Raw genomic sequence first — 487,587 nt, forward strand, 5'->3', positions numbered from 1 at the left:
AGGTGATGGCACGCTAGAACGGGCTGGCTGAGGTATTGTGCCAATTCCCACTCCTGGCTAGCATAAAGCCGTGACTGACATGTGTCGTGGAAGTGCAGCCATTCGTATGCTTGATTAGGCTTGGTAAGGTACAGATCATCGTTGAAATCGCGATTTGGGTATTCGGTGAAAACTTCCGTCATGATATGGCTGATTTCGCCGCTTGTATCAATCATTTGCCCAAGTCTTTCCATGGCATGCTTCTTTTGATACTCGCCGAAACCCAGCTCAGCCTGCGGTTGCTCATGCTGTGTTTTGGATTGAGACAGATCCATTGCTTGCTTTGGAAAGCCGCCTCCTTCTTGGAAGAGGCGTGAAACAATGTCCTTGACACCACCTCGGCCAAGACCTCGAGCACCACCAGCGCCGCTCGTTAGATCTTGAAGGACATTGCGCTCCAGCCATTGCCTCGTGAGAGAGCCTTTTCCTTTCAGATTTGATGCGCGAAATCGTCCCGCTACCCATTCACCAACGACCATGACACCCCGGAGGTCACCCTCCACTGTGCTCTCAGCTCCTCGTCTAGCGTCAATGCCGCTCGTCATACCCCAGGCCGCCTCACACAACTTTCGTGCAGCATCTTTCTCGCAAGGGATACCTTCCTTTTCAAAAATATTCTTGAGCCTGGTAACCACCGACTCCATACTGGGTTTGCCAACGTGAATAATTTCAGCCAAATTGGAATGCCGGAGTGGTCGAAGCGCTGGCGCGTAAACATCATTACAAATGAGAATCAGGGGTCGGAGCAGTCGAAAGTCGTCACCCTTCTTCTTCTGTCGCCCATAATTTTCTGTGGTGGCACCCGACGCATTCTTCTGGTCCAGGAGAACAAGATCTATCAGTGCTTTGACAAAACCACCTTCGCCTGAACCCCCTGAACCAGATACAACGCCATCCACTTCATCCACCACGACACATGCTGGTTTAGCCAATTTCGGGGGGCCGTCTCCGTCCTTGCGGTTACTGACAGTTTTGACACTCTCTGTTCCCAGACTTGTGCGGATACGATTTTTGACGACATCGCGACTTCGGTCGTCACTGGCGTTAATTTCCATAACCTCGTAGCCAGCTTGTCTCGCACACACGTGTGCCAACGTTGTCTTTCCCAGTCCCGGAGGTCCTGTGAGCAGCAAGATCTTTCTATGAGGCTTTTCCTCCTCTTCTGGTTGCTGAGCACCTGGTCGTCTGGCTATCACAGGTCTTGACTTTGCTGCTCCGGGGAACACCACGGGGTCCCACTTTTTCAACCATCCCAATACCCGTCTGTTGGTATTATCGTTACCACACAGATCCATAAAGCTCCTTGCCCGGTATTTCTCCGTCCATAAGCGAGTTCTTTTGGGCCTTTTGCTGTTCGACAGCTGTGGCTCGACCGATTGAACAGGCACATTGGGCCTTTGCGGCTGCTTTTGTTTCTGACTTGCGACCTCTGCAGATGCAGCGCTCATGAGATTATGAATATCAACGCCGTAGTAGCTTCGTTTCGCTCGCCCTTCTTTCGTTTTCGATCGAGCTGCGACCATGGACTCGTATGTTGGCGCACAGTTGGCCTTTCGCTCCTTGATAGTGACGGATTTACCGTTACATGCTGTGGCCTTGAAAGATTGCGGCACAAGATTACTGAAAATCGGAGTGGTGAAGATTGGTCTTTGGCTCAGTCGTGTTGGTTCTTGAGCTTGCACATTGGGAGTGTTTGAGGGTTCTTCCTCATCAACTAGATCAATAGTTGTTGTTTGGTCTTGTGCGATGGTACCTGAAGGCTTCTCTCGTGGATCCTCGGTCATTAGACGTTTCGCCACACGAGTAGAGTCAGTAGGTTCGCCATTGATGTCCGAATCGGAATCGTCGTCCTCAACAAGGAATGGACCTCGAGCTTTCGGTTTAGGAGGGCTATGATCGTGGGGTTTGGCTCGTTTCGCCGGCGGTGGAGAGTGAGGGAAAGTGATAGGTGACGACGCTGAAAGCATTGTGGATGGACTTTCAAGAGTATTAGAAGTAAAATATCCTTAACCTTGAAGGATTTTGAAAATAGTGGTGTTGCTGGTGGGACTCATGAATTCCCTTGGGACGTCTCTGAGCTAGGGACGCGTCGTGTTTAATTGAGTCGCGTCCTGCGTGTAAGCCAGCGAGGACCCACATATTCTCAACTTCTCCAGCTGACATAAGCGAGTGAGTCTGAATTGAACCACAGCCGGGCCCACGAGATAATCCGGTGATCCAGTTGAATGGATGCCAAAAATTTGGCTCTCGACGACAATCACGACGAGCCAGTTCCCAGCACCGTGGGCCTCAATCTGCCAATATGCGTCGGCCTACGAAGTACTATAGTCTGACGAGACCGGTATGCTCAACTTTTGGTCCCAATTGTCCCGGGCTGGCTGTGCCACCCCGCAGAAGGTGAATTTTGCCTTGCTAACCGACACACCATATAGAAACTCAGGCAATCATGGAACAAGTACAATCTGTTTAACATCGCCCGTGCAGCTGGTCGGGAGCCCCAAGTCAACAGTCGAGCAACATTTTTCCAGCAGAAATGGGCAGCCAAATCGAAGACCCGAGGTTATCACGGCGAGCATGTTTCCGAGAAGAAGTGGGTGCGGCTCTTTTCAAGACGTCTTCAATCCGCTGTCGATCTCCCTCCCGAATACCTAGCCGCCAACGATGGTGCCGAGCAGGCGGCTGGTCGTGGTTCAGGTCTGACGACATCCAATGTGACCGCCGAGACATACTCCAGAGTTCCCCAAGGCAGCACAACAGTCCGAAGTCCTTCTCATCCTGCTCAGCGAGGCCGAGCTTTTGGAAATGTGAATGATATGCTCTCAGAGCATTTCCAGAACATGACACCTTATATGCAAATGACATTCGCCCCATTGGAGCGAAGGTTGGATACCGCTGTCTTCCGGGCCATGTTTGCCAGCAGTGTACGACAAGCCCGTCAATTTATCATTCACGGAGCTGTCAAGGTGAACGGCAAGAAGGTTTGTTTTAATAAAAAACTTCCATCACGGATTGCTCTAACATTTGACAGATGGTCCATCCATCGTACGCATTGAATCCTGGTGATATGTTCCAAGTTGAGGTTGAGAAAGTTCTATATGGCACTGGAGAGCAAAAGACAGCTGAGTATACAACTATGGAAAGCCGTGAGAAGGAGATGCTCGACCAACAAGAAGAGTCAGTCAGAAAGCATGGGCTGAAGAAGCGATCCAAGGTTCTCGAGGCTGTTGCTAAGGAGGGAGAGGAAGCTGAGTCTGCTGATGCAAAGGCTCTTGGAAAAAACGCGCGCAAGCGTGTTGAGCGAGAGGTGCAGCTACACCGTGTCAAAAACCTCCGAACAACCGCCAGAGAGATTCTCAAGGGTGATATGAGAAACCTGTCTGCTAAGCAGAAGAAAGATCTACGACTATTCCGCGACACTGCCCAGCGTTTTCTGTCTCTTCCTGAGGCTCGTGAACTTGACGGACGAGACCTCCTCCGTCAGATTCAGGCTCACATCACAAAACTTGAGTCTGTCGATACCTTCCGAAAGGCTGACTCAACACTGGCTAAAGCAGCCAATGCCGAGGGTTCAGCTGAAGCATCGACCGAGGAGTCCGCTGAACCACAAGCTGAGAAATCAGATTCTAAATTAAGTAAGGAGGAAAGAGAGGCGAAGAAGTTGCAATTCAAGAACAACGTCCTTGAGAAGGGTCTGGAGGGCATCACGAATAAGGCAGATCGCGACCGGGCTATGAACATTCTGGCCACTGAGAACTTGACCCATGAGGAGACCCGCCGCCTCATCAACATTCTCAGAAACGACTCCGAGAACCCTATCGATCCCTCTAAACCCTATGTTACTCCCTGGCGTCCTCGCCCATTCATGTCTGCCTTTGCCTTCATCCCCCGCTACCTTGAGGTTAACCCCAACATCTGTGCTGCGGTCTACCTACGTCATCCTGTCGCAAGAAAGGGTATGGCTGAGGTGCCTACGCCTTTCAGCTATTTGACCAACCAGCTGGCCCACAACTGGTACTTGGGACGAGGTTAATGAAAATAAATATGCGATTTTGGAATTGGGAAGAACTTTGGCTAGGCGGATGGGATGCCTGTGTAATATACCACCTTCTAGAGTGTACGGTAGATAACCGGATGTACCTTGTATGTAACACCACCGTTAAAAGCATGACAAGTCTGGATAGCATATTGTTTTCCTGCCGTTAGACAGTGTTAAGTGTGCAAGTAAGTCCACACATATTAATACTTGTACGAAATTATGATTTGGGTTCTTGTACAAAGTAGGTAGCTGGTGATGTCAGCTTTGCGAGCATGTAAAAGAAATGGGCTATAGGTAATTGATAAGGTTTGGAAGAATCACATATAATCTCCGCAACATGAGAGAACTCTCCGCGCCTCATCTACTATACAACACGGGCTGACGGGTATCGGTACACGGGCGTGCAACTTGGCTGGTAAATGGCTTGAGGATTCATCAAGCGGATATCAGATTCCCAATCTCAAGTCACCAATGATGGCGGACCTATTGGTGCAAAGGACGGCAGCTTTGACGTTACTGTTGGTGGCTAGATTTATACTGGTTTCAAGTTCGGAGGTTATCTTGGACATGCTCTAACAAGGGGATTGTCAGGGGCTTGATGCAGCTGCTCTCTGTGCTTTCTAGTCAACCGGCCACACTGAGCTATGATAAGAAGTTAACTGAGAGAGCAAGTGCATATGTTTTTGGGTACAACTAGTCTGAACAAACAAGTCAAAGCGCGTGTCTCGAGCTGATAAGGTGCAGCTGAGCCGCCAGTCCACTTGATTGGAGTAGACATGCAGTACAAGGCAGTACAAAGCCAACTCGTTTCTTCAAGGCGCCACAAGAAGCACGGATGGGGTTATTGGGTACCACGTCCGTGGATAAGAATGCAGCTCAAGTCCCGGCCCAAAAGAGAATCTAGACCTGTTGATTACCGTTCTGTAGCCAATCTGAGGACTTTCCCGAGAGCTTATCAGGACGGCCTGCCTAAGTCGCACAGCCGCTATCAGAGACCCTGGGGCCCCGGGCCGCTACTGTATGTACAAAAGGTGAGGAGCCACATCCTTGGCTGGGCGATCCCAAGTGGGGGATTATGCGGGAAAGATGTCGATTATCTTTGTTGAGAATATTATCCCATCCCATGTGATAGACAAGACGGCTGGTGTTTTAACCTTTGGGCAATAAGCTATCTTGGCTGTCTTCATTCCCTCCAAAAGCCGAATGTTCAGACTATACCGAAATAGTATCAGACCCGGGCCCAGACAATGTTCGGATTAGAGTGGCTAGCCCAGGACAGACGACTTACATAACGCCTTTCTCTGAGTCGCCAGAAGTCAAGGAGAGGCGGGACCCTCCACGCTGATGCTGGACTATTGCCTCCACTCAATTCCTTGACCAACGTCAGTTTCACTGTTCCTTCTCCCGCTTAACCTTACCACGCGTGCGCCTACCTCAGGGTCTTATCCTACATTAGTAAAGTCTCAGAAGAAACATCCATTCGGTGTCAGGTCAGGTCGAGTCGGGAATCGCCTGAAGATTCACCTTAATCAGCCGCGTTCAGAGTCTAGGCCTCAGCTGCAAGAAATCCACCTCACGCATTCCCATTCCTCCTCACTCTTCATCCACGATCTTTTTTTTACCACCTCAGGTTTCATTGCATCGCTTCCCATCATCACCTCATCTCATATCACCTCACTTTGGTCAGGCACCTCGGGCTGTCTTCGGCGTTGACCCTGGGTAACAAGTCCCGTGGAGTTGGTCAACTCGGCAGAAGCCCTCACCTTGTCCCTACCAGACATGGTTGATTACAAAACCCGCAAAGTCAGGATGGAATAGTTGTTAGGAGGACTATATGCTCAGTCTCCAACTCTTGTTCAATTCTTTCTCAATCTACCACATCTAAACTATCATCCGCACCCGTATCTATTAACCAACCACAAAGACCTCATAATCGCTTAGTCTGAGCCAACCTCTAACCACAATTTCGTCCCCCACAGTCTAGATTGTGGGCCTACGAACCAGCACATTCATACAAAACATCGTGTCATATCATCTCACGAAAGGTGTTTATTATCTGGATCTCCTCATATCCTGACCTCTGCCATTTGCTTGATTTGCGTGCATTTTTATCACCAGACTGCGCTTGCTCAGTTGCACCATGGAAGAGCCGGAACCCAAGACCGCGGTGCAGCCGGGTCCATCGACAACTGCCCAAGGGTCAACTCGCAAGAAGTCACGCAGAGGCGCCGACTCTGCCAGTCAGAAGAGGCGATGCGTGAGTACGGCGTGTATAGCGTGCCGTAAACGCAAGTCCAAGTGCGATGGTGCCCTTCCCAGTTGCGCTGCATGCTCCAGCGTGTATGGAACTGAGTGTGTTTATGATCCTAACTCAGACCATCGCCGGAAGGGCGTTTATCGCGAAAAGGTCGACAGCATGAAGGCACGCAATTCGACCTTGCAGATTCTAATCGAAGCTATATTGAATGCTGAAGAAGATGATGTGTTGGGCATTGTTCAAAAGATCCGTACCTGCAATAGCCTTGACGCTGTTGCCGAAGATATTATCAAGCTGCAACAGCAGCAGCCACTACAGCCACAACGACAACAACCTACAATCCCGTTGGCCAATGATGATTCTGATGATTATGATCAATCCAATGATAATTATACCACCGACCAACCCGAGCAGGGTGAAAGGGATCTGGCTCGCAAAATGGGTGAGCTCAGACTCGAGAATGGTAACGTTCGCTTCATCGGAGGTACATCTCATCTTATCTATCTGAGTGATCCGACTCATGAAGGAGAAATGGAGCCAAATTTTGAAGATTACACAACTGGACAGGATCCTATTACCTCTTGGACTCGCGTCACCCAGGACACCCAGCTCATCACTCACCTAATTAACATGTATTTCAACTGGCACTACCCTTACTTTACCACGCTCTCAAAAACACTCTTCTTCCAAGACTTTTTGAGAGGCAAGGCCGGGGTAGGAAGGGGTACTGCATACTGTTCATCACTCCTGGTCAACGCTATGCTCGCTTTGGGTTGCCACTTTACAAGTGTAGCCGGCGCCTATGGTACCCCTGGCGATAGCCGGACGAAAGGCGATCACTTTTTTGCAGAGGCAAAACGCTTGATTGTTGAAAACGACGAATACGAAAAACCCCGATTAGTTACCGTTCAAGCATTGGCACTCATGTCAGTGAGAGAAGCCGGTTGTGCTCGCGAAGCCAAGGGGTGGGTTTATAGCGGAATGAGTTTCCGCATGGCTGAAGATATTGGCCTGAACCTGGATGTTGGCCAGCTCGACAAAGAACGAATGAGTGATTATGAGATTGATGCCAGGCGAATTACATTCTGGGGCTGCTATCTGTTCGACAAATGCTGGTCCAATTACCTCGGCAGGCTGCCTCAGATCCCCAAAAGTTCGTTCAACGTTTCCAAATTCGATGTATTCCCCGACGAAGATGCGGAATCATGGTCGCCTTATACGGACAGTGGATTTGACCAGTCATTTAAACAACCAGCACGAACACGAGCTATTGCTCTGCAGATGTCAAGGCTTTCCGAGATCAGCAGTGATTTGCTCGCCTTCTTCTACCATCCAAGTCACATTGGCAGGTCCAGTGGTAAGACGGTAGAACTCAAAAAGCTGAGTGAGCTGCATCGCCGTCTAGAAGAGTGGCGAAAGGAACTCCCAAGGGAGTTTGAGCCCAAAGATGGCCAGCTACCCAATGTGCTCCTCATGCAGTAAGTAATACGGTACCGGACAGCTAAGCCACAAATGACTGACCCTGAATAGCATGTTCTTCCATCTCCAGTACATACATCTCTTCCGACCTTTCCTAAAGTACTCGCCTACTTCTTCGCCTCTTCCGCCACATGTTTCACCTCGCCGTATTTGTACAGCAAATGCTGGAGCAATCTCAAAACTGCTTCGATTGTACAAGAAGCTTTGGAACTTGCGCCAGATTTGTAACATCGCAGTGTATATGGTGCACAGCGCATGTACAATCCATTTACTAAATCTTCCCGAGAAAACTGCTCGTCGGGATATCACTCATGGGGTAAAACACCTCGAAGAAATTGCGGAAGACTGGCTCTGCGCGAGAAGAACCTTGAGTATCCTGAGCGTTCTCGCCCGGAAGTGGAATTGCGAACTCCCTGAGGATGCAGCATTCGTGCTTCATCGGGCCGACGAAAAATACGGAACATACAGCACCTCTGATGTCCCGTCACCTCATTCGCAGGCAGGAGCTTCACCCCTTTCTGATGGTGGTCTAGGGATGAAGGCCATGGGTGAATACAGCCCCTTTCCCCCGTATAATCGAGCCCAATTGGCTCGACCGATGCAACAGCTTCAACAGCAACAGCCGCAGCACCAACCTCAAAGATCTGTAACAGACGCCATGCTGACAAGCGCCCCGGTGTCAAACAGCATCCTTTCTCAACAACAGGGGATTTCTTTGAACAGGTCCAACGCAGGATTTGGACCCGAACCTATGGGTGGATGGGGGTCTGTGCCTGTTACATCATCGATGCCATCTTATCAGCAGGCATTTGCACCCATCAACCGCAACAGCATGGCAAACGCCGGCACAAGTGTCCCGCCTGTTAGCAATCCTCCAACATCCAACCGGTCTATGAGGATGGACGGGCAAGAATGGTTCTTGAACGACAGCGCAAGGTGGCACCAGAGTTTTGAGGCCTGGCAGATGGCCAACAACGGACAGGACACCTCTGTGTTCATGTTTGGTGACAGCAACAATCAGGATACCCCCAACAGCAGCACGGAAGGTAACGGCAACTTGCAAGCCGATACAAATGACCAGATAGCAGCGCTTGATGGGTTAGGAGCTTCATTATCCCGTGGTGGGTGGCTTCCAGGCTTAGATTAAGGGGCTGAGAATTCCCGCTACGATACTGTAAATATGGCTGCATTTGTTTTTAATAGTCACGACTTGGATGAAGAATTTTCAGTTACTAGAAGGGGGTCGGAGTTGGTCGTCAAAAGAATACTAGCCAAAACCAGAAGCATGAATTAATTGATGGATTAGGTGTAGACTTGCGGATTCGTATTGTATTACACGACTGGCGATAATGCGGTGTGACAACTTTCAAGTCGGGATCTCTCTCCTAGACGGTAAGCTTTGGCTATATTATTACGACTGAATAATAAAATGTCCGGCTCAGCTCTCCGTAATTCAGCTAGGCTCACAGACCGCATTTGCCGACCTGAGATTCAGGCGGTTACAGATAAAGTGGTCATAAAGACACTGCTATACCGCCGAAAACGAGGTGGAGGGGCTGTCACATCACAAAGATGGTTCAAAAACTCAGGCATCGACGGCGACGTAGGAGGTTGTGTAAGAGGGAGCCACGTGGTATCCGGGAACAAGGGACGATAAAGCACACACAGCAGTGCGAGTCTCTGGTTGAAGATGGTGTCAAGACGAACTGAAGGGTCAGTTCATGGAGCCCTTTGACCGGGGAGAGTGCAGAATACATAAAGCAGAGGAGGTACATAGCAGGGGTGTATGTGGATGGGACGAGTGTGGGGAAATCGGCCCGGAAGGCCGTTGGACCCTCGGCGCCACAAGCAAGACATTCCGGTGGTGGCTAGGTGGACGTCATGAGGGGGAGGCAGCGATTGGCGAGATTGGCTTTCTGGAAAGTGAGTTAGTTTACAGCGTAGGAGCTGTGAAGGAACGTAGGAACAATAGGTCAGCAAGTACGGAGGTAAGGTACGGTATGATACAGAGTTGGGGGGAAGATCACGATGGATGGATGTACTGGACAGTAGGTAGGTAGGTATCCATCCGACTCGTGGCCAAGACCCTGGCCTGGCATGCGGTTCAAATGCTGCTTGGAGTGATTGAATCGCCTATGGCTGCTTGGACTTATGCTGGAGCCTGGCATTGCATATACAGTACATACATACATTCCACTGAGTCTAATCCGCCCTTCCGGTGCAGGCTCTGACAGGGCTCTCGATGATTTGATTGGTGCGCGAATGCGGGCGCAAATGCCGGGTTAACTACAGGCTACCGATGATATAGTCCAGCAACAGAGGTTACACAAGAATTGGTAAGAGAGGAGATGTGAAGAGTTTGACAGGAAGACGTCAAAGCTGTGACTTCAAACTTGGAAGTGGAAATTCTCAGGATCGGATATGAGAGAAATTAATAAATCGAAACACAAGCTCGCGAATAATTCCCGTTTGGGGGTTAACAGCATCCAAGTTAAGCTCTTGGAGATGAGCCGAACCTAAAGCTAATTGGCCCCCCCTGGTTGTCCTCGATCTCAGAGATTGGGGGAAGAATGTGTAAAAAAGCTAGAGCCCCAAACTTCAAAGAGTCCCCCAAGGTCCCCCTCCCAGTGCACTAATAACCGTTAAGGAAGGCGCATAGTCAATTCATCACCTGGGGTTCAGTTCACGTAGCACATTGGCTCATCGACGTTCAAGCTCGAATCTCAGCGAGAAAAAGAACATCGGAACAAGGGGATAAAGTCAATTGTCTCGACCATGAAAATCCGGGGAACTGAGAGCAATAGGAAAGTCCCAAGCATTCTTCATCCACACCTCCCTCCCGTTCCCGTTCCCTGTCCTGCTCTGCCCTGCCCTGTCCTACCCTGCGCCCTGCTTCAATCCACTTTGTGGATGCAGATGCAGTGCAAGTCCATGATATGTTCATATGTACGCATACACACACATACACATACACATACAGCACACGCTGTAGTGTAGATACCCTGACGCCTCTAGCACCTTGCGGAACGGATCGTAGGCCCTGGGAACGAAGCCCGAAGATCCTTCATCATCCTTCGTCCGTCTTACGAGCAGAGCACTTGGCACTTTCATGTTCTACAATGCCGTTCTACTCTGCCGTCTCCCTTCCCCTTCCCCTTCCCCCCGCCGAGAGAATTTTCGACGTCAAGCCTCGGCTAACCTAAAGTTAGGCCCGGCTTTGTCAGGTCTGTGTAAGTGTGTCAGTGTCTGAGAGCCTCAGATGGGCGGCCACGCGCTGGACGCCACTAGATCCAACGACCCTGGGCTTTCCCCTACAGGGACAACCATTAGAACAATAGACAAGCATGACAAGCTCAGTCAATAACATCATTGTTTCCAGCGTAGGCAATGAACGGTTCTCTCAGACGTCAGCACATGGTTCAGGACCTTGGGCGTGCTACAGCTCTTTTCCTAGATGGGTAGCAATCATATGAGGAAGCTACCGACAGTGGCCTCTCGACCATACCCTGTCCAGTTGTTGTCTGGATAAATAAGATGGAGATCCTGGAGATGGCTGCCACCTTTTTGCATCATTTGCATCTCGACCCCAGGCGGACGAACTGTTGTTGTCAATTTCCCCAGGTTCACGGTTAATGTCGATTTGCTGTGGCGGGTTTAAGAAAGACCCAAGACCAAGACCAAGACTAAGACGAGACGAGACGAGACGTGACAAGCAGGACACGCACGGCTAGTTTCGAAGCCGGCTGGTGACAGGAAAAGAAAGGAAAAGAACACGTCTCGAACATGAGCATGATGACACCCCAGATTGACTGCGACTGTGACATGACAGTGTGTACAGACATGAATTAAAAGAATTATTTCTTTCTCGGAAGATCCAACCGACAAGGACAAGCAATTCGTTGGTAGGAGTGGCACCCAGGCACCCCATGGTACCAAAAAGATCCTCCACCTCTTACACCACTCCACATCTGTTCATCAACCCACCTTCGGCGGGACCTCGCTCCCAAGCTTGGAGTCTAACTAAGGCTAGATCCTCACTTCTCCGTACGGAGTAGTAAGCGAACCATTTGGCATGCGGCAGCTTCTTGGGGCATGCTGGTCTAGTAAAAAGTACTCCCCCGTTTCTGTCGACAGGCCCCGTCCATGCCCAGGTTTTCCTGGGTACCGCCCGACATTTCAGTCACGAGCGGTCATGCCTTGGGCTTGGGGTTCTCCAGAAAAACACAGCGCCCGTTTCTCTCGTCCCTTCTTTCGTTACCGTCTGTCTGATCAAAGATTGTCCTTGTCATCGTTGGTTAAGAGCATTCGAATCTATCCATAACTGTTGCTTCTCCTTCTCCTGATCTTTTGTGGTCCCAATTCTCCGTCTCAAAAGTTGGCTCTCGACTCCGGGGGTTTTTGAGTTTTATAGCACTCACGACTCACTCAACGTCAAACCTCGAGGATCCACTTGTCAGTCAGTCTTCTGATCTGACATGACTTGATTATACTTGGGCCTCTTTAAAACGAGCCATAAGGTGACCAATCTTGACATGAAGACTCCGTTCTTCTCTTGCCTCTCTAAAACAAGAATCACAAAATCAATTGCATCAAAGACCAAGATCTTGTCGAGCTGTGTTTAAGCACAGCCGCAAATCTCAACGCATCTGGCAATAAGCTATTTAGCCAGAGTTCACGACGGCAGCTAGACACCTCAAACGACCAGGGTACTGTAAGTGTATGCCTTCACTTTGTCTCATCTCCTGAACCGTCTCTTTCATCTCCCCAAATCCCTTCACTTTCCCTGTCGAGTGACAGCCCATTTCTTACACCCTGCCCTCCTCATATATACAGGAAGACGTATGTATGTACTCTCACAACCCTCTTACTCCCAAAACCCTGTGTCCATCACTACCTATAATGCAAAGGTGTCAGATGCCTTTGTCAATCACTCAGCGGTCCCCGCTCCCCGACAAATTTGCCCCCCTAATACCAATACGCGTTGATCTTGGTCTGTTTTGATGCCTCTGGAACCCGCCTGCAGCCGTCATCAGACTCGAACCCCTGTTTACCTACCTCTTACATCTAGCACTTCCCCATAAACTGATTTGAGTTCTGCCTGCAGGAGGGCAAGCTGACCAGGTTTATCAGTGAAGCTGTCCCCGTCTCTCCAAGAGAGGGGAATAGCTCACAACATTCTCCGATCCTATCCCAGCTACGGATACTCGAACCCACAATACCCTTACTGCCGCAAGACCCTCCGCAGCGTCTACGGTTGAGCGCGAGCACCGGCAACATGTTGTCTAATCCACTTCAACGTTTTTCACCTTACCAGAACATCACCTCCTCCAACATCTCACCGGATGGAAACGTCCAGCAAGGCACCATGTCAGGTACAGGACTGGAATCACTCGGGCAGAGCCATCAATATCCGATTCAACCACTCTCGCAAGCCGTCCCCCTCTCAAACGCTCATCTGGAGAGGTCGGGTCCCCAAGTAAAGAATCGACAACATCCTTATGGAATTCATCCGCGCAACGCCAGCACTTCAGGACCCATCAGGAGAAGAATCAGTCGAGCTTGCGATCAGTGCAATCAACTACGCACGAAATGCGACGGCCAACACCCCTGTGCACACTGCATTGGTAGGTACTGAGGTCAAACATTAACGGAGTGTTTCTGACTTCTGTAGAATTCGGCCTGGGGTGTGAGTACATCCGCGAAAGGAAGAAGAGAGGAAAGGCCTCGAGAAAGGAACTGGCCCAGCAAGCTGCTGCTCAGGCGGCGGCGGCTGCCAATGGCCAGGCTCTTGATGAATCCACATCTGAGAATGGCCAATCCGGAAACAAGGGGCTCGACTCGTCGAATATGGTACTGGAGCAGCAATCTAATGAACGACACCCGAGCACAAGCAGCAAATCGAGCAGAGATCCCGGCGACGATGTGATGCGACATACTCAAGGTCTGGAAGGCCTCGACCCCCTTGGCAACATAAGCGAGCAACCACACATGGGTCGTTCCTCTCTGGATGGCGAACACATTGAAAATAACGGCGGCCTGGATCTCAATGGCTTCGGAAGTATGGCACACGGCTATGAGACGCAGGGTCTTGAAGGTCCTGTGCTCAACGGTCAGTCATATGCGGCCAACGGACGAGGCAACATGCCTGGTTATGCAGAATTCCCATATTCGATGCAAGCCCAGAGTCCTCCCAACTTTGCCAATAACCCCACATTCAGGATGGGAAATAGCCCTCTTGGGTACTCGATGGGGAAGGGAACTTCACCTGGATGGGGCATCTCAATGGCTTCACCGCCAGGTCAATACCAGTCCCAGGTCCCAGCTCCGGCCTTCAATAACTCCAAGTTGCGATATCCTGTTCTCGAGCCATTGGTGCCATATCTCAACAACCTTATCCCTATCCCGCTGGCTTGCGATTTAATCGACTTATACTTTGCGTCCTCTTCATCGGCCCAGATGCACCCGATGTCACCCTATGTCTTGGGGTTCGTATTCCGAAAACGATATTTCCTTGACCAGACGAGGCCGAGACCGTGTCAACCAGCGCTCTTGGCAAGCATGCTTTGGGTTGCTGCACAGACCAGTGACGCTCCTTTCCTCGCCAGCACACCATCAGCCCGTGCTAAGACGTGTCAGAAGCTCTTAGAACTTACAGTGTATCTTCTTCGGCCTCTCATTCATACAGCACCAAGCGATGCGCCCAGCCCCGTCGCTGATGGTGTTGCTCTTGGTGGGTTGGGTGTGGCCATGCCCGGCTCAATTAGCCTTGATGCTACAAGTGGCGAATCAGGGCCATTTGGTGCCGCAGGTAGTCTTGACGACGTGATAACTTACATTCATTTGGCGGTCGTCGTCTCTGCTAGCGAATACAAAGGCGCAAGTATGAGATGGTGGACCGCTGCTTGGGGCCTTGCTCGTGAGCTGAAGCTGGGTCGCGAGCTTCCCCCTGGGCCTTCACCTGCGACCCAAGAGAACATGGACACTGACACCGCAGATGATGGAGAAGGCGGTATTAGTGGTAACGGATATGTAGGCGAGGAAGAACGTGAGGAGCGACGCCGAATATGGTGGCTCCTTTACATCGTCGACAGACATTTGGCATTGTGTTACAATCGCCCCCTATTTCTGCTTGATATAGAGTGCCAGGGTTTGTTGCAACCCATGGACGATGCCCGATGGCAGAGCGGCGATTTCAGCGGCCACTCGAATTCAACCACAGATCCCAATTTATTGGGAACGAGTCCAGAAGGTTATGGCACCGACATGACACAAGCCCATGGTCCTCAATACGAGTGCCGAGGCCACAGTATATTTGGATATTTCCTCCCTCTCATGACAATCCTGGGTGAAATTGTCGACTTACACCACGCAAAGAATCACCCTCGTTTCGGAACCGGCTTTCGTCAAGGCCACGAGTGGAATGCGCAGACCGCAGAAATTACTCGACATCTGGAAATATATGAGCAGAGCTTGCAGGCTTTCGAGCACAAGAACCTGCCCCGACCAGTGGAGGAAAGAATCGATGCTCAGAATGAGGGCAACGAGCGCTCAGGGGTTCCTGATGCCAACACACCATCAGTCCACTCAGTACACACAAACGGGTCGAATCGCCTCACCGAGAGCAATATACAGACTCGAATCGTTATTGCATATGGAACTCATGTTATGCACGTCTTGCATATTCTATTGGCTGGGAAATGGGATCCCATCAACTTGCTGGATGATGAGGACTTGTGGATCTCATCGCAGGGATTCATCACATCGACGAGCCATGCTGTTGCTGCGGCTGAAGCGATCAACCAGATTCTTGAATTCGATCCTGGACTCGAGTTCATGCCGTTCTTCTTCGGTATATATCTTCTTCAAGGGTCGTTCTTGTTGCTGCTCATTGCGGATAAGCTGCAGTCGGAGGCATCGCCAAGTGTTGCAAAAGCATGCGAGACAATCGTGCGGGCTCACGAAGCATGTGTTGTCACTCTAAGTACAGAATATCAGGTAAGTACCTCTCAAGAAATCGGGGTCTCAGCGCAAAGACTAACAATGGACAGCGAAAATTCAGCAAAGTTATGCGTAGCGCTCTTGCTCAGGTTCGAGGTCGTGTACCTGAAGATCTGGGAGAGCAGCAACAACGGCGAAGGGAGCTTTTGGCGGTTTATCGATGGACAAAGGACGGAACAGGATTGGCATTGTGAGCAGGGCTCTGGTCAAGATAACGGCAAGCAAGCCATAGGGATTTGGAAAAAGGGGGCAACGTATTCGCGGCGGCGTATTGGGACACTCTCTTTCGGGTGGATAACGGCCTTGATGGACTCGAGACATGACTTGAGTATGGGAGCGGCACGGTGCTTTTAGATACCATGAAGCGGACAGCGATGTGTTGTCGAAAAGCCAAGTCTTTTGGCATGTGGAAATTCGATTCCTATTAATCTTTTTGAGTTCTTGACGAATCGTGTCTTTCTCAGGATGGTTCGCGATCGATGACGGTAGGGTGACTGGTAAAGTAAGAGGTTAGCAATGAGATCAATGCTAGTTGTATGTGAGTGAGTGCTGGGTGATGTTCAAACAAAGGGCGCGAATATAGAGTGAAGGGGGATGCTGAACAAGTATGTTCAGTAAGACAACGACTTAACGAGCGAACATGCCAACCTCAGTAGATTGCCCTGGATGGATCATTTCGTCCTCTTGGTCGGCTCCCAAAGACTTTTTCTCCTTCTTGTTAATGTAGGTGCATCACCAACGACACTGCTGACGGCCAAAGCCAACAGTAACCCCTATTCACGTCCATCGACACAGGACAGTCCGGTGCTTTCGAAAATGCATCCCGACGTACCTAGATGCTGTGGCATTGTTTATATGTTGCTTTTTTCTTGATAGGTCAACGGTTCGGCGAGCTGTTTTGACGAATGCCATCGATACGGCCACTGCCTAGGACACGAACCATGATACGAGTTAGCTGTGATGAAGCGAAACGATCGATGCGACTCCAAAAAAACACTGACGATGAAGACACGATATAAGAGGCCCTCCGGGTTGGGTTTTGGAAGCTTGGACACTAGCGAATGCCGATAATGGGGCGAGTTGGCGAGTTGGGGGGGTAAACCACCAAGACGAATTAAGACATCGACAAAAGAAATAATAACGAATGACTCACCGGTGATTTCTCTTTTCGATAGTTCTGCAATAAGGGTAACAGCTTGAAATATATAAACAACTCTCAGAGTGCATTCTTGCTGCAGTTGTTTTCCTGGCATGTTACGCCTCGTGCACCCTCGCGAGTAACCACGTCATGTGTTTTCTTCACCCAGGCGATTGGCCGTTTATTTCCATGCATATCAACTTGATGTGGGGGATAGAGGCTCTGCAGTGCCAGGATATGGAACTCCACTCTCGACTTCAACGCATAGGGTCCGCCAGACACTCGATGATATAGCTTCATAGGCATGCATCACTTGTGAAATATTATATATTCGATATAGATACATAGTAGGGCATGCTCAGGATCGCTTATTTAGAGAATGTTGTCAAAAGACGTATGGATATGCTCACGTGGGCTGCCAAACAAAAATGCAGCGTATGGCTTCCATTGCATCGGATGGGATATAACCTGTTGCTCTGCCCGTGACGTTTTCCTTTCTTGATCACGTCTCCAGGCGCGTCTGATACCTCTAAACTGTCTGTATACGCGTGCCTCCACTGTAGTAGGCGGACTATACCTCGCAGTGACCAAGTGCATTAGCTCATAATGCCCCTATGCCACTGCAAGATTTCCATCTAGGCAACTCACTGGCTTGTCTCGACTGCATAGCCCGCTATTTCTACTGACACTGGCATTTCGAGGTCCGCTTCGCTGCGTTTGTTGCTCTGCCTTCTTGGTTGCTCCACCCACTTCGTTCTCCCCATCTCTTCCTTTCTCCTCTCTCATCTCCTCCCATCACAACATCACTCTCACAAACCCAAACTTCTTTCTTACCACAACACACTTCTACGGTTTGGATCATCTTCTTTTTATCTCTCTTCCAATCACGAGCATCTCATGCTTTGCGATTTCATCTCCTTGAACCACATCATTGCATCACTGCACTACCACATTTCCCACCCATGACTTGTGCAGCTATTCACTGCCGCAAGTCACATCTGCTCTTAATCACTACACAATACTCTGATCACAGAATCACTTTCACATCATAAACCACTTCTATTTAATTCCCCACGCGGTTTCGCGTCCCGAAGACACCATGTCTGAAGGACTTCCCTTGAAGCCTCTTCAACCTGCACGCCCGTTGTCTCAAGTGCAACTATCACCTGGGTCTGCAGAAGAAGCCATTGCATCTATCCGAGCTTTTGGTACTAGCTTCCCAAAGGCTGCTGGACCCCAAGCAGCTCAGACATCAACTACTCTCCATTTGCCTACTATATCAGTCGCTGAACAGTCTCAACAACCTCAGGCGGGAGCGCCCCCTGCTAAGAAGCCCAGAAGAAGACAGCCTAAGAAGGCTCAAGGGCAAGCTTCAACATTTCAGTTGTCTATTCCACAGGGACCCCAACAGGTTCAGCAACCTCAAACCGTAGCACCTCCTTCTCAGAAGGCCAGACAACCAAGAAAATCCCTGAAGCGATCTATCGACAGTGTCGAACCTTCAACTTCCCAAGAGGGTCCTGCTACCAAGAAACCCGCTCTGCAAGTATCTCAGCCTACTCAACCTGAGATCCAGGCACTTCCTTCTACAGTCGCTCTACAGGCATCTCAGCAGACTCAACAATCTCAGACTCAGGCACCCCCTTCTCAGAAGGCCAAGCAGCCGAGAAAGTCTCTGAAGCGATCTATTGACAGTGTCGAGCCTTCAGCTTCCCAAGAGGGTCCTGCTACCAAGAAGCCCGCTCTTCAGGTCTCCCAGCCTGCTCAATCCCAGATCCAAGCACCCCCTTCTACGGTTGCCCAACAGGCGCCTCAGCCTACCCAACCTGAGATCCAAGCATCTCAGTCTACCCAACCCGAAATCCAAGTACCTTCTACGGTTGCTCTTCAGGTCTCTCAGTCCGCCCAACCTGAGATCCAAGCATCTCCTTCTACAGCCACTCTACAGCCATCTCAGTCTCCTCAATCTGGGATCCAAGCACCTGCTTCTACGATCGATCTACCGCCCCATCAGCCGGCTCAGCAACTTCAGTTCCAGGCACCCCGTACTGACCCCATCCCTGGTGCATGGTGGGAAGTCCCTGGATTCTCTGAAGCATTCAAGCAATTCCACAGAGATAGATACGGAAAAGAAAGCACTCTTAAACCGTTTGTTGTCCAGGGAATTATTGACCTGGCTATCAACGAATGGAAAAGACTCCATGCTGCTGGTGGTGCTCGACAAGCTGCTGAAAACCAGGGTACTGCTGCTAACCCAGCCGCGCCTGAACAAGAGACGGATCCAGTATCTGAAAATCTTCAAGCTCTTGTGAGCCTGTCCGGCGGCCCATCTTCTGAGATGGGCGCGGATGATCAACAGGCAGACAGTGACCCTCCGATTGACCCCCAGCTTCAGGCGGAGTATGAAGCTAGCTCTATGGACCCTCGTGCTCACAAAATACGCTTCGGGGGTGTCACGCTTAGCGAAGCTGGCTTGGGTCCCGATCCTGCTCTTCCCAAGGACGATGTTGATGGTCGCTTCAAGACGATTGTGGCCGAGATTAAGCATCAGACTCAGGCTCAAAACATTCCCATCCCCCCGCTCTCTGCTCTCCCTAAGCTGCCTCCCAAGCCATTTGTTGGTGGTCTATACTTGATGCCACCCGGAGTTCAAGACGCTCGTCTAAAGGAAGTCCTGAAACAGAAGAACGTTGTTATTCTCAAAAGACAGAAGGATGTCTCTCTTGCACGCAACAACTTAGCTGCCAGGAGAACTCGTGATCGACGGGATGAGAAAGAGAAAAACCGCAGGGAAATGATGGCAAAGTTACAACTCCAAATGAACTGGTGGCGCCTCAAGGCTATCTCCCTTGGCGCCAACGCTGGAGCATGGAATGCCGTCCACCAGGACTACAAGAACAAAATGTTACAAGATATGAATGATAAAGTCTGCAAGGCCGAATCAAAGCAAACGAAGGAAATTAAGGACATCAGAAGCGCAGAACATTCAGCTCGAAACTCTGAAAGCAATGTGAGTTACATATAGTGCTTACGATTCCGATGTCCTAGGAACTTACTAACATGTTGTGTCTAGCGACTGTCGAATTTGGACAAACCGAAGAAGGAGAAAGGGGTTCAAGCAATCATGGCTGCCATCGAGGCCAAAGATCGTGAAATACAGGAAGCAGAGTCTCAGGGCCTGAACCCGCCTGAGATGGACCTCACAGAATTCATCAACATGGTCTGTCCTGACGATGTAATCCACGCCGATACCACTCCCGCTGCCGCTACCGCTGCTGCTGTCGGTGAGGCGACTGGTGAGGCGACTGGTGACACGGCCGAAGCCCCTACTCCGATCAACGACAACCAAAACGACAGTATCAATGCCGACACAAGTGGCCCCATCAACATCAATAGCGTTCCAGTTGAAACTCCAACCAATATCGGTGAAAGTGCCGATGCTGGAGGCGCAATCGACCATGTCAACACTACTGATGTCAACAATACTATGGATGTTGGCAATCATATCAACAACAACAGTTCTATGGCTCTCAGCAATACCATGGATGAAAAATCTCTGCCTAAGGATGGAAACGCTACGAACACTGACAACATGGTTAGTGCACTCGACATGAACAACAGCTCACTTCCTCCAGGCCAATGGGCCTATCAACCATACGCTCAGACCGACAATACTCCTACTATGTCTATGGACTTTCAAGGGGCTCCTCTTAACAACTACGACATGCAGGACAACGGCATGCAGAGCAACTGGTATCCTGTCGGGACAATGATGGATAACGAATTCCAGGGTGACGCCTTGAGCAACTTTAACCCTCAAAGCAATGACTTCCTCAGCCTGGGACCTCAGGATAATGGGTTTATGCAGAGCAATCCCCAGGACACTCTCTTTGCTGCCGATGATATGCAGAACATTAACATGACCACCAATGGTTTTCAAAGAATCACCGCTCTCGACGACTGCACCCAGGGCAGTACCTCTCTCGACTATCCCATGCAAGACAACACCCCTCTTGACACCAGCCTTTACAGCAATGCCTCTCTCGGCAACAGTACTCAGTGCAGCACCTCCCTCGACTACAGTCTCCAGGGCGATGCCGGTTTTGACACCAGCATCTTCAGCAATGCCTCTATCGACAGCGGTACTCAGAACAATGCCCCTTTTGATATCAACTTTCAGGACAACACCTCTGTCAACTACGTGCCCCAGGGCAATCTCCCTGTCAACAATGGTCTTTACGGCGCCGCCCCCTACAACAATTTCATCCAGGACAATGCCTCTAGCAGCACTAATCCTCAGGGCAATGGCAACGCCACGAACAAAGAGAAGCCCTATAGAGTCACCAAGGCCAGTAAGCCTACCCGGGCCAGCAAGAGCAGTGGCCGTAACGTCAAGAAGGCCGAGACCGCTCGAGGTGAGATCACCGGAGCCGATCTCCCTAAAGTTGCAAACCCCATCCCAAGCAACACCTTCAACCCAGCCGTTCTCGCACGCGCTAGACTTGACCACATCGATCACACAGACCGTTACGCCTTTGGAGGACGGCCTCCTAGTGCCAGCCAACATATCATTACTCCTCGGGCTAGCGATTTCGTGAACGACAAGTATCTGACCAGTGAGACCTCTTTCACAAGAGAGGGCAACCAAAGTCTCTTCAACACTGATTATGAGATGTACCCTTCCGATGATGAACGGAATCAACTTTGAAAACATGACAAATCGTTAAGAAGCCGCAGGGCTGAAGCGAGAAGCCGCACGATTAGGGATTGATGCAGTCTCGGAATGAAAGACACATCGAGGTCTCCCAGCTACGAGTGTCTGTCATTGGCGATGGTGTTTCGGCCATTATATGAGGGTTATGAACCATAACGGAGGAGGATGGTTATTCATTTTTGTGCGAGTATGGAGGATATATCAGTGAAGCCAAGGCTACACATGCGAATCGGATCTGTCGTGTTTTCTTCACATAAAGTGTGATGCCTCAGTTTGGTAGGCAGGAGTTATATTGATACACACAGTTAGTTAAAGCTAATACGCAAAAGTCAGTAGTGGCATGTACTGTCAGTGATGAAGTGACATAGAAAAGTGCAGAGTAACAATCCTGTGATGGCTTCGTAGCACGCCTCTTTTTATTAAGCCATGGCATATTAGGGCTGAATGAGTTTGAAATCAAGTGAAACATTGACGTTGGTGATCACGAGGGTAGACCGAGATCGTACTGCTCTGCTGCCGCACCAATAAATAGCATTGGTGTCAGTCTTCCTTATAAGATCTGAAACAACATAAGCAGTTTGTCTCGGCTCGTCTCTTTGTCCTCTGCCTATCTCACATGGACCGTTCTCCCTCTGACCCAGACCCTCTTGACATTCCTGTCATCTCCGTTAAACAGCCACTTTGCAATCTTCTCCTCCCAAGTTTCCCACCCGAAAACATTCACATTCCCGTCATCCTCCGCCAGACCATCCTCATCGACGCTTCCCAGACCTATCAACTGAGCATCCCACTCCATTCCCTCCTCGAACCCACCGATTCTATCAGCCAGTCCAACAACCTCTGCTCCGCCGCGGGTTGCAAGATACAGCACCTCTTCGACCGTCAACTTGCTCCGTTCCTTTTCCTCGTCCATTCCCATCGCCACGTGTCGACTCACGAGGGCTGCTTGACGTGCTGCTTCGAGAATGGAAGGGCTGTAGCCGCCGCTCATGTCTGTACCGAGGCCAACGGTAATCCCCTTGTCCCAGAGCCACCGCACGCGTGCAGAACCGCTTGTGAGTGAACTGTTGCTGCAGGGACAATGTGAAATTTTACTTCCCCGCTGTGCAATCAGCTTTGCCTCCGCTTCGGTCAAGTGAATCGCGTGCGCAAGAATCGTCCGGGTGGTAAGAAGACCGCAATCATCGTACAATTGCGTATACGACTCCGACTCCGGAAACAGCTTTGCGACAAGTTCGACTTCTCCTTCATTCTCGGAAACGTGTGTCTGGACAGGAAGATCCAGTTCCTTTTGGATCTTGGCCAGCCCCTTCATCGAATCGCTGGAGCAAGTTGGTGCAAATCGTGGTGTCAGCACCGGTGATACAAGCTTAAACTCTGGGTCGATCTTTTGAACATGTCGAATCGTCTGTCTCGTTTTCTCGAGACCCTCTTCGACACTCTCATCGCGATAGTAGCTTGGGCACATGTCAGGGTTGTCCATACACACGCGTCCAACAAGAGCTCGTTGTCCTATCTCCAAGCAGAGATCAGCGAGAAGGTTCGTTGCTGCCACGTCAATGGTAGCATAGTAAGCCGCTGTTGTCGTTCCATGGGACAATGTCCGTCGAACACATGAGCCATATACTCGCTTTGCCTTGCTCAAGTCCTTTAGACTTGACTCTAGAGGGAATGTGTATTTCTCCAACCAGTCTAGGAGAGTGGTCTTTCCAAATATTCCCACATTTGGGTATTGAGATGCATGCACATGTGAGTCTGGTGTTTCTGTCAGTGTGTGTTTCTTGGAAAGCATATGCTGTATCACTCACCAACAAAGCCAGGGAAGAAGAACTGTCCAGGCTTCGCAATATGAACATCTACATCGCTGAGCTCCCAGTTCAGAGTTTCACGTAGTCTCTTTCCAATCTGCTCAGTACTGCCACCCTCTGTATCGACCTTGACAATTCTGCCCTCTCCATCAACACATACAATCGTATCATGCTGATAGTCAAGCTCTTTGGGGCTTTTGCTGGATATGAACGTCCCCACAAAGACTTGCTTCTTTAATCCCGCCATTGTAGATTCCTCTATATCTTAATCTCTCAAGTGTTCGCTGTGTTGTTGAACAAAAGGAGGCAAGATGCCAAGTGGGGATGATGTAATAGCGAACAGGGCCGAAAGAAGAGAGAAACCCCGAGAACAAGAAGAACGAGTCTAAATCCCTTCCCCTTTGGGCATTATATACGAATTCGTGAACACGTAAACTTATCTATGTTTGCGATATTGTTAGCGACCAAAGCGGACTTGATTCCCCTGATAGGCCATCTCCACCACTTGTCCGTCTCCGGCCGTCGCCGGCAGCCGACCGCTACCGCTCGGAGCCAGTGGGATCCAATGGTAGGGTGGTACAATCGCCGAGCCGAGGCATACCAATCAATGCCAGGTATTTCGTTATCTCGTCAATTATTTCCTACACAAGCTTCACTTGTACGACAGCACCGGGAGCGAAACAACATCACAAGACGGCGTGCGCATCCTAAGCTTTCACAGGACAAGATATGTCACTCGATTTATGAACCAAAATGTCATCATCAAACATTCAAAATTCTCTAAACTTGCAGCAAAAAACAAACGCCCCTCTAGCTAAAGATAACAAGATACATCGTAATATACTCATGCCAGGATAACAATCCGGCCGGGAATCTGTAAACTCTCTTCGTGATCATCCATCCATCTCTAATCTTCCGTTACATCATGTCTCTGCATGGTCCCTTTTCCTCTTTTTTTATTATATTCCCCTTTCTCTTTTGTTTTCTAACTCGCTTAAGCAGCACGGCCGGAGCCTTCATACTCGCCACTGGAGCTGTCGCTACCCTCAACACCGTTGGTAGCGGTCTCATCCTGGTTGTACTTCTCCCAGTTGGCCAACACTGCACCAATCTTGGGCGAGTTGGTCAGCTTGTACACATCCTCGAAGTACTCCTTGGTCAGCGCGAACGGCTTGGCCGTCACGTTGGGAATATACTTTCCAACCAACTTGGAGGGGTCGATGGATGTCTTGTTGATCTTCTTGAGCAAGAAAGATCGGAAAGGCTTGACACCAGATCGAAGGAATGTCGAGTGGAAGGGCACATCAATACCACGTAGAGGAATGGTAGCGAAGCCACGCTCCAGCTCAAGAGGTGTGGGCTTGGCAAGAGTCTTCTCGGCACAGCCGCGGATGATCTCGCGGAGGTGTCCCTTGACCTCCTCGATGTTGTCCTTGACCTCTTCAATATCAATCTTCTGGATCTTGATGAAGTTGGTCACACCAGCAAGAGTGTCAAGCGCACGGAGATCACCAGCGCAAACATACTGCATATTGGCAATGTTGTAGTTGACAATCTCAAGGAGCCAGCCAGTCTCCTCAGCAATGTTGTCAACGACGAACTGGAGGGCGGCCTCGTTGAAGGTCTTGCTGATGCGGCTGGGGTTAACAGCGCACATGGAGTAGTTAGATCGGCCAGCAGCATCACGCTCGACGGCAACCTGCATGGTGAGACCACGGTAGAACACAACGGACACCAAACTCTCAATCGGCATGACCTCGGCAAGGGCAGCAAGGGCCGAGTATTCACCGAGAGAGTGACCAGCGAAGGTGCTGTTGTTAGGCACAAGTCCCTTGGCCTTCATGTCCTCAAAGCTGGCCTTCTCCATCAAGGTGAGGGCAGGCTGAGTGAACTGGGTGGCCGAGAGAAGACCAGTAGGGGAGCGGTAGGTGTATGAGGTAGTAGTCTCATCAATCTCCTTGAAAATCTTCTCGGACTTGATGCTACCATCCGCAGCCACGGTCTCGAATGTCATCGCAATGTAGTTCTGGCGGATAGCCTTGCCCCGGGGACCACCGAAGTGAATGGTGAGCTCCTTAGGGTTGTTCTTGACAATGTTGGTGATGGAGAAACCTAGGACATGTTAGCAGATGCACACTGATAATACTGATTCATGTAACTTACCATAGGCGTCGAGGAGGTACTTGTCGGCACGATCCCAGACCTCCTTGGCAACGGGACTGCTGGCATACAACTCCATACCCATACCCTGTTCCTGAGAACCCTGTCCAGTGAAGACATAGGCAGTCACAGGCTGTTCAACCTCGGCCTCACCCTCAAGGACCTTGTCCTCAGTCTCCTTGTTGCGGACCTCAACCTTAATGATCTTGCGACCAGAGACCATGCCAGTGTGTTGAAGCTTAACCTCAAGCTCATCGTTGGGCAGAACCATGCCAACAAGCGAGGCGTGGAAGCTTCGGACACGGCCAATGTTGTTCTCGGCGGCCCAGGTCTCGATCAGGCTTCGCACGGATGCACTAGAGTACATGCCATGGGTGATGGTGCCAGGGAGGTTGGCATAGCTGGAGAAGACACGAGAGACGTGAATGGGGTTGTAGTCACCGGACACACGAGCGTAATTCTCGTTGGAAGCAGGGGCTCGGAGGGCGAGAGGAGACTTGCCGCTGAGAGGGATGGAGTTCTCGAAGTTGATGGGTTGGTCGATAGGCTGGCCGTTGCGCTCAAGGTAATCAACAACGGGGTTACCATGAGACTCCCCTGTCTCATAGTCGACGCTGCCGACCTGGATGATCTCCTTGGTGGGGAGCTCAAGCAGAACCTGGCCGCGGGTCTCGATGCTGCTAAAGACAGCCTTGTTCTTGTAGCGAACCAAGCTTTGGAGACGGAAAGTCAGGGTCTGGCCAAGCAAGTCGATGTTCTGAGGAAGCTCGTCGACGGAGAACCACTGCTTGGATCGAAGGATAGCAACATCCTGGGTAGTGGCCAGGTGAAGCTGGATAGGAGTCTCAACCTTTCGTTGGAAGGTGTTCTCGTAGTCGGTGTAAGTACCACGGTACAAGAACTGGGAAGTGACCTCCATGACAGGCTTTCCATCACGGACGAGAGTACCACAGACCTCAACCATCTTGCCAGCCTCCTGGTTGATGACAGCGTTGATCTGGGCAGTGGTGGAGACCTCATCTCCCTTCTTGAGAGGCTCGGCGCCGGGGATCATGCGGAACTGGTTGGAGAGATGGACAAGCTTCAGGAGGTCACCATCAATGGTGCGAGGGAAGATAGGCTTGGTAATGGCCTTCCAGCCAATAACAATGGCAAAGTCCATGGGAGCATAGACAGTCTTACCAGGTCGGTCAACAAAAGCCTCTCCGTGGTTGCCAACAGCGTGCACGAAATCGTTGATAGCCTCGCCAGTGATGGTAGTCTTGCCGCCATCGAACTTAGCAGTAACATCAGCGTCGAGGTCGAGAGGCTCCTCTCCGAACCACGCCTTCCAGTAAAACTCCTTGATACGGTCGTTGCGGCCCTCCATGACCTCACGGATAGGAGAGTATCCAGCCTCGGGGTGGTAGGTGAACTCCAGAGGCAGAGCAGCGGGCTTACCGAGAGCAGTGGTCTCCTTGATCATGTTGACCTGGATCTTGTTCTCACCGACGAGCTTAACCTCGATGACGTCGATGTACTGGTTGTGACGGGGCTGCTCACGAACAACAATGGTAGTCTTGGAAGGATCATTGGGATAAGAGATCTCAACAAACAGACCACGAGAAGGAGCAAAGATGCGTCGGATAGGGTTGGTCTGGAACTTCTGGCCTTGAGCAACAACATCGGCCATGAGCAGAGCATGGCGCCAGTTGCGGTTGGGTCCAGCAAGCAAAGATAGCCATGAGTCGAGCTCAGGGAGAGTGGCAGCGGCAGACGATGACAAGCGATAGGTGTTCTTGTAGGTATCGTAGCTGACCGTCAAGCCCTCGACATCAAGGGGCATCTCGGGGTCAACGAGCTTACCACCAAAGTACTCGATGTAAGGGATGGTAGCCTTGTTGTTGCTGTAAAGATCCCGGGTAAGGTACTCAACATGAGACTCGTGGATGCCATCGAGGATAGACTTGATGGGTTGATCAATCTCAGTGGAGAACTTGGCAGCGGCAGGTCCCTGAAGGATGCAGGTTCGGCCAACGTCCTGGCCAACGACGGCATCGAGATCCTCAGATTGCCACAGGGAGTCCTTCTTGAAGTAGAACTCGAAGTTGTCGTCAAAGACAGGGATGAAAGTGACAGGCTTCTGAGTGGGTCGCATGCACATGATAAGGAAGTGCTGAACATCCTGGGCGTTGATGATCTGGGTCTCGGCGTCAGGGTAGGCAGCGAGGATACGGTCAATCACCTCGAAAGGCTCATTGAGCTCCGAGTAACTCTGGAGAAGAGAGGCTTTGCCAGGGGTGGTGGTCAAACGCTCCTCAAGACGGTGAATATAGTCACCGACGAGAACAGTGTAGGAGCGGTCAATCCAGCGAGACTGGTGCTTGACGTAGAGGAGCTCGACAAGACGACGGAGAACATCAGCATAGGTCATGTCGTCAAGGTCACAGGCCTTGCCCTCCTTGTTGCGGCCGAACCAAACCTTCTGGCAGTCGTCGTTCAACTTCTTGATGATGTAGTCCTTGTTCTTGTTGAGCTCAGCAACTCGCTTCTCCTTGGGGAGACTGAAGATCTTCTGATCCATCTCGGCCCAGAAGCGAACTCCACGAGTGGCAAGCTTGTGGATAGGCTCACCCATCTCAGATCGAACGGTGAGAACACCACCAGCTGGTCCCTTGTAGGTCTGTTCCCACTCGCTGTCCTCAAGACCAGGTGCGGCGACAATAGCCTCCTTGGCCGCCTTGCTGGTGTGAGCCTCCTTGGCAACCATCATGCGGCTACCGAACAAGCAACCATCGAAGGGCATGGGAGGGTAACCGTATTTCTTGGCCCAGTCACCAGTAATGTAGGGGTAGGTGTCATCCGCACCACCGAAACCACTACCAGCAACAAGAATAATGTTCTCCTGTCGTCGGATACGGCCGTACATCTGGAGGATAGGCTGGTGGAAATCCTCGAAAGAGTGATGACCACCACCACGACCACCAGTCCACTGAAGCATGACAGGGAAATGGGGGTTGGCCTTGGCGATATTGATAACAGCCTGGATGGCATCGACGGAACCGGGCTTGAAGCTGATGTGCTTGAGGCCAAGGGTCTCGATGTACTCCTGGGCGACCTCGATAGAGGGAACACCAGCACCAATAGTAAGGCCCTCAATAGGGACACCCTCAGATCGAAGCTTGCCGATCAAGGGAATCTGCCAGGCCATAGCACGGGGATTGACATAGATCAGGTTGACGGAAATACCACGACCAGCGGGGATGGCCTTCTCGATCTTGGTGATAGCATCGGTCATCATGGGGCCAATGAAGTAACCACCGCCAGCAAGTTCGATGTGGTATCCAGCATTCATGGTAGCGGCAACGAAATCCCAGGGGACGGTAGCGGGAGTCATGCCGGCAACAACGATGGGAGGGAGGCCAAGGAGACGACTCATCTTGGTATCAAGGTAAGTTCGGCCACTCTTGTTGGTGACAAGCTTGGGCCCAAACTCCTTCACCCAGTCAATGGCATATTTGACGGCATTCTCCTCATCTCTATCGAAGAGCTCGGCCTTGTAGCCGAGGTCGTTCATGCCACCATCGACAGTACCAGCCAAGATGACACGAACGCCAGTTCCCTCCTTGTTTCGGCTGGTCAGAACACCGAGGCCGGAAACACCACCAGGGCCAAAATCAAGAATGTGGGTGGCATCAGGGAAGACAGTAGCCTTCTCCCAGTTCACGGGATCACGAGTGATCAAACGGACAAGAGCGGGAACAATGTTGCCCTTGACCTCTTCTCGGAGATCTTTACCAGTGTTGGTATCAAACACGGCAATTCCGAGATCACTGGAGTCAATTGAGATATCCTTGAGATCCTCATCAATCATGGCGGTAGCCTCGGCGAGGTACTTGCTGTGAAAAGGTGCGGTGATGGGCAGGAATCGGTTGGCGAAGCGAACCTTTCGCTCTGTGTAGGGAATGCGGTTCTGGTCCAGGCCAACAGGGGCCTTGACCTTGCGCAGCTGAGCGTTAAGACCGTAGAGGGAGGTTGGGGGGCCTGTCACGACCAGGTTCCGTGGGCTGTTAATGAGAGAGATGCTGATGTGACGGTCCTCGGGGAGGTAGTGGTTAGTAGCATCGATATGCTTCTGAACCTCAGCCTGGGGAAGATCTCGAATGCTAAGCATAGGAGTGGGTGCACCCTCGCCGTGCTCTTGTGACTCGCGAAGCATGGTAGGGGTCATGGAGGTGATGGGGAATGCCTGCTGGCTTCGTGTTCCGATCCAGAAAAGCATGGTAAGAACAGAGCTGGTGATGTCTCTCCACGAGTCCCAAGAGTCGGCAGCAGCAGTTGCAGCGGCCATGACAATACCTTGGGAGTGGCCAGTGGAACCAGTGATTCTCTCGCGAAGCATACCAGGATGCACACCAAGAACCTTACATGTTACCTCATAATGGGCAAGCTGGACAAGGCCAATAAGAGGGAAGCTGACGGGTGCCGAAATGAGATAATCGACATCGGGAGTAGAGTCCTGGTGATGAAGCCAGTTCATGATATCAAGACCCTTGGGGAACATCTTCTCGGCCTTGGGGTTCTTGGAGAGAGTCTGGAGCAGCTCAGCTGAGCGGGTGATGAGATCACCGACAAAGCTTGAGTACGTCTTGAAGATCTCTCTCAGTTCCTCGAAATACTCCTCAATGTTACCCTGACCGCCGAAAATTGTGTAGATTTCGGCGTCACCATCCTCAGCTGCTCGGAAAAGGGCTGAAGCGTGGGGCTTGATCGGTCGGTTGCACACAGCACGAGCGGTGTAGTAGCTGCGGATGAAGTCGAGCTTCTTGGACTCGATGCCAGGCAAACTGGCAGCAATGGCGTGAGCTTCATTGCCACGGAGGAAATGGCGCTCGAACTCGTTGAGAACGAGCTTCAGGACCTCCTCGTAGGAGCCTTGCTCATCATCTTCACCCTCATCAACCTCGTGAGCAATGAGGCCAAGGTATCTGGCGACCAGGTCGGGAACGGATGATGGCTCGTCATCCTGGGCAAGCTCGTCGGTGGCTTCGGGAAGAGTAGCGACAAACTTGTCTTTCAACTGAGAGGCGTGGAAATGGAGGTTGGTGGGAATGAGAAAAGAGGTCTCGAGAGAGCCGTGGGAGAGAGTCAATGGCCGAAGAGAAGCGCTAGATCTGGGGGTGGAAATGCCCGTTTGAGGGCCTTGACCGGCGCCGTACATGATGAGTGAAGGGTATCGAAGAAATCTGCAGTGGCGGGCAAAAGCGAATGGTTAGTTTGCAATTGGCGGTTGAGACCCTTCTCGGGGGGTTCAATGGTCACAAACCTATCAATTCAAGTCGTAACACACCAGAAATAAGATCTGATGCTTTCCCCAAGGACGCTGGTGAGAAGAAACCGGCGGTCCTGATTTGCTTGAAGGCTGGCTGGTCCCCTGAAAGGTGGGAGGGGTTAGAAATTAGTAGAGAATAGCTTTAGAGTCGGTGGAGCGCAGCGCGGCACAAGACAAGACAACACCAGCCAGGCGCAAAGGGGATGTAGGGAGGGAGGAAGAAGGAAATGAGGATGATGATGAAAGAGGAAGATGAAGATGGACAATCTCAAGAAGGAAGAGTCGGAAGAAGAGGTCTAAGAGGGATTCAGAAATGGTCCCGGCCACGGTATAAGTCAAGACGAGAAAAATCGAGCTTGTACCGGTAGCCGACTAGGGATTGGATTGGATTGAGTTGTCGAGGGTGTGGTTGAAGCACCTAGAGTCTTGGAGGGGCCGCCTCAATGAACTGGAGTAACAGGCCAAAATTTCAGTTCTGTTGGGGATATGGAGGGGTACGTATCCTGGCATTGTTTTTTCTACGAGGTGCACTGTAGGAAGGCAACTTCTTGCTCCCCCCCCACAATCCGGGCTATCTTAGTGAAGAAGCGCATCCACCTCCCGCCGTTGTGAGACTGCGAGAGCCATTGGCATGCACCACATTGGCGTTTCGCTTGATCCGCTGGGACCCCACGACATCAGACACGCCCCTTGCTGCATGACGCTCCTTGCCAAAGAGAGACAAGGGGACCATCATTTGCAGGGTTTGGGTTGGGAAGAAGGTCAACGAAGGTGAAGGGTCCTGGCCAAGGTACCAGTACTTGTATACCGCATTTCCACTGGCAACAACCTAACCCATTGCTTCTGCCTCTGGAGAGAGGGCCGGGTGACTTCGGGCAAAATTACTCCCAGCCACTGTTCTCCAAGGATTCGATCTGGAGGGCTGGACCAGCATTCTGGAGCCATACTGGAGCATTTGTTTATTCTTGGTGCGCCTGTGAGGCTGCTGTTGAGTTATGGTTGCAGCAAGCGGGTGGGCGGAAGGCTGATGCTGAATTTTGATGGGAAGTCAATTCGTCCGCTTCGGAACAACAGGATCCTCCCTGCAGGCCAGTAGTCTGATCCTATTGATCTGGATCTGATCCCTAACTTTGATCGCACTATCATTGCCACGGACGGCGTGGCCAAGCTTGTTGGATGGGTTGCACTCAACTTATCAACTCAATTCCTTATGTGAGTGAGTTCCTATCTATCTCCGACAGCTACATGCAACTGTACCAAGCCATCGAATGATTAAGTTGTCATCATTTTCCCTCAGCAATCTTGAAAGTCGGATTAAATGCAAAATATTTCGTCATACCTCAATCAATTCTCCTCAACTATTTTTGCTACCAATAATTTCGGCTTTTCGGGTATGCTAAGGATATTCACAGTCGCCGCCTACCCGGACTATCTTGAACTTCATTTGTCTCAATGTAGTACGAACAGAAATTTCGTCTTCGGGGTGGCCATTGACAATTGATGGATTTCTTTCTAATGAATACCTAGCAGTAGAGAGTGGCCAAAGCTGATCTCACACTACTAAAACTAACAATCTGCAAATAATCATCCGGGTGTTCAGCCTGGGGAACCATCATGAATCAGTGGTTATTTTTTATGTATGTCCATCGCCCAGCCTTTCCCAGCCCAGGTCAAGTGTTGTACTGTACATCTACTCAGCTCGGGAGTTTCGTGGGCCTCCCGTGTGGCTCCACTCCACTTTGAAAGACAAGCATCAACGTCCACTTCCAATCTCAGCAAACAGCTTTCAGATGGGGTTTGATTCAACATGAGCTGTTATAGGCCTCCAGTGACTCTGAACAGACATAGTTTGAATGGCATGGGTAGCAATTCCTGATCCTTGATCCTGAAATGATCCCAAACCTAACAGTGCACACCATCATGAGAACTCATGACTCCATCCTATGTTCGCCGACTCATGAGAGAAAATTTGTGCCTCCCTCCACCGCCTGGTCAACGCCTCACTCACATCCCCAACTTCCCCTACCAACAATGATTCGGCCCCCCACATTCTCCGTCAAACATCGACTTCCGGCTCATGGTGGGGTCAGGCTATATTGATCACTATCCAAGTCTCTTACGCGTAAAGTATCAAAGGGAGGAAAGAAAACTCAACACCTTGGTCCTAAATGACAAAAAGACTTAGGTCATCTAGCATAACATTAGGATACCTTTTGCTGAGTTTATTCTGATACCCTATATCAAGGCCCAATGTTTTCTTACTCCCCAAGGAGTACACACAGTACTAAAGTACCTTTTGCGATGTGTGACTTCGAGTCGGCTCGCTTCGGTGAGTTACTGGTGGCTTGTAAATGGAAATGGGACGTGTGCCATTGAGGACCGAAAGGATTGCTATTTGACCTTCCTTGACTGCTTGACCCTTATCCCTGGGCGGCATGGCGTCTGTAGATCTCGTTTCGGTTTCCATGCACCAACGGTTGTGGCTATCCGCAGTGGTTTCTGAGAGGTGCAGATAAGAGCCGCAAACATCACAGTGACTTAGACAATGAACGTTTCAGCAAGTCAACCTAACTCTATTATCCAACGATGGCTTATTAGATACAGTAAGCATGGAATGGCAGCTCAACGTCTCGACAAATTGTTGCATACAAGAGGAGTTCGGATTTGCGGAAACCGACGGACAAACGAGTAGACTCGACGTTGAAATGTATCGGTACCTAACCGAGTACATTGAGCCGGACACCTAGGATCAGAAAGACGCGAGATTACATTGACAAATGGAACCACCGAGAGTTATTGCCTGGCATCTTCGAAATTTCAACGAGTTCATCACCACCATCGGAATCAATATTACATCTCCAAGACTTTGAATCATATGGCACTCCATAACTCTAGTAACAGCCTTCCTAAGGTTCATTGGGGAAAACCTGACCTAGTAACCTATCCAGCTTGAATGAAATACATCTTACCTGGACCACTCAACCTTCACTATCCTCGCTTATTCCTACGAGCTCTGACTGGTAGCAGGGACCATCTGTCATAGCCTTAGACCCCAGGGGTTGATATTTATGACCCGTGGGATGTCTGTCGTCACCTTGCCTTTGATATTCCGAGATGGAGCCTATTCTTATCGTTGCTGGGCCGAGAACTTAATTGTCGACCAGTAGATAACAGAATCGAGAATGCAACATAAGCAAGCCGCTCGGCCGAGTTATCAGTGGCTCATGAAGGCAAAGCCATAAAGAAGATAGCCAGCCAAACCAGTTATCTCCATCTCAGTTCATCGATGTTGATGGTGCCCCAAAAGGTCGGTTTCTGGGGAAGATGCTCCCCTGGACGCCCCTGGCTGGTGCACGCCTACGGCGTTCAACCATACTCGGATAGGCATAGCGCTGGAATATGGTTGAGGAGCGGGCTGCACGCCAAGGACCCGCCGCCATGTGTGGCTCGGGGATGTTCCAATGTTCCACTCAAGAGAAAGTACCGGATACTCAACCGTGCTACAGCGGGAGCGAGCGTATAGGGCGCCCTGTAAGGGTCTCGATGTACCGACATCTGCTCTTCCAACAGGTACTGTACAAGACGCCAATTGCCCGGTGGAGGGGGGGCCAACTTAGGAGAGAACAGGTCGGGGTGTGTGTGGCCTAGAGCTTCCCCCAATTTTTTTTTCACTCGACGACTTTTTGGTGGGCCAGTCGTTCAACAATCGGCTGCTCCCTCGCAAGTCGGTTACAGTCGTGATTACCTATTCGTACGGGCCATCCGCATCCCATTGGATGTTTTTGGCTTGATCCTTCAGCTCTGTCTCTTCTCTAATTCCTCCCATTGCTTCTCGCTGGTTGGCAGAACGGATTTTCACCTTTGGCCTTCATATTCATAGACTCTCCGGCCACTTTCTTCTGCCTCCATCATCCTTCTCATTCTCCTTCCCCTCCTCCTCCCCTTCTTTCCATCTCCCCGCCAGCTGCCTTCAGCTTGGGAGTTCATTACGACGGTTCCATCTTCTCTTTACGTTGGGGTTAAGCGGGCCCCTAGTACATTCACCGTCAATTCGACCATCGTCTTGCACCAATTCTAGGTTGCCATAGCCAGTTCGCGCTTTTCGAGATACCCCTTCTTTCAAATCCTCTCACGACCTAATACCGCCAAAAATGCGTCCCGAAGTTGAGCAAGAGCTTGCCCACACGCTGCTCGTTGAATTGCTCGCATACCAATTTGCTTCTCCTGTTAGATGGATTGAGACTCAAGATGTGTTCCTCGGTGAGAGGACCGCTGAGCGAGTCGTGGAAATTGGTCCTGCCGATACTCTTGGTGTCATGGCTAAGCGAACCTTGAAGTCCAAGTACGAAGCCTACGATGCCGCCAAGTCCGTTCAGCGAAATATCCTCTGCTATAACAAGGATGCTAAGGAGATCTACTATGATGTTGATCCCGTGGAAGAGGAACCTGAGCCTGCGGCTGCTTCCTCTAGTGATGCCCCTGCAGCTCCTACGGCCGCGGCCGCTGCCGCTGCCGCTGCTCCCGCTGCTGCAGCTGCACCCGCTCCCAGTTCAGGTCCTGTCGCCCAGGTTGCCGATGAGCCTGTACAGGCAGTCGACATTGTTCGTGCCCTCATTGCGCAAAAGCTCAAGAAGCCTCTCCTCGAGGTTCCTCTCAGCAAGGCCATTAAGGACCTTGTCGGTGGTAAGTCAGATTGAGTCTTTAGCAATTGATGTATTATTAACGATATTTCCTGCACAGGCAAATCCACCCTTCAGAACGAGATTCTCGGTGATCTTGGAAAGGAATTCGGTTCCACCCCTGAGAAGCCCGAAGACACACCTCTCGATGAGCTTGGTGCATCCATGCAAGCCACTTTTGATGGCAACCTCGGCAAGCAATCGCTGTCCTTGATTGCTCGACTTATCTCATCCAAGATGCCTGGTGGTTTCAATATCACAGCCGCCCGAAAATATCTCGAGAGTCGATGGGGTCTTGGACCCGGCCGACAAGATGGTGCTCTGCTTCTCGCCCTCACAATGGAGCCTCCTGCGCGACTGGGCTCTGAGGGTGATGCCAAGGCCTTCTTTGACAGCGTCGCCAACAAGTATGCCACCAATGCCGGCATCAGTCTGTCTACAGCTACTGCGGCTGGCCCCGCTGGCGGCTCTAGCGGCGGCATGATGATGGATCCTGCTGCTATTGATGCCCTCACCAAGGACCAGCGTGCCCTCTTCAAGCAACAATTAGAGCTTCTCGCTCGATACCTCAAGATCGACCTCCGTGAGGGTGAGAAGGCTCACCTCAACTCCCAGAAATCCGAGAAGGTTTTGCAAGCCCAGCTTGATCTCTGGACTGCCGAGCATGGTGACTTCTATGCTTCTGGTATCGAGCCTGTCTTCACCCCCCTCAAGGCCCGAACCTACGATTCATCATGGAACTGGGCTCGCCAAGACGCTCTCAGCATGTACTTCGATATCATCTTCGGTCGTCTCCAGGCTGTTGATCGTGAGATTGTTAGCCAGTGCATTCGTCTCATGAACCGATCCAACCCCAAGCTCCTCGACTTCATGCAGTATCATATTGACAACTGTCCCACTGAGCGAGGTGAGACTTACAAGCTTGCTCAGGAGCTCGGACAGCAGCTTCTCGAGAACTGCAAGGATGTTCTTGATGTCGCCCCTGTGTACAAGGATGTTTCCCTCCCTACCGGACCCAGGACAACAGTCGACGCCCGGGGCAACCTCAACTACGAGGAAGTCCCGCGTGCCAGCTGTCGCAAGCTCGAGCATTATGTCCAGCAAATGGCTGAGGGAGGCAAGATCTCTGAGTACGGCAACCGCACCAAGGTCCAGAGCGACCTTTCTCGCATCTACAGACTCATCAAGCAGCAGCACAAGCTGTCCAAGACTTCTCAGCTTGAGATCAAGAGCCTTTATGGCGAGGTCCTTCGCTCGCTTGCCATGAACGAGAGCCAGATCCTTCCTAAGGACAACAAGGGCCGAAAGGTTCTGAAGAACAGCCAGAGCAAGGGTAAGGTTGAGACCATTCCCTTCCTTCACCTCAAGAAGAAGGGTCTCCATGGCTGGGACTACAGCAAGAAGCTTACCGGCGTATACCTCAACTGTCTTGAGGATGCTGCCAAGTCTGGTGTCACCTTCCAGGACAAGCACGTTCTCATGACTGGTGCTGGTGCCGGTTCTATCGGTGCCGAGGTCCTTCAGGGTCTCATCAGCGGTGGCGCTAAGGTCATTGTCACCACCAGCCGCTTCTCCCGCGAGGTCACCGAGTACTACCAGGCCATGTACACCCGCTATGGCTCTCGCGGCTCCCAGATTGTCGTCGTTCCCTTCAATCAGGGTAGCAAGCAAGACGTTGAGGCCCTCGTCGAGTACATCTACGATACCAAGGAGGGTCTTGGCTGGGATCTCGACTTCATCGTTCCTTTCGCTGCTATCCCCGAGAATGGTCGCGAGATTGACAGCATTGACTCCAAGTCTGAGCTTGCCCATCGTATCATGCTTACCAACCTTGTTCGTCTCCTCGGATGCGTCAAGGCCCAAAAGACTGAGCGTGGCTTCGAGACCCGACCTGCTCAGGTTGTTCTGCCCCTTTCTCCTAACCACGGCACCTTCGGCAATGACGGTCTTTACTCCGAGTCCAAGCTTGGCCTCGAGACTCTCTTCAACAGATGGCACTCCGAGAGCTGGGCCAACTACCTCACCATTTGCGGTGCGGTCATTGGCTGGACCCGAGGAACTGGTCTCATGTCTGGTAACAACATCGTTGCCGAGGGCGTTGAGGCGTTCGGCGTCCGCACTTTCTCTCAGCAGGAGATGGCTTTCAACCTTCTTGGTCTCATGTCTCCCACTTTGGTTGATCTGTGCCAGAATGAGCCTGTCTTTGCTGACCTAAACGGTGGTCTGCAGTTCATTCCTAATCTGAACGAGACCATGACCAAGCTCCGCAAGGATATCATGGAGACTAGCGAGGTTCGCCGTGCTGTTGCCAAAGAGAGTGCCATTGAGAATACTATTGTCAATGGTGCCGCCTCCGAGGTTCTTTACAAGAAGAAGACAATTGATCCTCGTGCCAACATCAAGCTTGACTTCCCCAACCGACCTGACTGGAAGACCGAGATTGAGCCACTCAACGAGAATCTTAAAGGCATGGTTGACCTGGAGAAGGTCGTTGTGGTCACTGGTTTTGCTGAAGTTGGTCCTTGGGGTAACTCTCGAACTCGATGGGAGATGGAGGCCTATGGCGAATTCTCCTTGGAGGGTTGCGTTGAGATGGCTTGGATCATGGGTCTCATCAAGAACCACAATGGTCTTATCAAGGGTAAGCCTTACTCCGGCTGGGTTGACGCCAAGACTGGTGAGCCCATCGACGACAAGGACGTCAAGCCCAAGTATGAGAAGTATGTTCTTGAGCACTCTGGTATTCGTCTGATCGAGCCTGAGCTGTTCGAGGGCTACGACCCCAACAAGAAGCAGCTGCTTCACGAGGTCGTCATTGAGGAGGATCTTGAGCCCTTCGAGGCCTCTAAAGAGACTGCCGAGGAGTTCAAGCGTGAGCACGGTGACAAGGTTGAGGTCTTCGAGATCCCGGATAGCGGCGAGTACATCATTCGCCTCAGGAAGGGTGCCTCTCTCTGGATCCCCAAGGCACTTCGCTTCGATCGTCTCGTCGCTGGTCAGATCCCCACTGGCTGGGACCCCAAGCGATATGGTGTTCCTGAGGATATCGTCTCCCAAGTTGACCCTGTCACACTGTTCCTTCTTGTGTCTACTGCCGAGGCTCTCCTTTCTTGTGGTATCACCGACCCCTACGAGTTCTACAAGTACGTCCACGTCTCCGAAGTTGGCAACTGTGTTGGTTCCGGTATGGGCGGAGCCGCCGCTCTCCGCGACATGCACCGCACTCGTTTCCTCGACCAGCCAGTGCAGAACGACATTCTCCAAGAGTCTTTCATCAACACCATGGCTGCCTGGGTTAACATGTTGTTGATGTCCTCTTCTGGACCCATCAAGACCCCTGTCGGTGCTTGTGCTACCGCTGTTGAGTCCATTGACACCGGTTATGAGACCATCATGGAGGGTAAGGCTCGCGTCTGCTTTGTCGGTGGCTTCGATGATCTCGGTGAGGAAGGTTCTTATGAATTCGCCAACATGAAGGCCACCAGCAACACCGTTGACGAGTTTGCCCATGGGCGTACTCCTAAGGAGATGTCTCGTCCTACCACTACTACCCGAAACGGATTCATGGAGTCTCAGGGTTGCGGTATCCAGGTCATCATGACTGCCAAGCTTGCTCTTGACATGGGTGTCCCCATCCACGGCATCGTTGCCCTGACCACCACTGCTTCTGACAAGATTGGCCGTTCCGTTCCCGCTCCAGGCCAGGGTGTTCTCACCACAGCTCGCGAGAACCCTGGCAAGTTCCCTTCGCCTCTTCTGGACATCAACTACCGACGCCGCCAGATCGAGCGTCGCAAGAAGACTATCAAGCAATGGCAAGAGTCGGAGCTTGAGTATGTTCATGACGAGATTGATGCCATGAAGTCTCAGGGCGCTTCCTTTGACGAGAAGGAGTATGCCGCGGACCGCTTCGCTCACATTGAGAAGGAAGCCGCCCGACAGGAGAAGGAGCTTCTCCGCAGCATGGGCAACAACTTCTGGAAGAGCGATCCTAGCATCGCCCCTCTGCGCGGTGCCCTCGCCACATGGGGTCTCACCGTCGACGATATCGGTGTTGCCTCGTTCCACGGAACCTCTACGAAGGCCAATGATAAGAACGAGTCCAATGTCATCTGCCAGCAGCTTCGCCATCTTGGTCGCAAGAAGGGCAACGCTGTCTTGGGTATCTTCCAGAAGTACCTCACTGGTCACCCCAAGGGTGCTGCTGGCGCTTGGATGATGAACGGTTGTCTCCAGGTCCTCGACACCGGTCTTGTTCCTGGAAACCGCAACGCCGACAACGTTGATCCCGTCATGGAGCAGTACGACCTCATCGTCTACCCCAGCCGCAGCATCCAGACCGACGGTGTCAAGGCCTTCTCCGTTACCTCTTTCGGTTTCGGACAGAAGGGTGCTCAGGCCATTGGTGTCCACCCTAAGTACCTGTTTGCTACTCTTGATGAGAAGACCTACGCCGAATACTGCGCCAAGGTCGATGCTCGCCAGAAGAAGGCCTACCGATACTTCCACGATGGCTTCATCAACAACAAGCTGTTCGTCGCCAAGAACAACTCTCCTTACTCTGACGACCAGCTCAGCAAGGTTCTTCTCAACCCTGATGCTCGTGTCTCTGAGGACAAGAAGTCATCCGAGCTGAAGTATGCACCCGACTTCATGAAGAAGTCGGAGAAGGTTGTTTCATCAGCCAAGGCTAAGGAGACTGAGCAAGTCATGGAAGCTCTGGCCCTCAAGGTCACAAACAAGAACAGCCAGGTTGGCGTTGATGTTGAAGACATTGCCGCTGTCAACATCGACAACGACACTTTCGTCGAGCGTAACTTTACCGCTAACGAGATCTCCTACTGCCGCCAAGCTCCCAGCCCCCAGAGCTCTTTCGCCGGCCGCTGGAGTGCCAAGGAGGCTGTTTTCAAGTCTCTTGGCGTCGCTAGTCAAGGCGCTGGTGCCGCTATGAAGGACATTGAGATTGTCAAGGGAGAGAACGGTGCCCCCACTGTTTCTGTAAGTCACCTTTATTCAAGTCAAACACGGAAGATGCTAACATGCATAGCTTCATGGTGAGGCTGCTGCTGCCGCCAAGAAGGCCGGTGTGAAGGATATCACACTGTCCATCTCACACTCTGATAGCCAGGCTATCGCTGTGGCTGTCGCCAACTTTTAAGTGAATATAATGAGAAGGACGGGCTGTACGGGTTTACTTTGGACTTTGTAATGGGCGTTTGATGAACGATGTTTCGATATAATGCCTGACTCTTTTGATGATATATGTTGCCGGCTACAGTTCATACTGGGCCTATGGTGTTGATAGAACTTGGCGCAGACTGCGCTGGGTAAAACAATTTTACGCATGAAATAGACAATTTTACAGTTCCCCACAATCCCCTGTTGTGATAGCCATGGGCCAGTTTTTATAACCATGAACTGAGGCCATGGACTTCAGTGGTCAGTTGATACTCAGTCCATGGGAGTGGACGCGAATTTTTAGGCTTCGAATTTATGATGGATCATTTGCAATTGTACTTGCTTAGTCAACGTACTGCACTCAAACGAGCGAGCGCAAAACACTAAAATTAGGAACCTGTCTTGTGCTGACTTGAAGACATATGTCATTAATTGTTGGCACATAGACTGGGTTATTCTTCCCAGCTTGTTTAGAGCTCATCCCGAGCTTCTACAGCCCACCAACAGGGCCGCGACCAAACTGGTAGTTGAGATGTCCATGCGGTGATACCAGAGAACCTTCTTGGTCCTCCTCTTCTCTTTGGTATCGAAGACTCCACTATGCCTTGTTGGGAGGTGTTGTGAAATCTAGGACCGTTGGTTCAAGGTGTAGATATCATCGTTAACCACGTAATTATCTCATTGACCCCGACCTCGGCCTCGGCCTCTTCCACCACGACCGCGTCCACGATCAGCACGGCCGCTGTGATCTCCCCTTGACTGTCCCCCTCTTCCGCCTCGGAAGCCGCCCTGCTGGCCCTTCTGTGATTCGCTGACCTGGTCGATGATCTCGTCGGGTACTCTCAGGTATTTGATCTGCTGCACATTAGTATCTTTTTCTAGGCAAATACTCCATGGCACAGTTGAAACGTACATTGTTTCCCTTGACATAGACCTCTGGTAACCTGACAAATCGATCGCCCTCCTGTACTCAGCCCGTCAGTATATCCTGTTCGAAGGTATCGCGTTCGTGACTGCGGGCGCATACCGGACTTGTCTGTACCACCTCCTTGAGTGTGAGGTTCATCCATGTATCGCACGAAACCAGATGTCCGTTGAGTGTCTCGCCGTTCTTCAGCTCAACGAGCATGGGGTGGCCCTGGGCCGCATTGAGTAGTCCGAGGGGTAGCTATTCGCTGTCAGCTGCTGCTATGCGAACATTGTGCGCTGAGATGATCAGGGTTTTAAATGGTGACCATCGGGGGTCAAGGGTAATTAAAACGTACCATGGTCTAATTTGTTGCGTCGTAACAATGTGGTTTATGATGCGGTGCTGGAAACGGATCGTTGAGAATGGGACAAGCTCAGTGGAGCGCGCCTGTTCGGTGAGACCCAAGGTGAGAGCGGCTGTGAGCGGCTAACGCCTCGTAGAATGCATAGCCCCGTTAGCGACAGTGGTCGTTGCACAAATACCTTACTGAAGCTGCCGCCGCCTTAGTTGTAGGTATGCAAGGTACAGAATTCATTCGATTATCGGCAGAATCCATTCCTCAGCATCGACATTGGCAACATAATCGTACGGCGAGAATGCCTTGTCCACGATTGGTGTATAATGGTCTACGACGCTGTCTTTGCCAAGCATCTTATAGGCCTCATTCACTAAGACTCCTGAGATCAGCAGGGCCAGGACGATGGCCTCTATATCTAAAAACATTTCAAAATCGCCAATATGGGACCGACATAGCCAAGGACCAAAAAATCACAGGTTTTCTCGACAATGATCACTTGTTGAATTCGTTTCAGGATGAACTTGACCAGGCCATGTCTTCGGACTCTGGAGAGAAGAAGGGATCATTGAATACATTTTCCCGCGAATGTGAGCCCGGGCAAGCTCAGCAAAAGAGTATAGAGATGGGGCAACATGTTGATCAACAAGCCAAGCCAGAAGGCCCAAACCCAGCCCTGGCTAAGGTGTTGCCAGACTTGAATACCGTATCAATTCCAGTGATGGTTGACGCCCTCAGGCGGTTACGGATGCCACAACAGAAAGGCAATTCTAGTCTCCCTACCAACAGATATTTAAGAATCCTGAATATCGTTAGATTTCTTCTCAGACACCGCAACTATCCCCCTGATGCTTTGATCTATGAGAGCCTGATGACTGCTATGGCCGACCCACAGGGGTCTAGCAAAGGAGTTCGCAAATTATTGGACGATATGACTTTTCAAAATGTCCCGCTTACTGCGGATATTTGCTACCTTGCTCTCGAAGCTCTTAGTGTACACCCAGACTATATCCTGCGGCAAGAAGTTGTGCAGATAATGGAGCAGCACTGGTTCGAATTCACGATGCCTGCCAAACAAAGTATTGCCGTGGCGATGTTACGAGAAGGCCAGTTTGAATTGGCTTTGAGTAAGTTCGACCAGCTTTTAGAAGAGCCAGGACATGTGGATCTTTGGGTTTATGATATCTTTATTCTGGAGTTTGGCAGAGAAGGGTTTTTCGACGAAATGCTTCACGTCCTCAAGAAGCGAAAGTTTGCCCACGGTTCCGACAGTGCTTTCAGAAGTATCCAGCTGATGGCCTTGGACATGTTCAGCCAGGGTTTCCACCACGAAGGAACAACTTTCGTATGGCGAGATGTTGTCAATATCCCAGTTCACAGCCCTTCCGGTGGTATTATTGAGAACGTTCTGGCCACCGGGGCCAGGCACGGTGACATTGAACTCGCCCGCCAAGCTCTTCAGAAGCTGGCGGTTCGTGGCAAGCCTCGCCAGCGGCATAATGATGCTATGGTAGAAGCGTTCGCTAATTCGGGGGATGTGGCGGGTGCGCTTACACTTTTGAATCTGCAACAGGACAAAGGGCGCATCCTTCTCCGAGAAACCACAATGCCCGTTCTACGGGCTTTACTCAAGAACCGCAATCTTATTAGCGAAGCTGAGGCTGCTATTCAAAGCATGCGCAAAGAGGGGCCTGTTCCCCAGGAAGTCCTTATGGTTACGATCGAGGCTCTGGCTCGAACCCGAGCTTCAGAAGCTGCTATGCACCTTTTCAATGACATGCACCTCCTCACCGGGAAAAGTCCCCGACTGTCAGACATTGGGCTTCTTCTTCGTCATGCCAGCCAAACAACGACGCAGTATGACCTCGCAGTGGCTTACAATTCCGAGCTTGCCAAGATTGACACCACCTCGATGTCAATAGGGAATGAGAAGACTAAGAACGATCAAGGCAATGACGATGCCACAGTCCCCGAGACTTGGATGGACCAAGTCGAAGCGGGCCCTGCCTTTGACGTGATAATCCCAGCCTGCGCACAGATGGGCGATTTTGACCTGGCGTTCAAGTTCATTGACTATGCCAAGAATGCAGCGCCTGATTACCCTGCCTGGAGGTCTGCAAGTTGGGTCGAGCCATTCATCAAGCTGGCCCTCGATGCAGAGCACCCTGGAGTGTGGAAGATTGTCGACCTATTAGACCAAGGCCAAGACGCACCAGCTACGATGGTACGAAAGGAGCTTCAACGACGGCGCATTCAGAAGAGAGCAAGCAGTTGATAAGATGCTATGCTGCATAAGTCAATAGACATCAGCTCAAAGATGAGACTCTAGGGCCAAGAATGCACCGGAAAGAGACTATTACGTTACATTATCGTATCCGGTCTCTGGTTGCACTTCAGGGTCAGCATCGGGCGACGTTGAGCCTATCAACTAGCTACTGTGTGTTTTTGAGCTTATCGTCAAGCCGGCCAGCTGTTGTGCATGAGCGTCAATGACGTGACGAACATAATAATGCGACCTCTGAGCTTTCATGTCTGGCCTTGAAGTGTCATTACAGTAAGCAGGGTCCCGGGCTATCCGATGTATTTGTATTTGTATTTTAGCTTGAGTATGATTCTTATCAGGCTGGGGAGCGGGCGCTGATCGTTGGAGTAGCTGGGGCGTTTGGGTCTCAGTCAGTGAGATATAAGGCCCTACCAACCCCGGGAAAGGTGTTGGCTGTCATGGTGTGGAGGACTCAAGATATTGTTGGGGTATATAAGAAGAGATTTCACGGTTCGGCCGAAAAAAGGACGAGTTCCATGAGTCACATGAAATGGTACACACATATTCAACCTCCGGTTTGAAAGCAACGATATTTAATTCAGAGTTGGTCCGTCGTGATTAATATTCCGCAGAGTCTCGGCATGCAAGGAAAATTGAGGCTCCTCGACCGGGGAGACGTCACACCGAGGGTGATTAATCCAGGGGCCTTGAGGCTTCTGATTGGGTGATCTTGGCACCACGTCCCCGGGACGATTGCTAAGCTTTTGACGGCAGATGGCGGAGGGTCTCACCCATTTAGGTCATTAGTGCTGATCTTTGGGGTTCAAGATATGTTTTGGTTTTTTTTACTTGCTGAGCATGCATGTTATGAGCTGGCGGGCTCTTGGAGCTTACCGCTGAGGTGAGAGACATGCGTAAGGGGAAGAGCCAAAGAGATAGATATAGGCTGAGATCCAGAGATGAAAGACAAAGTAAGCAGCCAAGATGTACATATCGTCGTGTTAGTGCTCACAGATCAACAACAGTCTAAGAGAAAGGCAGCCGAGCATCCGGATCTCAATGACGACATATGAATTCAGTCTCCAGATGGCCATCAATCTTACTGTAGACAAATTCAACTACCGTGTAGATTCGCCTGACTAGTCCAAAACGTAAGAAGCCCGACTCGATTCGCAATAGATCCACAGGCTAAAGTAAAAATTCATACAGTATTACAGTGTAAGTGCTCACGCAGATAAGCAAAACCTCACCCCGGCGGTGATAAACACTAATCACCCTCCAATCCTAAATGTCAGCCCTAAACTCCGCTTAGGTCCAGATTATTCCAAAACCTGCAGCTTGTTGATCACCTCTAGGATAATAAAGTAGGCCGAGCACCGAGCAGGGATTGGTAATAACGTCAGGCATGTTAGTCCGAAAGTGGCTTACAGAGTTATGCTTGCTCGTATGGTCCATATCAAAGACATGTGGAAGGGCTAAGATTGCATTACAGCATGATGGGTGACTAACTCCGGATTGCTAAGCTCCGTGGTGTAAGAGCTTGCAGAGGAGCAGGCGAGTGGGAGAGAATATGAGTATAAGACGAGTGCATACCTCATGAGATTTGAACTCCAGATCTCAGTTAGCATAATAAGCTTAAAGAGAACCCTTCCCACCTAATAACCTCTTCTTATCCCCATTTGAAACAGTTATCTCGATAAGAAGATAATACATCAATATGTCAGACCTTATCAGAGATGCTCCCTTGGGGCAACTCATCCGCTTCGTCACCCGCAACAAATATCTCCAGTACCCGGAAGAAAAGCCTGACTTCAAGCTCCCAGAGTCTTGGGTTGCAGTGATCAACAATCCCGACGCCATCATTGAAGAGTCTTCTCCCAACGACAACACAGTCCTCACTGGTACAGCTCTCGCATCCTCAGCCTCATCCACTGTTGCAGCAGAGGAAGATCCCAAGCTCAAGGGTGACAATGAGAAGAACGACAAGAGCGAGAAGAACAATGAGAACGACGACATCGAGCGTGCTGATCCTCAGCCCATGAGACTCCATCGCTCACGATCTCCCCAAGAAACACAAGCCTACACTGTCGACAGACTCGAGGCCGACGAAGAGCACGATGTCGAGAAGGTCAAGTCTATCCCTGTTGTTCCCAAGCGGACAAAGGATGGTTCTATCCTCGTCGATTGGTACTTCAGCGACGACAACGAGAATCCTCATAACTGGACCAGCAACCGTCGCCTAGGTGTCTCCCTCATCATCTGCCTATACACCTTCGTCGTCTATACATCCTCTGCGATCTACACTTCCTCAACTGAAGGTGTAATGCACGCTTTTGGAGTTAGTCAACTCAAAGCTTCGCTTGGTCTTGCTCTATATGTCCTGGGCTATGGTATCGGCCCTCTGATTTTCTCACCCCTGAGCGAGATTCCTCGCATTGGACGAAACCCCGTTTACATTGTTACGATGTTTCTCTTTGTTATCATCTCTATCCCAACAGCACTAGTAGACAACTACCCCGGTCTCATGGTTCTTCGATTCCTTCAGGGCTTCTTCGGCTCGCCTTGTTTGGCTTCTGGTGGTGCTTCACTGGGAGACATTTACAGTCTCATGGCTCTCCCCTATGCCATGATGGCCTGGGTCTCGGCTGCTTACTGTGGTCGTAAGTCTCCTTTACTCTCATTGTCTCTTGCTTTCAACTAACATATACAGCTGCTCTTGGTCCTCTGATCAGCGGTTTCGCCGTCCCCGCAAAGAACTGGCGATGGTCTCTCTATGAGAGTATCTGGGCCTCGGCCCCTATCTTCATCCTTATGTTCCTTCTCCTCCCTGAGACCAGCGGTGCCAACATTCTCCTCCGTCGAGCAGAGCGTCTTCGAAAGCTCACTGGCAACCAACGCTTCATGTCACAGAGTGAGATTGACCAGCGCCATATGAAGGTCTCTGCCATTGCTGTCGATGCACTCATCAAGCCTATGGAGATCACCATCAAGGATCCTGCCGTGCTGTTCGTTCAGGTCTACACTGCCATTATCTACGGTATCTACTATTCATGTAAGTTCGCTCCACCACATCATTGGCATCTCGATAACTAACTCTTCTCAGTCTTCGAGGTTTTCCCTCGTGTCTACCCAGTCTACTACAACATGAACCTTGGTCAAATCGGTCTCGTCTTCCTCTGCGTTCTCGTCTCTTGTATGATTGGCGTAGGCCTCTACCTCTCCTACCTCTACTTTTACATGGACCCTCGCATCGCTAAGCGTGGCTGGCCCATTCAAGAAAGTCGTCTTGTTCCGGCTCTACCAGCCGCCCTTGGTCCTACCATTGGCTTGTTCCTTTTTGCCTGGACAGCTCGATCCTCTATTCACTGGATCGTGCCCACCATTGGCATCACCATCTACGGAGCTACAGTCTTTATTGTCATGCAGTGTATCTTTGTGTACATTCCTCTCAGCTACCCAATGTATGCTGCCAGTCTCTTCGCAGCGAATGACTTCTTCCGAAGTGCTCTAGCTTGCGGCAGTGTTCTCTTTGCCCAGCCTTTGTTTGACAATCTCGGTGTTGCTAAGGGTACCAGTCTTCTCGGTGGTCTAAGTGTTATCGGTATCATTGGTATTTGGCTGCTATACTTTTACGGTGGCAAGCTACGATCCCTCAGCAAGTTTGCTATTTCGGACCATGTTGAGTAGACAAACTACATCCAAAGACCGACAACCTATCTGAATACCTTACGGGAATACTTTGTATGACTGGACGAATGACTGGAAAATAATGTGATGGAAATACCATGGAATTTGGCGGGACTTAAGAGGAATACATGAGTCAAGGTTAATGATCAGCTGAGTAGCACCTAATAATGATTTAAGCTATGTGATTTTTCAAAGATACTATCACATCCATCAGGTGAAAAGAAGAAGAAATGTGACAACCTACGATTCTCGATTGTCTAACATTGCCGGGTATCTGCAGAGATGAGGGCCCTAACCCAATTCCTGTTTATGCCATAATTGTGCTAAATAAACCGATTCGCCAAACCCATCCATAGCAATTTCTTCACCGCTCATAAGCCATAGATGAATAGTTAGTTGTGTACAATTGAGCACCATGGCTCCTAAACGCCTGACCATGGCTCATAGTTATAGCCAGATGACTGGCCCCCAGGATGAACAGAAGGGTTGTGCGAGTTTTGGAAGTACCAGCTAGGCGGCTGTTGCTGGTTTGATGTCTGAGCCTGTTGGCTTTGATGTGTAGATCCAGAGTATGATGCGTAACCCTGCTGCTGCTGTTGTGGTTGCTGCTGGTTATATGAACCACTGCTAGCACGAGTATGCTGTTGTGTGTTTGAACGCATGTTGAAGTTCTGGCGGGATGCCGCCGTTGGTTTAGACGCTGTTGTCTGTGCGTAAATATTAGGTGTTTGATATGATGGGTTTGTGCCATGTGGGCGATCGTTTCGACTCGAAGAATTAGACCACTGGTTTGCAGTGGAAGGAGTACTCTGATAGGATGTGCTCATGGTGGTCGATGGTTGATGGCTTCCGCTGGTGCTAGTACTGTTGTAACGCCCATAGTCATTATAGCCAGAACCACCGGACATATGCGATGTATCGTAATGAGCACTCCCTCGTGGGTTCTGCTGCTGAGTCATGTCGGGAGGAGGCTGGTAGCCCCGTGCCTGTTCAGTTACAGGTGTACGAGACTGGTTTCGCTGGCTTGTTCTAGAAGTCGTGCGAGGAACCGCAGCTTGTTGAAAGGGGGATTTACGGGTCTGTGCCATCATGGCTGCGGCAGCGACGGGCGATTGACGTGCCTGGGCCTGTTGCATGACCGTGTTGGGCAGTGCAGCTTGTTTGGGAGTATCATTTGTTAGACTCTGGTTCTTCTGTCGAGTCCTCCCACTTGAGCGTGTTTCGTATGTCATCTGCGGAGAGACAGATGACATTGTGGTTCCAGGCATAGTCGTGTTGGGAGTTTGAGCCCAGTCCGATGGCTGTGGGTTTGCAGGCATGTTTTGCACATTGGCTTGGCTGGGCTCAGACGGAAGACTTCTTCGTGTCTTGCTGGTGGTGCTACTTCCACCAACACTACCGCTACCAAAGGCAGTCCATCGCCTTGTTTCAGAGGGGGCGATCGTACCAGCAGGTGCTGGGATAGGGGGGGCCGGGTGGACCATGGGCTGTGTAACTTCTGGCAGGTTATGAGAGTAGTTACCTCTCTGCGGTACCGATGTGCTCATTGCTTGAGAGCTGGTCGAGTAAGGGTCTGGCTGAGGAAGAACTAGCCCGGAAGCAGGCTGGTAGTAGTTGCTCTGTGTGGACTGGGTATCTTGAGTTGTTGCATCAGTATTGATGACCATGTTTCCAATATTCATCTGAGGGTATGAGTAGTCCTGTGAAGTGTCTTGTTGTTCGTCATCTTCCTGCTCAGAACCTTCTCCCTTGGCATCTTCCTGCTGCTCTACCTCTTCATCCTCCTCATCGCCATCTTCATCTTCATCATCATCAACAACGATTGTCTCAGACTTCTTGGGTTTTGTTGTCCTGTTTCTTGGTTTCTGTAATGCATATTCACATGCAGTCCCATGATCCGCACATTCGGTGCAGGTTGGTCTCTCCCTCGGGCACTAATCCTATTAGTTCAATAGCGTCTAATTAGTTTGAGTGGCATTTACCTTTGTTTTCCGTGCCTTGCATGGGAAACAGGCTGTTCTCGACTTGCCCATCTTCTTCCTCTTACGCTTAGGAGTGGAAGTGTCGTCAGCAGCCTGAGCTACTGCTGTCTCAGTATCTGTATTCGCGTTGCTCTGAGCACTTGACTGTGGCACTAGCTCTTTGGTAGTTCTAGGTCCGGTTGAAGTTGTCTGACTGCTCTGTGTTGAAGAGCTTGCCTGTGTTGAGCCTTCCTTGTTGCCGGGATGGACAATGCGTAGGCGTTCTGCACCGTATTTGACAAGCATGTTGAGTGACTCGCGTTGCAACTCTGGTGCTTGGTTGGCGAAGATGCCAAACTGCTCAGGAGACAATGTGGTGGGATCGACACCAGCGTTGCTGAGCATTGTCGTGGCTGCCTCTTTTCGACGTGCTGCTTCAGCTGCTGAGACATTAACTGGAAAAGCAACTGAAGCCATTTGGCCGTTTGGCTGCTGAGACGAAGTTCCATTCGTCGTTGCGTCCCCCATCAATCCTTGAGGATAATCGTTGAATCCTTGCTGCCCAATATTGCCGGGCGCTTCTCCGCCGTTCATATACGATGGGACCCCTTGATTTTGCCCATCGATTGCTGGTGCCCCAGGATAATCTGGAGGGATCATCGGCCCGTCTACTGAGTCCGCTGGTTGGGATGCTCCATTGTTTTTCTTCTTTCGTTTCCGGGGATTACCATTCTCATCTTGCGCCTTTACCGTAGAATCCCGCTTCTTTCGCTCCTTCTTGTCTTTCTTCTCACCTCTAGGTTTCCTCGGCGTCTTCTCCTTTGCCTTCTGCTGCTGTTCTAGGAGTCTCTGCGCGCCTGGTCCCAGTTGACGAGGAGCAGGCTTGAAGTGAGCTGCCAGCTCTGCAACTGTTTTGTGCAAGGGAGTATGGTCGTATTTTACGGTGATGGAGCGACTGCCGCGGTTAAAGGCAATCGTGATAGATCCTCGACAGTCAAAAGCAGGCCGAGCTATCTCATTGTCAGCCAGTCGAGAATTTCGTATGGCGCTCTGAACTTACCATGCAGAACAGGGTCAGGTTCTCTCTGACTGAACTCTCCTACTATTGTTTTCGTTTGGTTCTTTGCATTCTGTCGAGTCCATTGCTGATACGATTCCTTGCACAAATACGTAAAAGTCCAACCCTGTGTACCGCGCGACACCTCTCGAACGGTCCATGTACTCCCATCGGTTGAGCTGATTATTGAAATGATATGTTTTGCGACAGATCGTTGCAGGGTCGGATCGTCCTGCGGCTGATTCATGAGCGTATCATTGGCAAAGACCACGCGCGATAGCTGCCCTTCATCCTGATTTCCATTCGTTCCTACAGATTGCGCTCCTCCCAGTGATGGATCGATGTTGTTCAGGCTCTCGAGTGTCCCGTTCTCGGATTCGGATACAGGCAACTGAAATCGTACCGTGGCTCTCAATTCGATCGTCAAAGCCACATGTTCGGCCCGTGTCGGTGTCGCCTTGGCATCTAGAATGCTTCGTAGTTTGAGCTGGAGCTCCTCGACCGAACCGCATTGCGAGTTACCTGACGCGGCGGATGTCTGCGCGCCGCCAAGACCAAGGCTTGCGAGGAAATCGGCCATGGTCTTTCGTTGCTCGCAAGTTGGCCGGCGTCGCGCCAAACGCAACAGCCTTGAGTTATACTCGTCAGCGCCCGGCTCCTTCTGAGGTGATGAGGTGACAAGTGTTGCCGAAGCGATGCTTGGACGAAGCTGTCCTGGCGTTTGCGGGCTCACGAACGCGCAGGTGGGTGATGGTGGAGCTACGGATTTGATAGACGGGGTTAGGGGCCGGGGAGTGTTTAGCTGACGTTTAGTGGGCGTGACTTGAGCGCTTCGCCACTGAAAACCACCAACGGGTGCTGAAGGGGGTGTGAGTATAGAGGATGAATCTATCCTCCCGCCTGCAGTCGCCATGTTTCATATTGGAATTTTTCAAATAGATACTCAGATCAAAGTGAATAGAAATGAACTCTGGCAGTTTTTATGATTCGTTTGTTAGGGTGTTCAACCGATGGTGTTGTTACCGAGTAAATGAAGCTTTGTTGAATGCGATGAAAAGGAAGTGATTGCGAAAGCTTCGAAGGCTTCAAAAGCTTCCATGTAGAAAGAAAAGGCTTGCAATCACAGTCACAATAAGAAATAAATGAGCGGGGTCATTCTCCTTAGTGTTTTGATTCAATATGATCAAGGGCTCGCAAGTTGATAAACAATGCCCTTACAAAGTAGCATAATAAACGCCCATTCCGCCGGCCACACATTCTTCATATAAAGCACCAATAATACACACTATTGTGCCCTTCGACCTCAGTCTCATGAACTTTCCTCTATCCATTCCTCGATTCTCTCGATCAATTCTACCTTTCGTCCGGCAGTACTCATACCCTTAGTAGCTAGTATATCTTTGAGCTGAGCGACAGTCATTTTTTGAATTGTCCCGCCTTCGATTGCGGCCTTCAATTGAGCCATACTGAAGGAAGAACCAGTTGCCTTCTCTGATGAACCTCTAGATTTCTTTACCGGTCTTTCCATGTCTTCATCGTCCGTTTCACGTTTTGTTGATTTCCTGTTCGCAACTTTACCAGACTCTTCTTCTAGAGACTCAGACCATTCTTCCAAGTAGCCACCTGCTCGTTTGCTGATCGCTTTGTATTTTGGCTCCGTTGCATCGTCTGCCTTCTCGGGTACCTCTTCCTCCAAAGCAAGGGCCTGAAGGATTCTGTAGTGCCACTGCAACGCGGGGTTGGGGTATTTCAATGGATCGTACATAGCCTTTGGCAGCTGGAGTTGCTGGATGATAGTCCGCATCTGTGTCGTAAGTTCTCCGGAACTTCGCAGCACTTCACTTGGTGGGTTGATATTTCGCAGGTCATCCTGGAATGGTAGAGGATAGATCCAAAGTCCAGCAGGTAGATATGGTGTTCCTGAGCCATCTTCAGACCGCTCTCTAGACGGTATGATGGCCGCCAACATTGGCTGTGCATTAGCTCGAGTGATACACCAAGCGACACCCATTTTGTCATCCTTGAGAAGTTTCTGCCAGAGCGCTGTGAAAACTCTGGTCGAACCAACATAATCTTCTTCGCTGGGGAAGATGAACGTAGACTTCTTAGTGCTTGCCCATATGGGGAGCAAACTGCGCGGTTTGAAGCCGATGATACGAATGATGGGTGATCCGAAATCCTTCAATGACTTCTGTTCGTCTGGAGAGAAGTAGACATATTCGCCGCCGAACTTGTACGCCTTCTTTATCTCTGCTTTTTCAACGGTCCTGGTGCTATCCTCCGCAATTCGCGTAGTTTCACTTGTAGCAATTTGCGGCTTTTCACCGTCCAGCCAAACATAGCAAGTGCGTGCTGGTGTTTGACGATGAACAATGTTATACCCCTTCACTGAGATGCGTAGCCCAGGAGCAATCTCGAATGGCAGATTTGAAAACAGGGCTCTCTTTGCAGTTTGTTTTGAATTGAAATTTGAGATGAGCGAGTTGAGTAATGTCAATCCTTTTCCAGATTTCGAGGTTCGGACTTCTGTCATGTTCGCCTCTCCAACAGGGTCACGATAGATAATATCCTTTGCGTGTTAGCTGGTTCCCTGGTATCTTCAAAACAATTCTTACATCATAAAACTTGTGGAGGTCGAATTTCTCATCTCCACGGGTGATAGGGAATAGATCTATCAGGATCCCAAGGTCGTACAGATCCTTGGCTCGTACCGCTGCAGCGGACTTTGCCTGTTTGTCAGATGCGTGGGGATTGTCGTTGTCAGTTACTATAAACAAACGACGACTGCCGAAGTTCGCAGCTTTTGTTGTGAAGATCTGGTTCGCACAGAATAGCACATTCGACATGCTGACAGGCTCATCCGAAGGTGTCAGTACCCCATCTTCATCCTCGCCGTCTTCGACAAGGGTTTTGAGGGCCTGGATATCCTCCGCCGCAGGCACGTCGAGATCAGTGAAAAGATAACAATGAGGGTAACCTAGACCACTTGGACCTTCTACAGAGTCCTGGAATTTTGATCTGTTCGTTCCAAAGAGAAGTATGCCCATCATGTCCTTGGGATTAGAAATGATGCGTTGCTCCATGAGATGATAGGCGCATTTTAAGGCAGCCTGGACAGGGCTGTCACGATCTGCCTTTTTGGAGTCCGAGGGCGGCGGTGGCTCTAACATAGATTTGCTGATATCGATCGCAAGCAGGATGGCATCCTTCTGTGCCTTATAGTTCTATGGGTGGATCAATATGGAGTTGGGTTGAGTACCAATGTTCGATCAACTCACGTTCTCATCGAGTTCTTGCTCCTCCTCATCTTCGTCTTCTTTTCGCCAGGGCTGTTTATCAGCCATATTGATGCGATTGATGTCTGTTGTTTTCAGTGAAACCCGATCAATCTCATCCCAGGGTCAGCTTGACTTTAAGAGCTGATGAGAGATCCCATGCTAGCGGGTCATAGCTTTAGGCAAACGCGAGCTAATGACAAGGTCCGACGCGCTGCCTGTCGCGAGCTCACGTGCACAGTTCTGAGCGATTACCAATTGCGTGATTGGTTGGCGAGGCCCTGTTCGGCGGTACCTGTTACACCACGGAAGCTCGGGGGGGTCAGCAAGTCACTCCTAGCAGCCAAATCCCGATATGATGCATTGTAGGCGATCCCGGAGCCCATGGAGATGCGTGCATCATCGCCGTCGGCACTAGTTGCATGTACGTAACATAAGATTTCTTTACACCCCTCAGCTGTTTTATGATTCCAAACCTCGCACCACTTCCAATTGATCAATAAATTGCACTTTCTTGCCCCTTTCACGCCTTGTCTCTTGAAGTCAGTGACAGTTCATCGACAATGGCTCTGCGAAGATCTGGAGGCCAGCTCTGCAAGAGCATTTCACAGGCCAGTTCGCATCGACTTGCGCTACCCCAAATCGCTACTCAGAAGCGATTTCTGGCCACTCCCGTCCATCCTGTCACTCAAGATGCTACTGGATCAAAGGGCCCTACGGCCATGGTCTTCCTCAACATGGGAGGGCCTTCGACGACCGATGAGGTTGGCGCCTTTTTGAGCCGCCTTTTTGTAAGTCATTTAACAAAACACCGAGACCCCCGGATCATGTATATTGACAACCACCACAGGCCGACGGCGATCTAATTCCTCTCGGCCCTCTACAAAACTATCTCGGTCCATTGATTTCGAATCGGCGAACACCAAAAATCATCAAGCAATACTCTGCCATCGGTGGAGGATCACCAATCAGAAAGTGGTCTGAATACCAAAACGCCGAGATGTGTAAGATCCTGGACAAGATCTCTCCCGAGACTGCGCCTCACAAGCCCTATGTTGCTTTCCGATACGCGGACCCGTTAACCGAAGAAATGTACAAGCAGCTGTTGAAGGACGGCTTTGGAAATGGAAAAGGTGGTCGCGCCGTCGCATTCACACAATATCCTCAGTACTCTTGCTCAACAACAGGTAGTAGCTTGAATGAGCTGTGGAAGTGGAGGCACCGGCTTGAAGGCAAGACCAACAAGGAGTCCGGTGACGGTACCATTACCTGGAGTGTAATCGACCGTTGGCCTAACCACAGTGGATTGGTCGAGGCTTTTGCCCAAAACATCGAGGCCAAGCTTGCGGAATACCCTGAGGAGCGAAGAAAGGATGTTGTGCTGCTCTTCTCTGCGCATAGTCTACCCATGTCTGTCGTTAACCGAGGTTTGTTGCTCAGTCACGTATATTCGTAACAGATACTAACATGGTCAAGGTGATCCTTACCCTGCTGAAGTTGCGGCCACTGTCTACGCCGTCATGCAGCGCCTCGGTTTCTCCAACCCTTACCGACTGTGCTGGCAGTCTCAGGTCGGCCCGTCGGCCTGGTTGGGACCTCAAACCTCGGACAGTGTAGAGCACTACATATCCAAGGGTCAGAAGGATCTGGTGCTCATCCCCATCGCTTTCACATCCGACCATATTGAAACTCTATATGAGTTGGATCAGGAAGTCATCGGCGACAGTGGTCACCCCGAAACTGTCAAGCGGGTTGAGTCTCTCAACGGTAGTCCTGTCTTTATCCAAGCTCTCGCCGACATTGCCAAGGCGCACTTGGCAGCAGGTCAGGCTTGCTCGAAGCAGATGGGTCTTCGATGCCCTGGGTGTAAGAGCGAGAGATGTGCTGAGTCGAAACGCTTCTTTGCGAGCCAGCAGGCTGGCCTCGCTTAAGATGACTGAGACGATTTGATCATGCTATAAATTTGAGCCGTCAAAATCTGGGCAGCTCCTCCACCAGTGTACTATACCTTTACTAGAAGCGAAAATGTGGCGTGTATCTTAATTAAAACAGGCATCGAAGGGTTTCGGTGCTTATTTGGCATTTAGAACGGTGTGGGGTTTATAGATACAATATTCTACTCGCAAAAGTAACAGTCTACATGTCTTGTCTTTTTCTGCCTATCCTTTGTTGTGCTGCGTTATCATATGTGTTAGATCCTCGAATCCTGACATTGGGTATCACTAACTTTCGTTGAACAAGTTGAACTGAAGCTAGCTCTCCTACCCTGTACTGATATGTCTATTAACTACAAGCAAACCTAAAGTCTTATATAAACCTATTGTTGCACCTTGTGTCTTCAGGTCTTTACTTTAAGTAGTCTGTGATAATTTCTGACCTTTACTTCGTGGTCAAATGAGATGTACTTATAGTGTGGAGGGAGAAGAAAGATTGAGCTATAACTCAAATAAGTCCATGCAAAAGGTGCAGAGAACCATGCCAGTCAATAGCAACATCTCAGCAGATATTTGGCCAGCCTCATTCGGGAACTGCTTCACTCGTAATAATACGAGAAGCTAAGGAGAAGATGCCATTTTTATGCTCTCAGTGACTATGCCTTTATCTGCAGCAGACATAGTTGCAATACTACAGATATGATAGTTTGAACTATTGAGTGCTTGGAAGTTATGAATGCAATTATCTGAGTTTAGAAACAGTTGGAACAGACATAGGAAATTATAAATGTAGTGATGTATTGTTTAATACGAAACGTTTCACAGGTCAACTCTACATACTTCACATGACTTCTCGTTTGGACTAGGGACATTTGCCTGGAATGTAATTACACGTCGTATACAAAGTACCTCCTTTCCACATCCCTTTATATAAAACCTGAACTGTACGGGTATATACCCTCGTGTCATACATGCAGAAGAAGGGCATGGAGGTGGTAGCGTGTAGGATTCTCAAAGATTTTCACAAGATACCTATATTGGATATTACAATTGATTTACGGGCAGATGCAGTGAACTCTTGCAAACTTATGCAGTCGTACATTTATAGGATTGGCATATCAGCATGCAGAAGCCTATTGGTTTCACGTATCTGCGCATACCAGTGCTGTAGAATTCATTGTTACGCGCTTCCGTGAATGACAGATGTTGGGTTACTGGGGGCAAGCCCAGTATAGTAACTGAAGAGAAGCTAGAACACAGTGAAGGGTAATTGATCCCGGACCCACAGAGGAACAGCTTGAATGGACCGGAAGTTTGATGTTTTGACGAGGAAAGGAAACCAATAAACGAGGAACACAGACGTGGGAGCGGTTGAGGCGCAACCGGACTTGACGGTGAGTGGGCAATATCAAAGTGACCACGGTACGGATAGGATGAGGAGCAAATAAATAGTTCAAAACATGGTAACCCGTGATCCAATATCAGGCCGGCATTCTGACCACGAGAGAGAAGGGAGAAGATAACCTGACCTCTTCCAGAAACGGTTGATCTGCGTATGTCTTGGAATCTGTCTCCGATAAAGTCCAATTGTAAATGTTCTGAGCTATACCGCTAGAAAGCAGCCAATGATAGCGAAATGTAAAAATATAATAATACTGTAGATCAAAGACAAATGACACATATGAGAGACTCAAGAAGGAATTGACTCTAACTATCGAACAATTCTTTCGAATAGGAGAGAATAACCCCTATCAATACCCAAGGCAACTTACAGCATGAGAATGATTATCGATTCTTGAAGCACAAGCGAGCTAGGAACAGGTACTTAGAGTAGCATTCCCCTTTATAGAAACAACCAGGTGCCTCAGGCGAGCTCCAAGCTTGCCTGGGGAATGGACCGATGTAAGGAGGTCCGGCCACATGCATATGTACATTGTTGGCCCTCACCGGCAATTCAAATATCAAGCTTCAGACAGAAGCTCTAACTTAGTAGAGGCTGTATCGAGAGTCAATTGCATGGCCGCAGGGCTGCTTACAACATGATACAGGTACGTATATGCCGATAGCCAAGATGCAGTAATTTGCTTGAGGTGAAGCTAGAGCTCTCCCTCCTCAATCTCCCATCTTACCATTCAACGACCCCTGTCCCGCGCCGTTAATTGGACCCGTGCCTTTTGAACCAATCATAAGCACTGAGGCAGCACCCTTTGAGGTTCGACAGCAGGCTCTCAGCGACCCTGTCCGCTAAATCTCCAGAGCCTGCCCCTGGATCATGTAAGTTGGGAGACCCACATGTGCCCCAACTTGGACTAGCTCGTCTAAACCCCTTTTGCTGCAGCACGGCTGTCTGCCCAAAGGCTGCTCTGCTGGGAGAACAGCACAGCACATCAGAATTTCGTCTCCTTGCTTGGTCCGCTTGTCACCTCCAAAATTTCCCATCCTTCTCCTTCACTTTACTTTCTCTCTTTTTTCCCCTACCCCCCGTTTCTAGCCTCATCATTGCTACTCTTCTCTCGATCGCCTTTTATCGTGCGTGAGAGTAGGTCCCGTGTTGATAAACCCGAGGCCGCCTTCTATTCTTCGTATTCACTCGTTGCGACGCTCATTGACACGCGTCTCCTGGTATTTCCGTGAGTAGCTATCCTCGTCCCACTCCTTACTGCCCGACCACGATTTCGAGAAGGAGCGCCCTCGATCGGCTCGATTTCTCTTCAACTGTACACTCATCATCACATTGCGCCTGTTTCCCGGACATTGTCAGCTGTCGTTTGGCCCTTCTCGTTGTCTCCCTCGAGACAACTCCACCAAGCTCGTATAGCTATCTATCTAGCTGGCCTTTCCCCTGACGTAGCTAACCATCAACTTTCAACTTAGAAACACGCACTTTCCTACGAGCCTTTTCAACTCGACCGTTCTTGATAATTCAATATGGGTAAGAGGATTCTTTCTTTTTATGCACGCGTGTGTCAGACCACATGGCACAAGCGACAGGTAGAGACCACGGAAAGAGCCTCCGAACTCGACCACGAGGATGATTTGTTCTCCGGGAGCTCGACAAAAGCTTGACCTTCATCCCGTGCAATCCATCGATTTCCGATAAGCTCGACGACATTCGTTTCTGAATCATCTACAATTTCTTGGGTCTATCTTTTTAGCCCCCTTTTTGGTCCTGACAGCATTCCTCGTTGAGAATCAGCACTTCCAACCCCTGAAATTCGATCATGACATTCGACTTGGTACAGCACGTCAAGGCTCGCACCCGCAGCGTGCATTTCGATAGAAATCTCGCGTTCATGGCAACCACACCTCTCGCCGGATCATCGCCAAAGGTATCGCGGGATTCCAAGCGAACTATTAGTTTTCCATTGAGCCAAGACGATGGAAGCCCATCTTCTCCTTCATCCCCTCGACCCTCGACAGTACGCCACTATCGCAGTATGCTTGACGTGGACATCCAGGATCCGCCGACATTAAGCCCTATGAAGCCAGTGTCATTCGACGAACTATATATCTATTCTGCAACAAGTGGGCCAACTGGAGATGAACAGATAGCTAATGTGAAGCCCAACCGCGATCATCTCGCAGTCGAGGCTTCTACCAGGGGAAATCCTCGCAACACGAGTTCGGATTATTCACCTAGTCAGGCTTCTCCTTGTGTCTCTACCTATGACAGCATAATATTCAGTACCAGTGGTTGCAATGGATGCTAACATGTCTCTTAATAGCTTCTCCCGGCAGCGAATCTCCGGCGTTGGCCCCTTCTGCCTCGCCTGCTAATGGTAGGTTTATCTTCTACGTGAATTTTGGTTCCCGTACTGACTGTCGTGTAGTTCCATCTCAGCCACCTCCCCCGGCTGACAACAGAAACATTGTCCGAAGAAAGCTTACTGGCTATGTTGGTTTTGCCAACCTACCTAACCAATGGCACCGAAAGAGTGTTCGTAAGGGATTCAACTTCAACGTGATGGTTGTTGGTATGTGCAAGATGATTGAAATGTGACCGATCTTGACTAACACCAATCTAGGTGAGTCTGGCTTGGGCAAGTCTACTCTGGTCAACACTCTGTTCAACACCTCCCTGTACCCCCCCAAGGAGCGCAAGGGACCCAGCCTCGACATTATTCCCAAGACTGTTACTATCCAGTCCATTAGTGCCGACATTGAGGAGGCAGGTGTTCGTCTCCGCCTGACCGTTGTCGATACACCAGGTTTCGGCGATTTCGTCAACAACGACGAGTCCTGGCGTCCTATCGTCGACAACATCGAGCAGCGATTTGACTCTTACTTGGATGCTGAGAACAAGGTTAACCGCATGAACATTGTTGACAACCGTATTCACGCATGTGTCTTCTTTATCCAACCCACCGGCCACTCCCTGAAGCCTCTTGACATTGAGGTCATGCGCCGACTTCATACTAAGGTCAATCTGATCCCCGTCATCGCCAAGGCTGATACTCTAACCGACGAGGAAATTGCTGCCTTCAAGTCACGAGTAAGTTGCTTGATTGCCAACTTTTATTCAATTACTAACCAACCAAGATTCTCGCCGATATCAAGCACCATGGCATCCAGATCTTCGAGGGGCCTAGATACGAGCTTGATGATGAAGAGACGATCGCCGAGAACAATGAGATCATGTCCAAGGTTCCCTTCGCTGTTGTTGGTGCCAACAACGAGATCACAAGCGCCGATGGTCGCAAGATTCGCGGTCGTGCCTACCCTTGGGGCATCATTGAGGTGGATAACGAGGAGCACTGTGATTTTGTCAAGCTTCGACAAATGCTCATCCGAACACACATGGAGGAGCTCAAGGAGCACACCAACAACCAACTCTACGAGAACTACCGTACCGACAAGCTGCTCGCCATGGGCGTGTCGCAAGACCCCAGCGTTTTCAAGGAGGTCAACCCTGCTGTCAAGCAGGAGGAGGAGCGTGCCCTGCACGAGCAGAAGCTAGCCAAGATGGAGGCCGAGATGAAGATGGTCTTCCAACAGAAGGTAGCCGAGAAGGAGAGCAAGCTCAAGCAATCCGAAGAGGAACTGTACGCCCGCCACAAGGAGATGAAGGAGCAACTCGACCGCCAACGACTGGAGCTCGAGGACAAGAAGCAGCGAGTCGAAAGCGGACGGCCACTAGAGAAGGAAGGCAAGCGAAAGGGTTTCTCTCTTCGCTAAACTTCCAGCCTCTTCACGATTTGCGGATTCTTTCACTCCTTCGTTATCCATGTCTGAGTACCCATGATGCCCATACAATACCAGCTCGACGCCCCTCGTTGTATTCGATTCTCGTTTCTTTGTCGCCTCTTTCTCTCACCTTTTTTAATTAAGAAACAAAACATTGTCTCCTAATCACATCACATCACATATGCCACATGGAATGATTGTCGTACGGAGACGGAACAAAAGTCATTTATGAAGATTAGTCATGCAAGACGGGAGATGCAGACTATATGGCTTTGCAGGAGTCTCGGTATGACTTCAAGTTGCAGGCAAGCGTTTTTCTCTGACCATGCTTTGAGTCAAACCAAACCTGAGAACCTGTTGGTCTCACCTCTAATCTGTCACATGAGAATACCTTTTGGAGAGAAGAACAGCAGGGAAACTGGCGAAAGGCGTTTCAATCTGAGCGCTTCTCGTTGTGAGAGACGTTATAGGTGCTAATATGTTTTATGCATCTGGTTCGCCATATTCTTTTAGGGTGACATGCTGTCTCCTTGTGCTTTGCCTACATTACCTTGTTGCTCTGCTCATATACTCTGCCTTCGGATACCCCTTTCTTTTCCCTCGGGCTTAATGGTGCCTTGGTCATGGATGATATTAGACAGGGTCAGATGGGCGATGCCAAGGAAGTTGTCGAGCAGCAGCTTGTTGTATTTTAGTCGTACATTTGTTGAGACAAGGATGGTCATTTATGTCTCGACAGATGATATTCCCTAGATGGTGATGCGTCGTCTCTTTGGTTTGTTTCTTAGCTGGCTTGTTTCTTGGTTTCCTTAACATTGTTTTATTTGTCTAGCTTTCTTGTTCCAACACATTTGTCTGTGACGTTAACATGTGAAAATCATCGCGTAGTAAAACATATAGCACATTTGTACTACCTCATCGAATGTGACTTTCCAACAGCCGATGTCCTGTCTGTCACCTTAGTACCGTGATGGAATTAGGGTGATTAATGATAAACTTATATAAAGTGGGTTAACGTATGTAATAATGGTCGCTTCATTTTGTAGTGCAAGCATATCTCATAATGTCAAGACTCCAAGAGGGCCCAATCCAGAGGTTATAGTGAAGAGTGAGTAAAGTGTCCCAGAAACCGCCCATGCAATATATATCCCTACACGTTTTCCTCCCTAGCAATATCGTCATCTACCTCTTCCTAGCATTCCTCAGAATAAATGCCCCCACCACACCAGCCGCAACACCAACACCACTCAGAATAGCGACACCCATCAGCCCCTCGCGGGCAACCTTGTCATCGATAAGTTGGCGTAGGTTGGATGCTTGAAGATTGGCAGGCTCCTTGTCAAGAAGGAGGTCGTTGTACCGACGCGCCTCGCCGTAGTTGCCGAGCTTGTAGTTGCCAAGGGCAAGGTAGTAGAGACACTCGCGGCGTCGTTCGGGGGAGATGCGGAAGATATCCGAGAGAAGACGCACACCGAGCTGCTGGTCGTTTCGCTGGTTGGACTTGACGAGGCCCTGAGGTTCAGTTAGTGTGATGAGTCGTAGGTTAAGACGTAGGATGGTTACCCAAGCGTAGTTGAACTTGGTCTGGATGCCAACCATCTCACCCTCGCGCTCATATTGCGTTTTTAGTACATTAAGCTCAGAGGCATTTAGCGGTCTGTCGCTGTCAGTCAGGATAAAGAAATCGTCGTATATTCAAAGCAAAGGACTAACGTCTCGGCATCGAGAGCATCTAGCGAGGCTATCAGTATAAGCTAGAATATCGTCACACAGTTTAACACTCACATGGTAGTTCGGTTACCATTCTGAGAGAATAAGTCCTTGAGGGCAAAGAACGTGAAGGTGTATTCTGTATAGGAGGAATAGGAGTCTTGGTATCAATTATCTTGGTCAGGATCAAGAGGCTTTCGAGGTGGAATGGCGAACGTAACGTAATAGAGGTTGCACGTGTTATTCAGAGGTAGCTCTTTTCGGCTTCACCTTTGCCTGGCTGTGGCGGGCCCGATGACGCTGTGCGCTTGACGGGAAAAGCTCGGCTAAATAAATGGGGGAGAAGTGGCTTCTGATAAGATAAGCTTTCATTGTCGTCGTGACGACGGAAACGTGTTTAGCCCAAAATGGAGTTGCGTTGGCAAAACACCAAGTTCACCATCATCACCATTCGAGACTGCAGAGGAATTGTGTTTTACAGCTGTCATTGACACAAAATCTCCCACACTTGATTCGAGCACTCGAGATCAGCTGCAAACATGTTGCTCTCCGAAGAACCCGCAACTGTAAGTACTTACTCCTGAAGCCCCCTTTTGCCCAAGCTAACAAACCCAGCTCATTCATCATACTATCGAAAACTTCAATATCGCACCAGACAAACTTGCCGTCTCCCGTGTTACAGAGTCACTTTCGACTCTCCAACAAGCTCGCGACCTTCGCGTTCGTGAGGCAGAATCCTCACTGAAGAAGCTCTCTCGGCAGCTCGCAACACACACATCGCGACATGACGACCTCGTTGCGTCCCACTCGTCAGCGGACCACGCATCCAACATCGCACGTCTAGACACACTGAAATTCCGTACCGCCAAAGCTGCCGCTGATGCTGAAACCGACGCTGAGCGCCTTGCTCTGACGGCCGCTGACCTCAAGGCTCGTCTTCGCGAGCTGGAGCTTCAGGGCGTGGAGGGCGATGCGGCAGCCAATGCTCGACGCAGAGATCCAGTGGATGATGAGGTGCTGCTGAGGCTCAAGGTGTATCGAAGCCTGGGCATCGATATTGAGAGAGACGACAGGGACGGTGAGTGGTCCAAGGCTGTTATTCGGAATGATCGCAAAGGGGACGTGCATGTTGTCAACATGGACAAAAAGTTCTCGCGATTCTTTTACGCAAACTACTTCTGGCAGACTCTCTAAGAAGACAATCCCTTCTTTTTGGTTGGCCAATGTTATCACGATAATGTATTTACGCTGGGTTGGCGTTGGAGGCGTTGCAGATACCAGGAATAGGACATTGCTACCATTGTATCAGTTCAGTATATGAGTAATGGTAGATTGGAATTCGCCCTTGTCATTTTCTTTCGAAAGTCATTGATATCTTATTTTTACATCATATATCCAGACAATTGACAAATCCTCGCTCAAACGCCAATGGAAACACCCGGATTACCATATTCTGTGACACTTTTGGTCCTCGTGCCATTTTCCACCTTAACAACACCTTTTCATTAGATCATTATAATAGTTTACGCGATAACGCAAAGAGTCTGAGTCGGTCTTACGCATCGACGACACCCTGAGTCGGGAGTTTTTTCAGTCCTTTCGGAGAAGTTTTGAGACTCGGAAAGTAACTGTCAATGAATGACTTGTTTGTAAAAGCGATCCGTGGGCCAGAAGGTGTTCTTGTACGAGAGCTATTAGGAGATGCTAAACGTTTTGCTCCGGGGCTTCGGTTGCGACCCTTCATCATAAGATACCCGCCTTCTCCAGGTGTCGTGGGGCCACCAGATGGGGAACGATGATGATTTCGCCCAAGGTGTTGCTTGTCGGGGAGTTCAAGCCGTGAGTTTATGGTAGTCCATGTTTCATCGTCACCACCCAGACGCCAGCCACCAACCCCTTCGAAGTCTCGCTCTGGACCAATGCTTGGTAGTAAGCCAAGTCCCTTTTCGCTGATTGGAGTGGTAGTGCCTGCCGTGGATAGAGCACTGGAGCTTCTTCTATGTCGACGACGTCGCAAGGAGGACTCAAATGCTGTTGAACCAGCAGAAGGAGGTACAGGATTGGTATAGAGCGCTGCAGGTGCCGGTTCGAGGATTTGATGGTGAGGATGATAAGTATTTGGATGATAAGGGCGAGTCTTACGTCCACCCAAATAGTGAGGGACGAAAGAGAGAGCAACGTCGAGATACACAGCCAGAACTCGGAGGATGAGAACAGAGAAAGCGATGGTAGTTGTGATACCAGCGAAGACAGCAAGAGGAACCGTGACAACAAACAGGAAGGGCACGACGAAGGCATATACAGGGTTGAGGAGTGCCATATTGATGGTGTTACAGAACGAGACTAGCAGCACATGACCACAACAGCTTCGAGGAGTGCTGTCTGTACAGAGGCGTGGAGGTTGTCGACGATATAATTAGTGGTTACAGATGGAAGCACGGGCTATAAGGAGAAAGAAGATGTGGAAATGGAAGTATAAGAAGGAAGGGGGAAAAGAAAGGGAAGCAAGAGGAGGGCGACTAGTTGGTGTAGAGTACCGATATGTACATAGAATGGATGGATGCTGCTCTAGGACGAGATATGCGTCGACATCCCCCAAAGTCGTGATAGGATAGATTGTTTCCGGGGAGCTAGAAACGATGCGCCGCGGAGGGATTAGGTGCTTGAGCCGGCGAGAATGTAGCGTCGGTGTAGGGTGAATGTGACTCTACAGGGTTGCATCGAGCTGTAGCTGAAGCAAAGTAGAAGCCGTAATTTTATGTATCTCGGGAGATGGGAAGAAAAGAGGAGAAGACTGCCTAAAGGTAAAGGAAAACGACGGAGGTCTAAGGTGAGGAGGATTACACTTGGAGGAGGCAATCACATGTGAATGGTGGCTCGCCTTGGCCTGGCTTGGCTTAGGTCGGTTTGCATGCCGCACTTGCCCATTTTTATGGTGTCTGAGGTGACTGTCGTACGGCAACGCGACAAGCCACGGGGAAGGATCGTGCGGGGAACCTGCACCGGGGAGAGATGCAAGTGATAGTAAACGGTAGGAGGAAGCCTCATGTTGGCAGAAGGAGGGTCAATGATACCTACCAAACTGTACAGATAAAGCAACGTCAGTGGTGGAATGCAACGATAAGGCATGATTGCACATCATGACGAGTCTTTCAATGCACTTCCAGTATCAAATCCCTATCACAATGCTGATATATCAATGAACTGATGGACTGATTGAACTTCCGAGTATTTGCGCCCAGTGAAGATCGACCGTAACACAACAGGACCCTGGAATCGGTGGTTGCACTAAAAACTGTCCGGACAGCAACTTACAGCCACTGAAGCATATCGGTAACCAACATCAACCACACACGTCACATGAGTGATTACAAGCCGAGGCAGACGAAATCCATTCACGAACAAGAAGCTCAACCTCCTATATTCGCCGCATGAAAACAAATTGCCCCAGATTGACTGAATGCTTATGGGATATGTTCGTACTGTATCGACCGATCTCATCATAAGTTAACCCCACTTGGAGCCTCGATAATGCCTGTCCCCATCATGATCCACATCAGCTTCCCCCGCTGACATCACTCAAACTTGTCTTTCAAAGCCTCAAGCCTTCCAGACCTTGGCCGTTGAGGGTGACAACCTCGTGTGCTTCTGTGGACGTAAACTTCCATCATCTGCAGTGCTAGATAAACCCCGCTATCTCGACACCACTGTGACGCTGATATCAACACCAACATGTGTCAAAACACCCACACCCATAACCATGATGAGTCTCAGCAGTCCAAGCCAGAGCTTGCAGGGGACCAACCTCCATTCCCCTGGCATCTGCCAATATGCGACGCCCACTGCCACCCAACAGATACAATGGCTTCAATTACCGATATACCCTCTATGCGTGCAGCAGCTTTGACCATCATGGCAACACGTGCCCAGGACCAGGAGCTCGTTGCGGATGTCGCTAGCAAACATTCCAATCCTGATCTCAAATCACTTTTTCAAGAAAACTCGGAAGCAACAGGTACCTGTGCTATTCCCTCCTTTGGCTGGCATCCATGGTTTTCCCATCTACTCTACGACGACTCGGCCGACACTCCGACATTTCAGCCCACCTCCGGGTCCGAGACTGACAATGCCGCAAAACAAGCGCATTATAATGCCGTTCTACAACCAGCGCCCTCGCCAGACTTTGTTGCTTCTCTTCCTTGCCCTATCGCTATAAGCTCATTTCTCAGTGCAACCGAATCCCGTCTCTCCGCTAACCCTTGCGTTCTGGTTGGTGAGATCGGCCTTGATAAGGCTTTTCGTCTACCAGAACCTTGGCTGACATCGAAACATGTCGAGAGAGATTCGACACTCACACCAGGGGGTCGTGAGGGCCGACAGCTCAGCCCTTATAGGGTGAAAATAGAGCACCAGCGTGATGTTCTCGCCGCACAGCTTCGTCTTGCTGCAAAAACTGGCAGAGCTGTCAGTGTGCATGGCGTGCAAGCTCATGGCGTCTTGTATGAGACGCTTGCGGCAACGTGGAAGGGCCATGAGCGGGAAGTTATAACACGACGAAAGCGGCGTCTTGTGGCATCGGGTGCTGAGGACTTCTCAGACGAGGACGACGATGGCAGTGAGAAGCCGTACCCTCCTCGAATATGCCTACATTCATTCAGTGCTAGTGTCGAGGTATTGAGGCAGTATCTGAACCGGGCGATCCCAGCTCGTATATTTGTCTCGCTGTCAACAGCTGTCAATTTAAGCACTGATGCTAGCCGAAATAAGACTGATGATGTACTACGGGCCTTGCCTGACGACAGCATTCTAGTGGAGAGTGATCTTCACATTGCCGGCGAACAAATGGACAGTGCATTGGAAGACATGTACCGACATGTTTGTGAGGTAAAGGGCTGGAATCTTGATGAAGGCGCCAAGAAAATTGCCAAGAATTACGAAGAGTTCATATTCGGGTGATAGACAAGAAGAGCATGCGTGGATAAGCACAAGGACAATTGATCAGGCACAAGAGCGTATTATAGAGGTGTATGTTTCAAGTTGTGGTATTAGATTGCTATAGCTTCTATTGAGCGAGAGCGTTTGCTGTTTGTAAATACAATTCCCAGTATCCCACATCTGATGCGCATAAATTCAAAATAAGGAAATCTGGTGTATCATAGTAATATGCAAAGGAAATCATTCATGCCCAAGGTCATTGTGAGTCTAATTTAGTTCTTAGTATCCCCCAGGACATCGCTGGCATTGGACCCGGAGTTTGAAGGGGTATAATCAGAGCTGCCAGGAGTGTATCGGCATCCATCTGCTACAACCGACGAGTCACGCTCATCATCGTCGTAGGCAGGAAGGTTTTCATCCGTCTCCATGAAGCCGGGATATACTGTGGCAGCAGTATGGTGGGAGGGAGGGAGAGGAACCGGGGGGCCGGCAGCGTAGCTGTAAGAACGAGCATGGCTGTGCTGGCCCTCCTCAGCAGCGACGATGCCCTCAACCATTTGAGCAGCCTCACGGAAGGAAGCAATCTCCTCTTCCATGGTAACGCTGCTGCAGGAAGATGATCGTCGGCGTCGCTCACCGTTAAGCATAGCCTCCTTCTCATCATCCTCGTTCTCGATCCATCGGGTAACAAAGGCACGGTAAGCAGCCTTCAGAGCAGAGTTCTTACGACGCTCGTCGGGAGTTTGGCGAAATGCCCGGCGGATAGCACGACGAGCCTCGGGGCTGAGACGCGCTACACGGCGGTGAATGTAGGCGATGGCAATAGCACAGAAAAGAGCGAGAGCAATGGTCACGATTCCAAGGATGACAATGATGGGATGGTGAGGAGGCTGAAGAGTAATTAGCGGGACGAATTCAATTTCTGGTTGAGGCATTAGACTTACAGGTGGAGGGTGGTGGCCTTCATGATCCTCAGCACCGAAACCACCATGACCATGTTCAGGCCTGTCATGATGGGGCTTACCCCGGTGGTGAGGAGGTGGTGGAGGTGGAGGTGGAGGAGGGGGAGGGTTTCCATGATGAGGATCGCAGGGGCAGGGAGCGCACATAGGAGGGGGAGGGTGACCTCCAGGGAAGGGGAAGGGAGGGTGACCATGATGAGGAGGCGGCGGGGGGTGAGGAGGATGAGGGCCCCGGTGAGTACCGTTTCCATGATGAGGGCCATGATGAGGGCCATGATGAGGACCATGCGGGCCGTGAGGAGGTGGGTGATGTCCAAATATGCTATCGTAGAATCTGTGAGCCGAGTGTCGCACCTCCTCACCAACAGTGTGCAGAACACACTGCACGCCATCGCACTGCTTGATCTTCTTCATAGTCGAGGGGGGTGGGGGAGGATACTGCTTGCCCAGCTTCTTAGCAACGGATGCCTCCCTCTCCTTCACCAGTTCCTCAAGCTGAAGAATCTGCTTGTGCAAAGCATTCAGTTCCATAAGTTCAACCTGAAGTTCCTCCTCAGGGTCCTGGAAATCGCGGTCGGGATACTCCCAGATGGGGGGTGATGTAGAGGTGGATTTGTCGTCAGAGGAGGACTCCTTGTCCTTGCTGAAAGGCATTGACAGACTCCAGACATAGGCGGCGTTTCCAACATCGGAGATTCGGACTGGTGCGGTTTGCTTGAAAGTCATCCAGAAGGAAGACTCCTCTGTAAGAGCCATGTCGTCGAGAGCCTTGACATTGAAGCGCATAGACTGGCCGAAGGGGAACTCTTTGGGGCCGATGCATTCGAAATCCCAGTCTGCTGAAATAGTTGTCTCATTGTTGATGAGGAAAGATCCGACACCGCGACCCTTGGCGTCTTGCTTGAGGGGTTCGCCATTGAGGGTGATGCTGGCGGGACCACAGACTTCTTCTGATTCCTCCACATCAAATCGTAGTGTCTATTACATGTTAGTTCATGGCATTTTAATCAAGTCTCGAAGACGGACCAGAGGATAGGATTCGGATTCGCTCAAGGGGAGCTTGACTGTGACGAAGGCTGAGGGCGTGACATCGAGAGCTGAGGGAAGAAATCCCATGGGAGGAGGTGGCGGCGGCGGAGGAGGAGGAGGATGGTGAGGTCCATGAGCCAACACCAACGTCGGTGCTAGCACCATGGCAGCCTGAGCAAGGCCGCGCATAGTGAGGTATGAAGGTCGAGAATCTCTCTTGATAGGTATCGTAGGACACTGAGCAGTATCAACTGCAAAACCCCCTCTTACACGACAGAGCAGGGGACGTAACGCAGGCAGCCACGCTACAAAGAAGCTTAAGGCAGAATGATACGAAAATGAGACAAGGAAGGAAAGGGTCGTTAATTCAAAGAACGGGAAAAAAGAATTAAGAGCAAATGCGAGACGAGCTGAGTCGAGGTGATGACATGCCCCGTGGAAATGAGAGCGAAAAACCTCACGCGACTAGACGGGATGTGGGAGCCTGGCCACGCGGATGCCTCCCAAAACAGGCCCTGTAATGGCCCTGTAGCGCACGACGGCTTAGGCACTGAAACAGCCCTGGAGCCCTGTTGAGTCTAGTCTGGCTGGCGGCCTTATCTTGAAAGGGTCGGGCGACGCAATCAATCAACCCACACTTTAAGCGAGTGGCCAATCATTAACCATGAGCTGACGAGTCCATCCTTCAGCCCCCGGCCGAGTCTTTGGTGTCGTGAGTGGGGCATAACGGCATCGGCAATTCCCTTGCCTTGATTGTCTTGGCGATATTTGAATATGGCAATGCCTTCAATATTTTCCAGGCACCCAATAAATCATTACCATGATGTTTACTTCATCTTGCTTGTTGTTACTGACAACTTGGATAGTTCATTCATCAGACATATATCCCAAGAAATTCAAACAAACACAACAGCAGAGCACAGCGAAGAAGCACTATAATACTCTCTTTAGTATGCATATGTTGTGATAATATCTATTTATCTTCTAGCATGTACTCAAAACTCGCAGCTTGAACATCAAACAATATGGCCTTCGGTATGTACATGCCTTGCTAGATATTTGCTGACGTGCTAGACCAATGCTGCCCCTGAATATGCTTCACGTCTCATTCAGTCGTCAATCAGGACACTTTTATACAAACAAACCACTGCCTCATTCATACCAGGAAGTCACTCAAAACCTGCACTCGAGTCCTCGCTACCTCAGAGTCTTCGCCCATAACCTGCATGATCTGGATCATGCGTGCTGTTGACATGTTAGCAGGGAGGCCAGTAACAACAAAGGCATCAAGACTCACTTATATCGGCTTTTGCCCTGACAAGGAGAGGATCTCTTGCCATCATATCTGCACCGCCTGGTTCTCGAGCAGCCTCCTTCAGGACATTTCCGATACACAGCGCCTCCAAGAAAGCTCGATGGTTGAACACCCACCAAACACGTGCTTCTATCTCAAGAAGGGTGAAAAGAAGGAAGAAAGCTGTGATGGCGTCGTGCGCTGCCTCTAATGTACCACGAACATTGACAGGAACATCAGGGCTCTCGGAAGCATGGACAAGCATCAAGTTATGGAAGTAATTGCTCGTCAAGAATAGGGTCTGGCGAACCACCCTCTTATTCGTTTTTGCGAGCGCCGAGATACTATCAGGATCCCAAGACCGGAATACATCAGGGAACGAACGGTAAACAGCTCGGAAGTCAGCAATCAGCTTCGACTTATGCCTTGCCGTGGTGCAGATTGGTAGGTCTAATGATCTTGGCGAGCAAATCGTCTCCTGAACCAAGTTGGCCAAAGTCCAAGAGCCTCGGATATATGCCGTATCTGTTGGGTCGCTATTTGCAATCGAGGAGCCATCGTCGAGTAGGTCTTCGACGGAAACATCTGTATGTGTGGCAGACGGTGGCAGGGAGAGTAAGACGGTCAAGAAAGTATCTTGGAGAAGTACTGCTTGCCAGACCTTACGCCGCTGCTGCTTTTCGAACAGGGTGGCATTTGGAGTCACTGAAAGATATCAGTATAAGAAAAGAGCAAATAAAGAAAACAGTCACCCACCAATATTTGGATCTCTATGAAGACCCATAGCATAAGCTTGCCGAATGAGAATACCTGCGAACGCCCATCCATCCGAGGCATGGTTGTCGTTGATAAGGAAGTAAACTAGCAATACCATAGCCTGGATTGACCTTAACGATGCACTGCTAAGGTATGATGCGATACGGAGAGCTTGGTTGCTAGCGGAAGCATAGAACTCTGCTGTCTGCCTTCGCTCCTGTGGGGATGTAGTCGATGTTACAAATTGAGTTCCCAGAGCCAACATGACAAAAATCAATGCGATGAAGGACGGATCTGTGTCGGTCTTTTCTTGCTGATTCATCTGCCAGAAGTGTTCGTAGTCCGCATAGAATGTCTGCCGATGTATCATGGGATACACGGGGTCAACGCATTCGAAGTATCGGCTAAGTAGTATATCGGCTTGAATCTTGTCTGGAAGCACTGAGATAACCTCAGGCAAGCCCCCTTCACAGGTCCAGTAGTTGGCAAACGGGTGCTCAGACCCGATACCAAAAACATTACTTGCAGAAGGCAAAGAATAAGGGACGTTGGATAGAAGGCCGATGGAGAGGGCAACAGCGCCACGCGAGGTTGCCCTAGGATCATTCGACATACCCCTATCTGCGATATTTGGAATGGGGGACTTTCCGCTAGAACCAGACTTCTTCTTTGGGGGTTTCGTCATACGGCGGCCATTGGCGGCCGACCTGGTGGTCTCCCTACTTGATTGTTAAACCAGAACATGTAGTTACTCAGTCGGGAGGCTTCATACTCGAGAAGGTTTGCGACATGGGCATATCGGCATTCAGTCTGTCGTTTTATGCCTAGCTAAAAGTTAGTATAGAACCAACAAACCAACATCCAGGTGCACATACACGCAAGACAATGAGGTCGACCTCTGTCACACTTTGAATAATGTTAGTAATTAAACTCACTCTCACACAACAGGAGGAAAGGAGCGGGATTGATTGGGCATTTTCAGACGACCCGGGATGATCAAATTCCATACTGAGCCATAATGTCGGGGTAAAGTGGGCTCATCTCATATGGGGGAACATGTGTAGAGATGAGTGAGATGATATGCAGACAGCACGACACAACATGAGAAAATGCATTGGATAGAAATGTCGCACCTTGGTCTTGCGCTCTACGCATTCATGGCATGAAAGAGTTGGTTTGTTGCGCTTTTGCTTCTTCTTTGGAGGTTCCTCTCCATCCACGGGTGTCGACGCGTCTTGGTCATCCGCGTCAGGGAGATAATCGCCAGTAGGATGCCTTGATGTCGTCGAAGCTGATGCTGAAGGTAGACGGTGGGAGATGGATGCAGGGGACGTTGAGGCCGATCCTGGTGTCAGAGCCGAGGATGGTGGGTGAGTTCCGGGAAGAGGGAGAGTTGGATGTGAGGCGACGGGACCAGGACTATACGTAGACGTAGAATGTTGAGGTGGCAGATGCGAGGGCGAAGGATTTGAGAGAGATGGTGGTGGTTGGTGATGAGTGTGACGCGGAAGCGCCCGCTGTGATAAATCCATTGACGATGATACAAAGCTCACCAAAATGTTTGGTCCAGTGGATGAGCGCCTTTTTTTGAGGATATTACAGGCGCGTCAATCAGACGTTGCAGAGTGGGAGCTGGATCTGAAGGAAAATGGGGCTGAGATCTGGGATTTACCTGGACCGAAAAGAAGTTCGATTGGATCCAGAGCTGGAGCTGGAGCTGGGACTGGAGCTTTAGCTGGAGCTGGAGCTCTGATAGCTCTGGGCTGGGGATAACTTTAGGTTTAGGTGGAAGACCCCGGGAATAATGACTGGAATCTGAGCTGATACGGGTTGCTGATTTAAACTGACGCGGGAATGATTTTATGTCGCCGGAACTCGGCTGCTGGCAGTGGGCGGCGCTGGAAATAACGGCCGGATATGGGCAGCCGCGGCAGGGCAGCGGCAGCGGTAGCGGCAGTAGCTGGGGTAGAGCGACCAGACGGCAGAGAGTTTGTTAGCCCTGGGCAATATAAAAGCATTAGAGCAGCCGTAACGGTAGGGAGATAACGAGTGATAATGGCGGTTGGTGGTAGCAGTCACTGACGGATATAGTGACAGCAGGCACTGTATTTGCGTCGGTAGGGCCAGAGCGTAAAAGAGCCTCTTAGAGTGCAGTGTCAATCCAAGGGAATAACAAGGTCGAAATGGAACCGAAAAAAAAGAGAGAGAGACCCCGGAAAAGAAAAGGGAATTGCGAAATGGGACAGTAGAGGAAAAAGAGTCAAAAATAAGAGGAGCGATGCCGTGGGCGTGGGCAAAAAAAAGGCGGGGGCGGAGCAAGTAACAAAGTGGGAATGGCAACAGCACTCTAGAAAGTGCGTTTTTAGTAGTACTGTAGGTACCTTTCCACCGGGAGACCCCTAACTTACCATGCCTCTAATGGCAGTTGTATGCGTTAGGTACGGATTTTGCGCCCGCTGGCGCGTGGTTTTTTGTCTTCCGTACCTGCCCAAGATCAAGGGTAATAACAAATTTCATCCATCCATCTCAGAAATCGCGGCTGTTTTTCTTCATCTTACATGTATCTTTTTCGCGTACACCCGTCTAATCGATGTTAGACCCTTCTAGGGGTATCCATGCGTTCTACGACTCAGGCCACACTTACTCAGACGACGCCCTACACATTGTCAAAGTGAAGACTATCACGAACTACCAGGCTACGGATACCTTACCTACGGATAGCTACCGAATCTTGAACTTGGCTTCATTTCGTTGTCCTTGTTGGCTTCTTGCACATAAGTAGTTAAAATAAGACTCGGTAAGACTCTGGCGTTCTTCCGACCACACTCGATCGCCAAGAGCAACCACCATTGGACGCCAGATCTACAACTATCGATACAAATCGAAATCACTTCTGACAGGTGCAAATGATTGCAGCAAATTGTTGACGCCCAATTAGTGCGAATGGGAAACTACCGAACTCCCCTAATGCAACTAGCCCGCAGCCATGTTCCGTCGAAACCTATTCCTAGACTCCGTTCATTACTCGATACAAAGGGGTAAATAACATCAGACTATGATTCCAGGTTTCCTTCATTCTCTGACATGTCCGTCTGATCTACTTGGTCTCTCCCACCTCGCTTCGAAACAAGAATTGGCCATCCCACTCTTCAAGCGAGGCCTTTCACTTTCAGCCTCCTTTTTTCCACTCTAGGCTCGGTCAGGTACCCCTTCAAGTGGTACTCCGTGACTATCAAGAGCTAAACGGTGCACGGATCGACCGAGGACTCCGTCTATGGTTGAAGGCCTCGTCAACAAGTGCCGACTCGGTCAGCTAGTACGGACCTCGTCGCTCGATTCACAGACTTGACACAAAAAGTGTGCAGATCTGTATATGGAACCCACCAACATATTCCCATATTTTATTCCAACCTCTGTTTGGGGACATCGCCAAATGTCACCATTGGATTTTGAGCGACCCTTGGGGAAATAACATGCAATATGGCTGGCCCAGGCCCAGGGTCTTTTTTAGCTAAGTGCTCCATGACCAAGTTCTGATCATCTCCACTTCACTGAGCGCCGCTCTAGCCTTGACTTACTGAGGTAAATCAAAATATCTCACTGTGAGACATACATGCAGGCTTGGTCGAAATGCCATGCCAGAGCAGAAATACGGTAATTTGAACATGGGCGAGTGTCTGCGCACTTAGTGCAACCGAAGGAGTCAACCATGCTTCGAGGCCGTTGCTATCTCAGAGGAATTCGTTTGAAACTTCTCACATCAGCTCATATATCACCCCAGCGGATTGACCGGTACTTGAAAAGCGACGCTGATTAAATTGCAACGCAGAAACTTGGAGTTAGAGGACAGGCCGAGAAACCATGTTAAGGTTGGGTAGTTCTGAATGGGCCGCATCTGAAAACGATCGTCGCAGAAGCAAGACCAACCCGATCCCAACAGTCCGGCACCCTGGTAAAGTCGGGCGCCAGCGGCTTTGGTTCAAAGCCAAGTCTTCTGGTCGACCGCCTTGAGGAAATACATCGCTCCGACAAGTCCTAGTCGATCTCCGTGCCTGAGACGAGCATCTCCAGCTTTCTCCGCTAAACCTGACCTACCAGAGCTGTCGGACAAATCCCAGTCGTTGATAGTCAAACTCAATATCAACTGCGCCCCTGTTAACGGAAACGGAACGGAACACATGAACACTTCCTTGGTCTTCCCTTTCTTGTATGCCGCGTTCCATCAAATCCCTACTCTCAACTCTAAATCTCCCTTGGACTCTTCTCGCCGGCTCATGACGTCTTGTCTGAACACCAAGAATGTAGCGGCAGTTGGCAGTTGCGCTACTGTGCATCAACTTACGTACGAGGTAAGCTTCGAGAAAGAATGAGAGAAGCGATGTCGATCTTTTCTTTTCTTTTCTTTTCTTCTCAATCGGAGTCCCCCGACGCACTACCCTTCCTGCCTTCTTCTCCCAACACACCAACCACGAGACAATGGTGGCCAAATTTACGTGTGGGAAAATGTCAAGAAGCGCCATTTTTGTTGGTTGATCACCCCCCCCCAACTCATTCAAGATTATCTCCCTACATTACGATAGCGACGACGGCAATTCGTAGTTTCGTAACAGCCCCCTGTTCGCGTCACCAACTTCCGCTGGTATTGCCGCTCCCTCCCACCGGCCTTCGTTGCTAGCCTCCCTAGGGCCCCGGACCCCGGACGGTCTAGAACATTCAGAGAGAACTTCGTTGACCAATCCGAGGCGGAGCTCATGACGTACGCAATGTCCTTTTTTGTATTGGACAGAATACCCTGCGGCAAGTGACAACGTTCTTTGCCAACATTGGCTCTTGACTTTGCGCGGCCACCTCGTCATATTCTTTGCGTAGCTTGCATATGGCGATATCTCTTTTTGTAGTCATTAGAGCTGTTGAACCCTGACCGGATGCATCCCCTGGAATGCCAACAGTTGTTGAACAATTGTGATGAGCGTCTGTGCTAACGAGTTCGCAGGCTCATTAGTCAGAAACTGTAGGATCAGACAAGGTCAGGTGAGCCTAGCGGAGTCATGAGTGGTCTTCAATTGTATTTGCCATGACTAGTTGTCAACTTCATAATGCAAATCACCAGTGTGTTACGTTGCAACGAGAAAGACCAAGCTTAACACTATAAAACCTAAATGGTGATACTACGGGTTTATAAAACGATCGTAAGAGTACGACCCGAGGGCGGAAATATTCTGGATATGTGGGTGGATCATTGTTGGCTCAGCCCTGGGTACCTAGACCATTGTAAATGTCATGACTCCTGTGATGGCTCACTCGTATCGCTATCCTGTACCCGATGTTTGACATTGGAATTGGCTTGAGACAGGTGTCATACCGTTGGCAATCCGGCAGTCGACTCTTTGGCACATGCTCTGTTCAACTGTTGTCGTAATGACTCATAGATCGATATACCGATGATTGACCTATGATGCCGTATGTTGAAGTGGGGTTTGACGACCTCAACATTACCTACCAGCTTCGCTCACAACAACATCACGACAGTCAAGTGCAGCAACAAGGTTACCGTAACGTCTCACAACTCTCAATGCCAATGAGGCCTGTAGCTCGACCTACCCAGCGAACAAAACAGATTCTCAACCACCTTCAACACACAATGTCGGCACATCACCCGATACCAGCAGCGCCATGGCGCTCAGCTTTTCTATCCCACGTTGACAAGATGGAATCTCCAACTTTCGTGCTCAGCACCCTCCATCACCGTGGCTCTTCAGTCACTCCCCGTTCCCGCACCGTCGTGTATCGAGGCACGTGGGCCGAGATTCCCGTCAACCCCAAGAACCAGGCACCTCTTAACCCCTCACTCTACGAGAGTGATCTTCTCACCATCACCACTGACGCTCGTATGGAAAAAGTCCCTGAACTATCAACTGATGGAGAGAATATCCCACAGTCTGGCGGCGGCGGACCTGTGGAAGCGGTCTTCTGGGTCGTAGAGACCAAGACTCAGTGGCGTCTACGTGGCCGCGCCTATCTTCTTGGTCAAGATATCGATGATCCATCAGCCTCACACGTCAGGCAAGAGATAGAAAAGCATATGCGCCTCAAAAACAATGACGACTCGGGTTGCTGGAACTGGGGTAAAGAGATTACTGCCCATTTTGGAAACTTGAGCCCTGGCATGCGAGGGTCTTTCCGAAATCCTCCCCCGGGTTCAGAGCGAGATGAAAAGCCCGCCCCTGGATTCGGACTCGGGCAGAAAGTCGAAGATCTAGACGACGAGATTGCAAGGAAGAACTTCCGTGTTGTGGTGATTGTGCCGGAGGAGGTGGACCAGGTTGATCTAAGTGACCCCGAAGATGGCAGGAGATGGAATTACCAGTTGAAGGATGGTTCCTGGGAGAAGACTGAGCTGTGGCCTTGAATCCGTTCATGAGAAAAGATACTCTTGAGCCGTCATATACGAAGGTCGTCAGAAACTATCCCACATAGGGACCTGATTGACTCGGCGAACGATATGTGAGTTGGAGGGGCCAATACTCACCAGTCTTCCGTGAACTGTTACTATGAGCCAGAACTATACCAAGGCCCATGAAACCAGGCCTCGAGTTCTCCATGTTTGTGATAGAATCGTCAACAGAGGTAGGTAGTTAATTGGACATGCAACTGAGTGTTCTGTAATATAGGGGGATGATACATGGAGCTACGTCGTTTATAACTCGGATAATACTAGAGAGTAAAAGGTTACAAGAAGTTGTAAACTAAGATTACATCTTCTTAAGAATTTGTCCTGACGCCCATAGTGTTCAGTCCAAGTTAGGTGACTGTCTTCGTGTAGTAGTGTCGAAGTCGATAAACACTGGTTCACCGAAGTAGCAATCAACTGAATCCTGACACCTTGTACAGTCATTAGAGCAGAGGGATAGAGTGTATGCCTTGGTATTGTGTTCTTCGTTCCTCATTAGATCCAAGAACAAGTTTTTGTTGAGCATTAGACATGCGAATGAATTGACGCGATCAAAGCATCCAACGACTACTTTACTGTCTATACGGCACCAAAAAGCTCAAGAGAATCAGAAACAATCAATATATACATCGGATTAATCAGAACTACGGTGCGATATAACCCAAACAGTCCTTGTGTGTATCGCATCATTGGCGCGACGAGGTTGCTACTGGGCCTGTTCGTGGGATTGGATAGGGGGTCTTGCTATTTTCAAGTACCTACAACATGTAGCATATGACCAAAGACCATAAGGAATGAGTCATTGCTGATAGTTTGTGTCTGTTGTATCGAGGAACAACTGCTAATGCGGCGGCAGTATCCCAAGGCGTACCTAGGACCTCCTCTTCGCCTTGTCTGAATTCGGGAAAATTCACCTTCTACCAGTGGAACAACTCAAATATAGAACAAAATACAAGGAATTGTAATGTAAATGTTTCACCGACAACCTGTGATTGTTTATGTTCCTTACCTACGCCTCATCAGGGCAAACACTGAGTGTGTAAGTTAACTACGACTGACACCCGTATTCACACTCGATAATACAGTTCTGTAACCTTAGAAACATGAACCAAGCTCTTGGTATAGACTTGATTCAGTCCTTTGTTCTCAAATTCCTACCAGGAGTCGTAGATATTGAACCAATCATCTCCTTATGTTCATTGACCAGACCAGATGGGTTCAGAACCTGACAACAGTTATGAAAACACCACCCTAACCTCGAAATGTTTAACTGTAATTTGTATATATCTATCATAGTTACGTTGAAGCTTAGCCACAGCTCACCAGAGGGGGCGATCATGATGCAGACTCGTGATATATCTGCTTTGCACCAAGGCCAAGCCAGCAATCTCAAGACTGGGACTCTGAATGTGAGACTTCGGATATGTGACAGCACTGGCAATATCAAGTGAGTTACTAGCCTCATTCGCCCAACGATTTGTACGTAGATGCGCTCGCAAACATTGCCTCGTTGATATCGATCGCCTTTCTCAATCTCGACTGTGGTTTTCCTGAACCAGGACCTCAATTCGTATTACACAGCCCTGTAATCCGTGCGAGACATCCTGAGGTCATAGCATAAGACCAGTCATTATCGTGTCATAATATTACAACGTCAATTGCATACTGCCCAGCAATTTCCGTTACATCAATATCGCACGACCACGTCAGCAATTCTGCGAAGAATACACCCAAAACCGTGCTCAGATACGGATTTCCTATTATGAAGGATTATACGCCAAGGGCTTCAAAACTGGTGCCTAGTTCAACGAGTAACATATGCACGTAAGGATCGCCGGTACAAACCTGTGTCAGAATACTTGATGGGAATTACTCCACCAGCAGGAAGACAACACGAGACCCGTAAGATCAAAGATGAAAGATCTGCGATCCGATCAACCGAGTTTATCTAGTAATTTACGGGTAGTCGCCGCCGTAATACCCGTCAAGGACCGGACTGCTACCCACGGTTATGCGGAACGAGATATTACGCATCACCTTCAACTCTCTATCCGAAATGGAGTTGTTTATACGAACGATGCGGTGAAGGGAAGTGCCCATGCAGCCGTTCATACATACCAGTCGAACATGCAAGGCAGATGCATGGCCAAGGTAAGTCAGCATGTCTGATCTTGATTTTCCTCAAGCATCAAGCAATGGGTGTTGTCGCGATTGGGGGCCGTAAAGAAAGAGGTTGGGGACGGGAGTGACTGTTCTAGAAAGATGCATAATGCAATCTATCATAAATTTCTGATGAGCTTTCTCACTGGTCGTTGACTCGTCTATAGGCGCTCACGGAAGCATGTCTCAGTTGTTACGATTTCATTTCCGCTGTGTCTTGCTGAGAATAGATACGACGGATATTGTTCTGTATGTGGAACGGACCTCATATAGTTTCTCATGCATCAGTATCAAGCAGTCAGAGCAGCATTAGCGGTTCAAGTATGCAACTTGGCGAGACTGCAACTCTCAACTGCAACTCTCTGATTGCAATTCCGCATCGAGTTCCGCATCTGTGAAAGTGCGTGTTTCAACCCCTGTTCATCACAACAGAAGTACTCCGTCAAATTGCGGGAGAGGCTGGGGGAGCTACGGGGTATTATTCCAGCTAGTGACAAGAGTGTGTCCAATTGATACTCTGTCAATACATCCGCAACCACAAATAGAGACACCTCCGATCCTTGAACTTCACATCTTGCTCACGGCGATTTCTTGTTTCGAGCAAGTTTCGTAGAGTCGGTCCGCCTCCGTTGGCGAAGGAGTTTTGCTTGAGTGTAACCTCCGAATATGCACAGCAGGACAAGGGTTACAGATGCAAGCCAAGCTTTGGAGGAGGCGGCCCGCACTTGGTTGGGCGCTTACACGACTTGAACTGCGTAAGGCTAGAGTGAGGGCGAGGGTTAGGCGAGTCCCTATATCGTATTATGGTGCGCAAAGACACGTGCGAAACGTTAAATAGTCTTCAAGCATGGTGGCCCCGTGAAAGGTCTGTTGTAAGTGGTATTAGCAGACATGCACGTAAATCTCCATCTGTCAAGCCGAGGCATGACATGACACGATAACTGGCAAGATTGAACCATCTTGGCCTAATAAGTCAACGAGTTTGTGTGACCAGTGAGTTTGCAATCACCATGTGTATGCAATAGGTAAGCGGAGGGTTTCACCCCCTCAGTCAGGCCACGCCCACGCTAATGGGCGGGTAACACGCGGGATCGATCCGGGGAGGATGAGATTTTCCTGTAAGGGTTTAGCATCTGGACGATGGCCGATGGTTCGGCGAACTTTCATGTAAGGCATGACGACCCGAGGAAACCCTTAGAAGTAAAGCTGTCGAAAGCTCGATACGGAACAAACTGGGGTCAAAGAGCGAGGCTCAAAACAGAGCTTGAACTTAACTACCGAGGTGTTCTGTGTGCCTGTGATCACTGTAGCGCTGACATATGAGTCCTCAGAATCAGATGGTGTTGAGTAGCAGTGCGTTGTAAGATCGTATGTCGGCACTTTCATACGGCAAGGAAAGATTGTATGTGCCTCTTCGACACATCATCATCAAACTCATATAGGCTGTAAGTGTATTGACTTATTCAAATATAATAGTAAGCTGTTTCAATTAGTGTGCTGAGTGATCGATATCGTAACCACAGCCCCCACTAATATCTGCCGAATACTCTATTGCCCGAGCCTCAACATACATCGAGCGGCCGCCCTGGGGCCTTACCCTGCTAATGCACCGAAACCCATACGCCGCTCACGATGAGCTTGACCAAGAAAGAGTCATCTGTCAATGCATTCAGAGCTTCTAGTACGGGTAGGGATGACTTTGCAGACAATTTCCCAGGGCTATGAGGCGGTAACCTTTGTTGTCTTCAGTCCCGAGTATGTACGGCACAGCCGTCGTTGAAGCTATCGTGAACCCTGAACCAATATCTTGGCAGACTAACTTTAGATTGTGAGGCTGAAAACAAACTTTGCTTCTTCGCTTATGATATCTTGATACTACCTTCATTTATATCTCCGTGATAGTTATAGATACAAGGCTTATTAAAACGTTATTCTCGCCTTCTTCTGGGTATTTTGAGAGTGGCCCCTTTTGTGGCGGCCAAGGCTGCCTCATAGTGTGTTTATGCACTGCTTGTGTAAACCGTGTGTATTGACAAAACTTCGAACACGAACTCTGGGACCTAGTTATCTGGAACTCTCGAATTCATCCTAGTACCGTCGTTGAGAGTATTCGACCACATGGCGTGTATGTGTATATATTTCAGCTCGGTCAATCACATATTGTGTAACTTGGCATGTTGCCATTGAGGTTTGCAACCTCACAGTATGATAGATCAACTCACTCGGGTATTTACTGCACATCGTAGTTTCGAGGTCGGTATTCCACCTAGCTGTACATGGAAAAGCCCCTGGTAGTTGTATATAAATAACTTCGACGCTTCAGTTGCTTAACTTGTGCTTTTATCACAATCTCTTTCAAGACTCTAAATAGTGTTCAGGTGATGATGATCTGCTGCTGTATGACCTTAACCCTGTCTAAGATAAGTCGTTGACCCCCTTCTATCGATAAGCCGGATTGCTCAAGGTCTTTGTGGAATAACTTGGGTGAGTATTGCTACCTTGTACGATAAGCGGCTTGAGATATCGTGCTATCCTGCATGCATTGCCCAGTTGAGTTTAATTACTTGAATCAAGAAACGCAAGCTCACTAGAATGATAAGAATACCATGGCATGCTTGCTGATAGTTACGTAGACTTTGTAGATTGTTGACGCACCTGAGTCCTGCATCACAAGGTGATAAGCGTCATGATGCACAAGTCCATACTCGGCCAGTAATGTAGTATTGATCCGGAAGGGTTTACCTTCTGTACGTATCGCGGCTAGTGAGTAGCTCCATGAATTGTCGTAAGCCCAACAGTTGTCATCGATAGACCAGTCTAGATGGCCATGATCTACACGACTAATGAACCAAAGACTCCACTTCATGAGGGGTCATAGATCTCCATGAAGGCTTGTTGGCTGAACTCAATTGTTTGTTTGAGGTTGAACTTGTTTCTCAGTCTCATCTGCTTTTCTTGAACGAGGTAATAAACGACCGACATGCATCTCAACATTCCATCGTGCGACACATTAACTGCTATACATACTGCCAAAGAGCCGATGCAGGGGTAATTTTCAGCTGAGAACTAGGAAAGTGGCAGCTACAAAGAGACAGCTCTCCACAAGCAAACAATCTAACGACGCGACGAAGAAAGCAAGCGATTTTAGCTTGGCTAGCTCGCCGGTAGTTGACGAGTGACATGAGTCAAAGAGCGACGGTTGCATATTGTCAGCATGACACGAGAGTTCCTACAGAATACGGTACTGTGCCTGATCGTATAGCTTGGCACGCAGCAATGATGATGAGTTCCTTGGCTGTCATCAAGAAATTTAGGACCAACAGATGATAAACTAACAACCAACATACTTTGATGGCTGCCAGGATTAATCGGACCTGTTCCGAGAAGGCAGGTCAGTCGGAAATAAAGAGAATAAGAGAAGGCAAAGGTTTCTTATTCAAGCCATCGGTGTGCATGGATTACCTCTGGCGATCTACGGTGAATTTTGGTTAATAATGGTTGATGCTTCATACAGACAACATAACGTGCCTCGTCCAGTTTGAAACCCCCGCGGCACTCTACGGCATAACGAAAACAGCTTAGCCAGGTCTCATGAGTGCCTTGGATCTGCTATGCATGTCTTTGATTGCCTGTCAGTGTCTCAGTAACCGTCTCAATGCATATTCTCTCGTTCTCCCTTTTCAAACTGCCAGACACGAGCCCTGCAATTATATCGTCATAAGAACAGGGCTTCCACTGTCTCAAGCCCCCTTCGACCGTTTTGGCCGTTTTTTGTGCATCGTCAAAGCGGAGCGAGCCGGCCTTTCGTAGAACAGACAAGTCAAAGTCAAAGCACAACACCAACGGGCACTATTCGCTGGTCTTTGGCAGGCTAAACCTTTTGCTGTGTGTAGTTGCGTCTAAGTTATGGAGATCCAACTCTCAGAGCTGTGACTGTAATGACACTCTCTGCTGCGAGTTGACGGATTGGGGCTGTTGATGATCCTTCATGCTTCTGGGTGCAACCTCGGAAATGCAAGAGACGGCCGATTTATTAACGTCCACACCGCCGAGATATCGAATCGAATACATCAGAAATTCCGTTTGTATTCGTCTTGAGCCGAGCGCCTAGTCAAGTTCTAGACCTTTTCATCCTTGTGGATCAGCAACCAACATTCTTAAGAAACTGGGGTTCTTTAATAGTAACGACCATGATGAGACATTTTGAATCCATGTCGGCACGGCACTTGTTGGCTGAAAGCCCTGCTCTGCTGAAGAGAAAACAGGGCAAATTGCTTTGTTCAAGGATATGAACCTAGACCAACAGAGTCAAGTCTAGTCAGGTGATGAATTGTTGACGCCTGCAACCCGCAGAACCTTGCTGATCCCTATGGTCAAGACTCCGTTGATCAGGAAATAGCATGACTGGGGATACTGCACGCGCTGCTTGTCCTAGCTTCAGAAGTACCGAGCAGGCCAAGCATCTCGAATTGAAAAACGTATCGAGACGGGAGGGCGTATAGAAACTACGTACTATGGATATCTCTCATGCCCAGGCGCAAACTTGAGCTTATTAGTTGGCCGTTGGACTAGCATCGCGGAAGCGAAGCCAAGCGAGGCCGATCAAGGAAAAGAGAAAAAGAGCCGAAAAGGAAAAAAAACTAGACTACGGATCGGACAATGACAAGAATGGTTTGAACTGCCGTGACAGCTTGGCCTTTCTCTCATTAGACAACGTTAGTGAACCATCGGCTGCAGAACTACTATAGGAAACAATCACCAGTCGATCATAGTGTGTTATATTCATTGTCATGTTACGAACTGTTGATGCGACGTTGATATGCACTGTTATGCAAGATGATCCCCTTGGCTTGGCTGCGTGTTGAGTTGTCCTTTAGCCGTTGGACATGAACACGCGGCAATGGCACAGCCTCTCTGGAGGTTGAAGAACAGGTTGAATGTCAGCTGTTTGGGGTTACACTCGATTTTGACCAAGGAAATAAGAACCAATACGCTCCTCTCAAGGAGGCCATTGAGTTAAGGTCTGGCGAAGAGCGGATAGAATTTCTTGAGAACATGCCTAATATCCGTCGGACTATTCATCCTTGAGACAATTCGATAGGACATGTGGGCTTCTAGAGACGGAGATTGATAAACCCTGTCTTCCTTGAAGACGATCATCAAGTACGGATACAGTGTCACTAACAACAAGTATCGTCATGCAGCACAATGACAGTTTGTGAGGAACAAGGCTGATAGTTTCCGCCTGCTGTGGCATTACCTGTTATAGGAATTGCAGCGAGCCGGTAGCCATGCGATATTCAGTTTATGCCCTGATCGCACAAACGACGGGAAGTGCGGTGTTGTGTTTCTCGACCTTCCTCTGTAGGTAGGTCGTTTCAGAGGAAGATCGTGCATGGGGAGGGTATGACAAGGGTTTTTGATGAGAAACCAGATAAAGAATTTTTTCCGTCGTCTAGAAGAAACCAAAGAAGCGGTAGTCTATAATGTATCGTTAGTGAGTCCCTGATGACCATGGGTTTGAAACGGAGGAAACGTTGAATTTGTCTCTATAATTTTTAAAATGAGATAACCGCGGTGATAATGGCATCTTGCAAAATCGCAACAACACCCATGGATGGAATGGATGTACCTACAGGAAAGTCTTAGATTGGGTGGTACAAGGTGTCATGGACAACAGCAGAGGACCTGTCTATCACCGCCACAAGCTTTGACAGTGGTCTGCCATAATTACATACATATCAGACTGTGCCTGGGTGAACGCTCTCTGACTATCAAGTGCCAACAGTCTTGTCCTACCTGAAGTTTCAAAGCAATCAAAGAAGGGAAATAACGTAAAGGTGGGGTGCAGGGGTCTAGGTTCGTCAAGGGTTCAACGGCCAAACGTTGGTTATACAAAAAGCACAAATTCTGAGCTTGACATCAGACTACATACATACATACGCGTTGGCCGATAAGCTCTAGATCGAATCAAGAAACCCATCATATCATGAGAATGAGAATGTAAACTAAGCGAAAGTGATCTCGGGAGGTTTGGTATGCAAACAAACACGGCATTCCCGTAGATCCATTGCAATGTCCTACAAGCGCAAGAATCACCCGATTTAGGCTTCGAGGGCGATGTTCAACAACCTCCGTGTTTTTTTCTCCTTTCCGTCACCGAAGGTTCGGCACGAGGGAATGTCTTGCGGATATTGTGAGAGAAGAGCCATGAGCAGCGGGCCGAAGGTTGGACAAGGCGAGATGCGATCGACGGAAGAGCGGTGCGTTTATTTGTTTCTTCTTCCGTTTCTGAAGGATTCGTGCAACATGATAAGTTGGTCATGTCATATCATGCATGAACACTTCTTTTGTGAACAGGAGAATCCGCTGTGGCCAGTAAAAGAGGAAACTCCTGTTGGTCTGTGTTTACATAGAATTCAGTAACAATAGCGAGCCGCAACAGTGTATGATCTGAATCCTTGCGACTTGACTTGTCATGCATGAGCCTGTCTGTGCCAGAGAGGGCATCATGGGCCGTGGCTCTACGTACTCAACAGCTCCACATGATCCCCGCTGGAAACATTCCCCGTTTACGAGTACGCAGTTTTCACAACACAGTATCAGCAAGAGAGAGGTTGATTGATGATATCCGAGTTGCCTGCAGCGTGGCTGATCATTGGAGAGGCTACTGGGTTCGAGAAATTCTGTCTCATTTATGGTGACCTAACTAGACGTCAAAGCACAAAGCGAGACCCATTGACAGTTTTGTGTCAAAAATCAACACCAAGCCACAAACAACTAGACGCGCAATTAGCCTATTAGCTCGACTGAACTAATCCCGAACCCTTAAAACGTCAGTCACATTTCTCTCCCCAATGCATTTCATTGTGTGGCATCCCGCACATCTCACACACTTGCCTGAAGTTGACCCCCGTGGCATATCTCATCGAGTCCGATCACCTCGCAAGGCTCCTTGTTCAGTATGTACAGTAATCCGGTTGATTGTTTCCGTGATGGTCTCTTTTAGAGTTCAACGAGTCGGCCGTCTTCAATGCATGGCAACATGAGTATCTCAAAGCATCACGGGTACAGTTGTCAGTGTACCTATCAACAATGACACCTCATGATTACTTGCATGTTTCCCCTAACCTCTTCTCCACTGTTGGGGAGACCAGACGGAGCTCCATCTTGAACCATCCTGACGACAAAAATAGCTAGGTAAGCTTGGTATGCACCCAGGGCGTCAATTAACTCGCTACTTTTTTGACACCCTGATTTTTCTTGCTCCTCAAAGCCGACATCAGCCAAGGCACTGCATATAGCCAGGCCTGCACCGTGCCGCCGCGGCCGTGATTCCTGCCGCCCAGCCGCCGTTGTCCATCCTCCGACAATCCCTGTAATGGAAGAATCTTTCTTTTCCCATCTCATCTTTGCCAAAATTCCCCTCTCACTGAGTCTCTGCTCTGCTTTGCTATTTCGTGCTCAAGGGTGTAGTACGAGTGGTATGTGGTACATGCATTTTGTATGTAATATGCAGTGTGCCAGAGAGTTCCTCTGAAGTACACACCTGTTGGTAGGTGGTGTAGGAGACATTAATGCTACACGCCCCTGACCCCCTAGAGAAACACCCCGTCTTGTAGGCTCGTTCGCTCTGTTTACCCTTCTCCTCGCTCTTCCACTCTCTGCAGCGACCTTGCTTTACCTTGACCATGACCTTGAACCATGCAATGCCAATATGCATTGCATCTGCATCTGCATCTTTCTGCTGCTACTGTGCTGCAATAAAATCTCTCGCCATCCGCATCCCGCCTTTTCGCTCGCATGGCATCCATACCCATACCACCCATGTTCATGCTGGTTCTGCTCCCCTCCCTCTGACACCAACCCTCTCTCCATCTTGCTCTCTTTTTCGTTTATTGGGCTACGTACAGGCTTAGGTTATCACTCTGCATCTCTAATTGCCTGTCTTTCTCTTCGTCCTCTTCCTCTCTTTCTCTCTTCTACACCATCCCATTCAACCTCCTATTCCTCCTCCTCCTCCTCCTCTCCTCCCACTGCAGCCGATCTCTTCTTGAATCTCGGCTCCTTGGCTCCTCTTCTTATTTTTACCCTTCGCCTCTACCGCTTCGGGGTTTAAATCGTTGCAACTCCCGCGCCCTAAGCAGCAAACTCTCAGCCAGCTTCAGCCCTTAACCGGCCTGAGCCAAGCTCAAACTCCCCCGTCATTAGTGGACTGTGGCTTGCCCTCGCCCGTCCAGAGACCATTCAGCCAATCCAAGGAGCTTAGAAGGCCACTGGAAGTGCAAGATCGGATAAGACTAAGACCCTAGACAGGGCTGTTCGGATCGGGTTGGAAGTCGTTACTTGGACTCTCTAAAACGCTTCAATTCCCGTCTTCCGCGCTCTCTAGCTTCCATTCTTCCCCGCCGCACTCCCACTACCCACCCGGTCACTTATTCCCTAGAAAGCCTGAGCCTCCGTCCGACCTGCCGAGTCCCTTGCCCTGTTGAGACAAGACGACACGACACGAGACGTAAGCGATCAATTGAGGAACCGCTCACAGTGGACTTCTCATAGTTGCAAACCTTGCTTTCACCTCCATCCTCATCTCTTCTCCGAGGCCTCAGCTGTTGGTTCTATTCTCTTCGCAACCAACACCCAAACATCGCGCCAAGTTCGTTCCATCTTAGTGGACCCATCAAGCGTCAGACCAGGCCTGAACCAAACCAAGTCCAACTCGAATCATTTCGTTTCAACCAACCAGCCTTGGCTCTTTAATCTTAAACACCTACAACATCCTCTACTCTCCTGCAACTTTGGGCATTCGACTTCAAGCTCTTTGACCTTTTGCCTAATTCATACCAAGTTGCATTGACGCATTTGTACACCTTTCTACCCTTTCTTATCCAGGGAGAACCTTTGTATCATCTAACGACGCCTACGACGATTACGACCATCACGAGACAAAAGAGGACTGATACGAGTCTCACCCAAGAAACGATCCAATTTCTCTGCCTCTGTCCCACCCGGGTGCTATGGTGCTTGCTTTATCAATTATTTCTCACTGATTCTATTTGATACCCACGAACTGGACTTCGATCCATCCGAGACACGAAACGCTGCCGATCACCCTACCTTTATTTGCCACTAGGTCCCAGTACAACTCAAATCTCCCCAGTTACCTCATTCGCCTCAAGTCTGCAAACACGTAGCTCCCCAGCTCTAGCTTATATTGCCATTCTTCAATCCGACAGCTAGGGAGTCGGGTGAGTATCACCTGGCCCCTAAACCTTTAGCCAACACGGCTCCACCGCTAGAAACAGACTTCCGCGACATGGCTATGGATGCGCTTAAGAATCTTGTCAACAACGTCCCGGACTGGTTACAGCGACTTGACGACCTCAGTGGCCAGATCGACCGACGCCAGGCCGAGCTGGCCGCTGTTGCTGCCGCAGAGGGCAAAAGTGCGGAGACAAAGTCGCTTCGCAACAAAGGCTCAACCGAGTCACTCAAGCCTAAAGATGATCCTCCAGTAGTTCACGCCGAGGCTCCAGCGAATGAGGACATCCTCGAAGATGGCACAGGCGACAATATAGTACAGACACCAGTCAAGCTCGAGACACCTAAGGTGCATACCCCAAGCCCAGGTTCTATTCGTCAACAACAAGAGATCATCAAAGCCGCACAAGCTAGAGCACGAGCTCAGGCCAGGAAGAAGCCCAAGTCGCCATCTATGATGTCTAACGAAGACGCCCCTGCCGCTTATCGAACACGGAGCATGATCATTGTCTACTATGATAGCTATGTTCAGAGCTTCTTTGACGATCTTGTGAGGTTCGTCTCGTCAAGTCGAAACCTGATGCGCAAAGCCAAGATGGCCGCAAGAGTTGCCCAGATCAAGAAGCTTGCGGAGCAAGACGTATCAGAGGATGGAAATAATGACGACGCTCTCCCCTCACTTCGATATATGAGCAGCAGGCGATTCGGTCCTATGTCAATATCCCGACCCGGTGCTGGCGACCAACCACCAGACGTATACGATAAGCTGGACAAGGGCCTCGAGTTTGTGCAGAGTATGTGTGAGCACGGTGCTCATCAGTTCCTTCGCGATGGCGACTGCAACGACGAGATCAGCAAAGTACAGAAACGACTGACTGAGGTTCTTGAGATGGCCAAGACAGAAATGGAGCGCGTAGAGCGCGAAGAGCCTGAATTAGCAAAGGAAACAGGCGAGATGGGCAAAGTCCGGACACGGCGGCCCATAAGTATGCGCCGCGACATGGCCGTCGGCCTCAAGGAAAGCAGCCCGACACCCACTAAGGAAGAGAACAAGTTGGAGCCCGCAAAGCTCGAAGCCGCCGAACCTATTATCCCAGCAGATCCTATGGCACCTATGGCTGTGGATCCAAATATCATGGAAGCCGACGAGGGCATCGATGTCGAAATGGAACTTCCCAAACTACAATATCGGTCAACCCGGGCGATGCGCAGTCGTGGACCATAGCGTGGTCGCGAGTCGTGTGCCTGGGCCATCATTCTTGAAGCACCATAACGAGAAGCTCAATTGTTTAAGGTGCTCTGCTTTCAGCATCGCTCATGTTACTACTCATTGAGATCATCATTGGCGTCACGGACCGGGGAGAAGAAAGCTTCAAAAGGGAAAAAAAACTCACTGGAATTTGTTTTGGTTACTTCCATCTGCTGGAAAACGGAGGACCGTCTTCCACCTTTCATTTTATATCTATCACGAAGCGTGAGCATTGCGTCCGTATGGATTGGCTTTGTATCATATAGTAGTTGTTGATTGTCACTTTGGAGCTTATCTTATGTCAAAAGAAAGACCATTCATAGCGTCGGGGTTGCTGCATGCTCTAAGGATTTCAAGGGACTTGGCTGTATTTCTGATTACTCTTTTCTTGTTTCATAGTTCTATCTAGGTTTGTGGTCATGAACAATGAGAATCTCGAAAATGACGTTATACAACTCGCGTTTCCCTCGTTTTTGTAAGAAACAAATCAATTGGAACTCGGCTTCCATTCAAAGGACATCTCAGCTTCTTACATAAGTAACTCAGAGTACCTACCTAAACACTATACTAAAATTTACCTGAACTTATGAACTCCATAAAAGGATGGCATATTCTTGGTAAATTTTGTCAAATTATTAGAGGAGTTTATAAACTTAGGTAAATTTTAGTATAGTGCTCAGATATACTGAGTTGTAGAACCCTTTATCTTCCATTCGCCTTTTTAGCCTATAAATGAATTTCATTAAACATCTCGTGGGGCCCTATCAGCAAACAGGAAGCTTTCAGAGATTGGGCATTCGAGCCAGAAAGACTTCATGAAGGTCTCTGCTACGAGTTGACAAAAAGGGTTCCCAAAGGACCTAAGCTGATTTGGGGAACGGAAGAGAATACACTCTCGAGTTGAGGCTGATATGCCTGGCGACGGTTCCTCATCATCATCATCAGCGACCTCATGGATTAGCCACTGTGGCCACAGGATTCCAAGAAACGAACATTCAACTCTTCTGCGCTATGCGGTTTACCTCCCGAAGAATGAAGTAGGCCGAAAGGCGTCGCTGTAATATGAAAAGGGGGCTGCTTTCTGAGGGTTTGTTGTCTACTTAGCAATATTGGTGCTCATGGACTCTGCCTACCTATGGTAGTAAGTGATCCAATTGATGTGCAAACTCCATGCTCGCCTTTTGAGACTCGCTAGTGTGCTTTGATATTTCTGCTGAATGCTAGAATTGATGTCGATGCAGTCGAGTATGAATCGAAGAAAAAGAGCCAAGAAGACTAGTTGTTGTCAGAGATTCAAGACTGGGCGAACCAGCAGTTTGCCTTTACTGAACTGACGAAAAGAGAGAAAGAGAGAAATAAATGATGCGTATATTTCGGAGTTCTTCGTTCAATTATGGGAGAGGCCACACACAGTCTTCGGGCTTAATGTCAGATGAGAAGCGTCCTAACAAAAGAGATCAACGAGCACTTCATCAGGATACATTTTTAGCTTGGTGAAAGATAAAAAAAAAAAAAAACCCCACAAACGATATAAATAATGAGCAACAGCTACCATTTTATCGCTTTTATATAACTCCAGCCACGAGGTGCCAAGAATATAAGCCCGTTTCCTCTGCGCAAGTCAGCAGGGACGATGACCAACATCGGGTCGTGGCTTGATTATCACCTGAAACTTGAGCACAGTTACTGTTAAGGAGAGCCGATTCAAAAATCGAAGTTCCGTTGTTTGTAGTTGCATCTATACAAGAACGAGGATCAAACTGACGAAAAGCTTGGTGAGTTGTGGGTTATAGCATCATTCAACAGTTTATGGAACGTCCATCTGGCAAATAACAGCCCGAGAAACCCTGTACGACTAAGTCTGGCGTCTAATTGAGAGGTTGAACAATCGATGATGTCTATGGAGTCCAAATGCCGCCTGAATATTACATGAATGGTGGCAGAAAATCCTGATGTCATGCAGTGAGAGCTATGTGATTATTTGACCTTGAGGTTTACAGAGACTTGGGCCGATCAGCATTGATTCATGGTGTTTGGAGATGGCTGTTTACTTGCTATTCTGACATGACATCCCAATCGTACTTCCAGAACTTAATTGATTACCCTGTGAGTTTTAATTTGGTGGATTTATTCTTCCATGAATTGAGAAGTCCGGTTTATGGATCGTGAATTATGTTTAGGCATGCTTGGAGCAGGTTGTCAACAACACGACCTACGACATGGAAATGACTGCGTCTTCACTCACCTTGGATGGCAAGCGTGATACCAAAGAAATCGAACTGACTGATGAATTACTGTGATTTAAATTCTTCATATTTTCTTTTGCCTTGGAAAGCTTTCCATATGGTTGTGTTGGGTAGGGCCTCAGCTGGATTCACTTAGACGTGGTTTAGTGGGGCATGGCCTTCCGCGTGCACCTGCCTCCGTATGACGTCCCTCGTAGGTAGTGACAAGCTTCGCTCCTGCATCAACCACGGTTTGTTACCTCTCATACCTAAACACCTACGTTAGGTAACCTCAACGTTGAATCAAAGTATCGCAGCGTAAGCGCTACCTTATATTCTAGACAACGTATACCTGCCATTTCACTCTTTCACAATGACGATAGCTTCGTGCGTGGCCGATCGATAGCTTTCACGATTCCCTAGGCCCCCCACCAAATCATGGGTCAAGGGTTCTCCCTCGCGACGCCGTCTGTCGGCTCCGCAGGCATCGATATCTCAGAGCTTAGCGATGTTCACTTCGAGAAGAGCATAGGAAATGCGAGGTTCATGAAGTCTATTCGTGGGCGTCACGAGAATGGTCTAGTGCTCGTCAAGGTCCTGGTTAAGCCGTACGCCGACGTCAAGCTACAGCAATACAAGAAACAGATAATAGGTAACCTTCAGGCGTTTTCAATACACCCAGAAATCTTCTAATCAAAACCAGAGCAGAGTAACGCGATAGACAAAATCCCCAACACCCTCGGATTCCAGCGCATTATCGAGACCGAGACCAATGGCTACTTGGTCCGCCAGTTTCTTTACAGCTCACTATACGACCGAGTCAGCACTCGACCGTTCCTCGAGGACATCGAGAAGAAATGGTTGGCCTTCCAGCTGCTTTGCGCTCTTCGCGATTGCCACGCACGCGATGTCTACCACGGCGACATCAAGGCGCAGAATGTCCTCGTGACCTCGTGGAATTGGTTATACCTCTCCGATTTCTCCTCCGCCTATAAGCCTGTGATGCTCCCCGACGACAACCCGGCCGATTTCTCTTACTTCTTCGATACGTCAGGCCTCCGAACCTGCTATGTCGCCCCCGAGCGCTTCTATGCTTCTGGAGAAACCCCGCCGAAGAATGCGAAAATGACATGGGCAATGGACATCTTCAGTGCTGGCTGCGTTATTGCGCAACTGTTTCTTGAGTCGGACATCTTCAGCCTCGCACAGCTGTACAAGTATCGGCGCGGCGAGTACGACCCTGTGATTACGCATCTGAGCACCATCGCAAACAAGGACCTCGCTGATATGATAGCCCACATGATTCAGCTTGACCCCGAGAAACGATACTCAGCAGACCAGTACCTGGAGTTCTGGAAAGGCAAAGTATTTCCACACTACTTCTACAATTTTCTGCACCAGTATATGGAGCTCATAACAGACCCTTCATCTGGCAACAGTCCCATGTCAGGGACTTCGAAAAATCTTGGAGAAGCTGATGATCGAATCGATCGTGTATTTTACGACTTTGATAAGATCTCATACTTCCTCGGTTATCAGCTTGAGAAACGTACCTCTGACGAACTTCAACCGCCTCCCAGGCTGAGCCTATCGCATTTCCCAGTGAGACTTAACATACCGAATCACAACCATACCGTATCTTCCGAATTAGAGCCACCAGAAGATGATGGAACGTTGATATTCTTGACGCTGATCGTGTCTCAACTAAGAAACACTGCGCGGGCATCTTCACGAATCCGCGCATGTGATGTACTCCTTGCCTTTTCTGAACGACTAACTGATGAAGCCAAGTTGGACAGAGTTTTGCCATATCTAATGACACTTCTTGTCCCAGATGAGACAGATCTAGTGTTGATTGCTGCTATTCGAACCATTACCCAGCTTTTGCAGCTGGTGCAGACAGTCAATGCATTCAACTCTCATGTCCTGGTAGAGTATGTATTACCTCGCATGGAAATCGCGCTGGGGTCTAGAACAAGGGCACCCAGTTCTTTGGTAAGAGCAGCTTATGCTTCTTGTCTCGGCAGTCTTGCGACTACTGCACAGAGATTCCTCAATATGGCCTCGAGCCTTCGAGCTGATGGCTCGATGCCTATTACTGATCCTGAAGTCGAACCTGGGGCGGATGCCAAGGCCAACTTCGAGAGCGTCTTTGACAACGCTGGGCGACAGCTTTTTGAGGCTCTTGAGAGCCATTCAAAACAATTGGTAGAAGACCCGGACATTTCAGTTCGCAGAGCATTTTTGGCCTCCGTACCCGAGCTATGCCTCTTCTTCGACCATCATTCAAACGATGTCCTCCTTACTCATCTTAACACATATCTGAATGATCGAGACTGGACGCTGAAATGCGCATTTTTTGATACGATTGTCGGTATCGCAGCCTTCATCGGAAGCACGAGTTTGGAGGAGTTCATGCTCCCTTTGATGATACAAGCCTTGACTGATCCAGAGGAGTACGTGGTACAGGCCGCCCTCCATTCGCTTGCTCAGCTCGCTGGGCTTGGTTTGTTATCAAGGCCCAAGGTTTGGGAGCTAGTTGACCTCATCAGCCGATTCACGATGCACCCAAACATCTGGATCCGCGAATCAGCGGCAGAATTCTTATCAATGTCGGCACGGTACTTGCCACCTGCTGATATGAGGTGCAACCTGATGCCTCTTGTAAAACCGTTCCTGAAAGTGGAGGTTCTCTCAGACTTCTCCGAGCTCAACATACTTGATGCTCTCAAGAGGCCATTGGCTCGAAATGTCTTTGACCAGGCTATAACGTGGGCCTCGAAGACAGAACGCGGTATCTACTGGAAGCCCCTGCAACAGCTCAAACCATTGTTGTTCGGCTCTAAAGGGTCAACATCAAGCCGTGCCTCTCGGGACTTAATGCAAAGCTCCATGGGGCGAGTGGCTCGAAATGACGAAGATGAGCAATGGTTGACAAAGCTCAGAAACCTCGGGCTCAAGCACGAGGATGAGTTGAAGCTCGATGCCCTACGTGAGTTCATTTGGCGTCTAAGTAAAATAAAGGCGCGTGATACTCCGACATCAGATGGTGCCACATCCAGTGGTGTGGTATCTCTCAAATCATTGGGAGTCACTCCTCAAACGGTGTTCTTCAATGACGCGCCACTTCGAGATCCCAATGCAGTCGTGGATCTTGAGCCACCAGCGGAGCCTTACACAATTGCAGATGCCCTCTTGGACGCCTCCATGACTATTGACGACTCGGCTGGCGGAAAAAAGAGGGTGAACAACAACCGACGAGTGCAGAGTGTCGGACCTCGTTCATCACGCCGTCTCCTTTCACCAACTAGCGCTGGTCGAACGCATACTAGAGCACCCTCCGCAGGGCAGCTGATGCAGACAGCCGACGATGGTCCCTCTCAGGGAGAACCGCCTTCTAGAAATGCAGTGCGCCATCAGGCGAGCGCCCTGAGTCTCCTTGACCGCAAGGACAAGAACAAATCGATCGCACAAACTGGCACCACTGACGCAAATGCATTTGGTGAGGTTGAGGGGCCTTTTGCTCAGACTTCAGCCGACCAGCAAGCTTCCTCTGAAGGGAATGAAGGCGACACTACCGGCTCCCGGGTGTCGAAACATAGTTACGCAGGCAACGATCCAAGCATACAAAGAATGCTGGATAACATGTATGTTGATAACTTTCCTCGTGATGTTATCGAATTTGGGCCTATGGTCACTCCGATCAAGAGGAGCAAAGCAAGTCGCGCCAGTGTTCAACCTGGCGAGGAACCTTGGAAGCCGGTCGGACAGCTTGTTGCAACGTTTTCCGAACACAAAAGCCCCATCAATAGGGTTTTACCATCCCCTGACCATGTTTTTTTCATCACTGGCGGCGATGACGGTACTGTGAGGGTTTGGGATACGGCTAGGCTCGAGCGAAACATTACACACCGTTCTCGTCAACTCCACAAACACGGAGATAACACACGAGTTGTCGCTCTCTGTTTTGTGGAGAACTCGCATTGTTTTGTGAGCTGTGCATCTGATGGTACGGTTCACGTAGTGAAGGTCGACACTGTATCTGCTGGTGGTGTTATTAGGTATGGCAAATTGCGCGTTCTGCGAGAGTATCAACTACCAGATGGCGAGTTCGCGGTGTGGTGTGAACATTTCAGACAAGAATCGAACTCGATTCTTGTCATTGCTACTAACCGCTCAAGGATTCTTGGTATCGACTTGAGGACCATGAGTCTCCTTTACACTCTCGAGAACCCAGTACACCATGGAACGCCAACTTGCTTTTGCGTGGATAGGAAGCGCAACTGGCTTTGCGTGGGCACTTCTCATGGAGTTGTTGACCTCTGGGATCTGCGTTTCAAGATGAGGCTCAAGGGCTGGGGCCTACCAGGCAAAGGGTCAATCTACCGGATTTGCATCCACCCTACCAAAGGCCGTGGCAAATGGGTATGCATTTCTGGCGGTACTGGACAAGGCGAGGTGACGGTTTGGGACCTGGAGAAAACGGTCTGCCGAGAAATTTATAGAACGGGTGGCAGCAAGGATGGACTCAAAGCGTATGAGCCATGGGATGTGGACGAAGATAAGCGAGAAGGCATGCTCGGACGATATGCTACTAACATCGAACCCAACGAAATCGCCAATACCGATCGTGGAGTACGTGCCATGGTTGTCGGAACTGCAACTGCAGAAGATTCGAGAGACGTGAGACACGCCTTTATCGTCACTGGCGGATCAGATAAGAGACTTCGCTTCTGGGATCTGTCTCGGATGGAGAGCTCGTTCATCTACAGTGGGCTGTCCCCAGATCTACCTAAACCGACTTACACGACCTCGCACCCAACCACGGCGCTGACGTTGAACATGGAGCGTTTTCCTAGACAGGCTCCAACGGCCCCAAATGCTGGTTCTGGATCAAGAGCCAAGTCATCGACTGCCCGACCACCTCGATCGACAGTTATATCCCTACAGCAACAACAGTTGCTGCAGTCTCACGTGGATTCTATTTTAGATGTGGCGTTGTTGGAGTTCCCATATATCATGAGCGTTTCAGTGGATAGGATGGGCGTCGTCTTTGTGTTTCAGTAGAGCCGGAATACAGCTGGTGACACGATGCAATTTATAAAAACATCAAGAGCAATCACCTTTTAGTTTGCTGGTAGCTTGTTTCTGGATAGAATAACTAAGCAAGAATTAGATTATCATTAACTGCTAAGCTTAGGTACATTGCAGTTTGTCCTAAGGAACTTCTAAAGAGGTGCTTAATATACGTGAACTCTTTCGAATATCCCGAGCCAATCCCTATTTCGTGATTGACTGGTATATGTTGTAAAACTTATCTAGAGTTGAGTTGCTGGTCCCTGAATCTGAGTCTATGGTGGCTGGGGCCTGCCTGTGTGCCACTCTAAGCTCAAGCCACAAGCCACACGCGACACCAAAATTTCCCCCACGCCTTGTCAAGTCGCAGCCTTGCCTTACCATAAATCAACACTACCGACATTCGCACGCCCTTTCAAACAGTCCCCGAACTCGACCACGCAGCGAGCCAAATCCAAGCAACCGCATTTTTGAACCCGAGGTAAAGGCCCCAAATCCAAGATGCGGCTCACCGCCGACCTCATCCGGGATTCCCTATCCTACCTCAACCCGCTCAAGGAGCGAGAGCTTGATCTTCGAGGTGCGTTTTGAAAAGAGCAGATGCTACATTTTTGATCTCTAGAGAGCGCAGAGTTGATACAATCGTCTTTGCGGCGTGAACAGGCCATCGAATTCCCGCGATTGAGAACTTGGGTGTCGCTGGCGTAAGTTCCAAATTCTCTGCCTTGTTGCTCTGTTGCTAACAGCTTAGCCTCACGATGCCATTGACTTCACAGATAATGACATTCAAGTACTGGGAAACTTTCCCTTGTCGCCTCGCATAACGACCCTTCTCCTCGCACGAAACCGCGTCTCAAGCATTCAGCCCTCTCTGGCTAAGGCCATCCCGAACCTTGCCAACCTGGTGTTATCGTCGAACAACCTGACAGAGCTTGCGGATTTGGATGCGCTGGCGTCATTTCCCCGCTTGACGCACTTGGTACTGTCGGATAACCCCGTTTCCAAGAAGGAGGTCAGTTTGAGACGTGTCGACTAGTGTAGCAATGACTAATGCAAGATGCAGAACTATCGATACTGGGTGCTGTGGAAGTGTCCTTCCGTGCGGTTTCTCGACTTCGAAAAGGTCAAGGAGTCCGAGCGGGAGAAGGCTCGCGAGCTCTTCGGAACTGAAGAAGAGCCAACAGCTCTGGCTTCAAAGGTATGGACACCGCCAATTATGAAATAGTTGCACGACGCTAACAACGACACAGATCCAAGGTATCAAGACCACAACCTTCAACACCTCGACTGACGGCTCGGACGCGCCCTCCAAGCTTTCCCGAATAAAGCTGACAGACGCCGAGAAGAAGCGACTACAGGAGCGCATCAAGAAGGCTACCAGCCTACAGGAGATTATCGCGCTGGAGAAGGAACTGAACGAGGGACGTCTGCCTTCTGGTATTCACGGAGATGCCATGGAGGAATAAATCTTGACAACTATGATGGCTATGTACCACTTGTTTTGGGGGTTGCAGAAAAAACACTATGGATTATTTCGCTTTCGCATTATGGCTATCGCTCCAACCTAAGAAATGAGAGTTGGTGCCAAATATCGAGATTGTCATTTGTTTTGTGATGTACATGATGACGATGATAGACCGCTTTTGTCATCGTTTTCTAATTCAGCAGACTAACGGTCAATCCTGAAAACGCCTCTTTTGCCATGATCCACCCAGCAAGTGAGCAATACTATAACTAGCCAGTCATTGCTACGTCTCCATCCCGATTCGCACCAGAAGCCTGTCTGAACTCCAACTCCAACTGCGAGTTCGGGTCATCCTGTCTATCATGATGAGCTATGGAGTTGCCGTTCACAAGAGGCTTGCCAACGCCGTTGGCTAGGGGAAACTCGAGCTTCTGGTTGGTATTGTCGCCTTGGAGACGTGCCTGCGTGGCCTTGGCCTTGGCCTTGATGTTCTTGTAGGGCACAGTCTTTGGTACCACGTCTTCAAGAAACTCGAGGTTGTCATGGTGTGCAACAGCGCTTGCTATTGAAGTTAGAAGGGGTTGTTGAGCCAAGGATGAGGGAGCTGACTTACCGACATCCTTGTATTGGATGTTCCGACGAGGTTTGCGGTCTAGCTTGGCTTGGGTATGTGATTCTTCCGCAAGATGCTGAACAAACATTTCCTATGTCGTATGAGTATGACGGGGGTGAGAATGGGTAGCAAGCACATACGGCAGCGAGAGTTATCACGAAGGCTGCATTGTTAGAGCACAGACCGATATCTGGGTCTTGTGCGATGATCTTTTTAACTCTAGAGACTATCGCCATGTTAGGTTGGGACTGAAGAGCATGGTCAATAGGTAGCTTACGAGGGAGCTGATTCTGGCCTGTAGGCTCCTTCCGAGGAGGAATAGCAGTGGTGTTGTAAGGCATGGTAGTAGTAGAGACGAAATCGCTAGAAAATGTGAAAAGATTGAGTGAGTCTGAGTGAGTTAGAGAGAGCTAAACAGATGCATCAATGCGTGAGGAGGAGGGCTTTGTATTGGCGAGGGACGAAGGTCAAAGTTGAGTACAGGGGTAAGAGAGTCGTAGGAGTAACCTGAAAATACAAGGCAGGGACAAATAAACACCAGAATGAAGCACACGGTGAATTCAAAGTTGAAAATGACAATTGAATTGCACGACCATCTTGAAAACAGGAAATGTGAGCCGTACCTTGACTACAAGCGAATTCTCCCAGAATTGTATCAGGGGCTGCGATTCGTTTGAGAGTTGGGAGTCGAGAATGAAGGGAATATGAGGGATATGCTTATCAAAGAGAATATCGAAGGTTTTGCATCGACATCAATGGCTGATAAGTCGAGTTGAATGTGAAATTACTGTTCTTGTAAAGCCAAGATACCTACAGTAAACGAAGAATGACATTCACTGATGAGGTCCGAGACGCGATGCTGCAACCACTAAACGCGATACTGTGGCTGAACCCAAAGCCACACATCAGCTGTCAGCATCCCTGTTGGTCACTATGACACTCACCATATAACAACGTTTACGAAAGAAATAGCCTTTACCAAAGAAACAGCCCTCATCTTGGCCTCGCTAGCATTTTCAATCATTCAATCCGATCATCCCGACTTGCGCGACTTCAAAGATAGCGGTTGAGCGACAATGGTCGCCTTGCCTGAACCATGAACGTGCGACAATCATCCTTCAGCTTGGCGCCTCCTGGACCTGGACTTGAAAGACGTCCTTCGGTGGTATCGCGTTTATCCTCCGTCTTTTCGAATGCAGATCAAGAAACAGGGAGTGCATCACGGACAGGGGCTGGGCTTATCGAGGAGGAGATTGCCGAGATTAAGAGATATGAAGTATGTTGTGGGACACTGGATATGCGGCTCTGTGCTAACTAGCTGGACCAGGACTTTACAACAATAGGTATGCGACTCGATCGACTACAATACGGACTTCGGTACTGATATACGGCAGACTGGGTGCAAGATGCGGCGCGAGAGCAAGCTAAGCGTAAGGCGCGAAGAAAGCAAGCGGCCGGCCTCTACGATAAAGGACAACCAGGCTGGCGATATCAGCTGTGGAGGAGTTATGATGCAGCGCAAGCCTGGATCGTGGTAACAATCATTGGTGTTGCTATTGGCTTGAATGCAGCACTACTCAATATCATTACAGAATGGCTCTCCGACGTCAAGATGGGCTACTGCGAGACAGGCTTCTATTTGAATGAGAACTTCTGCTGCTGGGGAGAAGAGAATGGTATGTTGTGTCCAGGCTACCCAGGGTATGTTGACAAGAATGATGCTGATGCCAGACAGGCTGCGATCAGTGGCACAGATGGACTGGCTTCGAACCCTTCAACTATTTCATCTATTTCGTCTTTGCAGTAAGTGCCAAGTCTTCATTCGCACTTGTGTATACTAACGGCATAGACTCTATTTGCTTGTGTTGCGGGCACCCTGGTTAAGTCTTTTGCACCATATGCTGCTGGTTCGGGTATTTCTGAGATCAAGTGCATTATTGCCGGGTTCGTTATGAAAGGCTTCCTTGGATGGTGGACTTTGATCATCAAGTCGGTATGCCTCCCTCTAGCCATCGCCTCTGGTTTGTCTGTTGGAAAAGAAGGCCCAAGTGTACACTACGCCGTGTGTACGGGAAATGTGATCTCTCGACTTTTCGACAAATATAAACGCAACGCTTCTAAGACTAGGGAGTTTCTGAGCGCCTCGGCAGCTGCCGGTGTCGCTGTCGCCTTTGGCAGTCCTATCGGCGGTGTGCTTTTCTCTCTTGAGGAAATGTCGAACCAGTTTCCTCTCAAAACATTATGGCGAAGCTACTTCTGTGCCCTGGTAGCGACAGCTGTTCTCGCTGCCATGAATCCTTTCCGAACGGGCCAACTAGTCATGTTCCAGGTCGAGTATAAGAACGACTGGCACTTCTTCGAGCTGCTATTCTACGTCCTAATTGGTATTTTCGGAGGTCTCTACGGAGCCTTTGTGATCAAGTGGAATTTACGGGTTCAATCATTCAGAAAGAAGTACTTGAAAGAGTATGCAGTTCTTGAAGCGACTTTACTGGCAGCGGGAACTGCTATTATTGCCTACCCCAACGCCTTCTTGAGGATAGACATGACAGAGAGTATGGAGATCCTCTTCTCGGAATGTGGGCGTGGAGAATCGTACCATGGTCTCTGTGAGCCTGACAAAAGATGGTGGAACATAATTTCACTGTTCCTGGCGACGTTCCTAAGACTTTTCCTGGTTATACTATCCTATGGATGCAAGGTCCCCGCCGGTATCTTCGTTCCGTCAATGGCAATTGGAGCGTCCTTCGGAAGAACAATTGGAATCCTTGTTCAAGCTATTCACGAAGCAAACCCCACCAGCGTCTTCTTTTCCGCATGTAAACCTGACGAGCCTTGCATCACACCAGGTACATATGCCCTACTAGGAGCCGCTGCCGCACTCAGTGGCATCATGCACATCACCATATCTGTGGTGGTTATCATGTTTGAGCTCACAGGTGCTCTGAACTATATTCTCCCCACCATGATCGTCGTTGGAGTCACCAAAGCTGTCAGCGAATTGTTTGGCAAGGGAGGCATCGCAGACAGAATGATATGGTTCAGTGGAATGCCATTCCTCGACAGTAAAGAGGAGCACAATTTCGGGGTTCCCGTCTCAGCTGTCATGAGAACTTCGGTTGTCTCGATGCCCGTCCATGGGCTTACCTTGGGCGAGGTCCAGAGCCTCCTCGCTGATGATCGATACCAAGGCTTCCCCGTGGTGGAAGATAAACACACCAAGGTACTTGTTGGTTATATCGGCAGAACGGAGTTGCGATATGCCATTGATAAGATGAGTCGAACCTCACCGTTATCAGAGACTGCAAAATGCACATTTGCACCATCGTCGGCAAATCTGTCCAGTACATCGCTCAACAACATCCATAGCGACTCATCTCACCCTTCAACTCTCGACTTTAGCCGATATGTTGATGCAACACCCGTCACGGCTCACCCGAGACTACCCCTCGAGACTGTCATGGAGCTGTTTCAAAAGATCGGACCTCGAGTAATATTGATTGAATATCATGGCAAGCTCACTGGTCTCGTAACCGTCAAAGACTGTTTGAAATACCAATTCAAGGTCGAAGCCGCCGAGAACCCCAAGGATGATCATCGTATCGAAGAGGGGCAAGAGCAACTTTGGAACCTTTTCCAAAGAGCCGGTAATTGGTTCTCTGGCCGAGTTTCAAGATACTCAGGAGGCCGGATTCGCCTGACAAGCACGTCTGGTGGTGAGCGGCCACTGGGGAGAGGGCAAATATTAGACGGTGACGAGGAGGTGCTCGATGAGGGTGTCGAGCTGGAGAGTCGGCGGTAATTGTATGACCATGTTGATTGTCACATTTTATTATCTGTTCCCATAGAGACGTGCATGATAAGCTGGTGTTCGGGATTGAATCTATTTTTTTCTAACTCAGGCTAAATGTCTCAATTCTATCAAAGATCCAACATGTCTCTCGTGGCATTCTGCACCGCGACTGTGTGACTAGCCAGCCTGTCTATCGTGTTCTCTCATCCGACTCTCTGCCCAAATCAATAACATCCTCATCGTCATCCCGCTGTGCTCCATCATCTTCAGTCGGCAAAGGAACATAACTTGGCCCCTCAGCAGCTGCCGCAGCACCAGTGTCTTTAGTCTCGTCCTTCCGTCCCACGATGACATTGCCTGCGACAAGAAGCGCAGCACCAGCCCACCACAGAGGAGGGAGGGCTTCTGAGAAGATCAAGGCACCTAGGACAGCGGTAACCATGAAGTTCGTGGATGTATTCATGATGGAGACTTGAGTTGTGGACGTACCACGGGCAAGAGCTTGAGTAAACAGCGTCCACATCTGAAGCATATGAGTGAGTGGTCAGAGGTTCGACTAGAAGTCACTTACAACGCCATTGAATGTCAAATTGAGGACAAAGAATATCTGAAAGATTTAGTTGTGAGTCGAGTAAGCGCAGAAGAGATCAACTTACGCCTCGAACGAGATATTCGACTACATGCTCATGAGCGGATAGGCCGATCAGTTTCGCAATGCTGTCGGAAAGGTTGGTGGTGAGTTGTGTAGTTGTCCTGAGTAAATTAGCATACCATAATCTTTTAAGCTACCTCTTTCTAGACTGAAGTTTCTATGGTGCGATCTGCACTATACATTTGGAATAGCCTCTACATAATCGTCACTGTAAGAGAAATATGTCCTTGTACTTACAACTTTGCAAAAACTCCATTGAAAGCAGCACAAGCACCACTAGCAACCGCAAAGAACATCCATTGCGACCGCAGGCTCCAATTACTTGGTGACGGCATCTCAGGGGATGGTTGTTTCTGTAAAGGCGAAGAAGAAGGAGGTCCAGCTTCTGGCTTCTGACGTTTACGGAGCATGGTCGTCGGATTCTTCGGAGGTCTTAGGTTGGTGAGAATGGAGGGCCCCTGATGATGATGGATTGACTTGGCGTCCTTGTTAGAGGCTGAGAAGTGGTCTTTTAGTGGGGGACCACCTGTCTTAGGCAGAGTCGCCCCTGGTTAGAGACGTTTTAAGAAGCCAGCCTAGGTAGGTAGAGGAGGAAACAAAACTCGGGACTTTGACCCTAAATGACAAAAAGATTTAGAAATTTAGGTAATTTAGTATAAATTTAGGGGAGGTTTAGTGGAGTTTTTACTGAGTTTATTCTTAACACCTTATATCATGGCCCGATATTTTTCTTGCTCCCTGAGGGGCTGGCTTCACCACCAGAATCCGGGGAAGTGAATTTATGGACGTCATGTTGCTGTTATCTCGCGACCTATTGAGTAACATAGGTTCCAAATAAAGCAATGTAATATCATTCTTGACTGAACTTCTGTTGACTGTGCATAAAACCCAGTCTAGTCTCCTAGCACTGAGTCTAGTGCTTAACTTCTTGCCCACGATAAATCAATGTCCTGTAACTGTAAAGAGCCAGGTTCCAAACGCCGCCCAATGCTGAAAAGCAGAATTTCGGTAGTTTCCCAATCTGTAAAAGTTGCAAATCTCTTTCTTCGTGTTCGATCGTGCGCATTCATGAGTCGTTGACTTATTGTCCCTCGCCAGGCTTCTTGGCGTTGCAGCTAACAATCTTGACCTTGTTCGCCGTGACGGATTGACTCCCATTGTCCATTTTAAAGGTTACATTCTTGATCAAAAAGGTCCAGACTTCGTCGCAGAATCGGTAGGTGTCAAGGCTTCCCTGTAAAAGAGGTGGTTAGTTCTGGAAGTACGTGCGCCGAGCTCGGAGGTATTCGCCCACCTTGAACTGAAGTCTAGCCTTAACGTTCTTCTGAAGAGCCTCGGTGATTGCCTGATCAAAATTGCTCAGAATCTTCATAGCAAGCTGGGGGTTGATGCGCTCGTCGCTGATGAGATCATCAAGGGTATCTGTCAAAGCGAGACCAATGCTGCAGTGATCCATGTTAGTCAGGCTGTCGCATAGCAGCGCATAGCAATATGGCGCAGTACCTGCTTCGACGGTACAGCTCATAGAAAGATTGCGCTCCGGTAGCCATGGTTTCGGGTTTGAAGTTCGGGCGCGAAAAGAAGGCGGTCGTTAAATTTCTATTTTTGGTTTTGGGTGGTTGATAGTTTGTCAAGGGCAAGGTTGATGAGATGCATCTGCCTCGAGGGATGTACAAAGCGGGAATGACTAAGCCGCCACAAACCACCAGTCAGCCTCGCATCATGTGACGTCGGTCCCAGTTATTCCAGTCCAGGTGCCTGCGTCCTGGACACGCATCGCAGCTTCAAGGTACCTTGAAACAGGAGCTCCTTCAAGCTCAGAATAAGCCACTTCATCCGACCCAACGCTCACCATCGCCAACACATCAACCCCTGGATCGTCGAGATAACAACTCGAATACCGTCGCAATGAGTCTGTACTATGGAGTGGGCGGCATTGGGTCGTTCTTGACTATCGTTGGAGCTTGTACGCGAAACCCGTTCCCTATAGGCGTTGATACCCGGAGGCTTCATTGTGCTTGTTACTGACTATGATGTTGTCGTGCAGACATGCTCTTCACCGGAAGTGGCGAGTCCTTCGATATCGGCGGTTTTCTCGAATCAGTTTCGCCTTATACATGGGCGACGCTAGGAATCGCGCTTTGTATCGGTCTCTCTGTCGTCGGCGCTGCATGGTGCGTATACCCTCAACCAACAGTCCTTATAGCACAGCTCTGACACATTGGTTTCAGGGGCATCTTCATTACCGGCTCGTCGATTCTCGGAGGTGGTGTTAAGGCCCCTCGTATCCGAACCAAGAACTTGATTTCCATTATCTTCTGTGAAGTTGTCGCCATTTACGGCGTCATCATGGCTATTGTCTTCTCGCAAAAAGTCGAGAACGTCTCTGGAGCCGAGCTCTACTCCGCCAACTCCTACTACACTGGATATGCCCTCTTCTGGTCTGGTATTACCGTCGGCATGTGCAACCTTGTCTGCGGTGTTGCCGTTGGAATTAACGGTAGCGGTGCTGCTCTGGCCGATGCTGCTGATCCTTCACTGTACGTCATATATCTAGAATCATCATAACTTAGACCAACTACTTATACGCCTCTAGCTTCGTCAAGATTCTTGTCATCGAAATTTTCAGCTCAGTGCTTGGCTTGTTCGGTCTTATCATTGGTCTTCTAGTCTCTAGCAAGGCCCCTGCCTTCGGCGAGAAGAAATAAGCCAGTCACCTATCCATTACCTTAGACGACATCATCAAGTCCGGCGGGTTTACCGACGGCACCACCTTGTGTGTTCAAAAGAGACGGAGCGCGTGCATGCATTGCGCCAATAATATTTGGTCAGGCGTTTGGAAGATTGGCTTGGTGGGACGTATTTTTGCTGTACCTGTACCAGTACCAGTATCATATGGAGGTGGAAGTGTACATCACGATGAGATTTGAATTACATGTTACTAAAGATTTTGATTTTATGCAGGCATGTGCATTGTATGTCTGGTCGCGACTCATTACTGGGACTTGAACCAAATTCTAAGCAGCCTGCACAGCGCTCAATAGCAAAACCTCAACCTTTGACCCCTTCTCCAGTTTCCCTTTCCCACTGGGCAAAATGACCAAGGCGTTAGCTGACCTCAAGCTTCCGACCTTTGAGCTGCGTTGTCCTCCAGTACTTGTAGCTGAGAGCAGCCCATCCTTGCCAACTGTGACCACAGCTCGATGATACTCGGGTCTAGGGTCCAAGGGGAAATCGTGCGAGATGACTGCAGGTACTCTTGGGAGGCCTTTAGTCGAGGCGCCAGACAGCTTGTGCAGTGAAGGGAGCACAAACAAATGGAAAGTAACCAGAGCCGACGCTGGGTTGCCGGGAAGTGAGAAGATGGTCTTGGTAACACGTTGGCCCGAGTTGTCCTTGACAGGAACTGTGGCAAAGGTGGTTGGTTTTCCAGGCTTCATAGCAACACGCCCAAAGTGAATAGTGCCGCCCAGAGAACGCTCAATCGTTGGTTTGAGAAGATCGAGCTCGCCCATGGAGACACCACCGGTGGTGATGAGAAGATCTGCACGTCTGAGTCCATCACGGAGAGTCTCCTCCAAAGTGCCGGGCTTGTCACTAGCAATGCCAAGATCGATAACTTCATAACCCCATTCCCTCGCTGCGGACATGAGAGTAATTCGATTGGTGTCACGGACTTCGCCAAGTTTTAGATCGCCCGGGCGGTTGTACTCGACAATCTCATCGCCAGTAGATAGTACGGCTACCACAGGACGACGGTAAACCTTTGCTTCTGATACTCCCACAGAAGCGAGAAGACCGATCTCACCGCCCACACCGCTGATAGTCTCTCCCTTGTTGAGGATAACTGTGCCTTGTTTGACATCACTACCAACTTCGCGGATGTTCTCACCCTCCTTTACTCCATCGACTTGAATTTCGACTTCTTTCTCCTCCTTGCCATCATCCGACATTGTTTTGAGGACAGTATCCTCAACCATAACAACAGTCGTGGCACCAGGAGGCAGAGGGGCTCCTGTGGTGATTCTAGCCAGTTCTCCCTCGTTCAGAGCCCCGATCTCACCAGGTGAAGCATGAGAGATGGCGGTTACCGGGAAATCGCCCTTTAGCTGGCCATCCTTAGGGGCCACAACTGCGTAGCCATCCACAATACTGGCGCGGAATGCCGGAACATTCTCTCTGGCCTTGACATCCTCGGCCAGAACTGAGTTGATGATGGACTGATTGACTGGTGCTGAGATAACCTCCGGTTCAGGGGTATGCTCTTCGATCAATGACAGGGCTTCTTCGACTGGCAGCATGGGGTAGGGCGATTCTCGGTATCTGCGAGAAGGTCCAAGTGCAGGATCATTAGATAGAGTAGTTCCGGGCTTTGTGTGTCTCACGAGATTCCCATGCCCGTGACCGTGACCATGACCATGACCATGGCCGTGGTGATGATGACCGCATCCACTGGCAGCTGTAGACTGGGCACCTCCACCTGTGAGGCCTGCTTCAGCTTCCAGTTTCTTAATTCCGCCAGAGTGAATAGCTCTGGAATTACCACCTGCAGCCTGGATACAGGCATGGGGTATTGTCTTGACGATGGCTTGGAGGTTCTCCTTGGCGCCTTTGGGTGAACCAGGCAAGGTCACAATGATGGACGAGTTGCGGACTCCTGCTACTGGACGTGACATCATTGCAACTAACAATTTTGTTAGGACTCTCTGATACGATATTGGAAGCGATATCACTTACAGGGTGTGACTGTGAGAGACGCTGCTAACATGCCATGAACGAGGCCTGGGGCCTGCTTATGAAGTAAGGGAGTGACTGCCTAAATACGATTAGCCCTCAATGGCTCATAGATATCTCTATTGAATACTTACTTCTGGAGTAGAGTCTCCAGTAGCAAAACCAGTTCCGCCAGTTGTCACAACGAGGTTGACACTATCAGGGCCGTCGGTCCAGGTAGTTATTTGTCGTTGGATAGCAAGCACATCATCCGAGACAATCTTTGTATCGTGAATTTCCCACTTCCCATCACCTTCATCTTTTAGTACTTGGGTGAGTATAGGGCCTGAAGCGTCAGCGGAAGCGTCCTTGGCTGCTGTGGTCGAGACGATAAGAAGCGCCGCTTTCAAGGGACTGGCAGCCATGGTTTTTACGCGAAATGAGTAACAATCTCAGAAGAACACCGTTGCATAGAATAAAAATACCAGTACCTGTGTATAGTTGTCAAAAGTATAGCTTCTACAGGGAGTTGAGTTCGTCAACTGGTGACGGCGGGGAAGCTCCCTCGTCTACGGCCCCGCTGGACCGCCCCGGTCTTGGTGGGGCAGACCCCGAAGCCGCTACAGTAAACTTCCTCGGAGATACAAGTCGACTTCTTCAGTCACAAGCATTGGTTCAACTTTTATTCGCCAACATCTACAACATCATCATCATTCGATCTTTCACCGCCGCTTCCTCAAAATGGTGCGCATAAAGGAAAGGTATCTCCTTGTCAACATTGTTTACCTGCCAGACCCTGCAAAGGCTGCAAAATCAGATTTGCCAGACTTTGTTCTTAACCATCAACCAACCATCGAAAAGCTCACTCCTGGTGCACTTATCAGGGGCATCAGAGCCGAAGTCGCGTCACTTTATGGCGATTGCGGATCTGGAGCTTTAATGAGCTGCTCAGGTGAGTAGTGGATGGTAAAATTGAACCGATTCGCATTCCTGACATGTCTAGTAAAATACTTGTCCCTGGCAACCTCAACTTTCATCTTACGATGTTCAAGGGCTCACTATCAAATGCTCTGGTCGACATTGACCTTTATGGATCACGTTCCCGTCAAAGACGGAAGGCCGTGTATATTCCGCGTAGTACGCGTCAGTGGGACAATCCGCAAAGCTGAGGAAGAAGCTATTCGTCAGGCCAAGAGACTCATCCTTGCCGCAAAGGAAGATACGGACTCCCAGTCTTCTCTCAGCCTTTCACTACGTAATCAGGACGAAATGGTTCTGGACGTCAACGACGCGTCGAGTGATGAAGAAATGGATGACGAGGACTGATGAACGGGTATCATTTTTTTCTAACTACCTTGATCCCACTGTCCTTTGGAACTGTCATATCTCCAAAGTCGGGATCCATTCCACCCGCTGGAGCAAATGGTTCACTTTGGTCCAGCTCCATGGCCTGTTCTTCTTGGATGCGAGCCAGCTCCTCCTCTGCCTCGCGCTCCATTTGGTCGTATTCCGCCTTTTGATCAATCCAGCGCTCCTGGATATCCTGCACCTCTAGCATGGACGACTCACTCCTCATGGCGACCGCCCACACTGTGTCATTGGCACCTTCAGCACCGCCAAAGACGTATCCACCGGCACGATCAATGACACGAAGAATGTGCATCATGCTTTTCTTGTTTTCGACGGCCAGGACCTCATAACGCACCAGACCGTAACTCTCGATCAGATTTGCGATAGCCTCGTTCAGCTTGCCAAACTTTTCGCTCCTCAAAGCCGGCGATTCTGATTCGAGATGGGGCGTTAAATATGTCAGGTCGTCTACGTCTGTATAATAGTCGAGGTTGAACGGGAGCTCGTCATACTCGGAGACTTTGTCGATCTTTGAGAGGATGTTTATATGCGGCATGTCCATTTGGATCATGGCTCGGAGGGAAAGGAGGACGTTCGATACGTATAGCGAGGGTTGCGTTAGGCAGAAAGAATCCGAGAGGTGGACGCAGACAAGCTATGCACGGTCAGTCGCTGTGTTTGCATACAGGGAATCTACCAACCCTGTATCCAATCTTCTGAAGTTTGTAGAAGATATTCCGTAGGGAATTGTGATGTGTGTATAGTTCCACCTGTCCCGGGCAGTCGAAAAGAACGTAATCTTCACTGAATTCTTTCAGTCCCTCTTCCAGCCACTCGAAGTTATGTTCCAATTCTTCAAGGGCATATAAAATGCCACCATTAGGTCCCAGCTTGTCATCTTTCATAATTTCTTCGAGTTTAACTAGGTTGCGAATGTCGAGTGCCGCAGGGTAGTTTGTATGGTCATTGGCAGGATCGAGATTTACGACCGAACAGGCTCGCCCGATGGCGCCGAGGAACTGGTGCACTATTATCGGTCAGTCTACAGATACAGAAGATTCACTATCGTGAAAAACTTACTGCCATCACAGTAGGTACTCTTTCCAGAGCCTGGGCTGCCGACAACGAGTTGCGCAAAGGGCATCTGAAAGACTATCGTAGGGTGCCGAGCTCAAGAGCGCATGGTCATGTGGGATGTGGCAGCTTGGCACGAGACAAAACAGGCTTCTACCGTCTGTTTTCACCGAATAAATCGATTTGGGGATCGCGATCGTTATAACGAGAAAAGAATAACTTAGGTGGTGATGGCTTATCCAAGCAGATGCACAAGTGACGGCACCAACGGGTAGCCCCTCCACTACCTGCCCACGCGGAACAAATTCAGCGGCTCACCCACCGTCTCTCAGTGGTGTGGGGCCTGAACCGGCCAATCCTCGGCACCTGAGCTCCCCTGTAGCTCCGCACCCGATCACAAGCTAAAAGCTTGCACGCGCAGAAGCAGCCACGCTCTTTTTTCCTTTCCCATGTTCATAAAACCTCTACCTCCAATTTTCTCCCTTGCTCCAAAATTCTCCCTCCGCTTCCACGCGGCTCTTTTTTCTACAGGATGCTACGGTATGATGCGCAGCAGCCTCATAACCAGCCATGGCATCTGATCCGTCAAATGCCGCCCAAATGGCCGGCGACGTCGCTGAGACTGTCGCCTATGCCCTCAGCAGCTCCTCTCCCTCTATCGTGAGCACCATGCCTGCTGTCACCGCCCATGAGCCTTACACATGGTTTGGCCTCTTTGGGTGGCTGATATGGTTTCTTCTTCACATCACTTCCACAATTCTATATTGGGTCATTCGAATTGCGACCATCAATGTCCCTTCTTTTCTATTCCACTTGTTCTCTACAAGCTGGACTGTCACGATGAACGCTACTACACTGTATGTTGTCCAATAGTCTCTTCCGCTTCGTTACGCTAATATTCCTATAGCATGTTTATCATGGCAGCGGTCGTGTCGGCCGTCAGTTGGGTTGTCAGGTATCGCATCCTGAACATGTACTCTCGTCTGCCACCAGAGCCACAGCGCAAAGAGCCGGACATCGATCTCTTTCCAGACACCCACGAAGGTGGCACCAAGTCTGGGCTGGCAAACTACCTAGATGAGTTCTTGAGTGCTATCAAGATCTTCGGTTACCTGGAACGGCCCGTCTTCCATGAGTTGACTCGAAGCATGCAAACGAGGAAGCTCATTGCTGGTGAGACCATCAACCTCGAAGAAGAAAAAGGCTTCTGTATCGTCGTCGATGGTCTGGTAGAGATCTTTGTTAAGTCAAACCGGAGCCCCCGCGCCGCAGCAGCCTCTAGGGGACATCTTGACTTGGACTCTTCAGATGAGGACGATATCGCCCCTGGTCAACAGACATACCAGCTTCTTACAGAAGTTCGGAATGGTGCACCTATGTCATCTTTGTTCTCCATCATGTCTTTGTTTACCGAGGATGTTAGGCTACGGCCTAATGATGATCAGGAGGACTCTTCTTTGCATCCTGCCCAAAGCAGCGGGCTTAGACACCCGACCTTCGAGAAGCCTCATCTTCGACGTGTTCCTTCAGACGTCAACATGTCCATACCGGGCACACCTCAGTCCCGGAATGATATGGAGGCGGATGAGAAGAAACCCGAAGGTCTTGGTGTTTCTGGCTTGGAAACCGATCAGGGTGCGATTCCTGCCATGTCACTAGATGGCGATACACCTCCACCTACTCGGCCGCCCTTGCCAACAAGGGCAACATCTGGCTCGGCTCACCCAGACATTATTGCTCGTGCTACGGTTGATACAACAATTGCCATTATCCCAGCGAGTGCATTTAGAAGACTCATCAAAATCTACCCAAAAGCAACCGCACACATTGTCCATGTTATTCTCTCAAGATTTCAAAGAGTCACGCTTGCGCAGGCATTCAACTATCTTGGCTTGACTAGCGAAGTACTGCAGACAGAGAAGAGCATGATCAAGTATACAGTATGCCAGCTCCCCAATATTCTGCGAGGTGATGCTCTAGAACGTCTCAAGGAGAAGTTCAAGCGCGAGAGGGAACGTGCAGACGAGGATGATGACACGAAGGGTATTGCACTGCACAACTCGGCCTCAACTCATCGGCGAAGGTCAAGTACAACTCTTCGGAAAGAGGCTATGCTGCAATCAATGACCAAACTGCGGACGACTTCGGTTGTCACAAGCACCATTGCACCACCTCGCGAAAGAACTTCTCCCCACACTCCGAGCCCTGGAGACCTGCTGTCTAATATTCAGTTAGCTCGAGGGACTTCGCGTATCTCACCGGCGGATCAACGATCCGTTTCGGGGGTCTCGATGAGACACCAGGGCGCGAATCCAAAGGATGATAGGTTTTTCAATGATCCCTTTGATTCGAGGAGGCTTGGTCGCATGACGATGGATCCGCGAGAAACTGTGGATGAAGACAATCTCTTCCGTGCTTCTATTTTGGAGTGCATGTTTAAGTCACTTGGGCTTGATGCCAATGGAAGTGCATCCCGCGAGCCTGAGTCCATGGAAGGCTCTCCCAGACTGGTGTCGTTCGACCATCGGCGATCAAAGTTTTACAGCCAAAACAACGCATTCGGTTTCATGCCTCCTTACGATGGCTCTGTTGACGGCGAGACTGAGTCGGTGACTTCCGGAGGAACCGCTTTACATGCTCCGGTGAGCGCTCAGGGTCTTGCGAGCGACATGAAGGATGAGGTTGAGATCGTCTTCTTCCCCAAAGGCTCTGTTCTCGTAGAGCAAGGAGAACGAAACCCTGGCTTGTACTATGTCGTCGATGGGTTTTTAGACATTGGTACGACTGGTGATGCAGATGCTCACAACATCTTACAATCTAACGGATTTGGTTCATCTCAACCAGCTCCTTCATCCCCAGATGCTTCTGAAATGGGTTCTTTCCCCAATCTGGCTCGGACCGAAGCTGCAAGAGATCAGGCCGAGACGCAACAAGCGACATCGAAGAAGTCCCGTCGCAGCATTGCCTTGGTCAAACCGGGTGGGCTGGCTGGTTACATCGGAAGTGTGTCTTCATACCGGTCTTTCATCGATGTTGTTGCAAAGACGGATGTCTATGTAGGCTTCCTGCCTCGTGCTTCGCTGGAGCGGATTGTTGACCGCTATCCGATTGTTCTTCTCACAATGGCCAAGAGGCTGACCAACATCTTGCCCCGCCTGATTCTACATATTGACTTTGCTCTGGAATGGGTTCAAGTCAATGCAGGGCAGGTGCTATTTCACGAAGGTGATGAAAGTGAGGCGATTTATATCGTTCTCAACGGTCGCCTTCGTCTGGTCCAGGAGCGAAAGGGCGGCAGTGGCGGCGTAACGGCTCTGGCCGAATACGGACAAGGTGACAGTGTCGGTGAGCTAGAGGTGCTTACAGAAACTGCTCGCCCAGGGACTCTGCATGCTATTCGAGATACGGAGTTGGTGAAATTCCCCCGAACACTCTTCAACAGCTTGGCACAAGAGCATCCGAATATCACCATCAAAATTTCGAAGATTATTGCATCACGGATGAGGGCAATCGTTGACGAGACTTCCAAGTTCTCGTACAAAGATGCTAGCACCAATCCAAAAACTCTGATGCGCAAGTCCAATATGAATCTACGAACTGTTGCAATTTTGCCTGTTACCGCGGGTGTACCTGTTGTTGAGTTTGGAAACCGACTCATGAATGCCCTGGCGCAAGTTGGCCCAGCTAATGGGGCCACGTCCCTCAACCAGGCCGCCATTCTTAACCACCTCGGCAAGCATGCTTTCAACAAGATGGGAAAGCTCAGGCTTTCTCAATATCTTGCTGATCTGGAAGAGAAGTATGGCCTGGTTGTCTATGTTGCAGGTAAGCAATACCGTGTTTGCTTTCTTCAGCCATTCCTTTTATGATGATAATATCACACATAGACTCCAGAGGCAAAGCCGATGTTGGTTCTATTAACTCTAATTTTTTCCTGACTTATTCCCGTTACAACTTTCTTTCTGGACTTTCGGACGAGAGCCTCGAGCTAACATGTTGGCCCTAGATACGAACGTCAACTCGCCGTGGACACAGACTTGTATCACGCAAGCTGACAGCATCCTTTTGGTGGGTCTTGCAGAAGGATCACCAGCTATTGGTGAATACGAACGCTTTATGCTTGGCATGAAATCTACCGCTAGAAAAGTTTTGGTTTTACTTCATGCTGAGCGTTATTCACGGCCTGGGCTGACTCGGGCTTGGCTGCAAAACCGTATGTGGATCAACGGTGGCCACTGTCATGTGCAAATGGCTTTCAGAACAAACGAGATGCCAGTCCATGCCCCCAAGAAACTTGGTCAAGCACTTAAAGAACGTGTTCAGGTCTTACAGGCTGAAATTCAAAAATACACGTCTCGCAAGGTGCATCACACGCCGTACTACTCACCCGATTCTCCTTACAAGGGCGATTTTCATCGCCTGGCACGACGACTATGTGGTAAATCCATTGGACTTGTTCTTGGCGGAGGCGGTGCTCGAGGCATCACTCAAATTGGTATCATCCGAGCTATGGAAGAAGCCGGAATTCCTATTGATCTCGTTGGAGGAACTTCGATCGGTGCTTTTGTTGGCGCTCTGTACGCCAGACATGCTGATGTCGTGCCGATGTTTGGATTTGCCAAGAAATTTGCAGGGCGAATGGCCAGTTTATGGCGGTTTGCTCTTGATCTGACGTATCCCTCCGCATCTTACACCACAGGACACGAATTCAACCGTGGTATCTTCAAGGCTTTAGGCGACACGCAGATGGAAGATTTCTGGCTCGAATATTACTGCAACACAACCAATATCAGTAAGAGTCGAGCCGAGTTCCACACCAGTGGGTACGCATGGAGATATATCAGAGCGTCCATGTCCCTTGCGGGGCTACTCCCACCTCTGTGCGATGAGGGCAGTATGCTACTGGATGGCGGTTACATTGACAATTTGACCGTGTCTCACATGAAGGGTCTCGGAGTTGACATAATTTTTGCCATTGATGTAGGTGCTTTGGACGATGACACGCCGCAGACGTATGGTGATTCACTTTCTGGTGCATGGGCTTTTGTGAACCGATGGAATCCATTCTCGTCTCACCCGAACCCGCCAACTCTTGCGGAGATTCAAGGACGACTGGCATACGTGTCGAGTGTTGATGCTTTGGAACGTGCAAAAACGATGGCTGGATGCATTTACATGCGTCCACCAATCGATGACTATGGGACTCTTGACTTCCACAAATTCGATGAATTGTACCAACTGGGATACAAGTATGGGCAGGAGTTTTTTAACAAGATGAAAGAGCAAGGAGTCTTGCCTTTAGTAGAAGAGACGGAGGCCAAGAAGGCGTTGAGACGTACAATGGCACCAAGACGAGCGAGCATCTAATGGATCATGTTCACTTAGACTTGATGAGCGTTTACAGTATTCAGCATTCTGCTAGAGTAGAGGCGTCTATTCTTAGACTACGGAGCTCGATCTAGACAATTATTTATGCTACTATTGAATCATCTGATGGGGCCTTGGTACTGCAATATTACGTGAAGATGCATTCTCCCGATGAGAAATTGCTTTGTGGGTGCTGAAAGTGAGGAGAAATGACGATATTGGTGACATCATTTCGGGCCAGGTCCTTCAATTGGGCCCTGGCACGTCAAAATGCCAACCCCAGGGGCACGTCACCCCCGACTATGATCCTTGTCAAAGTTAAGCTTGACTTGAGAATTAAGCAATGACATTCGATCCTTAATGCTTAAGTGGCCCCGGAGATGCAGGCCGGCAGTAGTGGCGGAGGAGGTCTCTAACGGTTGGGTAAGGGTCTCTAGATTCCATGGGGGCTTGAAGTTTATAACCGTGCAATCTGCGCTTTTTCGTATATCTTGAGTTTACGTGGATGGCATCCTGATACTTTACAAACGCAATACGACGGACCACTTCAACTCCCTTGATAGTCACTAGGGAGAGACACATACGACATATGTCTGGAACTTACTCTGAGAGCATCTTGCCGACCATTTGAGTAGGGCTCAAGTTCTACCCCATCCTTGGTTTTATCATCAAGCAAGCCACCACAATATCACACAACAATCAACTTGCTACACCACATATAATCACCACAACTATGGGAAGAAGAGACACATATTCAGAGCCTCCCCGGAGCCATCGACAATCCCGTCGCCAGCCTCCACCCCGCCGCGGCCCTCCTGTCAAACAGAGCGAATCCGGCTTCGACTGGACACCGGGCATTGTCCTCGCCCTCCTTGGCGCCTTTACATGGCTCAGCCACGATTTTGATAGCTACAAGAAGAAGCACGAGCACTGTGATGATCGAAGGGGAAGTCGAAGTCGCGATAGTGAGAGGGGAAGGCGAAGGTACCGATCGAGTAGTCGGTTTCCAGATGACGACTATGATGATTATGACTATCGGAATGGTCGGGGCTATAGTCGGTAAAGGAGGGTGAATAGTTATGATAATGAGCACACGATTATGAAATGGGGGGTTTGAGGAGACGAGCATAGGAGGCATAAAGGTTGCATTTGGATGTCATTGTAACATTCTTAAAACGGTTACTTCAAGGTCAAGAGCCATAACAATAGTCGTTTCTCTTTTCTTCAAGTGGCACTTTGGTTTTCTGGCTGAATTGTGAGAAGCACCAGAGGTCTAGTTCCGAAGGCCCTTGATAACATCGAGGGCTTCAACAGACTTATCTTGATTACTATCAGAGTATTCTTAAAATCGGAGGAATTTCTTGACTATCTCTACATATCCAGCACCAACACATAAACTCATAGTATTCCTCGTTCTTAATTGTATGGAACATTCAGTTATAAGTTACATTCTAACCACTTATGCCCTTTAGCAATCTCATTTTCAGCTGCCTGCACTAAGACATCAAACATTCGCTGGACGTGTTGTTCCTCCACCTTTGTTACACTCGTACATACACGAATGGCAAACTTGTCATTCACAACGGTGGCGGTGAGGTAGAACTCTCCCGCAGCGTTAATGGCCTCGTATACTGCCTCAGTGCGGTCATTAATCTGCTGCTCTGACTCGCCATTGATGCGGATTGTAATAAGACCGAACCGAGCTGGCGTGAAAATAGAGAAGATGTCCCGACGGGAGTCTATCTTGTCTTCGAGACTCTCTGCCAAGTCGACGCCATTGCGGATATGCTTCTGAAGGCCACTGATACCATAACTTCGCATGACGAACCACAGTTTCAAGGAGCGAAACCGCCGCCCTAGAGGAATCTGCCAGTCGCGATAGTCGGTGACTAACTCGTCGTCGCTGTATTGATTTCGCAGATAAGGAGGCTTGATACTCAGAGCCTGTATAAGCCAAGAACGATGACGAACCCAGACGGCTGTACAGTCGAATGTGGTGAGAAACCACTTATGAGGGCTGAAGCTAATTGAGTGGAATGACGAAAAGGCCTTGGCCAAGTGTTGATATTCTTCCAGAACAAGCGCTGCACCAGCATACGCAGCATCGATGTGAACCCAGATGTCCCGTGGCGTATCAAAGGTTGGCTTGAGGGCCTGAGCAATACCCTCGAAATCATCCACAGCGCAGACATCGGTGGTGCCAAGGGTGGCAGTGAGGAAGAATGGTTCAAGACCACGGGCTCGAAGACTCTCAATAGTGGCAGCGAGGGCCTCGCCTCGGAGAGAGAAGCCATCAGCCTCGGACACTGGGATGGTAGCAAAGCGAACACCAAGAACTTGAGCAACCTTCTTAGTGCTCGAGTGTGTGCCAGAGCTTGCAAGGGCCACCAGTCTGCTTCGAAGATTCCAAAGTGCTTCTTCCTTCTCTTCACTGCCGGGAGGGAGATGGGCTGTCACAGAAGCGAGATACTTATCTCTCGCAGCAGCCATGTTGACAATAAGACTCTCACTGATGCTCCCATGAATTACGCCGCCACCATGTGTCGACCCTCCACTGAGAAAACACTCAGGCAAGCCCAACGCCTGGGCCAGCCAGTCCATAACTATAGTCTCGAGCTCTGTAACAGCAGGACTACAGATCCAGTTGAAGTGTGCCCCGTTGAAGGCATTGGAATATATCTCTGCCAGAGCGGCTGGATAGCTGCTCGCACAGGGGAAGAATGCCATAAAGCGAGGACTACTCCAGTGAGTAATGCCCGGGAGGATCTTGGACTCGATGTCTTGGTGGATGGCGGACCATGGTTCGGGGTCTGTTGGCGGAGAGGATGGTAGCAGAGGGCGTAAGTAGCCTGGTTTGACATTCGAGACGACGCGGTAATCGGCGACATTTTCGGTGTAGTCGGTCACTGGGAGCTTTAGTATGAGTTCGAACTTTCAAGGAGGCTTTGTGAATAGGAAGGCTTTGTACGGGCAAAGTGAAAAAGGGGAAGCTCAATCGGGGTTCATTGTGGCTCGGGGGGAGCCATAATGGCTATTATGATTACGATATAAGGACTTACTCTCATCGATTGCCGCTTTGGCAGCCTCACGGAATTCCCGAGCTTCCATGATGAGATTTGTATCGAAGAGAAAGAATATAGGAGAAGATGGGCAGTGAACAAGTTGAACAAGTTGAAGCGAATGAGACTTGATACTTGACTCCTTCTTCAACAGCAAACGACCATCGTACTTATATCTGTTCGTCTTACTTGACTTAAAGAGGGCTATGTACCCTCTCTACAGTCTCAATTATCGGACCTCCTCATGAAAAGTGAAGCCCCTGTGCCGAGGTCTCGTCGCTCTCCTTACTAGCCTTGGTATTGTCCATATTTCTGGGACATCATGATATCCCAGGTTTTGTATTGTTCCACTCATGCAGTTCTCTGGACTAGAGCCTATTCGTTGATTAGCTGATGCTGATCTTCGAATTCCGTTCTACAAGGCTGAGGTTCTTGTCCTTTAGAGAGCAAACATGGCTCGGAACTAGATCTTGGTCTTAGTATTGTTCATTTAGTTGACGCCCTGGATTCGACGAGATAGGAGGGGCCAATGCACGCTATAGATACTTTGACGGTTGACGGCGGGATCTATATTAATTTCTTTCCTGATATTATTGTTCAGTTCGATGTTGCTGATATGATTTCTGTTGGAACCATTACTCAATTAGAAAGCAATTCAAGGCAATATGCCTAAACTCTGCAACGTCTATTTGCATAGTGAGTATTGACAGAGTCAGCAAGAAACTCTTGTTCCTCTTCATCGAAGTCTAACTTAGTTCCCAATGCAACGGTCTTGGCTTGGCAACGCCACCAAACTGCTGAACAATATCAAGCCTCCAAGCAGTGACCATGCTTACAGTAGACTCGACTTCAAGGTCGCACTCAACCTGCTACACATCAAAATTAGAACGGCAAAGTCCACAAGGCCTGGCTGCAAACCGCATAAGCCCTAAATCACGTTTCTTGGGTGTCTTTGTCCCCTTAAACTTGTCACGTATTGTCCTTTCGACACCGCTTTCGAGGCTGAAGCTTATATGATCGGCAGTACTACGCTGGCTCCTGGAACAATATCCTCGCTCTTCGCGCTGAAACCTGTAGCACCGTTGTTTGCTCTTTAGTGGCGGTACGTGAAATCTAAGCCACTGTGTAGACAGGGCGATTTCGCGAGAGACGAGGTGCTATTGGGTGATTAGGTGCTTGTAGGCATTTCGAGATCCAAGCCATTTATTACACGTCTTTGTTGTAATTCGAGTGAATGGGGCAATGTCCGTTGGTGAAGGAGGACAACCACAGTCCTTAGTAGATGTGTGGATCTGAGACAATGGTTCCCCATACTAAGGACGTAGCATCAAGGAGACATAACAGTGCAATTCCACTGAGGCCATTCCCAAATTGCATTTTCCCCCAACCAACAAAGATATTCCACGGATTAAGTGATCTTTGGTGGTGCAGGGATTGCCAAGGATGAACCAGGTTAAGCACCATGTCATACGTGCAAGCACTTCTCACTATATCATTTATCAATCGACAACGGGCATTGAACAATCTTCATTGGCTCGGGAACCAGGACAGATGGCCATCTCTATCCCAGATTTTCCAGCAAATCCCTATCAAGCTGCACGATCTTCAAGCAGCCCCCAGAATCCACCAATGAAGAGGCTCCGCTCCATCCCGTATACAAGATCCCGCCTTGTGCCACGGCCCTGGCCAATCAAGTTCGAGCCCATGTCTGTATACTGCAAAGTGGAAGATCATGAGATTGCTACGGCAATAACATGGGAAAGCAAAACATTCTCGGATGTAACGCGATTAATGATTCCACAGCTGCTGGTGGTACGTGTGTAGCACCGTAGCCACTGTAGCCACTGCGGTTTCGGCCAAATTCATTCACGTGGTTCATCGTCCGACGGCATTTCCGAAACCTTCCTTTTTGAGGCCCCTCTGGATGAGTCGACTGTGGTCTTGTCTGACATTATTAATACGTAAGAAAATGCCGTTTTTATACACCTAGAGAAATACGCGCAGAACAGCAGATCACATCAGGAAAACAAGAAATGTTGGAAGATTATCATATTCTTCTATAACAAAAAGGATCATGTGGTGGTTCCACGTCTCTAACATAGTAAAACTCGCTTCGGAATGCGGTGTCCGATTCCCATTTTATGTAACCCCAATGATGCATCCCCTGTATAATGCTTGTATGTATATGCAACGTCCCCTTAACTCCAAAAAAAAAAAATGCCAAGAACCATTCTTGACAGAAAATCGAATCGTTTTTGAAAAAGATCATCTCGAAAACTCCTCGCTGAGTAATGCAATAAACAAAGGTCATAAAAGTTTCCCCTTCTCCCCCTTCTTTTCTGGAAACGTGGTATCATAAGAACTTTTTGGAACAGATCCTCCTCCATTAATATCCATTAAGTTGTTTTGCTTGTAAAAGTTGCTGCCACCTAGGCAACTGCCACTTGGGCTCGCATTCGCATGTCTTCGTAGCCAGGAAGCACGCTGTTGCCCTGGAATCGAGCATCGGGAACCTGCATGAGTCGGGGCTGCAGGTGAAGGTCGACATCGGCTTCTTCAGCCTCGGCGATGGCAGCGTCAAAAGAAGGAAGCTCGTCATCGTCGATGTGGTCGTAGGTGTTCTCAACAGCCACCTGGATGGGGATGCTGAGGTTGATGTTGGTGTTCATGGAACCAACAGATAGGGTAAGGTGGAGGATATAAGCGCGGGCGCTGAGGCACGAGTAGAACGTAGGGAGGAAGAGCTTGCTGTTGGAAGTGGGCAGGTTGAAAGGAACATCGAGAGTGGCGTAGCGGCGGACGTTGTACTTGCTGGCCTTTCTGTTGCGCTGGGTATCATCAGACTCAGATGTCTCTCCCTCGTTCCAGAAAGCACTGTCATAGCCAGAGTCCCGTCGAGAAGCAGGAGCCTCATCTTCCCACGTGAGCTGGGTATCAGGTCGCATGGGGACAGGTGTAGTGGTGGAGTAAGTGAGCGATGGGGTGCCCTGGTGCTTGACGCGAGAACCCAGGTTAGGGAGCTGTGTCATGGGAGCGCTGCTGAAGAAAGTGGTTGCGTGGAGCTTAGCGCTAACAGAGTTGACCTTGGGAGGAGTAACATCCTTGGAGGTAGAGCTGAACTCGAAGTTGACCTTCAAGTTGGTACCGCTGGCGTTGAGGAAGTTTCCAGAGAGCATAATGGCACTGGGCTGAGAAGCCGTAGTGGTGAGCTCACCCTGCTTGGCAGAGAAGAGGTTCTTGCGGATGGGCTTTGTCTTGGAGAGACAATAGCGCTCGTCCTTGGAGCAGATATCAAGAGGGGCGTCCTCGGGCATGGCAGGGAGAACCTTGACCATGTGAAAGCTATCAAGGGGCAAAGTTCGGCCCTCCTCCTCACTGTTCTTGGTAGCCACGGCGCGGATGCCATATTCGATGTGAGCCATGTCAGGAGACTGGTCGTTGCGCTCCCAGAAACCCATGGTTGGGGGGAGCTGGAGGTGGTGGTCCCTGATACCCTCATGCTCCACGGGGTGGTTGCATGCGCTGAGGGTAAGCTGGTGGGGAACAACAAAGTGGAAGGGGATTGTATATGTGCGGCCAGCCTCGAAGACACGATTGCTGGGGAAGTCTGCTGGGCTGAGAGGCATGCGGAGCTTCATGAAAGGACGAGAAGCGTAGTTGGCGCTGGAATATTGGCTGACAAAGTCAACACGGGTGTAGGCAGTGCCAGTGAAGAAGATCTCGAAGCCATCATAAGCAACATCGCGCTGGGTGTTGATGATGACGCTTCCTGTAACCTTGGAGCCAGAAGTATACGACTTGGAGCTCCAGTGCTGGTCGAGCTTGATGTCGATGCCGGATTTGGCAGGACGGGGTCTAGTAGACCGAGGTCCGTTGTCCGATACAGAGCTGGACATTGTGACGATTGCAAAAGAGCAGAATGATACTAATGCTGATACTGATAAGGGATTTGACGATGTGATGGGAGGGCAAGGCCAGAGTCATATATATAGTATTCTATATAAAAACAGAAATGCGGCGGTACCGTACCCGTTACTTTGGTTCGTGCTCGAGCTTGCCCTGTCTAGGATGCTGAGGTGCTTCCAGGGGGGAGGGGGGTTGATTGCTAGGGGCGTGCGCGCTGTAAGTTGGTGGGGCCCAGGGAGCGCGTGCTCTTGTTGCTGGGTCTCGCGAGTCTGCAATAGTTGCTAGGTCGTGGTCGAGACTTGAGAGGGTAATTTGTTGATGGATGGGAAGGACAGCTCGTTTACTGCGTTGTGACTAGGTATTATACATTTCCTGGGGGTGCAAAATGGTGACGACGACGGGCTTTAATATCACTCTGTCGACGCAAGGCGTAGGCTTTCTGATGTGATCCAAAATGCCTGGCTGACATATCGACAACCACCAAAGTTTGAAAGCCGGACGGAATGTGAGTTGGATGGCAGCCAAAAGCACATCATCAGCCACTATTTTAGCCATAAAGGTGATCTGGAAAGGTTGGAGAAAAGTCTTTTTTGCTTCTAAAATAAATCAACTTTAGAGGGGTGATGAGTTGGAGAAGCCATCAACAAGGGCTTCAGATTTGGAGTAAGTCAAGATGGGAGGGAGCACGGGTTGTTGATCATAGACAAGACAACACCGTTTACATATTTGCATCTTTCAGTATTGAACACATCTGCACACGATATTGCTTGACTGCAGTCTTTGCTACGAGGTTTCCCTTTCCAGATCCGACCTCCTCGGAAGTCTTACCACTGTTACTCCGTACTCTTCACGAAACACACCCAGAGCGTGGTTGAAGAGCTGGATCAAACAGCAGACCCTCTCTTCTTACCTCAAAGATATCCACGATGAGCTCCATCGCGGTACCGGTACCTTAACTGAGTCTCTCACTTACACGGGCGACTCGCTCTGAAGAAAAAAAAAATATGAAGTGGGGGTTATGAGAAAAAGGCTTCCGAGCTTTGTGAGCCATCCGACCGGGGTTCGACAAATCGTGCATGACTAGCGCCGATGGTGGAGAAGTGGTTACAGGCTCTTCAGTGCCGAAGGGGTCCTTGTTTGCCTTGTCGTGTTCATTCCCGACGTCTCCAACAGATCCCGTTCCTGACTGTGCGTGCGTTTGCAGCTGGGCCCGGTGCGACTGTGACCATCTCCAACAGCCCAGCTCAGAGGAGAGGCTAATAATAAAACATCCGATAGTCGGCTTCAGGCCTTGAAGCTGCTTGGCTTGATTAACTTTGGGTTAAGGTAGGACGCTACAGTTTCTTGGCGCGGATGAGAATCCGTTGATCACCAAATTACCAAATCAAATGTTCAATTCAATTAAACTGTCTCTTGTAGTTCAGCGTCTCAGTAGGGGATCCTTCGAAGTAAACATTGGAAGTGTCGTTCGGGATGCTCCGAACAAAGAGTCATCATGGTGGCCACACAGGGAGAGAGTTAATCGGAGGTTCACGGCCGGCGTCATCGGGTTACGAGAGTTAAGCATTGCATAATAATAGCAACACATAGCACAATGCATACATAAGGAGGTAGGTAGCTATGATTGACAGGCTGCAAGGCACCACCTCCAGCCCAGCCAGCCATGTTTCCATTTGTTCCATGCTTTCCATGCACTCATTGCATGGTTCTAGCAATTTCTGGTGTGAGCCGGCCCGTCTTCCAAGAGCCTCACCTTGACCCTCGCCCAGCTCCTCACACCATCACAGCTCAAGCCATTTCCAGGCCGGAGCTACTATTCCTTTCACCCTACAAAAATGGGAACAAGATACAGATATCGAGATCTGGGACGTCACTTGCGCGGCCCAAATTCCTGATGCCTTGGATTAGGCTCTTGATGATGACGCTGAACTCGCACAAACTGGCGAAGAAACTGGAGTTGCAATGACTTCATGATTCCCCACGTTTTCGCCTTTGCAATGTTGATGCACCGAAAATCTCGCTGAGAGTGAAATATGAACCTCTACGGGCTGGTGTTAACCGAAAAAACAAAGGTGTATCTGGATGGAAATATACGAGAAACCCTGATACATCTCATCCTCTCTCTCCATCTTCATCGCACCTCTCCGGACAACCGGCGGATGGCCTTTTTTTCCCTCTCCCTCATGCCGTAAACCGGCGGTCAGAAAATGAGAGCTTGCTTCAGCTGCCGCCTTTCCGTGCCTAATACAGGGCAGGCTACACCACGGAAACGTAGGCGAACATCGTGAGATGTTCTAGAGTCTAACAAAGCCCAAGAGGGGGGGAAGAGTCGCATACTACAATTCCCATTACATGAGGAATTCCTGTTTCGACCTGGCGCATCAGAATCAATAAGGCCTGGCGATGGCAAATGTTGGGGTCAAAGTCTTAACCTAACCGTTTCGACGTCTGTGCCCGGTTCTCGAACCTGGAGTTTTGGTCTAGCTCGCCCGCGATTCCTAAGTTTGACTCCATTCACTACTGAGTCTGACTCTGTCTTGGTCGACACGCAGATGTCGTTAGCCCTTTTCTCCTCAATGATATCCCTGTCAGGGCGAGACGGGCTGTATAAGCTTTGGAGAGGGGGGGCGCTTCGCCTGGGGATAGCTACCTTTTAGTGAAGCCCCCCACGAGTCAACGTTGGCGAAAGGACCCCGAGTTCACGATTCGAAGGGTTGCGTGGCAGCGTCTCGTTTTGCATCGTGGGCTTCATTTTCATTTTCATTTCCTTTCCCCTCATGGTGTTATGTGTTATTGTTACTCACTGTTTTCACCACTCCGTTACACCCCCCAGTCTTGACCCTCCCTCCCTTATTATGTATTATCCCTTTCTCCTTCGCTGGCGGCTATTTTTTTCTCCAATTGCCCCTCCCACCATGAGTTGAGACCATCCACGCCATCACGATGCCGCACGATGCCGCCGCCAATGGCCGATTTTCGAAGGGCATCCCGCACCGTAACAGCAAACAACGTGTTCTTATTTAGGAAGCGTGGCTGGATAGAAATTCTCGTTTCGCCATGTCAGGGTCCGATATCGTCAGATGTCCACAACTCACGAGTATCAGTTAGGAAATCTCACAACTAGACGTGCATCTTTACTCTGGGGAACGTTCCACGTCCCACTTTGTTCTTTTACGCAACAGAATCCTACCACCACAATCACAGTCGTAGTAAATATGGGCTCTTGAGCTACCGGCAGAAGATCACGAACAGAGCATTCAAGCCCAGATGCGGGGAGAAGCAAATTTCGAGATAACACGGGGAAGCTCAGGCCGCTCTGCAGAAGTGGAACAGCCCATCCTCATGCAGAATTTTGAAGCTACTGTAGCTAACAGAAACTGGAGATGGTGCTAGTCTCCGAAGCGATCTTCTCACCGTCTCCGAGCTGGCTTCGTGTCAGTTGGTTGGCTAACGGCCCTTGCATGCCTTCTCCTTTCGGCCAGGCACAAACTGTCTTGTTGATCTGAAGGTGGTGATCGTCGTTGAGACGCCAAAACACCAAGATTCAACCTCACGATAGTTGAACCAACTTCAACTTCTGTTCCCACAGCTATCGCCATACACCATTTGTGTGTTTTCAACCCTCGTTTCAACCCTTTTCCTTCTCCTGGTTGCCTTTTTCGCCCCCATCTTGGAGTCGGTGAGTCAAACCTTGACTCGACTCACACCTATCTCCCCTTTTTTTTTCATCATTCCCCTCCAGCCTCTTCGTCTTGAATATCCACCTTTCACTCAACCGGTCTCAATTCCGATATTGACACTTTCTTCTCTCTTCACGATAGCTACACCTAGCGATATTGCACTCAAGCTCAGCAGACCTGAAAAATTCTCTTCTTCCTTTGACCCACCGTTAAACCCACCTGGGCTTGTGTTAATTAGGAAGCCAAGAGCCAACTCATTCAGCACAGGTCACTCTCGGTATGAGTGGCTTCACCTTGATCGCGATCCACTCTCCACGTTTCTATCGCGACTTGACATTGCCGCGCTCAGGGCAAGAGATTGTGAGCCACTCGTGGAGGCACACGCAAGCTCAGACGTAGATGGTTTCTTGTCCTGCATCATATATACCGAGGAAGCACCTTACACTCCACTGCCACTGCTCCATATGGTGATATTATATGGCAAATGGTTTCTTTTCCATTCTCCATCTCTGACTCTTATGCTCATTCCATCAACCCGTAGACCCCCCTGATCTTTCCACTTTCCGGATACCGGAAACACATTCACAACAAACAGCCCCATGTCGTCCGCACTAATGAGGCTCTAACTCATTCCATCTGGTGATGCGTCGCTCACCCGCGGTCCACCTACTATGGATATAGCCGCCGTGCATGTAGATGCCCTAGCCCTGGGCTTTTTGCTCGACAAGTACCGTTTTAGGGGTCCAAGGACCATCCCGGGGCTTGTGCTCTGCCGTATCATTGGCTTGTAGAAGATCTGATGGTGGGTGTCCGGTTGCCGAGCAAAAGGCTTATTTCGTTGATCTGATAACATTAATCAGCGGTGGTGCTTAGTGAAATTGCGGCTCAGTTATCGATGTCCATTAGTGATTCTTTTCAGTGATAGATTGAGAGCTTGTGGGGTTGTCTTTGATCTGGTCCGCTTGGTGAGGTTCTCACCAGTTCATGTTTCAGTGGCGGCACATGGTAGAAAGGAAACAAGGATTTCTTCAACATTAACCCACTCACCGCATATTACGGGATACTGCGAGAATATTCGATAATCAAGGGAACTGTTCGTGATGGTCACTGTTGAGTCTCAGCCATTTATCTTCATTAGCAATGATTCCAAAGAATAAAGAGCTATTACTACACTAAACAGGAGCATTCTCTCGAGCCTATTCAGAGCACCAACCAACAATACTCCTGCAGTAATATCACAGTGCTGTTCTACTACTAGACCAGTTGCAATTGCTGATACAGAGTCGTCAATACACATACGATTGCCATTGACATGTAGATAAACATTTAATATTTGACACTTTTGGGTGGAAATGGAGCACCGATACGCGTGCTAAGCAGACCCTTCCAATTAGCAATGTAAAGCGAATTGCCCAGTATTATCGGCACCGACAAGCCAACTAGTAGAATTTAAGAGATCTCAGGGAGTGAACGGAATAATGATTGAAAAGAGCAGCCTAGAGAAGAACCTCCTTGTTTATCCTGAATTTCAATCTTTTGTGAGACATACCCTGAGGTGAAAATTCGCTGAAGAATATCTCCGAACAGTATGAAGTCAGCGGACTTGATTTATGACAAAGGAACAAGAACCAAAATTTGCCTTAGATTTATCGTTAAGATGCAGGTATCACACAGAACATAAGATGTGAGGCCATAATTTTCTTGTTATAGGCTTTGAAGTTCCTAGACCTGGACTCAAGCCTCGACTGTATAGATTTATCATAAAAAATTGATTTCCCGGACTCTCAAACCACCAGGAGGAGATCAAATCAGCTTGGACTATTCTCAGGCACACTCATTCCGAGTGAGAAAGACATTTATCAAAACGATGCATGACAAACCCATGATATCTCAAACTCATATCTATACCCGCCTCATCTAATACACCGCTCTCATCACATACATCCACTCACATATACTCTAGTCATGCCACGAAATATACAACATAATGCCAGCGCCAATAGCCACGGCAGAGAACTGAACAAGCATATTCTTAAGCTCCTTAGCCTTGTTAGGACCAGTCTCAAGAAGCTCAGGGATGACGGCAACGGTTCCAACGTAGAGGAATGTACCGGCAGTGAAGGGAAGAAGCATATCACCCCATGTCTACAACAAATCAGCAAATTATTCCGGGGTGTGAGTGTTTGTATAACTTACCAGGCTAGTTCCCCAGATACCCTCGTTACGGCCCATGGGGACGTCGCTGCTAGGGCTACCGAACTCCTGAATAGCAATACCAATGAGCGTACCGAGGAGAGCACCCAAGGCAGTGATAAATTGCGAGCCCATAGCAGCTCGCTTAGAAAAGCCGGACTGGATGAGAAGAGCGAAATCGCCAACCTCGTGTGGGATCTCGTGGAAGAAGACTGCTACGGTAGTGGTAGCTCCGATGGTAGGAGAGGCATAGAAACTGGCAGACATGGCCAAGCCGTCGGTGATGTTGTGTGTAAAGTCGGCACTGTAAGTGTTAGTACAGTTTCAAAAGATCAAAGCCGTGAAAGCAACATACATAAGGTTCAAGTAGCCGCCCAGCTTGACGCTGGGGTTGACTTCCTTCTCAGGCTTCTCAACAGCATTGGCGACAACAGCACCCTTGTCCTCATTACCCTTCTTGCGAGATTTGACAAGACTATCCGTAGCATCAACGCCGGAAGAAACTGCCTTATCCTCACCGTGAGAATGAGTGTGCGCATCACCATGTCCGTGGGAGTGATCATGACCAGCTCCACCCGTAGCAATTCGTAGGCCCTTATCCATAGCGACGAATGTCATAAAGCCCACCAAGATACCCAATCCAAGCACAAGGTTACGATTAGGCTCGACAAGTACGAACTTGACAGCCTCATCATGGTCCTCACCAACGAAAATCTCGGGGAGAAGGTGGAAAAGAGTGTCCCCGAGAAGACCACCCACAGCAAAAGCAACCATGACGGAAAGAGAAGCAGGATCAATGTTGGTCGGGCAGAGGGCGAGAAGGAAGTTTGGCGGGCCAGAGATGTAGAGGGTCGCAAGGAGGGCGTTTACGGCGGGTGAACCAGGAAAGAGAACGGCGAAGAGGCGCGAGGTTATCGACGAGGGGGCAGCAGCATGGTGTGCGTGCTTTGCGGCATTGAGTTGCTCGACAATTGGGCAGGTCTGGAGGATCGAGTCAGCACAGGACGTTTCGAGGGAGAGTTAAACCTGGTGTACCTGGAGTTTGGTGTCGAGCTCCTCGAGGCTCATGTTGTCAATATTGACATTTTTCACAGCCTCAACATGTTCGTGATCATGGCCCGCGTATGCAAGGCCGACAAGAAGTGCAAGGCAGACAGCCGAGCAAACAACGCTCCTACGAGTGAGCGCCATGTCTATATCTGTCCTTAACAAAGACAGCTTATTTGTGTAAAAAGTAAAGAGAAAGACAACAAAAAAACAAGACAAAGGAACGAACGACTGGCCCTGTTCAAGAAGAATAAAACCGGGAGCAAGAGGTCAAAAAGAATAACTCAACTTGACTTGTATTGCTTCAAATCAAGTCCAAGTCAAAGTTGAAGTTGAAGCTGGGGATGAAATGGGGATATTCCTACCTAGACTAGAGGCAGATCGGATAAGCCAGGGGGAGGGGCTGGATGCCAATCTGAGTCGGCCAATGAGCATGTTGCGCGCCCGGCTGAAGGCTGAAGTATCCACTCCATGCAGGGGAGCTCCAGAGCTATTGACGCCCTCATCAAGAAACCCAAACGAAACCTGATAACCATATCAACATAAACTTAGGATGATATTATCTAAATTGAGACTCAATAAACCCAATATTAGGAAACCCCTTCTAAGTTTTGATCATATTTCCTAAAATGATCCTAAGATTATCTTCGTTCGTTCGTTCGTCCGTTCGTGTTGGTCACGCGAGCAGAGATATAAGTCCAACTCTGTACCTACGGAAAATGAAATTGATGTATCTTCCTACTTGGCTGCGCAAGTGTAAGGGAGGGAGGGGGAGGGTTCACAGCCTTGATGGATCTTGTTTTAGTGGTTTTGGTAGAATTGTAGAAAGACCTAGACACCCCTATCCGATTTGTATTGCCTCAACCTCCTTAGAGACGCTATCTGCCAACTTCTCATCGGCCTTCTTCTTCTTATTGTTTTTCTTGTTTTTCCTTTTTCTCGGCCCGTCCAGTTGCCTATATGCCTAAGTTAGTAAGTTATTTAATCGAGATATATGGATAGTAAACTTACGATGCGAAACGTGCATCCGGTTGGGGCCATCTGCCCCCCACCACCCTGGATAGTGATTGTACCAGCTAAGATTAGTTAGTATGCATAACTTGCATAACTCATAGATGGGATAAATACTTACGAACAAGACGGCATGTGTCAACCGTATGGTTGGCCTTTTTGCAGTATGAGCAGAACAGTCGAGACCTCTTCTTCTTGGTGGCTGGGACTGCAGCCTTCGCACAGGGTTTGAGGGATGTCTTTAGGAAGCCAAGAGTCAATAAAGGATAAAGGGATGAAAGTGCCAAAAATCGCGAGCGCTTGGCCGGCCATCTGGTGTGCAGTGACGGCCACTGACAAGAAGGGAGGTGCGACATACGGCTGTAGCAACTCGGATGAGGGAACATGGAAGTGCAGCGTACAAAAGAGGTAGGGCGAATGAAGGATTGGTTGACTTACGGTTGTTTTGTTGACGATGATAATGATGATGATGATGATGATGATGATGGCTGAAGAAGAAAAGAGAAAAGAAGTCGTCACTTGTAGTTGTTGTTGCTGAGAATGAAGAACCTACCTAAGGGAAGGAATACCTTTGGTCGCCAACTTGCGGTTACCGTTGGTGTCAATGAAGAAGGAAAGAACACTCTCTGTCAATTAGGTACCTACCTACTTGATAAGTTCATCAATCCACAGGAAGTGATAAACTGGATTCAGCTGGGCTTTTATCTGATCTGCTTCGCGTGACCAATATAAATAAATAAAAATAACATACTTTAGAACTATTTTAGGAACTATTTTATATTTTAGAGCACGCTTTCCTAATATTTTATTTATCAAGTCTTAATTTAGATAATATTATCCTAAAGCATATGATGATATGGTCATCAGGTCTCACGTTGGATCTCTTTGTGAGGGCGGGAACGAGCTCTCTCGGCCAATTGCTGTCACAGTCTGGAGTGCCCTGGATTGACTTTTTCATCACCTATCCTAGAAGATATAAAGGTACAAAGTATTATAAAGTCGTGTCCCTGTCCTGAATAGCTGCTCTTCTCTATCACAGACAGGTATGTTATATTGCTATCTTTTCTGTAAAGATGTCGGGGATCATTGGCTCGTGAACTCCATTGGACGAAGCTCTGCTCCCATAACCTTTTCTCGCTGTCAACTGACTCATCGAATGCCATAAGCGACCGATGCCTCAAAATTGTAGAACTCATATTATTCAATTCTCATCGTATACACATGTCGACTCATTGGTAAATCATGTGCTCATATGCATGTACTCAGGTGCGCCTTGTTTTGAAGTCCTGCCCCAATTCCCATTACCAATTCCGAATCTATATCCGAGAAATCATAACTTAATCATAAAACTCCCGCTTACAACAGAGCAGCGGCAAGAATGAATGCTACAGCAGCAGCACCCATTGAGTTGAGCTGCTGAGCGCCGCTGCCAGGCAGAGGGGTTGTGGCGGAACCACCGTTGCCGGAGGTAGAAGAGGGAGTGGGCACAAGAGAAGTGGCAGTGCCAGACACGACAGGCACAGTTCCGTTGGTATAGTTACCAGTTGCGAAAGAAGGGCTGACGAAGCGGTGCTCAACGTTGCCGGACGCATCATTACTGCGGCTGACCAGAGTTCCCTTCTTGCTCTTCTCATCACAGCTGAGGTCGTAAAGGGGCTTCTCGGTCAACTCGGAGCCAATGACGCCAAAGCTGGGGTTGGGAGTCTGGGGAGCAGAATCCTGGAGTGTGTACCACCAGACATTGATATCTCCAAACATAGGACAACCGACATCCTCGTAGAACGTGCGAGCATTCTTGGTAGAGGGAACAGCCTTGCCATATGTCTTGCCGCTGACGGGCCATCCGGTCTCAGTGACCCAGATCTCCTTTCCCTTAGCAACAGCCTTGACTTCATTCCAGGCAGCCTTGAAGAGGTTTGCACCCTCTGAGATGGGGTTGTTCTTGGTATCTTCGAAGTAAGGATAAGCGTCCATGCCAAGCCAGTCACAGGCCTCAATGACGGCATTGTTGGAAGCATTGGCGTATGCGGTCCATGTATCGACATGACCGATAGGGACAGACTCAAGGCAAGTGCCTTTGATAGCAGCACGAGTTTGCTTGATATAGTCGACGAGGTTGTCAGGGTTGGTACCCGGGTTCTCATTGGCCTTGATACCAGTAGGAGAAATACGGTAGAGATCCTCACTGCCAACAGAAATACCAGCGACAAGGTCGTCAAGCTGTCCACAGTATTGGTCGACAGTGTTCTTAAGAGCGGCGATCTCGTTGGCAAAGCCGTCACCAGAGGCCCAGAGACCAAATAGCAGACTGGTCTTGGTCTTGATGGCAGCGGGAATAGCAGAGATGGGTTGGTTGGTTGAGCCACCCTGGATCATGGTGTAGAGGCGAGCACTGGTGAAGGCGCCACCGGTGCCCTCGAGACCAGCGGCGGTCTTGAACTCGTTCTCAAAGTCGGACTGAGCCTTCACTGTTCCGTCTGTGAACGTCGAGCCGTAGTTGAAACCTTGAAATGCAGCGCTGGCCGAGCCTGCGAGGGCCATTGTGAGGAGACTGTTGATGGAAGGCATTGTGACTGATAGGATGATAATAGTGTAACGCAAATACAAGAAACTCTGGACTGCAGTAACGAGAGTATGTCCTTAGGAAAAAGAGAAAGGACCGAGAAAGAAATATAGAAGATGAAGAGGAAAGAGAAGAGAGACGGAAATGAGATTGTCTTAAGAAGGTGAACCACAACTAGATCGAAGACACGTCGAAGATGAATAATTCTACGTACTCATGCAGGTACACGCAGACACGCACGCATCCGAGCCAATTCGAGGCCCGATCGAGGCAGACTCTTCACTCGACTTGCATAGTGACTCCAAGAATACAAGGTCACTTACGAACCCACACAGCAAACCAGTGGCAACATAGGTCCATCTGAAGTCACTCCGTCGGCCCGTCAGTTGTTGAGGTTCCCTCATCAGTTTCCCGATCAGTCGTCGATAAAAAGTCTAACACGCCACTCGCGGGATAAAAGAAAGATCGAGGACGTGTCACTCCCATACACTGTGTTCATGGTGAACTCATAGCGTGAAATACGTGGTCAAGCATCGAGGCAGCCAGTGTGAGGAAGTCTGTGTCAGTGTGGATTCGGCTTCGTAGGCTTTCGATCGAAGTACGCCATGAAAAGTCAATTCGGGCCAAGGATGCGCATTTTGCCGGTAGCCGTTGGCCGTTGGTAACGACAAGAGAAACGGCCAGAAGGAATTTCGATGCGATTAGTTACAGGAATGACTTTTAAAATTCGGAATGGAAACAACCCCAGAGAGTGGTGATGAGACAACCCAAAATAGCAACCATGTCAGTTACCCCGGGAAGAAGATTCCGGGGAGCATAACAGTGTCTTGGCTTTGGCTAAGATCTTGACAGCGGCTCCTGAAACATGACCACCCAATTTCTAAGCTTCAATATCGATTCAAGCAGGGATACCGATGGTAGTATCACAGCGCAAGTCTCCAGCATTGCAAAGTGACTTGGATCAAGAATAAGCTTCATTTTCTTAACTCGTCTTTGAGCAGTAAAGTTCGAGGCTTGAAAATATGGCTGAAAATCGACCGTTGAGCACTACTCTAAGTGGTGGAAGAAGAGCCAGAAGCAAACGAGTCATTTATCTGCTTCAATAGAGATAATATATGTCCCTCGGGGAGCAAGAAAACACAGGACCTTTATATAGGGTGCCAAAATAAACTCAGTAAAGGATATCCTAAACTTAATATAGATTATCTAAATTTATCTAAAGATTACCTAAATCTTTTTGTCATTTAGGATCAAGATCTTAAATTTTCTTTCCTCCCCTAGACGTCTCCAACCTTTGTTAAAGTTGTGCGACATTTTTCCCATCTTTATTTAGGCCCTGTACTCGTCATACGTGGGTCGTTGGCAACGTGGATCATCAATAGTTGACGACGCATTCTTGGGTCAGGGAACTCATTCGATGGTAGGACTCTGAGTTCAGCGCCTGGAAAAACGAGTGTAGCGCTGTAGCTTGGTTAAGTAAGCCCGTGAGAATATGTTCCTATAGAGGGATCGCCTGTGTAAGGTAGTCGAGCTTACAATGCTCAGCTTAGAGCCTCGAGGTCGAAGCAATTGGGATCATGGTTGCCTTTGGCCCAATGTTCAGTATGACAAAGAAAGACTCGATCATTCCGACAGTCATTGACATATCCGTACAAGTCTGAGTAACAACTAGTTCATGCCTGCTCACAGTGCTACATACACTACGTGTCTATCGTTACTCAACGCCAGCCACTTCATCACAAATCAATATCATAACCACAACCACTCTTAGAGAATCGCAAAAATTGACAAAAAGAAACATCCGGAGGGCGTTGGGATTGCTCCCGCCAGGGCTTGAACCTGAGACCTTCGCATTACCGAACACTCGGATTGAAGTATTAGTACGACGCTCTAACCAACTGAGCTACGGAAGCCGACCGGATGGATGAGCGGATGACCCGCTCTTGGATGCTGAGTGGACGAGGATACTCAGAATAACAAGGTTGGGAGACTACGGTCGAAGGACAATCTCTCAGCATCATCGGCACTTGTCGCTAGAACAGAAGACACGAAGCAGGTCTGAGCAGACTGATGGCCATTGAGTTGTTGATTCATCAGAGTCTTTCACTCTTGCAAGCATCAAAGAAGCGAGGCAGTGAATCACGTCTCGACCCGGCCATCGGCAAGCCTCACCCGCTTTCGCTACGCACAACTTTAATGAAGATATTCAGGGTCCATATCCATCTTGGATTGAGTCAACTGACCCATACGGTCCACCATCAACAGGACATCAAATACGAGAAAGAGGCCTCTTTCACGAAATAAAGAACAAACATAGAAACGATGATTAAGCAGGCCCAATTCTTAACCCCTGCTCCCTTTTGTTTCACACGCGTCCACTGCCCATTGATCAAGTGGCTGACGTCCATCCCAGCACCGACCCCTGCACAACCGGTTTTCCCAGCCATTCTTGATGCAACCCTCAAAGAATCCCCAGCCAAGAAAAGAAACAAAAGAAGCAGCCCAACCAGTGACGCAAGCGCTCAATGTATGATTGGTCTGTTTCGGATTTGGCCGTTGTTTGGGGCCATGATTTGCACGGCGATGCGCTCATGAACACGGCCTTGAGCTTGTTCTGAATCTCTGGCGTTTGTGCTCCTTTTAGCTTGGCTTGGTAGACTCTTCTGAAGCTCTGTGCGCGAATCATCCTTGGTTATGCGCTGTCGGTGTTTGCATCATTGATGGACAGGGTCTCGGTACTAGCGAAGTATTTATTTCACTACACCACCCGCAATGTCAACACGAATTCCCCGGTGTCTACTAGACATTCCTTTGAATTGTTGATTTTCGTATTTCTACAACTTGAAGACACTCCGCTTTCGCAGTATCATACGCCTTAACCATGTTGTCGAGGTTCTTCGTCCTCTTGCCCCTGGTGTTGTCCATGGTGGCCTTTATCCTCTCAATGCTCTGCCTTTTTGCTGGTCACAAGGAAGGGTTTATGGAAGAATACTCCGTTGCACGGGTAGGTCTGAAGCAACTTGTCAAAAACTCAGGCTGACAGTTTAGCTCAACACTTCAATGATTGGCCATAACGTTCTCGACACTGACAGCGACGCTTCTTCTAATGACAACGATGAAGATGATGGCTTCTTTGGCAAGGTCACCGACAAGTGGAACGAAGTCAAGGACGATGTTAAGGGAAAGATCAACGACATCACTGGCGACGTTGCAGACAAGCTGGCCGACACTATTGGTATTTCGGAGTGGTACTCCATTCATGTCATGGCCACATGTGATGGACAGTACAAGCCCAATGCCACGAGCCCTGGTGCTGGATATAACGTCACAAACTGCACCAACTCTGCCCCCGAGAGTGAGTAGAACCCTATCCTCGAATCACAATGAATGCTAATCTTGTAGAACGCTTCAACCTCACCGAGATGCTCGACAAGCAGCTCGAAGTCGGTCCTTTCCAGCTGAATCTTGCTGACATCAACTGGCCCGATGACATCCAAGATTCTATCGATCTTCTCAACACCGCTCTCCTTGTCACTTTCGTCTTCTACGTCCTCGCAGTGGGATTCTCGGGCCTGGCCATGGTCGCGAGCGCCGGCGCATTCTTCCTCTTCGCTCGGCGCGGCGTCAACGCCGTCAACGTCATTCTTTCGGGTCTCGCCGCACTCGTGCTCCTCATCGCCAGCATTCTCGTCACTGTGGCTGGAAAGAAGGGTGTAAACAAGATCAACGACGTCGGCGATGATGTTGGACTGTCGGCGTCTGTAGGAAATAAGTTCCTGGCGCTGACTTGGGCCGCTGCTGCTCTCATGATTATCGCAGCTATTTACTGGGTCATGCACTTGTGTCTTATGCGACGTGAGAGGAAGAGACAGTGGAAGCCACGAAAGGGAAGCTATTAGATTCGATGAGACATGACTAGACTGATGATTGGCTTTTGTTAACCAGAGTGGGCGCGACTATGATACCAAAGTGTTTTTACTTTCCTTTTGCAGTTTCAAAACGATTCCCTCCTTGGACTTTTATATACAGACCAGAAGATTGGCACATCTATATAGTCAGACAGTAATTCGATAGCTGGCCTATCTAATCTCTAGCCCTGCTGGTATAGCTATTTCGAGGCCCCCCCAATTGATTGTTATTTTCTCGAACATACTCGCATATGCGGATAGATTATTGATTTATCTGTATGGTGGTAATTGGTGTAAGACGGTGAGTTACCCTGTAAGTGCGGTTGAGTGCACATGACGTCACAAGCATCAACCAACAACCGCGTGTAGCGCGTGTCACTTCGGCACCCGGTCCTTGATTCAAGCTTCCACAGCCAAGTCCTTATAGCATTGGTGGCATTCTGGCTATCTAAACACAAACCACACTTGATCATTTAACTCCTCGCCCATGTCCTGGCTGTCTGGCCTTTGGAGAACATCACGTCCAAACTATCGCGTCATGCCTGGTAGATCTCACGACGAGGAGTCTGGCTCGGGGGAGTCAGAGTCACTGCTTGGTCGAGGCCACAAGAGAGTTAAGCGCTTCTGGGAAGGCTTCGTCGACTTTGCGTTTCAAGATGATATCCTCAAGATTGCCGTTGGTTTGATGTATGGAGTCTCCTGGATCTGCGGTGAAGGCGACTAACACGCTGGATAGTCTTGCGGCCGCTTTCACAGATTTAGTAAAGTCTTTCGTGAGCGATGTATTGATGCCCCCTATCTCGATTCTCCTCCCACTCAACAGAAACATGGAGGAGAAATTTGCCGTTCTGCAAAAAGGACCAAACTACAATAAGACAACCGGCTACAACACCCTTCATCAGGCGCAAGAGGACGGTGCCGTTGTCCTAGCATATGGGTAGGCATTATCCAAGTCTTTAGGATATCCAAACTCACAGCTGGTAGATCTTTTGTTGGCCAAATGATATCCTTTCTCGTGCTGGGCATCGCTCTCTATGGACTCGCGCACTTGTGGCAACTTGCTTCATCCGAACCCATCATCAAGCACACAAAGAAGTGCAAGTACTGCAGACAGCGCATCAACGAGAAGGTGAGACGCTCGAACCTCAAGATGGGCTTGCGACTAACACTATCCAGTCTATTCGCTGCATCCAGTGTACCAGCTGGCTCGATGGACGAGAGGACCGCAACTGAGTTGACCATGAACATCTCGTACGCATACGTGATACCCTTTGCTTCTTGTCTTTCTGCATCGCCGTGTTGTTCACAGATTGCTCATTCTTTAGCGAGATGTTGTGCATAATGATTTCTTTATCATGGCGGTTATTGGTAGACTCGGTCTTATTGCTACTATTTGGAAGTATTGCCTTTATAGCACAACTACCAAGAGGCTCATACTACGTTCAAGCTGATCCACCGTGACTCAATGAGTGCCATCTTCAGTATCCATTGTCCAATACGTGACATGCGTGGCTGGCTGCAAGGATAGAGCTATTGTTAATAGTGTTATAGTGTGGCGCTGATTGCCGAAACCTTACTTCATCGATCGATTGTCACTAGATTGACGTTGCATGTCATTCATAATTTGGCCCCGAACTAACAAATGTTTAATTAGGCATCATTACTACAAAACGCTTGTCCAAACCACATGCTCACATCTACAGCAACATAGCAGCACCACCAACAACAGCAGCCGCAGCCAGAATAGCATTCTGGGTAATCATAGGACCAGCGGCATTGTCGGAGCTCACGGGAGTAGCAGCAGCATCAGAAGAAGCAGTAGTAGCGTCGGCGGTATCAGTGGCCTCGGCTCCAGTGTCCTTGGGCTTGTCGGCAGAAGTAGCCTCAGAGCCAGCGGCCTCGGTAGCGGAAGCGTCGTCCTTACCGTTAAGCTTGTTGACGCCAGCGGTGACAGTAATGGGCATGAGAAGCGACTTGTAGCCACTCACACTATCAGTCATGGATGTGACATCGGTGATACCAGAGAGGACTGCAACTTGGTGGACGGAACAGGTAGCGACATCCTTCTTGGGGTCCAGGACGCAACCCATGTTTTGCTTACTAGTGATTTATTAGGCATTGAAGTCATGAAACTCGTGAATAGGCAACTTACATTTCACCACCATCGAATCCATCAACATCAGGATGCATGGTGTAAGAGTACTCAATGGTAGATGGGCCACCAACAATGGTGCTGGTGCTGGCAAGGCCGCAGTTTGTCGCCTTCGCATCAGGACAGTGAATAGCAAGAGTAGTCGCGCCACCCTTCACGGCAACAACAGAGCCCTCAAGAGGCTGAGGATCGAACATGGGGAGGAGGAATTCAACGGTTGTAGTCTGGGCCGCAACAGTGGCGAGAGCACCAGCGAGAAGAGCAAGAGATCGAGCCATTGTGAGTGTTGTTAAAGAGTGACTGTGCAGCAAATAAACGAATGAATGAATGTATTGGGTTGGATGCTGAACGAACGACGGCCGACTGAAGAAAACGACGAAGCAAGCGAGGCTTTAAGAAAAAAGAGACTCCCCTATTTAACTAAAGTTAGTTTCCAAAGTGTCAGAGACTCACCGGTTCCTTTGATTGATTGAATCCTTCGGCGGCCGCTTAACGACAACGCTATGCTCGAATTAAACACTCCGATACCTTATTACGGACTTAGACAGGAGATTAAAACGGCCCTGGTTCCGAGTATCCGCCTTGGTACCACCCACCCGGGCCTCGTAGGGCGGGAGAAAATTGGAGAAGATGCGCGGGTGATGTTCAATAGAGGAAAGTTAAATAGATTGAAGTCAATGACTATGTCAGGGACATCCAGGTGAGATACTGTGGGGGGAAGCTTACTTTCGTATTTGGCGTTGAAATGGCGTCTGTCATTGACAAAGCCGATGGGGCTATTGATCCTTCTGGTGAAGCATTGATTGGATCGAGTTAGTTTTACGGGGGTGGCGCCTGTTAGACCACTGTTAGATCCTAGCTCTTGATTCCCTGAACGAGACCCATGATGTTGATAAGAGTCAAGCTTTGGAGAGCAAGAAAACATCAGATATTGATATAAGGTATTAAAATAAACTCAGTAAAGGTTATCTTAAATTAAAAAAAAAAAGTATACTAAATTTTTATTAATTTATCTAAATCTTTTCATCATTTAGGATCAAGATCTCGAGTTTTCTTTCATCCCCTGGCCAAGGAACATGCGAGGTGCTGTTAGAGCCTCTCGCTAAGAGTCATCCTTGTGAGGCTGCCTAACATTTTCTTCAGATCAAATCGCGTCTTCAAATTACTAACAGGTCATTTTCAAAGTTATGATCTTTGAGGTGTTACCTGAAGTTCTGACTGTTTTTCTGAGAGGACCGGTAACTCCCCAGCCTCTGGGTGACATATCTGTGAACATTCTTTGTCGATGTAAATAAGACTCTCCTACCATCCAAGTATCCTGATATCGAAGCTTCCGTAGAGATGTTTCACGCAAAGAGCATTGTGAAGATACCATTGAGGCGATGGGCCTGTTTGGGTCCATAGGGCACCAGAGTGCCACTGTAGCGGTATAGAGTCGAAATTTGATAGATCAAACACGAAGGTATATTTACTTGGTCCTTGGAATGGATCGTTTGGGTCTATGGGAGAGGATGCATTGCGCTTAGCGAGACGCAGTGCACTATATGACATGAAACAGATATGGATTCAGAACCATTGGTATCGGGATGTGAATCTGGTAGCTGTATAGAAGGTAACGAACCAAACGAACAAGCTACTCCAAGGTATTTGCATGTAGAAAAAGGAATAAATACAAAGCTCAGTGTTTTGAGAGGGACATAATCGATATTTAAGATAGTACCAGAAGCTGATATATGTGAATGCTATCCCTTCCGTTCTCAACTCAAGACAATGTGAACTTACTGTCACTAGAACGCAACGTAGACGTGCCCAAATAATGTCTGCAAAAACTAATGATACTACGATAATGAAATCCTACGTAAAGCTTTGGGATTCTTTTTGTCCACGTTGATACATTGTCCCGATAAAGAACAAACTGTAAGTCATCAACCTTCCACTCGACAAGAAGGAGAGTGGGATCAATGAGAAGACGAAGTGTGAAGGTCTCTCTAAACGTATCAAGTTCAGGTATACTTTTACTGAAGCTTTTAGTTAGACGTGAGCTCTGCATTTAGTATTAAGCAATCATGTTGTGACAGTCGAGTTGTTGATCACCACTTTGCCCTACTCCCACCAGGCCATCTTCAAGCGACCGAATGAGTGTTCCTTCAGGATATTTCCGAATAGACCTTCAGATCTCAATAGACGTATTCTACAACAGTGCTCTCAGTGAAAACATCGATCTTAAGGGATGGTCTTCGACTCCAAGGTTCGACCTATCCGCGACCGTGAGTCTCAAGAGTGGCCAGCCGCCATTTACAACGGTCAGTTATTCTCACGCACCCTCTCTTATAACGCCTTAATCCCACTATGATTATAAGAGGCATGTACTTCAGCCCTGAGCGTGACCTCGTCGAGCAAGCTATCAAGATATCCCAGCGCTAAGTTGAGGGTCAAGTGAACTTTGTCGTTTATAAGCTTTGTTAATCGTTGGACGTTCCAGCGAAACCTCTAACCTCTACTCTGCCGGTGAGAGCAGCATGGATACTCTGTACATAGACTAGACTTCTCAATACACATCTGTCTTCATTGCGATCTAGGCTATCCGTCTCGAGAACTACGGTGCCAGGAGGATCAAGGACGACAAGCCCCTTGCCGGTGTCTAAATGCATCATGGCATGACGGCTTGGACAGAGGTTGCCATACTTGGGCGGCGCAAACCTGTACGGCTCAATGCCCGCCGCAAGTAGTTCATGCTCGCGTTTATAAGAAGAAGAAGAAAAACTAAATTATTGATGCTATCCTAACTCGTCACAAATATTTATTATACTTAGAATGAAATAGAAACAACTCGGTCACTTGGTAAGACAGGACTCCTCGCCGCGCGATAGATTGTAAACCTGTCCTCGGCCGTTTCCATACTTTATTCCTGGAAAGTTGAGCTTCAACCTCGATCGCGGCGATTGTTGCATGGAGACTTGGCAGATATCCATGCTGTCAGGCGGCTTTTTTCCCCAGCTGAGTTTTGGGTTATCAATCACAAACTTGATATTGGTTATCCCCGATAGATACTAGAAAATGATCTTGATGTTGCACCTATATACGTAGCATTACATGAAAGGTTGAATGGAAAGGCCGCATTTGGTCGTCAATCATGTATCAATACTAGGATATAATTGAATGTTTGGTGGCCGGAACAGCAGACTTGAGGCATACAGCAGTATCGGAACTCCCGATGTGTTTTCTGGATGATTCTTGAGAATTAAACTAGATACACCTTTTGCCGTTCATATTTTCCATTGCTCGATTGTTACTGTTGTTGGATGCAACGTTCGTTTACTGGGATGTCACAAAATTGGATCCTTCTTGGCACTCAGCGTCCGTCTTGGCATCGGATTCTAGACAAAGCTCAGTCTTGGCGTGTCATGATAAATTTGTCCGTCTGACATTTCCTGCAGCCGATTTCCGCCTGAATATACCAAAGTCTATCATCGTTTCTGATTCAAATGTTTCGTTCTTTTTATATCCAACTCTTCTAACGTGCCCCTGTTTCGTCGAACATTTTACTCACACCAAAATTTCATCACCACCTGTTAGCTCACAACCTCAACCTCAACCTCAACCTCGGCCGCCCAGACCTTGGCACTCTCCGCTGATGCTTGGCTGGCCTCTGGCCCCTCCCAACCCGGTTTCTTGAGAAAAGGAGCTGTTAAAAAGGTCGTCATTTCGCGCTCGAGCAATTCTTGTCTTGACTTATCTGCGCATACCTTGACGATAACCCTTGTTCGCGCGCGCATCTTTGTAACCACAGATCTTCGCTCTGCATTTCCACAAGCTCTGATTGGCTAGACTCGCCTCTACAAACTCTTTTCATCCTTGCGCAACGAGCTAGTCAACCATGTCCCCACGCTCAAAGTCAGTTTGGCTGGCACTGTTAGCTGCGAATAGCTTCGCATATGCTAGCGAGGAACCGCCTGCTGTGACGACAGCGCCTATTTATCTGCCCTATTACGACGAAGACTCGTGGTCTCTTGTGCGCGGTAGCGTTATCTCAAGCGTGGGTTGACATTTTTTTTGCGAACTCCATCACAAGTGCTAACACACGCCAGGATGCGAAAGCTAAGGAAACAACATACACAATATTCTGTCCAGATACAGACGACTCAGACCCTCCAGAGTGTGATTTATCCCTTGAATTCCCTTTCGTTTTAGTCGAAGGGCCTGATACTGTTCGCTTCCATGGCACGCATACCTCAAGGCTGTATGTTCTCTGTGTACCTACAACGTACCAATGCTGACATGGTGCAGCACCGCAAATCTAGAGTGCAACCTACAAGGCACGACAAAGGCCACTTGTTCCGGGTACTCTAGTTTCAACGAGGGTTATAACGATGGCGTGCACACAGGTCCAACCGAAGTGACATGGACATCAACTTATTCCGGCAGCGAAGTACAATGGGGTGTCCTGACAATGGGCGAACTTCCCCATGACCCGGACCCTGTTACTGCAGTTTCGAGTACACCGACGGACTTTGTGTCCATGCCGATAGCTACAAACGGCGATAATGCTGGAGCAAGTTTGAGCGGCTCCTTCAGGGCTGCTTTACTTGCTGCATGTTGCACTTTGGTGGTTGGTTGGACTCTTTAAGAACTGGACTATTTATTGATGAGAACACGATTTATGATGGGTTTCAGGAGCAAGCGAGCAATTTTCTTTGTTAAGTTTTGATCATGTTTAATACAATATGCTCTCATATTAGCTAATATTAGTCAAAATGATAGCAAACTTGACGAACCAGAGTAATGTTGTCCTAAGACGAGCCTGAGGTCTGTTGAGTAGCGATCTAGCGACGGATTCAGGGGTGTTCGGTACCTCGAGGCGTCGGGTTTGTGATTCGATATTAACCTGTAATTGATGGTAGATGCTGGTTCATGCATACCTGGGTGTTTCCAACAGAAGTCTATTCAACAGAATGACAGCGGGTGACCATTACAGGACAGGACCGAAATATGGCAGATCATCAGAGCAAGGCTAAGGCATATAGCGGGGAACACTGTCTAATTATATAGCAAGTGGCCTCCTGCATTTGTAAAGACATTTACAGAAAACGCATCAGGTGAATTAGAGCTGCTTGTTCGGGATGTCATTATCAGGCGAGGGCCATGTTCGACTACGGAGAGTTGAGCTTCAAGTTTCAGCGGAAACGGGTGGAAATGATAAGTCAGAAATCTTCAAAGGGAAGAGAAGAGTTCTGTCCTGGCCCCGTTCTTCATGTACGGCCGGATGCTCTCACGACCGGATGGCGATCTCCACTTTTCCGGTCCGGAAATCCCGGCCGGACCGTAACGCGTGCCGAAATGGCAACATTCGCACATTGTTACAAGTACTCTTGGCACTTCAGCTTGAGTGAAGCTCATTTGTAACTTTTGGAAGAATGTCCATGAGTGGAAAGTTGTTGATGCGTTTGAACCATGTGTGCCACAGCTGGACAAGCCGACTGTGGCCAGTATCTGCATAAGCTTTTTTCAAGAAAGACCCTTGCTTCTGAAGAACAACATCAGTGAAGAAGTGACTGGAGAAGTCAGAAGACTTATTCTTAGAGAGTTCCAGCAAGCAATGCTATCGAAAACTCAGAGTGACGGTCACAACACTGTAAATGGAAAATGTGCCATTGCGATCTCAATTCTTGGAATTCCTTATTGGGTTTAAGGCTCAGAATTGTGGAGACTTCGTGCTTAAAGCTAGAGTATCCACTTTCAGCACAGACGTGCGAAAAATCCCTCAGAACAAAAAATAGTCGATCCCAATGCCATCAACGAAACAGGGCACAGTGGCCGAGTGGTTAAGGCGATAGACTTGAACGGGCCTCCAAGAGGTTCTAGACATCTATTACGTTCGCGTTCGTAGGTTCAAATCCTGCCTGTGTCGATATAGCTTCATTTTTGCGTTCCAAACGTATTCTGTTACTTGAAACTTCAGCCATGAATCTCACATTCAGTTTTGCACCTACGAAGACGCTTTTGGGATGACAAGATAGACACGAAGCAGTAGTTGGGTTCTGTCTTTTGTAAATTTGAATTACGCTGCAGAAGTGTTGAGATATCACATCTTGAACTTTCTTGGTGATCTGGTTACACAATGGACTGCATTGCTGGCTGCGTGAACGCTCGCCTCAACGAACGTTGATATACATAATGTTATTTGAATGCTTCTCACTATAGATAGATAGCTACCAAGGGTTGTCAGAGAAAATTGTTCATACAATCGATGTATTTGCGTTGGCATACATATTGCTGGTACACCACCTGAGTTGGCGTGTTAGTTTATTTCTACGATTTGGCAAATTTTAAGCGAGCTTGCTTGATACAACACAACGACTCTGTTGAAGCTCTGTTTATCATCGGAATTCCATCCATTTGCTGATGTTCTCAAATAACCAACTCAGGTGAGGTTGGCTTTGTCGACTTCCTCTTTCGGCCACATGTACGGTGTCGCTTAATTTAAGCTCAGCGGACCTTGCATTGAAGATTTGTTGGCAGAGAGGGATTTCATGCTACTTCCTTCCAATTCTCACTGCAAATTTCAAGAATAGAGTATGAGGTTTGGCTGTTCATTGTATAGCCATTCGTTATTCGTGAGCAACCGGATGCAACACAAAACCCTGAGTGTGAACACAATTTTATGATTCGATCGAATATAAAGATACGCTGTGTTGATATTGTTATTTTGTGTTTGTCATTAAACTTTCAGCGCATGCATTATTTGATGATTACGCGGCACTGGGAATGGAGGCGAAGAACGGGAAATGGCGGAGAGAAGGGATAGGACGTTTGAGAGACATGGCGACTGACCGTGTCTTGAACCGCAAAGGCGACGCGCTGTAGCGTTTAGTGTTTATATGCAGTCTCAAGAGTATGCCTTGCTCATTAACGTTTCCAGCCAACAATGGTATCATCTGAAGGAGGGAATCACCTCATGGGTGCCCAAAACTCTGCCTATCGGGCTCAATACATTTAGAATAACTTGATCTGAGTGAGAAGAGGCCGGTCCCTGGTTCTAAGACCTGGTCCAGAACTACACCAGAGGTTGTCTCACTAAGATAAGACGGTGCCACGGCAAGACAGCTAATTAGGACTGCTGACGGGCTTGCAAGGCGGCTCAAAAAGGAAGACAACATCCGGCCAAGCCCCGGTAGCTTCACAGCCATACGAAGACTGCATTTTTAGCAACCTCGAGGTTCCGAGACATAGAAAAGCGCTCTCGTCTATCAGAACTCACGAAAGGAGACAATTGGTTTGCCAGAAGACTTGGGATCCTAAACCAGGGGGCAGGAATAGATATGTACAAGAGCCCGCCAGAATTTTCCTGAGATCTTCTGAATCTACCTAGATATTTTTATCACTTAGGAATGAAGTCCTGGGCTTTCTGCGGCCACCAAGAGTGTAAGGATCTTAGATTCCGCCTGCATCTCCACATGTAAGACAAGAAGCTTGGCCTTGAGCTTCTTCCAATGTCGGAACCGACCCGAATCTCGTAAACAATGCACAGACCTAGGCCGACTTTACAGTTGCTTTTACTTCGAGTTCTCTAAGAATGCGACTCTCAAGTAATTTCCACGTGTCTGGGTTGAAAAAAGTGCCGCATGACAACACGGCAAAGTCGGAAGCGCTGCAATCAAGATCAGACGAGAGAAACGTCCGGCGTTGTTTCGTGTTTCAAGATCTCCTTTCTTGAGCATCGCGTTTCGTCAGTGAGTCAGGCTCTGAGATGATCATTTTTGCGAAAGCCCATGCAAGGGCAGGGGAAAAGAAAGGTTGCTGGGGGTGGGGGCAGTGGAGATGAGGACCGTAACGTTAATGCAGAGTTGATGGGCAAGGATATTGAGTTTGTGTTGCTTGAGTTTGGATGATGCATGGTTACGCAGCAGAGAACATCAACTCTGTACAAGAAACGGTCCTGTTTCGCCAGGTCTTCCAGAAGAGTATCAACCTTCAGTGCCTTGTGATGATCCCTAAAGTCCTCTAGTCAGGGCATGAACATTGTGGCGCCAAGCCTCTTCCTCCAACTTTTGACGCCCACCAATCCCCTCCCCAGAGGTATCTGTCAGCTAGAGTTTAGTGGCATTTACCCCTGGATCCTACAGTACCTTGCACTAGATTCATATTCCTGGGAAACAAAAACTGTGGTTTGGTGACTGACAATCCTCTACCCGCGCGGCCAGTCGAAACAGCCCGTTCTTTGTGTCTGTAACACCAACATGATTACAATGTTCTACTGGCCACAATCAACGGCTGATCGCCGAGAACAGGGCCTTCAGGGTATGTGTTCCTTGTCATGTCCGTCTGCGGGGAGAGCTCGGTAACCCATTCTCCATAGAATGTAGAGGTCATCATTCAACGGTTGACTCTGTCTGAGGCTCATCAGCTAAAGTCTTAGTCTGCGCCTGAACCCAGCATGATTCGTCATTCGTTCCTCACGATATCCTCCCTGTGTGTCTAACTCTGAAAACAGTCCGCCGAGCAAGGGTATCATGTATTAATACCTAGATTAGCCCCCGTCGTCTATCAACGTTTTGGACTAGCCCAGTCCAGCCTGAAAAGAACAAACGTCTCTGGAGCCTCAGCTTTAGCTCATTGCGTTCTCGTATTCCCGTTCCCTCTCAGCTGTGATTGTATTTTTATCTTTCGGTGGCCCCTCCTTCGTTCATTATTCCTTCTTATCTTACTTTTCATGCCCCCGAAGGCGTCCTCAACTTTCACGCCTGATTTTTCTCTCGTAGCTACCTACCTTGTGGCAGCTTGATTTGTTTGACTTGAACGCCTCGCTCTTTCTTGAATATTAAGACTCTCATTCCATATCGCTTGCCGTTACCTGCCTCGAACTTTCACTCATTATCGGATCTATGAAAACTATCAACTTACTGCCAGCACCCAAAAGACTTGCATCAATCTTCCAGGAGAAGAATATCGCTGAGCGATCATCATACTCAAATAGACACCATACACCATACCCATCATCATCAATAGACACATTATGAAGCTCCTCGCCTTGGCCAGTTTGGCTTCTGTAGCCATCGCTACCAAAACGCCTCCCAGTTCACTTGACACTGCAAATCCAGGTATGTTCTGCGGTCAAATGGTGTTCCGGCTCACTAACCATTCCAGATTCAATCCGAGATGTAGCAGGCACCCTCGCCTTCGATGCCATGAAGTACTACAGCGGCAACACATCATCAGTACCCAAAGATCTCGGCGACCTTCAAGATCCATACTACTGGTGGGTAGCTGGTGCCCTATGGGGTGTCATGCTCGACTATTACCACCTTACCGGAGATTACAGTTACAATGATGTTGTCATCCAGGCTCTTCTGGGTCCTACAAATCTCGGCGCTGGTAAGGACTACATGCCTGCAGAGCATGCCGACGAGGAGGGTAACGATGATCTCTTCTTCTGGGGCTCAGCCGTCCTCTCCGCTGCTGAGCGAAACTTCCCTCAGCCCAACAAGAACCTCCCATCATGGCTCGATATCAGCATCAACGTATTCAACGAGCTTGCGGGCCGCTGGAATACAACAGCTTGTGGCGGTGGTCTCTTGTGGCAGATCTACCCAAGTAACCCGAATGGCATGACATACAAAAACTCAGTCAGCAATGGCGGTTTCTTCCAACTCGCAGCACGTTTAGCTCGTATCACTGGCGACAACAAATATCTCGACTGGGCTCTCAAGATCTGGGACTGGTCCTGGGAAGTCGGCTTCATTGATCACCGCAATTATCACGTCTATGACGGAGCCAGTGTAGAAGACAACTGCCAGAAGACAACATACCATTCTTTTACTTATACCAGCGGTATATATCTTTACGGCGCGGCGGTTCTCGCCAACTACACCGAGAAGCCAGAATGGGTCGATCGCTCAAAGCGTCTCTTAGAGGGCACCGATTGGTTCTTTTCGCCATTTCCCAACGCGACCAATGTCATGTACGAAGCTGCTTGCGAGACTGTCAACACATGCAACGACGACATGTCCACCTTCAAGGGTTATCTAGCACGATTCATGTACCTGTCTATTCAGATGCAGCCCGCTCTGAAGGAGCATGTCCATGCTCATCTTCTCCCATCGGCCAAGGCTGCTGTCCAAACATGCACAGGAGGGAAGTCTGGCCGTGAGTGTGGTATGCGATGGTACAACTCCGGTTTTGATGGCAATCCCGGTCTCGGGCAGCAAATGTGTGCGCTTGAAGCTGTTCAGGGCCTGCTGCTCAGTGATGCTCCTGCGCCGCTCAAGGGCGATGATGTCAAGGTCGTCCGCAGCACAGACTGGGCTGCCATGGAAAAGGACGATTCCAAAATCAAGAGTACACCAACATCCTCGTCAGAGACATCATCAGCAACTGCAGCTCAGCCTACAAAGAGTGAGGATGCTGCTAGCATCCCCCGGGCCGATCTCGTTCTGGCTTCGGTCAGTATCGGAAGTGTCTTGGTGTTCTTGGGATGGGCCTAAAAAGACGTATTGGATATTCATTAGACCTTATAAACATAGAATGGAACTGGCGTCGGGTAGTTGGTTGACCGGTCTTAGAGACTACTTTGGTATAAAACGCTCATACTCTGAGTGTTGCTTTTATTAATTCCACGAGATTACGTCTAGAAGGTCTGGATTCAACGTAGAACGCCGTCGTTTTATCACCCTTTTCCTATTTAGTGCTCCAGTTTATGAGCCTCTCACCTCAGCCAACGTCGTCTTTAGTGACTCCAGAAATCTTGTCACCTCGGCGTCTGTGCCGACTGTAATTCGTAGACAACCTTGGCATCCGTGCTCTTTTCCTCTGAATCGCACAACGACACCCTTACCCTCGGCAAGCTTCTCATATACGGCCAATGCGACAGTATTATCCGGCTCGCCTGCAGGGTCAAGCATTTCATAAAGCAAAAAGTTGCTTTCAGTGCCACCTCGTAGACGACCAACACCAGGGATCTTTGGAAGTTCCTTGATAAGACGATCACGCTGCTCTAGAAGGCGCGCACGATGGTCTCGCATAATAGCGAGTCCCTTTTCGGAGACAGCGTAGGACGCAAGGGCACTTGTGGGGCTGGAGATGTTGTAAGGAGCCTTGAGGCTGTTGAGAAGTCGTGCAATAGGGGGTGATGTGAATGCAGCACCGAGTCGGATGCCAGCCATACCAAAGGCTTTGGAGAGGGTTTGCATGACGACGAGGTTAGGAAACTCGGCAACCCATTCAGCCAGAGAAGCATCTTCGGGGGCAAAGTCGATATATGCTTCGTCGAGAACGACAACGCCGTTCCATGTTGGGTGATCTAGAATCTGCTGAACGTCGGACTTGGCAAGGACTGATCCAGTGGGGTTTCCTGGCGAGCAAAGGTAGACAAGTTTGATGTTGGACTCCTTTGTCAGGGCTTCCATGACAGCTGGAACGTCTATACTGAAGGTGGGGGCTTCCAAAAGGGGAACTTTGACGAGAGCCACGTCGTTGACCTGTGCAGACACAGAATACATGCCATACGTAGGCGGGCATGTAAGGATGCGGTCCTTTCCAGGAACGCAGAAGCATCGCAGCAGAGCATCGATAGCCTCATCACTACCGACACCCACAAACAAATTCTCGGGCTTGAGCGTCTTGTCTGTGTGGGCGTGGGTGTTTCGCAGCTCGCAGAGCTGCTTCTTCAACGGCTCCTGGTGAGGATCAGGATAACGATGCAGGCCCAGCAGGTCTACCTCCACACCATTGGCAGCCTTCTCTGCGACGTCTGCACTCAGAGAAGGTCCGTACGCGTTCTCATTTGCGTCAAGAAGGATATTGGTGCCGTCATCCTTGTAGTCGCTGGAGAAAGTTAGTCGTTGCTCTAATGCGGGGGAGGGGCAACATGCTCTCGCGCGCAGCGATATGGCTGGAGGGCCAAGATGTTTGGCCTGGCACAGCTTTCGAGGTTAAAGGGGGCCATTTTGGTGGTGGTCTATCTCCTGATGGACTGGGGAGTAATGAGGATGCGTGGCTCTTTAAGATGTGGTGTTTACCACTTTTTGGTTGCTGAGTCCGACGCCGGAGGGGAGTCATTGACTTTTTTGTGGGGCTTTCATTGTTATCATGATAGAGGGGAAGCTTTGGATAGGGATACAATGCATCCCAAGGTTTGGTGTTTACTCGTAGAACCTTGATGGCAGCTGAAGAAGGTAACGGCATGCGGTACCAAAGAGTGATTGCTTTCCGATATGCAATTGAGTCATCATAGCTTGAGGTCAGGTAAATGTTGGACTCATGCATGTGCCAAAGCGTTACCCTAAAGGGCAACAAAACTTTTGAGCAGCGGTTTCGTGGTTGAAAAACCAAGAGACCAGATGATAGGGAACATGGCAGCCATATTGTCTATTCATGTTAATCCGGTGTTCATTGCACGACAGAATCTGTTTATATCTTCGTCGACCGTATACGCCAAGACGGATAGAAAAATCCATTTCAAGTAACACTCAATCGCCTTCAACATCTTCCGTGCCATGATAGTTCGCTATAGTCATAATCCTAATAGAGGGAAAACAAAGATTTAGCCACCGAGTATTAAAAATAAAGCCAAACCCTATTTCAGGATCAAGGCGTGCAGCCACAGTCAAGCCAGCAAAACGAGCAGACGTCGTCAAGTATCAATTCGACACAACTCCACAGAATTGGTGCTGAATACGACCTTTGAGTTCAAGAGCAAAGGTCGCGTGGCCCAATGGCAAGGCGTCTGACTACGAATCAGAAGATTCTGGGTTCGATCCCCAGCGTGATCATTCTTTTTGACCATACTGCTCAGTAGTATCAATCCTTACTAAGAGGACATGCTACCTTTCATGCTTGGACAGGACATAGTATCACCACACAAAACAGTACTTAGGTAGACAATGCCATTTTGATAGTAGTTATATTTACTGCAGAATGACCAGCCTCTAGTAGCCTTTTAGTGATTTGCTGTAGCCTGGTGTTTGAGTCTGAGAATGGTTTTTAGTATAAGAATGTTTGTAAATATGGAATGTTATACTTACTATACAGAAATGTCAGAATAATAAACTCTTGTACTATATGTATAAGATAATTGTTAACGATATAACTATAACATTCTTAACTTAATTAGTTTGTAGTTGTATTGCGGTTAATGATTGGCCGAGTCTTTTGTAACTCCTTTGAGCCATGATTGGCTAGACAACAAGGCTCGTTTTATGTGCTCCTGAGTCCCTCCCGTGCCACTCAGTACCGCGTTATGCATTCCGCCATCTCCGCAACGCAAGAGCACTTTATTCCTCAGCTGTTTTACACGAATCCTTGTCGCGTCATGAAAACGTTAGTTTTCATTCACTTCTGACCGTTTTATATATACATCTTCGCTTCCTGTCAGCATACAACTGTATCCCGAAAGAGAATACGTTGTTAATGCACTGGAGTCTGGCAGGATTAATGCCCATTTACAACTAATCGCTATACGACGCACGCGCCTTACAAGGTCCATAGTCATGGATTGAGCAGATGTTTCTAACTCGAAGTCCTGTGCTGATGAAACGCCAACATAAAGTGGTGTGTCTGGTCTATCACTTTCAATATGCCTCGATGTTTGATATACCGGAAAGCAAAACCTACGTAGATCAGGCCAGATTGTAGAGACTGCTTATCCACGAGACAGAATACTTTACAAGTGACGATCCTGTCAACTATGTGGTAACTTGGGAACTGCGGACTCAGAATAGTTCGACAACGGAGGCATACTACGGTAAGTTTCACCTGTACCAAAACAGCAGATATATAACGAACAACGTACGATCCCACAAGTTTAGGATCGCGCTTGAGGTGAACAAGCGCTCTCCGTCAGTGTCGTCCACAATCTTGGACGGGAATTTGGGCGCCAGGAATCATTCAAGAGCAAGGTCGCGTGGCCCAATGGCAAGGCGTCTGACTACGAATCAGAAGATTCTGGGTTCGATCCCCAGCGTGATCACTTCTTTTTGCCGGTTTAGAGTCTGCTTGGGTCTGTGAGAACATCGGCCCATGCTCGCCTGTGAAGCAAGTTCTCGGGTGTGCTACTGCTTCTGGGAAGTATGCCAGTTCAAGAGTGATACTCAGATTCTTTTAATGGCGTGCGGCTGAAAATAAGAGCAAACAAGCCTGATATCGAATTAGTCACAGGGGCGCTGGCGATGGATGATAGTTTTATAAACTCAGCCAGGCCTCATCGGTATGTGTCTCACATGGAGTTCAGCTCCTGGACCACCCTTGTCAATGGACGTTCATTGGATGTGTCTGCTACCTGAACAGTTGGAGTTTGGAGAAGGATGCAGATCGAAGAATAGACCGAGAGTGTATGAACGATACATCTGAATGTGTGAATCGGTTGTGGTGGGAAAATAGATGCACATACATGGACGAAGCTGAATTACAGGTAATGAAACGCGGTATACAAAGGGATAACACTTCGATAGCTGACGTTGAACACGTAGTGCTAACGGAACCGTAGTTAAAGTGTAACCGTGACAAAAACGGCCGTAACATTTGGACCCACACAACCACGTCTCAACTGTCCACCGTTGAGTTAACTCTAGGTTTCATTTCCAATCCTGGAACCTGAACCAACTGAACCGCGTCCATACATGTCCATATTCGTACACAAGCGACAAGCCCAGCCTCCCGATCCCACGCCATACGACCTCCTGTCACTCCTCACTTGTCACTCACCGAAGTGATAGACTGTCCGACTGATTGGACCCCATTCGTGTTCCGTCGCCAGCCAACGACAAGCCTGTTCTCGCTCACACACGCGCAATCCCAACACATCCCTCCCACTATTATACGCTGCTGTCTGCCGCTGTTCCAGCACAGCACAGCCAGTACAGCACACGCTGCCGCTTGAAGCGCTGCACTGACGCCTTAACGCCCTGAAAGCGACAGCCCAGCCCAGCCCAGGTCACAGTCACAGTCACATTCACAAACAGCCATGTACTCCGCCGGCTACGGCTTTGGCAACAATGCTGCTCCCTCTTTCAACAACCCTGCCCCACAGCAGCAGTCCGGAGCCCAGCCAGCCGCTCAGCAGATGATGTATAACCAGCAGCAGCAGTTCGCCGGCATGACGCCTCAAGGAGGCTTTAACCCTGGCGCGAATCCTCAAATGATGGGTGCTGGTCCAGGAGCCATGATGCCAAACGCAGGAATGCAGCATATGGCTGCCAATGGCCAGAGTAGGTAACATTTCTTCATTCGCGCGCAATCTCCGATCGAATCTTTCACGACGCGCCTGCTTCTAATGCTCCTGTAAACAGCTCCAGCCTCTTGAGTGATGTGTGGGCAGCTTGTGGTTAGGCATCATTAAGAAGAAGCGCAGCGCAAATCGATATGCGACACGGCAAAGCAATCCTCCTTCACACCTGACTAACACATTGCGCACAGTGGCAGGTTTCCAACAGCAGTTCGCTGGTAACCCTTACGGTCAAGTCGTTCCCTCGTCGGTCGCTCCTCAGAATTTTGCGCCAAATTATATGATGGGCGGAGGCATGCAGGGCTTCCCGATGAACCAACCCGGGATGCCCCAGAATCCTCAAATGATGCAGCGATTGCAACAGCAACAGCAAGCACAGGCTCAAGCGCAGCAGCAACAACAACAGCAGCAGCAGCAGCAACAGCAACAACAACAACAAGCTGCTAACCCCGCTGGCATGGGCCAGGTATCGACCCCTCAAAGACCCCCGAGCGCCGCACAAGGAACACCAAACAATGCTCTGCCTTCGCAGCAGGGTCAATTCCCGACTCCTCAGCCTCCCTCTCAAAGCCAGACCCCCACGAATCAGCAGTCCCAACAACCACAGTCGCAACAGCAGCAGCAGCAGACTCAACAAGCTCCGGCACAGGCGCAAGGGCCGCAGCAGCCCCAACAACCCGTATCTGCCGGATTATCGACACCCCAGACGCCAACCTTCTCGACAAATCAAGGACCGGCTGCCAATGGAACTTTAACAGCGGCTCCCCTTAGCCCCGGTACCGAATCTCGAGATAAAGAACGATTTGCATTGTTGCTCGATATCAACCACGAGCTTCTCTATGAATCTATACAAATCCAGGCAACCCAACAAGAACTGAAGAAGGAGAGCGCTGCAGCTGGAAACCCTGCCGATAAAAAACCGACAGAAGAGGAGACGCAACTACAGCAAGACTATCTCCAGTGAGTTCTTATTTGGACCATGAATTTCTTCACACAACTAACCGTGTCTCAGATGTATGAGGAGATTGCAAGCAAACTTGTCGTATATGGCCGCACTTGCAGATCGGAAGCCCGAAGTTAAAGTTCCGCCTTGTCCAGCATACCTCACTGCCCCTGCTCTGACTCTCTCGCTCAAACTCCGGGCCCCAGCTGTAGGACCTGAAGGTGCAGACAACAACATCGACCCGGTCGCTGACCGTGAAGAGCGAAACAATAGCATAAGGGACCTGTATTCGAGATTACAGGCTGTCTTCCCCGGCATTGACCCGAAGAGAGAACCAGCTTATCGTATGAATACACAAGGCGGCCAGAAGCCTGGTATGATGGGTAGCCAGGCCAGCCCGACAGCACAAAGGACGCCCAAGATCACGAATATGGGGGCACCTCCTATGCCCTAACGTTGCTGGCTCAGATGACTACTGAGTGAGATAAAGAACGTGAAGGCGTAGATATGTTGTAAGGTTTTATAGACACAGATGGAGTTCTTTTGGGTCAAGTTGACCAGTTCATCTAACGAATAGCATAACACTTTGTTCTTTTATATGGTATAAGGGCTGGCTTGGTCTTGAGAGCTCGACAGACTGGCAGATTAGAAGCAATATCGTTATAAGAATAGCGTTACTTTCGGGTTGGTTCAAAAGGAGAAGTATATATGTAGTTGGTGATTTTGCTCAGGGCGTTGAGGAGCTTGCTTCAGGAATATTAGCAATGAAAAGCCAAGAGAGTCTATTCTGTATACATGATTTTACGTTCATTTTTTTACTGTATCAAGTTTGCGAACCTGCAATCTCACAAAAGTAGTTTTCACTGAATCGATCAAGCCAAATTTGTCTCCATGAAATAATGACACTTTATTCGACATTCGAGTTCGTGACATTTGTCACCTATTGGAGATTTGTATGTTGTATCTTCCATTGCAACGGAGCATACAATATCATTTCTTTGCTCCATAATTGTTGAGGCATTCATGCTGTAGCACGAACCTCATGTCAGGATACTTGCTGGTGAACCTGCATATCGGCTTTTGGCGGCTTGCATGAGGCTAACCGTGACTGAGGGTGGGCAATCACCATGAACTAATCCAATCATAGCAAGATCAGATGTAAGAAAAAAAAAAATCTTTTTCAAGCTGTGGAGGTGGATGCTGAGCGGAAAGTGGATGTTGTACGTTTTAGCCTGTGATGTAAAGCGCCTTTTTCTCACTGCCGCCCTGGGCTCGAGCTTTTTCGATCATGGATCTTGGGACATTGAGTACCGGCTGAGAAAAGGTTGTCCTGCTGCACGCGTGGCTGACTGCAGCATTTTCTCACAGTAAGCGTTATTATTATGCTTACGGAGTGAAAGCTTACAAGCATTCTGCAGCTTCCAGAGCGGTTAGCAATGCATTGGTTTCCACGTTCAAGACTTTGTCATGACAACTCCAAGCCGCATATGTCGTAGATATTTCTTCCGTTACCGGAGTCTTTCACAAGTCTCCCCGCCACCTGCCATGGCACTCGGGCAGGGAGTTTTCCAATGCCTTGGCCCGTATCGACAGTGCGGCTAAACCCTGACCGCTGATCCAACAAACCCACTCTCGAGGCTCAAGTCCAACCATTTCTGATGAGCGATCGGTCATGATGAAAGGTTGTTGCGCAGCTTGTGGAGAGGCTTGAGAAGTTTGGCCAAGGCATGGCGGGGCATTTTAGTGTCCCTGCAGATTTTAATGGAATGCTGCGATTGGCCGCGTCGAGGGAACTATCCCTCAATTGGCCAATTAAAGCTTATAGCAATACATAGCGGGGAGCACCCTGTACTGCAGCCCCGGCGATAAAAAAAAGTTTCGAGGGCCGCTTTCATCAGAAGCCTTCCTTCTCTTTTTTCTCCTCCTCTCAAACCCTCGCTCTTCTCCAACATCCTCTTCACCTCTAACTACAGTTGAGGCTGATGATTGCGAGGTAGCTTCTGACCTTACCAGGGTAGCTCTGAAAACGAGTTAACTTGCCGGCCCGTTGCTCGCAATCTCCCTGTCCTCCCGCGACGACCCCTCCACGTCGTTGCCCCGCGCTTCTTTGGGTAATTTGTTGATACAGCCCAGCGCCGGAGATTTTTTGTTTCTTTCTTTGCTTCACCTCTAAACCAATACCGTAACCACTACAATGGCTTTGGTTTCTCAGCCTCCAGCCTCTGCGCGCCAGATTGGCGCCGAGGATGATGGCCTCGTTTGCCTCGAGCTTGAAGATGGCTCCTCCTTCCAGGGCTACAGCTTTGGTGCTCAGAAGAGCATTGCTGGAGAGCTGGTCTTCCAAACGGGTATGGTTGGCTATCCTGAGTCCGTAACGGATCCTTCATACCGCGGCCAGATTCTCGTCATCACTTTCCCTCTTGTCGGAAACTATGGTGTTCCCTCGCGCGAGGCCATGGATGAGCTCCTCGGCGATCTGCCAGCTCACTTCGAGTCTAGCGAAATCCACATTGCTGGCCTAGTCACAGCTTCTTATGCTGGCGAAGACTTCTCCCACTTCTTGGCCAAATCCTCTCTGGGCACATGGCTCAAGGAGCAGGGCGTTCCCGCCATGTACGGCGTTGACACTCGCTCTTTGACCAAGAGAATCCGTGAGAAGGGTAGCATGTTGGGTAAGATGCGCCTCGAGACCCGTGGCCTGACCAATGGCTCTGCCAACGGCCAGGCTGACGATGCCTTGGCTGCTTTGCCCACCGACCACTTTGAGCAGGTCGAATGGGTCAACCCAAACACCAAGAACTTGGTGGCCGAAGGTGAGTTTCCTAGCGTTTTCAAATTCGAAGACGCATACTCATTATCTATGTAGTTTCCATTAAGGCTCCCAAGCTCTACAAGCCTCCGACCTCGGTCGCCCGTAAGCACCCATCTGGGCGTACTATCCGTGTTTTGTGCCTCGATGTCGGTATGAAGTTTAACCAGCTGAGGTGCTTCCTCAAGCGTGGTGTCGAGGTCCTTGTCTGTCCTTGGGACTACGATATCGCCAGCGCCATTGACGAGTTCGACGGTCTCTTCCTTTCCAATGGTCCCGGTGACCCCGCTATGCTCGACAACGTCGTTAAGAACATCGCTGCCGTCCTCGAGAAGAACGAAATCCCCGTTTTTGGTATCTGCTTGGGACATCAGCTCCTCGCCCGTGCTGCTGGTGCCACCACCAAGAAGATGAAGTTCGGTAACCGTGGTCACAACATTCCTTGTACCAGCATGGTTACTGGAAAATGCCACATCACTTCTCAGAACCACGGTTTCGCTGTCGACACTGACAGCCTGGCCAATGGCTGGAAAGAGCTCTTTGTCAACGCCAATGATGGCAGTAACGAGGGTATCTTCCATACTGAGAAGCCCTACTTCAGTGTGCAGTTCCACCCCGAGAGCACCCCTGGTCCTCGCGACACCGAGTTCCTCTTTGATGTGTTCATTAACACCATGGCCAACTGCGCTGAGAAGCCCGAGCTCCTCAAGGCTCCTGTCAGCTTCCCTGGCGGTACCATCGAGGAGAATGAGCGTCTTCACCCCCGCGTCTCCGTTCGCAAGGTCCTTGTTCTTGGCAGTGGTGGTCTCAGCATTGGTCAGGCTGGTGAGTTTGATTACTCTGGTAGTCAAGCTATCAAGGCTTTGAAGGAAGAGGGTATCTACACTGTTCTCATCAACCCCAATATTGCCACTATCCAGACCTCGAAGGGCTTGGCTGACAAGGTTTACTTCCTCCCTGTCAACGCCGACTTCGTTCGAAAGGTCATCCAGTATGAGCGACCTGATGCCATCTATGTGACCTTCGGTGGCCAGACCGCCCTTCAAGTCGGTATCCAGCTCAAGGATGAGTTCGAGTCTCTCGGTGTCAAGGTCCTTGGTACTCCGATCGACACCATCATCACCACTGAGGATCGTGAGCTCTTTGCCCGAAGCATGGACTCTATTGGCGAGAAGTGTGCAAAGTCCGCCTCTGCCAACAACATCGACGAGGCTATGCACGTTGTAAAGGACATTGGCTTCCCCGTTATTGTGCGTGCTGCCTATGCCCTTGGTGGTCTCGGCAGTGGCTTCGCCAACAATGAGGAGGAACTGATGGAACTCTGCAACAAAGCTTTCGCCGCCAGTCCCCAAGTTCTGATTGAACGTAGTATGAAGGGCTGGAAGGAGATCGAGTACGAGGTTGTCCGTGATGCTCAAGACAACTGCATTACAGTCTGTAATATGGAGAACTTCGACCCTCTCGGTATCCACACTGGTGACTCTATTGTTGTCGCTCCCTCGCAGACCTTGTCTGATGAAGACTACAATATGCTGCGAACAACAGCTGTTAATGTTATTCGCCATCTTGGCGTTGTCGGAGAGTGTAACATTCAGTATGCCCTGAACCCCTTTTCCCGCGAGTACTGCATTATCGAGGTCAACGCTCGTCTGTCTCGATCTTCTGCTCTCGCCTCTAAGGCTACAGGTTACCCTCTGGCCTTTATCGCTGCTAAGCTTGGTCTTGGTATTCCTCTCAAGGAGATTAAGAACTCAGTCACCAAGTCTACCTGTGCTTGCTTCGAGCCCTCGCTCGATTACGTCGTGGTCAAGATGCCTCGATGGGATCTCAAGAAGTTTACCCGCGTGTCCACTCAGCTTGGTTCCTCCATGAAGAGTGTGGGTGAAGTCATGAGTATTGGTCGATCTTTCGAGGAGGCCATCCAGAAGGCCATCCGAGCCATTGATTTCCACAACCTCGGCTTTAATGAGACGGAGGCCCTTATGAGCATTGAGGATGAACTCCAGACCCCCTCTGACCAGCGTCTATTTGCCATCGCCAACGCCATGCACGAGGGATACACTGTCGACAAGATTTGGGAGTTGACCAAGATCGACAAGTGGTTCCTCCGCAAGCTTAAGGGCTTGAGCGACTTCGCCAAGAGAATGACTTGCTACAGCACAACCGACATCATCACCAGCCCCTCTATCCTTCTCCAGGCCAAGCGTCTGGGTTTCAGTGATCGTCAGCTCGCCAAATTCTGGAGCTCCAACGAGATTGCTGTCCGTCGCCTGCGACTTGAGGCTGGTATCCAGCCCTTCGTCAAGCAGATTGATACCGTCGCTGCTGAATTCCCTGCCTTTACAAACTACCTCTACATGACCTACAATGCCTCTGATCACGATGTCAACTTCGACGATCACGGTGTTATGGTCCTCGGCTCTGGTGTTTACCGTATTGGTTCATCCGTCGAGTTCGATTGGTGCTCAGTCCGAGCCATTCGAACCCTTCGCGCTACCGGTTTCAAGACAATCATGGTCAACTATAACCCGGAGACGGTCAGTACAGATTACGACGAAGCTGATAAGCTTTACTTCGAGAACATCAACCTCGAAACAGTCCTGGACATTTACCAGCTCGAGAACTCGAGCGGTGTTTTGGGTGCTATGGGTGGTCAAACCCCAAACAACATTGCACTCCCGCTACACCGTGCTGGTGTTAAGGTTCTGGGCACTTCTCCCGAGATGATTGACAATGCCGAGAATCGATACAAGTTCTCTCGTATGCTGGACCGCATCGAGGTCGATCAACCTACCTGGAAGGAACTTACTAGCTTTGCTGAAGCTCAGGAGTTTTGTAACGCTGTTTCATATCCCGTACTGGTTCGACCCTCGTACGTCCTCTCGGGTGCTGCTATGAACACAGTCTACTCTGAGAAGGATCTCAAGAACTACTTAGACCAGGCTGCTGAGGTTTCTCGGGAGCACCCTGTCGTTATTACCAAGTACATTGAGAATGCCAAGGAGATTGAGATGGACGCCGTTGCCAAGGACGGTAAGGTCATTGGACACTTTATCTCCGAGCACGTCGAGAACGCTGGTGTTCACTCTGGTGATGCCACCCTTATCTTGCCTCCTCAAGATTTGGAAGCCACTACCATTGAGCGTATTGAGGAGGCTACTCGCAAGATTGGCCAGGCCCTCAACGTCACTGGTCCTTTCAACATTCAGTTCATTGCCAAGGACAACGACATCAAGGTCATCGAGTGTAACGTTCGTGCCTCACGTTCGTTCCCCTTCGTGTCCAAGGTCATGGGTGTTGACTTGATCGAGATGGCCACCAAGGCCATTATGGGCCAGCCTTTCCAGGCTTATCCTCCCACCGACCTTGCCCCCAACTGCGTCGGTGTCAAAGTTCCTCAGTTCAGTTTCTCTCGTCTTTCCGGTGCCGATCCCGTACTGGGTGTCGAGATGGCCTCTACAGGTGAGGTTGCTTGCTTCGGTGTTGATAAGAATGAGGCCTATCTGAAGGCCTTGATGTCTACTGGTTTCAAGATCCCCAAGAAGAACATCCTCCTGTCCATTGGATCCTACAAGGACAAGCGTGAGATGCTTCCTTCTGTTCAGAAGCTTGAGAAGCTCGGCTACAAGCTGTTCGCCACTTCCGGTACCGCCGATTTCCTCCAGGAGCACGGCGTTCAGTGTCAATACCTTGAGGTTCTCGGTAAGGAGGAGGATCGCAGCTCTGAGTTCTCTCTCACACAGCATCTGGCCAAGAACACCATTGATCTGTATATCAACTTGCCTTCCAACAACAAGTACCGTCGTCCTGCCAACTACATGAGCAAGGGTTACCAGACTCGACGTATGGCTGTTGATTACCAGATCCCCCTCGTTACCAACGTCAAGAACGCCAAGATCCTCGTTGAGGCCATTGCCCGCCACTTCGAGCTTGAGGTCTCTAAGCGCGATTACCAGACCAGCCACCGAACTATCGTGCTGCCTGGTCTAATCAACATCGCTGCTTTTGTTCCAGGCATCGCTACCGCCAGCAATGATGACCTTCAAACAGTCACCAAGGCCTCTATTTCTGCTGGTTTTAGCATGATCCGGGTTATGCCTCTGGGTGTTGATGGCGCCATCACTGATGCCCTCACTTTGAAGACCGCTCAGCAGAACAGCAGACGGGGTGGTTACTGTGACTACAACTTCTCTGTGGCCGCTACCTCAGACAATGCTGATCAGATCAGCCATGTTACCGGCGAGGTTGGCTCTCTCTTCATTCCCTTCAACCACCTCTCTGGCAACATCAGCAAGGTTGCGGCTGTCACTGCTCACTTTGATTCTTGGCCTACGCACAAGCCTATCGTCACCGATGCTAAGCTGACTGATTTGGCCTCTATTCTTCTCCTTGCCAGCCTCCACAACCGTCGCATCCACGTTACCTCGGTCACCAACAAGGATGATATCAAGCTTATCGCCCTTAGCAAGGCCAAGGGACTCCAAGTCACTTGCGACGTCTCGATCTACTCTCTATACCTCAGCCGTGACGAGTACCCTGAGTGTGAGCGTCTGCCCACTGCAGCTGATCAGAAGGCACTCTGGCAGCACATGTCAACCATTGATGTGTTCTCCATTGGTAGTCTGCCTTACCGCCTGGCTACTTCGCTTGGCCATAAGGGCGATCCTCATATGGGCATCTCTGATGCTCTCCCTCTGCTGCTCACTTCAGTTGCTGAGGGTCGTTTGACTGTTGACGACATCAAGGACCGCCTTTACACCAACCCTATGGAGATCTTCGAGCTCCACGATCAGTCTGGTACCACCATTGAGGCTGAGATCGACCGTCCCTACACCGTGGCTCCCGGCACCTTCTGGTCTCCCTTTGTGGGCCGCACTATGCGTGGGTCTGTTCAGCGAGTCACTTTCCAGAACACCACTGTCTGCCTTGATGGTGAAGTCCTGCCTGTCTCGCCTCAGGGTAAAGACATGTCTTCGCATATCGCTCCTCCCATGTCGCCTCCAGTCAAGCCCACCACCTCAATCGCCCAAGCCACCGACTCTCCCCAAGCCCGCCGCATGTCCATGCTGGGTGGCTTCCAGCCTCTGAACCGTCTCCGTGGTGTCGATACTGGTGCTTTTGGCGCTACTCTACCTTCGCCTGCTCGTGGTGCTGCTCCTGTTGAGGAACTCGCCCCTGGCCTCCAACTCCAACCTTTGGTCAGCTCTTCTCTGCAGCAGCTCCTGGCTCAACCTTCGTCGTTCAAGAACACACACGTCCTGTCCGTCAAGTCTTACAGCCGAGCTGATCTCCACCTGCTCTTCACCGTTGCTCAGGAGATGCGTCTTGGTGTCCAACGCGAGGGTGTCTTGAACATCCTTCGAGGCCGCGTTTTGACCACTCTCTTCTACGAGCCCTCTACTCGCACGTCGGCTTCGTTCGATGCTGCTATGCAGCGTCTTGGTGGACGCACCATCGCCATCTCTACCTCTCACTCTTCTGTCCAGAAGGGTGAGACTCTCCAGGATACCCTCCGTACTCTGGCTTGCTATGGTGATGCTGTTGTTCTCCGTCACCCTGAGGAGACCAGCGTTCATGTTGCTGAGAAATACAGCCCTGTCCCTGTTATCAACGGTGGCAACGGCAGCAAGGAGCATCCCACGCAGGCTTTCCTTGATCTCTTCACCATCCGTGAGGAGCTGGGTACCGTACAGGGCTTGACCATCACCTTCCTGGGTGATCTCCTCTATGGCCGACCTGTGCACTCCCTTGTATACCTACTGCGACACTACCACGTCCAGGTCCAGCTGGTCGCCCCCAAGGCTCTGGCTTTGCCACCTAAGGTCCGAGAGCAGCTCGTTGCTTCCGGCCAACTTCTCTGCGAGTCTGAGACTCTCACCCCTGAGATCCTGGCTCGCAGTGACGTCCTGTACTGCACACGTGTGCAGCGGGAGCGCTTCCCTACTGAGGAGGAGTACCAGCGCGTTAAGAACTCTTACCGAGTGGACAACGCTTCGCTCAAGCATGCTAAGAGCTCTTCAATTGTTATGCACCCTCTCCCCCGCAACGAGGAGGTTGCCGAGGAGGTCGACTTCGACCAGCGGGCTGCATACTTCCGACAGGTAAGCATTGATTCCTACGACATGTTGATCGCATTGCTAACATGATGTTTAGATGCGCTATGGCCTCTACTGCCGCATGGCTCTGTTGGCGTTGGTTATGGCTGATTCGTAAACTTGTACATGAGTCGGAAAGGATTTGAAAAGTTTCATGACATGACTGGATTTTTGTAATTTTTTCTTTTTTCAAAGCCGGATAGAAATTGGCGTGCGTTAGCAAGCATTCCAGGATGATGCCCGTGAACGACATTTGATGTTATAGAATGTGTAAATGAGAGGCGACTCACGTCGTCGGCGTACGGTTTTATGTATGTTATGTATCATGTATATATACGTATCGTCGCATACGTTTATTTAATTTAATACTTATTTATTATTTCACCCGTGCGTTCCGTGTATTTCGTGTGCGTGCCTGTTTTGTCTGCTTTTCGTGGCGTGAATATCATGATATGGATAGTGCATGTACTCACAAGTACCTTGGCGAAGTCCTTAATATTATAACTCTCGGGTATTGATACTGTTGTGTTTATTCATCTACAGTCCGTGTTGTGCAATGAATGATGGCCCATTTCCTGAAATCTCAATGTTTGTCCTTGGAATAAAGGTAGCAAATAGAAACTTCCTTCACTTCGAAGATGTCATGACTCCACCACCCGCCGATAGCGCAGTACGTACCTTTTTTCCTCTTGAACATCCCATTCCATCGTATGCCTCAAAGTTCGCCCAGTGAGTCAAATCGCATGATTTCCTACAGTAGACTCACATGTATATATATTTCAATGCGTCTTCTAATACCTAACTTCAGTTCTAGATTGTTCTCTACTGCAAAAATGGCTCTTCATTCAGCAGATACTTCGAAGCTCATCTGTATGTTCAACATTACCCCGCCAGTCTTGCCATCATGACTCTTCTCTTTGCGACACTATTTGTTCATGAAACAGTTTGCTAAGGATTCATAGTCGCTCCCGCGGGGCATCAGGCAACAGGGCAGGCCGAGCAGTTTACCAAAGGAACTCTTGTCCGCTCACAGCTCAACCCAGCATCACCTATCCCTCAATTCCACGCATGGTTCTCCCGTGCCCAGGAGAATGATTCTGGCGTAGATCATCCTGAATCATGCACTCTCTCAACAGCATCCCTCCCCTCAGGTCGTATCTCCTCTCGCACTGTGTATCTAAAGGAGCTCGACAACCGCGGCTTTGTCATCTACACCAACCTGGGCACGTCTCGCAAGGCAGCTGATATAGCGACTAACCCCCGTGCTGCAATGTTGTTCTTCTGGGAATCCCTACAGCGTCAAGTCCATGTAGAAGGACGAGTGGAGAAGATCTCCCGTGAAGAAAGCCAGACATACTACGACACACGAGCTCGGGGAAGCAGAATCGGTGCTTGGGCTAGTCGACAGAGTCAAGTACTTGAGCCTCAAGGTGACGATGACGATGGCCGCAAGCAGCTGGAAGGATGGGTTAAAGAGGTTGAGAAGCGGTTTGAGGGGCAGGAGAAAATCCCTGTTCCTGAGTTTTGGGGTGGGCTGAGGATTATCCCAGATAGGATCGAGTTCTGGCAAGGAAGGGAGAGTAGACTTCACGACAGGTTCGTCTATGAACGGGAGGGCGAGGAAGAGGAGTGGACATTGAAGAGGCTGAGTCCTTAAGGAGATGTATTAGTGTCCTACAGATATTCAAGCATTCTGAACTTGTAGCCAAATATAGAAGCGAAATGATGAATGAGCTCCTCGTTAAGATAATAGTCCATAGACGAGGGAGGGGTGGGTGATTGAGTGGCCTACGGTCAATTCCAATAGTTATAGTTCTATAACTGCGACTCTCGTTCGATACAGTAATTAACAGCACACATATTCAACATACAATAAAAACAACAAGCCGGCATCAATTGCCGTATCCAAGCATAGTAAACTGACTTACAAAAACTACATCACGAGCTTTTTCATGCGGTGAACCCTGGATAAGACATCAACGTCAACAATGTGGATCCCCCCTGAGAAATGCTGGCATGATATCGCCTGATTTGTTATGCCAAGGGCCGGAGGTATTTGTATGGGACCGGGAGCCATTTATAGAACATTAAAAGTACGTAGTTGTTGACTAGAATATACGGAAAGGGGTATGTGTAATCCTAGCTTCAGATCAGATGCCATATCCATGCTTCAACCTGTGATGCCATGTAGAAAGCCAGCCAAATCAATCCCAATAAACTTGTTCCTGAATTATAGGAACTCAATGTTCACCCTGAATGCCTCCGTATATAGAACAATGCTATTTCCCGCTCCGTCGTCCAATCAGGAGCGTTATGAAAGGGGTCTGATTCCCAAAACAACGCATAACAAGATGCCTATCACGCCGGATCGAGTCAAGTCGAGTCGCTGTCAAAACAATCCATAAAAAGTCGCTAAATGTGTTGGTATCCACGGTAACGCCTCGTAATGCCCAAAGTGAAGAAAGAACGCCGTTTATCCTTTTTAATCCTCTCGTGCCTGGAAATGGTTGAAGTAGTCATTGCAAAGCCTTGACGGTTGCGGGGTAGTCGAGTGGCAGACCTCGGCAGTCGGGGTATCGACAGGTGTTAGAGAAAGGCCCAACCCCAATACAGCCGATCCTGTGCCGAGTGTCTTTGATCTGGAGTGGCTAGGCACATAGTTGTTGTGATTGTTGCTGTCGTCGCTCTCGTCGTCACTATCCGCGGGCATATGCTCGTTGATGTCCCATTGGGGCTGCTGAGCAGCATATTGCATATCCACCATGGCATCCGTCAGACAGTCTTCGTCGCACAGGGGCATGATGCGGTAGTTGAGGTTCTCCATGATGCATCGCTCGGTGGTGTTGAGCTGCTCGGTTGACCACATGCCCCGGCCCCAGGCTTTACAATAGTACTGGGAAGCCTCCTGAGGATCTTCCATGAACTTGACTGCAATGACAAGAGCTGCCAGAATGATGAGCTCGGGGTTGACTGAGTCAATGTGTAACTGCTGTCGTTGAGGCATGATGGGCGTCGGTGGGAGAGTGTGTCGCTTAGAAGTGGATGAGAAGTAACCGGAAAGCAGGGGGCACGAGAGGCGCCATCGTCGGGCGAAGCGGGAGTCGAGGCTATCGAGAATGCATACTGCGAGAGCAACGGTCTCGATCGAGAGATTGGCGCGGCTCAGAATGGCCTGAACAAGAGGGACAGAGGCCGTGGCCAGAGAGGCAGATGACGGGATGAGGTTGACAAGATGGATTGCAGGGCCTATGCGGATAGTGTGTTAGTAAAACAAGCTTTATACGCTGGGTGACATGACAGGAGATCAACAACGTGATGTTACACATCAACAGTGCTTGATCCTCTGCCAGCCGAGCTAGTGCTAGTGCTACCACTTACCTCGAAATCGAGGCATCAATGGCTCTCCGTCGTCAAGTGTAGTTCGTGGTGATTGAGCCGCGGATGAGTTGCGCGAGCTTGGGGGCGGTGTAGGTAGGTTGGATAGTGGTCGATAGGCGAAGTAGCCCTCATAGCGGCCGTTCTTGTCTTGGTCGGCCATGATGGACTCGACATCCAGCTTCATATCTCGGTTCATCGTTTCGTTTATGGGCAGCAAGATGCAATGTTTGGTCGTCCAATCCTCAGTTCTAAGCAGTTCCAAAGGCCTCCTCTCATGATTCGGCGTGTCCGTGTATACGTAGGTGTAATGCGAGCGTGGGAAGACGAACCAACAAGTCCGCCTGTCTACGAAATACTCTTAAATATATATAAGAGGGTGGTAATCACGCGAGCACGCACACGAACAGCCACGTCTGCAGACAAGAGTTCAAGATGCACCAGTAGATAATGCAGGCAGGAAGAGAACAGTCGATGGGAGGGGGGAGGACCAAAGTTATATATCCCAAGCTGAGCCAAATACATACAGTACCTACGGAGTACGGATACCTCCAGTAAATATTGACCAAGGCCCAAGGACCCATTCACCGCGACTAGGTAAGGCTGAGCAGTCTGCTAAACCAGGATCCCGCCCAAAGCCAGTGCATTCACTCTCCTGTTGTAGCGGTGGAGGAGGCGGCTGGTTAGGTGTGGTGGACGTCCAGCGCCAGCGCCAGGACAGGGGGGCCCAGGGGGGGAACCTAGGCACCTGAGCTAAGCTTGGCTTAGTTACTGCACGGCTTTATTCTTGCAGACAAGCACCGGACCCTGCCCTGGTGCTGCTGCTGCTTTGTCCCTGGCAGTGACTGAGACAAGAAACCAAGGCCTTATTTTGCTCCAATTGCTCTGAGCTTGAGCTTGAGCTTCGCCGTGAAGCGGCTGAAAAGATACGGACTGTGGCGTTTTTCTAGGTAACTCCAGAATCAGGCACCGTGTGATAGACTGTAACTGAAGTCCGTAGATCCCTCGTTTTCTGTGATTTGATGTCCAGTGTTTTTTCTTGGCTTGGTTCATCTTTTTCGGGGCCGGCCGTATCTGTTGTACATCGTATTGGCGTATATTTTTGGGACATGAAAGTTTCTTTGACAGAGGGTGCCAAAATAAATCAACCAAGCAGCTCCCCGATTTGACGGGCGATCTCCCTCAGTCCTTTTTGTCACTGGAGATCGCAGTCCTACGAAATGTGCAGGGCCGGGGTGACGGAAAGTGGAGCAATGGAAATAGTGGCGGCGACGAGAACGATGCAACAGCAGCAGAAATGGACATGGATGCGGCTGCAACACCTACGAGCCCAGGTAAACAGCATTTGTCCAAGTTGAATAATGATACTCAAATGGCGGATCTAGACCTCGAAATGATCAATGTCCCAAAAGCTTATGGTGAGAAATCATACTCAGCCAAGGCGTTTCCGTCGTCACAGCCCCCCTGAATAGAACTTTGGCTGCTTATGAAATGCAAGATAATCCACCTCAGCTGAAAGCCACAGCAAAACTGTCACAGATGACGGATCGTTGGTCCAGCCTGACTGCCGTGGATGCTGTGCTCTGTCCAAGATGAGGTGGCTGACCACGGCTGACTTGGGCAACTTCTGATGACGCCCAGCGGCACTTGGTAGTCAGTCGGTAAGAATACTGTAATGCTCAGCAAGCAGACAGAGCTAGAGAGAGTCCTTGTCGCGTGGCTAACAACCAGATCAGGGAAATGGTGCAATACGGACGGGATCTACAGTAAATCGACCGCACAGGCGATTATCTGGAGCAATAAGGTGGTCAACCCTTAATAAAACGCACAACTGCGGCGCTATAGGCATCGATGCTCGGGTTTCGGTGCCTGACTAGGTAGGAAGAGAAACACTTCATACGTCAACAGTGCGTATCGTCCTTGATCGATCTCCCCGTCGAGTATACTGAATGACGAAACCACGCTCCGACCCTAGAGAGATGAGGATTGCTGCCAAGTGCTTCATCAAGCAATCAGACCCCGTCATGAGGGAAATAAAGACCGTTGCAGCAACAAAGATCGTCGAGACCATCACACCCTCTAGTTAAAGTCGTCGATACATACATACGGAGTAGTGCCTCGGAATTGAGGTCTCATGAGCACCTCCGGATGCACATGCAAGCGCCCAACCTTGAGGCACCGTGTGATATGAAACACAAGCCAAAGGCTGGGTCTTCATCTTGGGTACAGGCCGTTCTCATGCCGGCTCTTGAGCCTCTCTCTAGTGGTCCTGTTGAACGGTACGGTACTTGCAAGCCAAAACTTTTCAGCTCCAGCTGCTTATTCGTAATATCATCAACATGCGGCAGTGCCCCATAGTAGATCTGGGAGCCAAAAATATACCCTCGGTTTATTGTCGTTTCAGCAACATCATTCGTCCGAGACAGACGCCACGAGCGAACGGTTTTTCCTTTTGTCTTCTCGGATCAGTGATCATCAGTCGATTTGGCTTTGTCCGCTATGTACCTAGGTATTCAATGTAACACCAAACATCCCATGTATGCACATACGTGCAAGCATCAAAGCACTTCACTTCATAGCACATGCCAACTTTTTGGAGCCAATGCAAAGCTCACATCATCACATCATGGGGAATTTGCTTTTTCCTCCGCAGCAGTTTATGCACGACGGACTTTATCCTGCACAAAGTCGCGTGCTTCCCAAGTTTCCCCCTCCCAGGGAGTGGAGCTGGCCGACTGTTGGCTCTTGTGCCGAGCCCATCGCCGAGAGACCCCTTTTTCTCACTCACTTCGCTTGTTTGAGCATAGCCAGCAATGACGGGACAAGATCGTCGTCATCCCTGAAAACCCATGTCAGGGCTCGGACTTGGCGCTGCCGTTAGGACTCCGTGTACATATGTACGTACATACGTAGTCGTAGTCTCGCACAATCTCGACGCTGGCTATTTCGGGTGCAAGCTTTGATGTCCAAGAGGCTTGAGTCCTTGACAAGTGGTCTAGCGGGCTTGATGTAGGTAATACAGAACTAGCGGCTGACAAGGAGCGAGATCCTCAACGAGAAATGGACCTGCAATGCCTGCATTTGCAAGGAACGACTGGCTGCGGATCTGACAAAGATCTATAGCCTTGTTGTCAGTTCAGTCTCATCTAGAGATATTGCAACATGCTGCGTTGCTCCCTAGACCTCTCCAAAGTCAGTTGCCATTACTTTCAGCATGTGATTTATTAATCATACCAAAACACAGGGCTTCACGTCAGCCAAGCTATCAAAATCAACGGACTTGTTCTAAACTCACTGCTAGACTCATCCAACCTTCTAAGCGCGAAATGATCGATCATTAGCAGCACAAGGTCTAAAACCCTGGCGGCGCGCTAACCTTTGATGCTGTCAACTTCATCTCACCGCTTGCGAAGCCTCGGGCCGGTCGTTGACTTCATGATGGGACTTTGGTCGCAAACCCCCGTGCCTGCATCAAGCATGTCGAATGGTGCATGCTGAAGATTGAAGAGGAGGGGTTGGAAGTGCTGCATCGCTGCAGATATGATGGATGACTTTGACTGCGCAGATGAACGGTGCTTATTGTGCGGCAGAGTGACGTGAAACAGGCATTCTGCAATCTTAATTTTGAGTCGGCGGTTTCGAGATGATGATGATGGCCGCCCACGCTGTCACCTTTATATTACTCAGTGATATTACGACAGTTTCTACCCGTACGCAGCAATTATCCTGATTTGACGAGTCAGTTTCTGGGCTTGACACACGAGCTGCCTTGTCTGACTGCCCCATTGTCGTCGTATTCTCGTGTGAGCTCCTCCTGACTCTGAGAATGGAGGTGAGCGAGGAACAATCAAGTCCCTGATTATTCTGTCGTCTGGATAGTTAGATAGTTTCGAGATGGGTTAACATTGCGGGGTTGTCGATCTGGTGTGGTGATCATCTCCGTCAATGTTACCAACCAAACCGTGGGGTGCAGCAACGGCGGATCACTTGGACGGTTTGTGTACATACATAGTATATCCTTATTTCTCCTGCCTTTTTGAGCCGTCAAGGTAAGCTTGTAGGCTCCTGTTCAACCAGCACAAGAGATCGGGGTTTGGCTGGTCTGTCTACGAACGTTAGCATATACCAATCACAACCCTGTCAAACACAAAGTCCTCAAGTATTTGGGTTTAATATACAGGTGCGTATCAATTCTAAGTTGTGAAGCCAAGGTATCGGTATATGCTTTCAAGTCGATATAGAAGTATTGCAACTACCAGCTTCGTTCCTTTGATGGAGTCCAGGTCATTCCAGTCCATCTAAACAGGCCAAAGCCACTATAAGGAGGCGCCCACTTGCTGAGGTCGATATCGGCGTGTATGATATCTTGGAAACCTCTTTTCCTGTAGAAATCGTGAGCTGCTGGCTCAGAGCAGAGATATAGTACCACCCCTTCCGCTTCTGTCCTTGAGAAAGCTTCCCGCATTAACAGTGCGCCAATGCCTTGTTTGCGATGCGAAGGCTTGACGTAGATAAATGTCAACTCTGGCATCAACCAGTTAGCTACATACATAGGTAACGGTATCTTAGTTAAGACATGTTTAGTACTTACCGAGGCGATCAAGCTTGTCTGTCTCCTGGTTGATAATGTTCACTGCTTGTGCGACTGCGCAAAACACATCTCGGTTCATCCCCTCCGGAACCTCTTGGCCTGCAGTGCTTTCCTCCTCTGGAGAGCTGCCTTGTCCAGGCCGTTTTCGCGTGAGGACAAGATAGCCAATGATATCCCCAGACTCTTGATCAACTGCTTTGAGGCAGTGGGATTCCGGGTTGTTGAAGGAAGACTCTACAGCTTGCCTATAAATTGGCTTCTGGGCTGCTTCATTTGGCCAGTCATCATAAAGGAAACCATTGATTGCGAGACTGAGTTTGGAAGAGTAGATAAATTCCGCCAATGTTGCAAAATCGGACTCGGAAACATGCAGAATAGAGGCAATGTCATGTATGGTGATTGGTGAATACCCTAGCTGCTAAGGCCTATTCAATGGAACAAATATAGAGAGACGAGACATGACTACCTTAGCCTTAAGGTAGGTAAGTAGGGCATCTTCAGTATATCAATATCAAGAACCCAGGCAGCAGCATTGAAGATTTATAGTCAAATGCGTTACGTAAATCTACCCACAAAAGACAATCAATCAATGGCGTATACAATACAGGATATAAGAAGTAAATGCCCAGATGTGGAAGCGTCCTTCAACAGCCTTGATACACTTCGCTAATGCTTAGACGGCGATCTTGTTTATGAATGCTCCCTTCCCTAATGAATTCGTTATCGAGTCTTGTGTGGGCAAAGCGGTAGCAGCAGCTTTCCTTAAGCACAAGGCTTTACGAATCTAAGGATTTGATGTCTGAGATGGGGAATTGATGAAGGCTTAGCTAGGTATGCCTCTGAGACAGTGCTGTTTCGTTTCAGCAGTCGTGTTACAAGCTTTATTGCAACTTGCTGCCTTTCACTTAGGTAGTCTGAAACTTAATCAGCGACCTCTACGGATGGACAGTCACGATATGTAACAGCTGAATGAATAGCATGATGCATTTTAATAGCTCCAACTGCTCCCATTGATTTTTTATTTTTTTTATCTTGATTAAAAATACTCAGCTCTGCACCCCAACCAACTGCCGCAAGCCTCATTCCTCAGCTCAACGCCTCAGAACACCTTACCTAATCCTCCGTCAACCATTACCATTACCATCACCACCGCCATTTACCACTTCCATCAGCAAACCTCACGCGCACACGCACCAGAATGAGCAGTCACGATGGTTTTCCCCGGGCTGCTCACCTCCACCTCCACCGATAGAACCAGAACACCCTCTGTCCGGTCCAAGTCGAGCGACTCCAACCTTGTTCAGCCTGAGTACATCTACGACGAAGCCCAACTACCATGCCTGCCACCCGAGAGACCTGACCTGCGCGAACTCAACAACAGCCTCGAGGCTCTGGCCGCTGTGTTTCCCGATATCCAGATCGAGGTGTTTCGCGAGCTGTTGTCGAATTTCGACGGCGAGTCGAGGCTCGCTCTTGTGGCTGATGCACTGCTCAAGAATAGAGTGACGTGGGTCAAGGGTCGCTGGAGAGTTCCGGACAAAGAGACCGCTCAACCGGAGGCGATACCCAAAGCAGAGGTCTTCAAGAGCAAGGAGTACAAGAGAGCCGTACAAAATCTGGCATGGCATGAATTCAAGGGCCTGTCGCGGTCTACCATAAACGCCGTTCTTGCCGAGTCCAACTATTCCTACCTCGAAGCCCGCCAGACCCTCGTTACTCTATCCTCAAAGTCATGGCGTTTCACGATATCATCGTTGTTTTTCAGAAGGAAGCCTATCGCTACGGGCGAGGCAGAGAATCACCCACTGGTATCGTGGCGCTCAACCGGCCAGGGCTCCATTACTCCCACCATTCGAGCCACAGGCAGCGCAGAACTGGACCGTGAACTGTATGATACCTTGGTGGCGCCGTTGAAAGAGAAGGACAGAAGGGACAGAGAGGATAGAGACAGGGGGCTTGCAGTCATCCTCAACAACGAGGAGGCCGAAAGGGCAGATGCAACGCACGAGTGTGTCTGCTGCTTCATATCAGCAGCCTTTGAGGAGTTTACCCACTGCAACCGTGAGGGCCATCTCGTCTGCTACCGATGTGTACAGCACTCCATTAAAGAAGCAGTCTTTGGGCAAGGCTGGCAAAGCAGCATCAACCCTGAAACGGGAACGCTCAAGTGCCTCTCTTCAGACGGCGATGGATGTCCTGGGCATATCCCACCAGATCATATCCGCCGTGCCATGGAGGAAGAAAAGATGGGAGCAGAAATTCTGCACAGGCTTGACTGTCGACTGGCAGAGCACAGCCTTCTGGCATCCAACCTCCCTCTAGTCCGGTGTCCCTTTTGTGACTATGCCGAGATAGATGACATATACACGCCAGCCCACGAATCTGCTCTTCGCATCAAGTCGGATAGCATCTACAACCTCTTTTTTCTCGCTCTCTGTATCGGCACCCTCCCGTTTGTCTTCCCGTTCGTCCTCATATCCTCATTCATTTGCCTCCTTCTCAGCACACAGCAGTCCTTTGGCGACTACATATCAGTGGAGTGGTCCAAAGCCCTCAACCGTCACCGTCGTCGTCGTCGCGGTACCAAATTCATCTGCCAAAGTCCCAGCTGCGGCCGTATGTCGTGCCTCTCATGCCACAAATCGTGGAAGGATATCCACGTATGCAACGAATCCTCGCTCGTCGCCCTACGCACACAGGTCGAGCAGGCCATGAGCATGGCTATAAAGCGCGTCTGTCCCCGCTGCAACACATCTTTTGTCAAGAATGCAGGTTGCAATAAACTCACGTGTCCCTGCGGCTACAAGATGTGCTATGTTTGCCGCGCCGACTTAACCGACGAAGGATATCGACACTTTTGTGATCATTTTCGCCCAGAAGGTGATGCCACACCCTGCAAGGAGTGTGACCGGTGCAATCTCTGGGAATCTGAGGATACAGAACAGGTTTTGCAAGCCGCGCGCGAAGAGGCTGAGCGCAAGTGGAAAGACATGGAGAACCGAGAATTATCAGGTACGGAGCGGGCGTTCCTTGAAACAGGCGTTGCGGCGAATAGGATGAACGTAAGTGTTGAGCGTGTTCTCTTCAGCGGCCGGATTCCCGCTCTTTCGGAAGTGTTGGATCTGGTCGTAGAGACGCTTTTTGTTTAGAGTTATGGGTTTTTTTTTTTTCGAGTAACGGCGTACAGCAAGATGGTTCAATGAAGCCTCATTGTGACTTCAGGCGCAGGCTTAACGACTTCCACAAATATAAACATCAGGATGGGCACAGGGCGTCTTGTGGTTTAGAAATTTAAGAAATTGGTATTGAATTTGGCATATAAGATTGGGCATAACAGGACATGATAAAAATCACATCACTCAACTACAATACAAACTTTATGATAGTACATGCATATCCCATTGCAGAAACTCCGTTGATTGTGCTGAATTTTGTTTAGAGCTTGCTCTTGCCGTCGGTCCTGAGCTCAGCAGCCGCTCCGGCGATGGCAGGCTTGCCAGTTTCCTTAACCTTGGTCTGGAAGATGATCTTGTTGCCTTCTCGCCACATCTCTGTGATAAGGGTCTGACCAGGAATGACAACACCAGCAAAGCGGACCTTGATGTTCTTGAAGGCACCGAAGCGCTCATAGACGGCCTTTCCAGCGATGCCGAAGGAGCAGAGACCGTGGAGAATGGGGGCCTTGAAGCCACCGACCTTGGCAAAGGCAGGGTCGATGTGGAGAGGGCTACACAGGTTAGTTATGATTCAAATTGTGGATGGTAGTAAAACTCACTTGTAATCACCGCTCAATCGGTAGATGGCAGCCTGGTCATCATGGGTAGGTGACTCAACGACAACATCAGGGGCACGAGCAGGGGGCTTGTTGGCAGCAGTGGAAGCACCGCGGTCAGCACCGCGCTTAGGACCGCCGAAACCACCGGCGCCACGGAGGAAGACGTTGGCTTCATTGTAGAAGACGTCCTCGCCAGTGTTGGCGTCGACGGTAGTGGTGGAGGTTCGGGCGATAGAGGCATTACCCTTGTCGATGACCTCAAGGAGACGACCTCGGGTAACAAGGCGAGCATTGGTGGGGATGGGGAATTTGCGGATCTCGAGATATTGCTCACCGTGAAGAAGCATCATAGGAGAGAAGTTGGGCACAATATTGTCAAACTCGAATGGCATCTCCGCGTTGAAAGGAGGGATGACACCAAAGGTGGGAATGACCTGGAAGTCATCCGAGCCCTCGAAGACGTACTTGAGATCAGCGCGCTTGGCACCAACACCGAGGTTGTAGAGGATGACATCGCGCTCCTCGTACTTGTACTCAGTAGGCTTGCCCTCCTTCTTGAGAGTCTCCTCGATAACCTTAAGGTAGTTGGTCTCGCCAGATGACTCCTTAGGCTTAGAGCGGTTCTCCAAGTTGGCCATGATCTTGCCGATCGAGTCCTGGGACTTGGAGGGGTGGTCAGCACGGCCGTCAAAGGTGACGATGTCCTTCCAGTTCTTGAGGACCTCCTCGGGGGTGAGGGTGACATCAACGGGGAAGCCATGTCCACCGGTTCGTTGCCATCGAGTCTGACCGCACCAGCCGCTGCCAACCTCGTACAAACCACCAGTAGGGTTGGGGCACTTGTCGCTGCAGAGAGCGAGGACAAGGGGCGCAATGTAGTCAGGCTTGAAAGCCTGAACCATCTCCTCAGGCATGATGGTGGCAGTCATAGCAGTACCGGCATTGGGGGCGATAGTGTTAACATAGATGCCGTACTTCTGACCCTCAAGAGCAAGAGCTCGAGAGAAACCAAGGATACCACATTTCTATGACCGTTAGCAATTATCATAATGAGCGGCATATTGAGAACTTACAGCAGCAGCGTAGTTGGCTTGACCAAAGTTGCCATAGATACCACTGGTTGAAGTAGTGTTCAGGACACGTCCGTACTTCTGCTTGAGGAAGTAAGGCCAAGCAGCCTTGGTGACCTTATAGGTACCACGGAGATGCACATTCAGGACGGGGTCCCAGAGCTCGTCGTTCATGTTGGAGAAAGCCTTGTCGCGGAGGATGCCGGCATTGTTGATGACGATATCAACACGGCCAAAGGCGTCAATAGCAGCCTTGACAACCTTCTCACCATCCTCAGCTGAGGCCTTGACACCAACGGCCTTGCCACCGAGCTTCTTGATCTCAGCAACCACAGGCTCGGGATCAGCAAGATCGTTGACCACAACTGAAGCACCGTGCTTGGCAAAGGCCAGAGCGTAGACACGGCCAATACCAGCACCACCGCCAGTGACGAGAGCGACACGGCCAGTGAAGTCGAGCTTCTCGCCCTGCTCTGAAGGTCCCATCTTCATAGACTCCTCGAGCAATGTGAGGAAATCGTTGGGCCCCGTAGGGTACTGAGGGTTGGAGTAGTCGACAACCTTGTTCCAGTTCTTAATAATGGCACCAGGGGTATATGAGTCGTCAGCCTTGAGGAGGAGACCGCTAGATCGCTCCCATCGGAGCTTGGCCACGTGGCCACCGCCAACCTCAAAGATACCACCAGTCTCCTGTGTGTTGTTCTTGTGGACCAAAACGGCAACGAGAGGCACAACCCATTCAGGCTTGAGGTTGGCGAGCACATCAGGAGGCATGATGGTCTCGGTCATTCGGCTAGCAGCTATTTTGGATTAGTGTATGAAGCTCATGAGGCGTTATTGATTGTGACATACCAACAGGGGCAATGACATTGGCGAGAATGCCATACTTGATACCCTCCTTGGCGAGAGTCTCTGTGAAACCGACCATGGCGAGCTTGGCCGCGGAATAGTTGGTCTGGCCGAAGTTGCCAAAGAGGCCAGCAGCCGAGGCGGTGTTGATAACACGGCCGTATTTTTGCTTGCGGAAATGGGGCCAAGCAGCGCGGGCGCACTTGTATGAGCCCTTGATGTGTACCTTGTAGATCAGATCCCAATCCTCATCCTTCATGTTCTTGAAGCTGATATCGCGTAGGATACCAGCGTTGTTAATGAGGATATCGATTCGGCCGAAGGCGCTGATAGCGGTCTCGATGATGCGCTCGCCGTTCTCTACTGAATCGTAGTTGGCAACAGCCTTGCCGCCAGCGGCCTTGATCTCGTTGACGACAACATCGGCGGCCTGTCGCGATCGGGGTTAGCTCTATGCGCTTTGCGCCTGGGGAAGCTGTTTGCTCTTGCTGGCTGGTCTACGAACCTTTGATGAGTTGCCCTCGCCCTTGGAAGTAACACCGAGATCGTTCACGACAACGCTGGCACCACGGGAGCCGAAGAAAGTAGCATATGCCTTTCCGAGGCCGCCGCCAGCGCCGGTGACGACAACAACTTGGCCGTCATATCTCAACTGGTCCGCCATTGTGTGTAAGTGTGTGTGGTGTGTTATTCGAATATGTAAGGGGGTATAATATGACACGCTCAAGATGATGGGAAAAAGACAGAGGGTGAGAGTGAGACGGTGAGGATGAGGGTGAGAGTGAGGATGAAGAATCGCAAAACGAATTAATCGGGGAGCGCAACGAGCAGCTCTTAACAAGCTTGGGCCGGCCTGCAACTCAAACCGTGTCGGGGATACCAAGGAACCTTGTGAAGGGGAAGCCTCGGCTTCTATGGGGTACCGAGGGGACTGGTTGCGGGGAATACGCTAGGCCGAGTCTGGCAAGGGACTGGCTTCACATGTAAAGCTGAGGTACGGCAGATGAGGTCATGCGGAGGAAATACCCTATAGCAGCCAATGTCACATGTCTTTACTGATGAATCAGTGTAACAGAATAGTATATTAATACATCTGGCGTAGTACCTAACGTCTTGTCATATTTCATTGTCTAGTGACGTTTCGAGTCTTACATGTGGATTATCACTGAGTAGCTGGGGGTGGAATAGGTAGTTTCTTCACTAAGAGCGACACGCAGTGTCTGATTTCCCTTATTCTTCATTATACATAAATAGGACGCTCATGAGTATTATCCAAATTTGAACCTAATCACACTTTGTCGTTAATCATCTTGTTGCGCTTTCCTTCAATGCGTAGTATAATTCTGTTGCCGACCTCCAATCCCGGGTCCGGCTACGGACTTATCCCCACAAATTCCCTCTATTCCCTCCCCGCAAAATCAACCAAGCCCAGACCGGGCCACAAGCCTGATGCTGATTTGATCAAACCGAAAAGGTCAGTCATTGTGCGAGTGTCTGTGTGTGTGTGTGCCTCTGCTAGTGCCTCGTGTCTCCTCGGGCTTGAATTGCCCGACGAAAAATGAAAGCAATTGACTGACAGTGACACCCGACACTCAATCATCCTATGGCTGCGCTATCAATACCCATACCGTGCTATCGTTCTCACTCCCATGCCCTGTACATGCGCAGTAGCTTATTCATATCTTGATTAAATCATGGCTCCCCACTTCATCGACGACAAAACTGAGATTTGCCTCCCTTTCATTCTCTCTCAGCTCAAACTCCACCGCGAAGAGTCTCCCGACCGCCCCTTTGTCATCGGCCTCAACGGTATCCAGGGCGCGGGCAAGTCGACCCTTGTCAAGGCATTGAGCAAGGCTCTCGAGAGCCAGCATGTGCCCACCCTTGTCTGTAGCATAGATGAGTTCTATCTCACTCGCCAGGATCAGGTTGCCCTCGCTGAAGCTCACCCTGACAATGCCCTTGTTCAGCATCGTGGGGAGCCTGGTAAGTCGAATCACACCATTTGATGATCAGGCGGGTTCTAATATGCACAGGAACTCACGACTTGCCTCTCCTCAAAACCTTCTTTGAGGCATTACTAAGAGGAGAGCCCACAAAGCTGCCAAAATACGACAAAGCCATCAAAGGCGGTAAAGGTGACCGCCTCCCAGAGTCTGAATGGCTTCCTGTGAATCAGCCGGGCCAGGACAAGATCCAGGCTATCATTTTGGAGGGATGGTGTGTAGGCTTCCGTCCTCTGACCCGTGAGGATGTTGAGGCGAGGCTTAACATGCCCAACCGAACTCTCAAACAACATAAGCTTGAGGACCTTCTATTCGTAAATGAGAAGCTCGCCGAGTATGGCTCCGTCACAGATTCCTTCGACGCATTCATACAAATCGATGCAGAGGATCTTGGCTACGTCTATGGTTGGCGATTGGAGCAAGAAGATCACTTGCGTGAGGAAAGGGGTGACCCGGAAGCGGGGATGACATCTGTGGAGGTGGTCAAATTCGTTGACGGCTACTATCCTGCTTATGAGCTCTATACAGATAGGATGAGAAAAGGAGTTCTCGCCAACCGACCAGGTCGTCAATTGAGGATGGTAGTAGGCCGCGACAGAAAAGTAAAACATGTCCGACGAGTATAAAAAGGGGGCACACAACAATTCATCTCACCTCCACTCACACCCGAACAAACCAAACACAACAAACCTTTACGACAGACTAATGAACCATTCACGGCCCTGAACCGTTTTCAGCGAAATTATATATTATTTCTTCAAAGATGTGACCATCGTAGCGAATCTTTAAAAAAATCGATTCCCTTGTAAGTGAGCTTGTTTCTGCTCTAGGGTGCCTCGCGAACCTCAAAGATATCTCACGCTCTGATATCGAGCAAATCAGACTCAACTCCGGCACAATGCATTCATATCGGTCGTAAACTCATTTCCCGAAAAAGAAAAAACCACCGGCTCTGTCCATACGCCACGCATAATCTATGCATTTTTATCCTCCACCACTCGCTGGCCATCCTGCTTCATCTTAGAGAGCTTTCGGTCAATGGCCTGTGTCTTGAGACGGACAGCTTCTTCACGATCGGCTGCTTCTTGTTCGAACTCCTGAATGATTTTGCGCTTCTGTCTTCTCGAATCCAACAATCTTTGCATAAGTGCGCTGAACTCATGGACAAACCATTCTCCCGAGGTTTCCCAATTTTCCATCGACATGTTGGAAAACAGGTCATGCTGTTCCTTTTCACCTAGATGACGAAAATGCTCAAGTTTGTCTTCCAAATTGTCAGCATTGACTCCAGTACCCTTTTGCCCGTCCTTGGAAGGGTCAAAGTCGAAAGGCTGTTGCCGAAGGGAGGCAAATGTCATAGAGTTAAGAGCCACATCGTCATACTCAGGGCTTGGACGACGTCGCTTTCTGTCGAGGCGACTAGTGCCTGACATGAAATTTGTCGTAGTTGACATCGAGCTCTCCAGGAGAGCTCTTTGAACCACCGGCTTGGCAGGCTTGGGCCTGGGCGTTGTATGCTCTTCCTCCTGAGATGCAGACTCGGCATCTTCATCATCCAAACGGTGGACAGTCGGCTGTCGGGGGCTCTCGTTTCTGTAGCGCGTTTGCCATTGCGTTTCAGGGCGCCTGGGTGATATATTCCTTGCTTGATTCGTGTCGTAGGCCTCTGATCGGCCGGAATGTGACTTTCGAATCCTCACTTCACGCATGGGGATTTTGGAGTCCTGTCGTGCCGGGGAGTCTGGTCGAACTCGGCCACGTCCGTGATGTCCATTGAGTTTTCCATGCCTCACATTTACATCATCCTGGAAACCATCGCCCATATGATCAACATTGTGTTGTTGTGACCTACTGACCACGTTCATACGAAGATCGTCACCAACAGTGAACAAGTCACTTGTCGGCGGAGGTCGATGAAATCGATTGCGGTCAAGGAGGCGGTGTGATGGAATGGTCTTCTTAAGATCGCGAGTCAACTCCGGCCCAAGCTTAACGGGATCGGATGGCTCGTTGTGCGGAGTTGTGAGACCAGACTCCATGAAATTTTCGTCAAGTTGCGAACCGGAGAAGATGTCGACCCGGCGATCACTTGAGTCTGCTTTAATCCGCCCATTTGGGGAAGATATTACCGAGCGCACTGGTGAATGATGCGGTGGTGGCTGGCTGAAAGGATAGTCCTGTTTTGGAGGCGCGGTGTTCCTACCACCGAGCCCCGTGATCTCCCGAGGATAGCTAGTAGGACGAGGTATAGGAGCTGCGAGAACGTCATGTGGTGGTTCTGACTTCGTGGGCTTGATATCCACCCCAGATTGAGCTTCGTTCGTTCGCTGGCCACCATTGGCGAAAGCCAGAAGCCGACCGCTTTTGTCCTTCAGACTGGGGGGCATCGTCGCGTTGGTTCGCTTGAATAGAAGATATACCGCGAGGCCTGGAGCGTTGTCGATGCGCGCCGGTAACTGAAAGCCTTGAAGGGTTCGTTTGATTATGTACGTCGAATTTATCCCTGGCGATGGATTGTGCCCTTTGATTAAAACAAGTGAATTGAATGCGGATGAAAGCAAATCTGTAGTTCTTGAACAGGGCTCAAATCCCCAACAACTAAAAGGGACCGCTCGTTGCAGGTTGTGAGTCGTGAACTGCACGAACCTGAGTGTTATGTTGAATATAAGGAAAGTATATCAAATTGGGAGTCGCGGTTTCAGTTCACACACGCCCAAAGACACGACAGGCAGGGGCGCGCTCAGGGAAAGCGTAAAGCGCCTAGAGAGTCGCGACGTCAGGTGACGTTGGCGGGAAGTTTCCAGTGGAGATCAACTTCCATTCCTACCTAGGTACCTAGTTAGGTAGTCACCTTAGGTATGGATCCTTGCGTCCAGGTAAGAGCCATAACTTCACTGACATGAATGAGCCTCACCTTGACGCTCAACGACTTCGCGCTAGTCACATGTCAAATAAACAATTCTCTATATGAGATGAACCCTTGAGGTCATTGTGTGATGGGTTTCACGTGATCTCTTTCCTCTGACCAAAACACTCGAGTTCGGGATACGGCGAGCCCAGAGACATTCAGGACGATATTGTCATATGGGAAGGGCCAAATCATACGTCTTCGTTGCTTGAACACTTCAAAACTTTACATCGATGTAATTCTGTTCAAGTTGAGGCTAGTAATGGCACTCTCATGAGCTCGTGTTGACAGTCGGCAATTCCGGTCTGATGCAATCTATGCCTATCAAATGCCCTGAGGCTCCTCTTCCTCAAGCCCCTGACACGGATGACAAAGTACATCACAGTTACTTGCAGGCTTGTGTATTCAATCACGTGAATCCCAGGAGACAACTCGTCAGAATCGATCATTCGCCGATGCCATCACCACATTCGGTCCTTCCGATGAAGTGCGATTCGACGCCATGGCTTCTCAACAAAGGACTTCCCAGAGGTCTGAAGCATTTCCGTTCTTCATATGAATAGAATTTATCTCGCTGATCCCGGTTGCGGCGTATGGTGATCAGGCGAGACTCTTTCATAATAGCGGGAGTCCCGTTCTAGCGAGTTGAGGTAATAGTTTAAAAGAAGGGATTTATCGCGGCATTATAGCGATAACTCATGCTTGAAGTCATTAATCAGTCTTTACTCATCTTTTGCAATGTTCAGACTGTCTTCAATTTCTCTAATCGCTTTGGCTTCGCCCTTAACCGCCCTGCCGGAGCCCATCAACTCCAAGTTTCAGAATCAAGGATCATGTTCTGGGAACACACCTACTACTCGAGACCAGTGGTGTGGATTCGATATTCACAGTGATTACTACTCGGTTGTTCCTGATACTGGTGTGACGAGAGAATACTGGCTTGAAATCAGCGAGATAACCTTTGCTCCAGATGGAGTTCCCAGATTCGCTCAAGCTATCAACGGAACGATACCAGGTATGAGAATGCAGGCTTGGATTATATGCCAAATTGGAGCTAACTTTTCAAGGGCCAACTATCTTTGCCGACTGGGGCGACAATGTTGTTGTTCACATGACAAGTAATCTGAAGACTTCATCCAACGGCTCATCCTTCCACTTCCATGGCACTCATCAAAATTACACAAACCCACACGATGGAGTTGTTGCTATTACCCAGTGCCCTGTTGCACCAGGATCCTCTGTAACATACAGATGGCGCGCGACCCAGTATGGTACCTCGTGGTATCACTCTCATTTTGGGCTCCAGACTTATGATGGTGTTTACGGTGGTTTGATCATTCGTGGTCCCGCAAGCGCTAACTATGATGAGGATGTTGGGACTATCATGCTCAGCGACTGGTCGCACAAGACTGTCAATCAACTTTTACATGATGTCCAGCGAGAGGGTCCTGCGCTGATGGATAATGTTCTCATCAATGGCACTAATGTTCATGGAAATGACACCGATAAGAACCAGACGGGAGAGAGATTCAGATTAGACTTCGAGGAGGGCAAGACATATCGCCTACGTCTCATCAACACTGGGATTGATACTCTATATAAGTTTTCTATCGATCATCATACTCTCAAGGTCATTGCGGTGGACTTTGTATCAGTTGAGCCCTATGACACCGACCACATCAGCCTCGCAATCGGTACCGTTCTCACAACTCCTTACCCAGTGCTTTCTTCTAACATTCTCCAGGTGAACGCATGGATATTCTTGTCATGGCAAACCAAGCTTCAATGGCATCGTCATTTTGGCTTCGCGCTATCCCTCAACTTGACTGCACCAGAAACGTCAACCCTCAGAATGCGCTCGGTATTGTATCTTATGCATCGAACAGCACTACGCCAACGACGAAAGGACGCAAGCACGAAGATCATTGCCAAGATGAGCCTTACGAGAGCATTGTACCTGTCGTTCCTCGCAATGTTGGACCTCCCGAAATGGAAGTCATACAGAACGCCAACCGCTCCTGGAACTCAGATGGCATCATCAAATGGGCGCTTAACAGCACCACGATGATCGCAGAATGGGGCGAACCCTCCCTCCTGAAGCTCAATAACAGCTCCTCATTCACCAAGTCTAATGCTGTCATTCGTGTTCCCAAAAAGGATGTCTGGGTTTACCTTGCTATTGAGACAGAACAGGATATCTCTCATCCTATCCACCTTCACGGATTCGATTTTCAGATTCTCGCTCAAGGCCCCGGCCCATACGATTCAAATGTCACTCTCAACACAGAAAACCCGCCACGCCGTGATACTGCTCTTTTGCCTGCCAAAGGACACCTTGTGATCGCATTTCTCACCGACAATCCAGGTGTGTGGCTCATGCACTGCCATATAGGTTGGCATGCTGCTGAAGGCTTCTCGCTACAATTTATTGTTCGAGAAGACGAAATCCCAAGCCTCGTGTCGAACCAGGAATACAACGATATCGAAGAAGGTTGCAAAGCATGGAATGACTTCTCACACAAGATGAAGATGGAGCAAGACGACTCGGGTATCTGATCAACCATTATGATTTTGCCACAGTTACATAATGCAATCGAATTCATAGACCCCTATAGACCATACACGAATTGCTCTTGTCGCAAGACGTCAATCTGTCACTCATATTCAGTGTTTCCATGTTACACCTTCGATCCCAGCAGCCTTTGCCTATGTGGGCACTTAATTGGCCATTGTCCTGTCTAGAGATGATGCCCATTCCCATCCTGCTAATTCTCCATACCATTTTGTCCCCGAGACTCCATTCCAGTTCCTTAAAAACAACAACAAAAAACATTAGCATCCTCATCGCTTGTAGGGGTATCTAAGCATGTTCGGACATAAACATATAATTCGTAACAATCCCATCATCGATTCCCCAATTTCAACGCCAATGTCCCATAGTATCATTATACTGATTCTCAGTCAGCAAGGTCTTCATTCATTAGAATCTCCAGGAAGGACGAGCCTGGGTGGGATTCTCCGCAACAGGGGCAGATACCCTCCTCGTCGCTGTCCCAATCGACATCGCTGATCTCGTATCCACTAGAGCGAGAAAACTGGACCCAATCCCGCTTCTCCATATCTCTAGACACCGGCACTCGCTTCCAAATGACTGTTTCTTCGTCGCGGCTTGAAGTTGGATGGCCCTCTTCGGTCGGGGCAGGAGGCAAAGCGCCAAGCCTGACATGGCTGTGTGAGTGTCCATGAACAGTATCCGAATCGTTTTCACTATCTTCGTCATCATCATCCTTGGGCTTCCACGCCCGAATCACTCGGGCGCACCATTTCTTGCCAGAGAGAGGTTGGAGATGCCTAGAGTGAGCCATGTAGGAAGCCGGGCCATCAAGATACAAACCTTCATCTTTGAGCATGCCGCTCATTTCGGCAGATGCCTTCATTCCAGTATCATCAAAGGGCATGCCCGTGACTTGGAGTTCGTTCAGGGTGCAGCCGAGTTCATGAGAACAAATATCGTGAAGTTCGGATCCGGAGAAGGGAAGAAGGGTGTCCGAAAAGTTTACCAGGTCAAGGCGCAGAGACACAAGAGATGGCAGCATTCGTGGCCGTGGCTGCTTCCTGTTTCGGTAACTCGGATCGAAGGGTGCACGAAGCCCCTCGAGAAAGTCGACAATCTGGTTCCAAGTGTAGCACCGGAAGCCACCACGAACGAGAGGAGACTCGGTTGGACGTTGCTGAACTTTCAAGACATGGTCCTTCTTTAAATCGCCATGATAACAGCGGTCCAGTTTGTGTCGGCGACAAGGCTGATCGTCATAGTATCGTGCAATGACACGAAAGGTGACATGGGTGATACCCTGACGAAACTTGACGGGAAGCTCGGCAAAGGTGCGAACAGCTTGAGGAGTTGTGAAAGTAAAGTTGTTCGACTCCCACAGGTATCGAGTACCTTCGATGTGAAGAGCTCTGCAGGTAGCCAGGAAATTAATGGCAATCTGGTTACCTCGTGTTTTCTCTTTATCAGACATGTTCTCAGGTGTAAGGGGGAACAGAGGATCGACAATTGGGAAGGGAGATTTCATAGCAAACTTCAGAATACGAAGAATGACTTCCATGGGAAGGTATGGATGACCAAGCTCCTGAGCGGTCATAGAAGATCGGGTCTTGCGCTTCAAAGGATTGTCTTGATTCATGTGGTTCAGAGCAACAGAAGACCAGGAAATGCCGTTTTCGCGCAGAATACGCTTGAGCTTCATGTTCTCTTCGGCGAGAGACTGATTTGCACGGCGGAGAGGATGGTTAAAGGCAGCCTTAGCCTGGTCTTCCTTGTCCCGACATTCCCACGGGTAAGCCGTCTGTAACTTGTCAGCTAACTCCAGGATGAATATCTTTGAGATACTAACCGCGGGGGTGTTTGATGTCATGGTCACGTTTGGAAAGATAGTTGACGTATGCGGATGGTTGATTGAACGAACAATGTCGGATAAACGATCGCAGGTTCCAGTCAACGAGAGTGTACGAGTAACAACTACGTTGATCAGAAATGAAATGAAGATGTCCCGAGCTCAGCCAGAAACTAAGACCACAAATGGGTTGGTAGGTCTTTGTACAGTCGATGGCGATGGACAGGGTAGACGAAAATGAAATAGGAAAGAGGATGAAGAATTTGAAAGGAAGACTTGTACAGAGAACAGAATGCAGAAGTAGGTATGCTGCAATCCTGTTGCGCCGGCACTGAATTAAGGGTTTGTCTTTTTTGCTGTGATGCGGTCTGGGGTAGTCAAGTGAGGTGAAGAAGAGTGGAAAAGGCACAACCGGCCCGGGAAATGCTATCCGCTTGTCTCTCGATCAGATTTGCGAATTGCAGTTGACAATAGCCAAGGCGCTATGCCTCCAGTGTCTGTTTGTGCTGGCTTGTTGATTGCAGAATGGTCTGGGATGGAGGAAGACGAGGGCTGGTGTTGCACGGGAAGTGCGTAGAGATGGAAGTCGCTGGTCGGCATGTTCTTACCTGAGGTTGCTTAAGCCAGGTGGAGTGGAGTTCCCGTCCTAAAGTCTGCTGTTTCTTGTGTGACGTTATAGGCTCGGGTTAAGGAAGGCACCACTTGCAACACAATTAATAAGGCAAGGACCGCCGGGCGAGTGCTACCCGTCGCACCTGTCTCTGCCGCTCGCCGACTGAAATTCCCCAAAAGTGGCAGCCCATGCGATCGAGATCTCCGAAGGTCCACAGAGGGAGTCTATTACTACTAAGGTAGGTACTACTGGTAAGGCAGACGGAGACAAAACATCCGGGAATCTCAAGGCAATGACAATATCTTCTGGCGTCATCGAACGTTTACCTGTCAATGGGAATTGCCTAGGAAATCACTGCGACAAAGTAGTAATATCCCAATCTTTCAGTGGTGTAAACCGCTCACTCGACTGACATTAAGCTGAACGGGTTCCATAACAGGAAATGTAGCTGCAGATAGAGCAAAGCCCCCATTCGAGCTTCCTATCAGAAGTCTTCAACAAACAGATAGCATATCCTGTCTATATACCTATTTTGAGCTGTGTAGCACAAGAGTTGCTATGCTATTCCTTGACGAAGATCGTGCTAGGGTAGAGCGATCGTTATTCGACTGCAGTTATGTTATGAATACCAAGAGACAACTTGAGTTTCATTGGTCACATTATCCCTCGCGTCCTCTCCGAAGATATCCCTAGTATTATTCAGGATCTCGCAATGATTCAGATACAATCATGTCCAGTAAGTCAAGGGCTCACACAGGCAAGGGTTTCCTACGAATAAGCAAAACCATATTCAATCCAACGCAAGCTCCCGTAAACAAGCATTGTGTAGGTATTGAGCGGAGCGGGTCTTTGCATAACGGTATTGACCAGCCTGCATTGAACGGAAGATAGCACAACGGAAAGACTCGTTTCCTTTGGCTCCTCGGTACTCAGATACCTAAAGTACTAAAGTAGATCTCAATAGCCTTGAGTTAAAGATGGGTTACTTGGGCCAGGGCTGGCCATGAGGTGCTGGCTCCCATTCTCAAGGAGGAGGGTGAAATAGAAGTAATAGAAGCCCAGTGTGACTGAGACATAAGCATTGTGCCCAGTCCCCAAATCATACTACCGAAATCCAATGGAGCCCTTGATTGGTAGAATGACGCGAGGCTTGTTGACACAACAGCTTCATGCCTCCGTGCAGGAGCCCATCATGGACGCTGACGTCACCATTATTATTGTTCGATCTCAAACACCCCGCTGCGATTGCCCTACATGTCAACTGAACATCGATGATGAAATGCATACGATTGTGCCATGATGGCTTGCATGCTACCTTATGATGTGTAAGCAATAGTTTGTTTGGGAGGAGGTATATAAATCTGCTGGAGAAGCTTCAACTTTTGTGCTTGAGCTCAGATCTTATCTTCAAACATCAACATCTACAACCCAAAACACTCCCACCACATACCAAACCAAGCAAGATGTCTTTCTCTAACGCAAACACTGGCGATGCCCCCGCCGATCCTTACAAGAAGGCAAACGCCGAGGAGGTTCCCCTACAGACCAAGATTGAGGATCTCGTCCACTTCATTACCAAGGAGAAGTTTGGCATGATGACCACCCGTGGCTCAGGCTCTGGTAACCTTGTATCTCGCTGCATGGCACTGGCTGCCACAGTAAGTGTGTTCTTCATTGGGATTGAAACTCTATCTGACCCTATTGTAGGAGACTGGAGGCATTGACCTTCTCTTCCACACCAACACGGAGTCTGGCAAGACCGACGACCTCGATGCTGACCCTCACGTCAACGTTTCTTTCATCAACGCCTCCGGAGAGTGGGCTTCCATTGCTGGCAATGCTAGTATTAGCACAGATCGAAGTCTTGTTTCCAAGCACTACAGCCCTACACTCAAGGCTTGGCTTGGTGATCTTGGTGACGGTGTCCATGATGGTTCTGAGAATGATCCTCGTATTGGAATCATCCGGGTCAAGACAGTATCGGTCACCTATTCTCTCGTTTCGAAGAATCTGCTGAGCCGCGCTGCCGACATTGCTTCCAGCGCCGTCACTGGCAAGCCTGCTTCGCCCAACACATTGAGGGAGATTTCGGAAGGGGACGTGCGATCTTGGCGCGCTTCGCGAGAGTAATGTTCTGAATAATGCAAATCTCGCTTGTACGATAGGACTTTTATCAAAGGCGATACGAATTCATGACGATATTAGCAACCATTCACAGCTGCTTTCCGTACTCAGCTTTCCATAGCCTATCCCACTTCTCCTTGTCAACCGCAAACTGCCGGACGTAGTCGAGCTCCAGCTCGTGTGTTCTTCGGCCAAGGAGGACGAGACTGTGAAGAGGAGGCCCCAGCTCCTCGTCCGTAGAGCAAAGCTCCTCCAAAGTACCAGCCACGAACTTCTCCGTCTTGCCTCCGACGCGAGCAGCGCCAATGGCCAGACTGTCCTTGGTATAGACACCCTCCTTACGCTCATCTTCAATCTCTAGCATCTGTTGTGCACACTGGCCGACAGTCATGTAGCGAGGAGGCTCGTAGACCAGTCGACCTCGGGCCATGTTCTCGAGACTCTGCTCCTTAACCTTGATATCGACCAAGACTAGCGTGTGTAAACCGATTTGACGATTCTCCTTTATCCGATCGTAGAAAGATGCCGGCTTCCATGTATCAGTGAAGAAAACCATGGACACGGTTTGTCCAAAGTTGTAGAGCTGGAGACCGCATGCGCCAATCCCGGACATGATGGAGGCGTTGGGAACGGTTCGGACAGGGATTTCGAGTTCCCGAGCACGAAGAACAAGATCCGTATGAGTAGTAGCACTGCAAGGTATCAGTATACAGCTGCAAGTTGGATCACTAGATCGTACCCGAAGGGATCTCCAACAACAAGGAACGCAACATCTTCGTTCTGCGCATTTCGGAGGATCTCGTCGCTGTTTGACTCGACCATCTCACGGTCAGCTACAGTGATGGATCGTCCATAGTACGATTCCTAGCATAATCAGCATTGGCTCTTGGGTTTAGGGGATGGTTGCATGTACCAAGACAGATTGCTCGACAAGCAAAATGCTAGTATAAGCCTCCAGATAGACCCTGGAGGCTTTCTTGACGACCTCAAGACCCTTGACAGTAATGTCTGTCTCGTCAGAGAGACCAAGTCCTACGAGGTACAACATTGCGATCCTTCTACGTCTGATTTATTGCAGTAGTATTTCGTGGTGAAAAATTGTCCCTGGGTCGCGACTCAAAAAAAGAGATGCCCCGCGGCGGGGTAGTTTTAGCGCTTTCTAAGGTTTGCTGTGACCTCATGCCAAGTACCCCTGTCGCTCTAAAGCATTTCCCGTCTGGCCCGGAATAATTCGCACGGGGTCGGGCCAGGTTTCACACCGGGACGATGTTGCGGTTTCGAGCAAGTCCAAGGCTAATAAGTATATCTTATAGACCCAATGGAAAGCTTTCATATGCGGCGCGAGCATGAATGAGATGGATTACAGCTTGTAATGCAGAAGCAAGAACCGAAATTGCATTTTAAGAGCGTGGTTTTATGTTAGATGCTGTTTTCTTGCCAGTCTCTTTTTCGGCTAGACTTGGTATAAATTCTACCACTATGATCGCGTCCCAACTTTTAACATCCATGATCAGTCTAGAACCTGTACGCTTTGCTCTTCACAAACTGATATAACCCAATGTCCGACTCCAAGAAAGGCGCCTATGATGGCGCGCCATCAGGCGATACCGATTTTCGAAAGACCTACGATCTCGATGAATACGCTGCCAAAGCCAATGAACGCGAGGCAAAAGAAAAAGAAGAGTCCAAGGCGCGTTATGAAGCCAAGCTTGCAGGCAAGAAATACTACAAGCCTCTAACGGGCGACGAAACATACACATCAGCACGCCGGAATGTCATAGATCTCACACAACAAATCGGAAAAACGCAGCTTGTCCCCGGAGGTGCAGGTGTCGGAAAGCGTGGCCGTGGAGCTGGTTTCTACTGTGAGCCTTGCGATCTTACGTTCAAAGACAACAAGCAATACATTGAGCATCTCAACACGCCACAGCACTTGATAAATACGGGACAAACGACTGAAGTCAAGCGCGCGACGGCAGAGGAGGTCCACGAACGTATTGAGTACTACATTCGACGGCGAGACGACCTGGAGAAGGAGAAGCAGACTAGCCTTCACGAACGACTACAGTTGCGAGAAGAAGAGGCTGAGAAAGAAGCCGAAGAGCGGAGGAAGAAGAGAAGAGAGGATAATGAAAGAAAGAGGATCAAGAAGGAGGAGGAGGCAAGGGTGAAGATGGAATATGGAGAGGACGTTCGTGTTGATGGCGAACATGACGAAGACGATATGATGGCAGCAATGGGCTTTACTGGATTTGGGACGTCGAAGAAGTGATGGATATCTAGGTCGTTCAATGATACCCCGCGTTCAACATGGTTTTATATGAAAAGTTCAGTTGGCGTACAACAGTCAAGAATGAAACAGATGGTTGGAGATATAACAACAATAGAGGTCGGTGTGGGTGAAGTCAACACTACCTTACGAATTAAAAGTGAAAGCAATATGAAACAGCATGCATATTCTAAGCGCGACTCATTTCTTCCATGACTCAATAGATGCAAACCATAGCATCCAATGTTGCGAAATGAGCGCCGCATTATTTCACTACCGTCTTTACTTTGCCTTAGGCTAGGTAGGTATCGAATGAATCCATACTATGTTCATGGGATCCGTGAGGCGGGGCTGTTTTCCAGCTAGAGCCCAACGACTCCCCCACCATCCGCCTCTACCAGGATATCCTATAAGGTAAAGTACCTACCTAGGTAGTAATGGATCACGCATCTGCGGACTGATCTTGCAATACATATACGAACTCACCAGCTTCTACTGGCGCCGTCCAACTTTTCTCTCAAGTACCAATCAAGCTAGAACCCTCATCAGCGCCTCGTCCACAAAGACATCATGGCCGCTAGTTCTGCTCCAGCAGCTTCGTTGCTGAAGCGACAACTCAAAGAGATGCAGGCTGGCAAGGATATTCCAGGCATCTCATGCGGCCTCGTAAACGATAACAACATCTTTGAGTGGGAGGTGATGCTCATGATTAGCGACGACTGCAAATACTACGGCGGTACGGCCAGAGCCTAACCTCGCTTCCCCCTCATGGCCTTTGACATACGCTGACCTCGACTTCTAGGAGGCAACTTCCGGGCTCGTCTATCCTTTCCGTCGAGTTACCCTCACATGCCACCTTCACTCACATTTCAAGACCCGATTCCTTTCCACCCGAATATCTACGAAAACGGCAAGCTCTGCATTTCCATCCTCCATCCTCCCGAGGAAGACGAATATGGCTACGAAGCAGCCTCTGAACGCTGGAGCCCTGTCCAGACACCCGAAACTATTCTTCTCAGCACCATCAGTCTTTTCCACAGCCCCAACGACGAGAGCCCTGCCAATGTGGAGGCTGCACGTATGTTCCGCGAGGAGAGGGAGGGCAAGAACAAGGATTTCCGAAGACGCTGCAGAAAGTGCGTGAGGGAGAGCTTGGGAGAGGATTAGAAGTCGGACTGTTCTCTATATATGTGGCTATCATGGGAGTGCGAAGCATACGTGGGTTGGCGTTAGGTGGTTGGAACGCCTTGCGATGGTCATCAGCGTTCAGGCGGTGTCATGGAGCCTTGGACGTATTTTACATCACGGTTGAGCCATTAGTGAAATAGTGACCCTTCCTATTGTTGCACAGGAACCTTACGATGGATTTTCGTTGCTGCTTTCCTTCTCGGGTTGCAATATCTAAATGCTCTCTTCACCAACAAGCCCAATGACTTTGCCAACTACGCGGTCCCATTCCTGATCCCACCTCAGAGAGCCCTCACTAACTGCACCCTTCTTCAAACGAGCCAGCTCCTCTTGTCCCGAAAAGCTCAGAAGTCTCGCGAGAATCTCCGCCAGTTCTGATGAAGTTTCGAAACCACAACCATTTTGACCTTCCTTGACTAGCTCGCTGAAGCTCTCAAAAGCCGAGTATGCTGCGACGGGGAGACCAGCACCAAACATGTCCACCACCTTCATGGGAAGATCAACGCCCGAGCTGGACTTGTGCAGCGAGATACCAAGGTCTGCCGAAGCAAGAAGTGAAGCATAGTCCCTGGTGGAAAGCCACGCTGTTATGATACGAACGCCAGGTAGTTGACCACCCTCCTGGAGTGTCTTGATTTTTTCAAGATAGAGTTCTTTTTGCGGACCTTTACCGGTAATTATAGCTAGGATGGGTGAGGCCTCGGCGGAACTGGCATAGGAGACGAGAGCATCCAGGAGCAGACCAAAGTCCTCGTCTGGCGTCCAGGAAGTGCTACTTACGATGAGCCGCACTGCTCCATCGACAATATCCTTGGCAATGTCTTTAGTCTCTGCAAGTCGAGACAAAAAGGCCAGACGTTTTATAGTAGAGAGAATAGGTTGAAACACCTGGGCAGGTCGGTCATGAAGTGTGAGGACAGAACGCTTCAGGTTGAAAGGCCTCTCTTTGAGCTGACGGGCCATAGCATGGGTGACAGAAAGGTTGATATCTCCTAGATAGCGTCCGAAGCCGGTTTCATACCAACGGTACACAGGAACCAATGGCTTAACATACCACTTCCCTTGCGCCAGAATGGTGTAGCCATAATTATGCCAGTCCACTACAAGCTTACTGCCTCGTAGAAAGGAAACCAAGAGTGCAACATGAAAAGTTGGAATCGAGGGAGGGTTCTTGGGGGGTTGTCAGCTACCTTGAAGCTAAAAGAACTGTGAGTATGATATCATATCAACTTACTTGAATGATGATCCATTTTGCAGCAGGAGCATCGTACATCAAGGTACTGAACAAACCCCAGAACTGCCATAAAACCTTGAGAGGAATGTTGAGAAAGAATGGCAATGTCCCCCATTGAAGGACCTCAGGTTGTGGTGGGAGTGCATACATAGTAACGCGAGGATTGCCGATAAGATCGGGGTGTCTTGAAGTTTCTACCCAGTGTTAAGATGTGCACATAAGTCGCGATATGCAGGTGATGGAACCATACCTTTGTAGCCCACGATATCGACATTTCGACCATGTTTGGCAACACTCAAAGCATGGTATTGCATGCGAGGACTGCGCCCGACGTCGCCGACGACAAGAATCTGAATATGATCATCTTCAGGTTTCTGAGAATGCTGATAGCGAGTAGGGATAAGGATCGCAAGACCACGTATCAGCCATACCAGGAAGACACAGCTGAGAGCGCCAGCAAAGACGGAGACAATAAAAGCGGCTGACATGTCAATAAAGGAATGAATCGGCAATCATAACATGTCTTCGAGACTAATATGAATCCTTTTGGTGGTGCCCGCAGCAACCAGCTATGGGCGTTGTTGGAGTTGAGTTGGCCAAGGCCAAGGCCACCTTGCACTCACTGGTAAAATGGATTCGAGGTTCCACAGGCCAGGATGTACAGGTGCCGACGGTAAAAAAGACAAGGCAAGATAGCAAAACAAAGCGATCTCGATTGAAGCTGATCCTAGAAGACGATCAAACATAGAGATCAGTAAAGAGTATATTGACGCATAAGGTAAGGGAGAGTTGATGGGGCAAAAAGGTGTCCCACTGGTGAACAACGAAGGCTTTGTGTATCATTCCACTCTCAAACTCTCAAAGCCATCACCAACTGCTCTCGTCTAACGTCAATCCAAAACAACAAAGGTAAATTTCTTATGCTGTAATGGAGGGAATATGCAGTCTAGTGAGCAATACATTCGTCTCAATTAAGGTGCTGATTGTCATAGCTGATGTCTCTCTGCCAAGCAAAGCAATCTACCTTGGGTGATGCAAGCAAACATCCAATGCCTTTGAGACCTGATCAATTTCCTACTATGCATCGTAGTGCTAGGTGGTCACAAAGCACCTAACCTTAGTTTTTGTTAAATACTTACCCAGAATTGTCCAGCCTATTTGCGCTCATACTTCCTGGCTGGGTGTACATAATGCAAAGCATACAGACGGGCAACGGGAGATTATCTCAAGACGAAGTTCAGGGGTTGAGATGCAACTCTGCTGCGGGGTGTGATAGCATTAGGCCTAAAAAGCGAGCTTGAGCATCAAATGCACTAACTCTTAGCGGAAAAGTAACCGCATGCAGGGGGGGACGCCAAACTTTCCAGCGCTCAGCCAGTCAAAACTGGCCCTCCCCTAGCAATCCCCGGCCAAACGACAAGGCCATGAGGGCCAACCAACCCATGATGTATCAGAGGATCAGGAAGGAGCAAACCCAGATCAACAATCAAGTGACTTCAAAATGGTATCAAGACTTGGCGAACCCAACAGCCTTAGCAACTCTTTCACCGACTAAGATCAAATCTTCAGCAGGATCAAATAGCTCGACTCTAATCCACCGATCGAGTCATTAACTTTCCTTTCCCTCTCTCAGCTGTTTCCATCTTGGGTCTTGATCCTCTTGGCTCCCCGTCGATCGCTGCTCATTCGGGTTGTCACTTTTAGCTCCACGTGCTGGAGTCTCCTATCTCTAGTCCGCCACAACCACCACGGCTCTTCACGCCTCCCGCGTCTACTCTGAAAAGGATTCTAGACGTCCCGCGATCTCTGTTTCTCTTGCCTTTCTGTATCCGATACCGTACAGCTGCTTGCGACGCGCCCGTTTCACAAATTCAATTTTACGCTCGGCTGATGACGTTGCGATTGGCCCTAGGGGAGGTGTAAGGACTCTCTTTGAAATCGCAAACACTTGCGCCGATATCCGATCACCGCCCTCATTGAGCGTCGTCTCCGTAACTTGATTCAGGACCGAACTCTTGACTTGAGCAACCATCCTGAGTTCTATAAACTAACATGACGTCCTCATACGTCCTTCCGACTTCCACTCTGCCGCATGCGCATCAGAACCATATGCATTCACACACGCGAAGTCATTCTCAATCGTCGTTGAACAACCTTAGACGACAATCGACTTTCTCCAACGGGAGCCTTCCATCAGTACCCGACGAAGACCATAACCACGATGTTAGCCATGATTGTGCGGATGGAAACGGAAACCATTCTGCGCACTCCCACAACCCGAGCATCCACAAGCATGGACACAGACGCTCCCGCATGTCCAACTCAAGCGCAACTATTGCCCGCGAGAAACTCCCTCCAGCCCCATTAAACACATTGGAGGGCTGGACAGAAGAGAGAACACCGGGAGGCAAGAGCATACTTACACCAGGTCCCGAATCGGCCAATATGACTTATTCTCCTCCGGAATTTCCCCACGAGCATCATGACCACGGCCATCACGATCATTCCCACGACCATTCGCATTCTCACAACCACTCACATAATCATGACCATAGCAATCATTATGGGCATGATCATGGCCATCCGCATGATGATGACAAGGGCAAAAGATCATTATTCACCCGGATGATTTTGCCGTATACAACAAGATTTCCTATTTTGAATGCTATCTTGATCGAGAAGGATTCCAGGCGTATTTTTTACTTTATGGCGTAAGAGAAACCGCATGATTTACCTGGAATGTTTGGTTAATTCAGATCTCCGTCTAGGCTCAACTTTTCGTTCATGGCCGTACAGGCGTTTTATGGCTACGTCACAGACTCGCTTGGTCTACTGAGCGACAGTATCCATATGTTCTTTGATTGCGTGGCGCTCATGGTGGGCTTGTTGGCTGCTGTATTGAGCAAATGGCCGCGAAGCCAGAGATTTCCTTATGGCTTCGGCAAGATTGAGACATTGAGTGGGTTCGCCAACGGTATCTTGTTGATGTAAGTAACTTTCGGCACATCTGCAAGCCCGTTATTAACTTATTGGGTGTAGGTTACTCAGTGTCGAAATTGCCTTTGAGGCTTTTGAACGGCTGTGGGAGGGAACTCAAACAAAGCGATTAGGCGAGCTCTTTATTGTGAGCACTTTGGGTCTTCTTGTTAATCTGGTTGGAATGATGGCCTTCGGTCACCATCACCACGGACATGACCATGGACACGACCACGGGCATTCTCACAGCCATGATCATGGTCATAACCATGACCACAGCCACGGCCACGGCCACGACAACGAGAATATGCACGGCATTTACTTGCATATCCTTGCCGATACCCTGGGCAGCGTGTCGGTCATCGTATCGACATTATTGACGAGCTTATGGGGATGGGCCGGATGGGATCCGTTGGCCTCATGCTTTATTGCTGTTCTGATCTTTCTTTCATCCAAGCCGCTAGTATATTCGTCAGCAAAACGGCTGCTGCTAAGCATTCCAGAGGATACAGAGTACAACCTTCGAAACAGCTTAGGCGGTATTCTGAATCAACGAGGAGTAGTAGGCTATTCGTCGCCAAAGTTTTGGAGGGATGATCACAGCGCTAGCCCTAGTGGTGGGAAGTTATTAGGCGTTGTTCATGTAGTGGCAGCAAGAGGAGCTCCGTTGGAAGACGTTCGAGATCGAGTTCGCGAATATCTCTTGAGAGAAGGGGCAGACGTTGTGGTGCAAGTTGAACGAGAAGGAGACAACAGCTGTTGGTGCAGTAGACGAGGAATCCCAGCACCACCAGCAACGCCCACATTGACATCAGCGAAGGTATTCTAGAAGTCGAGTTTCAAGTTGGCATGAACAGTATGAAAGAGGTGGGAATGTACAGTGAAGGGGAGAAGCATTGTCGCGAGACGAAGTGTAAGACTTGCTTATATCAAAGAGGGACAGGTGTTTGTCGATTTATTTGCTGAAGGATATTACGTTGGAATAACGGTAGCCGCCAAAGAGAAGAGACTGGTAAATGGGTCAATACCGTTGCCAGTTGGGTTGTCTTGGTGTTCTCAGGCTATGAATGCCTGGAATTGGCCAACAAGGTCATTCATGGGGCACGTGGAGGATCACATGTATCATTATAATAGGTTTTACTTGGATTCTCATCATGGAGACAGAAACTTTAGAGTAGAGGGGTAAGACAGGTGTATATCCAGCAATAGAGCAGGCTTCAATCACTATTCACATCTTGCTTGCTATATCTGTAGCTCGTGATCAGGCTATAATACCAGTAAAGGTACGGAGTATAAGTATTGCGGTCTGCAACTTTGCATGTGATAGTCAGATGCAGGAGATGGGGACTGTGGGGCTCTTCTCCAACTGAAAGAGCCTAATCTGACCTGAAGATCTGGTGTATGACCTCACTTGACCTTATTTGAGCCCTAGATGCAGAGCCCCTAATCCCGACTCAATTCCGTCTGCCCGGGCTGTTGTAGCAGTGTAACCACATGCTCTGCAGTCAGCGCACTGCATTGCATTGTAACTGACATCAGCTTCCCAGAGCAATGAATGATATGCCGGCCTCTGGTACCCCACGAAACTCGGTCCTTTTCCATGTGGGGGAGACAGAGACTCATGATGCGCCCCGCGAGCCGAAGCCGAGGCAACAAAAAACGAATAGAGCCGGGACCGGGGCTCGGGGATCGGGGGTGAGTGAGAGATCATTGCCCCGGAAGACCGAGGGGGAGTTGGAGAATTAGATTTACTAGCTGTATTACTTACTACCCAGTGAGTTTTTTTTTTTTTCGGGTTGACAATTACTATTTATCTCGCTGTTGAAAGGATAATAATCAAGCAAAGGGATGCACTTAGACGTGAAGAAGCTCCATAGCAGAACCTCAGGTCAAGCTCGTACCGATCGAATAGCAGCTTAGAAAATACGCCTGTGACGTGCCCGATCAGATCTTGATTAAATAATATATTCCCACCTCTCACTATCCCTCCCCTCTCTTTTTGTTTACACCTTTTCTTTCTTGTTTAGTATCCCTATAGCTCTCTATTTGACTTGCATCATAAGCTCTTGGTTACAAGCTACACCCTCCCCTCGGCCGAGACCACCCCACACTCTTATTATCCCACTCCCGTCCTCCACATTCCATATTCCGAGGTTCATTTTGTCAAAATCCAACATAAACCCTTCCTTCACCTCGCCTCTCAGAGTCTCCTCCTTCTCGGCCATCCTCCCCCTCCAAACTCTTCACAATGTCCTCCGCCGATACCCCCGACTCCGCCATCGAGGCCCGTGTCGTAGACAAGCTGAAGACCATTGCGCCCACTCCTGAACCAAAAGATGACTCCAAGGCCGGCGCATCCTCTGGCCTCGCTCAGCAGCTCCGCGCCTTTGCGGCTGGTGGTTTCGGTGGTCTCTGCGCTGTCGTAGTGGGACATCCTTTCGATCTTGTCAAGGTCCGCCTTCAAACCGCCGAGCGAGGTGTTTACTCCTCTGCCATTGATGTTGTTCGCAAGAGTATTGCTCGCGATGGCCTGCGAAGAGGTCTTTACGCTGGCGTAAGCGCGCCTCTTGTCGGTGTCACACCTATGTGTACGTTGTAATCCCTTTTCAACTCCCCATGCCGTCAACTGACCTAGCTACTTAGTTGCTGTGTCCTTTTGGGGTTACGACCTCGGCAAGCAAATCGTCCGAGGTGTCAGTGAAGTCCCCGCCGAGGGTCTCACAATCGCCCAGATCTCAACCGCCGGCTTCATCTCCGCCATTCCCATGACCGCCATCACAGCACCCTTCGAGCGCATTAAGGTCATCCTCCAAGTCCAGGGTCAGAAGCAGCTTGCTCCCGGCGAGAAGCCCAAGTATAACGGAGGCGTTGACGTCGTCCGCCAGCTCTACAAGGAGGGCGGTATCCGCAGCGTCTTCCGCGGCAGCGCTGCTACTCTCGCCCGTGACGGCCCCGGTTCTGCTGCCTACTTTGCCGCCTACGAGTACATCAAGCGAAAGATGACACCGATTGATCCCCTCACTGGAAAGCCCAGCGGTCAGCTCAGTCTCAGTGCTATCACATGCGCTGGAGCTGCCGCTGGAGTTGCCATGTGGATACCTGTCTTCCCCATCGATACGGTCAAGTCTCGTCTGCAGACCTCGGAGGGTAACATCTCCGTTGGCAGCATCGTTCGTGAGCTCTACGGAAAGGGTGGCGTCAAGGCGTTCTTCCCAGGATTTGGCCCTGCCCTTGCTCGTGCTGTGCCCGCCAACGCTGCTACTTTCCTTGGTGTCGAGCTGGCTCACCAGGCCATGAACAAGGTCTTCGGCTAGATGCCATTGCAAAGAAGTCGAAGACGTAAAGCGTTATAGGCATAGATAGGAAAAGCTTGCTTTCGGATTTTTCAGGGTTTCGACACGGGTTGTTGACCATCGGACAAGGTCACAGCGGATGGATGGCGTTGGTTGCTGGGCATGACGTGAATTGTATTTTCCCATCGGCGGTGGATGCGCATTTCAAGCAGAATTCGAGCGCTGGGCATATCATTTGTTTTACGCACATAGATCATGAACAGCTAGATCGTGTTATTGACTTTCTGTTGTGACGGATAGATGAATCAAAACATAATTACACGCATCCACCAAGTGCTTTACTTAGCTCGTCACGAACAGTGGCCGAATGAAGTGGTGAAGATGAGAGTTGGTGTTCACTATCTAAACAAAATACATTTGAGCAATCTTGGGCTCTTGACGGCGATTGTGCCTATAATCCTGGTATCGCTATATGCTATCCCACGTACCAGAATACATTGCCGCCGTTTTCGCCGTAATAACCGTGCGCCAGATCCCAAAGTGTAAAGCAATATGCTCTTAAGCAACTCAATGAAACATGTTGTTCTTGTAAATTCATCCCTTCCCTAGGTATCAATCCTAATGCTAATAGGTCCGGCGTATCATTGCTGCGCTCCATTTCATGAGTGGATAGTATCCCGCCAGTTCGCCGATGCCATGAGTAAAAAGACAGATCTGCCTGTCGTTGAGCAAGTAAGAGTAAACGACGAGCAGGAAGCAACCCGCGCTGAAATAGTATAAGGCGAAGACATAAATAACGTTCTGCTCTAGTCCTCGAGAGAAGAGGATATCTGGGTCATCCTGTCAAAGGGCAAGTATAGTAGGGTATCAAAGAGAGTCGAGCGTTAAGCGCGCTCGGTAGTCGTCCAACGTCGTTTTGAAAGACTCATATCGCGGAAACGTTCGGCCTCGCCAGGAGGTCGAGGAAGACCCCACAGTCCGCCCAGACCATCTCCAAGTTGTCCAATATGAAGCTCTTCAGCGGGCTTGTCGAAATCGTGCAAGATATCTGTCTTGATTCTGATAGGGGCTGAGAGAATAGGACCTCGGGGTGTGGCCTTTGGAGTAGTCTCTCCGCTAGGTGGGAACGAGAACGAGGAGAGTGAGGTGATGGCTGCGGGCGGCAAACTCATAGATAACGAGTTTGTAGAGTTAAGTTCAAAGCGTGAAGAAAAAGATGATTGCGTAAATGAGTTCGAGGTAGACATGGCAGCAGAAGCTTGGGCTTCTCCCTTGTTGTCCTCCGGAATACCTTTAAAACGGCTGAAGTTAGGCAGCACAGAATCGAAGTCCTCCTTGTCGGAGGCATCATCACTACCGTCATCCATCAGTCTAAGAGACGAAGGCCCAGGTGTCCAAAGGCCGAACGAGGATGTATTAGCGCTCGGAGAGTTGCTCCTTGAGCTTGATTCGCCCGTTGCCGTGGCAAGAGCTGGTCCTCGGTTCAGTGGCCGCTGTGACCCAGAAGTTCGACGTAAAGACGATCCCACAGTTGCACTGGCCGAAGCACTACGGCTGCCCATGGGAATAATAGGGTCGGAATAGACGAAAGAACCAATGAGTGGGCCGGGCCCGTCAGTACTGCTGATGCTGGGATTGCGGCCGCGGATAGCAGCAGGGAAACCGTCAGCTGAAGTTGATCGGGAGGAGACTGGAGTCGAGGTTGTTGAGCGCAAATGTTCTGTGCTTGCAGACATGCGAATATCGTACATCTGATGGGGAGAGACATGGGGTTCAGAGTTTGGCGCTTCATTCGCTGATGCAGCCAGGAGAGTGTCGTAGTCGGCATCTTGTTTTCGAACTGCCATCGTGATGGATGCAATTCCAACATCCATAAGAACGGGCTGATGAGTAATAGCACCGATGAGAGCATTGCATCCAGCTCCGTGAGATACAAGAATAACAACAGTCTCTACATCCTCGTCTTCAGAAATCGAGGGGTCATGTGTGTCATTCTGTGAAGTTCCGGCAGCCTGCGTTACCATCTCATCAGGCGCATCAGTCGTAGCGTACCAGTCCACCATCTTCTTTAGACCCCGTCGAAATCTCTTGTGCATGTCTGTCCACTCTTCTCCAAGCTGGCCGCCATCCCCAAAATCCAGTGGAGCTCTCATGGAATCCCATTGGTAATCTACCACAACGCACTCGTCACGCGCGTGGGCCACGAATCCGTCGGGGATCTTTCCGGAACTCGAGATAGCATAGTTCGGCTTTGGGACTGTGTAGCCTTTCTTTTCCATCTGAGTTGCCAGCTGTCCAGTTAGAGCCGCAGCCATAGCGGACCCTGTTGAACCTTCCACTGCAGACCCTGATCTCAAGGGACCAAGAGAGGGACTGGCGGCAGGAGATCCGTTCCAGAGAGAAGCATTAGAGCCTCTATGAGGCATCGGAGTGGGAGCGGGCGCAGATGTCAGTGCACTGTAGTCTTCGCGTCGCAGGAGCTCGGCCTTTGCACTTCCAAGCATGAGGGCGGCACCAGGTGGTGGGGTAATCTGTTCGAAGTACTCGGGAGACAGCCATTCTCCAAGAAAGGAATCCAGACGTAATATTGTAGATCGAAAGTGTTTTGGTGGTCCCGTTGCTGAAACGAATATGTCGTTCGGACGGTGAGGCGACTCATGGGGAGTCTGTGCAAGACCAGAGCTGATGCCGATCGATGTTTGAGCGCATCGTAAGAATGGCGAGCTATGAATGACTACCTTGAATCTACGTCGCTTTTTTGTGCCTTTCGAAGTCGTCTCGTACTCGTCTTTCGCTTGTTCGAGAATACTGGAGATTTGGTTGCCGACAGCTCTGGCTTGAAGCCAGCCGCCGTACGTCAGAGGAGGATCATATGGTGTAGGGGACGAAAGATGCCATCTCTTGTCAGCAGCGTCAAGGCGGTTTCCGTGCCTAGAATAGAGGTCAGTTGAGCTCTGTAATCAACATCATGCCTATACTGTCATGCTGCTGTACGCATACGCACACACAGCGCTAGGGCTACGCGATCTGATTGCGACGATGCATCATGATGACAGGGGTCTGGAAAGGCAGCTGAAAACGTACCTGACGACAAAGATGTAGGCCGGCGTACGGCCCATGGTCAAGTCTTCAACAGAGGCGAAATGGAGACAAGCCGTAGCAGTGCTGAGACAGCAAAGACCTCGACAAGATGAAGAGAAAGATTTGTCAGTTGTTTCAGTGGAAAGAAGAGTAAGGTTGGATTGAACCGAATAAGAGATGGAGGCCAAGGGGGTAGTCAAATACCCTGGCGCAGGTCGCACAGTTAGTTTGGTTATTTTAGATGGAGCTTGTGCAGGCGCCCACTATAAAACCGACAGCACTAGGCAGGGCAGTGTAAGTACTGTACCCAGACCCAGGCACGCACCTTCAAAGAAGCCTGCCTCCACTACAAAAGTGGCCGATTTAGGCTCCCCGGCGTTTTTGGCGTTTTGCCTCTGGGGGTCGAATTACTCAAATCAGATGAGACGGAAGAGGATAACTCAGCCAAAGACTCATATGCACGCCACGGTCCAGAAGGTCTACCGGTACACAACGCAGAAGCAGGGAGCTCAACTAGGATCGATTCTTGTGTGGCTGTTTAGCAGGTGACCAGGGGTGGTTGGTCCCTTGGAGCCGGTCTTGAGGTACCTGGGCTCACCTCAGCGAGTCACCGTCGCACGGCAGAGGTTGACCTGAGGTGAAGGAAGAGACAAAAGGCAGGGTCCTTGAGCCGGGCGTAGCATACACCGTGTCACTCCGGATAGTACTCCGTAGGAGATAAGATGAGGCGGAAGAGAAAAGGAGTATCCGTATGTGGTGTTTCGATTTTGTTAGACTTCGGAAATGAAGATAGCCTTTGAAAGAAGGGAAAGTGATAGGAGGAGTAAGAAGAGGAGTAGAAGAACATAAAGCCAGGTAATAATGAGTACTACTTTTAGCAACAAGTTTGAGACTTCCAACACTCCAAAATCGAAACACGACACACACGCACACACACACCTTGCACCTTGATCTTACTCCTCACCTTGTCAACCTACCCAGCTAGAGACCCAGACCCAAAGGAAGTGTGCATCCAATGCATTGCATTTGGTCTTCGTGTTGTGTTACGACAAGGATTGCGGAGCAATGTCAGATGCTTGCTACTAGGTTGTTAGTTGTGTATAAAAACCATGGAAGCTTTGGAGTTTCACTATCAGCCAGCCTTACAATCAGGAATTAAACAGGTCTCGTCAAGTGCCAAGTGCCCAGTCATGATCGGAGAGTTCTGTCAAAGAGAACTGAAACCAAACGATAATTGGCATTGATCGGCATTGTCATAATGAATATTGAAAACGATGCTCATTGCCGTACATACCCAAGTTTGGGGGTCCTCCTGAGGAGATGTTGGGGGTTAGACTGTTCTTTTTGGACTGTCATGGTCACGATACATCATTCTATCGTGATTCTCCTCAACCCCAGGTTTCCTCCCCCCAGCTTCTCTCGGTAAACAGGTGATGTTTGAGGCTTTTTACCACACGCTCCATCATTTCAAGCTGATGTTTCCGGCATGTAGTCACGGAACCTCTCGTCATTGGATGTCCTTGGTTCTTGACCTCAGAGCTTCTGAACTGACCCCGTGGCTCTCTGCACGATATTATTGCTCAACCTCGGCCAAGACTCACAACCACCGAGTTTACCTTAATTGAGCCGGTCCAACCTTGGTCTGCCTGCACTGGAAGTACAGTACCATCCATACAGTACAGCTCAAGATCCATGCCCTGTCCATGCATGGCATAGCCTGGTCTAATGTACATACATAGCGGCTATAAAAGAAGGCATATGCCAAGTTAGTGGATCACCTACGCCATTCAAAACACGACTCGACGATTTGGAGGATTTCGCGCCTGAAATATTCATGTGATCGTACCTTTCCAACTCCGGTGCCGGCCCTCATTCGTCACTTGCGGCTCACTAGAAGCCTTCTGTATTTTCTTTTCAGCCCACCTGACGATAGATACATGGCTTAATTTTATGGAGTCGTTATGCGCAAGGTCGTTCACCTTTCTCGGTATGCGCCAACGGCTTTGTTCGGCATCTTTGCCAAGGTGACCTTTACTGCTTCTCTGGTCGCAGCTTGTCCAGCGAACAACTTGAATGTCCTAGTCGCTACGACCCCAGTCTCAGTTCCATCCATGGTCTATCACATCGTCATGGTGGAGTCTCTGCAGGGTCCTCCATTTTTTCTGTTTGCTCTTCCATGCAGCTATGAGACGCTACTGTAAGTGACTTACTAATTACAGATTGTGCTTTCTCGTTATCGTGTTGAAAATTCGATTCCTATCATGACCATGAAAGCACGAGAAGAGGGGTTTATGGGTCCTGGCTAGTATATCCGCATCAGACTGAAGCGTTTGATTCAGGCTAAGATAAAGATTGCCTGAATCTTGAAAAAAGTTTTCGCACCGGTGCTGGCCAGGCTGAATATGTAGGTATGTCTAGTCTGGCTAAGTTGGATAGAATGCTCTTGGTGTATATTCTCCTCCACAATACAGAAGAGTCAGCATCGTGAACGACACAATCCATACGCCCTACCCGCCTTCGCTCAACTACAGTACTCTTATCCTCTAACTCAGAACCTTAAGCCCGCAGGTTGAGATGGTAGTCCGTAGAACTCGGTCCTCCAGCCAAATCGACAGTTAATCCTGTCAGATATCATTCTCGAGGCTAAAATTTCGAGGTTGGCGCATAAGGTAATCTACGATGAAATCTCATGGATACAATACCCTGGTTGTGCTTTTCCTGTACACTCCCTAGCCATGTTGATCTCAAACCATGCCGTGCCACATGTATCTGATCCCATTCTCAGACTCAATATTCCCTAAAACAACACCCATGACACAGTCATTTCCAACATCGGAGCATATCTCACTCGGAGTCGAACCATATCAGATACTCTCATCAAACAAACACAACGCCAACAGATCCAACCCCAACTGTTTCTCAATCCTGGTTAAGAAACAGGAGAGGTTATCCCCATCTTTGCCAACTCACCCCAAGATTTTTCTTTCTTGTCGAGATGTACATAGTAACAACTGAGAGGTGAAGTTCCACTGCCTCTTCAGTACCCCGTTCAGATTGGTGACATGCTGTGGGAATTTGTTAGTGCTTCGAATCAGTACAAGCGCCAGGGGCCGTTTTATCGGATCCTCCACGCCGAAAACTCCGGGTCCAGATCTGGTAAGACTCCGATTATGTGCTGAACAGTAATAATCAATCAACGTTAATGTTAGGTGTTCCCTCCTTGGTGACGTTGATCCACAAAGGGATATCCAGTGGATGGAATTCATGATTATCGCCGCTGTACAGATTTGTAAGTCTGAGGGAACATTTCTTAGCAACCTCAGTTTCATTGACATTCAGCCAGCGGATATGCCACTTGTTGCATCTGTCTTCTAAACTTCGCTCCTTACTCTACCGCGCTCCCTTGTCAACCAGTTCGCTTCATCATATCGCATCCCCCGCCATGAACCTCTCAATACTTCGATTTCACGCCATCGTGGCAGCGGCCATGTTCGCGACAATCGCTTTCGGCGAGCATACCAGCAACTGGGCCGTTCTCGTCTGCACCTCACGATTCTGGTTCAACTACCGCCATCTCGCCAATGTCCTCTCTATGTACCGTACCGTCAAGCGCCTGGGTATCCCTGACTCCCAGATCATCCTCATGCTCCCCGACGACATGGCCTGCAATCCCCGGAACGCGTTCCCTGGAACCGTCTACAGCAATTCTGATCGCGCTGTTGATCTCTACGGCGACAACATCGAGGTGGACTACCGTGGCTACGAAGTTACTGTCGAGAACTTTATTCGCCTGTTGACGGATCGCGTGGGTGCGGAGATGCCGCGAAGCAAGCGTCTCCTTACCGATGATCGAAGCAATATCTTGGTTTACATGACTGGCCATGGTGGAAACGAGTTCCTCAAGTTCCAGGATGCCGAGGAGATTGGCGCATTTGATCTTGCCAACGCTTTGGAAGAGATGTGGGAGAAGAAGAGGTAGGTAATAGCTTCATTGCTTTCCTGTCAACCACTAACGGGGTTCAGATATCACGAGATCCTCTTCATGATCGACACCTGCCAAGCGAACACCATGTACAGCAGACTTTACTCCCCTAACATCATCGCTACCGGTTCCTCCAAGCTCGATCAGTCCTCATACTCACATCACGCCGACAACGATGTAGGCGTCGCCGTTATCGATCGATACACGTACTACAATCTTGAATTCCTCGAGAACAACGTCAAGGACCTGAACAGCCAGAAGACAGTGGGCGAACTGTTCGACAGCTACGACTTCGGCAAGATCCACTCACATGCTGGAGTGCGCTACGACCTCTTCCCTGGCGGCGAAGAAAATGCCCGTAGCCGTCTGATCACAGACTTCTTCGGCAACATCCAAAACGTTGAGGTTGACCGCAGCGGCAACTTGACTCTCGAGGAGGATCTCTTGGCGCTTAGCAAGAAAATTGCCCTTCTGCAGCAGAAGGAAGCAGAGGCAGCCAAGGAGTCTGTTGGGGAGAAGGTATCTGCAAAGGCACCTGCTAGTGCTCCAACTGAGGCAGCCAGGAAGATCCAAAAAGCCAAGGCACTGACGGATGACAACTGGTGGACAAAGAAGGTCGTTGGTGCGACAGCGCTTGCGGGTTGTGGCCTTCTCTGGGGTTTAGGATCTTTCTTAGAGGGTTGAGGTCAACAATCACGAATATTGTTATTTTTATATATTTATGGCATACCAAGAACATGGAGAACGGCGTATTTGACGGGATTGACGTATTTTTTGTTACCATACTCCCTAGGTAGTGATAAGTCGAGCAATCTGCAGACATGGCCACAGACAACCGGTCCTACACAGGGTATATGTTGGCTTAATCAATTTGATACAATTTCAAACATGCGTCGATGGCTTCTTATTTTTGATACTCTATGAAGATTGGTACTCATAGACTGCTTTAAGCATAGGGAATTCAACACCTGGCAGCATAAAGGATCTCGTCTGTTTTTTCTTCATGGTGTAGGTAGGTAGGTAGGTATGAAATGTGTACTGCTTCTTAGTCAGCAACTTTTTTGGTATCAACCATTTCATACCTACGAACATCTCATCAAACTCTCAGTTCTGCCATGCCACTGTCGAATTCAAATACCAGGCTTCCTTCTCACATGATTATCTTATAAGAGGAAAAATTCCCATGGTTTTGCGGCCGTCCTGTGACACGACCCGTCTCAGCTGCCACAATGGAAAAGTCTAAGGTGAGACTTCAACAAAAGATTCGCTTGACTGCTCGGGCGAGATGCACAGCCATTTTCATATCCCCCCTATTGAATAGAAAGTTATAAGAGAAGGCTTGCTGACTGTTCTGAAAACAAGACAAGGCCCCTAAAAACAATTCATCTCAAGTCGCGTCCACTGACAACTCATGCTCTGGCATGGTCTTGTGATGCAGAGCTTGCAGTTGCTACAGATGATACTATTTACATATTTCTTCCAGAGTATCCGAGGAGTGGCGGCCCGGACGAAGGAGCGGATGAGGAAGAATTACAGAGCCAGTACACGCTCTCCTATCGTGCCTCAGGCTTGATTCGTCCAGATCCCACAATCAATGCACAGCTTTGTTCGTTTTCCGGTATCAGAGTGGCTGGACCGCCAGCCAACGACGAGAATTGGTTTCCTGGTGTGGGGAATGGGTTAGTGACAGGTTCAGGAGCACCAATCTGCCAGATTGTGAGGCTAGAATGGTCACCAAACGGATTGGGCTGTAATCTTCGACCTATCTTGACAGCACTGTCGACCAGTGGATGTATATACGCGATTGGTGAGCACATTGATCGGCAGTCTGCGATGATAGCAGGCATGCGGGTTCGAAGCTTCAAGGCATGGAAGACACTCTGGGGCCTCGGGGCCCAACTTCCGCTGCCCGACAACAACGAAGAAGATGGATACCGAAATATGAATGAACGCATCCAGGCCTTCTCGTGGGCCAAAGAAGTGGATACAGGGAGAGGTCTTCTAGCGTACTTCAATGATGTCGAAGAAGTAGCTGTAATGGCGGTGCAACACTTCTCACAGACAAAAGAAGGGGATCCCTCGAGTGAAGAGACGCGATGGGACATCCAAGAAGTTGGCCGATTTGATGGTAGAGGGAGACATATTAAGGAAGACGTGAGTCATGCTGAACTTGATCGGAGAAGGCTCTAACATCATGAAACAGGCTGTGGATATCACGGATCCTGACTACGTGCCCCATGGGAGTGCCTTTTCTTTGAAATGGAGCCCTTGGTTCAATAGTCAAGGCAAAAGGGTCGCTATACTGGCATATTTGGCAAAGAATCATGTTGGGTTCCGAAAGATCACTATCCTCGGCAATTGGGAGAGGGGCTACCCTCCGCTCATCGAAGTCGAGAAGGCGGACATGGCAGCCATTTGCATGTTTCTATCAACGGATGCATATATCGAGTGGGAAGACCTGGTACGTGGTGCATGGCACGTGGAATAGCCGTAGCTAACGTGGCCCGAGATCGTATATGACGATGATAAGCCCGTTGTCAGGGGCGTGGTCGCTGATCCGTTCAATGTGAAGCCGTTTCAGGTTTCGTTTGTTGGCGACGCTGAGGAGTTGGCTGGCGCTCACTATACTTGGGAGTGCTCGACGACGTATTCCAAGGAAGATGAAATAGTCTCATTGAATCCTATTTCTGGTTCGTAACTCTTACAGGCTTTGCACACAACACATCTAACAGCAACTAAGGACTTCTAATTCACGATCAAGGCATAGGACACACAGGATCAGTTCCATACTACTCAATCGCCAGGTTATCAGCAACATCACGCAATCAAGACTGGTTTCAAACAAACCTTTCGGACTCAGAGGCCTCTGTACCGAAATGGGCAACGAGAATTCGGAAGCAGACAACGCGGCTCGTTGCAAGAGCGGTTGCGCTGGAAGGGCTAGACTCGGATTCAGATGACTCAGAAGACGACCTGATGGATGAGGATACAACACAATTACAGGTTCCCGAATCAAGGTACCGCATCTGGGGTATGGTGCAGTCACCCGGCGGTGGCACAACAGCAGTGCTTGTATCACGATACAGCACTTTGCACCCGGAAAGGCGAGCACTCTGCAAACTAATGTTCTCAAGAAGAGACGAAGAGCGTGGCGAAGATGATACAGCCACACTATCGAAGCCTTTAACCACTGAGGGTCAGGTTTGGGAGTGGATGTACGGGAATGCCCCTGAAGTGCTTGGGACTACAGCCACCCGCAAGATATCGCCTGAGCTTAACAATTCTCTATTGAGAGAGCAGTTCAGAGATGTTGCTGCTGGTCAACACTGCGTGTTTTGTGATGCGGCATTACGATTGGAGGAGGAGGAGGCAAAATGTGAAAACGGGCATTTGTTTGGTAAGTTGGCTACGCAACCTCTCTATGGCCGTTGTTGTTGACACATTTTGTATAGCGCGCTGTGCTTCTACGGGACTGGCGATAATGGCTCCCGATATTTCTCGAATTTGCGCAGTGTGCGAGTTGCGATGTCTGAAAGTCGCAGAGCTGAAGCGAGTTGTCGAGACGCATTTTGGACCAGGGGCAAATGTACAGGCGTCAGGGGAGGTTTGTGGTGGATGTGGGGGAAAGTTCGTCGCATGAATGAGTAAGTTAGCGCCTGGAGTATAAATAGAACAGCAGAGCCGATTTATTAGCAGATCAATGATATGGATATGGCCCATGGTGCAAGGGATTCCTCTGTATCTTTTCTTTGGGGGTGTTCTTCTTATACACCCATCATATAGGTACGTTGAGAAAAGGCTACCTAAGGATTTACTTGAGTGTTTTTTATAGAAACATAACAACAACCTCTTCATCATTCAACCAATAACACAAAGTTGAGCCAAACCCATCTGTGAGACACTGCGCGGCAAGGGAGCCAACCATCATCGTCTGCCCCGCATTACCTCGGATTTAGTGTGCGAGGACCCTGGTTCTGTGGTTCAGGTCACTTCCTTTAAGCGCTAGTACTCCATTACAGCACCGTAGGTATCAAACGGGATCTCTTAGGCTAGCAGTCAGGGCAGTGACAGGCAGCTGGAGCTACCTACTAACGTTACAGCGCAGGGCATGTACTTCCAACGGCCTTCAATCCGTTATTGTCATCTTCCATTCTCTTTTCCCACATTCAACTCACTTCAGAGACTTCCGCATGAATACTTCCCGTCTTCTTTTTGTTTTCTCACAGCCTCTACCTTTCCACCCCTACTTCTAGTAGCCACAACGCAGATCATTTACTGGCGGCTAGGAGGCTCTCACTTACACCATGTCTGCTTCACGATCTGGCGCTGCCGTTCCAGCAGTCAGTGCCAACTTCGAAGAGTGAGTATTAGCATGTATTTCTATCGACTTTTGAAGCGATGCTTTCATAGCTCCATTCGATTTTCTCAAGCCTGCTGACTCTGGCATCAGATCTCTCGCTTCCAAGCCCTTTCTCTTCGTTGTCGGCCCAGAGGCCAAGGAGTTCCATGTACACAAGGAACTCATCGGCCGACTATCGCCAGTTCTAAACGCTCTAGTAAACGGGAACATGAGAGAAGCTCGAGAAGGTCGCGTCGTATGGGCAGACCTGGATGTCGACACTTTTGTGCGCTTCGCCAAATTCGCCTACTCTGGTGACTACAGTGAGGCACAACCTGTTCTTATCCGGGAACCAGAACTAGACACTGAAGACAACCACTCGCCAATCAAATCATATACTCGTGATGGTAATGGCTATGCATCTTCGTCTGGGCAGGACTCAGATGACTCTCGCAGCACCCGCTCGGATTCAGAGGAAATGCGTGACGACAATGATTCTGGTGAAGACGATGATCTTGACGACGACGATGACTCTTCCGAAGACACTCCAACCGGATACCACAGCCCTGCCGGTGACGGGGCAAGTTCCTCTGAGGCTTCCACTACTGTAGACCGCATGTCAACACGCAATGGCGGTAACCGACCACCGTTCACTTATACCTACACCTATGAATATTGCGAGTGGAAGCTGCCAGCGGCCGTTGGCGAGTTCATACAGAGTTATCAGTCCAACAACGATCAACAAAATGGCATTCTACAGTTGGCTGAAGACAGTGGGCTATCAAGACGCAAACGCAGATGTCCAGATCAAAGTTATATGCTTGACGTAACAACCCCAATAGGAAAGCGGTTTGAAGCGATGAGAAACTTTGCCCGTCCTCCTTACAACTCATCCATGATTCACGGCGGCTCTCCGGCGGTGACTAGTTTGCAGAGCACACAAGAAGGCAAATACTCATATCTGCCTGTCTTCCTCAGCCACGCACGTCTCTACATCCTGGCAGATAAGTATGGTGTTGAAGATCTCCGCCGTCTCTCCATCTGCCGCCTCCATTGTATACTCTATTACTTTTACTTCGACCAATACCATATTCCCGACATCGTGGCCCTCGCGCAGGAACTGTTCGAAAATACCGTGGAGGATGACATTGCACGAGAGATTATTGTGGAGTACTTTGTGTGCTTCATTGAGTACATTCGGGATACCCCAGAAGTCAAAGAGCTACTGCGCAAAGGAGGTGACTTTCCTGTAGCGTTGGTCTCTCGTGTGGCCATGCGCTTGTAAACTGGAGAAGACCTACATGTGGCACTGGACTGAGATGGAAGCGAGGCGTTAGGGTTAGGCATGTCAGGGCGTTTAGGATTTGAAAATGATATTTCGGGCTACTTGGCTTTGCTTCTTCGTCCCTCTACGGGAGAGAAAAGTATGGAGAAACATCATCGTCGGTTTGTGGCAGTTTTTAAATTCTTTCAGGTCCGGGATTTACTGTCTTGCGGACAATTCGATAGAAAAGCCCAAGTTATTAAAACAATGACTGTTCAACACGTGCTATATGCTCCGTAAGAGATGCAAATGCAAAGACGAAAGACGTTACACAATAGACACAAATAGAGCATGGACAGGCACACAGGACTAATGGCAGTAAGTCATCGAGGAATAATTTCATTTCCTATCTTTCGTCTCAAGTCTTTAATTCCTAGCTGCTGGTGGCGGTATGCTACCAAGCAAGCTCCCTTTCTTCTCTCCACCCAACGACCTTGAACCAGCCGCGGAGGAAGAAGTAATATTCGAAAAAAACAAACGCAAACGTAGATACACATTAGCGACTAGCGCAGCTCCTTCCATCAGAGGAGAAGATCTCGCAGCAAGACATCGTAACCTGTATACACGTCTCCCCTCAAACTAAATGGCTAGGATAGCCATTCGCAAAGTCACCCTGACATGAGCGTAAATGACATGCCATGCCACAATGACGGGCTAACGACCGCCTGAGATATATGAAGTTTATATAAACATGAAACAAGAAAAAGTGGCTCGAAAGTAGCCACATAAAGAGAAAAGAATTGTTCGAGTGAGTGACAAGAAGTTCGAAAGTAATTTAAATCATACACCAGAAGAGTAAAGAAGCGTGAGCAGACCATAATGCTCAAGGTCTCTCCATGGTACCGCAGAACGCCGTTCCTTTTAATACTGTTTCATACAGGACAATCAACGGCTGTAAGCCGCTCAATACGCCTGGCCAGGTACGGGTTTCCTGCTTAGAGAGCCCGATGAAGATGGCCCCGAGCGAGTGTCCTGAGAAGGATTCATGGGGCTGGGTCCAGGGGGGTTATTTCTTCGGTTCATCCCGCTCGGGCTCTGTGAACGGCCACCAGCAGGCCCAGGTGACTGTGAACGAGGTCCAGGACTCATGGGTCTGCCACTGGGCGGTCCATTACGAGGACCGGGTGACTGTGCTCGAGGTCCCGGGCTCATCGGACGTCCTTGAGGCCGGCCGGGAGGTCCCATTGGCGATTGAGGACGACTGCCGTTAGGATTAGGACCAGCAGGTGAGGCAGGTCGAGCTTGACCAAAGTTTCCTTGAGGGGTCATAGGTCGTTGTCCTCGAGGTTGATTAGGTCCAGGTCCTCGAGGAGGCCCGCCAGCCTTAACAGGAGGGCCCGGGCGAGGGCCGCCTTGAGCGGGGCGGGGCTTCACAGGGCGAGTCGACAAACAGGTTCGAGGAACGACACCCTGTCGAGAACGGTCAAGTCTGATGCAGAGAGCCTAGACAAAAGTTAGATTGGGCTGAAGCATGGATTGAATTGTATAAACTTACCCAGCCATCATCGTACTCATGAAGGAGTCGGACAAGGTCACCAGCTCTCAGTTCCAATTCATCGTCCATAGTGGGCTTGAAGTCAAGCTGCACGCGGTGAACGGCCGAGTTTGCGGGTCCGCCAGCAGCAGCAATAGCCGCAGCGCCTGCAGAAGGACTGTCGGGACCTCCAGAAGGAGCGGAAGAGCCACTGTACTCAGTACCAGCAGGACTAGCGGGAACAGCTGCCATAGGGGGGTTTGGAAGGGTCAGGTCAAGTTGCTGCGGGCCTCCAGCCTTGCGAATCGAAGTCTTACGAGCGACCATAGCGGCAACTGCAGATCCATTGGCGGCGAGGGGTCCCTGGGGAGAAGAAGGTGATTGAGGTGAGACTGGAGCGGTGGCGGCTGGGAGGGCGGCGGCGGCAGCAACAGCAATGGTCGACTTTTCCGACATGGGGCTGGGAGAAGCCCTCAGCGCAGAAGCAGTCTCTTCCTGAACGGGAGATGGAACACGCTCGGCCTGTGTGCCGAAGGGGTTAGCAGGATCGACGCTTTGAGCTGTTGTTGGACGCTCCCAGGGACTGCCTCCCACGGCTCGAGGGGACAAGGGACCAGTAGCAGGTGAAGAAGCTGCAGCTGGTACAGCAAGAGTTAAACCTGCACCTTTGCTTGCGCGTTTCTCCTTTTCAAGGCCGTTCCAGTTGGGAAGGAATTGGGTCACGGGTCGGAGACTAACGCGGGGAGCCTTTGCATCAGTGCGGATAGAGGCAGTTTCAATCGGCTCTGGAGACATAGAACGGCGCACAGCAGCTGCGGCAACCATTGGAGGGCCACCGTTACCAGCCATCGGGCCATGAAGCTTCTCATCATCATTCTCCAGTCTTTCCATCTCGGCCTGCTTTCGGCGTTTAGTGAAGATGAAGTAGACAAGCAAGCCCATGGCGAGTAATCCGCCAAGAACACCAAACGCGATTCCAGCCTTGGTTCCTGCACTGGTGCCACTACTGGCTTCTGGCGCAGCACTGGAGCTGGAGCTAGGGAGACTTGAGGCTCCAGACATGTCAGCAACCTCATCGATAGTTGTGGAAGCGGAAGCTGAGCCAGTGGCTTTGGCCAGAATGGATTCGATAGATTGACTGCCAGTGGGATCGCTAATAACGGAGGGGACGCTCGATGGGTCGTGACTGGTGGTAATTTGGGCGCGAGTTCTGGTCGGTTTAGCTGTCGAGCTCTCCTTCGCATCGTTATCCTCGGATTTGCTGCGAGACTTGGCATCCTCGGCAGCCTTCTTCTTGGCAGCCTCTTCTGCCTTTTCCTTCTCTTCCTCCGCTTTGTCTTCGGCAGCCTTTTTCTTCGCTGCCTCTTGCTCTTTCTCTGCCTGTTCTTTTGCCTTTTCCTTAGCTTCTTCAGCTTCCTTCTTTTTCTCTTCAGCCTCTTCCTTCTTTTTTTCTTCGGCCTCCTTCTTCGCGTCGCTCTCGTCATCGTCATCATCCTCGTCATCGTCCTTTGATGAGCCCGTTGGTTTAGGCTCGTGGCCTACTGTTTTGTAGCCACCAATCTTCCCTTCGAAAGTAGCTTCCAATGTCTTGAAGACAGTCCTTACTTCTTCTACGATTATGTTAGTTGGTACACAATTCGCTAGTCAAAACTGAAATCGCAATTTGTAAAGATAATTTGGTGTAATCGAGGAAATACAAAACTTACGTGGTTGCCTCTTGTGTACATGGCGCTTTGAGCCGTCCGACGAGACGTCGATCTCATGAGCGATGTTACCAAACCCAAAAAGCCCGTCGGCCCTACGGTGTACTTGCAGATGCCGGAGATGCATGTTTGCTGGAGTTTCGGGTGTTTAGGAATGATGGTAACAAATTCAAATGACGGGATCGCGCGAAGATCACAATTCGAAGTCCGTCGTTTTTGGTGGAATATATCGTCGCTTAAGACGAAAATGGCGGGGCTGGTTGTCAAGTCGACTGGAATGAAGGGCGTTGCAATAGAGGGCGGGAATAAAGAATGTGTCCCTTAGGGGTCTCGAGACTGATGTCCTTATACGGGCGGCGGCGGCAATGTCTCAGACGAGAACGGTGGGGGTGCGTCAGTAACGACGGTGATGTGAATTCGCAAGTTCAACTGCTAGTTACAACGTGAGATATGGATGTTGTTGGACCAGCTGCCAAACCAGAGTCAAATGTCGAAAGGAAGCGGTGGATATGAATATCGCTATGATAAACAAACAGCGCACGGCAGCAGTCTTGCAAAAACGCGCCAGGGGTTGAAACGAATGGACAAACTGAACTCAACACGGCGATAGCCAAAGCAAGGCGACCGTGAAAAGCAACAGTTCTGAAAACGACTGAACGATTTCGAGGTTGAAAGAGTCTAAAAGAATGAATGGTGGTGGAGAGAAGAAAAGACAGCGGGCGGAAGAGGCCTTGGACGAGGATATGGTTGTAAGGTGAGGAGGTAGGCTGGTGGAGCACTAGGTTGCCAAATACAGGGTTACCGAGCAAGGTCCCCGGACTTCCCATTGAATTCCAGGACCTACTAATGTTTGATAGGGCCAACCGAGCCCCCAAGCTAAAAGTAATCCAAGCGGGGAGCAGAGCTGAACCTGGCAGTGACAGGGCTCTGGCCATGTACTTTGAGGTATTCTTCGTGCCATGTTCAGTCCCCAGATGGGCCAATTTTATTGAGGTTTCATCTTTGACCGGCTTTGCAGTACAAGATGGTACAGTTGAGATTGTCCTCAGTCCTTACGAAGTAGTAGAATGCCGATTACCTCCATCTGTAAGTTGTTGAATAAACATACACCACACCATACGAAAATGCGCAGATGAGCCTGCATAAAGCTACATCCCAAGATGCATAGCACGGTACATCACACGACACTAGATTAGGCATATCGTATTCCAAATTTAACCTGCCACTTGTGCAGCCATCTCAGTCGTGTCACCCGTATCACCATGACCATCGCGACAATGACTACTACCAGGCCCACTAGCGGATGAGACAGGGTCCTGATTCCCACTCATTTTATTCACGAGGCGCCGTGCATTAATGATGATCAGCAGAGAAGCATGCGGCCAAGGAAATCGAGTGATTTATGATTTGCCGAGAGGAGAAGAACCGAGGTGGGAGTCTTCAAGGCTGATCCTTGCTGACTTGTGAGGACTGAGGAGGTTCACAATAGTAAGGTAGCCAGGGGTAGCGCGTTGGCGGGGGGCTAAACATCAGGGGTGGCTTGGGCCACTGACGCCAGGCGTCAGGTACATAAGTCGCATGATTGGTTGGCTAACACTCCGCTGAATCTGTTTAGCCAGGAACCGTTGAGGCGCCGGCCAATCCGTAATGGCTTATCCAATCGACCCCTGTGCAGCGTGGCTGCTACAGCTCCCAGCTCCAACGTCCTCCAACCCAAATTAGAGAATAGTCCGATTGCATTAAAATTATCCCACACCCACACACACTCTCCTTTTCGTGGATGACGGGGCTAACAACGAATATCGACCGATTCACTCAATAATAATGTTATTACACAGTCTATTGAGTTTGCCTTCAGTAAACGTTTCCATTTTGTTATCGGCTTCCTGCCCTTTAGCTGCTTCCTGTGTTTGTCGAAGCGATAGAACAGAAGATACATCCATACTTGCACACAGGGATCTGTTTGCATCTTGGACAACTCACAAATTGTCCCGCCAAATGCTTTGATTCGACAACGAGAATCAGTAATATCCTTTTTTGTCATATTTGAATGAGTGGCTCAGTTTCTTCAGAATCTAGAGCTCTCACTAGCAATTATGCTAATTCCATTGATTCGACTACCCATTTCCACGCTTGGGGAGGAAAGAAAACTCAGGACCTTGATCCTAAATGACAAAAAGACTTGGGTAAACTTGCATAAATTTACTGGTAGGATATCTTTACTGCCTACCTAGGTAAGTTTAGGGCACCTTTGCTAAGCTTAGGATACATTTTGCTGAGTTTATCTTGGCATCCTGTATTAAGGTCCGATGTTTTCTTGCTCCCCGAGGGCCACGACACCAGAAGAAACAAATTCCTCCTTTGCTTGCACTTTGACCGCTGAACTGACGCATTGACTTTATATGGGTTGAAACAACAGATGGAGACGAGTCTGTGCCTGATCTGTGCTTTTTCAATATATCCGTCCATCCGCTGGGAACAGCCCTTGTCATACCGAGATGAGAAACCATTTCGTGCAGCAATCGATTCTCGAAATGATTAGCGAAGTTTGACAAATATGCCTTGCACAGCACTTTTGCATAAAATGGATGACATGATTCACAATTTGGTCTAGATGGGCATTTTCAAACTCCAAATACAGGGATTTTAATTAATCTTCTAGTTACATCGTAACAACGTCACTGTTTCATGTTCAGCCTCGGTCCCTCTGTCTCGGTTGACAAACAAATTATACCGATGTTAGATCCATTGTTGTTGTGGATATGACCTGTTGTTTAGATCTACTTCGACACTTTCCCCCAGCTTCAACTACAGGCGTCAGTGTTCCGCGGTCAATGGGACCAGGCTTTCCCTGTGATGCCTCACTAGGTTGCTAGGTATCTAATCAAATTCACAAGGACTCCGTAGAGCGTAGATACTGGCTAGGTAAGTGCCATAAGAGTCATTTCGGCTCTGTTTCGAAATCCTTGGTGTATTGATCACCTGCTGATAACAGTGCTGACTACCTCTGGCTAAGTGAAATTTCGCAGGATATCTTGTTTTCGTCCTTTCTACTCCGTGTCGCTACTCAAAATTGTGAGTGTGGCCAGTCAGAGACAATTGATTTCCATGGATTACGATCACCAATGTTTGAGACATGACATTCCTGTGTGGCTTTAAATTTGTCTCAGTGTTAATGGGTGGTTCCGTTTGTCCCTTCAACAACTTTGACATCACAAGGGCCTTAGGTTCTTTGCAGACCATTAAAACTGCATTCTCTATAGGAGCGTAACATGCAAGGGAGGGGAATCTTTGCAATCATCAGTCGAAGCTCGAAGTGGCCTCCTCGACACATCTGTTTTAAGGTGGAATCACACCACCGAGTAAGGTGGTGGATAACTGGACCCTCAATTCATAAGGCGAGTTACCGAAACACTTCCAAGTTGGTCAAGTTACGATTTGCTCATGAATACGCCGTTGAGCTTTCTAAATATATTCTTGAACTCTACCTATTCCAGCCGATGAAGATGGTTTCTCAAGCCGCAATGTCCAACATGGGGAGTCACCATAGGAAGCGATAAAAACATTTATCACGTTCCGCGAATTTTCTATCAAGGCATCATCGTACATCTCTATATATAGAAAGAAAATATGCTCATGTGTGAATCCAAACTGCTCGGTTCAACGGGCGTCGTCATACAGTTACAAGTACAAGACCAGGCAAACGCTCGCTATGCTGAGTAAATGCCCCGGGTATATAATGCTTCTCCCACGATCCAGCTTCGCCTCTTCCTCTTCACATAGAATCTTCCATCTGACGACTTCTCGCCTTGGTCCAGTTATCCTTATCCAACTTTCCGCCTTGAGCTTCAAGACCCATTCCCCTTTCTACCCATTCTTTACTCTCCATGTGCCGCAGTCGACTTAGTGCACGAGCAAATGCGAATGCCTCCTCAGAACTCGCAAAGAGATTTGAGTCTTTGAGCTTGTCAACGCTATGTACCAGATCATGCTTGGCAGCAGCATGCTCCGCGTGCTCGTGCTTCACGCCCTGTTTCATGAGGCTTTCAGCAATCTCATCTCGGGAGACAAAGAGTTCTGAAAGGGGTTTTTCTGCAGTCAGGACAAGCTTGGCGTTACCCTCATACACAACATCGATGAATGTGATGAAGCGACGCGCGAGATCTCGCTGCTGATGAGTCATTGCGGGAATATCGGTTACAATGAATGCCTCATAAGCCCGAACGAGCTCAATGAAATCAGCGGCAGATTTTGGTTGTCGAATCAATTCGTCAAAGGTGAACCATGCCGCTCGTCCGCTGACTCGAGGAACATAAATCTCACGACCCCAGACCTTTTGCGTCTCGGGTCGAGGTTCAGGCTGTTCAGGATCGCCGAGGAACCGGAACCATTTCTCGGCGTGTGCGTGCGCATGGCTGTCGAGTGACGTGTGGTACACACCAGATGGAGGTCGAGGGATCTTTCGGTAATCGGTTGGCGAATCGAGATTTATGACATGCAAGCGGTTCTTGAGAAGTTCGATGGCGGGGATGAATGACTCCCGCTGGACACCGCTCTTGTACAGCTCGTCAGGGTGTCTGTTGGAAGTTGTTACCAGGACTACACCGTTTGCCATGAGAGATTCAAGGAGTCTGTATACGGTCAGCATTGAGCGAGTTTGAGGTGATAAAGTGCACTCACCGTCTCAAAATCATTGCATCTGCTACATCTGTGCACTGGAATTCGTCGAAACAGAGCACATTTGCCTGTTGAGCAATGTCGGCCGCGATATATGGTACCCCGTCAATGTCGTTTCCATGCTCCATTTTGAATCTATGAAGTCGCTTGTGTACATCTTGCATGAAGTTGTTGAAATGAATTCGATTTTTTGACTTGACAGATGGAGGCAGAGTTTCGTATAACAGATCCATCAACATGGTCTTGCCACAACCCACGTCACCATAGAGATACAATCCCCTCGGAAGATCGTTAGGGATATCCCCAGTGGGCGACCTGCCGCCACCTGCGCCGAAAAGCGACGAGAATATTGACTTCTTCGTGGGCTTGAGGGATTCGATGCTGGGGTGCTGGACAGGCGGGGCGTCATATTTCTCCAACTCATGATACAAGTTTTGGAAATTCTGTATGATCCCTTCTCTCTTGTCAGTACTGGCTTATGTTCCTGGCTGGATTCCGACATCCTCACCTCTTTGGTGTTCATCGTTTCGCAATTTGCCCGCCTGTACTCTTCTGTCATACTCTGGAATTGGACCTCCGCCGTGTATAGGTTCAGCATCGACTACTGTTGCCATCGACCGCGATCGGTTAAAACATGACGTCGATAGGTTGGCGCCTTGGACCGTGAGGGCTTGTTGTGTCTGTCGGCAATATAAGCCTGTCCTCAAGCCCTGTGGTGTTGCGCTCGTCCGAAGCGTCCTCGCAAATCTACCGCCATCCGCCGATGGCCGTAACAATCGAGGATGGCGAGCAGTGGCACTACACCTCAGTGCGCCGCGCATTCTGATCGCGTATATGTCGCAAGAATCGAGGCGGCTTCGTTTGCGATCGTTCGTTGGTGAGTTTGCGGAATTAAGGTTGTAACATGAGGCAGTTAATCATGGAGGGGAGTTGCGAATCCGGTATTCAAGTGACGATAGTGTGGGCCGGGTTTAGAATTGGTCCCCGGTACTGGTGACCCGAAGGCTGCCGATATTCCCGGAGGTCCTTTCAATTAAGCAGTCTTTTGTCAGCATGCCGAGGCTCACTAACAGAGGTTACTTGAGGACTTCCAGCGACCTACCCTAGATGCTCGACTCGCACTTCAAGAGTCAGCTGTTCACGATTTCACATGATGAATCCCCAACACTGCAGACTCACATCTCTAGGTTTAAGCTCTTTGTCAGCTGCTTCTTAACACTTTACTCGAGCATAATTCTTCATTTGAATACCGGCCCGGTCACTCTACTCTTGGAGTCTTAGATCAAGATGCCGATTCAACTCCGAAGGCAAGGCACCAGCACAGGTCAGAACCCTTGGAGGTTACGAGATAGTTCCAAACTCCCTGACCACGACCCGGAGAACCATGTCCGGCCAAGGTAAGTGACTTGATAGTAACGGCAAGTCGCCTTCCAAAACAAAAGATTAGACATTTGAAAAATGGCGGTAACGGGCTCGAGGTTGTGCATTGGCCGAATAAGTACTCTGAACCCAATGATCGATTCATTGCCTGGTCGACACAAGCTTCGGTATGCGAGCTCGCAGGTAATTCCAGTAAATAATAGCTTCAAATTACTCCCGCTGTTTTAAACACAGTTCCCAGACGATTTCGTGAATATCATGTCGCATCTCTCCCAACATCCCACCAACACTCCGCCTAGGCCATAATAACTGCAAGACCAATGACAGCAACCAGACCAGTGAGAGGAGCACCAAGGACACCAGCAGCATTGTCGTCGTTCTTGGACTTTCCGGAGCTGCTGTCGCTATCTGAGTCGGCGTCATCAGCGTCCACCAACTCGCCACCAAATGGCTTCTTGCCTGGGTTGACTCCAGAACTTAGCTCCGATGCACGCTTCTTATAGTCGGAGAGAGTCTTGTTGGAGTCGGCGTTGATGATACCAACCATACCCGAGGCGCATTCTTTGCCCTGGGAGGAGTAGAAAGGCGTAGGATCAGTATCATTGACGGTGACCTTGAATATCTTGTCCTAGAGACATGTTAGAAATCGCAAAGAGGCCCGAGGAGTCGCAACTTACGGCAGATCCATTGTCAGTGGGAACGAAACCGGAAAAGAAGCCAGTGCCCATATCGAGAGGAGAGCAAGGGTATCGGTAATCGCCAGCAACTACGCTGTGGTTCTTGGGCTCGAAGTGGAACTCAAGGACATCACCCTTCTCAGCCTCAACTTCCTCAGGGTCGAACTTGTCGTCGCTGGTAGCTGTGATTTTAATAGTCTTCGCGCTGGCCAGATACGCCAAAACGGCTGAGGCGAACAACGTCTTGAGCGAAGGCATTATCAGTGAGTGGTAGAGCGGTGATGCGTAATGCAAGAGCATAAGCCGGTGAGGATCAACAAGTAAGGCAGGTAGGCAAGTTGGAGTTTATCAGTTTATGAGAAGTTGACCGCTACTAGCAAGCCTGTTAAAAAAAGATTCAACGTCAGGCCAAGAGTCGCCTGTTGCCCAGCAGCCCCTAATATCAGGGCAATTTTTCCGTGTTACATACTTCTAACATGGGCCAGTTAATACTCTATTCTGATTGCCTAACAGAGACGCGAAGATCAGGGTTTGACCAAGGGGAGATCAAGGAGATGCAGGGGCTCTCCATCACGAGGGATTCACTGGTTGGTGCGTCGAGGTCGGGTATTTGTTCCATCGAGAGCCCTGTTTACTTGTGCAACCCCAGCAACCAGAAGGACGAGGATGATCGCCTACCCTAGAGCTCCAACGTGCAGCCTGAAATCTGCATGTTCGTCGAATTTGACTTACAACATCCGATCGTTCAAGTCGACAAGGGTTCGGGTTCTAGAACTCTGTTGTAAGATAAGACAAGACTAGTTCAATGGTATTAAGGGAATGTTTCTTCAGTCTCGGACGAGATTTCAGACACATGCCATTGAACAAAGCTGTGGAGCACAGCTGAGACCATCAGTCTAGAACACGATGAATGCTGCAAACGGCTGAGCGGGTGCATCTATCCTTGTTGCTGATCTCGAAGGGTAACATGGGTTCCATTCACCGCTCGACGCGTGTCGGTTGCGATGTAGCACGCTCATACGTGGGTTGCATGCCTCCCTTTGTGCAGCACCAAGGATGAACGAAGAACAAAGAACGACCTTTAGGTAAAGTAGGTACACAACTACATGTGCCCTGCAGGGCAGGCATCGCAGCCTTCTCATGACTCCGGTAACTTTTCAACGTCCGTTAGTGAAACGATGGTATGTGCATTAGTTAGTTGACAATGCAGGCACGCACTATGTCATGAACGAGAACTCTGATCGTGGTATGGCTTAAATATTTTCCCATATCATGAAGCCTGTTTTCACCAAGTAACGGTGTAATGTACTCTATACATGTCTAGGTTGGTGTACTGACTGACTCAGCTCGTACCCCATCTCCCGATATCACTTCCGGGGTCACGGAATACCGGTGCTGAGAACCGGAATGCTCCACAGCGATTCCGGGTCCGAGTGTTCAGCGGTCCGACAAAGAATTAACCTTCTCCGGTCGCTGGGCATTTTTCGGAAGCTATGGCCAAAATTGGCCGTAAACCCGAAACGAGTGGTCGGGGACTCGGCGTTGTCGGCCGAGAATGACTAGCTCGGACGTCGTAAAGGGACGGATCCATCGACGCCAGTCTAGATCCCGGGAATTTGATGATGGGGCTGAGCCGCATCTTTAACTTTGGTCCAATGTAATAATGAACGGGCTGCTAGATCGACGTTATGATCGGCAAAGTAAATTGAGCCCTAAACATGATCGTGATGTCGAGTGACACATGTGTCATCCCCACGGACGCAAACGATATTGGGGTTAATATCAGCAAATAGTCAAGTTGATGCAGGAGTTTCAGTAATAGGAAAGAATCAGCTATTGCGGTATGTCATCAAATTTCCCCAGTATCCCCACATACATGCTTTACGGCCTGAGGCTGAGCTGCAATGGCAAATCAAGGGGCCTAAGTATGAAGAAACATCGTTTCGCAGCGTGCCTCGCGAGTCTCCTACCACATCTAGAAGAATCAATATTGTGATCCGCAAACAGCTAAGATATATGGTCTGGGTCTCGACCTTGTGTAGACCGGGGCCAAAATTCTCACGTGAAACAAGCACGACATGCGACTTTCGATTCAGCATCCAAAAGATCATACAGATAAAGTGGCCAAGAGATCAAGCCACACACTAGCTGCTGTCACCGGCTATTGTACCTGAACAAGGCCACGGAGGCTATGGTGTCTTTGAACGTTTTAGCGGTTCATCCCTAGGGCATGCATGTCATCAATGGAATCTAGAACATCGTGTTACTCACTACAATGGAGAACAAGGAGAACAGTGCAGTAGAATGCAGCGTAATGTTCAATAAACAATGGGCTAGAACGTTGAAGAACACAACGGTACACTACCGAATACCCAAGGTGATGCGAGTCTTTGGATGTTCCCAGTCGTCAATGAATTGAACAATGCCGTGTACTTTCACTTATTCTCCTTTGTTGTCAGAGTTTGTCTGTATGCCTATAATAGCTATTTAGTTACTAAGCGCTGGGCCTTTACCAGCAGCGTGACATAACAGCAAGAGTAGCACGACTGAATACACAACAACACAGTCAACGAGACGCATGCTGAGATTCCATGACCGATGTATCCCGATCGCCAACAACAGCCTCGAAAGAGGTACCTGAGAACCCGAGCCAGTAAAACTTCCCCAGGCCCCCAGCACCAGAACACAAATGGAACATTGGGCTCTGGGTCATGGGAGAAGACGAGGATTCTGCCGCGCTTTTCATCATGGTTTCAACCCCATCGACGATACGACCCCAAAGAGTCCTTTTTCCCATTCCCCAAAATTACATTCCTCATTGACCAACCAACAGAAGTCAAGTGTCAGATATGCCATCAGGCGAGCTGTCAGATCAAATCAGACGCAGAGCCGCCTGACGAAAGCACGTTTGGTCTAATGCCATGTGGTCATGCTGCTTGCTTGCAGTGCCTTGAAGGGTGGTTCGATTATCAGGGCACTTGCCCCTTCTGCCGAGTCGATCTCATCTATCCCGGGTGTGGGCATAGAGTTCCAGCGAGACCCCTGACTAGGGAAGGACTTCACCTGCTACCAAAGACACTACCAGACCAGGGCAGGATCCCGAATTTCTGTGCGCAGTGCCTCAAAGCAGAATTGTTGACTCAAGCAAAAAAAAAACTTAAATCAGCCACGGAAGGGTTTGAAGAAGCCAGACTGCGATTTTACCACACCAAAGCGCCCACTGACGAGGCAATTATGCTGAACAAGAGAGACGAGTTTGAGACAGTGTACCGAGAGGATGTATACTTCAAACAACTAAAAACGTGGTTGACAAGCTGGTAGGGTGTCATGATGCAGGGAGTCATGACTCGATCGATAGTAGGTAGGGGTGAGATAGCCTTTGAGATGCAACTAGTATCCGCGGAAATCGCAAAAGTACACGATACTTAGTCCGTAGTAATAGAAATTTCCTCAGCCTACTCGAGTCAGAAAGTACAGGATATACAGGGATAGACAGTGGCTGAAAGAAGCGGTATTGAGCAACCCAAGCTGCCGCACGTTAGTTACCTCTATCTTAGGCATCATCGGCGAAGCTGCCATGGAACAACGACAAATCTCCCCCATAACCACCTGAATCGCGAATGTGACGTGGATGCTACGTATGCACATGGCGTTGAGAAAAATTTCCCGAGGACTTGCAAGGACGGGCCGACAATTCAGCTGTCTAGGGACCTCATGGTGGTCGATCTGGTGCATAAGCTTGAGTCGGTACTGGGTTTCGCACCTAGTGTCCGTCCGAACTGACTCGACGACCTCTGATTGGGAGCGGCTTTGGTTTTTGATGGCTGTGAAGTGCTTATTAGTTCTGTGATCCGAGGTTGGTGCCTCGGATGTTTTGCAGAATAGGGAAACTAAACAAAGAGCCGCAGGGAGATATGGAGGGCTGAGTAATTTAGAGATGAGGGAGAATTCAAGGCAGCGCGCGGACAAGAAGGAGAGTCCGAGTAGGTAGTTGAAGTGGATCTCCGGCGGGAAGAGGGGCGCAGGGCAGACCCACTCTCAACGGCAGCTCCGTGACCGCGGCGGGCAACAACGGGTCGGGACCATAGAAATCAGTGGAAATCAAGAGTCAAGACAAGATTACAAAGATATTAGTGAATGAGCCATTTCCGTGTTGCAAAAGCTCTATTCACCATTAAAGTCGCCAAGACTGCGTATTTTCGAGTCAATGCTTCTCACGTTTCTTGTTTCTGGCCTATACAATTCCGTGCTTGCAGCATTCTCGGCCGGGTCGTCGGAGGATCGTGCAAGGATGGCAAGAGTATCCCCTTTTCCTTGTAAATGGGTGTGACCATGACGCAGCTTGAATGGTTTTTTCTTATAGTCGGTCTGGGAACCGGGTTGATGTCCCGTACACCCGCTACCACGACCGCGGCGCTGGGACTCATGCTTGTAAGTTGGACGGCCTGCTGCAGTCTCCATTTGAAACATATAAGTGACACATCATATACGGTGAGAATAGCTAGACTTAAGGACATTAAGCGAGAACAATGTGTAAGTATTATCATACGAGTTCTAAAGATGGTGAAGAAATGACTGCCGAGGCAAGGGTGCGCAATCGGCAAACCGAATTTATGTCGGCTAACAGTAGTTGTAAAGATTATAGACAGTCTACTTTGCAGAAACTTGTCTGACCGAGGACTTACCCAGGAATCATGGTATATTTGATCTTATACTTGAGATAGCGGCTTCTGATATTGACTACAGTGGATAATAAAAGTCTGTTGACGGCCTAACGGTTCTTGCAATCATTTGCTTGTTACCGACCTTGGGTTGTGTAAACTGATCAGTTTTGCTATCCCTCAACGGTCGGCATTTGCCGAGGTGGGGACAGGGTCTGGACTTAGGCCCCTCAGCCACATCTCGACGTTGAGTTCCAAACCCTTGGATCAGCCTTGGGGTCTTGTTCCCTGGCGAAGATCGAGATTTAGGGGGGAGCTCACCCAAATTCGGGGAATGGCAGGCACATGACGATATCTTCGCCAGCCCAGCCCCAGGTCCGAGTCTATCGCGCTGTGGGTGCAAAACACACTGCGTCATATCGCGACATCGTCTAGTCATTAAGGCACAGCCAACTCAATCATAGCATCCAATCTCAATCAGCAGGTACCTAGTGCGTTGATGAGCGGTGCGTTCTCATGCGCAAATGTCCCTGTCCTGCTGGACTTACCCAGCTTGGCTGTTGCTTCCACCCAAGCAAATGACTGCTCAGATGCCTTCTCCTTTCACACAAATCAACTGGGATAACTAAAAAAAAGTTCCAGCATGTTACATCGCATAGACGTGCCTATTGCAGTATGATCATGATCCGCTTGGTTCGTTCTAGGCTCGCGATCTGTCTCCCTTGATTGATCCCGGCCATTTCGACAATGCTCTTACGTTCTCTGTATTTGCGCCCGCCGCGTTAGGTATTGTACTGTGCAATACGAAACTCGAGCTGTGGTTGGGCCATCTCTGCTTTAGTGTTGCCATTCGAATTTGCATCACCGCCTATTCCATCGTTTTCTCATTCTCGACCGTTGCGGTCCTAGTCATACGCCGTGGATTCTAACCGCGATGCGATCTCATAACAGCACTCGGGATAGTGTTGAGCCACCAGACGACGCCTTAAACGGCCAAACGATACGTACTCGTACATTTTTTGTTTGTGGATCTGTTTTTTTTTTTTGAGACCGGCCTTGTCGTTCCTTTTTCGGTTCCCTAGACTTGAGCGACCGTGCATCGCTAGCGGCATCCATGGCTTCACATCCTGATCTCCTAACTCTCCTCAGAACGCCCTTGTTCTATTTCGAAAAAAGAAAAGAACGGCGCCTGGCAACACCTCCAACAAAGCTTAGCCTTGATGGTAGCTGGGGAATGGTGTCACCCTAGGGGTCTTGGTTCCCACGGCTCTTGTGAGATGTCCCACTACGTACGTACTCCGTAGTAGGTGAAAGGGGAGATGCCTGTCAGCAGACTATGCATTTTCAAGATGCTAGCCTCCACGATCACAGGCAAACACGATCGCAAAACATATGGAGGATGCAAATCCACTGCCCCTTCGCCTCCGCCTCCGCCGCCGCCGAAACAGCGTTGTGTTCGCACATAACTCTGTGCCCTCCGCTATGTTGGTGTTGGCTTGGGTTGGGTTGGGATGGGATGGGAGGGCTTGATACTTTCATATCCTCATGTTCTCAGCGACTGATGAAATTCAAGGATGCGTGTTTATGAGCGCGTGGCTCAGCAATGATCTCCGTACAGCGCACCCTGTCCGTCTGACTTACACCCACCTTATCGCCACAAGGGGGCAATAACGGCTCACGCCAGCCCGTCTTTTTCTGCAGCGAGGTTCGAAAGTGGGTGTGATGTGCCATTTGTTAGCCATACCCTCGGAGCCGCTGCCCTCGCAATCACCGAATCATGTCGTCGTCGACGGGTTTATGCCCAACCAAGCATGATACCCATTCAACCAAATCACTAACATCGGTTTTGGGTCCTGGCCCCTCTGCCGTCCAGGCCTCCGTCATTTCAGCTACAACTCCGCTTTCCGTGAACTCAAAATCTTCTCAGCCACTACCTCCCAAGGACAGGATCCCTGGAGACATTGCCAGTCCCCCCAGACACCTATTTGCTGTACGGCAACACTTCCCGTTCAATCGATTGCTTCTTGGCACAGCTGCTAGATGGTGGTTTCATGGCTTTCGATACAGTTTCTCACATCCCAATCAAGTCTCATATTCTGTCGGGCCCGCCTGGATGGAGTATGTGTATATGGCTCGCTAGTGAGACACCTGTCTTCTGTTTCCTCTACACCCCCTAGACTACCTTACTGTACAGCACCTATCTATGTACGCAATGTGATCTCAGCTTCACTCGCCTCTTGAGAATGGCAACAAGATATTGGACGGGGCATGTCAAGAGGAGCAATTCGAAAGTCGCGGTGTCAGCGTTCAAGTGTGGCTTGTTAGCATTTTCCACATATCGAGTTGGTGGCGCGCTGCTCGCTCGCCCGGTTCATGGATCTCTTGCTACCGAATTGACCGGCTCTTTGTCTTTTGCAGATTGCAATGCACCAGGGTTGCAGCTAGCTCACGACTGTTGCTTGTAGCGCAGCCCTGCAGCATATTCCCAGCATAACCGGCTGCCACTTGCATCGACTGGTCTCGTTGTCCCGCGCCGGCCCAGTGGTCTTCGTCCCAATAGGGCTGCCCCGTCCGTTGATGGGGTTCTCCGGGCCCTGGATCTCTAGAGGCACATGTATCTGATACTTCCTCCAGACTGTAGTATAGAAGCCCCCAATACCTCTTTCTTTCCTTTCGCCGTCTCCTAAAGAAACACTTGCCGCTGTGGCTGACCTTCCCATGTGGCGGACCCTCTCGTGAGCTTATCGTCTTAAGTCTTCATAAATACCCTGGTATATGTCACCGCTGGTGCCCCATCCATCCTTTCAATAAAAGGGAAAGCGTCATCTATTAGACCTGGGTTGTTTTTCATCAGGACCGCTCCAGCTTCATACAACTTGAGCTCATGCCCATTATCCTTTGTGCCTTTCGCCGATCCTCATCAGTGTTGGTTGACCAGACCAACACCACGGCGCTGTCGCAAAGAGCTTGTTACGAGATTCGCGATCTGGCCTAGATGCCGAACTCTTGTCGCATATTGACAACGCCTGTCCCGTCAAGTTATAAAACGACTAAATGTCAACGCCGGCAGTATGTGGCCCGTTCCTCTGTCCATATCCATCCTCCTCTTCGATCCATGTTCCTAATGTTGGCATGTCCTTGTCTATAGCAAAAAGCAAACCTTGCCCGGATTAGAGATAATCAAAGGAGATCCCGGGCCCGAAGAAGAGAGTATCTTCAAGAGCTCGAGCAACGACTCCGAGTGTATGAGTTGCAAGGTGTCGAGGCGTCCTCGGAGGTGCAACATGCTGCGCGGAGGGTTGCAGAGGAGAACAGACAGCTCCGTGGTCTTCTCAACCGGCATGGGATCAGCGATGATTACATTACTAGTTACTTGAACTCGGGTACAGCATCGCAGAACGACCCGGCCGCAATATCGCACTTCCCCCCCAACACTCACAGCGATAGTGTCCAATCCCTTCAGCAGGTTATAGCACCCCGGAGACCTACAGCTCTCGATACTGGTGTACCTTACGGCCTCCCTCCGCAGGAAAGCCGTGAACCATCTATCGCGAGTGGATCTACGAGCAGTTCTTCTATATGGGAATCTGGCCAAGCTATCCAGCCACCTTCAGCATACACCCGGCCACTTCCCTCCAACGTCCCTACACCAGTACCGAGGCAGTCGATAACTTCGTCAATGCATCCCCAACACTACACCTCTCAGATGTTCCCTGATCCTCAAGTTTCACGGACCGAAAGCTACCACGCTATCGCTACCCCTGGATCTTTGATGGATGATCCCCGGCGACACAGCTACTCTGTGGCACCCATGCCTGGGGATGTCTCCTCAACGATGGGCTATAGCATCCCCATGAATTCCTTTCACAACCCTGCAGGACAAGATGGTGGCCCTTCAGGACCGTGTTGACTGGATGGCCAACCAGCAGAGAGCTTTTGTCCGACCCAATGGACTTCGTTGCGCCCGGTGGCCTCAAAATCCTCTGCCATCCACATCGAACAGATACCAACAAGCAGCTTCGTGTTGATGCAGTTTGCGTAAAGTTCAAGAGGATTTGGTACAATTGCTAGGCATAAGCTCCTTCGACCTATCAATAGACTTGACCTCGCATTTTGGCGGCGATGTGCATTACCCCACATATCGATATGGGTTTGCTATCGGTCGCCCGTCTTCTCGAAACACATCCAAGCTTGGTATGCGCGTGGTGTTCCATGTCTTGCCATGGTGAACTGGGTAATGAAAGGAAACCTGGGAGAAGCCTATGGATGAACAAACAGTGGAAACCCAGCGACAAGGCTGAGGTCGACCATACGATGATGTTCCTGTAGCTTTGTCCTCTACAGACAAAGGTCTTATTTGTTGGCATGTCTTGCAGAATTCTTGGAACATAAAGCAGAAGTCGAACGTCGACAGCGACAAAACGAACAACGAGCCCGAAGGAACAATGGGTCTTTCATCAATCTTCAAAGAGCGATTGCTGATAGGGCGTTAAGAATAGGAGATACCAACACATGCTATTTCTCATATCGAATATTAATCAAGTAGTCTCTCGAACCGAACGTTGTACGATCATTCACTTCAGCATTCACATCCTTGATACCGTTCGCGACCTCACAAGTTGACAATTAAACATCTGCGGCAATGCTTTCTGCCAATCTGGAAATGCCAATAGGAACAAAGCGGGAAGAGCTTGACCAGATCATACCTGCACCACCTCTTGACGAACAGGCAGTCGAACAATCTACTGATGGCGTCTTCAACACTTTGTGCTGTGCGGAACACGTGTCGCCTCACATCTATAAAACCTCTCGCCGACCCGGATGCAAAGCATTTGCAAACATCCCAAACCCTTCACTTGGGAACGGTTACATACTTCCCGATGAACATACAAGCGATAGAAGACTTAGCATCCCGTTGACTTGTCGAGTTGAGGGCATACCGCACATCAAACTATCGGTTCCAATCCTAGGCTTATCCACTGTCAAGGCAGATCACCAAGTATCAAAGAAGGATCAAAGCAAGCTGCATCCAACATGGGTAAGCAAGCCAAGAAGAGGAAGCACCAGGAAGTCTCGGCGGAAAACGGGCGTTACGGTCCGTATGGCACAGATGAAAGCACCTCCTCAAGATTTTCAGATTGGTTCGAACTCTTTTCAATCCTTCGGACTCGTGTCGGGCGAAAAAGATTCAAGCGCCATACTTCATGGCACAAGGAAGAGGAAGAGAAAAGGACGCGACTGTCTTCGACATGCAGCGAAACACCTTCGATCCTGAGGCCGAGACTTCTTGGTGGTGGTGAAGAAGAAACGCTGTCTAGATGTGGTAGGGCACCAGAATATACGTCGAATGAGGTGAAAGAATCCGCTGACATCTGTCAAAAGCATGCCTACAACTTCGACCAAATCCCTGATAGTTTCAATTCGAAGACGGGTTCAGAAACAACAACGGCTTTGGAATTCCCCGAGCCCGCTGTGTCGCATGATTTAAACACAAACAGGGCGTTCAGCATCGATGAGGTCAATGCTGCCGCCGCTGTCCTTACCCTTATCTCTGACATTTGCAGACATCGTGGAAGACTGTCTACTGAAGACCAAGTCATTCTGCGTGATGCCTTGAAAAGGATGCCATACCTCTTGACACCTATGGGAAGGAAAAACGAAACCGAACAGGCACTCATGTTTCAGATCGAGGTCTACGAGAACCCCGCATCCTCAAGCTGGGGGTCCATTGAAAGTTTCGACACTTTGCAAGATTGGTTAGAATTGCTCGAGAGGTTTGACAACTGTGCGGAGCTGCATCCAAGCCAGGGACCAGGAGGTATGTTGATAGTATGAGTGGCTTGTTGCATGGGTTTAGAATCGCTGGAAAGTAGCCTGGAACTGATCGAACTGCATTGCGTGGATATCAAGCATTTTAAGAGGCGTACCATGACGATACCCTTTGACTCAGTTGGTATATAATGAATTTTGAATATTATCGAACTCCATACCCTGCCCATAACCCCAATCCCAAGTTAATTCCGTGATACAAAGCCACATTTGTGGCCGGTAGATGTGAAAATAGTAGACAATGGCAAGATAGATGATCACAAGAAGTAATCCGCAACTGGCTTCTTGGCAGGCATTCCTCGCGAATCTTGGGGTGCAGCTTGGAAAACCCTGTATCGCCGCGCAGGACCGCTCCTAGGAGGCATACCACCCTCCATCATGACTCCAGTACCGCCATCGCTTCTGCCAACATCACCGTTGCTACGGGCGAAGAGACCTGTGCCAGATTCGTCCTCGGAGAGTTCCAGGACCGCAGCAACATTTCCACAGCGGTAGCAATAATTCGGAGCAGACCACACAGTGACGATGGAAGCGTCGAACATTTCCTTGAATCCCTCCATGACAAGCTGGTGCGCGCGGGCAATGAGACTCAGGTCGTTTCGATGGTTGAACACCTTGACAATATCAGCTCCAAAGAGGAAGCCTGCACCTCGTGGAGAAAGACCCCAGCCGTCGATCTCATCGGGGTCGGACCAGAGTAGATCGCACATGGCACCCTCGTGAGGGACTTCTTGTTTGCGGTCAATCAAGCGAATCTTGTCAACGGTATCGACCAATGGACTCAAACCACCATGAACGCAAAGCACTGCTCCGGCTGGATTTCCCACCGAGCCACCGCTTGACCCTGAAGCGCCCGATCCTGGGGGGCCTGTCTTGTCCATTGCTGTCCCACCTGGGCTTTGGATCTGATCTTGCGATCTATCATCTGGCCGACGTCGGGGAAAACGGCTCATTATAGAGCCGTTCTGGTCGCAAACCTCGATCTCGGTTTCGTCATCGACAGGTTCCACTCCAGGCGACATGGTGTTGGAGGCGCCCAATACGATCGCACCAAGCGCCAGGTAATCAAAGATGTCGCAACAGTAACGCCAAACATTGGCGCTGCCGTACTTTCTTATACATTCATCGTAAAACCCGTAGACTGTGGTGATTTGACGAGATTCGTGGTTGCCGCGGATTAGTGTCATTCTATCGGGGTATCGAACTTTCAGGCAGAGCAAAAGGAGGAAAGATTCCAGTGAATAGAAGCCGCGATCGACGAAGTCGCCTAAGAGTTTTGATTAGAGGTGTGAAAGTTGGTAAGGTGTGATTAAGACTGATCTTACCCATGAACAGGTAATTTGTATCTGGAACATCGCCTCCAACTCGAAAGAGCTCCATTAAATCGTGGAACTGGCCATGAATATCACCACATATCTAGTAAGAGAATCAGACATTGCTGAGCGTTCATAAAGGCATAAGGCATACCGTTACTGGTGCCGTTACAGTGACGACGTTGCCCTCTTCTATTAAAAGTTCCCGAGCTTTATGACAGAGCTCGCGGACTTGCGCTTCCGGGATCGGTCGGCATGCGCGCAGCTGCGCAATGGCCCTGAGAATGAGTTATTAGCTCAAGAATTCGAAGACCGGCGATCGGGCATTCAGCCTCACTTATCGAGGTCGCTCATCGTGAAAGGGTAGGGTTGGTGGGCTGGCACGTGGGGATGCGCGCGCCGCTAATCTTTAATCCTAAGCCTTATCGAAGAAAATGATCATAACATATCGTGTGCAGCCAGGAGTTGTCATGCGATGCAATGCTATGCGATGCGACGTGATTTAAGCTGATCGCGGGGGTGACTTGAAAGCTGGTCTCGCGTGTTGGTTGTAGTTGGGGATTTGGAGATTTCGCGACTTCGCGGTGTTGAGTGACGCTCTTCGAGGTGGAGACACACAACTGCCCCACCAATTGAATGGCTCTAGATCGGGCTTATATAGAGCCGAGGCCGAAACAATCCCCTTCCCCCGGTAGCCAATGAGAGTCACATCATAACTCAGGTTTGGGTGAGTCTTGACGAATTCTGGATCACCACCACAAATCGCTCGATACTGTCGGCAACGTTGACCTGGTCAATGCTTGTCCGGAGGACGATGCTACAGCTGTCATGTGAGTTCAATGGCATCTAGAACCCATTGAAACACCCGCTGACGACCAATTGAGACCTTTAGAGTCCACACTACCACCAAACGACCTCCAGACCTAACCAGGATCATGCCACCACTCCTTCACCCAAAATCGCGAATGACATCGTCGCTCTTCGCAACGACAGTCGCCGCATGCTTTCTGGTCGTCACGATTCCCCATTTGCTTCCTTGCCCCGTACCACGGGCCCGCTTCGCCGATGGAGATGTTATGGTTGACGAGAATGGCCGACGAATGAGATGGAAGAGGAAGGACACCAACCCCAAAGTCGAAGACGGGATCGTTCAATTTAACGATGTGGCGGGCGACGAGGCAGAGAACGCACAAGATAGAGCGAGGAGGGAATGCCCACTGCCGAAGCCGGGTGGCATGCTAGGCGAGTGGTTGGGCTTTCACAAGAGCGACAAGGAGACTGGACGATGACCAGCAAAGAATGAGCTGACAGATCTCAACCCTATAGATCGAGCGTGGTAGTCCCATTGGTAAGGATCTGGATGCTTGAATAGCACTCAGGGCGGCTCCCATGGGTTCTGTCTGATATAAATCCGCTACGATCCTACAAATTTGGAGAAACCATTGAAACGGATTTATAGAAGAGTGCGGTCTTTGGAGAACGGGACCGACTGTCACTGGAGGGTGATGGTCCTCCTCGATTCCCAGGCCCTAGGTGACAACCTTTGTCGAAACATACCTTAGCTACGCCTACCCAACAACCATGGATTAGAAATGGCACAGGGGGGGAAATAAAAAATCATAATTAGCTACCCGTCATACTACATCAGTTTGCCAAATAGCCACGATGTTTCCCTTGGTTGGGAAAACAATTGTGGAATGATAGTGAAGAAGTCGGGATAACCACTTGCTAAGATGGTTCTCTAATGAGATATGAATGGTTACATGTCTACGGAGTAGCTTGCGGAGCAACATACACCTCGAAGCAAGGTAAGGTTAGGTACCTAGGAAAAACAAGCTCGATCCAATTGAGACAAGTACCTGAAGTCCAGAAAGTATAGGTCATGGCTACTATTTGGGTAAGTCATACATAGTATATAGCAGTGAGGAAGTGGGATCAAGCGCATGAGATATCCCAAAATAGGTCGCTCAATTTGGTGGTAGCAGAATACATTAGCATTGGCTTAATACCTGTGGGGTTGAATTCAAGGATGAGGGACGATCGGAGAATTGAAGATAGTGACAAGCGGCAAGCGAAGGCTATCTTCTCCGCAGGCTTTTAACTAAGTTAGCTGAAACCTGGTCTGGACGCAAGTTTCCTTCGAAAGTTTGAAAACTTGTGGATACGATGAGTGCATGTGTATCTGGTTCGCGTGATTGCGGCACATCGGATTGTGTCGCGTGATATTACCCATTGTCATTGACCAAAACCTCGAGATTTATTCACGTATCCGTATCGAAATCAAGCCCAGGCACAGAGACCCTGTTGCTCTGTGCCTGGAGCCTATCAACCAAGGATCTGCGTTGCTGCAAGGAGGCAGCCAGAAGGTATGCAACGAGAACTAGGCTTTCTGGGCACGACTGGGGTTGATAGGTTGGCAGGGGTATCTTGCGAGGATGAGAGACAATGCTTACAATGCTTCATGTAGATAATAGAGACTGAGGGCCAGGCTGCAATAAACCCTCAAGATAATAGAGTGTACAGCATAGTAGCTGGGAACAATGGACCGTTAGGCCTCGATGATTTCATTACACAGAAATGCATGCGTCCATGAGGAACAAAGCAAGGAACAATGAATGCAAACGACCTGGAAGCGCCTTGGCGGCCTATGACGCTCTAGCGCTTCTAGAGCTCAGCAGGTAATCTCGCCCACTAACAGTCAATGGATGACGCCTTGGGGGTCCTGACCCAGCCTGCACAGACCAGGCTATGGGCGCGTCGAAACGCCCGTCAAAAGCCTAAGGACGGGGATCTCCAGTCTCTAATTTCCCAGTCTATTTCGTTACCTTACGTTCCAACTATTGTGTGTTTTTGCTGTGTGTCGTGTGCGTTTTTGTGTCCATCACATTTTCTTGAACTCGAGCCGTTGACGGTCACGAATACCCTTCCATTTTCTAATAACTCACCCAGTACCTTCTATAAACACAATACCTAGGTACCTAGACTCGGCATCTTAACTCAAACCCACGTGTCGCCGGCTCAGCCGCGCTTTAATATTTCGACTGCCATGCCAGTTTGTCCTGGGTACGCTTTGCGATCGCCCTCGCCGGCTTCAATATCCAGCTGAAGACATAAACATCGCGATCGTTAGCTTCGTCCGGGCCGCCACTGATTTCACGTCATGACTTCTCCCTCTCCTCCAAGAACTGGCACTGGCACTGGCACCTATCACGACTCTCCACGGACCTATGATTCTGGCCGCACTTTGAGCAGCTCTGTCGCTGGCAGATCTGCCCGTCTGCGCCCGCCTCGGTCCCTCCCACGTAAGTGATTTTATAACTCCATCGCTTGACTTCTCAGCTAACCCAAGAAATAGCCTGGATTGATTCATGGGACGACAAACATGGCTCAGTAAGCGACGACCAACTGCGGCTGCTCCAGCCTCCCACTCGCGCTGTCCCACCACAACATAACTCGTCACCAAGTGACCCCCAAAGACGAATCTCGCAAGATGGCTTCGTCGATCCGCAAGATCCTCTTGTTGGCCAGGGCCAGGAAACAAGAGGCAAAATCCCCCATTTTATGCGCTATGGCCGCGCCTCGATGCGTGGCAGGAAATGGGACCATCTGAGATCCGCAGAACCCGTCATTGTGCCGGGACATAAACCAGCACTAACCTCACAGCCGAACATAGCATGGCAAGACTTTGTCCAATCTTCGGCATGGGGTCGCATGACCAACGAGGACTCGAAAGTGGTGGACGTTGAGGCTCTAAACGACCTACAACCGAATTTCAACACACCAGCCCGCCACCCTTACGATGCACAAGAAGCCAGGGTTTCACGGAAGAAGAGGACGCTAGCTCCGTACAAACGTTTATGGAATATAGCTATTCGGCACTCTCTTGCCCCTCTAGTGTTTAGACTGAGCGTCATGGTCACTTCTATCATTGCCCTTGCTATTGCAGCGCGGATCCACCTGCTTGAAGACGTTGATAGCACAGATTCAGCAGAAGAGACACAATCCATAGTTGCCGTGGCCGTAGATTGCGTGGCTATTCCATACATTGGTTATATGATCTGGGATGAGTACACAGGCAAGCCTTTGGGGTTACGATCTGTTGTCTCCAAAATCTCTCTCATCTTGCTGGACCTCTTTTTCATCATCTTCAAGTCGGCAAGCACAGCACTTGCGTTCGAGAGCCTTGTCTATCATAACTTGTCCGACACAGCAGTGAGGAGCTTGTCAAAAGCGCTGGCAGCATTCATGCTCATGGGTCTGATTGCTTGGACGATGAACTTTGCAGTCAACATATTCCGCACAGTGGAACGCCTGGGAGGAGGTGAAGATGATGGGCTGCATATCTAGGAAAGGTGAGGGAAGACTGGAGCAACGGACTCGATTTGCAAATTTAGGATACCCTTTTGAGCAGGGAGTGCTTATGGCGGCTGGTAGGAATATATGGGACATTGATATCACGGTAGACCGTGCTTAGCGTTCATTGCTGCTCTCTTTTCTCTTTATTAGTATTACAGATAACCAAATACACGTGCTACACATGCATGTTTCTTGTATTCGAGAACGACCTTAGGGTTGGTGAATGGATCAAAAGAACAAAGCTTAATTATGTGTCTGTTGCTGGAACGCGCAGAGATGGCTCTATTTGTCGAACTCGTGTCAACCACTGCCTGTGGCTTGCGTCGCTTACCTGTACCTACCTCCTAAGATATCTTACTACTAAGTGTTTAGCATTCAGTTAGCACTGCATGCTCATGTATATGACGCTTCAGGCTGAAGGTATATTACCAAGGTACCTAGCCCTACCCATAATTACTTGATGCTTCACTTGGAAGGTTTCCACAGTACCTAGTACCTAAGGTACTTCACCCCTGTTTATCGGAGACAACCCGGCCATCAGCCTAGGGCGGTATGTAGCGGCAGATCCCGACGCTAAGCCTTCTACAGCAAGTTGCTCCTCCTGTTGTGGCCTGGCCTTGCCTCAGCCAACGCCTTGTCATATTCAGTCCAGCTACTGCGGTCTGACATTGACTGCCTGATCCTCTCCCGTCCTGTGCATTTATTTGACTGTCAAGAATCACTTTATGGGTGTTTCACTTTCTTCTTTTCTCTCTCACTCATTCCCTCTGATGACTCATATGTCTAGGATGATTTAAGTTTATGGACTGCATTTTGCCTTGCCACAAAAAGCACAAAACCGACTTACCAACTACCTACTACTGCACATCCGAAACCGCCTCTAGGCTCAACCTTGCTCTCAGTCGTGCCTGAGTACCTACCTAGCTCAACACCAGCCGGGACAATATCCCCTCGAGCGTCAAACCTGATCGTCATATCCATCGTCGCGTCGCATAATTGCGCTTTGGTCACAGCTCTATACCTTTAACTCTTTCTGTGCAAATCGACCTTTTGTCGACTCTGACGACATCGCGTCGAACCCCTCGAGACTGACCCCGCCTCCATCACCAACACCACCGTTGAACCGCCATCTATCTTCACTTTTTAGACCATGGCCGCAAAGATGGGCGCCCCGAGTCAAATGCCCCCGATACCCAACAGAGAGGATATTGGGGCAACGTGAGTAGCCTTGTTCATGTTAAGACTGTCAAAACTGACCCGAATAGATGGACTTATCTACAAGCTGGTATCTCACGCGTTATGAACGATCTCGAGCAGGGCATCGACATGCAAATGTACATGGGTGTTTACACGTTAGTCACCTTTACCACAAACAGTATATCAGAAGCGTCCACTGACTTGTCACAGCGCTGTCCATAACTTTTGTACATCCCAAAAAGCAGTTGGCATGACTGGTCCTGCTATGCACAGTAACCACAGAGGCGGTAAGCCATCCCTAAACATGTGTTTACGGCCTGTCAAGCTAACTGCTCAATAGCACATCTACTAGGGGAAGAGCTCTACAACAAGCTGATCGACTACCTCCACCATCATCTCGATAGCCTTGTGAATGAAAGCAAGGCCCACACCGACGAGGCGCTGCTCACTTTCTATATCAAAGAATGGGGTCGCTACACAGTTGCCGCCAAATATATCCACCATCTTTTCCGTTATCTCAATAGACATTGGGTCAAGCGAGAAATCGATGAAGGGAAGAAGAATATCTACGACGTTTACACCCTGCATCTTGTGCAATGGAGGAAGGAGCTGTTCGAAAAGGTCAGTGACAAGGTTATGGACGCGGTGCTTAAGCTTGTGGAGAAACAAAGGAACGGCGAAACCATCGAACACGGCCAAATCAAGCAAGTCGTGGACTCATTTGTCTCCCTGGGACTGGATGAAGCAGACCCCTCCAAGTCAACACTTGATGTCTACCGCTATCATTTCGAGCGTCCTTTCCTCACTGCCACCAAGGAGTTTTACATGGCAGAGTCCAAGCAATTTGTTGCCGAGAACAGCGTCGTGGAATACATGAAGAAGGCAGAGGCTCGTCTGTCTGAAGAAGAGGAGCGCGTTCGCATGTACCTGCATCAAGACATCGCCATTCCTCTAAAGAAGACTTGTAATCAAGCTCTTATCGCCGACCACTCGAGTCTTCTTCGGGAAGAATTCCAGGTGCTTCTGGATAACGACCGTGAAGAGGATATGGCACGAATGTACAACCTTCTTTCGAGAATCCCTGAGGGCCTCGAACCGCTTAGGGCCCGTTTTGAGACACACGTGAGAAAGGCTGGACTCGCTGCTGTGCAGAAGGTCCAATCGTCAGAGGGTGACAAGCTCGAACCAAAGGTTTACGTCGACGCTCTGCTCGAAATTCACACCCAGTACCAGGGCCTTGTGAAGAGAGCTTTCAATGATGAGCCAGAGTTTACACGTTCTCTTGACAACGCCTGTAGGGAGTTTGTCAATCGAAACGAAGTTTGCAAGGCTGGATCCAACAAATCGCCTGAACTTCTAGCTAAATACACTGATGTCCTGCTCAGAAAGAGTAGCACCAGTATTGAAGAGGCAGAATTGGAACGTACTTTGAGTCAGATCATGACAGTCTTTAAGTACATTGAGGACAAGGATGTCTTCCAGAAGTTCTACTCGCGGATGCTGGCCCGGCGTTTGGTGCATAGCAACTCCTCCTCAGATGATGCTGAGACTAGCATGATCAGCAAACTCAAGGAGGCGTGTGGTTTTGAATACACGAACAAACTTCAGCGTATGTTCCAGGACATGCAAATTTCCAAGGATTTGAATAAAGATTTCCGCGAGCATCTTGAGGGCGTCGAATACACCAAGGCCGTTGATTCAACTTTCTCGATTCTGGGCACTGGATTCTGGCCATTGACAGCACCGAGCACTGACTTCAACCCGCCTCCCGAGATTGCGGCCGAGATCGAGCGCTTTATCCGCTTTTACAAGCATAAGCATGACGGGCGTAAGCTCACGTGGTTGTGGCATCTCTGCAAGGGCGAGATCAAAGCTGGCTATTGCAAGGCCAGCAAGACTCCGTACACCTTCCAGGTCTCGATTTATCAGATGGCCATTCTCCTCCTTTTCAACGAGAAGGACACCTACAGCTACGAGGATATGCTCAGCGCCACTCAACTGAGCAAGGAGGTTCTGGATCAGGCACTCGCTGTTATTCTAAAGGCCAAGGTACTCATTATGTCCGGCGCGGCTGGTGAGAAGCCAGGAGCCGGTAAATCCTTCAAATTAAACTACGACTTCAAGAGCAAAAAGATCAGGGTGAACTTGAACCTCGGTGGTGTGAAGGAGGCCAAGCAGGAGGAGGCCGAGACAAACAAGACAATTGAGGAAGACCGAAAACTGGTTCTTCAAGTATGTATATCTCTTTATTTGTCAGGATTCATACTAACTACAACATAGTCTGCCATCGTCCGGATCATGAAGGCTCGCAAGAAGATGAAACACACCCAGCTCGTAAGCGAGACCATCAACCAAATTCGCTCGCGATTTGTTCCAAAGGTCGGCGATATCAAGAAATGCATTGAAATCCTACTAGACAAGGAGTATCTGGAGCGTTTGGAAGACGACGAGCTAGGTTACCTAGCTTAAGCCTCTAGCTAAGTGGTATTGGTTCGAGGTCAAATCGGAGAGCTTCATCCCAGCCTCCGCACTTCGCTATTATCAGGCCCGATTTATTATGTATTTCCCGAGAGCATAAATATCCGGGGCTCTCGGCGGTTATGAGCGTCTCTACTTTCTTAATTCCTTCGGCGTGGTAAGAGAGTCTGACGGGCAGACATGATGAGAAATGTGGCTTGGTAAACAATAGATGATCAGCAATTTGAGCACGTAGCTACCTCTCCCTCGACCCTCCCTAAGTTTATTTTCGCGTGTCCATTCACTTATTTATGCTCTGTATTTTGGGTCTTGATGAGTTGGTACCTTGGGAGGGGAGAAAGTTATTTGCAAAGGAAGAATCGGTTGGCATGGGATCAGGGACTGGCTGCAAGAAGGGCTCTGTAGAAATGGACTGCTGAAAGAAATAAAAAGGTATAGCGGACAAGTTTTAAAAACAGTGCATGTAAAGGACTTATTTAAAGTGAAAAACTATAGGCCATTTCGATTTTTCTACATTGTCGTTCATTATTGATTACCAACGATATCAAGATACAACTGGTGCTATATTCATATATACACAATGCGGCCAAAATCGCCCGCTTTGATGACCTTTATATTCATGAAGCGGCCGTCCATATCCTATGTTTTCGGTGCTTTCTTTGTTAACTTATCATTCTTTAGTCGTTACACCGTCCCCGTTGCGAGGAGGGCCTGCGCTCGGCAGTTTATCTTTCGAGCCAACAACTCCCTCGGTCTGGAAGCCATCGTCCTTCTTTCCAGGTACTGGTGGACCTGGAAGAGGCTTGTTGATTCCCGAGGTCGGCCGGCTGCCTGACTCGCTGACTCCCGAGAGGATGCTCTCGCTGAAGCTTACTCCTCTCCCTGGTCGTGCAGTTGCATCATCGGAACTGCCACCTCGAGATACGGGAGCGCTGATCATCTGGTAGTCTTTGTCGATGGGACTGCTTGAACTCGAGTCGTCCATCGACTTGTCAGCCTTGGAGGCTGGTTTGCGACCCCAGCCAGCACCCCATCCACTTGTTCGACGCTTCTCACCAGCCCAAGCTGCCCAACTCCCTATATAAGCACCGGCGCGCGCACCAGCCGATTGTCCTTGCTGTCCGGCTTTTGAAGGGTCTTGTCCAGCCGCCTGACTGGAACCATTCGGTGGTGATGCTGCGCGAGCTTCTTCAGCGCGACGCCGTTGTGCTTCACGCAAAGCTTCCATGTCGGCATACAGTTTATTAAGAACAAAAGACGCCTTTTCACGACCGGCGGCAAGATTCCGACCGAGGACTTCTTTGCCCTGCGCAAAACGCTCGTCCAGATGCAGTTCTTTTACCTGCTCTGCGATGCGACGCTGTACGTCCTCAATGTTCAAGCCTCCTGCACAAGGATGTCGAGGGTCAACAATATCGAACAAATGGGAGTCGGTGTTTGCGTTCCACATGCGGTAGTTCTCGGTGCGCTTCCAAGCCTCTACCCACTCATATCCAAAGTCTGCGACAGGGTCACCCTCAACCTCTGGGAGGATAGCTTTGGGGTTGTTTGGGTTCGCGTTGAGATAGTTGTGGTATTTGACGGAGGAGATAAGAGCGAGAATGTACTCTTCGAACTGGAGCCTAATAAACTCCTCGCTCCCAACGTACTTCAACGTCTTCGGCCTGCTAGGGTTGGCTTCGTCCCATGTCTCGTTGATCTCATGAGTTAAATAGTCTATCCACCTCCGGTCCGCAGCGGTGAGAGTCAAAGCGCTTCTGAGTGACGGAGAGTTGATAACAACTGAGTCCTCGTCCAGATTGATGAGGATATCACTGTAGCGATCCTTCTGCTGCAGGAGAAGTGAGTTTGTACTACCGACAATATAGGACTTTGTGCCAAAGTCGGCGAGAATATCAAGTTGTTGCAGGGGAGTATAGGGTCCAAATAAGCTTCCCTATTTGAATCAGTTCCTGTTCCGATCGAGTTGCGACGAGACTTACCTTGCCAAATATCTGGAGTGGTAGGCCCATGTAGCAGAGGAGGGAGTTGCGATCACTAGTTCGCAAACTGGTCGGCTTTGATAGACTTATCTCGTAGCTATTCAACTCTGGGTCTGCACTGTCCTGCAGGTTGCGAATGAGGCCGGGTATCAAGGACAAAAGAGAAAATTGCATCATGCACAACCTGTCACATCTCGACCCAAAGAAGAGCATCTGGAAATAACAGTCAGCAATCTTCGTCACGGGAGGGAAAAGCGGCAGTGTTGCCTTTGGTTGGAGGAGGCAACACTTCAACAAAACCAAAGTTTGCCATTTGTATTCGTGTATCAGTTCACGAAGACTCATGCCGAGATATTGGTCTCGATCTACCTGGTCATTGAGAATGCCCTTGGTTTTCTCATCTGCTAGGCTTTCCTGGAATCTGCGGAGAATCTCAACATCGGTAAACTCACGCTGCGCAAACCAAGCCTGCGTGACAATACTCAGACGCTCACGAAGCATGCCGAAGAATTGAGGGCTATCGGCAATGACCACAACAGCCTTCTGGACAGTGGATCGCGTAACATCAGCTGGGCGATTGATGAGCTGGGATGAATCAAGTTGTCGGGTGCACGAGATTCCAAATAGTGACGTAGCGGGTTTTGTCTCCGTCTCTGGGCGAAGCAGCGTAAAGTACGAGAAGTCCTCCTCAGATCTAGACAGATTTCTCAGCACCATTCAGAAGTATCAAAACCGCAATAAGCAACTCACGCATGCGCCCCATCACTCAAAGCCATGAAAGGCAGCAAAGACCAACCATAGTCAGCTGCAGGATCGCTCCCATCGTCTGCTCCAAACCAATTCTCGACTTCTGGGCCCCTTGCGTGATGGAATCCGACAACAGTAACAAGCGGGATGAAATCGACCTTGGTAGACGACGCAGGTGAGGAGGGTAGAATGGGTGAAAGTATGGGCTTGAGGTCATCGTGAGACTCGGGCGCGCCAAGACCGCTGGGGGGAGATTCGTCGGAGCTCATTGTGTGGTCTTTTTCTCTCGAGGTCGTGCGCTAGAAGTCGGCCATGTAGATATCCAACAATAGTATTTTAGAAAGGATATGTATGTATTTATAGGTTGCTTATATCAAGACGCGCGAGGGGCTGATCGATCGACAGTTGTGAAGGTTCGTTGACGTGATAAGGGGGCTGCTTGACTCGAGCTGCGGTGCCAGGGCTGGAGACGAATTTGTTGAACGTTGGACGTCGAGGCGCCCGAATCGTAGGTAGTGAAGATGAGTTCCAATTCGAGGTTCGATGCCGCGGCTTTTTGAAAATATCGATATGTTTTGGCGAGATGTCCAGAGCAAAGACTTGCTACAGGGTGTAAGTATCAATGAAGGCTCAAGGTCGCATAGCGATCATGGGTTCCTCTCGACAAATGCGGTATCCAAACAGGACTTCTTGACGAATGGGTATTAAGTTCCAGATAAGATAAAGGCCCGCTTAGTACCTTATTAGCCTCGCTTGTTTCGAACGGGGTTGTAAATATGATGCACATCAATTCATGATGATATTGAGACAAGACAAGACCGGGAAAATAGGAGGAAAGAAAGGTTGAAATAGACAATGCAGGGTCAACAACTAGCCTGCCCGGAAGATGGGTACTAACTATCACGGAACCTAGGTTTGCCAATGTCCAGGTACCTCAGGTGCTAATAGAGGGGGGCAGGTCTGAATGAAAATCACCAATTAAACATGCATGTCCCCTGGGTCCAAGATCAATGCTTTCAGAAGGGTTGATGAATTATTAATTGGACGCATCTCTGCCCTTTGGAAACTACCTTAGGACTCCACGCCTTGTAAGTGAAGGAAGCATGGACCGACGCCATCAGTTAGCTCTATCTTATTTACTTGGCTGCATTCCATGATAGGTATCTCGAAGCTGTTCTTCTGCAAAAGAATGACGTATGAATCTTTTCAATGCCTCATTCTCAAACGTCAGAAACATTCCTCCCACGGACCTCGATAACTGGCTAAGCATAATCTTTCTTCAGCTATGATTGGCCACTTGTATCCTTGTCCAATGAAGCAAGTCGACGTGTCTTGCATAATTTAGTTACTTGTCCAGTACCTACTAGCCTAGCAATATCGCCCCGGGCAATATGAATGAGTTACCACGATGAGCCTCACCTCCTGTCATCTGGCTCAGTCATCTCACAAGACCGGGATGTTGTGGTTGTGGTTCGTGCTGCCACCGGAGCTGTGTGAAAACGCCTGATAGTTCAGAGCGGCGGTTCCCAAACTATATACCAAGATGCCTGGGCTGCAATGATCTTTGGTCGCAGCGCCCATCGAGTACCACATTAATATGTCAAACCATACCTACTACTACCTAAGGTAAGCTTCAAACAGAGTATAAGTCAATGTTTTGACGTCCACATTGAGCCGCCAGATCCGTGGGCACGACCCTATACTTCGCTAATAAGCCACAGCCGACTATTCATTCGGTAGTTGACGGATAAGGCAAAAAGAGATTATTAGAATGGAGTGCCGTGCTAGATGGATTCGATTCATACTTAGGCGATAAAAGTTTCGGTTAGTCCACAAAATGGGTTGTGTTCAGACTTCACAACACGGTGATAGTACTGTTACCGCCGTCCACACTCATGATTTGAAATGACATATCTAGCAATAACAACTTAGCAGATTCATTTCAACTCGTCAAACCAATAACAAATATACTTATTGCATGGCCTGGTGCCCTCAGTTCCTAATAAATACTACTAGGCGCCGAATTAGCTCAACGGCTAGATTTTGGATCAGGAGCCTGGTAGAGAGATCATGATGCTGTATGTTGACACGGAGCAGGAAAGCAACCAAGCACATGATGAGGCTTCCTCAAGATCAAGCAAGCGATTATATCCCCAAACTCTGACCGACTGGGTGGAGTGGTCAGTGGTAGAGACACATCCGAGTCATGCACTGGTTATGGTATACGTATGTGGTGTCGCTCTACGCTTTCTACATACTAGGTAGGTAGTAGGTAGACAGACATCACCACAGCTGTTGTTCCATCAACGACTTTGAGTAACACAGGTAAAGCAAGGGGCGATGAGGAAAGTGGAATTGACTGCTGGTGGAGGTTCTCGACGCTTCAACGTCTGGAACGTCTAATCAGAGAGGCACGCGCTTCTTGGGTTCCGAGCAACATAAAATACGTGACAGGGAGGTCCACCTCGCGGAGGTGTACATATGTCAGATCAACAATAGGTCTTCCCAGGCTGCCATGGTTCACTGAGTTTCATAGCTTATTTCCCTTGGTGCAACTTCAACTTCCATTTCTCAAGGAAACTCATAGAAATGGAGCATAATAAGATAGGGTATCCTTCTGCCAAACCAATTTTCAACGGTGCGTGGTTTCAAGGCGAGGCTTATTGGTGTGCCTCATATGGAAGCCTGGTGCATCGGTGAGGGAGATAGGAAGGGTTTGGGGCGGCGGCGAGGGTTTCTGCAGGCAAACACCAATGCAGCTTGGTACCAGAAGCAGAAAAGAAATATGCAATATTAATATGTAAACATGGGTTGCATTAGCACTCCACTTTATCTCCAGGAATCCCAAAGGGGCCCCTGTTGGAATATTCTTGTACTGACCCGGCTCCATCTTTTGTGTTGCGGATACTCTTTGTTTGGCCCGTCCCCGAAAACTCAGTTTCCCTCGGCCTTCGTCTATGGAGCTGTTTCTTCATCTTGGATGAATTCTGCAGAATGATGAGACGAAACAAATGCTGTTTTTGAGAGCGCGTGGCACGGTGCGATTGTCTAGAATTAAGTGAGGAATGCGGGTAAATCCACCCAACCTTCTTAGATCTCACGACGCTACGAGCAGCGCCCTCAGCGAAGAGTCTTGGGACCCAGATTGGGTGAGCCGTCGTTAGCTTAGACAGCTCGGGAAACATGGGGAGGTGAGTCCCATACAGGGGTCAGTAGAGGACCAGGAACGTCAGGGAGTATGGTAAAGTCCATCCAAGCCAGGCGACCAGGCTATATAGAGGGGCTGAGAGGGCTGGCATATGCGGGCGGCAAGACTGGACTCTCTCCTCTGGGTCCGCCGTCCCATCTTGACCTCAAACAATATTTGTTGTCGACACGCATCAAGTGTGCAGTCTACATGGTATTTCTAATACTTATAAGGTCCTGTGGCCACTATCTCAGTCCTGGACAGGGCCTACCATAAGCTTTATGGCCAGCAGCAGAGATCTCGCCAAGCCGCCGCGAATGAAGTTTGAGACATTGGCCAATTAGAATATGCTTTTGGCACGTTGATAAGTCCCCTACGGATTCTGTAGGAGCGTCAATCCATGGTAGACTTACCCTTGTTCGGAAATAAAATGGTGACCAATACCGCGAGAGCCTGTGTTAAGCACAATTTGAACCAGGATACGGACACAACTTCAATGTCCACCATGTAAACAGAGGAGTTCGTAGTGAAAGGTCACGAGAGACGACAGATTCACTTCACTTTGAGCGGCTCTATATCAATTGTGATGCCATGAAACTAGATATTTCAAATTAGTCTCACATCGAGTTAGCCGTTCTCCGCGACAAGGTTTGACCTGGTCGAGGCTCCTAATTACTAAGGTGCCCTGTACGGAACTATTGCAGTGATATTTGCAAATCAGCAGCATCTGTAGCCAATGTCCTCAGCAATGGGATGGCAGCAAGTCTTGGTCTACTACGGATATGCAACAAGCCTAACGACCTTGGAAGGTTATTTGAACGGCATGATCTGGAACTTAACTTATTGATAAACCAAAGCCAGAACCAGTGCTCAAGTCTCAAGAAGGTCCCGAAAGTCTGGTCGATTGTATGGTACCTGTGTGGCCAATGATATACACACCAGCCGGGGAATGCCAGATGCGTAAAGCCCACTGGCGATGGCCACAGTGTTTTGCCCGAGACTTGTATCGGTTCACACTTCTCTTGAAAGGTAGAAAAATGCGGACTTATCACGAACCACCACTCTGAAAGGAAGAACAGTATGGAGGATTTCCACATGATCATACAGATATGCTACTAGAAGCAGAGACTTGAAGCCAAACAAATCAGAAGGGGCGTCCTTTCAACTCAACTTTTGATGGTGCTGAAGTCGTTGGCAGTCGGGCGTCCCATCTGTGTCAGGACATCTCAATACGCATGTCAAACATGGTCCCAGCAGGAAACCAAGTGTGTACCTAGCCTGTGGAATTGTGTTTGTGAAGATGCACTACAACACATGGAGGGTACTGCTGGTGAGGTTATTGAAATGGACAGCGGTAGTATCATCATGTGGATTTACGTTTTATCTCGGCGGAGAATAGCGCTGAAGTGAACCCCTTGGTCCTTGCCAGCAGCTGAAAGGTCTGTGGCAGTCCCTGCCTCCTGCTTGAATTGGATTGGATGTGGATGTGACGGTTGAATCGATTTTGCAAAGAAAGCAGGCGGTGGCACGGTTGGTACCGATTGATAGGTACTACCTACCTTATTATAGGTACCTTACTCTCCCATCCCGTCCCCATGGAAGGGAAGCTAAGGTGGGTTTGAATGTTATTATGTACTCGACCATGCCTTATTCCGTAGGTGCTCAGTGCAATTTAACCCTGTACCAGCTCAATTCAGTTCAGTTGATATGGCCTCCAGCTTTGGCTGACGTTTCACTTCAGAGTCAAACACGACCAAGGTTTCGCTATTTGACATTACTTCCGCTTGCGCTTCTCTGCCGAGATCGTTGCAAAACTCCCTAAAGCGACTCTTCCACGAACGGTCGAGTCTCTTTGTCACCAACGATATCCGGTTACAGGCATCTGCTTTGCTCCCAACATTGTGAGGAAGCTACTGGCTGTAGACGCCCCTTCAACCTGGCCATACCATCAGCTTCAACCCCCCAAGCCCTCAAGGCTCAGAAGTACTGCCTTAGTAGCTAGGTACCTTACCTACCTTAAGGTACCTACGTAGTAGGCAAACTACATAGGCTCCCTTCAAAATCTCTCATCTTCACTCGCCTGCTCACTGGTTCGCGTTGACTCGCACACCCCTGTCTTCACTCCTTCCCCACTGTCGGCTCTCTCACCAATTGGCGCAGCCCTCCGCCGACTTTGTCTCGTCATCGTCGAGGTTTCCTAGTGCCTTTGTACTCTTTAGTCTCGCCCACGCGCCCTGGCTCCACGAAGCTCCCCAGCGCCGTACAGTAGCTGGTTACGGCCGACAGTCTGGAGCGACAAGGCCAGTCCATCCATCTCTTTCTCTTGTCTACCCACCGCCAAACATTCCCCTTCAAGCTCTCAGCCTCGACGCTGCTCAGGCATATCTCGCCCGGCTTCAACTTCCAGTACTTGTCAAATTCGCTCGCTTGTCCCCCGACAAGAAAACGCCTCGAGGACTCTTTTTCGAGGGTTCGAGTCTTGTCCACGCCTCCTCGCCCGTAACGATCCGATCTCCCCGACCTCTCCGTTCACCCTTGAAGTGCCCGATTACCTTTTGCTTCATCAACTTCTTATCGCATCTATTCGCCAGTCTCCCTCAATCTTTCAATTCGAACCGAGCCAGCAGCTCGACATTCCAGTTACAAAAACCCTCACAATTGTCTACCTCCCCATTATATCCACATTATACGACACCGCTTACTTTCGCAAACCGTTGCGACCGTCATGCACGTCTGGAGATAAGCAACATCATAAATACCGAAGTGAACTTGTGCTCAGCTCACCGATCACTTCATTTTTATCGAAGGGCCGTCTTTTCAGGCTATTTTGTGATCCGCCAAAATGGGCGCATGCATGAGCTCGAGCAATGAGGAGGCGGATCAGAAGAAGAAGAGTCAGGCTATCGATAAAATTCTGGAAGAAGACTCGAAACGATTACGGAAAGAATGCAAGATTTTGCTACTAGGTAAGGGTGGCAAGGCGACAAGCGAAGCGCTGAACCCAACCTCAGATAGTTAACAATTTTGGCAGGTTCTGGTGAAAGTGGCAAGTCGACGATTGTCAAACAGATGAAAATCATCCATCTCAAAGGATACTCGGAAGATGAGCTGTTCAACTACCGGCCAACTGTCTTCAAAAACCTTGTGGAGTGCGCCAAGGCAGTTATTATGGCCATGCAACAATTCGACATCGAGCCTCAAAACGAAGAGAACAAGGCACATGCGGAGTTCCTACTAGAATACCAAGCCGAGTCTGGTCCTCAAGCGCAAATCGATTCGAAAGTGGGCGCGGCGGTACAAGCTCTGTGGAACGATCCAGCCAAGGATCTTCTCATGGAGCATCAGACAGAGTTCTACCTCATGGATTCCGCCGAATAGTATGTTGGAGCATCTAATATCGAGCGCGCATTGTTGTTGACTTCCCTTACTCTAGTTTCTTCCAGGAAGCGATGCGAATAGTATCATCAGACTATTTACCGAACGAAATGGATGTGCTCCGAGCGCGAACGAAGACAACGGGTATCTATGAGACGAGATTCCAAATGGGGCAACTCAGCATTCAGTAAGAACATACAACTTGCGCACCGGACACGGGCTTCTATTAACACTTGGGCAGTATGTTCGATGTTGGTGGTCAACGAAGTGAGAGAAAGAAGTGGATACACTGCTTTGAGAATGTCACATCAATCATCTTCTGTGTGGCTTTGAGCGAATATGATCAAGTCCTACTTGAGGAGAGCAGTCAGGTACGCTTGGCAACTGCAACAGTGGCTGGTATCAGGAAATTTCTTCTAACATCAGCACTAGAACCGAATGATGGAGAGTTTACTCCTTTTCGACTCGGTGGTCAACTCGCGGTGGTTCATGCGTACTAGCATCATACTGTTCCTCAACAAGGTTGACATTTTCAAACAAAAGCTGAGCAGGTCTCCGCTAGGCAATTACTTTCCCGATTACTCGGGTGGTAACGATGTCAATAAAGCAGCCAAGTATCTACTCTGGCGATTCAACCAGGTCAATCGGGCGCATCTAAACCTGTATCCCCAGTAAGTTTTGTTAGCGTCGACAATAACTCCTACAGGTTTCTGACACAACACAGCTTGACGCAAGCAACAGATACGTCAAACATTCGACTTGTTTTCGCAGCAGTCAAAGAGACTATCTTGAATAACGCACTTAAGGACTCGGGCATTCTTTGATAGCGAATCACTGCTCATTTGAATTTACAACTACGATGTTAAGGGCACGGAACTGTTGGCTGGCGTCGAGAGCATTTTTTGGAGTTTGGGACACGGGGCTCAGGACGACATCGATTTTATACGATCCTTGCTTTATTGTTTATTTATCTTTGTTCACGCGACACCTGTACTTGGAGCATTTCTCTTGTGCCAGTCTCTTCGCCGGCTCACGATCCCTGGATATGCACTTGAGTATCTGCAGCTCAGGGCAAACCCCTTCCGAAAAGAGTACAATCGAAGAGTCAATCAACATGGAGTCGGATTTGCGGTTTATATATCTTGGTCTGGCATATATTTTGCTTTATCAAGTTTTGGGCGACTAGACCTTGCAGGAGCTCAGGGTTCCAGTTGGGCCTTACTCAATTGGAATTCGAAGCATTGTATGACACGGAAACGAAGTGGTTCACAATGCGATCCGGTTTGCTGTCTTGAGGCTGCTTGCCGAAGCAGTTTGGTCACTTTGGATTGAAGAGAAATCCTAGAGTGCGGGATAGGCGGGGATATTACGCTACTGGCATTCCTATGGCTTCTATCGAGCTTAAAGATGCGGGAGAGAACAGGCGTATGGTTTCCCTTTTCCAGGGAGATTGGTGTTTAAGGAGCTGACTGGGAACATCAATGAAAGCCGGACTCATCGTCTGGTATGCTAATGGTTTGCTTATCTTCTCCAGGTACATATGTAGTTCTCGACTCGAACGAGGCGAAATGACGATATTTATATCATGGAATCGCCTTTGATCAAGTCTATTTGGATGTTATATATAATGGTCGTGAGGTGAAAGCTGATTTTTTGTTCCAGTGAGATGGCTTGCTCACCTGGGTACACTAGTGCGGTTATAAATTGTTGGTATGAGGATAATCGCTTGGCGTAAAGGATCTAACATACTTACCCTCTGCGAAACGTGATATTTGAATCTAGGGAGCATAGACTTTACTAGAAAAGGGGGAAGCTTTTATGACGGGGCTTAACCAGGAACCCAATATCATCAACATGCTAGCAATGTTCCTGGAGCTATGTGCCATGTATTGGTCTAGATGTGGATTGGAGCTTGGACTCATGAGCCGACCAACAAACTAGACTAGTGGACAGGGGCCTGCGCTCATGAATTACTATGTGTATCCATCATGACTTTGTCAGATTAAGGAGGTAACGTGTTGAAACTCAGCATCATAGGTACTTGTGTTATAATGAGGGCCAGTTGTCAACTATCAAATTTGGGTTTATGAGGTCCAGTTATGTTGTATAACCATCAAGACTCGGTCTCTCATCAGCGATTTCAACTTCCGGGGGGTCGAGCATGTGTTGAATATATATGCACGTGGTAGCAGAGCTTGTTCTTGATGCAGCGCTCTCTCAACGCTCTCAGACCATACCATTTGACAGGACCCATCTCGGTGCTACCGACTTCGTGGCAAGCGGGGGATCCATATACTATGTGCCAAAGACTCTATGCTATAGATAGTCCTTAAACAAACAAACACAGTCTCCGAAGCCTTCCATTGTCAACGCCTTGCCCTCGCCTACCCTGTAGCTATGGTGTGGTTTCGGAGAGCGTATACAGACGACCAACATTTGCACTGAGGCCTCTTTAACGCACTGGTTTGTGCTGGAAGGCTGTATGTAAGCTGCAGCATTCAACAGGTCTGTCAAGACAGCAATCTAGCTACTCGTCAAGGCTGATATTCGAGCCCCTTCGCGTCACATGTAGCTCTGCTGAGCTCGGTGGCACCGTGAGGTGACGAACAAGGTTGTGAATTTAAGAGGTCTTAGCTCAGGTCGAGACCGAGTATCGTTGAACCAAAACAGCTGAGCTCATGCTGAAAAAGTGCTACTGGTGCGTAACAAACACACCGGACGTCACGGCCCCGCAATCCGTTGTGAGAAAAGTTGACGCTAAGTCTGAAGCGAGGCTTCATTGATTCTTGTGTGCGTACCTGTGTGGGTGGGACTGTCTTGGAGTATGCATTGTCAGCAAATAAGGTGCTTGACAATGGATGGGGTTCAAGATACGGTCTGCATTCGCAAAGGTACTCGGAGCTGGCATGAGGGGGAGGGGGAGAACATTCATCGGGCTCTTTCTACAGGAAGCTTGACTGCCTCAGGTTAGGTCGCCCAGAGAGGTTGGAGGGGCAATAGTTTCAACGAAGACATCGGTGGTTCACATGTCTCAACCGACCTACCTAAGGCGTTACATAGAGGTACTAATTTAAATGGTGGAAGACACCTCTTTCAAGCAATAGCATATCGTGACTGTCTATGCTGTGTATTATGCGTCGTGCTGCGAGAATATCAAGTTTGTGATGATTTTCCGTCCTTTCTACTACCTATTCTTGATAGGTACATGTGTCTGGTTGGATCGCATCGCATGTTCTACAAGAGTAGGTGTGCGTCGTATGTCGTCATGTCACAGAACGGTTGCTGCGGGGGAGGGGAACCATGCCGCCAGTTGGTGATGGTATGTGACCTAGCTGAGCGAGGAAAGAAAACTTTAGGATCTGTATCCTAAATAGCAAAAAGACTTAGGTAAACTACCCTAAGCTTAGGAGACTGTTTGACGAACTTATTTTGGCATCTTCTTTGGAGGTCTCAAGTTTTCTTGCTTCCCGAGGCCTAGTCATTGCGGGAGAGCAAGCAAGAGGACGGCATTGGCCGGTAAGCGGAGCAAAAGAGACGAAATGCAACGCAGTATAGGTTGGAGCTCTAGGTAATGCTACGTTCAACAAGCAAGACAAAACAAGATCACACGCTAGGCATGTACTATGTTAGTAGGTAGCTCGTTGTTCATGTAGAGGTTGTCATGATACCTACCTTACCGTCCAATATTACCTAGAATGGATCCGCTCATGGTGGAGGAGTCTTGACGGAAGCTCTTACCTAGAGACAGACTGACTACCTAGGTACTAACCTATAAGCTCCCTGCAGCTCCCCTCATCAGCTCATACCTCTTGAGCTGCTTTCTCCCCTCTCTTCCTCTTTTCTTTTCCAACCTCTCTCACAGTCCATCCTCTACCGACACCTCTCAATCTTCCCTTCACAGCATCTGTTTGTCAATTGACATAAAACTAACCATATTACCCTCTCTTATCTTTACTTCGACTCGTTTCATCCCTGTCATTCCTCTACTCAAATCTTCTTTGCCTACTCCACCAAGCTCCCCTGTTCCCCAAGCTCCCGCCTTCTCCGGATCCCCATCAACAATCTATATACATACAGACGGCCGCTCTGGACAGCTGAATACGCACAAGTTCTCAGACCACAACGAACTCTATAGAGGGAATCAAAAGCTCATATTCGACATTACCTCTGTTCGCATATACTTTACCTTGCCTATATCAGATCCCTGGACTTATTGGGATTCTGAGCCGCTACGATAAAAGCAGGGCACGCAAGAAACTACTGCAGCTTTACCTTGCACCTTCAACCCCGCTCCCCCACCCAAAGCTGTGGCACACCTCGCGTCGTTAGCCAGTCGTGTTATCTAACGTCGAGAACTCGTTGAGTGGCATCAGTAAACCTTGTTATTGATGTAGGTGATCTGATCTGATTCTCGCTTCACAAAAGGACAAGGGGTCTGTCAATAGTGGCTGAGTATTTAACTGTTATGTCCCGGCACTGAAAGACCTTATCTCTCTTCTCTCGTCCCTCAACTTCCTTCCCGGCTCTTACTCGACTAACAAGCTTGTGGATAGAAACGATGGCGTCTGAACAGCAGCGTTTACCCACCCGTGAGAGGCGCCCCTCCACCTCCGCCCCGATTGTAGACATTCAGGGTGCAGTCGGCCCCGCAGGCATCTCCCGCCCAAAACACACCCGAACTGCCACTGGTTTCGGTCCTAGTGAGATCAAGAGCTTTGAAGGTATGTTGTCTATGCATTCAATCTGCAACGCTCCGAATTGAACTGGGCTTCCCTGAGCTATTTCATAAACGTTAAGATTCTTTGCCTAATGCATTTCCCCTATCGAACTACTGTAAACGATCTGCTTGTGAATGTTGACTTACACCACCAACAGCCTCAATTCCCGAACCTCAGCGTGAAGCATGGAAGCGCAACCAGTCTAGTGGCTTTACTGGCAAAGAAGGCTTCGAGAAAGAGGTTGTCCGCCATGTCGAGACCACTCTTGCCCGCTCTGTCTTCAACTGCGATGAACATGCTGCCTACTCTGCTACCAGTCTGGCTTTCCGTGATCGCCTGATCCTTGATTGGAACAGAACTCAACAGAGACAGACTTATCGCGACTCCAAGCGCGTGTACTACTTCAGTCTCGAGTTCTTGATGGGCCGTGCTCTTGACAATGCTATGCTCAACGTGGGTCAGAAGGATACTGCAAAGGGTACGTTGATTCAGTTTTGCATTCATTGATACACTGCTAAAGTGAGTTGCTAGCTGGTCTTGCTGAGCTCGGCTTCCGAATCGAAGACATCATCACACAAGAGAATGATGCTGCGCTGGGTAACGGCGGTCTTGGTCGACTCGCTGCCTGTTTCCTCGACAGTCTGGCGTCCCTCAACTACCCCGCTTGGGGTTACGGTCTTCGATATCGATATGGCATTTTCAAGCAGGAAATTGTCGATGGATACCAAGTCGAGGTGCCTGATTACTGGCTTGACTTCAACCCCTGGGAGTTCCCACGACACGACGTTACTGTCGATGTAAGCCATTGAAAACTTGATCGACAGTCAAGCACAGCTAACATCAACGCAGATTCAATTCTTTGGGCATGTTAGAAAGACTACTGATGAGAATGGCAAGTCCGTTGCTCTTTGGGAGGGTGGTGAGATCGTCCAGGCCGTTGCCTACGATGTCCCCATCCCCGGCTACGACACACCCACAACAAACAACCTGAGACTGTGGTCCAGCAAAGCTTCTGGCGGAGAGTTTGACTTCCAGAAGTTCAACAATGGTGATTACGAGAGTTCAGTTGCCGATCAACAACGAGCTGAGACCATCAGCGCTGTTCTGTATCCCAACGACAATCTGGAGCGTGGAAAAGAACTTCGGCTGAAGCAGCAGTACTTTTGGGTTGCTGCCTCGTTGTACGATATCGTTCGCCGTTTCAAAAAGTCCAACCGCCCTTGGAAGGAGTTTCCCGACCAGGTGGCTATCCAGCTCAACGATACCCACCCTACATTGGCCATCGTGGAGTTGCAACGAATTCTCATTGACATTGAGCACCTTGAATGGGACCTAGCATGGGAAATTGTCGTGAACACCGTGAGTCGAAACACCTCCTTGTACGTTTGTCATCTAATCTAATCGTCTCCAGTTCGGTTACACCAATCATACTGTGCTGCCCGAAGCCCTGGAGAAATGGCCTGTTGGTCTGATCCAGCACCTTCTACCTCGACACTTGCAGATTATTTACGATATCAATCTGTTCTTCCTCCAGAAGGTCGAGAAGGCATTCCCCAATGACCGAGATATCTTGAGAAGAGTGTCCATCATCGAGGAGTCTCAAACAAAGATGGTACGCATGGCGTACTTGGCCATTGTTGGATCACACAAGGTCAACGGTGTTGCCGAATTACACTCGGATCTCATCAAAACCACTATCTTCAAGGATTTTGTCGAGATCTACGGCCCTGACAAGTTTACTAACGTGACCAATGGCATCACTCCTCGCCGCTGGCTCCACCAGGCCAACCCTCGCCTTTCGGAGCTCATTGCTTCCAAGGTTGGGGGTAATGGCTTCCTCAAGGACCTCACCACTCTAAATCAGCTCGAGAAGTATGCTGATGACAAGGAATTCCGTAAGGAATGGTCCGAGATCAAGTATGCCAACAAAGTCCGACTCGCTAAGCTCATCAAGTCGGCCGTGGGTGTCACTGTGAACCCTGCCGCGTTGTTTGATGTCCAAGTCAAGAGAATCCACGAGTACAAGCGACAGCAGCTCAATATCTTCGGCGTCATTCATAGATATCTCCACCTCAAGTCACTGTCCCCTGAGGAGCGTAAGAAGGTCGTTCCACGTGTCTCCATCTTTGGAGGCAAGGCCGCCCCCGGCTACTGGATGGCGAAGCAGATTATTCATCTGGTCAACGCTGTTGGCTCTGTGGTGAATAATGATGAGGATATCGGAGATCTTCTCAAGGTCATTTTCTTGCCTGACTACAACGTCAGCAAAGCTGAGATTATCACCCCTGCATCGGACCTTAGCGAGCACATTTCTACTGCGGGCACCGAGTAAGTGAATAAACATCAAAGAATTGGTACCTTAGCTAACATGTGTCACAGGGCATCGGGCACCAGCAACATGAAATTTGTTCTGAATGGTGGTCTCATCATTGGTACTTGTGATGGTGCCAATGTAAGTAAACGAAATATGCATTTGATTCCACGGCTGATCATGAATAGATTGAAATCACTCGCGAGATTGGCGAGAACAACATCTTCTTGTTTGGAAACCTCGCTGAAGATGTTGAAGATCTCCGACACAGTCACCAGTACGGCTCTCATGAAATTGACCCAGACTTGCAGAAAGTGTTTACCGAGATCGAGAAGGGCACTTTTGGCTCAATCCATGACTTTAGCGCCCTGGTCGCCGCTGTCCGTGATCACGGTGACTACTACTTGGTGTCTGACGACTTCCACAGCTACAACGAGACGCACAAGCTGGTGGATGAGGCGTATCAGAACCAGGAGGAGTGGATCAAGAAGTCAATTACCTCTGTTTCTCGTATGGGATTTTTCAGCAGCGACCGCTGCATTGACGAGTATGCCGAGAGTATCTGGAACGCAGAGCCTCTTGTCGTCCATGATTAGATCGTGCAGAACTAGTTTATGATAGAAGCAGACACGGTTATGTAGATAGATTCACAGAGAGGCGTGGGATTAGACACTCACGACGGAATGAGAGACAAGAGAGGGAATTGGGCAGACTGGTGAGATATGATTGGTGGTGAAGAATGAGTTCAACCTGCGAGATCATGACAAGAGTGGATAATGGATAGGCCCTCCCCTTGATAATGAAACGTGCATGGCATATACTACCCTCTAATTCTTGACTTTGATGTGATTGCATCCTGTATAGGCATGTTATTATGTTTGTTGAGTTTTCCAACATGTTGCCGGACCCGATTAAAGAAGTCTATATCGGTAACGCAGATGGATGAGGAGGCCTGTATGAGACTGAAGGTCAACGCTTTATTTCCAGGCAATGATTCGCCGCACATTAGCATGCACGGCGTCTTAACCCATGTGTCCCTGTGGGATTGGTTCTAGAGAGACTGAGGAATCGATACGAGAAATTTGTGGGGTAGTAGAGTGCGACGAGATGGAAGAAGGGGCTTGGAAGGTGAAGTTCTGGTGGATGACTTCGTAACTACTAGGTAGGCAATACTCAGATGACCTCTCAGCCTTTACCGGAAATCATGCTATGGCACTACATCTACTGTATGGCCGTCTAGAAAGATACAGCGCATGTATATATATACCAATTGTAAGTTTAGTCAAAACGGTGGTTGCCTGAACCGGAACCGTTGGAGACGATGATGCCAACTATGTAGGATAAAGACTCGGCTAGACGAATTAGCGGAACCCGAGTCTAGGCGGGTGATCGGTACCAAGCGCCCGAATCGATGTACTTAGCTGGACTGCAAAGACTCGGTACCGAATCTTTGGAATAGTCGGGGCGGGTGTTCCCTTGCTCGGTTGTATCTACGTGTTAAGATCCGCACCACGGGGCGGAAAAGATGCGCTGCAGAGAGTTTGACTAGGCCCTGGATGCTGATCAAAAGATCTAGACCGAAGTGGCATGGTCGATCTGGGATGTCAGGATGGCAAAAGGGTTGGTTCTGCTGGGTTAGGGGAGGGTAGAATTTAGATCTCAGATGGGATCGGATGGAAGATGAAAGTGTGGATGGCAATGGGATTAGGAGAGGATCGACAGGGCACGCTCGCGTTGTGAAGCCAGGGTCAAGGGGCGATGAGGGAAGATCTGAGGTTCAGAGAATGGCAAGGGCCGTGGTTTACGATATCATGAGTTGAAAAACCCAACGAGGGAGAATAGCATTCAGTTGGTTATGGGACGGGAGGAATTCAAGGAAGGTCAAGATGACACTGAGGCATATCGTACTGAGACCTTACCGCAACAACAAAATGAGTGATTGAGAAGGGAGAACGGCACTACGCCCGACTAAGCATATAAAAGCTGTAACATGAATCGCTGGTATAGGTAGACAACTCCCAGTGCGAGATGTTGTTGATTGTAACCCTTGCCCTGAGGTATGGGGACTTTGGATTCTGTCTGGTACGCGACAAAGATGCAGCTGAAAGCTCGAGGCTTTTGGTATATGACGTAGAGAATCGAGAGCCAGGCTTCAGAAAACCTGAACGATTATTTACAGCGTTGCAGCGCGTGATGAAAATTCCGAATTGATAGGTACTCAAGTAGTAAGGTAGTTAGTATGCAGTGGAGGTGAGGTGAACTTAGGCTTGGGCTTGTTCTGGAGGTGGTTCCACTGAAGAGACTAGTCTTTCGGGAGAATATTCGATCGTTGAGATGATTCCACGATGAGCGGACTATGTCATTGAGCATGACAGATCGAGCCAGCATGTACCGTTACGGTGAAAAGTGGTATAGAGGTACCGGCGCATGGGAACGATCGGAGACTGGGGATGGGTCCTGGGGCCGTTTGAAGAAAAACAAAGGAGTCCAAGCGCCAGGCCAGGCCAGGCCAGGCCCAATCCTGGTGCATCTGCTTCAGCCATCAGGCGTGCGCTGTCAGAAAACAGGGGTAAGCCAGTTGGAGGCTGAATTGACGTCATTTTGAGAAAACATGGCAGCCATGTGAATGATGGGGTTGTTAAAAAGTTTCTGATGCAGGACATGATATGCAAGCGACAAGGGGAAAGAGAGAAAATGAGGGGAAGAGTTTAGACAATGATGATGAGCTTGGGTAATATTTATCTGGCTACCTTGCACATGGCTGAGTTTGGTGATGCCATCCATGATGGGATGTTATTGCAGGTGCAGATACAGGGCAGACTTGGCAGGGTCAGTTTGATAATGGATTGGATGCCAATAGACGGGCTCAGCAGTAAGTATCTATCGTAGCACCCAATGTTTGAAAATCAAGAAAGTATTCGATCTATATCACATCGTGCATCGTATGTCGCTAAACCAGTAATAAAATCCCAACAACTCATGGCTGCATAGAATCATAATCAACACTCTCTTGCCTGGCTGCACTTAGATAGGTACCTACCTAGGTACCTAGGTAAAACCAACTACAGGCGAGAGTCATGCATGATTGCAAAATTCACAAGGACCCTGACTATCGATTCTAAAGGGCTCAAAGTGTCATCATGTCATACATCAAATTTTCAACTTTTCCATAAAAAAACTCCATGTCCTGTTGGTAGAGGCAGGTAGGTACGTAGGTAGGTATGTGACCGTGTAAGCGCATAACCTTGATATCCACTACGACAAGAGAGATCTCGATCCCGTTACGTGTCGCAAGGGTCTGAATAAGGGGAATCACTAAATCGGAGCACACCAGATAGACGGTGACAAGGAATAGCTCCTTGATCTGCCTATGGAAGGAAGGTATAGGCATCTTAATCAAGCCTCTCGACTCCCTTAGTTTGGCGAGTGCCTACTTTCCAGGGTACTACTCCCCGGAGCTCTTGTCCCCCTAGCGCCCCTCACCTACCCCCCACCAAGAAACCTACCGGCGGTCCTCCGTCCACATAATCCAATACCAACACCTCTTCTACGACCATGTATATATGTACATGTACCCTCCATCCCAGATGCTAACCTTTTCTTCTTGTTGAAATTTCGTTTTCTCCTCCCCCCTTGGACCTTCGACTTTCGAAATTTCTCCCTCTCAGCTCTTCTCATTTTACCTAGAACTGCTGCCACCTTCACGCAGCCTGCGACACGTCTTATAGCAACCTCTGCAGTGATCGACATTCGACCGGTCCAGTAGGAAGACACCCGCACTCGAAACGAGCCTCCTAATCGACGACGCCTGAACCTGCAAAGAATAGGTAAGCCTCTTGTCGAGCAAATTGCCAATACCCCAGATTTCCTCCCAGCGGTTGGATCCTTCTTCCTTGTTGACACCAGGCAATGGCTCTGAACTACTCAGGGCAAATTGTCCGATCATTGGGGCATGATGGCGTCAAGGGCACCTCTCTATGGAGCTCAAAGCTTTCGACCCCACTGCTGCAGTCTTGGAACGGACTGGGGGGAGAAGAGCTGGAAACTGCCTACAGGCGGTGTCATACGCTTGTGCTGTCCTAGCAGGACAACGCAACTGATACCGACCTGGGTACCAATTCTGAGGCTGCCACCGCTGCTGTTGGTCTGATCTATGCCCCGAACAATCTCAGTGTCACTGCCGGTCTCCAGCGCCTGGGCTGGTGCAGCCTGCCCCTCACTGAGGTACCTACAGTACTCACAGGACAGCAGCCCGGCATACGGAGCGTCTCCAACTGACCTACTTGTGTCACTGTGAATCCACCGAATGCTGTCTCTTTCAGGTGGCAATCCATCTGCACTCATTAACTGGCAATCTTCTCGCCATTTTAATGGACTGTTGCTGACCTTGCAATCATTGATAGACAGACACGTTGCTCTTGCCTACGCATTTATTTACCTACCCCGCCATTGCGTACCTGTCAACGGGCACTGAATACCACCATCAAAGGAAAAGACGGTCCAAGACAATACAACGACGATCAGTCAACCACTGCGTTACAAAGCCCATTGAGTGATATAGCAATCAGTCAATCAAACACGCTTATTGCTGTTCTATCCAGTGGGAACTCGCGCGTCTCTTCCCGCCCCCGCTTGAGACGCTTTGCTCATCGACATCGAAACCTGCATCGCTTTTTTTTACTGGTACCCCGGTCACGGTCATCGTCTTTTGCTCGATCGTCGATTCACCATTCACCTGACCCATCATCGGTCCATCCCATTTCCATATCCAGCTGCCCATCCAATCCAGTCCAATAACGAGATTACCTCTCTGTTCTTCACTTTATCTCGCACCGCACCGCACCGCACGCCAGGCCCAACATATAGCTTTGACTACTCCGTACGATCTTAGACGATTACGTCTGCGCCCCGCCCGCCATCATCTTTACCTCATCTTGGTGTTCCTCGTTTTACAGCCAGGAACCTGACTACTTTTTCTCTTCACCCTCAAACCTATCGTCCAAAAAATCACATATTCACCATGGCCGAGTTCGTACGCGCCCAGATCTTTGGCACCACATTCGAGATCACCTCCAGGTAAGCTCACCATACATTCGAAGCTGATAACCATCGTATCACTGACTCGATTTGCGCGCAGATACTCCGATCTCCAGCCTGTTGGCATGGGAGCTTTTGGCCTCGTTTGGTATGCTCCCTTAGATGTCCCTACTGATCTTGCGCACCCGACTGACACGGTTCCCTTTGAAACAGCTCTGCCCGGGATCAACTTACCAACCAAAATGTTGCAGTCAAGAAGATCATGAAGCCTTTCAGCACACCTGTGCTCGCAAAGCGCACATACCGTGAACTCAAGCTGCTCAAGCACCTCAAGCACGAAAATGTGAGCATCAGCCCCTGCACAGCTCAATACCTCCGTGTATTTTGGCATTCAACGCGTCTCTTTTTGCTTGACCTATCCTTAATGGTCCTATGAGCAATTGTAAGACTTTCGATGCTAATCCAATTTTGCTGCCAGGTCATTTCTCTCAGCGACATCTTTATTTCTCCTCTGGAAGATATGTGCGTTCCCAGCCGCGACCTGCGTTACCCCTCCCCCGCCTCGTTCCCCACGTTCTTGCGCTGACAGCTCTATAGCTATTTTGTCACAGAGCTCCTCGGTACCGATCTTCACCGATTATTGACATCGCGCCCTCTTGAGAAGCAGTTCATCCAGTACTTCCTCTACCAGATTATGGTACGTATCAATGGCAGTCTAGACAAAAATGGCTGCTACAGATCATTTGCTGACATGGGTTGCCTTGTAGCGAGGTCTGAAGTACGTGCATTCGGCCGGCGTTGTCCACCGCGATCTCAAACCCAGCAATATCCTCGTCAACGAAAACTGTGATCTCAAGATTTGCGACTTTGGTCTTGCACGAATCCAGGACCCTCAGATGACTGGTTATGTCTCCACACGATACTACCGAGCCCCCGAAATCATGCTCACCTGGCAAAAATACGACGTCGAGGTTGATATTTGGAGTGCTGGTTGCATCTTTGCTGAGATGCTTGAAGGCAAACCTTTGTTCCCCGGAAAAGATCACGTCAACCAATTCTCTATCATCACTGAGCTACTTGGTACCCCTCCTGATGATGTTATCAACACTATCGCCAGCGAGAACGTAAGTGACAATGCCTTGCATTCTGTCCACAATTCTAACGACTTACAGACACTGCGGTTCGTGAAGTCGCTGCCCAAACGCGAGCGACAGCCTCTTCGTAATAAGTTCAAGAATGCCGACGATTCGGGTATGAAATAACTCCTCCATTTGACCCTGAGAGATCACTGATTGACATATTACTAGCTATTGATCTGCTGGAGCGCATGCTTGTCTTCGATCCTAAGAAGCGAATAACTGCCACAGAGGCCCTCTCTCACGACTATCTCTCTCCCTACCACGATCCCACAGACGAGCCTGTGGCGGAGGAGAAGTTTGACTGGAGCTTCAACGACGCCGATCTGCCCGTTGATACATGGAAGATCATGATGTTAGTGTGTTGCCAGATTGTATGTATCGAATATACTAATACAGAACAGGTACTCGGAAATTCTCGATTACCATAACGTGGAAGCTGGAGTTACCAACATGGAGGAGCCATTCAACGGACAATAAATGGGGGATGTGGTTAATAACGGAGGGGGATGCTACCAGTGCATAACGAACATGAGGAAGAAGCAGACCACGTCACAGTGTCGATGATACCACGAAATCCAACGCATACGCCCATGATCCATTTATCTTACCACAATCACACTATCCCGTGCCCGTATGAAAAGAAGATGCAGGTAGACGCGACAAGACGTGAAAGGAGACGAACCGATGATATGTTCATCGCAAGAAACAGGCATGTACATGCAAAATATACGAACGCACGTATGGCGTTGGGGAGACAGGGAAAGACTTGGCTTAGGTTTTGATTTTGGAATTAAGCAACAGGGTCCTTCATGAGGAAGATGTTCGATCGCCTTTGACAATGGGCAACTTCGTTTTATTTTCACCTGTTTATTGCCGTCTAGCTCTCGCTTTTCCAGTCACGCCTGCTTTTCTATTTGGTATCTGTTCAAGCAAGGATGCAGCAGGGGCATGAAAATACACGACGCACAGGACTTTTAGGTTACAAATGATTCTTCTGCTCATTTAGCTGGTTGCCGGCTGTCTGAGGAAATTATAGAGCTTGTGAATGGAATATTTATTTGAAAAAGTCTGCCTTAATCTTGTCGACACACCCGTCTATGGATAAGCCATAAGGACGATGTACAGATGTCCCAGGCGGACGTAAGATATTTCCCACTTTTGAACTCATCCATGCTCTGACGTGTTCATCTTGAGTATCCAGACATACGTATCCCACACAAAACGCTCCTCCTTTAAATGCCCTCTTGGGAACTCTCCGTCTCTAGCAAAGCCTGCAGGTCCTCCATTTCGCCGCTATGGTAGACCATGTCGTAGAACTGACCTCTACTGTTATACAAATCGCGAGGTGAGCCATACCTGGAGAGAATTGTCAGCTGGAAGTCTATAAAGGACCATAGTCAATGAGATCTTACTCAAGAACACGCCCCCCACTCATAACCACGACTGTATCATAATCAATGATTGTACGTAAACGATGCGCGATTGTTACCAAAGTCCGCCCTCCACCGACCGCTTCGAGTTCCCGCCGCAGGACGTTTTGAATACCTCGGTCTGTATCATAATCCATGCTTGCCGTGGCTTCGTCAAGCAACATCAGCTTGCTTTGGCGAATCAGCGCACGGCAGAGTGAAAGAACTTGTCGCTGACCATGAGAGAAGTTCTCACCGCGAGCGTCGACACATGTCGAAAGATTTACACTATTGTTCTCGTCGTCGTGAAATTGTGTATCATTATCGCTGTCATCAGAAGTATGAGGGGAGAAGGATGCGATGCCTTTGCAGTTGTCCAGGGCCTTGTCGAGAATGTCTTTGGGAACTCGACCGCTAGGATCAAGGTTGGACTCGACCGTCCCGTTGAATAGGACAGCCTCTTGTGGTATGATTGTAAGGCTTTCTCGGAGGCGATGCCGAGGAATTTTGGTAATGTCAATTCCATCGTATAAAATTTCACCAGAGACAACATGTGTGAAGCGAAGGAGGGAAAGCACCAGCTAGAAATCCTAGTTGTCAGTATAACCCGATAGGTGCTGTAAAAGAGTGTAATATACTGACAGTGCTTTTCCCTGAACCTGTCCTTCCTATGACAGCCACACGTTCACCCGCCCTGAACTTGAGGTTGATCCCGGTGAGAATGTCGGATCCATCAGGATCGTACCGGATTGTAACGTTTCGAAACTCGATCTCACCAGATCGAGGCCAGTTCTGGGGGATTACGTGGCAGGGATCATCTGTGTATTCACCTTCCTCGGGATACGTCTTGTCGTCCTTTTCCTCGGGTTCCAACTTGACGTACTCCCTGACTCGGTGAAACTTGATACTTGGTCAGCAGACACTTTGACAGATGATAACAATCACACTCACGCTCTGCATTTCAACTTCCAAATCATTCATCGCTCGAACAAGTAACAGGATCGTCTGGCTGAGTCCATTGGCATTGGTGAGGGAGAATCCGACCAACCCTGCAGCCACGACACCTGTCTGTGATACGGCAATTATACCTGCCGACAGACCGACGAGGGCCGTCACAAGATCCACGCGTACAGCAACCCAACGGTTAGCGTTGAAGCTGGCTTCGGCTGAAGATGACCATGTACGCAGCCTGGCAGCCAACTCTTCTCGAAATCTTGACGACATACCACTCCTGGCACGAATAACAGGAAGACCAGCCAATGTATCTGCAAACTGGGAGAACACAGGCGACTGAGCAGAAGATGTTAGTCGCTTGATTACAACGGCGGTTCTGGTGTATGCTTCTCCTATGAGAACACCAAACAAGCACGTAAATAGTGCTGGTATCATAAAAACTGGCATTATGCTGCTGACAGCCCCAATGCGAAAGAGCATGAGAAGGACCGTATCAAGCATGATCCGTAGCATGGTACTGATTGTACCGTCGAGTGACGCCATATCACTGGAGAAGCGGTTTGTGATGCGGCCAATGGGGATATGCTTGAACCATGAAAGGGAGACGTGCATGATGGCATGTATGAAATCGTTGTGTAATCTCTTTGCAGCGTTCCAAGCTCCCCATTCGAACATTATGATAGCCAAACAGTAGCTACCAATTTCAAGGAACGTAAGGCCTGCAAAGATCCCCATATAATAAGGAATATCAATGTGAGCCTGGTGATTGTATGCTTCTACCCAGACAGAGAGCCACAAAAGACTGCTAAAGGTAAAGATGTTCGTGGCAAGTAGAAGTCCCAGGCAGACAGCAACAAAGACCGGATGTCCAAAGTAGCTCATGTATTGCAAGACTGGCGACCTAGTTAGCATCCCTTCACGACTGGGAAGGTAGTAGTACTGACAAGTCATACGGCCGACCTTTCCAGAAGCTTTCATTTCCTGATTGACGATATCCTTCAGGTATTTTTCTTCAGGGGCTCGGTTAGCGTCGTTCAAGGTATCACCATTTGGTTGTATCTCTTGGACCGTATCATGAAGTGCGTCATTTTCTTCAGCATCTCCTCCAAGGACCTGAGCGATAGCGATTGGTTTGCGGACAATACCAACTTGGGGCTCAGACGACTCGATTTGACCCTTCTCCAACACAACAGAGAGATCGGCTTGTTCTGCAATCCAGGGAAGATTTGTCACAAGTACAGTTGTCCTCCCACTAAGGAGGTCAGAGCAAAAGCAGTGTTTCCAAACACCAGCAGCTGTTTTAGCGTCCAGAGCTGCAAATATATCATCGAGTAACAGAAGTGGCGCTTTGCAGTACAATGCCCTTGCAAGAGCAACTCGTGCTTTTTGGCCACCTGAAAGAGAAGTTCCGTTCTCTCCCACGATGGTCATATCCTTAGCTAGTAGATCCTTAAAATCCTCCCATAGGCAACATGCTTCGATGACGCGATCGTAGCGTGGCTTTTCCATGGGACTGCCAAATATAATATTGGCCTGTATGGTCTCGTTCTGCAACCATGACGATTGAGAAGCGTACGCTATATCGTCTGGTCTGGTCACATTTCCACCCTCAAGGTAGGTCTCACCAAGAATAGACAGCAGCAGAGTTGTTTTGCCGCTGCCACTCGGGCCACTGACGACATTAAGACCGCCTTGGGCAAAATCAAGCGTTATGTTGTTTAGGGTGAAACTGGCTGTCTTCGTCTTCCGGAACGTCGCATGATCAATGTGAAGGGGGCCAACGGGGTAATGAGGAATAGGAACCGTACTCTCAAAGTACTTGTCGAGTCGGGTCACCGACACCAACGCACTCGCGAAATTCCTGCCAAAGGCACTAGCCTGCATGATATTTCTGCGAACATTCTTGACAAGGAAGATGGTCGTGAAAGCCGTTGCGGCATCAAGTCGACGCTTGGAGAGACCCACGTGCAAGCCAAACATAACAAGCAAGGACAAGTAAGGAACAATCTGCATAACTTGGTTCAATGAAGCTTGGATCATTGAAGTCCTCCAAAGCTCCCTTTGTTCTTCGGAACGTGCATTGATGATCTTTTCAGTGATAGGGTCCTCCCAGGCAAAGTACTTGATGGCGCGAAGGGACGCAAGATACTCTGTCACTAATGACATGCGAGAATCCTGGGCTTTCCTGACTCGGCGCTGCGAGTAGAACATTAAGCGCCCAAGCCATATCGAAAGAGGTGTGGCCAAAAAAAGGATCGCATTTCCTACCAGAGATGCCCAGCCCATCATTTTGTACATTCCAATGAGCGATATTATGGTCCCGACGGGGGTACCAATGGTGGCCTGGATGATGTCTCTTGATCTATAGATTGCGTCTATATCGGAAGCCATGAGGTTAGCCAAACGTCCTGCTGATGTTGTCTTGGCAGCGGCCTGGCCGCTCATGCTCTTGAGTTTCGCGCCACCGGACTGTAGTTCAAAAGGATCCTCTTCCATCTCCATAGAATCCAGGGCAGTGTAGTACAGCTCTTGAGTGAATGCAGATTTGATACGAACCACGAGTCTAGTAGATGTAAAGATGTACTGCTGGAAGGCAACGGAGCGGGATAGTGGGCCGATGAACATGAGGAACAGCCAAAGCCACGGTTTATAGATGGCACCGTTAGGATCAGCAAGATATTCGAGTAACTTAAACATGGCGAATGCGGCTATATTTTCGACGGTGTATGACGTGGCAACCCAAAACGACATGAGAAGTAACTCGCGCTTCTGGAATCTAAGAACAGTACGGAGTGTCTTCTTCGAGACTGAACGAGCTTCTTGTACACGTCGTAAGAGGTATATAGGCTCGTCATACCAGGCTAACTTTGGAATATCAGCCATATCAAGTTTCCGCTTCATACCCTTCCAGATAATTGGGGTCAGCCAGTCATAGGTACAGTAGTAAGTGAACCAACTGCAAGTCTCCTCGGGAGCTGGCTCATTCTGGTCGTAACCAGGGATACTGAGGTCAACTTGCATTGGTGTCCATTCTCTGGGAGTAATGGCTGCAATGATAGCCCCTGCCACAAGAGCGATGATCCCACTGGAAGTACTGGCGTCGTGAAGGCATCTTGTGCCAGTCTGGATACAGGGCAAAGTGTGCCCTGCAATGAGAATGGTCAGAGTAGCCAGAAGGACAAAGTTGATTTGATGCAGTGCTACATGGCGCCACTCAAGATGGTTGAAGAGACGAGTGAGACCAAGAGTGAAGGTAAATACAACAGATACGATGTTGATCCAATGTAGTCGATCTTGGATGAAAGCAATTGTAATATATACAACAGCAGTAAGTCTTGCGATTTGTGAGGCAAGCTCATAGGGCCACCGGATTTTGGCAGCTTTAGATCGGCAACTAGATCCTTGCCGACGAATTTGGTCTAAGTGGTAGATGAGTTGCATGAGTGACAGGAAAAGCACAACGGCTTGTGGTACCCCAGATTGAGCGAACTGTGACACATGATGGATCCACGAAATCTGGGACATGGACATGACATTCTGATATGAGCTAGAATTCTTAGTAAACTTTGATTTATCTCATGCTGAGAAAGGTCTTACCTAGTCAAAGAACAGGATTGAGGTATCATGACAGATTCGTTCCCTTGATAGGGAGAGAACTCTAGTCCGCCGAAGCGGTGAATTACGACATCCATCATGCTGATGCAGACATAAAGAATTCTATGAAGGAAGAACAAGACAGAGAGAGCAGAGAATGGCAGAGTAAAAGCAAGGAACAAAGATTGATGCTTAAGTAAACACTGATCCCCGACTCATTATCACGAATATACAAACAAAAGACGATGTTCAGTGAAAGAGTCAAGATTTGGCTGGGTAGGTAGCAAGCACGTTATCAATCCAAGTAGGAAGTCATGAACAACAATGAATGGATGGTTGTGGGGAGTGTGCGCAGGTGGAGCGTCCCATGATGGCGTGTGGACGCCCGAAAATCGGCATCGGGGGCGGAATCAGGGATGCAAGCACAACTGGACCAACTGGGCGTTAGCTGCTTTGGCGGGTGAACCTCCGACGTTTCCAGTGGGCAACGGACCTGAACGCCGCTCTCGCCAGCCGCCCGGCCCGTGGGGGTTTAACGCCTTTAGCTGAAAGCAGGGGCATCCCATGAAGTAACGACAGTTATTGGGGAGGACGAACAGGCATCCAAATGGCCTTCAAAGCCTAACTTTGACCGCCTCACCATGCTGCTGACCGGTTTCGGTTATCTTGCCCCCTCTGTTTCCTCATTGCCATGGTGAATACCGTAGGTGAGAGGCGAGGCAGAGCTGTGGTGGTGTGCTGCGGTGGTACTGCATCCTGTGAATGTTATGGCCGGGTCATCTCCAGGTCCGTCGACAAATTGTTGGCCCTGATTTCAAGGCCGTCTCGGTTGTGGCAGACAAAGAGGAGATGATCAACCTGATGCTTATAAAACAATGGCGGCCAGAAACTTAGCCTGATTGCTCGATACATCAAATCACGGTTGTGCAGCGTGAAAGATACATTCTTGGCCCAATATCAGACATGTTGGGGTCAGCGTAGTTATGTTTTTGACACAGCGAACCAGCGTCTACAAATGATTAGTTGAAGTTGACAAGCATGATAAAAGTGCAAAGGCAATTGAATCGCCATACAAGCATTACTAAAACAAATGCCTTGTTCTGTTCTTCTGCCGCCAGACATGACGGGAGCTGCCGGCAGATGAGTAGGTACAGAACCATTTGTACAGCGACACAGATACGGCCACCACTAAAAGCAGCCATATAGCAAAATACTTAACTCGTAAACCCAAATGGCGAACCCAAGGCCCAACCTACAAACATGCCTTTTTCGTATTCAAACCGCCAGCCGTCTGGCCCCGGATTTACTCCAAGCCCCCAAGGATATAAGCCATGATAACATCACTCCATCCATATCCGATCATTCCGGAATCGGAAAAACTGCTCCGGTGTGCTGGCGCAATGGTAGCGCGTAGTCCTCCTAAGACTAAGGCTCAGGGTTCGAGTCCCTGGTATACCGATTTGCGATTTATTTTTGTGGTTGTAGTTAAGTATTTAATAAGTTAAATTTTTTTACTTAGAAGAGAAGAGAGAGGGAGAGTATTAAGCTATATAGTTAGAGTGTTAATTAATACCTTTTTAGTATTATTATTTTTATAGTAGATAGATATACCTTAATAGCATATATTAAGCCTGTAAGCCTCTACGTCTTTTATTCTTATTACATGGCTCAAAACCCAAGCACACAGCTGTTGCATAATCTCCATCGTGGCTTATAGACACCATTGCAGTGGTATCTTCTGCTTCTCCTTCGGCGCCCCGTATACGCGCAATTGGCGGGCCACTACCCAATACCTCGCCCTTCACAAGCCGTCGCTCAATCATGATATCGTGAAACGTCAAATGACGGTGTGGGTGTGCTTTAATGGCAGCCTCCTTTACAGCAAATCTAAATACCATTCAAGTCAGTGATTACCAATGATAGATGGACCGGAGAACCCCGCACCTTCCTGCTATGAAGGCAGCACATTTCCACAGCTCAGGATCCTTTGATGCGACGCGTTCGTGCGGCTGGAGGTTTTCACTGGCTTTGCTTGTGGCGCGTCGCGATAGAACCCTGCGCGCTGCCGCCTGGTCGAGTACATTTAACCGTGCATCTTTCTTTGCTAGCTCTTCAGGGGCTAAGACTTTGTTTACAAGGCGTAGAGCCCGCGGGCCTGACAGTATATGATAGATACGGGATATTTGGCAAATGTCGGTCCCGATATTCAAAGGGAAAGGAAAAGGCCGCAAAGGCTTCATGGCAAGGTGTTGATGGTGGGTGGTCGCCGACCTAAGTATTGGATGTGAAGTTTTGGTAATGAGCCGCTAGCGTCGGCAACTTATCGATTAAGCTCCACCACTACGTCAGTGACATGAAGCTGTCAAAAGGCTGGCTCCAATTACTACCCAAGTTTAAGGTAGGTAAGAAAGAAAACTCAAGACCGCAATCTTAAATGACAAAAAGACTTAGGTAAATTTGCATAAATATAGGTAGGATATCTTTACTACCTGGGTTTAGGGTACCTTTACTAAGTTAAGGATATCCTTTGCTTAGTTTACTTTCAGCCCATATTAAGGTCCCGTGTTTTCTTGCTCCATGAGGGCATGTTGCAGGTTTGACGGTTCTCAATGAATCCTCAACGTCATATTATTTCGCTACTCCACATTCCACACCTCTTATCGAATCATGCATGCAGCTGGCCGGCTAAGAAATACAAACAGTGACCGCAGGCGACTTGAATTGCAGAAATAGCGCCGCAATGTTTGGGGAATAGTGGTTGGACAAGCAGAGAAAAGCACCGCCCCCCCGGTAATGTTTCTCTCCATGGCTTGGTACCTAGTTTTAGTTCTCTGCGAGGAGAGGGGCACGCTCCTGATCAGCAGGGGCACTGCGCCAGTTGATCTCGCGGCCAGTCGCAGCAGGAACAGCGACAACGACCGTGGCGATGAAAAGAAGAGCCATTATGACAAAGGCAAAGATCCACTGGAAGGCAATCACTTGGTGAAGGAACTGGGAAACTCCAATTGCAGCAGCAAAGACGCTCAGTGAGAAGCCCATGGTGTAGTCCTACATACTGTCAGCAAGCTACGCGGGTTGACTGGAGCGATCGAACAAACCTTGTAGATGGTGATAAAGAAGAGTCCGTAGACAAGAATAGACCAGATAAAGATGTTCCCAAAGATGCGAGCAACAAGGTGGTCGGGGTGGGGAACCATGAGAGCACCATTCCAGTAAATGGCGACAAAGGTCCAAGCCAAAGGTCCAGATACTACAGGCGTATGAATGAATCGGGGATATGTGTTGTGGCGGAAGTAGAGCGAGGACAGGTTGATGAAGTTGAGAACGAGAATGACTTCAGCCCAGTGGAAGTGGGAGCGGACAAACAGCATGACAAAAGCGAAGTGGAAGAGGTTGTTGAAGATGAAGTGGCTTCCAACACTGGCAGCAGCGTGGACAATGTCCGAGTTGCTCGAGAATAGGTGACCAATGTAACCAGCCTGAAGTATGAAGAGAACAACCCTTGGCAAGCTATCAGTATGCGAGCGCGCGCGCGCGAGGGGCTGAGGGATACTCACCAGTAAATGGATGTGATGATTGGGTTCAGCGTAAAGGCAGTACGATACATGTGGTTCTGCTCCCAGATCTTTCTATTTCTCGTGTGCCCATCATCGGGACGGTTGAGGGTGTAGTAGACAGTGACGACGAGGGACAAGATCCAGGTGACGAGAGTAAGGATCTTGTAGGTGAGGATCGCACTACTAGAGTGGGATTCCCTCTTACCAAAGGGATTGTCTATGGAATGGGTCAGCCGGGATGGATTAGAAGCGGAAGACGACAAGGAAGCCTACACTGTTGCCAGTTTGCCATGATGAAGGGCTGTAGAGCTGAGCTCGGCTCAAGGTTGCAGTCGATGGGAAGAAAAGAAGTTCGCCGTTGAGACAAAGTTGTGTGTGGTGTCGAAGAAGTGATAGGGGAGAATACGGAGAGGGTGGAGGGGAGAAGAAGTATTTAAACACCTAGAATTATTTACACAATGAGCTTCTGCTACTGCACAGGAGGTGTGGTTCACTCCTCTCAAGGTACGTTACTGAATGTAGGCATGCGGGGAAGCAGGCCTGGGTAGCAAGGGTAGATAGACAGGTAAGGTTAGTACTTAGTAGGTAGGTTGTCTTAAAAGGTACCTAGGTCAGAGAGGTGAGGAGCAAACAGCCACACTCTGGGATCGTCGCACCACAAATGACACCAAACGATTTAAGCTAACAAGACTTCCATCGATGTGCCTTGTTTCTACTCATAGATCGGTAGGTAAGGGTGCCATCTCGTACCAGGAAATGCGAGAAATAACCAGTAAGGCTCCCGGGCAAGAACTTTGAACGACCACAGCAAGGTACGCGCTCAAAGCCAGTGAAGGCTACGTATGTCAAAGGATCAGATCAACAGCGGCGGCGCATGACTTGCCTCTTCACAGCCTCTCAGGCTATATTGGATCTGGTCTTGCACAGGCGGTGCTTCTCTTATGGTGCCCTGTTAGACCATATGACCTCGTTTCAAGGGCGCTAAACCACGGATCAACTACGCAAAGTGCCGGGAATTTAATAGAGGTCGGGCTGCCATTGGTTTTGAGGCGCTGAGACTGACGACCATCACGATTGTGGACTCTACGGGTGTGGTAGCAATGGGGAATGACAGTGGTGCCAGATGAGGTACACACTGCAACTGTCAAGGTAAATTTCTGTGTCTCCCTGTACGAGGCAGGCTTTGTCCCGGCATTTCTATGAGCTGACGTACATTCCTGTTTTGATGTGAATGCCGTAATTCTGATGTAGGTAAGCTATAACTCTATAATAAAGGCTGCTTAGGTACCTTAGTACTTTGCTCAAACGTGGAAGACTTGGAACAAATACAAGTTACAAAACAACACAACCTTACCTCAGGTAATCGAGTGGATCTTTATCCCCGAAAACAAGGGAAGATTTCCGAGGTAGTTCTCTGCACAGACCTGCATTTGGAAAGTGCAAGGATGACAGACGTGCATCCAGCCAATGATTGGCTGGCCAAGAATGATCCGCTCAGATGACGACAACTTGCTCCAAGCTCCTACTGCTAAACGAGCGGCTCACAACGGGACAATGTTCTGTTTTAACCCGCTACCAACCTGGAACTTGTCGCGATTATCTTCTACCCTCGGGAGGTTAGCATAAATAGAAAACTCGATCACTGCAATTATCGCTATAATATAATACTGTGGTAGGTACAGCCGCTGAAGTCGGTACTGCAGGTCGTAAGTGAGACTTACCTTGCATTATTTCGTGTTACACTTACCCTTGCTCATCGAGATTCTTCCACCGACAGGAACGGAGCGACTAAGGTACCTTCTTTCTTTCAATGGATTAGATGTGCCCGCATAGGTAGGTACCTACTACCTTACCTTAGGTCCCTATTACCCGAGTTAACAGCTCGAGAGATTGGGTTCTTCTGAATCTTATCTTTCCATTAAGACCAACTCTATTAGTATTATCATTTCTCGTGCTTCCACGATATCAGTCATTGTATTCCTCTTACTCAAATAAGAACTGTTCATTCTGCTTTGCTTCTGTTTTAGTGGTCCATCCATTTGGACGAGGGAGTAGCAACACTCTCCTGCATCCTGCATTGTTCCAATGCAAGTCTCACGGCACGTATCAAATCGTGTTTCAGTGCACCACCACCTTCATCGCCAATCGAATCGAGCATCAGCTACAGCTTGCTACCCATGTCTGCACCCTCAAGTTTGGGCGGCACGTCGCTATGATTGTTGAGGGAACCCGCATCGAGTCCTCAATTATCCCGATGGCCAAGATGATACAATGCAGTATTCATGATGGTCAAGGAAGAAATACTCCAGCACAGGTCAAACTGTTGTTCCAGACACGCTAGACATGCCCATCACTGCAAAGGGCAGCTTTGTGGTATTCTTAGCAACGATGTCCCTGCGACGCATGAGCCTTACAGCCTGGTAAAGTGATCCAGAATTGGACCACAAAACTTGGTCAATGTGAGACAAGACCAGTACTGTATATCAAACCATCTTCTGCGTTCGCATCAACATTAAAGAATCTACTAAACCACCGAGTCGTCATTATCAGCCAGACTTCTTCACGGTAGTTCAAGCCTTCAACTGATTGAAATCATGACCAAATCTCGCCGAGTGACAAAATACTCTATCTCCAGCATCTTTCCACTTCTCAAAGCTCGCTTCCCGCCTTGCGCGTCTCTTCTCAATTGAATCTGGGTGATGGGACGGCGAGTGCCAGTCCCTCGATGCGTCTTTGAAGTCATCTCCTAGGATTTGGTTCTCGCTCCTGTAGCTGCTCCCTAGTTGCACAACCACAGAATAATTCGTCCTGTCGTTGACAAGCCACTGATGTGGTTCGTCGCTGCTCAGAGGTTTGCGGTTGGTAGTCCAAGCCGATTGATGGCTATCCCGAGAATCCTGGTGAACCCAGGCAGACTCTTTCTTCTCTCGAATACCACATTGGCCAGAAGCCTGGGTATCTCGAATTGGTTCGTAGACGTTGGGTATTCGTGGGTATTTGCTAGGTTCCACCCACGAATTATAAAAATCGTCCGTCATGATGGGTTTGCGATGGTATGTTGCTGACATTGTTTGCATAGTATCGACACAGCTGGCGACACAGCTGAAGACGAAGCGTTGATCAGTTTTGAGATTGGGAGGGCACTCAAAAAGTCTTAAAGGGTTGCGGGCTTCGGGATTGTCATGTCGACAAAAGTCGGCAGTTCATGCAAATGAGCGCTCGCCCAAAGCTCACGCGCATTTTGCAACATGATGACCAGATTGGGGCCATATCACGCCAATATTGACCAACTACAGGTCAGAATTAAGAACCACGTATTCGATTCCGTTCTAATATGCCAGGGCAGGCCTCAAAAAGTGGCTGTTGGGTATTGGGTGCCGAGTTGGGTGCCGTTGGGCTACAGCACATCTTAGCACATCACCTCACGTGTGAGGTTTGGAATTTCCATCTTCCTTCGAGAAGAGAGAAAGAGAAAGAGGCCTAGCCTAGTCGAGGCTGTGCTGCAGTATGCTTGTCATATGGGCCTTGCTTGTTGAGAAAAGCCCCCGAGATCATCCGCCAAAGTTGGTTCGCCAGCTTAACGCATGCACAGCCATAACCATGGCCAATCAGACAGGCATATTGTGTTGCTGAAATTACAATCCGAGCAAATTACATACAATCAACTCACCCACTTGAGCCTGAAAATGATACGCGAAGTACCGGCATTCTACGTCCTTTATAAATGAGGCGCTCCCCAAGGCAATCTAGAATTACAGTCACATACCGCCAAGAGCCAGGAAAAGTGCAACATGCTGTCCTTAAAAGCGACAAACAGCCCGGTCGCCATTTGCGTGCGATTCCCAACTCACTCAGCACTCAACAATCTCTTGACTTACCTATGCGCGACTCGCAAAAGACAGAGCAAGAACCATGGAGTTTAGAGAACGATCATTCTCACGGGGGACTGACGAGAGGCTACCCAAACCTACAACGCGAATGAACGACGAGACTTGGGAAAGGTTTAAGCCTTTTCTATGCAATCTTTACAAGAAATATACCCTGAGTGTCGTCATGAATGTCATGGAGAAGAAGTACGGTATTGTTCAAAGGTATCTCACCTATCAAGTACAATACCTAAAACCCTTGATGTTTGACTAACCCTTTCACCAAAAGCAAGCGGCAGTATGGCTATCGTTTCGAGAAATGGGGTATAAAAAAGTATAACGCAAATGAGAAGAAGACTTCTCATAATTCTCTATCACCTGGTGGCATTAACGACTCGATGGACTATGGTGATATTGGGGCCGAGTTTGACCGAGGAGCTCACTCCTTCAACCAATACCCCATGCCTGACCGTTGCGGCCCAGACACGCTAATGCCCGCCGTCGGATCAGAAATCATCGAGTGTGACGAGTTGCTGGATAGTCACAGGGCCGTAAAGGTTGTCGTTCCATATCCATGGGCGATTGGGTCATCTGAGGAAGCGAACAAACTGGCTGCTGACTTTTGTGCCGCCATGCTCGATGACACAAACGCATTTGCCTTGTACGCGAGTCTCTACGAGGTCTTATCGAATAGCCAGTCTGTTCCTGAGACTCGTGAGTTTCTTGCCATTTGTTGCGCCCGTGTCGCTGGTAAACCAGACAATGCTCGTAGCGCCAGGGCGATTCTTGCAAGGGAATGGACCGGGGCACCAACGACTCGAGTTTCAGACTCTCCATTTGTCCTATCGATGCTCAAAGCGTACGTGGGAAGTCACCAAGAAGATTCGGACAAATCGTCATTTGTCAAACAAATCAGTCGTAATGTCGAGCAACTGGTTGGCAGCGACGGATCACTTGGAGAGGTTTCACACAAGTACTCGTCTATCGATCTCGTAGCCTACTTCTTCCTCGATTATGCCCTCGAGATATATGACGATTGTTTTGACGATTCCAACCCCCCGAACTTTATGACTGAGCATCTCCTGAACGAATTCATCACGACACAACCTTTTATGAACGCTCTACGCAACGACTGTCCATCCCCCCTAAGTCTCTGTCTTAGGTGGTGCAAGGAACAGCTCCGACTCAACCATGCCGTGGCTCTACAAGATGCCCCAGTACAGCCAAGTACTGATATGCGTTGTTGGTGGTACAACATTCGTGTCTTTTGCACTCTCTGGGGAGTAATGACGCATTTGGTACGGGCGAATTGTGCCCCTGCGTGGTATACTCAGTGCGAGTCAGCCTTTGGGATCCCTCCATCAGAACTTCTCATTACACTGTCGTGGATGATTCGTGCTGAGGCAACTGCAACTGAAACTGATCGCATCATCTCTGATACCGAACTACTCACTCAGGCTGCTGATGGCGCAGACAAGCTACTCCAAGTCGACGAGTCGCAATTGTGGATAGACTTTCTCAAGAGGTTTACATGGATGAACGAGCTGGCCAACCCGGGTGATGCCGAGAGGTCTTTCGAAGCTGCTGTCCAGGACGAGCTGCGCAAGTATGTTTCCAAGATGCTGAGAGTTGAGCTGCCACATCCGGCAGGGACCCAATCTACCAGTGTTGGCGGCGGTGTGGACTTTTACAGCTTTCCCCAACATGGATTTCCTGACTTTGACATTAACTCTCAAATGGACTACTATTGACGGTCATCTACTTGTATAGCCTATAGTCTCTAGAATCCACTTCTTTACTTGACTTGACTTTGTTTCTTCTTGGCTCAAGATTCAATCTACGATGCATAGCATTCTCCGTTTTTAAGCCGCAGTAAACTGATTCAATGGTGCAGACAGTACAATCAATCAGAACAAGACAGACAAACCCAGTCTATATGCCGCAGGGGTATAATCAGCAATAATCTTCCAGTACCGGCAGCTACCTCATCCGCACGCCATGCTTGATGCCACATCTAATGAAACAAATAGAAAAGTCAAAGGAACATTGCGTCCTCTGCAGGTCTGACATAAATGGAGTAGCAATTATACGAAGCTTCCCGTCAACATCCAGTCTGTATATCACGTACTCTGGACACATTATTAGGTGTCCAATCCTATTCGTCCGTCACCAACTGCTCGCCTTCATCAAGTAGTTCTGTGACCTTGCGCACGTTCCCAATCAAACTTCGACCAAGGTCGCCAAGAAGAAGTTTCTCGGCATTAGCAGGAAGACCAAGGTAGGTAGGCGGCTCGCGCTCGGGTAAGCGGTGGATCCAAGCATTGAAGTCCTGTAGATTGGTGCCAGAGGGCACAACAAGGCCGCCATCAGGCCCATCAACGAGTTTGTGGTCAACTTCGTAGGCGGCAGGAGTCAAGAATGACGTGACGAGTTGAGAGAGCAGTCTAAAGTCCCCTTCGTCATCGATCTTGCCACCGTAAGTCTCAGTCACCATGTAGCGGAGCATCTCCCAAGGAATGTTCTGGGGAGCAATATTGGTCCGGTTTCCAGCCGCTCCATCAATCCAAGTATCAACGATGAAAGCAGAACATTCATACTGCAATATGTTAGCTACAAATACGATCGTGCTTGGATCCATGGTTACTCACATCACTATCGTTAAACTCCCAGAATCCCCTCCAACCCAGATTGGGTGCGTATCGCAATCTTTCTTGCACCACTGCATGCAAGAAAGAGAGAAGCAAGTAAAGACGAGTTCTCTCGACAGGGCTCTTAGTAGCCCGTGTGGACAGGGAAGACATAGAGTCCTTCATGTTGGCCCTAACACCAGCGGGTTGCTCGTACATGAGTACGCGAGAAGCCCGGAGCAAGTTGACTGGGATCTTCAGGCTTGACTCCATGGACAGGAACAGACGGAAGTCTGAGTGAGGGTTGAGTGACCCCATGCGCTTCTCCAGACTCTGCAGCCAAGTAGGGGCCAAGTGAACGTTCTTGACCAAGACCCATGAGCCCGTTTGAGCGGCGTTGCTGATTGCTTTATCTGCACTGGCCAGACCTTCGTTGGAACCCATGGCAATGTTTGTGCACTTGACACGCATTCTCTCCACCAAATTATCCACCTTGTAACTGGCATCGAAACCGGGGCTCGACACCAGAGAGATTGGCAGCGTAGCCGACACTTGAGTAACTGTCTCTTTGAGGTCTTCGACGACATCGAAGATGCCCGAGCCAAAAACCTCGTTGACGAAACGCTCAGCAACAGGAACAAACCGGTCCATCCTGAAAAGCTTCACGAGCAGAAGAGACAGGAGTGCTCGATCCATGGCCTCGGTCTTGTCATCCCAGATCTGTGGCACAGCGTTCTCGGCTAGCTCCTCGGTAAAGAACTTGTCCCAATCCTCAGCAGAGACGGCGTCCAGCTTGTCCTTAAGAACACCGATCTTCTTAGCCTGGGTGAAGGCCGGATCTCTCTCATCGGGATCTGAAGACAGGTCCTTGCCTTCAACACGGTTATCGAGGATGATGTCAATCAAAGATTTATCCATCTTGTAGGGCGAGGCCTGTGCGAGGAGCATCCCAAGAGTCACCCGGTCCTTCTGGAGCAGACCCAGAGCGGTTCGCTTGAACGTGTTGATAAAAAGATCCTTAACGATAACATCACGCCGGACATTGTGGTCAGTCTGGCCAGCCAGGTTCTTGTTTCCGTGGAGCACCGACTGAAAAATGTCAAGGAAGTACTGGAGGGAGAATTGGTAGAAGTGGTTGAGGTAGTGGAGTTGTTCAAGAACAGCAAAGACGGCACTACAGGATCGGGCGACGATACTGTACTGTTGCGTAATCTCCTCGACTTCAGCCATGACACCTTCGGTGCTGCTCATCTTGCCAGAAATCTCTGCAGCCTCAGTCTTGAGAGTCTCTAGAGTTTCAATGACGTTGTCATCATCAAGAATGTTGCCACGAGACTCGTTGAGGGCCTGAAGTAGTCGTTTCTCCAGCTGTCGCAGATGGACCTTGAACTCTCCCTGAAGCTTGATGAGGTTGGAACGCCGCTCATCAACATCAGGACGCTCAGATTTAAGTACATCGTTAAGTGACTGTGTCTGCAGACTGCTCTGTGTGACAGTAAAGTTGACAAAAGTGGTTCGACTGCAAATATCAGGAGCAAAAGTAGCCGATGGGTCACGAGTGGACAGATAGATCTTGAAGGCAGGCGAAAAGTCGATCTCCTGTTTGCCTAGTTGAATGAGAACACGGCCGCCTGTCTTCTGGTATTCCTTGTTGAGGACATGGTTGAGAATGGGATCCAAATGCTCCGCATCCTGGATGAGAATGGGGTTTCCGAACCGAAGAGAACTCTCGAGTTGCTTGGTAAATGTATCATCCAAGAAACTGGTCACTGTCAGGCGTCGATCTTTGCACTCTCTCTGCAGGAACTCTGTAACACGTCCTGAGGGGTCAATGATGAGAGGATAACGGTTGAAGCGCTTGAGAATAATGGCATTCTCTGTGCACAAGTCATCGACGGGAAGGGTGTTCTCTTGCCAACCCAGACGTTCATCTGCAGTCGACAAGTATTCCGTGACAGGGTTGGGGGATTTGTAATGTATGCCAGAGAGGTGAAGCTGGTGGAACCAATCATCCATCATCAACTTTCGGAAAGTTTGGTCATAGAGACCGCTGTAAGCCAAGAAAGCAGCAGCAACAAGGACATCTCCAACCAATGTGCTGATTTGGATCTCGAAAGACTTGCTGCCCTCTTCCCAGCGAACTCGTTCCGAAGACAAGCTGTCGAGAAGCCTGACACTGCGATCGACCTTGAACTGGACCTTGGACATCTCGGCTTTGATGGATTGTGTCTCGCTAATCAGCGCAGCATATTCCGTCTTGTACCTATTGATGCTAGATTCCAGGTCTGCAATCTTGTTCTGCACAGCCTTGGCGTCTGCCTTGGTGTTCAGAGCTTTCTCCTCCAATTCCTCGACCTCGAACTTGAGAGGGCCAACACGATCAAGAATGTCAAAGTAGTTGACTTGGGCGCTTACCCATTGAACGAGGGGTCCGCAGGCTTTCGAGGCGCGGTTGACCTTCTCGAATGTGAATTCAGGGTTGGACAGGAAATCGTTACGCATCTTGTTTCTGAGGGCTTTGGTCATCTGCTTGGCGTTGTCGAACATGAGAATGCTAGCGATGAAATCATCCTTTCGTACAATGCCCTGTACGGCCTTCCAGTCGTTGATCCTGTGACCAAGAAGCGTGCACACGGCGTCCATAGCAAGCCGCACACCTTGAGGTGGATTGCCCATGGACCTGACTTCAGTCAAGTGTTGACGCTTGATGTTACTGACGCTAGCCTTTGCTTCCTCGACCGCAGGTTCTGCCTTAGCCAGATCCTCCAGAACAACCTTCTTCCGTGACGCAACCTCAATTTCTTGCTTATCCAAAGCAGCCTGGATCTCAAGCGATGCGGTCTTTTCTTGCTCCGCCAGTCGTTGATCAGCCACCATTCGTTGCAGCTTCTCATTGGCCTCAGCATCCTTCTGCTCTAGTTGTTTCTTCTTCTCTGCCAGGCTCACTCTAAGATCTCGAACCTTGTCGACAGTGTCTCTGAGCTTCTCTAGGCCAACATTCAAGTGGCGTTGCTGTTCCTCGAGATCCTCCCGTTTCTCGTTATAAAGCTTGACGTACTGGGCAACGAAATCGAGGAAGTGACGAGGGGTCAGGAAAGTGACCTTGCCCTGTTGCTTGAAGAGCTTCTCATTGTACCGCTGCAAGGAGTAATGAATGTAGACCATGGAGTTGACGACCGTCTCGCGATGGGATGGAGGCAGCTGCAGGCCACGATAGGCCACAGGAACGGTATCAGGGCATTCGAAATTGCTTCGGTCTAGGTCAATAGACTGGGTGAGCTCGTGGCCGACCTGGAACAGGGCTTGGTCAGACCAGTCACCGAACCAATTGAGAACACAACGGTTGAACAGGGCAGGACTGGTGGCAGCCTTGGAAGAGAGGCCGTCCTCGGGTGGGTTCATGGTGAAGACGACGTGTAGGTTCTTCACAATTTGCTGGGTGAACCACTTATACAACTCTTCTGGGGAGTCAAGGTGCAGGTTTTGTCGCTGAGCACCCTCCTTGCATGCTGTCATAAGAGCAGCGTATTCGTCTCCCTCAAAAAGACCGGGCACTTCAGCGTTGGCGAGGAGAGTGTTCATTCTTTCGAGAAATCCTGAATCCAAAACGTTGGACTCATCCATGATAAAGCAAATCTTCTCGCCCTTGCAGCCACAACGACGAAGAACGTCTCGAAGATCATCATCAAAGTCCTCAGCAGAATACTTGCCGTGGACCTTGATCTGGAAAACTTTGAGACCGTTCATCCAGGCCACGAAACGAGACAAGGTGGTTTTGCCACTACCACTCACACCAATCAAGATAAGATGACCTTGGGGCTGTCGGAAGACACGATCAATGCGCAACACATGCTCCAAGACGTCGTTGAACAGAATTAGAGGAACATCTACCTCCTCTTCGCAAAAGGTCTTCAATCTCGCCTTAACAAAATCTCTTAGCTGTTCACGGTCAACCGGGACGTAATTCTTGGACAACCAGTTCGAGAACAGAATAGGCCCTCCCAGGGCCTTCTCCTCGTCGATATTGGGAAAGTATTCGAGTGCAATGCGGCGCACGCTTTCGTCGGTCCACTGTCGCTCGTCTTCAGCCACCAGACGATCCTGGAACAGACGAAGAGCTTCGTGAGCCCAGATTCGGATTAGACCTTCGATGGATAAGGCCTCCAAAGGTCGGATGGCTTCGTAAACGCCACGAACCCATCGCGTTAGCTCACGGGGACTGTATACATAGTGGGGTTGAATCTTTGGCGTGAACCTCTGTTGGGATTCGAGATAGAAGCGAACCATGGCATGAGTAAGAGCCTCAGAGTATCCCCTGAGAGACGGAACAATTTTGAGAACAGCGGAATTGAAAGTGCCGTAGATTTGGTTGAGGGACAGTTCACCAGGATAGTCGACCATGATCAGAGGTGCGTGTCGGAGGAATCGAGCACCCATAGGCGTACGTCCAGCATCTGTAGGAGGATTGCAGGCACCAACAAATTGAATGCGGTCGAGTGTAACCCAGGACTTATCGGACGTTCGCCAGAAACCGTTGTGCTCGACCATTTGGCGCAGGAAGGATATGGCGCGTTGAGTTCCGTATTTGTCTGGTGCGGGCAAGTTGATCTCATCGCAGAAAACAACAAGCCATCGACCGATTTGGGTTGGGGACAACATCACACCGTTCAGTGTCTTCTTGTACTCGCAGTATTGCTCAAAGGTTTTGATGAGCAGATCGGGTGTGGTTGCACTTGAGAAGTTCAGGCCGACGACCTCCATGTTTGGCAGCTTCCGAAGTGCACTGAATAAAGTCATTGTCTTACCAGAACCAGGAGGACCGCAGAGGAGTAGAGGCTTGTGCTCGGCAAGCCACGAGTACAGAACATCTTCGTGGCGAACAGTGTCCAGAGTAGGAATGACCACATCGGTCTGGGTAATAGAATGAGTGTTGACTTCCACAGAAGGAACCTGGTTTTGCCATGGCGCCCATTCAGATTTAGGTAAAGTAACATCGAAGTCGATGAGCGAGCTTGTGCCATCAAGAGGAGGTGAGCCAAAGTTTGCCAAAGCACAAAGCTCGTCGCCGAAGGCCTTTCTGTCATTTAGGGGGCAATCACCCGTGAGGGCCCAAACAAGTGCCAAGAGAAGCTTCTTTGAGATAAACGCTTCGATCTGTTCAGACTCGAGAGGGAAGTCAGAATGCTGGCCATTGTATTCAATCGCATCACGAACTGCTTTATTGAGCAGTGAGAAGAGAGTAGTCAGGACACGTGCGACTGTAAACTCCATGATGTGGTTGTAGGCCTCGGCTCGCTTCAAGGCCTGGAGAATGAGATCCTCCTCGGTAAGATAGATACGAAGCAAGGCAGCGAACTCGCTCTGCACAGACAGAGTCTTAGCAGGGCTCTGACCGGTGGCAACGCTGTCTTCATCCAAGTCCTCGAAGGGGACGCTGCTAAGAGTGGACAGATAGTTTTCAACCATCATGTTGGGTGACACAGTGTCCTCACTAAACCAGACCATACCGCAACGACTGACAGTAGCCAGGGTTGCATACTTGAGCGTCTCGACTTCAAACATGATTCGGACGTTGGAGGGTAGATTGAGGCGCTCTCCGTTGGGAAGCGTGAGAAGCTTGTTGTCATCAAGAACACTGTTCAAATTTTCAACCCACTCAGGATCAACATCACCATCAAAGACGATCCAGTGTCGCTTCGAATCCTCACCACGGAGGTTGTCGACGATCTTTCGGAGGATGCTAGTGAACAGACCATCAGTCCACTCACGAGTGGTAGAGTCGAGATTTCCGTACAGAGCCTCCTTGGACATGACCTTGGAGTCGATCACATGTGAGACGCCCTCAACGCCCTCGACTTTCTGGAGTGCATCAAGCAAAAGTCTCCAGGCTGCTGATTTTCCAGAGCCAGAGTTGCCGACCATCATCACACCGTGGTGGATCTTCTGAATCTGGTACAGCTGGAGAACCTTTGTCATCCAAAGCTCGTTGACCACAAGGTGACGTTCGGCAGCGAGGGTTCGGATAGCATCTTCCAATTCCACAAGGTTGGCTGGAACGTACTGCACACCAGGAAAGCAATCAGCTTCGATAGTCATCATGATATCAACATCGGACTTGATCAGCTTAGGTGCAATGGTTTCTCGGATACTTTGCACAAGAATTTCGGGTTCGACGACCTCTTCGGCTCCAAGACTGCCCTCACCCAGACGAGCACGTTTTAGACCACCAGAACTAACAAGAACACTCTTCAGCGCACGCAGGCCGAAATCGTAATGTGCTTGCTTGGACAGCTTTCCCGAACATTGGTCAAAGAAGGGAACTGTGTGTTTGGATAATTGCTTGGCTTGGTTGAAGCCTTGGGAGTAAAGCATAACTTCAGCGATGAGCTCCTTATCTGGCTTGGACATGGCGACGCTTCGGAAAAGCTTCTTCAAGTTGTCGGGCAGATTGGAACGACCAGCATAGCCAGGGTTCATGGTGATAAAGATGCCAGTGTTTTCGTTGACATGGAGCTGGCGGCCGACCAACTCAATTTGCGATTGGTCATCTTCAGCTCCTTGCTTCAGGCCTAGCTGAATGTTCTGAATCTGTTGAGAGACGGCCGAGAGAATTCGTTCTTCCAGACGATTGAACTCGTCAAAGCAACCCCAAGCACCAACCTGGCAAATACCGAGGAAAATGCGACCCATAGCTTGGAAATCGAAAGTGTCGTCACAGCAGAAGACAAGAGTGAATCTACCTAGCTGCACACCGAGAGCCTTGACTGACTCTGTCTTACCTGTACCAGCGGGTCCATAAGGAGAACCACCAAGACGTTGGCACAAAGCTTGAGTAAGAGTAAGGAAACAACGATCAGTCAACGGGGTGCGAACAAGACGTTCCGGAACTCCCAGGTATTCGAAGCCATAGTTGAGTTTGGCATTTGCCATCTTGATGTAAAGCCGGTCGAGGAACTCGCCATCAGGGTTGTAGATGTATCTCATTTGTAGCTGCCAAAGGTAATGGCCTGTGGAATTAGCATTGGCGTTGATAAGCTTCTCGATTGTATCACGCTGGTGGACACATTCTGTAATCAGCTGTTCACACTTCTTCCTCAGGATAACTTCGAGTTCGCCAAGAACGGTGTCTGCAAGAACACGGAGAACTTCGACCTCCCGATCAAACAGCATCTTCAAATTGCTGCCGCCATCAGAAAGGGATTGTTCGACAGCTGTGGTCCAGGCAACTTGCGTGGCTAGAACTACAATCTGACTGGGATAGGCATCCATGAACGCATTTAATGCATCACGATCAATCTTCTCTGATTCGAAGATAGGGGTGTAATGATTGACAGCCTCGGCGAGGAGCTCGGCAAGGGTTGACTTCATGCCACCCTCCAGAAGGGCTAGCCAGTCGTTGATCTTGGGGGTTTTCGCCAAAGAAATCTCCTTCTTCAACCGAACCACCTCACCTTCTTTGGAAGTGAAGCCAGATATAACAGTCTCATCGTCCATGACGAGGCCCGAGAGGCCCGCAAACATTTTCTTGAAGTGCTTGGCAATGCGTAACGTGTCGTTACTGTTACCAATCATCTCGAGCAAGTCTTCGTCACCCACGAAGTAGAATCGTGGGAATGAAACACGTTCCTTCTCCAGATACTCGCCAAGAGCCTTCTGGATCTTGTTGAGCATTTCAGCCAGCCGTTCCAACGACTTTTGCACGTTGGGAATGTTGAGAACTTCCAAAACGTATGGTGCCTTGTTGGCTTTCTTCATAACAGCCAGGAACTCGCTGTTGATATTCTGGAAGCGTCCAGACTCAATAGGGAGGAGGTGCTTGATATCAGCGTTACCAGTGAAGACACCCTCGAGGTAAACCCATTGTCGCTGGACATCTATCCAGACATCAAAGAGCACATGAACGCGGTTGAGCTTGTCTTCCCAAGACACAGCTTCTTCCTCAAACTCTTTGTAGTAAGGAGAGTGCTTCATCGCCTGAAGTGAGTTAAGGTTTTCACTGCACTTGGCAAAAAGATCGTCCCAGCCGCGAATGAGACGGATCTTGTTTTGATAGTTGACCATCTCCAATGCGTAGTTTTGCCAAGTCTCGCGGACTTGCTTCAGAAATTCTTCGAGGGCCATCTCACCTTGGGCTTGGGCAATGATGTCTTTGACGATGACTTCGGTGGCAATCAGGTTAAGATCCCAAACATCACCAAGAGTCATGGAGCTAGGAGAAAATCGTTTCTGGGGCTTAATCTGTTTATAGATCTTAACCCAGTGACGCTCACGGATAGCGTCAGACTTCAGGTCGGATAGGATGGGATTGACCTTGAGGAAGCCACGCAGAATGCCCTGCACATGCTCGAAAGCGGCATACTGGCGCATCCTGCTGGGCATGTCCTTGGTACTCTTGATAAGGTCATCAACCTTGGACCGGATCTTTCGTGGTTGAACAGCAGTCCAGAGAATATCGCGTGTTTCATTGAGACTCGCCCATATGGTAGAAAGATTTGACCAAACAGACTGAAAATCTTGTACCTCCTCCAGAGTAGATTCAAGAGAAGTATCCATGCTAGCGGGGATATCCAGTGCTTCTTTAGCCTTGACAACCATTTGGGCATCGTCCTGCAACTTCGAGATGCGTGCCTCGAAGGAGGACAAGGTAGCGGAAGCAACGTCAGGTTGAATGGTGCCAGACACTGGCTTCTCTTCATTCCATTGGGCGGCAATCTCGGCAATCCGTTCGTTAACCAACTTATCCTCAGCAGTGATCTTGGCTCTTAAAGCATCGCTTTGTTCTTGAACGATTCTAGACTTCTTCTCGAGAATCTCCTTCAGAGCCTCCCACTGGCTGTCTATCTGCTCAATGTGAAGCCAGTCATTAGGGAACTGGTACCGTTGTCTTACGAGCATGGATTGTCCTTGGCGAAACATATCAATCTCAGGCGCCCATGTTTTCACATTGCGTTTGCAACTCTGGACGACTGTGATGAATTGCACGGCCTGTGCAGTTGATGAGGCGTCGGAGCTTTGACTCTCGAGATGCTTGCGCGCCTTCTCAATCTCTGCATTAATGTCACGCATGCGATTGCCAAGGCGGCTGGCGAACTTCATCAGAATTTCATGTTGCCACTGGTCATACTTCGCGTTGACCTTGGTCTGCACTTGATCATAGTCAACAGTGAGATGTCCGAATTCCCGGCTGACCTCTTGCGTATCAAAAGTTGAGCGATTTTTGCGGAGATCCTGCAAAAGCTGCAGCCATCGAGGGAGTGGCTCGCCGAGAGCATCGTACACTTGTTCAGATTGAAGGTCCCAGAGTGACTGAAATTGAAGCCATTTGTCGACATATGCGCTAATCTCCTGAAGTTTCTTTTCAACCGAAATATAAACACGTTGCAGAAGTCCAGCACATTCGGTGGGTAGGTCAGTAAACCGGGCCTCATCGTGAGCGGCAGTAGTGAGGCTCATCTGGTAGCGTGTGGCCTTGATCTTGCGGAGATTGCAGACAATTCCAAGCCACTCGTGAAGGTGAAGGAACCAGCTCGCACGCGCAAACTCCAGAGGAGGATCAAGGTAGATGACTTGGTTACGCATGACCACTTCAAGAACAAGACGCTTCATTGTGGGCGTTTCGGACTTGGTCTCATCAGTATTGGTCTTTCGACGAGTTTCCTCTTCGGGTGTATCATCCTCAAATGCGGCGATCCACGAGTGAACTGCACTCTGAAGACGCGTCAGGAGGATAGACTGGATCTTGGCGTTTAGCTCTCGCACCCAGAAGTCCAGGTTGACATATTGTTCCAGGTTCAGTTGATCCACGGCCGATTGAATCGTATCCAAGCGACTATGGAACGCAGCTTCGTCATAGGGGCAAGTGTTGAGTTCCTTCAGCGCTTGTTCAACAGTGGTGTGGATGAAGTTCAAAGAAACTGCCTTCTGCTGGAGAACCGATACAGCTGCTGCAAATCCACGGATAAACATACCATGCTTGCTTTCAGTATTCTTGGCCAGACCGAAATCAGTTCCACCAGGTAGCAAGGGGCGAGTCTGTCTATTTTCAGAGTAGAATAACTCATGCGAGTTGATGAAGGATTCCCATCGTAGGGGGACACCCTCCCCGATGAGCCTGTAGACATCATTTCGATAACCATTAAGAAGGACAGATTCCTCTCCCATGGCAGAAATCTGACGCAAAGTCTGTGAAAGGGTTCTCACACTCTCCATGAGGCTAACAGCATAGGGATAGACTCGCTTCGCATCCTTGGATACAGTCGTCACAGCATGTGGGACTGAGTACGATTGCCAAGTAAGATTACGAGTCTCTTTGAACAAGGTGATGACTTGCGGGTCAAAGTTCACAGCAAGCTCGAGAATACCACCAGCGGATCTTACACGTGCAATATCGAAAAGCTGTCCCGAAATTGAAATCTTGCGACGTCCGACGTCATTTAGCCAGGCATCGTAGATTCGGCTCGTGTCGAGTTTCTGCTTGAATAGTTCACTCTCCTCCTGAAGCTTATGACCTTCGGCGTGCAAAGTCCAGTCCGGACCAAGAACAGCTTCAACCTTTCGCATATATCCATCAAGCTGGAACTCGATTTGACGAGCCCAGATGATAGCACCCGAAACAGGAGGGAGATCGCGTAGCTGAGCCATAGCGTGAGTTTCTGAATGGCCATACTGTTGCTTGAACCGCTCGTGGAGGCCGTTGATCGCTTGCTTGACGTGGTCCATAAGTTGGTTCTGGTATTCCTGAATGGCGCCACGAATCTTTGGACGCACGAAAAGGGCGTTGAATTTGGAGAATACTCGGAACATCTCGTTGGCAGTCTTCGCTGTAGCCAGTCGCTCTCGAAGTCTGCGGATGATGGAGTTTTCTACACGGGTCGTACGCTCGTTGTAGAGATTCTCGGCTCGTACCCATCGTTCCTTGCCCTGGTCCGTAACATCGAGAAGATCAACATTCTGAAGAGCCTCCCAAGCCTGCTTAACCTCCTCCACAGCATCGACGTTACCAATCTCTTCAACGATGATGCCATTGGATTCGGTGGCCTCGGCAACGCCAAGAATAGTTGCTTGAGGGCCAAGGACGGTGACGATCGTACGCTGGAGCTGCTCGTGGTTGTCGCGGAAAGTGCTGACATACTTGATTCTCGCCTCAAGTTCGGAATGCTTCTTGACAATCTTGATGGGAATGAATTTCTCGTTTCTTCGCCGGGTGACCTCACGAGCTACATTGGTGAACTCCTTGACGTTTTCCTCCCAAATTTGGAAAATCTGGTCACATGTTTGCATGATGTTCTTGAATTGCTGATAATCCAGGTTAACCAATTCAGTTCCCGTCAGCAGCCTATGAAGCACATCGTCGAGATCAGCAGAGATGGCCTCGACAAGAGGAAGAGCCCTACGGATAGGGTAAGGACAGATCCTCAGCTTCTTATTCAGATGGCTGAAGATCTGATGAATGGCTTCCCCTACTTTCGGCAGAGACGTAGCAGACAGCAACTCGTCGAGGGGAAAGTCTCGCATAAGCTGGTTATACTTCTGCACCTTATCCATAGCCTCCTTCAAGCCAGTGTCAGCTGTGAAACTGACAGTCGCCTGAAAACGCTTGGCGTGCTTGAGAATCTCCAGCGTCAAGAGGACGCCCTCACTACGGAGCTGGCCCTCAATACCCTCCAGAGCTGACTCCATGGACAACCAGAAATTGACTTCCTGGCTCGCGGTGCTGAACTCCTGGTTCGCATTTGATGAAGGGTCCTTGGTCAGCTTGGTGATTCCTTGGATAGACTTGATCCAGGTGTTGACGTTTGCTTGCAATCGGTTGAGAAAGGTGCTGTCCTGGAGAAGGTTCTGTGGAATTCCATCGATGGAAGGTCGGTTATTGCGAGCCTCGGCGTCATCGAGGACATTCTGAACGATGGAATGAAACGTAAGGGATATCTCGGGGATATCGACGTTCTGCTGGAGATGCAGCAAGCTCAGTTCCAAATCGTTCAGCCGTTTCTTCGTTACAGGTATTCCAGTCTTTGCATCAACATCAGCTCGACCTCTTGATCCGTTCGCCAGTTGCTGGCTCTTAGTATTGGCATCAAAGTAGGGTACCAGGGCATGGTGGACCTGAGAATGAAGAACCTCCCAAGGAGAGAGTACCGAGCCCTGTTCTCCAACTCCAGCGTTGAGAGATGCAGGACCAGGCAAATTAGTAATAAATATTTGAGATGTAAGGGGTCGAGCTGGGTCTATAGGCTGGGGAGACTTGATGAGGACAAGGGAAGCGACAGTCGTTGGGGACGATGAGATCTCGGTCGACAAGGTGTAGTTGTAAGAGACGGGCGCTATTTCACATTAGCAAGCCATGGCTATCATAAAATTAAAATGAACGAACAAGAAGGGTCGGCTCCAGGCTCAACTGCAGACGAATTTGCGAAATCTTTCTGGATGTAAAGCACATTCTGGGTATCGCTCGCAAAGCGTGTGCATCGTGAAATGGTCTCGCTATAGCGAGACTTATGCAGCAAGCTTCCCACTTGTTCGAGTTCATCTCGTGTAGCTCCAAGTGCGACCTCACAGACGGAGGCGAGATGTTCGACAACGCGTTCCGGTTCGATGGTAGGGAAGGTCGGGGAGGATGTTACGCCGTTGGCGGAAGCCCCAGGGCTCGGCACGGAGGGCGAAGTGACCTCCATAGTGACAAGAGGGCCGGAAGAAGAGAGTATGTGACCGTTTTAATGGCACGAGATCATTTCCGAATCGTCAGTGGGCTATGGGTAAAGGACGCAATCGAGAAGGTTGTATGTGGCGGTCGAGCAAGCTTCGGGTTGGACGCAAACGTGGTGACAAGTTAGATATTAAAAGGCTTTAGCAAAATCAAAAGATGAGCTCAAAGACTAAGGAGCGTGTAGTTGACGATCAACTGTAGATGGTCGTGAAATGAAGTCGCAGAAGTGCTATGAAGTCTTCAGCGACACGTTGGGATTTGGTGATTTAAAATGAAGTTCATCCAGGAGTTGTTGACTTTCAATAAGGGCACCTCACACACCTGAGCTTTGGCTCTACCGAATTTACGGGCTTCTCAAGACGCGACTAAATCCAGGGGTACCCCTGTCGTGAATGATCGGGCATGATCGGCAATTGGCTGAAATGGATGTGTCAGAATGCCATTGGACGTCAGGCCACCTAAAACAGTCGCTCTCACAGGAGATAAACGCGCTGTAGCCCGTTACAGCCCGCTGGAGTCACTGCAGGTTGAGGAAGTGGGGCAGTCCAGCACGTATCCAGCCCATATGCAACCAACCGGAGATGCTTGTGAGCCTTGATTGGTCGAAACGCACTAAAGAAAAGGCCTGGCATCAACTGAAGACACGGGCCAGGGGCTGCAACTTTGCAAAGCAAATGAGACTAAAATCTACAGCAACCATCTGCGACTGTATACCAGTATTGGTGCTTATTGATGGCATCCAATGACATGTAAGTATGGAAGACGCAGACGAACCAAAACACTAAAACACTAAAACACAACCCATGAGCATCTACACTCCAGCTGTCTAGAAGTTACTGTTCTATCCATCCCCAAATCTGCTACTTGTCCTTGCTTACCAGGCCTACCTTGAGTACCCTACCTTTATAGTACCTTGCTTGTATGGGGTCTTATGCAGAGATACATGTTTAAATAATGAATACAAGGCACCTTAAAGGTCAACGTCAATACCTTTCGCTACGTGGTATAAACTCAACTGCCATCAGTTAATCATAAGGCCACCAAGCCTCTGGTATCCACAACGGATGTAGAAAGTAAGTTAAGCTGTGGCTACAGACTCGACGTTTTAAACGCCTTTTGTCGATATCACAACTATATAACAGGTGGACGAGGTTAATAAATTTACACCAGTGCATTGATCTATATTAAGCCCAATAGCAGCTATCACTCATCGATGCATTTCAGGGTCGGATCGCTCAACAAATATGTATTCCAATCATCACCGTTTCTTGCCGTGAAAATATGTCAGCCACACAAATTTCGAGTGCTAAAACGAAAGCCACGTCATAATCTTGAAAACCATGCTCCAGAAAGAAAACAAGCCTGCCGCCCAGGATCAACTTGAATAAGCATTGCGCAAAACCAGTCTCATAAGTGTAAGCATTTGCCAAACATTCCCGATCATAACGCCTTTGTACTAATCGAAGACAATCCAACTTCTGTTTCCATACTCACCACTGGAACAAACCGATGCGCCATTGGGTCAGATCAGACTTGCGGTTGATTTGCCCCATTTCCGTTGCTTCCTGCTAGTCGCTGTCGTTGAAACATAACCCTTTCGTTACAAATATCAATGAACTCTTCGAATTTTCTTATGATGACTTCTTTTTCTTCCAATTTCGTCTTCAGCTCGCTGATTTCTTTGTCCTTCTTTTCCTCCATTTCTTGCATTTCTTCGCGAGCTTTTGCGATTTCACGTCTCAACTCAGCGCGAATGCGATCTTCAGGGGACTGGTGAGGTTTGCTGTAGATAGCTGGTCTGTTCTCTGCCAGTCCTGTAGCAACCTTCTGAGGGTTGCGATTGATAGCTGCGCGAGCGTTGTATATATCGCGTGGCAGAAGATGACAATCCGGATTTTCGGTCTGCAGTATCTGCAGCGTCTCCGAGACACCAGCGCCTGCTCATTGCAGTTAGTATGGAATCAGTTCCTCTAGTCTGAGTAACTCACCGTTCTCCTTAAGCTGTTTTACCGCAGCAACCATTCGACTATCGAGTTTCCGGGCAGCTGGGTGGTGGGAAGGGCTCTCGCTTGGGCCATGATTATGCTGAAGATGGGCAGGGTCAGGGCGATATCGGATCGTCCACTGGGTACGCTGCTCGATAGCGAAAAAGCCGAACGGGCAATCACACTTGCGGGACGATGTTTTACGTTTGCGACACTCGGGGCTTACACGACTCGGCGGCTTGCCAGCACGATCGCAAACAAAGAGGACCTTCTTCAAGCCAGGCACTGTCTTCTTTGAGCGACCAATGACAATAGCATAGCCGACTGAGGTGCAGTATCTGAGAACAGCCTTCTGGACCGCCTCAAGAGTAGGGTAGCTTCCGCCTTCTGGCGGAGGGGACATCATTTCGCCCAAAGGCTGAGTTGGGATGTAGTTAGGATCAGCAAGCATTTTCATGTCTAGGCCTCCGCTCTCCTCCCCATTTGCTTGGTTGTCAATATCCATCGACTCGCTGCCATTGGCATCTTGCTTCTGCTGCTGTGGCTGAGTCTGCTGCTGCGGCTGCGGCTGAATTGGCTCTGCAGGAAGGGGTTGTGGCTTTTGTTGCTGCTGAGCTTGCTGGGCCTGCTGGGCCTGCTGCTGGGCTTGCTGTTGCTGTTGCTGTGCCTGTTGAGCCTGCTGCTGCTGCTGTTGGATTTGTTGCTGCTGTGCCTGCTGTTCACGTTGCTGATCACGCTGTTGATCACGTTGCTTCTGTTGCTTCTGTTGTCGAGGCGCAGGTTGCTGATGTGTTTGGGATCTCGGAGGTTCATGTTGCTGCGGGTGTTGAAGCTGCTGCTGCTCCTGTTGGGGAGTTCGAAGCTGTTGCTGCTGTGGCTGTTGAGAGAGAATCTGCGCTTGCTGCTGATGCTGTTGTTGATGGTGATGTTGTTGCTGTGCATGTTGCTGCTGCTGTGGGTGCACTTGCTGGTGCGCTTGTTGCTGCGGCTGCGACTGCGGCTGTTGCTGTTGGTGATGATGCTGCTGCTGCAACTGTTGTTGCTGTTGCTGTTGTGCCTGCTGCTGCTGAAGCTGTTGTTGCTGCTGCAATTGCTGCTGTTGCTGCAAATGGTGCTGTTGCTGTTGCTGCTGGAGTTGTTGCTGAAGCTGCTGGTGCGTTGGCTGCTGCTGTTGGCTCGACTGCTGGGTCAAGGGAGGAGAAGGTGCCTGGGGTTTGACCTGAACCTGGCCAATCTTGGGAGTTGGCTGAGCCTGTTGAGATTGAGGCCGCTGCTGAGGCGACTGCTGAGCATGGTGCTGATGAAGGGTTTGTCGAGGCTGGGCAAGAGAGTGGGATGGATGGGTCAAGTGCTGAGGATGCATCTGCTGTTGCTGCTGGGGGTGGTGTAATTGGTTCGGCACAACCTGTCCCAGGGTTGGAAACATCATTTGAGAGCGTGACTGCGATAGTCCTCGGGAATTAGACACATCAAGCGGATTCGGCACCGCACTAGGCATGTGAGAAGTGGAAGAACGCGAGGGGCCATTGGAAAGACTGCCGTTGACATGCGAAGGATTTGAGAAAAGATGCTGGGGATATCCAGCTGGCGTCTGCTGAGGCTGATATGCCTGAGTCTGGTAAGGGGACGCAGAATGAGGCGCGGGAGATTGCTTGTTCTGTTGGCCTGGATGAGGCACTGGAGGATATGGGTTGCGGCGAAGACTGGTCTGGGGAAAGTTGAGGCCAGTGTGGTTATTGGATCCTGGACGCAGACTCGACATATCGCCTGGTCAGGCCCGGCAGAAAGGCCGGTTGGTAAACGTAAATGCTTGAACGCGAAACAATTGAGCCTGGAAGACCAGTGAAGCCAATGGGTACGCCAGATGCGTTGTTATCGTTTATCGATCGCGACAAAGTGAGTAGGCAAGACGACGTGACGTGACGTGGCGTGACTTGGGAAGTTCAGTCTGGTCGAGTCGAGACTCGGCTGCGTGTTTATCACGAGGCTCTCGATGAGGTTGTCGCGATCCGTCTTGACGCTCCTGCCGGTGGGTGTCGTTGTGGCCTCCGTTGCCGAAGCCGAAGGCCGTGACGGTAACCGGTGGCGGTGACGGTCAGAGAGTGACGAGAGATGCTGCCGTGACGTTGATTTCGCCGGGCACGAGGTGCTGCTGATACGGAGCGGAGCGCGGTGGTGTGCGGTGCAGTGTAGTTCAGATTGCGGAGCGTGTGTATGAAGCAAACCCTGGGACCCAGGATCTTTGGGGGTGTGATTAATGAAGCTCTGGACTTGGGGAGGAGGAGGCGTGGTTGCGGGTTATGCAGAGGCGTGCAAAATTATGGGGATGGAAAAGTCTGCCTGCTTGCCTGGCCTGACGATGCCTGGCCTGAGCGAAGGGGGGAGAGAAAATTGGCAGGGGGAGGGGGCGAAGGGAGACAGATTTGATAGCAGATTTGGTACGATGACAGAGCAGCAACGCAAGAAAAGATGAAAAGGTGGGAGGGCAAAAGAGCCGAAAGGGTGCAGTGCAGCAACCAGAGCAAGCAGATGGATGAACACGCCTCTTCTACTGCTGCAGCACTGTGTGATTTCGTCTCGCGTTGCACTGTCTGTGTCTGACCTTGTTGTCTGAGCCCTCTGGTGTAAGGTTCGTGTGAGTCTGAACACCTTACTGTGCAGTAGGCGGACCTTCTGGTCAAACAACATAACAGATATGTAGAAAACGACCAAGTGGTGAAGGGCGGGTGTCCGTCATCCTCCCTTCTTTCTCTTCGTTGGACTTCAACCAGGCAGCCAGACGATGTTTCCCAAAACTGTGGGGGATCTCTATGGCTGGCGTGGCGTCTCGTGGCGTCGCCGCGTCGCTGCGTCAGCGAACTAGCCCCTGTAAGTGAAAGTGAATTTGGTGACAATTTGTATCGAAAGCCATGCGTAGTGTCTATCATTTCGGTACTTTGAGTCTCGGAGGAATTGCATTAATTGTTTTACCCTGTATTGCTTGGATATCTCTTTCTGCGGCTCTTAGAAAACAAAACTACCTTAATACCTACTATACAAATTTTGCCCAAAGTAAGGCGACTTTGATATTGATTAATTGTTCAGTTTCATACGTACTTGCAGTAGGTACTTTCAAGTTAACAATGAATTAAGTTCTCGCCATTTTAACCTTGTAGCAATCTAGGCTGAACTGTTTCTTGTTGGATCAGGAAACTCAACACTTCTGATCATGGTTTTATTCAATTTGGTTCCTGATGCGCTTTGATTATACTGCAGTAACACCCCTATCAATTCCATCCCGTATCTAATAAACCTAACTTGTATATATACAACTTTAACCTCTATTTCTTCGTATTTCTTCAGTTTCCGTACAAGCTTAGCACGTGACTCCGAGTGCTTTTCGACTGATCCAATCATCAATCAAGTCTCTGTCCTACAAGTAGCTTTGCCGAGCATTCCGTTCTCAGTCAGAGGCTTGTTCAGAAACGGGACCAGCAGGCCAAAGATTGACGTGTTGCACCTCAATGCAGTTGTAGCGTCACCATCTTGCTCATTAAGTACTTCATTAGTGTGGCCTAGTTTGCATGACTGGAAGATAATTTATGATTACTTATTCCGTGGATTAGAATTGACTTCAACTTGCTGCTAAAAGATGAGATACACGAAACTGCAGGGTATTTGTATAAGCGTATATGCGTTTGTATGTGTTCGTTGCTGAGTACTCAAAATTGCTGATAGTATAATTTCATACCCATTACACATCAACACGTAGTCATGTTCTGATTTGTCTCAAGTGGAACTGCATATTGCGGTAGGCATCCAGACGAAATAGTTGAAGCAACTCCGTGTATTGAAAATTGTCAACGTGGTATGAGCACGCGCCGTAAATTGTAATAACCATATATTAATGTCTGCTGTGTTTGATAACGAGAAATGCATTACGCCCGTTATATTATGTTTCCAAAGTAGCACTCCGCTGCTCGTTTCCAACCAAAACGCCATGCAAATGTTGTCTATGAACAATAGTAAGGGAAGTCGAGGAAGCAAAACGAATACATCAGCATTAGCCCCTTCGTAACTGTCCCCACGAAGAGCTCTCTGCAAGAAACAATTCCCTTTTCAAACCTTTGCACCAAACGTCACTCAATCTTGCGCCGCTTGTTCGATCGCTTTACAACGTCTTGTCCCTCTAGGAAGTGACCCTTCTCTATCTGGTGTTGGCGCAAATTGTCTGGTCTATTCTTGTACTGACTTGTACAGCCGGGATATGGACAGCGGTAGATGGTTGGAGGTTTTGTTGAGTGTTGCAGTTTCATGTGCTTGGCCATACTGCCGCTGAACCATCGAGGGTCACCTTCAGGTGTATATCCGCACAATTTGCAACTGCTGTCCGACTTGATTTTTGCTGCTGGAGAGGAGGAGGATGCTGCTGGAGCTGGAGAAGGGGGTGAATTTGCGGCTGTTGAAGTTGCCTGCACCGAATTCGTGTCTGCAGGCGTAGGAAGTGGTAGCGGGTTCAAAGTACCAGGATCAATGGTGTTCGGCAGGCATGAGAAGTCCAAAGGCTGCCCTGCATCAAATGGGCCAATCGGGCTAAAATTGAAGTTGTTCGGCGACATGGCATTGAAGAATTCATCGATATCATCAAAGCCGTCTTGGTTCACTGAGCTGTTTTGAACTGCGTGCTCAGCCGTCGGTTGTAACGGGACACCAATAATAGTTTTGATAAGCTCAATGCATTGTCGGTAATAGACAGCCCGGTAAGAGCCTTCTGCTGTAGCCGTGCAATAAATAGAATCCATCTGTTCTCGAACAAAGCGGATATAGCCATCGAAGTAAATGTCTGGGGGTAGGTGCATCTGCATTGGAATGTTTAGTCTTGTCTTGACCTCGGAGCGTCTGTTTTCCACTCACCTTTCCACACTCCATAAGCTCGAGTTCTAAGCGCCGTGGAAGCGTCGACTCTGAATTGGCGCGACGAGCGATGTTGTTCAGATTATTTGCAAATGCTTGATAATGAGTATAGAGCTGAAAGTTGTGCTTGAGTATGAGATTTGCAGCCATGGTTTGTGTCGAATCCATATGAGCCCTATCTAGGCTATTGCAGTGGCCCAAAAAGAGATCAGACGATAGAACTTGTGCGTCGTCTACCACATGGATGGTGGCATTTTCCAGTTGGTCTAGGAAATACATTGCTAAAAACGCTAGCGAGTCGACACTGGCGGGCATCATGTTTCTGGACTCAATTCCTTTCCCTTTCGAGCCAGGCGAGTGTGCCATTAGTGATGACTTGGCTCGAACCAGGTTCACAAGGTCAGCGTTGCTCATATCAGCTGGCTTCCACAGAGTTTCGACAATCTGTATATACAGCTGGCGATCTTGACGGGAAAACAAGGCGCTGTACGACATCGCTTGAACGAAAAGATCCGAAGATCTGTTTGCAGCATCTTGCTCGTGAACAATAAGTGAGAAACAGTAGACCAAGTGAACAAAACAGAGGACATTGATGGGAACAGTCGGCTGACGACCTTCGATGATATCCATGAGAGTTTCGAGACCCTTTGTAGCTATCACTGGAGCCGTAAGACTTCTGAGCTGTATGACTAGGTGGTTCTTGGTGATATGATGAAGCTTGGCCAGAGAGTCAGCGACGTGCATCTGGAGAGTACTCCATGCCGTGCCAATCAGGGACCGAGGGTTATGATAGGACTCGGCCTTCGGTTGAGGTGGTATGGGATGGAGGGACGGTGGCATCGTGACATTATTGTCAATGAGGGCAATGTTGGCATCAAGGTCGAAAGCAGAGGAAAGGAAGGAGTCATTCAATGTGAAAACGGGCTGGTTAAGATTCGCAGTATCAGACTTAGTGGCAGGCAAGGCACCGAGCATGTGGATGTTTGTGGGGAGTTCAGTCGGTTGGGAGTCATAGGACATGCCTGCCTCGTTTTCGAGAGAGTTCCAGCCCTTGGCTGCGGGTGCCTTGTGAGGTATGGCGAACGAGTTCGTCCTGAGGAGGCCTCCTGGGCTTCCAAAGCCATTCTCAGTGGAGGTGAAGTCTGAGTCGAAGACTGGTGCACTTGCCCATTGATCAGAGAAGGACGAGATGGGGGAGATACTGTAGCTTTCTCTGCTGAAAGTAGTGTCCGCCGTATTTGTGCTCGACGTGGAGTTTGTACTGGCTGTCGAGCGAACCGAGGTGCTAGGTGCGACCTGGCCCTTACTGCGTCTCTTTTGTTCCCTGCGGTACTCTTCTAGGCCTTCTGTATGAAGCTGAAGGGTGGGCCGTACGGAAGTTATGTTGTAGCCAGGGTCGATGAGGTTTACAGGGACGACAGTGCCTGGCGGCAGCATGAAATCGAGGGGGTCGCTGAGGGTTGCATCTGATTCGAGCTCGGCGCGGTGAGCAGGCACAGTCTGTGCCTGGTTCTGCGTAGGCAGCGATGAGGTGTAAGGTGTGGGCATGGGGGCCGGGCTTATCTCTGCCTCGTTCTCATTCTCCAATATGGGCTGCAAAACTATACCGCTGGAGCCAATCTCATGGATCTCATTCGTAGGTAGCTCGAGCTCACCTGGTGCCACTGCGAGATCGTAACTGGGTGGTGCCTCAGATTCACCGATGTCACTGTCGAGGTCAAGATCCTCCAGGGCTGAGCTCTTAGGTTTGTGACCGAGGGAGTTGAAGAAGTTCTTTGCCATGGACAGTATCTTCTTTCTTCGCGATGGGTGACCCAGGCATCGCTTGCACTTGGAATCGTTGAATCGTTCGGATTTCCCGCATTCGTAACACCAATACTCACTCGTGGAGAGCCAGCTACACGAGTATAGGTGCTGGAGCATGAGCTCGTGGTTGGCAAATCGCTTACGGCAGCGCAGCATGGGACACTCCAGCTTCTCTTGGGGGGTCATTCTGTCGCACTCATTTCGTTTGACTGCAGTCCAGACGATGAATCGATGAAGAGCGCAGTCGTCGCTTGAAGTACCACGGGTCCTAATGCACCAATGAGTCTGGGGAGGACTTGTCGAGATGAATGAAAGGGGAAGTCGTCTCTTACACACAAGATTTTGGTGATGCCTCACTGTCTTCTGATGCGATCGAGGAGACGGAGGAGGATGATGTGGATTCAGTGCTTGATCGCCGAAGACTTATACGATGACTGGGGCTTCGAGTGAGCCGGCGTAGGGCTGAGGGTCCCGAGCCAGAGTTTGTCCCATCCAGGGACAAACGCTTTTTTGACTCCATTTCGAGAGTCAACAGAAAGGCTTTGTATTCTACTCCCAGACCCTGTAAGCAAAGCTCGTACTGCCAAGTTGAGCTTGTTGGGCTGTCGCAATTACAAAGTGATCCAAGCGAGACCAAGCAGGCACTCCAAGGATGGAGAAAGAGGCGAGAGATTGTAATAATATCAGCCTCCCCAAATAAAGAGACAGTCAGAGGTATGCGCCACCCATAGTCGATATAGATTGTTTTGGGGTTTATCACCACTGGAGGATGAGTTCAACGGCTGGAGAGGCAGCTCGCGAGGATGCTGTCCTAGGGCGAATAAGACAAGAGTGTGTAGGACTCAAGGCCTGGGCTAGGACTTGGAGCTTAGTTAGAGCTTGAGCTTGCGGCTCGGTGGAAGTGGAGGGAGGTGGATCCGAGATGTTGGGTTGTATCCATCCAATGCAGGCGATGCAGGTAGTCAGTCAAGTCAGTGTGTATGCGTCCGTGGGACCCGGGCCTGGGGATCTGCTGGGAAGATGGACAGAGTTGCCTTGTAGCGAAAGATCTTGTTCCGGGCAGTGCCTAAGAAGCTGGATGAGCTCCGTCATCCGGTAAGGCTTTTTTGAATCTGATGAGACGATGAGGAATGAACAGGGAGTTGTGAGTCTTCGGTACTACATACAGTACTGCATGTACCTACATACATCAAAGAGAAGACTAGAGCAGAATCAGCCTCGCACAGCTCACTCAGAATGGAACTGCAGCACAAACCATCCCCCGCCCGTCTATACGCGGGGGCCCCGGCAATGGAACTTGCTTCTTTCGTCCAATACAATTGCATCGTCATCCCTGTCGTTTGGTTCAAGTGGCTTGGGAAGAAGCAGGGTAGGCAACAAGGCGGACACAGCTCTGGCCCCCCATAATAAACTGACTGTAAGTCGGCTTTAGAGAATGCCTGGGAGGATGCTGGGCTGAGCTGAGCTAATACGCCATAACTCTCTACGTGTCGAGAGACCTTGAAAACTGCGGTCTCGATATAGGTAGTGAAGGCGTGTTCGGTATTGAATGTTTGTTTCCTATTACTTTAGCAATGTCAATTTCTTACTACCTACCGGTAATAGTTGATGATCATTGTTACACCAGACATTGCTGGAGGAGACTGGCGAGACTGACGAGGCTGGTAAGCTGTTTTAGTCACGTACAAAGTCTCCGCTGCGTGCTTGCGTCACACCGAAACGTCAAAGATTCCGAACCGTTCGTTCTTTCTTGTTCAACCCGTCGTGGAATCAGGCCATTCACAAGCTACCTAGCTTACCTTAGTGCACCAGGTGATTGCAACAAATAGTACCTATACCAAGTGATAGGGAATTTGGAGGATAATCGCCGGCTTTCCCTGCATCCCTCATGCTGCAGGGTAGGTACTTAGGCTAATCCTATGGTCTTGACATCAACACCAAATACCTTAGCACTCAACCCTTCAATCTCGACGCTGTATCAATTGTCCATGGAGCCCCTCTCTGTCTGTGTCTCTCGCAGGGTTCTGAACGAAACCGGTGGCTGTTTATCTTTGAGTGGTCGGAGCTACGCCTCAACGTCTACAAAGTACCTATAGTAAGTACCTACCTTAGTACCTAGTGCTCAACTCCTATCTGACCACATCCAGAACCAAACCGGGCCCATGCAGGAACGCTCAGCTTCCTTGTCCTAAGCCAAGAATGCCACTGGCTTGTCGGCTTGCATAAGGCTGACCAATCTGACCATCACGGGCCTTGTCATGTATACACCCACCACCACTTGTGTAACCATCCATCGACAGAATACAACCCCATCTTGGCATTGAAAAGATGCTTAACTCATCTAATAGATATATTCGATAGTTTCTTGTTGTTACAAAGGTATTTGACAAAAGAACAAAGGAGCTCGCTGATTACTCCCATCAGGCTATGGTGTATGACTAAAATATACACAATCTCTATACTCCCTGTGATCGAACATCTTCACCGGTCGATCTGCCAAGTTTGCTCTTCTTCTCCATAACTCCCTTTAGTACTCTTAGTTTTTCCTCTGTGACTCGAATTGCTTCTTCCACCTCTTTTTCACCCATTCGAGTTGCACGCAAATTCTCTTCAACTGTCTTAGGTTCCATTGCCCTCTTGCGTGTCCCGGCATTTTCGCTTTGCAGACGGTCCATCCCGACACGTTCCTCCAACCAATCCCAAAGCTCAGTGTCCTCTCTTCGCCACATCTCTTCATAAGCAGCAATCCTGTCCGGTCGGTAGACGCCCTCAAGTTCGCGACCGTAGGAAGCATTTCGACTAGGTGTGAAACCAAAGCCAAACCAGGTGGCAACCAACAACCCTACCAAAAGGCCGTACATGACATTTCCAGTGAGAAGAGGTTGAATAATGTCTCCAATTGGCTCCAGGATTCCGCGTACAGGTTCAAGAACACCCCAACTTGTCTGAGCAGGCCGCTTGGGAGCAACGCTGGTCTCGACAACACCGGTATTTGACTGCGAAAGCTTGGCCTTCTTGCCTTTCCTCTTGCCTCCCTTAAGTGCTGGGGCTACCGGCGTTGCTCCTCCTGGTTTGGATGATACTGCTGCCTTGATAGCTGCAAACAGGTCTTTTCCGTATGTAGTCTGGCCATCAGTTGCACCTTTCTCGATAGGTCCTGAACCATGTTAGCATCAAATCTGGTTAATATAAAGAGCTATTGCAATTACCTTTCAGCCAACTCTTGCCGGACCACTCAATTGTACAGTTCATCTGCACTCTAGTGGCGTTGTTTTCAGCCCACGAGAGGCAGTACCTGGTTTTGACCGCAAACACATTGCCACTCGGCACATCTGGTGTTTGGGTTGAGCAGGTAAGGTTGACTGACTTCTCGAGATCTAAAGTCTCTAATGTCTCAGAAGTAATAGTCTTGGTCTGCTTTGGTCCAATCGAGCCGTAGAGTGGTTTTATGTAAGAGAATGTTCGCGTTCTGTTATCCAGTGTAAGGCCCTTCTTGTCCTCCATCTGCAGCTCTAAGCACTTCTGCTCTCCCGATAGCCAGTTCGACATGAATGTAACTGAAGCTGGGCCAAACATGAGATTGTACACCTTGCCAAGTGGTGCCGGGATGATATCGTCGCCAACCACTCTGTCGTAATGTGATGCCGTGTCGCCGCATTCAGTGGGTGCATGAGTAGCTGGGCCTGGGAAGTCCGCGGGGCCTCCAGCAGCGGGCGGTGACTCTTCAGATGCCGGCCCACTTGGAAGTGCTGCTCCTGATGCTTTCCTGGAGGCAGCCTTCTCACCGTCAGCATCTGCTCCGTTGGTTTTCGTTTCGGCAGCTATGCTAGCATTGTGCATCTCCTCGTGGACATCCTCATCGTAGTACTCCTCTTCATCATCACTCTCGTCATCTGTCTCCGAGCCTTCGTGGGTCTCATCCTCCTCCACTGGAGGCTCAGCATCAACCTTTTCCGTTTTGTCGCCACCGGTGCCCTCAAGTCTCACACCATTAAGCGTGCTTTTGAGTGTAGGATGACCGAGTTTCCATATATTCACGATCAGATCGTATGTAGCATCCCGGCTAGTGAAACTGGCAAAAATGTGCTTGGCATGCAGTGTTGAAATCATCAGACCGTTCTTGAAGAGCAGTGCAGTGCTTCTTTTCTCGACAGATACAATCTCATCGAAACTCATAACGAGTGTTGTCGTCCAACCAAAAATGTTGCTGCTGAAGCAGAGATGACCCTCTGAGACATAAAGGCGGCCGTGCGCGAGAATCTCTCTCTGCAAGGCGCAACTGTAGTCTTCGATGAGATAGTCATCATCTGGCACACTCTTAAACAAATCGTGAAAATCGCGATTTCTTTTCTTACTGGCAATAGCGAATCCCGTAAGCTTGGGTGCGCTCAGATTTGGATGCGCTAGTGAACTATTCGCAGCTGCAATCGCAGCTCCTATAGTGGTTCCAGTAGTGACAGAGCTTCCACGCTTCCTGTGGCTCTGTTTGAGAGCACTTCGGAGACTGGATGTTCTTTGCACGCCGTTCTCTTTGTTCGTAAGCTCGGGAGGGGGAGGCGTGCGTTCGCGGCTCACGGGTTCATAGAGTGAGCGTGGGCGACTGGAAGACTCCTCTGGGATAAACTCCACAGGACTCACTGGAGAATCGACGGGGGCAGATTCAGACCGAGCACGCGTGTCAGACACATCGGGGAACCTGGCGTTAACTGGAGATGCGACAAGGCTGGGAGCTTCGGCAAGCCCAAGCTGACTGAGACTCAGCTCACCGGCACCAATGGTTGACACTGCGGATTTTCTGTTTTCCTTCTTGTCCGCCATTTGCGCCACTGGGGCAGGTTCGACGTTGTCTTGGGTATCGTCGGATTCGGGTGTTTCTTGTATGTTGGGAGTCACGCTTCGAGACTTGTTTCCGCCAAGATTCAGGCTGGTGTTGCTGAAAGAATTGGCAGCGCTCTGGGCAGCTGATATCATAGACGAGAAAAAACCACCTGAAGGGTTCTGATTCGCCGTAGGCGTTGGTTCATCACTCTCTTGGGTCGGTGTCAAGGGAGCGGATACAATGTTAGAGAGTTTGCTGGGGCCGATGTTTTGTGAATTCGATCGACTCCTCCTGTTCGCACTCATGTTCTGAGAGGAAGGACGGCCATTTGTACCCGAATTGTTCCCCGGACTACTCCAAAAGGACTTCCTCTCGGGAGACGACTGGCCGGATTTGTTGGCGAACTCAGTAGGTGTAGGTGGGGTGTTTACTATAACCGGGGCAGGTTTGTCACCGCTTGGAGGAGTTCGAGGCGGGATATTTGTGTCAACCTTGGGCTGTACCCTCGTCCGTCTTTCGGGCGAAGCAACCTTAGCTGCAGCTGGTGGCTCGAGAACTGGCAAGTCTTGATCAGGATCTGGATCCACTGAGATGGTGGGCTGTTGTTCGTCGCGAGTCTCAGACGATGGTTGGGGCTCGCTTGCTGGGCGACGCTCTGGACTCGAGTTATTCCCAGAGCTCTTCTTGGGCTTGAATATACCCTTGAGTCTACCAGCAGGTGATGGCGAACGACGAGCGGAACTTTGGGGAGGGAGCAAGCCCGTCTTACTCCGGCCGATCCGGGGATCTTTTGAATCGATGGAGTCTGTTCGCGATGCTGGGAAAGTTGACGATTTTGAAGCACTACTGTTGGATTCAACGTCTGAAAGCGAAGGCTGTGATTCTGGTTGATACTTTGCCTGTACGACGGAAGAGTTTGTCGTTAGGTGGCCTATTTGAGAAGGATGAGTAGAGAAAGGCGGCGGGTATCGAGAGTTGGATCTAAAGAGTGACGACGGCTCCAGTTAGATTGATAAATGCAGTAGAGAGCACAGACGGTTACACCGATAAGTGGAGTTTGCTAGGGAAGTGGACACGGGGAAGACGGCAGATGTGCCAAGTTTGCTGGGCACGAGAATAACCAGAAACAAAACGAAGCAGGAAGACAGCGACGTTGTAAGAGAGGTAGCTGGGAAGTATGCAATGACAAACAATCGAGTTGTGAAGCTTGCCAGCGCGAGTATGGGCGATCATAGCGTCGTGTGGAGCTTTGATCTGCCATCCCTCTCTTAGTGCAATAAGTTCCGTCGAACGGTTTGTCTCTCCTCTTGGTGCCACATAAGCATGGATGTCGCAGATACTGACCGAGAGGGTCTCAGCCTCGCAGCTGTTCCCACGCAACAGAACTAGCAAAAACACGGAGGCCGACGATCATTGCCACGAAGAATCCAGTTGATGACGGCAGGGGAAAAGCAGAACGGAAACAAAAACAGAACAGGGAGAGACAAGTAAATTTGATAAAACTCACGATTCGTCTCCATCGGACTCATAGGAGCGATGGCTCTGGCTTGTTCCCTCATCCTCGTCTCCTGCAATGTGCCCAGAGCGTGTACCATCGCTTTCTAAAGTTTCTCGACTCGACTGTGAATGTGCAAAGACACTGGCATCGTCGTAGGACAGCCCTGGCTGTTCACGGTCTTGTTTCCTTCGAAGTCGCTTGGAGGATATTGACTTTGGCAGCAGCTTGTTCAGCCCAGTGTTGCTGCTGTTGTCCAAAGTCGTTGACATCGTTGCCGTCGCTGTCGCCGTGCACCGCAGCCTCCTGCTGTCGAGGGACGAATAGGATATGGGGGATCAAGCCGGAATCGCTCGTTGTTGCGTGCTCGGGAGGTGTTGGAGTGGATGCGCTCGATGTGGCGGCAGCGCTGCGAAACGCTGGTCGTGGTTGACGGTACTCGCAAGAATTTTCGTATGACAAACTTGGGCTATGTATTTTCAATGTTCGATAAAGGTCGAAGGCTAGGGACTGGGAAGTAATGAGGTCTTGTCGTGGAAGGCTGGATGGCGATCGAGCCAAGGATAAGAGAGTTGACGTCGTTGGTTTGTTTTAGCCCGAATGGTTTAACTATATGACAGGCCAGACTACGAGGTCTTGGACCACGCCAAGTCGGGTCAAGTCTTGTTCGATTTGATTTCTGTGGAATTCCTCTCGATTGGGTGGTATCCAACTTCAACCGCATGCGTGGTTTCCAACCTGTGTCTGAGTGGGTGCGTACTGCATTTAACCAAGCCTGTGGCTTTTATCAATAAAGGGTGACTTCAGGGGATGTGAATTAGCTTGCAAGTCCGTAGGTATTTCGGTTGGTGTTGGCATATTAGAGTCCGAATCAGCCAGCCAACCACCGAAACCAACTGGAAGCTCTAAACTTAACCGATGAACCCGCGTACACATCCCTGTGAAGTGGACTAGTGAGGGCGCCAATGATGATATCCGTGGATGCTTAGCTGGTGGGACCAGTCAGACTTGATCCCTGCTGAAGCTCTGGCCAAACAATGGGGTTTTGTTTGAAGTCGGTGGGAGAGCTGGGTGAGACTTTGTGGCGCAGTAACATTAAGACCCCTTACACACATCTGCGCAAGGCAGGTACGAAGTTCGCTATGAAAATAACAGAGTGTTTTACTGAATCGTAATGGGGATTTCAGTCATATGCGTGGAAAGGGAAAGAAGGGGCAAAGACAAAAGCCAGAAGGGCTTGTATGAAAAATAGTTGTTTTTAGTGCTCTGGTGGTGTGGACTGGACCCAAGTACATGCACTGATTTGAACCTCAAGGCTATAAGTACTAAAGTACTAGGTAGGTATGTAATATGCCTACAAACATGGAGAGAAGGCTGAAAGCCGTAATACATATCCAAGAATGATGTTATTTGTCGCGGGGACTTGTGTGATTTGGTATAGAAAAGCTCGACCTATTGTTCTTTATTAGTTCTATGCTTTAGGGTAAAAGGCTGGACCAAGACCATAACATACCTACCTGGGTAATTACTCACATGTGCATATCATAAATCAGGCATATTTACCAAGGAAACTACTTATACATAAAAGTGCAACAGTACTAACATATTGAAATACACTGCATTATTACCCCGTACTTTATCTTACGGAGGAGGTGCCTCACAATCCGCAGTCATTCTCCACATTTGAGTCAGTGTCGTCATGAAATTCCCGATCACTTTCTGCGTGCCTGGGCGTCTAGCAGTTAATTAATCTTAACCCCGCCAACAGCAGAACACTTTGGGCTACCTTATGTTACTGCTGGTATGAGGCGACTGATGTGCCAAGAGGAAAGCAAGACATCCATTATTCCATCTAGGCTTTGATCTCATAGTGAATGCGTTTTTGGTAGTAAGATCTCGTGTTACTAGATCCTCGAAATGCCGTAAACAACCCAGGAAGCATGTTTTTGTATCAGCTCTGCCTGTCGTTTCTCCATCCGTCAGAGTCATCGCCAACTTGGAATACCTACCTACCTACCTTAGTAGACATATCTGGGCCCGGAGCCACTCAAACGCCATCACCAGTGGTCTTGTGCCTCCCCACATTTGACCTCATCACGTTACGATAACAACCCAACCTGCTACCGACAACTCATAGCACACCAGGGACAACCCAAGCTCTCTTTAAATTCACTACATATGGAACAATGGACTCGTCTCCGCTTGTAAAAGCACACGATCATGTGCGCGCCGCCAGTGTCGCTCATCACTCCTCCGACAGCACAGTCGCAATCACGGAACATACTCAAGCTGCTGGCGAGTTCGCCAACGCTGCTAGATCAACCTCCAGCATCGAAGCTCTGCGAACACTGAAGCTCCTAGAACAACACCATCGCAGGATCGCCGAGATCTTAAACCGACCGACCGAACCTACCTCCCAGACTAGCGATGCCGATCTCAACGAGAAGCATTCGTCAACCAAGGCGAATCTCCCCACACAAAATGCGGACGACAAGAAAGAAAACAGGAAGGACTCTACGGCGTCAAAGAAACTGTCCCCTCCGACCCAGCGTAGATATGCTCCACGGGAAATGTCCTCTTCTATCGCCAGCAACTTGGCTACCGCTCGTGGCATCCGATCAAAGTACAGAGGCCAACCTCTCGCGCCCAGTGTTTCCAATGACCAAGCTCCCGGAAATCTAGACGCAGCCTCGCACCCTCGCGGAACCAAGGCCAAGATGCAGACTATCATCGATCACCAGCCTGGCAAGCCGACGTGGGTACCACCTGTTCCTGCAACCACACGCTCCGATAGTTACGGTAGAGCCTCATCGTCCCCACGCACCGATGCAGCCCCCTCTGCGGCACTCAGTGATGACGGAGGATATACTCGATTCTACAACACCTTTGGGAGCCTCATCAATAAGATCTCAGCACCTTTGGCATTTGCCGGTCTGCCACTAATCCAAGAGGAATCCACCATTTCAGAAACACCTGACTCCCCAGAAATGTCCCCCAGTCCCAAGCGTAGTCACCTTAAGGCGTCCCCCTCCAAGGTCCTAGAACCAGACCTTAGCAAGATCTACTCCAAGGCTACCATGCAGGCTCTTGCTAGAGAAGGGCACGGAGCTAACGATTCTTTCTACGTTGTACCCACTACTGGCCACACTATGTCTTATGCAAATATTCTCAGCTTTGCCGAGAAGGAAAAGAGAAGACTAGGGGCATCATCCCACAGTGATCTTCTCGATGTTGCTGATGAAGATGACGACGACTTTGTGGATGCACGAGAAGCACCCCCGTTGTCGCCTGGAGCCAAACGTCGTATTGGCCGTGCCCGCACTGACAAGGACTTCAACAACATCATCGAAGAGCTATACACTGAAAATAAATCTCTAAAGGACACGCTAGATAAGCTTACCAAGCGGCTCCACGCCTTTGAAGCCAGTGCTCAGAATTCCGCGATGGCTCTTGCTGAAAGTTACCGTCTCATGCGCCCTGGATCGCCCACTGCTTCACCACATACCAGCAAAGTTGCCGATGAATCCTTGCGACGCAAGAACCAAGAGTTGGAAGAACAGCTAACCGCAGCCGTTAAACAGATGGAGCGACTTGAAAAGGACAACCGAAAGATGCAAAAGGTTTTGGACAAGTATCGTGAGAAGTGGGAGACACTGAAGGCTGGGGCGAAAGCTCGGAGAGAGGCTCAAGGAACGAGTGAGAGCGTGGATGATGCATCGACAACCGGGTAACAAAGGGATCACAAGTCTTTTTGATATTCCGTAAAACCTACAGGAGTTTGGATCAGCAGAGTCTTGTCCATAGGCAATGGATTGACAATGTTGACAACCCGCATTGTCGTCTCATCACATCACAGTCGCTGAAGTGTGTGTATCAGCCTCCTGCAGATGCGTGTGAAGTCCACCCGTGGATCTACTTGCCCCATGGCCTGCTAATTCCACCAGAAGCTCACACTGAAGCTCACGCTTAGACTTCTCACATAATGCCACCATCCGATAGGAATAACCAGCGTGTCTCCTGGTTTAAGGATACACTCCCAATACTCGATACCTTCGAGCTGTTTCCTCATCTTTTGGACATCTTCGCCATTCATATCCTTAGGTTTCTCATCCCATCCCTCAAGCACACCTACATCCAATCTACTCGTATTACTCATATCAACACCATGCTCGGATACCCGCGGCTGCATCGCATATGCTGCGCGAGGAGGATACAGACGGATATATTTTGTTCCAACGACCTGACAGAGCAGGTTATGATAGCCATCGGTGTGAAGAGGTGTGATAGTACGCGCTGGGCCGAACCAGGCATTGAGCTGGGGCAGGTCAACTGACGGCTGATTTAGAGACGGAGTTGTCGGATGAGGTGGGACGTCGACCCAGCAGAAGTCCGGTACGTATATGTCGTTACGAAGAGAAGGGATCTGGTGGAAGAGGTTATGCTGGGCGAGATAGCCAATGGTATCTGTTTCTCCTGTAACATAGCGATCAAGAAAATCGCGGAACTGTATAAGTTCTTGTCCCCAACCCTCATCAACATAACTTCTACCGATTTCAACCGGTACCAGACGTCTCCCCCCAAAGGTCTGAGAGAGGAGATACTCCGGATCCTTCCAGGGGCGGTCTGTGAGAGCAGGCCACCCTGTAATTAAGTCTGTGAAGATGACAGGCCGAGGCTCTCGGTTGTTGCTATTCATGTAGTCTTCAAACTGTGGCATTGTCCAGCCCGAGTGTCGAGGACATTCCCTCGTAGGTGAGAGCCTCGGTTGTCCATGAGGCTGGTAGTTGGAAAAGCATTGCGTCGAAGTGTCATATCTTTGACGCTTTGTTGGCCTCTCAGGTTCCTCATTCGCCGTCCAGGCTACTTCAAGCATCCGTATCGTCTCTTCAAGCCATTGTTGTCGTCCACCACCACCAGCCGTAATGAGTGCTCTGTCAAGCTTCTCAACGACAAGATCTAGAAGCTCATCTGGGACAATGCCATCAATTATGAGTGGTTGCACAATGAGGCTAAAAGAGTCAAGGATGGAAGTGTCAGTGTATATCTGACGCCATACGACAGGGAGGAGGTCATAGCGGTAGGCGTAAAATTTGGATGATGAGATGGAGATCAAGTCTGCTATTCTTCTTTTAAGGAGACCCTGATTGACGTTGACGTTGACGATGCTCTTATTCGACGTCAAATCTTTGTGGATTGTGACCAATGCATGAGCCTGTTGTGCAAGAAGCCGAGCCACGGCATCTCCTGTGGGATCTGTATGCGCAGCGGAGTCTGTCGATTTTCCTAAAACCCTCTCAGAAACCCCTCTGGACTCTTCAGAGCTTGATGAGCCTGTATTTGCCGTTCTCGACCGAGCGTCTGGTGTCTTAGCGAGCTCTTGAGTTATCTCGAAATACCTGACGAGAATTTTCCCATATACCGCTGACGCCATATTTTAGGAGAGATATAATTTAATGAGATTCAAATCAGCCCTAGTTTCAAGACGGTGTTGTTTCAAGACGCTTGTCATCCGCCAGGACTAAAGTGTTGTGATAGTGTAAGAGCACAGAATTGACACATCACCGCTCAGCCGTGGAATTGGTCGTACTAAGCACCCAATGATAAGGAGTTTTCACACACAATGTTCCTCAACATGATCTACATCTACTAGAGCATATTGATCGAGTAATTAGCATCTAGCCCAGCGTATATTCTTATGTAGTGAGCCATTCTAGCATTTTCAGCTCTTACTCTGTTTATAAAGCCACAAACTGGACGATCAAAGCGCTGCTCATGATTCAAGTCGTCATGAGTGGATTTCATTATTTCTTTACAGATTACACACGTATATCTTAGCTCGTCCATACTCCCACGACGCCATCTCGTCTGCCTTCAACAAGATATCCATCTCTTACACGTACACGCTCCACGATGGCGGGAGTCTTACCCTCTTCAGCGGCCGTGATGCCGGCGCCGCATTCCCATTGTCGTCCCTCTACCTTATCGTACACCTTGACAACGTCCTCACCAGCAGCACTGACGATTCTTCGGGCATCAAACATCGTGTCTGTGATTGGATTGTCGTAAGCATAGGCGTCGTAAATAGACCCTGTTCTAAGGTCCCAAATCTGTGGTCACAATTAGTCACGGTGTACTTGGAAGAATGTAAGAGAACAACGTACCCTGATGCTTCGATCTACACTTCCCGTCACCAGATGCACATCGTCGAATTGGAGACATGTAACTGCACCTGTGTGACCAACTAGACTGCGATGGACCTGACCGCTTCGAAGATCCCAAAGTCGTACCATGCCGTCTGCGGTACCACAAGCGAGTGCCGTCTCAAAGACCTGCAATGCACCCACGAAGTCGGCCGAACTGCTCTGAGACCGCCCCGTAGGTCGCCACCCGCTGTCTGTAGTCGTCATACTTGCTGCCGCCGCCCACATAACGTCTAATGTTTGCACGCAACGTCCCTTTTCAAGGTCCCAATGGCGAATCGTCTTGTCTGCAGAACCGGAAACCATAACATCGCCCCTGAAGTGAAGGGCTGTGATCTCGTCGACATGTGATTCCAATGTGTACAGAGGGCAATCAGCCATGCTACCAGGTGGGGGTTCGAGATGGTTATCCGTTCCAAAAGCGATAGCATCCTCATCGTCGTCTTTTCCCAAGCCGCCATGAGGGTCGTAGTGCGCCTTACTGAGATCCCAGAGTCGAATGGTCGCATCCATAGAGCCCGTTGCGAGAATGTTATCCTCAACCTGTAAGGCGCGTACCGAAGCAGTGTGCCCTTCCAAATAACCCATGCATCTACCAGCGTTGAGATCCCAAACGCGGACTGTATCGTCCAGCGCAGCAGTAACCATAGTCCCGAAGGGGGCGTCAAAGTCAATAGCTGTAATCGTGTCCTTGTGTGCTCGGAGCTCGCGAATGGCTGTGCCAGGCTCGAAATGCTCGTGCAGAATGGGCATTGACTTCTTACGATGTACCTTTTTCGTTTTCCGGGGGGTGCTGCCTGCTTCTGAGGAGGGGATCTTATCATAAACTGACTGGGACATGAACTCTTGATCGTGATCATCGGCATCGCCTACCAGATCTTGTTCGTCCTGGGTTCGTGTGTTTCGTGCGATTTCCTCAGCCTCATCAACCAGCGCCTGCGCCTCATCCACTCGGATTTCCATCTCGGAAACTTGTCAAGTCAGTAGAGTCTTGTCACGTAATTGGCACATCACATACTGTCGTGCTCCAGCATAGCTTCATCTTGCTCCAACCCAGCGAGCCTGTCCAGAATAATTCTTCGCATGCCGTGGAGATTAGCTATTTTGTTATCGATTTCCCGAATCTCGTAGCTCGCCATGCTCTTACGAGTGCCTAGCAGCCCAAACTCATGCATCATGGCGGCCTTCTCTTTTTTTAATTGAGTCAATTTTTTGGGGCTTCCTGGCGTCCCATCTGAGTCTTCCAGCATCTTGCGACCGCGGGTGACTCGTCGCTGGAACTTTTTGCCCTCGTCAGTCAGCTCGGGGAAGCTGGCCTGGAAACCCTGAAACAGCGAGTATGGATTGTCATGCTCGGGAATATTGGCGAGCAGTTCATCGGGAAGGTATGTCAAAGCGCGATGCTGGATTTCGTGCGTTGAAAGTCTGGAGCGCATGAGGTCGGTAGGAGTTGTCCTGGCCATCGCGAACATGCTTCGCTGGACCGTCGGCCGCTTCATTTGTTTGTGCACCTCAGCCATCGCGGTTTGGTAGTGATGGGCCGTGGCTTCGGCATTGGGCCCGATCAAATGAGTAGCTGTGGTTGTGACCTTTCGACTGAAAGCCTCGAGTCCGCGCGTCTACCCAAGAAACAAAGCATTGAGGTTAGCTATATGCGGCCTGTATGACAAGAGACAATGGAACTCGAGTAGGTATCTACACACCGACACAATAGACTGGTCGTCATCTCCGCCTTCGTCGAAGCCATAGTGAGTCTCTTGGTTCGCCATGGCCTAGCTCCTGGCGGAGGTGCAGAAGCTCAAGAGAATCGGAGGGCCTTAGAGCGATTGGATTGGGGTGCAAGATTGACGCTGAGGCTTCGCACAAGGAAGAATCAAAAGATTTGGCAGCTCACGAGGAGTTTATCATGACGCGCGCCGGGATAACCTTGGTTATTGAGGTGGAGGGCAAAAAAGACCCGAACAGGCTTGGATTTGGGCTTGGGAGGCTTCTGATCCGAGACGCTAATGTGGGCAAGAGCAGGATTGGATGGATGACATCCCTCTGTAATTGGCTCATGCGTCACTTATGCCACAGCGTTGGAACTGCTTGAATGATCGCTGGGGGCTGCGAGGATAGTGGCGCACAGGTGAAGCTGTGCCCTGTAAGGTGTTTTAAAATGCCCTCCACTTCCGGTGACGTTCAAGGCCGAGCTCGACCTCTTCCCCGAGCTTACCCCTCCATGCTCAATTTTATTGTGCCGCAGGAAGTGGGAGGATGGAAGGGAAGGGAAATGCCGGCTCTAGTTCCGCCCATGCCCTCTCCCCTTGGGCTCTTGCCGACCATCTCATGGGCGGCAATCTTTTAACGAGTTGGTAAGGCACAGAGCTCCAGCCTTTCCGTGCCCGCTTTATGCTACCAACTAATGGGTATAGGTGGTGATTAACCCTTCGGTACTTCAACATTGACTTTGTACGACGACTCATTACCCGAATTCTGTCTTTTACGAGGCCTGGATCCAATCTTTGGATCATTCAGGTCAATACATACACCTCAGAAGCGCATCTCCAAGGCGTTCGATTACCTTCTTTTTATTTTATTTCAGTCAGAACCACTATGGATACCGTTATCAACATGGCCGATGCCGCACACGCACTGGATCTGGCCCGAATCCGATTCCAACTTATGTATGAGCTGCTCCCGGCTCCCCGTACCATCTATCTTGCCATTGAGCACCCAGACTGACAATGGTAGTCGTCTTGAGGACACAATCACGTTCCATCTGATCGAGAGAGTGCAATTCGCATTGAATGGTGTAAGTGGGATTAGAACGCCTTATGCAAACCCCGGTCCAGCCGAAAGATCCCAGATCGCATAATAACGATAATTAATCATGTCATCATTCTAGACGATCTACGTTCCCGGAGCTGTGGAATTGCCTGAAGCGAACCTGAGCTTCCTCGACTGGTATTTTCGCGAGCAGGAGAAGCTACAATCCCTTATCCGACGCTTCGAGTCGCCTGATGAATATCCTTTCTTCCCTGATGCATTGCAAAGCCCAATACTCAAGCCTCTCAACTACCCCAAGATCTTGCATGAGAACAACGTCAATGTGAACGACAAGATCAAGAAATTCTATACGGAAAAGTTCCTCCCCGCAGTTTGCCCCGATTTCGGACGCGAGGAGCGGGGTGAGTCTCAAGAGAACTACGGCTCAACCGCAACTTGCGATATTGCTTGTCTGCAAGCTCTATCACGACGCATTCACTTCGGCAAGTTTGTCGCAGAGTCCAAGTTCCGGTCGGACGAGGAAAAGTATATTCGGCTTATCAAGGCTGAAGATCGGGAGGGCATCGCTGAATCCATCACTAATGCAGCAGTGGAGAAGAAGGTCCTTGAGCGACTACGACTCAAAGCTCTGACATATGGCAAGGACCCCTCCATCCCCGACGGAACTGAGGGAGCCGCGAAAATCGATGTTGACGCTGTTGTTTCAATGTACAAGGACTTTGTTATCCCATTAACCAAGGAAGTCGAGGTGGAATACTTGATGCAAAGACTAGAACCAAGTGCCTGAGCTTCATCTCATCTATTGCGCCGCACTGAGATATTCATTAACAGCTTTGACCGCCCCTGGGAACTTGCTCGCCTCGATAAGAATCATGTGCCCGTGCGCCTTAACACCCATTTCTTGGAATGCCCGTTTACTGTCTGCCGCCGACTCGTCCTCTTTTGTGTAATTGAAATTGCCGTGCGCTACCGCGTGTTTTTGCAGCACCTCGTCCTCCATGTGGAAATAATAAATGCCGGCCTCCTCCTTTGCCTTTTTGCGCTTCTGATTCTCGACATCCAACTTAGATTCGAGTTCCTGGTATGTCTTGGACAATATCAAGTAGTGGGTGAAATCGTAGGGTTCCTTGTCCTCCACAGCAGCCTCAACCTCGTCGATAAGCATTGAATATAGCGGCGGGGCCAGCTCAGAAGGCATGTTAATGAGGCGTTCAGAGAACACAAGTCCCACGTGTTTTCCACTTTTGAGAACTTCGGCAATGGGTGCCAGTGGCGAGCTACTCTGCGCCTTCTCGATCAGGTATTTGATGATATCGTTCATGGGCTCCTTTTCCTGGTGGACAACCGTGTTAAGAATCGTGAGCATAGCGTAGGCATCAGTGGCCTTTCCGTCAACCTTGATGGTAGAACCAATGGTGGGTTGCGAGAGAACGAGATCGGCGAGGGCAGACATGTTGAAGAGATTCGCATCAACATCGAATAGTTGTCGCAAGAGAGTCTTGGTGCCGTGGAAGTCGACCTCGGGGTCAAAGTTGAACCACTCAAAATCAACGTCGACCATATCGAAGTCCTTTGGTGCAGTCAGTAGGATGCGCATGCAATTTTGAAAGCATCTTGCCTACCTCGTCATCAGAACCGTCCTCGTCCATTTTGTCGACATCAGCCGGCGAAACATCCTTGCCCTCTTCGCGCGCTCGCTTCTTACCCATTTTTGAAAATTAGATGGGTGTCGATTTGGAAGATTTGATGTTAGAACGAATGTAAGAAGACTGAGAAGGTCAATTGAGTTACTGGCGCAAAAAAAGTATAAGTTGGCAAAGTTTCACCAGTGATGTTGAGCCAAAACATTTTCTAGGCCCCTCATCACTAACAACTTTTTAGGGCGCTGATAAGATAAGAGTAACTGAGGTACCTTACCCAGGCTGCAGTGGGAGCTTCCCTCAAGGATGGATGCCAGTCAGGTGTCATGGGCCAAGGTAAGGCAGGTACCTAGGTAGGTAGGTAGTAAGTAAGCTCCCCAGCCTAGACGGGAATGGCTGCAACCTGCGGGAAGAGAAACGCCTCGAACGATGAATGGCGAGAATAAGCTACCTCGTATCTGGGGCGACTTCTGTTCATAGAATTTTGAGGCGTAAGGTACTCATCAAGACAATGAGTTTCGAGGGTTGCAGGAAGAGAGGAAGTACAAGTATAAATTAGGTACTATTGTCGTGCTAACAATCCATTAAAGTGCCCATCAGGTTGGATCTGGGCAGCTCCCGTCCTCGCCCGCTCAATTTGGTACTCGTACTCCACCTCCATCTTGGTCGCTACCCCCGTCCGTCCCTGCCGACCACCGACTGGACTTAGTTCAAGCGCGCGCTGAACCAACGCAACGTCATTCCTCCAGCTTCTCTCTCCCATCAACAATCGCCCAACGAACACAATCGCCAAATTCTATCGTTGATATTTCATTTGCGATGGACTACAGCTCCACGATCCACGACGTGGAGGATCCCGCAGGCGATTCACCATGGGGCAACTCCCCTGTGTCGTCTCCATCGCGAAACAACATTGCTGCCTTCAATCCCGCCTCAGCTGATGCTCCTCCTCCCTTTCGCTACAACACACAATCCTCGAATGGCCTGTCTCAGGACCAGCCTGCATCTCAGTCTGAAGAATTCCAGCGTCCAGGGACTGCGACTACAGCCTCTGGCACCGAAGATGGTACTGAGGCTTCAGGTACACTGAACACCTCAGAGGCGCAGTCGCAATCCACAGCCGCTGAACCGTCAGCGGGGGAGGACGGACAATCTCAAGCACATAGCCAGCAACACAGCCAGGCTGGTGTGCCGGCTTCACAGTCTGGACAGGAACAGCACCCCCCAAAACCGGCTGGGCCTCAGTATCGACTCCAAGCCAAGATTACGGGACTCGAACGCACTGGCAAGAAGGATCCCATCCTCCGATTCGATGTTCACGTACGATATCCGAGTTCTTTTTATACCTCCATGATGGACTGACAAGTCACAGACTAACATTCCCCGCTTTCGAACAACTCAATTCCGAGATGTTCGCCGTCTACACTCCGAGTTTGTCAAACTCGCCGATCATCTGATATCTGCGAATCCAGAGGTGTTTGTTCCTGCGGTCCCACCGCCTCTGACCTCCGCTGGAGCTGGGACAGACGAGGACGAGATTCGGGTCAAGGCCCTGATGCAGCGGTGGTTGAACTACGTTTGCGGTAACGAAATCCTGATGCGGGACGACGAGATGGTGCTCTTTGTGGAGAGTGACTTTGGTTATAGCCCCATGGTTAAGAAGAAGCAGCCAGCGACAGGCGTCCGCAGAAAGATTTTGAAGCAGTTTGCTCCACCCCCTGATGATACCCCCGAGCTTGCGGACGCACGTCCAACCGTCAAGCTCTTTTATCTTGGTAGCATGGATGCCGGACACAAGGTTGATAAGTTGGTGAAGGCCAGGAGGGGTAAGCTTCTAAAAACCGCACAAACCCAGCATGCTGAACATCTTTAGGACTTGGCCTCTCCGAAGCCGATTATGGTGCTAAACTCACAAGTATGCATGTCCAGGAACCCCATCCTGGTTTGGCAAATGCATATCGAAAGCTGGGTAAAGTCGTCCAGACCGTCGGCGACTATCATGCTGCCCAAGCGACAGCAGAGGCTACAACTATTGGCGACCCATTCCAATATCACTCACAAGACGCTTTCATCGTCAAGGAGTCGCTTACCAACCGCCAGATTCTGATTCGCGAATTCCTACAAGCTCAGGAAGCTACCCGTAGCAAGCTCAATGCGGCTGATCGCCTCAAGGCCAGTTCGAGTGTTCGCCGCGAAAAGGTGGACGAGGCCATCACGGCATTGGATGATGCTCGCCAGCACGAGACCTACTTGTACAACAAGACTAACCGTGTCACCCAAAACTTGGTCCAGGAGCGTCGTAAGTGGTTCTCGAGAACTTCTGCTGATCTCCGCCTGAGCATTAGGGAATATGTGCTCAGAGAGATTGAAGCTGAGAGGCGGACTCTGGCCCTGCTGGAGACGGTTCGACCGGATATCCGATCAATTGACGCCTCTGGTGGATTGAGCCGATTGGGTCGTGAGTCGCATCCTACCGTGCGTCGATCAAGTCTCGCAGCCAGTCAAGGCCCCAAGGGTGACTCTTGGAGTGGTGTTCCTCGCCGTTCAGACGCCACGGGTCGCAGCGTATCAGGCAGTCTCATCAGCAAGGTGTCGGAGGAGGGCGAGAGCGAAGAGAGCACCGAGGCAGCTCAAGGGCGACAGACGGGGGGCCGTGCCGGCCTTAAGGGTGTCAGCGAAGAGGATGACGAGGATCGTGTGGATGCCAGGAATGCTGCGAGCCGGCTGGCGGCCAGCACCTTCTAAGCAGCAGCAGCAACGAGTGCACTATGTGGATGATGAATAAGGGGCTTGCATCAGATTCCCTCCTCTTTTCGATAGCATTGCTCTGAGCCTGGTGTCATATGTAAAACTGGTTTTCTTAATAGCTGCGCTTGTGATCTTCTATTAGTCTCAGGCCTCATGAGTTTATGTGAAACGCCATGGCGTGTATGGAAATGCCGTGTAACAGCAGCACTATGCTTTTGATAATGTCATTGCGCTGCCGGAACCTCAGTGTCATTTATCACCATCGCTCGATCATGAAGGGATGGCGGTGTACAGAGTTGGTGGGTTGGTTACAAGGGAGACTGCACATCTCCCAGCTCCCGATTGTGGAGGATGCGACGTGATGACTGGCTTATCAAGTTAAAGCTGTGATAAAGACTCATGAGAGAGTTGTTCATGATCGCAAATGAGATCCGAGGAGTATGCTTCATCGTTCACATGAGCCTATGTCCTCATGTTGAGGAAGTCATTGATAGATAAGATAATTCGAGTTTATTGGATATACCTTGTCTGATGCTGAAATCCGGTCTGGACGACCCTGACTGTAATCTTGACCGAGGCCAAGCTGCAGAAAACACTTTACGCCATGTAACGGTCGCACAGAACATCTGTTCGAGACTCTGGAGGTGGTATGTAGATTGCATTTCTATGATGATTATGGCGAAACCTGCTGTACACATATGCTGTGTCACCCTGAAAGCATTGGGAGCGATGGCATAAGTAAGCTCTCAACCTCAGTCGAATAGCATATCCCGTCAATCTTGCATGAACAAGACCGTCAGCGACGCCCAAAATCGAACCAGCCAGTCTTGCAGGCCCCAATGGTTGTCAGACAGCACCCATAGGGCTGTTTCTAAATGAAGGCCTCAAGCGGAGGATTGAGACTGGCATCCTATCAAATACTGCCTTGAGACACATGTGCAGCTGGTTGGCTGTGTCCATTGACCTTCTTCATGAGTAATGTACATACTGTACTATAGGAGGGAGCTGACATGTGTCTTGCATTGTTTGTCTTCTCTTGAAATAGAGTTTGCGTGCTAGCATTAGTATTCCGCTCGCTGTCTGTTGTTGCAATCCAATGGGACAATGCCTGACTGAGCGAGGCCAGGCCAGCATCCAATGTACATACTATGTCGTGCTCAAGGAAGAGGCGGTCTGAAGGGATTGCGATTGCCTCCCTACACATAGCACTTTCATAACACCCTAGTTAGTACTTGGCAACTGTCATGGCATGAACTGTGTGGGAGCGAGTCAATTGTTTTGTCGATTCATGCCTTGGATTGTAGTGATACGCCTTCTGACGAGAGTAATAGAGTACTAAGTCTTCAGATCGTCTAGTGACTATGTAAGTTAGTCTGAAGAATATACCTATTCTCTGATGCTGATAGGTGACCAAAACATTAGATCAGTTGTCGGAATCCTCGCATAATGCCTGAATACTTGATAATAGGCTATCAATATGATGGGGCGTTTTACCCGCGACTGACGGTTATCAGAACTTACTTCCGACTGGGGTAGGCTTTCAAGACTTGGTTCAGTCTGTCACATCCAGGGGTTGGGATGAAGTAGTGGAACCCCAAGCGCATGGCATCTCGTCATTTCTGCACCTTGTGGCTAACCCTTAGAATAGACGTGCAGCAAGATAGCTACCGTAGGCGTAGGCCAATCAGTTGTGCAACTCTCTTGTGGTTCGTGAGTAGGTAACTTAGTGGCTATCCCGAACAACGGAATATTTCGCCTTGACAGAAAGTCAATGCGTCAAGGACTGAGCACGCACACGGACGGACGGTGTCAGCACTTGGTTCAGCTGTTGGGTTTGGATCAAGCTGAACTTTGCGGCAAGGATTGGAGCGAGCTGCATTCTAGAAAACTTCTCAACTTCCGAATGGGCCAGATAACCCTGGGATGACCCAGTCTTGGCTGTTGAAGCAAGCTTTAGCCTGGCTTTAGGCGAGAGGAAAGACGTGCAGATTGTTTTCGTGTGTTGGCTGTTGAAAATTTTCATGTTATGATGAAGCTGCTGGCACTCAGAACATGTACCAAGCCTACCATTCGCAATTGTTGGCTTTTGCCCATATAACACTCCCAAGTCATGGATGTGTCCACCGGTAGGAGACGCCATAGCCACACCTGGAGATCATCATTCATTCTCACCCCCATCGGGAGAGAACAGATCGCCGTGGTGAAGACAACTGAGAACATGGCGGAAGCAGTCCCACCCCATCCCCGCCAGGCGGAGGGAGGGAGGGAGGGAGGACTGGACCGTACTTACATACATATGGGGTCCGGGGTTTGGCCCTCTGATCCCTGCCAACTATAGATTTACTGTCGACATCGTGTTGCTTCTTCTGTGGTTGATCCTTGGCCCTTGGAACCCTTGATAAGGCACGACATGACAAGACCGACAAGTGGAGGTGATAAGCGGCTATGTATGTATAAATCTTGACTGATAACAGCCTAAGGCCTCGAATTGTTTCCCGTGTAATATTCTTCAGTTCATCTAGAGCAAAACTTTGGTTGTTCCAGCGAGAAATCAACCCCGAGACACTGTTCTGGACAGCACAAGATGTTTCCTACTATGCAAGGTAATGAGAGAGGACTGAGGACTGGAAGGTTGGTTCTTGGTTAAAGTTCTGCCCTTCGTCTGGAACTTGGAGGGGATGGATATCCCCCGATTGGTGTGATACACGGCTGGCAAGGTTAGTAGGTTAGTACCTTAGTAGGTAGGCAAATGCGGAAATACATGCATACATACATAATGGTACTCGAGGAGATTGCTATCAAAAAGGAAAGGCTCAGTTGAGACAAGAGAACCTCTGTGGCCACTTTTGCACCGAACAATGCGGACACCTTATCTGGTAATTATGCTCTCTTCTCTCATCAGTCTTGTTCAGCTTGACCTACGAGCATTGCAGAATCAAGCATGCCTCCACTGGCCTTGATCTTCTCGCAGCAAGCCACCCTTGGCCACCACCAACTCTTGAGACAAATTGATCACTTCTCAAATTCACTTCATGTCCCAGAAGTACGACGCAGGTAGGTAGTCAGCGGGGGATATGACTCGGCCCGTTGTCTAAAAGGCAGCCCTGCAATCTGAGACTCAACATGGCGTATCCATTGGCTGGTGGCTAACGACGGTTGGAAAACCGTTGACGACAGCTCTCGAGAGCTGGAACTGTCGAAATGGTCATGTTCCTTTTGTCCATCCATGGATGCCAATGAGACCGCTATTTGCACGGACACTCAAGCTTGGCCGGCCTTTCTCACACTGGGTTCCTCCCTCTGTTTGTTCCAGGTCGATATCAAAGCAATGCCTTGTCTTTAAATGCAGTCGTTGACGTTCCAGACACGTGCACCAATGACACTCTGTAGCTGTCATGGATGTCTTCCACAATCTCGCTCACCGCGATCTCGGGTTGATTAGGGACCACACCACGACGCTGCTTGTGCATGGCTACCTACAGTAGGACAAACATGGTCCCCGGTACACCTGGCCGTCTTCCGCCGCGGCGGAGGCATGCAACAGTATCTACGGCACACGTTCGTCACAACTGATGATCTTGTTTCCTTTTTAGAGCGGGCACCAGTAGTGGCCAGCATTGCCAAAACCCTCAGCACTCGTGTAAGCCGTGATCACGACAAGACTCATTTTCTTCTGGGCCCCAGCACGCCTTGTAGCCCTCCTCTGTCAGCGCCTGGACACCTGTCACCAAACCAACTACTAAGCTAGGTAGGTACCTACTAACCTACTACAATGTCCCTGTTCACGATTTTCCAGGACGACCCAGGAGGTAGACGCCGCTATTAGACCCTTGATAGCGCGCCCCGCGAACAAGCATTAGGGCCCTCAGTGACGCCCCATCTGTGCATGCAGGACGCCCGCCTGTTACAGGCTCGTCCGCCAAACATGCACCAGTTCTGCTTGGTGGTCCGGCCTCGGCCCAGGCACATGGCGACCATCTTGCTCTCTTGAGCATCAGGGGCTGTCGTTCTGCCGATACGCCATTGCCATCGTGCTAAGTCCTGCAGCTAGTAGTTTGCGATATGACAACACCTAACCTAACGGAAAGCTCCTCGTTTCCATTCCCACCGATAGCTTGTTGCTTCCTGACTGGGCCTTCTCCCTCCCAATTCAAGCGCCTCAAGACGTCGCTCCACCTTGGCACTGAGCATTTTGATGATGAGCACACGCCCTTGCTTCTGATTGCTCTCGATCCGGACTCCTCTGGCGAATTGCTCCGGAGGTTACTGGCGAGGAGTGTTATCTACTTAAGGGGTGGGAACCCGTCTTCCTCTGGCTCATTCTTCCTCGATCCAACGATACATAGCCCGTGTGAGCCTTTTTACCTGCCCAAACCGGCTCAAGCATTCGTGTCAAACAGCTCGAGGATATCAAGTCTTATATACTTCCATCTCTTACACAAATCCACCACCTACCTAAGGTAGGCACTTGGCACTTGGAGCGCCTCCACGAGCTATCCTAGGCCCTTACCCCCACGCGCTGGCCGTCTCCCACGTTTCCATCTCTTTCCACCAGCCAATCCCCTTTGCTGTATTTGCCCCAAACGGCAACTGATCAAGCCATCGCCCGACCTCAAGTCTCCATTCTCACCAACATCCCACCTTTATCCCACGCTTCAAGCGTTGTTGTTGACAGCTATGGCCCCAGTTGCTACGGGAGAGATCGCACCAACGCATCTACCCGCTGGTCCATCGAAGCCATTGAGCATCAGTGCCTCTGTCTTGCATGGTCCCCGCGATCTGCGACTGGTAAGCCGACCCTGACAACCTCTATGGTTGCTGTCGTTTCAGCCCTACCCGAACACTTGGCTGACTGACCCCGTTGCAGGAAACAAGGACCATTGAGGCTCCGGCCGCAGGGGAGCTTCAAATCGCTATCAAGGCGACTGGCATTTGTGGTTCAGATGTCTCCTACTACAAGAAGTTTGCCAATGGCGATCTCTGTGCCTGCCACCCACTGTCACTAGGCCATGAATCGTCCGGGGAAGTTGTTGCTATTGGTCCTCAAGTGAGCGGCTTCAAGCTGGGCGACCGAGTTGCTCTTGAAGTTGGTGTTGCTTGTGGAAACTGCGGCATCTGCCGTAAAGGTCGTTATAATCTGTGCAAAAAGTTGCGTTTCAGAAGCAGTGCCAAAACCTACCCTCACTACCAAGGCACGTTGCAAGAGAGGATTAACCATCCCGCTGTCTGGTGCCACAAGTAAGCCCAACACGATATTCCTGATAGCCCCGGTTACTGACCCGAATACAGGTTGCCCGACAACGTCTCGTTCGAGGCCGCCGCCCTCCTCGAGCCGCTGTCTGTAGCTATCCATGCGGTGAACCGTGCCAGGCCGGAGCCGGGCTCCACTGCCATTGTTATTGGTGCCGGCACCGTTGGCCTTTTGACTGCCGCAATGGCTCGTCAATCAGGCTGCACATCGGTTACAATCACCGATATCGATGCTGGGCGTGTCAACTATGCCATAAGCCGTGGATTCGCAACCCATGGCTTTGTTACCCCCTTATCTTGTTTGAACTCTCCAAACTATTCTTCTGGAATCTCTACGCCCGAGACTGGTATCATTACTCCTGCCAGCACCTTTTCAACCGCAAGCCGCTTTGATGGAGCCAAATCATTGGCGGCGGATATCCTTGCTTCGGCAAACCCTGCTGGTGCCTTCATGCTTGAGGAGGACGAGGATGGCGTGGATGTCACATTCGAGTGCACTGGAAAGGAGGTATGCATGCACACGAGCTTATATGCCACCAAAGCTGGCGGCAAAGTAATCATGGTGGGCATGGGAACTCCGATCCAGACTCTCCCTCTCTCCGTGGCTCACCTCCGCGAGATTGACATCCTGGGCGTATTCCGGTATTCCAACACATATCCCACCGGTATTCGACTTTTGTGTTCGCAAACTGCGAACCCCTCTGGCTGCAGCCTACCCTCGTTGGACGACATGGTCACCCACCGTTTCAAGGGCCTGGATCAGGCACAACGTGCATTTGAGCTAGCAACACGCACCAGTGACGACGAGGGCAAACTTGTCCTGAAGATTGTTATCGAGGCATAAGATCTTTCTCAAGATTGCCTTTTTACGACTTATGAATGATAGACAAAAAAGATATCCAAAAAGCTACGTATTCCAGTGGCGTATTTCACAGGAAAAGTGTAAATAGATTCTCAGTTATGAAGATACCAGCTACTATGCTGGTAGCTTGGAGGTAAGGTTGGGTTTGATTGAAGAGATACCAAGTATGATGTGAAGTGGCTTAATGGGCTGGAAGAATGGGTTGGCAAAGAGTTCGTCCTGACAGACATAGTCCGCAATATCAACATAGCCGCTTGATCCCATCTTGGCTTGACACATGAAGCCGGAATATCTCCACAAACAACTAGACTCGTGAACATGATATGGCTAACTAGTCTATGATTTAATTCATGTCTAAAACACGATTTGAAGTTGTAATCTACCTCAAACACCAAACGCCCGGCTGAATGCAACTAAGTCGTTTCTGTCGTACGCGTCGTCGTGCCTTCACGCGTATATCTAGCAATATCAGATCAGGAGATCGCCAGCTCCACGAATGTTATAAGCCGCTGGGTCAATGACAAAATCCTGTCCGGGGCCAGGAGGAGCACCACGACGGTGCGACGCCTTTGCGTTTTCGACAACATAGAACTTCTTGCCAACGTCACGGGCCTGGCTGACGCTCTGGACAATGCCGTTGAGGAGTCTCACCAGGTTGACATCATTTGCCTCGTGGAGCATCTCGCGCTCAAATGCGGCTCTGTCCGAGGGAATGACGAGGTCCAGGCGGCTGACGAGGGCCTGGATCTGGCGAAGCACTGTCGCTGATGGAGTGGTATAGTCGGCGTCCATGCTACTGGAATCGGCTGTGTTCCCGTTGATGTACGAGGGAGGAAGACGCTCAAGGTAGGTGGTGAGAAGGAGTATTCGGGACTGGAGCATCTTGATAGCGTTGGCCTTTGCTGTGAGGGCAGCAATTGTTTCGTCCTCTTCCGGCGTCAGAGCAACCTCATCATCCTGCGCAGTCGCCTTGTTGTGATCTTCGTCACGGCTCTCCACTAGTCGGCGTTTGCCCTTGCCATTTGACTCGATGGACAAAAAGGGCTTGTCTTCCTTTTGTGGAGCGGCAGCAGCGTTTCCTCCTGAAGCAGCAACGTAGTTCATGCTGATCATCTCTGTTTCGTCGGTCTCAACCGAGTAGGGAAGCTCTCTGAATTTGAGCTTGAGAGCGGGCTCCCCGTCATCCATCTTCTTGTCCTCTCCATCGTTATCCGCCTTTGGGTCGTCGACTTCATAATTGCTCTCGTAAATAGTGAGTGGAAGTCTGCCACCGACGGAGTGATCAAGGACCTGTTCCGGGTGGAACCCGAGGAGTATGGCTGACTCGTTCCAACCTTCGAGAATCTGATTGTGGATTGGTAGGATAGTCGGGGTCGGACCTGAAGAAGGCAGAAGAGTGTACCACCCAACGAGGTCGAGGTGTCTATCTTTGTGGACAGTGATCACTAGTACATATTTAGAGGGAGACGATGATAGCATGGGCGACTTTACTGACTCTGTTCTAACCGTGCGCCGAATTTCGTGGCATCGAGGAGGTATCCGCCTTGCACATTGGGCTCTTGTCGGGTGTGAGCCTCAAAGGCATGCTCGACTGTGATTTCGCGACCATTTTGTTGACCTAGCAAGACGCCAATGATGGGCCCTTCCTGTTGGCGAAGAGTATGCCGTGTGATGTAATCGGAGATGGTAAGGAGGACCAGTGGGTGAAGAACAGCCTGAAGCTCGGAACTCTTCTGGTTAGAGAGAAGAGGGTTGGCGGGGGTCGAGGCAGCCATGATGAGCTGAGGCGAAGACACTGCGGAGCGTCTAATGTCAGGTGTGTCGCGGAAATTATGAGGTGAAGTTGAGAAGGGGGTTGAGATTAGTGTGTTTGGTATTTGAATGAAGCTATCGTTAGCTTTGGTCAAGGCGGCGTTGGCGTGAAGGATGATGGAGATGAGTTGCTGGTGGACGGATCATGGGAATAAAGATGCCCCGCATCCATGCTAAGGTACCTAGGCTGCTACCTTAGTACCTAGAGCTCCAGGGCTACCTGAGCTAAGCCTGAGAAAGGTAATGGAGACTTGAATGTGGGGTCTGTTCCGTCAGTGATAGCAGCATTAGGTCAGCATTCAATTTCCGTTCTGAACTCGACATTGGCGGCATGTAACCCTGAATTTGTGCCGTCGTTTATTTAGAGTGACATGGATGTCATGACTATACGGAGTACAATGAATCAAATTAAGCATATGTGTGTATGTACTTTATGCTTGTCTGTAGGTATGAGCTGATATAATCCTATTATCAGTCTATTTATGGCATATCTATTGTCTATCCCTTGTTGACATTGACGTGACCTCGCTTGGTTGAGCAGATCCATGCCTATGCCCGTGCCTGTGGCTATGTAGTATGTATTTCTAAGGTGCTTTGATCATCATCCAGGAGTCGAAATCCAATCCGCCAATCCATTTGATACACCAGCTGCTTTGCCATGGTTGCAGGTTACTCGGCACAGCATTCACCAGCGGTAAAATACCTAGGCTTTGCTACTGTGTCGGTTCTTTGTACGAGAACTCAAACAAAAGTCGAATCTGATAAAACTTGTCACCAAGTACAACCCTTTGTTAACTCAAAAAGAAGCTTTCAAGCTTGACCATCTCCACCAATTTTCAAGCCGCTCAAGGCAAGATATGCAAAGCGAATGCAAATGCATCCATCCATCGAATGCAGGCATCTCATTTTGGCTCAGGCGGGCGATTCCACCGGCAAGTCTGTTTCCCTCTTATTATTATTATTGTGGCTTCATTTTCTTTCTTTTCTCATACACCCGAGTCTCACAATTTCCCACATTCCGCCTTTCTTCCTCCTCCTCCTCCTCTTCCTCTTCTCTCTCTGCTTTCCCCGCCATTGATCTGGTTTTCAAGATCCATCATCCTTTATCCTCTTTATCTCCATCAAGATCGTCGTCCCATTGCCTCTTTTCTCCCGCCTTCACCTATTTCAGCCCCTCCTCTTCCTTCTCGGTTGTCTCTCTTTCTCACTGGCTGGACCATAACTGGGATCTTTCCGGCAAATATCAAGCACCCATCTGATCTGAAATAGTCGCACATCGCATTTCTTATCTGCCTCGAATCTTATACTCAATCTCAATCTCTAATTCTCCGATATTCATCGCCCAACCCAGTCTTCGTCGCCGCCGTCAGGTTTGACCAACCTTTGAATTTAGTCTCTCGCCTCCGGCGTCCACTGCCATATTATCTCACCACTCTCATTTTCGGACACGCCCAAACCATGATCGCCGCCTGTGGTCAAAGTACGGACAAAGTGGTCCGCGTGTCGACGGCTTCACATCATTTGAACATCACAACGCCGGCTTTCTACCTGCAGCAACCCACGACACGCACAGTCATGACGCCCCGTAGTGGGAAACGTCCTCATTGTGATAGCATCGACAGCGACTCGCCTGCGCCGAGCAAGAAGTACAAGCAAGCCACCTCTTTCACTTCCGATACTTCTTCGACATCGACAACGTCGACTGCTGGCTCCATCGACTTGGATTATCCTTCAATACAAACACCACTCAGCATTGACACTCTCATGCCGGCCTTCAAGAGCGTGCAGTACGACCGTCCCACCTACCGCTCAGTATCACCACAGCCGCCATCACCCAGATCGCATTGAAGCTCACCTCATTAAAGGTGCTACGAAAGAAACGGCCTCGCATTTTGTTTTGATAACATTGGATACCACTTTGCATCCCTCGGCATAAGCTGAGGGCACTCTTTTCGGCATCAAGGCCAAGAATGATTCCCTTTTTGTCTTTTTACGCGGAACACGAAAAACACCGAGCCTGGACCTCGGTTACCAATACTTGACTTGTCTAATTCTCGGCGTTATACACATAGAGCGGAGGATTTAAAGAGTCACGGTAGACTTTGGTACATATTACATTGGTAGTTAGACGATTGGAATAATGGTTTGGGGGACATGTAGGGCTCAGAAGTCCAGTATTAACGGCAGATGTTGATCAGTTAGTACCTAGGTAATTCATAAATACGCAGCAGCCCCCCCCCCATTGTTGATACAGACAAACGCCAGACCCGTCTCGTAATCGTCATAAATCATATCAGTGCATCTTTGTCAGTCAAATCATCTCCCACCACATGACATCCTCTTCCTGGCAGTGCATGCCGATCTCGAAATTCCGCTCCATTGTGGTCATGGAATTTTCCATGACCAGAAGCTCCACACGCGCCATGGCTGCTCCATCTCCTGTCTGTTTGGCCGCCATGTACTCGGCCATGAGCTCGGCGTGCCGGCTCTCGTAGTCCTGGCGGACACGGCGCCTCCGGGCCGCCGGATCGCACGCTGCGCACGTGTCGTTGAGATGTTGAAATTTGACATTGGGAGTGCATGGGCGAGAGTTTGTGGCCATGCCACATGCTGTGGCATAGTTTGAGAATGTATGGCCGCAAGCCATTGTGGTCTTGATCCTTGTGCACATGTCGATTGCAATTGAGTTTAGGAAATGTTCGAGAGGAGGAAATCGCTGATAATTCGGCGCAATTGCGTATAAGCTGTAAGCCAAAGATGGCGGTCAAGAAGTATTAAAGATGAATGTGATTTTTGAGCGCCGTGGACTTGGAGAAGAGAGAATGCTCACGTTGAAAGCATTTCTTTATTTATAAATCTGTCCATGACAGAATATCAACTAAATTCCAAGAATTCTCCAGCCTATGCCTTCTTTTTGATCCTTTCTGCGATCATAGAGATGGGTCCCCTGTCCAAATCGTCTCTGGTGGATGTCGCATGATGATCATGGCACAAAGGCTTCACCGCCATCCTACGCCTCCCAAGTGCGACTAAGAAATCCAACAAAGAACAGGCCTTAAGGTGTTGAGAGCGGCCGGTGCACTGTGTGATACTGAAATAGCTAATCGGATTGCATCCGCGTCAAAGTCAGTTGCCTGTTTGAGGTATTGGGACCTGAATGTACGCTCGTAATCGCTATTATCCTATTCTAATCTACATATGTATCGTGCTATTTTTTCTTTGCTCTTGTATGAGCTGTCTTGTTTTATGAGGGGAGTTTTCTTTGCTACTAGCCCCATCAACACTGCAAACCCAAACGTCGTATATATCGTCCATCATGACTCTTCCGGCTTTGACTCCTGTCGAACCTGAGAGTTGCCGGCCTCTGGCGATGACTCGGTCTTGGGCTTGATGCTCTTCCATTCCACACCAAGAGCGCAAATCAACTGGGCTAGAGTCAATGCCAGACTCACAAAGAATATCCGCGTAATGGCAACATTGTAGGCGTCCTTCACCAGGGGCATGTACTCGGCCGGAACTATCTTGTTTAGTTCTGTAGCGCCCGCATCGACAATTTTCTTGGGCGTGAGGTTGGGTATATCTGATAAATGCTTGGCGAGAAGCCCGTTAAGCACAGTCTGCCCAACGGAGACAAATATGGCACCACCGAGTTGCTGCGCGAAGAAGGTGATCGAGATTCCGATGGGGATATCCTCCTTGGGAAGTGTTGCTTGAACAGCAAGGCCGGAAGTCTGCATTCCAAGGCCCAAACCGAAGCCAACAAGGAATTGATAGGCTATCCAGTGCGATGAACCGGTGTCTGGCTTGAGCGTGGTCAAGAGCCCTTCTCCAATGGCCATGATACAGGGACATATCAGCATAGATGGGACATAGTAGCCAATGCGCTGGGTGAACGCAGCAGAGAGAATACTAGCTACGACAAGGCTTAGCACCAACGGGATCGTATAAATGCCCGAGTCGACGGGTTTGGCGCCCTTGGTAGCCTGGACTAATAATTTGTAAGCGCATGTTATCAACAAGATGAAGACAGAAGATGGGGCTACTTACACCACAAGGGGAGATAGTAAACGACAATCATCATACCACCACCAACAAACAGCATGGTCCATGCACAGGCCAACATGGTCCTCTGAGTGATGACCTTGGCGGGAACAGTTGCGGTCTCGGGCATCTTGATTTGTATGAGAGCAAAAACGAAGGCTGTAAGAGCGAAGAGAACGAAGAGCAGAATTATTCGCCAGTTGCCCCAGGGATAAGTCGAGCCACCCCATTGAAGGGCCAGGATGAGGCAGATCATGGATGGCACAAAGAAGAATGTTCCGAGCGGGTCTAATCGGGTGATATGTTTGAGAATAGGAACAGATTCGTGCCTCTTGGGTGATATGTGGAGGAAGAAGAAGAGGAAGACCGAGGCGACGAGTCCTACAGGGAGATTCATATAGAAACACCATCGCCAAGTGGCATGTTGAGTGAAGGCGCCTCCAAGAAGAGGTCCAACAACGGACGAGATACCAAAAACCATGCCAAACATAGCTATAAATGTGTAAGCCGTTGCTCGTCTATCCGTAGAGGGGAGAGTTGTATACTTACACTGAAACATTGGCCGCTTATGAAGAGGAATCATAGGAACAATGGACATCATCGACCCGGTCATGATGCCTGCTGAGCCAATGCCAGCAATAGCTCTTCCGATAATGAAAGCAACAGAATTGGGAGCGGCACCACAAATAGCAGAGCCAATCTCGAACAGCAAGATACAGACAAGGAATGTCGTCCTCAAAGGGTAGAATCGATAGATACGACCAAAAATGAGCTGAAAGGCAGCTGTTGTGAGCATGTATGCAGAACCATACCATCCTATGTCGCCCAGACTCTGGAAGTCGTTTGTGATTTGAGGAATGGCAGTTGCAATGATTGTGCGGTCGAGAGCGACGAGAAACATGGCAGCAAAGACGGAGAGGATTATAAGCCAGAACTTGAGTGTCTTTGGTTTGTAGTTCTCCTGAGCTTCTTTGTCGAAAGCTGGGCCCTTGGGGTTCGACTCATCTTCCTTGGGGTCATTTGCTGACTCTTGCTGGTTGCCTTGAGGTGATTGAGGCTTCTCATCTTGTGATGATGTTTTGTTGCTAGGCTCGAATAGAATTTGTGGTTCGGCTGATGAGAGTGAGTTGAATGATTTGCGATCCGGAGCATGAGATTCGGTCTTGTCATGGGGAGACATGGTTGAAGCTGAAGCTGTTCAGTTAGAGAGGCAGGGGGCTTATAAGATGTGATATTATACGGCTTATTAGTATTAGTATATCTGTAGACGTTGGAAAACACTGGAATCTGGTGCTGCTGAGCAAGACGAGGCTTGTTGAACAGGACAATTTGCTAGATATATATCTACACTACAAGTAATCATCGGGCAGACTCAAAACCGAGCCATGCCGCAAGTTGAAACTAGCGGCAGGACCTAGAAGAGATTTACACACAGGAAATGCGCGTGCTCGGTCAATACTCATCCTAACAGAGACAATTGCGAAAATTGACCCGAGAGAAGTGGTTTGACGTAGAATAAGGGTCCCGAAGGTGAAGGGGTCACTTATAGGTCGGATCCGGAGACCACAAAGCTATACTCGATTGGGAAATCAAAGTCGCGAAGGTGCCAAGAGTGTCCCCTCCCTCGGGACCGACGGACATAAACTCATCATGAGCAACACTCGAGCTTGACAACTCTCGGCCATTTTCTTGTCTACTGCCCGAGGAGAGCCTCCCAATGGTACTTCGTCTCTTCTTCATTTCGCCCTTGGATTGCACGTCTTGACCCGCCCTTGATTGTATCTGATCCGCTCAACCTCATCTTCTACACCCATTAACACGCAAAGAGCGAGGGGACCAATCAGTTCAACCCTCCTTACGATATCAACCAGTCTGTCATAAAAAGAGCACGGCCGCCAAGCAAAATTCAAGCTCCCGCTCCCGTAATCTCGGGCCCGAAGATCGCAAACACGCCATAATTATCCATCCAACACATCGCAACGTTCGTCTCCTCTTCTGCAGATCTGTCCTGTCACTGGCCACAAGCAGATGGATGGATGCGTTTGCAGGTCCCTGACTCTGATCCCTACTTACCCACAAGCTACTTTACTGTAGATAGGCAAGTATCTTACTGTAGGGCTGAGAATTTTGACAAGTCTAGTCAGCCAGTCCCTACAGCTGAAAGAGACCTGCAGCTCAGGGAACCCATGAGAGTCTCTCAAATCTGAACAAAAACGCCTCTTTCCGGGGCATACCCCCGCTCTTCATTCGCCGCCACGTCAACACCCAATAACGCGTGGCTGTTGCTGTGTCTTATTGTCTCAGCTCACACTCGCCCGGGCCCGAAACCCCCTTTGCCGTCGCCTCTACCCCTTGCCCGGTCCCGTGCAGATCCGGGATACGTTACCCACTCCGTCGGGGTCAGACCATCCGGCGATTCGGTCCTCTGACACCGTTACTGACTGGCCATGCCCTACCCAAATGGGATTCCCGGTGTCCCCGGATCGGCCCCGCAGCAGCAGCAGCAGCAGTCTCAAGTACAGCAACCTCAGGATCCTTCAGCCATCAAATTAACTCGAGGGACCAGCTGTGTGCTTTGTCAACAGCGTAAGGTCCGCTGTGACAAGAACAAGCCGTGTGCCAACTGTGTAAAGGCCAAGGTTGAATGTCGTGTTATTCCACCCCAGCCTCCTCGACGCCGGAAGAAGCGTCTCCAGGAGAAGGACCTGATCGATCGGCTTAAAAAGTACGAAACCCTTCTCGCGGAGCATGGTGTCAAAGTTGAGGCCATCGGGCATGAATTAAGACCTGATGGGCCCCCCGGTGAAGATGTCGAGGAACTTGAGAACGATTTTGAAGGCCTTAAGACAACCCCTGAAGCTAGTTCATCCCCTGCACCGTCCAATTCAGAACAACGGTATGCATCCTGCAGACAAAGCATGTCGACGCCCATCGAAGTACTTATGCTCACATGATTATAGGACTGGCGGCGGGGCGTGGTTTTCTTATCACAAGGAGGTAGGCTGAGTTACCCTCTCACTCACTGCAACCGTCTAATATTCAACGTAGTTTCGAGCCAGTGAACACATGCTGCAAGATTCCTCTGATGATGAACCTGAAGTAGGCTCAAGTATCCATCGTGCTTTTGATCGAATGTTTGACACAGATGGATTTCCTTTCATCGTTGGAGCTGCCCCAGTCCCTATCGCGAATCTTCATCCTTCCACAATACACATCTTTCAGCTCTGGCAAATATATATCGACAACATTAATCCCCTGCTCAAGATAACACATGTCCCTACAGTTCAAGCACAGATCATAGAGGCGAGCTCTGATCTCGAAAATGCCCCAAAGAACATCGAGGCTCTCATGTTCTCCATGTACCTCATGGCGATCACATCGCTTGAGGATGCAGACGTTTACAAAAGGTTCAACGAGACCAAAAAGGAGCTCCTGGCAAGATACCATACTGGTACGCAGCATGCACTGACGAAAGCCGGGTTTATGAGGGTCAATGATCCTATTCTCTTGCAGGCGTATATTCTTTACCTCGTAAGTTTGACCTGAGAATTCTTTTGTGAATGCTGTCGCTTAACTTTTCCTTAGTTTGCTGTTCGATGGTTTGTTGACCCTCGTCAAGTATTCTGCCTCATTGGTTTAGCTGTCCGCATTGCCCAGCGGATGGGACTTCACCGCGATCCAGCCCAGTTTGGGCTGCCGCCATTTGAGGTTGAGCAGCGTCGCCGACTGTGGTGGACCCTTGTGGGATACGATCGACGGCTAGGAGAGATGGCCGGATCAACAGTCACTGCCCTCTCGACTGGGGGTGACTGCAAGATTCCCATGAACGTCAACGACTCGGATCTACATGTTGACGGTAAAGAGCTACCCACACCACACTCTGGACCAACCGAGATGCTCTTTTCTCTTACGAGAGTCGAGCTCGCTATGGCGGTTTCGAGCGATAGTAATCGCGACAGCTACAAAATGAACAACACAGATAAGAGTCCTGCTGGGACACCTGCTTCCAAGAACCAAGCTACCATCCGCCTTGCTGGTCAAGACGGCCCTGCCTATACGCTCGACGGTTTCTGTGCACACATAGAAGGCACTTACCTGAGCCAATGCGACCCTAAGATCCCCCTGCATTTCTTTACCCTTACCATGACTCGTCAAGCTATGTGCAAGATGCGAATCATTAGCTTCCTTGTTCGAATGCATAGCAATGACGACAACCTGCCCCTTAAAGACGTTGAACGCGACAGCCTCTTCTTGCAAGCCACGCAAATGATCGAATACGACAACGTGGTCCAGTCGTCCGAGTCCCTCCGGCCCTTCAAATGGTACTCTATGCACCACTTCCCCTTTCCAGCTTACATGTTTCTTGTCCAGGAGTTACGCCACCGCGTCTCTGGCCCAATGGTAGAGCGAGCATGGGATGCCATCGAAAAGAATCATGACCTCCGTGGCCTTCTCAATAACTACCACAATCCTATGCATATGGCTTTTGGTGGCCATTTTATTAAAGCCTGGGATGCGCATGAAGCTGCCTTGGTAGCTGCTGGCAGGCAAGTCCACAGACCAGCTTTCTTGGGACCTTTGCGTGAGCGTGTAGCAGCTCGCCGGCGAGCAAAGCAGGCCAATCGACCTGTTCCAAATCCCCCCCAGCCTCCAGTCGGCATACCACATTCTCAGGTCACGACGCCCTCTTCCACTGGGTTTGCCCCTTCTGTTGGCCACATGACGCCTGGAACTGTACACCATGGCCAACGTGCAAACTCGGGCTCCGTTGCATCCAGCGACGAGCCTGGTGAGATGGACTGGACTTATATGATGTCTGGTTACAACGACACTTCAAGCTTTACCCCCATGGGCGGATTTGGCAGCTTCAGTGGTGGCTTTGGAGGGGGTATGCCTGGTATGCCTGGTATGCCACCGGGGATGGGAGGTATGGGGCGCCCTCCGACTGGTAATCCTCCAGGTGGTCGTATGTATGGTGGGAATTAGGGCACCATGAGCGGTAATGTGACACGATATACGAGCGCCATTGTTCCTCTGTTTATTCGCTTTGGTCCTTCCAAATGGAATGCTTTATCTTGGACGTTGTTTACATGATAGTATTTGAGTATGATACAGTATACCAGTATCTAACATTCTATTTCCCCTGTGTTTCTTTTCCTTGGCAACTGCCTCACATACAGCTCACAATCCTAGCTCGAACTAGAATACGTGAATGACCCCCAGCACCATAATCACAAGAACTGTTTGTTCATGCTGCCATTTGTGCCGGACCCAAGACGGCCTCACATCAACCTATCTCCGACCCTTGGATAATGCAGTGTTCTAGTCAAGATTTCTAAGCTAAACAACTTAGTGGGCATAGCTGAGGACCACAGATCGGAAGCGCACCCAACTTATTCAAAAGGTGGCGTTTACTCATAGAAGCCCGCCAATGTTTGCTTACTAGCATAGATAATATGCCAAGATCAGCCTCAAATATCACTCACTGCAGAACAGTGGAGGCGTTGCCTGTCCCATCTTCACCTCAGAGCCAAGCCGATAGCTGTGCTAAACTGCGTGTGGAGTAGAGCTGAGAATATGATGTAGCGTTTCAGTTTGTCATGTAGTCGTTTCCCAATCACCAAGGCCAGATAGGTTAGCAGTCAGAGTACTGAGGTGTCACGCATTCCAAGTGGGGATAAAAGCATTGTGCAAGCTGGCAGTTTTGAGTCAGTCTGTGTCGGATGTCCGTTCGTAAGGGAGAAATTCTGCAGGGTGGCCATTTTGCTAAAGATTCTTCAGTGCCCTATTAAAGCGGCTTCTGGGCCCAGCAATCAATCCAGTCGAGTTGTGCGTGAATGCGAGTGTTGTTGAAGGTTTCGAATACGCTGTGCCCAAGCTCATATGCCTCTTCTTCTGTGACTCCCATGATGTCCGGACGGCCAAGCATTGCCGTGACCCATTCCTCGAGGATGTTTTGGGTGAAAATTCCCATTTCTCTCATTTTTGCTTCCTGGTGCCACCGGCCAACAGGGGTGTATGAATGGCGTTCATTGACATTGATGAATCCAACGTCACGCAGCGCTTCAACAATCTGGAACGGAAAGCGTAGATTCCAACCATATATCGTGGTGAAAGGGCCCTCAACAAGGCGGTAGAACTGGTTCATAGGATGATCGTCTCCGGCAGTACCGTCAACGGAGAAGACGAAGGGAACAATTTCGTGGATTTCAATCCAAGCACCAGGTTTCAGTTTTCTAGCAGCATTGAATGAGCTGGGGATACGACAAGTTGATTCCGGCACAACTTACTCAAAAGCCCTTTCCAATAGCTGTCTCGGTTTTCGCAGAGTCTGTAACAAGGCTCTGACATGAATTAAATCTGCATCTTCATATATCCTTGTCCATGGACGATTTTCATCCTCGAGATCTTCTACTCGAAACTCAACGTTGGGCGGCGTCCAATGTGGTTGGATGGGTGAAAGATCACATCCTATAACCCGTGCGCTGGGAAAGTTTTCGGCGACTAAGGTAGGCTCATTGTCAGCCTGAGAGTATTGCAATTGAGACGGAAAAACTGACCATCTTGTGCCCACATGCCAACACCTGTACCAAGATCAACAATCTTTTGCGGGTTGTCCCCGATAGGGGCCAGAAATAGCTTTCCGTCGAGGAGATAATCTAGGTACAGCTTATGTTTCAGGCCCTCGCGGACCTGCTCAGCATCGTCGTTTGGTAGGCCATAACGACCACAGAGAAAGCCTTGATATCGCCTAACAGATTAGCATTCATCGACGGGGTGTAACAAGAATCAACAACACACCTTCCATGTTCGTAGGAGTAAAGTTCCCTGGTATTAACTGAAGTAAATTCGGAGGTTGCTATTGAATCCCCATAGTCTGACGTTGGGTCCTCTTCTGGGTCTCTGTGGTCCATCGCTATGGAACCTCTGCTTCAAGTCCCCCTTGAAGGATCGTGCTCGAGAAGAGACAAGTTAAGTGGGAAGGAAATAGTATTTGATGTGAATACATGAGCTCGGCAGAAAAGCAGTAGGTAGGTACTGTGGCAGGAAGCTAAAAGAAGGGCAGAATGATAGGACAGGCCTTGGTGGGTCAAGCATACATACATATGCCGGTGACAGATACCCAGACCTAGGTTGTCCCGATGGTAGGGCACGTATGTCGCAGGGGAAGCCTGTTCATAGGCAGGGGAGGCTAACACTGGGAGAATGATATGTGACAGGGACGGTCGAGAGAAGCAAGCACGCACGTCAATACCAGGTATCGACCAAACCAGCCTGTATGATAGGGCCTCGTTGAACGAAAAGTTGCACAGAGCGAGTGACAAGAGTAACAAGACCCAGCAACCCGGACTGTGTGGAGGGGACTAACCGAGTGAATGGTCCCAGCTAGCCAATACGATGAGAGAACGGCCAAGGAGGATTTCCAGAAGAACGGAATGGAGGGTCGGCGGTGCAGGGAGACCCAGAATCCCAGACAACCGGTAAGCTCGTAGCAGACAAGACAGACGGTCGGTGCGGGATAGGCTCTTGGGTTAAGCGGTATGGCCCCGAGCCGTCGGGACAAACCGAAACTCTTTTGAGAAGAGTTCACACTGATCGGCGGCCGTAATGCGACCCCAGTTGTGACGTGGTCGAACGAGCGAGCGAGCAAGCGGATGAGTCCAATGTAATAACAAGGCAGCTAATAAAGCTGAGACAACAGGTACAAAATGGCAACCGTTCTTGACTGTGATAGAGGAACGCCGACAAGAGACAGTGCTATGGTTAAGGATAGAAGGTTTTCGTGTGAAGATTTGGAGAAATTCAAGTCGTATTGATCGCGTCTCGTCTCGTCTCGTCCGTCAACTTTAGTTGCCCTATGTTCCAATTTGACGGATATATGAGTTATACCTTGTTGGCTTTGAAGCTGATGAAACTTGGGTGGGAATGTGGCCGGTCTAATACAACGATAGATCATGCCACGCTCTCGACCATTCCGCTTCTGAGAGCCATTAATTCACGCAGTTGGAGCAGAAGAGTGAGGCGAATAAAAGGCGAGACCTTTCCGTCACCGATTCTGGCCCGAAGGTGTTGTGCTCTACCAAAGGTAAGAAAGATACCGTGCCAGGTGGCTCCCAATAAAACCGGGATTCAAATGAGGGTTGATAAAAATAACCAGCCACACTACCGGGTATAGCGGCCAATAAGTGATCTGAATTTTATGTCACTTTTCTTTTTCTTAGAGCTTCAAATCCCAATTTTTTTGGTACCCACTTGCGTGCCTACCTAGGTAGGTAGTTGAGTAACGGCAATAACAGTACCGTACGTATGTACGCATTCTGCATAACTTGGTGCAATCACTGCAATAATGCCATCCCATCCAATCCCACAGTGGGCCAGTCTCCATTTGTGTCCTGCCCACTGTCACTTCGGAGCGGAGGATGTTGGGGTCGTCCACTCCTCTCCGTCACGGCAAGGGAATGCTCCGTGAATGCATTGTGTCCTTGTGTAGTAATGCAGAACTGCCGTACTTGACCAGATCATTGAACTATTTCTGTTAAGTAACGCGGAAAAGGGAATGTCCACTTCCGCTGAAACCATGGTCAAGGATTAGGTGCTCGAGATAGATGCAGTAAGATATTTCAGTACAAGTGATGCATGCATCCATGGATACCTAGGTAGTCGAGGTGGTAGGTAGGTTATACGGAATAGAGAGCCAAGAGACATCCAAAAATCTCTGTCGAGATAATAACAAATATGGCGCTGGGTGTCCCTACAGCCTTAGGTCGAAAATGCAGTACGAACCACAAGTCATAGAGCCTCGGTTTCGAATTATAGGTAAGTACTACCTAGGTAAGGTAGGTAGTAGGTAGGGAAGAGTTGAGTGCTGTGCCGTCTGAAGGGCTAGGAGCTTCGGATAACCCATCAAGATATCCGAACTGACTTGACCAGGGGGCGCCTGACGATATTTCTGTTTCGCACAAGTTTAAATATATTGAGAGATCTCAAAAATTGGAAGCGTAATCGAAGATGAGTAACTGGAGAGATAGTGAAGTGATATGAATAGGTACCCTTGTAGGTGACCACTATACATACCTACCTAGGTACCTTAGTATCTCTTACACAAGCATGAAGGCACGGATAACGTAAACCAAGCACGGTCAGAATACTTTGGCTTTTCGTGCATAGATATTTGTATTCATGCCCAGGCAAGCAAAGGTTGGTGATACGAGGACTGACTGAGCAGTGCGAGCTCAGCTCAAAGAGTAAGTCGAATTCTTTTCCATTTCGATTACTTACTACCTAGGTAGGTATCCAATTCTATATGCAAATCTTGAGGACCTAGGTACCTAGGCATGGGACGATCTTGTCTTCTATAAATGGAAGGAGGGGCAAGCCACTTCCATTCCGCTACGGAGTACAGAGTATGCTGGGCCAATTTACACGCTCGGGACAGGGAAAGCGCGTCATTCAACCGCCCAAGCCAGGCCAAGCCCAGCCGAGTCGCGTCGCCAAAAACACGTCGGACCAAATTGATTTTCAACGTCTGAGCAACCAAGACCAAGAGCCACTGTAGCACAACCAGCAGGCATAACGAGAGATAACGCCGTCTGTACTTCTACGCTTCGAGCATCTTCATTTCTCATTCCGATAATTGTAACCTATTTATTTTATTTTAAAGGCCCTCACTGTATCATTGTTTATTTCCCTTCTCGACTTTTTCTCGTCTACTTTACGCGATCGTCGCGTCCCAATCCCCCCCCTTGACGATACAACGCCGTTTGCCGTTATACAACTCTCACTCACCCTCATGAAACTTGTGGCATATAGACTTGGCGAACGAACCGCTTCCTTACTATCGTCGACATGTATCTCCCGCGGCAGTTGATCTCTAAACTCTATGTCCACCTCCAACAAACAAGACACCCGCTCTCCCCACCAGTACTTATTCTCGTCGCTCTCGAACCCGATGCTCTCTGTGCTTGCAGGATCCTAACCCGGCTACTGAAACATGACTATATTCCCCACAAAATACAGCCTGTTGCTGGTTATACAGATCTTGAGAAGGCTGGCCGCGAATTGGTCGTGCCCATGATGGAGTCTCAGGGAGGTGGTGGTGGTGTCGTCGTATGCCTTGGTGTTGGGGGTATGGTTGATCTGGGGCCACTCCTTGGCCTTGAGCCTGAAGGTGACGACCAGCCATACAGTGGTGTCGAGGTCTGGGTTATGGACGCTCATCGGCCATGGAACCTGGGAAACGTCTTTGGCGGGTTTCCCCTAGACCCCGAAACGGAGGTCTCATCGTCTTATCAGTCGAGGTGCCCTACTGGTGTCAATGGTGGCATGATTGAGTCAGCATTTAAACCTGGTAAGGGTGGCATTATTGTCTTTGATGACGGTGATATTGTCGACGATATGCAAACTGAGCGCAATGCATATCTCGAATTGATGGAGATGCCCGAAATCGACGACGATGGTGAGGACTTGGGAGACACCGACGATGAGGACGACGACGAAAATCCAAACGATATCACCCAAGAGCCTATTCGTGCAGGTCAGAAGCGAAAAAGCTGGTCAGATGCAGAGGACGAAAGCGACGATGATAGGCCTCACCAACGGCGAAGGAGTAACTCTGTATGTCGACTTGAACGAATTACAATTGGGCTTACTGACATTTCCTTGCAGTCTAGCCCTATCGCTGAATCACCTCGACGCCCACAGCAAAGAGGGCTTGTATCAATGCGACAGCCCGATCTTGGTCTGTCAAGCGATGCTATCGAGCCTCCCTCCGGAGCACAGCTACCTGTAGGGCCGTCACTCCGCGCACAAAGGAGACAGCTCCTGCGGTTAAGACAAAAGCACGAGGCAATTCTCCACCAATATTACAAAGTTGGATCTTCTTTCTCGGAACCGTTATCATCGATGATGTATTCGCTTGCCTCTGATCTTGGTAGAGCAGACAATGACCTTCTATGGCTATCTATAGTTGGAGTCACATCTATGGAACTCTACGGTCGTTCATCGGCGGGTATTGCCGCGCCTGTCAGACAGAGTGATAAGAGCCGCCCAACAGGTTGGTTGGGCGCTCGAGGTGCTAGAATACGTCAAGAGTTCCGTGATGAAGTCAGGCGGCTGAACCCTCCGGAACTTGCGAATGGGCGTGTTGCTGCAGAAAATACAGGCGTGATTCCTACTACAGCGAGGAACCCTGAAGACACCGGAATTCGGCTGTCCCCTGAGCCCAGATTTTTGTTGATCAGGCACTGGAGCCTCTACGACAGTATGCTACACTCGCCATATCTCTTTTCTCGCCTCAAGACTTGGAGCGAAGCAGGAATCAAGCGACTTCACAAGTTACTTGCAAAGATGGGGGTCAGCCTGGCACAGTGCAAGCAGAGCTATACTCACATGGACATGATGCTGAAACGTGAGTTAAGGGCAAAGCTCTTAAAATACGGCTCACTTTACAACCTTGACGAGATGGTACCGTCCGTTGATACAGATGGTAAAGACCGTGCTGGCGCGAAGGACGGGTGGGGATTTGTCCGAAGTTGGGGATGGCGAGCAACGCTGAGTGCCCAGGATGTGGGAGTTGTTATCGGTGCGCTACTAGAAGTTGGAAAGCATGTTCAGAATCCAGATCCCGCCGTAATAGCAAGCCAAGCTGGTCGAGACGCAGAAGAGGAGGCCGAGTTTGCAGCCCAGGGCGAAGAATGGATTGAGCGGTTCTGGGAGGCATATGACGCGCTTGAAAAGTAAGTTCAATCCGTTGAAGACCTATTCTCGTCGCTGACTTGGACAATAGTATCGACGCGCTGAAGGCCGGTCTTCCTACTGCTCAGTTCCTCCATCGCGCCATCTACCGGACGGGAACATCTCTTATCAACAAAAAGCAAATCAAGCATCTTCGTGCATTTCGCATGTGTGTGGTCAAGGAGGGCCCTGATGTTTCATTGTTCACCCACCCTGCAGCGTTGACCAAATTATCACTCTGGATAGGCGAAGCCCTTACTGAACAAGAGAGGGAAACGCATGGCAAGCTATCACATGGTGGTCGCGGCACACCCCTTGTCGTCGCAAGTCTGAACGAGAAAAGAGGCGTATATGTCGTCGTAGGCACTGGCGGCGGCGGTGGTCCCGATACCACACTGCTTGACAGAGAAGCCGCCAAGAAACGGAAAGCCGAGAGGGAAGAAAAGCTCAAGAAGAAAGAAGAGTCACGTCTAGCGAAGCAGAAAATACGAGAGGATAAGCGTGCAGCCCGACGAGACGCGGGTGACGATGACGATGAACTGGAAACGGAATCAGAGGACTCGGATAGCTCAGACTCTGACGCGTCAGATGACGAGGATGTCGAGCATGAGAAAGGCTACGGCCTCAACAAGTTTGGCATCGCGTTTCAAGAGGTAGTGGCAGAAACTAACACGCGGGTCCGAATCGACAGTTTTGAGCATTGCGTGGTAGAGGTGAAGAAGGAGGATCTCGGTGGTTTTCTCGAGAGCTTGAGCATGAAGGTTGTTGTTGGCTGAAGAGCAGAAGAGCACGGCCTAGTTTGGTGGTTGCTCAGGACCTATCTAATGATTGTACACGTGGGAGTCGTCCTGGTAGATGCAAGCGGACGAGATGATTAAAGCAGTTTCCGAATTGGATATGTTCCAAACTGGCAGAGGGATAGGAGTCAGGCGGCATCATGATTTTGGACAGGAAGCATGCATGGATGGAACTATGGTTACGATACCTCTAAGCAAGACTTCTCTTGGGTGTAAATTGAGCACTTATTTAGCACTGGAAATATGTTTTCACTCTACGGAGTACAATTAGATCTTGTGAACAGACACGATCCAATGATAATAGTTGATATGTGAGGCCTCTTGAGGCATTACTTGCAGGGGCTGTATGTCATCCTAAGCTTTTCCTTGGAGGCAAGGTGAAGGAGTGTTTATTTAGTCGAGGTGGGCGCAGCAAAAGCTTAATGACGATAAAGTGGTTTGGTGCCGACTTGGCGCAGATTCTTGCCCCTGTGAGTTGTGACACATGAGCGCTAATTGTGTGTTATGGAATTACAACTGTTTTGCTTAAAGTCAGTGTGTATCGGTGGATGCTTGGGTATTAATTAGTCCGTAGCTAAAGATAGACCATCTTTTTCAAGTGTCACGAGCGCTATCAGAACTCCAAGTATACCACTGGTCCAGTTGTTCTAGAACCAAAACATCAAGACATATTAGTCTCTAAGTAAATCGATCAGAGGCTTATATCCTCGGACTCTATTAGGCCCAAAAATTGAACTCGATCACGGCAAAAGAATCCACGCGGATCAGAATGATAACCCAGAACAGGCTAGGCAGGATAGCACAGCCACAATGTTGTGCTGGGTTATTGGTTGCATGCGTGGATAACCTGGTCGCCACGCTTCGAGAAATCGAAAAAGACACAGCCTCTTTGATATTTCTGGTAGCCAAGTCGTTGCTACAGTAGGCAGCTGGTCTTGTAGACAAACAAGCCCAGGTCTCTTGAGAACCAGTATCAGCGTCAGTATTCTGAATAACTTTGGTCGCTCAGTCTATTGTATGAGTACCTAGGCAAAGCAGAGTGTTCTGGAAATCTCGGATCATCATATTCACGGACAGAGTCGGATTCGTCATTAAATACCTACCTACCTACCTTAGAAGCGAAGGGGAAAAAACCAGATTTCCAATGGGTCGAGACTGCATTCAGAGCGCGCTTTCGCTTACCAATTGGATGGATAGTATCACAGACCCGACCACTTGGAGTACGGCGGGGTTTTGGGCTGGGCTGCTATCCAGAGACCCCGCCCCCACTAACTCGTCCCCTAATTACGGAGGCCACAAGTGCCTAATACTGCACTGAGACCCCTATGATGCCCTGGAGGGTGTGCTGGGCGGCGATTTTATTCCAGCGGAGTTGTTGCCATGTTGGATCGCCTTTAGGTAACCCCGTCGGACTGGACTGTCTGTCTCCCGCCTGACCCTCATCATCTTCCTTCCTTCCTTCCTTCTTTGCCCTGCCTTGCTTGCTTGGCCTTACACCTTGCATCAGTATCTAGCGGCCTCCACTTCTTACCTACTTACCTACGACGCAGGTAGTTATTCCATCTCCATCTCCATCTCTCTTCTTTCATTGCTCCCGCTGCTCGAACCGACTTTTACCTGAGCCTCTACGTCTCTTGTGTCCCTTCACGACTGTAACTCGTTTCTCCTCGCCTATTACTGTCGCACGACCCTGAGAGCTTAATAGCCTTCCCCTCACTAAGCGCCTCGCTTCTCTCCAGCCCCATCGTAACCTACTTCCACCCGCAATCCTCCCGCTATTGACATCAACACTGATATCATCATCTACCACGTTTCTTACCGACAAACAATTCTCAGAAGAAACCGACCTTATCCTCGTCCTCACTGCGGCGCCTTGGTTCGAGAGCACCTCATTTCCTTCGAGTTTAAAGATAGCCCCAGACGTCCAAGTCCTTGTTCGACCGTCGCGCAATTCGCGCTCTCTATACCCCCCGCTGATAACATCGTCAAGTCAGAGGCGTCATGGGCAAATCGTAAGTTTATCTCCAACATATTCCTGCTGTCTTCGGCAGTTACTTTACCGTATTATTCGTCCTGTCGCCCCCATGCCTCGGTGTCTTTTGCGTCACCTGGCGCCAGGAATCACATCGAGTCGCAAGCGCATTTGTCAACCTCGGATCCCCGCGGAAGCTAGGGACCGACGTCATTATACTGAAGGATCGACCACATCACAATGATACTAACCTCGCTGTGCCTATGCAGACAGTCAAAGCTTTCCCAAGATCAGCTCGTCGAGTTGCAGAAGTCGACTCATTTCGATAAGAAGGAGCTTCAGCAATGGTACAAGGGTAGGTCTCTGACACTGATACCGACATGGACTCTCACTCGATCCATATCAGGAGTCTGTACCGTTTCATAAGGTTAGAATTGTGTCTAACATCAGAGCTAGGCTTCCTCAAGGACTGTCCCTCGGGTACACTCACCAAGGAGGAGTTCCAGAAAATCTACAGACAATTCTTCCCCTTCGGAGACCCGAGCTCGTTCGCCGATTATGTATTCAACGTCTTCGACAGCGACAAGTCCGGCACTATTGATTTTAAAGAATTCATCTGCGCGCTAAGTGTTACTAGCCGAGGCAAGATGGAGGACAAGCTGGATTGGGCATTCCAGCTGTACGATATCGATGGCGATGGCAAGATTAGCTATGATGAGATGCTCAAGATTGTCGAAGCTATCTACAAGATGGTGAGTACCGACTTCGCGCCCAGCTTTGTAGCGTCATGTTTCGATAGGACCCTGGGAATGCGAGTGGAAGGACGAACCCCTACTAAACATCAATAGGTCGGTTCTATGGTTAAATTGCCCGAAGACGAAGATACCCCTGAAAAACGAGTGAGGAAGATCTTCCGCATGATGGACAAGGACGAGAATGGAAGTCTAGATATGGAGGAGTTCAAGGAGGGTAGCAAACGGGACGAGACTATCGTCTCAGCGCTATCACTTTACGACGGTTTGGTGTAGGGGCAACGAGATCCCACCAACAACGACATGAACGGAATACGAGCCAGGAACAAAGGGAAGGAAATGAAATCAAAGAAAAACACCTACAAGTGAAAAGAAGGATCCATGGGTGCTATCTGGCCAGGAGTGTGAGGAGCTTTTACCTTTTTGCTTTCACTGTTTGTCACGGACCCAAGCGCACGGCCTCTTGCTTTACAAGAACGCGACTTGAGGGATCTCTGACTACGGAATAAATCGCCTTGCTGTTTTTGTACCAGGCTCTGTATTTTTATTGATTGTGAATGTTTTGTTTGCGTTTAAAAGAGTGCTTTTAGACTTGGCTGCTTAGACGCCATGGTGACCCCAAGCTCTTTCTTCTCATGGTTTTATACGGTCCTATGCTACGATTATGAGTCTGGGACTTGTGAGGGCTCGATTCTGTCGTGAGCTTCCGGCATATTGATATATTCCGCCTCTGACGAATCGATAGCGGCTAGACATGTGCTAGTCATGACTGTTTGCCTTTCTGTATAGCTTCATTGCTTTATAACATGCCATAGGACTCAGGGATATGTCTTGGTGATTCCTTTTCAAGTTCCTGAGATATAGTACTCACCTCTATAATTTGGTATAAGGCGGGATCCACTTATACTGAACTTCTCCTTACTCGGCTACCTTAAGCGCTTTCACACTATCTCGGTATCTCCATGTTAGACCAACGCTTTTCAACGAAATGCTCTATTCAACATAACACAAAACTCTTACCAAGCTTCATCAGAACAGGCAATATCTCACAATGGAATTTGTAGATAGCCTCTTGGCGAATCTTGAGCCAGAAGTCGAAGACGCAGAAGAAGGTCAGCTCACAAGATCTTAACACTCATGCAGGTCTCACTAAAAAAAAAATGCATAGAAACTTTTATGCTGTACTCACAGCCAATCCCTTCCATGAATCTTGGCTTCGTCGACTCCCGTGCTACTTCCGTCGATGTTTCTGTTGCTGATCGGGACTACACTATTCATCAGTCTCCTACTGTTCTGTCATCGTCACGCGCAGGTGGAACAACAGGCGCTGGTAGATTTCCCCTCTCACACTCACTCCTCGAGAGGAAAGGCTGACTTGAGATACAGTATTATGGAAGATAGCCCCCAGCTTCGCCTCGTGGCTCTCTTCCCCGTCAAATCCCATTCTTGCTAAAACCATCCATTCAAACGCCTCCGTGCTTGAACTCGGCTGTGGCATTTCCCCCCTGAGTGCCCTAGCCCTTGGTCCACGCATAGCACGCTATGTCCTCACCGATCAGTCCTATGTGCAGCGTCTTGTTCAGCGCAATCTTAACGAGAACTTGTCCCCTGCTTTGAGCTCGGGGACGTCTACGCCGACGAGTGGTCGAGGCAAGAAGAAACGAAGTGGCCACGGGCATGGGCATGGTGTAGCGCAACCCAACATTCGCTTCACAACACTTGATTGGGAGACGGATGAGGTAACTCCGTCTCTGACCGGTTCTGATGAAGCTCATAGCTTTGACGCCGTTGTCGCCTGTGACTGTGTTTATAACTATGCTTTGGTAGACCCCTTCGTTCAGGCATGTTCAGACGCATGCCGTTTAAGACTCTCTGATGAAGCCTTTGCTAATGATGAAGAAAAACGGCCGTGTGTCTGTGTCATTGGGCAACAACTTCGAAGTGACGAAGTATTCGAGTCTTGGTTAAAGGCGTTTTCAACTTCATTCCATGTCTGGAGAGTTTCTGATAGTGCACTGCCCGCAGAACTGCAATCTTCGGCCGGTTTCGTGGTACACGTCGGTATTCTTCGCGATGAGATCAAAAAAGGGGATTGATATTATTTGGCCTCGTAGCATATTCTACCTAATCAGATAGCACGGCGTATCAAACCATCGTTTTTTGAAGGAACCAGTTTTACATCGTATAAAAGAGTTTTTGTTTCAATCAGTTGCTATTAATCATGATCGTTTTGATTCATAAATCTTCTCACTAGTTACGAATTGACATGTACTCCAAATTTTTCGGTGCTTCAACATTCAATGTGAGCAAAGTCAGTAATCCTTTTTGTCCATCAACCCCGGCAAATACTTGAAACCACAAAAACCACATGCTAACCATCATATGCCAGTAGCCCAGATCCCTTCGCCGTTAGATAATTTCTTCATTCTCTCATGTCTTGGTCCGAATCACCACTCGAGGGGCTCCTTTTTCTCCTCGCCGCGATTTGTTTTGGGAACAGGGACAGCCTTAGCGGCCAGCTTGCCACCCTGTCCGGGACGCTTCAGGTAACCTGTGCCGTCGAGCCATGGGGTGTTTTGTGTCATGCGTCGCTCGAACTCGGCAATCTTGTCCTCCTGCTGCATGGTCAGGCCAATGTCGTCGAGGCCGTTGACCAGGCAGTGCTTGCGGAACTCCTCAACGTCGAATGAGCAGATGGTCTCTCCGTCAGCGTTCTTGATTAGCTGATTGGGCAGATCGATCTCAATCTCACGATTGGCACGAGCCTCCGCGGCGATGGCTTCGAGGTTGTCTTTGTTCTCGATCCTGATGGGGAGCATGCCATTCTTGAAAGTGTTGTTGAAGAAGATATCAGCGAAGGAGGGAGCGATGATGCACTTGATGCCAAAATCCAGAAGGGCCCAAGGAGCGTGCTCTCGAGAGCTGCCGCACCCGAAGTTGGGTCCAGTGACAACCAGAGTCTTGGCTTGTCGGAAGGGCTCTTGGTTCAAGATGAAGTCAGGGTTCTCAGACCCATCTTCCTTGTATCGAAGCTCGTAAAACAGTGCGGTACCAAGACCTGTTCGCTTGATTGTCTTGAGGAACTGCTTGGGAATGATGGCGTCGGTGTCAACATTGGATCGGTCCAGAGGAGCCGCAGTGCCCTTCCAGATAGTAAACTTAGGCAGACCAGAAGCGGCACCTCCAGCGCTGGCCAGAGTGTTGGTGTGAGGCTGAGAGTCCTGAGGCTGATCTCCGATCATCTCTCGCTCCTCAGAGTCATCCCTGGTTCGCTCGTCCACGTGTGGCTCCTCCGCAGGGAGCTCACGGGGCTTAAAGGCAGATTGGTGGGTGTAGTGTGATAGCTTGCGAACATCTGCAAGCTTGCCAACAATAGCGGCAGCAGCTGCCATGACAGGAGACATGAGGTGAGTTCGGCTAAGAGCACCCTGTCGGCCCTCAAAATTTCGGTTGGATGTACTGGCACATCGTTCCTTGGGGGCCAGAATGTCAGGGTTCATGCCCAGACACATGCTACATCCAGCTTCTCTCCACTCAAAACCAGCATCAACAAAGATCTGGTCAAGTCCCTCCTCCTCAGCCTGTGCCTTCACAAGGCCAGAGCCAGGGACAACCATGGCGCGCTTGATGTTATCGGCAACCTTTCGCCCCTTCACAACGTTGGCAGCGGCTCTCAGATCCTCAATTCGGGCGTTGGTGCATGATCCAATAAACACCTTATCGACAGGAATATCCTCCATTGGTGTTCCAGCCGTCAAGCCCATGTACTCAAGCATGCGGCGGCCAGCAGCCTTCTTGCTCTCACTGCTAAAGGTCTCAGGGTCAGGGACACATCCGGTGATGGGAACGACATCCTCAGGGCTGGTTCCCCAAGTAATGGTGGGAATGATGTCCTTGGCGTCGATAAAGACGTCAATGTCGTATTTGGCACCAGGATCAGACTGGAGAGACTTCCAATAGGCAACAGCCTGGTTCCAGGTCTCGGAGCCATACTTGGGGGCAAGGGGCCGTCCCTTAAGATATTCAAAAGTGATCTCATCAGGGGCAACCATACCAGCGCGGGCACCACCCTCGATGGACATGTTACAGATGGACATGCGAGCCTCCATGCTCAGGTTACGGATAACAGACCCGCAAAACTCAATAACTGCGCCCGTACCTCCGGCAGTTCCGATCCTGCCGATGGCGTGGAGCACGACGTCCTTGGAACTGACGCCAGGGGCCAGCTCACCATCAATCTGTATCCTCATGTTCTTGCTGCGCTTTGTTATGAGACACTGGGTGGCCAAGACATGCTCAACCTCGCTGGTACCGATACCAAAGGCAAGGGCACCGAAGGCGCCATGTGTTGAGGTATGGCTGTCACCGCACACGACGGTGGTTCCGGGAAGAGTGAAGCCCTGCTCGGGACCAATGATGTGGACAATACCTTGTCGTTTGTCGCCCAGGCCGAAATATGTGACACCAAACTTTTTGACATTCTCTTCCAGAGTGACACACTGTGTTCGCGAATCGTCCTCCTCGATGAATGAAGCAATGTCCTTCAGGGCTTTGCGGGATGTGGTGGGGACATTCTGCAGGGTCCAGGGTTAGTAAATGCTCTGTTGGCCACCATTTACAGCAGCTTTCAGTTGATTGGCAATGCATACGTGATCAGTGGTTGCAAGAGTGCAATCAGGTCTCCGGACTTTGCGGCCTGCATTTTCGAGACCCTCGAAGGCTTGCTGTTGGTAATTGGTTAGCGGATGTTCGGAACATGACGTCGATGCTTTGGAGAAGTTAAACTTACTGGTGATGTCACCTCGTGGACCAAGTGCCGGTCTTTTGGCCAACTTCGTCAGTTCACTGCCCATAAGCAAAATCGAACGCACACAAACGTACCGATGTAGAGGAGAATTGTGCCATCGAGCTTTTCGTCGACGATATGTGCCGAGAACACCTTATCGTAGAGGGTCTGGGGGTTACCCACGGGAGCAGGCATTTTGATGTTTATAACCACTCTTTGGTGGATAGCTTTGGATAGTAGTACTGGAGAGTGATGAATGACTCTCGTGAACAGGAGATATCACGAATGCGGGGTGAGAAGGTATATATAGTTGACTGTAGGAGAAGAAGGTAGAGTTGATGGAGTTGTGAAGGTGAAGAGAGGAAGCTATAGGTAACACCCCGCTTTGAACAGGGTAACAGAGGAAATGATGCAGCTGAAGAAAGAAGAAATCAGGAATTGGACTGGAATTACCTAGAGGAAAAGAGGCGTCTCTTCCTGGGGTTTATCAACAAAATTTCACCTGAGCGCCCCTCCTGCCCAATTCCACGAGCTTCATAGAAATTGGTTCGAAGGCGCCGATGATCGGAGGGGTCCGTTTGCGGCCGTCAGCAATTGGAGCTCACCAAGAGGCCAGAAGCCCCAGGACGGGCGCCAGCGCGGGGTAGACCCACAGCTGCCTCCTGCACTGATTGCTAAATAATTGGTTGCTATTGGTTGCTCGTTGATCGCTGCTTTTTCAACCTCCGATGTCAAGAGTCCACGACCTCCGATTGCCTTTCAGTTTTGGTCCTTTTCCAAACTCCACGGCTCTACCCTGGTCTAATTACGACATTAATTGACTTGGCCTCCCTCAATGCCGAGTCTTAGACATTTGCAAATTAGCTAATAGCATCAGGTTCAGCTCGGCTCTTACACGGTGTGACCTGAACATGAACCTTATGAGTACGGAAAGCCAGCACAGCTTGAGACATTGGAGAATCAATGCGAAGTGGACCGGGACAGTTATTTTCACAACTACCCATGCGATAATCAGGGTACCTATTCTGTATTGTAAAGTCGTACTGTGTATCATCTATTTTTACCTCCCTCCGCATCCGCCATCGGCGTGCGGCTTGCCCCGGGCTATGTCGTCTCCGGCACCGGTCCTTTCCCGGGTATCCGCCCGGCCGTTGTGTACCTATTCGTCCATGTAGACTCCGGTCAAGCTGCGCCGAAACATCGCCAATGCCTCGTCAACTAAACAATCCCAGTCCTCTTCCCTGCACTTCATTGTGATTGCCGTTAACTCCATAACCCAAACCATTATCACCAACAACCCGAGTATGAGGGGCAATGCGAGACAAGTACTCGCCAAATCTGTCCAGGCAACGCTTTCTCGATCGGTAGCTCTCCAGTACGGGGAACTGTAATCAAAAACAGGCGTCACCGCCTTCCAGTACAATCTCAAAAGCTGTATGTTGTACTCCTTGATCGTACACAGAAACTCCTTGATAGCATCCCACAACCCTCCCGTCATACCCTCCTGCTGAGATCTATTACTGGAAAGATCTGCGATGCCGTCTTCGGCGTTCCACTGTCTTGGAAGATTGCCTGGCACGTGCATCCCCGGATCCGCTGCTCGATTGCTGACTCCTGGCATATATATTTGAGATAGAAGATCCAGATTGCTCAATGGAGTGCTGGCTTTCCGAGGAATGTTCTCCGTGTTCCCCTCCTTTTCGATGTTCTTGACGCCCAATGTGCAAGTGGATGTTGACGAACTGCTGCATCGTTCCTGCATTGCTGGTACCTCTGTTAGTTCCTCCATGGTGTCGCACACTTGTGCCTGTGGTGGATTTCTCGACTCCTCCAGAAGACTCTCCAATATAGTATCGATCACTTGAATCTCTTTCACCGACGCCGATTTCAGCAATGTACTCAGTCCACGATTCTCTGGGGAAGCTTCTAAGCTGTTTGGCGTTGTGCCAAATCTCTTCAGGTTGTGGATTACCCGACTTAGCCTGCGTTTGCGCTGGAGGCCTTCCCCGGCCTCTTGACCTCTCTTCGGGGGGTATTTCGATTTTATCTGGTCGCACCCAGTAGTGATGGTGATGTTTGTGGATGCAGACGCCCCCTTGACTTCGCACCTTTTCGTGATGTCGTGATTCGCGCTCTGCGCCCAAACCCACTCCGTTATTTGATCTTCGGTCACGGATTTCGCGTGGACTTGATGCAAGGATTGGGGAAGACTCCCTCTGGTTATCTGGTGTCTTGTTTGTGTTGTTTGCCGGGTGGTTTTGGGTAGGTTCTGCAGCCTCTCTTTGACTGTAGCTTCCTTCAAGGGAAATGGAGGAGCGGTGAGGGGATCTAGAGTTGCTGACCGCTTTGTCTCGTTCTGGGGCAGTGGGCCGCTTGTGATCCCAGCTTTCATTGTTCGTCTCTGGAGCAGTAGGACTGTTGGAGACGGTGTTGAGTTGTTCAGTGCCTCTTGCTCCCAACTGGACCGTATCTTTGAGTTTCCTGTTAGGTGCGGGTTCTATACACGTCCTGCGAGGACTTGCTGATGGGATGTCGAGACTGGAGTGTGTTGGCACTGGCTTTCTAGGGAATTTGACGCGGTCTGTTCCAATGTTGTCGGGAGGGTAATGGATTTCTCGTGGGTGATCGTCAAATCTTGCACGTAGCTTTCTGGAATGCTGTTTTCGTGTTGGCTTCGTATCTCGATCTTGCTCTTCACTAGTAAGTGGTTGGTGCTTGATGCTGTGAGGTTCGGTTTCATCGAGAGATCTGATGAAGAGTCCTTCCTGATTGACACTCGAGGCATCTGGGTTCCTCCAGGTTCTATTGCCCCTTCTAGGCCCTTCTCTAAAAAAGAACTGGAGTGCTGGTTTTGTTCACTGTGGCACGCCAGTGGTCCGCCTGCCTCGTGAAACTTCTGGTTCCCTTGCAGATGTTGTGTCTCGTTGGCAGGCGTTTGTATCTGTGTATCATCGTGCGCGGGTGTGAGGGAAGACCCTGGGATCTGATCTCTGTCTAGCCTGGGCTCGCTTGGGTTATGGAATTTTATGTCATTCTCGAAAAGCTCCAAGGCTGAAGGAGATGGGTTTGCCAGGCTGCGTCTGTGAGGGGTTTTGACCACTGTGTCAGATGAGTTGGAACCCTCCTTGGGTCGTACAGCAGTCGGGACTTCTCCATCAGACGATTCCTTTGAATTAAAGTCGATCAGCCCTTCTTCCTTTGTCATATTGGGGTCTCGGCGTGACGGGCGCCCTACATCGAAAGACGGATTCAGTTGAATGTGTCAAGGCGGAGGTGGCATAAGTAGATTGGAATACTGACTTGAGAATACTGAAGTACTTCTGTGCGATTGGGCAATTGGGCTCAAATCAGGTTCCTGGACCGACGACCACTGGTGTGTCCCCCTTCGCCATTTGGCAGTGACAGAAGCTGCCAGTTGTTTCTCTGCCTTCTCTTTTCGTCGTGCCTTAGCGACCTCGTGGTCAAGATGTATCTTGACGATTTCGATCTCGGCCTCCTTTCTTTCGGCAGCTGATAAAGTGCTCTTGGCCTGTGCCTCTAGGTTCAGCAGCTTTTGTTCCGTTTTCGAGCTCAGCGTACTCTCTCCACTGTCCGATGTAAGATCAAGAATACCCGTCTGCGGATTGACACCTTGAACACCCAGGTAATCTCCGCTCTCTCTCAAACTTTCCCGGTCCTTCCGTGCTTTTCTCCTTGCCTTTCGATTGGCTTCTAGAACTTCCAATATGCTAGGTGTTCCTTGAATGGCTGCCGCAAAGGACTGAGCTCTGGAGGAGCGCCTCATAGGTTGCTGTTCTTTGCCCTTCTCGGCTTCTATACTGTCACTCTGTTTCTTCTGACCGCGCTTCTTGCCTATTTTCAGGGAACCGAAGTCATTCCATCTGTTTTTAGATGCGGGTGTTGGTCCAGGCACTGCTTCACTTAGGTTTTTTGGTGTGTTCCAGTCTACAAGACGATCTGAACCCCCGGTTCTGCTGCGTTGACCCCCTCGGCGATTTGAAGCAGAGTGATGCTGTGCCGATTCTTCATTGTTGCTTTTGTGTTGAAGTTGAGATGAAGAATTGTCAGCAACCGCTCCGATTTCCCGACCCCCGTTGTTTCTCAATGTCCCTCCTCTCTCTGCACGATGACTTGGAAGTTTGTTTCTGAACCAATCTCCCACATCCCCTAATGTAGCACTCCGAGTAGTTTCCTGTTTCTCCTTAGCTAGTTTACCCAAATCTCCAAGTGTTCGTCTTCTTTCGGAATCATCCATGTGTCGTGGAAGATTCTGTGGACGTGAAGGCAGGAAAAGATGGTCAGACAATGCTGCCCTGCGACGTAACGATGACCAATGTGGTTTCTTAGACATGTTTAGGTGCAAGCAGCCGCGTCGCTGATGAGTCACCTTACTCTTGTTGATTGTTCAGCCGTTGATTAACGATAGTATGATAGAGGGGGCTATTAGTGATTGTAATGTATTCTCACCTGTGAGACGAGAGGCGCTAGGTATAGATAGCAGTTATGAATACGAGGATCAACAGTATTTGTCGAAGAAAAGATTCGTCACATCAAGTGAACCATGGGCATGTATCCCGAGAATCCGTCAACTTAGCCTTCCTCGTGTATGCCATAATGATATTTCAAGGGAAACCACAACGAATGCATGCCATCCTCCCACCTGCCAACGTTTCTGATATCCCTTATGCTTGACGCATAACAACGATTCATATCAGAGCAGGCATAGATCATCAAATACAAGCTGACGACGGAGATAGGTGAAGGGGATTCAGGGTATTCCATGGTATTTATTCAGAAGCCAGACCCTAACGCCAATCTTTGCTATTTGAGGCTACACCCAGTTTCGATGTGGTTAAATGTATTAACGAGCAAGATAATAATTGGAAAGCTACCATCGAGGATGGCGATTATCCGAGGGTGCTTGTTGCCGACCCAACCCAGCAAAGGGGTTGCCGCCTCCATTAAGCCTTGAACCTGTCAGACGGCGACTCTCAAGCTTTTTCGATGGCGTTGTTGCTCCCCAGTTTCGTTGCTCGTAGGCTGCCATTTCTCGAGAGTTCCGCGGAGATGCTGCTTCCTGGGGATTGAGTTCATTAAGACTGGTGGCCTTCTTGAGGGGTGACTTATTATGGGTGTGGATGCCCATGTTTCCACCAAAGTTCATTCCCTGAACTCCCGAAGATGTCCCAGTTGATGTGTAGCCTGCAGGCAAACTATGGCGAGGTACGGTGCCTTTCTGGCTGGTAGCGGGTCTAAAAGCCTCCGAGCGTCTAGTTGCTGTGGGAGGCGTGAACATGTGAGGCTTCATTACGTTGTTGGAGGTTGGGGTGAGGGATCGTTCCTCAGGGGTATGATCCGTTCCGGTATATGGGTTAGAGTGGACCTGGAAACCATGACGGATCTGAACTGTAGGGGTCCCAGTCTGCACAAATTCTTGATAGTCGTCGGGCTGGTCTGTCGAGAACTGTGTGCCGATATCGCGCACCGTAGGGTGAAGACGTGGGTGGACAAACTTGGTATCGTACTCTTTCATCACTTGCTCCTGAATCACGGCCTTATCCTTTGCTTGTTGCGCAAATCGAGAACAGAAGAAGAGAAGCTGAGCAGAAACAAGGGCCTGCAGAATGAGTGTATTCAAAACCGTCACACTTGGTCGGGGGTCGAGAGGAGCTAGAGGAAGGAAGATCATGTACACCAAAACATGTCCAGGGCCAAATAGACAAGACAGGCGCAAGGACACTGGCAGAGGATCCCAGACTGACAACTCCCAAACATCTGATGTCTTGTCTGGGTGGGCTCGCGACTCGGCAGATTCTGGTGTTATCAGATTTGCGAGATAGCTCAGGGGCGTCGAAGGCGATGCGCTCGATTGGTTCACTTTCACACGTCGTGCAGAAGGCGTCGAAAGCGGCCTGTCGACCTTGGCCAGAAAGAGTCGATACGTGCGCGTTCGCGTAACCGTGTAGAAAGCATTGGTGAAAGAGAAAGCTATGAGGGCCCATACCAGCGGATAGATCTTTACAATATATGCGATTAGCCTCAACATGATATACAGCAGTCCGACCGAGAAGACGAGAACTTACCAAGAATGATAGCCACCCTGAACTGGTTTCATCACTGAAAATATCGTCACTTGGGGAAGATGATCCCGAGTTCGCGCGCGCAAGTAAAAAGACGAAGTTCGTGGTAAGGCCCATTTGTGTCCCAACTGAAGCTGAATCCCAATCTCTTGTTTCCAGCTCTTCAGATAGCCAGAGCAAAAAGTCCATAGGGTTGATAGCAGCCATGATACGCTCTCTGAGCGGCTGCCGGCGAACTAGGCGTGGCATGTTGAACACACTGCAGGGTATTGACTCCTTTGAAATTGTGTATTCGCGATCGCAATACCAGGGAAGAGAGTCGCGAGTCCGCACTAAAGTAATAAAGAAAGAGAGGCGGCTACTTGGCCGGATGTTGTTTACTTTGAGCTCACTGTTGCTAAGGACCAGGTCAATTCTTTGTTCACTAGTACAGTACCTCCTGCCCCAAGCTGACCAGTAGAAACCCAGTGGAGGCTGCAGCATCCACCTGACGTGGGGATCAAGCAGTACGGTACCTTACTCGCAATGGTCAGAGCTTCCAGGTTCCCAGGCGGAGCGGAACTTCAGGCGCCGACCTCCTCGTAGTTAGTTGTTACTCTAATCATCAACTCAGCGCCATCAACACCAATAAGAGGGACGTGTAAACACAAGTCCACTATCATCAAGATGGCCTCGCAAGCGGATTACAAGGACCGTCAGTTCCTCGCGGTCATCGGCGACGAAGTATGAGCTTCAATGAAAGGCTCCTTGTTCAAAAGCTTGCGCTGACGTAGCTCTCATCTAGGACTCCGTAACAGGCCTGCTTCTCGCGGGTATTGGCGTGAGTCTCAATCACTGCTCAGTCCCTTTACACATGCTAACTCTATTCAACAGCATGTAACGACAGGCGCCGATGCTCAGAAGAACTTCCTCGTTGTTGATGGCAAGACCGATACAGCTGCGATTGAGTCCGCGTTTGATCGATTCACCGAGGATCGCAAAGATATTGGCATCGTACTCATCAATCAACATGTCAGACAATGTTCCGACTTATTTTGCCGCTGAACTAACTCTCCTGAAGATCGCCGACCGAATCCGACATCGCATTGACACCTATACCGCGGCTTTCCCTGCTGTGTTGGAGATCCCAAGCAAAGATCATCCCTACGACCCTGAGAAGGATAGTGTATTGAGGCGAGTGCGACGTCTTTTTGGAGAGTAGGGGACATCGTTTCACTGGGCGCAAGGGTTTGTTTCGGGATAATGGAGCGAGCACGGTATAGAGGCAGCAGTGAGCATGGCTGTACATGATTTGAGGTCGGCATTACGTTTTTCTTCTTCTTCGACCGCAGGGCAGTTCCTCCTACAGAGATGCAAAGTAGAGCACGATGCAATGGACTCATTATCAGATATGCTAAATAAATCTCAAGCCGCTGCAGGTTGCCCCGGAAGAGCTAGAAGATTCGCCAAACCAAACGTTAACCTAGAACCCCATGAGAACGTGCCCAACGATAAGTCATGCCGCCACGTGTATGTTATGAATGCGCCATAATCCTAATTACAGATCGCTGCCGAAAAAGCCCTTGCTGCTACGAGAGAAAGTGACAGTTGCCGTGAGACAGGTAATTTGCACATCATCGGCGGTGAAGACGTCGGCCAGAACAGTATATTTGCCCTGGAGCGAATTAGAAACAGGCATGGGAGAAGCAAGGAATAGCCACATACCGGAGGGATCTCGGCAGGAAGGTCTACAGTCTTGGTGATCTCGACTTCACCAGCCTCGACGGGACACTTCAGGTCGACATTGCCAATCTGCTCGCACAGATCGGCCTTGGTGCTAATAAGGCGAATAAGTCCATACTTGACGGTGAGAAGAACATAAGCATCCTGCTCAATCTTCTGCTTGACTATTCCCTTAGCCTTGATCAAGAGTTCCTGGCCGCTATCAAAATGTTAGTCTCTTAGGGTTGTGCAAGGAGAAGCAGATGAATCGTACGCTTTGGGGGGGTTAGGAGCAAGGTCGACCTTGTCAATCCTGATCAGGTCGGCAGTATGGTCTCCAGGGCACAGTTCAAGGGGAGAGTCGCCCGGAATCTTGAGGTCGTCGCTGATAGTAACATCGGGAGCCTTGCCATTGAGAACGCTCAAAGCCGCCGCTGGGGCCAGGCATGCCGTCAGACACGCGGTGATGGTAGAGAGTCTCATCGCGCGGGGTTATCTCGCGAAGTTTGAATGGCTGTGGGATATGGTGATGTTTGCGAAAATAATACGAAGCAGTAATTAGATGACGGAAGTCGTGTGAAGATGATGAGAGAGTCGTTATCAGGGCAGAATGGTGGATGGCGAGTGGCTTAGTGTTGAGTGCGTCATGGGACTTATCCTCCACTTTTTGGCCCAACGACTGGCCGAGAGCGGCTGGAAATTGATGCCTTACCGCCTTGCAGATGACCGCGGGCCGCATCCGAGTGCACTAAGAAGCTACATACCTTACCTTATCATAGAGGTAAAAGTCTAGAACCAAATGATTGAATCAAGCCTCGAGCATAAAAGCCATTATAATAAGTGAGGAAATGAGTTTGCATGGCAGCCAAACAAAGCGTATACTGTTGGCTCTGGGCGAATTATCAATTCGTATTATCCTCAGAGCCAAAAGCTTACTAGCTGCTTCCTGCTCATTCCCATGCAGGTTCCTGTCTCAAGTTTGTGGAGGTGGAACATTCAATGTCGAGTTGGAAGTCCAGCCTCCTCACTTTCCAATCACATGGAGCCATTCCAAGTTTAGCGTTGGTGACCGACACGACCTGAGGCACAAAGTTGAAGCCTCGTGCACGGGCCATGCTAAGACATCGGTATATAAACGCGCTTTTCTTCCCACTCATTTTGAACTCTTCATACTTACCTTGCCTCAGGAAAGCCAGCTCAAGAATTGGCCTTTCTAGCGTAGAGGGCCTGCATTGCACACCCGCGGAGTCACTCTACTCTCTATTGTCCTTCGGGACCATAGGGGGCGGAATTTTTGATTTATCACACTCTTTCATTGTGATCTGCTGCTTGCGGCGGGCATGAAGAAGGAATATGTCAAACCTGCTATCGAAACCTGGTTGCGATTGCTTCCCCATCTGACAATACCGCACTCGCTGGCCGATTCCTGTCACGAAGGAGGACGAGTCTCAGTCACTATGGCACGTCGCAGCGACATACCACAAGAAGGACTTCATCAGTGGGTCACGGTGAGACGCGTCGGCTTTGAGCTGGTTGCCTGGTGTCGCTATTGGCGTAAGGCGTATGTATAGCTCAGCGAGAGCTGAATAGCATTTTCATGTTTTTGACAATCTGTATTTTCACGGTGACCTTTGCCGACGGGATGACCCCCGCCCGTGCCCTCGAGTCGAATTCCGTCACTTGATATCGCACTGTATGTACCATGCCGAGGGAACACAAGAAAACTCGGGACATATACCATAGGTAACGAAAAACAATTGGGCCATTCTAGCAGAAACTTCAACCAGTCTTTGGATTGGTGAATTTTGGCATCACTGGCCAAGGCTTGAAGTTTTCCTGCTCCCTGATGCTGTGTTATCTCTGGTGCAACTTTCCCCACTTCTGTACATGTAAGTCTTCGAGGCTAAGGTTTCGTCACGACGGTGGTAGGGGGTAGGGGGGGGCAGCGAGGTTTACCAGTTCAGAGGAAGAAAGTCACCTTTGGCTGTTGGTGCATGCTTCGCGTTGACTGCCACCATTCACCAAAGACTCAAGCTGTCGAGTTCGAAGAAAGCGGCCACAGCAAGATGCAAGATATCTATGTACCTAGGCAGCGCTCTGCAAAGCAGATATTTGTAGTTACAGCAGTTCAGCGTTGCACTTGGATCTCATATGTACACAGGCCTCCATGCCCTGGTCATCCAAGCATGGGTGCGGATACGGGCAACATCGCGACACAGACACTACATGATGGTAATGGAAACTTATTGCACATATCCCTATCCGTAGATATCCTGGACAGACTGTGGGACGAGCACATCGGCGTCTCTAGGAAAGCCATTGTTTAAATGGTACGTTTTCGGTTCATATCGAGGTTCTCTAGGGGACTGCAAGAACGCATGAACCTCTTGGGTTCTCGATAGGTGTACTCGGACAAGATTAGTATGGTAGAATAAACACTTCTTTCCCGTTCGCATCCTTCATTCATTATATGTAAGGAGTCGTTTTGCATCTTGGGCTTCCTGTCCAAATGTTACCTTTGACAAAATGCAACGCAACAGTCGTTCCTTTGGCACCGAGCAATTTGCACGGCGGTAATGACGCGACTTTCACAGGCTTCTAACGCAGATTCGCATGCACAATGTACTGAACTTGGAACAGCCCGCGCTGATTGGCTTGCAGGTGGAAAGCCTGATTGGTACCAAGCCTGCTCCCTGCAAAACAAGCCAGTCACTGGAAGCAACAAGGATATGCCGTCCTTGTCAAGCAATGTCCTCGCATACAGTACGAACAAAAGGTCTGATAACACTAGACACACTGTGCTAGTAAGCTCCCTCTACGGAGTAGCCTCTTTCCATTTGATTACATCTTGGTTAAGGCAGTCTGGTCTGGATTTCGATATTATTCATGAAGGTTTAGAAGTGAATATCGTAGCCAAGATCATAATGTCATACACTCGCATCGAGTGGCCAAGCTCCTTGTGCGGAACTATCTCGTTCTTCTCATCTCCAGCAAGTCTCTACTCCGTACGCGGCGAGCAACGCTTACTCTAGACAAAAAAAAACACTACTAATTTAGGGACTTACCTCGGCGGCCACAGGTTAGCTTGACACTAACTTAGAATGAATGGTTTCTCGTTTCACCAAGCGTAGATTATTTGTGGCGGGTGCCAAAGTTCAGATACCCCACCCATCTCCACTGAAAGCCCACCAACCATAGTCATTTCTTGGGCTAACAAGCCCAGCTTCAGCTGTCATCTGCTGTTTATGCCTTCGACCGGCTCTGAGACATGCTCAGGTTACGTGCCTGATTCCCTGAAAGTGACCGTCGTCATTTTGCCTTTGAAAATCTGGTAAAGCCCCTCCCGACTCCTTCGCTTCCCGTTCATACCGAAATGCTCAACTCCTAGTGTCGGCCCATCACCAAAAGCAAAGCAGACTCGATAGACTCGAAAGACATGGCTTTACTTTCTTTGTCTTGTTTCCATCACCGTTTCTCTTACACATGCTATCTCAAACGATACTCGAGTCTCAACGGACTTACTCAGTGACAAACAAGCCCCTGGCTGGCTACGCCAACGCCAACAAAAACTCGCCGTACGCAATTTCCAGCAAAAACCCTCTCCCCTCCGCTCTCTTGAGTTTCCTTCCCCCCTCCTTAACCCTGTGCTCAGGCGCAGCGGGACAATATTTGTTATTAGTGCCTCAGGCCAACAATGCGCCCTGCGTGCCCTGTTTCCTGCACTAAGATTTCCCCTTATCCACCGCCAGTCAAGGTTTGGTCTAGCGCCAAATTTTGGTTATTGTCTCGTCTCTTCTCTTCCATGTCTCTCTGTCTCGTCTTTTCTTTGGGGGGCCACTGTCACTGGAGTGGGAGTGTCCCCGTTCCTCACTCTCACACTTCCTTCTCAGGAACTTCTGCCCAATCCAGCCCAGAAGCACCAGGAGAGGATACCAAAAACGGTCCAGTGACCCATTCGATTTTTGGCACCCTCTTATGCTATCACTGCTGCTTCTGCGCGCCGAGATTGAGTGGGAGCCATCAAGAGAATGAGACGGGAAGCGTGAGCCGCTGATGAGGTGAAGACACCAGAGGTACGTACTCTTGTTTTCTGCCCTTCCGTTACCTTACCTGAGGTGCTCTCCTCCCCCTCTTAGCCAACTGGAAATGGAACCCCAGGCAGGTCCCAGGTCGGTACCTCAGTACCAGCCCAGCCCAGCCTACCACCAGTGAGCACCAGCACCAGTACCGCACTTGTCTTGAAGCACTCCCGGGCTGGTCGCTCCTCCCCATCCTCTTTCTTCCCATCACCCACCCTTCTTCGTGCAGTCCACGATCTTCAACCTTCACTTCTCGTTATCTCCATTCTGCTTCAAGCGCTCCTTGTGTATGGATTGTGTTTGAGTAGTCTCAAATCTTGTTTCTCTTGATTTTTCCATCGAGTTTCGCCACCTACACATTTAATCTTCGTCTCATCCGCGCTCGACACCTCGACCATAACTCGTCTCAACCCTGCCGTGACCGATCACAACGAGATTTGCGAAAACACAAACCGACCGACCGTGTCCCCAACACGCCTCCGACTCGCGTCTACGCTTCGTATTCGACGTCTTCTTGTCAACTTGATCACAACTGTTGACTTCGTTTCCCCCGTTGTCGCGCCGCTGGCCCTCCACCCTTTGTGTCGACGCCTCGACCTGCCTCGAGTCTCTTGTTCGACGATTGCGATTCCTGGCGGTCGGAACACGATCCACCCTTGTCCTGCCGAATGAGAATACCTTAAACCTCTCTGGTTTTCGATCCCTTCTTACGGTCTTCCCGGCGCGCCATCTGAACGGCGTCGTCATGCTCCAAAGACCGCGACAGTAGATTAACACATACCCCCTTCAGGTATTCACTACATTATCTCTAGCACAGATTATGACCGACAGACCAGCGCCGCTGTCTACGCATTCTGCGACTCCTAGTCAGATCGCCCCTCTTTCTCTTTCGGGCGCAACGCCTAATGACGAAGTTGCCCAACTGATTGAGGGAGCGGAAGAAGAGCCATACACTATCAAGTGTATATGCACCTTCTCTGTCGATGATGGAAACACAATCTATTGCGAGTCGTGTGATTCGTGGCAGCACATCGACTGCTTTTACCCTGACAATCGAGAGGAAGCCGTGCGCGAAGATTTTGCACACTCGTGTGCAGAATGCAAACCGCGCCCTCTCGACCGTCAAAAGGCTTATGATCGTACACTGCGCTTAATAAATGGAGCAACGGACGAGCCTGCCGACAAACGAACAAAAAGACCACCTTCCAAAAGCCATAAGAAGAGATCGAGGCCTGCGGAGCTACCAATAAATGGCCATGCGAGTCCGCAGGAAAATGGAAAGCATGGTCATTCTGGAGATCATCACCCTCCTCCCAAAAAGGCGAAGCATCGCTCATCACACTCTGTCAGTTCTCAGGCTCCCAAACGGAGCCCTTCATACGGAAATGGCCGATCAAATCATGCCCACCCTCCCAGCCCTGCAACTACCCCTCCCGACCTTCCTGATGATTTTCAAATCCATCATTATTCTGAAAAGTTCTATGACCTATATAATGCCAGGGATGTCCCCGAGTCACGGAACAATGCTTTTGCCAGTCTTGCCATTCCTACTGCGCTATCTCGCTGGCTTCGCGAACCCAATACGATGCGGAGTGAAGTTGGCAGACGCCATTCGGAAGTATTCCAGAAGGCTCCCTCAAACTTGGAAGCCAACAAGCCTAAGCTTGAGGTCAGTGATGCAACACGAACACTGGATGATGGCAAAGCTCTTAGATGGAGGTTTCTCAAATCAAGTACACCAATCGAGAAGGATGTACCTCTTGTTGAGCTAAATGGTGAAATTGGGTTCCAAAAGGACTACTGTGCTGAACCTGTCAACCTCTGGGCAGATTTATCTTCGCCTCTCCCGTTTGTCTTTTTTCATCCTGTTCTCCCTTTGTACATCGATACAAGACAAGAGGGCTCTCTTGCTCGATATGTTCGCAGGAGTTGTAAGCCCAACGCTCAGCTTGATACATATCTTTCCGGAGAAAACGAATACCATTTCTGGATCGTTAGCGACAGATATATCTCCGCCAATGAACAAATCACTTTGCCCTGGGATTTCCGACTGGAAAAGAGTGTGGATGCACGATGGCTTCATCTTCTTGGCCTAAGTGACGATGACTCGACCAACAATACGGAAACTCCGGTAGATGGGACAGAATACATGGCAATATCGAATTGGATAGATCGAATTCTCTCCGAATACGGCGGGTGCGCTTGCGATCTGGATAACAACTGTGCGTTCGCACGATTTCACCGTCAGTATCTCTTCGGCAAACCCCAAGGACGTGCGCCAGCAAAAAAGAAATCCAGAAAGCCGAAAACACAAGCCATTTCCCCAACAAACACGGGGCAGACTGTCACCAGTCGAGCCACGAGTGAAGGCCATGTTGACGATGCTGGGGATAATGATAACAGATCCCAATCTGGGTCTATGCGAAGCAAGCCACCAAGTCGTGACCTTACACCTCTTCGCCAAGGATCTTTCGACCAATTAGGCATACTGACTGAGCCAACGGATCGAGACAAGCGGAAGGTTGCTATGGTTGAGGATTCGTTCCGTCGCATGGAGCAGCAACAACCCTCACGGAAGAAAAAGCGAGTATCAGATGGTACTGGTTCAACATCCTCTAAGTCGAAACATCGCAATGGCTCAGTTGCGTCTCATGGCAACTACGTGGATGCTGGGACTCGCAGGAGCCACTCAGGATCCCCTGCTAGCTCTTCTCCTCATATTCAACAAAGGCCGTCAATCTCGAATCAAGACTCCGCAGCGACCCCATCACGCCAATCATCAGCTTCTCCCAGAGGAGTATACTGTGATGCAGCGGTACAAACGGACCCTGTCGAAGGCGCCTGGTTTAGTGGGCCACATCAATCACCTCGTCCCAAGAAGCGGATCATTTCGCTCTCGAAGCGACTCCTAAACAGCCGCCATAGAGTCCGAGCTGAAGGAGAGGATCTACGCAGGCGGTCATCTGTCAGCCAACTATCTAATGGCACCATGATGGAAGTTGACTCGCCTCTGGAGAACGAGGTAGTCATCAAGCGATCGGATTCAGAATTACCACCTTTGTTTTCCGCATTAGGGGACACACATATGGCAGATGCCTCTTCACCAACAACCCCTGTACTAGGATCGGCTGCGAGTGACACATCGACCAAGACAAAAACTCCCGACCTACGCGTGCAGCTACCTCCTGTGCCAGCCTTCGATAGTGCAGGACTGGGGATTCACAACGCAACAACGCCAAAATCTGGTGGCGTGGGTCACTCCCCCCTTGCAGGTCCATTGCCAAGTCCATTCGCTCCGCCGGCTGTAAACGGCATTGTTACCCACCCTAGTCCTGTTAAGAAAAAGCTGAGCCTCAGCGACTACACTAAAAGCCGGATGAACAAGGCTGCCGGGAGAACAGCTGGAGGCCACGCCGTTCTTAAGCCTTCTATCTCGAGCCCTGAGGACACCAAGGTTGATATCATGGTCGATTCCCCGTCGATTGAGAAGCCGGCGGAGACTGTGATCATGGCTCCTGTAGCCGCTGCCAATGCGTCTTCATAAAGAATGAAGTACCTGTACGTTTAATGTGTCAACCGTTTCAAGATTTTCTTTGTTGTTTCGTTTGGAATTGGGGATGACGGGATCAAAAGCCTGGAGTTCTTTCCTTTATATACACTGGCTGGTACGTCAGATGATTACCCCTTTGATTTGGCGTTTAAGGAGGTTGTGGGATTATGGATGCTGGGATTGAAGGGTTCTGTCAATCGAACCCTGGCATCTAAATATGGGAACGGCGCACCAGGTTTGGTGCCTACGGGTCATGAGATTTCTCCTGAGGGAGAAAAAGCAGAGATGTTAGGTGGTCCTTGTTCGGGATATTTTTTGATTGATGTCCAGTTGAAGAGGGTTGGCCATGAACCAAAACAAGTGAAGAGTAGGATGGAGTAAATCTCTTACGGAAAGATGCTGAAGGAATCGTTGTATGTAATTATAGGCGTCAATCCTACTTGCAGGTACTCACCACAGTCATGTTGCATTGCCCGTAACGATGGAAAATACAGCCCTTTAAAGATTCAAGGGCCATCTTGAACCGCAACCTCTTGTGACATGGTGAGCCAAAGGACAAAGATGATATTAATAGTAGGCAACACTCATTCCGTGACATCGTGGTTAGTATTCTAAATCATTAACTTTCCAACCAGTGGAATGATAATCTATCTGGACAGGTGATAGGGTTGTGGCTCTGAGAAAGGCGCAGCCCCTTTTCTTTCTGTGTTAATATTGCGCAGCAGTCCCCCAGTTATCTTCCTTAAAGACCAACAATGCGAGACGATGCCTCACAAACAGTCCAAAGAACCCAGCAACAAGCTGGAGCATAGTAATCTCCAAGGCCAATCGATCTTCACGGAGTGGTCCCCGCCAGACAAGCCAGAGGTTGAGGATGGTAAAGTTGCTTGTCTCGACAAATTGACCCTTTTCATCGATTGTTACCTTCACCAGGCGTACCTTGTTGAGAAAGTGTAGGCCATGGGCGACCAAGGGATGGGGTTGACGCTCGGGTGACCAGGGGGTCACAGACGGCTCCATGAGGCCAGACCGGGCGTTGAAGTGAGGAAGTCGGTGGCGTGGGCAGGGAATCAGACCGAAGACCTGGGGGCATGAGTAGAGGAAGTTAAATATTTGAGGAACAAGGAGGAGTCCGAGAGTCTTTGAAAAGTGGCCGAGGATACCGACAACAGCAAAAACCATACCCGAGAAATAGCAGTAGGTATCGCCGACAAACACCTTGGCAGGATACCAGTTGTGGAGGAGTAAGGCAAACGAGACGCCTATCCACGGGAGGAGAAAGTAGAGTGAGAACAAGTGCGAGTCGGTAGCAGGGTGAGGGTATGGCGTAAAGAGGTACAGGCAATCGTTGAAGACGAGGAGGAAAGCGATGACGATGCATTGCGAGACTTCAATGCCGTTTATGCCTGCCAGCATGTTGATGCTCTGAGGGCAGAACATGGCAACGCACGCCATGTAAACGTAGTAGAGAAACCCGAGATCAACGAGCTCGCCGAGGTACGGCTGAAGCTGGAGAGGTAGGACAATAGAAGTGACGTCAAAGTCGACAAAGTAAACGACAAGAAGAGGGATCGAAGCCAGGCCGGGAATCCACCATTTGTGTCGCCAGCGAATATCGAAGAGATCATCACCAATACCGAGAAGTGCAATTGTCTGGAGAGAGATGATGGCACCCAGGAATGACGCGAGCTAGCGACGAGGTCAGTAAAGCACCAGACCGACATGCATGACATGCATGGCATGCATCTCTGGGTACATCTGCGCACCTTGTTGTGTGGAAAGCGATGTAGAAAACGGCCCTGGTTGACGTGCTGAAGCTCAACGACGACATCGCGGTTCCCACCGCCACTAGTCGCCGCAACAATGTCCTTGTAGAACGGGAATGGGATGAAGACGATGACACTGAGGAGGTAGACCGCAGCGCACACGGCACCCATGCACTCGGGGATCTCGGCGCGGTTCACCTTGCTCATGTCACGGCCTTGGAAGCCAGCACGCATGAATGTAGGGCCTAGCCAGCGGATCATGGCGAAGCAGAGCGCAAAGGCGAGAACCGATAGGGCCAGAGATGCCATGAGGGGCTCGCCATCACCATGGAGGGTATTCGCGAGGACCGCGAAAGCAGCTGCGGAGACGGTCGAAAGTGTAAGTGTTTCAGAGCGAGAGAGTGAGGTCATCATGGTTGTAGTCATGATGGGCTGTGGCTCTTGGCCTTGGCGTTGTAGTAGAGTACCAAGTATGGGTGCGCGATGATGATGATGATGGGTTGGGCGATGCGTGATGAGGGTTAAGAGAGCATCATGGAAGACGATATTGGGGGAAATCGCCAGCAGAAATGCGGCTGCTATGAGTTGTCCAATACAATGCGCTCCGCTACCTACCTAGGTACCTATTAAAGCAGAGCAAAGTCTATGACTAGGTAGGTAGGTATTGTTGAGGTGAAGCTTGGTGACACGTTGTTACACTGCGGAACACGGCCGGGGCGGGTGTGGAGTGGCATATGAATTACGCGGAAACACGTGCAAAATAGGAGATTGATACAAAGATCAACACCAGGGATTATCAGTTAGTCGGTAAACTACTCTCGTGAAGATTCATGCTTCTTAAATTAGTCAGTCAATAGATTTTCATCCATCACCAACGCCCTCAGCCTAGCATATACGGGTATGCAACATAAGGTAGGTAGGTAATCATCGATTCATTCGCTCTTGAGGGTATATCGACATCGCTTCCGCCTTGAAACCACGTACAAGCAAATGACCAAATCTAAGGTAAGCGGAGAGTTCCTATCCCACCCAGTATAGTAAAACAAAGCAAAGCTGAGGCATCTACTAAGCCCATTATCAGTGAAACTCCCAGCTGAACCCATAATCCAAAGCGCCTGTGTCCGGAAATCGTAAAGTAATCCATCTAACTTTTGGTGCCCAATCGTCCATTATCCTTTTTGCGCATGTGTCGGGTATCTCGTGTTCAATATTGTTGTCGTCTGTCTTTAAATTTCCTTCACAAAGCCCACCTCTACCAGACTATCGGGGTCGATATCCAAATTGGCCAGCTTGGTCCGTGAATTCTCCCGGATCCACAAGAATGCTTCAAGTGCTACCCGGCGTATGATACTGGAAATACTCCTCTTTTCTGGCCTTTGCACCCGCATAGTCTGTTTGCCCATGAGATAAACTGTTTGTGCTTCTTCGGCGGCCCGCAGCGCTTCAAGCTCTCCTCGAAACTCTGGCGGCATGTCATTCTCATCAGGTGGGAAAGGACCTCGGGTGATAAAGGTCATCAACTCGTTAACAATCGTAGGCGCCAAGTTCGGTGTGAGAACGTCATCCATGTAACCATGTCGCAGAACAATACGATAGCATGAAGGAATTTTTGCTGTAACACGCGCAATGACGAACCGTTGGTCAGATGGAACCGTAGGCTGAGAGAGTGGGCGCATGTGGAAGAAGACGATCACCTGTGGCCTCGTCTGGAACTTTCGAACGAACTGCGAGAATACCTTGGGGATGTGATCACCACTCCCGCCCACTTTGTCGAAGAATATTCCGAGTCCTGGAGCGACCATTACTTGTCCGCCTCCAAACTCTGGTGAAAGCCTCAGCCTCGTCGAGCGCAGGGAGCCTTCACCTTGAATTCCCCTTGCTATTGAGTTGTTTCTCGAGGTACTCCGAGAGGACATGAGGAACTCTGCCGGGTCCACCATGTCCCTTTGCTCTGCTTCCCACTGCTGTTCTTTTCCCCATCGCCAAAGCATGACGAATGAACTAAGGATGGCGGACAGGACCAGCGCAAACCAACCACCGTCGGGCACCTTGTTCATTGCTGCACTAAGATAAATGCTGTCGAGCAGGATGAAGATGAGAAACCCGATGAGAACAACGATTGATGAGACACGCCAGATGATGAGTGCCACTAGTGACACCATGCACGTTGTAATGAAGCTAACGATAATGACACATGCGCCATAAGCATGACCCAAGCTCGTTGTCTAGTTCAAATCAAGTCATGTCAGACGAGTTCGTTTCAAAGTGACACAATGAGGCTGGGTGGGTGACTTACATTGTTATAAACCGCCGTAACCACAACAGTACCGGTCATGAGTAGCCAATTTGCCAGTGGCATATAGATCTGGTCGTGGAATCGACGGCTGGTGTGAACAGTCTTGATGTGAGGAAAGTAGCTGAGCCTCATCAACTGAGAAATGAGTTGGAAAGAGCTGGTGATCACGGCCTGGCTGGCGACGACAGCAGCGAGTGCAGCAATAATGATACTGAAGTACAGTGTGCTTTCGGGAACAGTGCGAAAGAATGGGTTGGTAAAGGCCAGCCCAGTTTCATCCTGTGAAATATAAGCAGCCTGGCCACAATATGTGATCAACAAGCACGGGAATGCCAGGAACAACCATGAAAGCTGGATGGCTCGCTGTCCAAAAGCACCCAGATCTGCAAAGAGTGATTCAACGCCGGTGAAAGCGAGAAGCAATCCACCAAGAGACTTCCATCCATCAGAATCGTTTCGTATTAGGTATTTGAACGCATAATGTGGGCTGAAGGCCTTGAGTACGGTATGGTCGTACAAGACAAGATTGTATATGCTGATGGAGAAGTTGTAGAGGAGCCAGACAACAACGACGGGAGCGAAAGAGGTGCCGATTTTGGAGGTGCCAATGAACTGCAGCAAGAAAAGCGCAATGAGAATCCCGCACGAGGTCCCCACGATAGCCGGTCTTCCCAGATCAGGTCTGATAACCTGAATCCCTTGGACGGCGCCCAAGACGGACTGAGCTGGTGTCAGAATGCTGTCGGCCACAACCATGGAAACGCCCAAGACGCCAACAATCTTGAGGACGCTTTGTGCAACCCGACTACGTTCCAGAAAATCCCGGGCCATTCTCCCAGCGGGGGCGAGTTCGGCGCCCGTCTCACGATCGAGGCGCACAACAATTCTTTCCGGGCCGTTGGGATCGACGCGGGCAATGTTGGCATATCGAGCAAGGAGAGAGTAGAGAGCAAAAGTTCCTCCTTGACCATCGTCGTCGGCTGACAGGACGATGAAACAATATTTAAGTGTTACGATGATGGTGAGGGACCAGATGATTATCGACAGAGCTCCCACGAGGTCGTGCCATGACGGCTGCTCGCTAAAAGTCGAACTGAAAACATAAAGGGGACTGGTGCCAATGTCGCCATACACAACACCGGTAGTTTGCCAGGCGAGCCATAATAAGACCGCGCCCTTGTACGTCTTTTCGAAACGAGAAAGTCAGACCTCCATTCACAACGTCGCACATTTTATTCCCCTGGAACTAGGACCTACCTGCTTCTTGTCGCGACACAGATCCTCGTGCTCGATTCGCTGGGCCTTTTCCTGGTCATGCAGGTCGCGGGCTTCGGGATCAGTGGGGGCGGCATCCTCGCTTTCTTCGGCGGCCGCGTTGACCCAGGCTTCTATTCTCTGGTTGCGGGCATTGTAGGAGATCATTTCGATCTGGAGTCGGCAAGGTAGGCCACTTGGTGACGCTGGGTCCGGAGGCCAAAGGGCAAAGGCAAAGGGACTAAAACCTGGGGCTCATGCTTATATACTCGGCCATGTTCTGACTATGTACCTTGGTTAGTTAGGATGGTGGTGGATAATGGCGAGCCTAATCCTAGATGAGAACGCCATGGCTAGGCGAAACTGGGCTTTCCTGGTCCACTCTGCCAACAGCCACAAATCCTCGAGACTCGTGGACGGTGAACATCTTGACTGCCAAGACGTCCATTGGCAAGTGTCGGTGGTGCTGATAGGTCCAGGCGTACTCGGGATAGACCATCATGTCTTGAGCCTCTCCACCGAAGCTCAAGAAGGGTTTAATGGTCCGTTCTATCTGCGTGCTGAGGAGATGCACGCATATGCAGGCTTGAGGCTGTGCGTACCAAGGACCCAATTTTCCCCTCACTTGCAGATGACTATACCCACGATGTCGCCGAAGTGCTGCTCACACTCGACTCAAAAGATTCGAGAAACTGTCAAGGGGGGACCGTTCCCTGGTGGCTACTTTGAGTCAGTCCAATGACGTGCCGCCATCCATCCAGGTCACCCTGTCATCCTCCAATCTAAGCGTTGAGAAGTGCGGGGGCTAGGGGGGGTAGTCAAACTGGCCCATGAGCAGTTGGAGATGATACTCTACATAGCGTGTTGCATTCGTACCGAGCGCCAAGACACTTGGGTTTCTCTGCTCTTTGCAAAGAGTCTTGGCTGCTTATTTGTTGCATATGCTTTCGTAGAAGGGTCCTTCATCGGCCGTCCGAGAACAAGTTGATCGGCTTACCGAGTCTTTCCGTATGACGCTCGAGTCAGCTTTTGGTTGTATCTGTTGTGTAGTATCATGCATACCAGAACCCCTGCCAAAATACTTGTCAGTTTAACAGCTTTAGCCAGTGCCCCACGTGAAAACTTGAGAGGTTTGGGAGTCCTGGAAGTCTTACGTTAAATAGTGTGATTGCGGTTCTCTCATGCTGGGCCAAGACTCTATACCGTCTTGTATCGGGCAATACTCCGTACTGTACGGAGTAATGGTGCACTTAGCATATTACGAAGCCATCCCCACCATCACCATGTGCATGGAATCAAGAGGCCGATGCCAATGCCGATGCCAATGCTGCGAGTCTGAAACTGACCTGTGTAATGATGATAAGTGGGTGTGGTATAAAAAGTGCCTTCCTCTCAAGGCCAGTTGCATCAAAAATCGGAGTTCGTGATGTTCCTCAAAGTCACGATTGCCATTATTGATTAGTACCCTGCTCTGGTACGACCTTGGGTAACCACGAAGGCTGGCTGCTACCTCAAGAACCCACAGGTGCGGAGAAAAGAGGCGCCTGCACGATGGCGGCTGTCTACGAATAGGTAAGTGTAGTATGTATTTGGGTAAGGTAGTTGCGTAATCGCTGGCCTTTCTATTAGTTAGTAGGTAGTAAGGTAGGCATTCTAACTGCTTACATATCAGAGTTGATTGGCAATCTATCATATTGAGTCTTCGATAGCCATTCCAATATAGATGATGATACTATGATGAATTATGTAACTCGCTGTAGAGTCTTTCACATTCAGTGCTTGTGGATGGATAGACTGCGAGGGTAGTATTCCGTATTTAGTCATTATTCCACTCCGTACCTAGCATATAGTACATAGCTTGTAAAGGCCGATTACTCATGATGCCTCCATCACCTTTCGCTCTCATGAGTTCTCTAGCCTCCTACTATAAATGGTCATTCCTATATTCTACCATAGGTAAACCTGAAGTACCTATGACAAACTTAAATCTGTACACGAGGCCATTTCTGATATCGTCAAGAGCATAGCCTGTGTGTGCGTGTCATGGGGATTGCCAAGGTGAGGTATAAGAAAAAGATGCATCTAGCACGTGTCTCGGCATTAATTCTCATCATTCGGTTCTAGGGTATCCTGAAGATCCACCATACCCCTCCGCGTTAAGAAGTCAAGTTCGACGGGAAGAGTTGCCTGTCGATCCTCAGTACCATGGCGCGTTATAGAACCCGATCAATGATAATACCACCCGGCAAATATCACCATGACTACTAACCTAAATCTCATCGATGATGTGGGTACCGACTTTCTGCTGCCCTCTCATATTATACTCATCAAAATACCGGAGGAAGTAACTTGGATTATAGCATTCAGGAACTGATTATATACCCCTGTTCCTGTGAAGCATCGAGTTTCCAGTGCATAAACTCACCATCCGCACTAAAAGATGGCCCATATCATTTTCCTGAGGAAGTGGTCGTCAGGTGTCTAGTTCATGCATCGACGTGCGGAGCGGAGATTTTACGATGAGGCGTGTATTCGCCAAGTCTTTCCAGACTGCAACATGCAGATATATAGCACCATCAGGAGACGCCAAGTATGTGACTATCAGATGAGAGGCCTCAAACCAAGTCCCATGTAACAAGGTACGACCAGCCCATTGCGCATCTACCGAACTTGGCGAGGAATTCTTTGCCTGTGACTCCCCTTGCATCTTCGCGATCTCCGAACTTCGTGAGAACAAGCAGCCGTACCGACTTGCCCCGAGGCCCGAGATCGCTTGCATTGACGTCAAGCCAATACCAATATCCATTTGTTTCCATGGGTATCATCTCTTCCTTCTGGCCATTGCCTCTGGGAAGGCAGAGGAGCACCAGCCGCTCTTTGCCACCACACATCTTCTCTGACCAGTGTTCGCAAACCTTTGAGTATTGGAATCGCACAACCTCACCACTGTCAATAGGTATATGCCGCTGCTTCGGCTCTACACTGGACTCGGCGATGCCCTCTTCAGCAGTAGTCGAGCACATTCCATGGGGCTCGCCATCAATTCCTCCAGTATAGTAGTTTTCCCACGTGACTGGTAGGCCGTCCGCCCTGAATTGATACCGTGATTCAGACGGGAAATGTCTGAGGCCAAAGTTCTCATTTGCGTTGGTGAATTGCAGAGGAGAGAATTTGGGCTCGTAATTTTGCCCATTTACGTGTCCAGCACCCCAGCATGCGTCCAGCAACTTCCAGTCACCGCCATCGATTCGCACTGCGTTCCAAGCATGTCCGGTTGGATCTGCTCGGGGTGGACGCTCGCCCTTCTTGAGCGGAGTGTATCCAAAGCCCTTCCCGTGACCGGTGACAACCACACATTCTAGGCCAGCTCTGTTGGCGATCGCTTTGTATGTTTCTGCATAACCTGCGCATACGGCTCTACCAGTAAAAATTGTATCTTCAGCCGTCATATGCCTTACATTGTTGCCAAAGAATGCAGCGGTATCATAACTAATGTTGTGATGGAACCAAGTAAAGATCGCTCGCGCTTTGTCCGTGTATGAGGGGAATGGACTACAAAGAACCTGAGCCAGATAACCCACTGGGTCATCCCTCGGCACAGAGTCTCGAGGATACTGCGCAGCTACATCATCTGGATCGCTCCAGTCCCGGCATATTAAGCATCCATATACTGGGGCAGATGGAGTGAGAGCCCGCGTCTCGAACGCTTCAATCTGGGCGACTGAGGGTCGAGAAGAGAGCGGCACTGGCGGCGGCTCATCTCCCGATTGCGACCGGCCTGGGATCGGAGGCCGTGTGGGCAGTGCTGGCTGGGAGTCCTTGGGTTTGTCCTTGTTGGAAAACCCAAGTATCACCGGTGTCTTCGCTTTTGAGTTCACCGGCGTTCTAGGGGGCAACTTTCTGGGTTGCGGCGCCGCTTGCGGTTCATGTGTAGCATCCGCTTGTGGTTTTGCTGGGCGTGAAGGCAGCCTTGGTGGCAGACCAGGTCGAGCTGTAGGTGCAGGCTCAATAGCCCGTGAGGGCTGCGGTGACGGCGGAGCACGATTGGGTTTCCCTGCCTCCCTGACGGCTGCTTCCTTTTCTCTTCTTGATGGGGGGAGTTTGGGGAGACTTGCAGGGTCATAAGCAGGTGGCAACTTATAGCCAGCTCCATCAGAGTTGACACTCGTCACTGATGAAGGAGGCCTGCCCGTAGATAACGAAGATATCGCTGAGTTCTGCGATCTCTCTGACGAGCCAGAGTTCCGCCGCACTGTTAGGCTAGACTGCGTTGACGGTCGCCTTGGTGGTAAAGACGGAGCGGACTGCATAGTTGGGGTCCGACTTGGGAGCGGAGGCGGGGCTCGTTGTTGGACATCATGCTGACCATTCTGCGCTGTTAATTGTGGTGTCGACGCTTTTCGCGTAGGGCGAGGAGGGATCGCCGGATTACTCTGCGATAGTATTGACGTGGTCGAAACAACCGGTACCGTCTGACTTCGGGACTCAATCGCTGGGCGGCCAGGAGGGGAAGGAGGCGGCGGTCGTTTGCGAACCGGTCCGGGACTTTGGCTTGGGGCACCTGTGAAACTCTTTTGTTTGTTGGGAGCAGCAATGCGCTCAGCTAGAGTGTTGAACTGGGGCTCCTCTGTGTCGGCCATTTCGATCCTCTAAGTCAAAAGCAAAGTTTCAAAGTTTTCGTATTCACAATATTTACTGAGACGGGAGGATGAAGGTAGTGTTGAAAGACACGATGGGATAATCTCTCTAGCTGGGAATGCAATTTTAAAGGCTCGGGTGGTGTATATAACAAAGATAGTAACGACAGACGTGGAAGATGTCAATTAGGTTTCAATAAATAAGAACGACAGTCAGAGTGAGGATGAGTAGAGGATGGAAGAAATACGACAGACGATGAAACGAATGGCTGACGGGTGCCTGGGTTGACCGAAGCGCTGATTCAAGGGGTCCAGAGGGATCGAACATAGCCACACAGCCCTGCAGGTGGACCCCGAGGGCCGCAGTTTAGAGGGCGGGGAAGAATGATATAGCACCAGGTCCACCAACTATAGTTTCATGATGCTCTTAGAGCCAACGTTCGCTTTACATTAGACTTGGAGAGCTGTTGGCCATGATTGCACTGACCGTAAAATATACGAGCGTCATAGTACGAGCATAATCCGTACACGAGCGTTAAATTATTTAACTGGCTGTTGTACTCGTCGATCCACACAACAGTCTGCCCTCCAACCATTTGATAACTTGGCTTTCGGCAATTACGTGCCTAGACCCAGATACTTATGATGATCGTAAGTAATCGAGATATTTCCCCTTTGTCTTGCTCTGCCACGTAATCAAAGGCAAAGATCAATGAGTTTTCTGCCATATGAGACTAGTCAGCGCAATGTTGTCATGACAATTATATATAGAGTACATACAATATCAGCGCTCAGTAATCACGCCGTTCTCTCGCATAACAAGCCCTAGTTAGAAGTGATCTCCGGATATGCAGAGAATAATTGTAGTGGTCAAAACACCGTGCCTCAGAATAGAATGAAGGGGACTCAGTCTAGCTATATATTACAATATCTAGCAAATAGGTGTTTTCTTGATCAATACCTTTGATTTTATAAACTCCTATCGTACAACTGATAGAGAAACAGAAAATTTCAAAACATAAAACAACCTAGATACTACCTACCTGGGTATGGATGCTAGGCTAACGGTGGGGGCGTTTTTGGGGCAGGCGCACTAGCTTGAACCTAGGTACCTAGGGGGTGAGAAAATACAGCGGACGGGCTTTGGTGGGAGATCAGCGATTTTTGGTGTAAGCCATTCCGCTGTTTTTCCTCACCCCGAGGGGTACCTAGCTTCCAGTCCTGTATCAGACGGCTAGTGCACGCCTGGACGGGAGATCTAAGGCAACGTTAGTCATTAGTTGCACTTAAGAAACCAGGATGTGGTTTTGGAGATGGAGTGTTTCATGCGGCGATCATGATAACTCGAGGCTGACAGGAAAATCATATTCATTTCCACCCGGGCTCCAATTATGTATCGTCTTGGTCAGTGTGCCTTTACCGCACACACATAAAGATAAAAACTTGCTGAGGTAGATATATGTCTTACTAGTAAAGACACTGATTAAATAGCTGAACAGAATCATCATAAAGTTAATATCTCTCAACTTCAGGGATGAACACTTAGTAGGAGTTGTACTTTGTGCTTTATGACTGTTGGCTTTCTTAATTAAGTTGCAGAAAAGAATGCATAACAAGTCTAATGTTGCCACGTGTGTAGGATGAAGTCAGTGAAGATTTAATATTAATATTTAAGCTCTTTAACGTCAGTAGCAAACTTAGCTGTCTCTGTTTGTGACTCATATAGAGTTAGCCTCCCCATAGTAGTGACACCTGGCATGAGATATATGTAAGTGTCCAGATGAAGTGTCTGAACACTATCATCCGTGGTAAAGGCAATTTATCATAAGAAAGGACCCAAGGCTGCTAAAAGCGGGATGCTCTACTTTCGTGATTCTGTATGAAACCGTGGGTGCCGTTAATATGCGTTGTTACACACCATTCGACCGGTAAAGACAAATTAAGCATCCAGGCACTTTAGGCGTTAAAAAGGTTAAGATATCGCCAAACTTCAACAGCTAACTGCACCCTCTCCACTGCTGGAAGAAACACTATAGACTACCTGTTCGAATATAGGAAGACGGTCATCTGGGTATCGTCCAGGTCAATGTTTCAGTGCGGCAAAGCCAAACTCGAGGTGCTGGCAGTCAGCAAGAGCTGCTACAACTACCTCTACTGAAGTAGAGTAAGTTTCTCCACTGAGTTACAGAGCAATGCGCACTGGGTCGAAGATCCTAGCTGGTCATCGTTGATCCGCCCCGCACTAGCCGCCATTCACAGCCAACCAACGACCAACAATTCAACTTCAGCTAACGTTAACCCAGAACTTGAGACTTGCGACTACGACCCCCAAAGCGGCTCGCGACTGATTTGACTGGGACTTGCTTGGATCTGCTTCTCCTGCATCCTTGCCTCGTTCTTTTGTTTCATTCCCTACTCAACCGAATGCTTCTTATCTTCATACACATCTCCCGATCCCAATCGTCGCTTCGATATCTCTCTCATCTCTTAGGCCCCAGTTTATAGCCTCCTCTTTAGCTCCTGCTGATCGACGCTATCCATTCGAACACATCCTACATCGGCGCATCTGCATGCCCAGCGCATCGCATCGCATTACCCCAGTCGCATCGCGAAATATCCATCCATCCGTCGCATCGTCTGTTGAGACTGAGGTCGTTCCACTGAGGGAGGACCTTCTCCTTCTACTCCTCGATCTATCCATCTGCTTCATTGTTCTCTCCTCGCCTTTGAGTCAGCCTAGTTGCCACGCTGCCCCCGCTCGATCATCATGGCTGCGGAGGCCACCGGCAACAAGGCTGCCACCCCGCCCAAGCGCAGACTCACCTTTCTCGATCTCCCAGCTGAGACCCAGCAGGACATCTTGTCGCATGTTCGTGACTAGACTCACAATGCTGTACCTCGTGCGACTTTGCTGACGACCCCATAGTGCTCCCAGTCCGAGTTGATATGTTGCGCTCTTGTATCTCGGCACTTTCATGAGTTGGCGTCCGCGCAGCTCTATCGTAGCTTCAATATCCTCTTTCCCGACGACGATGATGTGAGGTTCGAATCCCCAATCGATGGCCTCGCGGGTGGTCTCGACACCTTCACTACTAGCGAATACAACTACGCGAAGCACCTGAGAGAACTGTCTATGGATACAGTGAGCACTGGTGTGAAAGCCGAGCATGCCTACAAGCCGTATCTGTATAGTGCCAGTTGTGGCAAGTTCCTTAATACTTTACTCTATCTGACTCTGAGGAAAGCCAAGTCACTCGAATCTTTTAGGTGTGTTCCACAGCAGGCTGTATCTGGTTTCTTCAAAAGTTCTTGGTCGCTAACTTTCTGGCCAGGTGGAACATTCGCGTTGAGTTAAGCAGACCGGTCTTTCGTGAGCTTCACAAGATCAAAACTTTGACAAAATTCCACATTCGCCTCCAAGCCGGGGATACATACTACATCACACCCCCTCCTCTCCCCCTTAGCATTGACGCTCTGCCTCCGGCCTCAACTCACTGGCCAGATATTCCCCCTCCTCCGCCTGGGCCTCCCCCAGGAGTGTTTTCAGCCCCACTGGCCGGTGCCATGACATCTCTGCCAGTCATAACCTCACCACCTCCTCTGTTGCCATCGTCCAAGCAATCCTCCAAAGCAAAGGGCAGTAAGCGAGACTCTGTGACACAGGAGCCCCCAACGCTCTCGGGTTTCAAAAAATTGAAAAGTCTTTCCGTTCTCGATATCGACAATCTCGAATTGGTAACGGAGCTCAAGACTTGCGTTCGAAATTCTTCCGCCACACTTACCGAACTGCAACTTTCACTTTCTGATAGTCTGGGCCTACAAGCTAGACGGCCGCCACCTGACTCGGACCCGGACGATTCTGATGTCGATGATGAGTTTCAAGTGGTTCCCGTTTCCCAGAACACCAGCTTCGACGCGAGCGGCCCTGCGAAGACGTTTCGCTCCCAGGAAGAGCGTAAACTTCAAGAGGGCATACTGGGAAGAATATTTGATGTCGAACCTTTTATTACCAAGAAGCCTGCGCTTATCCAGAGTCCTCGCGAGGTGGCAACCAGTCAAGAGGATGATCCAGAAGCCGGCACTAACGACAATTCAGAAGATCCTCGTGAAGAATTTGTGTCATCTATCCGCAGTGTTTCAACGAGACTTATGTCACATATAAATGGCACTCGTGACTTCTCGGCAGCCCAACAGGATATTTTGGACGTGATTGAAAAGGCAGCAAGAAAATATGTGGATTCATGTGAGCTCCCTTCTCAGTCAAACAACGAACCGTCTGGTAGCAGCTCAGCGACACCTAAGGATGATGAGGAGCAACAGAGTGATGAGAGTGATGGATCGAAACCGACGACAACAGAATCAAGTTTGAACCCATTGTCTAAGAATAACGACTCAAACAATGATACATTACCAGACGATATCGAAATTGAGCATCTGAATACCATAGATGAGCTGGAGGTGGATTCGGACGAACAACAGACCAAGGACATTGGGGAAAAGGAAGTTGGAGTCAAAGAATCAGAAACACCCGAGGCAGTTGCTGATCCCTCTGGCTTACCATCGAAGACACTGGACGCTAACTCAGACTCATCAACGACCCCAGGGCTGAACAAAGCACACACAAACTTGGATACGCAGCGGGTGAATTATGAGTCCCTACTGTCAAATCTACAGCAGTTACAGGACGAGAACGATGCCTTCATCCAGAAGATCAAGGCGATCCGTGTGCAAGGTACTGTTGCTGAGTTGGAGCAGTTCAAGGACTCAGTAACACAACTAAGAGAACTAAGTCAGGAAGCTGAACATATCAGAGGCGCGATCAAAACGACACATCTCGAGATCAAACATATTGAGGATCAAGTCTTCGGACAAGCTCAAAACAACGACGGCGAAAAGTCACGACGCTCGATCGACGAATACCTGCGTGACACTCGTGGCATTGCGCTAGAAATACTGAGCATTCATCTCATCCCTGTAAAGGCATCCGTTCTGTCTAGAGCTATTGACCTGAAATGCATTAAGAACCTGACCCTGCTTAATGTTGGTAATCAGGGCCCAATCTGGACATTGCTCTCCAAAGAGAACAAGGTCTCACCATTGGCCTTACGGAGTGTCTTTACCGACAATGTTTCGACCGCATTCCTCAACTGCATGTCCCAGCTTGAAGAATTGCACGACTTGTTCTTGTTGGAGCGAAGTGCTAAGTATAAGCCTGAGAGTTTCGCACCACGAACTACCGTCACCATCGACCAGATCCGTCGGCTCGTCCTCAAGAAGCACATGCACTCACTCAAGAGACTCATGATCAAGGACGAATCAAACAGCAGCACCTGGGATGCGAATCAGAAGGCAATGATACTTATTTGTAACCGTGGTGTGCAGCTTGAGGAGCTGGCACTTAGCATGAATATCCACGCAGTGGTAAGTTGGTATTATCAGAATTCCGATCAGTCATTAACATGAGTATTAGCACGCCTTCATGCAGTATTTCGCTGGACTAGTGAACCTACGTGCTATAAACATTCTTCGATTCAGGAATAACGACACATGTATATGGGTCATGCGGGAGATTCTGAACTTCATCGTGGATAATCTCTCTCACCATCCCGAGCTGAAGCTGGAGTGGATCGCTATGGAGGACGATCGTCTCGACAGGGTCATTCGCCCTACGGACGCAATTGAAGAAGGGGAGAAGAGAAGAGGCAAGGGCAAAGAGAAGGCTACGGTTCATCCACATCACAACAGCGGCAACCTGCCTGTGCTACCATCCTGGGGTTCGGATAGCGAAAGTGAGGAGGACGATGATGATGCCTCGAATTGTGGAAAGAGGCTTCGACTCAAGACCGTTGGAGTCCTGCAGTTTTATGAGGTTTGGGGCGTCAAAATATTTGATAAGGAAATTCGATCTGGTCGACTCTAAGGTCTGGAGACAGCTTCCACATGTGGAGGTGCTTTTTGGTGACAGGTACTACCAAGGGCAAGACGGCGCAAACGGTTCAACCTTTGGGTTTTTGGATCAGGGTAAACTGGATGGGACAAAGGCGATGCACAGAGGGGGGGGTTGGTGAATATGGGCCTGCATGTAACTGACGGAGCGTCGCTTGTTGCACTTTGCATCGGGCATCTACAACTAGGTTATTAGTGGTGACTGGGCCATCGTTTAACTAGAAGCGTAATAGCAAATAATTTGTTTCACATGCGAGATAATACATCCCTTGAAACATTCCACTAGATACAAATGCCATCCTTTATATTTATGTGTAAAGTCAGATGTAATCCATAACGCAAAAGCGAACCAGCATAAGGGTGTAAAATCTCCAATAAACCCGAAACTGGTGTAATGAACTGTAGGGTAGCGCAAAAAGTGCATTTCTGTGGTTTCTTTCTGAAACATATTAAGGTCAACTACGGATGCCCACCGGCCCCTCGTTGTTTGGAGAAGGGCTTCTGGATTGTGAACGATCCCGCGGAAGGACGGGAACGAAAAAAAAAAACCAACCTGGCAATCCCTCTTTAAGTGAACTTGATGTGATTTTGACTGTGTTTTTTCCATGCTTCGTGTGACTTCTTCTTATACCTCAAGCAGCTGCAAGTAAGGTTATAGATTAAGTCATTATAAAAGCCTACTATGATATTTAATTCATGAGACTTATCTTCGTTCAGGCTAATATATATTGCCTTTTAAAACGTGAAGTTAACTGGGTCTTTTCAGTGTTTTGGCTTCCCACATCTCACTGTTGAAATGTCATAAGCCTTCAGCAATGGAGCGGAAGTCCGCGCGGGATACGAGGCTGTAGCCGAAAGGGAACCTCGAAACCACTGTAAAAGGCGCGAAAAAGTGGAGGGTAGTGGAGCTGTGTGCCGCAAATGCCTTGGCCTACCGTTGTTTTCAGTGGCTAGTGGCCCTGTTCAGATTGTCAACCTGCCCATGGCTGTACTGTCATGAAAGCAGCATTGGCCATTCGGATTTGGCCTGGTTTGGGGTGTGTGGGCAAGAAAACTCGAGGCTTTAAAGAAGGATGCCAAAATAAACTTGGCAAAGAGCGACCTAAGCTTAGGCTAGATTTACCCAAGTGAATTTTGTCGCTTAGGGTCAAGGTCCTGAGTTTTCTTTCCTCCCCTAGGTTGGGCAGGTTGTTTTCTTCCATTGACCTGAGTTAACTTATAAACTTCCCTCTTTTCTATTTCTTGATCTTCTGTCACGGTCCTCTCTTCCAGCCCTCGCCTTACATTGCCTCATCTTTCTCAAACCGTGCCTACCTACTAAGCTAGTCTCCCTCCTCTTCATGATGCTGGCCATTCGAGCTCTCCGAACTCCCGCCTCCAGGCAAGCCCTGCGCGCTGCTACCCCCCGCGCCGCCATCTTCTACGTATGAGATCACCACCAAAACTACTCCAAACCAAAACTACCCCGAACTTATTTAAACATGCGATTTGGGCGCATCAAGGGCATTCACTGACACACTTTCTACAGAACCGATGCTACTCGACCTCTGGCGAACGAGTTGCTAAATATAACGGTACCAAGGATGCCAATGTACGTTTTGCGCTCCCACGGCAAGAAAACTCAGGACCCCTATCACAAGTGATGAAAATGTTTAGGCAACTAGCCTAAGCTTAGGGTGCTCTTTGCCAAGTTCATTTTAGGATTCTCCTCTCAGGTCTCAAGTTTTCTTGCTCCTTGAGAGGTCCCTCAGAACACCTGTTGGATTATCCCAGCAGTCGGCTGGGCCGAGCAAGGTGCTGAGATAAAATAACTCAGTCTCGCTCAACACAATGCCTGGCTTCAGTCAATTGAAGAGATGTTTTGCTAACTTATCGCGCAGGGCAACTTCCTGGTTAGCTTGATCGAGGGTGACGGTATCGGCCCCGAGATCTCTCAGTCCGTCAAGGACATCTTCGCCGCCGCCAAGGTTCGTCACGCCAACTCGCCCACCGGTATAAGTCGCACCGAAGAGAAAAACCAATTATACTGACAAAACATCCTCAAGACCCCCATTGCTTGGGAGCCTGTCGACGTCACCCCCATTATCAAGGACGGCAAGACTGCCATCCCCGATGCTGCCATTGAGAACATTCAGAAGAACAAGATCGCCCTCAAGGGTCCCCTCGCTGTACGTCACCATGAACGCAAATCTGTCACAGTCTGTGTCTTTCTGATGACCTGCTGGCTAACATGTCTCTCCAGACCCCCGTTGGCAAGGGACATGTCTCCCTGAACCTTACTCTCCGACGAACATTCAACCTCTTCGCTAACTTGCGACCCTGCCGATCCGTCGCTGGCTACGAGACCCCCTATGACAACGTCGATACCGTCCTGATCCGAGAGAACACCGAGGGTGAATACTCTGGCATTGAGCATGTTGTCGTCGATGGTGTTGTTCAGAGCATTAAGCTTATCACCCGTGAGGCTTCCGAGCGTGTCCTGCGATTCGCCTTCCAGCACGCCGAGTCCATTGGCCGTAAGAAGGTCCGCGTCGTACACAAGGCTACCATCATGAAGCTCTCAGACGGTCTCTTCCTCAAGGTCGCCCAGGAGGTTGCCAAGGACTTCCCCGGTATTGAGTTCGACGCTGAGCTCCTCGACAACAGCTGCCTCAAGATGGTCACTGACCCCACTCCTTACAACGACAAGGTCCTTGTCATGCCCAACCTCTACGGTGACATTCTGTCCGATATGTGCGCCGGTCTCATCGGTGGCCTTGGTCTTACCCCCTCCGGAAATATTGGTGATGAGTGCTCCATCTTCGAGGCTGTCCACGGCTCCGCTCCCGACATTGCTGGCAAGAACCTTGCCAACCCTACTGCCCTCCTCCTCAGTTCCATCATGATGCTGCGACACATGGGTCTCACCGAGCACGCATCCCGCATTGAGACCGCTATCTTCGATACTCTTGCCGAAGGCAAGGCCCTCACTGGTGATCTTGGCGGCAAGGCTAAGACCAACGAGTACGCCGCTGCCATCATCTCCAGGCTGTAAATATACATCCTTCAGTTTAGATACCTGCCTCCTCACCCGAGGGTTTATACGCGATTTTCTTTTTTTTTAAGGGTAGTGTACTTGTTGAGTATACCAGACCTAAAATCAGGCACGACGAAATGATCAAGTTACGGAGTTGCTCTTGATAATGAGGACCAACAAAAACAGTGTATGAGATGAGAACCAGTGCAGGATAATGCCTGAGCTATGTGATATAACATTGGTAACAATATAGTCAAAATTCAAAATTTGTCACTCTCATATCGCTCTCATGACAATGCGTACTTCTAGTCTAAGGGTAAATTCCTTTTATGCCTCGCTATAATTTTACATGATGCTCATTTATCATGAGTTTCATACCCTTTTAGGTACTAGTGTCCAAATGTTTATAAGTCACAGCAATATGCGACGCCACACTTGAACCCCACAGCCGTAGCTAACCCACCATTCATTTATTACCTGGCCATTGCCCAGCCACATACACCTTGGGCTGTTGAAGTGCCTACTAAGTCAGGTAGCTTCTAGCATCATAGCACTAGATCCCCAAGCACCTATTCACAGCAACATCACCTGTGATATAATAGACCCGTACTGCAACATTCCGCGTGTGACACTCGTTATTGGATTTTCTCTCTCGACTAGAGAATAGCTCGCAAAGATAACTGCGCCGACCCGGCGCAACACAGTCCGACCCTGTCGAGTATGCGACGGCACCCCTAAGTTCTAACTCGAGACCATCATCAGAATCACCATGGCCGATACCGAGCGTACGATCCTCGATTTCTACCAGATACCTACTCTGTACCCTACAGAATGGCCAGCCGAGAAGGACCTGGAAGACTTGGACGATGATGATGAAGGCGAGAAAAATGCTGCTATAAAACGAAGACAGTCACGTTATCAGGCGCTCGAGAGAGCCGTGAGCCAACGACGGAGCAACATTCCTAGAGAAGACGATCAAGGAGGCGTTGGAAATATTGTTCAAAAAGACGAGCCAGATCCGTTAGGGACTACTGATAGCGTCGTCAGAACACTGAAGCACCTTGGTCTGCCCCTCCAAGATGACCACCGACTACGTATGCTCCCGTGCCATGACTATGCGATTCACGGATATAATAGATTGACGGCGTGTGGCTAAACCAGGCAATCGATTTCTACTCTCTTCAACAACATTTTCGCCAGCTCTCTTCCTCTCCCAGATGCATGCTACTGCCGACACTCGGAGTCTCCTTACTGGTCTCGACGTTCTATCACAATCCATCGATCAAAAGTCAGCGTCCCTCAAGGTCCTCGTTGAGACCAACTTCGAAAGATTCGTCAAAGCCAAAGCAACAATAGATAATGTCTACAAGGAGATGAAATACCGCGGAATGGAACCACCTGACGCCAATAATGCGCACTCCAATGCAGCCCAGCGTCGCAGTTATCGAAATAGTGTGGCGGGKGGKGCTGGGTTAGGAATCAACAATCCCCTGACATCTCCCAATATTGACACGCGTAAAAAGAATGCACTGACAAAAGAGAGCGAGTACGGTGTGCTGGGAATAAAGGGCCCTCTACTGGAGGTTTCTGCAAAGGCTGAGGACGTATGGGGACCTGCCTTAGGAGGAAGAGAGAAGGAGGAAAACCTCAAAACCGTTTCAAATCATCTGACAAGATTCAAGGACTACGTTGAGCTGAGCACGTCGATAGCAGACAGCATCAAGCGCAAGGATTATGAATCATTAGTCGATGAGTTCAGCAGGGCAAGAAAAATTGCAGACGAAGCTCGGCGATTGACAGAGGAAATAGGGGACGAGACACCGACAGAGCCCCAACTTTACCAGTTGTTGATAGCGGGACGCATGTGGTATGATGTTGACCAGCAGATACGCGCCTTCAAACGCGACATCTGGAAGAGGCTGGTTACTCTTCACACCGCATCCAGGACGGATGGCACAACTGGCCGTATCCAAGATCAACATATGGAACTCATCGGATTGCTACTTGAGCTTGGCGCCGATGACAATCCCATCTGGGTGTGGCTTTTGAGTCGATACGACCATTTGAAGGGTAAAATTCAATCGACAGCAGACCGCTCAAAAGTTGAGATCGAGGTGCTTCGTCGCCGGCTGGCCAGTAACGATAAACCGAACCCCAATATTATCGCCGCGCATCTTCGATCCCTAGGACGCCCGGTGATTGAGGATAAGCCTTTGACATTCGACTCACCTGAAGTAATTGAGCTCTGGGAGAAGATGTTATCATTCCTGAACAGTCTCCTGTCAAGTGAAGGCATTCTGGGTGAGGTGATAGAGTTCTGGCAGACAGTGCAGGGGTTCATTAATGGGTCTGCTCAAGCTGCCCTCCCCGTTGGATATCGGGGCGAGTCTCGGCATCACCATGAACTCTCACCGCAGAGCGTTGACGAGTTACGAAAAGGAGCTGTGGAACTAGCGGACTTGCTCCGAGAACATGCTTATTCATTCTTCGTGGATATGCCTCCCGAAGATGTATCACTGCTATTCTCACCAGTACCCAATACGCCAGCCCCGACGACGCCCGGATCTGCCGCACTGTCGTCTCCCAGAGATCCTCGCTTCAATTTCGATCCAAACAACATGCCTCCTCCGTCGCCCAAGAGGGGTGAAGTCTGGGAAAAGCTGGCATTCTGGCCTCCGTGGTCTAATTCCATCAGCGGCGTTCACTATCTGTCGAAGATGCTGACTTTAGTTGGCGCTGGAGCTGGTGATTTAGCGTGCATTGAGCCAATTGAGTCCGGAGAAGGCCAGGTAATTGATCGCCTCAGGAGTCTTGTTGGAGGTTCCCGAGAGCGATGCGTGACAGCGTTGTGCGCAGCCTGGAACAGAGATGCCGAGAATATTAAGTATGTTGAGGACTGGCAGCGCTCGGTTGAGATGGGGGACGTGACACGAATGCCAGCCAGCTTCGCTGCCTTCGAAGGAGCAGTCCTATCAGGCATGCAGAAAATACTCTACATCCCCGATGCCATGTCCAGGTCAGGCTCGGGAGATATTGTCTTGCCACCTCCGACCAAACTTCTCATGATGGTTCGCAGCCAGTATGTTACCACTCTGTACAAGGCATTGAGCGGCATGGTCGAAAACGCCGAGCGCTCTTTGAAGAAGACGGAGGACGACTGGTTAATAGATAGCGAGAGATCCCTTGCACTGGCTGCGGCGCCGAGCATGGCGGGCAAAGGGGCATTGGACTCAGGGGATAGGGTACGCCTTCTACTACCGCTTCGAACGACTTCACTGTACTGACAATTCTATTTAGAACATTCGCATGCTCATGACCTTGAGTAACTTGTCATCATTGCGGTCACAAGTAGTGCCAAGTCTCAACTTGCAGTTCGAGAATGCCTTCTCTGTAAAGTTGACTGATGAGTCCAAAAAGATTCGCGAAGTTCTTGGACAGATCCATGAACGACTTTTCCAGTCCTACACGAAACAGTCAATCGAAAGGCTTCGCGATGTCATTCAATCAGGCATCTCAGCCCCTGACTGGGCTCCTGGCCAAGGGCAACGTACCCAGGCAGCTAAACCATATGTGTACGAGGCGCTTCTTACTCTCGTACTTGTTCATTCCCAGGTTTCTACTACTGCGCCGGCTCTTACAGTCGAAGTTTTGTCCTTCCTACTCGAACAGACGTCCACCCAGCTCCTGGAAGCCTTCAGACGTCGGCCGCGATATACTCTAGAGGCACTCATGCAAGCAACCCTCGACGTAGAATTCGTCGCTCAGACCCTCAGCCACTACACTTCAGAGCGTGCTTCGGAGCTTCAGAGCCAGATCTATCAAGAGCTTGATGCCCGTACGGACAACGAGGCCCGCGCACGTCTCCAAGGCGAACTGTCCGAAATGCGCAACGTTCTCAAACGCCTTAGAGAAGCGAGCAAAAATGAATTTGCTTGCTTCAAGAAGCCAAAAAGGCCAGGCCACGGCCCCAGCAGGAATAATAGCGGACTGTCCGGTATCTCAACCTAGAAGGCTCTGGATCCGCATATTTCCGGCATATCAAGCAACCAAGAGCGGGAGGATGATAGTTACACAACGGCCATGGACTCTACGGGTTAGAGTGCGCTCGGCGAAGAGGTCTGTGTATTTAAGAACACGTAGTACTAGAGCATAACCGAAGTGAATCACGATCAACTTCCTTCACTTCTGCAAGCCCGTCCCATCGCTGAAAATTGCATCAAAGAAACCCCGAGGTATATTGTTTCTTGGTTTTTTTTCTATACCGTGAACGCCAGAGTTGAACCACAGCCCCTGATTTCTATTTTGTTTTCGTTGACTTTTCCTGCTCTCTCTCATAATGCAGTGGGCCCAAAGGCACCGTGCCTAGTCATACATAGGTATAGTATATATCGTGTGGTATCAAAATTCATATTCTTTTCCGTCCATTCATTAGCCATTAAACGGTTCAAATCAAATACGTCTTCCCCCGTGCATGATTTATGCTGATATACTCCGTGAGCAACGGTCGCAAGTGTCATAAGCATCGGCCTGTGAAGAATCGTTCAAGGAGTGTTCGTAATGAGAAGGTGAGAGCAGAGAATCATCTCGAGGGATCGAGAGTCTGCTGGGGAGAAGGGGGAGCCATCTTGGCGGGCAAGGATCGTATCGTCTGTTACAGTGATTAGCAGGCTATAACAAACGGATTAGAACGGATGGTACTCACAGTCCAAATCGATGCTTTGGAAGTAAGTTCCTATAACAGGATCTTGTTCCGAGGTGATCAACTTGCCTGTGTCACTGCGGAGTGTTTGTGGCAGGGCTTTGCGGATCGCCAAAAGCATCTTCAGCAGCCCTGCTAGATTACCACCCTGCTGTGTGAAGACACCCGGGTCTCGTTCTAGGGGCCACCCAGGGCGGAGATGATCTTGCTCCCAAGCTTTGAAGGCCCAAGTCGATTTCTCAAGACAGTTGAGGAAGATGACAGCCGTTAGATACATCTTGAAGTTCACCTTGACCTTGCTGTCCTGAAGTACGCGATGCATTCCGCTGAGCAGTGCCTTGGAAGTGTTGTTGGCCTTTCTCTCAGCTGCCGCGTTCAGCTGCATGCAAAGCGTCGTATAGATGTCAGCATCGTTCTCGCTTTTGGCTTCTTGGATGCGCCTGGGCTCTTCATTCTTATCGGCTGGTCTTTCAATAACGTTCCACTGCCTCTCGCGATCGATACTCTCCACCAAACCCCATAGCTCTAAGGACTTTCGAAGTAGATCATCCTCTGACTCTTGCAATTGCTGAAGCGCAAGACTCAGAGTGACACGCATGAACTTGGAGGGCTCTCGGTCGATAAAAAGCTGAAAGACATCACGCATATAGGCCTCAACCTTGCCAGGAACATCTTCCTTGTCCTGGTCGATCATAATAACCTGGAAGAATGAATCCTTGCTGCCTCTGGATTCTGCTAGCGACTCGCTAGGCTCTAGCAGTGCAACCAAAGCCTCGAGGAGTATGACCTTGCCAGTTTCAGGAAAGTGCGAAACCTCTATCATGGTACCATCATGGGTCATATTCAGCTGGTTCTTCAAGAGGTTGATGCGATTTTGGGACAGGACAACCTGGACACCCGCCGAGTACAAATCAAGCTGCTCCTGGAGCCTCGTTCGCACGCAACCAGTCCTCCACACCCTCGGTGCGAGAACCTTCCTGCACGTGTCACATGGTGTTCCTTTGCCGCAATTCTTTCGAAGGATTCTGCACCTGATGCATGCACCTATTTTGCGAACTTCCTGCACCTCCTTTCGCCGCGCAGCAGTAAAGCGGGATCGCGCGTGTCGAGGTCTCCCATTAAGTTGACCATCGCTTGTGTCCATCCGAACACCACCCCTGCTCATCTGGATAGGTGTCGGTGGATGCTCGTGAAGTAAAGGAACAGGCGAGGCAGTCGCCAAGTATGTCATTTCGCCCCATGGTTGCGAGATTCCACTGTCGGGAGCTGTTACGGCACTGGGAGAGGCTTCTATCGGGGTCGGAATGTCCATAGACGGCGGTGTAGTCGAGGTACCAGTCTCGTGAACGAGCTGGGGGTCAAGAAGCGACGGGTTTAGCCTGGCTGTAGCAGCAACGGCGACCGATATGTTCGAGACGTCTGGGGAAGCAACGCTATTAGGAAGCAATGCTTGAAGTCGTTCCTCGGGTGATAACTCGGTTCCTGGGAGTGGTTGCTGAATTGCACCTAACACATTTGTTGTGAGAAGGGCGCCTTGTAAGTCAGGCACCAAGGGGCCATTACCTCTGTTACCCTGCTGCGACCGGTTCTCGTAGCTCACGGGAGGGTTATCTAGAGTGAATTGCTCATGAAGCTCGAAGCGATCTGGAACATGCTGGGCGTTGGCGGGGTCAGCGGGGTCAACCACGCCTGCCTGTACACTCTGAGCACGATTGTTCTCGTTTAAATCAACCTGTCGTGAGGCTTCGGCGAGTGTCTCGAGGGCGCTCCACCCTTGGGGGAGGTTTGGGACATCGGCTGGCTGTCCGTTCGGCTGGGCTTCAGGGGGCGGTCGATCGACAGGTGCTCGTGCATTGGTGATACCATGAAGTTCGAGGCATGCTCGCATACGATCTGACTCGGAGATGGCAGGACATTTCTTGGTGATGTGCGTTGTCAAGCTGTCGATCCTTCCCTTGGGAAAGTTCTCACCGCATTGCTTGCACGTATGCGGATATCGGTTACTGTTGTCGTTGAGCTTAGGTCCCCGGACGAAGTACTCGAGAATGAGGGGATTGGGCTTGCGGCCCATTGCGCGCTCTGGGGCGTCGTTGCAAGCGCGTCGCCCGCAACCTGAACCGTCAAGGCGTCTGATACGCCGTTTCCACCAGAGGCCAGTGCCGTGAGTCCAAGAGGCTTCAGAATGGCTGCAGTATTGATAACGTAGGGCTGGTATTTGATGATAGAATTGTGCCGTTGCTGCGATTCTGCCTTGACAGACCGACAAATTTCTCACACCGCCTGTAGACGCGGATTTGTGGTTTGTCCGGCCCAGTCGAGAGCTTGTCTGATTGGTAGAAATTTTCCGATACCTAGTGTAGCACATTCTTGGTCGTTCTCCGAGACCGCGGGGCATCGAGGGAAAAAAAAAAGTGAACCCCGCGCTTCAGCTATCATCTACTATCAGGCGTTGTTGTCTACGGGTATACCACGTTTCCAATTGCCACTGACAAGATACTCTCAAGATGAAGAACATTCAGCGTCTCGAACTGCCGGCTGCGGCTGACATGCATGTCCATTTACGTCAGGGCGATATGATGGACTTGGTTGTTCCAACGGTTCGCCAAGGAGGAGTCGATACGGCATTCGTGTATGGACTCTGGACTGCAACAGATTTGATATCAAAAGCTAATATAGTATAACAGTATGCCTAATCTCGTATGTCGTTTCTTGTAGTGATGCTGTTCAAAATACATAATTGTCCAGTGGTTTGCATACATGACAGCTAACCCATGCCACGAATAGTTACCTCCTCTTACTGCTGTCGAGCAGGTACGTCTTCATAAAACGGCCTTAGTAGACTTCTGCAACATCGATCCTGACTGTGATACCTGTAGGTTCTCGAGTACAAGGCCAAGCTCACGGCCATCACCCAAGATGTCAACTTCCTCATGTCACTCTATGTGAGCTTCAACCCACCCTATACTATCAGTCCCTAACTCGTATGAGCTTCACCCTTCAGTCACTCCTGAAGTGATAGCCAAAGCTGCCGAGGCCGGTGTAACCGGTGTCAAGCTGTACCCTCAGGGTACGTGATCCTGCCCAGTTCTATAACTGTAACCACTTACATCATCCTTGTAGGTGTAACCACCAACTCTGAGAGTGGTGTGTCGGATATTACAGCCTTCTATGATACTTTTGCAGCAATGGAAAAGCACGGGATTGGTTTGAACCCTAGGAAATCCTATACTAGGCTGAACTGACCGCTGTTCTGTGCTAGTCCTGAACATACACGGAGAAGTCCTCGAGTCGCTTGCGCCGGCCGACACAACCCTCGAGGAGGCTTTCCTCCCAACCCTAAAGCAGCTGCATGACCGATTCCCTCAGCTACGCATCGTTGTACGTCTGCCATCCCCACGATCAGAATGGTGATGGTTAACACCTGTTCCAGCTTGAGCACTGCACCACCTCCGCTGCTGTGGAGGCTGTGAAGGCCTGTGGCCCAACTGTAGGCGGTATGGTGTCAAGTAACCGATGCTGATGATGCTTGACCCTGACCATTTTCATAGCTACCATCACCGCCCATCACCTCTACCTCACTTCTCACGAGGCCTGTTGCGATCCTTTCGCCTTCTGCAAACCCATTCCCAAGAAACCAACCGACAGAGATGCCCTGATCAAGGCTATTGTCAGTGGCAACTCCAAGTTCTTTTTGTAAGTCTCGGGCTCAAGTTGAAGCTAAGTTCTTGTTGGGTAATAATTCTCCAATAGCGGTAGCGACAGCGCTCCTCATCCCCTGCAGTCCAAGACCTCTGCTGAGCAGGGTAAGGCGCCTGCTGGCGTTTTCACTCAGCCCTACGTCGTGCAACTTGTGCTTCTTGGTCTCGAGGAAGCTATCGACCGTGGCGTCATCTCGGAAGCTGATGTGACACAAGAGATACTCGAGAACTTCCTCAGTCGTAACGGACGTCGCTTTTATAAGCTACCTGAGACCTCTGGTAAGAAGATTATCCTAGAGCGCAAGAGCGACAAGATTCCCACTAGCATCAAGAGCGCAGACAGCAAAACTGAAGTTGGTATCTCGCGACATGGAGCGGAGGTATTCAGTTTGACGTGGGCTTGAGTTACGGCTAACGAATCAAAACTGGGTGAAGTGTAGCGTTACGTAGAACCGTGGATCAAGGTGTCAAAAAGCAAAGTGTGTTGTTATTCAAACAACGTTTCATGTTTCGCCAGTACCAGTAAAGATGCGACGCCGTGCTACTAATCGAGCAGATATGAAAGCAACGTATACTGACAGCCATAACTCCATGCTATGCTCTCAAGTTTCATATAACCCGGGCGGACATACGGGGTATTTGATATAAAAAGCAGCCCTTTATCTAGATTCTTCATCCCTACCCCAAACGTTGCGGAATTCATCCTGGTCTATCCCACAATCGGATTGGTAATTGGACACTGCATGGGTTTCTTGCTGATTTCGATCGTCGCTCCAGGATCTAGATTCTTCATTTTTGGGACTCTCGTGTCCATCCTGCCCACCAACTTGGGCGGTTTCTGCAGGAGCGGGAGGGCCCTTGTTCAGGCCCAGTTCGCCTGGGTCTGGTTCGGCATGCTTGACAACTTTCCTTGGTTTCTTTTTCTTCTTGATGGGGACAACAGCTTCAGGTTGAGGCTCGAGCTGGGTTTGGGACTCACGTCCATGTCCTCGACTCCTTTGCTTCCCTTTGTTTGTTGCGGGAGGGTACTCTGTTGCCGGCGACCTTACGGACGGGCTCGCATAAGCTGAAGACCTCGTACCAAAGCTGCCGGGAGAACGGTATCGTTCTCTCAGCGGTTCACTAGCGGTAATGACTGGATACTGTCTCATATTAGCGGCATAATTGCATGGTGACCAATCATGCTTACATTCCAATCGCCGTATTCCAATTGGCGAGCTTGCTCGTACAGGCGATCCTCATCAGCATCAATCTCGGGTTCCTCGAAGGTACCGTGTATGTTTTCGTTGATCTGATCGGGTCTGTTGTCGCTTGATTCCCCATTCCCGCGGAGAAGAGGTGTCGTTGAATTTACCTCCCCAGGCTTTGGAAGCCAGTATTTCCCCTTTCCACCACGCTCGTATCGCATACCTTCTTTGAGTCTTGCAAGACGAGACTTGGAGTCTTCATGAGCCATGACCTTGTCACCAGAATCAAAGATTCTGTAGCCGTATGTATCTCCCCGGAAGGTCAATTTGGAGTCTTCTATAAGATCCCTCACTCCAAAAGCATCTTTGAAAGCATGGCGCAAGGGCATGCGCGCGGATAGAATGCTGTTATCAGCAAAGTCGTGCCATGAGAAAGCGTACCAGTGGGCAACAGCAAAGATAGGCATCTCCACGCAAATAAGAGCGTCCTGGATAGCTGCTGCCAAGTTGTCGGAGGTGTAACCCTCAACATTATCAGGGATTGCACCCAAGAAAACTAGAATTGACAGGAAAAACCCCTGCCAGTAAGAAGCAAAGATGATGAGCTTAATACACAGGAACTTGGGCACAGGCCTGAACGGCTTCAAGTCATGATTCATGCAGACCCAGAAGAGACCAAGCGCATATAAACTGACGGTGACACTGATGTTGTAAATGATGCCACTCCAAAGGTATCCCGAGCTCAGACCAATATAGCCCTCTTGATATGTACCGGTCGCTTTCATGATGATAGCAGATAGGGCAAGAATAGGCTTGAGCCAGGCATACTGAAGAATACCGCGCTTGATAGACAAAAACGTGTGGGGATCCGAGATGTCAACCTTGGGAAGTACGTGGTTGAGGGGCCAGAGGTGGTGGACTGGAGCTCGGCCATGTGTCATAATGATGAGAGATCGCTCACCACCAAGGTAATTGATGAGGAGCTGAAAGAAGGTGTATATTGTGAAGGCTTCGTAGATATCGCGGACCGGATCAAGAAACGCAGCAGCTTTCAAAGAGACCATGCTTGTCCATGATGCTATCGAGTATATAGGAACCATGAGAAGGATTCTAACGACGTATCTTTGAAGTAAGGGTTTACGGTAGTTTTTGGCCTGCAACATTATCGAGCTAGAGGCTCAGGTTAGCTATGTGCATCATCATGGGAGACGCGACGAGGCCATACACAACAGAGAGTATTGTCGCAACCACAGAAGCAATGCCCGCGACCACGGTTGTGGCATAGGTGAGCTTCTGGCCAGTACCGCCATCCGCCATGATCTCGACGTATTCTTGCATTTCTACCCGAATGTTGTAGTTCGGCGGGTCTGATATGAGAAAGGGCAACGTCTGGATTGTCCTAACACATGACGGCTGGTCTTCGAAAAGTGTTTCGGTGAACTATAGATGTCGCTGACAATACGTAACAAGAGACGGTGTATAAAAATGTATCGAGGATACTTGACACCCGTCGATGACCACGCTTTCAAGCTTTCGTAGGAGCCGTGTGTTGCTTGGCCATGTACTAGGTAGTCACAGTTGAAGCTTGGATGTTGGGGCAGAGGATGTATTTGCTGCCTTGAGTGTGGTACGTAACAGTGTCTGAGGAATGATGGATAGCTCCGGGGGCGGCTTATCGTTCATGCGCCCGCATGCCTGCCCGATATTGAAGATCCATATTGAGACTAGCCGACCAAGCTTTCGTAATTAGCAGAAATAGTCTATTTGCTCTAGTGACTGAGGATCTTGTGGAATTAGTAGTTAGTCAAGCTGTAAAGAAGATTCAAAACGAAGGAAAACGATCGCAATCTCACTCCAGGTTGGCGCCATAAAATAAATGTGGTGACATGCAGCCAGCCTCATACTGAGCCGTGGTACTTATAAGATGGCAGCTTGTCTGTCCACTGATGCAATTGCGGGACGGGATGAAGTGGACGCTAAACACTTTTGGGGGGCCGGACGCTAGAATCTCCAGTTTGACCACTGAAGCCAAGCGATGTCCAGTGGCTCCACTACCCTGCATCCGCTGAGTGACAGGGGCAGTGGCCGGTAGCTTACTTCAACAACCGTGCTGCCGTGGTGGTCATGTCCTGTCGCGAATTGGTTTCTTTCATTGTGAGCTGACAGCCCGTAGGTTTTGACCGACTCCAACATCCCCTAGCAAGCCAAACTTGCTATGGCTGACTCACTTACGGACTTTTACAAAAACACCTGAGCTCTGGAACCACACATTAATGAAACCTAATTGTACAATGCGACTCATCTCCCGATCCTTTAGTGGAGCCCCGTGAGCTCCTTCGAGTATATTCAACATGAATATCGCCATGCATGGCCTCAACAATGCGATTGTTGTAGCCAGGGCCGCGGAAGGAAATCCCCAGTTCAACTAGTAAGCTTCCAATCACTAAAGAACCCGTTAAACTACTGCTCACGTACAATAGTAAATTCCTTATTTTTATGGCCTTGTGCTGTTTCCTGGCGATCTTCTTTGTCCTATACTTCAATCGACTCTTCGCGTCGATCGTGTCCTACGCCCTCCGAGCTTATACATGGCACCACTATCGAGTCTACATAGATGTCAAGGCTATACAGATATCCCTTCTTGGTGGTCGAGTCTTCTTTACAGGTTTGCGATACCATGGCGAGAACGAGACGTTTATGATCCAGCATGGCTACATAACATGGCGATACTGGCTACGACGAGTTCGAGACGCGGACATAATTGATACTCGACGATCGAAGCTCTCCTCCGGCGATGCGGCGCCTACAAGCGATGTCAAGAACCCGGAGCTTCCTTGTCGTATCCAGGTGGACCTGACTGGATTGGAATGGTTTGTGTATAATCGTAGCCCAGCCTATGATGGTATACTTGCAGGTCTTACCCAGACCTACGACCCGGAAGGTCGTTCAAGCGGAATATCGGAGAAGGACGAGACTACTACACGATCCCGAGGCAACAAGAAGGAGGGTGGATCTGTGGCTGGCAATGAAAAAGAGATGGATATGAAGCAGGAGTTCAGCGAACGAGCCAAGAGCATATTCCGACGTACGACCACGGGCTTTGGAAGCGGCGAGGATGATGAACAGACCAGGGATGATGAACCGGAGCTTCCATTCATGCTTCGACTGTTCCCTGTGCATGTTCGGTGCCAGAAAGCGGCTGCGGTCATAGGCAATGAAAACACGAAAGCCATCCTTATCGCCAAAGCGGATTCTTTAGACGTGGAAGTAGATGCTTCGGAGACAACTACACCTGATCCGTATCGACAAACCTTCAAAGTTCAATTTCAACACCCAGTCATCGAAATCAAGGAGAACGAGGACTTCAAAGAAGATCAGGTCACCCGGGCGACCCGAGACCGTGACAACACCCAGACTCAGGAGGCATTATCTAAACGATCTTTCTTCCGCCACCATCGCCGAAAAGCTGTTAATTCGCTGCGGAATTTAGTTCCGTACTGGCGCCGGTCAGTGGAATCCTTCTCAACGGACTCACGGACAGCCATGACTACCGCTACTTCACAAGTGCCAGGGGCAAATCAATGGCAAGGACTGACCCGTTACCTCGATGATCGCGACCGAGATGATAGAGCTCGTTGGGCATCCGTAGAGTACGCAGCTGTGACGACGATTCTCGACAGCCCTGAGGCTGTATTGACAGTATTCTGGGATGCTGTTGGAAAAGTACCTGATCAGAGTCGCCATGGAGGCGCAAAAACCTTCCCATTCAGCATCAACGGAGACGTGCCCCCTGCTTGGGGTATGAACTTTTCGATCAAAGGAGGCACAATGAACTATGGCCCCTGGGCAGATCGCCAGAGAGCAGACTTGCAGCGCTTCTTTTTCCCATCACTATGTAAAGATGCCGTGCCTGCGAAACCGCTAAAACCAGGGGATTGGAGAGTTGCTACAACGTTCCAACTCTACATCGAAATGGATGACGCAGTCACGCTGCGAGTCCCCATTAGAGAAGAGTCCAAGAATTGGCGTTGGCGTGGCAAAGAACCGCCCGTGCGGCATGCCAAACCTCCAACCAAACGAAAGCAGAGGAACCGGACCAAGAAGAACAGCAAAACAGACGCATCGGAAATTCGGCCTGCAGGATGGTTGGAAGTGAAGCTCCCCGCGAATTCCTCAGTCAAGTTCAACATGGATATGCTGGCTAGTCCAACAGGCTATACCACAAAACTCGATGTTGACTTGCCAAGTTCTGAGCTATGGAGCAGTGTAAACCATGATCTCTTGTGGCGATCTGGTGCTCAAATTATATCCTGTGACCTCTCAAACCCCCTAGCCTGGAATTCGCTTAGGAACTGGCACTTTAACATTAACAGCTCGAAGATGGAGCTTTTCATGCTGAGAGACCATATCTTCTTACTTACAGATCTGGTTGATGACTGGACAGCTGGCCCACCTGCCGACTATCTTGTTTTTGTGCCCTTCAAATATCATCTCAATCTAACCTTGAACTCGTTGCAGCTCTATCTCAACGTTAACGAAGCCAACATCATCGACAAAGCAACGGTCATTGAAGATAACACTTATCTTATCCTTTCGAGCCCTTGCTTGACTGCCGAGTCTTGCATCCCAGCCGAATCCTTCCGGCCAAGCAAGAATGCCATTCCCTTTGATGTCCGTGCTGATCAGTTGGACATGGCGCTTCAAGTCCCTCAATGGAACACACAGGCCGCGTTCCTTTCTTCGAAGCAACTGGGCCATATTGAAGGTCTTGCGGTGGATGGAAGTTACAACTACAATGCCACGACATCGTCAGCAAACACGGACACCCTTATTCTCAACGTACGCGGCCAGTCACCATATGTGTACTTATATGGGTTTCTGATCCGATACGTCATACTCTTGAAAGATAACTACTTTGGAGAATTTGTTCATTTCCGAACTCTAGACGAATACCAGAATCAGCTTCAGATGAAGAAAAAGAATCCTGACGCGGAAGCTGTAACGCAGCCTCCCCCCAAAAAGTCCAACGACATGGATGTCGTTCTAGGTGTCAGGATTGAGGACCTCAAGGTCATGCTACCAACGAACCTCTATTCTGCTGACCGTTACATAGAGGGGGAGCTGGCTAGCGTCTCTGTCGATTTGCGCTTCACCAATTATTTCATGGAAGTCGAAGTCGAGGTTAGTCCTATCAGTCTTGCGCTCGGATGCAGCGAAGGCACACTGGACTCCCCTGGCATGTCATCATCCAATACCCAACTCTTCATTGATGGCGTTCGACTTTTCGGACATAAGCTCTTTGGACTACCGCCGTCTGAACCAGCATATGTCTGCAACTGGGATGTCAATGTCGGTGGGATTACCGGAGAGTGTACGTCTGAATTCCTAGTTGCAGTAGCGAAGGGTGGCAAGTCCCTTGCCTTTTGCTTCGATGATGTGGAGAACGCCCTTGTGCCATACTCATCACTTGTCTTCTATGATATAACATTTGCTCGAGCTGCCGTGGAGTCTATTCAAGTTTGGTTGCATGTCGATGAAGCTGCTTTCTTAGTGTCAACTGATGCTATCGATGTCTGCTTCAACGACTGGGCTAGATCTCATTATTCTAAGCGTGCAGATATTATCGTACCAAACATTCAAATCTCATGTCTCAATGCAGAGTCAGCGGGAAGACAAAAATCTAGATACCACCATCCTGTGGAAACAGATGCCCACTTCCGAACGACCATTCGCCTTGCCGTCATTGGACGTAAATTCAAATTCAGCGAAGAAAGAAGGACCCAGCAGGAGTTGGTTCAGAGAGAGGACCAGCGCACACATCGAGCTGAGTTTCTCCTCTTGCCGGACTATCTGGACGAATTCGTCCCGGAGGCGATTGACCCTCCAGCTCAATGTGCACCTCCCCCTCCTCATCCAGCTGTGTCCCTCGAGGGTGAGAGAGACGATAGTTCGCGGAGGACTATAGCCTCACGGCATTCTCGAGGGCTGACTCATAAGTCCTCATTCCTCTCTCTCACCGAATCTAGCAATGGAAGCGTTGTGCTTGCACATAGTCAATATAGAGCTCGGTCCAGATCTAAACAGGACGATTTTCTGGCGGTTAGGTCTTCGTCAACGGACAACCGACGATCCCTAAGAGCTAGAGGCTCGTTTGGCTCACATCGCTCAGCTAACGACCATGTCGCGAAAGACGATGTTGCACACTCTTCAGTCGCCTTCTCAAGCCAATATGTTTCGCCTCAATTTCCGTTGCATGGTTTGAGACCAAGCACGTATGAATTACCTTTCCCGAGCACTGAGGAAGGCGATGACGATGACGACGACGGATTTGACACGATAAGCATAGGATTGGATGGTATCGATCCCAACGGTCTGGGTGAAGATCACCCTTATCTCAGTGTAATTGTCGAATTCCCATCTGGCATGTCAGCTTTCGTTAATCCATCGGCCTTGCGTCATGCTGCATCACTCCTTGATGCTCTACAGCCAAACGAGCCAGAAACCTTATTAGATACCTTTCAAGTTGGTGCCATGACTAAGATCTTTGATCGGCAGAAGGAACGAGAAACGAAAGGCCAAATCAAGGACCTGATGGTTCGGATACCGAACGCTTCATTTCGGCTTCTCAGTTCTACGACAGAGGATTCCCCCGGCTATTCACAGGAGGAGCAAGATCAATACGACCTCTCAATCTCGAAGGTGGCTTTGATTACGCGATTGACCAACACCTGGGAAGACCCCTTCAGGGATGAGACACGGCACTCGAGAACATCGCTCCAACTGCGCTTGGGATCTGCAGAGATATCTGCATCTGAACGTAGCCCATCCTTCCAAGAACCCCAGCCTGCAGTCATGGCACAAATCGAGGATGTAGTTGTGTCCATAGGCGAAAAAGATGTTCGCTTCATTGACGCAGATATTGGATCAGTGGTTGGAAGTACTGCCTCGGGCAAGATCGAATACCTAGCATCTCTCATTCATCGCACTTCACTCATTGCTTCCGATCTTGGACATATTTTCTCTGAAACGATGACGAAACATGAGAACCGGCACAAGCTTTTCACGTATCTGCTTCTTGACCAGGGCAAATCAACCAACGATCCCTCTTTTCTTGTCCGACCTTCTGCGGTACTGCGATCTGCAGATGATCATCTTCGTACGTCTGACTCTTGGAAACTCGCAATGCGACTTCGTCAGATCTGGACCACCATGGACTCCCACTGCAAATCTCAAATAATCGAGAAATGCTTCCACGCTACTCCCGACATACCAGAAGATGCCGCAAATTATGTGCTAACTGTGTTGGAGAAATGGCGTGGCTGGGACATGCAGGACTTGCCAAGTGCCATTATCCTTACCAACATTTTTGGACAACTTAGGGACGCAGACATGGCACAAGGTGACCGACTTCCTCTTCTCGGTGCTTGTAGGCTTGCTGAGCTTCAGCTCGTACTCGATCCTGGGCCAAAGCAGAATAAGATCGGGTTCATTGATCTGGCTGCGAGAATTGATCAGCAAATGCATGAAGCTGCAGTTGCCGGCGAAGCCCCTGGAGCTCCTTTCACAACTTTGAACATATCCTGCGCCGAAGCGGGCATCAACTTGAATTGGGAACTTTGTGAATTAGCCGAAGAAGTGGTACAACTATACAGCAAGAGCCGAAGCCAAGTCCAGCCAACACCAATTATGCCGAAACCCAAGCGCCCAGCCAAACCTGATCCTGCTGCTTGGCCTCCTGTCCATGTTGTCGTGGAGGTGACAAAAGGCGCAATTGAATTAGAGACCATTAATCTCAAGGCCAGGACGTTGAGCCATGGATTAAAATTGTCTTTGCTCCATCAGTCCAGCCCCAATGCCTCTAGTGCCATGAGTCTGATGCTCAATTGCAATGCCATCACTTCATCAATTCATAGCAACTCACATTCCCTGGCTATGATGCAGCTGAAGAATCCAAGCATCTTTGTGTCCCATGAACTTCAAAAGACCAACAACACATCAAGCCACACAATCAAGGCCAGCGCTGGAAGTCGAAACTTGACATTTGCAGTCAAAGAGGACCCGATTGGACTTATGGAGGTGCTTGATCGTCTTTTAGGAGATGAGATACAGACAGTGTATGGCCTGAAGAACCAGCTTGCTAGCTTGTCGAAGCCCAAGCCAATGGGCGCACAGAAGAAGATCGTGGATCGCCTTTCAAGCGTCAAATTCAATCTTGCCATGTTCTTGGACGAGTACAACATTACCATTCCCTTTCTCCAGTCTCTCACCTATAAGATCACGGGAACTGTAGCACGAGCGGCAGCGGCAGCAAATTTCGGAAAGGAGATTATTTTCGACTTTGATATCAAGGAGAACTATCATGAGATGCAGATCAATGTCAGAAACAAACCTCGCAGTATTTCACTCCTCCAGATTCCTCCAACAAATGGTCGTATTACGAGCCATATGGGCCAGACAGAGCATCAAATCAATGTCCTCTCATCTCTGGAGATAGTTCAACTGGATGCCTCTGCGGTTTACAGTCTTCTGACAGCCCTGAACAGACCCCAAATATCGAGTGCTGTCCAAGAATTACAGCAGCAAACCAAGATTATCCAGGATCGCATTGCCGAGATTTTTGGCACCGATGATGGCGAGGTTCCTAAGCCGGTGCCCGAATCTGTTGAACCAGAGCATCATAGCCTTAGGATCGTATATAATGTCCACCTGACTCTGGCCGGCCTTCAGGTTTTTGCCAAGACCTCCCTAAAATCAGAGGTTGAACCAATGGCTCAGGTACTGTTTTCGTTAAACAGAGCCCATCTGCATGCCTCAAATCGGCATGAAGCACACGGCCCTATACTCAAATACCCAGAGATCCATCTCAATTTAAGTCACATCGGCCTTGACATCCGCAGAGGCCCCGAAGACTCCATGAGATCTTGCGGAAATCTTGGCGTTGGTGTAGAAGTTTCCGCAAGCTCAACCCTGAGCGACGATGGCAAAGAGGACTGGGCGTTTAACTTCACAAGTGACGATTTCGAGTGTAACCTGGCCCCGGAAACCATTTCGACCGTCGTCGACGTCCTTGGCTACATGGGTGAGAAGATTAAAGACCTTGATACTTCTCGGGAATTGGATTACCTGAGGAAGTTGAGGCAGTCAAAGCCCAAGATCACTATTACTGGAGACGATGAGCCAGAAGAGGTCGATATCATCGACTCAGTTCTTGCATCAGTGCAATACCAGTTCGAACTCAGAAACATTCGTGTCCGGTGGAGCGTTGCGGATAATGTTGATGACGAGTCAAGTTCTAAGGAGGATCTTGTCCTATCAGTCAAACTCTTCGAATTCGGTACAAGAACCAGGCGATCAGCACGTCTCTCGATTGAGAACTTCCAGATTCAGATGGTGCCCCTAGGCCAAGACCTGACAATTCGGTCACTTCACTCAGCATTACTACCTGTAGTGACCTTCAACATCGCCTACATGTCGACTGCTTCTGCACGGCGGATGGCGTTTCAGGCTGTTGGCGAATCTCTCGATCTCCGCCTGACATCCGCCTTCATTGTTCCGGCTGCCCACTTGGCTGAATCGATTACGCTCTCGTTGAACAATGTTGCACAAGCGTCGACACAGTGGAACACTGCAGTCACAAATGAGAAGAAGCCAGACGAAGCACCCAAGCGGCAGCCACAACGTAGCATCTTTGGCAATAAGAGGTTAGAAAGCCTTCTCATTGACGCAGATTTCGCCGGTGCGGTCGTCTACATCGCCAGTAAAAGGTCGTTGGACAATTCGGCCAAGACTCTGGGACGCCCTTCGCCCGTAGGAAAATACGGCCAATTTAATACTGACGATTCTGGGAGTGGAACAGTCCTGCGCAGTCCTGGTTTAGCCTGGAAGATCGAGTATCGTGACGACGCCCAAGACGACCCGTCTCTGTACGGAGAGATCAAGGTTGACGCCTCGAGCAACATTCTGTACCCTTCGGTTGTGCCACTAGTTATGGACATGTTGTCAAGCGTGAAGCAGGTTGTCAAGGATGACGAGGAAACTGAACAGCCCAGCGAACAATCAGAGTCCAAACAGCCCCCCAACAAGTCTGGAGACGCTGATAATATCATTACTGCGGACCCAAGTGCTGTTCTGGGTCGCCTCAAGCTCAACCTGGGCCTGAGAATTTGCCGACAAGAATTTTCGCTGAGCTGTCAACCCATAGCTCGTGTTGCCGCCACAGCTTGCTTCGACAATATTTACTTTACAGTCAACACAGTCAGGTCTCTCGAGCAGGGAAACTTCTTTGCCATTTCAGGAGACTTTACGAAACTGCATGCTTCGGTGCAGCATGTGTACTCACGCGAATCCACCGCAAGCTTCGAGCTTGATTCCATTACACTATCGTTCATGAACAGTAAGCATGTAAGCGGAACCAGCGGAGTATCTGCCATCATCAATGTGAGTCCCATGGCTGTGTCCATCAACGCCAAACAAGCACAGGACTTCTTGCTGTTCCGTGAGATCTGGTACCCGAGCGAGTTACGCTCTGCCACTGCAGCACCTGTGGCAAAGATGAGCCCCGAGACATCCCAGAGTGGACATCTTGTGCAACGATATCAGCAGGTCGCCGCAACCGCTGCATTCCCCTGGACTGCAACCATTTCGATTGCAGCCTTAGACGTCACCATCGATCTTGGACAGGCCATTGGTAAATCCGCCTTTGCAATCAAGAAGTTCTGGGTATCGTCTAAGAAAACGTCCGATTGGGAACAAAACCTATGTCTCGGGTTTGACAAGATTGGAGTTGACTGTACTGGACGCTTGAGCGGCTTTGTGGCTCTACAAGATTTCCGCTTGCGCACTTCCATTCAATGGCCAAAACGAGAAGAAGCCCTGAACGAGACGCCCATGATTCAAGCTTCTATAAGCTTCAACGCATTTCGAGTTAAAGCAGCCTTTGATTACCAAGCTTTCTTGGTTGCTGACATCACATCTCTGGAGTTCCTCATGTACAATGTTCGTGAGAGCCTGGACGGAAGTGGAGATAGGTTGGTCGCGATTTTTGACGGTGACTCTGTTCAAGTCTTCGGAACAACAACTTCGGCGGCTCAGGGCATTGCACTGTGGCAGGCCGTACAGAAACTTGTCCAAGAAAGGAAAGAAAGCTTCCAGGGCTCGCTGAAGGAGATCGAGAAGTTTATGAAGAGGAGATCAATGTCAACATCTCGAAGCACGATCCATCAAGTCGAACAAACACCGAAGTTGAAGGAGGAGGACACACTTTCAAAGTCACCTATATCTCTCGACACAGATGTTGTGGTGACACTCAAGGCACTAAACCTGGGCGTGTTCCCCAGCACGTTTTCCGACCACCAAGTGTTCAAGGTGGAGGCGCTCAACGCATACGCTCGCTTTGCAGCCAGCATGGAGCAAAGACGCATCCATAGTATCCTGAAGATGATGTTGGGTCAGCTTCGGATCGGCCTGGCTGGAGTTCGCAATGTTGAGGCCCCAAAGACTCTGAGCGAGATCTCAGTTGAAGATGTTGTTCAACGTACAACGGGATCCAGAGGAGGAACCATCCTAAACGTCCCCCAAGTATCAGCAGTGATGGAAACATGGCAGAAGCCTAGGTCGAACGAGATTAGTTATATCTTCAAGAGTGCATTCGAAGGAAAAGTGGAAGTCGGCTGGAATTTCTCGCGTGTGAGCTATATCCGAGGGATGTTTGCAAATCATGCAAAGGCGCTCGAGCAAGTCTGGGGCAAGGAGATACCTCTTACCGCAGTCAAGATCAGAGGAGTGCCAGGAGCGGAAGAGACAGATGGAGAACAGCAAAAGATCACAGCAGAGATCGACGTACCAATGTCGAAGTACGACTATGTGGCACTGGAGCCCCCCATTATTGAGACGCCGCAGCTTCGCGATATGGGCGAGGCAACACCGCCCCTGGAATGGATTGGCCTGCATCGCGACCGATTGCCAAACTTGACACATCAGATTGTCATTGTGTCACTTCTTGAGTTGGCCGGCGAGGTCGAGGACGCATACGCCCGCATCTTAGGCTCGTCCTGAGACCTGCCATGGTGATGACAAAGGATGATGTTGAATTACTGGGCGGCGAGTGAGTCACTCGGTAATAGTAAGCAGCATGATGAGCAAGCGAGGCGTTACGGGAGCCATTGGGCAATTGCCAGAAAGGGTTTCGGTTCGTCAAGTTCATGTTTGAGTTTATTAAACATAATACATCTGGACACATTTAGATTTTGTACTGCTTGTATCTTTCATCATCTTAAACAGAAGATTTGCGCATTTTTCGGTCGAACATCATCAATAGTATCCCTGAGGGTGTAGGAAGGATAGAAAGTTCGATGCATGCAGAAGAAAAGATAGATTCAATGGTCAACCTGATGCCAAGCACAATTTAGTAGCCGTATGGCTTTCAACAATGCTGCGGTATTTTTTCTTCTTTATGGAATAGATAACGTAGCTATAAAAGTCATTTGATACATACTGATCCGATTCTTTCTTGGGAAAATCTGGTAGTATCAGATCTTCACTGCGGCATCACCAGGTGATCCTACGGGTTCCGGTCTAGCCTTCTGGGCTGCAAAGGCGGGTCTAACGGACTCACACCCGAGAGAGCTTGTGAAATCCTCCAATGAGAGCTTACCTGGAAGCTCTTACGAGGAATCGGCTTTTTTACGGTGGTCTGAGGATGTGAGGCGATGATTAACAAAGGTACGGCAAACTGCCAACTGTGCATGTATCGTCTCGGTGAATCCCCACCGAGAAAATACACATTCCTATGGGCAGCGAGTTGTACAGTATCTGCTAAGTTAGTGGGCGAAGAGGGGGTTTCCCGTAAAGGTATGGACGGGATGAATTGTGTGGGAGGCGTAACGTTAGAGCTCTCTCTAGGTAGGCTACGTACCTATACCTAGGTTCCCTTCTCTTCAGCTCAACCTACAGCCCACTGATATTTGTAACCTTTTGCGGCGATGAAACGAACAAGAGTCAACAAATGCCAAAAGAAAAAACAAAAAAAAAAGTCCAAAAGTGATAAATCACAGAGTTGGTGTCTCTTGTGACGAAAGTACTGTATCCGAAGACTATAAGCCACTGTAAAACTGACTTACAGTAGTAACGTGCAGGGCATGCACGTCATAGGGAATCACTTGTATGTAACCGACTCGAGTAGTAGACAGGAGGGGAGACTCGGTTTCAAGCTGGGCCCACGGAAAATCCCCCTCCATCAGGTTGTCTCATACTTTGGTAGTTTGGTTAGCATGGGTGATATTATGCGTGAGCTTATGCAATTTGACAAGACACCCATGTAATCGCACAGCTGTCGCTGTGTAGCTTACCTGGAAACAAGAGAAACTCTAGTTATACGATGAATCATTCGGTTAGACGATTGGAAAACAGACAAATAAATCCCCTGCCATCCATCATGAGTGAGTGAGCTCTTGAGAAAGAGGAGGGAGGGGGAGGGGCAAGCTCCAGGGTTTTCGGTGGTGACTAAGCCTGTTTGTCCCCATGAGCAAAGAACCTACCTAAGGTACCTATCGTGCCAGGGTTGGTGCCCTCTACGATCAACCCAATTTCCCATCTTGTGCGGCCGTGGCTGTGGCAATTGATCCATACCTTGCCTGGCAGCCGAGAGCTAAGCTGGGTAATTATCTCAAGCTCCCGTCAATGAACATGGATGGGAGGACATGATGCCCGCTCAGCAGACAGAATTTTAGCGGACTCATGGGCCTATCGTGACCAAGCCCAACCCCTCCATGAGGGCCTGGAGCGCCTATTCCTTCAGCGGGTGGCAGGAAACAACTGTGTAGCGGGGTCCTCTTGAGCGGTTGCTGCCCCACCAAAATTGTGAAAAGCCCACTGTCCAAATTTTTTTCTTTCGTGCTTTAGTGGGGATGCCCTCCGCTAAGTGGTGGGCTGGGTGGTCCAACCTTGCTGCCCGTAGGCTTCTCGCCGAATGAATCTTGAGGTGCCCAAACCTACCTTACCTTACTCCTCCCCGCTCAAAACTCTTCCCTTTCTTCCCTCCCTCCTTCTCCTCCTCCAAACCTTCTCTCGCCAAAAGGGACGCATAAAGAGTGACAGTGGTTCTCCTCCGGAACTGTCTCTCTTCCATCGTCACTTGAATCGTTGCCTTCTTCCTCTCTGACGGCAATCGCTTCTTGCTTCTTCCCTTTTTCTGCGGCTCAGATCGCGGGGTGAAAACTTCAACCCCGCTCTGTTCCCACATCAACAACTTCGACTTTTGACATACACATAGTCAGGTCATCCAAACAATACCGCCAAGATGGTTAAGTAAGTAGGCATCGAATCTATCATCGTCTACCTGTCGCCGGCATCACCTTTCCGTCGTCGGCCTCAACACTATCTTATCCTGCACCATCTTCCATGATTGCATACCCCTCCAACTGCACCATACCCCGCTCGGACTTAAGCCCTCCGTCCTTGCACGACCATGAGCTAACCGCGATGCCTTCACTCACAATAGCTTCACGATCGACGAGATCCGGCAGCTTATGGACAAGCCTACCAATGTCCGTAACATGTCCGTTATTGCCCACGTCGACCACGGCAAGTCTACCCTGACCGACTCTCTTCTCGCCAAGGCCGGTATCATTTCCACCGCCAAGGCTGGTGATGCCCGAGCCACAGATACTCGTGCCGACGAACAGGAACGTGGTATCACCATCAAGTCTACTGCCATCTCTCTGTATGGCCAGCTTGGTGAGGACGACGACGTTGCCGACATTGTTGGCCAAAAGACCGACGGAAAGGACTTCTTGATCAACCTCATTGATTCTCCCGGTCACGTTGATTTCTCTTCTGAGGTTACCGCTGCTCTCCGTGTCACTGATGGTGCTCTTGTTGTCGTCGACACCGTCGAGGGTGTCTGTGTCCAGACCGAGACTGTCCTCCGACAGGCCCTTGGTGAGCGCATCAAGCCCGTCATCATCATCAACAAGGTCGATCGTGCTCTTCTCGAGCTTCAGGTCTCCAAGGAGGATCTGTACCAGTCCTTCTCCCGAACCATCGAGTCCGTCAACGTCATCATTTCTACCTACCTTGACAAGTCTATTGGTGACATCCAGGTCTACCCCGACAAGGGTACCGTTGCCTTCGGTTCCGGTCTGCACGGCTGGGCTTTCACCGTCCGACAGTTCGCTGTCCGATACGCCAAGAAGTTCGGTGTTGACAAGAACAAGATGATGGAGCGTCTCTGGGGCGACAACTACTTCAACCCCAAGACCAAGAAGTGGACCAAGAACGGCACCTACGAGGGTAAGCAGCTCGAGCGTGCCTTCAACCAGTTCATCCTCGACCCCATCTTCAAGATCTTCGCCGCTGTTATGAACTTCAAGAAGGAGGAGACCGCCACTCTCCTCGAGAAGCTCAACCTCAAGCTTCCCGCTGAGGACCGTGAGAAGGAGGGCAAGCAGCTCCTCAAGGCTGTCATGCGAACTTTCCTTCCCGCTGCCGACTCTCTTCTCGAGATGATGATTCTTCACCTTCCTTCTCCCGCCACCGCCCAGAAGTACCGTGCTGAGACTCTGTATGAGGGTCCCCCCGATGACGAGGCCGCCATTGGTATCCGTGACTGTGACCCCAAGGGTCCTCTCATGCTTTACGTCTCTAAGATGGTGCCCACCTCCGATAAGGGTCGATTCTACGCCTTCGGTCGTGTCTTCTCCGGTACCGTCCGATCCGGTCTCAAGGTCCGCATCCAGGGTCCCAACTACGTCCCTGGCAAGAAGGAGGATCTCTTCATCAAGGCTATCCAGCGTACTGTTCTGATGATGGGTGGCAAGGTCGAGCCCATTGACGACATGCCTGCCGGTAACATTGTCGGTCTGGTCGGTATCGATCAGTTCCTTCTCAAGTCTGGTACCCTCACCACCAGCGAGACCGCCCACAACCTCAAGGTCATGAAGTTCTCCGTCTCCCCCGTCGTCCAGCGTTCCGTCCAAGTTAAGAACGCCCAGGATCTTCCCAAGCTTGTTGAGGGTCTCAAGCGTCTCTCCAAGTCCGATCCTTGTGTGTTGACCATGACCTCCGAGTCTGGTGAGCACGTTGTCGCCGGTGCCGGTGAGCTGCATCTCGAGATTTGCCTTAAGGATCTTGAGGAGGATCACGCCGGTGTTCCCCTGATCATTTCCGACCCCGTCGTCCAGTACCGTGAGACCGTTACTGCCAAGTCTAGCATTACTGCTCTGTCCAAGTCTCCCAACAAGCACAACCGTCTGTACATGGTTGCTGAGCCTATCGAGGAGGAGCTCTCTCTTGCCATCGAGGCTGGCAAGGTCAGCGCCCGTGATGATTTCAAGGCTCGTGCCCGTGTCCTTGCTGACGACTTCGGCTGGGATGTCACCGACGCCCGAAAGATCTGGACCTTCGGCCCTGACGGTACTGGTGCCAACCTGTTGGTCGACCAGACCAAGGCCGTTCAGTACCTCAACGAAATCAAGGATTCCGTTGTCTCCGGTTTCCAGTGGGCCACCCGTGAGGGTCCCGTTGCTGAGGAGCCCATGCGATCTTGCCGCTTCAACATCCTCGATGTTACCCTCCACGCTGATGCTATTCACCGTGGTGGTGGTCAGATCATCCCCACTGCCCGTCGTGTCCTGTACGCCGCCTCTCTTCTCGCCGAGCCCGCTCTTCTCGAGCCCGTGTACCTTGTCGAGATTCAGGTCCCTGAGCAGGCCATGGGTGGTGTCTACGGTGTCCTTACACGACGACGTGGTCACGTCTTCAGCGAGGAGCAGCGACCTGGTACTCCTCTGTTCAACATCAAGGCCTACCTCCCCATTCTCGAGTCCTTCGGCTTCAACGGAGATCTCCGACAGGCCACCTCCGGACAGGCTTTCCCCCAGTCCGTCTTCGACCACTGGCAGATCCTCCCCGGTGGCTCTCCCCTCGATTCCACCACCAAGGTCGGACAAATTGTCACCACCATGCGAAAGCGCAAGGGTGTCAAGGAGCTCGTTCCTGGTGTCGAGAACGTAAGTCTAATATCCGAGTCCGATGAGCCAGCAGATATGCTAACATGCCATGACAGTACTACGACAAGCTGTAAACGGCTTTTTTTTAATGCGCCGAACGAACCACGAAGCGTGCCGAGTTGGACACGCAAGATTAATCGGCTGATAACGAAGATTTGGGACGCATGTCAAATTCCACGGAGGAGCTCCTTGATGATCTCAGGAGCGGCATGCTGAGCGGAAACCAAAGGAAAAGTCGAGTGGCTGGGTTGAAGCTGAATGTCAAGGAGAAGCTCAATTCGGCTTTTATGTAGTTATGTCGTATCTGATGAGTTGAAACACGTTAGATTGAAGTTCATATAAGTCGTTTGCTTGTTGTGGTTGTGAAGCCAAGGCCAAGGTGTAAGTTGACTTGGATTAGTAGGAAACTGTAGTAGTTCAGTGGCGAAACCGGAGAATCACTTGCTATACAGTCAGATCAAAATTGCCTTGAAATTCTGTTGACATAAAAGATACCAGGAATATGAGTAGGTCTCATTGAAAAGTGGGCCGAGTCTGATGATATGGAAGCTCTATTTTGACTCCAGACTCAATGCCTGCAGCTACCTACCTACCTATGTCATATCAAAGCTATCGAATTTTTGAGAATCGATTGAAATATACACATGAGCACTACCTTTCCTGGCACTTGTCTAGGTAGCGTATTAAAAATACTGTTTGTTTGATCGTATGGAGACTTATTGTATATCAAATTGATACCCGGGATCTTAATGCTTGACCTGTCACAATACAACGAAAGGCCCCAACCGCCCATGACCTAAAAAAATCAGCCTCCAACCTCAGAACGTCAACCAAACATACCTACGTACCTGATCTACCCTTGCCCTTTGTCTCGGGCGCATTCTGGCGGCTGCTAGCAATTAACGGAGCGGTCGCAGTGTTTGTACGATGCTGTTCTCTGAAGAAGATGCGCCTCTACTTAAGGCGTGGATAGTCAAGCGCATCGAGGATACGTCGGTAGCCTCATTTTCCCCATGCGGTTCTGGAACGGCTCGCAGTTCAAAGACTTCGCTAACATATACAATAGCTCTGACGCCGACGCCGACGTCCTAGCCGAGTATGTTATCGCCCTTCTCAAGCACGATGGCGACGCAGACGCGGTACGAAAACTATGCGAACAGGAGATTCCCGACTTTTTAAGCGAAGGTGCGCATCACTACCCTCACATTTGGGATGATTGTCCACAGAAACTGACCCGTGGATCCGTTCCACAGACCCCAAGGCTTTCCTCGACGATGTCTTCCAAGCAATCGCGTACAGATCCTACCTCCCAGGGGCTCCTCCAGCTCCCAAGATCGGAGTTGAGCCAGTACAGCAACCTTTGACCGACAGCACGACGCCGAATGGCTCAAGAAAGAGAGGTTTCTACGATCGCGAAGAATATGACCCGCAAGACGGATACGAAAGTTTCAACCGTGATGGCCGCGTGCAGAAGCAACCTCGTCGAGGTGGCCGTGGAGGCCGAGGCGACGACATGAGGGGAGGACGGCCTGGTGCACCCACGTATAATCTCCCTCCGCGCCCCGACATGCCTTTCGATCCGAAAGTCATGGAGGCATTTCTGCAGATGGGTTCCATGGGGATGCCATACCCTGGTATGCCAAACTTCCCGCAACAAGGCTTTGGTGGTGGTCGGGGCCAACCCCGGAGAAGAGGTCGATGTCGTGATTTTGACACCAAGGGCTTCTGTTCGCGTGGGAGTACATGCCCATATGACCACGGCAACGAGTCGATATTCGTGCCCCCAGGTACCGACGCCGGTAAGTTTGGTATCACTCATTTGTTTTGTTTGCTCGTCTAATACAAGCCTGGGCAGAGTACGACCCAAGTGATCCGTTTGCCATGTTAGCAAACGCTCCAAATAGCATGAACCCTTGGAATTTCCCACCCGATGGGGGCCGAGGCGGTCGAGGAGGTCGTCGGAACCGTGGCGCTAAGAAGGGCGGTTCACGAGCTCCTTTCTCCGCTGAAGGACCTAACTATGACCGTACAAAGAGTACCATCGTTGTCGAAAATATCCCAGAAGAATCCTTCAGCGAGGAGCAAGTGCGCGAGTTCTTCTTACAATTTGGCAACATCCAGGAGGTATCAATGCAGCCATACAAGCACCTCGCGATTGTTAAGTACGATAAATGGGGTTCGGCAAATGCAGCATATCAGTCGCCCAAAGTGATATTCGACAACAGGTTCGTCAAGGTATTTTGGTATAAAGACAAGACCGACACACTGCCAGCATCGGCTCCTTTGCAAGGGGGCAATTGGTCGGGCGACCCAATGGCTGCAGAAGATGACGAGGTCGAACCAGAAATAGATATGGAAGAGTTCCAGCGAAAGCAAGAAGAAGAACAAAAGAAGCACCAAGAGCGCGAGGCTCGGCGCGCCAAGATAGAACAGGAGCGCCAGGAGGTAGTAAAGAAGCATCAAGAACTCCTCGCCCGCCACCGAGAGGAAAATGAGAAGCTACAGGCAAAACTCGCCAGTCAGAGAGGCGAGAACGGCGATGCCAACTCGTCAGGTACAAGTATGCTACGCGCGAAGCTTGCGGCCCTCGAACAAGAGGCAAAGATGCTCGGTCTAGATCCCGATGCCGGGGAAGAGTCAAACTCATCATGGGCTCCCCGAGGTGGGTTTCGAGGTCGAGGCAGCTTTCGCGCTCGTGGACGAGGAAGGGGAAGCTTCAGGGGTCGTGGAGGAGGAAACATGCATGCAGCTTATGCGCAATATTCGATCGACAACCGGCCCAAAAAGCTCGCCATCACAGGGGTTGACTTTACGGCACCTGATAAGGATGAGATGCTACGCCATTTCCTCCTGGTACGCCTGATCTCTCCTTTTTCCAGGTCTCATATCACTGACATACTAAACAGAACCTCGGCGAGTTTGAGTCTGTCGATACAGCTCCTGAAACCACACACGTCTCTTTCCAAGACCGTAAAACAGCAGAGAAGTTCTACTATAGTTTGAATGGCAAGGAACTGCCTGGCGTTGAGGGACGTCTTGAGCTTGCGTGGGTGAATACACCTCTGCCGCCTGTCAAGACCCTTGGCAATGATGACGCGCCCAGGCATGGTGTAGAGGATGATGCTATGGCGGACTTCGATGATCAGCCTAGGCGGGAGAAGAGCGCAGAACCACAGCGGGAAGAAAGGGCGGTGAATATGGATTATGAAGTGGCTGAGGAAGATGCGTGGTGATAGCGGAGGAATTTGATTGCATAGCCCGTTTGACGGTAATATTTTTATCGTGTACGACACAGTTCCAGACTTGGTCAAAGAAAGGATAAGGATGGACTTTGGACATTTCACTCAAATCACTCAAGGGGACAGTATGGGAGAGCGCAAAGTACCATCTTAGCCCAACATCAGGACTAGATCTCAAATCAATTGTTGGCTCCGAGCATCAACAATATCTAGCTGTTGCTCGAGTCCATCATGATAGCCAAACTTTGCCTTTAATCTTTTTCGTGTCCCCATCTTCCACTCTCCGTATAATTCCCTCCCGTTCGTCGGGAAAGAAGAAATGTAAAAAACATAGGAAGAAGCAAATCAAATTCAGTCATGCATTCGTCCATCCATAAGGCCTTGCTGGCGGGGTATCGTTGAGATATAGAACAAGCAAAGCAAGCCCCCAAAACATAAAGTCGTCTGCGCCCGCCGGGTGATTTTTCGTATCTTGCGCCTTTTTAAAATGCTGCCCCCGTATCCCTGGTAACTTTTTGTTGAAAAAGACACCTTGGTGATGCTATTGTACCCAAACCCGAAAATCAAAGGAAGAAATCAAAGGAAGAAAAAAAGCAGCAGTCGTTAAAGTGAGAGGAAGTGCACAGCAACGCCCCGATGATGTATACTCGTGATCACTCTGCAATCATAACAGAGATTTACTTTGGGCAAGATGCTGAGCATCTATGTAAACCACTGCACCGGGTACCACTGCGCGAGAACATCTAGTTCGCAACTGCAGTGGCTGCAGTACCGTTGGCAATAGGTTCGGTATCTGCGGCGCCATTACCTACCGACTCAGTCAAAGGAGTCGCGGGAGTGGTGAGGTCCTTGACCTCGAGGCCCTTCAAAAGCTCGAAGATAGTTTTGTTGTCGTGGAAATCGTTGTTCACTACCATTGTTAGCATGCTTTCAGAGTCGGTTCGGAACCTCTTTGCTCACCGATGTTGACTAGGTACCAGTCGTTCATGACACCCTCAAGCAGAGCTCGGCTAGGCGAGCTCATGTCATAACAGTGAGCCCAATCAACACCCAGTCTGAATGCTTCGTCCTTCCATGCAAGGAAGCTGATGCTCTCGACAATGGTTGGCTGCACAATCTCCTTTCCAGGGAAGACACCCCATGTCACTGCGTTGGGGCCATCAGATGTCACATTAGATCGGAGCTCGCCGTCTTTAGTCACAGCGTAGTAGGTCAGATCAGGGTGGTTCTCAATGCGACTGATCATCTTGTCAAAGACATCAGGGTGCACCAGCAACTCAAGGTATGACTTCTGGTAGACATAGCCGTTGTCGGGGCCCCAGCCGTGGACCGGGTGAGAAGACTTGACGCCATTGACAGCAGGCTGAGAGTTCACAGTCAACAATCCTCGCTTGTTCAGCTCAATAAGTTCCTCTCGAATCTCATCAGCTTCAGTGGTAAGAGGTGCCTCACTCCATGGCAGAGACTCGATCTCATTTTGGAGATATCGGACGAAAAGTAGAGCGATATCATGAATGGTCTTGGGCTCGCCCCATTTCTTGCGATTGGCCTCGTTAGTACCAGTCAAACCAATGCCATAAGCATCCAGCTCTCCGAAAGCAGGAGAGCGAGAATCACCCCATCGACCGTTGGGGAACTCATCCCAATCCTGTGTGCGAATAACATAAGACTTGTTGCGATTTCTCCAAAAGATGGGCCGAACATCCTCCTCGCGGCGACCAAGTCCTTTGGACTGTTTCCAGGGAAGAGCCTGTTGAAGAGGACGCTCAGCGCAAGGAGCCCATTGGAGCTCCTCAAGTAACATGCGTGTAGCCTGGGCAAGGTTCATAGTATAGAAGTGAAGATGATGAATCCCGTTGGCGAGCAACTTTCGGCACATGTTGGCAACCAGGGTCTTTCCGATGTTTCTGACAGCAACATCGTCGTTCTTGACAGGCTCAAGTGCATCGAGCCATTCCTGAGGGATCTTGGCCTGCATATGGTTTGCTCGTCGAAGGAAGCTGGCATATGTAGCGATAGGCATGATACCGGGGAGGATAGGGATAGTGATGCCACGCTCACGAACACGCTTCACCCAGCGAATAAAGTTATCAGCATCATAGAACATCTGTGTGACGATGAAACTGGCGCCCATGTCAACCTTCTCCTTGAGATGGTCAAGTAATTCGTCCTCATTCTTGTTGTCGTCGGAACCCTCAGGATAACCAGCAACACCGATGTCGAAGTGGTTGCCGTAGGTATCGCGGATGTGTTTGACGAGATCACGGGCATACCGGAAGCCTCCGTCGGCAGCGGTCCACTTGTCTTGAGCTCGGGGGGGGTCACCACGTAGGGCTAGAATGTTGGTGCACCCGGCTTTGTACGCTTTAAGAAGGGCATCATTGACCTTCTCAACACCCATGTCGGTGCAGGTCAGATGCATGCATGTTTCGAGACCGTAGACAGCTTGAGCCTGGAGTACCATCTCGCAAGTGAGCTCGGCAATTCTACCACCAGCACCCCATGTGATGTCGATAAACTTAGGACCTAGGTTATACATGCGATCCATACGGTCGTAAAGATTCTGAACACCTTGGGCGGTCTTAGGAGGGAAGTATTCGAAAGAGAAGGAGGGCTGGCCGCTCCTCTCTGCGTCGTTGAGCATGTCCTTGATATGCATGGTGAAATCGGTTGGCGATGACTTATTGGATTGTATGGTTTATGGCGAGCTTGTATCTGTATTTGACCAGAGAACAATGTTGATTCGTTATGAAGGAAGAGTTGGACGTGATGGTCGTGGCGGGTCGAAGCTTGGATCAGAGAGCTGGAGTATGGGGAGACTGTGGGGGGAGGGGAACTGTAACGACGACTGACAAGGAATCCTATGTTAGCGATTTCAATTACAGATTAGGTAGAGAGGCATTGCGGCGATGCTGGTAAAAACTAACGTTTATTGTACTGTTTGAAGCCCGGTTCTGAGGTTTTGCGCTGCAACTCCAGACGAGGCGGTGGAAACGATGATCTGTAATTTGACCTTTCGATTTCCCTCTCAATCCGTTGAACGAGAAGCAGCAGCAGGGAGTTAATGATTTACGGAGTACCAGGATCTAACTTGACAAACGGCAGCCAATTCTCTTTGAAGAACGAAGAGGAGGTTATATATTGAGCGACAGATGACAAGTAGAAAAGAGAGAGGGAGAGGGAGAGAAGAAAGAGAGAAGAAAGAAGCCGAGTACGGTCAGAGAAGCGTTCCACGTTGTTCCTTCTTCTAACTGTCCAGGAAATTTCTCCTCTCCCCCGCCGACGGCCTCTAAGATGCCCCTCCTTCCTCCAGAAACTCCCCAGTGGGGTTCCGTTTTTACCTCCGATGCATGAATCGTGTCTGCTCATTGGCGGATGCAGATGCGTTCATTTGATCTCAGCGCCGTTCCCGGGCATCGGAAGCCGAGAGGCTCAGGGGAGCTCAGGGCATCGAACCAGTGAGGACGCCGCTAAAGCTGCCCTAGGCTAACGAAGTGAGCTTCTAAACGTTGCAGCTAGGTAGGTAGGTAGGTGCCTACTAAGTTGACTTAAGACAAACGGGTGAAATTTTTTAAGCTCAAGAACTCGGAGTCACAAATTGATGCTCACCTCCACTTGATACCTGATAGAGTGGCCGTTGAATTGGTTTCCATTGTACTCGGCTGCGCCTCTTTTGATCGGTGAGAAACCCAGGACAATGGAGCGTGCGGCAACATCTGCAATGAGCCTGGAAACTGTGGACTTGATGGACTCTGTTTGGCTGAAGCAGTTCACGACATCCCACTCTGCTTCGACTTGCAGCGTGCGGTTTGCAGCCATCTTCCGACAGGCCCTGCCAATGATCTCTAAGGTATGTCTCCTCTCTCCCCCAACGTCAACGTCGAGGGGTCCCCTGCTGTGCTGCGGAGCAAGGGTCCAGCAAATGGACGAATCATCACCCAATGACCTTAATAACCCCTCCGTCATGATGCTGAGCTACTGCCAAGTCGTATCACTGTCAGACCGGTGAGCGACCTAAAGGTCCAAAACTCTACGGAGTACTTTAACAACGACTGGTTTGAGCATCAAACCTCCACCTCGATGTTCAATTATTCTCTGCCGGGTTGATCAATGGGCTCAAATCATAGTTAACGTGTGAGGCTTATCGGGAAGAGTATATGGGTCTATGCGGATAGAAATCTTGGTTTAACCTTGGGCTTATATGCTCATCTTTCAATCTTGCTTAATTGACTTTAACGTTACCAAAATGATATATATCGCTATTCTATAGTTTTACAGGTCTCTTGAGATTTCCACAAAATGGCTGTATATCTTGTTTTCCTACTAAGGTACTCACTGACAACTTCAGTGACACATCATGATCCTCCAGTTGTGGCAGATGATGTACTTGCAGTCGGGCTCGAACCAGGACTTCCACTTTTTAATAGGAGTGGCGGCGCTCCCCTTGCCCTTCGCCAACGGTTACTTGTGCTGATGATGCTGTTGTCAAACAAAAACCACCACCTTTCAAACATAACTTGCCCCAGCTCCCAGTTACCTGGATCATATGGGTCGTCACCATAAATTCTTACTCCCTCGGCTGTATCCTCAACATCGTAGGCAAAGTTGACGATCGCCAATGCACCTTGGGCTCGTGGTGGCCGTAACTCGTCGGGCAGCGACAAGATGAAGATGGCGCGCTCTCTGACACCTGGCCAAGGCAACAGGTCAAACACTGGATGGTGTGGTATCGCAACTTGTGATGGAGTAGGCTGCCATGATGGAGGCAGTAGAGATGCTGGAGTTGCGGTCCCTGTATTGAATGCCGAGTTGCCCCCCAGGTCCCAAAGGTCTGGCTTCAGGTTCAGGCGGTCTGCTATTCGCATAACAGCCTTGAGAAGTGTAAGCTGTAGTAGAGGTAGTTGATAACTATCAGGAAACGTCTGCCCTTCCGATGACGAGGGTGAAGAGCTGAGTGATGATGAATCAATAAACATTGTCATATCGGCTCCGCCAAAATCTGCAGACAAGTCATGATGAGTGTTTGTTACTGATTCGCCCCTGGTATTGTCTTCGGATAAGTATTCTGGTACTGTATTTGGGTCCGGAAGAATAGGCGCAAATGTCAAATCTTGGAGGGCATCTCCGAGGGGGTTCCAAGATGTCAGATTGAGATCAAATCCAGCCAAGATGTCAGCATCTGTCGTGGGAGGGATTGACAGGTTGGGTTCTGGAATTGTGGATTCCAAATTTCTCTGCAGAGTCGGAATTTCATAGACATCGTCTTTTGATACTCTGCATTCGGAGTTTGGAGCTGTTTCGTCCTGAGGTTCGGAGTCTTGAGACCCGTTGCTACCAGCTGACTTGGTCTTAAGACGATCTAGCCGTTTCTTTTCACCTATACCCTGTCAGATCTCCAGCTTACTCGATTGCAGGAAATTGACGACTCACGATATCTTCTCTGTGCTAGAACATTCAAGACTCGTTTCCTCTCCGCGGCATCTTCATCAATGTTAGGAACATCAAGAGCGGGTGGCTTCTTATACGCTCGTTGGCGTGTCCGAGGGCGATTCGTCAACATTGCGGTTGATTCTCTCATTCAGCTTTATATTCTCGGAAATTATGTATGCGAGTAGAAGCAGATCTAAGTAATGACTCCTGTCAGCCTGGAGAATAATTGAAAGGTTCCCTTGTCAAGAAGTGGTAGAAACCCGTTGCTTTTCAAGTCAAAAACGATGGCGTTCGTGATCTCCACCAAGCATAACGCGTAGGAATAAGCTAGCCTGTACACTGTCTTAGCATAACGGATAACAGAAACCTCTAGACCCGGCTAAAGCCCCGCGACTGCTCGGTATATCCCACCACACCTGGGCTCGACGCCTGGTGGCTACTGTGCACTGAACACTGTGTAATAATCTTTAATGTTGGTCCGACTTCATGCTCAGTCTATGATATTTCTCTGATCCATACAAACTCTTTGCTCTTCATGATTTCGGACTGTTTTTTCCCCCGTCAGTTCAGGTGTTGGAGGAATCTGTTGCGGATACTCTACCTGCTAAAGTCATTATCTGTCCATCAGGTGAGTAAGTAGTTGATTCGAGATATTCCGTGAGAGGCATAGTTTTACATATGGCAAGGGAAGTGCCCTGTGTTTCCTTGGGTTTCGGCTCACTTGTTATCCTTTGAAGTTGGACAGAACATCAAAGGGGGAATCGCCCTTTTTGTACACGTCGATTTGCTTGAAGCCCGCTGTAGCATAACCTAAAAACATAACGCGAAAGCGCATGAAAAGTTTGATTGAATTAATAGTAGCCATGTTGTCTCAACAAGAAAGTCCACAAATAGAAATTCTATAAGAGCAGTCACGATATGACAATAAGGAACTGCTCTTTGAAAGAACTGGAGTGCTCTCAGTCATGCCATGCCATCAAAGAGAGAATACTACCCTACGCCTAGCCCATGAACCTGGTTAATTCTATCTAATCTTGATTTCGAAAACACGTAAGTGATTATGACATATTAAAAATTTCATCATTTTGTTTCTGAAATACTAGAATAAACATGTTCTACCAAGAATATCCTTTTGTTATTGTCATCATCGTTCGTTCTTTGTGGCATGGAAGATATTGGTTGATAGGTGCAGCCTCACCGCCTCCAAACTCGGGTTACCAAAGGTACACTGGTTCTAGGTGGCTCCTACATTTGTCCCATGCAGTGTTGCTACAGGGACATCGATCGCCTCGTTGAGTTGCGTGCAAGCATGCTTTACAGTTGCACTATCTCGTATCTGTCCGCCTTAAGACCACCAAGAATCTTGAGGATCAACTGAGGCACATGACAATATAAGGTGCCATAATACTCATTAATATCCGACTTGGGGACCACGGCAGTGGCCTTGATGTGTGTGGACTGGTGGAAGCTGATGCCGTGCAACCGGCAACGCCAGAGAAAGCTGTTGGGTGGAGTGGTTACCGGCTGGGGGCTGCGACGGATGGCTGCATTTAACCATGCAGTGTATCCTAACAGAGTCTCATATCGTATCAAGATCGGTATTGACTCGAAGGAACCTACTTGGTTGACCGAATCCGCCTTTACTTGCATTTTCTCCGAAGCCAAGGATGTGCTGGGCGAAGGATGTAGCGCAACGGGCAATTCCAAGCCAAAGTTTCCGTCGTGAGAGAGAGACAGTATCACGCTGTTGCCCGTATCTGCTACCAAGCATAAGAACACTCGTGTATACGGGATGAGGTGCCGGAGTCCACTGTGACAGATATTTCCTGTTTAGGCAATCATTGTGGAGTCTGTTCCGTCCGCCTCCGTTGCAGGCTCCGGGCATCCGCTCCAAGGCCGTTCATGTTGGATGATGAATATGCATAAATTTAAGTATACTTCTATTTTAAAAAGTTTATACGAGACGTTGAGTTCAATATCGATCTCTTGAAATCGAAGCTTGATACTAAGCTGCGCCTATTCGTTTTCCCTGCCATCTACGTCAGGGGGTCAGGGACGGCCGATCAGTGATGCACATTTGGGCGATCCAGCGGCTTTTACGCGGTGGATGTTACTGGCATACGGCAAACTCTTGCATGAGAGCAAATTAGATAACGTGGGATATGACTTTGGCAAGCCAAAGTCGGCACTTGGTGCGAATTACTCATGTCCCGTGATGCAATGCGCAACGTGGGAGTCCGGCCGAGGCGAGACCGCTATTTTGACAATTCCAAGCAAGCAGTTGAACAGCAGACACGAGAGTGGCACAAGCTTGCTGAGGCCGGTAATAACGTTGATGCCATCGTCTAGGAGATCAGCCGTAGCTCCTTTCGGGCCCGGTTGTTTGTTTACTAGTGATGCAAGCCACCTGCAAGTTGACAGCATCTTTTTGGACGCCCGATGGGCCGAATTTGTATCACGGGATGGCCGATGACACCCGACGGACTTTGGCTGGGAGATTCATAATGAGCTGAAGAGTTGACCGAGTATCTTGATCAACACAACACAAATAGTCAATACGGCGGGCAACGGGTGAGAATTTGGTACAATTGAATGAGTAGCCTCGGGCTGAAGCTGCAGCTGTATCGCATGAGCCAGTGTCATCACGGGGCTTTACGTGTCATACGTAGCATTGTCGTAAAGAATGAAACCGAAAAAGCATCAATGGCTTGCCGTAACAAACCCTGATATATAAAAGGCTCTATCCCAGAGGTCAGCTGCTGTTAGTTCTCGATAAGCCATCCAGATTATCCAGAACTATAACTTCTGATTACCCTCTTCCGTCCTCATTCCTATCAACACTCACTCTCACCCAATTATCAGAATGAAGACATCCTTTGCACTTTCCGTCTTGCCGCTCTTCTATACGCACTGTCTCGCTGCCTCAGTTGACATGTGGTCTTCACCCCTCAAGGAGCGAGCTGCACTCAAGTACGAAGCCATCGAGCCTGAAGTTGTCAAGGCTCGCATTGGCACTACTCCTGAAGAGAACAGTGAATGGGGCCGAGAGTCTGGCATGGTAGGATGGAATTGCTCCCAGCAGGTGATATTTGCTAAACACATCTCAGGTTTACTTCTGCCGTGAGGAGAACTGGGGAGCTCCATGTTTCGCCTACCGTCCTGAACTTGAATATACATGCAATGAGCTAGGCTCTGAGCTTAAAGGACACATCGGATCAGTTTTTGTTGATCCTGGCATGATCTGCCGTCTAGCTGGGTATGTTGTACAAACTCATATGTCCGTATACTATTGACAAAGCAAGATTCAACAATGATCGATGTGCCCCGATCAAAATATTTGCCTGGCCCGAGACCCAGCATGGTTGGCCTGACCTATTCCATCAAAATGCCCCAGGAGGGGCTATCAAGCTCGGAGCTGCAACAACACACTTCACATGCGCTGAGTGTACCAACTGCGTTGAGAAATCTGGATAAGGCGGACGATATGGGTGATTGACGTTGTGAATGGGGTGGAATTTTGAGGAGGGATGGATATCGTCCCGGGCATATCAAGCTTGAACAAGTGTAATCAAATTAATAAGCTCTAACTAGAGTATTTCCTAGCTCACGAACTAGAAATCATTGTCCTGATGAAAGCTGGTCTATTGTGGTTGCATCCACTGTATGCTCGTGATGCAATTGTCCTTACTCTATGGATTGGGGATGTAGGAGATTCAATCTATTGCAAAATAGTTCTAGCCATTGCATCGAATCAGACGGCTTCCGTAGCTCAGTTGGTTAGAGCGTCGTACTAATACTTCATTCCGAGTATCCGGTAATGCGAAGGTCTCAGGTTCAAGCCCTGGCGGGAGCAATCCCAGTGCCCTCTGATTCGTTTTTTGCAGCCTCGAAGATCTAGTTGTTATGTTAGGTACCACGATCCGGTGATGTCTCATTTTCTTTTCTTCTTCCTTTTCCCTCTGGTGTTTCTTTATATCGCTTTCGGATTAATTAATGCTTTCCTTAGATGCAAGCAGAAAACAGCATTCACTTTACAGTTACAGCTTCTCTGTTAGCTACCTATATATACCTAGCTAGGTATGTACTTGCCTTGAATTTTCCATTTGCAATGGAGGTAGGAGCAATCATGTTCATGATGATCTAGCTATTGCTTTACTTACTTAACTAGACTAAGTTCAGGTTATATCAAACTCTCAACTCTCACGCTTCGTTTTCTTGTCCCATCTTCAACAACTCATATCACCATTTGAGATTCACCATCCATCAGCTGATTTTATTAGGGATACATACATCATCACCATGAACCACACCTTTACACTTCCAGTCCGGCCTCGCCCTCTCGGCCCTAAGTTAGGAGATGCACCAGACTCCTATAACAATGATACCATCTCACGTACACAGCTGGGCGAATTTAATGTACAACAAAGAGCATCTACTACTCGGAAGAAACTCGAGGATCTGGAAAACATCAGGCCAGCAGCATCCTAGAGAGATTCCCGGTCAAATGAGCAATCTTTGCCCGAGGCTGAGGCACATTCACACCCGGCCAATCGAACGACCTCCAGGCAAGATGCATTTCTTCAGAATGGCGCTTTATTACCAGTTACCCATCGCGACCACTTCCGTGAAGAAGCCCAACTGAACGATGCATCCGATGGTCAAACCCGCAAACCATCAACGACTGATATCATTTCAGATCAGCTCTCTATCCTACAAATGGTAAGAGATAGCCTGAGACCTATGAGATCACAAGCACCCTCTCCAGAGCCCGTGCATAGAGCTCCAAGAAGCCCATCTTCATCATACCATGACCACGGCATTGGATCTGATGATGTGCCATCACCGGCATCAGACACTCGCATGCCAAGTTTGGACTTGGGCGATTTGACGAAATACAGTCGCTTCAACGACCGGCTATCCGGTCTGAGATCTTCGTCAAGCTCTTCTGTTGCTGCGAGAGGTATGAGTCAAGGAAGCACCCGCGGGACCGGAATCGATGAGGTACCTGCTTTCGGGCACCTGCAACGACAACCCATCCAGTCCTACCACTCCTTTGAGATTGTATCAAGTTCCGAAGACCTACAGTCAAATGTGACACCTGCTCAGAAGACTATGGCGAGACAGCCTTCATTGGATGACACTACCGGGTTTGAAAGGACTTACCCCTTGACACGGGTGAAGGCCCGAGTCCAAGCCCAGATTGATAGCCCAACAGAAAACAGGCATTTAGAAAGTCCCAGCCCGTCAATCAAACTGCCACAGGTGGAAAGAAGAAGCAAGAGAAAATCTTCTGTCATGTCTCTTCGAAGCTTGACAGAGGGAGTGAAACGGTCTCGAGCTGGAGTTGAGAAACTGGCACACAAGTTTTGTTATAACAGCTGTAGTAAACTTCGCCATGCCTATCAGAGTGTTGGGCGTCAACAAAGAGAGCAGAGAAAACACCACTCGGCCTGGAAGACACTGCGCCGCAAACTTAGACCTGAGGATGCCAGCAAGCCCAAGCATGAGACAGAATCTGCGTCTTTCTCGATCGAGCAAGGCGGACGTGGGACAGACTCTTGGTGGAAAGCCGGCGTAGCAAAGTACCACGCCCCCAAGTGGATGCGCTTTGGAAAGTAGATTATAGATAACTTGCATGGCAAATCATTTGAGGAAATCAAGTTGAAGACGGTATCAGTCTAGCATCACGAGGTGTTAGCTAGTAGCAAGAAGAAAGTCTAACAATCAAGTTTACCTCGGTAGCAATCGATCCATGAGTAATACATTCTTATGAACTGCGAGTTTGAAATAATGTTAATTGAAATTGCCCTATAGCATGTATCGAAAGACAACAGCCGCTGATTTGCGTCTCCCAGGGCCAACGAGGCCTTCTTCCTCAACCTCGTCACCCGCCTGCCGACGCTCACTCTCAGCCCGGTCAAATTTACGATTTTTATACTTGAGATAGAAGCGAAGAGCATACGCTAGGATAGAGACAAGGAGCATAGCAACTGCACATGTACTCATACCAGGCGCATAATAGGGAGCATCTCGATCCGGATACAATCTGGTGCCCACGAGCGGCCCACACTGACCAACAAGTTGGAGGAGAGCGAAGCCACCGCCTTGACGGCTCTGGTTGGCTTGGTTATTGATGCTCCATGTAATGATGAGAGTGACGACATTGAAAAAGCCTATAGCGGCAGGATACACGGCCATATAACGGATGAAATTAGGAAGATTAAGGGGTTCGGCCAAAGCCAGAATGGCGTAGCCACTTGATGAAGCGAGAGCATGGAATATTAGAGGTACAGTGCGTGTGCGCAGGCGATCAGACATATGCGCGGTGAAGAGGACGATGACAAAAGCCGCCAAGTACGGGGGAGCACTGAGAGCTTGGGAGGTGAGAGTATCGTGACCCATCTCAGTGAGTATCTTGGGGAGAAAGACAGGGAGAGAGGAGTAAGCCATGTTGGTGAGGAAGAACATGGTTGCAGTGATCCACGCAACGGGGTCACGAAATATTGCCAGAACATCGCGACCTTTGAGACCAGACGAAGGCTTATTGTTTGTGGCCGTTGACTGCCCGCTGCGAAGGCGCAGATGGGCAACCTTTTTCTCACGCTTGGTCAAGTAAGGGGCTGTCTGTGGCGAGTCGGGGATGACGTTCCAGGCTACTACAGACGCGATGACGGATGGGAACCCCTCAATGATGAAGAGAAGACGCCATGGGGCAATAGGGCCAAACTCGGCAAACTTGACGATAAGCCAGGCGAGCGTTGAGGCAAACGTCGTAGCCAAGGGCGCCGCTGCGACCAACTGTAAGCGTTCCTTCTTTGCCATCCCAAAAGGGGATTACATACCAGATATGAAAATAGCAGTCCGGAATGCAAGTTCTTCTCGTTTGAAGAAGAAACTCAAGTAAAAGGGAATTCCCGTGAAGCCAGCCTCTCCTATTCCAAGGACAGCGCGCAGCGCTATCAACATAGGATAGGACGTCGCGACAGCCTGAAGGGACGCCATGAGACCCCATGTCAGGACCACCATCGACACGAATATATGCGCCGGAATGAGCTTCCACAGAAGCGACATCCATTCAAAGGCAATGTAAGTAATGTAAAACGCCGTGAGGGCCCATTGGTACCACTCATCGCGGGGCGGGTCAGACTGGAGATCTTCATCCATACCGGCTACATGAGCATTACCGATATCTAGATTTGTTAGTACGTCCATTGTTGTCGATCGCAGAAAGATAAAGGGGTCGTACTGGATCTGTCGACGAAGCTCAACATGTAAAGGAGAGCGACGAATAAGACAAGCTTGCGATCGAACTTCCTCCGCACTGCTTGTTCTTCATCAGGGGTATAGAGCTGGAAACTCGCCAGAGAACCGGGACTTCGCGAGCGCTCTCCTACCAGAGGATGGTCTACATCTCCATCCTCTGCAGCTTCGGCATCCCATATCGCGCTGCCGTGTCTATCTCTACCCGCAGTTCTCTCATGCAGCTCGTAAACATCGCTTCCACTGCCAACGGCCGACCGGAGATCTTCGTCGTCGCTATCATCGAGCGAGGGCTCAGCGCCGGTTTGCGCAAACGCTTCGACCGACGTACTGGGGCCAGGTTCGGGCCGCGACAGGGCCATTTTTATCTGAGGCGGTTTCAAAGAACCGAGGGCGATGGGTAAGGAGACAATGGTCGGAGGCTAGAATGGACTCGGAATCGGACTAGGGCTTCGAGGTTTAATATCGTCCAAGGTTGGAGAGTTATTTGGAGACCATCAGGGACTCCAATCAATTGATACCATGAGTTGCATCCTTGTTTGATGTGAGCCGGCTGTTAAACAGATCGAACAGGCTAAGAGAGGATTGGAGCTGTTGGCTAAGTAAGTAAGTAAGTTGATAAGGTATGCTGGTTGATTGAGTTGAGCTGTCTTGCTTGACTTACACGTGACGTGCATCAACTCCTTGCATACCTTAACCACCTACTTATCTACCTAGGTGACCATCCACACCTACCTGGCTACCTACGGAGTACCTAGGGGGGAATAAAAAACGACCCCTCGATGGGCGAAACACCAGCGAATTGTGGTGTAGTTGGGGTCGTTTAATTTTTCTCCCAGAAGGGGGGCGGGTGGGGTGGTTGGTATAAATGAGCGTTACCCTCATTTCATTTCGTACCTTGAACAAGTTCACTGTACTCCGTAAATACGGAGTAGATGTTCAATCTGATAATCTGACTGTTAACTACTAATTGCTAATTGCAGATCATATACTCCGTACTACGTACGTAATTGAATCTCTGCATTTAAATACTGTATCCGTACAATTTCGAAGAATCTCGCTCTGCTACTCCTACATCATGACGATCCATCATAGAATATTACGACTTATATAAAGTTCGACGCTTTTCCACACGTCAACAGAAACTCCTCTCCCTCAGTGGTAAATCCAACCCTTCGCAATGAAACGCTCTAAGTTGCAGTCAAAGTCAAATACGAAATGAAAGTTCAAAACTACCAATTCATGCTTACTCTCCGTTTTCTTTAATGATGATGGCCCGTCTTAGCATGAGATGGCTTCCTGAACAGCTTCTTAAGCCCTTCGGCCACTGAATGGCTGCGACCAATTCGTTGTTTAGGATGCCTTCCGTCTTCATTTACCTGGCCATCACTATGATCCGTAGATACACTAGTTTGTCGACTTTGTGTCGTCGCAGCCACTGGCTGCGGTGCACGCAACCTCACTCCACGTGCTAAATCTCGTGGCGCGCTCGGTTTTGAACTGACACCCGCATTGTAGTCAGAAACAAGAGATGGTGCAGGCTCTAATGCCAGCTCCTCCCTTTCCAGTTCTTGTAGAGAGCCGGGTGCCTCATAACGATACGGCATTGATAACATTCTGGCATGAGCTTTCGATGATGCCGTTCCCTTTTCTGGCGCCGTTTGCGGTCTCTTCTGTGAGTTTCCTCCTGATGCACCTCGAGGCTTTGGTGGCGTAGGCGGGCGAAGGGGCGTCTTTATTTCTGGTTCTGGCGGCAATGGTACATTTGATATTCGAATGTTCTTGGGGACACTTCTCGGTAAGCGAGACTTCGGCGATTTTTGTGCAATTTGCTGAGTTGCTGGTTTTCTGGGAGGTGTTTTCAAGACAGGATTGATTGTTTTTCGATGAGCCGATGTTGGGGTTGTGACACTTGCTGGTGGCTTCGAAGCCGGCTCTTGTGCTGCTTTGGTGTCTAAGTTCGGCAGTACCACCTGTTTGGCTTTTGGCATGGGTGCTGGTGATAGCTGCTGCTCGGAAACTGTGTCACCAGCTTCATACAATACGCCAGAACTTGGTTTTTCTAGGCGTGCTGGGTTCGGTGACACCAACAATGGTGGAGCGTGTGGCACTATCCCCTCAAACTTGGGCATGTTTGATCCGAAATTCTGTGGTTGTGGTGAATACTCCGATGTAGGCGAGGGTGTTCGAGGAGGAACAAGCTCTTTGGGTACGTTCAGATAGGTACCTAGACTGTCCTTTGGATTTGTGATTGATGTAACATATGGGTACGGAGTGTCTTGATTATGGAATGTACTCGATCCTGAGGATTCAAGTGGCGAGTCTGATGATAATGGCCAGGATGTCTCTGGGAGCTTAACATTCTCTGTCCTGCTAGGAGTATTTAGCCTCGGAGACTCTTGATCAAAGCCCTCCATAGGCGGTAACACAGGCGAGAAAGGAGGTACAAAGCTTTCGGGCCTGTAGATCGTTGGAGCTGGCAGCTGCCGTTGCAGAGGTTTGGGCGTCGGGGGCGTTGAAGATCTAGATGGATGAAGACCGTTTGGTTTGAGGGGTTGCTTTACCTTCGGTATCTCTCCTCTTATGGGGTCCTGTGCTGATGAATGTATATCGGCAAACTCTTCTGGTTCAATTCTAGATTGCCCGTATGCAGAATATATCTCTGATGCTGTCGAAGCCGAATATCGTGTATTAACGGGGTAGAGAAGCGGCATCTCAACATCTGGTGTTTCCAGTGCGAGTGCATTATTCAGAGAATCTTTTCGAGACCATACTGATGATACTGTAGACACGGATTTCCTCTTATCGAGTTCCTGAGGCTGGAGAGGTGCATCGATATCCGGTGTTTCCTGCCTTGCTGTTCCGTTAGGTGATTCATCCTGGGACCAGACTGTTGATATTGTCAAAACTGAAGCCCGATTGGGGTCGGGTTGAGGCTGGAGCGGGATATCGATATCTGGCAATGTCCGCGAGAGTGGCCGGGGCGTTGCAGCACCATCTGGTCCCCCTAAAATGCAATCTAGGACGGTGAGAGCATCTTCTTCATCTTCGTTTCTGTCGTTGTCATCGTCGTACTCGGATGGTGAATCAGAAAGTCCCTCCATAGCGTCTTTTGTTCGTCGGTTGCGCACCATCGTTTGTGCCGCATCCCTTATCTGCTCATAGCCAACCTCTTTTTCTTCTTCGTCACTCTTGCCAGGGACTTCTCTCACATCATCACCGCAGACCACGACGTACCACCTCACGGGTTCGCCCTTCTGCAATTCATTCCTTAATTTTATGATCCACCCATCTTCGCCGGCCATTTTGTCATAGTACTTGGCCATCTGACCTGCCACGTCCACACTCAGGTCGACTCGTACCACATAATCAGCCACATAAGCATACGGTCTGCATGCCGTCACCATTTCGTCTACATCGAATTCCTCCAGCAATTTGACCGGTGACCATGAGTGCATAAGAACGGCATCTTCGGCATCGGATACCCGTGATGTCGGGAGGGCATGGTCGTCGTCAACATGATCGAATTTCTTTTTGATGTTGGCGTTTTTGGCGCTGACGCTCTTTTGCGTGGGCGTCGTTGGTGGAGAGAGCTCAGGTAAGAAGTCGTATTTGGCGTGTAGCTGGTCGAGGATGCAATAAGACGACGCAGGTGCAAGAACCCAGTTTGGTGCAGCGTCTTCAAGGTCGTTGAGGATGACAAAAATCCGGATGTCGCGGCGATGCCATCGAAACCCGTGGCATAGATAAGTCGGCATTGGGTACGGGGTCGCCCAGCAATGATTTGAGAGTGAAGCTGCTGTGTGCTGTAAGCGATCCGTCAATTGATTGATTGATTGATTGACTGCCTCACTCAAGCATCACTTTATCTTGACAGAGAGACAAGAAGACGAAGTGTCTTCTGAGCAAGCTTCATAAAGCAGGCTATGAAGCCTCCGACATCTCCGTCTTTAGTGACTGAAGTTGACGTGTGGGAGCGGTTGTTTGAAGTTGAAAAACCTCCATGGAATGAATGAACGAGCTGGGTGGAATTGGCATGCGTCGCTTCCGTTCCTGCGGTGCCTTGTTACTTTATCTGGGCATCGTTGCCTACTGGATCTTACGGCATCGTACTTTACTCAGAATAGCGCTAGGTTCTTTCAATTACTTGATAAAGGTTGGTCCAAGGTACGGGCAGGTACTGTCTAACGTCAGATATCAAGCCCAGTGCCGTCTTCGGAAGTCATCGACCCATCTTTAACGGTTGGCGCGCTCTCACCGTCCGCATGCAATTGAACTGCACCTAAGCCACTATTTTCATCTACTGCAGTGGCTCCTTTGTTCCAAGTTAGGCCAAAGTCTGGGCTGAGACATTGTCTCGCTTATGCCCGAACGATCGCTGCCGTCGTTATCAATCACGTATATTGACTCAGCCTGAAACTTCCATGGTCCAAGTTAGTAGGCAAGGTGCTAAGTGAAGGACAATATAGTGATGTTATTGTGTCATTCCCGAATTTTATATAAACAAACTGGTATCCATTGATATATCCACCGCGTGCCCATATTGTATCTATAAAAATAAATAAATCCTCTCAAAAATATGACACCATTTTGTTATATGCGTCTAGTCGTCATCGTTAATACACTTCGTGAATGGTATAAAGCGGTCCCTAATCTGTGAATCCTGCCATGTTCAGGCTAACACCTCCTGTATCTTGTAACCCTTCCATTGCAACGTCAAAGTCTCGAGCATCAAATTCGAAATTCATGTCCTGCAGGATATTGTTGACATCCTCGTCTGAGAGGTTAAGCTCCATGTTACTGGGCATAGCAGGAGCGCTGGCAATGTTGTCCTGAGCGGCCAGTGCTTGAGGAACCTTCTTAGCCACCATATCCTTGAACTTGTTCAACAGATCAGCATCGTCAGCTGGCGTGGTCTGCGAGTCAAGAATCCGACGCGCTCGCGTCTGAAGCATGGCGTCTGTGGGCATAGATCCCTTGCAGGCGACATGATCCTCGACATAGCTGATAAGACCACGCTCCAGCTCTCGCGAACAGAAAACCTCAGCAGGTCGTGCCGCCTGCGATGTGAGCTTCTCGATGTAGCTGTTAGCAATGGCTGCTGGCAGTGACTTGGCACCCTGGCCCATTGACACCTGCGCATCTGCAGGGAAGGGCTCGAGCGACGCCTTGGGACAAGCATAGGGGGGTGCGAATCCTGAGCCACCAGATTCTAGGGCCCAGCCGTCGCTCATTGGGAGACCAGGGCCATCGGTCTTGAGGATACCCGCGTCTCGCTTGAACCTTTGAAGCCACTCGGCATTATCTGCAGCAGTCTGGTTCCAAGGATCGTCACTAAAGTATTGTCAGCTTGTCACATTCGGCAATCTTCCTGCCCAGGAAACCTACTCGTCATATAGGATCCAGCGTGCCTGGTGCTGGAGCTCTGCATCACTAGGCACATGCCTGTTAGGGTTGTTCGCCGACATAGTGCCAGCAACCCATCGCTTCAGCTCCTTCGCCAATCGTCGGTAGCAGTTCGCATCATTGAGGAAGTATGGTCCAGGACAGCCAGGGCCACTGCCCATATCAAACATGTCATCACAACCCAATCCCAGAAGAACAGGACAGTCATTCGAGAAAAGTGTCGCATCAGTGGTGGTGGTTCCGCTGATAGTCGAGTTGACGCTAGGCTGAAGAGAAAATGCAGGCGAGTTGTTACTGCTTGCGGGATGGCGGTTTTTGAATCCCTCGAGCCAAGATGCATTATCTGCCGCGGTTTGGTTCCAACCGTCATCGAATTCGTATATAATGATACGAGCTTGTCGTTGGAGGTCCTCGTCAGTAGGCTCTATGCCCATCGATCGTTGTAAGATGAGATAATCCTTCAGTTCACGCTCTAGGCGCGAGTAGCTGTGGATTGTTGAGTCGATGGATGTAGGATCCGTTGAACGGCAGATGTGATCCACCACGTCTTCGCTTCGTGGAAGGTGTGCGCGTCGACGGAAAGGCGCGAGCCAGTTCGTAGTAGATGTTGCGAGACGAATTAGCCAGTTTGCAATGGCCTCTGACGGGTGTGTAGAGACTTCTTCCACCCGGCCCACGATACGACAAGCCTCTTCTTGAAGCTCATCATCCATCGCCGTTAGACCTAGTAGTCTCTTGGCCTTGACAAACTCGTGGAGCTGTACCTCCATGGGACACTCCTCGAACAAGTTGTCCTTGCCGTTAATCTTGAGGGATGCCAGCCTGTTTTCAGCGGCGCCACGCAAAGGACCGAATCTAGCCTTTTGTTGTAGAGTGTCGGAGCTCATGATAATGTCACGGAGCCACGATGGCCTCGTCGCGATGCCCTGTAGAGATAACAATTCGCTAGCGAAAATAATACGACAACCTTCGACCATCATTTCTTCGTCGTTCGGGAGTCGTCCGTGCTGGTCCTGATAGTTCCGTGTGAAGAAAGCCATTTCCAACTTAATCAACTCGTAGGCATTACGAGGTGACTCTGGCGGGGAGTGAGTGGCTACGTATGGCAACGGGGATGTGCGCTCATAATGAATAAGATCTATTTCAAAAGTTAGACGTTGGCAACTTGTCTACAGGATACTGGAGAGGTCTCATACATGGAGGCATGGAGTTCTCGACCATCTCGAGTACAGGGTTGTCGAAACCCCAGTCACCCTTCCAGTCAGCCATGGAATAACCCGTCTTGAAATGCTCTGCCAAATGATCGACACGGATAGTCCATGTATCCATTACGATACCACAGAAACCACATCGGGACCGAATCTCAGGCGTTGCTACCTTCCACGACTTCATAGACCAATCCTGAAACTTGATATTATGCACCAGGCGCAGGTGCTGGTTAAGATGATCTTTTCGGTAGAATGTCCGTTCTGCTGGGGTACGCTCTTGGCAGGCAGAGTGGTTATGACTTTCGATATGGGCATCGTCTGGATTGGTCTCGCCACAAAAGACACAGGATAAGATACCGGTATCAGGGTTGACGGCTTTTGCGCCGTGAGGAGAGCAAACCCACCGCTCAAGAGACAAGTGCAACGACTTTTCGTGTCGTTGCCAGTCGTGCTTAGTCCTGAATGTTTCCGTACAGAATGTACACTGGAAGGTCTTGAGAGGGGCTGATAGGCTGGTCTTCTCTTTGCCAATTTTTGCCGAAGCCCTTCGGCGACGGCGACGACGTCCGTGGCTATTGAATGGGGCTGAACCAAAAGAACCCCATGAGTTGCGAGATCCATGTGAATAGGCCGATCCATGAGAACCATTACTGGAATGGGAGGTGCCTAAACTACTGACCGATGACTGGTTGCAGATAGATCTGCTTGAGCCATCGTCCGCATAGCTCAAACTGAAAGGGCTGTCGAGACCGGAAGACATTCCGGAGGAAGAGGCGGTAACGGCTCGTGCAATGGCGCTGACGGACGCAGGTTCGTTCTCAGGGGGCGAGTGCTCCCAACGTTGCAGTGGGTTCATGGCTTCCAGAGCTGGTGTTCCTCGGCGTTGAGGGATATCCATGGGGCCTGACCATGAGCTAATGTAGTGAGGTGATGTTGAGCGCGGGGGCTGAACCTTGCCGCGTCGACGAGCATTTGCAAGCCAATTTGTGATTTGGACTTTGTTTAAGCCTGTTTGGCGTTGCAGCATCTCCTTCTCTTCGTCACTAGGATAAGGATGACGGTTATGAGTTGAGAGCCAGTTCTTGAGAATACGAACAGACTCTCGGGAGAATCGTGCTCCAATTTTGGGAGGAGGTGCGGCCTTGTTGTTGAATGTTTCTCCCAGGTTGCCTAGATCACTGACGGAGGCATTGCGGGAGGCATTGCGGGAGGATTGACAAGAGTCGTCCTGGTTATCCTCCAGAAGAGCGTTGGAGATCTGAGGTCCAGATGATAGAAAAGGGTTGATGTCCAAGGGCGCAGCTGAGGTGTTGATGGACTTGGGGGCAACAGCAAAGCTGCAGTCGACCTTCAATGCTACGCAGGTAGTGCAATAGTCCTTGTACATACCCTCCCGGATCTTTTTGCATGAGAAACCAGACATAGCACAGTTGATGCATGGAGATGGAGGTGTGTCCCACTGAAATTGACTAGATATGTCTTCAGCGGTTGCGATGAAGTCCATCGTAGGGACGGGCATGACTGGCAGAGGGAAGTTGTTGTCTGAAAAGTGTTGAAGGGCGCAGAAACTGAAGTCGTCTTCACTGACATTCTCCAGGACAAGATCAATGCTCTCGTTATTGTCAGCTGTCAGACCAGCAAAGGCGCTGCCATCCTGGGGTTGTGGAAAGGCGTCAATGGCCTTATCCCAGTTGACAAATTGCTCCATCTCATCCATATTCGACATGATGCACAAGGATGAGTGCTGATGCGGAGTTCAGAGATATCAGCTCAGGTCAATCGAAAGGCGCGCGTGAGGGTGACAGCCATGAACCGAATAGATTTAGATGTCAGTCAGCCTGGTCCCACTTGAATCGTTTGGAGTGGGAGCTAGAAGGGACACAAGATAGTTGAGCCTGAAAATAAAGAGAAAAGAATGAGGCTCCCAAGTTGAGGATAGTCCCTGAGTTTTGTTCAAGATGAAAATCCAACAAAGGTACCACCTAGGCACAAGTAACGGTCTGTCTGGGAGCACATCGAAAGAGTCAGCAGTCTCCATCCCCCAGAATTGTGAACCAAGCCTAAAGTCTAGTGGAGTTGGAGTGCAGAATGTCGGCCAGCCACACCAACCAGCTGAGCGAGTCTAGCCAGATTGTCAAGTCGTGCGCCCTTCAATTGACAGACAAGGATCTTTTTGATCAATGGACCCACGCAAACAGGTTGTGGAGGGACGGTGCTTCCAACACTGTAGTATGGTTCCAGCTCCTCCGCGTATGGTGAGCCAACAGCGTGGATGGTCCAATCATTGTCTCGCCTGTACAGTGTCAGCTCGACGCGGTCAATAGACTGGGCTCCGCTTCTCGTAGTTCGCAAGGCGTAGCCATCCATGTGGATGCATCTCGCTAGACCCAAGTCTTGACCCGAGACCGGCCTTCGTACATAACATATGGATCTTGAACCTCGCAATAAGACCTTTTACATATATGGCAATGCATATAATCCGTGATGTCTTTTGGAGCCTCATTCTCAACCGGATCGGAGTCGCGACTCGATAAAGCCCGAGCATGCGCTTCCCCGGAGTGTCTATGTGGGGTTTAGCACATCCTCCTCAGAGGCTCAGAGGCTCAGATGCTGGATTCTCCGCCATAATTGAATCATTGAATGATGTGCCTCCTCTTATCACTTCAAGACTGTCTAGAAAGCACTGGAAGTTTCTACGAAACGTCGTATCGGAGAGAAAAAAATAAAGACCATGCCGGTCTGCCTTGTCGGTGAGATTTTAGAATCAGCCACCGACACACAGCATCCTTAGCTTTGGGGTAACGAATCGCAGATCACTCAAGATATTTCCCTGCTCAACACGACGTTGACTTTTATCATCTGACGTATTGGTAAGCAGAAGAGTTGGATGAAGGGTTACGAGTGATGTGAGCAAGATTTGATGTAGGTAATAAGTGACCAAATCCTGGGGCAAGAAGCGCCATTGGTTTAGGCGAACCCGCCTGCCTAACTAAGGTACCTGTACAGCGGAAATGCTGCGGAAAGCAGGCAGGACGGGTACGGTAGCAGTTGCCTGTAGTTTGCGACTCACCGTGGATCGGAGTCTCCGGAGGCGCTCCACCCCGGCACCGGCACCGGCACCGTCATCACGGCGCTCGACAGAAGCCTCTGAGGGTGTGCAGCAGATACGGCATCCCCAAGAGAAAATAAAAATTCGAGTGCTGAGAAACCGACGCCAGGGCGCCCAGCATTTACTCATTTCAGTACAACTCCGACCATATCAAACTAAGCTCTTCGCGTTTGCTTGGAGATCCCCTGATTAGGTATCTTGATCGGACGGATCCCCAACCGGAGATAGGCAGGCAAGACATCTACATAGATCTCCGCAAATGCCACGAGTCTCAATTATTAGCTCAATATGCTATACGGCAAGATCCGAAACATGGTGCAGGGCAATATCGCAAGATGTCTACCTACTAAGGTGCCTTGGCCATTCAGAGACCTATTAACTTTGGTATGGCCAAACAGTTTTTCCGCCCTGGCGTATTGACATGAATCCAAGTATCTCTCAACAGATTGATCGGTTGCCTTTTTGGTTTTTGCTTGGATGCCGGTTTACCTTTCGTCTTGCTTGGGACTACTCCGTACATATATGCTCAAACAAAACACTGGTCCTCAACCCATTATTCCTCAAGCATAAATAATCATCAGCCTTACTGAAATATGAAAGGCTACAGGCAGCTATCAGGTATATACGTAATCTAGCTTGGTCATTTCTCGTTTCAAGTTACCTCATATCGAAGCTAATCCATGGTGTTTTGCTCTGTTAGTGAACTATAGGATTTCCTGTATATACATATACAATGTAGACCTCGACATCAAACTCAGTTCAATATCAGTCGCTTATAAATTTTAATCGTCACCTTGCAATTTATGCTGCCGGTATTGTCCAGCCTGGCAGAGATTCTAAAGGCATCCACACAACTCGGGGACGAAGGCTGAGGGCAACAGTGTCTACTTGAACGGGTGCGAGTCCTCATATCGAGTGAAATCATTTGCATGCACAACTCACTCGATACTTATCAGTCTGATAGCTATCCTGCCGCTGCGTCTTCAAGGCTTTCCTCTTCTAGAATATTGCATATAACCACCATATGTAACTCTCCACAGCACCTAGACTGACGGCAATCTACTTGGGCTTAGGCTAGCCATGCAGAAATCATCAAGCCAAGGTTTTATTAATAGGCTACTTGCAATGTACTGTTCAATCATAATTTCATACGCTATGTTAATGATATCCTGCCTTGTTGGAACACTCAACAGGAAACATCATATATTTGGTATGTCCCACGGCAATGAACGGTCGGCAGAAGGCACCCATAACTGATGCATGCAAATGTCAATTCTAACATATGAAATGTATTAAAAGGCGTACTGTATGCATAAACATTAGCCACTATAGTTCCACGACAGCTCCATCTCCTCTTTGCACGCTGCAATCACATGAGTCGATGCTCAACTACTCCACGCCAGGCGTTTTATATGATTGATTGGGAGGGATATATATCATGAATGGCCCATATGTATTGCGGTTGATAAATAACATGCTGGTGGTGATACATCTAGCATATCTATTCCAAGACTTTGCTGTGAGGGCACATTTTGCCATCTTACCCGTCGTTAGACCTTGTCTAATGGCCAGCGAAACTCTTTCTCCCCACTCTGGTAGACCATTTTATTGCTTAAATAGTCTCGGAATTTGTTTTCCTTAAGTCATAATTTCACTCTCTGTGATAAAGGCGCTCGCCGCTTCCTCTCCGCAGCGTTACATTTGTATGGATCAGTCAGCTTTACCAACAAGCCTTGCACTTCATGATCCTTGAGGCATTATGTTTTCTTGTGATCAGGAGACAGCTAGGGTTTTCTGATCACTTCATTAATGCGCAAACTCACTTCTTATACCCCGTGGTAGGCCTGGGCTATAACTATACGCATTGAGCGCCTACATAGGCAGTGAGAACGGGGTTCTGTGCTACGCTATGATGTCCACACAATGGATGCTTTACTATGCGAGCACCTTCGCAAACCATGTATAGAATGGACTTTGGGTCTCGGAAAACCACGCAAATTCTGTCAAAAAATCTTGTTTTTCAACAAAGGTCTGTATCACAGTGAATAAATCAAAGAGGAAGCGGAAACGGCTCAAAGCTGATACTTGATCCAGTTGTCAACTCACAGTCGCTCAACGCGACACCGCATTCTCTTTTTTTGGCTCGTGTAAACTATCTTGCGATACATACAGCCTGACCCTGTCTATATGTGCATTTTCCGTAGTGTAAACAATGTGCTTTTCAGAGAGATAGAGTGGTATCGGTGGCCGAGGCCAGTAGTTCTGTATAATCCTTTCAATAGCTTTTAGAAGAGAAGAAAGAAAGCAGACCAGACACGTATGTCAAACACCTTGCTCCTTGGCAGCAATAACTCCAGTTTCATGAGCTGAAACCCATCCGAGAAGGCCGTGTGTGCTGTGAAATCCAAAATGCGCCGGTTCCCAACTCGCCTTCCATTCACTAAAATTTCGCATCCAGTGATACCTTGCTGACCAAGAGGCACCTCATAAATCGTTGATGTCTTATCGTGGATCCTACTCATTAATCATGTCCAAGTTCTTGTAATTCTCTCTCTTTTGCGGCAAGCATTTCTCGCATCTTGTCCGCTTCACGTTGTAAGGCTGCACGGCGCTCAGCCTTTATTCTCTCAGTATCGTAATCACGCGGGCCAGCACCTGGCGTGTTATCCCGGTTGGAAAAGGCGCTGGGACTCGGTGCTGATGCTATGGTACTACCAGGTGATCGTATGGGAGGCAATGAATAGTCGCCGTCGTCGCTTCCTGTTCCTAAATTGGGGGGAGTGGTGGCTGACGTCGATGGATTCAGTATCGATTTAATATTGATCGATGAGATTCGTTTCGAACTCTCCTGTCCAGTTTCTTGTGAGGCAAATGCTTCACTTTCAGTGGTAGAGAAGGATCGTTTTCGAGTTGGCGACAGAAACGAGGCAGGGGATAGTGACGTTTTCCTGTCGTTGTTTGATGACATAGACGCCATGGGGGCCAGTCGATTATCGTCGTTCAGGGATCCGGTATACTGACGTGGATTATTTGACTGGTGATACGCAGCCAGATCCGAGGTCGAAGGCAGTGGCGATATTGTTCTACTTGTAGGTCGGATAACCGGTTGAGGCTCGATCGTGAGCGGATGGTCTGGGCGGCGACGAAGACCCAGGTTGACAGATCCGTCTTCGTTCATTGACCCCTTCTCGGCATTTTGTTCATATTGACCTTGCATTTCGGCTGGCTCCATTGCATCTTCCATCTCCTCATCCTGCGACGCTGGGATAATTCGTTTTCGTCTTTTGATAGTGGATTTTTTCATGGTCATCGGCCGGTGGACACCATGTAGCTTGTAATATAGACCTAGGTTTGTTAATGAATACTGTTTGATAAACGCTAAACGCACAATACCTACCACAAGCATTGCAGATGGTGTGGCCACTCTCATCACGCCTCCAGAGAGGCGTAATAGTGGTGCCGCAGTTCTGGCATGCAATCACAACCGTGGCATTCGAATTCTGTTGATTTTGCAAGGCATTGACATCCAGAGGCACCGGTTCCGGTTTGGTACTTTCACTTCGACTTTGGCAACTCTGTCGTTTCTGCGTTCCACCCAGGTTGGCACTTTTCGAAACACGATTGTTATAGGCAGGGCATCCGTTGCAGCCCTCTGCACCACCCGTTCCGTTACAACGTCCACCTCCAGGACAAGTCCCTCCAGTTTGATCAGCCGATATGTAGGTCGCATTTGACGCAGGTTTTGGACCAGCGACTGCAGAGGGCTTCGGTGCGGTAGTTCGAGGAGGGTCTGCGGGGACAACATTTGGCGGTCGCTTGAGACTAGTCGGACGAGAGGCGTTTCTGGCTTTCAGATAGAGACCACAGGCGTTGCAGATCGTAGCACCTTGAGGTGATCTCCTCCACAAAGGGGTTCGGGTGGTTCCGCAGTTACTATTATCAGTATAAGCAGAGTGATAACTATAGAAGTAGAGAGTAGAGGTATTTGACTCACCTGCAAACTTGTCCTTGGCTTCCACCAGGTGGCGGACTTGTTTTTGAACGATGCTCTGCCCCAGGACTCTGTTGCTTTGACATGTTTCCTGGATCTGGACTTGTCTTAGGGCCAGATGGGCTCCCACTTAGTCTATTTTGGTGGTCACGGTTGTCCTGGCCGGTAGGGAGTCTGGTCCGCTCCTGAGAAGAAATAGCCGAGCTATCACTTGGTTTCGAGGACATTGGTCGTGATGGCAGCGCCGTTCGCGCCGAGGCCGTCTCACGCTGATGGCTATACAGCGCCGATTCTTGTGTTTCTTGGCTCATGCCCGTAGGTAGGGCTGGCAGTATCGAGGGAAACAAGACGGCAATGGTTCAGATGAAGCGGACGGGTGTACTTCAATAGTTTGGGTTGGAATGCGACGGATCAGTTACAAACCGAAGTCTACAGCATTCATTGGCGGTATCGATGGCCGGTAGGTTGATTTGATTGTCGTATATGTCGAGGATGAGTAAGATTGAAATTTGGAAATGGGAAATGGGAAAGAAAGTCCTTCACACGACTCGTAATCGGCTGCAGCGGATTGATAAGTGGTTTCGAACCGGCCGAGCAAGGAGGCAAATCCGGAGAGAGGCCGGGGCCGGGTTCCGCAACTAAGAGTTCGTAGGCACCGAAGCGAGCCAAACAAATGGAATACTTTCTTGGCTCGATGTGAGGTGGAAGTCAGAATGCTTAAGAAGTACCTAGTGCAAAGCCCAATCTGCAGTCTAGCGATATGTATCGTCAGGTTGCCAGTGTTGCTGGTGGGCAGACGAGTCGAACAAGTCGCCAGGGTACAAAGGGACGTAGATGCGTAGGCAGCTGACCTAGGTACTAAGTAAACAGGACCAATCGAAGGATGGATCGCGTCCGATCGAACGGGAAGCCAGGTATTGGTCAGACGACAGGTGTCAGAGAGTGACGCGACAGCGACCAGATACTTGGGACCGGCGCAACTGCAAGGCCGAGAAAACCAAAGAAGAAGGTTGGGGAGTTGACAGCCGCGGGGAGGAGAGGAGAGGACAAGGATGTGCGGAGTGTGTAGTAAAAAAGACGAAGGGAATAACCAAGGACAGGAGATAACAAAGATTATCAACCAGACCAAAAAGGCGGAAGGTAAAGTACAGTAGACAGGTACTCCGTATGTGCAAGGGTGATGAATCTGTGACTACGCAATGACAGGTGTTGGTAAGACAACAAAAGGCGGCCGAAAGCGAAGTGCAGGACGGGGACGGGACACGCCTTGTCTCGTTCCTAGGCAAGGATATAATTGAATGTGGTGCTTGGCGAATAACAGGGGAGGACTTCGTCAATGGGTTGAGGCGTAAGACTCCCAAGTCTTGCGGCACCACCAGGCTGGGACGGTGGAAGGTGAATTGGTGACCAAGCAGAGCCAAGACCAAAGACCAGGGTGTAGGTTTGCGTGTGTGCACGCGCGCGTGAGATACCGTAGATCGATAACCAGCGAGGCAATGAGACGGCAGATGGCAGATGGCGGTGGAGGAAAGGACGGTGACCCCGGGAGAAGGGTATCCGAGACCAAGAGAGGACAAGGTGGGGGTTAAGGTCTTTCAAGGGAAAGGTTGAGGTCAAATGTGTGAGAGAGAGAGAACTCAGAGATGACCGTCGACACAGCAGATGGACGACCAATTCCGTCTGGTTTGAGATTGAGGCGCAGGTCAGATCAGAAAGAGAGGGCAGAGAAAGTTGGGCAGAGTAGAGGTAGGTAAGGTGATTGCGATTGATGATCAGACAAAGGCCTGATCTAAGGTATCCAATGGGGCTGGGGCTTAGTCTTGGAATTGGATCTGGGCTTGTGCTTTCTTGATTGCTCTGCTCTGCCTTGCCTTGCTTCTGCCTTGTCTTCTACCCTTCAGATTGTTTGGTATTAGTTATGGTGGATTGGAGACTGGTTGTCGGGTCTCGGGAGCTGGCGTTGCATTGCATGAGCCTAAATGGGGCCCAGCAGAGACTCGCTGACTCTTGTTCTCTCTATTCTCTCCTTCTTGTACCCCTCAGTTGCCGTCAAGTCTAATTCGTCCTTAGGTTGGAGGGGAGTGACGTGCAAAGGCAAAAACAAACCAGAAGCAAGACGAGACTCAACAGACACATGATGCGATTTCACGGGGAGTCGGCCCCAGCATGGAACGACGGCCGCTGGTGGGTTGGGGTTAAAACAACCGACTTGATCTAGACACTCTCATCTCGTTTCTAGTGTCTTTCTTAGCTCTTGAACCAAAGGTGCCGTTTCCGACTGCATGGATATCATTTGATGCTGAGTAGGCACGGTTCGTATTTTTCACGTGAGAGATCTATGCCTCACAAACCTGAACTCCCAAACTCTCCAGATCTCGTCACGCCAGAAAACCTGCAGAAAAGACCCTTCCCAACGTGTCGTCACAGTGGAGGAACCAAGCGAAAGGCCCTTAAATTAGGACGTTCTAGTAGGCCCCTCTTCCTCACCGCGGCTCTGTCAAAATTGTCATTTCGCCCCTGAGATGCGTTGGATTACATTGAGTCGCCTCTGATTGGTTCAGCTAATACGGAGAAATTCCTCTTCGCTCCTTGGCGCCGCTGGTCGGATTTTTGCGCAGGGGATCGCCGTCCTGGTGCCCTGACCGACTCAGATCCAACATACGCTAGGCCGAGATCGGGCCCTCTTTTTTGTTCTCTCCATTCGATTCTTATCAGCCGAGGCTTGAGTTCACTTTCTCGTTTTTATCTTATCTTATCTCGCCCATGCTCAAACGCAGGGTTACTTATCGATCAGAGGTCAGCTAGCTTGATTCCAAGAACGATCAGCATCAGTAGTTTGGTTGTCACGTCGCGTCGCATCGCATCGTCACTCGACATCAATTCTGCACTCTTATCTACTTCTGTGCAATATCGTCAACGCCTCGGTCGTTCACTTTGGTCATGACGTCCGAGCTTGGGAGCTCCCCTAAGAGAGAGCCGACACCCACTCTTCCTTTATCCTCGGTTCCTCAAAAGCGCCCCCTTGAAGAAGGCCGTCACAGTCCTGTCGTTCCCTCGCCACTGAACCCCGAAGTTCGGCCTTCCGACTCTTTGGCACCTGAAGATGCTGCTCAAAATTCTAGATCCAAGTCTGCGCGAGCAAAGAAGGATACTCTGAAGAAACGTGAGGCCAAGGGAAGCGATAGTGTTCGTGCGACACCTGATCCAAAACCAAAGTCGAAGCCACAGAAGAAACAGAGCGAGTCGAGCCCACTACGTTACAACTTGGGGCAGCCTAAACTGTCCAACTTCAACCCTCCGCGAGGTCCTGTCTTGACGGCACACCATGAGGTCACGACCCCTGATGGCCAAACGGTCGAATTCTTTGAAACTTCGGATCAGTAAGCCAAGACTGTATTTGGAAAATACCTTCAAGCTAACTACCAAAGTGTCTCTAATAAGAAGAGCTTCCGGTATACTCCCTGCATCGCCGATCCTCTCTTCCCGTCCATGATTTACTACCGAAGCACTGAACCAGAGCCATATGGTCCCCACTTGAGCTTCGAGGACTCAGCAGGGCATGTTTATTTTGATAAGTCGGCTCGTCACGTCACAACCGAAAAAGGGTTTCGCATGGCAAGGGCAAACGTGGCTGTGAGGGAGGGCAGATGGTACTGGGAGTGCAAAATCACACAAGGAGTTCGACCACCAAAAGATGGAGAATCCAAGCCGGAGGGAGGCAAGCATGTACGCGTGGGCTGGGCAAGACGAGAGGCATCGCTTGATGCGCCTGTGGGGTTCGATGCTTACAGCTATGGCCTCCGTGACGTTGCGGGCGAAAAGGTGCATATGTCCCGTCCTAAGGAGTTCTTTCCTGCAGGAGAAGGCATTCGGGAGGGGGATATCATCGGCCTCGAGATTCAACTTCCGTCAGAACAACTGCACCGCAAGGTCATGTCTGGACAGTATAATCCAGTTGTTGATCAGACCGACGAGGAACCTGCGGCCACCGCTGAAGGCCATAACATTGTCCGCGATCGCTATCCCATACGCTTCAAATCTCATACTTATTTCGAGAAGAGCGAGTACTCCCCCGCCAAAGAATTGGAAGATCTTATGAACCCGACAGGGGCTGGCGGTGGCTCTTCAGAAGAACCTAGTCCTAATCACCCTCTTCCAAGTCTTCGCACGCTTCCCAATTCCTGCATCCGCGTGTACAAGAATGGCGTTTTAATGGGTACTCCGTTCGAGAATCTCCTTGGCTTCCTCCCACCAGCTTCACGTCCTCAAGGTCAAGCTGGCGGTCGCGAAGGCCTTGACGACGGCATGCTCGGATATTACCCCGCCGTAAGTGTCTTCCATGGAGGCGCTGTGGAGGTAAATTTCGGTCCCGAGTTTTGGTATCCCCCTCCAGCCGAGACCGAAGATAGACCTGACAAGGTCTGGTCAGGCAACGCTCGCTTGAACAGGGTGCGCCCTGTGAGCCAACGTTATTCTGACCAAATTGCAGAGGACATTGTCTGGGACATCATTGATGAGGTGGACTTTTGGTCCAAAGATGGGGGTGGGGCTACAGATCGCCAAGGTGTGAGTGACAAGAGTGAAGCTGTCGCCATGGCCCCTGGGCGAGAAGAGATCAAGGAAGTGGTCCAAGACGATTGAAGCATCGCAAAATATGTTGTCTTCTTCTATCCAAAGGACGCTGGATAGCAGAACTACGAAAGCCTCTAGAAGATATGTTTCTTTCAACCTACAAAAGATACCCACTGTGAAAATGCAGAAATCAAGTTTATTATTCATACCATGTCCATCAATAGTAAAAGCTGGTATCGCACTGCCCGGAGGCTCCATTCTCATCTCGTCATAAAACATGTCGTGAATACTGCTCGTTACCACATATCAACCTGCTTACAAACATAAGTCCTATCCAGGCACCGTCTCAGCGACGACGAACCGGTTCCTCTGGCGAGACTGGCTCAACTACAGCAGGAATCGGGGATGGCTCAGACAAAGGGGAAACAGGATCTCCAAGTATTGCCCTGTCGGCATTGCGACTCGCCGCCGCCGCCTCTGGCCCCGGAAGAAGAGGATCATCTGGAAGCTCCTCGATACGATCGCTACCATCAATAGGTGTCTCAGCTACAGATTTCTCACGCTCCAGTCGCACCTCGCGGCCCCTCTTGTGACAATACCAAAGGACAAACATTAATACTATTCAGGGTTAGCAAATGTATAAACAGTTTGGGAAGCAATACGTACAGAATAAAGCAACGCTCCATATAACATTTGTTCCGATAAATGCAGGCCACCGCACCTTCAATGCGTTGACGATAGCCTTGAGCATACCAACAACAGCCCCTGGCTTTGTGACTAGATCGGTCAAATTCGATGGCTTGAGGAGGTCGATAGCGGCATCCTTAATGCCCTTTTCGGTATTCGCCTTAAGACCCTGACTTTCTGCAGCCGCCGCCAGGAGCTCAGGCGCCAGGGAGGACGTCAGCTTATCTGGAAGCTGGGTAACAAGCTTCTTGAGAGATGAAGGGAGTTTTTCGAAACCGCGATTGATGGCACCATCGCGGTCTTCAACTAGGCTTGCGAGGTCACCGTATGCTGTCGGCACACCGTTGGCGAGATCCTTGAATACTTGGGTGAAACGGGACAGGAGCTCGGATGACTCATTGGAAAGAGAAACTATCTTGTTGTTCTTTGCTTGGAGGTTCAGGCGGTCGAGAACGTTACCAAGGTCCTGCTCCTCACGTTCGGCTTCCGGTGGCGCGACGTTATCTTCTGGCTTAAGACCATCTTGTGGTTTCTTGTGTCTCGTGAACAAAGCCGTTAGGCGGTTTGGCTGTTTGTCGTGCTTCTCTTTCTCTTTCTCTCTCTCTCTCTCTTTGTCTTTGTCCTTCTTTTCCTTCTTCTTGTCCTTTTTACTCTTGGGTTCTTGTAAAGCCTTTACCGCCTCTATCTCACTCTCAGATGCAGACGAGAGGTCGATCTGAGGGGTATTGATGCGTGGCGGCAAAGGCGGAGCCGGACCATCGTCTTCCAGGATACTTTGCAGCCATGCCTCATCGTCACGATCGAGGACTGGGCTCAGGGGAGGAGTATTGGAGCTGAGGCTGTGCTGCGTGCTTCGCCGCTTTTGTTGAGGATCTGATGCACGAGATGCCTCGTTGCTGAAATCCGGTACATGTCCGTAGGATGGGTCTACCGAAGATCCAGCTTCAGTCTTCTTCGCAGCCTCCTCGGCAGCAGCCGCAGCCGCCTTCTCCGCTCTGTTCTTCTTGATCTTTTTGTATGTCAAGTATTCCAACATCTTCGAGTTTTGTTATATGTAATGGGGGGCGCCTTGTTCGGAGATTTGGTAGATGGGGATTCAGCTATTTAACTATCTTATTCTGGAACAAGAGGCCGCCCAGCTTCAAGGAAAACGAGGGATGGCGATTCAGGTGTTGGCGCGCGCTTGGAAGTTTGCCTTTGTCTTGTCTTGGGTGACGAACGATCTACGCGAATCGAGAGCGCACAGCCACATCACATGTGATGTCATGACGGCAGCCCAGCCAGAGTCCAGGGTCGGGGCCTAAGCTCCCCCACGTAAATATGTTTTAAGGCTACGTGATTTGATGATCGACAATCAACTGCCGTCCCATGATACGGCCGAAAATTATTGGTCAAATGGCTTCCAAAACATGGGTGGGTGGAGATCAGGGGCTCAAGTCGACTTCAGCTGCCATTAGTAGTAGATGAGGTCAACAGCCTAGGTAGGCGAAGGAATTGAACTTCCCAAGTGACGAGGGTTTTTAGGTTAATTACCTGTATACGCTTGGGGGGCTCGTTGATCAGTTCATTCTCGCATCTTTAGGGTTTTCTTCTTTGGGCAGCATAAGTAGGTACTTAGCAATGCCAATTCATGTTGATTGACCGTGGGTATCTTGAAATTCTATGGTTAATGATGAAGACATAAAAGTAGGTACAACGGCTTATACACCTCCATCAGGTGTCGTCAACATCCTCGTCTTCAGCCTCATCTGCCCCTCCTTCGTCACGGATAACCTCATCGGCAAGTGTGCTACTTTGCCAGCCGCTCCCATTCTTCCGCCGACCCCGTTGGAAAGCATCCGTCGAAGTGACCGCTCTCTCGCCTGTGAACTTATGACTTGACCACTCGGTGGAGCATCGTGGGCAGTTTCTGTCTCGCCTAGTTCGCCAGAAAGCCTCTTCGCATACCTCATGCAGTCGGAAGTTGCAATCCACATCTGCACATCTCAGACCAATCGTGACTGGATCCTTACATGCTTCACAAAACTTGATGCGCTGCCAGTCGCCTGGCTCAAGTTCCGGGTCGTTGTAGCTTTCGACTAGCCAGGGTCGTAATTCCAGCAACGCTCGGGGTGACAATGTATAGAACCCCTCGTTACTCTTCTCAAACCACCCTCCCTCAACCAAATTTGCAAGTACAGCTTCCACTTCACTATGCTTGAGTCCTTTGTCTACACTTGTTTGCGTCTGGGCTTCCACATCGATCTGGCTTTCTCTTCGGTTCGGCCGTGCCAGTTTGATGGCCTGCATCTCGGTAATAGCCATGACTTCCATGCGGGGGGTGTTGAACTTTTCAAACATAGCGTCTAGAACACGTTTAATGAACGAGATTTCTTCGTGGCTGTATATGGTAGCAAGTTGCGTCTGCGGATCAGACGTGGTATTGACCAAAGCCCATATTCGTCTCTTTGTAATTTGGTGGAAAGTACTTCGGATTTCGTAGTCAAAAAGTGATGCCGCTTCTGAAGCTTTGTCCATGGCCTCTTGAAAGTGTTCTTCGGTGATTTGATCTCTTCGTACTTCGTGTCCCTCCTCGTCTCCGCTGTGCCTGCGGTTGGCATTGAATATGGCAGCAAGGATAGGACGGGCTTCTTCGAAAGTAATCGTTCCTCGAGCTAAGATGGCCTGGAGAAATGCCCTATCCCCATGGTTGAATTCATGGTTACTCATGCTTGGTTTTGGCCTGACGACATTCGCGCTTGAGGCCAAGCACTATGGATTTATAATTTGTTCTCAAAAATCGATGAGGTGTGAATACTTGGAACGAAAGCCCCAGAAATGATTTTCTTGGAGGGGAAGAGACGACGCGTTTGACGCGTTCAGCGATCTCAAGGCTTAATTAAGTGCACGAGCCACGCATCTGTGGCTGTGGTGGCTCATTCAAGCATCCACATCAACCAGCTTGCTTTTCATATCACTTTGTAGGTGCCGCTCAGTTATCTTCTTTGTTTCATTCTGCTCGGGAGTGATTTGTAACTTACCAAATGTATGAGTATAATCCATGAAATTATAGCAATAACCAGCATGGAATTGGTGTCGAGGTTCGATGTGCATCTTGGGATATTCCTCGATTCGCACGTTAAAACACAGCCAGGACGCACAGAAGAACAATAAAGGCCAGTCTGATGGATATCAATAGAATACCTTAATATTGCATATCAAGCTATAACATAAATGACTACCAGGTGCCTTACAGCTTTCACTGCTACATAGCATTCCTTTGTTCATTCAGTTAGTGTAGGGTGGCCCGGTCATTATGCTGACTCAGCTCGTTTACCAATTGAAAGAACTCAAGAGCTTTGAGCTTCATATGAGTTATAGTAACCCTTTTTCGTGATCAAGGTACAGAGCGCGAAGACTGGGGCGTATCTTTCCAAAACATACGAATTATCAGTAACACTCAGCTAAGCGGATGAAAGATTGCGTGTCCAGGCGCATTGTTATTCCAACTCCTCCTCCCCGTGTGAAGCAATTCATCAGAGCGTACGGAGTACGATCATCAATTATCTACATCTCGACAACAAACACGCGAATTCAACAAATACCTAAAGACCCACCAGACCTGTAACGCCCCTCACTCGCCAAGGGGCAGAAACAACGCGTCTACGTGCGCCATCATAGTTTCCTGGAGGAGGGCCCTGAACCTGGAAGACATCGAGCAAGTGCCAGACGCAAATAGGCTCTTGGTCTAAGAATGGCAATGAACACGTCGGAATTGAAAGAATTCGATGTTGTACGAGTGGCAAGAAGCGATGGATCAGACACCGGGCCCGGATACTGGCCAGTCACAGCACCATCCACCACGATTGCCACTAAGAAGACAAAGGATGCGTCTGCGGCTGAGAAAGCTCCAAGGACTAAACCTCAGATGATTCGATTAGCCGAAGACGACCCAAGATTCACAGAGTGGAAAGTCAAACTCGGGATTCTTCTGAAGCAAGAGCTATGTCCAAACCCCGATGGTAAGTTGGCTCCTCTGCCTCATCCTTCTGAGATATCTAACCATATGAAGAGGGGAATCCGTGGCTAGTTGACTTCCCGCGAGGTTACTGGCTATACGAGAAATCTAAACATCTTTGGGTTTCGGGGTATCCTATCAAGGTGAAGCTTTTTAAGAGCCCGCAGGAATTTGCAGTGCACCTGATATGGTTGCTCTCAACATCGATGGACTACCGAGACTGTTGCTGTGCGCACTGCAATGGTTTCAACTCAATGAAAGGGGGCATGGGTGCTGACGACGCGTTGATCATCACGCATGAGCCTATCAAAGCCGATAAGATCCCGCCCAAGGTCACGCCTGTTCCACTCCCTCCAATGCCTGGACAGGCACCTCAGAAGCCGAACCAAGTTACACCACGATCGCAGTCAACACAGTCTACCCCAGCTACTACAGCACAAAACTCACCAGCACCGACGCCGGTCCCTGCAACTTCAGCCCCCATACAACAGCACATTCAACACCGACCCCCGGTTCAACCACAGGAGCAGGCGCTCCAACCCCAGCCTCAGTCTCAACCCCAAAATCAGCCACTACTTCAGCAGCAGCCACCTCAAATTCAACAACCCCAGCCTCAAGCACAGCAGCAGGTTCAACAGCAGGTTCAACAGCAGGTTCAACAGCAAGTTCCACCTCTTGCTCAAGCACAGCCCCCATCGGTTCAGTGGTCATTGAAGTCACCTGTGTTGTTCAGGTCAGGAGAGCTGGTCTGGTATCTGAACGGCAATGCATGGCGCCTCGGAGTCATTGCTTCATCCACTGCGAGTCATCATGAGGTTATGCCCATCGGTCATGGCATCGTCCAACAAAACAATGTGAACAAAACAGAGGGAGAAATGCGACCCTTTTATGCCTTCACCGTACCACCTGTCAACCTCCCCGAATTGAAGGACAAGGAATACGATGGTGTTTCATGGGAGGGTCTCTTCCAAAGTACAGCAGACGGGAACCGTCGAGAGATGATTGCACTCGACGCTTCTAAGATGGCAGCTGTGAAGATTGACTACTCATACTCCCTATGGTCCAAAATGTCCGAAGAGTCGAACTTGAAGAGAGTTGCGTACTGGGGTTGCTTTTTTGGGGCTGAGCGCATCGAAATTGGCGACGCGATGCGGCTCAGATCAATCCCGGCTGAGTTGAACGTCCCGGCCGAGACGTGCGTCCTGGGTCTCCGTCGCATCTTCACCACCTCGGACTTCCCTGGCGCCGTCTTTTTCGTCGGCCATATCTACCAGCTCGTATCTGAAGACCAGCCAAACATTGTCCGGGATGAACACCTTCCCGTTGCGTTACGCCATGAGAGCCAGTGGCGCCATTCGGTCGGGGCACAGCGCTGGCGCTACGCACTGATCAAAGAGAACGTCGTGTTCAAGGAACAGTCGATTAGAGGTCGATTTTACCCAACGCACCGTCTCATGCCCATCCTCAACCCGAACGAATTCCAAAACTCAATTATTCAGCGTAGAGTGGATGAACAGCATGCCCATCTCAACAACCGAATGGATGGTGTGGGTAGGTATCTTGGTCGAAAGATCAACCGGCTTGACACCCTTGGTGCTTCGGTGACCCATACAGCTAGGATCAGTCTTGAGCCGTTCATCAAGGAAGGAGACCAGCCTCTGGAGTGAGGGATGTTAGAGACACTCTGCCCATATACGGTGTGGCATCACATGTGCCGAGGGAGCGGACAACACGGAGTGATCGTGAAGTTGTTAGATAGTATTTCGATCATTTAATAGAGGCATGCAAGGGTACCGGAACCATCATAGCACTTCCAGTAACATCTCAGGCATATTCTAGAACCACTGCCCAAGACAGCCCCCGGAAGAACCCCCCGTCATCCCCTGTCTCTAGCTCTCCCGTAACGCCCATACGCCTCACGCTCACTTTCTTGTCCTCCCGATGAGCCGAACGCACCTGTTTCTCCTCACGGTGTCAGCGCCACCACTATGCAGCGCCTGCAGCGCCTGTGCGATACACACCGCTACACAGAAAGCACCAGACCATGGCACAACTATTGCATCTTGCCCAACACAAGCACCACTTACGTATACTGCAAGTATTACAACACCTGCATAGAGCATGGTGGGCTGGATGAATCATGGACACTGCGGGGGCAGGGACATCACGTATGTGTGATGGCGATGTTGAGGCAAGACTCACGTGTTTCCTGCATCGCTGGGGTTCTTGGTTGAACTAGGTGAGGATAATGGCATGGATATGATGCCACATCCTGATCAGAGCGAATGAGAGGGGATGGGACACATGGAACCGCTATCACTTGTCTTCGTCAAAAGGTCAATTTGGCGTTAGGTATGAAGGATTGACGTCTTTCTCATTGATGTAGAGCGTAGGCATGGCTCGTCAACAGAATTGTGTTTACTGAGAGAATGAAAAAAAAAACACCGCTTCTTCGCTTTCGCCAAATACATTGACAATGTGTGGCACACTCGCTGTGGTATCCATCCTCCAAATGTCACGGCCCGCAAGGTATGTGCGAATTTTGTTTGTCAAGACACAAACCACCCCCTTTTCCAACACCTCTCGACACATCAACCCGTATATCCCCCGTCTCCTCTACATCATCTGGCTCTCCTGAATCATAACTCCTCTGTTCGTAAATGCCTATAAATGACTGATGGCTGGTATGAAAAATCACGGAGGTACGCTTGAATGGAATGATCGGGAACGGGATGTTGTATGCGCCGGCTAATATGAATTGCCGTCTCTATGTCGTGAAAAACAAATAGGCTTCGTGTCGAATACTCTTTTGAACCAATGATCCAGGGTGGATGAACCGTGCAACGCGTGGCCAAGTAGAAGGAAAATGAACTGCGGATAGGGGGTCGATAATCATCGAATTTTCGACTCATGATATGAGATAGTTGATGTGCTCTCCGCCCGTCGTCCTTCACTCTCGCAGCTCGAATATCGTCGTCGTGTGTGGTTGTGTAAAATGATAAATGAAATAGCCATCCTCTCTTCGTCCCCGACTCCCGAGCTCGATAGTCTCATGGTGTATGCAAGTTATGCCACTTTTAGATTCTCAAGTCGCTCCTGCAGCCTCTTCAATATCTCCGGGTCTGGTTCGGGTTCGACTTTGCGGGGTTTGACGCGGGGCGAGTCCTCTGTTTTCTCCGAACCACATTTTGTGCATTTGGTTCCATTTTCAGCACCGGTTGGGAATATCGTCTTGCACTCCTTACACTCATAGTGTGGCACACTGCTTGGTCCGAATTCATCTCCAGGATAACCATATGGATACTTCTCTTTCTTGGGACTGTTATCTGGTTAGCCAAGACTTTGATAGGTACTGTAAGGTGAACGTACGGATCTCGAGGACAATCAGTGCAGCGAACGTGGCCACACTTCTCACAGGTTTTATTACCAGAGATAAACAGAGTCGAACACTCATGACAGGTCCTTCGCACGCGTTGACGAGGCTTCTTGTGGACCAAGTCCTGGCCACCTGTCTTGCTAGGGCGAGTAAGGACGATCTTCTTCTCGTCAAAGGCGTAAGAGTAATCGGGAATAATGGGGGCGTTCTCCTTGTTGGCCTTGATGATAGCGGCACGTCGCTCACGGCTGGCGATAATCTCGGCTTCGCTTCGTTTGGGAGGGTAACGGGTGCACTTGGTGCAGCGGGCATGCTGGCAGTTGGGACACTCCTTGGCAGAAGAAAAGGTGGAGTTGCACTTGTGGCAGGTTCGTCGTACGCGCATACGGATGGGCTTGTCAATGCGGAGAACAGTGTCGTCGGGCGATCTGGTCTGAAGTTCGGAAACGTTGATATCGAGTCCATAGCGCTCACCAAGCTTCTTAGCACGCTCTTCGATCAATTGGCTCCTGGTGAGTTTGGAGACGCCCTCCAAGCCTTCATATTTAGCCTTGGCTTCCAATTTCTTGTTCTCGGGAGCAGGAGGTTGACTGCAGGCTCGTTAGTTACTGAATGCACGGGAACTGGTCCAGTCAAGGAAAAGCAACAGTCCATCGAGACGTTTCCATCCGAGGAAAGTTCACCAGGGGAAACCGTACCTCGTCTGAGGAGTCTCCTCAGCCTTGGCTGGAGGGGCAGGGTTGGTGGTCGAGAGCGTCGACTGACGCTTAGAAGCAGATGAGGAGCCCTCTCGCTTGAGGAAAGTTTTGGTGCGATTAAGAAGCTTGCTGAATCCCTTCTCTTTCTTCTCCTCTCTACGGGACGAGGGCCCGGCCTGAGAAGGAGAACTCATGTTGGATAGTTTGTGATAGCAGAGTTTGGGAGTTCTTTAATGGTTGTTGCTTTAAGTGACTGAAATAATTTTGAGTGAGATTTGAGATGAGATAATTTTATCGTCCCCTCTATACAGTTGTCTATATTGTGAGGCGAATATGCTGAGTAAAAATTGGATAACAGGGTTTGCTATGAGTCGTGAGGTAGTCCAGGAGAGACGATGGTGTTTGAGCAATCGGCGGGACCGAAAGTAGTGGCGCTCAAGGGACGACAATGTATCCTCGGATAGATAGCGACAGTCCCCGTTAAAGAGACGTCGAACTAATTAGGTAGTCAGGACAGACCAATTCGTATGTCGAGCTGAGTGAGGGTCAAGAGTTTATCAGCCTCTCCTGACGCAGTGGATCTGCGATGATGACCAAGGCGGTGCGATACGGGAATGGTTGGATCAAAGCTATTGACTCTGTGAGAAGGAGAGGGGGGAGGAGGGAGAGAGAGGACTGAGTAGAGTTGAGTAGAAAGTTGGTCGAAGGATGATGAGCGAGGGCAGGCGAACTATACTTAGTCTGGCGGTTGCTAAACCTCGTGGATGGCGCTACACTCAACTCTACAGTGCACATCGAGCCAGCCTGGTGGTATTAGTGGACCCAGTCTAGCGGCCCGGCGCTACAAAACAATGCTAATGCTGCAGAGGGCAGAGACAGCGAATGGAAGGCCTGCCCAGTGCAACAAGGGTGAAAGAAGGGCAGCCAACCCAATTAGGAATTCGTACGAGTTCGTTGCATCCATGGAACATGGAACATGGAACCAGGAACCCCAGCACGGGAAGAAGGGCCTGTGGGGGACGACAACGATACCATGGAAGGGGTGAAAGTTGTGAGTGGTGGTATGTACATATGTACGTATGTATGTCTGTAGACCAGTGTAGTATGTCCAGTATTTGTTCGTGATCCTTCCGACAAAAGACACTGACAGTCAGTCCCGACACGGCGGATGGGGAGGGACGTGAGCAGTCGGCCGCTGGCAACCGGGAGGCCTAGGCCTTAGTTCAAGGACGGACCTTGGAGGCTTGACCTCTTCAGGAGACAATCCAAGACACGACAGGACATGCCACTGGCCACGCATCACTACAGTACATACACCGCAGTAGCTCGAATTCTGGGGACGGGAAGGGAAAGGTGCCATGCTATGCGCTGCAATGCGCAACAGGTCAGGTCCTTTTGCTCTACCTTCTGGGAGAGGCTCATGCTCTGCCGTCAGAGGCAAAGATTGTGGTGTGAACGATGGATACTCACAGGGGATCTAACCTGAATCACACCCCTGCGGGTACATGATCCAGCACAGTAAGCACAGTATTGCTCCTCCAAACGAGGTCCAACCTCCGTGGTATTTCCCTCTTCCAGCTGGTCGGTTCACTGAAATTGTGGCCCAGTGGTTCACAGCCAGCTTCTGGCCTATGCCATGGCCTCTGATGCGGCCAGCTGGAGCGGCCAGGTGGTGGCAAGACTGCGGCACTGTGAACTGTGGTAGCATTTCAGCGGTCACCAGCTGCCACGTTGAGAGCCTGAATTTGTTGGCCCGGTTGTCAACCTGCCAGTCAAACGTTGTCGATTGCGTTGCGTTGCACGAGGCGGTGCGATGCCCCATACACACATCAGCAAAGCTGGAATGGATTATCATCATCATCAGGCAATTGCTGCAACATTTAAAGTCGCAGACAGGATAGCTGCTTTCGCCCACGTTATTTCCACGCGCCCCGTTCCTCACGTCTTGACCTCATGAGTTTGGTGGCGGCTGCGCTATAATCTAATCCAGCCGTGAGCCAGGAAAGACCATCTGATGATACTATTGTCAACACGGCACTTGGTCCATGATGCAGCCGTCTGTGAAACGTAAGCCATGACCTGGGCCTTGAGTTTAAGCCTCATGCACATGAAGCGTGTCACAGCATTCCTGTGTAAGGGCGCACACACATGAAAACCGTTTATCCATGGGACATCCGCGAACCTGGTTGTAGAATGCCTTGATACCCAACAAAGAGGGGATTTATGGTTCCAGAGACAGCAGTCTCACATTTCAGTGGTGAATATCGGAGGTTGAAGGTATTATCGCCCTTCCAATGGTAGCAGAAACAGAAACACGACTGCTACAAGATTCATGAACCCAAGACTAGGTATGCACTAGAGAGTCATGGAGCCATAAACGTGCATGATTGGCCAGCACCCCATGTCCGGAGCAGTCCCGAATAGCAGGAACCCAGGTTGCACTGTCCAAAAGTCCATCTCCGACAATTTACCGTTCCTTGAATTTGGTAGTGGAACACTAGCGGGACCAAAACCCACCAAAACCTCCAGGGCTCAGGGTAACCCCAGGGCAGTCAGATCATCCATCAATTCAACACACCCCGCCCTGGCTTGAAAATAAGAGATCCCAATCAAAACACTCTCATCCCTGCATCGACAACCCCGTTTCCCTTCTCAGGAACCTCACTTTATCAGTTTACGGGGGTTTTCAAGCTTATCACCACGAGCCTTGGCAGTAGCTTTGTGAGGTGTCACTTTTCATCCACCCGTTGTGTTGTAACGGTTCGTTCGTTGACAGCTTCTGTTTGTCAGCGCTCCGTCGCTTTGGGACCTACCTCGGCTCGCTTGCAGAGGGTCAGTCATTGACAACTGGAAATCAATCAATCAATCAATCAATTACTTCGTCGCACAGGCTGGCATCATTCATCACCGTCGCTTGGGTTTCCACTACCAACCAGTTCATATATTCTCTACTCCATACACTATGATATTACATACTTTGCTGTCCAGTCTGCCAGCAAAAAGTCCAGACTGCGCCTCAATTTCTTTTACTCAAGGACCAAAGTTGACATGGGCAACCCGTGGTTCGTGGAAAATGTGCCGTGGACGGACCAGCTCTTCCTCTCCCGGAGCGGCCCCTGGATTTTTCTACGTTTCATTCGGTCCATCATTGCACTCTCCAAGAAGCTCAAGTCTCCATTCATGGAGACCCTACTCCGTACATGTACTATCAGTTATTTAAAATCTTGCCGGGACATATCCTCATTAAAGAAAATGAAAGGCCGAGAGCTCTTCATGCAAAGAGGAAATAATCATCCCGCGGGCTTATGATGCCTATGCTGCTTCGAGTTCTATACTCACATCGTCCTTCACAGGAGAGTTTGCACCGTCCTGCAATTGCAAGGGTTTCTTAATTCTCCTGCCTTCATTGGACATGGATTTCGGTATGCCTCGATTCCGGCACAGATGTTTAGGCGTTGGCACCATCAGTATCGACATACAGGTGGTCATCTCAGATGCAAGGGTTCCCATATGGTTGGGCTCTAACTAACTTCTGACTGCCTGCAGTGATGTTCCATACCGCCTCCCCTTGCTGGACTCCAAGCACATTTTCGCCTGGCGTTGTTACTGCACTCCCTGAATCGCAGTTATGAACTACCTATTGGCGATTTGTGATCATAAAGTTTGGCGTGCAAGAAAGACATGATCCCAAGACTGGAATCTCAGACCTGTCTGATCTTGCCACAACGAGACTTGAAGTGCAGAAAAGGAAGGGAAATTCCGAACAAACAATTATGATGTGTCATATCAGTATGACTTGGTGTCAATTCTGACTCGCTGGGAAAGGACAGCGCATTTGTCAAATGCCATACTGCATCAGATTTTATGCCTTCCGTGGATAGGCGCCATTCATAGGACCGTCAACCCGGGAAACAGGGACACGACGGTTTCTCCCTCGGAGCCACTGTAGCTCGATGCAACATTCCATCAACTAAGAGGTGGGCCACCGATTTCCACGGCTCAATGCCGTGTTTGAAACAAATAAACGCAAACTGTCAAAGACTTTCTGGTTGGGGAGGCGGATCAGTTTGCTTTGCTCCGTTGGGCTCATGGGTCGCTCAACAACTCCCTTGGCTCCTGTACTACGATTCACAACTTGAGCACTTTTCATGGTGGTCTTCTGCTGCATAGCATGACTTGCTTGCATCCAGCGCCATGAGCTGATTTTCAGTCTCGTCCGTCCTGCAGCTTAAAGATACCCGCTGGCACCCGCCCACGACTGTGCCAACCTGGTGGATCGACCCGCCACTGCTCTCTTGGCTAATGGGGAGCTTGGACGGGGAAAATATTATTAGTTTTGAGACATTTGAGAAGTGAAACTATTGGATACTTTTCTCGAGGGAGTCAGGAGGGTGGAAGGATCTGACAGGAGATGGAAAGGTTGGTGCTAACTTAATCCAAGATATTCATGATGTTCCGCGAACCGTCCCAACGGTAACTAGCTGTCATAATGCACGACGGGAGTTTATCTGGAAGACGGGAACTGCTGCGTGACAAGGAGGTCCGAGCAACGGATCAAAACTCGATCGTGATGCTAACAAACGCGATCGACGGAACGAGATGTGTATGCTGACGAGTGACAGCCGTTGATCTGCATTTCCTGGTAAAGGGGCTTGAGTCATTCCCAATAAATGATGATATCCAGCTGACCGGTTCCAGTTCCTGAGACAAGTCGACGGGAAACCTTGAGCAAATTCCCAGCAGCTTGGTCCATATGACCACGTCAATGGAATGTTGCAGGCCTTGACCGCTTCCGTGTCTCATTCATACGTACAGGCGCATATGTCTGTCTTGCACACAGTCTGGATCAGGTAAGGTCGCGAGGGCGACAAGGAGGGGGGCCAACTCCTCTGCCGGCCACTTCAGCGAACGCCTTTTCATCATTTGCATTCGAGCAAAATCCTTGCATTGGTTGTGTTTGCATTGTTTACGAGTCGTGACTCCCCCTCAGCTCGGTATCTGTATAGTTCAGCACAAATATCAGACACATTCCCCTGCCAATGTTCGGCGGCGGCGGCGGCGGCGTTCCCAAAAGTCAAGAGAGGAAAAAATGATCGAGACACATTACAGTGCCCAATGCCAGCCAGCCCGCCAGCTAGAGCGGAGTACGGAAAATGATATCCTTCTCGGCCGTGAACCCTGGATCGGCTATCAAAATGTTTTCGGATAGTCTGGCAGGGTCACTGATGGCGGCAGGCAATCAGCTTCAAGGCCACCCATACCTATCGAAGGATTAACTTTGACCCCTACAAGGGTTTAGGAAAATAGTTTCGCGTACGGAGTACCTTCATAAGCAACCGAGCGAGCTAACAGGAACAGAAATGAGAGTTAGTGCTCCGTAAAAAGCATGCATCTGTTGCGACAGAGACCCTTGGTTATCCATGGCAGCATTGACCAGAAGCTCACCATTGCTCCGTTCTCCTGATACGCTTTTCTTGGTAGCATGCGAGGAGGCGCCTGATTTGGGTCGGAAACAGTCCCTGGAACGGCAAGACGCTCGTCGGGCATATTGACACCCGAAGACGGGTCTGCCTGGGGTTGTTACCTTCCTGAGCATTTCTAAGACCTCATGTATTTGATCGTTGCTACATCGCTCCATGATAACTACGGCCGAAATACGGTCGCCGGTTATCCGCAGAGAGCTGCAGCACCGGTGGGCGCTGGTCCAGACGCCAGCTTTGCCCATTGGTCTGAAGCCTGCAGAACACTGGATTGGATTGTAGCTGCATGCTGCAACGCTAAGTATCCCCGAGTTTGAGTTCTTGGTGTCATGGCCTGATGACCCAATAGCCCGGAGCCAACAGTGCAGAAACCTTCGTCATAACGGCCAGGTCCTTGAGCAGGGATGTCTAATTCAACTGCGTGGCGAGCAAAGTACCATTGTCAACAGGTGCGGCAATAGAACGAATACTCTGTCGAGATCATGCAGATTATCTACGACAACATCGCTCAATGAAGCAAACGTCCGTTCAAAATTGGATCCTTTACGACTTCATCAGTGGCGCTGCGGCCCATCCCGTCCCGCGGATCCGCTCCCCGCCACCAATATCCGGCAACTGGAGAGCGCGGCCGGAACACCACATCTCCAGCCGCGATTAACTATTCTCATGCCTCCTGATAGTAGTTCTATTAGAGTGCAAGATTGGCTCCATGATCAGGGACCGTGCCCTGAACGCTGTTGCTCGGAACGCTGCCGGATGTCCCGTTGTCTCGTTCTGAGTTATAGCGGCTTCCTCACGTCTCTGGGACTGATGAGCCTGCAACTCAGGAACATCGAGTCTCCAGTATATCTCGGAGGATAGAGACTCGGTTCACGCAAGTCTCAGGATCTTTGAACCGCAAAAACTGGGCCCTTGGAGATGCCTTTGTTATGCAGGTCCCTTATAAAGTTCCATGCAGCGGGACGTTGGTCCGAGGAGGAGTTTGGCTCAAGTTGCAACGTTACACTCTACCAAAGTTTTGAGCTCTTTGTCTATGCCACGCGTAATGATATGATATTGTATATTTCGTCTTTCCTTGCAGAACGTCGTTTTGGGTTTGCTTCCAAGCATGTGATAGCTCCTGCGAGTCGGAGCATCCGAGACATATTCTACACATTCGTGAACATGCGAGCAACATACCTTTGATCGGGGATGTTACTTGGGGGAGAATAGCCACAGCAAGTTACATACAGGACCTTGGCCGCAAAATCGCAAGCTGGTCTGTTCTCATCTGCCGGATGGTCCGGGACCTCTAGGTGCTCCCACTAACACTGCGCCCGCGGAGCAACTACTAATATCAGGGGCATGCCTTCGTGGCTCTTTATTAGTGAGAATTCCAAAACGAACTTTAGTTCAGGTGAATTCCGGTCAAGGAAGGTGTTTGTATGCTCAGTGTCCATTGGTACACCCAGACGAGAAGCCCATCAGTGTAATACCGACCTCTGTGATGACAAGGAACGTGAGAAATGTTGGGAGTAGTAGATCACCTTGCTGTGTGTAATACTGTAGAGATAGCGCGCAGTTCACACGTAAAATCTTAACTGTTAGAGGTGCATAGTGGCATTGAGCGATTCAGAGCATTACCCTACACCTTCCACTCTCCTAAGAGCTAAAACTGATACAAACACCGTTGACCACGCCCCAACCTTGACACATTCATGCTACACATGTGCGATAAGTGCTTTGGCATTATGATTTATTTGAAAAAATGGGCAATGCTTCTCGTGACGGTCGCCTCGAGTTAGCAGATCTCTGAGGAGATATCAACCATTTCGCTAGAACGGTTCATGATCATCACGATGTTGACTCGTTCAGCAACGAATTGAGCTCAAGCGAGAAAGGACAGATGCCGATAAAAAAATCAATTGAGTAAAAGATAAGCTAATAGCACCAACACGTACCGTCTTGGCCCATGACATCGAATGTAAAGCTGTGAACAACAAGGCACATAATGCGGCAGATGCACTCAATTACCATCTCTGTACCCCTTTTCCTTTACCCACGCCCTCAGTTTCCAGCGCTGGGAACTCATCGCGCTGAACGTCCGACGATGCGCCCATTGCTGACAGACCCTGCTCCTCCAGGCTCAACTTCAAAGCAAGTTCAAGGTCATAGTCCCTAGACTCGAGATTGTTTGACGACCCCGCCTTGAAAAGCCCAGGCGACGCAGTTCCAGATGTCTTGTTCTTCCTGCCAGACTTGGATTTGTATGTCAGAGAGAATTCGTAATCGCCGGAGCTCGCTGCTTGGGGTGATGGGGGGTTATCATTTACGCCTTCCATCAGAGAAAGGCGGATTGCCTGTTGAATCTGTTGTTCATAGTCGTCCTCGACAGGTGCTATCTCAACCTTGTCTGTGGAGGCAGACGGGGGAGTTATCATGTCCGAGACACTTGGCTCAGGGGTGACGGTATCAACAGTAGTGGTCTCACTGAATGTCGAGGCCGTATCCAGACTGGCATCAGCAGCGGAGTCGCTTGTCCGACGTTGTTCCTCGAAAAGGAAGGCTTCCTCGGAGACCATCTGCGCATACCGCAATGCCTCTTCTTCAGTCAGGTCGCCGAGTGCGCCGACGCCAAAGCGATTGCGCAGGCGGTTCTGCTCTCGAGCCTTTTGCTCATTCTCCCTCTTGATTTCAGCCTCCTCAGCAGCGATAAAATCAATGACTGCACTGCCTTGACGACGACTGGCCAGACGGCCATGGACATCAGAGTGTCTAAGCCGACGCTTGCGTCCTGAAGCGTGACTAGCAGAGCTGTACGCCCAGTACCTCAGAAAAGCACCAAATGAAACGACTCCACGAAGCACGGTTGGATCAGGGTCAAGATAAATCGCACCAACTGCTGAGTAAGTCGACTCGTCAAGAGTTGGGTTCATTGTGACCATGTGGCGAGGCACCCGTCCATTTGACCTTGCGTTGAGAGTTCGAACGGGATCCAATGTTGATGCCAAGGGGTCCCATGCTTGCACCAGTCCATCACTGCCGCCATGGACAACATACATAGCTGAGAGTGCCACGCAGGACACTTCTGGGGAGTCAGTCTGGATTTGTCGCACCGGACTGATGCCCGTAGCCTTAGCATCCTCACGAGCGTTCCAGACAAGTACAGCCCCATCGTCTGTGCCGACAGCAAGCAATCGAGATCTGCGGCCTGGAATCTCTTCCTCGGCCGAGTGGAGAGGATCTTCACTGAGTGTCAGTACTGACGTGCTAGATTGATCCATTGAGGCACTAGTGATCACTGCATGACTTTGACCCTTCAGCCTGAAAGAGCAACTCTCCCACTCATGCAGATGGGACATGACATCCAGTGATGACACTGAAGTAGATGTGACGGATTGAGATAACTTCTTATCGGGCCCCTGTGATACCTCTGCCGCAGTAGTCCCGAATAGTGACGGCTGGACGCTGACGGAGACATCAGGAGGCATGGGAGCCAACAAGACTGATGACGATTGAGCATCTTGAGGAACTAGAGATCGAGTGTATCGCTGGATATGTGCAGGGCGGTTTTCGGCTAGTCCACAGTCGATGACAAATATGTTTTCACCAGCACCATGGCCGTCATCATTGGCGAAATCGACCTCCAGCTTGCGTTGCATATCCCATCCTTCACAGACCCTTCGGAAGTGTGCAGGCTTTTGGCGCAAGAACTTTTCAATTTCTCGTGCTTCAGCAGCCAACTGACTCTTACTTAGGCTCATAGAATTGGAAGGCGACCGAGGCGAGTATGCGCCTTTGATGGCGTTCTTGTCCGAATCATCTGGTCGAGCAACACGTCGAGTGGAGTCCAATAGATGCCAGTAAACTGAGCGTCCAGCGAACCAAGCGTTTTTGGTGATATCTTCGCTCTTAGTTGCGTTTTGTGCAGTAGGTGTTTCAGTCAGATAGAATACCTCGCCCAGAGCATTGAGCGCAACTATCCATACCCTGGCTGAAGACCTGCGCTTCTGGCTATAGTTGTCGTCAACCTTGAGAGAGATAATTGGAACGCCAGGACTAAGCACCCAACGCGCAGTGACTTCTCCAGGTTGGTATCGCTGCGGTCCGGAGTCGGTTCCCAGGGCGTATGAAGTGACGACACCAAGGGTAGAGCCAGTCAGCATCCCAATCATTGACTGCGTATTTGTTGGCACATTCGACGATTTGGCCAACCATACACTGCACATTGACTCGGACATTTCTGGTATCTTAGGGATATCAGGGTATGTGTCAACAACACCAGAATCCGCACCAAGATATCGTCCACGGTTCTCATTGACAGGACGGTAGTAGGGACGACCGCCCGGGAATCCTTCACCTGCAAGAACGCCATATGGTTGGCTTACATCGAGGACGTTGGGAGTTGCTGCGGGGCCCTCTCCCAAACCAAAGGGAACAAGGTTAGGGAACACCTCATCAAGTTGCATTGAGTTGAAAGGATCGACGAATCCCCATTTCTCAATCCTTCCGTTGGTAGGGTCACTGACTGAAGCTACTCCCAGATCGGCAGCTCCGTGGATGGCTTTTGGTGGTTTCTTTCCGTTTGTGAAGACAGCGTGAATATTTGTGACAGCCCATGGCAGCTTGGAGTTGTACGTCAACACAGCGCTAGTTTTCTTCCCGGTACGAACAGATGCGCCAATACCTCCAGAGGCAAAGGATGCGCCCGGTTTGCCACGAGCCAGACTTCTAATCAAGCGGGTGCGCAAAAGGTATTCCTTTCTCCATGACGCCATGGGGGTAAGACGAGTGAAATAACGAGACTCGGACTGTATCAGGTCGTGCGAGCTGTGAGCCCACATGTCCAAATTTTTCTTGATCTCGAGTGCTTCATGACCTGGGAAGAATCGTAGGAAGGCCATGCGCCAAGCATGGGAACTGGTGATGAGGGCATAAAAGCGTTTGGAGACGAGAGCGATTGCAGCGTGCGAGTCGGAGTGAAGATGCGAAAGGATATGTGTCAAGATCTCTGAATTGAACTCAAGTTAGGATACTGTAGGGGAATATCAGGATCAATGGTATGACGCACCGTTTGGGAAGTCTTCAAGTTGCACACCATCAGAGGGGGTGTCGGAGCGCTTGATAACCTTGAAGCCCAATGCCTTGTTTGGAGTAGGCGGTGTCATTGCATTTTCATACTCAGAGATGCGCTGGCCAGGAGCTGAAGGTCGAACAGTCGAGCGATCACCCAAGCTCAGTCGACGTAGCTCCTCATCAAGTAAGTCGGTATCGACGTCATGGCCGGAGGCACGGCGGAGTGCCGGTGCTGAGCCCGGTTCAGTGCCACTTGAGTCTCCGGAATAGACTCGGAGAAGGCCACGCGGGTCATGGTGAAGGGGTCCATGCTGGGAGAGAGAGGCTTTATAGGGGTTGTCTCGGTGAATCAAATGTTCTGTATTCTCGAGAGGCTCTTGTTGCATATAGCTGAAGGCTTGGAACTCGGGGGAAAAGGATGCTGACCGTGCACGAGATATTTGCACAGTCTAGGATGCCGGGGCGAGGGTGTTGAAGCAGTTGAGGAGCTTGTTTGTGCGCTGTTAAGGTGTTTCGTCGCGAAGATGAGGTGTTGGTCGAGATGATGATCGTTCCAAGGGGAAGTGTCCCTTTTTTGCCTCGCGGCGCGTTGAGTATCCGATCTTGAACTTTGCCGATGATGAGCCGGCGCGAGACACTATTGATACACTGATGAGCCAATAGACGAGCACTATAAGACATCGTGTTCGATGAAGTGCAAGATGTTATTAGAATCTGTTATTGAAACGTGTGTATGTATTATCTTTCTGGTTTTTATTTTTTCTCCTCATTATATCATCTCCCTTGGTGAGACTATTGTTGCCTGCCTGGTGAGCTTTGACTTGAATACTGTGAGTCATGAGAGTGTTCGCGATGGAGCCACAGCAAGTTCGCCTCTTGCGACTTAACTCGGTGGTCAGAATTTTTAATACACACTGGAATCTCTTCATCAGCGTGTAAGTCAGCATTACTGTGCTAGTTAGTACACACGTGGGTAAGGCAATATCTACCTACCCTACGGGGATTGGGTTTTATACCAGGCAGCAAGCTTCTGTAATCATCGAAACCAAATAAAGATCGCAAGATAGTTTCATTACCTCAACAGCCTTGAACCATTTTCCTAGGACTTCCCGAGCTTGATTAGTTAGTCATTTGAATTGGCTCTGCCAAATCCGATTTTCTGCCAGCCTTTGATTGGCTTGTCGTCTTCCATGACAAGTGTATTTAAGCTTTTAGCCACTCAGACTTCCCCACAAAGGAGTGAAGATAGAGTCTGAAACTCCTGATTTCTTGTGTTATGTCAGATATTTTAACAGGATACACAGGAAAATTAAACCGCGACTCATGGAGAGGATTTTATCTAAAGCTGACCCTGGGCTGGTTGTGTACAAAGAATTAGCCGGGACTCCAGTAACTCATATATGCGGAGTAGTATTATGACTGGTCTCTGTACAGAGGAGAATGGGCCAAGCCTGTCGTGAATTGTGTCGAGCTTACAGATAGATATAGGCTTTGCATAACAGTGATCTAGATGCCGTGGCTCATGATATAGTGAATCGTGAATTCCAATCAGTCCTGTTTCATGACACATAACGCTCATTAGATGGGATGTTCAAGCATCCATTTGGGGAGTTTCGGGATCATCTGATACAGAGCTGTGATCAATGTGTAATTACTCGCATGTATGCTACCTTTGGCGATGTAATGTCAATTCTCATAAATTACAGGCCAGATACTCGTATATCGTGTTTCTCATCCATATTTCCAAATCTTCCATGTAATGCTAGTTGTTGTCATGCCAAACCAAAAGCCAGAAGCCATTCTGTTTCCTAAAGGGTCCTAATATGGCGAATCATGTTCAATGCCAGGTTCAAAACAGAATCCAAACGCCAAACGCTATGCATAAACCAGTCATTCCTGTTGCCAAACCTGGTCGTCGTAAAATCGCACCGCTGTCATCCTCTTTCATCCTCTTTCCATCCTCTTTGGCATTGTTGTTGCTGGTTCCTGTTGCAACAGGTAATTCGTCAGACGCTGTTGCTTTCGCCTCGATGGTGGTTACAGTTGAAGCCCCGAAGGGGAACTTTACTGTTATTGTACCAATGATGATACCGTTGGGCCCGATCGTGATGGTTTCACCACCGGCCTCTTTTGCTGTACTCTTGGCACCAGGCCCGGCAGTGAAGGTCGTTTCATCGATGATCGCGTATGAAGGGTTGACTTTGGTGATGGTCGCTCCACCAACAATTCGATATTTAGTGTCAGTGAGCTCAGCGTCAGACCCGCCTAGAGTTGTTCCATCAACAACAACACCTTCTGGTCCAACAGTGACAGTGTCGTCATCGATTTTTTCCGTTATCACGGGGGTGCCAGTTCCATATGTCAGAGTCGTAGAATGAAAGACAAACAGAGATTTTCCAACTGCGGTGACCATCTCACCACCTTCAATTATCACGTCTGTCTGAGGGCCACCGACCCCATGGTATGTGAGTGTTTCATCATCAATCACCACGCTACCAGGCGCAATGGAAACTTGTCGCTCCTCCACAATAGTATTGGATCCGACGACAGGAACCTTAAGCCTTGTGGTCGTGCCCACAAGAGGAATTTTGAGCCTCGTGCCGCCAACAATAGCTTCCGTGCCCGAGACAGTAACAGGTATATTTCCAATAGTCGCACTTGTAGGGCTGACAACGGAAATCACAGTACCGACAGGCTGCGGTTTCCTAACTGTTGCTCCCTCACCAACCACTTCTGTTGGGCGAATTGTAAATGTTCCATAATCGACAGTGACTGTCGTAGTTTGATCTGCTCTGAGACTGGAGAAGGTCTTGTCATTGACAATGACTTCTTGGCCTCTGGCAGTCACAAAAAATTTCCTAGGGGGTTCAGGTTCGGTGTCAGGCCGTGATTGGGGCTGTGGACCCCCTGACGGCTCGGTTTCTGGCTGCGGTCCTGATGTTGGTCTCGGTCCAGATTCTGCCGAAGGTCGCGGCTTCACGTCCGGTTGTGGGCCCGACTGAGGACTCGACTTTCCGTGCCCCCCGGAAGAATTTGGGTGATTTGAGCCTGGCGCTTTGGAAGGCTGCGGCAGTTGCTTGTTACTCACAGGGAGACCTCCTCCACCAGTCGGTCGGTCGAAGTGCGGCGGCGGTTCTGTGGGGAATACCACAGCCGGATTCTTGTCAGTCGTTATGAAAGTAACAGTCATTCTCGAGCTTGACATAGTTAAACCTGGCACTCCAGGAACGGCTGTTGGATTCGACCAACCAGGAGGCTTTTCTGAAGCACAAGATTTCCCCGGTAAGCATGCTTGAGGGGGCTCCTTAGTTAATCCAGAGCCTGGCAATGGGAATGTTCCAGACTCTTCGGAGCCATGAGATGGAACAATCTTTGAGAATGATGGGCTTGGAGCCTCTGGGTCGCAAACGTTGGGAGTACTGATAGTAGGGTAGGGTGGCGTGTAATCACTGCGGTTTCCAAAGAAGGTTATCGTTGATGTATACACAATGGAATACTCGGTGAAAGGTTCGTTATCCTGCAATGTCGTGCACGGCAACACTGACGTTGGTGCTATCAGCGTCAATGTACCAGACGTCCATGGTCCAGGCGTGTAAGTCCCATTTCCCTTCGAAGTAACCGAGGGAATCCATCCGCAGGGAGACTTGTAGCCAGGCCCACATGTCCGCGTTTCCAGTTTGGTACTGTTGGGCACGGCTTGTGTAAAAGAATGTGCAAATCCCTGGTTTGGTCTCCTTTGAGCCGAAGCCTGGAGATCGGCTTGATTTGCTACAGAGCTTGAATCTCTATTGTGATCTGGCGGGTTTCCATTCACCAGAGCAGCAGATTGGGGAGCGGTCTGGACGAAATGTGAAGCTGAAGGTTCCGAGAAAGATCGAAGATGAGTTTCTAGAGTGATTCGAGTGCTCTGAGATGAAGTGGCCACACGATCCAACTGTGAAGTGATTGCCACTCTCTCAGCAGAATCATCGGAGCTTGTCTCTGCTGCCGTTTGAAAGAAAGCCTCTGTAGAAGATGCTTTGTCAGGAAGAGAGGAAAATTCCTCTTCCACTTGTGTTATTGGGGTTGATGCTATCGATAATAAGCGAGTGGTACTGCCGTCTGGGGCAGTCGCGATGGCCGTTTCATTCAGTGGAAAGCGCCGAGGCTGATTAGGTTCGGATGGGGCTGATAGGCAAGGTAATCTTTAGCCACGATTCTTCTCTTCCGTCTCTTCATCTTTCAAGGGACATGCACAATAATTAACACTGATGGGACAATTCGCAGGCTTACCTCGAGGTACAGCAACGCCGACAATAGAAGGAACAAGGGTTGCGACTGAGAGCAGCCCAATAGCTTGCGCCCTCATATTGTCGATATAGGACATAGACTGGGTGCTCCGTACTGCATTAACTGTTGCCCTGGTCGTTTCGAGCTCCTTTTGTCTGTCATCCAAGCTCACCAAACCAAATCGACTGGGGCAGGCCTCTAAACGAGTGATTTGGGCCTTGCCTGATAAGTTGGTCTCACATCGGCCACTTATATGGATGGTTCTTCACGCAATGGCCACAACTGCTTTCGACGTTGTCGATAATAACTTAGGGGAGAAAATCAATCACAAGATCGGATGCATGACTGGGGAGGGGCTCAAAGGTTAATGAACCAGCCGCCAGCCTCTAGTTAACAACTGGCTCTAGTGCATGGTGACAAGGGGTTACGTCGTCCAAGGCGTAAGCGCAAGCGAACGAACCATGTAAGTTCAGGTCAACTGGGGCTGCTAATTGACTCGACCCTATTAACTAGCCTCTCAGGGCCTTCCTTTCTTGTATTGTTTCATCCCTGGATCTGACTTTTGTCCTCGCTCCAGTAGAATAGCGCTCCGGAGGACTTTCTTTGGTGGCGGGAGACACACAAACAGCCCTGCCCTTCCATACAGTTATACTGTGTGCTGCATGGACACCCACCACAGGCCCAGAATGCATGTGGCTGATGCCTTCACCCTATGCGAAAACTCACTTGTGAATGCGTCTATCAACTCTGTTCGGCCTGGCCTAGAACATGACACTCCAGAACCTTCATTTCTCCTTGGCATGTCATCACTTATCCATGTTTCACTTCATCTCTTGGACGTACGAAGATCCTAAAAGCAAAAATCGGAAGAGCCAGCGATAATCTGCAGAAGTTAAACTCAGTGTGTTACCACCTCACAAGTCCCAACCTGCCGGGAAACATCCATTTCGGTGGGAACGGTGGGACACTCAAAGTTGCGCAGGTTCAATATAATGTCTCAAGTTACTTCCAGCTGAAATTCAAACAAATGATATCCATTCGGCCTTCCACATGGAGCTGAAAAGAGACACTGGCACATGGAGCTGAAGAAGATGGATTAGAAGCAAAATCTCGGTATTTGCAATTTTCACATCCGACCGGGCAACAACAACTTTCGGGTCCAGTTTTTAAGATCTTCAGGTCATCGGAAATTGCCATTGTGAAATAAGCTCTGGTTTATTGTGCGGATGCCTAGGCACCCTAAACCGTAGCTTAAAATTTCGTTCACATGTTATGCTGACCACACAGAGGGGGCACTCGGTGTAACCAGTTTATGATCGAAGTTGATATTGATGGGACCTGTCAGTATTGATTGATATCGTTCAACCTGCAGCCAGGGTCTTACTAGTCGTGCAACGCTTTCCAGCCACCGACTTGCCGGCGTCAGGGTTCTACGCCGAGTATGTACATATGCTCGCAAGTTCGCAATGTCAGACGGATCGAGGCCCTTTGTTGACAGGGGCAAGGATCGTTTCTAGAATCTCAAAGCCCCAAAATATATTTTGTTTCCCTTCAAAGGTGCCACGATAACACTTCATGATACAATCGAGCAACGTAGAGCAACAGACAGCTAGTCATGGTGCAACAACATCTTGAAGCTCATCAGCATCGGCAAGTTCTAATGGCAATACAACTTGAAAAGACCGGAAGTTCCCCTCGTGGATGCTATGTATTCGAGATGGAACTCCTCGGGATGATAAGGTTGTTCACCTCAGCCAATAATGAACAAATTACCCCTGCGACCTCTTCGGGATGGCCTAGTGAACGCCAAGGAACACTCCGCGCTCCGCACCATAGCTTTGGGGGCCAAGCCAAGCTAGAAATGGCCAAAGCCATGTAACGCTACTCTGTGGCTTTCTTTTCAGTCTAAGGCCACTGAGAAGGGGCACAAGGCCAGAACTCGTTAATCTTCAGTCGCCTCGCCCTGACTACTCCAACAAACTCTCAGTTCCATTGTCACCAAACTCACTGGTTTACGCTCTTATCCGGCCTTGGCATCTTCAACGAATCATTGTTCCGTGCCGGCGTTGAACAATTGTGGCCATCATCAAGAAGGATCGGGCTCCCTGTCGCTCTGCTGTTGTTAGAGGTTAACCGCACTGCGCACCCTTGACTAGACACTGGGATCGTTGTTTGGTGTGAATCGCGACGTTGAATGTGCCGCATTGCGGTCACCTCCACTCTATCGGCTCACGAAATCTCATTTGATGTTTGCTTCGAACCTAGGATGACCTTTCTGGCGAAGGTCCAGAACAACAGGCTTTCTCACATCTCTCTGCCAGACTCGAGATGCTGTCAATCATCCTTGGATCGTACTTCTTTCTCGTGCAAATCGCACAAGCCCGTGATCCTTCACCTGTTCTGTTGCCTTCTGGTGGCTGGTACGTTGTTTGGTCCTTTCTTGTTGCAGTCGATGTTAATACACAAGATAGGACTGGAAGCGATGGCAATTGGTCTACCATCTCATTTTCTCTGGGTTCAAACTCACAGGCCATTGAGGTTCTGGTGAGCACGGCTCTCTCCGAATTCTGGGCCATTGGACCGGGAGGATGTCTACCCAGTATGTTTTCCTCACCTGGTCGTTCGTTCTTCAGCTTGGCTGCTCAAAGCCAAGGAGTCGTTGATACCTTTCTACTCTGGATCTGTTATTAACACTCTAACAGAGGAGCCTCACTGTATTGCCGCTCGCGGAGGCATCTATAACCCTCAAGAATCTAGCGGTTGGAGCCCCCTAGGCACATGGCAGTTAGGGTTAAACTACCTCGGTTACGATGGGAATGGCAACTACGGGCGCGATGTCATCAGCTCGCAAAGCCCTCTCAGTGACGATCCATATACCATGGACGGTGTGCTAATAGCAACCATAAACACGACCAATTACTTGAACGGTCTCTTCGGTTTGGGGATCACACAGAGTAACTTCAATGGCACTGTGGCGGATTCGCCATTGACACAAGCAGTTGGAACGTATGGACTGATTCCAAGTTACAGCTTCGGATATACAGCTGGAGCATACTACAGTATGCTGCCCTTTATGCAACCTCTGTCGTCGAGATCGCTAACATAGCTAGGAAATACACCTGTATCCTTGACTCTTGGAGGCGTCGAAACGCCAAGGTTTAAAAAACATGATAACGTCTTCACACTCAGCCAGGAAGACAACCTGGAGCGCCCTATGGTCCGTGGCATTCAGATCACGCCAGCCGAAGGCCAAGATGTTCCTAGTTCTTGGGAATCTCAACAACCTTTGCTCTCCCAATGGAACTCATCTTTCTTCGCCATCATTGATAGCAGCACCCCCTACCTGTGGCTACCAGACGAGGCCTGCGACCAATTTGCCCAAGCTCTTAACTTGACGTATAACAGTACCTTCGAACTCTACACCATAAGTGACGATCAATATCGTGATTATACAAATGACGCGTCATTTGAACTTACCTTTGTACTTTCAAGCTTTGACGATAACGATAACTTTGGCGACCCTTACAATGTACCAGGTATTGTCAATATTACCATACCTTTGAGAGCCTTTGTGGGCTTGCTGCAATACCCTTTCATGCCTGATACGATTCAATATGGCGATCCCGCAATCCCCTACTTTATGCTACGAAAGGCGAAGAACAGCGGCTCCTACATACTAGGCCGTTCTTTTCTACAGGAGTCCTACCTCATAACCAAGTATGACGAGGGCGTCTTCTCAATCCACCAAGCTCTTTTCCCAGACGAGCCATCGACAAACTCGGAACTGACTGCCATCGAACAGTCTGACAACAGTCCCTATCCTCCACCATATGCAGAGGATGAAGGTGGGCTCTCAGATGGACAGGTAATTGGAATAGGAGTGGGTGTTGGGTTGGGTGTCTTCGTCGTCTGTGCAGCAATCTTGTTTATGTGGTTGTACTTTCGACGCAAGCGCAAGCGAGCAGCCAAAGGAAATAACCCGCCAGCAGAGGATCAGGACCTTACGCCAAATAGCGGATCGCGATCACCCAAATCCCCTTTGGTTATATTGTTTTCGAAAATTCTCGGACGAAAATCCTCGACTCTGCAAGCAGGAGATGGCACCAATGATAGAGAAAAGGTTGCTGAAGCTCCCGATACTCAAATCCACGAGATGTCAGCACCACTTCCAGTAGCAGAACTCGATGGCGACGATGGCATGTCATGGAATGATGACACGGAGATGGGTACCGACAGCACACATAACATGACTGCCTACGAGATAGCCCGGAGGAAATTGGAGAAACAACTCCAGGGACCAGTCCCAACATATACTCCCCCTGCTGATGGGACGGAGATACCCGCAGAGAAAGCGATATACCAACCAGACCCAACAAATGGTCCGCCTGTGGCCCTACAACTATCGCCATCGGCATCTCTAAAAACAACACAACAAGGGGGCACGAATACAAACTCGATACCGCTGCCATCTCCACTGACCCCGGGCTTCGATGCGAATGGCCGTCCCATCGAGGCACCTTCTCCAACTACTATACCAGTATCGCCAACTACCGACAGTATTTCATTACCACAGTCACCCCTTTCTCCCACTTCGGACCACCATACCATTAACTCCATGGCAATGGGCGGAACTCATTCAGACCGTGAACCTCACTCTTCTTCATCGAAGCCATCGAATGAGCTACAACAGCGAGCAGTTCAACGGACACCCATTGATCCCTCAAAGGTTGTATTTCTTGGGGCACTGCCCAAGAACACGCGCTTCTCCCGCCACGCCGCTCCGCAAATTCTATCAGATGAGGACTATCAAGCCACTGATGAGTCCTCACATCGGCACGGCTCTGTTGATACTCTGGGAAGTAACTTCACTGTCGATGAGGAAAGACGAAGCGCAGAAGGATCATCAAGGCGTTTGGATCTAGGTACAAACGGCTCATCCGTGAATGCTATGATAGAAGATCCCCCACAAAGTCCTTCGACAGACCAGTCTGGTATTTCACAAAGCCGAGAGCGCATCAATCCTGGTGAGGATTTGGTTCATGTACCGCAACTGGCTGAAAGACGGTATAGCTGGGAGTAATAAGCTAGTTGCCGCGCGCCGTAATCTCATAATGATCAGGCTAGCAGGAAATTCTGGCTTTGTTGACGAGAAACATGAAAGGAACGGGGTCTACGTTCTGGCCTGGTATCGGCCGTGGACAGCGCGATTTCCAACTGATTTAAGTAGTGCCACAGATTGCCAGAGCCATATCTGGCTCAGACTGGTCAAAACTCTAGTCCATTGAGACTGGCGTAACGTTTTCTTTGTCAAATTTGCATCAGCGAGCGTTATGATTTGTCTTGATATGTCGGTCTCAAATACCAAAGAGAAGGACAGTTCTTATTCAATTTATAATCAAACATATAATGATACGCTTATTATGTGCTCCTGTTATTGTTGTATGCTGGCTTGATGTCTAAAGTATGCACTACCTATATTTTCTACTGAGAATTTCTTACCAGATCTCCTGCCACCATGTCAACGCTGCCAGAATCTTCCTGCGTTCCTCTGTATCCTTTACGTCCTCCGAGAAGGGGTCAAACACTGCCTTCTTAGCCGCATCCGCCATCTTGGTCGAGCCACCACAGACGCAGAATATTCCATTGTTGAGGATTACCTCTTCGATTCTCTTGGCCTCCTCGCGTAGCCTATCCTGAACATATATCTTATTTCGCTGATCACGCGAGAACGCTAAAAATACATTGAGGTGTCCCTCGCGCACGGTGGCGTCAAGCTCTTGCTCGAAGAAATAATCGGCCCCACGGTTGCGGTTCCCAAAGAAGAGATGCATCGGTCCTGGTGAGGGGTGCGTGAGGCGCTCGTGAATAAGGGCGCGTATTGGGGCAAGGCCTGTGCCTGTGGCGATGGCAACTAGAGGCCGTCGGGCATTCTGTAGGCCATGAATGGGTGAGAGGACTGGCTTGCGTGTGACAGCAAGGATGGAGTCCAAGGGAATGTTATCGAGATAACGAGAGCAGAGGCCCTCGCGAGGTTTGCGGAGGACAGTTTTGTATTTGACTAGAGCGACAAGAAGCTCGATACGAGTCTTGTCCTTGTCTGTCGGATGATTTTGATGCTCGCCACCATTGGCAATGCTAAAGTCTCGTCCACGGATAATTGGGAAAATATCGAAGAGACGCTCGGCAGGTAGTTTGACAGATGTGAACTCCTCCAAGACCTCGAGAATAGATCGCCTTGACCTAGTTGCGTAGTCGAAATATTCATCTAGGTACTCAGTCATGGTGAACTCGAGAAGCCGCTCCTTGTGGTCGGAATTGGTGGAGAAGTAAGACATGCTCTTGAGGAATGATCTCCGTGGGATTGCAGTGAAGTCGATATTGTTCAAAAGGAGCTCTCTCAATGTGCATTTGGGGTCTATATAGAGGTTCGTAGGAAGAGATTCGCATAATGAGAGGTCAAGGGTCTTGTCGGCCACCTCTTCCCAGCCCATGAGGGTGATGAGCTTCTGGACGTCTTGAGGGAAGTTTTTCGGGTAGATGGTTAGGCAATCTCCAGGGACGCAAGACAACTTATCTCCATCACGATGTGGAATGTCGAAAGAGATGAGGCGGACATCTTGCCAGTGCTTCTCTGGGGTGAGTCTGTCGTTTCCAACCAAAGTTGCGTTCCAACCGTTAGGGATAGGGAGAGGTGAAGAGGGAGGGAGGTTGGAAATTATCGGAGACGTGTGGCCGTTGCTTATTGAAGAGCTACTGAGAGAACTCTCCAGAGACCATTTAGCGGGAAGAATAACATCATCAGGGATAGGCTCAAGTCCAGTAGGGGGGGGATGGTGTTCAAGTAAGTGGTTGTAGAGTCGCTCACCCCAACGCACAAAACTTCCATCAATACTATCCACAACATTAGCTACTTCACTAGCGATTTATAACGATAATTACTGACCCGTCTGGAAATTGTTCGTCCGCCTCAAAGGGATCAAAGAAAGTTGTAGCACCAAGTTGATCAAGACGCCTGTTGAGCTTGCGAGCTGCCCAATTAAACCTGTACTGTATAAGCTATAGTGAACGACATCGAACACCCTCAATGACTGACTTGACGTAAGTACTATCTCCGAGCCCAAAAGTTGTATACTTGACTGAAGCTAAGCAACCTGGTGGTAGTTTCTTCCGAAGAAGCTTTTTCCAGAAGACCAGTGAGTTATGAGGCATATCTCCTTGGCCAGTGGTTGATATGACGAATAATACGAAGTCAGGCTGAAGCAGTGCATTCTAGTTTAGGGAGTCAGTAATGATGATCAATGAAGGAGCTATATGGCCTACTAAATCTACTGCGTCGAGTTCTTCAACACGACTTTCAAAATGCAGTCTTTGACATATTCGCCCCAACTCTTCTGCCATGTCCTGGGCATTACCCGTCTCGGACCCGTACAGGACGAGCACGCTCCTATCGTGAGCGGCCATAGTGACTGACCGAGAGGTGAGGTATGTAGGCGTTTGGGAGTAAAGAGTACAGATAATTAAGCCGGGGTCCAGTCTCGCAGGTTGAGGTTGTTTAGTGGGATGGTTTGCGTCAGAGTTAGCGCCGGTTAGCGGATGGCCGATGGCGGGGCGAGGAATCTATTGTGCTTCGGGATCTTATCAATCTGGGGACTGATTGATCAATAGGAATGGAATCCCGAATGATACAGCGTTTGTTCACGATGGTCGAGATTGGATGAACATCTTGTTACGCACGGCGTGTGTCATTCAGGGCCATGTTCTACAAAAATATCTATTGTTGTTTGTTCAGAGCCCAAGCAAACTATTCATGGTCAATTGCTGATGCCCATTTGTTACACAAATTTTGATGGATTTTTGCGTAGGTCAATTTATAACATGGACAACAATTTGCATAGCGCTTCTTATGTAAACAATGCTGGGAGTCTATATACGCCTGGCCCAACGTCTTTATTGAAGATTGACAGCAAACCGCAAACCAAAGGAAACATTTCCTAAAACAGTTGTCATGTTCAAACGCATTGACAACGGACAAGTTCTAGAAGAAGAAGCTGTGGAGTAAGGAGCTGGCTTGGCTTTCGGGGACTTGAGAAACACAATCCTAACCCTGGCTTGCAGGGCAGCATTGGATCCGAGCTGCCGGGCATGGAGGGATCATGAGCATGGCAGGTGTGCACTACAAACATGGATGTAAGAATAGAATAGGTAGCTCACCTCTTCTCGTGTAATTATTGGTGGGAGCTGGTAATGATCGATGATGCCCTGGTCATTTGGCTCCCGCCATGTAAAAGGGGCTTGCAAAGGGGGTGAATCGACCCAGTCAGGGGGCTCACTCAGACGTGTGACTCGATAAGCTGTCTAGGTAGGCTGTCAGGCTGTGAAATTATCCAGGGTATGCAATTTCCGCCGTGCAGGCAACCAAGCAACTTCGTGAGCCTATGCTGTGATTATCAGGCAGTTCGAGAATCTTTATCTAGATAGCAAAGGGCGTTGGGGTTTAAAGGAACGAGAAAACTTCCAGACTGCGGTGCTTCGTATGGGGACGCCCAGGATCGGTAGTTTTATATGTTGGACTGTCAATGATAAAGTTATTTGAATAGTAGATTTTGTATTTCTGTATACGAAAGCATTTTAAAACTTATTACCTACGAAGGTAGAAAGATAATATTACTAGTTCTCGAGACTTGGAATTATCTAGATCCTTTCATGTAGTCTAGAGTTTGGAGTACAGAAGACTATATGCATTATAACAACCCGATAACTGCTATAGCTTTGCCAATCTGCTGATTTGTCTATTGTGAACATATATTCTCTTCTATTCACACCAAGCCATGCTAATTCGCTGATGTCGTCCTTGCTCATAAACCTACGCCACTGAGAGGCTAGCAGGCACCCCACTGTTCTTGGCCGTGATATCGATTCATGGATATCAACATGAGCGGTCAGAGTAAAGGAAAGAGATATTCTCTGAACACAACTCGCATTCTTACCATTCTATTATTTTCCTGTTTTTACGCCAGGTATCCTTTAGAAATCAAGGTCATTCATACCATCCGAGAAACTTTCAACTCACTTGCGCCTCAGCTCAAACAAAGCCAACCTTTATTCATATTGACTTTACAATCAAGATAGTAGGTAGCCAACAGAGCATTACCGCACCACTTTAACTACACCGATACTGCACATATACATAGTAGAGTGACGCACATGATCCTTGGCCCGCACCTAGCACCCACACGTCAGGCCCTAATATGAATATCCTGTACATACAGTATTGGCACAATTCATGCATTAAGCAGGTAAAAATATGTGAACAATTCCTTCAAACGGGTGACCCCTTCTCTCTCACTGCTAATTACTGCCAAGATCGTTCATCTTGAACATTCAAACAGCTACTCCGTACCTTTCTCACATGGATCCAGGTAGGAGCGTTTGATACAGGCTCTGGAAACCATTCCCCCGGCCGAAAGCGGTCTCGAAGTGTCCAGGATCTGTAAACACTCAAACGAGAAAGAACCCACAAAACTGAAGCTCTCCCCGAAGCTTTCAGGTATTGAATACCGCCATTCACAGTGGATGATACATGGGCATCTAAACTTCAACGTGGAGTCGTAGCCGCCAACTGATCATGGTTCTCGTACCTTCCTTCGTGACCTGTACTAAGCTTTCCTCCGCTCTTTACGCCTACCGTCGTCCCCCTAGCCCTGGCCACTTTCCACTTTCCACAACTCCTCACCTGCCCACACCCCTGCCCACACCCCCCTTCCTCCTTCCCTCTGTGCCCCCCCAAACCCAAAGGCCAGAAAAATATTTCAGATTCCGCTACCAGTCGCCTTCACTTCCTCCCTTTCTCCTCTCCATCACAACATCAAACACCTGTGTCTCCGCGCAACGCACCGTCGTCTGTCTAATCTCAACCTCGTTTCTAGGGCACGAAGCTACCCTGATCAAACTCCTCCTTATTGCACCAGAGTTCAACCTGTTCAACTCGCAGCCATCGTTTTCGAACGCTCCTCCACCACAGGTCCAAGTTCGAACGTCATAATCAATCTAACCACCAACCTCATCCACCCACCGCCATCATGTCTGCCGCCAACACCACCACCACCACCAACAACAACATGGATGCTGCCGTTAATGACGTCGCAAACACTCTGAGCAATACCTCACTCAACAACAAGCCTGCCGATGACAAGACGGCCGCCAACGAGGCCGCCTCGGCCAGCGCTGCTGAGGGCCGCCGCCTCTACATTGGCAACCTGGCCTATGCGACAACTGAGGGGGAGTTGAAGGACTTCTTCAAGAGCTATCTTGTGTAAGTTCTATCTTCTCTTCATCATCATCTCCCTACCCGACTTCTTTTATCTTTGTCTCGCCATCTGAGTTTTATGCGATGAGTGACTAGCTGGAGACACGTGTCTTTGTCATCGCGATGGGCGCCTTCCCTAGCCATCATATGACGACAAATGATGGCAGGCACGCGTGAAGCCCCTTCCTAATCACGAAGTCTTATATTGGAAATGGGTAGCTACTGTCCTTGCTACTGTCCTTACTACCTGTTGTGGCTCCTAACAGTAGCTACCTCATTGAGTCCACTTCTTCGTCACCAAAGCCGTTGCTCCATACCCCATCATGGATACGTCTTGAGAAGTACTAACATTGTCGCCACTAGTGAGTCTGTCTCGATTCCTAAGAACCCCCGCACCGACCGTCCTGTCGGCTACGCCTTCGTCGACCTGTCCACTCCCACTGAGGCTGAGCGTGCCATTGAGGAGCTCTCCGGCAAGGAGATCCTTGAGCGAAAGGTTTCCGTCCAGCTCGCTCGCAAGCCTGAGCCCGCTGGCGAGAAGTCAGAGGGTGCCAACGGTGAGGGTTCTGGTGCAGAGGGCTCTCGTCGCCGAGCTTCGGGACGTGGCCGCGGACGTGGCCGTGGTCGTGGAGGCCGCACTGCCCGCGCTGGCCGTGTGAGTCATTCTCCAGTTCTATGATTCACGAGTGTTGTACTGACCATACCACAGGAGGGTGCTGAGAAGAAGGAGGGAGAGACTACTGAGGCTGTTGCCGCTACTGAAGAAGCTGCCCCCGCAGCTGCGGCTCCTGCCACCGCTGAGGTTTTACCATTGACCGACATCACAAACAAGATCAACACTGACGCGAACACCAAGACTAAGACTCAAGCTCGCCCCCAGCGTGAGCGCCGTGAGCGGGGCCCTCCCGCTGATGGAATTCCTTCCAAGACCAAGGTCATGGTTGCCAACCTGCCTTACGACCTGACTGAGGATAAGGTGAGAACAGCTGACCTATGTCGTCTCCAATGCAGTCTTCTGACACCATAGTAGCTTATTGAGCTTTTCAAGGCTTATGAGCCTTCTTCCGCCAAGATTGCTCTCCGACCCATCCCCCGATTCATGATCAAGAAGCTTCAGGCTCGTGGCGAGGCTCGTAAGGGCCGAGGCTTTGGCTTTGTTACTCTGGCCTCTGAGGAACTCCAGCAGAAGGCTGTTAACGAGATGAACGGAAAGGAGATTGAGGGCCGTGAGATCGCCGTCAAGGTTGCTATCGACAGCCCTGACAAGACCGACGAGGAACAGCACGAAGGTGATGCTACCAACGGCCAGAAGGAGGCTACCCCTGCTACTGAGGCTACTCCTGCTGCCGCCGCACCCGCCCCTGCTGCTGCTACTGAGGCTGCTACTACTCCTGCCGCTGCCCCAGCTCCCGCTGCCACCAAGACTGAGGCTACCCCCGCCTCTACCACCCCTGCCACTACTGCTTAAGTTATGGCTTGGCACGAATTTCACGGGCATGAACTAGGTATGCCACGATGATAACACTTACGATTTGGTACGCGATTTTCACGAATTTCTCTTACGGTAGATTCTCGCTACAACGATGAAAAGAAAGAATGAGGTATTCGACCTTGCCGGGATCTTGGGGACGTAAGCAAGAGCGAATCGAGCTTTCAATGAATCTCGGGTGGTGTTTACTTATCAGCCTTTATCACTTTTCTCATCAAACACTTAATATTTCCATGATCGGGACACAA

General features: G+C 49.6%; 142 protein-coding genes and 6 non-coding genes across 148 annotated transcripts in view; 76 read left to right on the forward strand and 72 right to left on the reverse strand.

Moving 5' to 3' along the window:
• Nucleotides 1-2,006, reverse strand: part of FMAN_02817 (uncharacterized protein) — a gene marked incomplete at both ends in the record, with an annotated part of 2,942 nt that extends 936 nt beyond the window's left edge. Inside the window, one exon of the mRNA XM_041831557.1 lies at nt 1-2,006. This exon is cut by the window's left edge and continues 447 nt beyond it. Within this exon, the coding sequence (XP_041682108.1) occupies nt 1-2,006 (2,006 nt within the window).
• Nucleotides 2,007-2,341: 335 nt separating this feature from the next.
• Nucleotides 2,342-4,069, forward strand: FMAN_02818 (uncharacterized protein; the record flags this gene model as incomplete). The annotated part of the gene is made up of 3 exons (XM_041831558.1): nt 2,342-2,380; nt 2,472-3,017; nt 3,068-4,069. The coding sequence occupies 3 exons, from the start codon at nt 2,342-2,344 to the stop codon at nt 4,067-4,069; spliced, it is 1,587 nt and encodes a 528-aa protein (XP_041682109.1).
• A 2,146-nt stretch (nt 4,070-6,215) lies between these two features.
• FMAN_02819 (NIT-4 pathway-specific regulatory protein nit-4) lies at nt 6,216-8,958 on the forward strand (the record flags this gene model as incomplete). The annotated part of the gene is made up of 2 exons (XM_041831559.1): nt 6,216-7,810; nt 7,863-8,958. 2 exons carry the CDS (start codon nt 6,216-6,218, stop codon nt 8,956-8,958), a joined length of 2,691 nt encoding a protein of 896 aa, XP_041682110.1.
• Nucleotides 8,959-13,086: 4,128 nt separating this feature from the next.
• Nucleotides 13,087-16,003, forward strand: FMAN_02820 (uncharacterized protein; the record flags this gene model as incomplete). The annotated part of the gene is made up of 3 exons (XM_041831560.1): nt 13,087-13,435; nt 13,483-15,806; nt 15,860-16,003. 3 exons carry the CDS (start codon nt 13,087-13,089, stop codon nt 16,001-16,003), a joined length of 2,817 nt encoding a protein of 938 aa, XP_041682111.1.
• A 2,043-nt stretch (nt 16,004-18,046) lies between these two features.
• FMAN_02821 (uncharacterized protein) lies at nt 18,047-21,655 on the forward strand (the record flags this gene model as incomplete). The annotated part of the gene is made up of 2 exons (XM_041831561.1): nt 18,047-19,957; nt 20,021-21,655. 2 exons carry the CDS (start codon nt 18,047-18,049, stop codon nt 21,653-21,655), a joined length of 3,546 nt encoding a protein of 1,181 aa, XP_041682112.1.
• A 613-nt stretch (nt 21,656-22,268) lies between these two features.
• FMAN_02822 (uncharacterized protein) lies at nt 22,269-23,716 on the reverse strand (the record flags this gene model as incomplete). Its single annotated transcript, XM_041831562.1, has 2 exons — nt 22,269-23,416; nt 23,470-23,716. 2 exons carry the CDS (start codon nt 23,714-23,716, stop codon nt 22,269-22,271), a joined length of 1,395 nt encoding a protein of 464 aa, XP_041682113.1.
• Nucleotides 23,717-24,463: 747 nt separating this feature from the next.
• On the reverse strand, nt 24,464-30,829 carry FMAN_02823 (putative fatty-acyl-CoA synthase, beta subunit; the record flags this gene model as incomplete). The annotated part of the gene is made up of 2 exons (XM_041831563.1): nt 24,464-25,581; nt 25,633-30,829. The coding sequence occupies 2 exons, from the start codon at nt 30,827-30,829 to the stop codon at nt 24,464-24,466; spliced, it is 6,315 nt and encodes a 2,104-aa protein (XP_041682114.1).
• Nucleotides 30,830-35,091: 4,262 nt separating this feature from the next.
• Nucleotides 35,092-40,777, forward strand: FMAN_02824 (putative fatty acid synthase, alpha subunit; the record flags this gene model as incomplete). Its single annotated transcript, XM_041831565.1, has 3 exons — nt 35,092-35,623; nt 35,681-40,617; nt 40,667-40,777. 3 exons carry the CDS (start codon nt 35,092-35,094, stop codon nt 40,775-40,777), a joined length of 5,580 nt encoding a protein of 1,859 aa, XP_041682115.1.
• Nucleotides 40,778-41,475: 698 nt separating this feature from the next.
• FMAN_02825 (uncharacterized protein) lies at nt 41,476-42,065 on the reverse strand (the record flags this gene model as incomplete). The annotated part of the gene is made up of 4 exons (XM_041831566.1): nt 41,476-41,652; nt 41,711-41,761; nt 41,825-41,965; nt 42,063-42,065. 4 exons carry the CDS (start codon nt 42,063-42,065, stop codon nt 41,476-41,478), a joined length of 372 nt encoding a protein of 123 aa, XP_041682116.1.
• Nucleotides 42,066-42,597: 532 nt separating this feature from the next.
• Nucleotides 42,598-44,337, forward strand: FMAN_02826 (uncharacterized protein; the record flags this gene model as incomplete). Its single annotated transcript, XM_041831567.1, has 1 exon — nt 42,598-44,337. The coding sequence occupies one exon, from the start codon at nt 42,598-42,600 to the stop codon at nt 44,335-44,337; it is 1,740 nt and encodes a 579-aa protein (XP_041682117.1).
• Nucleotides 44,338-46,042: 1,705 nt separating this feature from the next.
• FMAN_02827 (uncharacterized protein) lies at nt 46,043-48,012 on the forward strand (the record flags this gene model as incomplete). Its single annotated transcript, XM_041831568.1, has 3 exons — nt 46,043-46,985; nt 47,036-47,377; nt 47,429-48,012. 3 exons carry the CDS (start codon nt 46,043-46,045, stop codon nt 48,010-48,012), a joined length of 1,869 nt encoding a protein of 622 aa, XP_041682118.1.
• Nucleotides 48,013-48,434: 422 nt separating this feature from the next.
• FMAN_02828 (uncharacterized protein) lies at nt 48,435-51,943 on the reverse strand (the record flags this gene model as incomplete). Its single annotated transcript, XM_041831569.1, has 3 exons — nt 48,435-49,946; nt 49,995-50,983; nt 51,034-51,943. 3 exons carry the CDS (start codon nt 51,941-51,943, stop codon nt 48,435-48,437), a joined length of 3,411 nt encoding a protein of 1,136 aa, XP_041682119.1.
• A 396-nt stretch (nt 51,944-52,339) lies between these two features.
• Nucleotides 52,340-54,374, reverse strand: FMAN_02829 (uncharacterized protein; the record flags this gene model as incomplete). The annotated part of the gene is made up of 3 exons (XM_041831570.1): nt 52,340-53,599; nt 53,646-54,254; nt 54,309-54,374. The coding sequence occupies 3 exons, from the start codon at nt 54,372-54,374 to the stop codon at nt 52,340-52,342; spliced, it is 1,935 nt and encodes a 644-aa protein (XP_041682120.1).
• Nucleotides 54,375-54,868: 494 nt separating this feature from the next.
• On the forward strand, nt 54,869-56,236 carry FMAN_02830 (putative ferrochelatase; the record flags this gene model as incomplete). Its single annotated transcript, XM_041831571.1, has 3 exons — nt 54,869-55,096; nt 55,156-55,732; nt 55,782-56,236. 3 exons carry the CDS (start codon nt 54,869-54,871, stop codon nt 56,234-56,236), a joined length of 1,260 nt encoding a protein of 419 aa, XP_041682121.1.
• A 2,931-nt stretch (nt 56,237-59,167) lies between these two features.
• On the forward strand, nt 59,168-61,414 carry FMAN_02831 (putative cell division control protein CDC3; the record flags this gene model as incomplete). The annotated part of the gene is made up of 5 exons (XM_041831572.1): nt 59,168-59,171; nt 59,965-60,018; nt 60,070-60,213; nt 60,265-60,731; nt 60,779-61,414. 5 exons carry the CDS (start codon nt 59,168-59,170, stop codon nt 61,412-61,414), a joined length of 1,305 nt encoding a protein of 434 aa, XP_041682122.1.
• A 1,191-nt stretch (nt 61,415-62,605) lies between these two features.
• On the reverse strand, nt 62,606-63,227 carry FMAN_02832 (uncharacterized protein; the record flags this gene model as incomplete). Its single annotated transcript, XM_041831573.1, has 3 exons — nt 62,606-63,080; nt 63,137-63,155; nt 63,209-63,227. The coding sequence occupies 3 exons, from the start codon at nt 63,225-63,227 to the stop codon at nt 62,606-62,608; spliced, it is 513 nt and encodes a 170-aa protein (XP_041682123.1).
• A 445-nt stretch (nt 63,228-63,672) lies between these two features.
• On the forward strand, nt 63,673-64,327 carry FMAN_02833 (putative kinetochore protein SPC24; the record flags this gene model as incomplete). Its single annotated transcript, XM_041831574.1, has 2 exons — nt 63,673-63,699; nt 63,749-64,327. The coding sequence occupies 2 exons, from the start codon at nt 63,673-63,675 to the stop codon at nt 64,325-64,327; spliced, it is 606 nt and encodes a 201-aa protein (XP_041682124.1).
• A 361-nt stretch (nt 64,328-64,688) lies between these two features.
• Nucleotides 64,689-65,453, reverse strand: FMAN_02834 (uncharacterized protein; the record flags this gene model as incomplete). The annotated part of the gene is made up of 1 exon (XM_041831576.1): nt 64,689-65,453. One exon carries the CDS (start codon nt 65,451-65,453, stop codon nt 64,689-64,691), a length of 765 nt encoding a protein of 254 aa, XP_041682125.1.
• A 1,541-nt stretch (nt 65,454-66,994) lies between these two features.
• Nucleotides 66,995-68,089, forward strand: FMAN_02835 (uncharacterized protein; the record flags this gene model as incomplete). Its single annotated transcript, XM_041831577.1, has 1 exon — nt 66,995-68,089. One exon carries the CDS (start codon nt 66,995-66,997, stop codon nt 68,087-68,089), a length of 1,095 nt encoding a protein of 364 aa, XP_041682126.1.
• A 251-nt stretch (nt 68,090-68,340) lies between these two features.
• Nucleotides 68,341-70,248, reverse strand: FMAN_02836 (uncharacterized protein; the record flags this gene model as incomplete). Its single annotated transcript, XM_041831578.1, has 3 exons — nt 68,341-68,958; nt 69,013-70,008; nt 70,057-70,248. The coding sequence occupies 3 exons, from the start codon at nt 70,246-70,248 to the stop codon at nt 68,341-68,343; spliced, it is 1,806 nt and encodes a 601-aa protein (XP_041682127.1).
• A 967-nt stretch (nt 70,249-71,215) lies between these two features.
• FMAN_02837 (uncharacterized protein) lies at nt 71,216-73,641 on the reverse strand (the record flags this gene model as incomplete). The annotated part of the gene is made up of 6 exons (XM_041831579.1): nt 71,216-71,304; nt 71,357-72,058; nt 72,110-72,828; nt 72,882-72,933; nt 72,985-73,015; nt 73,243-73,641. 6 exons carry the CDS (start codon nt 73,639-73,641, stop codon nt 71,216-71,218), a joined length of 1,992 nt encoding a protein of 663 aa, XP_041682128.1.
• A 4,109-nt stretch (nt 73,642-77,750) lies between these two features.
• Nucleotides 77,751-78,518, forward strand: FMAN_02838 (uncharacterized protein; the record flags this gene model as incomplete). The annotated part of the gene is made up of 1 exon (XM_041831580.1): nt 77,751-78,518. The coding sequence occupies one exon, from the start codon at nt 77,751-77,753 to the stop codon at nt 78,516-78,518; it is 768 nt and encodes a 255-aa protein (XP_041682129.1).
• An 11,518-nt stretch (nt 78,519-90,036) lies between these two features.
• FMAN_02839 (uncharacterized protein) lies at nt 90,037-91,206 on the forward strand (the record flags this gene model as incomplete). Its single annotated transcript, XM_041831581.1, has 1 exon — nt 90,037-91,206. The coding sequence occupies one exon, from the start codon at nt 90,037-90,039 to the stop codon at nt 91,204-91,206; it is 1,170 nt and encodes a 389-aa protein (XP_041682130.1).
• Nucleotides 91,207-93,893: 2,687 nt separating this feature from the next.
• FMAN_02840 (related to protein kinase homolog VPS15) lies at nt 93,894-98,522 on the forward strand (the record flags this gene model as incomplete). Its single annotated transcript, XM_041831582.1, has 2 exons — nt 93,894-94,107; nt 94,177-98,522. The coding sequence occupies 2 exons, from the start codon at nt 93,894-93,896 to the stop codon at nt 98,520-98,522; spliced, it is 4,560 nt and encodes a 1,519-aa protein (XP_041682131.1).
• Nucleotides 98,523-99,032: 510 nt separating this feature from the next.
• FMAN_02841 (related to U2 snRNP protein A`) lies at nt 99,033-99,997 on the forward strand (the record flags this gene model as incomplete). The annotated part of the gene is made up of 5 exons (XM_041831583.1): nt 99,033-99,111; nt 99,195-99,235; nt 99,283-99,543; nt 99,595-99,729; nt 99,782-99,997. The coding sequence occupies 5 exons, from the start codon at nt 99,033-99,035 to the stop codon at nt 99,995-99,997; spliced, it is 732 nt and encodes a 243-aa protein (XP_041682132.1).
• Nucleotides 99,998-100,265: 268 nt separating this feature from the next.
• On the reverse strand, nt 100,266-100,950 carry FMAN_02842 (uncharacterized protein; the record flags this gene model as incomplete). The annotated part of the gene is made up of 4 exons (XM_041831584.1): nt 100,266-100,558; nt 100,610-100,700; nt 100,750-100,835; nt 100,887-100,950. 4 exons carry the CDS (start codon nt 100,948-100,950, stop codon nt 100,266-100,268), a joined length of 534 nt encoding a protein of 177 aa, XP_041682133.1.
• Nucleotides 100,951-101,705: 755 nt separating this feature from the next.
• Nucleotides 101,706-104,411, forward strand: FMAN_02843 (uncharacterized protein; the record flags this gene model as incomplete). Its single annotated transcript, XM_041831585.1, has 5 exons — nt 101,706-101,885; nt 101,928-101,952; nt 102,004-102,285; nt 102,345-102,412; nt 102,459-104,411. The coding sequence occupies 5 exons, from the start codon at nt 101,706-101,708 to the stop codon at nt 104,409-104,411; spliced, it is 2,508 nt and encodes an 835-aa protein (XP_041682134.1).
• Nucleotides 104,412-104,592: 181 nt separating this feature from the next.
• Nucleotides 104,593-105,464, reverse strand: FMAN_02844 (uncharacterized protein; the record flags this gene model as incomplete). The annotated part of the gene is made up of 4 exons (XM_041831587.1): nt 104,593-104,925; nt 104,974-105,009; nt 105,059-105,155; nt 105,292-105,464. 4 exons carry the CDS (start codon nt 105,462-105,464, stop codon nt 104,593-104,595), a joined length of 639 nt encoding a protein of 212 aa, XP_041682135.1.
• A 671-nt stretch (nt 105,465-106,135) lies between these two features.
• On the reverse strand, nt 106,136-106,604 carry FMAN_02845 (putative TFIIA subunit; the record flags this gene model as incomplete). The annotated part of the gene is made up of 3 exons (XM_041831588.1): nt 106,136-106,288; nt 106,349-106,496; nt 106,558-106,604. The coding sequence occupies 3 exons, from the start codon at nt 106,602-106,604 to the stop codon at nt 106,136-106,138; spliced, it is 348 nt and encodes a 115-aa protein (XP_041682136.1).
• Nucleotides 106,605-106,962: 358 nt separating this feature from the next.
• Nucleotides 106,963-107,762, forward strand: FMAN_02846 (putative PPA1-H+-ATPase 23 KD subunit, vacuolar; the record flags this gene model as incomplete). The annotated part of the gene is made up of 4 exons (XM_041831589.1): nt 106,963-107,020; nt 107,102-107,228; nt 107,286-107,594; nt 107,651-107,762. The coding sequence occupies 4 exons, from the start codon at nt 106,963-106,965 to the stop codon at nt 107,760-107,762; spliced, it is 606 nt and encodes a 201-aa protein (XP_041682137.1).
• A 309-nt stretch (nt 107,763-108,071) lies between these two features.
• FMAN_02847 (putative gephyrin, glycine receptor-tubulin linker protein) lies at nt 108,072-110,192 on the reverse strand (the record flags this gene model as incomplete). The annotated part of the gene is made up of 3 exons (XM_041831590.1): nt 108,072-109,738; nt 109,792-109,870; nt 109,923-110,192. The coding sequence occupies 3 exons, from the start codon at nt 110,190-110,192 to the stop codon at nt 108,072-108,074; spliced, it is 2,016 nt and encodes a 671-aa protein (XP_041682138.1).
• A 316-nt stretch (nt 110,193-110,508) lies between these two features.
• On the forward strand, nt 110,509-111,093 carry FMAN_02848 (related to POP5 Protein required for processing of tRNAs and rRNAs; the record flags this gene model as incomplete). The annotated part of the gene is made up of 2 exons (XM_041831591.1): nt 110,509-110,719; nt 110,771-111,093. The coding sequence occupies 2 exons, from the start codon at nt 110,509-110,511 to the stop codon at nt 111,091-111,093; spliced, it is 534 nt and encodes a 177-aa protein (XP_041682139.1).
• A 10-nt stretch (nt 111,094-111,103) lies between these two features.
• Nucleotides 111,104-112,261, reverse strand: FMAN_02849 (putative ATP binding protein; the record flags this gene model as incomplete). The annotated part of the gene is made up of 3 exons (XM_041831592.1): nt 111,104-111,772; nt 111,819-112,144; nt 112,198-112,261. 3 exons carry the CDS (start codon nt 112,259-112,261, stop codon nt 111,104-111,106), a joined length of 1,059 nt encoding a protein of 352 aa, XP_041682140.1.
• Nucleotides 112,262-112,791: 530 nt separating this feature from the next.
• FMAN_02850 (related to serine esterase that deacylates exogenous lysophospholipids) lies at nt 112,792-117,558 on the forward strand (the record flags this gene model as incomplete). The annotated part of the gene is made up of 3 exons (XM_041831593.1): nt 112,792-113,048; nt 113,099-116,016; nt 116,198-117,558. The coding sequence occupies 3 exons, from the start codon at nt 112,792-112,794 to the stop codon at nt 117,556-117,558; spliced, it is 4,536 nt and encodes a 1,511-aa protein (XP_041682141.1).
• A 733-nt stretch (nt 117,559-118,291) lies between these two features.
• Nucleotides 118,292-118,621, forward strand: FMAN_02851 (uncharacterized protein; the record flags this gene model as incomplete). Its single annotated transcript, XM_041831594.1, has 1 exon — nt 118,292-118,621. The coding sequence occupies one exon, from the start codon at nt 118,292-118,294 to the stop codon at nt 118,619-118,621; it is 330 nt and encodes a 109-aa protein (XP_041682142.1).
• Nucleotides 118,622-118,995: 374 nt separating this feature from the next.
• Nucleotides 118,996-120,666, reverse strand: FMAN_02852 (uncharacterized protein; the record flags this gene model as incomplete). Its single annotated transcript, XM_041831595.1, has 2 exons — nt 118,996-120,464; nt 120,618-120,666. The coding sequence occupies 2 exons, from the start codon at nt 120,664-120,666 to the stop codon at nt 118,996-118,998; spliced, it is 1,518 nt and encodes a 505-aa protein (XP_041682143.1).
• Nucleotides 120,667-123,046: 2,380 nt separating this feature from the next.
• Nucleotides 123,047-124,513, reverse strand: FMAN_02853 (uncharacterized protein; the record flags this gene model as incomplete). The annotated part of the gene is made up of 1 exon (XM_041831596.1): nt 123,047-124,513. One exon carries the CDS (start codon nt 124,511-124,513, stop codon nt 123,047-123,049), a length of 1,467 nt encoding a protein of 488 aa, XP_041682144.1.
• Nucleotides 124,514-130,162: 5,649 nt separating this feature from the next.
• FMAN_02854 (uncharacterized protein) lies at nt 130,163-131,587 on the reverse strand (the record flags this gene model as incomplete). Its single annotated transcript, XM_041831598.1, has 4 exons — nt 130,163-130,348; nt 130,400-130,700; nt 130,752-131,377; nt 131,432-131,587. The coding sequence occupies 4 exons, from the start codon at nt 131,585-131,587 to the stop codon at nt 130,163-130,165; spliced, it is 1,269 nt and encodes a 422-aa protein (XP_041682145.1).
• A 767-nt stretch (nt 131,588-132,354) lies between these two features.
• FMAN_02855 (uncharacterized protein) lies at nt 132,355-132,840 on the reverse strand (the record flags this gene model as incomplete). The annotated part of the gene is made up of 3 exons (XM_041831599.1): nt 132,355-132,399; nt 132,455-132,519; nt 132,576-132,840. The coding sequence occupies 3 exons, from the start codon at nt 132,838-132,840 to the stop codon at nt 132,355-132,357; spliced, it is 375 nt and encodes a 124-aa protein (XP_041682146.1).
• Nucleotides 132,841-133,810: 970 nt separating this feature from the next.
• FMAN_02856 (uncharacterized protein) lies at nt 133,811-134,995 on the reverse strand (the record flags this gene model as incomplete). Its single annotated transcript, XM_041831600.1, has 1 exon — nt 133,811-134,995. One exon carries the CDS (start codon nt 134,993-134,995, stop codon nt 133,811-133,813), a length of 1,185 nt encoding a protein of 394 aa, XP_041682147.1.
• Nucleotides 134,996-136,835: 1,840 nt separating this feature from the next.
• tRNA lies at nt 136,836-136,930 on the reverse strand. Its single transcript has 2 exons — nt 136,893-136,930; nt 136,836-136,871 (listed from the first exon to the last, which is right to left on the reverse strand). It is a non-coding gene; the product is annotated as a tRNA-Ile (tRNA).
• Nucleotides 136,931-137,898: 968 nt separating this feature from the next.
• On the forward strand, nt 137,899-138,916 carry FMAN_02857 (uncharacterized protein; the record flags this gene model as incomplete). The annotated part of the gene is made up of 3 exons (XM_041831601.1): nt 137,899-138,021; nt 138,066-138,372; nt 138,420-138,916. The coding sequence occupies 3 exons, from the start codon at nt 137,899-137,901 to the stop codon at nt 138,914-138,916; spliced, it is 927 nt and encodes a 308-aa protein (XP_041682148.1).
• A 547-nt stretch (nt 138,917-139,463) lies between these two features.
• FMAN_02858 (uncharacterized protein) lies at nt 139,464-140,158 on the forward strand (the record flags this gene model as incomplete). Its single annotated transcript, XM_041831602.1, has 4 exons — nt 139,464-139,612; nt 139,662-139,862; nt 139,910-140,054; nt 140,102-140,158. The coding sequence occupies 4 exons, from the start codon at nt 139,464-139,466 to the stop codon at nt 140,156-140,158; spliced, it is 552 nt and encodes a 183-aa protein (XP_041682149.1).
• A 464-nt stretch (nt 140,159-140,622) lies between these two features.
• FMAN_02859 (uncharacterized protein) lies at nt 140,623-141,355 on the reverse strand (the record flags this gene model as incomplete). The annotated part of the gene is made up of 2 exons (XM_041831603.1): nt 140,623-141,025; nt 141,078-141,355. The coding sequence occupies 2 exons, from the start codon at nt 141,353-141,355 to the stop codon at nt 140,623-140,625; spliced, it is 681 nt and encodes a 226-aa protein (XP_041682150.1).
• Nucleotides 141,356-144,954: 3,599 nt separating this feature from the next.
• On the forward strand, nt 144,955-145,704 carry FMAN_02860 (uncharacterized protein; the record flags this gene model as incomplete). The annotated part of the gene is made up of 3 exons (XM_041831604.1): nt 144,955-145,113; nt 145,166-145,317; nt 145,365-145,704. 3 exons carry the CDS (start codon nt 144,955-144,957, stop codon nt 145,702-145,704), a joined length of 651 nt encoding a protein of 216 aa, XP_041682151.1.
• Nucleotides 145,705-146,881: 1,177 nt separating this feature from the next.
• Nucleotides 146,882-146,985, forward strand: tRNA. Its single transcript has 2 exons — nt 146,882-146,918; nt 146,942-146,985. It is a non-coding gene; the product is annotated as a tRNA-Ser (tRNA).
• A 3,105-nt stretch (nt 146,986-150,090) lies between these two features.
• On the forward strand, nt 150,091-151,558 carry FMAN_02861 (uncharacterized protein; the record flags this gene model as incomplete). The annotated part of the gene is made up of 2 exons (XM_041831605.1): nt 150,091-150,175; nt 150,222-151,558. The coding sequence occupies 2 exons, from the start codon at nt 150,091-150,093 to the stop codon at nt 151,556-151,558; spliced, it is 1,422 nt and encodes a 473-aa protein (XP_041682152.1).
• A 210-nt stretch (nt 151,559-151,768) lies between these two features.
• Nucleotides 151,769-153,018, reverse strand: FMAN_02862 (putative histidinol-phosphate transaminase; the record flags this gene model as incomplete). The annotated part of the gene is made up of 2 exons (XM_041831606.1): nt 151,769-152,897; nt 152,945-153,018. 2 exons carry the CDS (start codon nt 153,016-153,018, stop codon nt 151,769-151,771), a joined length of 1,203 nt encoding a protein of 400 aa, XP_041682153.1.
• A 754-nt stretch (nt 153,019-153,772) lies between these two features.
• On the forward strand, nt 153,773-153,844 carry tRNA. The gene has a single exon. It is a non-coding gene; the product is annotated as a tRNA-Arg (tRNA).
• Nucleotides 153,845-154,968: 1,124 nt separating this feature from the next.
• Nucleotides 154,969-155,040, forward strand: tRNA. Its single transcript has one exon. It is a non-coding gene; the product is annotated as a tRNA-Arg (tRNA).
• A 993-nt stretch (nt 155,041-156,033) lies between these two features.
• FMAN_02863 (uncharacterized protein) lies at nt 156,034-157,691 on the forward strand (the record flags this gene model as incomplete). Its single annotated transcript, XM_041831607.1, has 3 exons — nt 156,034-156,277; nt 156,486-157,254; nt 157,307-157,691. The coding sequence occupies 3 exons, from the start codon at nt 156,034-156,036 to the stop codon at nt 157,689-157,691; spliced, it is 1,398 nt and encodes a 465-aa protein (XP_041682154.1).
• A 1,740-nt stretch (nt 157,692-159,431) lies between these two features.
• FMAN_02864 (putative URA2-multifunctional pyrimidine biosynthesis protein) lies at nt 159,432-166,259 on the forward strand (the record flags this gene model as incomplete). The annotated part of the gene is made up of 3 exons (XM_041831609.1): nt 159,432-160,050; nt 160,104-166,147; nt 166,200-166,259. The coding sequence occupies 3 exons, from the start codon at nt 159,432-159,434 to the stop codon at nt 166,257-166,259; spliced, it is 6,723 nt and encodes a 2,240-aa protein (XP_041682155.1).
• A 715-nt stretch (nt 166,260-166,974) lies between these two features.
• On the forward strand, nt 166,975-167,798 carry FMAN_02865 (uncharacterized protein; the record flags this gene model as incomplete). Its single annotated transcript, XM_041831610.1, has 2 exons — nt 166,975-167,011; nt 167,104-167,798. The coding sequence occupies 2 exons, from the start codon at nt 166,975-166,977 to the stop codon at nt 167,796-167,798; spliced, it is 732 nt and encodes a 243-aa protein (XP_041682156.1).
• Nucleotides 167,799-168,623: 825 nt separating this feature from the next.
• Nucleotides 168,624-169,715, reverse strand: FMAN_02866 (uncharacterized protein; the record flags this gene model as incomplete). The annotated part of the gene is made up of 2 exons (XM_041831611.1): nt 168,624-169,387; nt 169,520-169,715. The coding sequence occupies 2 exons, from the start codon at nt 169,713-169,715 to the stop codon at nt 168,624-168,626; spliced, it is 960 nt and encodes a 319-aa protein (XP_041682157.1).
• A 4,053-nt stretch (nt 169,716-173,768) lies between these two features.
• On the reverse strand, nt 173,769-174,186 carry FMAN_02867 (uncharacterized protein; the record flags this gene model as incomplete). The annotated part of the gene is made up of 2 exons (XM_041831612.1): nt 173,769-174,058; nt 174,108-174,186. The coding sequence occupies 2 exons, from the start codon at nt 174,184-174,186 to the stop codon at nt 173,769-173,771; spliced, it is 369 nt and encodes a 122-aa protein (XP_041682158.1).
• Nucleotides 174,187-175,318: 1,132 nt separating this feature from the next.
• On the forward strand, nt 175,319-177,256 carry FMAN_02868 (uncharacterized protein; the record flags this gene model as incomplete). Its single annotated transcript, XM_041831613.1, has 1 exon — nt 175,319-177,256. One exon carries the CDS (start codon nt 175,319-175,321, stop codon nt 177,254-177,256), a length of 1,938 nt encoding a protein of 645 aa, XP_041682159.1.
• A 286-nt stretch (nt 177,257-177,542) lies between these two features.
• On the reverse strand, nt 177,543-180,465 carry FMAN_02869 (putative multifunctional beta-oxidation protein; the record flags this gene model as incomplete). The annotated part of the gene is made up of 5 exons (XM_041831614.1): nt 177,543-177,834; nt 177,883-178,907; nt 178,956-179,752; nt 179,805-180,231; nt 180,307-180,465. 5 exons carry the CDS (start codon nt 180,463-180,465, stop codon nt 177,543-177,545), a joined length of 2,700 nt encoding a protein of 899 aa, XP_041682160.1.
• A 1,030-nt stretch (nt 180,466-181,495) lies between these two features.
• On the forward strand, nt 181,496-182,433 carry FMAN_02870 (uncharacterized protein; the record flags this gene model as incomplete). The annotated part of the gene is made up of 2 exons (XM_041831615.1): nt 181,496-181,787; nt 181,838-182,433. 2 exons carry the CDS (start codon nt 181,496-181,498, stop codon nt 182,431-182,433), a joined length of 888 nt encoding a protein of 295 aa, XP_041682161.1.
• A 348-nt stretch (nt 182,434-182,781) lies between these two features.
• Nucleotides 182,782-184,194, reverse strand: FMAN_02871 (uncharacterized protein; the record flags this gene model as incomplete). The annotated part of the gene is made up of 1 exon (XM_041831616.1): nt 182,782-184,194. The coding sequence occupies one exon, from the start codon at nt 184,192-184,194 to the stop codon at nt 182,782-182,784; it is 1,413 nt and encodes a 470-aa protein (XP_041682162.1).
• Nucleotides 184,195-185,453: 1,259 nt separating this feature from the next.
• Nucleotides 185,454-187,271, forward strand: FMAN_02872 (uncharacterized protein; the record flags this gene model as incomplete). Its single annotated transcript, XM_041831617.1, has 3 exons — nt 185,454-185,730; nt 185,783-186,409; nt 186,460-187,271. 3 exons carry the CDS (start codon nt 185,454-185,456, stop codon nt 187,269-187,271), a joined length of 1,716 nt encoding a protein of 571 aa, XP_041682163.1.
• A 401-nt stretch (nt 187,272-187,672) lies between these two features.
• FMAN_02873 (uncharacterized protein) lies at nt 187,673-189,136 on the reverse strand (the record flags this gene model as incomplete). Its single annotated transcript, XM_041831618.1, has 2 exons — nt 187,673-189,067; nt 189,116-189,136. 2 exons carry the CDS (start codon nt 189,134-189,136, stop codon nt 187,673-187,675), a joined length of 1,416 nt encoding a protein of 471 aa, XP_041682164.1.
• A 2,055-nt stretch (nt 189,137-191,191) lies between these two features.
• On the forward strand, nt 191,192-191,858 carry FMAN_02874 (putative blue-light-inducible Bli-3 protein; the record flags this gene model as incomplete). The annotated part of the gene is made up of 2 exons (XM_041831621.1): nt 191,192-191,386; nt 191,436-191,858. 2 exons carry the CDS (start codon nt 191,192-191,194, stop codon nt 191,856-191,858), a joined length of 618 nt encoding a protein of 205 aa, XP_041682165.1.
• Nucleotides 191,859-191,940: 82 nt separating this feature from the next.
• On the reverse strand, nt 191,941-192,900 carry FMAN_02875 (putative methyltransferase DPH5; the record flags this gene model as incomplete). Its single annotated transcript, XM_041831622.1, has 3 exons — nt 191,941-192,544; nt 192,592-192,716; nt 192,766-192,900. The coding sequence occupies 3 exons, from the start codon at nt 192,898-192,900 to the stop codon at nt 191,941-191,943; spliced, it is 864 nt and encodes a 287-aa protein (XP_041682166.1).
• Nucleotides 192,901-193,410: 510 nt separating this feature from the next.
• On the forward strand, nt 193,411-194,124 carry FMAN_02876 (uncharacterized protein; the record flags this gene model as incomplete). The annotated part of the gene is made up of 1 exon (XM_041831623.1): nt 193,411-194,124. One exon carries the CDS (start codon nt 193,411-193,413, stop codon nt 194,122-194,124), a length of 714 nt encoding a protein of 237 aa, XP_041682167.1.
• A 567-nt stretch (nt 194,125-194,691) lies between these two features.
• FMAN_02877 (putative ubiquitin-conjugating enzyme E2) lies at nt 194,692-195,288 on the forward strand (the record flags this gene model as incomplete). Its single annotated transcript, XM_041831624.1, has 2 exons — nt 194,692-194,857; nt 194,924-195,288. 2 exons carry the CDS (start codon nt 194,692-194,694, stop codon nt 195,286-195,288), a joined length of 531 nt encoding a protein of 176 aa, XP_041682168.1.
• Nucleotides 195,289-195,522: 234 nt separating this feature from the next.
• FMAN_02878 (uncharacterized protein) lies at nt 195,523-197,031 on the reverse strand (the record flags this gene model as incomplete). The annotated part of the gene is made up of 3 exons (XM_041831625.1): nt 195,523-196,479; nt 196,544-196,737; nt 196,794-197,031. 3 exons carry the CDS (start codon nt 197,029-197,031, stop codon nt 195,523-195,525), a joined length of 1,389 nt encoding a protein of 462 aa, XP_041682169.1.
• A 1,564-nt stretch (nt 197,032-198,595) lies between these two features.
• On the forward strand, nt 198,596-200,348 carry FMAN_02879 (uncharacterized protein; the record flags this gene model as incomplete). Its single annotated transcript, XM_041831626.1, has 3 exons — nt 198,596-199,254; nt 199,312-199,530; nt 199,583-200,348. The coding sequence occupies 3 exons, from the start codon at nt 198,596-198,598 to the stop codon at nt 200,346-200,348; spliced, it is 1,644 nt and encodes a 547-aa protein (XP_041682170.1).
• A 1,419-nt stretch (nt 200,349-201,767) lies between these two features.
• FMAN_02880 (putative carnitine/acyl carnitine carrier) lies at nt 201,768-202,833 on the forward strand (the record flags this gene model as incomplete). Its single annotated transcript, XM_041831627.1, has 2 exons — nt 201,768-202,107; nt 202,163-202,833. 2 exons carry the CDS (start codon nt 201,768-201,770, stop codon nt 202,831-202,833), a joined length of 1,011 nt encoding a protein of 336 aa, XP_041682171.1.
• An 863-nt stretch (nt 202,834-203,696) lies between these two features.
• Nucleotides 203,697-205,931, reverse strand: FMAN_02881 (uncharacterized protein; the record flags this gene model as incomplete). Its single annotated transcript, XM_041831628.1, has 2 exons — nt 203,697-205,743; nt 205,897-205,931. 2 exons carry the CDS (start codon nt 205,929-205,931, stop codon nt 203,697-203,699), a joined length of 2,082 nt encoding a protein of 693 aa, XP_041682172.1.
• A 3,404-nt stretch (nt 205,932-209,335) lies between these two features.
• FMAN_02882 (putative GPI-anchor transamidase) lies at nt 209,336-210,559 on the forward strand (the record flags this gene model as incomplete). The annotated part of the gene is made up of 2 exons (XM_041831629.1): nt 209,336-209,868; nt 209,917-210,559. The coding sequence occupies 2 exons, from the start codon at nt 209,336-209,338 to the stop codon at nt 210,557-210,559; spliced, it is 1,176 nt and encodes a 391-aa protein (XP_041682173.1).
• A 545-nt stretch (nt 210,560-211,104) lies between these two features.
• On the forward strand, nt 211,105-213,515 carry FMAN_02883 (uncharacterized protein; the record flags this gene model as incomplete). The annotated part of the gene is made up of 6 exons (XM_041831630.1): nt 211,105-211,155; nt 211,238-212,029; nt 212,079-212,336; nt 212,385-212,565; nt 212,616-213,272; nt 213,328-213,515. 6 exons carry the CDS (start codon nt 211,105-211,107, stop codon nt 213,513-213,515), a joined length of 2,127 nt encoding a protein of 708 aa, XP_041682174.1.
• Nucleotides 213,516-214,179: 664 nt separating this feature from the next.
• On the forward strand, nt 214,180-215,499 carry FMAN_02884 (uncharacterized protein; the record flags this gene model as incomplete). Its single annotated transcript, XM_041831632.1, has 2 exons — nt 214,180-214,235; nt 214,326-215,499. The coding sequence occupies 2 exons, from the start codon at nt 214,180-214,182 to the stop codon at nt 215,497-215,499; spliced, it is 1,230 nt and encodes a 409-aa protein (XP_041682175.1).
• Nucleotides 215,500-216,441: 942 nt separating this feature from the next.
• FMAN_02885 (uncharacterized protein) lies at nt 216,442-218,842 on the reverse strand (the record flags this gene model as incomplete). The annotated part of the gene is made up of 3 exons (XM_041831633.1): nt 216,442-216,981; nt 217,034-218,622; nt 218,719-218,842. The coding sequence occupies 3 exons, from the start codon at nt 218,840-218,842 to the stop codon at nt 216,442-216,444; spliced, it is 2,253 nt and encodes a 750-aa protein (XP_041682176.1).
• A 3,648-nt stretch (nt 218,843-222,490) lies between these two features.
• FMAN_02886 (putative AFG1-ATPase family gene) lies at nt 222,491-224,213 on the reverse strand (the record flags this gene model as incomplete). The annotated part of the gene is made up of 3 exons (XM_041831634.1): nt 222,491-223,346; nt 223,396-223,846; nt 223,901-224,213. 3 exons carry the CDS (start codon nt 224,211-224,213, stop codon nt 222,491-222,493), a joined length of 1,620 nt encoding a protein of 539 aa, XP_041682177.1.
• An 854-nt stretch (nt 224,214-225,067) lies between these two features.
• On the reverse strand, nt 225,068-225,707 carry FMAN_02887 (uncharacterized protein; the record flags this gene model as incomplete). Its single annotated transcript, XM_041831635.1, has 2 exons — nt 225,068-225,400; nt 225,450-225,707. The coding sequence occupies 2 exons, from the start codon at nt 225,705-225,707 to the stop codon at nt 225,068-225,070; spliced, it is 591 nt and encodes a 196-aa protein (XP_041682178.1).
• Nucleotides 225,708-233,164: 7,457 nt separating this feature from the next.
• FMAN_02888 (uncharacterized protein) lies at nt 233,165-234,020 on the forward strand (the record flags this gene model as incomplete). The annotated part of the gene is made up of 2 exons (XM_041831636.1): nt 233,165-233,179; nt 233,259-234,020. The coding sequence occupies 2 exons, from the start codon at nt 233,165-233,167 to the stop codon at nt 234,018-234,020; spliced, it is 777 nt and encodes a 258-aa protein (XP_041682179.1).
• Nucleotides 234,021-234,752: 732 nt separating this feature from the next.
• FMAN_02889 (uncharacterized protein) lies at nt 234,753-235,385 on the forward strand (the record flags this gene model as incomplete). Its single annotated transcript, XM_041831637.1, has 1 exon — nt 234,753-235,385. One exon carries the CDS (start codon nt 234,753-234,755, stop codon nt 235,383-235,385), a length of 633 nt encoding a protein of 210 aa, XP_041682180.1.
• An 811-nt stretch (nt 235,386-236,196) lies between these two features.
• On the reverse strand, nt 236,197-237,606 carry FMAN_02890 (putative phosphoprotein phosphatase X-1; the record flags this gene model as incomplete). Its single annotated transcript, XM_041831638.1, has 4 exons — nt 236,197-237,206; nt 237,265-237,355; nt 237,407-237,530; nt 237,590-237,606. The coding sequence occupies 4 exons, from the start codon at nt 237,604-237,606 to the stop codon at nt 236,197-236,199; spliced, it is 1,242 nt and encodes a 413-aa protein (XP_041682181.1).
• Nucleotides 237,607-238,187: 581 nt separating this feature from the next.
• Nucleotides 238,188-238,541, forward strand: FMAN_02891 (uncharacterized protein; the record flags this gene model as incomplete). Its single annotated transcript, XM_041831639.1, has 1 exon — nt 238,188-238,541. One exon carries the CDS (start codon nt 238,188-238,190, stop codon nt 238,539-238,541), a length of 354 nt encoding a protein of 117 aa, XP_041682182.1.
• A 1,871-nt stretch (nt 238,542-240,412) lies between these two features.
• FMAN_02892 (uncharacterized protein) lies at nt 240,413-241,599 on the forward strand (the record flags this gene model as incomplete). Its single annotated transcript, XM_041831640.1, has 2 exons — nt 240,413-240,554; nt 240,608-241,599. 2 exons carry the CDS (start codon nt 240,413-240,415, stop codon nt 241,597-241,599), a joined length of 1,134 nt encoding a protein of 377 aa, XP_041682183.1.
• Nucleotides 241,600-242,758: 1,159 nt separating this feature from the next.
• On the forward strand, nt 242,759-245,274 carry FMAN_02893 (putative SCF complex member Cullin 1; the record flags this gene model as incomplete). The annotated part of the gene is made up of 5 exons (XM_041831641.1): nt 242,759-242,826; nt 242,874-242,960; nt 243,016-243,092; nt 243,146-245,037; nt 245,086-245,274. 5 exons carry the CDS (start codon nt 242,759-242,761, stop codon nt 245,272-245,274), a joined length of 2,313 nt encoding a protein of 770 aa, XP_041682184.1.
• Nucleotides 245,275-245,953: 679 nt separating this feature from the next.
• On the reverse strand, nt 245,954-248,281 carry FMAN_02894 (uncharacterized protein; the record flags this gene model as incomplete). Its single annotated transcript, XM_041831643.1, has 4 exons — nt 245,954-247,219; nt 247,266-247,478; nt 247,533-247,959; nt 248,016-248,281. 4 exons carry the CDS (start codon nt 248,279-248,281, stop codon nt 245,954-245,956), a joined length of 2,172 nt encoding a protein of 723 aa, XP_041682185.1.
• Nucleotides 248,282-254,041: 5,760 nt separating this feature from the next.
• FMAN_02895 (putative G protein alpha subunit GNA-3) lies at nt 254,042-255,398 on the forward strand (the record flags this gene model as incomplete). Its single annotated transcript, XM_041831644.1, has 6 exons — nt 254,042-254,165; nt 254,231-254,576; nt 254,633-254,761; nt 254,816-254,945; nt 255,007-255,245; nt 255,299-255,398. The coding sequence occupies 6 exons, from the start codon at nt 254,042-254,044 to the stop codon at nt 255,396-255,398; spliced, it is 1,068 nt and encodes a 355-aa protein (XP_041682186.1).
• Nucleotides 255,399-259,132: 3,734 nt separating this feature from the next.
• Nucleotides 259,133-262,199, forward strand: FMAN_02896 (putative glycogen phosphorylase; the record flags this gene model as incomplete). Its single annotated transcript, XM_041831645.1, has 7 exons — nt 259,133-259,295; nt 259,450-259,770; nt 259,824-260,089; nt 260,142-260,651; nt 260,704-261,620; nt 261,672-261,744; nt 261,792-262,199. 7 exons carry the CDS (start codon nt 259,133-259,135, stop codon nt 262,197-262,199), a joined length of 2,658 nt encoding a protein of 885 aa, XP_041682187.1.
• Nucleotides 262,200-266,623: 4,424 nt separating this feature from the next.
• Nucleotides 266,624-268,256, forward strand: FMAN_02897 (putative osmotic sensitive-2 protein (putative mitogen-activated protein (MAP) kinase homolog); the record flags this gene model as incomplete). Its single annotated transcript, XM_041831646.1, has 9 exons — nt 266,624-266,679; nt 266,741-266,788; nt 266,854-266,983; nt 267,119-267,162; nt 267,238-267,337; nt 267,408-267,764; nt 267,813-267,891; nt 267,948-268,131; nt 268,181-268,256. 9 exons carry the CDS (start codon nt 266,624-266,626, stop codon nt 268,254-268,256), a joined length of 1,074 nt encoding a protein of 357 aa, XP_041682188.1.
• Nucleotides 268,257-269,011: 755 nt separating this feature from the next.
• FMAN_02898 (uncharacterized protein) lies at nt 269,012-273,834 on the reverse strand (the record flags this gene model as incomplete). Its single annotated transcript, XM_041831647.1, has 6 exons — nt 269,012-269,135; nt 269,192-269,769; nt 269,831-270,088; nt 270,140-271,035; nt 271,087-273,689; nt 273,740-273,834. 6 exons carry the CDS (start codon nt 273,832-273,834, stop codon nt 269,012-269,014), a joined length of 4,554 nt encoding a protein of 1,517 aa, XP_041682189.1.
• A 1,288-nt stretch (nt 273,835-275,122) lies between these two features.
• Nucleotides 275,123-275,194, forward strand: tRNA. Its single transcript has one exon. It is a non-coding gene; the product is annotated as a tRNA-Arg (tRNA).
• Nucleotides 275,195-275,361: 167 nt separating this feature from the next.
• FMAN_02899 (uncharacterized protein) lies at nt 275,362-275,976 on the reverse strand (the record flags this gene model as incomplete). The annotated part of the gene is made up of 2 exons (XM_041831648.1): nt 275,362-275,623; nt 275,681-275,976. 2 exons carry the CDS (start codon nt 275,974-275,976, stop codon nt 275,362-275,364), a joined length of 558 nt encoding a protein of 185 aa, XP_041682190.1.
• A 583-nt stretch (nt 275,977-276,559) lies between these two features.
• Nucleotides 276,560-277,585, reverse strand: FMAN_02900 (uncharacterized protein; the record flags this gene model as incomplete). Its single annotated transcript, XM_041831649.1, has 4 exons — nt 276,560-276,784; nt 276,835-277,237; nt 277,294-277,510; nt 277,567-277,585. 4 exons carry the CDS (start codon nt 277,583-277,585, stop codon nt 276,560-276,562), a joined length of 864 nt encoding a protein of 287 aa, XP_041682191.1.
• A 2,278-nt stretch (nt 277,586-279,863) lies between these two features.
• FMAN_02901 (uncharacterized protein) lies at nt 279,864-280,361 on the reverse strand (the record flags this gene model as incomplete). Its single annotated transcript, XM_041831650.1, has 1 exon — nt 279,864-280,361. The coding sequence occupies one exon, from the start codon at nt 280,359-280,361 to the stop codon at nt 279,864-279,866; it is 498 nt and encodes a 165-aa protein (XP_041682192.1).
• Nucleotides 280,362-281,205: 844 nt separating this feature from the next.
• On the forward strand, nt 281,206-282,910 carry FMAN_02902 (uncharacterized protein; the record flags this gene model as incomplete). The annotated part of the gene is made up of 2 exons (XM_041831651.1): nt 281,206-281,384; nt 281,449-282,910. The coding sequence occupies 2 exons, from the start codon at nt 281,206-281,208 to the stop codon at nt 282,908-282,910; spliced, it is 1,641 nt and encodes a 546-aa protein (XP_041682193.1).
• A 404-nt stretch (nt 282,911-283,314) lies between these two features.
• Nucleotides 283,315-296,460, reverse strand: FMAN_02903 (putative dynein heavy chain, cytosolic; the record flags this gene model as incomplete). Its single annotated transcript, XM_041831652.1, has 3 exons — nt 283,315-283,755; nt 283,808-296,109; nt 296,160-296,460. 3 exons carry the CDS (start codon nt 296,458-296,460, stop codon nt 283,315-283,317), a joined length of 13,044 nt encoding a protein of 4,347 aa, XP_041682194.1.
• Nucleotides 296,461-298,019: 1,559 nt separating this feature from the next.
• On the reverse strand, nt 298,020-300,239 carry FMAN_02904 (uncharacterized protein; the record flags this gene model as incomplete). Its single annotated transcript, XM_041831654.1, has 2 exons — nt 298,020-298,429; nt 298,481-300,239. The coding sequence occupies 2 exons, from the start codon at nt 300,237-300,239 to the stop codon at nt 298,020-298,022; spliced, it is 2,169 nt and encodes a 722-aa protein (XP_041682195.1).
• A 2,356-nt stretch (nt 300,240-302,595) lies between these two features.
• FMAN_02905 (uncharacterized protein) lies at nt 302,596-305,696 on the reverse strand (the record flags this gene model as incomplete). Its single annotated transcript, XM_041831655.1, has 3 exons — nt 302,596-303,315; nt 303,371-305,444; nt 305,509-305,696. The coding sequence occupies 3 exons, from the start codon at nt 305,694-305,696 to the stop codon at nt 302,596-302,598; spliced, it is 2,982 nt and encodes a 993-aa protein (XP_041682196.1).
• Nucleotides 305,697-307,632: 1,936 nt separating this feature from the next.
• Nucleotides 307,633-311,762, reverse strand: FMAN_02906 (uncharacterized protein; the record flags this gene model as incomplete). Its single annotated transcript, XM_041831656.1, has 3 exons — nt 307,633-308,333; nt 308,386-310,976; nt 311,503-311,762. 3 exons carry the CDS (start codon nt 311,760-311,762, stop codon nt 307,633-307,635), a joined length of 3,552 nt encoding a protein of 1,183 aa, XP_041682197.1.
• Nucleotides 311,763-313,676: 1,914 nt separating this feature from the next.
• On the forward strand, nt 313,677-315,221 carry FMAN_02907 (uncharacterized protein; the record flags this gene model as incomplete). Its single annotated transcript, XM_041831657.1, has 1 exon — nt 313,677-315,221. One exon carries the CDS (start codon nt 313,677-313,679, stop codon nt 315,219-315,221), a length of 1,545 nt encoding a protein of 514 aa, XP_041682198.1.
• A 200-nt stretch (nt 315,222-315,421) lies between these two features.
• Nucleotides 315,422-316,921, reverse strand: FMAN_02908 (uncharacterized protein; the record flags this gene model as incomplete). The annotated part of the gene is made up of 1 exon (XM_041831658.1): nt 315,422-316,921. The coding sequence occupies one exon, from the start codon at nt 316,919-316,921 to the stop codon at nt 315,422-315,424; it is 1,500 nt and encodes a 499-aa protein (XP_041682199.1).
• A 400-nt stretch (nt 316,922-317,321) lies between these two features.
• On the reverse strand, nt 317,322-319,210 carry FMAN_02909 (putative CAF4 protein; the record flags this gene model as incomplete). The annotated part of the gene is made up of 3 exons (XM_041831659.1): nt 317,322-317,597; nt 317,652-318,661; nt 318,709-319,210. The coding sequence occupies 3 exons, from the start codon at nt 319,208-319,210 to the stop codon at nt 317,322-317,324; spliced, it is 1,788 nt and encodes a 595-aa protein (XP_041682200.1).
• A 1,075-nt stretch (nt 319,211-320,285) lies between these two features.
• FMAN_02910 (putative chorismate mutase) lies at nt 320,286-321,246 on the forward strand (the record flags this gene model as incomplete). Its single annotated transcript, XM_041831660.1, has 3 exons — nt 320,286-320,356; nt 320,424-320,484; nt 320,578-321,246. The coding sequence occupies 3 exons, from the start codon at nt 320,286-320,288 to the stop codon at nt 321,244-321,246; spliced, it is 801 nt and encodes a 266-aa protein (XP_041682201.1).
• A 12-nt stretch (nt 321,247-321,258) lies between these two features.
• Nucleotides 321,259-322,168, reverse strand: FMAN_02911 (Protein BCP1; the record flags this gene model as incomplete). Its single annotated transcript, XM_041831661.1, has 2 exons — nt 321,259-322,029; nt 322,082-322,168. 2 exons carry the CDS (start codon nt 322,166-322,168, stop codon nt 321,259-321,261), a joined length of 858 nt encoding a protein of 285 aa, XP_041682202.1.
• A 750-nt stretch (nt 322,169-322,918) lies between these two features.
• On the forward strand, nt 322,919-324,844 carry FMAN_02912 (uncharacterized protein; the record flags this gene model as incomplete). Its single annotated transcript, XM_041831662.1, has 3 exons — nt 322,919-323,419; nt 323,472-323,925; nt 323,973-324,844. The coding sequence occupies 3 exons, from the start codon at nt 322,919-322,921 to the stop codon at nt 324,842-324,844; spliced, it is 1,827 nt and encodes a 608-aa protein (XP_041682203.1).
• A 4,680-nt stretch (nt 324,845-329,524) lies between these two features.
• Nucleotides 329,525-330,941, forward strand: FMAN_02913 (uncharacterized protein; the record flags this gene model as incomplete). The annotated part of the gene is made up of 3 exons (XM_041831663.1): nt 329,525-329,635; nt 329,715-330,085; nt 330,137-330,941. The coding sequence occupies 3 exons, from the start codon at nt 329,525-329,527 to the stop codon at nt 330,939-330,941; spliced, it is 1,287 nt and encodes a 428-aa protein (XP_041682204.1).
• A 486-nt stretch (nt 330,942-331,427) lies between these two features.
• On the reverse strand, nt 331,428-332,734 carry FMAN_02914 (uncharacterized protein; the record flags this gene model as incomplete). The annotated part of the gene is made up of 2 exons (XM_041831665.1): nt 331,428-332,404; nt 332,455-332,734. The coding sequence occupies 2 exons, from the start codon at nt 332,732-332,734 to the stop codon at nt 331,428-331,430; spliced, it is 1,257 nt and encodes a 418-aa protein (XP_041682205.1).
• A 1,495-nt stretch (nt 332,735-334,229) lies between these two features.
• FMAN_02915 (uncharacterized protein) lies at nt 334,230-334,619 on the forward strand (the record flags this gene model as incomplete). The annotated part of the gene is made up of 1 exon (XM_041831666.1): nt 334,230-334,619. The coding sequence occupies one exon, from the start codon at nt 334,230-334,232 to the stop codon at nt 334,617-334,619; it is 390 nt and encodes a 129-aa protein (XP_041682206.1).
• A 463-nt stretch (nt 334,620-335,082) lies between these two features.
• FMAN_02916 (uncharacterized protein) lies at nt 335,083-335,418 on the reverse strand (the record flags this gene model as incomplete). Its single annotated transcript, XM_041831667.1, has 1 exon — nt 335,083-335,418. One exon carries the CDS (start codon nt 335,416-335,418, stop codon nt 335,083-335,085), a length of 336 nt encoding a protein of 111 aa, XP_041682207.1.
• A 667-nt stretch (nt 335,419-336,085) lies between these two features.
• FMAN_02917 (putative aflatoxin efflux pump AFLT) lies at nt 336,086-337,992 on the reverse strand (the record flags this gene model as incomplete). The annotated part of the gene is made up of 3 exons (XM_041831668.1): nt 336,086-336,759; nt 336,819-337,304; nt 337,362-337,992. The coding sequence occupies 3 exons, from the start codon at nt 337,990-337,992 to the stop codon at nt 336,086-336,088; spliced, it is 1,791 nt and encodes a 596-aa protein (XP_041682208.1).
• A 1,267-nt stretch (nt 337,993-339,259) lies between these two features.
• FMAN_02918 (uncharacterized protein) lies at nt 339,260-341,798 on the forward strand (the record flags this gene model as incomplete). Its single annotated transcript, XM_041831669.1, has 4 exons — nt 339,260-339,708; nt 339,773-339,809; nt 339,861-340,343; nt 340,398-341,798. The coding sequence occupies 4 exons, from the start codon at nt 339,260-339,262 to the stop codon at nt 341,796-341,798; spliced, it is 2,370 nt and encodes a 789-aa protein (XP_041682209.1).
• Nucleotides 341,799-342,600: 802 nt separating this feature from the next.
• On the reverse strand, nt 342,601-343,726 carry FMAN_02919 (uncharacterized protein; the record flags this gene model as incomplete). The annotated part of the gene is made up of 4 exons (XM_041831670.1): nt 342,601-343,048; nt 343,103-343,316; nt 343,373-343,552; nt 343,612-343,726. The coding sequence occupies 4 exons, from the start codon at nt 343,724-343,726 to the stop codon at nt 342,601-342,603; spliced, it is 957 nt and encodes a 318-aa protein (XP_041682210.1).
• Nucleotides 343,727-346,658: 2,932 nt separating this feature from the next.
• Nucleotides 346,659-349,321, forward strand: FMAN_02920 (uncharacterized protein; the record flags this gene model as incomplete). Its single annotated transcript, XM_041831671.1, has 3 exons — nt 346,659-347,426; nt 347,478-348,547; nt 348,598-349,321. 3 exons carry the CDS (start codon nt 346,659-346,661, stop codon nt 349,319-349,321), a joined length of 2,562 nt encoding a protein of 853 aa, XP_041682211.1.
• A 2,022-nt stretch (nt 349,322-351,343) lies between these two features.
• FMAN_16120 (putative regulator of phosphatidylinositol-4-OH kinase protein) lies at nt 351,344-352,342 on the forward strand (the record flags this gene model as incomplete). The annotated part of the gene is made up of 4 exons (XM_041831672.1): nt 351,344-351,354; nt 351,584-351,669; nt 351,771-352,066; nt 352,163-352,342. The coding sequence occupies 4 exons, from the start codon at nt 351,344-351,346 to the stop codon at nt 352,340-352,342; spliced, it is 573 nt and encodes a 190-aa protein (XP_041682212.1).
• Nucleotides 352,343-353,269: 927 nt separating this feature from the next.
• Nucleotides 353,270-354,162, forward strand: FMAN_02921 (uncharacterized protein; the record flags this gene model as incomplete). Its single annotated transcript, XM_041831673.1, has 2 exons — nt 353,270-353,396; nt 353,453-354,162. The coding sequence occupies 2 exons, from the start codon at nt 353,270-353,272 to the stop codon at nt 354,160-354,162; spliced, it is 837 nt and encodes a 278-aa protein (XP_041682213.1).
• Nucleotides 354,163-354,513: 351 nt separating this feature from the next.
• Nucleotides 354,514-357,047, reverse strand: FMAN_02922 (putative 3-isopropylmalate dehydratase; the record flags this gene model as incomplete). The annotated part of the gene is made up of 4 exons (XM_041831674.1): nt 354,514-356,640; nt 356,716-356,790; nt 356,856-356,887; nt 356,948-357,047. The coding sequence occupies 4 exons, from the start codon at nt 357,045-357,047 to the stop codon at nt 354,514-354,516; spliced, it is 2,334 nt and encodes a 777-aa protein (XP_041682214.1).
• A 964-nt stretch (nt 357,048-358,011) lies between these two features.
• On the reverse strand, nt 358,012-361,203 carry FMAN_02923 (uncharacterized protein; the record flags this gene model as incomplete). The annotated part of the gene is made up of 3 exons (XM_041831676.1): nt 358,012-359,311; nt 359,375-360,083; nt 360,153-361,203. 3 exons carry the CDS (start codon nt 361,201-361,203, stop codon nt 358,012-358,014), a joined length of 3,060 nt encoding a protein of 1,019 aa, XP_041682215.1.
• Nucleotides 361,204-361,740: 537 nt separating this feature from the next.
• FMAN_02924 (uncharacterized protein) lies at nt 361,741-363,139 on the reverse strand (the record flags this gene model as incomplete). The annotated part of the gene is made up of 2 exons (XM_041831677.1): nt 361,741-362,868; nt 362,936-363,139. 2 exons carry the CDS (start codon nt 363,137-363,139, stop codon nt 361,741-361,743), a joined length of 1,332 nt encoding a protein of 443 aa, XP_041682216.1.
• Nucleotides 363,140-363,598: 459 nt separating this feature from the next.
• On the forward strand, nt 363,599-364,133 carry FMAN_02925 (putative vacuolar ATP synthase subunit F; the record flags this gene model as incomplete). The annotated part of the gene is made up of 4 exons (XM_041831678.1): nt 363,599-363,655; nt 363,717-363,752; nt 363,806-363,943; nt 363,993-364,133. 4 exons carry the CDS (start codon nt 363,599-363,601, stop codon nt 364,131-364,133), a joined length of 372 nt encoding a protein of 123 aa, XP_041682217.1.
• Nucleotides 364,134-364,469: 336 nt separating this feature from the next.
• On the reverse strand, nt 364,470-365,116 carry FMAN_02926 (putative phosphatidylglycerol/phosphatidylinositol transfer protein; the record flags this gene model as incomplete). Its single annotated transcript, XM_041831679.1, has 3 exons — nt 364,470-364,586; nt 364,637-364,853; nt 364,908-365,116. The coding sequence occupies 3 exons, from the start codon at nt 365,114-365,116 to the stop codon at nt 364,470-364,472; spliced, it is 543 nt and encodes a 180-aa protein (XP_041682218.1).
• A 4,416-nt stretch (nt 365,117-369,532) lies between these two features.
• FMAN_02927 (uncharacterized protein) lies at nt 369,533-372,256 on the forward strand (the record flags this gene model as incomplete). Its single annotated transcript, XM_041831680.1, has 1 exon — nt 369,533-372,256. One exon carries the CDS (start codon nt 369,533-369,535, stop codon nt 372,254-372,256), a length of 2,724 nt encoding a protein of 907 aa, XP_041682219.1.
• Nucleotides 372,257-372,970: 714 nt separating this feature from the next.
• On the reverse strand, nt 372,971-374,454 carry FMAN_02928 (putative UDP-N-acetylglucosamine:dolichyl phosphate N-acetylglucosamine-1-phosphate transferase; the record flags this gene model as incomplete). Its single annotated transcript, XM_041831681.1, has 2 exons — nt 372,971-373,951; nt 374,029-374,454. 2 exons carry the CDS (start codon nt 374,452-374,454, stop codon nt 372,971-372,973), a joined length of 1,407 nt encoding a protein of 468 aa, XP_041682220.1.
• Nucleotides 374,455-375,254: 800 nt separating this feature from the next.
• On the reverse strand, nt 375,255-377,746 carry FMAN_02929 (putative potassium transporter hak-1; the record flags this gene model as incomplete). The annotated part of the gene is made up of 3 exons (XM_041831682.1): nt 375,255-376,253; nt 376,325-377,509; nt 377,582-377,746. 3 exons carry the CDS (start codon nt 377,744-377,746, stop codon nt 375,255-375,257), a joined length of 2,349 nt encoding a protein of 782 aa, XP_041682221.1.
• A 2,447-nt stretch (nt 377,747-380,193) lies between these two features.
• Nucleotides 380,194-382,218, reverse strand: FMAN_02930 (uncharacterized protein; the record flags this gene model as incomplete). The annotated part of the gene is made up of 1 exon (XM_041831683.1): nt 380,194-382,218. One exon carries the CDS (start codon nt 382,216-382,218, stop codon nt 380,194-380,196), a length of 2,025 nt encoding a protein of 674 aa, XP_041682222.1.
• A 2,567-nt stretch (nt 382,219-384,785) lies between these two features.
• FMAN_02931 (uncharacterized protein) lies at nt 384,786-388,135 on the forward strand (the record flags this gene model as incomplete). The annotated part of the gene is made up of 4 exons (XM_041831684.1): nt 384,786-385,088; nt 385,142-385,482; nt 385,548-387,636; nt 387,686-388,135. The coding sequence occupies 4 exons, from the start codon at nt 384,786-384,788 to the stop codon at nt 388,133-388,135; spliced, it is 3,183 nt and encodes a 1,060-aa protein (XP_041682223.1).
• A 1,369-nt stretch (nt 388,136-389,504) lies between these two features.
• FMAN_02932 (putative isocitrate dehydrogenase (NAD)) lies at nt 389,505-391,195 on the forward strand (the record flags this gene model as incomplete). The annotated part of the gene is made up of 5 exons (XM_041831685.1): nt 389,505-389,585; nt 389,690-389,752; nt 390,042-390,128; nt 390,207-390,329; nt 390,404-391,195. The coding sequence occupies 5 exons, from the start codon at nt 389,505-389,507 to the stop codon at nt 391,193-391,195; spliced, it is 1,146 nt and encodes a 381-aa protein (XP_041682224.1).
• Nucleotides 391,196-391,946: 751 nt separating this feature from the next.
• FMAN_02933 (uncharacterized protein) lies at nt 391,947-395,185 on the forward strand (the record flags this gene model as incomplete). The annotated part of the gene is made up of 3 exons (XM_041831687.1): nt 391,947-392,321; nt 392,395-394,419; nt 394,475-395,185. The coding sequence occupies 3 exons, from the start codon at nt 391,947-391,949 to the stop codon at nt 395,183-395,185; spliced, it is 3,111 nt and encodes a 1,036-aa protein (XP_041682225.1).
• Nucleotides 395,186-395,718: 533 nt separating this feature from the next.
• FMAN_02934 (uncharacterized protein) lies at nt 395,719-397,947 on the reverse strand (the record flags this gene model as incomplete). Its single annotated transcript, XM_041831688.1, has 2 exons — nt 395,719-395,825; nt 395,880-397,947. The coding sequence occupies 2 exons, from the start codon at nt 397,945-397,947 to the stop codon at nt 395,719-395,721; spliced, it is 2,175 nt and encodes a 724-aa protein (XP_041682226.1).
• Nucleotides 397,948-398,380: 433 nt separating this feature from the next.
• On the forward strand, nt 398,381-399,978 carry FMAN_02935 (uncharacterized protein; the record flags this gene model as incomplete). Its single annotated transcript, XM_041831689.1, has 10 exons — nt 398,381-398,505; nt 398,561-398,573; nt 398,661-398,687; nt 398,753-398,818; nt 398,865-398,943; nt 398,997-399,080; nt 399,136-399,254; nt 399,307-399,370; nt 399,425-399,569; nt 399,627-399,978. The coding sequence occupies 10 exons, from the start codon at nt 398,381-398,383 to the stop codon at nt 399,976-399,978; spliced, it is 1,074 nt and encodes a 357-aa protein (XP_041682227.1).
• Nucleotides 399,979-400,233: 255 nt separating this feature from the next.
• Nucleotides 400,234-402,078, reverse strand: FMAN_02936 (uncharacterized protein; the record flags this gene model as incomplete). The annotated part of the gene is made up of 3 exons (XM_041831690.1): nt 400,234-400,716; nt 400,764-401,931; nt 401,987-402,078. The coding sequence occupies 3 exons, from the start codon at nt 402,076-402,078 to the stop codon at nt 400,234-400,236; spliced, it is 1,743 nt and encodes a 580-aa protein (XP_041682228.1).
• Nucleotides 402,079-403,112: 1,034 nt separating this feature from the next.
• On the forward strand, nt 403,113-412,815 carry FMAN_02937 (uncharacterized protein; the record flags this gene model as incomplete). The annotated part of the gene is made up of 2 exons (XM_041831691.1): nt 403,113-403,189; nt 403,242-412,815. The coding sequence occupies 2 exons, from the start codon at nt 403,113-403,115 to the stop codon at nt 412,813-412,815; spliced, it is 9,651 nt and encodes a 3,216-aa protein (XP_041682229.1).
• Nucleotides 412,816-415,057: 2,242 nt separating this feature from the next.
• Nucleotides 415,058-417,841, forward strand: FMAN_02938 (putative elongation factor 2; the record flags this gene model as incomplete). Its single annotated transcript, XM_041831692.1, has 3 exons — nt 415,058-415,065; nt 415,259-417,767; nt 417,824-417,841. 3 exons carry the CDS (start codon nt 415,058-415,060, stop codon nt 417,839-417,841), a joined length of 2,535 nt encoding a protein of 844 aa, XP_041682230.1.
• Nucleotides 417,842-418,694: 853 nt separating this feature from the next.
• Nucleotides 418,695-421,000, forward strand: FMAN_02939 (uncharacterized protein; the record flags this gene model as incomplete). The annotated part of the gene is made up of 5 exons (XM_041831693.1): nt 418,695-418,759; nt 418,834-418,952; nt 418,994-419,566; nt 419,623-420,620; nt 420,674-421,000. 5 exons carry the CDS (start codon nt 418,695-418,697, stop codon nt 420,998-421,000), a joined length of 2,082 nt encoding a protein of 693 aa, XP_041682231.1.
• Nucleotides 421,001-421,749: 749 nt separating this feature from the next.
• On the reverse strand, nt 421,750-423,665 carry FMAN_02940 (putative MET13-putative methylene tetrahydrofolate reductase; the record flags this gene model as incomplete). Its single annotated transcript, XM_041831694.1, has 2 exons — nt 421,750-421,916; nt 421,967-423,665. 2 exons carry the CDS (start codon nt 423,663-423,665, stop codon nt 421,750-421,752), a joined length of 1,866 nt encoding a protein of 621 aa, XP_041682232.1.
• A 1,696-nt stretch (nt 423,666-425,361) lies between these two features.
• FMAN_02941 (uncharacterized protein) lies at nt 425,362-426,566 on the reverse strand (the record flags this gene model as incomplete). The annotated part of the gene is made up of 2 exons (XM_041831695.1): nt 425,362-426,383; nt 426,437-426,566. The coding sequence occupies 2 exons, from the start codon at nt 426,564-426,566 to the stop codon at nt 425,362-425,364; spliced, it is 1,152 nt and encodes a 383-aa protein (XP_041682233.1).
• Nucleotides 426,567-429,299: 2,733 nt separating this feature from the next.
• FMAN_02942 (uncharacterized protein) lies at nt 429,300-429,910 on the forward strand (the record flags this gene model as incomplete). Its single annotated transcript, XM_041831696.1, has 3 exons — nt 429,300-429,494; nt 429,544-429,692; nt 429,739-429,910. The coding sequence occupies 3 exons, from the start codon at nt 429,300-429,302 to the stop codon at nt 429,908-429,910; spliced, it is 516 nt and encodes a 171-aa protein (XP_041682234.1).
• A 284-nt stretch (nt 429,911-430,194) lies between these two features.
• tRNA lies at nt 430,195-430,289 on the forward strand. Its single transcript has 2 exons — nt 430,195-430,232; nt 430,254-430,289. It is a non-coding gene; the product is annotated as a tRNA-Ile (tRNA).
• An 863-nt stretch (nt 430,290-431,152) lies between these two features.
• On the forward strand, nt 431,153-432,055 carry FMAN_02943 (uncharacterized protein; the record flags this gene model as incomplete). The annotated part of the gene is made up of 1 exon (XM_041831698.1): nt 431,153-432,055. The coding sequence occupies one exon, from the start codon at nt 431,153-431,155 to the stop codon at nt 432,053-432,055; it is 903 nt and encodes a 300-aa protein (XP_041682235.1).
• A 189-nt stretch (nt 432,056-432,244) lies between these two features.
• On the reverse strand, nt 432,245-434,058 carry FMAN_02944 (uncharacterized protein; the record flags this gene model as incomplete). Its single annotated transcript, XM_041831699.1, has 3 exons — nt 432,245-433,224; nt 433,279-433,626; nt 433,683-434,058. 3 exons carry the CDS (start codon nt 434,056-434,058, stop codon nt 432,245-432,247), a joined length of 1,704 nt encoding a protein of 567 aa, XP_041682236.1.
• Nucleotides 434,059-434,958: 900 nt separating this feature from the next.
• On the reverse strand, nt 434,959-437,454 carry FMAN_02945 (uncharacterized protein; the record flags this gene model as incomplete). Its single annotated transcript, XM_041831700.1, has 1 exon — nt 434,959-437,454. The coding sequence occupies one exon, from the start codon at nt 437,452-437,454 to the stop codon at nt 434,959-434,961; it is 2,496 nt and encodes an 831-aa protein (XP_041682237.1).
• An 891-nt stretch (nt 437,455-438,345) lies between these two features.
• Nucleotides 438,346-442,027, reverse strand: FMAN_02946 (uncharacterized protein; the record flags this gene model as incomplete). The annotated part of the gene is made up of 3 exons (XM_041831701.1): nt 438,346-439,030; nt 439,085-440,240; nt 440,299-442,027. The coding sequence occupies 3 exons, from the start codon at nt 442,025-442,027 to the stop codon at nt 438,346-438,348; spliced, it is 3,570 nt and encodes a 1,189-aa protein (XP_041682238.1).
• A 3,913-nt stretch (nt 442,028-445,940) lies between these two features.
• On the reverse strand, nt 445,941-447,721 carry FMAN_02947 (putative siderophore regulation protein (GATA factor); the record flags this gene model as incomplete). Its single annotated transcript, XM_041831702.1, has 3 exons — nt 445,941-446,764; nt 446,817-447,352; nt 447,414-447,721. 3 exons carry the CDS (start codon nt 447,719-447,721, stop codon nt 445,941-445,943), a joined length of 1,668 nt encoding a protein of 555 aa, XP_041682239.1.
• A 2,629-nt stretch (nt 447,722-450,350) lies between these two features.
• FMAN_02948 (uncharacterized protein) lies at nt 450,351-452,051 on the forward strand (the record flags this gene model as incomplete). Its single annotated transcript, XM_041831703.1, has 2 exons — nt 450,351-450,790; nt 450,839-452,051. 2 exons carry the CDS (start codon nt 450,351-450,353, stop codon nt 452,049-452,051), a joined length of 1,653 nt encoding a protein of 550 aa, XP_041682240.1.
• Nucleotides 452,052-452,328: 277 nt separating this feature from the next.
• On the reverse strand, nt 452,329-453,705 carry FMAN_02949 (uncharacterized protein; the record flags this gene model as incomplete). Its single annotated transcript, XM_041831704.1, has 2 exons — nt 452,329-452,600; nt 452,649-453,705. The coding sequence occupies 2 exons, from the start codon at nt 453,703-453,705 to the stop codon at nt 452,329-452,331; spliced, it is 1,329 nt and encodes a 442-aa protein (XP_041682241.1).
• A 677-nt stretch (nt 453,706-454,382) lies between these two features.
• Nucleotides 454,383-455,378, reverse strand: FMAN_02950 (uncharacterized protein; the record flags this gene model as incomplete). Its single annotated transcript, XM_041831705.1, has 1 exon — nt 454,383-455,378. One exon carries the CDS (start codon nt 455,376-455,378, stop codon nt 454,383-454,385), a length of 996 nt encoding a protein of 331 aa, XP_041682242.1.
• A 1,024-nt stretch (nt 455,379-456,402) lies between these two features.
• FMAN_02951 (uncharacterized protein) lies at nt 456,403-458,333 on the forward strand (the record flags this gene model as incomplete). Its single annotated transcript, XM_041831706.1, has 2 exons — nt 456,403-456,670; nt 456,721-458,333. 2 exons carry the CDS (start codon nt 456,403-456,405, stop codon nt 458,331-458,333), a joined length of 1,881 nt encoding a protein of 626 aa, XP_041682243.1.
• A 1,399-nt stretch (nt 458,334-459,732) lies between these two features.
• FMAN_02952 (uncharacterized protein) lies at nt 459,733-460,934 on the reverse strand (the record flags this gene model as incomplete). Its single annotated transcript, XM_041831707.1, has 3 exons — nt 459,733-459,985; nt 460,036-460,632; nt 460,741-460,934. 3 exons carry the CDS (start codon nt 460,932-460,934, stop codon nt 459,733-459,735), a joined length of 1,044 nt encoding a protein of 347 aa, XP_041682244.1.
• Nucleotides 460,935-468,229: 7,295 nt separating this feature from the next.
• FMAN_02953 (uncharacterized protein) lies at nt 468,230-471,661 on the reverse strand (the record flags this gene model as incomplete). The annotated part of the gene is made up of 2 exons (XM_041831709.1): nt 468,230-471,208; nt 471,269-471,661. The coding sequence occupies 2 exons, from the start codon at nt 471,659-471,661 to the stop codon at nt 468,230-468,232; spliced, it is 3,372 nt and encodes a 1,123-aa protein (XP_041682245.1).
• Nucleotides 471,662-473,124: 1,463 nt separating this feature from the next.
• FMAN_02954 (uncharacterized protein) lies at nt 473,125-475,623 on the reverse strand (the record flags this gene model as incomplete). Its single annotated transcript, XM_041831710.1, has 2 exons — nt 473,125-475,346; nt 475,548-475,623. The coding sequence occupies 2 exons, from the start codon at nt 475,621-475,623 to the stop codon at nt 473,125-473,127; spliced, it is 2,298 nt and encodes a 765-aa protein (XP_041682246.1).
• Nucleotides 475,624-477,872: 2,249 nt separating this feature from the next.
• On the forward strand, nt 477,873-480,624 carry FMAN_02955 (uncharacterized protein; the record flags this gene model as incomplete). Its single annotated transcript, XM_041831711.1, has 4 exons — nt 477,873-477,964; nt 478,016-478,143; nt 478,247-478,603; nt 478,655-480,624. The coding sequence occupies 4 exons, from the start codon at nt 477,873-477,875 to the stop codon at nt 480,622-480,624; spliced, it is 2,547 nt and encodes an 848-aa protein (XP_041682247.1).
• A 415-nt stretch (nt 480,625-481,039) lies between these two features.
• On the reverse strand, nt 481,040-483,005 carry FMAN_02956 (related to NADPH-ferrihemoprotein reductase and mammalian nitric-oxide synthases; the record flags this gene model as incomplete). Its single annotated transcript, XM_041831712.1, has 4 exons — nt 481,040-482,435; nt 482,488-482,586; nt 482,638-482,813; nt 482,865-483,005. 4 exons carry the CDS (start codon nt 483,003-483,005, stop codon nt 481,040-481,042), a joined length of 1,812 nt encoding a protein of 603 aa, XP_041682248.1.
• A 2,618-nt stretch (nt 483,006-485,623) lies between these two features.
• On the forward strand, nt 485,624-487,318 carry FMAN_02957 (uncharacterized protein; the record flags this gene model as incomplete). Its single annotated transcript, XM_041831713.1, has 5 exons — nt 485,624-485,856; nt 486,214-486,505; nt 486,560-486,652; nt 486,707-486,826; nt 486,881-487,318. 5 exons carry the CDS (start codon nt 485,624-485,626, stop codon nt 487,316-487,318), a joined length of 1,176 nt encoding a protein of 391 aa, XP_041682249.1.
• Between the last annotated feature and the right edge of the window lie 269 nt (nt 487,319-487,587).

Source organism: Fusarium mangiferae, assembly GCF_900044065.1.
Source record: "Fusarium mangiferae strain MRC7560 genome assembly, contig: FMAN_scaffold006, whole genome shotgun sequence".
In the NCBI taxonomy this organism is placed as follows: Eukaryota; Fungi; Ascomycota; class Sordariomycetes; order Hypocreales; family Nectriaceae; genus Fusarium; species Fusarium mangiferae.